Source organism: Dipodomys merriami, unplaced genomic scaffold (assembly GCF_024711535.1).
Source record: "Dipodomys merriami isolate MVZ:Mamm:240054 unplaced genomic scaffold, mDipMer1.0.p SCAF_21, whole genome shotgun sequence".
Classification (NCBI taxonomy): domain Eukaryota; kingdom Metazoa; phylum Chordata; class Mammalia; order Rodentia; family Heteromyidae; genus Dipodomys; species Dipodomys merriami.
In genome coordinates, this window is record NW_027203493.1 from 15,809,813 (window position 1) to 16,386,528 (window position 576,716).

General features: G+C 41.0%; 5 protein-coding genes, 1 non-coding gene and 1 pseudogene across 16 annotated transcripts; 4 read left to right on the plus strand and 3 right to left on the minus strand.

Annotated features, from left to right (window-relative positions):
- Nucleotides 1-29,984: 29,984 nt before the first annotated feature.
- Pamr1 (peptidase domain containing associated with muscle regeneration 1) lies at nt 29,985-105,905 on the plus strand. The gene is made up of 11 exons (XM_070032590.1): nt 29,985-30,101; nt 55,200-55,376; nt 58,302-58,430; nt 71,808-71,922; nt 73,165-73,382; nt 76,174-76,281; nt 96,858-97,070; nt 99,365-99,431; nt 102,703-102,935; nt 104,219-104,511; nt 104,839-105,905. The coding sequence occupies exons 1-11, from the start codon at nt 30,029-30,031 to the stop codon at nt 105,373-105,375; spliced, it is 2,163 nt and encodes a 720-aa protein (XP_069888691.1). The 5' UTR covers nt 29,985-30,028; the 3' UTR covers nt 105,376-105,905.
- Nucleotides 105,906-116,904: 10,999 nt separating this feature from the next.
- Slc1a2 (solute carrier family 1 member 2) lies at nt 116,905-252,646 on the plus strand. 3 transcript variants are annotated; one of them, XM_070032593.1, is made up of 11 exons: nt 116,905-117,041; nt 191,474-191,613; nt 193,304-193,456; nt 196,040-196,290; nt 200,627-200,792; nt 207,380-207,506; nt 215,392-215,625; nt 220,438-220,632; nt 225,446-225,580; nt 238,432-238,663; nt 243,203-252,646. In XM_070032593.1, the coding sequence occupies exons 1-11, from the start codon at nt 117,025-117,027 to the stop codon at nt 243,272-243,274; spliced, it is 1,722 nt and encodes a 573-aa protein (XP_069888694.1). In that variant the 5' UTR covers nt 116,905-117,024; the 3' UTR covers nt 243,275-252,646. The 3 variants fall into 3 exon arrangements, with proteins under 3 accessions (XP_069888694.1, XP_069888695.1, XP_069888692.1); XM_070032594.1 differs by lacking the exon at nt 116,905-117,041 and adding an exon at nt 132,187-132,384; XM_070032591.1 differs by lacking the exon at nt 116,905-117,041 and adding an exon at nt 159,290-159,386.
- LOC138833987 (large ribosomal subunit protein uL4-like) lies at nt 202,863-204,162 on the minus strand (annotated as a pseudogene).
- Nucleotides 252,647-271,780: 19,134 nt separating the features above from the next.
- Nucleotides 271,781-357,452, minus strand: Cd44 (CD44 molecule (IN blood group)). Of its 7 annotated transcripts, XM_070032595.1 has the most exons (19): nt 357,171-357,452; nt 322,108-322,273; nt 318,206-318,339; nt 311,963-312,034; nt 309,603-309,824; nt 305,441-305,560; nt 303,155-303,283; nt 301,851-301,976; nt 298,856-298,969; nt 298,297-298,413; nt 295,441-295,569; nt 293,808-293,936; nt 291,214-291,315; nt 289,382-289,471; nt 288,308-288,493; nt 284,914-284,976; nt 281,368-281,439; nt 280,172-280,250; nt 271,781-272,782 (listed from the first exon to the last, which is right to left on the minus strand). In XM_070032595.1, exons 1-19 carry the CDS (start codon nt 357,244-357,246, stop codon nt 272,578-272,580), a joined length of 2,331 nt encoding a protein of 776 aa, XP_069888696.1. In that variant the 5' UTR covers nt 357,247-357,452; the 3' UTR covers nt 271,781-272,577. The 7 variants fall into 7 exon arrangements, with proteins under 7 accessions (XP_069888696.1, XP_069888697.1, XP_069888698.1 ...); XM_070032596.1 differs by lacking the exons at nt 303,155-303,283; nt 305,441-305,560 and having other exon boundaries at nt 357,171-357,451; XM_070032597.1 differs by lacking the exons at nt 301,851-301,976; nt 303,155-303,283; nt 305,441-305,560 and having other exon boundaries at nt 357,171-357,449.
- A 119,569-nt stretch (nt 357,453-477,021) lies between these two features.
- On the minus strand, nt 477,022-523,973 carry Pdhx (pyruvate dehydrogenase complex component X). Its single transcript, XM_070032603.1, has 11 exons — nt 523,778-523,973; nt 513,179-513,259; nt 502,160-502,260; nt 496,495-496,694; nt 492,171-492,269; nt 490,292-490,466; nt 488,294-488,441; nt 486,307-486,365; nt 483,029-483,187; nt 479,219-479,283; nt 477,022-477,828 (listed from the first exon to the last, which is right to left on the minus strand). Exons 1-11 carry the CDS (start codon nt 523,935-523,937, stop codon nt 477,570-477,572), a joined length of 1,506 nt encoding a protein of 501 aa, XP_069888704.1. The 5' UTR covers nt 523,938-523,973; the 3' UTR covers nt 477,022-477,569.
- A 238-nt stretch (nt 523,974-524,211) lies between these two features.
- On the plus strand, nt 524,212-543,424 carry Apip (APAF1 interacting protein). Of its 3 annotated transcripts, none has more exons than XM_070032604.1 (7): nt 524,212-524,380; nt 530,616-530,716; nt 536,034-536,082; nt 536,834-536,951; nt 537,183-537,318; nt 541,504-541,671; nt 542,438-543,424. In XM_070032604.1, exons 1-7 carry the CDS (start codon nt 524,306-524,308, stop codon nt 542,535-542,537), a joined length of 747 nt encoding a protein of 248 aa, XP_069888705.1. In that variant the 5' UTR covers nt 524,212-524,305; the 3' UTR covers nt 542,538-543,424. The 3 variants fall into 3 exon arrangements, with proteins under 3 accessions (XP_069888705.1, XP_069888706.1, XP_069888707.1); XM_070032605.1 differs by having other exon boundaries at nt 524,212-524,374; XM_070032606.1 differs by lacking the exon at nt 536,034-536,082 and adding an exon at nt 528,927-529,073 and having other exon boundaries at nt 524,238-524,374.
- Nucleotides 538,665-538,732, plus strand: Trnaa-ugc (transfer RNA alanine (anticodon UGC)). Its single transcript has one exon. It is a non-coding gene; the product is annotated as a tRNA-Ala (tRNA).
- Nucleotides 543,425-576,716: the final 33,292 nt, after the last annotated feature.

The window sequence follows — 576,716 nt, forward strand, 5'->3', positions numbered from 1 at the left end:
TTGATATATGTTTTTGGAGGTGTGAGTATATGTGTTGGATTTCAACACTTAGGAGCTGGACAACAGAGAGAATTAACAGGTTTTTCTCTAATTTTCATTTTTAGAGAAAATTCCCAAGCATGGCAAAATAAATGAATTTCATTCTGGGATAATGACTCTTAGGGAAGGGATTATGAATTCTGGGAGAGGATTAAAATGTATTTGGACTCCAAAGGTTGTTCTAAAAGTTGGTGGAGAACTTTCCAGACAAGAGTAGTAACAGGTAGTTTTGCTGAGGATGGCAGACCAAAAAGTAGAAAATGAAACTAGAAATGGTGGTTGCTTACAGGGCACTCCAGAAAGCTTTATATGCTTTAGGAAATAATTTATCTTCTTCTTGAATTCATTATAGCTACCACTGTTAGATCAGGGGACAAAAACAAAACACAAAAACTCCCTGTTTCCAAATTGGACCCTGATTAAAATAATTTGTCAGGGACATATACATCTTAACTGCTGGTTAGGGCTCATCTAAAATTAAACCATTTTTGCCTCTGACTTTGGATAAATCTGTTAAATTAAGTGAAGAATTAAGACAATTATGCAAATAATTTAGCCTTCCAATGTAGTTTTCCCTGAAAAATTATGTAATTAAGGCAAAGGATTGTTGTGCTTGACTTTTCTCCAAAGTGCTTTTAGGTTATATTAATTGAGCCATTCCCTGTGGGGAGAGATGCTTATGGGGAGGGACAAATGTCCAGATGAATGAAGAGTGGGAAGATTGTAATTTAATAAATAAAGTGGCTGATTTCATTTCTATATTCCAGAGACAGGAGTAATTCACTATTTTTAATTTCTCTGGATTTATATTTAATTTAGCTACTGTAGAGGAAATTGCCACAATTAACCTTGAAGAGCCTTTTAGATAGAGAAATTAGGACCCATTTGGCCAAATCTGTATGGGCAAGTTTAAGTTTCTGTGGAGTAAAGTTCCCCCAGAGAGAACACAAAGACAAAAGAAACATTGACTTTTGAGGAATTGTGAAAGGAAGAAGTCAGCAGATTTTAATGAAGATATGCCACATGGGAAGTTTTGGAAATATATGATTGTATGCATGTTTCTTTCTTTTGTTTTTGTTAAGGAAATACAGAGAATATTAACAAAACAGAAACAATAAAAAATAGCATCTAGGATAAATCGAAACTGTTGGTTAAAGAGCTGAGTTGTCTTTGTTTAAATCTTAGGGACAACACTTCTGGTTGTACTTTCCTGGATGGGTGAGTTCCTTAACCTGAGTATGCTTCAGTTTCCCCAACTACAAAGTTAGGACAATGGTGAGTCCCTCCATTATGAAGTTACTGAGGAGAGCTACTGAGTTGACATATGTAATGGGTTGGTAGCCGCATTTGGGCATCATAAACATTTTCTATGCACTGTATTTATACTGTTATTATTCAATGTTTTAAAGGAACTTCACTTAACTCTTTGTCCCTTGGCTGGTGATCTATTTCTTTGATCCAGTTCCTTTCCTCATGTTCTCTCTCTACCTTGCATTTCTCAAGCTTTCCTTTTCCATTATTGTTCCCCTAAGGAAGTTTTCAATCCTTTTGGTAACCACCAATTTCTGCCTATAAAATTTTAATATGCCCTAAATAAGCCACTTATGTAAGATCTATGTTACCTTGTTGACTCCTGAGCTATTAGATTAGGTAGTAAACTATGTATAGCTACTACTTGATGAACTCATCTGATCTCATAGCTTTAAGTCTTCACTAAACATCTTTCTTAAGCTCCAGACTTATATATAACTATGTACTTGATATTTCAACTTGGGTGCCTTTTAGGTCTCTCCACATCAACATTTTCAAGGTTTATCTTTTGAAATTCCTCCCCAAATAGATGCTATACGCAATCTTTCTCTTTTTTCTACCTCACAAATGTGTAGGAAATTCTGATATCAAAATAAATCTAGAGTCTGCTGTCAGCTGTCACAGCAGCCAATATCTTGTTACCAATTTCTCACTCCAAATTGGGTCCTTTCTCCATCTTGAAAATGTGGAACTAATACCAAGACCTAGCACCAATTGAACAATGAAGGAAGTTTTATCCTTGAATAGAGAATGGAAGAAGGAAGGAGTTAGGGGCTGGGAAGGTGGCTCAGTGGTAGAGTGCTTGCCTTGCATGCCTGAGGCCCTGGGTTCGATTCCTCAGCACCACATAAGCAAAAAGAAAAAAGCCGGAAGTGGCGCTGTGGCTTAAGTGGTAGAGGGCTAGCCTTGAGCTGAAGAGCTGAGGGACAGCGCCCAGGCCCAGAGTACAGGCCTCACGATCAGACCCCCCCCCCCAAAAAAAAAAAAAAAAGGAGTTAAACCACAAATCATCTCAACCCAAACAAAACATAAAAGTCCTTTTGAGGGCCAAGGGAGAGAGAGAAGACATAAATTTAGAAAAGGAAGATTTTTTTTGTTATATTTTCCTGGGGAATAGTTGAGTCTATCTTGTAAAGGGAGGAATTAAATTCTTTTACTCTGTAATGGGGCCAGTTCCAGTCTGGGTCAGAATGGACCACACCAAGATAACACTGGTGAGGAGGAATTTTACTAGGTGTGTATTACTATGAGTGGTTGAACAAGAAGTAAATTGTAGATCAACATGACACTACTTTTTGTTCAATCATGCATTTGTTTTTTTTTTAATTTAATTTTTTTTTATTTGTGAACATACTGTACAGAGGGGTTACAATTAAATGGACAGGATAATGCGTACATTTCTTACCAAGCATTGCAGCCTCCTCCTTTGGTTTACCCTTCACATCCATTCCCAGCCTCCTCCCTCCCCCCCCCAATCCCAATCCTTCTCCTTCCCCCCTTCCCCCCCCGCCCCCCGCCGCCCCGCACCGACGTTGTAAAGCTCGTTTTGGACATGACAACTTGTACTTCTCATTGTTCCAACAGGTCCACCTGTATCCTTAAACAACTGGTTTTTCCCTATCTCCTCCACAAGTTATACTGACATCAAATATAGTGAAAGCAGGGGTTATACTGTGGGAGAGGGACATACAAAGCAACAAAGAGATAATCTTATAAATGTGTTAGAAACACATGCATGATAGAAAAAAACATTTAAATACATATCTAAAGGTTCATTTCCCTGACATCACATTATCTGACCTTTTCCGCTTGACTCATACATATACTAGATATTGCAAATAAGGGAAACCATGGGACCTATGTTTCTTTGGGCCTGGCTTACTTCACTTAATATAATTTTTTCCAAGTTTTTCCATTTCCTAACAAATGGGGCAATGTCATTCTTTCTTATGGAGGCATAGAATTCCATTGTGTATATATACCACATTTTCTTGATCCATTCATCTACTGAGGGGCATCTGGGTTGGTTCCATATCTTAGCTATGGTAAATAATGCTGCAATAAACATAGTTGTGCTGGTAGCTTTAGTGTGGTCTTGTTTGTAAACATTTGGGTAAATGCCCAAAAGTGGGATTGCTGGGTCATAGGGGAGATCTATGTGAAGTCTTTTGAGGAACCTCCATTCTGCTTTCCAAAGTGGTTGCACAAGTTTACATTCCCACCAACAATGAAGTAAGGTTCCTTTCTGTCCACATCCCCTCCAGCATCTGTTGTTGTTAGAGTTCTTGATTTTTGCCATTCTAACTGGGGTGAGGTGATATCTCAATGTTGTTTTGATTTGCATTTCTTTTATGGCTAGGGATGTTGAACATTTCTTCATGTGTCTATTGGCCATCCTTCTTTCTTCTTCAGAGAAGTTTCTCTTTAAGTCTTTTGCCCACTTATTTATTGGGCAGTTGTTTCTTTGAGGATTTGTTGTTGGGGGGTTTAATTTTTTGAGTTCCAAGTATATTTTAGATATGAGACCCTTGTCCGTTGTATGGCTAGTAAAGATCTTCTCCCAATCCGTGGGCTTTCTATTGATCTTGCTAGCTATGTCATTTGCCCTGCAGAAGCTCTGCAACTTTAATGCATCTGGTTTTTTAGCTATGGTTGAGGCCCCAGAAGTCTGTGTGGCCAGTTAGGCAGAGCATCTTGTCTGAAACAGAATGCTAGTTAGACAAAAAGGTTGTTTTTCTCAGAGTTTGCGGGGTTATTTGCCTTGGTGATACATCACCCAAGACTACATTAGTGGCCTTCTAACTTGGCTTCCTGATCCAGCTTCACCTCACTATAGGCTATTTGCAACGTGATCTGTTGAGTGTACTCACCAAAATACAAGTCAAGTCATGTTACTTCTCTGCTCAAAACCTTCAGTGGATCTCTAGATAAAACCTCAAAGTCTTGATCATGGCTTTCCAGGCCCTACCATTTTGATTCCCATGTTTTTCCTTTTGCTCTACTAGATAGAAACCTTGGTAAGGCAAGGAGAGGTTCCTCCAGTTGTTCTTGGTTCTTATCCCTGGGACTTTGACAGTGAGTGGCAACATGGGGTTCAGGCCCAAGCCCCCTGATAGCTAGAAAATGGGGCCGAAGGTCCAAAGTATTACAACTCCTATGGTAGGAAGGGTCTCTCCACCAGCTGATTGCCACATGCCAGTATTATCTTTTGCCTTGCACTGCTTGCCTCTCTCACTTCTATCAGTTTTGTCCAGGCCTCCCCATGTTGAAATCCTCTTTTCATGTTGCCTACTCTCTTCCTGTTATTCAACCTACTCCACTGGTGATGAAGATCAAAATTAGGCAAGAAAATACCACTTGAGAAAATTTTCATTGAGCCTCATGTTGAAACACAGGAGAAGGGGACAGGAAGGTGTGTAGTTCTCCCTCTTATACAGTAGAAAGGGGTGTGATAAGGATCTCTGTGCCCATCACAGTTGCTCTTGATGCAAATGAAGGATCACATTTGCACCAATGATAGCAATTTCTCATGCAATTGAAGGACTGTTTGCACCAGTCACAGGCCTTTTACTTCTATACTAGGGAAAAATGAGGGTACAAATCAAGATATTTGTAATAGTCATAGGTGGGATAGTGTCTTCAGGATCCAGAGTTGTGCTCAGCCAAGCAGTTTCCTCAAGGTGCCTGTGGGGTATACAAAGCAGCCAATGCTGGCAAGTTGGCAGTTCAATTGGCAGTTCAGCTGATAGTCCTACACCAGCGGTGGCCAAAACAACAAAGAGGTTCCTAACATCTGGGAGTTAGGGAACCAAATATGTCCATCCCCCCAACATCATAGCTCATCTACTGGAAAAACAAACAAGAGAAGGGGCACTAGCAATAAAGAATTATAATTAATATTAACAGTGACTTAGCAGTGCTGAAAGATCAGAATCAAAGGAAGTAAGACATAGAATGGAGAGAAATAATTTAACACACACTCAAAATCAGAGCAAGACCAGGAAAAAAAGTAAGAATCCTCAGTTATTTGGCAAATGGTATTGACTTTTGCTGCTATTTATTTACTGTTCTACTTTGATCATAAATAAAAAGGCAGCCCCCATCCTACCAAGGCTGGGAGATTTGTCTAGACTCCAGATATCCTGAAACTAACTCTGATTCTTCAATTCATTTTACAGACATCAGTATTACCAATGGTCAGACTTAAGTTTGTTTTCTCCTTCTTTCTCTTGTTCTTTTGGAAATGTTTTCAGTTCTGATGACTGTCATCCAAGTGTCTAAGGTGGAGGAAGACAGGTAATCCTGAGATTGGATAGAATTCTTCACAATCTTTCTATGTTGAGGTACAGAGATAGACAGCTCCATTCCCCACCCCCACCCTACCCCCCTCTGCTGATGTAACCATTGAAAATAATAGACTAGACTCAAACCGCAGGACTGGCTTTCTCAATGGATTTTATTTCGTCAAAATGCCGGGGATGGCAGGTCTGGAACATGTATTAGTGGCATGATGTGTGGGGAGAAAAAGAGGATAAAATGGAAACATGGCTGCCATGACAACGGTGGAATAATAAACAACTTTTCTCTGGCAAAAATCACAGATTTGGGGCTGATGGTAACGTTTGGAAGAGAAACACACCAGTTAGATTGCATGTTTGGCTTGACTTTTTTTTCTTCTGGGTTAAAGAGATTTGCTAGTTACCTCATTGGGCAAATGGAGGCAGTTAGACATCATTCAAAACCACATTTGCCTTTCTAGACACTTTTTAAAGCAACAGTAATTCAGAATGTGTGGATTGAAAAGTCAAAGTTTCCCACCTCCTTATTATTCTGGGGTAACCCCAACTATAGGGACCATTATAAAATTCTGTATTCCTTACAATTGAATTACTAACTGGCTTGGGGTTTTGTTTGTTTGCTTGTTATTGAATGAGTGAGACATAAGTTGTAAAAGAGTGGTACCTTTTTTTCCTTTTAATACCTACTTCATAAAATATTTTTTTTGCCTGTCTGGGGGCTTGAAATCAGAGCCTGGGTGCTGTCCTTGAGCTTTTTTTGCTTTTCTACTTGAATCATAGGCTCTACTTCCAGCTTTTTGGTGGTTAATTGGAGATAAGAGTCTCATGTACTTGCCTGTCCTGGCTAACTTTGAACCATGATCCTCAGATCTCAGTCTCCTGAGTAGCTAGGATTATAGGCATGAGCCACTAGTGCCTGGCCCTTTTTAATCTCTTGAAGGCAGCTAGGATGAGTCATAGTGTTTTGATCACTGTTAGGTATGAAGTCTTTACTCTTGTCAAACTTCTCTCTCTACCCTCAAAACCTTGGACTTCAGCTGTGTCCTAACTTGCTATTGGTGGTGAAGTGATGTGTTCTCTCAAACTTTGTATACCCTAATGTCCACTCTGGGTTTAGAAGAGGAAATTAGAAGAAAATACTTGACTTTCACTATTTTAATTTGTGCTGCAGGTACACAAATATGGGCTGTCCAAGATAAATTGATAAGTTGGGACCCACCCCTAAGGGTCTATGCTGTGATCTACTTTCCTCCTAGTCCATTCACCTCCCATAGATCTCATTTGCCCCTGAACTCCTCCCATGCTTTGCAAAAGAAAACTACCCTTCTTGAATTTTATGAATGAAGACTCCATTCCTGATCAGCCATCCATAAGGATGTTCTCACTTGGGATTCACACAGCAATACTAGAACTTGTTTTGGGTGCTGGGACTCCCTAATTCTTTACCCGAAAGGCCTCCTTTATAGGTTCATTTGAGCCTCATTAAAGATGTGTACACTCTGAAAACCAAAGATGCTGCTTGTTGGGGATGTAGATGGAACTCCTGTGCTGTACCAGATGTGTTGGGGTGTTGAGAAGGTGGAAAGTTTGGTATAGCTAAACCCTGTTGGCTCATGCATGTAATCCTAGCTACTCAGGAGGCTGAGATCTGAGAATTGTGGTTCAAAGTCAACTGCCCTCTCCTCTCACCAGCAGCATGGGGAGCTCCAGCTGACCTCTTATTTGTACACTTCTCTGAGTTGCAGATAGGCATTCCTGTTTTCCTATCCATATATACTCCCTGAACTAGTGTGTCTATAGTTTACATGTTCACATGACTCTCTATGCTTTATCTTACAGAAGCAGCAGGTAGTAGCTTTATAAACTGTCTTCAAGGTATGTTTGTTAAACTGAAAACTAAGCTCTTTTGCCTCTTCTAGAATATAGACTTTATGGGTTGTTTTCTTGGAGAACATTTTCCCTGGTTTGAAGATAAAGAAGAAGAAATGTGTTTGTGTGTTTACTCTTATGAATTTCCTTCAAACAACCTTTCAACTTTTTCTTATATACCTGGAGGTGGGATATGAGTTAGAATGTGTCTGTTGAATGAATAGTTGTTTTCACCTTTGGGCATTAGTAGAATTTAAAGGCAATAGGAAAAGTTCCTTCTGTTTAATCTGTTACATCTATTTTCATCATAATGATGAACTTGTATGTTTGACAGATTCTTATATTGATAGCTATTATTAAGGTATCTTTTTAATATGACAATGAATTCTACAACTGATCCTTTAACACATAATCTTGTGGAACCATCTGATGAGTCTAAGTTAGGAAAATACATAATCTCTAACTTCCCAGACAATACATCAAATATGTTAGCAGAAATTTTAGGGCAGCTAAATTGATCTTGGTCCTTGTATCTGACAAGAGAAGAACTCAAGCAAGACACAAACATTGTAAAGATGATAGGAAAGTTCATTGGAAAGAAAAGAAATATTACAGAGAAAGAGAGCATGTGGCATAGACATTCCCACATTCTTTTGTCCTTCTTATTTCCTTATTCTTTTGTATCCTATTGCCCTAATTCACTGTCAGGAAGATTTTAGTTTTACAGCTTATCTTGCCATCTTTGTAGATCAAAATTCCCTGATTGGCTGCTTTTCTACTAACTTGTATCACTTGTATGTAAATATTCCTAGGAATGTGATTACTGAGCCAAAAGGTACCTATGTCTTGTATTTTGGTAGGAAACACACTGGTGTTTTGATAGGTAGAACCAAATTACCATTAAAAAATTTACAGCTGGTACTTCTAGTGCTAGTGTAAATTGCTACAATGTGGTTGGGAGAGGAGTATATTTTCTCCCTAAATACTTGCCTATACTAAATAATGTCAAGTTAAGCTAACTGGATCCATTCTAATTTAGTTGATAAAAAATGATTTCATTCCTATTTTAATTTGCATTTCCCAGCTTACTAATGAAGACAAACTTATTTTCATGCATTCACTAGTCATTTGTAACTTTGTGAATTGTTTATATCCTTTGATAATGTCTTGATTTATGTTCTATATTTAGAACTGGTGCTCCTTAGTCATAACTGCTTGACTGTAAGATATACTGCAAATATTTTCTCACCATCTGCCATTATTGAGATGCTTTCAAGATAAATAGACAGACTCCTGAAGCCAAATGAGTATTCTTTCTTGAACTGACTTTAGGTTGTTGTCTTATGAAAACAGTAATGAATTGTATTGTCAAAGTAGATCAGCTGCTGTAACAAATTAAATTCTCTGTGCATTTCTATTGCTTCAGTCAGTTACAGTTTATTTGTAATAGTCAACATTAGAAGTCATGGTTAGCAGTTTTCCAAAGTTGGGGGGTAGTGGATAGGAAGAGTCAGGGTAGGAAGGACAGAGAAGAAGAGAAGTTATTGAAGATGATTTGCCCTTCCTTCACTGACTTTCTAGATATCCAAATACAATGTGTGGGGAAAATAACCCAGGGTGTGCACAAAAAGGTGAGCTATCACAATGTACTCAAAGGTGGCCCTCCCTTTTTCTGAGTTTCTTTATAATCAGGTGATCTTTATGCTGCCCCAATATTGCTTAAAGACCGTAATGACTTCCTTGTCACTTGGGAGCCAACAAGGAAGTATCCTTCTTCCTGCTGGGTCCTGGTAGTTTCACTTAACACTCTCCACAACTTAATCCCAGCCACATCTGTTCAGAGCCTTAGGTATCACCACTGATAATGGACAATTATTGTGCAGCAAAGCACTTGTCCTTGTTCTTCTGGGGGACTTTGGAGAGTGACACATGATGGTTTAAATGACTTTTAGATTGGAGGGGCCATGAATCAGTCCCATGAAAGGTGATGGAAACAGTGACCTTTCCACTGGCTGGGGATTTGCTGGAGTGGGATATGCACCTGAAGGGTGCTGAGACTGTTTTGGAGAAGGCATTTGCCTCAAGTGTGCTAGGATATAAGGATGTAGACAATCACATTGGCAGCAGCCAAGGAGTTCCAGGAATGAGACAAGTGTTGGAGGAAGTCTTGGTATCTATTTGCAGATCCAAGATATACCTGCCATTAACTCCAAATTCTGACTGTGCTGTTTGGTGCTTCTGTAGTGCTTGTTGTAGTACTCCAGATGTTTGAGCAGAGTACTGAGTCCTTTTCTTATTCCCATGTAGCTCCTTTTAATTCAACAAGCAGGGGCAGAGAGTAGTTATTCGGGAAACAATTACATTAGTTAACAAAAGCTTTTTCAGAAGGGCCCTCACCTTCTCAGTTGCTACCACTCCCTACTTTAAAAATATATATATATATATATATATATATATTACTATTTTTAAGTAGTTCTAGTTTCAATTTAACATGCTCACCAAAGCTGTAGTTTCTTCCACTTTACAAGGACATAAGTGGGAGAGATAAACTAATCTACCAAGCCAGAGGGACAATCATTGGCAAGATGCATACCTGTGGTGGAGATATTTTCCCTTTCTCATTTAGTGAACGCATCCCAGGCTATGGCAATTTGTGGGAAGGCTCTGTGTTTTACTCTCCATTATTTTTGGTGCACACTGAATGGCAGCATCTGGAAAGAGTAAGTGAACCCTAATATTCATGATGGTCTGAATTTGGCATACAACTGCCCTATTTTCTTGTGTTCTAAATCCTACCCAGTTTCTTGCATTTTCAATCTGACACAGTTTTTGCAATCTATTCCTCTTCCTAGGTATAAATTAGGAACTTATTTGTTTGTTTATTTATTGTGCCATTCTCAGGGCTTGAACTCAGGGCCAGGATGCTGTCCCTGGGCTTCTTTTGCTCAAGGCCATCACTCTGTCCTTTGAGCCACAGCACCACTTCTGGATTTTTCTGCATAGTTTATTGGAGATAAGACTCTTACAGACTTTCCTGCTGGGCTGGCTTTGAACCCTCAGATCTCAGTCTCCTCCTAAGTAGCTAGGATTCCAGGCATGAACCACTGCCAACTGGCAAGAATTCCTTCTGACTGCTGTATAATATTTCATTCTCTGTTTACACAAAACATCCAAAAAATAGGTGTCTAGGTTGCCTCCAATCACTCACTCAAATTCCTAGCTACCATCTTGCTTGAAAGTGCATCCTTGTACTTGTCTTCTACAGAAATAAAATCTATCTTTACTTGCTTAGCATTGGCTCACATGCTTACACATGTCGATTCATTACCTTCTTAGTAAGTTTCCCTCAAGCAGATAATAATAGAATTTGCTGCATAGGGTGGTTGTGGGTATAAATGAAATCATGTGTATGAAGTGCTTAGCACATTATCTGGCAAACAGGAAATCCTCAATAAGCGGTTTAAGCCCTCCAGAGCCTAGAACACATTAGGACTTTAATAAATACCAATTACCATAATGAATGTTTGATTACCTCTGGTGATCTGGGGGACTACTTCTCCATAAAGCTATGTCCTGGAACACTTGAAACATGAGGTATTCAGGAGATAGTAATTACAAAGTTACCATTAATCCTCCCAAATTATTCCCCTTTTACAGATGATGAAAGTGAAACTCAGAGATTATGCATCTGGCTTATGACAATTCCGAATAGTTAGTGGTAGATTTGGGGATCAAACCCCAGACTAACATCAAAGCTTTTGTTTTTAACTGTTCTGCTATATTGCCACCCAGAAAAAAGTATGCTCAAATTATTGCTATTTCAGCAACAATAATTTTTATTTTTCTCTCCGTGGAAATAAGAAATTTAAGATTCAATAGTGCTGGCCAAGACCTAACATGTACAAAGCCCTTACCAGCACCATTTTGGGAGTATATTTGTGAATATTAGAGAATATTTGTGCAAACACCGTTTGGGCAAACGTGGCAGGGCTTAGTCAGTAGAAACTGGGCTGAATTCTGGCCTCCAACTGTGCTCTAACCTGAGTTCCTATATATAGTACACAAACTGCCCGGATAGATTTGGTATCTTGGGAACTCGCTGTATCATGGAATCTATCCAATGGAGCAGTACGATTTCACTTTATAGAGTAAGAGACTAAGGTTCAGGGTCATGATACACAAGTCTCAAGGTACAGATTCAACATTTCACTTAGAGTCCTTTGGCTTTAAATACAGAGATGGACCACATATTAAGCAGAATGATTTAACAGGTTTTCAGCTGAAGGAAGACTGGCCTGGAATCCAGAAATCACTGGGTAGAACCTGCAAAGTTTGACAACTCCTGTCTCTATGACCCTCTTGCTTTGATGTGGTCACTATTCTGGTGAGGGATAGGTGTCCTCCCCCATTCTCCATACTCTAGAGGAGACAGAATTACATACTGGGAATAGTGTGATGGTGTTTCTTCTTGACAGGAGGAAAGTGGGCTAAGAAATAAACATTTCTAGTCCAATATAAGAACAGCTCACACACTTTGGGGCAATCAGAAAAGAGTTCCTGGAGGAAGTGATTATATGTGGTACCCTGAAACTTAAGAGCTATCCTACTGGAAGGTTTTGGGTCATTGAAGGCTTTCCCTTGAAAGGGATAGTTTGACCCCACCTTTTCCCCTTCTTCCTCTATTTTGCCCCCAGCACATGAGATGAATGGAATTTTTTTCAGCATGACATTATGCCTGGCACAGGCCTGAAAGCAATGGGACCTTGTGACCACAGACCAGAACAGCTAAAAACATGAGCTAAGATCAACATTTCTTTTTTATAAGCTGATGATCCTAGGTGTTTGTTACAATAATGGAAAGCTGATTAACATAAGTACTGCCTATTGTTCTTCTTATGCCTTCAAGCTACATGCTGCTCTTTTCCTCTTTCATACCCAGCTATTTTAGTTTGAGTTAGATAGTCAGATTGCCAACACAACTATGAGAGGATATATGCACAGGATGAGGGGCAGGTGCAGGGTTAATTTTTTTATAAAATTATTAAAGAGAATAAGTTTGTCTCCAAGGACCCTGCACCCATTTCCTCTGTCTTTGCTATAAGGTTTATAGGCAAGATTTGAAGCCAGCAGAAGTACTAAGCATTTAGCTCAGGAAGGATGGAGAGGAGGCTTTTTTTTTCAGTGAAGTGGCTTCAATACCACTATGAAATAAGACTTTTTCCATGGCTGTCTTGCTGGAGTGTGTTCTATTTGTCTCCATGGGGTTACAATGTTCCTGGCAGCCTGGGTGGTCTTTTCCTGTGTTCCTGTGAGAACTTTTCACTGGAGGCTGCTTTCCTATTCCCTTTCTTCAGCAGTGATTAAGGGAGATGATGATAGCTAGCCTGGCTGGAGTTGCAGGGGTGGGGTTGGGGGGATAGGGGTGAATGCATCCTTCCTGTCTAAGACAGCTCTGCAAAGAACCTTGTCTCCTATCCCCGATGCTGCAAAGGTGTTTTGCTCAGCATGGCCAAGATGTCAGGGGAGGATAGAAAAGTCAATGTAAGCTCATCACCCCTAAAGAAAAGAAAAAAAAATAGCTTCCAACGCATTCTTCACAATACAAGGCAGGATGTATCTCTCAAGAGATGGGATGCAAAGCAGAAAGCTTGGGAACTGCTGACACCCAGTCCAGAGAGGCTCAGAGAAGCAAGCGATGGTGGGAAGAAGGATCCTGCATTGCTCTTTGCTACAGAGGACTCTCTACTAAGACAAAACAAATGATGTTAAGGATGAGCACTATATGGATTAAGCCAAAGAACCCAGCAGATATTTGATTTCTGAAAGTTAGTCCTGTTTGCAGAAGAATTTTTAAATGCTGTGACAGCATTTTATTCTATGCACTTCAACAAACACCAACACACATCAACTGTGCTAATCCCAGACTATTTATCCTGTTTCACCACATATACTTTCACAAGGGCAGCTGAATCACAGACATTGACTAGCTATTTGATCGCTTCTCACATGGACAGCTTTATGTAGCATGAATGGGCCAGGGCAAGTAGTAATATAGATTTAATAGTGTGTCCTGGTGAATTGAATGACTGATTCACTATATAAAGAAGCTTTATTACAAAATTAAAGACTACCATCACTTGGTATTAATTATTAACAATGATAAAGTATTATTATGACTTCAACATTAATTTTTATTGTTTCCATTAAACTTTATTTAACAATGGTTAATCATTTCTCCTGACCCAACCTGGCAATACAATGAGTGAGATAAAAGAGGTCAAGTGCTTACACAGTGTCAAACACTTAGTAAGAAGACAAGAAACGATGGCCTTTGTTTTATAACAGGGAAATGATCATTTTCCCAAAGTCAAAGGCATTTTAAGAAACATAATTTTTGTAAAAGAAGCATAAAAGCAGTGTTCAGTGTTAGTTTTATGAGTATTCTGATTACCTAGGAAATAATAGTATCCATAAAGTTCAGTTCTGATTTCATTGACACCACTTTTTTTTTTTTTTGTGGCTCATGGGGCTTGAACACAGAGCCTGGGTGCTGTCCCTGAGTTCTTAAAGCTAGTACTCAACCACTTTGAGCCACAGCTCCACTTCTGATTTTCTGGTGTTTAATTGAAGATAAGAGTATCATGGGCTTTCCTGTCCAGGCTGGCTTTTTAACTGTGATCCTCAGATCTCAACCTCCTGAGTAGCTAGGATTACAGGTCTGAGCCACCAGCACCAAGCATCACTGGTTTTTGTAGTTGTTTGTTTTTGGTGGTACTGGGGTTTGAACTCAGGGCCTTGAGCTTGCTAGGCAGATGCTCTACTATTAGAGCCATACTTCCAGTAATTTTTGCTCTGGTTATTTTTGAAATTTGTTCTTGCTTTCTTTCCCAGGCCAGCCTGGACTGAGATACTCTATGTTTATGCTTCCCACTGTAGTTGGAATGACAGGCATGAACCCCTATACCAGTTTTTTTTTCTGTTAACATAGGGTCTTATAAACTTTGTATGCCTGAGCTGGTATTGAACTGTGATTCTCCTGATCGCAGCTTTCTGAGGAGATAAGATTATAGGTGTGAGCTGACCATAGGCATGTACAATCATACCTGAGTTATTGATCAAACGAATGAATCTTGCTAACTTTTTTGCCCTGGCTGTCCTCAAACTGTGATCCTCTGAATCTCTGTCTCCTGAGTAACTGAGATGATAGCTGTCCCCAGCCCTGACACTACTGTTTTTGATTGCTTTATGTCTCCTTCCTTGGATGAATAATGTTAACAGCCACTACTACAACCACTACTATCATAAATATTGATAAGAAATACCAGTAATGGTAGGATTGCTCATAATTACATTTGGCATGAGTTGGTTCTACCAGTCCAGCTTGCCAGCTCCCTTCCTTGGGCAACAGTTAGATTTTCCTTTGGTTAACTACTTCTCCTTACTAGATCACACTGATACATGAGCAGTGTAAGTGAGGAGGTCCCTTGTTCTCTAGATATAGAAATAAAGCCAGGAGCCAGGTGCTAGTGGCTTACTCCTGTAATTTTAGCTACTGAAGAGGCTGAGCTCTCAGGATCCGGGTTTGAAGCCAGTCTGGACAAGGAAGTCCTTGAGACTCTTATCTCTAATGAACTACTCAGAAAAAGTCAGAAGTGTACAGTACTAGCCTGGAGAAAAAAGAAGCCCAGGGATGGCACCCAGGCTCTGAGTTCGAACCCCAGGACTGGCATTAAAAAAACAACAACAACAAAGCCAGGCACCAGTGGCTCACGCCTATAATCCTAGCTACTCAAGAGGGTGAGATCTGAAGATCACGGTTCAAAGCCAGCCTGGGCAAGAAAGGCCATGAAACTCTTATCTACAATAAACCACCAGAAAACTGGAAGTAGTGTTGTAGTTCAAGTGATAGAGCACTGGCCTTGAGCTGAAGAGCTGAGGGACAGCACTCAGGCCCAGTCTTCAAACACCATGATGGACCAAATATAATAATAATAATGATGATGATGACAACAACAACAATAATAACAATAGTAAAGCCAAGAACAGTGAAAAACTCAAACAGAAGAGAAGTTGATTGCAAAGAGAAAGATGAAGCTGTCTGTGGAAATGGACAGAGGGTTAGAGCAAGTGATCTACATGCTGCTCCAGAGTTTTCTTTTATCCCCTCCTCTGGAATTTGGGAGCTAGGTGGGGAAGGACCCATTTATTTGTTTGTTTTCTTTCCCAGGAAGGCCAGGAACATTTCAACTGGCTATAGGAAGTCTGAACAAGTGGGAAATAAGATTTTAGGAGTGTTGAACAGTCCACCCCCTGGGGTAAGGAGCAGCATAATTGTCCATAAGGTCCTAAAACTACTGGTTGCAGCTATTTTACTATTTTTACCCATTGACTGTGGCTGTCTTTCCATCAACATCGTAATTGGAAAAACCACATACTTTGTTTAGGGGAGGGGAAGACTCAAAGATGCCCCCCCTCTCCCCCCCCCCCCCCCCGTAGAGGTGTAGCAACACCTTGAAAACACCATCATCAGTTTATATGATTTACACCAGGGCTCTTTCCTACCTCTTGGAGATGTTTGACCATTTGACTTATCCTCTGATTCTGTCAGCTGTTTCAGAGTCCCTCTGATATATCTTTCTCTTGTTTTTCTAGAAGTGACTTGCTTTGCCTAGTACTCAAAGATCCCTAAATAATGTTTTGGAAACAGCATTGGTATGAGTAGCTATGATCGCTGTCATCATCATTTTTTCAAGTCACAGTAGTGCTCTCATTTACCTACTATTTATTGTATGGTCTGAGTGTTTTGTGTCATTGCCTCCTCCTACCAACCATCTAAAGTGCCAGACACACAGCATTGTCACACCCTTTTACAGATGAGAAAACTGTGGCTTCTAGAAATCAGGTAGCTGAGAGAGGTACCTGACATTGTCAGGTAGGGGTGACATTGTCCCAAAAGAAATGTACTTATTGTTAGGAACATGGAGAAGAAAGAACAGACTAGACTTGATCTTGACAGGTGAGGGCTATTTATTACAACAGCAAAGGGCAAGCAACCTTCCCACGGGAATAGAGGTTATACAAGGAGGAGGGGATTGGAGTTAGGCTTTTATAGGGTCTGAGGTAGGAGACACTGGTTATAGAAAAGGCTATTTAGAGGTTATCGAAAAAAGGGAGGTGGGGACTTTTGGTTAGGATCACCATGGAACAGTTACAGCCAGATTTAGGTTGGATTGCATCAAGCACATCTGTGCATACTTGGGGTCCCAATGCACCTTGGGTAATAGGATGTGGTCAGTCCTTCGTATTCCGTCTTTAGATACTTCAGAAGATTGACTTCTGCAAAGGTGATCTCTTTGTACATCACCTTTGTCATAACATTTTTTTTAAAAGAGAGAACTCAGGTAGTTTACATAGAAAGTGATGGAGCTAAGGTTCAAACACAGCATCTTCAACTGTAGGCCCATACTCTTCATCACACAACTGCTTCTCCACAAAATGATTGGATTTACTTGGCAATGTGCTAAGCTAGTCACTTTACATCAAATGCCTCCTTTAATTTCCACAAACATTAAACCAACCGAGTTTCCACATGAGTTCAGATTGCAGCCATACAGAGAGAGACAGGCTTAGGCAAGGGTTAAATCCTTGTGTAAGGTCATTCAGCTTCCCACATTTGCAGCAAAGCCATCAAACCAGGAAAAGCCTGAGCTTGTCAGCCCAGGGAATGAAGAAAAGAAAAGCTGGCCCAGGCTTAACCTTGCTCATTTTACAGAACAAAAGGACCTTTAAAAGATGCAGAGAATCAGCTTCCTTTGGAAGATTCCCTCTGGGGAGGCTTTGGCAGAAAGGGAAAACATCCTTGTACTGAGATAGCTTTGAAAACCTCACATCTAGGGCAGAGTGTTTTCCCCCCTACTCTTTTTCTTTGAGAATTCCAGTCCTGATTAGATCATGCTCTAGACCAGAGTCGGCCAAGGGCCATGGTTTAAATCACTACTGATGACCCCAGAGCGTCCTAAGGGAGAATTTACTTGTTTTACACTGAGATAATGGAAAATCAAGCTACCTCTGCTTCTCTCTAGGAGCCCTGGCTTGCCAAGTTGGTTTTCATAACAGACTTCTACAGTTGATTTATCTTCTATGAAAAGTGAGACTTAAAACCAAAAAAGAAAGAAGCGCTTCGTAGTGCTTGTGCCAGAAACAGCGATGAAAGCCAAGAGTGTTGTCACAGACCCCATTACCAAAGTAAGCAGTTGATGGGTTTCCAGACATGGCAGCAGAGACCCCAGATTCCATGGAGTCTGGAGAAAGTTTCTATTTTTAGGGCTTTGTCAGGAAATGAACGATTGGAAGGCACTTCTGTGGCTGCTGTTTGGCCTTCTCCACCATTATCTCCAAATCCCACTAGAATTTATGGTATCCACCTCCAAAGTCCTAGGTTTAGTGGGGTTGGAAACCAGGCTTTATACTCAGGATGTCAATCAGGCCATTTTACAAGGACTTTTTCGAGAGGATGCCAATGGGGATGGGGTACGGAGTGGTCAGGAGACCACAGAAGAACAGGTGATTTCTGCCTTGTCCCTCCTCCCTTTGTGTTAGTACTAGGGCATGAACTTGGGGTCTGGGCACTGTCCAGGCTTGTATACTACCACTTGAGCTACAGCTCCATTTTTCTTTTCTTTTTCTTCTCTTCTCTTCACTTCACTTCTCTTCTCTTCTCTTCCCCCGCCCACCCCCCCTTCCTCCCTCTCTCTGGTAGTTAAGTCTGTGGACTTTCTTAGCCAGGCTGGCTTCAAGTTGGGATCCTCATATCTCAGCCTTCTGAGTAGCTAGGATTATAGGCATGAGCCATTGATGCCTGGCTGCTTTGCCTTTTGTAGCAGTTATTCTTAGTCTGAACTGACTTTTCCACAGTTTTCAGAAGCAACTTCCTCAAACCTTCCCCAGTTCTACCACCTTCTATCAGTCAATACAAATTCAACTATTGAATGCATCTGTCTCTACCACAGGAGGCTATAGTCTGACTTTCTCTTGGGTCCCGATCAGGCAGAACAGATAATAAAATGAGGCCCTTATTCTAAGTTTCCTTACTCCAAATTCTGGGCCCAGATTCTTAATAGCTGCTTTCTAGTCCTCATTCCTACAGGAAGGGAAAAAATAGCTGTTATTATGTCCTGATCTTATACATAGCTCTTTACATTAGCCTAAAATAGCATTATGCAGGGTTTCCAGACTGAGCATCCAGGCTATATTTTTCTTTCGAGGCATCCTATATTGACTACCAAAAAAAAAGCCTTCCTTTTATAGCATATGATTTTATTCTCTCATCACTTTGATTTTTTCTTTCTTGTTAGCAAGTACAGGGTTTCAAATGTCACCAGCAACACTGTTGCAGGTTTCCTTTGGAGATTGAAACCTGCTTCTAGAATATATGGGGGCAAAGAGTTGGAGAGGAGAATTCTAATTTTTACCTGGTAATGTGGTTTGGCATACTGAATGAACTGCCAGGATTCCGCTATTGCAGCCCTCTCCTATTTTACTTCTTGCACATAAAGTCACACTCACTCACTGCTCACTCATGCATTACTTTGATTTATTTGCTGCAATGATATAAATTATAGAATTGCATGTGTGTATGTGTGTGTGTGTGTGTGTGTGTGTGTGTGCGAGGACTGTGGTAACATCTCAGCTGGAATTCAAAATGGAACTCATGTCTGCAGAAGCAATCGGCAACCATCAGCAGGTGATTTACAAGTAGGCTCTCCCACTCCAAGCTGGGAGCAGCAAGGGGATGGTCATCTTTGCACTGCATCAGGGTCCTGTACAAGAATGAACATGACTTTGTGCAATAGACCTGGTGACCCTTGAGGAAATAGGCAGGGCCTTTTATAGGTCTGGGTGGTACCATGCGAAGGAGAGGGATAATTTCATCACTTCTGAGCAGAACACAAAAGCCTGCTGGCATCTGGAAGCCCAGCAGTGTGAGAATGAGGAGAATGAGGAAATCAGCTCCTTTCTGTGGTCTGGAGTTCTCTTTGATAGCAGAGCCGCTGGAGCACACACTGGGAACAATTGGGAATCTTAATGTAGGCAGTGCTGGTGAGTGGGATGGGAGACATTAGAAATCCAGTTGCTGCTTATGTCTATGGTAACTTGTCAGTTGATGGGCAGTTAGGAGACAACTCTGGGGGATATCATCAGACAGGAGAGGTGTCATGGGTTGCTTATGTTCTCTAAGATCCCAGAGAGAAAAAGTCATGGATGAATGAAATGGTAATGATAGATACCTGGTTTCAATCCACAGATCAGAAACCCCTGAGATTCTCTTGGTTATATATGTAGAAACCCACTGAAGCTGGAGGCTTAGGAGGTTTGAGCTCAGTGGTCCAACCCTTTGTTCTACATAGAGGGAACTAGAACTAGAGAGAAAGGCCAGCCCTCCCAGGGCACACAGCTAAGACAGAGAACTGAGTTCTAGCCATGTTGCTCTTGGTACATGTGGGAATTTATGCAATGCACATGTGTGACAAATACTTTCTTATAACCACAGAGACATAGAGCATGGGCTATGCTAAGGAAAAAGCAGGGGACCAAGTGAAGTGACTCCATGTGGGGTCATTAGGATAGAAGAAAGCCAGCCTCCCTGAGTTGGCTCCCTGAGTGGTACACCCTAAACTCAGGAACATACTTCAGTGTTATCTGTCTGAAGCTGATTTCTGGGCAAAAGAGCTTTACATAGCACAATGACCTCTAGCAGAGAGGGCTGCCCCAAGCGCCTCATGTGAGTGTGGGGAAGGATGAGATGGGGGTTGCAGGGTGTAGCACTAGCAGACATGGCATCGACTCTGAGCAATGGCAATGCAGGAAGAGACCTGGAGGACAGGCTGCAGCAGTGCCAGGACATACGAGCAGATGCCAGACTGGGGAAGGAGTCAGAATGGAGGATGGTGACAGAATGAGCCACTCCACAATTTTACCTGGAGCCCCCCCCCCAATCCATTTCCTGTGCCTCCTTCAGGATCAGGATCTCCTGGTCCAAAGGGTTTGATATAGATGTGTATCAGTCATTTGCCCAAACATCCCCTTTTCTTGTTTAAGTGCTATTTCAGTCTGCCCTTATATTTAGGTCATTGAACCTTGATTTCCTGTAGTAAAGAAAAGAGGAGGAGCTGGGAAGGTGGCTCAGTGGCAGAGCACTTGCCTTGCATGCATGAGGCCCTGGGTTCAATTCTTCAGCACCACATAAACAGAAAAAGCTGGAAGTGGTGCTGTGGCTCGAGTGGTAGAGTGCTAGCCTTGAGCTGAAGAGCTCAGGGGACAGGGCCCAGGCCTAGAGTTCAAGCCCACGACAGACCAAAAAAAAAAAAAAAGTAAGGAAAAAGAGGAGAAGATAAAGGAGTTAAAGGAGGAAGAACTGGGTGCTGGTAGCTCATACCTGTAATCCTAAATACATAGGAGGCTGAGATCTGAGGATTGAGGTTTGAAGCCAGCCCTGGCAGACAAATCCAAAAGATCCTTATTTCTAATTAACTATCCCAAAAAACCAGGAGTGAAGGTGTGACTCAAGTGGAAGAACACCAGCCTTCACTGAAAAAGTCAAATTAGAGCATGAGACTATGAGTTCAAGCTCCAGTACTGGCGTACACACCCCTACACACACAAAGAGAAGAGAAAAGGTGAGAAGAATACAGGACAGTAGAAGACATGGGGAGAGACAAACATGTGAAGATTTAGCATACACATAGGAGGAACAAGATGTGCATGAAGACTCACAAAAAGAAGGAGCAGATTTGAGCAGTAAATTGCTTCCAGGGCATTAAGAGAAAAAAAATATACCCACTTTCAAGACCTTTGGGGACCACTGCTGAATAGTATCCAGACATCTGGCTGCAGGTGAACCTCTCACCTGACTCCCAGGAGACTTTTTTTCTGGAAACCAGCACAATTTGTGGTCCCCTATGGGCTCCTAGCCAGACGCTCACCCTCCACCCACCCTGAACAGGCTGACCCTGAGTTGCCCTCCTTCTTACACATGGTCTAGCAGGTGGATTTTGATTTCTAATGACTACAGACACCTGTGTTTCCCTTAATCGCTTGACATGGTGATGGAGAACAGACCTAGACTAGCCCCTGGAGGAAAGGCCCAGTGGAGGAAATGTGAGAGACAAACTTGTTGGAGGCATGAAATATCACTAAAAGTGTGGATCCTGTTAGATTTCATTAACTGTTTACATTTCCCTGGCTGCCTCCCACTGGTTACCTGCCCAGAAACAGAATTAGAAACACAAACCTTAAATGAGATCAGGCTTTCCAATGAAATATGATCGGCAAACAGTCCAGAGCTAAATCACAGGTAAATGGGCCCAGTCCACCAGAGAGACATCCAAGAGAAGGCTGGTGTCAACTCAGCATCGGTGGAGTCTGATTTATGGTTGAGCTGAGGCTCCGAGAGGCCCACTGTGATGAAGGAACCAAGCATGTTCGCAGAACCTAAAAGAGGCATGTGCAGACTTGGATTTATGGGGGACAGCCACTGCCGGATCCCTCCTGACCTCCTAACTACTTTGGGGAACAGCATACTTCCCCCTGGTAACAATTCTGTTTCAGATCATGAAGCTCCAGGTTGAAAGTTTAAAGCCCATGGTCAAGCCAGCAGGACAGAGGAAGAAGAGAAGACAGTTACAAACCCCAAATTCTTCCAGACACTGCATAGTTCATGCTGTTCCCCTCTAAGCTACCTAACCAAGAGTAACCCCTTTCTTTCTGGTGAACAAGCTTTGAAGCTTTCCTAAATCAGCTCAGACTAACTGTATGGATACTAGCTGCCAAGAGGATGTTTCCCAAGTGCTCCCTGCGAAGTTCTTTCTGATAGAGCCTGTTAACGAGCTGTTCTTTCTTCCAGTATTCCAGCCTGAGGAGGTAATATCTGCTCCTTTGAGTCCTTACTCCTCAAATGGAAGTCTAGGGACCAGCATCACTAGCATCATTTTGGACCTTTTTAGGAATGCAAGTTTTCTGGTCCCTGTCCTAGTGGTACTGGGCCTGCCTGGTACTTTATTAGGGCTCAACAATGGGCCCTGTTGCTGGTGGGTTCCATACCCACCAGCTGTTGTGGTAGATAGACTGGCCTTGGTAAGCTATCATCCAGGCTGCTCTGCCATCTGTAACCTCCACCGCTGTCACCAGGACCAGTCTGTCCATGCGAGCCTTGTTCCAGGGCTGGGTGGCTGATGACAAACACTGAGCTGATTTTTGTTTTGTTTTGTTTTGTTTGTTTTTGCCTTCAGAGGCTCCTTGATTTAGCTCCTGGTAACAACACCATAAGTTGAAAACACCATTTTCCACAAATGGAAAATTTCATATATTCATTTCATATATCCAACCAGCCAAAACGTGGAGCTTGGCAATCCAGGACTCTGTAGAGTATCTGTTGTTTCCCCTCACAATGGTGTGGCTGACTGAGAGCTTCGGTTTGCTGCATCTGCAACAGAATTATAAGAAAGTGCCACGTTGCGTTTTTCTAGCCCAGGGAAACAATCCACATTCAAAGTCTGAAGTACAGTTTCTACATCATTTTGATGTCAGAAAATCATAAGTTGAGCCATTATAATTTGGGGACCATCTCTGCTTGGTTGTTCAAAGCATCTTCCAGGGCTGCTCTTAAGTATATATTTTTGTCTTTTCTTTTTTTGGTACTGGGGATCAAACCCAGGATGTTGTACTTGTTAGGCAAGCACTTTGCCCCTGAGCTACATCTCAACCCTGTTCTTCTATCCACTACTATCCCTCCCTTCAGTCACACTTGAGCCATGACTCCAGCCTAGTTTTTTGTTGATCATTTCAGAGATGGAAAGTCTTGTGGCCGTTTCTTTCAGGGCTGGCCTCAAACTATGGTCCTCAAGGTCTAGACTACTGAGTAGCTAGGATTACAGGCTTGAACCACTGCCTCCCAACTGATAACTTTTATTTTGAATTGATTTATAAATATGCATTTGAAGTTAAGAAGTCAAGAATAGATTTGAAGTCAAGATTAGATGAAGTAACATGCTCAGGCTTAATAGAGACTGAGGGGTCCATTTGTATTTTACCCATGAGCATGATGATCAAGAGCAAGTGTTAAGCCAGAAATAATAAAAAATGCAAAAGATGCTGGACACTGGTGGCTCATGCCTGTAATCCTAATTACTCAAGAGGCTGAGAGCTGAAGATCCTGGTTTCAAGCCAGCCTAGGCAGGAAAGTCTATAGACTCTTACCCAATGAACTAGCAAATAAATAAAATCAGAATTGGAGGTGTGGCTCAAATGGTAGAGTGTCAAGCTTGAGGGAGAAAAAAAATTAGTGAGAGTACCCAAGGCCAAAGTTTAAGCCCCAATATATCATGTACTGGCATATACAATCAACCAGTCAATAAATACAGCCAGTGAGATGGTCTTTCAAGTATCTCCTGTGCAATTTATAGCTTAGCCTCAATCACTGTTATATATGAACAAAATTATGCTCCCTCAAATCCCAGAAATATTTGGTCAGTTTTTCAAATTCACATGATTTAGGGAGAAGAAGTCTGCTTTGCCTCTGAAGCAGAAACTTGACTGCTTTCAGCAATTTGCATGAAGAATGACATAGATTCACAAGAATGTGGCCAGAGAAAGAACCACAGGCGCACCTACCCCTTGCCTAGCTCCCAGTGGAAAAGGAGTGGAGCCGAGCCAAACTTGGAGGCAGAACATGGCTGCGTGCTGTGAAGGTGAACAGCCGGGATTCATTAGGGTTGCAGACCATTACTGCGGAACCAGTCAGAGCAGGCTCTGGTGGAAGCCTTTATGTTTTTCACTGTGCTTTCCTTTTCCATCTCTGGCCCTGATGACTTAAACTTTGGGTGTTGTATAGCTGATGAAAACCAAACTTAATTACCAGAAGCTGGGGAAGTCTCTCAGTACACAGACCCCACTCAGTCCTCCTTCCTCAAGCTTTTCCCAGCCTGCACTTGTGGCTCAGCTAGAGTTCTGCTGGTTACAGCTGGGAACTGGGGAACTGTTGGCATTCACAAAGATGACCTTCTGTGCTGCCACACCCTCTGTATGTGTCCAGCCTCCCTGCTGGCACTGAAAATGAGACAGGTTGTGTCAGAGGGCCTCATCCTTTCATGTGAAAATGAGTGTTTATTGTAACTTGTAATTAGATGAGTGGCTGGACTCCATCAATACAGCAAATCCTTGATTTCTGAGCATGGGTTGTAAGGAGGTAATTCTAAATTGCAGGTGCTGTTCTCCACCTGCCAGCATGTCACTTTTCCTTTCTTCACCCAAAGTCTTCCTTGTGAATGATTCCCCTGGAGTGTTAGGAGGAGGAAAGGGTGGGACAGGGAGAGTCAAGCTAAGAATAGCTAATAATCATTGGGTACTTAGTTTTTAGCCACTGTTCTGAGCCCTCTATCCCAATCCCCTGTGGGCAGGTACTTAACTGATGAGGAAACTGAGGCCATCTTGGACACAGTAACCCACCAGATGAAATAGGAAGTAAGGCGTTCATTTAGATTCCACACCAGGCAGCATGATCAAGAGCAAGTGCCAAGTTAAGAATATTTTTAAAAAGTGGTGGTAGAGTGTCTTCCAAATATCCACAGTGTAGTTTATATTTCAGATTCAACAACCATGGGAAAGGGCAAGATTGCTTTCTCCAAATCAGAGAAATAGTTGATTAATTTGTAAAGAATTGTGATTCTGAAAGTATTAGAATTTCACAGGTGAGACTTTTAAAAAAGGCTCTGTTCCTTCTTATTCCAGAAACAGAAACTACAGGGAAATTTTGCATAAAAATTTTGACAGGTTCAAAGTGCCTCTAAATTCCCCTCTCAACAGACACAAGGAACTCCTAAGAAGCCCTGGGGGTTGGAGTCATGGCTCAGTTGGTAAAGGACCAACCAAAGAGTGAAAGCACCAGATACTGAGTTCGAGTTCAAATACTGGACAAAAAAAAAAGAACACCTGATTTAGAAAACTATTAAACAGAAGAAATTGGCTGTGTCCAGTAGCTCAGACCTATAATCCTAGCTATTTGGGAGGCAGAGACTGGGAAGATTGTGGTTCTAAGTCAGTCTGAGCAAAAACTCAGTGAGATCCTTCTCAACCAATAAGCCAGGTATGGTGGTATGGGTCTGTCATCCCAGCTATACAAGTAAGTAGATCATGGTTTAAGGCTGCCCCAGGCAGCTCTACCCCCCAAATTAACTGAGGCAAAAAGGACTGGTGAGATGGCTCATAGCAGATATCTGCCTAGCAAGTGTTTGATGCCCTGAGTTCAAACTCCAGTGGTGTTGGGCTATGTGACCCCCTCAGGCAAACTACTGACTTTTCTGTGTCATAGTCATGCCCCGCCCCATTCTTCTCCCAACTCAAGGTTTGTTGTGAAGTTCCCAAATCACGGTGCTCTCCAATGACACATGTGCAACATTCTCTGGGCTGTACCTCCTGTCCAGATGGGGGTACACTGGTTCTAAGGGTGAAGCTGCTGGTGGGTATTGGTATAGGGAGATTGTGTGTGCCTGTGGGTAGAGGGCCATGGAGGAGGAAGAGGGAGGAAGGAAGTCATCCTCTCAGCTGGTAGTAGATCCCTAGAGCTTCTAATACCCACAGGTTTTTGGAAACAAAGCTCTGTCCTGCTGCTATCATGCAAGGAGCAGGACCTGCTGGCAAGCAATAGACTGAACCTCTTTCTCTGACCTCTACCCTGCACCTCTTCCACATGCTTTGTGATTTTCCTTCTCTTTTAGACTGTTTTTTAATGTTTGTTGTGTACAGATTTTTTTTCTTCCAAAGGGGAATGGAGGGGAGGAAGACCAACACAATGTGTCTTTCCAGTCAGTCTCAAGACAGACACTACATATGTTAGTCAACATTCATTGTGCAATTTGCAAGTGTTGAGCACTGTGCTATGGCCTGACATGCAAAATCTCATTAATTTCTTCCAAACAATAGGGCAGATTATTGATCCATTTTATAAAGAATTAAGAGAGTTTATTAAGTTGCTAAATGTCATGTAGCCAGAAAGTAGTTAAATCAGTATTTGAACACAGGCCTCTGAGTGATGAGCTCTTATATTCAGCCATTTCACTGGGTCCAGCATCCTCCACTCCTACACCATCATGGCCCCAACCACTAGACAATAATATTCCAGCATTGGACTATTATTGGCCACATTCATGCTCATACTCACGTCTCTGCCATGTCCAAGCTACACACACATGCTTATCTTCTTCTGTTGGCATCTATTTATGTATCTACCTATGTGTCTACTTATGTATCTATCTGTTTATCTATGTCTACCTATCTATCTGTCTGCCTACTCTATCTATGTATCTATCTATTATCTATGTATCTATCTATTTATCTACCTATCATCTATATCTATTATGTATCTATCATGTATGTATCTATGTATCTATGTATCTATCATCTATCATCCATCCATCTACCCATCTAAACAAATTTAAAGGTATTTTGATGGTTACTTGCCATGGATCCATGGGGGGGGGAGTATAAATACAAATGATGATGTAAACAGAAATGTTCATTGTTTTCCTAGTGTCCTTCTAGAAAGAAAGTCTTCTCTACTTCCCTCAGTGGATTGAGATCCCACTTTCTTCACTAGGCCTGCCCTGGAATGACCACTCCCATATCTTTTTAATCTGACTGTACAAACAAATATGGAAACAGGCATGGCCCAAAGCCTCAATTTCATATTAGACTTGGGTGTGTCTCACTTTGTCATTTTCAGGTGAGTGATCATGTGCAAGTGAATCTCTGAATCTTCTTTCCTGCATCCATAATAAGTAGATAACAATAACTATTGTACAATGTGACTATTGTGGTTAATTAAAATTTTGTATAGGCAGAATTGTACGCATAATGGCAAGTACAATTTTATATATGCAGTACCTTAAGAAGCTGAATAAACTAGAAATTACAGCCACAGCCACTAGCCCAAGAATTCTGGGTTTAAACCCTGGCTCAACCCATTACTAACTGGGTGACCTGGAATGAGCTGACTCTCAATGGCTCATTTTTCTGTTTGTAGAACAGTGCTTGGTTCAGAAATCAAAATATGTGATTTTTTTTGTTTCTTTTGTATGTTCTTCCCCCATGGTACAACCCCTGTTGTCATTGTATTTGATTCTGGTGCCCTGCATCTTGTATATACACTTTTCTAATTTGGGGAGGGGAAGGGAAATAACAAAATGCTGAAATAAGGATACAGGATGACCCATTGTAACAATGAGATGTACAAAACAGTATGTTGAAAATGAACTTTACAACTTTGCACAAAACAGTATGTTGAAAATGAACTTTACAACTTTGCGGGGATGGGGGGATGGGAAAGAGGAGGGAGGAGTTGTGGAGGTAGGGAGGAAAGGGATGGTAGGGGAAATATAAATGAGGGTGTAACAATGCTCAATAGGAAATGGACTCATTACCTTGCTCATGTAACTAACCCCTCTGTACAGTATCTTTACAATAAAATATGCATTAAAATAAGTATTGTAAAAAATACAAAAAAGAAATTGAGTGAATGTATGTGCATTGGCTGATAAATGGTAAAGAAACTGTGGTACATATGTACAATGCAATAGTCTTCAGACAAGAAAAAGGGATGAAACCTTATCATTTGTGCCAGCACAAATAGAACTAAAAGTATTACATTAGGTTAAACAAGGCAGGGATAGAAAGATAAATACTATTGATGTCACTCATATGTGGAATCTAAAAAAAATTAATCTCATACAAGTATGGAATGGAATAGTGGTTACCAGGGACTGGTTACCAGGAGGGATGAGGAAAGGTAGGTAGGTAGGTTTCAGTTAGGAGAAATAATTTCTGATGTTCAATTATGCATTAGGATGACTATTTATAACAACAGTGTGCTGAATATTTTTAAAAGCTACAAGAAAGGATTTAAATTGTGTTCACCACAAAGAAATAATAAACGTTGGAGAAGATACTTACTTGATAAGATATACTTACTATGATCGAGCAAAACATGGTATATACGTGTATCAAACTATAACAGGGTACTCACTAAATATTTATAAATTTCTGTTAATTTTTTTAATGAGAGAGATTGCATACATACACAGATATAGATACAGCTATAGATAACACAGAGAGAAGATAGATAGATAGATAGATAGATAGATAGATAGATAGATAGATAGATAGATAGATAGATAGATAGATATAGAGAAGGGATGGGCAAGATTATCCAGAATAATCTCCTTTACTTAAAATTTCCTAATTATATATGTAAATCACAACTACACAAGTCCTGCCCAGCAATATCCGTATTAATGTTTTAACAGAACAGCTGTCCAGAATATCTTCATCAAGTTGATATGTAAAATAAACCATTGCAAGTACTCTGAAAAAAAAGAAGAAGAAGAAGTAGAAGTCAAAAGCCTTGCTGGGAATCCGTGGCTCATGCCTGTTAATCCTAGCTGCTCAGGAAACGGATATGAAGATCTCTATAAGTCTCTACTTGAGAGACTTATCTCTGATGGCACATACAAAAAAAAAAAAAAATCAAGAAGTGTGGGTCTTGAGTGAAAAAGCTGAGACAGCATCCAGACCCAGTACTGGTACAAAAACAAAAACGAAGAACTCACAAAAACTTAGAAAGCACTCTTCCTCCTCACTTAAGGTGCCACAATAGAGACAGTATTCTGTACAGGATCCCGGAGCCTAGCGCCCTGCCTGGCATGTGCTCAGCAATGCTCTGTTGCTGAACTCACCAGTATGGGCCTGGTGGGAAGATGAGGAATTTCCCTAGCCAACTAGCTTCCAAACTGTAATCACTTGGAGCAGACAGAGGGGGACAGAGAGAGCTTAGAGGGAGAGTTCCAGTGTGAGGAGGCCAGTGGGCTTCCTTTGTTCTCCTGGCCTCCTACCCCAGGCCACTCTTTTAATCAGGGCGCAATCCAGAGAAAGCGCAGTGAATTCCTGTCCTAGCCCCGACCCCAGGCTCCCGCAGTGGTGGGGCGGTGGGAGGTGGGGTGGGGCAGGCACCCCATGGCTCTACCTCTATTCCATCCAGACACTCCTGGCGTCTCCAACCCCATCCTCCCTGCCCACCCACCTCCACTTGGACCGCGGGAGCCCCAGAGTCCTGTTGGGCATCTCTCTGAGCTGCGAGGGGTACCCACTAGCCTCTCTCCGGACTGCCACAGAGCCTGGGGGGGTGGAGGACAGGAGGTGGGGAGCTTTGCGGAGGGGGGCACCCCGCCCCCCTGGGCCCCTCAAGGGTTAAGGTGGTGAGGAGAGTTTGGGGCTGACGTCGCCGTCGCTGTGGCTGAAGGTGGTGGCTCCCCTCTGATGGGGATGGGGGAGTCTGCCCAACTGAAACCCGAGCTCCGGCTCAGCTGGGGATTGGGGAGGTCCCTGTAAGAGCCGCCTGCCGCCCTGCCTCCTTCTGTCCGGTCCCTCCTCCAGCTCCCAGTGACTCGGGCAGCACCGCGGGAAAGATGGAGCTGGACCGCTGGACGCAGCTGGGGCTCGTGTTCCTGCAGCTCCTGCTCATCTCATCTTTGCCAAGAGGTACTGTGAGTGGCGTTCAGGACACCCCTGGAAGGGCATTTCCTTCCCGGGCGGGGGGGGGCGCGGGGTTGGGGTGATGGGGACTGGACTTGGCAGTTTCAAGGAGGCAGGGGTGTGGGTGGCTAATCTTGGGGGCTTGGCTGGTGGTGCTGGAGTTAGAGCCTGTTGCCCTCCCTGAGAACGGAAGGCGACTTGGGCATCCCTAGTTGTAGACGAAACTGTCTCTAGAAGGGGAGACCAATTATATTTGGCTCCTTTTTTAAAGTCCCGGGTCACCTTGAGGATGGGGTTGAGTTTAAGTGGCTGTGTGCTTTGCAAATACAAAGTTTTCCCTGGGAAGCAGTCCTGCAGAGGTGAGCAGGAAAGAAGGCAAGAGAGCTGGGCTGGCTTGTTGCTCTGCCTGGGGAACCTTGATCTGCGTTATTTCACTGATGGAACCCTTTCTGCTCAGGTCCTCAAGCCTAGGAGATCTAGGCACTTCCTTCCTCCTAAGAAGGAAAGCCCGAGGTTGAAATGCCAAGTTCTTTCTGGGGACACACGCAGTGTTTGTTTGGAAAGCATTCTGGTTTCTTTGTTTTGTTTTGAGTTTTTTACATGCCATTTTTCTGAGCCACAATTCCCAGGTCCAATGGGCTGGGTGGGTGGAGGCGAGCATAAAAAAAAAATGAGGCTGGGACATGACATAGAATTCTTGGGAACCTCTTGAGTCAGCAAAGGGGAAACCCCAGGAAATGGCAGGCCTGGGAAGGGCTCTTTGGCAGGTGAGAAGCAGCTGCCCTTACCTGGCCAGAGGGTGAGGGGTCAGGAGGTGTGAGAGAGCAGAGGACTGACAGAACAGAAAGCATCTCTTCCTGGCAGCGTGCCTATCAGCCTCTGGTGCCTCTTTACTGTGCAGGCAGCCTGTCTTTTGTGTTTAGCTGAGCCATGGGTGCTGTGATGCTGCAGGTGGTTACAGGGAACTGCAACAGGTAGAGAAGGAGGTTGGTGGTGATACTTACATGCAATAGCCTGTGGAGAGAAGCAGAAGACAAGTACCCGTGCCTACAAAAAGCCTGGATATAGGAGGCCTCTTCCTCCACTTCGGATGCACACTCTATCTACAGCCAGCTTCCTCCTCCCGTTTTTCTTAGTGATTTACTGTCTGAAGGTCTGAGTGTTTCCTTTGCCTTTGGTCCCAGGAGCAGCCCAAAGACAATAAAAGAGAAAGCAGAAGTAGCCCTTTAAGTAAGGGCGACCCTAAACACTTGCCCAGGGGTAAATTGAGGACTCTGCCTTAGGATTCCTCCCTGCTCCATATTTGCCTTTTGGAACCACATCACCAGGGTGTGGTGGTCTAGAGCAACTCTAGAGGACCCTGGTTCTTCTCAGAGCATCAGGATTCAGTGGTTCAGATTTCCCTGTGGTCAGACCCAAGCTTCTCTTCTCCATTTCCATAACGTGGCAGGTGAGACAACTCCAACCCACGAAAGCTGAAAAACAAACTCAGCTCCCCAGCATCTGAAAAACTCATTTCTTGCTAATTTAAGATTCTCTTTTACCTTTTGCTGTGGAAAAGCTTTGGGGAGGGTGTGTGGTTTGTTGTCAGCCAAGCCTCTGACTGAGCCAGAGGAGCAGCTTCATGCATTTAGCACGGACATTCCAGTTGTTGAACTGAAGAGTGGAGAAGGAAAATATTTCTTCATGGAGTTAGTGTACAAGTCCACTCCCTGCTGGAATGTTGCATCTGGCTCCAGCAAGAAAAAGCTTGGATGCATTTCTCCTGTAATTACTTTTCTAAAAAGAGGATCTGAAATGTAAATATCCGTGGGATGATGTTGTTCCTAGACACGGGATATGTGTCGGAGGTCAGGAATCCAGACATGAGGCCAAGTGATAAACGCGACATAAACAGCAATGAGGTGGAAGCCCAACTCTAATGGACTCCGCCAAATAGCAGTGGTGCTGCCAATGTGACTCGGCCTAAGAGGAAAACCTCGTTTAAAACATGAGGCTCTTGGGAAATGAAGCTTTATTATGAATCACTTTGCTAGTGACATTTCCAACAGTTAGCTAGTAAGGTGGGAACCCAAATACAACTGGGGAAGAAAATGTGAAGCCCAGGTATTCTTCAGTGGTCAGCAGGGAATGTGGAAAGCAAGCAAGGGGGAAAGAGTGGCAAGGAAAATTAGATGGTGGCTTCTGGTGGGATGTGTTAGCACATTCCAAGGAAGAGAGCTGTGGAAACTGAGCTTGCAGACATGGTGGATTTTGTGGGAATCATAAAGAGGGTGTTCCCTTATCATATATTCTGAGAGCTCTTGGCACCCCACAAGGAAGATAATTTCATGGTAGGACTATGGATTTTCGGAGCAGAGACTGTCTTTAGTGATTATTTTTGCTTGAGTCTTTCCATTCCAAGGACAAGATTAACCACCTAGCAGGCAGTGAAGGTTTAAGATGCACTTAGACTTTAAATCACATGCTTTATATACTTAAGTTTTAGGCTATTAACTATTAACACAGTTGCTTCACTATCACTGTTTTACAGGTGAAGTTTGGAGAGGTTCTAAGATTGGTTCAAGGATACACAGGCATAGTTCTTCAAAGCGTTAAACATATAATTACCATCTGACCTAGTAATTCAGTGTGTGATCTATGCATCTAAAAACTGAGGGCAGAGACTCAAACAAATACCTGCATCCCAGAGTACATAGCAGCATTACTCTCCAAAGTCAAAAGCTGGAAACAAGCCAACTGTCCAATGGTGAATCAACCAAATGTGCTACATACATATGATGGAATAACATTCACTTTTAAAAAGAAGAAAATTTTGGCCCATGCTACAACATAGATGAACAATACGTTGGAGGAGCTGGACACAAAAAGACAAACACCAGCCGGATGCTGTTTGCTCACCCCTGCAGTTCTAGCTATTCAGGAGGCTGAGGTCTAAAGATTGAGGCTTAAAGCCAACATCAGTAGAAACATTTGTGAGACTCTAGTTAATCAGCAAAAAGCCAAAAGTAGAGGTGTGAATCAAGTGGTAGAGCAACAGTCTTGAGCAAAAGCAAGCCAAGCAAGAGCATGAAGCTTTGAATTTAAGCCTAGTATTGGCGTGTGCTTGCGTGTGTACACATATGACACACTCTGTACAATTCCATTTGTATGTAGTACCTACAATAGTCAGTTCATAGAGACAGGAAGTAAGATGGTGACACCCAGGGTCCACAGGGAGAAGGGAAAAGGAAGTTAGTGTTTAATTGGTGTAGAGTTTCAGTTTGATAGGATGCAAAAGTTCTGGAGATATATATATATATATATATATATACGTGTGTGTGTACATACATATATATAAATATATACATACACACACACATATATATATATATTCTATCCAACAATATAGGTATGATGGCATATACGTCTAATTCCAGTATTTGGGAGGCTGAGGTATGAGGTTTGGGAGGGAATTCAAGGCCAGTATTGACTACATAGTGAGACTGCTTTAATAAGTAATTAAGTAATCATGTAAGTGAGTAAAGTCTGAATAGGTGGAGTCCAAGGTGGTCTCTAGCTGTCTTATTTTGAACCCAAGTTCACCTATTCCCTGGCTGACTTTCACTCACACATCTAGCACATGGATTGGTGGTGCCATGTACATGTTACCTTGGCAGGATTTCTGGACATGTAGGAAGCAGACTAGAGACAGCCCTGGCTAGCTTCAGTTGGGGGCATAGTTGCTCTGTCATGCTTGGCTGTGGTAAAGAGGAGGAGTGCACAGTGAAGACTGCAAACTGGCAGCCCACAGTTGCCTTAGCAGAGGCACTTAGTAGAACCCCATGTATAGAAACGTTTGAAGCTGACTGCCTTGAGGTGGGCTAGATCCACCCTCTAGTCCCGCAACCTACCTTCTCCTGTTTGATACCGACTACCAGCATTTGTGTTCTTGATCTCCATTCCTAAGAGTAGTGGGGCAGAAGAGAGGAAGAAAGGGAAGGATGGAAGTAGAAGGCTGGATGCTCAATGTTGAGAGTTGCAAAGGGGTAATACTATTAAGGCTAATGATGATTGGCTAATGACTTTTTTGTGTATGTGTGCGAGTCAGGGTTTGGGTGCTGTCCCGTGTTGTTTTGCTCAAGGTTAGCACTCTATCACTTGAGCCACAGCTCTTGTCCTCACTGTTTGGTGATTCACTGGAGATTAGAGTCTCACAGACTTTCCTGCCTAGGCTGTCTTCTAACCATGATCATCAGATCTCGGCTTCCTGAGTAGCTAGGATTATAGGTATGAGCCACTGGCACCTAGTATAAGAGGACTTTAAAAGGCACCCACTAGGGCTGGGAATGTGGCTTAGTGGTAGAGTGCTTGCCTAGCATGAATGAAGCCCCGGTTGCCTTCCTCAGTATCACATAAACAGAAAAAGCTGGAAGTGGTGCTATGGCTCAGGTAGTAGAGTGCTAGCCTTGAGCAAAAGAAGCTCAGGGACAGTGCCCAGGCCCTGAGTTCAAGCCCAGGACTGGCAAAACAAACAAACAAATAAACAAATAAATAAAAACACCCACTGTATAGGACTTTTCTTTCCTTTTTCTGTGGTTGAGGGACTTAAATTCAGGGCCTGGGAACTATTTTTGTGCTGCTAAAGACTAGTGCTCTACTACTTTCAGTTACAGCTTCACTTCTGGGTTTTGGGCGGTTAATTGGAGATAAGAATCTCATAGATGGGCTGGGAAGGTAGCTCATTGGTAGAGCGCTTGCCTTGCATGCCTGAGGCACTGGGTTCGATTCCTCAGCACCACATAAGCAAAAAGAAAAAGGCCAGAAGTGGCGCTGTGGCTCAAGTGGTAGAGCGCTAGCCTTGAGCTGAGGAGCTGAGGGACAGTGCCTAGGCCCAGAGTTCAGGCCCCACGACCGGACCAAAAAAAAAAAAAAAAAAAAAGAAAGAAAAAAAAGAAAATGTAAAAAAAAAGAATCTCATAGATTTTCCAGCTTGGCTTTGAACTTCAATCATCGGATCTCAGCCTCCTGAGTAACTAGGATTACAGGTGTGAGCCACCAGTGCCTGGCCTACATAGGACTTTTCTAAGCTTCAAATTATAATTTAACTTGTATGTTTCCTAGAGCCTAATTGTACCTCTCTCTCCAGGACCTCCTACTCTTAAGTACAATATTTTATTCTCATGACTGACCTTTAGCATAAATTTTTAGTAGAAACCGAGGAGGAGCCTGGGAGCTATGTCGGCAATAAGCTATGAACAAAGCATTTTTGGACATGGAAACCCAGAAATAGAGATGCCATGGAGCATGCAAATATCTTCCTGAGGAAGCCTTTGGAATGTCATTGCCATGAGCTTGGGATTGACTCAATCTTCCTACACCTGGCTTATATTGGCACACTAAGACTAGCTGAGCTAATAGTGATTGGACACCTAATAATAGGTTTTAAGTAAAAAAAAAATTTTTTTTTCATCTGTCTTACTGGGGTGGCCAATCAGGATGGAAGAGCAAACGTCTCGGTTTCCCTCATCAGAGGCCAGCTCTGGATGGGACAATTGATTTGGAGTGTGTGTAAATTGGAAAAAGCACCATTTCCCTGATGAATGAGAATGTTGTCCCCACCTCTTGACATGGGTAAGGAGCTAGCACCCTCTTCCTCTATGGATACTTGAGAGTCACGAGTACCTGGCTTTCTTCTCCTCTTATTTATTTTAATGGACAGGGAAATGCAGGGTTTCTATTTTCCAGTTCCTGAATTGCAAAGCAGAGTGCCCAGAGGCCAACTGGAATACTGAGAGTAATAGATCGCTGGTAGGAAGTCTACCAGGTTCGAGTCTTGTCTGTATTTATGCCTTGTCAGTCCTCACAAGATCTGGACCAAAGTTTTAGATTTATGATGGAAAAAAAGTAGAGATTGTAGAAGAACATAGACTCTCTATCTGTAAACAGAACGCCTCAAGGAAAGCAGAGAACTAGAGCTGGCTGGAGACTTCTCACTGTCTGGCATAGAGATGCTCTTATTTTCTACATCTAACTTATTCCTTTTTATTTTTCTAGTTCACAATTACCTGTGGGATGTATTTAGAGTTCAGGGAGTTTGAGAGCAGAGTAGGTGGGCAGTATCACATCAAATTCTTTTTTTTAATTTTTAAAAATTATCTTTGAGTAGTTGCCATTCAACAAGACAGTTTATGAATATAGTACAACTTGACCAATGTCATCCCTTTAAACATTCTCAGCTACCTCACCCCTGTACATAAAATTCTCATCCTTGATGACAGAGATCCCTAAAGCAAACTTGTCTTTGAAGAAGCTTCTATCTTATAGAGCCTACTCCCAACTTTTGCCCTCCAAATAACTGATTGAGTTTGTGAGAAATAGTAGGCCATCTTAAATCCTCACAACAAACCTAAGAGGGGGTGCTAGTGTCATGAAGCCCAGTTTACACACAAAAAGAACTTAGGCAAACTTTCAGGACCTGGCCTAGTCATATGCTGGATGTCTGTGTTTAGAGCACAGACAGTCTGATTCCAGAGAGATGCTCTTAGATTCTGAGCAACACCAGTAACAACCAGCAGCAAGCAGGTCCCCAATGTGACAGATCTGCTGGCTGTATTTGAACCAAATGCTAAAAGACCCTGGAATTAGGAGAGACGTCTGATTGAACCTGTGGCTGTTCCAAGTGCTCAGGCTAGGTTAAAGATGGTTAGTCATGTGCTCTTCTCTGTGGTGGGAGAATGGAGGCTGAGAAAGAACAGAGACAATGGCTTCAGTGGGTCCCATGAGAAGCCATTGCTTCGAGAAAACGGGTGCTAAGCAGCCCAGAATCCAACCAGTTTCCAGGATAACTGTTCACAGGGTCATGGGTCTCACTCTGATTAGACATGGGAAGTGGAAGTTTCTTTGTTCCATGGTCAACTTTTGTAATTCAAATCATGTGTCTCTTTGCAAGAGGAGCAACACTGGGGATGGAGAGGTATTTCAAGTCTGCCCCCTGACATGATGTATCCTTGCTCCTTTCCAGATTTGTTCCATCTCATTCATCAGCATGTATGCTCTTTAGCCATGGGATAAGGTGAAGGGCAGAATGAATCAAGGAAAGCTATTTTTCTTCTCTTTTGGCAATATCTACATGTAACTGCACTATCTACTCTACCATTTAAGTCATTCCCCCAGAACTTTTTGCTTTAGTTATTTTTCATATAGGGCCTCTCCTCTCTCTTCCCCCCCCCACCCCTCCCCTCTTTGCCCAGGCTGATTGAGACCTCAATCCTTTTATTCATACCACCTACCATAGAGTTTAGACCACAGGCATGAGATGCCATGCCTGGTTTATGAAGATGGACAATCTAGCCTCACACCACAATCCTTTTGATGTCTATCTCCCACATAACTGGGATTACAGGCACGAATCACCATGCCTAGCACAAAGCCATGATCTTCTCCTCCCCCTCTCCCCTCCCCTTCCTCCTCCTCCTCCCTCACTCCTCCTCCTTTTTCTTTTTCTTCTTCTTCTTCTTTCTTCTTCTTCTCTTCTCCTTCTCCTTCTCCTCCTCCTCCTCCTCCTCCTCCTCCTCCTCCTCCTCCTCCTCCTCCTCCTCCTCCTCCTCCTCCTCCTCCTCCTCCTCCTCCTCCTCCTCCTCCTCCTCCTCCTCCTCCTCCTCCTCCTCCTCCTCCTTCTTCTTCTTCTTCTTCTTCTTCTTCTTCTTCTTCTTCTTCTTCTTCTTTCTTCTCCTCCTCCTCCTCCTCCTTCTTCCTTATCAGTCCTGAAGCTTCAACTATGAGCCTGGGTACTGTCTCTGAGCTTATTCTGCCCAAAGCTATTGCTATTGCTCTCTCACTTTGAGCCGCAGCTTCACTTCTGGTTTTCTGGTGGTTAATTGGAGAGTCTCAGGACTTTCCTGTTCAGGCTGGCTTTGAAACACGATCCTCAGATCTTAGTCTCCTGAGTAGCTAGGATTATAGGTGTGAGCCACTGGCTCCGGGCTACAAGCCTTGTTCTTCCCAATGGATATCTTGACTCTAGAGCATTTACATCTCTGACTTTCTGCTTAAGAAAAAGTGACATTGGTGAAATGGAAATATTTGGGAATCAGACTGCCCAAATCTGAATCCTGGCCCTACCATTTGGCCCTGAGTGAATTAGTCACTTATCTGTTATGCCTCAGTTAGCTCATATTTATTTGCTAAGAGTTTGAGGAGGAACACAAGTTGTTAAAGAAAACTGTTTGGGGGGCTGGGAAGGTGGCTCAGTGGTAGAATGCTTGCCTTGCATGCCTGAGGCCCTGGGTTCGATTCCTCAGCACCACATAAGCAAAAAGAAAAAAGCCAGAAGTGTTGCTGTGGTAGAGCGCTATCCTTGAGCTGAAGAGCTGAGGGACAGCGCCCAGGCCCAGAGTTCAGGCCCCACGACCGGACCCAAAAAAAAGAAAAGTGTTTGGGAGAACACTCCATCTGTGTTCTGTGTTATTACTATCTTTATAACTAATTTCAATGATCAGGGTGTTGTTTTAAACAGGAACTCAGGGAAATTTAAGGAAGATTTATATATATTCTTAAGATCACTGCAAGTGACTGATGAATAGTCTGCTTCCACAGCACATGTGCCAGACATGGTACTCGGTTGTTTGCCTACTTTAACACATTCAGTCTTTACAACAGTCCTAGAGAGTAGGGTCAATAACACCCCATTTTATATATGGGAAGATAGAGGTGAATAACAGAGAATTCCAATTCAGGCAGTCTGTTTCCAGAGAGGAGCACTTAGTAGTCCAGCTGGCCTGGCTCTTAAGTATCCTTCCTAATCTTGAATGGCAACAGCAACAGCAGCACTTGTAAGTACTGAGAGCTTGCCCTGAGCCAGGCACTGCGCCAAGTCCCCCTCGTGCCTTTTTGTGTGTTATTGCACTCGCAATGGAATTATGATTTTACATCTTAGAGATGAAGAGACAGGCACAGAACTACTACTGTCAAGAACCTTGATCTAGGTTACAAAGTGGCTAGGCTGGAACTCAGTGTGTCCACCTCAGAAGCCCATGTTCTCGTCTGTATCTCTATCTGCATTGAAAACACCTGGAATTATTGTTGATTCCTAGCCAGATACTTGATGTCTCATATCTGTAATTCTAGCTATAGGTGTGTGGTACAGGGGTGGGAGGGTGGGGGGAAAGGGGAGATAGGAAGGATTGCAGTTCAAGGCCAGCCTAGACAGAAAAGCCTGAGACTCCATCTCCATGGATGAAAAGTTGACATGATGACAAGTGTCTGTGATCTCAGAAGCGTATGCTAGGTAAATCATAATTCATGCCTATGTGGGGAGCAAAAGAACCCTATTTCAGAAATAGAGCTGGAAGCAGGGGTCACATGGAAGAGTGCCAGCCTAGCAAGCAGGAGGCCCTGACTTCAAACCCTAGCACTGAGCCAGGCACTAATGGTGTTTGCCTGTAATCTTAGCTACTCAGGAGACTGAGATCTGAGGATCACAGTTCAAGGAAAGCCTGGAGAGGGAAGTCTATGAATAGATTCTTATCTCCAGTTAACCACCTCAAAGCTGGAAGTTCTGCTGTGACTCAAGTGGCAGAGCACCAGTCTTGAGTGAAAAAGCTAAGGGACAATGCCCAGGTCCTGTGTTCAAGCCCCATTATCAGTATAGCCACACCCACATCCTTAAAACTGGGGGTGTGGTTCAAGTGGTACTGCACTTATTTAGCAAGTACAAGGCCTTGCATTCTGTATCAATAACAACAAAAGGTTAAGTTCTAGACCCCAATCCAGACATCTTCCTTCAGAATCTCTTAGGATGGAGTTTAAGTCTCTAAGGATACTCCAGTGAGAATTGTAGCTCTATTTTTTGCTTAAGTCAACCTCTCTCCAGTCCATGGAAACCAGGCTCAGTTTAGTTCTTATTGGTTCTCCATTCTCACATATGCAAAGATCCAGGGAGTCAACCCTGCTTCCCAGTGACCTAGAAAGGTAGTCTGACCTTTTGGATTGTAATCGGGATCCACACTCACAGAATTTCCACTCTTTCATACTGGACACATTGTCTCAACCTCACGAAGATGAAATGACAGTGTTGGGATTGTACATGTCAATGCCGTAGAAGACAGAGTTGACCATGAAAGGCTCTGGAAGAAATATTGTGTATGTGTTAGTCTTTACCTATATTCTCTCTATATACATATGGTGCTGGTCCTAGGGCTTGAATTCATGGTTTAGGTGCTGTCCCCTCAAGGCTAGTGCTGTACCTCTTGAACCACACTTCTACTTCCAAATTTTTGGTGATTAATTGAAGACAAGAGTTTCATGATCCTCAGATTTCAGCCTCCTGAGTAGCTAGAATTACAGGCATTAGCCACCAATACTTAATTATTCTCATTCTCTCTCTCTTTATATATAAATATAATGTATATAAATAAATATATATTTATATTATGTATAATTATATATGTCATCTATAATTATACACAATTTATTTATATAATATATGCATATTGATATATACATATATTTGTATATGTATACATATGTTTATTTATATGTAAACTTATTTATATTTATATGTATATGTATTTTTCTGGTCCTGGGATTTGAACTCTGGACCTAGATGCTGCTCCTGAATTTCTTTTGCTCAAGGTGAGCACTCTACCACTTGAGCCATAACACTGCTTCCAGCTTTTTTAAGTAGATTATTGGAGATGAGTCTCTTGAAATTTCCTGCCTGGTCTGGCTTTGAGTCATGATCCTCAGATCTCAGCCTCTGAGTAGCTAGGTATACACACACACACACACACACACACTATATATATATATATATATATATATATATATATATATATATATATATATATACACACACACATATGTGCATATTTACATATATATCACAGTTTAAGACATAGATAAGAATTAAGGGAGTGAGTGATAATGTGCCTTCCAGAGGTTCACACCAATAGCAATTTGGGAGCATTTTGTTCATTGTTTCTACTACAAAATTCTGGGTTCTTCCCACTTGCTTTTAGATTTCAGTATCTTTTCTATGATACTGCCTATCTATATGTGATTTCTAACACTATAACAAAATACCTGGGACTCAGAAATTCATGAATAAAGGTTTATTTAGCTTGCTGGGAATTAAGCTCTAAGAGTACACTGAGAATTATGTTCTAAGAGTCTGCTGAGACTTACACTCTAAAAGCATGCCACTGGCATCTGGCAAGGGCTTTCTTGCTACAGAACATAGTAGAGGACAACAAGAGGTGAGACAGGGCAAAGGTACTGAAAGCAGTTTGCTTGTTTAGTAGCCATGCCACTTCCTCTATTCATCCATTAATCTATGAGTAGATTAACTGATTCATGAAGGCTGCTGCCAGGACCTAAAGGCCTAACCTCCAATTAACATATTCATTTTTAATATAAGATTATGTTTCCAACATATACTATTTGAACACATTCAAGTCATAGCTTCTCGTTTTATACCATTATATAGGACATACCTCGCCTCCTGCTGCTTCTCTTAGACATAGAAATTTCACATCCTTAGCCAAAGGGAATGGCACTCAAAGTCTACAATCTTGGAGACACTCCCAGTTGCCATAACCCTCCACCACTGTGGTGCTGGAACTCTTTGAAGAACAGCTGCTTCTGCGTTATTTTGGATGTGAGACTAGAAACTGAATAGATCTTATATTTATAAGCATTGGTCACTAGGAAAATAATTGAGTAATGTATCTAAATGTACTTGGTAATGAAACTCAACAAATATTCTATCAGTCAAAGAATTGGAATGGGTAGGATTAAAAACAATAAAAGTTAAGCAGTACCCCAATCATTCAATCCAAGTTTCCTCACGCTCAATCCCCCCACCTGTTCCTAGCCTTTCACAGTTCAAAATCTCTTAAGTCAGAGTCCAGCAGGGCTGTGCTGAGATCTCAGCATACCTCAGCCCACCTCTTTACCAAGAGTTTTCAGAGTTAGTGCTATTGTCTTCATATCTAGGTTCACCAATGCCAGCAGAAGCCAATTTTTCCTTCTACCCAAGGCAGCTGGTCAACAACTGATGTCAAGGATGGAATAATGCTGAAGATTTGCAATGGAATATTTGACAGGTCCATAATCCCTGGACCCATGACAACTTCAGGCAGGCTCGCCTCACTATAGCTACCTCCTCCAGTTCTGCATGCTAGAACACGATGAAGAGGGAACTTCTTTTAGCTGAGGGCCTATATCTGGCTCCACCCTAGAAACACAAGTGGACATTTATTAGCAACATCTCATCTTCAGAATTTTAAGTGGTCTCAAATTTAGGACTGTAATATCATTGACCCAGAATCACCTATTCTGTTAAACACTGTCTTCTAAGTCTCTGCAAGAACCTGCCACTGGTCTTATTTCAAACATAGACACTGAAGGCAAAGCATATGGAAGATCACGTCCCCTGAAGCCAGAGGGTAGAAAATTACAAAACCAAAGGAGGGGGAAAGTATCAGGAGATAAATGTGTGATGAATCTTTAAGGATTTTTTCTTCTTTTTGTTTTAAACTTTATTGTTTACTTTTTTATATTTTTATTGTAAAGATACTCTACAGAGGGGTTACAGTTACATGAGTAAGGTAATGAGTACATTTCCTATGGAGCATTGTTACCTCCTCCTTGTTTTTCCCCTACCATCCCTTCCCTCCCACCTCCCCAACTTCTCCTTCCCCCGACCCAAGTTGTAAAGTACATTTTCAATATAGTGTCTTGTACATCTCATTGTTACAATGGGTCAACCTGTATCCTTATTTCAGCATTTTGTTATTTTCCTTCCCCTCCCAAAATTAGAAAAATGTATATACAAGACACAGGGCACTGACATCAAGTACATTGAAAACAAGCGTTATACTGTGGGGGAAGAACATACAAGAGAAACAAAAAAAATCACATAGTACATTTTAAATCTGTTAAAAACAATAGCAAGAAAGAAAAAACCACTTGTGTCCCTATCTTGGGGTTCATTTCACTTAATACCATCTTACATGGTCATATGTACATAGCTTTTGACCTTTTCTGCTTGTCCTAGACTTATACTACTTATTGCAAATAAGAGAAACCATGGGACCTATGTTTCTTTGGGCCTGGCTTACTTCACTTAATATAATTTTTTCCAAGTCTTTCTATTTCCTAACAAATGAGGTGATACCATTCTTTCTGATGGAGGCATAGAATTCCATTGTGTGTGTGTGTGTGTGTGTGTGTGTGTGTGTGTGTGTGTGTGTGTGTGTGTGTGTGTATCACATTTTCTTGATCCATTCATCTACTGAGGGGCATCTGGGTTGGTTCAAGATCATAGCTATGGTAAATAATGCTGCAATAAACATAGTTGTGCTGGTAGCTTTAGTATAGCCTTGTTTGTAATCGTTTGGGTAAATGTCCAAAAGTGGGATTGCTGGGTCATAGGGGAGCTCTATGTGGAGTCTTTTGAGGAACCACCATACTGCTAAAGGATTTTTTTTCTGACATAGTTAGAATAAAACAAGACAATGAGTGAATAGAATGAGATTGTGGGCTGATAAAGTGAGCCTCAATAGGATCATATAAGTTCCTCCTTCATACTATAAATGAAAAAAACAGATATTACTGTGTCTTAGTTCCTTCTAAAACTCTTACTAGTGGGAAAAAAGAAAAAAAAAACAGGAGATAGAAGGAGAAGAATAGAAGGCTGTAGTTTCCTGAGCATTCCTTTTTTACTGGGCAATATGCTTAATATTTTAGATAGAGTACTCATTTAATGGCTTTAATAAAGCTAGGATATGGACACCCTTCTCCTCAGTCTACAGATTGGAAAGTGGTAAGGTTATATTAGAACCCAGTTAGCATAGAAAACTAGCCATAAATGACAAAGCTAGGATTCAAAGCCTGACCTGCATTCTAAACTATAATACTCTATACTACTGTTTGCATGCATTTATTTGTAAACATGAGTACCTAGACAACTACATCAAAGATGAACCCCACAGGTATGGCAAATAGAGGCTGAATATTTGAGAAATCGTGAGTTTCCAAATCCATGTAGGCAGGATGCCCTTTACAGTAAAAGCTGGTTTTATTCTTCATCATCTCCTGTAAAGTCATTCCATCTGAAAATAGTCTGGGCAGAGAAAGGAGGCATGCAATGCTACAGGGCCAAGCAAAAACTATGCTACATGACAACAAAGAACAATATCTAATAAAGACAGGAAAAATGTAGGCCTTAGAAACAGCAAGTAATGGGTTGATGAACAGCTCTAACTCATGTACTAATTCTACAAGATACAATCCCAGTGTCAACAGCCAGAGCACCCTGTGTTGTTGGTGAGTCAGGGTCACAGTGAGCGGGCTCTACTAAAGTGATAGAGACAATAACACAAGATTGAGAGCAGGCCTCTGGGTGGCCTGTGTGTGAGGAAGGGTTAATTAGTGAGGCCTGGATCTTGAACTTGACGCAACCAGGAATTAGAAGGATGCTTCAATACTTTCCTGATTTCTGAAGGTAGGATAATCTGGGTGGAAAGTCAAGTCTCAGCTCCTTATCACTCCCCAGAATTCCTGGGCCACCATTAAACAGACTCTCACCTCTGTTTGCCTAAGGATCCTAGCCAACTATATTCCTTAAAACAACCCTGAATACAGGAAATGGGTTTTCCTCAATGATCTGTGCAGTGAGTGGCTGAGATTTTTTTTCACTGCAACAGGGCTACATACACTCTCATCTCTAGGGTCCTTTAAATATCTCAGCTAGTCCTGACAGACAAGAAATGCAGATTTTCCGCCTCTGCAGAAGTCTGAAGAGAAGCCCATATTTTGCAGGCATCCAAATTCCCTTCTTACCCTTTCCTCTATAATGGTGATATTCAACGTTTCATTTAATTTGAACAAGAGACAAAAGCGTGTTTAAAACTCTAGGAGCACTAACGCTCCTGGATGATGTAAAATATTAGAGAAAAAGAAAAGGGCTCTGTGAGCAAACAACTTTATAAAATGCTAATGAGGGCTTTCTTTGTTGCAGGACTTTGCAAATCTATGACACGCTTTGAGTAGAGTTAGTCTTCACATCTTTCAGACTTACTTCATCATAACATCCTGGGTTCTGTCTATGTTTATTGAGCATCACTTGAGAATCATAATCCTTGTAAACCTACCCTGAGAAGGAAATGTCCAGTGGAACCAGAAGTCCTCTCAATAGATTACAAATGCCTTTAAGAAAAGGAGTTAGTCTTTATCATCACAGCACCTTGAAACATACCTGGTATCTGATAGGTGCTTAAGATGGCTGAAGATGGACATATGAAAAAAAACAACAACAACTGTGATTTACAGAGTGACACCAACCAAAGTGAGAATCCTTGTGTTCTTGTGTGGCTTGTTGAGAGTCTGTAGTGCAGTACAGCATAGACAATCCATTGGGTCCATTATGGCTGAATATTTTTGTTTATTGGGCACTGTCTCATTTTCAAAAGGGCTGGGGACATTTGCCCATTCTGTTCTGTTTACAATTGGGTTGTCCAGAGAAGAGCACCATCTGGAAGCAGGCAGTGCACCCCCTAGTGGCAGAGAGCCAGACCGAGCAATGTTTGCTCAGTCCTGAGCAGTGTTTAACACCAGCCAAGTCTTCTCTCCTTTGAGCACCCCGGTGAGTCAGGGGTACATGGGAAACCACAGAATAGACCATAGATGGGAGCTACCCGTAGGCATCTTGACACCATGACCGTGAATTCCCGGAGAAAGGACCCATCCTGCCTGGGGTTCACTGACCGACCATGAAATCTTTTGAGATAAATAGAAGTGGACCTGGGTTTGAAAAATGTTGACACTTCAGTTTCTCAGATTCTTCAAACAACTCATTTAGCTGAAGTGAAAGGAGCCCGACACTCCTCCTCCCTGTAGTGATTGTGCATTAAAATGGCTGGAATGTTGTTTAACCAAACATCAATTGAACTCCCGGGGACAATCTTTGCCTGAACTAACACTGGACGTGTTCCTCACTCTGTCCCAACAACAGCAGCAGCCTGGTTTTCCAATCACCAAACCAACGGACTAGACTTCTACTTACACAGATTGTGTGCTGCCAAACCACTAACTCAGCCCTGGAGACAGCTAGAAGCCCGGAGAGGCTGCTCTTAAAATGCTAAGACTGCAGGGATTGAGGCATTTCTCCAACTCCAGAGGCTGAGTGGGGACAAGAGTGGGTGTCTTTACTTCTGCTCAGGCTATGGAGGAACTCCCCTGTCCTACTTGACATAAGAACTTGAACGATGGTGTCCTCATACAAGGTTGCAATGCATTCGCTGAAACCCATGCTAGAATTAATGGGAGGGCACCAGGTTTTCATCCCTTGCAATATCCAAGCACAAGGCCCTAAGTTCAAACCCCACTATGAAGATTTAGTCCCAGTTCTGATGGTTCTTCTTTTACCTGAAAGCTGTAGGGCCAGAGTCTACTTAGTTTGCATCCTCTGTTTTCTTATTTGTTAGCTGAAGATAGTATCTATTCTGAATGGTGGCTGTAAGGATCTGCTTCAGGGATTAGAGATAAGCCTGGAGATTGGTGGGACCCAGGGAGCAGAGGATGGATGCAGAGCCAACAACCTGCAGAGCTTAGGGAAAAAAATGAAGAAGCAAATAATAAATTAAGTTTTGTCCCCGCCCCTGCCCCTCCCTCCCCCTCTCAGTGTACATGATCTGAAACACCAGGTTTCTAAGGAATCCATTGAAAGTCTTGGTACAAAGTGAGGGCGAGAGTAACAAAGGCCTGGACTTTCTTGTTGTCTTTATTTTGCTGACCAAAGGTAAGCTCAGAGAAGGGGAAGACTGAGTCTTTGAGGGAGAGATCATGCCAGGCTGGGGCTGCGGGTGACTTGATGACATGATGGTTCTCCAAGGCTCAGGTGAAAGGATGGAGTCGCCACATGGACCCAACCCACAGCCACATCTTTCTATACCAGGCTTTGTCTGCTGTCAGTCCCACAAGCCGGTGGTTAGATGGCCAGTGGTCAGGAATGTTGTGTACTGTGAGTCATCATGCAATGAGAAGGGCAGGGAGCAGGGATGATGGACACAAGCAGCTAACTCATGCACCTCTCTGCTTCGGCATCCTGTCTTACTTCTTTGGATCCCACAAGATTATAAGATGCAAGATGGTTTTTTACGAAACCCACAGTGGAAATTTTAATTGCATGAGGCTATCGGGTGGGAGGGCTGTGGGGTTTTTACAGTGGACTCAAAGGCAGCTTTGGATCCAGGTGTGTCGTGGCATACGATAAAAGTGCCTTCCCTCACCACCTTCTGGGGTGGTCTTGGCCTGGGCCATGGCTCTAACCAATGGTGCTTCAATCAGGTATGAAATAGGCAGACCAGTCTTTTCAGAGAGGGAGGGGCTTACTGGACATAGGGCTGATATGTTTCCTTGATAGAGAATGTTGGAAACCTGGTGCTTGTGTCACTGAACTCTAGATAGTAGATTTCAAGATGGCTGCCCCGAAGCTTGGAAATTAAGAGAAGGGACTAGACCAACCTTATAATGCTCCAAATACTCCTCCTCCCCTTTTTTTTTGGTCTTGATTTGCTTTTTAGAGACAAAGTCTTGCTATGTGTCCAAAGCTGGCCTCGAACTCATGCTCTTCCTTCTTCAACCTCCAAATGCTGGTATTATGTGTATGTATCATCATGCCCAGCTCCAAAATATCCTTGATATTCATTTATCTTTTTGGGGGGAGGGGGGTTGGTACTGGGGCTTGAACTCTGGGCCTGGGTGCTGTCCCCGAGCTCTGTTTTACTCAAGGCTAGCATTCTACCATTTGAGTCACAGTGCTACTTTTGTCTTTTTCTATAATTAATTGGGGATAAGAGTCTCACAAACTTTCCTGCCCAGGCTGGCTTCTAACTGCAATCCTCAGATCTCAGCCTCCTGAATAGCTAGGAGTATAGGCATGAGCCACCAGTTCCCAGCTATTCTGGTTTTTAAAATAAGGGGTAGAGGAACACATGAGCATATAGGATAATTATACAGTAACTTAACAAGCCTTTTTGAATATCTTTCCATGTCAAAAGAAAATGCATTTGTAACCCAGGTATCAGTGGCTTATGCCTGTAATCCTAGCTACTCAGGAGGCAGAGACCTGAGGTTTGTGGTTTGAAGCCAGCCCAGGCAGAAAAGTTCCCATGAGACTTTTATCTCCAATTAACCACTCAAAAACCACTGTTAGAGTGCTAGTCTTGAGCAAAAGAGCTCAGGGACAGTGTCCATGCCCTGAATTGAAGCCCCACAACCGAGACACAGACACAGACACACACACAGACACACAGACACACACAGACACACAGACACACAAATGCATTTGTTAGAAATGGGGGGGGAGGTAGTTTCTAAAACAGATCATGACAGAAAAGAACACTGCTTGCACATTTATCAAAACCTGTATGTAAGCTGGGCACTGATGTCTTACACCTAGAATTCTAGCTACTCAGAAGAGGCTGAGATTTGAGAATTTAAGATCAGATCCAGCCTGCACAGACAAATCTGAGAGCATCTTATCTCCAGCTAATCTGGAAAAAACATCAGAAGTAGTGGTGTGGTTCAAGTGGTAGAGTACCAGATTTGAGTAAAAACTCCAAGCAAGTGAGAGCATGAGAGCCCAGTATGCATATAAAACCCTACAAACCCCCCAAACAAACAAAACCAAAATACAACATAGCACCCCCCCCCAAGAAACAAAATCCTGTGGGTGGGTATGTGTGCCCACTAAAAACACACAAAATTCTAAGGTTATTTATTTATTTATTTTTGTCAGTCATAAGCCTGGAACTCTAGGCTGGGGCCCTGTCCCTGAGCTCTTAAGCTTAAGGTAAGCACTCCACTATTTGAGCCACAGAGCCACTTTTTGGTTTTCTGGTGGTTAATTAGAGACAAGAGTCTCACAGACTTTCTTTCCCTGGCTGGCTTTGAACCATGATCCTCAGATCTCAGCCTCCTGAGTAGCTAGGATTATAGGCATGAGCCACTGGCACCCAGCTTAGAATATTTTTTGACATTTCTTTTTTGCTTCTGTTAATAAGGCCAACTGTTTTCTCCTCAGCCCTTTACCTCCTTAGCCCTGTACCTCTGTGGTAAAGTGACAGGTTGGAGTAAATGATTTTTACTTAAAAGAAAATTTATTACTAACCCCATTGGAGTGTTTTGAAAATGAAATTGCATGAAGAATATAAAAAGTACTCTCTCTACAGAAATGCTAAAGAGCTTTCATATACACATAAGAAAACATTGAATAACTTCTGTTGTTTCTCTCAGTGGTAGTTTCTGGAACTGGCCTTTTGCACCATATTGAAATTCCCTGAAATTTATTCAGCTGAAGCCAAATGGTGAATGTGCCCTTTCCACAAATGCAGTTTTAATAAATGGAGAGGGGGAAAAACATCCAAGATGTTGCTCTTGTTTGCTTATTGCATTCTAAAATCTCTTTAGCTGGTCAATTTGAATATTTCTCATAGGATATAAGGAATATTTGGGGGGCACTTTTCTCTCTGTTCAAGCTGGGGGACTAAGAAAAATGACCAACTTGGTGACCACAAGGGAAGGAGCCAAATCATGAAAGCATGAAAACCTCTATTCATCTTAGCTTGCAATAGATCCATTTCGTTCTGTTGTTTTATTTAAGCTTCTCTGTGAAGTCTATGTATTCCATGCTAATGTCCCTTCAGGATTATTCATTCATGATTAGCCAGTTGTTCATTATTATGTATTTATGGTAATTGTACCAATGCCTTTTCCTCTTCTGCACTGAGAGGCCTGGGAGCTCAGAGAGGTTGTTTTCCTCTCTGTTGTACTCAGCATCCAGCCTCCCACCAGGGATAGATCTGACACTTAACTACTACTTGTGAATGAAAAGGTGAATTCATCAGTTCACTTATGTTCTTGGTATTATGCCAATGGGGAAATGAGGAACAGAGTGGTAATGATTTGCTGCAAATTTGCCTGTCTTCTGAAAAAACACTATTAGTTCCCAACTGATGCTATAACAAATTGTTGCAGATTTAGTAATTTAAAACAGTGCACATTGCTTACTTGGAAGTTAATCAGAAAGATCAAGGGAAGGACTCATTCATTGCCTGGCATTTTCCAGTCTTTAGAGGCTTCCAGTGTCCTATGGGTCATGATCCTTTCTCTATCTTCAAATGCTACTTTTTTCTTTACATCCTTTCCTGTGGCTTATAAGGGTTCTGTGATGGTATTGGTCCTATATAATAATCCATCCCACCCATTCCATCTCTAGCCTATTCTTTTTTAAATTGTACTAAGTGTTTCATTGTGTTATTTCGATACATCCATATAATGTACGTATACTGTACTTTATCTTTAAATGACTCACAGCTACAAATCCCTTCTTCTGGCACCTCTGAGTTCATTACCTGAGACTGAGATATCTGTTACCTCAAATTAATAGAAAGAGCTGAAATAGGCAGAGGTAGGCTTGCTCACCGAAATACAGAGACATACAAAGAAAATATTTCAGGAAATTAATTCTTGGATCAAAGGACTTCCCCCCACCCATATGCTACAGACAGTTGGAGGTGAACATATCTGTTTCTTGGTAGAGGAATAGGCTCTGCCAGCTATAAAAGCAGAGCAAACCTTCCTTGGCCTTTCATGCTGCAAAATATGGAAATATATTTCAAATTGCAAATGAGTTTTATCCTGTCCTGTCTGCTTCTCAAGGAGTTATGAATATTTATTCATTCTCAGAAAACTTGAACAGGGGCTGGGAAGGTGGCTCAGTGGTAGAGTGCTTGCCTTGCATGCCTGAGGCCCTGGGTTTGATTCCTCAGCAGCACATAAGCAAAAAGAAAAAAGCCACAAGTGGTGCTGTGGCTCAAGTGGTAGAGCTCTAGCCTTGAGCTGAAGAGCTGAGGGACAGCGCCCAGGCTCAGAGTTCAGGCCCCACAACCGGATGCCCCCAAAAAAAATTAAAAAAAAAAGAAAAAAAGAAAACTTGAACAGGTATAGTGATTGTCCCAGGCTGAATAGAGGGAGAGGATGTAGACCTAAGCCCTTCTATGAACATATATGTTGCATAGAGAAGACATAGAATATGGGTCCAGGGTACATAATGTGGATCAATAGTTCTAGAGACTTCCTTATAGGAAGGAAAGTGCCCCAACTCTGATATCAGTCAATTAGGAGCAAAACTAGCTTTCCTGGCCTATAACCCCAACCTAGATCTGATAGATGAAAATATGTGACTACTGAAGAAATATAGCTCTAACTTACAGAACTGAGGGATGTCTGGCCTGCAGCCCATATAAACTCCTTGAAATCATTTGGTCTGGCTTGCCAAGACAACTATAGATGAGACTCAAAATTCAATAAATCTAGGAGGTTTCTTTTCAGTCGAAATTTAATAAAGCTAGGTCTGAGAAGGCTATTACAAATATCCAAACAACATTTGGCATAAAAAGGTTTCCCTACTCCTTGGAGTTATGACTGGATTCATTCAACAATTGGTTTCTCCAGCACCTCTTATGTGCCAGGCCCTATGCTAGCAGCAGTGAATTAGTCATAGTTCCTGCTGGCTTAAGAGCCCTTTAGGGGAGACAAGTAACAAGCAGGTATGGATGCTTCTTAGTGTCCACAAAGGATAGTTTCCAGGAACCCTATGAATATGAAAGTCCATGGAGACTCTAGTCCCCTATATAAAATGCTATCATATTTGAATAGATCTTATGGGGATCTACCCATATACTGAAAGCCACCTCTATGTTACTAATAAAACCTCTTATGACATAAGTGCTATGTAGGAAATACATAGAATAAATAAAATAAGTAAGAAGGAAGTCTATATATGTTAGGTACAGGCACAATGTTTTTCAATAACTTTTTTTGGTCAGTCCTGGGGCTTGAATTCTGGGCCTGGGTGCTGTCACTCAGCTCTTCAGCTCAAGGCTAGCACTCTACCACTTGAGCCATCAAAACCTTTTTTATCTTCAGGTGGTGTATGTATGGATACAGAATCTGCCAGTATGAAGCCTAAAGACAAATAAAACCAGAAAATCATTATAAATTGTGACATCCTATAGGACACAGTGAAAGGGATGTATGATTTGCATTTTGGGATGAGAAGATGAGGGAGGTCCTCTCTAGACACCAGGATAAGCATGGGAAGCTGAGCTAAGTCTGGCAGGATGGTTTCTCAGAAGGAGCTTATGGCGCAGATGCACATACAAAGGCAATGCTGAGAGAATGGGGCCAGACTCTTGCCAATGTGAGGATTTTGCTGCCCCACCAATATTTGTGCAAGATGATGAAAGAAAGTCATTTTTTCCTAGCATTAAATTTAATCTCTTAATATTCAAGTCATTATATTCCTATGAAGCTAGAAGGTTCTCAAGATCTGAGGCTGAGAATAGATGGTGATAATTTTTTTTAACTGAGTCTATTTGGTGAATTATGAGCTGTCAGTTTTGTGTCAGAATCCTAAATTGGAGCTGGATGCTTTAGCCAGGCCTGTAATCCTAGCTGTTTGGGGAGGTAGTAAGCTGGAGGATCATGGATTGACATAAAAAGCTAGTGAGATCCCATCTTAATCAGTAAAATCATGGTGGTGGCACATGTCTCTCATTCCAACTATATGGGAGGTAAAGATCAAAGTCTGAGGTAGGGGCTGTTGCACAAAGGGAGGGAGGCAGGGTGAATAAATGCGGTCATCCTATCAGTATACACTATGTGGAAAATGAGCTATGTAACTTGTAGGCAGGGATAGGAGGGGTAAACGGGGAAAGCAAAGGAAGGAGTGACATTATTTTAAAAAGTACTCATTACCAGATTTATGAAATGATAGCCCCTCTGTACAATGTAACAACAGTAACATTATAGACTTTAAAAAAAAATCTGGTTCTGGGCAAAAATAGGAGACTCTACCTGAAAGATAACTGAAACAAAAAGAATTAGAGGCATGGTTCAAGTGACAAATGGTAGAACATTTGGGGTCCTGACTTCAAAAATCCTGTAATACAAATAAAATAAATAATTAATCAATAGAGATCCAGATTTAGGGGAGGAAAATAGACAAACTATATTGTTCCTAGTTTAGGGAAGGCTATATAAGGCACTCCAGTCTAGGGAAGGCTTCACCAAGCCTTGTCCAGATTTACTTCTGCTTGAATCATCTTCCTTGTACAAAACTTTTAGAAATAGAAAACCAGAAAAAAGCAAAGCAAAGAAAACCATCCAGTCTGTTTCCCTAGTCTGAGTTCCTCTGAACAGCCTCCGATTGATTCTTCTTATAGAATGCCAGCTGGCTTTCTTTTTACTTAAGGTATATGAAGAAGAAGGAGAAGGAGAAGGAGAGGAAGAGGAAAGAGGAGAAGAGGAGGAGGAGCAAAGAAGGAAAGAAAGAAAAAGGAAATGAAAGGAAAGGAAGAAGGAAGGAAGGAAGGAAGGAAGGAAGGAAGGAAGGAAGGAAGGAAGGAAGGAAGGAAGGAAGGAAGGAAGGAAGGAAGGGAAGAAAAACTCCTACCCATTAAGGAACACTTTTTAAAATTCTCATAGGAAAGAACATTCAATTGTACTTAGGAGCAGAGTGAAGTTAGAGTAAAAGTTCACCCTTGTGAAACATTGAAATTCTCTCAAACATACTAATAGTGGTACCTTTTGGTTTGGCTTTGAAGATGCTATGAAAGTGGCATGCTGCAAATGGAGGAGCCCAGCCTAGGAATCAGTGGCATAGGCTGTGCTGGGCCATCAGCGATGCCCTGAATAGCCTGGTCTAGAGCATGGTCTCCAGGCTGTGCTGATGGCACTCTTGACTGAGCTGCACAGCCTGAGATAGTTGTGCCATTGCATGCTTTCTCTTGGAGTTGTGCAGTGCTCAATCTGTGCACATATAAACAACAGCCTGATGTATTCCAGTAACAGTAGCTTAGCAGTAGAGCACTTGCCTAAGATGCACAAGGCCCTTTTCCCTACCTCCCGCATGACAAAGAAGAAGAAAAAAGAAAAAGAAACAAAAAGAAAAGAATAGAAAAAAACATCAGCACCAGGGAAATGTGCATTTGCTTATAAAATATATGCATGTTCCACTCTCAATCCATGTAAAACTATGTGTGTTTAAAGATAAAAGTACAGAGACTTGGGCACTGATGATTCATACCTGTAATCTAGCAACTCAGGAGCCAGAGTCTGAGGATGGTAGTTCAAAGCCAGCCCAGGCAGCCAAATTTGTGTGTGTGTGTGTGTGTGTGTGTGTGTGTGTGTGTGTGTGTGCGCGTGTGTGTGTGTGTGTGTGTGTGTGTGTGTGAGAGAGAGAGAGAGAGAGAGAAAGAGACAGACAGAGAGAGACAGAGAGACAGAGACAGAAACAGACACACAGAGAGACAGAGAGAGACAGAGAGTCAGAGACAGAGAGAGACACAGAGAGAGAGAGAGAGAGAGAGAGAGAGAGAGAGAGAGAGAGAGAGAGAGAGAGAGAGAGAGAGAGAGAGAGAGAGAGAGAGAGAGAGCGCTGGTCCTGAAGCTTGAACTCAGTGTCTGGGCTCTGTCCCTGAGTTTTTGTTTTTGTTTTTGTTATTTTTTGCTCAAGGCTAGCTCGCTACCATGTGAGCCACAGCTCCACTTCAGGCTTTTTGCTGATTAATTGGAGATAAGAATCTCGTGGACTTTCCTGCCTCAGCTGGCTTCAAACCTCAGATCCTCAGACCTCAGCTTCCTGAGTAACTAAGATTACAGGCATCTCTAACTAAATAGCAAAAAGCCAGAAGTAGAGGTGTGGCTCAAGTGGTAGAGTTTCTCCCTTAAGGGAATAAAGCTAGGCAACAGCATGAGTCCTTGAGTTCATGCCTGAGTCCTGGCCCCAAACAAATGAACAAACAAACCAAAAGCCACACACACAAAACTAAAGTGAATACCAGTTATAAAAACATTCCATCTCTGCTCCCATGTGTGGGTTGGAATAGCTCTGTGGAGATGCAGGCCTAGGAAGAATTTGTACAGAGTTTTTCTCTCCTTCAGCCTGGGCATCATTGTGTTCGTAGGGCAACATCTGTATCCTAAGAGTGATGTTGCAAAGTTTTCCATCTTCCTTCCTGCCAGCCGCTCCTCACGTGTCGGGTTCCATTTCAGAATACACAGTCATCAATGAAGCCTGCCCCGGAGCCGAGTGGAACATCATGTGTCGGGAATGTTGTGAATACGACCAGATTGAGTGTGTCTGCCCTGGAAAGAAGGAAGTGGTGGGCTACACCATCCCATGCTGCAGGAACGAGGACAATGAGTGTGACTCCTGCCTCATTCACCCCGGTGAGCCAGGGAGGGATGCCCCTGGGGTTTCTTCCATGTTATCCAATGTAATGGGTAGAAGTCGTCTGAATGCCTGAATTGTAGCAGCAGCCATCAGTGGCATGAATGTGACACAACTCAGTCCATTTTAACAGGTAGGAAAGGAATGAGAGGAGTTAGTACTTCTTGCAGTGTTAAAAGTTGTAAATCCGAGAAATCGTCTACTCATTTGTTTAACAAGCAGGCGGAGCAGCTCCCATGTCTGTTACTGGAACTACAGCGACATAAAAGAAAAAAAAATCTCAGCACTCCCAGAGCCTAAAGGCTGGTAGAGGAAAGTGCATCATAAAGTGCAGTGATAGGGATGCACAGGGTACCATGGCAACCCAGAGGGACTGGGGGTGAGGTAGAGGAAAGATCAGTGAAGACTTGTTAGAGGAGGTACAGGGCTGGCTAGAGAGAGAATCAACATGCTGGTGGGTGGAGGGGTCCCACCACCGGGCATAGCATAGAGAACTATGGCTAGAGAAAGCTTGAGCTTTCCACAACTTCAGTTGGCTCAGTCTGACAGAAGTGTGTAAATGGTGAAAGATGCAGAGAGAAGGAGACAGACAGACATGAGATTTAGAGACTACAATCTGAAGGAACCATCAGGGACCAGATCCAGAAGTGCTTTAGAGGTCATTTGGCATTTGTTGTCAATCTCATAGGTGGCTTTAATTCCAATCACAGGTGGTTTTAATTTCTGTCATGAGAGCGGATAATAATCGCTGCTGGTGGCAGTGGTTCAAGATGATCAAGGTCTGGGGACATGAATAGCAGGGGTGTCCAGGGGGACCTCCAGTATCATCTCACAGCACCCAAACCCTCAATGGACCAGTGTGGGTTCTAGGCAGTGAACCTCTCCACCTGGTTGTTTGACAACGTTGCTGTCTTTCCCATAGCCTTGTTCATCTTAGTCACCAGGATGGTGTTCTTCCCTCCCCCACACCTCTTTGTCATGAACCTAAGGACCTGAACGTGTATAACTGTGCTAAAAGAGAGTTTGCAGAGCCCTTAAGACCAGACTCAGGATGTATCCATCTCCCTAAGAGAGCCATTGTCTTTCTCTTGTAGAACACACACACACACACACACACACACACACACACACACACACACACACACACACACACACACACACACACACACACACTACGGGCCAATGCCAAGAAGCATGCTGTCTGCTCAAGAAAATGCTAGTTCGTCTTAAGCAGTTCATTAGCCATTAATTAATTTATGTATTCATCATTTACTTACTCAAAGAACATGCCAGCACTATATTAGTCCTAAGGATATAATATTGGTCAGGATGTAGCCTTTGATAGGGAAACAGGTACTAGGGCGCCAGTGGTTCATACTTATAATCCTACTTAGGAGGCTGAGATCTGAGGATCATGATTCAAAGGCAGCTCAGGGAAGGGAAAGTCCATGAGACTCTTATCTCCAATTAACCACCAGAAAACTAGCAGTGGAATTGTGGCTCAAAGTAGAGCTCTAGTTTTGAGCAAAAATAGCTCAGGGACTGTGCCCAGGTCATGAGTTCAAGCTCCACAACCTACAAAAAATGATCAAGCTAGTTGGGATAGAGATAAGCCAGGGGGAATTGTGGGGAAACCAGTATAACAATGACAGCCTTCTTTGCAGGAATTGACTATGTACCAGGTACTTTCCATTTGCTCATTTAACTTTTAAACACTCCTAAAATGTGGGATCCATTTTGATCCCAGTGTGACAAATGAAGGCAAGGAAACATGGAGATTGCAAACAATTGGCTCTAGCACACTCAGCTGGACACTGACAGAGACAGAGCTTAGCTCTCTATTCTGATAAATACCAAGGGACGATTCCTACCGGTTCTCCCTGTCCCCAGCCACTCAGGAGGCCATGTTTTGAAGTGATCTAGGCCTGAGCATTGCTTAACCCTAATGTGGCTTGTTGATGAGTGATTTGCGGATACCTTTCAGGCTAAGTCCCTTAGCAGGCATTGCCTACTGTATCCAATGGCCTAGCTTGGTGACAGATGTGTATCACAGAGATGACTTTTATATATATTTTTTATTGTACAAATACTATACAGAGGGGTTACAGTTACATGAGTATGGTAATGAGTACATTTCCTATCGAACATTGTTACCTCCTCCTTTGTTACAGAGATGACTATTTATAGTATTTGCTACGTTATTAATTTAAAAAGAATGTGCAGCATACAGTATAAGCCTAATATATGTGCATATATGCCTGTATGTACACACATGTATACACTTATGTATATTATTTCAGAGAAAGGATATTAGTAGAATTCTCTAGATAATTTTTTTCTGCTGAGATTTTGTTTTTGTTTTTTTTTTGCTCACCTGAATTTTCTCAATATTCTATAATAAATGGGAAATACATCTATAAAGAGAAAAATAAGAATACCTATTGACAGATTTTGCATTTTAGAAGCTATTTCATGTTACTTTAAAGCCTCAGGACTAAGGGTATGCCTGACTCAAGCTGTAGAGCACCAGCCTAGCGAGCTGGAAACCCAGAATTTAAACCTCAATACCACCAAAACAAAACAAATAAGAAACGAAAACAAACCCATCAACCATTAACTGGAAAGATGGTTTGGACCACTCTCCTATTCTCTGTTTCAGAATTCAGGAGAGTCTAGTATTGCCCTCGGGATGAGCAGTTTTTCTCAGGGTTTTGGCGTGTGTGTGTGTGTGTGTGTGTGTGTGTGTGTGTGTGTGTGTGTGTGTACGCGTGTGTGTGTGCGCGTGTACGCGTGTGTGTGTGCGCGTGTGTGTTGGGGGGGTGTGTCTAGAGGTTCTGCACAGTCATAGAACATTGGTCAGGTGTCCCAAAGACCACCAGAACTAGCAAGGAGGAGGACTAACATCCTTGTTGGAAATCTTTCAGGCTGTATGATCTTTGAAAACTGCAAGAGCTGCAGGAACGGCTCATGGGGGGGCACCCTGGATGACTTCTACGTGAAGGGCTTCTACTGTGCGGAGTGCAGAGTGGGCTGGTACGGCGGAGACTGCATGCGTAAGTAGGCCCCACACACGTGCTCCAGCCATCGCGGGCACACGCTATTTTGTAATGGAAGTTTACAACAGGCCAAACTCGATCTCACTGGAATCTGACTTTGGAAATGCTGGAGGCCAGGGGGCTTTCTAGGTAACAAAGATGTGTTTCCATCTGCTGAGTGTGGATTGTGGACAGCTGTTAGGTATTGCTGTTGCCAGAAGGCATCTCTCTCATTCTCTCTGCTCAGAGGTCTACCTACATGTCAGAAGCAGTGACATCGGCCAGCACAGAGATGGAGAAGACTTCAACAATGTCGCCTCAAGGGCATGTTAAATAGGAAATTCGTGTGTATACATTTTCTTGAATCCTGAATTACATTCCTGGAACCCCACAGCAAATTACCAGCATACCATTTGTCCCAGGAAGGGGATTCTGGAAAGTACTTGATCTCCAAGAATGACTTAATCGCTGTTAGAGTTCCCCCTCTGGATTCCAATAATTCTTGGAAAACAGAGTGGAAATTTAGCTTTTCTCTCTGTCTAAGATTCCCTTCTGTAGAGCCCTATTTGTCAGGGTTCCTTTTGAGAGCTCTGTTGACTCACAGTTATGTGATTTCAGGGGCTCTTTTAATATGCTTCCTATTAGAATCAGAAACAGGATGAATTAGCAGTCTGAGTAATATTTGGCAGGAGGGAGTGGGGGTTTGAACTCAGGACCTCATTCTTGCTATCAGCCCATTCTTGCATGGGCCTACCTCCAACTTCAAACCTTCAGATCTCCGCTTCTTGAGTAGTTGTTGGATCAGAGATGTGTTCTACCACACCACGAGTGTTGTTTGAGATGGGATCTTGTTAACTTTTTTTTTTTTGCATAAGCTAGCCTCAAGCTATGATCCTCCAGATCTCTTCCTCCCAAGGAGGATCATGGACGTGAGCCACTATGCCTGCCCCTTGAGGAATTTTACTTCTAGGAAATGGTGGTTTATGAAAATGGTGGTTTGAGTATCATTGGTATTCTCCACTTGATCTAACTTGTAGCAAAGTGTCACAAAATGTTTGGGTCCACATACTTCCACCATTCCCAGAGGAGAGCTTTGTCAGCACTTCAGGATGTACCCAAGAGATCTAGAATATGGTTAATTTTTAACATGCTGATCTCTTTCTGCTGTAATTTAAAACTCTGATGCCTCCAATTTAGATTGTTTCTAGGAAATTTAATTTTGTACTTGATAGATAGCTTCCAAGTAGTTGAGTAACAAGATTCAACCCTGGTCTTCTCATGAGATTATGTAGCAATAATGTTCAGAACATTTATCTTTGAATGACACGCACCTTGGTTTAAATAAATGATGGAATTTGCCTGTTACTACTATGTGGCTTTGGACAACTCACTTAGCATTAGTTCATAATGATGTGCTCCCTTTACAAAAGGAAAGCAGTGCTACCTATCTAACAGAGCTGATTTGAAGGATTCAATGAGATAAATGCATATGAAGCATTTAGTGCTGGTGCCCAACATGGCCTCACATTCCTGCCTCAGCCTCCCAAGTGCTGAGGTTACAGGCTTACAACACCACATTTAGCTCCCTTGCAGTCAATGACAATACTATTCTATCTCCTACCAACAAGTTCCCCTCTGATAGCTTAGTTTACTCTGGAAAGCAGGAAGAGAAATCTTTGTTGGGAGTATAGTGGATAAGGTTTCGGACAGCCATGAAAGGAGGAAGAAGAGGTGTCACTGAGTATACATCCAGGCATGTCCAGAGTAGCTAAGACCCAGCTGCTTCTGAAGCTCCTATGTTGGGAACAAAGGTAGGAGAGTTGTGTGAGGCTCTCCAGTAGCGTGGGCATTGAAGTGTAATACTAGCTGTTTGGTTGATCCAAGACTTAGCTAAGACATAGCTAACCAGAAACCAGAAAGAGCCCCACAAAAGAAGCCTTAAGACTAGAGGTCATAATGAGGAGGGAAAATTGGCTTAGTGGTAATAAAGCAGTGGATGGATGGTCAGAGAATAGAGCATCTAAGGGGATGCTTCTACATATGGTTGTGGTATAGCACATTCATGCTGGCCTGGATTGAGGTCCAGGCTGTGGTTGGGTTCAGGCAGAAGGGCATCAGGGCCTCCTCTTAGGGTGCTCACAGAAGCTCAGGTGGCCAAGCCAGACACAGAGGCATATTTGAGCCTTTGGCTCACATCACATCCACTCATATTCCCCTGGCGGAAAGAAGTGAAGCATCTTAGCTGCAATCAGTGAAAGGAAGTACAATCCATCTCATTGAGGAGGAGACAGCTGTTTCTTAAACAATAAATACTCTAGGCACTCCAGGTGAAAAAGAGGACATTTTGTCAATAGGAGAGAGGACCAGAATGTATATGTGCATTCTGAGCATGTGCCTTTCCTAAATTACCTACTGGTTGAGTCTTGGGTTGAGCCTTAGTGTGAGCTGGCCAAACTCAGAGTCTGATTGGTTAGACTGGTGATAGTGAACTGAGGCTATATGAAGGACAGAACTGTCTCAGGACCCCCAGTTTTCGCCACTAGGCAGATGTCTCCTGCCTTTATTCATTAGTCTACAGATACATTTTACAGATCACTGTGTGTGCTGAACATATAACAATAAAAAGACAGACATAGTCTTTGCCATGGTAGAACTTGCCATTTAGAGTACACACACACACACACACACACACACACACACACACACACACACACACACGAGGTTAAAGAAAACAAATGGGCTTAAGAATAACTTCCTATCTGATTCTTTTTCTGTATCTGTGAGGGTCCAATTGTGTTGATTGATTCCATTATGAAAGCCCAATTCTGTACAGTATGTCATCACAGCCTCTGGCATTCGTGGAGTTTTTCTTAGGGAACAAGTGACATCAAGAGCCCTCAAGAGGTGTGCAATCCATCAATGCAGCAAGGCTTCTTTGAAAGCCCCATTATGATGGTATTAGGTTCTTCTCACCTGCACTTCATATTCTTGGCACCACACCAATGTGCACAGAATTCATTAGAAGAAGTAATTCATTCCCTTATCTGTTGACTGGGCACTGTGCTACCCTCCTGTGTTAGAGGAGAACTGAATCATTGGGTGGCCCCCATCATGGCTGGGACACAGGGCAGGAGCCACACAGCAATGCAAGCATTTGCCCAGTAGATGGCGCCCAAACAATCCTTTCAGGCGCCTAGATTCAGAGGAAGGAGGCTGCTTTGCTGGTACCATCTGTTGACAGTTTGTATTTTTGCCACAGGAAGGGCCACAGGCAAGAGCTCCAAAGGGGCATAGTGATTCAACTCAAATTACAGAACATTCCACGTTGACATGGAGCAACACCTTAATTCGTTCAATGTCTTTGACCATGTCCAGATATTAACATTGAAGTTTAGTATTAATGCATAGTCTTAACATTTTGTATAGTATGAATGAATAGTCTCAAATGTTATTACATGATTGATTGATTCATAACTGCAGGAGATTGTCTGATCTAGGAGAACAGACAGAGTGCCCGAGGCCAGAGTTCTGAGAGGACCCATTCACACCTTCCTTCTAGGAAAAATGGTATCTTCAAGTATCCACATGAAGAGCTAGTGGTATTTCATTACTACAGGAAAGAACTCTTTCTCTCTTCCTGCTTTCAACTTCTTAATGTGAGATATTGTAGATCTACAAGTTGAAAGAACAGTATCTATTCCAATATTCTCTGCTTGGATCCACCAATTATTCCTGTTCTTCAGTATCTGGGTTTCTCTTTTCCCATACTGTGGATTTGTCAATTTTAATATTTTCTGCATTCCATCATGTTAGTATGAAATTTTCTCTTTGTTGTTCACATTGTCCCAGAGTTAGCCATTGAAGACCGTTCGATAAGCTTCTACGTCATTCTCTGAGCACACTCCCCCACACTCTCCCCTCCCATCCCTGTAGAAATGGGTTAAGCTCACTGTACTGCTTAGGTTCTGATCCTGAAAACAACAGTTCTCAGGGACTCTGGGCTCTTTTCAGTGGGGAAGGGTACTCAAGAACTGTGATCTAGGTCTTAGCTATTCAGCGTGATGGCATCTAAAGTCCAAACCAGAGCTCCCTTCAAAGCTTCCTAGACTGGGAAAGTTGAGTTCTTCAGTGGAACGACTCCATTGACCTCCAGTGCTCACTGACCCCCTGGAGTGGTGTTATTTAACTTATCTCTCAGGCTTTTCCTTGGTCTCCAAGACCAATGGAAGGGTCCAGAGCCACCCACGATGCTCCCAGCATCACCGTGACGCCAACTTTTCAGTCCCTGAAGGATACTGGAGACCTAAGAAGGTTAGGACATCAACCCAGATGAGAGGGGATTTATGGGGAGAGATTATGGGCCCTTAATACGTTTATCTTCTTAGTAATGGTTTGGACAGAGGTAGAGGAACAGAGGAAATGGCTGTAAGCCATGGCCCAAAATGTTTGAGGAGCTAGGATATCAGAGAAGATGATTTGTGTAGGCTGCTTCCGGAGCCATATCGAGAATGATTAAAAGCAGGTTTGAGAGGGGAGAAGGGAAGGAGGAAGTTGGTGGGGAAGAAGAACAAGGGAGGGAGGAGGAGGAAATGAAGGAGGGAGGGACAAAGGAGAGAGAAAGAGGAGGGGAGGGGAAGGAAAAGGAGAGGAAAGAAAGGGAGAGGAAAGGAGAGGAGACTCCTAGAATCAAGTTACTGAAAACTGGTTCATCTTGCCTTAGATTTTGTATCCTGAAATTTCAGGAAAATAATAGTGCTACCTTAGCCCAGATCCTGTCTTTTTGGTTGAGTTGATACGACCTAGTTTGTAGATGATGATGATGATGATGATGATGATGATGATGATGATGATGATGATGATGATGATGATGATGATGATGGTGGTGGTGGTGGTGATGATGATGATGATGATGAGCATACACTGGCCGCTTTGAGGAGGAACTAAGCAGTAGAGTGGTATACACTATGCTTTCTGGACCATGACTTCAATGGAATAGATAGACCAATTGGTATAGGAAAGAGGGACTTGAAAAGTACTTCGATTGGGCTGAGAGAAATGCCATTATCTGGTTTTATCATACCTTCAGTCAACCATGAGTTGAGCACCAACTCCATGCATGTAAAGCTGTGAGCAAGACAATGTCCTTGCTCTTACAGAATGGCCAAGGAGGACCACTAAGGGACAGTTCTGAAGTATCAGCCAGATTGAAGCTTTAGGGCAAGCCATGGAGTCCCTCCTGGGCCTCAAATTGTTTCTGATGAAGACCTGCCTGATCAAAAGCATGGCTTAGCCCTTACTATGAGCCAAGCATTGTGCTAAGCCCTTTCCTGTCATTTACTCATTTATTCACTGTTGCAGCCCTATGCAGAGCCATTTAATAGGCTAGGCCACTGATCATGGAGGTGAGGGTGCAGGCTGAGGAAGTCTCAGTCACACAGCTTACAAGGGGTAGAGCCAAAATGTGAATTCAGATGCCTGGTTCCCAGAGCATGTGTCTTAGCCTTCTCCACTGAGGTCAGAGGTTGTGAGCCCCACCCCCCCAACCCCACCACCCTGAGTACCCAGCATACAGTGAGTAGGATGATCTAAAACATGCAGCAGGTGCAAGCTTCCTTCCTGTCCAGGCCGGATGCATTGAAAAATACACATGGCTGATGCTAGTGGCTCACGCCTGTAACCCTAGTTACTCAGGAGGCTGAGATTTGAGGATCATAGTTAAAAGATGGCCAAGATCAGAAAGTCCATGAGACTCTTACTTCCAATTGATGTGCAAAAAGCTGGAAGTGGAGTTGTGGCTCAAGTGGTAAAGCTCTAACCTTGAGTAAAAATGCTAAGCTCTGTTAATACTTTGGGCGCTGCCAGGGCCTGACTATATTTCCCTTCTAATACAGGCCCATGAGCCTGGCAGCAGCAGGGTAGAACCTGAGCTATAGTCGGTGATTCTTAGGCCAAAATAGTCATTGTCTCCCAACCAGACATGACCCAAGCAAAATAATATCTATTGTCATTGGCTGAACATTTTTAGAGATCCTACCTAATGCTAAATGGTTTATATCTCAGACCTCAGTCCTTCAAACCGTGATGGCAAATTCTTCTGTTACTCTCATTTCCAAATGAGACACCTGGGCCCAGAAATAGTGAATTTATCTAGGGGGCACACAGTAGAGAATGGCTGTACTGAGATTCAGACCCAGCCTGGTTCCATGAATGAGTCACAGCCTGCCTCCTGAGTTATTTCTGAAGGAGAAAGGAAAAACAATGCCTCTCCCTGTGTCTGAATGAGGCTTTAAAAAATCACACCCTTAACCCGAAAGATTAAAAAAAACAAACATGGGCTGGGAAGGTGGCTCAGTGGTAGAGCGCTTGCCTTGCATCCCTGGGTTCGATTCCTCAGCACCACATAAGCAAAAAGAAAAAAGCCGGAAGTGGTGCTGTGGCTCAAGTGGTAGAGTGCTAGCCTTGAGCTGAAGAGCTGAGGGACAGCGCCCAGGCCTAGAGTTCAGGCCCCACAACTGGACCCCCCCAAGAAAAAACAAACAAAAACAAACATGAAGCCAAGACACTTTTCAGAAGTGTGCGTGTCTCTCTTCTGCCACCCTCCCTACCCCCAATGCCAGAGATGACAAGACTTTTGTGGGCATGTTCATGGGGGGCAGTGGTGTTGTTCATTTTTGCTGGGAACCACCCCACACTCTTTTTGGTTTAGAAATTGACGGGGAGTTCCTTGAGCTCTGCTGAAGCAGGGTCTATCCAGATAGCTATCCTGGCTTGGCCTATAGGAATGACAAGGATAAGGATGAGATGAGGATTTGAGAGTCCAGGGGATGGCCCACTCACTTCTCTCTCTCTCTCTCTCTCTCTCTCTCTCTCTCTCTCTCTCTCTCTCTCTCTCTCTCTCTCTCTCCACACACACACACACACACACACATACACACATACACACACACACGAACACACACATGTCCCTTCCTTTACAGCAACATGATTAGAGAGAATCCAAGCATGTCGTCTGGGCCCTCTGCCTGCTCTGGTCTTTCAGCTGCTTGGTTAGCCAGTGGCACTTCCTTGGCAATGATACTGGTGTGTTCACTGTTCTGCCTGACTCTGCATCCAGACCTATCAACTCTCAAAGGAGAGCTAAAGGGATCCCTTGATAGGAAGAAATGGAGCTCCCTTCTCCGCTTCTCCTTTTTGCCTACTATCTTTTGCTCCAAGCTTGTTTCCAAGAAGGGGCCTCTTTGTCTCTGATTGGTTAGAGGTTGTACCCTATCTTGGGGCTGTGCTGCCCTTCCCTTCAGAAGTGAGAAAAAATAGCGCTGAGAGTGGAGACCTTGCATGGTTTGGAATCCGGGCACCTTCCTTAGAATAGCCTGTGGCCTGCCTGAGACAGGGGCCCGCGACTTCACCTCGTTTGGCCAGTGCTGGAGTGGGACTCTCAGGAGACCAGAACAGGAAGGACACCAGGTCCTCTTAGATCGGAGGAGGAGCCCACGACCCTGGCATTCTGATTCCAGCTTCTATTTGGAGGAAAAGAACCCAAAGCAGGCTGGCAGCACTGACTGCTGGTTCTAACTTAGGGTTGCCAGCAGGAGGCTTGTGGGGGATGCTGGAGGCTGGGAGGCTGCTGGTCTCTGCCAGTCTCTGGGGTTACACAGGAAGCCTTCTTCTTCTTTGTATTATTATTTTTTTTAATCTCACACCCAACAGTAGCACTTCCGTAGCCCTGTAGCAGATGCACACATGTGGGCGATGAAGTGTGAGGTGTGCAGGAAGAAGGAATATGTGTTTCCAGGGGAGGGAGGTGTGGGGGAAGATTTTATATATCGCTCACAGAAAGGGGAAGACAAATTCTGTAGCTTCATCGTGGAGGAGGAAGGGCTGGATCAAGGAACCGCTAGGAGCGTTTAATATAGCGCCCAAGAGCCAGCAACTGGGATTCAACAGATCTGGCATTCACTCTGCTACCACCCCAGGGCAGCAGTCACTTACTGAGTTTTCTGTTGTGTATTTTCCAGGTACCTTGTGTCTGAAGCCTCACAAATTGTGTGGAAGTCAATGTTACCTCCTTTATCACGCAGTCAGGTTAACTGGGAGGGGAAGTAACTTGTCCAAGACTGCCTGTGAGGATAAAGCCAGATTTCAAGAGACTCTGAGTTTTTTTTTTTGTTTATTATTCTTATTCTTATTATTTTGTTTAGTTTTTTTTGTCAGTCATGGGGCTTGAACTCTGGCCCTGGGTGCTGTTTCTCAGCTCTTCAGCTCAAGGTGAGCACTCTACCACTTGAGCCACAATGCCACTTCTGGTTTTCTGGTGGTTAATTGGAGATAAGAGTCTCACAGACTTTCCTTCCCGGGCTGGCTTTGAACCGTGATCCTCAGATCTTAGCCTCCTGAGTAGCTAGGATTACAGGCGTGAGCCACCGGTGGTGCCTGGCTCTGTGAAGTTTTTAACCTAGATCTTGCAGTGAGGACAGTGATTTTGTAACCTTTGACCCAGGCAGCTGAGCTTGGGGAAGTCACCTCCTTCCTCCTTCCTCAGTGTTCTGCATCTGGAAAATAGGGACACAAATGACATATCTCTAGATTTCACGTGAGGATTGAATGAAATAAACTCTGTAAGCCTTTAAGCTAAAGTGCCTGGTTTATCATATTACCATCATTCATTCACCCACTTACCAAATAGTTATTGAAGACCTATTAGATGCCAGGCTACACTCTAGGTATTTAAGCTAGAAAATTCTCAGCTCTACCAAAAAGGGGTAAGAAAAATGTTCATGATGACAGCTGAATCCCTAAAGGATGGAGATAAGAAAGAAGATGAGCTTTTGAAGTTAAGGGTAAGACAAATTTCAAGCCTAGTGTGGGGCCCAGAATGACATCTGGCATGGATGGAACAGAAAGAGCAAAGCAGGTGGCTGGGATCAAGACTGGGCTGAGGGTCTGTCTGGGTAGCCAGGGGGCAGGGCTGTGATGTATGGGGAAGATGCTCATACCTAAGACAGCCTCTGGAGCTTGAATCAAGAAATACTGTGACATTTATTTAGTTAAGGTGAATAAATAAACACAGGGTTAACCACTATGTGGAAAAAAAGAATGCTAGGTTTCGAGGGGAGACATAGGAGACCAGGGGCATGGTAGATTTACAAGGAGGGATGTTGGGCAAGAGCTGCAGAGAGAGAACAGAAAAAGAGAGAGAGGAGAAAGGGAGAGAGAGAGAGAGAGAGAGAGAGAGAGAGAGAGAGAGAGAGAGAGAGAGAGAGAGAGAGAGAGAGAGAAATAGTGAAGCTATTTGAGTGTGGAGCAGCATAGCAGTAATTCAGCTCACACTAAAGGGTTGTTTTGCACAACCTAACAGTAGTTTTGCAAAAAAGTTCTAAGCCTTGGGCCATACAGCTTGCCAGCTATTTTCCTGACAATATTTCCACCATCATCTTGTCATGAGGGCAGTGTGTATAGATATTAATATTTTTCTTTTTAGCTATGGGAGGATTTTATGCTTTTCAGAGGGCTTCTGGAATATAACTGCATATCTAGGTTTATGATGTTGGTCTTGATTTCTGTGCAGAATGCTGAGAGGATAAACATTTTTTCTTTAAGTATGTAGAGAGCAAATCTTTTTATTTCCAAAGGCCCTAGTGTCTCTTGTCACACAAGACATTAGAGATTCATCACAAGAGACTCTGCTGATATGGAGCAAAAGTAACAACCAATATATAAATGAATGGGCATGGTTATGTTCTGGACAAAATTTTTTTTTGTCGGTTGTGGGACTTGAACTCAGGGCCTGGATGCTATCCCTGAGCTCTTTTTTATTGTTCTTTTTCTTATTGTAAAGGTGATGTACAGAGGGGTTACAGTTATATAAAGGTAAAATTTAAGAGTAAAATTCTTTTTGAACAGTGTTACCCTCTTTCTCATTTTCTCCCACTTCCTCCCCCAACTCCCCTCCCCCTGAAGTTGTACAGTTCATTTCCAACATAGTGTCTAGTGAGTATCACTGTTGCATTGGTTCATCCTTTGTCCAGCCATTTCTGTGATTCCCTCTCTCTTCTGCAAATCAGATAAACTTATATACAAGACAAGGGTACAGAAATTTAAAAAAAAAAACAGTGACAACAGGGCATATGCCAAATGGGAAAAATAGAAAGAGAAAAAAATAACTGCAAACAGCACATTATAAAAACCTCTTTTCCATTTCTTGGAATTAATTTTTTTTTGTCGGTCATGGGGCTTGAACTCTGGGCCTGAGTGCTGTCCCTCAGTTCTTCAGCTCAAGGCTAGCACCCTACCACTTGAGCCATAGCACCACTTCTGGTTTTCTGAGTGGTTTACTGGAGATAAGAGTCTCATGGACTTTTTCTGCCCGGGCTGGCTTTGAACTGTGATCCCCATATCTCAGCCTCCTGAGTAGCTAGGATTATAGGCATGAGCCACCAGTGACTGGCAAAACTTTTAAAAAAAGTTTTCTTAGAGTTAATTTTATAAGATCATATGCACCTAGATATTGAGCTATTGTGATCCTCTGCTAAGGATATCATAGACATATTCTGGTTATTACTGACAACATTGAGATTCCACCTCACCCTGGTTACAATGGCCATTATCAAGAAAACTAAAAATAACAGATGTTGGTGAGGATGTGGCCAAAAGGGAATGCTACTACACTGTTGGTGGAATGTCCAACCACTCTGAAAAACAGTATGGAGGCTCCTCAAAAGACTAAGCATAGAGGTCCTCTATGACCCAGTAATCCCACTTCTGAGCATTTATCTAATTGACTGCAATCAAGACCACACTAAGCCTACCAGCACAACCATGTTCATTACAGCATTATTTTCCAGAGCTAAGATATGGAACCAACTCAGATGCTCTTCAGTAGATGAAGATCAAAAAATGTAGTATGTATACACAATGGAATTCTATGCTTCCATCAGAAAAAATGACATTGCCCCATTTGTAAGGAAATAGAAAGCTTGGAAAAAGTTATATTAAGCAGAGCAAGCCAGACCCAAAGAAACACAGTCTGGTTTCCCTCATTTGTCCCTGAGCTCTTTTACTCAAGGCCTAGCACTCTACTACTTTGAGCCACAGTGCGACTTCCAGTTTTTGAGTGGTTAATTGGAGATGAGTCTCATGGGGACATTTCTAACCAGGCTGGCTTTAAACAGCCATCCTCAGATCTCAGCCTCCTGAGTAGCTAGGATTACAGGCATAAGCCACCAGTGACTGGCAAAATTTTTTTTTTAATTTTCTTTTTTGGGTCCGGTTGTGGGGCCTGAACTCTGGGCCTGGGCGCTGTCTCTCAGCTCTTCAGCTCAAGGCTAGCACTCTACCACTTGAGCCACAGCACCACTTCCTGCTTTTTTCTTTTTGCTTATGTGGTGCTGAGGAATCAAACCCAGGGCCTCAGGCATGCAAGGCAAGCACTCTACCACTGAGCCACCTTCCCAGCCCGGCAAAACTTTTTTTTTAAGATAGAATTTACTCTATTATCCAAGCTGGCCATGATCTTCTGTATCCTTGGTTGATGTGCTACCACCCCCAGCCCAACAAAATTTTTCAACAAAAACAGGCAGTAGGTACTATGTGCCTACCCAGGAGGTGAATGCTATTTATTTACATGATCCGAATAGCTTTTTCTCTATAATTGAGATATTTTCCTCACATTCTCACCTAGGTAAATATAGAGTGCCCATAGAGTGTCTCTTGACTCTAGAAAATACAATCTAAGTCACCAGCTTTTGCTAGTATGTTTTTTTCTTTTCTTTTTTTTTTTCTTTTTGTCGGTCATGGGGCCTGAACTCTGGGCCTGGGTGCTGTCCCTCAGCTCTTCAGCTCAAGGCTAGCACTCCACCGCTTGAGCCCCGATGCCACTTCTGTTTGTTTTTTTTTCTGATTATGTGGTGCTGAGGAATCGAACCCTGGGCCTCATGCATGCAAGGTACCTTCCCAGCCCCTCTCTAGTGTTTTTTAAAGCTTAGGAATTCCTTTGGATATAACTCAAAAGAATCTGAGGATGGAGGGCTTAGAATCTCTGTGATCCAAGTTTTCCACGATTATTTTTCAATAGAGGTCTTTAAAGAATTTGACGACAAAGAACAATGTTTTTGCTTTCATGCAATTGTTTCTAACATATTTATAAGATGATTTCTTTGTTGCTTTGTATGTCCCTCCCCCACAGTATAACCCCTGCTTTCACTGTATTTGATGTTGGTATAATTTGTGGAGGGGAAGGGCAAAAACAAATTGTTTAAATAGGGATACAGGTGGACCCATTGCAACAATGAGACGTACAAATTGTTATGTTGAAAAAACGAACTTTACAATTTTGGCAGGGGAGGGAAGGGAGGACAGGGGGAGGAAGGGAGTTGGGAAGGGATAGGAAGGGGAAACAAAGGAGGAGGCAACAAGCATGATAAGAAATGTACTCATTATCTTGTCCATGTAATTGTAACAATAAAAAAAAAGAAAAAGTCGGAAAACTATCCAGCGAGTGTAGTTGGTGGGAGAGCATTTCTTTCTCCCTTCTAGTGTCATGTGTTAAAGAGGGATTTGTTGCCGGGTGCCAGTGGCTCATGCCTGTAATCCTAGCTATTCAGGAGGCTGAGATCTCAGGATCACGGTTCAAAGCCAGCCTGGGCATCAAAATCTGTGAGACTCTTATCTCCAATAAACCACCAGAAAATGAGAAGTGGTGCTGTGGCTCAAGTGGAAGAGCTCTAGCCTTGAGCTGAAGAGCTGAGGGACAGCGCCCAGGCCCAGAGTTCAAGCCCCACGACCAACCAAAAAAAAAGAAAGAAAGAAAAGGAAGAAAGAAAGAAAGAAAGAAAGAAAGAAAGAAAGAAAGAAAGAAAGAAAGAAAGAAAGAAAGAAAGAAAGAAAGGAAAAAGTAAAAAAGAGGGATTTGTTATATGATGGGTCACAGAACAAATATATCATGGGTCACAGAAAAGATGAGTGCATTTTCTAAGTAGATGGGAGAATAGAGGAATCCTGTGAGGGGCGTCTGTTTTCAGAGCTTTTTTTAAATGAAGGCTGTCTGTGGGGTCTTGGAGAGATTGGGTGACAGATTTCTTAGGTTTGAAGCTATTCCTCCTCCCTGGGACTAGACAAGTTATTTAGTCATGTCTTTGATTTCCTGTTTTTCCCAGAAGGAAAACAGGGATGATACATACCACCCCTTCCCGAGCTATTGGGTGACGGAAATGAATGCATTTATGCAAATTACCTAGCACCTTGCCAGGTGCTTGAGAAAGATACATTTCCTTCTCCTTTTCCTCCTTTGTTCTGTTCTCAGGGACATGGTATGAGTTCCAAGGATCTTGGGAGACTTTCTCTTGTGTGTCTTTTGTGTTGACCCTGCTTCTCCAGGTCCCATCTTTCTTCTCTTCACAGGATGTGGCCAGGTGCTTCGAGCCTCCAAGGGTCAGATTATGTTGGAGAGCTACCCCTTAAATGCTCATTGTGAATGGACCATTCATGCCAAGCCTGGCTTTATCATCCAGCTAAGGTAAGGGGCTGGGGTCAGGTTATAAGGACTTCCATGATGAGTTGGGAAGGGCGGTGGTCCTGGTTCCGGATGAGCCAAGGTGAATCACAAACACTCAGTTCCTCCCTCTCCTGGAAAACACTGCTCTTTTTTCCTCTTCTGAGGAATAGAGTGGTTCCATTAACCCCTAGGGTTTCTAGGGACATTGTCCTTTTCCAAGAATAGAGGTGCTTGAAGTTTCTGATCCACCAGTGGACACAAGCATTTTCTGGGTGGATCCATGTACCCTAAGGTCACCACATGCTAACTGGACTCTTGGATGTCTCTCTGGTATCTAAGAAGTGGCAACACAGTATCCTAACTCGGAAGGATCTAGCAGAACAGGTCCTCTGCTCAATGCTCCTCATCAAAATCAGACTTAGAAACTGCTGTCCCCACCCCACGTAGGTCTGAGGCTGAGAGTAAGGCTCAGGAATGGGCTTTCTTGGAGAAAGTCTGGCTCAAGGAGCAAGGGCAGAACCACAGACTGTTTCTGAGGGGTAATAAGGCAGTTGCTAAAGTAGTCTTAAGGCTAGCCTCTGCCTTTGTCCTCATGGCCACGAATCTCCCTCAGACTGTCATCATTTCTGAGATATTCTTCTGGCTCCTGACTGGCTTCCCTGCTTCCCCTCTTACTAGCTTTACAGTTTTCTCCCTTCAGAGCTACTAGAATGGTCCTTCCCAGAGTCATATTCCTCATGCTGAGGCTCTCCAGTGCCTTCCTATCTGACTTGCAGTAAGACAGGAACTTCCCTCCCGGTGGGATCTAACTTCAGTTCCACACAACTGACCTCAGTTCACACTGCTCTCCTTTTCACCCTCAGCTTTGCAAGATCCTAAACTTCCTTTCAGTTCCTCAACCATGACAAGCCCATTACTGCCTCAGGACCTTTGCAATTACAGATTCTACCCCCCCCCCCAATGCCTGGACCACTCTTACCCATGACCTGCGATCGCGTCTGCTTCTGTTGCACTATTTAAATCTCTTCTCAGACATCAGACCTTCTCTTCCTTGACTACATTGTGTTGGAAACTAATCCTGCTTGGTCTTTTTTATACTTATGTCTGGGTGTAATTTATCCATACACTTAGCTCTCTCGAGAATTACCTTAGTTTTCAGTGTCTCTTAATTACCTGTCTTCTGAATCACAGTTCATTTCTATGATGGGCTTTTGGGATGGCCAAAGGTCTAGTATCTAGTTCTATCTCTCCTTCCCCTGGCAGGTTTAGCATGTTGAGCCTGGAGTTTGACTACATGTGCCAGTATGACTATGTGGAGATCCGAGATGGGGACCACAGGGACAGCCCGATAATCAAGCGTTTCTGTGGCAACGAGAGGCCAGCCCCCATCAGGAGCACCGGCTCCTCACTCCACGTCCTCTTCCACTCTGATGGCTCCAAGAATTTTGATGGTTTCCACGCTGTCTTTGAAGAGATCACAGGTAAAGGTCTCAGAGACAAATATAGCAGCTTGTTCGTAAAATCTCTTTCCTATATAACTGCCTTTGTCCCAGCTCAGCCTAATTAAAACCATGCATGCTGGGTTCTCGGAAGCAATCTGCAAGTAAAAGCGATGGATGGCAAGGCACTTTTTAAGAAAAGCTTCCCCACAACCACAGCTAGAAGTGATCACCTCTTTCTACACAGGGACATCTGGAACGCAGAGAGGCTAGGCCCAATGGGCAAGGTCACATAGCTATGCAGATGGAGGCAGAGGTTTGTCTACAAGCAGTTTGGTTATAGAACAACACACAGGAAGGGGCTTTGGGTTTGATCAGGAAGGATGATAGTGCATCATTTGCAAAGAAATGGATGAACCTAGAAGAAATTATGCTGAGTGAAGTATGAATGCATGTGTTCTCTCATTTTGGAAGCTAGATCTAATTTATAAACACATACAAAGACATCAACAGGGTCAGATGCATATGTACATACAGATTAATTGAAATATAGTGTACGCAGGAGAGGATTCCAATGGTGTAAGTCCTTTGAACAACAAACTTACAGCCTAACAAAATGAACACCAAGAAGCTGGTACATGAAGTGTTAGAGATGGGGGCTAAGAGGAGGGGAGGAGGCTAATGAATAGAGGAAGTCGAAGAGAATGCAGCCAGCCATACAGTTCAATGTATATATGTAAAAATGGAACTAGGAAAATTGAAGGGATTAGTGGGGTTGGGAAAGATAGAGGAGAATAATAAAAAGGGTGCATTGTACTCATACACCGACATGTTGAATTGAAATCCCTTTGTATAACTACATAAAGATAATAAAATTATAATTTAAAAAGAACGAAAAGGGGGGAAGAGAATATTGGCTTTGGATCCTTGGCAGATCAAGCAGTATGGCTCCTGGGAATATTCTTCAGCCTCTTTAGGTTTCAGTTTTCCTAAGTTATGAGAGATGTGGTTGTTTAAGGACACCCTGGAAAACAAGATGAATGAAGTGGCCAGCACAGACTAGCACATGGTAACACTCCATAGCCATCCGAGCCAGATATAAATTCCCAATGTCATTCACTTAGTGAGTGACTCCCTGCTTGACTTTTAACTGTTTATTGGCCTTTTGGGTGGTATTTTGAGGTAAGATTTGACTCAGAGGTATTCAGTTCTAAGGAATCCCCCAGGCTCTCAGTATTATGAGGTTCAAATATAAAATAAGCTCTAGCTGGAATGTCAGTTTAAAAAAATACTGAATAATAAAAACTAATGTTCAATGGCACTGTGATGATTAAGGCTCCTTAGGATGGTCTGATATGTACATCTCAGTGATAGATAGAGAACAGAATTCCTTCAAAACCCCCTCCACTCTAAGTCCCCTCCCTGAGGATGGGACCCAGACACTAAATGGTGGCTCTTCCTTACAGCTGTGTAACTGGCCTCATCCCACATTGTACCCCATGGCCTGGACTGGCTTTGAACCTCAATCCAAAGAGCTTAGCCTCCTGAGTAGCTAGGATTATAGGCATGAGCCACCAGAACCTGATGGGTATTTTTTAAAGCCATTTCTTCTCTTTTCATAAGACAAATATTTCATGATGCTTTGGGTTAGAAATGTTGCATACTTCTGTTTTGCATGGCTTTGATCCAGTAACTAGAATGTCCTGTTTATCTTTGAATCGCATCAGAACCTTCCATAGAACAATATGGACTTGTTGAACTGAGCCAAGGTATTTATTTTTGTACTGGCAGCCATGAATGTAGGAATGGTGGGTAACACACAGCCGTGTTTCCCAGTGGACTTGAAAAACGATCCCTAAGATGCTCTGTCTGTCAGCTTCAGGTCCTGAGGTCCAATAGAAAAGATCAAATATTCAATGCATTCTTGCAGTTTGACAGTACATAGTAGAGCGTTAAACTGAAAGCTTCTACAGGGAAGAAATCTGGTTTATTACCATTATATCTGGGCATTAAGTCAGCCAACCCATATTTATTTAGTTAAATACACAGAAACATCACAAGGGCTAACATTTGCAGAAAAGATATTTGGGGATTCGTATGTGTGTGTGTTGTGTGTGTGTGTGTGTGTGTGTGTGTGTGTGTGTTTGTGTGTGTGTGTGTGTGTGTGTGTGTGTGTGTGTGTGTGTGTGTGTGTGTAGACTGGTCCTGGGCATTGTCCCTGGGCTTTTTTTGCTCAAGGCTAATGCTCTACCATTTGAACCAACAGCTTCATGTTCAGCTTTTTTGGTGGTTAATTGGAGATAAGACTCTCACAGACTTTTACTGCCTAGGCCACCTTTGAACCACAATCCTCAGTTCTCAGCCTCCTGAGAAACTAGAATTACAGATGTGAGCCACTAGTGCCCAGCATTGTTTGGAAATTCTTGAATATCCCCTTAATGATGTCACAAAGATCATCTTCTAGAGGCTGTCTCTCAGTACCAGGGTGCTGAGCTTTCCTGAAAGCAACAAAAAACGGTGCTCTAAAGCTATTCAAAGATGCTTCCAAAGCCCCTGTAGGAGACACACAACACAATGCAATGCCTCTATCACATTTCCCTTTTGCTTCTCAGATTGGAGATACCCTCCAGCATAACTTTTGGGAGCTTCAGAAATACTCAATTAGTATCAGTAACATTGGATATTTAAGGAGTGTAGTTCTCAGATTCTCCAGTAATAGCTACCACAAATTCAGTAAAAGGAATACAAGGAGGGAAGAAGTGAAGTACAGACTTTGGTTGGGACTCCTGGTTTGGAGCATACTAGTGATGCTGAGGGGTACCTTCTCTTCCAGCATGCTCCTCCTCCCCCTGTTTCCATGATGGCACGTGCCTCCTTGATGCTGCCGGGTCTTATAAGTGTGCCTGTCTAGCTGGCTACACTGGACAACACTGTGAGAGCGGTGAGTATGCCCCTTGGGGCAGAGGGGGGAAGGGAGGTGTCCTGGGGCAGCTTGCAGGCTGCTGGTTCTTGGTATCTTGGCACACCTTGAGTGATCTTAGAAGGGCTGAGTGAGCTTGTCTTCAACTACCTGTTTGCCATTCCCATTTCCAGCCCTCCCATGAGAAATGACTCTCAAAAAGATGCAGTCAAAGAATATCTAGGGTTCAAGAATACTAGGAGAAAGTCAATAGTAGAGAGCTTCCATCATAAAATCCCTGTCCATCCTAAGATCTGGATGCTAGAGTTGCCCTCATGGTACCATTCTTGGACTCTAACAAGTGACTATACCGTCAGAAGCCCTGTATTGAGCATGGTAAATGTGTAGGGTTACCATAAGTTTCACTTTCCCAATGACAGGTTGGGTTATGCATTTTCTCTGGACATAATTATTCAGGGAATCTTCTTTCATGCTCAGAGCATCCTGAACTAGATGACAAATGGCATGACCATCCTGCAAATATGAGATGAAATCAGGTGGGTGATAAGCAAACCCACCCACCAACCTTGACTGAAGGACTTCAGCATATTGACAAGGCAGGAAATGAGGATATCTTGTTTTGTCTTTTTCTGAAGGAACTTACTTTGCATGGGTGAAACAAGCTCCAGACTTCTTCAGTACTTCCTAAGCACACCTGGAACAAAGTGGGATGTGGAGGTGGGACAGGAGAGGAGTTGTAAAAGAACGTTCTCTAAGCTGTGCAGTGCCACAGCTCTCTGTCTCTACGGCAGTCTTGGTTCTGTAACCATTCAAATCTTTCCTCCAGCCTCTTAGCGGAGCCTTATCTCCTTTTTTTTCTCATGCTTTACTAAAGATCAAAAGATACTCAGCATCTGGGTCATATCTTTTTCTGTTATTGTTTTGACACAGGCTCTCACTATGTAGCAAAGGCTAGCCTTGAACTCAGAATCTTACTCCCTTAGCCTCCTGAGGGCTGGGATTGCTAGCATGTGTCATTACATTTAGCTAACCCATTTCTTGATAGGCGCATGGAGTCACCCAGTTCTCTAGTTCTTGACATAGTTAAATGCAGAGCAGCAGTTGGGTGCAGCAGTTGGATTACACTTGTAATCCTAGTTCTTAGCAAGAAGATGTAGGAGGATCATGGTTCAAGACCAGCCAGAGCAAAAGTATGAAAAAACATGGGAGGGGGAAACAACTCACCAAGCTAAAAGCAAAAGGACTGGAGGAGCATGGCTCAAATGACAGACTGTTTGCCTCAGGCCCTGATTTCAATCTCCAGTACAAAGAAAAAAAAAGAAAGAAAAGAAAAAAAGAAGCAGATAAATTATAGTCTTCAGTAACCTGAGGTCATCCAAAAAGCAGAAACCAAGCAATAACTCAAACAAATGACTCATTTCAAAACTCACAGGAGTTTCTAACTTGTGTTCTTGAAAAGGCAGCACATAATCTCTTGATGTTAGATTCATGCCTTTGCCATAGAAGAGAGAAGCTGGAATCTGTTGAGTTGAGACATGCATCTGACAGAGTACATCCTTTGTCCATGGACGTGCTAACCACTGCGTATGGTGACCCTACAATTGTCCAGCTCAGCTGTGCATTGCAGAGGACTGTGCTGCTGGCAAAGAGGAACTTCAACACCATGGCCAGAAATAATTTCTTCAGGCTGTCTAATGACCACAACCCCCTCCCATGAATGACAGGTGTCCTACTTTGAGACTGAAAATAGTCCCTGATTACCACTGTCCACCTGGAATGAGATGTGAAAAGAACAAGAAGAATCAACATTTGGGGGAAGGGTTTTGGGGAGAGATAATGTATCAGGCAGGGTTCCCCAAAGCAGAGCCTGAGATGGGGATGTGTACGAAGGTCATGTTCTAAGACATGCTTCTTGGAGAAAGGACTTTGGGAGTAAGGATAACTGCCCTAGGAAGAGAAAGATGCTAGGTAAAGGTGTCATACCAGGAGGCAAAAAATCCCAGTTCCATTATTCAGAAGTCATGAGAGCTTTCATGTCAATTAGGCATAAGAGCGGGACAGTCAGTTCTATTCCTAGGGTACTTTAATCATCAGCCAAGGCTGCCCTGGGGGAGGAAGGTGTCATGAATCCAGGAACCTCAGCTTTCTGTGCAGGTGGGTGATGCATTTCCATCAGCAGTTCCAGACAGAATAACAGATGCAGGCTCTTGTAGCAGGCACAGAAACAGAGAGGAAAGATCTCTCTGGCTTGGCACAGATTCCTCATGTGTGACTGAGAGACACAGAAAGATGATGCTTTATGGTCCCTTCCTCATTTGAGCCTGCTGTTTGGAGTATAAGGCAGACTGCACAAATGTGGCTTCCTCTTTGTTTCAAGAATTTGTAAATTGGTGATTCTAGACAAGAGCAAATGCAGAGCTTGCCCCTTTAGATTTGGACAGCAAACAACACAAGGGAAGGTTTAGGGCTGGGAAGGTGGTTCAGTGGTAGAGCTCTTGCCTTGCATGCCAGAGGCCCTGGGTTCGATTCCTCAGCACCACATAAGCAGAAAGAAAAAAGCCGGAAGTGGAGCTGGGGCTCAAGTGGTAGAGCGCTAGCCTTGAGCTGAAGAGCTGAGGGACAGCGCCCAGGCCCAAAGTTCAGGCCCACGACCAGACCCAAAAAAAAAAAAAAAAGGAAGGCTTAGTTCTTGATGAGCTAACTGCATAATATTAGGGCTTTGATCAACAAAAATAAAATTGGAAAGAATTAAAACATCACTACATGAGCCCATATGCCTTTCAGAAACTTTCAGATTAGGAGAGAAAAATAAATTGTTCAGAATTATTCAGAACTACAATATGTACAGGTAGTTTGTGAGTAAAAGTGAGCTTTTCAGCAAAAATATCCTACTAAGAAAAATGAGAAAAAATGTGAAATAAGGCATTTTAGCTAGACACTGATGGCTCATGCTTGTAATCCTAGCGACTCAAGAGGCTGAGATCTGAGAACTGTGGTTCAAAGCCACACTGGGAAGATAAATCCAAGAGGCTTTAACCAGAGAAAAGCTGGAAGTGGCGGGGGTGGGGTGGGGTGGGGTGGGGTGGGGGTGGTGGTGGTGGTCAGGCTCAAGTGGTAGAGTGCCAGCCTTGAGCAAAAAAGCAAAGCAAGAGTGCAGGGTTCTCAGTTCAAGCCCTAGAACCAGCACAGACAAGAAAAGGCGTTTTGCATTGATCCATAGCTTGGTTCACAAATTATCTCCAATCACTTTAAAACACAAACATAAATTTAGGATGTACATAGTTCCATGGTAGAATTTTTAGTCCCTAGTACTGCAAAAAAATCAACAAGCAAACAAAAAATAGCAACAACAGCATAGGACCTTCGAGCATAAATGGGCAAAATAATTTTTCTTTGCCAATTTTCAAAATATAACACCCCCCTCCCTTCCTGGATAACTGATGTGTCATTTGCTAGCATTGGGTAGGGGGAGGGTGGCTGAATGCTTATTATTGTCTATGAGATTCAGGTTTCTTTCCCCCACTAGGAAAATTGGCAGGAGATCTAACTCAGTGGGGGATGCATCACAAAAACTAGCTGTGGCAGTTTACCTTGTAATTTCTGAGCAACTCTTAGCTGGTCCCCTTCCCCTGACAAGCAATCTGTCAAGAAGAAGAAGAAAAAAAAGAAGGAAAAAAATAGATTAGCTACTTTCCTCATGAGGATATCAATGGACTGGAACAATTTCCCTGGAGAGAATTTTTTTTTAATTGTGAAGAAACCCAAGCAAGCATTCTGAGATCACCCAGAAATACCTAAATTAGAATAGGCACTTTTAAAATAGTTAAAAGCACAGAATCCAATATTAATGAGAGTTCTGCTTTCCATTTTTGTAACATTAAATCTGATGGATGATCTGTTCTAATGTTTCTGTGCTAGAATTTATTTTTTTTCTTTTTTATTATGAAAATACTGTACAGAGGGGTTACAATTACATGAGCAAGATAATGAGTACATTTCTTATCAAGCATTGTAGCTTCCTCCTTTGTTTCCCCTTCCCATCCCATCCTCCCCCTGTCTGTGCTAGAATTTAAACTCAGGGCCAGTATGCTCTTTCTTAGCTATCTCACTCAAGGTTGGTGATCTACCACTTGAGCCACGGCTCTACTTCTGCTTTTTGGTGGTTAATCCTGCCTGGGCTGGCTTCAAACTTCCATCCTCAGATCTCAACCTCCTGAGTAGCTAGGATTACAGGCATGAGTCACCAGTGCTCAGCTATGATACTCCTTTTTTCAAATGAATGACTTGAAGCAGAGAATACAAGACTCTGGTCCCTACTGATTTTAAAACTGGGGGGAGCAGGGAGAAGGAGTCAGATCCACATGTTGTCCATGTAGTTCAGGTTGTCTTGGATATAGTCCCAGGTAGTTGATGAGCTCTGATTATCACAGAGTTCTCCCAAAGGTCTTTCCTTCCCAGATAAGGCTCTCTAGGCTAAGAGAGTCCTGGATATAAGCTCTTCAATACTTCTTTTATAAACACACATGTGTGAGAATGGGAGTGGAAAAAGGATAGGTTTCCTACTTAATTGCAGAAGACATATATACTTGTAAGTTAAAATCAAGCAACTTAGAGAATATAACTTATACCACTTTTCTCCTGGTTCCCAGTGGAACTATTGTTAGAAAACTTGGGGTATATCCTTTCAGACTATGGTGTTCAGACCTAAGTAGTGGCTACATGTTAGTCTTTTAGACTAACGAAGGGTGACATCTGGCAATGTCTGAATATAGGCTGGTTATGATTGTAGAGGTGAGGCTGGGCATCTAGAGGGTCAGAGATTGAGGATGCTTCTGAACATTGCCTAGGATGACATCCACAACAGTTATATTGCTCAACTGTCAGTTGTGGTGAGATCCAAAAATCCTGCTTCAAACAAAAGTGGATTCAAATATGCTCCAGTTATTGTCTTCGCCCACATCATAGATGAGTCCTGGTTGGTTTGCTTCATTTAAAAAAAATAAAAAGGATTTCTGTGCATTCCAGTCTATGGATGAATGTGCAATCATTAATTCTTTAAGATGCACTTGATACTCTTTCCTTCTTTCCTTCCTTCCTTCCTTCCTTCCTTCCTTCCTTCCTTCCTTCTTCCTTCCTTCCTTCCTTCTTTGTAATTGTGAAGCACAGCTGCAATGAAAATCCTTGTGTATTTTCCATTTGCATGCAAGGAAGTTTTTTGTAGGATGAATTCCTAGATGTTGAACTGTTCCTTTAATGACAGACGGTTCAAACTTTTGTGAGCAATGGAATTGGAAGTGTGGCTCAAGTGGTAGGACACCAGTCTTGAGCAATGTAAGTATAAGGCCCTGAGTTCAAGCCCCAGCACAGGCACACAAATAAAATAAAATAAATAAGTAAACTTGTGTAAGCCAGTGATGAAAAAGTCATTATTGAATGTTACCATGTTATGAAATGAACTATTTCTTATGAACAGCAGTCACTGAAATAAGAATTGGGACCTACCATTTCGAAAGTAAGGCACGTCTTATTTTTGGTCAAACTGGAAATGGATTTCTTTTGGAAAGAAATCCATCTCTCTGAGGACAGAGTTTGTGCACAGCCTTGGAGAGGAGGTAAAGAATGAGAAAAGTTTAGCTTAGTCTTAGTGGCCAAGAGGGTATAAAAGCCTCTTCGCAAGCCAGTTTTCAAGAGCGGATGCCCCCAGCCTCACCTTCCTGAAATTATTTCCCAAGGAGACTACCTTCCTCCTGCTCGTAAGTGACCTCAGAAGCTAGCAAGGGGAGTGGTCCCTCCTCTGTCTCCAGGCCAAGCTAGCCTCTTGCCAACACCCTCCTCGACCTCCAGACTCCCCGGGCCACCATGTAAGAAACAAGGCCCTTCTTTCCTCTGAAGTTTCCTGTTTCTTTGTATAGAATACAACGACAAAATAAGTCCTCTAGTAAATGGTCAGAATCTTGTTTTGAAAAAGTGGAGAGTGAGGGATTCATGGCCTGCTCCAATTTCCATGTTGCCTTTGTTCCTCTGGCCCAGTTGACAGAGCCGGGGTTCTCCTTTGCATTCTAATGAAGGGCCATGAAACAGGCTGAATCTTGGGGCACAGTGTTCACACTGCGAGCTCTGATGCGCCTTGGAACAAAACAAATCAGTCTCCACCAATTAAAGTAAAAAAAAAAAATGGTGAATCTGGATTCATTTGGGATTTGGACTCAACAAATGTTTCCCATTGGCCTGTCCCAAGGACTGGGAAGAAAGGTAACAGAATGAGAGGCACACTTTATACTTTAGCTTCAAAGGGACAACCGCGTTTCTCATCTGAATTAGAGATGAGAAATTGAGGAAGGTTGTGGTTCTAATGGAAGTATTAGTTCTGGTGCTGCTGGAAATGTAAGAGATCGAACCCTAGTGGGTAGCAGTTATCTATTCCTTTGCAGACAGGTAAACAGTGTTTTGTGGGCTCAGAGGGATTCATGTGAAGATGAGATCTCTTGGGTGAGGTATTTTTTTTTCTTTTCCTTCCTTCCTTCCTTCACTTCCTTCCTTCCTTCCTTCCTTCCTTCCTTCCTTCCTTCCTTCCTTCCTTCCTCCTTTCCTTCCTTCCTTTTCTGTCCTGAGCTTGAACTCAAGGACTGGGCACTGTCTCTGAGCATTTTGTGCTCAAGGTTAGTGTTCTACCACTTGAGTCACAGCTTCACTTCCAGATTTTTGTGTGTGACTAATTAGACATAAGAGTCTCACAGACGGCCAGGGCAGGCTTCAAACCATGATCCTCAGATCTTAGCCTTCTGAGTAGCTAGGATTATAGGCGTGAAGCCACCAATGCCCGGTGGGTGAGGTGTTTTAAAAATGAAATTATTTGCTGTTCTTTTCTTAGTTCCAAGGACCTCGTGTGATCCTTACCACATGGAAGACAGGTGCATCTTGGCTGCCTCTATGGTGCACCCCAGGGTGAAGGGCTTAGCCTCTGTGGCTAGAAGGACACGGGAATGACACTGAGTCTCTGACTTCACCCCCATGACCTTGGGCAAGTTATTTGATGACTGCAAGCCTCTGTTATAAGTTGAGAACAATAATATCAGTTAAGCCAGATGCTGGTGGCTCACACCTGTAATCCTAGCTACTCAGGAGGCTGAGATTTGAGAATCATGGTTCAAAGCCAGCCTGTGCAGGAAAACTCATGAGACTCTTATCTCCAATAAACCACTAGAAAACCAGAAGTGGTGCTGTGGCTCAAGTGGTAGAGTGCTCTCCTTGAGCTGAAGAGCACAGGGACAATGCCCAGGCCCAGAGTTCAAGCCCCATGACCGACAAAAAAAATAAAAAAAAATAATAATATCAGTTAGCTTTCAGGGTGTTTGTGGAGATAGAATGTGATGATTCACATAAGACAGAGTTGGTAACAGGCGCTGTTACTCTTTCTAAATCATAATTATTTACATATATGAATTATGCGTTTCTCTGTGGCACTGAGGATTGAATCAAAGGCCTGCTGCTTGAGCAAAATTCTCAGAAACCCCTTCATATTTTGTTTTTGCCTAGGTTGACCTCAAATTCTCCTCTATAGAGGAGAACTATTCATATTGCCTCCTCTGTAGCTGGGATTACAGGCATGCACCTCATGCCCAGATAATTGGACACACTGTGATAATTCCATGTATGCATAGATTGTGTGTTATCGTGTCTATTCACCCTTCTTCTACTCTCTCTTTTTTCTTTCCCTTCTCACTCATAGTCCCTCGTAGTTTTCTATGATTCAGGTCATATACTTTCACATCATCCATTGTTATGAAAACAGTAGGCATTATTCTTTCATTTTACATGTGAGAGAAAACATGAGATGCTTGTCTTTCTGTGTCTGAGTTATCGTAATTCTTAGTGCTGCCTCTGGTTCTCAGTCAAGGCCATTTACACTGGGTCAAAAAGCAGAGAGACCTCCAGATAAAGCAGTGAGGCTGCAGTACTAGTTTCTACAAATCTACCTCAGGGTCCCAGGTATAACAAAGCTCTCTAAGTTTCCCTTGTGACTGACCTTCCTAGATCCTTGCTACACTCGAAGTCTTGTTGCCACTGTGTCACCATACGGACAAAAAAGATCTGGTTTAGGAAGTCAACTGGAGGGCTGGGAAAGTGGCTCAGTGGTAGAGTGCTTGCCTTGCATGCCTGAGGCCCTGGGTTCGATTTCTCAGCACCAGCAGAAAAAGCTGGAAGTGGTGCTATGGCTCAAGTGGTAGAGTGCTAGCCTTGAGCTGAAGAGCTGAGGGACAGCGCCCAGGCCCAGAGTTCAGCCCCCACAACCAAAAAAAAAAAAAAAAAAAAGTTAACTGGATACTGACATTATCATTGTCATAAGGAAATTGTGGGTTCCAGGAGATAACACTTTCATGGGGCATAATTATCGGTGAACCTTTGTAGTCAGGACCACTTGGAAGAGGAGTTCTTAGAACAGATACACGAGTAAGATTTTAAACACTACAGAGAAAGTTGCCCAAAGCAATCCATTATCTGATCATCTTCAATAGTCATTCATCTAACACATGATGGGATGTCTGTCTACTCTCTGGTGGTCATTTTGGAGTCATGGGCTTCAGGTCATCATTTTTTTTTGTTTGTATTTTTTTATTGGCATAATATGGGGAAAAAAGAAAAGAAGCAATCCAGTTTTAGACTTCTGGATTGAGGATTATAGGATTTTCATAGAGGATAGTCCTGGAGATCCATTGTCATTACCATAGCACTTAGTAACACAGAGCCATCAGATCCCAATGGAGTCTAAGCTGGCAGATTGCTCACTGCGGTGCATTACCCAGGATTCCCATCTCTTTACCCTGCCTAAGATGGAAGTGAATCTCTGACATCCTTCTTCGTGTGTTCATAAAGATGACATCCATTAGATTCGGATCCAAATAACTAAATCTGCCAACGAACACATTAGAAGATACTTTTGTATAGTTACCAATCTTGTGTATATGTGTGTGTGTGTGTGTGTGTGTGAAATGATTTTTTAAAAATGTTCTTTTCATTTGGACCAATTCTTATTGGGTGAGCCTGAATCTACACAGACCAAATGAAATCGTGTCATGAATTCTTCTAGGTTCTAGCAGAATTCTGTGGGTCTCCTCACTAAAGCTGTTTCTTGCAGGACAAGGTATGTCAAGTTGTCATGTGAGGGGCATGTTTTGCTAGTCAGATTCTTTTGGCATGAGCAGTCTTCCTCCCAAGTAAGGGCAAGGCAGGTGAGGCCTTGTGAGCTGTCCTCCTCAGCCTGACCACCTCCACAAAAATGGGATGGAAGGCCTCACAGTGTGGAAGGGTCAAGCAGTGCTGAGCCTGCTCTGTACTCATCTGCCTACTTCTAGGCAGGACAGATAGATTTGGCATATGAAGTCATGAGGCACAATTTAATGCATGAGGCAGATTGTATTTGGGTCTTGGGTTAAGTGGTAGCCCATTAGAGCTGGGACATGCTATGTACCCACTGAGAACAGAGGAAACCGAGCTCAAAGCCCAGAGCAGTGAGAGCTAGCAGAATTAACTTCTGATAGAAATAAGCTTCTCTGCCATCATGGCCCTGAGATGAACTCCAGACCCTGGACAGAGGCACCAAAGCCAGACAACAGAGGGTTCCTTTCTTATTCCTCCCTCAGTTTAGAAGAGGAAAGCTTCTTTGTAAAATCCAGTACATCTTGTTAACCTACTAAATGCAGTAATAGCCAACTATTTTCTCTACTTCCTCCTTTTCCTTCTCCTCCCTCCTCCTCCTTCTCTTCCTTCTCCTCTTCCTTGACAGGATCTTGATATGAAATCTACATTATCCTCAAACTCATGACCTTCCTGTGTTACTCTCCTGAGTCCTGGAATTCTAGGTGTACACTACTGTGCCCAGCTTCTCTGTTCTTAATATAACCCAGGCTCTGTGTTCTGCATGCCATTATCTACTTAATTGAGCTCACATTCTCTTGTGGTGCTTTGACCATCTCTACTTCATAGTTTCATCCAGCCCCTTTTCAGTAACCATTAAGTACCAGGCACTAGGGAAATAAGGCAGGGCTACACATTGTATATTTTGTTCCCTCCTTTTGCAGAGCCACAGAACAATCCTGACCTTAGTTCTTTTCTAGTGGAGAGGAGAGAATCATACATGGTTCTGGGAAACAACTCTCTCTCATAAGGCCTTTGATAATGGTATTGGTGGTAATGGTGACGAAAAGATACTTTATTGTAGTTTGGAGGCAGCGTATCACAATGTAGCCAGGATGATTTTGAACTTCCAGTCCTCCTGCTTCATCTTTCATAGTGCTGGGATTTCAAGTATATGCCACCATGCCCGGTACTTTTTTATACCAGGTACTGTGGAATCTCCTGACTCCAACATTCTCAACAGCGCAGGACTCTCTTTGCAAGGTTATTCTTCTCATTCTGAGGGCAAAACAACAGAATGATTGGGCTCAGGACATTTTCATAGTAACCATTTCTTTTCTTTGTTCTTTTATTTTATCCATCTTCTCTTCCCTGACTCTCTCCCAGTCCCTTCCTTTCAGTATCACCCATGAGTTGTCTAGTTTACTTTCATCAGTGTCCAGTGAGCTCCATGGCTACAGTTTTTCACCCTTTTCCCTCAAGTTCTGTTTCCTCCCCCACCCTCCTGAAGATATACATGCAAATATACCATACATTAAGAAAAGAAGAAAGAATCACCAAAAAATAAAAATTTTTAAAAAGAAAAGAAAAAAAGATCTCTTGTTTTCATCTCTCTAAGTTTCTATCTATCTATCTATAATTATTTTTATCCTATATATCCAAAAATTTGACTCTGATTACCACTGGGGGACTTATCTTCCAGGATAATTCCCAACCCTGGAGCTCACTCAGAGACCTTCTGAGAGCTGGGAAAACTCTAAGAAGACTTAGATTTACTTTTCTTCTTGTAGGATGGCTACGTTTCTTACCCCTATGTAGGTTACCTATCAACTCTGTCAAGTGGGGATATGCCAGGCTGATCCTGAACAAGAAACAAAATGGCCAGCACTTACTGAAAAATTGTCAAAGTTGACCTACCTCTTAGGCACAGGCAGGCATCTCAGCTGTCTAATTAAATAGGCCATCCAAACACCGGAAAAGTAGTGCTCGAAAGACACAGTGTACCAGAGGCCCAAGACAATACTGATTAAGATCAAATAGCTAATTGTAAGCCTCAGCCTCCAAATTGCTGCTGGATGAATAAATAGCAGTGTGTGCAATCCAAGCATAATTTCACATGGATTGTGTCTCATTCACACCCACAGAGGGCTGGAAAACATCAGGGGGGCTGGATGCCATTGGTTGGAAAGGGATCAAAAGAGTTCAGTGGGGAATCACATCATCAGCTGTATCATTATTTCCTTATTGGCAAAGACCTTCATGGGACTAAATTAATATTTGATTTTATCCAGAAGCACCAAATTCAAATATAAGCTGAGGAGGAAAAAGTGGTCAGAGGCCATCTGATGGCTGTCTCTGGGCACTGGCTTCCGGTTAAGTCAGGTTTCCAGAATGAACAAAACCCCAGTGAGAAAGTTAATGCCTTCTCTAAACAGAACCAAAGTCATGTCACAAGTTGTTTCCTTGATTTTGGTGATGGGTGATAATGAGTAGATACCAAGCATATACTAAGAATTAAGACTAACACCCATCCATTCACAGCCCCTATTACCAGCTCACTTTGGGGTGAATGAACTTCGGTGACTTTGGACCCATTTCCTTTGCTGTAACTCACGGTGCTGAAATCTAGCTCTTACTAAAGAGGCAGAATGGTACCCGAATTACTTTTTTACTCAGCTGTGATTATCTAACTTTCCTAAATGTTCCATTATCATAAAACTTGCCAAAAGAAATGTATGTTTTTATGCATAGCTTTGTACATCATAGTGAACCATTTCTGAAGTCAAAGCAAATGTAAGTAATAATCATTGAAATAATTTAGAAGCAGAACAAGAACAATAAAAAGGACAGGATGCAGATTTGTTTTTAAGTTAACCCATAGCTGGGCACTGGTAGCTCACACGTGTAATCCTAGCTACTCAGGAGGCTGAGATCTGTAGATTGTGGTCTGAAGTTAGCCTAGATAGGAAGGTCTGTGAGACTCTTCAGTTAATCACCAAACAGCCAGAAGTGGAGCAGTGGCTCAAGTAGTAGAGCACTAGCTTTGAGCAAAGAAAGCTCAGGGTCAGTGCGTTAGGCCCTGAGTTCAAGTCCCATGAATGACATCAAAAAAAAAAAAAAAAGGAAAGAAGGAAAAAAAGAAAGGAAGGAAGGAAAGAGTGAACCCAACTCCATCTGGAGATGCAAACATGGTTGATTTCATTCTAAGCCTACTCTTTCTTTATACCTAAGCATTAGGGTTGGGATAGTGTACACTTAAGCTTTCTAAATTATAAAAGTGTTAATAATGGGGTAGGTAAGGTGACTCAGTGGTAGAGTGCTTGCCTTGCATGCACGAGGTGCTGGGTTCGATTCCTCAGCACCACATATGCAGAAAAAGCTGGAAGTGGTGCTGTGGCTCAAGTGGTAGGGCACTAGCCTTGAGATGAAGAGCTGAGGGACAGCACCCAGGCCCAGAGTTCAGGCCCCATGACCTTTGTAGGACTGGGATCTGCGCTTGGGTTTGGGGATTGTTGGGATGAGGAAGCAGGCCCACTCTGTGGGCCAGGCATGGCATGTGGACCTCCTTTTAATGCATTCAATGCCATTGATTTGAGCTGAGGGCACAGGACAGTAGGTAATTAGCATGTACTGACGCACCACTTTTCCTGAAGACATGGTCCTGACGTGTTCTTCGTCTGCGCCATCAGACTTCCAGCCTAGTCATCCCAGCTATCTGACTCTTACTGTGCCAATCCGATAGGGGAGATAAAAATAGAACTTCATTTGCCTTACATCAACTTAGATCTGATTCCAATATCCAGGCTCATGAAAATTCAGTATATTAGTCATAGTTGGCGCCTCCTCCTTGCTCCAGGATTATGAAAAACAGTAGTGGTTATAGCACCAAATTGTGACAGTCCTCTGATGATAGATTGTAGATCTACACACCATTCAGCGGGAGGAATCCCATTGTTCAGGCAACCTGATCCCTTCTGGTAAAAGAGCTTGACTAGGGTAGGGGTGGCCTAGCAGTGGAAAGGAAGCAGAAACCCACTCTTGCTGCCCAGGGGATCATCCTTTTACAGATCTCCTCACCATCCGGGAGTGCTGAAAGGCAGGCAGGGCTCAAAGTCCAGGGCTAAAAGGCAGTTGCCTTTCTGGGATCCTATCAATCTCAGCAGGACCAGGATGGGAGGCGTTAGAACTCCTGCTGCCAGCGTGAGGAAAATAGCAGAGCTATCTTGGGCTTGTTTCTTTTGCAAAAGACCCCCAACTCCAGTATTTTTGGCCAAGTGGTTATTACAGAAAGCACTTCTAGGATCAGCCAGTAGGGGAGTTGAGAGAGCAAGGCAAGTAAGGGAAGAAATCAAGCATGAGTATTTGCAACTAAACTCCCAAACTCAGGCTGATTGCACTGGGGCTCTAGGGAGTGCAAATTCCCTCTTTAAAAAAACAGGAATTGGGCTTTGATATCTCTACACCCATCAATAATTCATTATAAGCAACCCTGGGGTGGAATGTTGGTTGACAGACATCAAGGTATTTATCTGCTCACCATTTGTGTGAGCCCATGCCCAGGGCTGACCTCTTATAGTTTGTACTCCTCAGCAGCAAAGCATGCACAGAGAGGTTAAGCGATGGGTACTCTGGGCATGCAAAGGATAGAGGAGGGACTGGCTACAGGACAAAGCCATCAGGTGTGCCTCTTGGAAAGTAGAATCATAGTAAACCATACAGTAAATGATACAATTGCCCTTAGATAGAAAACAAGGAGCCTGGCACCAGTGGCTCACACCTGTAATCCTAGCTACTCAGGAGGCTGAGATCTGAAGATCACAGTTCAAAGCCAGCCCAAGCAGGAAAGTCCATGAGACTCTTATCTCCAATAAACCACTAGAAAACCAGAAGTGCACTGTGGCTCAAAGTGGTAGACCGCTCACCTTGAGCTGAAGAGCTGAGGGACAGCGCCCAGGCCCAGAATTCAAGCCCCATGACCGACCAAAAAGAAACAAAAACAAAAACAAAAAACAAGGATAAATATTCTTTCAATGTACCTTCAGTGATGTTTTTGTTGTTGTTGTTCATGACAAAACACATAGTGCCATGCTAAACTCAATATGATTACATCCCCAGGCAGAGTCCCCAAAGTAACATGGCAATGTGCTATTTGTTACTAATCATGGAATATTTTATTTAGCAAAAGCAAAAGCCTGATGGGGCTTCAGGGCAGAGATGCAGATGTTTTAAACTCTCATTGGGTTTTTTCCTGAAAATACACATTTCACTGAGGAGAAATGAAACATTTAAAGCTCTTGACAAATCAAACAGAAGAATCATGATTCTCTTCCATGGGGAGATGTAAAGGTTCATAAAGAAAAAAGAGCACATAGGAACAATAACAGAAAAGATTGCTTTCAAATGTAACCACAGGAATCAGCTCTGATGGGATGCAGATGGCCCTGTCCACCCACCAGGAATATGTCTTAACTGGGGGAGACAAAGGTGGATGGAGCAAGTTCTAGAATTCTCTTCAAAAGCATCCTAAGGGAGAATGCAACTTTGGAAAGTACCGAAAGTGAGAAAGAATAATGCCCAGTGGCTGTCTGATATAGGAAGGTAATTTTAAAGCTTTATTGTGCAAGATAGAACATATAAATGTGTATATATATATCATGGTTGGTACCATGAAATCTGAATGAACACCAATGATAGAAACTCATCAAAGATCAACATTACCAAAAGCCTAGAAAATGAAGAAGACTCTTACATGATGCAAGAATTAAATAATAAGCTGTTGAGATTTTTCTCTTTAGGGTGTATTAAATTTGGGGAATTAACTATTAAATGCAGTTAAATCCTTTGTAAACCAAGGAAAGTAAGGGAAAGGGAAATCTTGTGTTATGTCAATTATTCCTCATACCAGCCCAGCCAGGTAGGTGTTACTTTGTTTTATAGATGAGATAAACAAAGCTTGGGGAGTTGAGTTCCCAGATCCTAGTACATTAAGTAGAAGAATGAATGATTTTAACTTTTTGGTCATTTCCCCATGAATAAATATTTACTGAGTACCTACCACGTGTGTGTTCTTGACACAGGAGAAAAAAAATAAAAGGATTATTTGAATGACTATTTATTCCATGTTAGCAAACATTGTTTTTCTACCAGAGTCTAAAAGCTATACTTATTTCGTGGAAAATTATATTATTGCACAATTGTACAATAGATTAAGATATTTGCATGGGCAGAGAAAAATAAAGGGCAAAAGACAGAGTTCTAGGTTTAGATGCTTAACAGAGAGTCTTGGTGGATGAGAGAGGATCAAGTAATTCTGCTGCATGCTTAAGAAATAATGAAAATCAAACAAAAGGTAATGACAAAATAATAACAAAACGAAAGGTTACATCTTATGAGTCAAGACTTGAAAGAAACTGTAAAAACATAAATCTTAATGTAATAAAAACAAAGCTGATGACTGTAATTATTTTAAAGTATGTTTTTCTAGATATCCCCACCCTGGCTACTTTAAATTATGTGAATTTCATTATATCTATGTAGCTCAGGCTTTTGTGAATCTGTAGGCTGACATCTTTCAGCAGTAAAAGAAAAAATACCAGCTGTTATTTCTTAATACCTAGTTTCTGTTCCATCCTCTTCTCTCCTTCTGAGATGCTGATGAATATGTGCTTATTACTCTTTCCCTGTATCTCTCCTACCTTTTACATTTTTCTGAGCATTTTCACAGTTTTGTTTCTTTGAGCTTTATTCTACAATTTTTCTTTGAAGCTGTTTTTCAGATTATTGATGGTCTTCAGCTGTATCAATTTGCTGCTAGACTCATCCACACAGAGATTTCCATTTGTCATTATTGTTTTCAGTTTTATATGTTTCCTCTGGTTATTTCTCTAAGTTTTCAGTGTTAGGCTGAAGTTCCCCATCTTATCTTTTATTTCCATGCACATATTTAGCATAGATACTTTTGGGTAGTATCAGATTGATACATTGTCAGGTTGTTTACAAATCTATTTCAATTGTCTGTGTTTTTTTTGGTGGTCAGCCATATAGTAGGTCTTCTATCTTAGCTGAAGCTGAATACCATACCACGACACACTTTTATTTCTTATAGTTATGGAGGCTTTGAAGTCCAAAGTCAAGGTGCCAGAAGACTTGCCTGTAGAGGTTCTGCTTCCCAGTACATAGATGGCTCTCTTCTTGCTGTGTCCTCACATGGATGAAGGAGGGAGAAAAAAACTCTGGATTCCCATTTATAAGAACACTAATCTTATTCATGAGGGCTCCATCCATATGACTTAATCACATTGCAAAGACTGTTTCCTAATGCCACAACATTAGAGGTTAGGGCTTCAAGATAGAACTTTTGGGGAACATAAGCATTCAGTCTATTTTATATGCCATTGGTACCTAACTTAGAACTATATCACTTGATTCTATCCTGATCACATTTCATAAGCACTAACTTAAAACCAAGTAAAAGTTCTCCATTCTAAAAATTTCATCAACTTCATGCTGCACTGGTGATTTAATCATAGCTTTGGAGGGAGGGGTCAGAAATAGAGAAATACCATATGGAAAGTACATGTGTGACCTGATTTAAGAAATGTCAGATTATAAGCCGGGCGCCGGTGGCTCACGCCTGTAATCCTAGCTACCCAGGAGGCTGAGATCTGAGGATCGCGGTTCAAAGCCAGCCCGGGCAGGAGAGACCGTGAGACTCCTATCTCCAATAAACCACCAGAAAACTGGAAGTGGCGCTGTAGCTCAAGTGGTAGAGCGCTCACCTTGAGCTGAAGAGCTGAGGGACAGCGCCCAGGCCCAGAGTTCAAGCCCCATGACCGACAAAAAAAAAAAAAAAAAAAAAAAGAAATGTCAGATTATAATAATAAGAGTTGTGGAACGGTAGCAGTATCTCTCAACCCTGGGTAGAGGTGTTTATATTTCAAATATTTTTTTCTTTACTTTCTTTTTAAGGAATTGAAAAAATATTCCAAAAAAGTCAATATGGGCCAACAAAAAGACAAGCAGAAAGATGACAGACTTAAACATACCAATACCATTAAATGTAAATAGTCTAAACATCCAGATTAAAAAGCAGAGATTTTCAGAATGTAGACAGAGTAAGATCCAAGTAGCCTAGAAAAGATGTACTTTAAATACAAAGACAGAAATAGAGAAACACAAAGTGGAAATAACATGTTGATGCCAATCTCAAAGAATCTGGAATGGGTATATTATAGTCAAACAAAATAAATTTTAGAGAAAATGGTATTATGAAAATAATGAAATTATCATTGCATTATGAGTTCAATTCATCATAACAATTCCAATTGTGTATATACCTAAAGTTAGGCTTCAAAATATGTGAAGTAAAAGCTGATGAACTCAAATGAGAAATGGGAAAATCAACCATTACAGAATGAAATTTTATTACATCTATAACTCAATAAGTGATGATTAAAAAAAACAACAACAAACTGACAAAATCAGGATGGAGACAGAAGAAGACTTGAACACACTATCAACAAACTTGCCACATTAGTTTTTTTTTTTTTTTTTTTGGAGTCTCCTCAGTGGGAGAAGCAAAGGACCTGCATTGTTCTAAATCTTTGCTCCCTTCAAGGGTTCAAGAGCCCCCCAAAGTTCTTGCAACTTAAACCCACACTATATATATATATATATATATATATATGTATATATGTATATATATGTATACACACACACACACACACACACACACACACACATATACATATGACCCTCCATGAAAACACTGCACATGGCAAATCACATGTGGGAGTCCAGAACTTCCACACTATAGAGGTGATTTCTTTCAAAGGGAGAAATAGTCAGCTCTCAGGCTTATCTGCTCAAACCATCAGTAGAAAGGATTTCTTATCTTCGGAGCCTGACGTGGCTCAAGTGTAGTTCATTTTTCTCTCAGTATGACAGGACTGATCTTAAATTTTATTTGATTTTTTTTTATTTTTGTCATGAGCAAAGCTCAAAATGAATTTAAAAAATGACACATGAATGACATAAACCATGACCTTTGATAGGCCAACTGGCATAGATGCTTGTAGGGGCAGGCAGTGATGGGGATTGTATGAGCCCTCAACTCCTGTTACCATTGCTGTGTGATAGTGTAGGCCCTCTGTTTGAGTTCTGAATTGTATTAGAAGTCAGTAATATATATTATTGTGTGAAACATCTCCATCATTTTTTTTTTTGACCATGGGGTTTGAACTCTGGGCCTGGGCACTTGTCCCTCAGCTCTTCAGATCAAGGCGAGCACTCTACCACTTGAGCCACAGCACCACTTCTGATTTTCTGATGTTTTATTGGACATAAAGAGTATCATGGACTTTCCTGCCTGGGCTGGCTTTGAGCAGTGATCCTCAGATCTCAGCCTCCTGAGTAGCTAGGATTCCAGGCATGAGCCACTGGTGCCAAGATAACATCCCCATTTGTATGTTGGCTACTAATTGTGTTTTTTAAGTGGGTGGAGATGGGAGAGAATGAGGGAACAGATGACACTATGTGAGAGGAAATGTACTTATTACCTGATGTATGTAAATGTAATCCCATTGCATATCACCTCTAAAACATCAATAAATTAGAAAAACAATCAAAACCTTGAAGGTTGACTAAACCGTGATTTTGATTACAGTCTCTGGGTCTCAGTGGTGACCTTCTGGGCTCTATGTTCAGAAATGATTGAGTCAGTTGTCACAGAATACAACTCCATTATGGAAGCAACTTGCCCTGCTTTCTCTGCTCTTCTTCTCACATCCTGGAGTCATCCTTAAAAATATAGCACTGAGATTTTCTGAGTCCACTCAAAGCATCAAAATAGGCATTGCCTTCTTCATACCATCTCAGTATTTTTAAGCAGCTTGCTCAGTGAAGTCTGATTTTTTTTAACACTTAAAAATAGAACTTTTGGATTCACCTCGTCTCCCCCTCCTACCCCCATCTCCAGGGAATTGCTCCTATTTCCTGTCCCTAAAGCACATAGGGAATGATTGATCTTCTGCACCTTGGTCTATTGGCAGCCTGGGAGAAGAAGCCATGCGGTGGGGTATAGAAACCTTGCCGTATAACACAGGGAAGAATTGTTTAGTTTAAATTCTGAAACAGTTGAGAGGTATTATCTGAATGGAGATTCTTTTTTCTTGCCTAGAGGCAGGCAAATAGATTACCTGTAATATACTTGAGACACTTATAAGAAGAAAAGGATGTCAAATACATAATTGTGTTCAATAAGAAATATTTTATAGGGATGAGGTTGTATCTTAGAAGAAATGATGAAAAACAGCCCAGGGAGGCTGTCAAAGGACCCAGTTACTGATTGGTACCTAAACTCAGTAATTAAAGGTTGAATTCTTACGGTGGCATAATATATTTGAGAAAAACATGTTACCTGACAGAATATTTCCAGACTGTATCTAAAATCCTGTTCCATGATCAGAACAGCTGGTGATACATTTCTACTTTAAGGAGCTTGTTCAACAGGAGCTAAAAAATAGAATACCTTTGAAATGAATATTAAGTATACAGATGGAAAGTTATAATTTGGGGACTAGGAGAACTTTGTTATATCTCTGCCTTTGTATTATCCTCTAGTTGTTTTTTGTTTATTGATTTTTTTTAAGTATTGGGGTTTGAAATCAGGGCCTTGGGCTCACTCAACTTATATGGTTGACTGGTGTTCTAACCCTTGAGACTCCTTGAGCAATGCCTCCAGTCCAGCTTTCTGCTGGTTACTTTTGAAGATAGAGTCCTGTGGACTTTTCTGCCTGGGCTGGCTTTGATTCTCCATGCCTCAGCCTCCTGAGCAGCTAGGATTATAGCATGAAGCACTGGTGCCTAGTTCCTCTAGTTTTGTTTTGTTTTGTTTTGAAACTAAAGCGTCAGCACACTTTATTGTTATGTTCTGGATATGAAATGTAAAATCAGAGCTCATTTTATATATTCATTCTTGTTTCTATTCAGTTCAACTTTCAGGATACAAGATAAACAGAAAGCATAATAGTTTAATTTAGTTGTCCAAGTATTAAGAAACCAAGGGGATATTATAACAACTCTCCAAAACACTAACCCTTGAATATTGATACTAAAACCCGTGTGAAGTATTTATTTTGTCCAGGCTTGCTAAGCTTCCACAGTTTGAGAGAAGAAATTAATACGCTCATATGAGAGGCAGATTTAGTGTCAAATTTACTTATATTTAGAATGAAAGCATTCTCAATGTGTAAGAGTAAATCATTAAAACAAAGGAAAGACATGCCCAACACATGCATTTTCTATTATGAGATTTCTCTTGGTAATTCTTCTAGGTGCCACCGTTCACAGTCTGTCTCACTGCATTTTCAATTCAATAAAATGTGAAAAGATTCTCTTCTAAAATTGGATAACTCAAACCCCAACAGTTCTTCTTTATCTTTTTTTTCCTTTTTCACTTTTAGTTCTTGAAGAAAGAAACTGCTCAGACCTTGGGGGTCCAGTCAACGGATACAAGAAAATAACAGGAGGCCCCGGACTTCTAAATGGGCGTAATGCCAAGATTGGCACTGTTGTGTCCTTCTTTTGTAACAACTCCTATGTTCTTAGTGGCGATGAAAAAAGGACCTGTCAGCAGAATGGACAGTGGTCAGGGAAACAGCCCATCTGCATAAAAGGTAATTTGTGGATGCTTCTGGCTTCTCTAGACTCAGATGGAATCACCATCCTTTTTCATTGCGCTCATGCATGCTCTAAAGCCCTTGGAAAAAAATGCTTGTCTTGCTTAAGTTGTCCTGGGAACCCTATGTAACTCTTAGGTTGGAAACCATCCCTAAAATTGTTTGCTGCTTCTTTTTTTCTGGATGTCGGGAGAACTTGTTTAAGCTAATCACAACATCTTGAAGTGACCAAGAGTGGGACAGAGCCGGGCGCTGGTGGCTCACACCTGTAATCCTACCTACTCAGGAGGCTGAGATCTGAGGGTCACAGTTCAAAGCCAGTCCAGGCAGGAAAATCTATGAGGTGCTTATCTCCAATTAACCAACAGAAAACTGGAAGTGGCCCTTTGGCTAAAAGTGGTAGACTGCCAGCCTTGAGCAAAAAAAGCTCAGGGAAAGCATTGCAAAGCCCTGAGTTCAAGCCCCACGACTGACAAAAAAAAAAAGAATGATCTAGTGATTAGAACAGTGTGGAAAAGATGACAGGCCTGAGTTTTATATATGTAAACCCAAGGGCAGAATTTATAAGCCTTTATTTAGCTACACTTATCTAGTCTCATGCAATATTAAGAGCATGTGAGAAATAAAATTAAGAGAAATAAAAGAAATAAAGATACATCATACCTTTGTGGGGAGAGGCTAGTGATGTTAAGAGGCCTAAAAATTAAACACTGGTGGCTCATGTCTGTCATCCTACTTACTCAAGAGACTGAGGCCTGTAATCTAGTTTCTGAGGAGATTGAGATCACGGTTTGAAACTAGTGAAGGAAAGTCCATAACACTCCATCTTCAATTTGTTAGCAAAGAGCTGGGCTGGAGGCATACTTCAAGAGATAAAGCACCAGCCAGGAACATACAAACCAAGCAAGCATGAATCTTGTGTTTAAGCCCTGGTATCCGTGCATGCACACACACAGATTGTTTTTAGACATACAGATGTCTAAAGCATGTCTAGAGATCTGTATGTCTAAAAACAAATACAATAAAGTCAAACATTTAACCAAACAAGTAGCTCAGGGAAAGGAGATATCAGCATTTCTGAAATAGAGATCATTGTATGAAGTAAGTAGGTTTGAGGTTAGTCTGGAAAACTGGAAAGGATTTAAAGATGTGAAAAAGGATTTGGTATGGTATTCCAGATTGAAGACAGAGGAAAAGAAAAGAGATGTAGGTGGAAGTGAAAGACTCGTGCAGTAAGCTGCAGGTGAGAAAAGCTAGGAAGCAAATTTAAAAACGTAGATTGGAATCAGAAGAGTGAAATTCTGTTTAAGGAAGTTGTATACCTCCCTATGGCAGTGGGGTTGAATAGTTAGTTTCCTACTGAATTAATTACTGGCAAATAGCTTTAGGTTAGCAGTTCCTGTATTGGGGATCAGGTCACAATGATGTGGCTGTTTACTGGGAAGAAAATCAGGTTCTTGTCCTAGATTATCCAGATAATTGCCTTTACCCTCTACTTTCTCTTCTGGTTGTTTGTCAACAACCCGAATCATGGGAAAAGGAATGAAAGAGAATAAAGAAAGAAATGAAAGGGATAAATCACTTTAGACTTTAGCCAGAAGCGACTTTCATCTCCACCAGCACAGAGGCTGATGTTTTTTTTTTTTATTTCATTAAGTATGGGAACAGTGTTACATATGTCCTTGGAGATTTTTGTCAACTGTTCTCTTACAAATTAATACAACCAAAGTACTCTAAGTTGCTAATTAGACAAATACTGGCTGCTTGATTGGGAAAGTGAAATGGGGAAGGATCCCTTTTCACTTGTGAATAGAAAAAGAGAGACTTTAATGAAATTAAACTGGGCTTCGTATTGTCCTTCATCATGGCTAAAGGACCTTCATCAGGATGAAAGGATAATATCAGAGATTTGAGATTTATCTGTGATCGATGCTCCTGTCTGGTTTGCCATGAGGAACCATCTAAATCCCTAAGTGACCTATATTTCAGAATCTTCCTTTTGAATCTTATTCTATTGTGACCAAGTTCACTAATATTATTCCCAGACACAGATGCTCCTAATCTGTTAACAGACACCATTCCAATCACCTGTGTGGAGCTGCCTTTCAGAATTGTCTTCAAAACGTTCTGTGCATATAGTAGGGGTCAGGGCATCTGCTCTTTTGCTAAGTGAACTGTTCGTGTTTGGTTGCCATGTCTTACCTTTGAGACTGAGGAATAAGCACCTGGCCTCTAGAAATGGAAGCTCAGAGGTGGGGTTTTGATTTGTTTGTTTGGTTTTTCTTCTGTAGCCTGTCGAGAACCAAAGATCTCAGACCTGGTGAGGAGGAAAGTTCTTCCCATGCAAGTTCAGTCAAGGTGAGACAGAAATACCTGACCTCTGTTTCAAAGGATAATCAGTATTTCCTCTCCCGTCCCCTTTCTCTGCTTGTGTTTGGCCAACGACAGTCTGGGGTTTCTTAGGGACATTTAGTGCTAACTGGTCATGAAAGAAAGGAACTTGTTAGATGGAAGCTTATTAGCCAGCTGCCTTTGGCTGAGAGGTAGCAACTCTTGGAAGACATACAAGTTTTATTGGATCGTGGGAAAGTAGATGGTTGGTAAGAAGCAAGACTTTCTGATAGTCTTTGAGGAACTGGATTTCTAATACTTGAGTCTTCCTGAAATTATTATATATTTATTATGACAGCTTCTAGAAGCTGGCCCTCCTACTGAATCCAGCAGCTTATAGTTTAGGAAGATGGTTTTGTAACTAGATGAGGGAGGCCAGTGGAGCCCAGGCACTCAAGATAAATGACCAGAAGTGATGACAGATGATGGTAGTCCTTAGGAATGCCCCCGTTTCCTCCTGGGATGACAGTGGTGGTGACTCTTTAGTGGAGAAAGAGGAAGCTTATTTTTACTCAAACCTTCTACATTCTTTTCTTCATTCTTGCTATACCAGTTGCCTGGGACTCCTGGGTTTTCTTGTATCACTTCAAGCATAATTCTGCTTTGGAAACTTTATATTTGTGGCTCTTTCTGTCTGGACATTATAGGGAATTAATAACTCCATTCCTCTATCTCTCTTCTCATTTCTTTCCTGACAGATACCTTCTCTGACTTGTTTAGCAAGAAAATGCCAAGCTGACTCCATTTGCCTATGTATTCTGGCCTTTCTCTTGCTTCTCTTTCCACCCTAGCAATTCTCTCCACCTGTTTTCTCTTTCTGTCTGTGTGTGCATGTGTGCATGTGTGTGTGTATTTCCTTCTTCTTCTCTGTCTCTGTGTCTATCCCTGTCTTTGTATATGTCTCTCTCTCTCCCTTTCTCCATGTCTTTCTCTTTGGCTCTGCTTGTTTGCTTCTCTGTCCATATCCCTCTGTGTGTCTTTATCTCTCTCCTTCTTTCCCTCTCATACACACACACACAGACACAGACACAGACACACACACACACACACACACACACACAAACCTACACAGAAAGACACACATGCATACACACAGTGGATATTTCTCTGTTCACTTTGCATCTTCCCACCCCCAAATATAAAAGCTACAAATACAAGAACACTGTCTACTTTGCTCAGGCTGACATTTTAGTGGCCAAAGCAGAGCCAACCACATAGAAGACATTCAAAAAAGACTTACTGAATGAATGAGTTGACAAAGGTTCAAGGTCTGATATTGCTTCTCTTTAGTCCTGGATATTTTTAAGCAAGCTGCTGGACTTGCTGAGCCCTAGCTTCTCCTTTTGAAAAGCTAGGGTAATTTTAATAGTCTCAGAGATTTTTGCAAAGATTATTTGCAACACTGATAGCAAACCCATATTACATATGTGTAATGAGCCAGTTGCTTTTCTATGTATGTGCATTTGTTTATTAAATCCTCACTGTAACCTTTGAGATGAGTGTTATAATTATTGCCTTTTTATTTTCATCTTACTACATATGGGAAAACTGAGGCTCAGAGAATTTAAACAACTCGCTCAAGGTCACATTGCAAGAAGAAAGTGGGAAACCAGGAAATGAATCTATTATCCAGCTTCAGAGGCTGCTTGGTCCTTATGCATTAGACATCAAGCCTTAAATGAAAGTCTTAGCCAAGCACCTTGTACATAGACTCACTTAGCAGTTGGAGTAGCTATTGTTAGAAATACTATTAGTGAATCCCAGAGGTCACGCTTGGCCTGGAAGCCTCCCATTGAAGGATATCCATCCACTTCTCACTTCTCCTCAGACTCTGGTCCATTTTTGTCTTCCTCTTTTCATGCAAACAAACATTATTGATAGACTACAGATTCCCCTTTGACTTCCTGTCTTTGTGGTTTCCCTAGGCTGTATTTTCCACCAAGTAGACTCTACCTATTCTTCCCAAGGACACCTCTCCATTGCTTTTCCTTAGTTTGATGATGTCTTGTAAAGGAATCCTGAGCTATTGAGGAAGAATTCAGGCCTTCCTTTGGTTAAGGCAATTTTAGTGAAAGGCTACTTGGCCACGTGTCAGGCATCTCAAGTAAATGAGAAAACAAGCCTAAAACTTGGTTTGAAGCATATTTCTGGAAAACCAGATGCTAAATGGGGATATGCCTATCTCTAGTAGCCAGCTTCAATGGGACAGCCTCCAATGGCAGTGCTGGCCACACAGTGGCCAAGAGATAGTCTTATTTGCAAATTCCAAAGCTCCCAGAATTGTAAACCTGCATATAAACATGCCAAGGGAAATCAATATGGATGGAATATTTGCTCTGAGCCAAGTATGGTTGAGATATAGGAAATAAATTTCTTACAATACCAAGCTGGTATTAGGGAGAGCAGGGGGAAAATTGTGTTTGCAAAACACATTCTGGATGGGGGGTATTTTTTTCCCTGTGATCCTCTGATCATCTGTGCACTCCACTGGGCTCCCGTTCTCTATTTATTAAACAGGGATGAAGACACTAACTCTTAGAGGAATTCTGACTTGTCAGCTGGCAGCCATTATATGCTGTAAGAAAATAGACATGTGTGCCCCTCTCGAAAGAACCCCTGAAAATAGTCTCTGGGGCTTTCAACTTTAGGGCTCATTTGATACATCCTCCCACATTTACATACAACACTTCATATTTCTCCCAATCAGTGGGCTCAGAGAGAAAGTTCTATTCTCTGAGGTGAACTAATTACATCTGCTAATTGCTAAATCAAGCTACTGTATCAACACAGTTTAGTTCAAGTCAATTCTAATATTGCCCATTATGATAATGTTTGGAGGGGGAAAATGTGTCTATTTTTTTCCCACTTAAATTAACTTGCTTTTGCTGTTTAATTCTGCAATTAAATTTCTCTCACTCACTGTGTGTGTGTGTGTGTGTGTGTGTGTGTGTGTGTGTGTGCAAAGCATATGTGTGGAGGGTTGTTATTATATCAGATGCAGTTTAGTTAGAACCCTAGGGGTTAAAAAGTTGCCAAAGATGGGAGTGGAGGAATAAAAAGTTTGATGTGTGAAGGTTTTGCTCAGTGGTACAGGTGAAGTGTGTTTGGAGACACACAGAGAGACACACAGAGAAGGAGGTAGGCATTTTTCTCTTCCATAACCAAGTGTCTACATGGGGATTAGTAAGGCTAAAGCCTCTTGCCCTGTTTTTCTTTGGGCCCTTGTGCCCTGACCCAGGGCAACACCATTACATCAGCTATACTCATCAGCCTTCAGCAAGCAGAAACTGCAGGATGCTGCTACCAAGAAGCCGGCCCTTCCCTTTGGAGACCTGCCCGCTGGGTACCAGCATCTACACACACAGCTGCAGTATGAGTGCATCTCTCCCTTCTACCGTCGCCTGGGCAGCAGCCGGAGAACATGCTTGCGGACTGGGAAGTGGAGTGGGCGGGCTCCATCTTGCATCCCAAGTGAGTCAGGATCTTTGAGCTACAGCATCTTCTGTTTTCCAAGGCTGTCTATAAGAATCCATTCATCCTATTGAAGACATTTGGGGAAATTCTCTTTGTCCAAAGGAATGGTCCTCCACTGCTTTCCTTAGCTTGATCTGACATTCCACAGGAAAAGCTTCTTTCACATGGCTTAAACTTACTATTCAGGAGAAACAAACTTATCAAATCCAATAGGCAAGGTTGGGTGGAGTGGCTCATGACTGTAATCCTAGCGAGTAAGAAGGCAGAGATCAGGAGGATGGTAGTTCAAGGCCAGCTTAGGCAAAACGTTAATTAATATGTTGGGTGTTATAGTTCATATCTGTGCTACCAGCTTCACAGGAAGCCATAGGTAAGAGGATTGCAGTCAGAGACCACCCCTGGCCCAAATCCAAGACCTTTCCTGAAAAATAACTAAAGGTAGCCAGGTCATGGCTCAAGCGGTAGAACAGCTGTCCAGCAAGCATGAAGTCCTGAGTTCAAATCCTAGTACTATAAAAAAATCTCAATGATATAATTTTTTGTGGATAATTCTGATATATTTACTAGGAGAAAAAAGAGACAGTAGTAAACACCAGGTGGGAAGGGGTTAAAAGGTGCCAGACGCCTCTAGCCATGTCTTCTTGGCTGATTTGTCTGTTGGTAAACTTGTCTCAACTCCATTTTCACACTCATTAGGCCATAATGTAAATTATACTGTTGTTATTACGTAAATAAGATAGTAATTATTTCATGTGGCTACGATGATGATGATTCAGATGATACCTAGCTGTTTCTAGAATAGGGGATTGCATGTATCCAGCCATCCTGTATGTGAAAGAACAATACAGTTTCTTCACTGTGGCCATGTTTATGATGACAGTCCTGGTATTTTGAATGTTTATATACAACATCTTATTTGGTCTTCTCAACAACCCTATGAAGCCATTGTTATTACCCTGCCCATTTTACAGGCAAGAAAACTGAGTTTGTAAAAGTTTAGGAAACTTGTCCAAAGTACCATTTGTAGTCCATTCTTTGATTCAAACACATTTTATTTGACGTCAAAGCTTTCAATTTTAACTCGACTCTTCAGTCAACCATGTCCACTGTGGTTGAACAATAGTAAAAGGGAGGAGAAAACGAAGTTCAATGGCTTCGTGGGATCGTGCCTGCCCATGGAGTTTGCCCTTTAGATTTGTGCTGTCCTGTTTAGTACTCCCATCCCCTGGTGGATGAGAAAAGTCTGAGTTTGTCATACTGAACCAGTGCCTTTTCCATAGTCTGTGGGAAAATTGAGAACATCACTTCTCCGAAGATCCAAGGGACCCGTTGGCCATGGCAGGCAGCCATCTACAGGAGGACGAGCGGGGAGCCTGATGGGGGCCTGCACAAGGGCGCGTGGTTCCTGGTCTGCAGCGGTGCCCTAGTGAATGAGCGCACCGTGGTGGTGGCCGCCCATTGTGTTACTGACCTGGGGAAGGTCTCCATCATCAAGACGGCGGACCTGAAAGTTGTTCTTGGAAAATTCTACCGGGATGATGACCGGGATGAGAAGACCATCCAGAACTTACGGGTGAGAAGGGGCTCACCTTGGGAGTGGGGGCTCTGGCTAAACCAGCTGTATGTTTGCAATAGCCTACACTGCCCGCCATGTCACTTAGGCTTGTCTGCAGTCACCCCCTGGTTTTAAATACCACCTGCCAGGCCCTGCCAGGTACGTCAGTCTGCAACCCTCCTAATAGAACAATTGCTTTCTACTTGTCTTTGAGCTAAGTATCTCCAAACAATTGCAGCTGTCACTTAGACCATTTGTCCCAATGATTTATCCCCAAAGCTTGGCTATTCTTGTCTTCCATGGAGCTGGCTGTTCACCATGGCTACCCATTCCTTGCATTTATAGGTTGCTGCTATCATTCTGCATCCCAACTATGACCCCATCCTTCTCGATGCTGACATCGCTATCCTGAAGCTCCTAGACAAGGCCCGCATTAGCACCCGCGTCCAACCTGTCTGCCTCGCTGCCACTCGGGACCTCAGCATCTCCTTCCAGGAATCCCACATCACTGTGGCTGGCTGGAATATTCTAGCAGATGTAAGGAGTCCTGGATTCAAGAATGACACACTGCGCTTGGGGATGGTCCGAGTGGTGGACTCACTGCTGTGTGAGGAACAGCATGAAGACCATGGCATCCCAGTGAGTGTCACCGATAACATGTTCTGTGCCATCCAGGACCCCAGTGCACCTTCTGACATCTGTACTGCAGAGACAGGAGGTATCGCAGCGATGTCTTTCCCAGGGCGAGCATCCCCAGAGCCGCGTTGGCATCTGGTAGGCCTGGTCAGCTGGAGCTATGACAAAACATGCAATCATCACCTCTCCACAGCCTTCACCAAAGTGCTGCCTTTTAAAGACTGGGTTGAGAGAAACATGAAATGAACCAGCTTCAGGGTCATGGAGAAGCTTTTCTGTGTGTGCTGCACTATGCAGTGTAGACCTAAAGTGTGATTTTTGTCCATGAACTTAGATCTATCGGGGCTTCTGATTTCAGACACATAGCTCAGTGGAGGGAAGAAAAGCTTAGTTTCTGGCTGGTCACCTCCTTTCTGACTGCTTGGAAACCATTTGAGAGATGCCAGGACTAGCTAGAGCAGAGTTTCTCCGAAGAAGAAACAAAAATCTGAATAGAAACAAACAAACAAACAAACAAACATTCCATTCAATTGACCTGGTGGCCTTCCTTACTTTTCAGAGAAGCCAATGGCATGGGCACTTGTCGCGGAGAGAGTGGACCTGGGGTGGTCTGTGCTAAGCCAGGCCTCTTGTAAAACTTCAGCCAAATCCAGTTCCAAAGAGTCTCTTGCGAAGTCGCAGGTAGCCTGACTGTGGCACATTCACCATAGTCTAATCTGATTCTTTGCTTTTCCTATCTCTGTAAATATTTTAATAAAACAAGGGTTGGACTCTGACCGACAAAACACATGTGAGATGCTCTCATTCCTGTTGGCAGTTTCCCTGACCTAGGTGAGCTGGGCCAGTGGCTTGGTGACAGCCTTTTAACACAGAGCCAAGAGCTGTGATTCCTCAACATGGAAATGCTGTTTGTGTTTTGGAAGATGGTGGGTCATAGGCTGATGGAATAGAGAGTATGGTGTCCCCAGATAAGACACACACACACACACACACACACACACACACACACACACACAATTTCAGTTATGACTCTAGACCTCTTGGGAACGTACTATGTCTTTAAATCCTGAGAACATTACTGAAGAGCTCTTGTGGCTATTTGTTAGCATCCTTAGATTAAATCTTCATTTCTTTGTCTTACTCTCATAGTCTGGAGTACTCTATCACACTGACTGAAAATAGGCTGTTGTAGGAATGTTCTGCATCTCTCTTTGCATAAGGACCCTTGCATCCTAGGACAAGACTCCAGGGATGAGAGATATCCTTGTTCCTCAATCAGTTGGAGGCTCTTTAGAAAATCAGAACACTTAAGATCCACATAGAGTAAGGAAGTCTAATGACCACAATACTGTGGGCATTGAGGGAGAAGGCTGTGCAAGGCTATTCCCTTTGCTCCGGGTATTGGGGATATGTCAATCATGCCAGTAATTAGAAAGAAACCTGGATGTACAGCTGACAGAACAAGGACAAATTGGGTCCATTGAAAACAAATGGAATCCCCTGCTTGTTTCTTGATGCCCCAGTCTCCATGATATGGGTGACCTGCAGGAGAAGCATGTGCCTGTGTAGGCACCTGGACCAAGATTCAAAGAAACCTAGAAGAGGATTTCCAATAAGTATGGAAGGAGCTATAGGCCTGGGTGCTGTCCTCCAGCAAGGTGATCTGGTAGACCAGTGGCATTGTGAATAAATGGCCTGTGTCTGATGTATTCCATTCAACTTTCCTGTGGCTTCACTCTCCTTTCCAAATCTCATGTGAGTTTCTCTTCGGCCCACTTTAAGCCAGCACCATGCATGGGATGGAACTCTTCAACTCATTTTCAGGCTCCCAGAGTTGACATGAAACAAAACCATCCCATGTTATGGAATATCAGTGCTGGAAAAGTGTTACTTGAGGATGCCAGCCGTGAGAAGCAGGGAAGAAAGGCTTCTGCTTCATCCACAATGGTTTTGGTCCTGTTTTCTTTTGCAATGACTGTTCCATTTTCTTTTAAATCTACATCTGTAGCCTCTGACTTCCAACATTCTATTAGCTAGGCTTTGATGCCCAGGCTTGACAGGGCATCCCCAGCTGGCCTGTGATGTATTCTTAAAGATAAATGTTTGTGCCAGAATGCCAGTATCATTCAGTGGCATTCTGTGACTGTGATAGCTCAAGATACAAACAAAACTACTTCATATCTCGTGTAACAACAGAAAGATGCCATGTGAGTACATAAACCCCAGAAATAGATCAAACATTGTCCTTCTCTGGCTTATATGAGTGCCTATTGCTTTTCTGCCATGCATAACTGTATTCTAGAGCTAGTCTTTCTTCCTCTTAGATAAGATGTATTAATCTGGTATAGAAGTACCCTCTCTTTTTGACAGCATCCTATCCTAAACAAAGACTTTCCTTTCTCCAAACCTCCCCCTAAGTCACTTAGAAGCTCAACTCTATAACCTCTTTCTAACACTCCTTCAGCACTCTCTGATGTGCCTCCTGGCTCATTGCAAGAAGGAAATCCAACTGTTTGACTGCACATACGTTTCTAGTGGTCTTTGGCTTCAGGGCATCTTTTTTCTTCTTTAGGATCCTGTGAATACTTTGGGTGAAATCCTTGGATCCCTAGGGCTTGGATAAGTTTATCTTTTTTGAGGTTGTTGGGAAGATGTGAGCATTTCAAAGTGGCTTGGTAGCAATTTGTGGTCTCTGCTTTTCTTGGCAGCAGGACTTGCTTTCCCTGGCAGGACTCTGCCCGGATATGCAGTTGAGGTCTAGCATTTTAAAGAGACTGTCTCAATGGCTGAGTTTTTTAGGGCTCTCTTCACGTTTGTTTCCAAATTCTCCAGAGACTTGGGCCCTTGTTTGAAAAAGAAGAAGAAAACAAATTTAGTAGGTAAAATTGGAGAATGGCTTTCTCAGGTAAAAATAAAATTCAAACTTGAATTTGTAGAGGCAAAATGATCAGTTATATACCTTTACTTATGGCTTCCAGGAAAAAAGTAATTTTTCAAAAGAAAGAGAGAGCAATCAAAGAAAATAATCCTTAAACATGTCCCATTCAGAAAAAATTGTTTATTTTTCCTGGAAAAGAAAATAGAATGTCACCAACAAAACAGTATCCAGGTGCTAATAAGTGAAACTTCACAGTGAATTTGGATAAGCTCCAATTGACAGAAATTTAGTTCATCAGCCTTCAACTCAACATATACTCTCTGAATAAGGAAATAGTCTTACATGAGGTGGAGAATGAAGGAAAAGGGTACATTTGATCATAATGCATTATACATAAACTTACATGTTGAAATCTTTTTGTACAACTATTTAAAAAATAAATAATAATAATAATAATAATAATAATAATAAGCCAGGCGCTGGTGGCTGTAGCTATTTAGGAAGCTGAGATCTGAAGATTGAAGTTTAAAGCCAGCCCAAGCAGACAGGTCCAAGAGACTCATCTCCAATTAACCAGCAAAAGGTCAGAACTAGAGTCATGGTTCAAGTGATAGAGCACTAGCCCTGAGGAAAAATAGCTATGTGAGGACTTAAGACTCTTGAGTTCAAACCCCAGTACCAGCCCCTACACAAAGAAAAAAAAATGTACCTTTGGGTTTGATACATTGCTCCTGTCAGAGTTATTGAACAAGGATCACATCATTGGTATGTCTGAGGTCCATTAACAATAGATTTGAATCCTTGATTCTGTTTGTGATCCAACTCACTTAGCGTTTAAGCATGGCAAGCTGGTGTTATGAAAGAATTCCACCCCCCAAAAAAACTCACAACTCTCTATCCTTCTTTTGTTCATTATGAAGATGTCACTCCTAAATATTGTCCTGTCCCATGTTGGGGGTGGGGAGGGAGAAAGGAAGCTAGATACATTAGAGTTATCTTTGCCATGCTGAGGAGAAACTGGAAGTAGGAATTAAAAGACCAACAATCACTCTCAAAAAGTATTTCTACTTTATACAAGATCAGCAAATAAAACAGAAACCATTTGTCTATCTCAAACTGCTTTTGCTTTCAGGGTGGGCATGAGGAATTTGCCAAATCTGACGTTGAGCCTCAGGTCATCTTGTCCATAGAAAGGCTGATACAAGAATGACAGGCTGAGACCTCTGTGACATGGAGCCTCTCCATTTTCTCCTCTCCTCCCTCACCACTACTAGGTAAATGTAGTGAATTCAAGCTCTTTCTATTAGGATTCATCAGGCAATAAGCGTAAAAAAAAAAACGAGCGAATGTGTTCAACTTTCTTGCCTTCTCTGCTTAATGAGATGGTTTGTACCTAGAGAGATTATATTTAGAACAAGTTCTCTGCTGAATTGAGATTTCCACAACATCACATCTCTTTTCTCATCAGCTGAGATAGTGGGGGTAAAAATAGAACTCCCTTACTTTTCTTTTGCTAACATGTTAACACGGAAAGAGTGAATGAGCTTGCGTTGTGTCTTAAAGCTCCCAACTCCCATGAGATGATGTCATGCCCTCTTCAGGAACTAAAGCTAACAGGGCTGGCTCAGGTCTGGCTACTCCATGTGACCAAAGCCTTACCGTGGATTTTTTGAGCGACGAAAGGGTAGAAGCAAGGACTAGACATAACAAAAGTGACAGTAACTACCACCACGTGTCTAGAATGGTGCAAGTATATTGTGTTGCATTAAATGACTTGCTGTAGGTCATTCAGAATGGGAAGAGAGAATGATGAGCTTCATTTGAATCTTACTTCTCTACATACGGTTTGAGATGAATAGTTCCCAGGTTGGCCTAAGTCTGAGGACCATACTATGATGTCTACCTGAGCATCCTTCGTAAAGTGATCCAATCTGATGCTGCCATTATGACAGTCTTCCTTCTGCTCATTGTCACTCCAAAACTGTCTGTTCTTTTAAAACCTTTCCATTTTTAATTTCCTTTCATGCAAGCCAGTTTCTCTCTCGCATGCTCTGCTTCCAAAGCCAATGCAGTCAGAGAATAGGATCTTTCCTCTAAAATAGGAGCCCAAATTCAGTAAATTTCATTCATGCTTTGAATCATCTTAAATAGTTCACATTTAAAAAATTAGCATACTTGTGTTAATCATCACAGGAAGAGTCCTAAAGTTCCATTTGTTTTTATTATTTTGTAAGAAATGTTTGGTATCTAGTCTTGTAGCCTTAGAGATTGGGTCAAAGTTTTAAAGACAAATCCAGACACACAGCTCATAATTCAATTATTTTCGAAGGTCAGAACACAAACATGAATGTGTTCACACTATATGTCGTGGCCCATGAGAGCTACCTTACAGACACAATTTTTGAAGATGGAAGAATTATTTTTCTATTTTACAGAGGAAGGGGCTGATGTGACATCCTTTTTAACACGTGGTGGAGTTGAGGTTCGAAGGCAAGACTGTTGCCCCTGGCATCTAGGCTTTCTTTCCCAGATAACCTGTATGAAAACTAGGAAAGGACAGAGTCTTTTGGACTTTGGAAAGAACCACAAATATCGGTATCTCACTTGTGAGCTGCTAGTAGATGTTCTCTTATTAATTTATTCTGGAGAGCATTGATCATCACAAAGAGCAATGCAGATGAAACAGAAATTGCATTGGCCAGGACAGAGGGAGAGTCAGATTTATATTTCTCACACATTATGGACAACACCCCTTTGAAGGGGGTATTCAAGGGTCACTTGGCTGTTATTTTGTTCTCTAGGTTATCTTCTTCTGATAAACTTTGAACTTTGAAACATTTCTCCTCTGTAGTCATCACAAGAGAAATGGCCTGATTCAGCAGCCTTTTATGGGAAAGCAGCATAGGATAATTTGTTTTCCTTTTCTTTATTTCAAATCTCCCTGCCCTCTTCCCCAGTGTGGAATGTAATAACTAGTTTTAAGCAATCTGCAGGAGAAGGAGGACAGGGGATGATTCTTCACAAGGCACGTGGCAGACGAGATAGCTTCCATCTTTTCTTTGGTCCCTCTAAGAGAATTATAGAATTCAAGAATGGAACTTGGTGAGTTCTTCCATGGTAGAAACATACCCTTTCTGACCCCCAGAAAGTTGTCTACCCAGGTGCTAATCTCCTGGAAGACCCAGTGCTAGAGAGGTTCCTCTCTATGTTGTTGAGATAACCTGTCCCAATACAGATGGCTCTGTTCTCACTATAGATTGCTCAGCAGAGATGTCACAAGCAGTGTTGGACAGGAGGATAACCTGCATCACCTCCCACCACCCCCCCCCCCAGCTTCCAGCTGACTTTGGCCAATAAAAAGTTTTGATGGGGAGAGAAGAACTGGAGAGAAGTGAGGGATGGAAGGATTTGCCTTTGGATTCCCTGTCAGCAGCTTTCTCTCTACAGGACTCCCCTTGGGTCTCAGTAGTTGGCAACCTTCCTTCCAGCTCACAATGGATAATGGTGGTCTACTGTTACCAGCCCTGGGGCTGTGATCTAGCCCTTTGAGTTTCCCCATACCCTTCCTGTACTCTTCTACATGCCTTTTCATTAAATTTACCACATTTGTTAACTTAATTTGAATATACCTTCTTCTCCTAAGTGGGACCTTGGTAAACATAGCTGCTATCAGTACAACCTTAAGAAAACTCCTTACTCTCTCTTGGGCTCGGTTCTGTAGAATCAAACAAGGTTATGCGCATAATAAGTGTTCAATACTTCCTAGGATATTAGTCATAATATCATTTACACTGACATCACTGTAATATCACTTGCAGTGATATTATGACTACCGTGAAATTGCTCAAACACTCTGTTAATTCCATTCTAGTAAGTTCCTTCTTATAGCTTGGTTTAGGTTTTAAATGAACATTCACAAAGGCAAAAAAGGAAAAAAATCTATTATAGCCAAAATTCCTTTTGACTATTTCCTTAAGTCACTTGTCACAGATGAGTAGAGTTGATTTGTTGGTGTTCAGTCCAATAGAGTTGTTTGTATTCATGCTGACACTGGAGAATGCATGAGCTAAAATTAAAAGATAAATCAGTGCAGACATCAGATCATCCTTCTCTTCTGCTTTTGCTACCAGTATGTCATTCCTAGGGGAGCCTGAGAGATGTTTTCCTGCTAGCCTGTAAGGGTTAAACTTTGTCCCATTCATATAGTCAAGGCTCTGTCCACTTAATGGCTGAGAGACTTGAAGTTTGCCATGAGGATTCGAAGAGACAATTCATCACACTTCAGGTAAGGAGACTGGATTCTCAAGTGAGCTTTGTGATGAATTAAACTGGGGACATGTTCTGGTACCCAAGTGTCCAGAGGGCTCTTTACTGAGCACTTATGATGTGCCAGACTGACAGCTAAGCATTTCCCACATATTATCCCATTCAGTCATCCTGAGATAGTTGTTTACTGCCTTCTCCTTGAGGTGGTGGAGTCTGATGCATGGCAGAAGCAGTGCTTCAGTCTCTCGGAGCCAGGGCTGAGGCTTGTCCACCATGATGCAATACTGTGGATGTGCTTACCTCCCCTCTATGTCTTTTGGGCACACCATGAGAAGAAAGTTCTATGTTTGCCTGGCTTCTTACATTCATTCTCTAAAACAATACAGAAGAATTGGTCTGATTTGGAAGATAAGAGGGTCGGCTTTGCATCTCATCTTCTTTAGTTTTCTCTTTCCAAAGGCTACACACCAGCTCACTCCAACTGTTTCTCAGGGCCCAATTTCTGGACCTTGCTGCTGCTGCTGCTGCTGCTGCTGCTGCTGCTGCTGCTGCTGCTTCTTCTTCTTCTTCTTCTTCTTCTTCTTCTTCTTCTTCTTCTTCTTCTTCTTCTTCTTCTTCTCCTCCTCCTCCTCCTCCTCCTCCTCCTCCTCCTCCTCCTCCTCCTCCTCCTCCTCCTCCTCCTCCTCCTCCTCCTCCTCCTCCTCCTCCTCCTCTTCTCCTTCTCCTTCTCCTTCTCCTTCTCCTTCTCTTCTTCTTCTTCTTCTTCTTCTTCTTCTTCTTCTTCTTCTTCTTCTTCTTCTTCTTCTTCTCTTCTTCTTCTTCTTCTTCTTCTTCTTCTTCTTCTTCTTCTTCTTCTTCTTCTTCTTCTTCTTCTTCTTCTTCTTCTTCCTTCTCCTCCTCCTCCTCCTCCTCTTCCTCCTCCTCCTCCTCCTCCTCCTCCTCCTCCTCCTCCTCCTCCTCCTCCTCCACCTCCTCCTCCTCCTCCTCCTCCTCCTCCTCTTCCTCTTCTTCTTCTTCCTCTTCTTTTTCTTTTGTTGTTGGTTGTGAGGCTTGAACTCTGGGCCTGGGCACTGTCCTTGAGCTCTTCAGCTCAAGGCTAGAGCTCTACCACTTGAGCCACAGTGCCACTTTCAGTTTTCTTGTGGTTTACTGGAGATAAGAGTCTTCCAGACTTTCCTGCCTGGGCTGGCTTTGAACTGCAACATTCAGATTTCAGCCTCCTGAATAGTTAGGATTAGAGGTGTGAGCCACCAGTGTCCAGCAGCTTTTCTGCATCAGTGGGTCCTGAATCTAGCTGCACAGCATAGTTACCTGGGGAAGTGAAAAAAAAATACTAATCTCAGCCCTGTGCCCAACTCTAGAAGGTGGTCTGAGCATTGCTTTTTTTCACAAGAGCTCTATCAGGATTTTTAATGGGCAGCCAATGCTGGAAATCATTGTTGCAGCTTGCTTTAAGAATGAAGAATTGCTGTGAGTCTTGGCAGAAGCTCTCTGGGGGTAAAGAACGAGAGCTAGTTTCTTCTTAACCAATATTATCTGTGGCATCTTCCACACGATTTAATAAATCTTGTCCCCCAGGGCAGCTGAATGCAAATGTCTCTCCAGTGTAGAAGGTGATGTCAGGGAATTTTTAGAAAGGAGCGAGTCAGGAAGAATGGCTTCTTTCTGATCTTACATGCTTCATGGCTCACCTGACTCCTCAAGTCATAAGCACGAAGAATGGTTATCAATTAGGTGTTTGAAAAAATTGGAAACAACTCCATCATCTTTCTTTTTACTGTGCATTTACACACCGTGTGTTTCTGAGCCATCAGGCGCCCTGTGGGGGGCAGTGAGTGCTAATGACTGGACTCTCAGCCATCCCTGATGGCTGCCCAGGGATTATGATGTAGTACTTCATTCAGGTTGGATTTAAAGGGGAAGCTGGTGACAGAGTAATGCTGCTGGGACCATTATTATCTCAGTCTGCAGAGAGATTCTCATGGCTTTGTTCTCCAGCTGCTGCCTCAGCAGAAAATGAAGGAAAATCCCTAGATGATGAAGAGAGAAAGACAGGTTGTGTAAGTGACAACTCGGGAGACAAAGTCACATGTCTACAGGCTCAGGAAGAAGCAATGTCAAGAAAATACTGAGCTTCAAGACACCAATTTTTCAGCCACAAATTATTTTTAAGAAGCACATTGACCAGATTAAACAATTATAGCTAAAAATATTTTTTTGAAAAGCACTCTAAGTTAGAGGATACAGATCTGGTCAATTTAATGGGACAGACAGGATTGCAGGGAGAAGCAGGGAGTTTGGACTTCCATTTTGAGAAAGAAAGAAGGGAAGCAGAGATATTTATCTGTGCAAATAGATATTTATCTGTGCTTGAATTTAGGTCCAGGGCACTGTCGTTTTGCTCTCTTGCACAAGGCTGACACTCTACCTTTGAGACACAGCTCCATTCCTGGCTTTTGGCTTGCTAATTGGAGATCGAAGTCTCTCAGATTTGTCTGCTAGCCCTGATTTTGGACGGTCAGATCTCAGCCTCTTGAGTAGCTAGGGTTACAGGTGTGAGCCCTCATCTGTCTATTCATCCTGGGATGAAGATGTTTTGAAGTTTGCTGAGTGTCAGAACCTCAATCAAGAGATTGTGTCATCCGTTTATTATTTTATTTAGTTTTCTTCCCAGTGTGCAGATTGGGAAACTGAGGTTAAGGAATGTGCTCCAGAGTACTCAGCTGGAAGGTAGTAGAGAACTCAAGCCCTAGGGTAGCATGCCAGGCCTCTAACCATAGAGCGGGTCCTGCTGGGACCAACCAGAACTACCCGGGGTCCTGCATCCCCAGGGAGAGTTTCCATGGGAATGGCGGCATGACCTTCCATCTTCTAAGGTTCAGCTCAGCGCGGCATAGAAAGAAACCCTGAGAAAAGAAGACTGGCGAGACCACGCCAAGAAGCCACCAGAAGTGTGGAGCTTTGAGACCTGGAGGAACCAGGTAGATCGCAAGGGGCAGGCTCACATGCCTGACATCTCCCAGGCGCTTTACACTCTGCCAATCTCGTTCTCACAAGCGCTGGTTTTAATTCTCACCATGCTTCTGCTTATTTGGGGTTCTCATTATCCAGCCAGGGAAAGTGAGGGTTTTTGTTTTTTCTTTCCCTTTTTGGGGATGGGGGATAGAGGCCCACAGGGTCAGAGGGCTGTGGAGCTGCGGGGCGCGCGTCTCTTGCGAATATTCTTCTCAGAGATAATAAAAGCTTCACGGGTCTGGTCATTATTGTGCAAAGCTGGTCAGGAGGCTTGGACCCTCTTTTGCACGAGCCCATCTGTCTCCGCGCACGCTGCCCCCCGGGGGTTAAACCCAGCCGGGTGGAGAAAGACACGGTTTCCAGCCGCTGGCCACTCCGCCCCTTCTCAGCCGGTGCCCCCCACCCCCCCGCCCCGAGGCAGACCTTTCCCGGTTTTGAAAAAAAAAAAAAAAAACAGTGCAAAGAAGAAGAAAACCACCTCCAAAACGCGCCTCTCACGCACCCCTCTCGCCACCCTTCGGGAGATGCATTAATATTAATCTCGATGAATAATTGAAGGCTGGAGATTTATTCCACTCTCCCGGGGCTGGGGGCAGGGGTGAGGGCGCACCGCTGGACCCTAATAGTTCGGCCCCGCGACCAGTACGCCTGGGGCCCTGGGGTTCTGCGGGGCCCGGCACCACTGGCTAGGAAGCGAGGTGGGGGAGGGGGGTGTGCCCGCTGGTGCGGGTGAGCGTGCGCCGGGGCAGGTGCACCGAGGGGGGGGTTAAACCAAAGATTGAGGCCGGTGGGGGCGTCTCGGGTCTTGGCGCCGTGGCCCAGCGCGCTGGGTGACTCGGGGCCACGCGGGCTGCTGGAGAGGAAACAATAGCGACTCTTTAGATGCTGGGTTTCTGCCACCGGCGGTCCCAAACCTTCCCGGACGGCGGGCAGGGATTCTTTTCTTACTTGGCTAATTTATGGCGAGCGGTTGAGGAGGGGGGAGGCAGGGGAGGGGAGAGGAGAGGATCGCCGTCTGGAGATGGTGGTGGTGGTGGATGGTGGGGGGGGGGGGGGGCGGTGGTTAAAGGAGTCGCCCGAGGCTGCGGCGCGGGTGATGTCAGCTCTCGACGAAAATAGAGAGGGATAGCCTGCAAATCCCCGGCTCCGGCGGGGCTAAATCTTGCAATCCCCTCCGCGGCCGGCGCGGAGCCAGGGCAGCGCGGCCTCCCACCGCCTCCCCGCGCGCGCACACACCCGCACCCGCGCGCACGCACACACGCACACATACACCCCCCGCCCCGCGCACCTGCCCTCCTAGTCCCCCCCCCCACCCCCACCACCCAATCCCGGGCCCCGCTCCCCGCGCCCGCCGGCCCCGCTCCCCGCGCCCGCGGGCCCCGCAGCACCAGGCAGGCACAGGTGGCGGCGGCGGCCGGGCGCGCGGTGGGCGGGTGTGTGCGCCCCGTGGCGGCCGCGGGGACCCGCGGAGGGGAGCGCGGGGACACGCGCCGCGGGGCCGAGGGCTGGCACCCGGATTAGCGCCCGCTGGAGCCTCCCGCGCCCGCTGAGGCGCTAAAGGGCTTACCCGGGAAGGTTGGGGAGGGGGGGGAGAGGGTGGTGGTGGAAGGGCGGAGAGAGGCTCCCCCTTAAATACCGCTCCCCCGCCACACTCGAGCTCACCCCGGCTCCCGCTGCCTCCCTCGCTCGCCGCGGCCGGACCGAGCCCCAGAGAGGAAGGGGGGCGTTCCCAGACCATGGCCTCGGCGGAAGGGTGAGAGGGGGCTTAGCTCCGCGCCCCCAGCCCCTACCCGGGGTGGGGGAGAGGTGGGGAGGTGGGGAAAGCGGGGGAGGGGGTGGGAGGGAGTCGCTCGCGGGTTGGTGACCCCTCCTCTCCATCCAGGATGGGGGAGGGAGGGGGAAGGGGGAGCCCAGAGAGGTGGGCGCGGGGGCTGGGGTGCTGGTGGCGGGGCGGAGGTTTGAGCCGGGGCGGGATGGAGGGGAAGGGAGTCGGGTTTGCTTTGGGGAGCTTGCCTGCTTCACCCCAGTTCCCAGAAACGGCGTTTTGTTGTTGTTTTTTGTTTGTTTTAGCCTCGTCAAAAGCCCTGGGCGGGGGGCGGGCGGAGGGGAGAGGACGTGAACTAGTGTGAGAGAAAATCCTCTTGAGGGTTACTTTGGAGAATTATAAAGAACGAGGGGATTGATTGGCCTCGGCGGTGGTAGGAGCAGACCCGGGTCCGGGGAAGCGGCGGGCTGGAAGGTGGGGATTTCTGGGGATGAATTAGCCGCCGGGGACCGGGGCTGGGGCGGGGCGTGGAGGGGAGCGCAGCCTTGAACGTCAAGAGTTGGGGTCTGCTTGCAGGGAGCGGGGACCCCTCTCATTGCTCCCCCCCCCATGATGGAATCTCCCTGGCTAGCTCTAAGAAAGAGTGCAAGAGATTTGGGTGCTTCCCGGCAAGAGGCGGGGAAGCCTAGTAGTTTTTTTTGGGGGGGGGGGGACAAGCTCCCTGGGGGAAGAGCGTTTGATTTCTCTTGTTCTGCTAATGGCCCTTTTGCTTCCTGGGTCTGCAGTTGGTATCAGGAGAAATGTCCCAGTGAGAAATAGGATAACTGTTGTTTTTTTTTTTCCCAAGAAAGAGACGGACCTGCAAGGGACCCCCCCCCCCAAAAAAAAGTTCCTTGAACACTACCACCTCAGATAAGGGGCTCTGGACCTGTGTCTCCCAGGAAACCCTTCAGGCTTACCAGAACCTGAGTAGGGATAAAAAGACTGACTGGGGAACTCAGTGTTTGGGTTCATTCCCAAATAGCCTCTAGCCTCCTGCGAGAGATCACTTGGACTCATGTCATATGAAAAGCAAGTGTCCCCAGTTCCTCTTGGCTCAAGTGGAGAGTCTTGGTGTTGGCACTTTCCAGAGCTCCTGCAATTTTTTTTTTCCAACTTCATGGGCTTGTTTTTTGGAGGGGAATGAGTCTCTAAGCAGGAGGGAAGAACTGATGTCCCAAAACCTGATCTCTAGACTCCAGTCTCCAACAAAGAGAAATTGAAGCTGTCTGTCTGTGTCCAGGAGAAAGAACCCATCCTTGTTCTGTCCTCTGGTGTCCTTCCAAAGGAGTCTGGCATCTTACCATAACATGGAATTTCTTCCTTCTTTTCTGTCCTAACAGTTCAGCCGTTGTGGGCATTTTTGGTGCTATGACTACCCAACGGTGCTCTAGAAAGACACCTGTCTGTGTACAGGAAAGTGGCATCTTGTGCTAAAACAGACCTCTAGAATTAAATATTAAGAGCCCATATGGCTCAACATCAGTGCCTGCCCATGTTTAATTTACAAGCCTTTCATACTAGAAGAGATATAAAGGCATTTCTGGCTGCCTTTAGGGTCGTTCTAGACTCACCTCTGTTATAAAGGCTGGATTGGAAGACATCCTATAGAAGATGGATGATGGTAGTCTCCAAAGTCCTGCATCTCCATTTAAATGGCCTCACAGAGAAGGGGGAGGTTAAGACAACAACCAAACCACCAAACCAAGTGTGTTTATTAGACCTTTGTCCTAAATGAGAGTAGCCAAATGATTTGTTATTAAATATAGAGCAGAAGTGTTTTTTCAGTATTTAAAAGAATCTCAATGAATACCATCTTTGTGCATTGTGCATGGTCAAGAAAAGACTGGCCTGAGGAACTTGTAATTTAGAGATTAAATAATTCATTTAAAAACAGGAAAGATTGCAAAACAAGAATAGAAAGATCTGTGATCAATTACTTTAAAAAAGCAACTGATCAGTGGGTGTCATTCTCAAAGTCCTTCTTTTCTCCCAGGGGATTTTTTTTTTTTTTTTTTTTTTTTTACCGAGTCCTTTGGTAGTAAAGAGACATAGGGAGTCAAAATCTGAGACTGGCTTTTTTGTTGTTGTTGTTGTTTAAAGAAGTTCAGGGCAGGACTTGAATTACTAAATTGTTCATGTGAGATGGTGAGACTCTTTTGCCCCTTTGGTTATTTTGGTTAATGTACCTTGAAAAGGAAGAATCCCCAGGCAGATCTCAGTTATTAGCCTTTGCCCTTGAACAATATTAAAGCTGTTGCCTTGAAATAGCCATTGCTGGGGGAGCAGCAGAAATAGCAATATATAATTACATGCTTTCAATACGCATCAAAAGCATGCATGTATAGTTCAGCTCTGATCTAGAATGTTTGGGAGAATGGGATAATATGGGAAATGGACTGTGCTAGCTAACATGTTGATTAGGAAGTTCTGAAGAATTATTAGAAGCAAAAGTGACATCTTACATGTGTTTACCACACTACTTTGAAAACTCACTATGCACGTCGTCACATTTGATTCTTTCAATAACTATGCAATTGGAAATCCAATGAAAAGGGACTTAAAAAACTGTATGAAACATGATACCATTTTCCTAGGCAGATTCTAGGACTTGGCAGAGGTCTAGGATTATTGTCTGGAAATGCAAGTGATCGTTGAAAAGTGTGCTAGACATGGCCCACGCAGATCACCAGCATCCTCTCAAATCTTTGGTATACTTACTGTGCCCAGTTGTATTTTAGAACTTAAAAAAAATCTCTACACTTGCTCTTTCACAACACTGGTTATTTGAGATTTCTGATTGTTTGGGGTTACCAATATCTGACTTCTGTAGGCAGCAGTCACTTTGGTGATTCCCAGGCTCTGAGAAGTAGTTTCCTACAAAGCAAGATCTAATTTGATTGTCAAACTTAAACATTTTTTTTTTCTGAGTCCCTTGCCATAGCTAGAGTTACTGAGATGGCTTTTAGACCCCAGGCCCAAATTGTAAAGGGAATACAAGTAGTTGGTAACTAACAAGCATAGTGTCTATCATTTACTAGGTTACGGTGGAGTGGCCAGGGATGGTGAAATCACCATACATCCCACAGACTCAAGACAACCAGTTTACTGATCAGCAACCTGGAGCCAAAGGGTCAGAACAGAAGCCAATCATGGATTTCAGTTTGAGTTAGATACAGTAAATGAAAAAAGTGTTGACAAAGAAAAGAAAAACCTAGCAAGGGAGACCCTCTGAATTTCTTATTTCAAGCCAACCAAAGCACACCATAGCAATTTCCTTCTCCCTCCTCCCCAGGGGAACAGGGGTGAAACCAGCTGGAGATGGAGCCTAGGGGTGAGCAGAGGGCATGGGGTTTGGAGGGAGAAAGGTTTGCATATTGCGTGTCTAGGGCTCTGCTAGAAATTCCCTTCTTATTTCAAGAATATAGAAATTGTCCTCCTTGGGTAACATGTATATTATTAGAGGTAGGAGAAAGCTACTTCATTGTTTACTCAGATAATCACTTGTGAGCAATTGAAAGCTGATTTCTCGAGGAATCATTTCTAAACCCAAAGGAGACTTGTGAAATGGAAACAGCGGGTTATTAAAATCAGAATGACAGGTCTGCACAGCAGCCCCAAATGCTCCCTTCTTTTCTCCTTTTCTGCAACACAATTAGGTGTCCTCTCTTTTAGCTTTCAGGGACATTTCAGACAAGACAGAGTCCTTAAGAGATGATGATTTGGCTGTAAAATCAAGTGCTGTGTAGCAGCTGAGTGTGAGGTTTCTGGGTTAGTGTGCCATAGATCCTACAGTTCCAGAAGGGCAAGCCTTTTCTTCTTATCTGTTTTCTTTTCTTCACACTTTGAAGCTGAATACAGATTGATTTCAGTGAAAATTCCCTCCCTCCTTTCCTTCCTACAATGCCCAGATGACTATTCTCCTCCCCACCCTCCTTCCTGGGGAAGGCAAACTAAATTGTTTTCTGTATTGAATTGTTTTCCCCATTAGACTGCCTCACCTCTTGGAATAAATCGAATCTTCTCTTCATTTCAATTGCTGGCTATAATTATGCTAACCTAATAAAACACGGATAACTTAAAAATCCCCTAGCAATGATAGGCAGAGGCATGGTTCTCAAGGTGATCAGTTTTGTTTGCAGTTTCAGAACTTGGTCGCACAGTCTGAAAAAGAACTAACAAAGCCAGGCATTGCCTGCCTGGCTTCTCGTCTTCACTTCCAGACTCTCGACAATTTAGGGGGCAGGTAGGATGCTTCAGAGATAGGATTTTTTTTAATCCATATGATGACAATTTTCTTGTTTTACCAGGATTGTGAGCTAGCTCTCACCCCCTCCTACCCACCCCTCACGCCACAGTATTCCAAGTGCCAAGTTCCTGGAATGAATTAATTAAGTGTTTAAAAATATCTCACGATTCCATCTCCACGTGCCCCATCATTGATTGGAGGCAGATGGGAGGCTTATTTGTTAGAATAGAAAAGGACTGGCATCTTGTTATAAGCCTGGTTGTTTGGCTTCAAATAATAGCAGAAAAGACAATGGGCCAGCCAGTATTAACAGAGACTGAGGATAGATTCTTCAACTTTGAAAGAGAATGGCTCTTTTGCTTTGTGCTTTGTATTGTTTCTCAGTAGTGTTAAGGTTTGCTTATTTCTCTTATTTACTTACTTCATATCTCACTCAGATAACAGGAAGGACCTCTGCCGAATTGTCCAATGTAGCTTTAGGTAGTCTTGCCAGCTGCTTTGGATTATAGACCCAGTGAGCGAAGGCTGACCTTTGAAAATAGGATGAACAGAATAAACTCCATTTTGGCAGCTGGACTTGATCTGTGTCAGTCCCTATCCCTTCTAGGATAGATGGTGGCAAAAGTTAAAGACGTTGAATGAAGTCCTTGGGGACAAAGATGGAGCCATTGTGCTCACGCTCCCGTGTCTATTAAAGGCTTCATTTAAATTGCAGAGAGTACTTTCTTCTGCTACATTCGGTCAGGAGGGCCATCTGTCACTTGCTGTTCCTAATCCAGCCTAGGACTGTCCGACATGTGTTTCCCACATCCACGGTTCCTGGCCACTCTGCTCTCAGGAAAACAGAGCTGGTGACAGAGCTGTAAGCAGTGCATGTCCCACCACTGAGCTTTGCAATTTCAACAACATTGGACATGATGTCCTGGGGCCACAGGTGTTCTGAGTTTTGGCTCCTAGAGGAATGTTGAAATGTTCAAATGATTTCCCTACCTTAATGTTTCACCTTAAAAAAGTCCAAATTCCAACTTCTCATAAAAATCAGGACATGTAGCTAGGCACCGGGTGGCTCACACCAGTAGCCCTAGTTACTCAGGAGGCTGAGATCTGAAGGTCATGGTTCAAAGCCAGTCCAGGCAAGAAAGTCTGTGATACTCTTATTTCCACTTAACCATCAAAAGAGCCAGAAGTAGAGCTGTGGCTCAAGGTGTAGAGCACTAGCCTTGAGCAAAAAAAAGCTCAGGGATAGTGTCCAGGCACCACACACACACACACACACACACACACACACACACACACACACACACACACACACACACACACACACACACACACACACACACACACACACACACACACACACACACACACACACACACACACACCACACACACCACACACACACACACACACACAAAATCAGGAAATCAGCTGGGTGCCTATGGCTCATGTCTGTAATCCTAGCTCCTCTGGATGCTGCGATATGAGGATCATGGTTCAAAGCCAGTCCAGGGAAGACAAATCTGTGAGACTCTTATCTCCAATCAACCAGCAAAAACAAAACAAAACAAACCCCAAAAACAGAAGTGGAGGTGTGGCTCAAGTGGTAAAGTGTCATCCTTGAACAAGAAAGCCAGGGAAGGGCCCTGTGTTCAAGCCCTAGTACCAGCGAAATCAGGGGATTTGATTACAAAGAACACTAACATTTTTCTTGGTACTATTCATTGCGTCGTTCCAGCCCATTATATATTTTTTTATTATTGTGAAAATATCATACAGAGGGGTTACAATTACATGGGCAAGATAGTGAGTACATTTCTTACCAAGCCTTGTTGCCTCCTCCTTTGTTTCCCCATACCATCCCTTCCCCTTTCCACCCTTCCACCCCCACAACCTCCCTACCACCACCTCCTCCTACTCCCCCCAGTATTAAAAAAAAGATTTTACATGCATTAACCGATTAAATCTCTACAATATGATGCAGCAGGGGATGATCATTGGTCCAGTTTTGCAGATATAGGAACTGAGACATACAATCATTACATAAATTCTTGAAGAGTTCACAGCCAAGTGGGTGCAAAACCAGGCCTGAAATTCTGGGCTCCTGCCTGTTGCAGACATTTTGCTAACCAGTCATCATACCTTTAAGTCTCATGTCTTTCTCCAGAGTCAAAGCACCTGTCTTCTGTTGAGCACAGACTCTTCATGTTATTTCAGTCACTTTCCTCATGTTAAGTATTCATCTCCCCTTCCTACCTCGCACCAGCACAGCAGTGAGCCTGTGAGCTTTCATCCTATCCTCCCAGGGTCTACTGTTGCTTAGTAGTTTTGGATTAGAAGACTTCTTTAAAACCCATGTTGACACGCGCGCGTGCATGTGCACGTGTGTGTGTGTGTGTGTGTGTGTGTGTGTGTGAGAGAGAGAGAGAGAGAGAGAGAGAGAGAGAGAGAGAGAGAGAGAGAGAGAGAGAGTGTGTGTCTTGAACTCAAACCATTGCAAGCTTGCTTGGCTTTTGTTTGCTCAAAGCTGGTGCTCTACTTCTTGCTCCACACCTCCACTCTGGCTTTTTGCTGATTAATTGGAGATGAGTCTCATATTTGTCTGCCTGGGCTGGCTTTGAATAGGTGTGAGCCACCAGCACTTGACATCAACTTTTTCCACTTAACCTCTTAACCACTTCTTACTATTTTCACTAACTTTTCCCCAGGTTTCTCTTGACATAATCCTTCAGTATTTACTGATGGCAAAGAAGCTAACAGCATTGTCTCCTTGGGATGCAATGTTCTGAAATAGCCCAGGCTACAAATACATGGGCTGATCTTGAGACGTTGTCTTGGATATGTGCTTTTAGTGGTGAATGTAGCTAAGGTATTTAGCAGCTCCTGGAGCTTATTCTTTCTTTGTTTTATGATTTAACTTACCCACTTTCAAAAGGCAGTGATTGTCCCTCTAGGAGTAGGACCGATGCTTATTTTGCATCAGGTGTGACTTAGGGATGCCTTTAGAATTGTGGTAGGAATCCTTCAGATTTCTGTGTATTTTTGAAGAATAGAACCATTTTTTGAATAATCAACTGGGGGGCAGTAAAGGCCAGCACACTGTCCAGACTTGATGATCTGACTTCCTTTGGAAGCCCTTCAGTCCTTAGGAAATCCCAAGTCTCATAGGAGTCCATCCTCTGGTTAAAAAGAGTTTCTCCACCAATTGTAGAAATTGGTAACAATGAGGTAATCACCATGTATCGACAACAATCATTTCTATTTCTCTATTCTGTCTGTGGCCATATACATATATACTATTTGAACTTATTGTACTTTTATTAGACTATGCATCTCTGACTTTATTCTATCCTGGGATAAATTCCTAATGTGATGGTCATTTTACTGAACAAACTAGAATTTAGAGAAATTTTGATTTTATGTTGTTACTGGGTACCTTGCCTTTTGTCATCTCATTGTACCATATTTCATATTGCTCTAACTTTGCAATTAGTCCCTATCTCTGCAAACTGTCACAAACTCTCCTTTTCTTTAAAAAATTTTTCCTTCTGTTTTATTTTTTCTTCTAGTCATTTTGATCCAAGAAAGCAATGAAACCAAGTGCCTATGAAGAGTCTAACAAACTTAAGAGGCAATGCATAGGAAGAAAAGAAATTAGTTTATCTTTGAATGGATATGTAACATTTAAAAGAAAATAAAACCAGAGCAATAAGTTTAGGTAACAGAATGGTTGTCTCACCCAGTTATAGACATCGAACCAGATAATTTGGAATTGAACAAGTAGTGGTACATGAGAGGAGAGAAGAGGAAAGAGACGGAAGATGAAGGAAGGGAAGCTTCTTTTTCTATTAGGTACCAGGGAAAACTAACAGTTACTGTCAGAATTTTTTTATTTTTGTTTTTATCTCAGTCTTTCCTGAGATCTGATAGTCGGCTTTACTGAGAAAGTGGATGAAAGCCAGCATGAACAAAGCACAATTGGGTAAAGTTGCTTAGGGCTGAAATGGATTGGTACCAACTGACAACACACATGCTAGACCCTGTAGGGACTGGTGCTACCCAGGGGAGGAGTTCAGCTGTTATTGTCTATGTTTACATGTAACATATTGTGTAGAGAGCGTGTCAAGAATGAATATTGGACCAATTTCTAAGAATGGATTAGAGAGTAATGGAATTATAGACCGAATCATTCCCCAAGTGCTTTTCTCCAGATTTCAAAGTCATCAATCAACAGATATTTGTAAAATCATCATGGAATCATAACACTGGAAGCACCATTGATTTTTAGATCATGAGTAATTGCTAACATTTCAGTAACAAAAAAGCAATCACTTGTTTGTCCGTTTGAAAGCATTCAGCCTTGTATTCTTTTCATAGACCTTGATGCACTGAATTTGGGACATCCTTGCTGGTGAAGCCTCCAAAATAGACTTTGAGGTGGAGATTCACGTGCCTGAAGTGGATATTTTCAGCATAAATTCCTGGGAAGGAGAGAAGGAAGGGAAGGTGGGCGGGGAGAGAGAGAGAGACAGAGACAGAGAGACAGAGAAAGAGAGACAGACAGACAGAGACAGAGACAGACAGAGAGAGACAGAGAGACAGAGACAGAGACAGAGAGACAGAGACACAGAGAGAGAGAGAGAGAGAGAGAGAGAGAGAGAGAGAGAGAGAGAGAGAGAGAGAGAGAGAGAGAGAGAGAGAGAGAGAGAGAGAGAGAGAGAACCAGTCACAGCAAAGGCCACAGATCACCCATGGGAAGATCTGGAGTGAGTATGGACGTTTCCCATGGTTCCCAGTTTCTGTGTGGTTTCTGCACTACATCCAATGATGTAGTTGTGTCAGGGCAGGGGGCACAGCTCTGAGAGTGCACCGGGCAAAATTTAGAAGAGAGATACAGTCAAGAGCTGTCATTTATCCTAGCAGCTAAGCCAATGAAATCTTTGGCCAGCTTCCTACAGCGTCTACCAGACTCACCAATTCAAGAGAGACAGCAGTATAACGGATGCAGTTGCTTTCAACCCGACTATCCAGGCTATTGTGTTATAATCAAGCTATCATGTGTGGGCCAAATTCCATTAACCCCTTGATGCCTATAGGATGCAACATATCAGTTAGAAGAATCGGGTCTAGAAATCTGTTGTACCACCCAGGAGCATTAGTTAATAGCAATGTACACTTGAAATTTAGAAGAGTAAGTATGTCTGAAGGGTTCACAGTACAAGACACTAAGTGTATAAAGTAATTGATATGTTGGTTAGCTCAATTTAGCTATTCCATGGTATATACATATGTCAGAACATCATTGTTGGAGATCATAAATATGTGTAACTATTTGTCAATTATAAGCAAGTAAACAAATACATAAAGCTATAGCTTAAAAGGAAGGTGTAATAGGGAGCAAATGGAAGAGAAAGTGGATCCCTGTAGATATGAATAGCTTTGGCTGTGACTCACACAGCTGTGTGGTCATGCCTTACCTTCTTATTAAATATCTATACAATCACAGATAGATATGGTGCCTGTTTCTTCACAGCTACTGGAAGCAGATGATGAAAATCTTTTTCTGTGATGTTGTCCTTTTGAGGGTGATTGATCCAGTAGAAGATAGTTATTTGACATTTCAACGCCAGTTACAGTCACTGATTTCTGTCTGGAGTGTTGAGCTTAATGAGAGGGACCAGGGAGAATAAAGATGCATGAGAGTTAGCTATTGCCCAAACTTCTGGCCCTGACAGAGGCTGTGTGTATCTATTTCTAGTACTGATAATTTCCTGTGGAAAAAAAGTGAGAAATGAACTGGATGGATGAACCCTTTGTGGAATATTGACTGTATTTTTCTATTAACTTGAGAAGTCAGTCTTCATTTCTGGTCCAAAGTTCTTAACACTTTTTTTTTATTATCTTTAAGTATTGTCCAAAAGAGATGCCATTCAACAAAGTAGTTTATGAATAAATACAGTGTGTCTTGGTCACTGTCACCTCTTTCCACATTCTCAGCCATTCCTTTCAACCGACTCTTTCTATACACTGACATTTCTTGGCTCTATTTCACTAATACATATTTGGATGTTTTCATAAGTGGTGGAGTAGTTTTTTACATTACTCAGGCCACGAGATGATTCCTTGGCTGGTATTTATTTTCTCATATCAGTTGATTCTGCTTTCTGAGACCAGGACTCTGGGTTATATTAGTGCAACTGAATTTAATTCAGAGAGTTCAATTGCAATAAAAGGTAGAACAATCTAATCAAAGCCTTATTAAAAATTGCTTTTCAGCTGGGCACTGGTGGCTCAGACCTATAATCCTAGCTACTCAGGAGGTTGAGATCTGAGAATTGAAGTTTGAAGTTAGAATAGGCAGGAAAGTCTGTGAGACTCTTACCTCCAATTAACCACCAAAAAGCCAGTGTTGAGCTGTGGTGCAAATAATTGGATGCTAGCCTGGAAAGGAAAAATAAAGCTCAGGGACAGGACCTAGACTCTGAGTTCAAACTAGGACACACACACACACACACACACACACACACACACACACACACACTGCTTTTCTTTTTTCCTCATCTGTTTTAAATTAATAAAAACTTGTTGTGTACTATGGCAGATTCCTATGGTGCATACTTCCAGTATATATATATATATATATATATATATATATATATATATATAAATATATATATATATATAAATATATATATTTATATATATATACCAGTATAAGAATATCACTGATTATATCCAATCTATACTTAGAAAATACATTTTGTACATGATATACAGCTACAAACCAACTAAAGAGATCCAAAGGATTTGCTATCCATTGTCAAAAATAGTTTTTTTTATCAAAAATTCAGCTTTTTGTTTTCCAGGCCACCATAACACAAAGATATGACACCATTAACAACATAGAGGATGGCATAAAGAAGTAAATAGCGTCTCCCATCCCAATTCTGGTCTTCTGAATTTCTCCTGGAATTCTGCTTATCTTCTTTCTGTTCTTTAAAATATTTTTCTATGTACATATAAACGTCCTAATTATAATATGCAAATTGAATTTTCTATGTAAACTATTGTAAAAGTTGTTTTTCACTTAACACTACAGGCATATTTTAGGCATATAAGCATGTGACATATACATACATATGCATATATCTTTAATATAAACTACATAACACCTAAAACATATACTGTAGTATTTGATAATGGTGTACTCTATGGCTGTATAATAAATGGCATGGCCAGCCCTCAAGTGATGGACATATAAATGACCTCTGAGTCTATAACAAAGAGTGGAATATGAATTGAACATGGTATGAGGCAAGGGCACTGAGACCCTGGATAGGAGATATTAAAATGGCCTAAATGGGCTGGGAAGGTGGCTCAGTGGTAGAGCGCTAGCCTTGAGCTGAAGAGCTGAGGGACAGCACCCAGGCCCAGAGTTCAGGCCCCACGACCGGACTCCCCCTCCAAAAAAATGGCCTAAATGAGGGTCTAGAGATAATTCAGCATTACCAGATTGCAGGGTTACTGGAAGGACTGAGTGACCAAGTTTAGGAATGAATTGGAGGCAGAACATAAAGCCACCACCTCTTGGGTTTCTTACTTAGCAAATTAGGGGTGCAGTGAGTGCAGAAAAGAAACTCAGAAGAGAAATGACATGCTTGAAGAAGAAGACAGTGGATTTGGTTCAGCAGTCTGGGTTAAAGGTTTTTGTTTTTGTTTTGTCAGTTGTGGGGCCTGAATTCAGGACCTAGGTACAGCCTCTGAGCTTTTTGCTCAAAGCTCTACCACTTTTAGCCATGGTTTCACTTCCAGTTTTCAGGTGGTTAATTGGAGATAAGAATCTCATGGACTTTCCTGTCCAGGCTGGTTTCGAACCATAATCCTCAGATCTTAGCCTCGTGAATAGCTAGGATTGCAGACATGAGCCACCAGTGCCCAGTTAGGTTAAAGTTTTTGTACAAATGGTATATCAGGTAGCAATGCTCACTCTAGAGGAGGGATCTTCATGGGGTAACATTTATAATAACAGAAATGAATGAGCTCAGCCAGACAGATCATGAAGCCAGAAAAAAGAACTGACCTAAGGAAAGAATCATCTATAAAGATAGGCAAAGGGAGGTGATTCAGGCTGTGTAGGGTGCTGAGAAGTAAAGAAGGGAATCAGAACACTGCAGGTGTCTTGGGGTGCCGGATAGAACCATGTACTCTAGAGACATTCAACAATGGTCATGCTGCCAAGTGGGTATTGGCTCAGTCAAGTTCAGGCCACCACTGGCCTTTGTCAGAGCAGTCGGTGAAATGACAAGTTCATTCTCTATGTTGAAGTAGGCCAGGAGTAAATGAATGTAATCTTTTAAGTATGGTTGTCTCAGGGAGGGTGGGAACAGGAAGTTAGATATAGGTCAGGACAGGATTACATTTGGCTCCTTAGTTTTAGGATGTGGGGTTCATTCAGCTTGCTCATTTTCTAAGAGAACAGTTTCATCAGTGAGGTGGTGAGGACTTGAATACTCTGGGGAAGATGTTGAAGAGGGAAAGAATAGGAAACTGAGGTCATTTGTTGTTTGCTTCTGGATGTCCCTGCAGGGGGAAAGGGAGGACAACTCATAGCAGAAAGGGATGAAGTTCACCTGCCTGGATCGCCAGATCCACACAGACAATCCTGTGCCAACTCCAACCTCCAAAATAAGGGATTCCTGCATCTTCTTTGTATTTCTCTTTTGCTGGGTTTAAGCCTGTTGAGGACTAGTTCATTGTTTCCTCCTAGATCCTAACCTGGTACATTCAGTGAGGATCCATTGACTAAATACTTCTTCACCTCAGCCCAGGGATGCACAGCTAGATTCCCAGGTGACACTCAAGCTGGGTCTCTTCTAGGGAGCCTGTCCTTTTCTTATACTTTGTTCAGATATCTTTCAGCACTTCATTGAATCAGACGACTAAGTGTTTTCTTGCCTGTCTGCTCACTATCTTGGTATCTCTCTGAGAAACAGAACTGCACTCTTTGTGTCTCAATTTATTACTGTTATCACAATGAATGTTAGGGAACTGAATTGTCTACTTTGTGAAAGAGACATGAAGGGTGTAGAGAAGACAGAAGTGAACTCATTTAAGTGTGGCAGCAAGACCAAGGTTGAGGAAACACATTTCTCTTCTTCTTGGGAAGACTATGGTGGCTAGTTGAACACCCCTGGCCACCAACTAATACCTAGCTTTGTGATTGTTAAGGGTTAGTAGGAGCCAGGTGCTGGTAGCTCATGCTTGCACTCCTAGATGCTTAGGAGGCTGAGATCTGAAACATCAAGATTCACAGCTAGCCTAGGCAGAAAAGTCCATGACACTCTTATCTATAACCAGCAAAAAAGCTAGAAGTAAAAGTGTGGCTCAAGTGGTAGAGTGTCAGTCTTGAGTGAAAAGGCCAAGCAAGAGTGTGAGGCCCTGAGTTCACATCCCAGTACCAGCACACACAAAAAATGAATTAACAGCCAGCCTCTGGTGGCTCACGCCTGTAATCCTAGCTTCTCAGGAGGCTGAGATCTGAAGATCACAGTTCAAAGCCAGCTGGGGCAGAAAAGTCCGTGAGACTCTTATCGCCAATAAACCACCAGAAAACCGCAAGTGGCACTGTGGCTCAAGTGGTAGATTGCTTGCCTTGAGCTGATGAGCTCAGGGACAGCGCCCAGGCCCAGAGTTCAAGCTCCACGACTGGCTAAAAAAAAAAAAAAAATAGAATTAACATGTAGATAATAAGAGCAATCACTTAGTAGTGATAAAGCCAAAAATGTATTTGCCATGATTATTCATAGCCCCATTCCCCTCTCTGAGAGATTATACACTCCTACATCTGTGGTTCAGTGTCATTAAGTGTTAATCTCTGAGCCTTCAGAATCATGATTGCCAGTTCCTCTCCCTTGTATTTTATAAAAGAAAGCATGGAATGAATTTGGCAAATTTAGATACCAAGAAGGGATCTCAGTCAGAGATAGTTTTTCACATTGTTTTGGTGAATAAAATCCAGAGCTTGACAGTTTAACTGCTACTTTAGCAGAAGAAAACTTATCGGCAGCTGATGAGATGATTGCTGAAATGTTGCTTTTAACTAGTCAAGAGATTTTCAATGCATTTGCTATTCCCAGTAGAGTTCCTAGGTTGTGGTTTCCTGCAGGTCTAGAGTTAATGTTTTGTCGTTTGAATGTGTGTTTCCTGGTAAACTAAATAGAAATGTTAGATATTTCTATTTTTGTGGAAATGTAGTTCTTTCAGTTTACAGGTGACTTGTTTTGGGGGAGGAGAAGTGGGAAGATACTTGTCGCCTGTTTGGTTCCAGATAAAACCATGTTCGGGCGGCTCCTCTCTTCCAGGAAGGGAAAGGTCTGTAATTGGATGATGGAGAAAGTCTTCAGCTGAAATCTTAAGGGAAATGCTACATTCCTCCTAGACTCACGGCCAGTGCCTCTCAAGCTGCTGGTTTTGAAGTAAAATTACAATCGGATATTTAAGACTGCCTAGCTTCCCTGATACAGAGAGGCCACTGTCAGTGAAAAGGAAGAAGGCGCCCGCTTTTTGTTTGTACTCTTGGTAGGTTTCAAGAAAAATCAACTCTGGTTGGCAAGATACTGCACACACTATTGTCCTTGTTCAGTGATCAGAAAGGCCTATCCCATTCATCCAGCAGGGGGCGAGGCGGAGCCATGTGCTGCCAGCTGCAGGGCTACGGGGATTTTCCTGCAGTTCTGAAGCTAGAGCCAGAGGGCAAAGTGTCCTTTCCCAGGCCAGCACCAGCTGTTGCCTGGATTTTTAAGAAGGGAAGTCCTACCACTTTGGTTGTTTGCATTCCAAGTGACCTGGAGTTGTTAACTCAGCCAAAGACTCAGAGCTTTCTGGAGGGCAGAGCCACACTGGGACACCTGTGGCTGGTGAAGACACCCAGGAGGCTGGGACAGAGTGCACAGCAGCCACCATTTACTGTCCCGCGGCCTCTTCCTCACCTTGCCCTCATCCTCTCAGCTTCTCCCTGGGAGAAGATCCACTGGTTCTGCAGCTCAGGTATGTCCAAACTGTTCTGTCCTACCGTGGAAGTTTGTCAGGGGAAGGTGGCCGCCATGGAGAGACGTAAAGCATGGGGGAGGGGGCCTTGAGGGATTAAAGAGAACATTTTGAAAGGGTGGAAAGAACCCAGAATAAACAAGACAAGAATGGCAGCATGAAAGCAGTTATTCTTTTCAAAATGACTAACCAGCCACCCCAGAAGACGAGCTGGTGATTCAACCCAGTTGGCAACGGAATTAACGCAGGGATGAAAACACTGTGTTTTGGCATAAGGACCCACTCCCTCAGGAGTCTGGGGTTCATCCTCATGTCCGTATGTTTATCTAAAGAGAACTCTTCTCTTTGCCTTTGAGCTAAGCAGCTGAGGCACGCCGATGAGCTGACTGCTTGCCCACATGTTCAGAAGGCAGGCAAATTCTGATTCTACCAGCTGTGGCTTTCATGTCTCATCAAGAAGCATTTTAAATTGGCCTTTGAGAGCCCCGTGTCTTTAGATCACAGTATAGTTGTTGAATAAATACATGAAAGTGGTTGAAAAGCTCTCTCTGGATGGTGCCTTTTAACATGAGCACTTGTGGTTTCTTTTTAAAGATAATCTGAAGTTATCTGGGCATAAACAAGGAAGTAAAGCAAGTTCCTGACTTGGGCACTTTTCCTTGGATTATTGTTTGAGTCTTACCATCTTGGAATTTTTAATAGCAAGGGGCTTTTTGCCCCTTGTCATTTTGCCTTACACACCACCCACTGATTGTGTGGCTGTATCTTCTGGGAAGCCCGACTTGTCCAGGCTTAAATGATGTATTCTCAAGGGCGACAGAGAATGTCATGAACAGGAAAGATGGCCCCTTGCGGTGATCTAGAATAGGAGATACTCTGCATAGAACAGCTGGGAGCCAGCCTGGCAGGCATGCATAATGATAGGTATTTTGGCTGAGAAAGATGCAAGTAAAAGTTCCTGTTCTGTTGTTCATTATCCTGTATATGATGTCAGGAAAGTAATCAGTCTCTCTTAGAGTCAGGAGTTTTTTGTTTTTTGTTTTTTTAAAGTAGGGATAACGATAACAGCACCCACCTGATGGGGAGCTAAAGAAAATTCAGACAAGACACTTGTGAAGTACTCAGCACAGTACCTGGAATGTGGATTATTTCTTGTAATGATAACTGTCATTTTTCTTCTTGGAATTGTACTACCCAGTCCCTTTATGCTTGCGAAACTTAAATCATTTTCCTTTAGCCTCTAGATTTTACAAATCACTTTGCTATCCTGAGGTGAACACCCACATGTATGTTAGTTAAATCCACCCCACACCCTAGGTGATAAGATTAGAATGTAGGTCTGGATCCTTTGATCATATGAGTAGTGTGTTTGCATTCTCAAAGGTTTGTTTGTAGATTCTTCTATTATGAACTTTTAATCCTTCAACTATTTTTACTCACTACACTTTTAACTCCCAAATGTAGAGTGTTGTTTACTTTCCCTTACTCCAGAAGGGTGTCATATGAGTCAGCTTAATTCAGACATTATATGCTTAGAATCTCACAAGTTAAGGGCTCAGTCCTACAAGCCTACCTTCATTTCCAATGCCATAAATCCAGGAGCTTTCCATGTCCTGCCCTTCTGCTCTGTAATTCACTAGAGCAGCTCACAGGATTGTCAATACATTTGATTCATGTTTCTCAGTTTGTAATACAGAATACAATTCAGGAACAGCCCAGGGGAGACAAGACACAGGGCCAGGAAAGTGGGAATCGTAGAGAGCACACAGAACTTGGCTGACTTTTTAGATGTCCCACCTCCCAATACCTGAGTGTGTCCATCAACCTAGATGCCCCCAATGCCATTCTTTTGTTGTGTTGGCAGAGGCTTTGTTATGGGGACCCAATTGGTTAAGTCATTGGCCACTGGTGCTCCTCTCCTCTCCCTGGGAAATTTGGGGTGGACTGAAAGTCCTTGGTCTTTCTGGTGACCGGCTCATTCTGAAGCTATCTGAGGACCTTCAGCCACCAGTCACCTGATTAGCATACAAAGACACTTATCCTATCACTATATTAAGATTCCAAAGATTTTAGGTATTTATCAGTAACCTGGGACTAAGGCCAACTACTTTTTTAAAAAACTATATCACAACTCTGTCATAATATCCTCCCTGTGAAGTTAACACCAATAGCCCTAACAATTGGTCGTCCAAGATTCCCAATACCTTAAGGCAGATCAGGAGTATTTAGTCAGTAATTTTGGGGTGGAAGATTCAGATGAGTTTGCTCAACTGAGGAAGATATGACAGAACATTGTAATTATCAGATGAGTAGGGATGTGGGGTAAGGAAACAATGTGTGCAACAGAAAAAGATGGCTCAACCTCCCAATGAAAGCACAAACATGCACATGCACACGCACACACACACACACACACATGCATTTAAGCACTCAAAACTTTCTATGTGATTATTTTTTTCAGACAAATCTGGTAGTTAGAAAGACTTTTGTTCCTGATGCTATTGTTTTTCATGTTTTCTTTCCCTTAAATTGTCAAAGGATGCTCATTATTTTTTCAGAGTTGAACATATATGGTATATAACAGCAGTAAGCCACATTAAGAGATTCAATAGTGATAAAAAGTTTGTCCACAATACATTCATTCACTTTACATAAAATTAATATGTGTGTGTGTGTATGTGTGTGTGTGTGTGTGTGTGTGTGTGTGTATGTGTGCGTGCACATGCACACACCAGTTCTGGGGCTTGAACTCAGGGCCTTACACTCTTGCTTCACTTTTTCTTTCAAGGCTGGCATTCTACCATTTATGCCTTACTTCCACTTCTGATTTTTTGACTGGCTAATTGGAAGTAAAGCGTTTCATGGACTTTTCTGTCCATGCTGGTTTCAAACCTTGATTCTCAGATCTCAGCTTCCTGAGTACCTAGGATTACAGAAGTGAGACACTACCACCTACCTCATTCATTATCAAGATTTTACAAGTCTGTATCATTCATTATCTCACTTACCTGCAATAAATAACCTTTAGCCTTAGGCCATATCATAATAGATGAATACTTACATTTCAAACTATTTTATATTTCATCATAGATGCATACTTACATTTCAGTACATTTTTATATAAAGATAGGAATGTAGTCTAAAGATTATGCTCAAAGATATTTAAAGATGAATATGTTTTTTACTTAACAATGTTGAACATGTGAATAAGTGAATCTATATGTTTGTTTAATGGCTCTATGTTGGTTTCCATTTTGCAGATACACCATGACTTCGAAACCAATCTCCTACTGTTGGATAGTGAGCTGGATTCTAATTTTTCACTCTTATAAATAGCTTGTCTATACAAGATAGGCTACCCTTGCTAATTTCATTATTTCCCTGGGCCAGATTGTTAGAAGTGAAATTGCTATGCTCATACTGGACTGTCCAATTATGCAGTCTTGGTGTTGGAGGTTCCCAAACCCAGTTCTCTCTTTTTTTCCCCCCCAGTCAACTTCACATCAGTGTTAAATAATTAACTGCAAAACTAAATGGCTCAGGTTAATTTTAGATTTTTCATCACATGACCAAAACCTGAACCAAAGTTCACGTTGCTGTGTTGAATCTTCATATTTTATATGCTTTCCCTGACAACCCACACCAATCTATACTGAAAATATCATATTCTTTTATATTAGGGCTTTTATAAATATTGCAGGACATTCTCTGATTTATGTATAATTATACAGATCTCACACTGTTATTTCTAAATATTTACTTTTCTTAACTGATTGCTTTGGGCAAAAAAGTGTCCAGTTTATGTTGATGTAACAAACTATCTGAAGCTGAGTATTAACTTATAAAGATGAGTTTGAGTCATGATTCCAATAGTAACAAGGTACAAATGGAGGAAGGCATCAGCTTTGTGGCAAAAACTCTCTTAGCTGTTTTATTGCAGAGGCTGTTTTGTGGCAAGGGAATGGCTGCATGCAGGAGAAACCCAGCACACAGGGCAGCCTTGTTTTCTAACAACTTGCTCTCTTGGGACCTAACTAACTGCTGTGAAACCTGACTCACTCTGTGAGGCCAGCATCATTCGTCCATTTATCACTTCAAGTTTTTACCACTTTACTACCCCCACCACTTCACTACCACCACCACCTTTTTTGTGGTCATCTAGATTTTGTCCCTAAGTCTATGGTAGTAACATCATATAACAAAGCAAGATGGTGGATTGAGGAATTTTGGATACATGAAGCAGGGGAAACCCTATGCTTTGCCTTAATTGTCTGATAGATCAAAGTCAACATATTTGGGCCAAATAATGAAAATTATTTATCATAGTTTCCTATATGACTTTTGGAGGCATTTGTAGGGAGTCAAGTACCAAAGGTTAATGCTTGACTTGACTTCCTTAGGGACAAAGGGAGATTAAATTGGACAGATGGCAGGATGGGGAAAAGGGGAGGAGGGAAGAGGAGCAGTAAGGCAGTGCTAAATGCAAATGTGGGTGGTCCTGCCCTTTCCAGACTGTAGGAACAGATTGCAAGCTAAATAGTTTTATTCCAGAAGTAACTTGCAGGCAGATGCAAATAAATTTGCATCTAGAAAACACTTCTAGAACATGTGGTCTTCTAGAACATTTGGTGGGCCTGCCGTGGGCAAGTGATAGGGGCTAGCAAGGTGTCCTTCCTTCCTTGCAGGAAACTCTGGATGGGTTCTTCAGAATAAAAGTTCCCTCTGATTCTTGAAAGCCAGAGGGGGTTAAATAGATAAAGCATAGTTTAAGTTTTCTGCTACCCAAAGGAAGATTTTTGACAGTAGTTAACACTCTGAACACATCGTATTTCTGACACACCAGGTAATTTCTATTAACAGATAAACTAGGCTTACCAAATATCTGCTTAAGAAGTCTGCAATGCACTGTAGGGTTGCTATAGACTTAGTACCTTTTGAAAAGGACTGCTTTTGGGGATAGGCCTTCAAGTCTGAGCTATGTTTCTTTGGGCAAATTCAGACCATCTTTTCATTTCACTCACTTTAGAATTAAGAGTGATGATGCCGGGCGCTGGTGGCTCACGCCTGTAATCCTAGCTACTCAGGAGGCTGAGATCTGAGGATCACGGTTCAAAGCCAGCCCAGGCAGGAGAGACTGTGAGACTCCTATCTCCAATAAACCACCAGAAAACCGGAAGTGGCGCTGTAGCTCAAGTGGTAGAACGCTCGCCTTGAGCTGAAGAGCTGAGCGACAGCACCCAGGCCCAGAGTTCAAGCCCCACAACCCACAAAAAAAAAAAAAAAAAAAGAAAAGAAAAAAAGAAAAAAAAGAATTAAGAGCGATGATGAGTCGATATGAAGACTGAAATGAATGCGAAATTGGCTTACATATTGTGTTTCTACTTGTTGTCACCATGAACTCAGAATGTTCTAGAACATTTGGTCCTGCCCCTCATTCTCCTGAGGCCCAAGGTCATAGTAGAGTGGGCTAGGATTTTAATCCCAGTTCTGCCGCTCGTTGCTGCACCAGAAACCTGTCCATCATTATAACTCAGCGTGATTGTGAGTTTTCAGGACTCAGAGAAAGAAAATGAAGTTCTCTCATGTCTTAGTTCATTTGAACTGCTATCAAAATCCCAGAAATGGACTGGCTATAAATAACTGAAGTTTTGTTTCTCACCATGGATGATGACATGTCCATGGGAAGGTGGGACAGATACAGTGTCTTGGGAGGAACTGTTTCTTGATTTCCTTTTTTGTTTGTTTTTTGGTCAGTTGTGGGACTTGAACTCTGGGCTTGGGTGCCCTCCTTGAGCTCTTCAGCTCAAGGCTAGTGCTCTACCACTTGAGCCACAGTGCCACTTCTGGTTTTCGGTCATTAATTGGAGATGAGTCTCATGGCCTTTCATGTCCGGGCTGGCTTTGAACCATGATCCTCACATCTCAGCCTCCTGAGTAGCTAGGATTACAAGCATGAGCCACGGGCGCCTGGCTCTTTCTTGATTTTTTGTAGGTGGCACCTTCTCATTGTGTTCAAACAGAAGGAGAAAATGAGTTCACTTGGCCCCTTTGTAAGGGCACTAATCTTATTCATGGGGGCTCCACCCATGAGACCTTATCACCTCCCCATAACCCATCTCCTAACACCATCACCTGGGAATTAGGATTTTAATACAAAGAGTCTGGAAGAACACAAACCTTCCAACCATGGCATTATACCCAAAGCTGAAGACTGGAGCTCAGGCATACTCAGAGCTTTTCCTTTTTCTTCCCAGTACATACACTTTAGAATATGTGTTGCCTTCTTTATCTGCATCCTTCCCATTACTTTGGTCCCTCTCTTCCCAGATGCTGGGATTTCTGGGACTTTCCGTCAGCATGGTCCTGTTCCACCTGGATATCTTGATGGCAGGGTGAGAGTCAGGCTTCCCTTTGCTCCCTCTTCCTTGGTTCTGCTGCCCCTCCTCTGTCCAGCGGTTCTCAGTGTACAGATTCTATAGAGACTAAACAATGAATAAACATGTAAAACCCATAGACTTGCTATTTTGAGAGCTTAAGAGAAAAACTTTATTAAACTTTTGGGGGAGGTCTATTGAGAGATAACTTACTCTTTGGGTGTCAGGATCAAGTTCTGTTCTCAGAAATCTTCTTTCTTCCAGTTCTGCACCAGCTAATCTCAAGACCTACCTGTAGGGATCAGGGTGACCTGAGTCAGGAGTCACTGTCTCCATGGTTGTCTACCCTGGGCTGTTCTTGAATCAAAGCTAATCATTATGGGCAGTACAATGGGGTGTCTGCTGGAAGAATGCTGCTCTGGCCCAATGTAACAACTCCCCTCTTGTGGTTTTCTGGGATCCTTTGTGAAATTATAAACCGTGACTCCCACCTACTACAAGAAAACGAGGTTCTGGAGGTGGGGGGCAGCAATCAGTGGTCCTGAGGAACAGGGAACTTAGGAGAAAAATACTTTTTTTTTTGTGCCAGTCCTTGGGTTTGAGCTCAGGGTCTAGGCACTGTCCCTGGGTTTCATTTTGCTCAAGGCTAGCGCTTTACCATTTGAGCCACAGTGTCACTTCTGGCTTTTTCTGAATAGTTTATTGGAGATAAGGCTCATAGGCTTTCCTGTCAAGGCTGGTTTCAAATGTGATCCTCAGATCTCAACCTCCTGTGTAGCTAGGACTATAGGCACGAGCCACCAGCGCCCAGTGAAAAATGCTTTTTAAAGGCAAATGTAATATGCATGTTTAGGTCCTTCTATCACAAAAACCACTTGCCTTTCTCATGCAAAGTCTTTCTTTCTTTCTTCTTTAGCTTTCATTGCATGACCACTGGCTACCAAGTCACAAGAATAGGACGCAATAAAGAGCCAGTTGCTAGCTACTAGGAATGACCATGTTCACTCCTCATAGCTGGACGATATCCCAGCTTTCAGGTCCTTCCTGTCCTTGCTGGTGGGATGGTGGTCTTGCAGAAAAACCTACAATGAGGCCATGGCATGAACTCTCAAGGTCTATTCTAGTTCTTTCTGTTGGCTTACTCCGTAATTTTTTAAACGCTAAAGTTCATGCTCCTGGTACTGAAACTAGAGAATTTTCTTTTTCCATTGAGAGAGTTAAATTGGCTATCTGCACTTTCATGTATTTTTTATCAGTTTTTTTTCTTTTGTGATATTGAGATTTGAACTCAGGACCTTACACTTGCTAGGCAAACCTCTACCACTTGAACCATGCTTCCAGCATTCCATTTATTTGAAGAGTGGCCATTTGCTTCAACAGATTCAGGTGAGGCTTCTAAATCTGCATAACTACCATCCCACAGATGCCCAGAGTCACAGATGCCCAGAGCCAGGCAGCAGTTCACTCTGCTACTTGAGCATCACACTCCAACCAAAACATTAGTATAGGACACCTGGCACAATAAACAACATGGTGATGCTAGAACTAGCAACTTATTGGACCATAACTTGGCCTCTGGAGGCTTCAGATTCCTCCTCTATCCCTATTAGAAACTGGGGATAATAGCACCTACTTTGGAGGGTCCAAAGGACAGTTTTGTGTGTCATTTGACCAGTGCTGGGACATGTGATGATTTAAAAGCAACTGCATGGAAGCCCAGTTGTGTTCATATCCCTTGAGGACATCTAACCTTAACTCTTCTAGAGATAGAAAACCTTCAAAATGTATTTATGCCACATTTGTGCACCATCTCCTCCTCCTCTTCTTCTCCACCCCAGCATACATGGACACCTTGCTGCAGCTGAATCTTCTAGAACAGAGGATCCTGAGGATGCCAAGGCTAGAAGGACACTGAAAAGCCCAGGGCATAGTCCAGCAGACTTTCTCAAGACTCTGCTGCCCTTGGGAGAAAGAGTGTGGGAACCCAGAGCCTTCTCTTTCAGTAGTCAAAGGGTGGGCCTCTGGAGCTCCAGGCCTCTCAGATGTCTGGTCTGGCAAGAAAATGTTTGAATAACAAACTTAATAAGCATTTACCTGCTGTTTGGCTCAGGGAATTCCTAATAGTCTGTGCCTGATTGTCCGGCAGGGCCCTTTGCCCTAAACAGTAAAGCAGTAGGCAGGCTTTTACCTATCCCTGTGACTTCTGTAACCCTGGACACAGGGGGTCGCTGCAGCACCACTTTTGCTCAAAGACAACTGCATGTTCTCCCCGTCTGACCAAACCCTAGAGTTCTGCTTCCTAGTTTTATATTGGCCCAAGTTTATATTTTGTGTCTTCCTGTGGGAAGGTCAATGGAGGTTTCACAACAGACTAGCTTTTTCAATGAAATTATGCAAGCATAATACAAAAATTTACAAGTCGGTATAAGTAAATAGAATTCTATTTGCCCTGTAAGAATAATGTTCAATAGCTACAGGCTTGCACATACACACCACACAACATACACAATTTCATTTGTTTAACAAGATAAGGTATTGCTCTGCAAACTATTTCATTATTTTCTCTTTCTCTTAATAAAAAAAAAACAGGTCCAGGAAACCTTTTCCCACACATTGTTTTCCATGTGACCTTGAATATCTGAGACTATGAAATCTGGTGTTGACGTTCTTAAGAGCTGGGGGTTGAAAATGGAAGACATTAAAATGTCAATCTTAGTGTAAATTCCTAAGCTTGTGCATGGAGGGGGCTGATGAATGCTTTGCATTTTGGCTACTCCAAGAGCTGCATCTAGCTGATGGGTAGATGGCAGGTAACTTTTCCTGAAAGAGGAAGAGAACTCAAACCCCTAAATTCCCTGAGAAGATCCATTCCTGACCCACCTACGGTCCTCCTTTCCCACTGGGGTGTCTGATGCTCAGGTTAAGATGCTCTTGGTTAAGAAAGATGAGATGTAGCTTTGGGTAACAGGAAAGTACACATAAGAAGAGCTAACACGGAAGTGGTGCTGTAGCTCAAGTGGTTGAGCGCTTGCCTTGAGCTGAAGAGCTGAGGGACAGCGCCCAGGCCCAGAGTTCAAGCCCCACAGCCGACAAAAAAAAAAAAAAAAAAAGAGCTAACACACAGGCTTTGTTTAAAGATGGGTGAGGGTGCAAATCCTGATCTGTTACCTCCCACTCATCTTTATAACCTCAAACAAACAAATCACTCAGACTGTCATCTGTAACATGTGCACAATAAAATGCCATTTGCAAGAATGTCTTCTGCATTTTCAGAAACACACAGAGGCAGCCCTCTGAATCTGTGGGCTTCACACCCATGCATTTTATCAACCGCAGATTGAAAATACTGGAAGAAAATGAATCAGATCTGCTAAACACACACACACACATTTTTTCTTGTCATGATTCTTTAAACAATGCAACCTAACAACAGTTTATATAACATTTACATTGTATTAGTATTATAAGTAATAGAGAGGTGATATGAATTACATGGGATGATTTGACATTGGTTATATGGCCAAGACTGCACTCTGTCCTACCATGGATTTGAGCATCCTCAGATCTCAATGTCCATGGTGTGGATAGAGGTTCTGGAGCCAGTACCTTCCAAATTCCAAGGGACAATTATACCTATGATACAACACAATTACTGGCAGATAATAAGTGTCCTATATTCTGTTAGGGGCTGGACAACTTTTTTTGCAAGGGCTAGATAATGAGTATAATTGCGTGTGTGTGTGTGTGTGTGTGTGTGTGTGTGTGTGTGTGTGTGTGTGTGTGTGTGTGTGAGTGTATGTGTGTGCGTGCTTGCTTGCTTGCTGGTAGTGGAACTTGAACTCAGCACCTCATACTTTTGCTTGGCTCTTCTGCCCAAGGCTGGTGTTCTACTACTTAATCCACAGCTCTACTTTGGGCTTTTGGAGATCAATGTCACACTGACTTTTCTACCCACACTGTCCTTGAACTGTGATCCTCAGATCTCCACCTCCTGAATTGCTAGAATCACATGCATGAGCCACCAGCACCTGGCTTTACATAATGAACATTTTTAGAGTTTGTACATGGCTGTACATGTTGTGTTATAACTATTCACATCTCTCATTAATGGACTATATATCAAGGAATATGTGGCTATATTTCAATAATACTTTATTTGTAAACAACAACAACAAATCCTATGGATTTGACCCAATAGATTAACATTGCTTGAAATAAGTCCTGTTCAATATAAATAGGAGTCCATATAGAATATTGTTTTCTCAAAGGCACACTATAAAAGGCGAGAGAAAACAAGTGAAATTAGTTGAAGAATACCTTTTATTTACCTCAACGTAATCAAACTATTATTGCTCCAACAGGTAATTAATATAAGAAATCATTAGCCAGGCATTTTCTGTAAATTTCAAAATTCTGTAAATTTCTGTGTGTTTTACACTTATAACATGTCATCTCATGCTGGTGATATTTGGCAATGTCAGAAAGTGGGGGTGGAGGTATATGAGTGACTTGATCCAACAAAGGCTTCTCAAAGAGCAGTCATGCAACTTAGTGGACTGATGTTAACTCACTAGAAAAAAATTAAGTTTTAGAAATGAAAAGGAATAGAAACTACTAGAGTAGAGTAGATCTCTTATATCCTTGGCTTTGTTTGCTATCATTTTTTTTACCTATAACCAACCAGAAGGGGAAAGAGAGAGAGAGAGACAGAGAGAGACAGAAAGGAGAGAGGCTCATTCACATGTTATAGTATATTGTTAGAATTGTTCCATTTTATTTAGTTGTTGTTATGTCTTGTTGTGTTTAGTTTATAAGCTTTATTCTAGGTATACATGTAGGAAGGAACATAAATACGGAGTTTGTAGCCATCTGTGATTTCAAGTACCCAGTGAGGGTCTAAGAACATGTGTCCCGTGGATAAAGGATAAGTCAGGATCACTGCACTCTGCATGCGAAAGAATATCAATGCATGCTTACAGTTCTGTGTATGCATGGGCCTCTTGTGTGTGCTGTGTATGTGTGTGCGCATGCACGCATGCTCCTGAGCAGTTTGCTCTTGTGTCACATACATGTGTGTATGCACTTGTGCATGTGTGCTGTGTGTGCACGTTCCTGTGTGTGTGCTTAAGTGATCTGTATTATGATGAGATACAGTATAGAAGACAAGTATTTTTTTTCTGTGAATTGTGGTCAAACGTGGTTGAAATCCACTGCTTCTATGCTAAAGTCAAGTCATTTTTTTTTGTTTGTTTATTTGGCAAATTGAAATGGGATGTTTCTTTCCTCCTCAGGCTGTGCTGCGGTTGGGCCAGAGTTATCTGTTGATAATGCCAAATGAATGTCTAAGAGCAGCCAAACTAGTTATTAAATGTCTCGATGGCCATTTGAATACACAAATCAGAACCCCAAACCTTAAGCTTCATTATAGAATTCGTTTGAAGGGATTCTCACTTATCAGAAAGCAAACTGAAACGCAGAAAGGGAAAATAGTCAAGACTTGAGGTCCCCCAAAGGGAATTTGGGAGGACCCAGCTCCTCTCGCCTGTTAGCTGCGGCCCTGGGTGGGAATAAGGGTTAACCCACTCAGCAATTTCAGTGTCTTGAATTAGTGTTGCTTGGAACATCTGAATGTAAGGAATAAAAGTTAAAAATGTACTCCTAGCTATTTAGAGAGAGAGGATAGAGATAAGAGGGTTACCAGTCAAGGCCAGGTTGGACAAAAATTAATAAGATCTTATCATAGGCACACACCTACAGTCCCAGCTATGTAGTAGGTATATGAGAGGTAAGAAGATTGAGGTCCAGGGCTAACCCAGACAAAGCAAGAGACCCTATCTGAAAAGAAAACCCAAACAATTAAAAACAGCAGATCTAGAACCATGGCTCCAGTGGTTGAGTACAGAAATAGTAAGTACAAAGTCTACTATGGTCAATTAAAGAAATACGTTCTAAAAAGTATATTGCTTGAAGTCATACCTCCTCTTACCTCTCTTTCATTGATTGTTCTGCAACATTTCTGAGCATTCGAGGTGGGACACATGCCCCCTGTCATGTGTCAGCCTGTTCCATACCATCAGTGTGCAGTGCAGAGGATCTGCTCCCTTTCCTTCCTTTTCCAGGAAGCAGGGCCTGGGATGAGCCGGTGATGGGAAGAGCTTCCTGTGTCTGGCTTGTGTCTTCTCCAGGAAGGAGAGGGTGTGAATGAAGCGGGTAAAGCCCCGGGGTTCTCCCAGGTCTTCAGCAATGCGATGGGAGGCAGAATAGGTCTTTATGGCTCATTTGCTTTTTCCTTTTTCAGTGAATATTAAAGTTATTTCCTTGAATAAGTTCCGGGAAATTTCCTAAGTGGAATCTATTTTCCTCCTGTCTCATAGCATCAGGATGTAGAAATAACGGCCTTTGTATGGAAGTTGACTGGGCTCGAAACCCTGCTTGTATCACTTCAAATCTAGGTTTGGACCATATGCTTTGTGACTTGGCTTCAAACTCCAACCCCCCCCCCCCTAAAATGGAGTGATAATCCAAACTCATAAGTGTGATACAGGCTAGTTCAGAGAATGCATGCTAAGAAAACAGTGGTTACGTGTGCAAATTGCTTTTGGATATAAATTTTTGATGTAGGTAAATTTTCCTGATAGCAGCTAATCAGATCTAGTCATGGAATGTATTGCTGTCATTTCCTCTTTCTTCCAGAAGGGTGCAGTGTGGCGCTAAGAAATGTGTGTGATCTCCCTTAAGGTTCTGAAATTTAACAGCTCACGCTGCGTTTTCAAAATCTTTTCTCTCACTGTTCCCAACTGAGGTATCCTCAGAATGCAATATTCACAGAAAAACACCCCGGCTATAAAACCACCACCACAACTAAGTCTTTCGGTTGTTGCCATGGTAGCCAAACATTCTCCTGTCAATCATCCTGTAGTGAAGTGTTTTGAGCTCTGGTCAGGACCCAGTCAGTGAATGCATCCATTATTGGCAGTGGGGATAGGGAGGTAGGTGGTTTAGTGACTTGGTAGCAAACAAGGACACAGTGAGGGGAAGTGAACAAAGTTATTACTGCTCTACCAGTGTAGAGAGTAGATAAATAAAAAGGTTCATACATTGTTTTGGGGGTTGCCTATATAAAATTAAGCCCTGTCATCTTTTCCACACTGTCTTCCAGCTCTTTCTCCCCCCCCCCCCCCGCTTTTTTTGTGCCATCCTGGGCTTGAACGCAGGGCCTGAGCACTATCTCTGAGTGCTAGCTCAAGGCTAGGACTCTACTATTTGAGCCACAGCTCTACTTCCAGCTTTTTTATGCTAATTGAAGATAAGAGTCTCACACCTCAGGATCCCATACTCTGATCTCAGCTTTAGTAGCTAGGATTACAGGTGTGAGCATGACACTCAGCTTTTTCCTCTTTCTTCCTCTCTTCTTCTTGCTTTCTTTCTTTCCTGCCTTTCTTCCTTCCCTTCCTTTCCCTCCCTCCCTCCCTCCTTCCCTCCTTCCTTCCTTCCTTCCTTTCTTCCTTCCTTCCTTCCTTCCTTCCTTCCTTTCTTCCTCCCTCCCTCCCTCCTTCTTTCCTTCCTTCCTCTCTCCTTCCCTCCCTCCCTCCCTCCCCCTTCCTTCCTTCCTTCCTTCCTTCCTTCCTTCCTTCCTTCCTTCCTTCCTTCCTTCCTTCTTTCCTCTCTTCCTCCTTTCCCTCCCTTACTTCCTTTCCTTTCCTCCCTTCTCTCTTCTCCCTCCCTTCCCTTCTCTCCCTCCCCTCCCTTCTCTCCCTCTCCTCCTTTCCCTCCCTTTCTCTCCTCCCCTCCCTCCCTTCCCTCCCCTCCCCACCCTCCCTCCCTTTTCTTCCCTCTCTCCCTTCCCTCTCTTCCTTCCCTTCTTCCCTTTCCTTCCCTTCCCTCCCCTCCTTTCCTTTCCTTCTTCTCTTTTCCTTCCCTTCCCTCCCTGCCTTTCCTTCTCTCCCTTTCCTTCTCTTCCTTCCCTTCCCTCCCTCCCTCCTTTCCTTCCTTCCTTCCTTCCTTCCTTCCTTCCTTCCTTCCTTCCTTCCTTCCTTCCTTCCTTCCTTCTCCCCTCCCTCCCCTTTCTTCTTTCCCTCCTTCCTCCCTTACGCTCTCCCTACTTCCCTCTCTCTGCCTAAGTGCTCTTGTATTTAGAGGCTGCTTTGCTCCTTGTCTTCTATCTCCTGTAAGTGCTTCTAACTGTGATGAGACACATTCCACACTGAGCTCCAGCAGAGAGCCCTGGAAGTCCAAGATATAAAGAAATGGTTATGTAAGATTACTTCAGAGTTTCTGAGGAGAACCCTGGAAACCAGAGAGAAATAGCATTTAGCTGTGTGGTATTGAGGGACCATCCTTGGGAAAAAGTCTAACCCATTGTAGAATTGGTATCTGAAGTAACTCATGGGTCTTGAATAGTGTATCTCTAAGGTTTTCTGAACAAATTAATTTACTGTTCTCTATGCCTCTCTGTAGGATCTTCTGCCTGGGAGAGTATGGGAGACAGAGAAGCTCTGCAACCTTGGGGGAAATTGCCTAACCTCTCTGAGCCTCAGTTTTCCCATCAGAAATCAGAAAGAGATAGTAGTATTTTTCTTGCAGGGTTGTCATGAAGAGAAAGATGAGAATCGTCTGAGATGTGCTTGTCATATTACAGATTCACAACACTGTTCTCTCTGTTCTGTGTACTAAAAAGACCATTTTCCTAATTCATAATGAGGACGGGAGAGCAGGGTTGCTTTAGGATGGAGATTTACTGGCCTTTCTAAGTTACAGTTTAGAAAGGAAGAGATTTGATTTTTATATGTTTCTATTTCATCTCTCCCATTGATTCACCCTAGAGCTTTGAACAATTATCCAGATAGAGTGAGATCTCATTGGTCAGCATGTGGAAAAATTGTTTTTAAATCACTGTATTTCTTGGCATGAAACCACATACTTGTATAAACCACATACTTCTGGAAAGTTTGACTAACTCACTCGCTATAGGGATTTTATCCTTAGGCATGTGCCTGACTTGTGGGTTCACGGTAATGTGGGGAACACCATCAACTGAGACTTTTGAAGCTGTGGGCTTCCAGCCTGGGCCACCACTTGGTCCTCTCTAGTAGTAGGTTTGAGGACTGCCTTTGTAAAATCTGCATAATTCCCCCAGGTCCTGTGGTTCCAAGTCTCTGTGTGATTGTTCAGTAGAACAGGCCTATGAATAGCCAAACTGCTATGATGATGCTTTTTTGCCTTGTGGAAACTTGGGAAATTGGGACAGAAATGTAAAAAGCACCTTGATAGGTGGGTATGTAGCTCCAGCCAGAGGATCAGCTTCTGTGATGAATCATATTCTGTAATCCACACAAGGTTTCCAGCTGACACTCTCTGAGACGTGTTTAGGATTCTTGGATCCGATGTGTATTCGTCATTTTGAATCATGTCCATGTGCTGTGTGTGCAGGTGGCCTGTGCTTTGGTCTGCCTTATCCAAGAAGAAGGTGTGTCCTAGTCATTTCTCTGTACGGTTACTCTGCTAAGACTGGGGGTATTCAAAGGATGAGATCAGAACTCACCAGGGCCATCTGAAAAACATTCACCTTCTGGATTCCATGCGGAATCCAAGGTCATCTGAAGTTGGACCAGTGGGTGTTTTTACACACTTGCAGTTAAAATTCTTATAGTTTTATGGTATTGTTGGAAAAAAATCCCTCCCAGCTCTGCCTTTGCTGGTTTATCTCCAGCCTTCCATTTACCTTGCATTTGACAGGAGAGCTTCTATTATTTTGCTTCTTCTCCCAGGATTCCATGAGATACTATACCCAGCAAGAGGCTGTCACCCTCTTTTATTTGCCCTAGAGCGAGTGTGTTTATCTTTCCAGGAACTAAAAATTTCTGGCTACCACAGAGGAGTGGGTAGGTCATTTCTGAACTTCCTTGTGTTGGGAGGTGGGGGGGCGGGGAGGTGTTAACATTAAGGACTTGTACTTTGGGAAAACATCAAGTATCTTCTTCATTAGAAATAGACTCATGATGTTCTACCAAGGCTAGCTAAGCAAATAACCAGTCTCGTTTCCTCCACCTCCATACACGTGTGATTTTGAAATCAAGTATTGTTTTCTGTTTCCTGAAGCTTCAGCAGGTGCTGTGAATCCTGCTTCTTGGAGCTCAGGGTGTCAAAGCACAGCAGCCACCCTGTGAGGCTTAGCTTCTCCCTGTAGATCCTAAAAATACCCAGAGCACTGCAAACAAGCAGGAAGCCATGCGCGGGAGCCATGGCACTGGCTGCTAAGCCGCCTTAGCACTGACTCTGCAGGGAGAGCCCCAGGCTTACAAGGTTCTTTCCTTGATTATCTTTACCTTTGATTCCCCACGACCTCTGTTTACACAGAAGAAGAGGGAGTTGTTGATGGAACAGAACTGAATAGAAAAGAGGAAAGAAGGAAACGACCAGAAAACTTGTTGGCACTGTCTTTCCCTGGCTCTTTATAGAACCTGAACAAAGATGTGTCAAGAGATCAGACCAGTCATGGGAGCAGCACAGATTAGCTGGGATTTAAAATAAAACTCTTTATCACAAGATCACCTAGAGTAACTGTCACGCATGTATCCATGAAGAGGCCCAAGGACTGCAACATTCAGCGAAGGTTAGTGTATCCCATGGACAAGGTGATGACTGGGATTATTCTCAAAGCCAAAACAAAAATCAAACTCCCCTTGGTGGAATACTTAGGTGAACTTGAATGATACAGGGAAGGGAAGATTTTCTGATAATTAATCAAAGATGAGTTCCATTTTGCAGGCTTGGGGAAGGCAGGGGTTGACATCTAGTGCTGGTTGTCCTATCTAACAGTTGGGTGTTTTCATTTAATGTGAGTTCTTTTTGTTTTGTTTAAATTTAAGCCAGGGGTTTAATAAGATGAGGAATCTGAGCCAGCATGAACATCAGCAGTTATCTTTTTTTTTTGATGATGTTTAAATGCAACTGCTTAGATGTTGCTAATAATGATCATGGACAAGGGAGAAAAAGGCCGCAGCTTCTTCCCAAGTTGGTGGATGCCTGGACTTCACGAAATAGTTGCATTAACTTTTGGGAATTGCTACACGATTAAGAGATTGACCAGAAGTTCTTCCCGGGGCCCTGGGATTTAAATTATGAAGTTAAGCCTGGAAGAATAAGCAAGAGTTAGTTCTGGGGACAGAATGTACTTCACATTGTTTCCATCCATACGTGAGCAGAGGAAGTGTTAAGTACCCAGGACATATGCTTCTCATTGGAAAATGCGATCAAATGTCTGTCTCTCCAGCCTGGATTTCTCATGGAAAAAAAAATCCTTGGAATCTTTTCAAGCCTCAAGCGAAGGCTCTGAGTTTATATCTGGCTAGGTAGTAGCTACCAAGGAACAAGTCAGAGGCAAGGGTGTCCGGCTATCTGCCTGCCTTTAAAAAACAATTTACATTGCCTCCTTGAATTGCATCACCCAGATGTGGCTACAGGTTTGGAATAATCAGGGCAGCCTAATTGTTATATTACTAAGAGCAACAAGATCGGGCATTAACATAGCACTACCTGTGTGCCAGGTACGAGGTTCTTTTCTGTGTGTTGTAAGTTGTTAGTGGGAGTCTCAGGTTTGCTCTCTTGTCTTTTCCTTTTCCACCAAAATGAATCACATTGGCTATGCAGCCTTCCCAAGACAGCCAATGTTAACTGCATCCTGACAGTCCATTTCCAAGGGAACTGAATTGAAGACGATTAGTTAAATGTTTGCTTAGAGACAGCCTGTTGATTGGTTAACAGTTAATTTAAGGCTCGAGACAATCCAGTTGGGGAAACTTCATTACAAGCAAAGACCTATTTTGTGTCTTCTGCCCTTTTGTCTTGCAGTGTGTTAGAAAAGTTCGTAATTGTATGCTGCTTTGTGGCTCTAAGCTTCATGACAAAGAGAGTGGATGACAGGGTTGCCCACAAAGACACACATTGCTGATGTGCTTGGAGAGGGTGAACTCCCAGAGATTTTAACAGATCAGCCTCGTTTGGTGGCTCTGTGAAGCTGCTTCTGACCAGCCAGAATGAAGCTTTTCTTTCAAAACAAACATGGGTGCAGATGGTTAGGACGGGACTTGTGGCGAAGTAGCAGTGTGGTGTGGGACTAGGTGAGTTCCTGCGGTGTGGGGTCTGAAGGTGAAGGAATGTAGATGAGTTAACCCAGCCCTTCGCTTCTGCAAGGAAGCAGCTCAGGACAGCCTGTGGAGGGTTTGGAATGCCACCCTCTGGGACACTGTCTTGGATAGACTAGAAGGGACAAGGTATCTTCTTCCCTGGGCTTCTTTTCTTCCCCTTCACCACCTGGCACATTTGGTTTAGCCTTTTCTTGTCTCAGAATTCTCAGAAATTCTCCTTGAATGCTGGGGTATGCTGGAGAGGGAGGCCCAGCTGTGAACTCCCACCTCTGACCACCTGACCTTGGTGAAAGCCACATAGACAAATGTAAATTGCTCCCCCCTCTCCCTGTACCCCCCAATTGTCAACCCATAGAGCCCGCTCTTTACTTGTTTTAGACTGGAGCATAAGTCTACTTCCTGCTAGACTAGGGCAGTGACTTTGGACACCCATCCTGTTTTCTGAGATTCTCTTCCAACCCATGAATACCATGTTGAGCTGTGGAGCATTTGCCAACTCTGGTCTGCTTCTTGGTTGATGTGGCATAGTTACCCACAGCCAGCATGCACCTTTATGCCCATGTATGCTTACCTAACTTAGGGAGTTATTGCAGAAGAGAGCTGGACTGTGCTGGAGAAGGCCTATCCCTGCAAGACGGATGGTGTACTACTTACTACTAAAGTAAGTAAGAAGAGGTGGAAGAATGTTCTAGTGTGCCTCCACCCCACCCCCGCCCCTGTCATTTTGTGTGGAATGGGTGAACTCTGGAATCACACAGGGCTTAGGCTCAAGTCTTAGGCCTTGGAAAGATCAAATGTTAGTTTCTTTTCATTTGAAAAATGAGGCTAGGAACATGGTGTTTCCATCAAGGTGTTGTGCAGAGGAAATTGGATGCTCTGTGCATAGCTCCTTACCCAGTTGATGGTTGAAGTTCATGGCACATGTCAGTCAGTACATATCAGCAATGACAGTGATTGTTGCTGACACCTCCGACACACCTGCAACACCTGCTGACAGCTTGAGGGAAGGCAGTGTGCACTTCCGCTCCACACCTCTGCCCATGCTGAGTCTTCTTCCCTTCCCTCTGTTCAAGCTTTACCTTATCTGATCTGTAATTCCTGATTGTCAACAACAGGATGCTTCATTTCTGCAGGGTCTGTTTCTTAAAGCCATTTTGACTTTTCTTAGCAACAGTTACATATTTGAGTTACTACCAGGCTGGGCCTGCCCCTCTGCCTCAGTATACACACCTGTCATTGCTACACTGTAGTTATTGAGGAGTAAGGTGAGCTTTGAGCAGCCTGCAGAGTGCTTCATGCAAGGAAGCCAATAACAAGTTAGAATTGATGTGTTGAAGCTGGGTGCCGGTGGCTCATCCCTGTCATCCTAGCTACTCAGGAGGCTGAGATCTGAGAATCATGGTTCGAAGCCAGCCAAGGCAGCAAAACCCATGAGACTCTTATCTCCAATAAACTACTCAGAAAAAGCCAGCAGTACAAAGAGGCTCAGGAACAGCACCCAGACCCTGAGTTCAAGCCCCAGGACTAGGGGGAAAAGAATTAATGTGTTGAATATGGATAGGGAAATGAAGAACTCTTTTTAGGTGACTTTATTGGTTGTATGGCCCAGACTCGGGGGCCTGAGGGGTCTCATGCTTGGAAGAATGCTTTGAGGAGCAGCAGCAAGGCCGTTTCATAGATAGGAGAATGTGTGTTCCATCCCAAGTGTTTCCTTTCTCTAAGTGGCCTGTTACCTCAGGTGTCCACACTCACAGCATAGGAATCCTCATGCCCGTCATCTCATGGGAGATGCCTGCTGACACCTTTCCATACAGGATCGAGTGAACAAATCCAAGTCATTCAGAATTCAGTGGTGGCTGAGGATAAGGAATGGTTTTTTTTTTTTTTTTGGTCTTTTCTGTATTACGGGGCTCCCAATAAAAGCCCAGAACTCTGCCAGAAGCTCGTTGGGTGTGCTCTGGGTGTTACCCTGTGGTTGGTCCTGTGTACTTGGACTTTGCAAGCTTACTGTAACCTCAGGATGTAATACTGTGAGACCTGGTGGGCTATATTGAAAGATAGCCCACTCTGAACTCCACCACAAAAGGCATCCATCCATCACTTGAGTCCCCTTTCCCCATTCTTTGAGTGGGCAATGGGAAAGAGAACTCCATCCGGGCAAGGTGTTATTTTTGTTACTCAGCACAGCCCACTATGGAGTAGGGCGTGACATTTTTTAAGTCCAGAGGGAGATGTGAGAAGGAGGTGGGGTAATCTACATTGCGTGCCCACTTCCACAGGTGGGCTTTGCTATAATTTTAACGAATGTTCTCCAGGTGATGATCCAAAAGCGAACTTAATTAAAATCAGGTGGGCAAGATATAAATAGGACATTAAAAATAAAAAATGCTCAGGAGTGACGTTACCCACACACAGCCCATCAGGAGATGAGCAGCTGAGCTCTGCACATACCCACACTTCTCCAGGTGGTATTAGACTAGTCCCCTGCCCTTGAGTGCACAAAATGCTCAACTCCAAGTCTGTGGTGCTTTGGGACCAAAGAGCTGGCAGGTGCATCACAGCTGGGCCCGAATCTCCCCCCCGGGGGAGGGGAGGGGAGCTTCTATCCACACCCCGGTGTTCCTGTAATTTAGTGTGAATCATGAAGCCTGGAGAGCCAGGAAAGGCAAAACAGGACAGGAGTAAAAATACGTGACATTAAGTACAGCTGCCAAGTCTTACTGCTCCTTCAGGCAGTTCCTTAGCGAGGAGGCTGTGTGATTGACAGACTGCTTAACTGGACTTGGTGGATGGGTATTCAAGTATTTTGCACACATATTTGATAGTCTTCCCTAATTGTGACAGTTATAATTCAACACGACTGTTGGATGAACATTTTCTAAAGACTTTCATATTATGAGGTAGGGGCTCTGATTGTTATGGTTTTAAGAAAAGAGCTCAGCTTGAAGGAGCTAGAGAAGAATCCAAATGATGACAGACAGGATGTAAAAATCATATTGTCACTCATCCTGTACTAGAGAAACAACTTCACTTAGCATGAGGAGCGTGTGTGTGTGTGTGTGTGTGTGTGTGTGCGTGTATGCTGGTACTGGGGCTTGAACTAAGGCTCTTGCATTTGTGATTGCTTGATTTTCTTCCCACTCATAGCTGGCACTCTACCATGTGAATCACACCTCCACTTCTTTTCTTTTTTTGGAGGTCGTGGGGCTTGAACTCTGGGCCTAGGTGCTGTCCCTGAGCTCTTCAGCTCAAGGCTAGTGCTCTACCACTTAAGCCACAGTGCCACTTCCAGTTTTCTAGTGGTTTATTGGAGATAAGAGTCTCACCAACATTCTTGCTTGGGCTGGCTTTGAACTGTGATCCTCAGATCTCAGTCTCCTGAGTAAGTAGGATGTGAGCCACTGGTGCCCAGCCCACTTCTTTTTTAAAAAAAATTAATTTAATTTTATTGCAAAGGTGATATACAGAGGGGTTACAGTTACATAAGTAAGGTGATGTATACATTTCTTATTGAACAGTATTACCCCCTTCCTTGTTTTCTCCCACTTTCCCTCCCTCCTGACTCCCCCTCCCCCAAGTTGTAAAGTTCATTTTCAGCAAAGTGTCTTGTGAGTATCGCTGTTGCATTGGTTCACCCTTTGTCCTTTGTCTCACCATTTTGTTACTCCCCTTCCCTTCCCCAAATCAGATACAAGACATGGGGTACCAAAATAAAAACTGACAATAGGGGATAAACCAAAGGGGGAAAAAATCAAAGGAAAAAGAAATAACGTCACACAGTACATTAAAAAAAACAAAACCTCTTGTTTCCATATCTTGGAGTTCATAATGTGCTTAGTGGGAAGGCTCTTGATGTTTCTGTTTGACAATTGTAACTTCTACTCTGAGTTGGCTTGGACTCCTACAAGATTCTAGGACAACATTCAAATTTATGTAGCTCAATTGAGAGGCACAGGAAACCCCCTCTGTCCCAGGGAAGTGGGAAGTAAGCGAGGAGAGGGTGGTCTGTTAAGCCAGCTACCCTATGGGCAACTTGAGTTCAGACTCATTGCCCATGGGGAAATTCTGAAAGCCAAATGTCATGCTTCAGAGTCACCTGTCCAGAATCAAAGGAGCTAGCTGGTATATTGACATCCGTACTTGTCGGTCATTGGTGGAGGGCTATTCTGGGGAGGTTGATTCCCCAGTACTTCTGGTTCATGTAGGCACAGGCAGTAGCATTCAACTTTTTGAGAAAGGCTTCAGACTAAGTGGCAGACACTAGCAGGTGGTAACTGGCTTAGTTACCACTGGCCTAAGTCACAAGGTGGAAGGAAGTGGTAGAGGCACCAGGCACAAAAGACATGTTCGCATTGACCAAAGAAGTCAGATGGCAAAGCAGTTGTTCAAGGATGGGGAAGTGTGCTTCTTCTACAGAAATACAGCAAATACTCAAGAAGCAAAGCAGCTTGTGTAGCTGGATGTGAGTCTTCACGTATGAATTACATACAGTAAGCTCTTTGGCAAGTAGAATGGAGTGTAGATTGGAGTGTCTTGCTCTTGGCACTCTGGGAATTTAGGACTGGATAATTCTTCACTGTGGATAGCTATTTTTTTATTTGATTTTATTGTCAAGGTGATGTACAGAGGGGTTACAGTTACATACATAAGTACATTTCTTTTTTTGGGGGGAGGGGGTCTGGTCATGGGCCCTGAACTCTGGGCCTGGGCGCTGTCCCTCAGCTTTTCAGCTCAAGGCTAACGCTCTACCACTTGAGCCACAGTGCCACTTCTGGCTTTTTTCTTTATGTGGTGCTGAGGAATTGAACCCAGGGCCTCAGGCATGCAAGGCAAGCGCTCTGCCACTGAGTCACCTTCCCAGCCCCCATAAGTAATTTCTTGTGGAACAATGTTACCCCCTCCCTTATTTTTCTCCTACTTTCCCTCCCTCACAACTAGCCCCGCCTCCCAGTTGTAAAGTTCATTTCCAACATACATTGTCTTGTGAGTATCGCTGTTGCATTGGTTCTCCCTTTGTTGTCCCTTTGTCTCACCATTTTGTTCTCCTTCCCTTCCCCAAATTCAGATATATATATATATATATATATATATATATATATATATATATATATATATATACACACACACACACACACACACACAAAACACAGGGTACCAAAATCAAATACAGTGACAACAGGGGATAAACCAAAGGGAAAAAAAAGAAAGAAAAAAAAGAAATAACTTCACACAGTACATTAACAACATGGTAGAAAACCCCCTTGTTTCCATATCTTGGAGTTCATTTCTCTTAGCATCATCTTATATGGTCATATGTACATGTACATCACTGGCCTCTGCCTGCCAGATCTTCAAACCTCCCTGGCTCTCTACCTCCTCTTGCTGACCATCTAAAGGGTCTCCAGATGTGGCCAGGTATTCCTGATGGGCCAATATAGCATCAGCTGTGGTTCAGATGAACCTAGTCTCAAGCCCAGTTCTGACACTCAGTGACAGGTATAGATTTCTGACTCTCTATTTTCTCATCTGTAACATGGATGTGAGGATCATCTTCTGGGTTGTCTCCAGGACTGAATGGCATGTAGTCTGGGAGATCTTCAGCCTTGTCCCCAGGGGACAAAATTGTCCCTCTAGAGTACCTAGAGAGGTAGATAGGTAATGTAGTGCTAATTCTTGAAGAATTTAAATGAGCTCGGGGTGAAAGAGCTCACAGCTTAATGATAGGGAGATAGACAAAGCAGACATGTAAGCTAGAATAGCAAGTTGTCCTGGATTATAACCACCACAATTTGATCATAATGCAATAGGAGTTGTTTAGGAATGGGAAACACCAGGCTTTCCAGAGGCCCAGACAGACAGCAGCTGAGTAATGTTTGGAGGGATGAAGAGTTTTTCCAGATGACAAATACCACATGAGAAAGTTAAATATAGACTTTGCTGATCACAGAGACTCGGGGATGCTACACTAATTAATGTTGAATATGCTGACCTCAGAGTCTTATATGCAGAAAGGCCAGTTGCAGGGCTCTTGTTAAGTCAGTTTTACCATGTGATCAGGAATAAGTAAGGAGTGACATCAGAGGTTTTGAGGATGCTTACAGGGGTGGTCTACACAGTATAGAAAGTCTACCCTCAAGACTAGAAATGCTCTTGCTCTATTATTTCTAGTTAAGGAGGTCAGTCAATTTTCTGGGCCTCCTCAGGATCACTTCCTGAGCTGTCCACTTTGACGCCTGCCACATGATATGTACATAGGATAGATATGGAACGTCTCTCTGCCTGGCCACTTCATCTTTAAGGCCCTCTCTTGTGAGCCTCATAGACTTGGTGTAACCAGACAAGAAACCATACAGCAATGTCTGTGTATTCAGATGGACTGACTTCCCACGATGCTCTTCTGGCCACTAGGTGTAGACTTCTCGCAGTCTCTTTTCTCGTCTGTAAGACCTTCAGCTCTGTACCTGGCTCACAGGGTAAGAGAAGGATAATTACCCTGACAGAGCAGGCAGATGCACTTGCAGTCACTGGAGTTTGAATGTATCAATCTGCCAAGAGATCTGATACCAGAAAATCCAGTTCTCTGTGGATTTGCCAAGATTTCAGTGGCAACGCTCAGTAGCAAAACTGTTCAAAGGGCATTAAAAGTTTATAAAGACAATGATGATTGTGCCCAATAAATATTTATGTAATTAATAAGTACTAATGAAGATGATAGCAGTTATCTATATGGCATACTATGTGCTAGGCACTTTTACATACATTGACTGGTGTAATATTTTTAAACCACAATTCCATGCATTTAGTTCTACTGTATTTGAGGTTCAGAGTTGTTATGAAGTCCAAGGTCACACAGCTCATATATGGAGGAAGTAGGATTGAAGTAAGTTAGGCTCTGAAAGAGACCTGCTGGGAATAACTGTGAAGCTATTTTTGGCCTAATTAGAGCAGCAATCAGGAGCCAACTAAAATACAGTCCTTTTGTGGATGCAATGGCTTCTGTGAAATTTTCAGACTAGGATGGAAAGAACTGAAATTTCAGATTAGGGCTGACATTAGGACCAGAGATAGCTTGGCAAATGATCACAGTGGGGCCAGAGATAGTTTGTCAAACCTCCACATACATGTGAAGACCTCATGTAAAAGTTAGGTTATCTGCACAAATTTGGTGCCTCCTGGGCTCTTTCCTCCCATTTCTTGTCCCAATTAGGAACCGAGGCTCTGCTCTTTACACTATTTTTATTAGAATAATACATCTCTGGGTAGAGTATACACCTTGGATCACTGAACTTCATACAGGATGTAATACATAAGAAAATAAGGCATAGATGGGTAGGGTGATACATACTTACAATTCCAGCATTTGAGAGGAGAGAGGAAAATGGAAAGCTCCAGAACACTTTAGGTTCCACAGTAAGACCCTGTTTCAACCCTTGCCAAAAGTAAACAAAAAGTAAATAGGTGTACAGTATCTTTACAATAAAAATATGTAATATATATATTTAAAAAAGTAAATAGGTTCTGGGTTTCCACAACCTTTGGTATGGCTTGGTCAGGCAAAGTTGGGTAGATTTCTTTACTGTAGAACTTCTCAGGGCCTCTGATACACTAATGTGCCTTACCTCCAATATGAAGCAGCACTTTCCAGTCTCACTAGTCTTCTTCACTATTAGGGTAGTTTAAGGATTCATATTCTGATAGATCCATCCTGAGAAATGATGCTGCTCTCTGAAGAAGCCATAGAAAGGGTCATGCCCACTGGTGTTCAAAGCTATCATACAGCAAGTTGGACTTTCATTTTACATTGAGTTAGGAGACAGACCAGCTGTCCTCTAGGAAAACCCATGAGTAAATTAAGTGATAGAGCACTTCCAATACAGGCATAGATGCAGAACCAGATGCTAAGACATCGCTGGGCTTTTGAAGGAGATGAGTTCTTTCATTTCCATTAGGATTATACATTCAAGACTCCCTGAGTCAGGGTTAAACCTCAAAATTGAAGCTCCCAGAGATGAAGTGGTTAATGATCACAGTGATTGTAAGGTCGGTATTAGGAAGTGAAGCCAAGTACGAAGAGAGGATCATTTGGCTCAGAAGAGGGAACTCAGGGGCTTTACCACTGAGCAGCTGAGACAGCTGAGTGCAAATTCACAAAACACAGTAAGGAAACAACCATGGCTCTTGCTCAGGAGAAGAGAGGAACATCAAAGGCCCCAGTCAATGCTGATGAGGTCTTTAGCTTTGTCATTGCACAATGTCCAAACAAAATGCTTGGCAACCTTGGGGTCAGGAGCTGAATAACAGCCATCAATAGGAGAGTACGTGACCTCTTTGACATCGAAACTTTGCCTAGGTAAACTCTGAAGCACCTAACAGATGCTCTTCCGAGGTACCACCACAGGAAGGTGATGGACAGAGCTCACTCTAGCACCCCAAGACCATTGCTGCACTCCACAGACCCGTCCTGTCAGAAGTCTTGGCTGAGGTGGGTAGGGCTGGGAATTGGGCAGGGGCAATGAGAAGGGAGGAAATGGCTTTGCATTTCTAGATGAGGAAGAAAGGATAAGGAAGGATTATGGTAAAAGTTATTTGGCTTTTCCTGGGGGCAGAAGGAACATGAGCTCCCTCCCACAAAGCAGACCTTGAAAAAAAAATAGAGGCTCAGAGAAAGAAGTATAGTAAGTTAGAAGTGTGAGCCACCTGCAAACAGTTGGCTACTGAAATGTCTAAGAAAATGAGATAAAATGTAGCTGTGCCTGAGTGCTAATTCCTGACTATGAGCTTTTTCATGAATGAATGTTGATTTCCCATGGAATTTCCCCCCCTATAAAGGACAGTTTAAAAAACACTTTATGACCTCTTTAGTGGTGAGTTGGAAGGGCTTTTTAAAAATTTATTGTTATTATACAGGTGAGATACAGAGGAGTTACAGTTACATAAATCAGGTAAAGAGTCTATTGTTTTTTGGACAGTGTTACAACCCTTCCCTCATTCTCTTCTAAGCTATAACTTTTACCAAAACCATTGCTCACCATTGCATCTTAGAAAATATAAGCCTCCACAAGTGTGGTATGTGATTCTTATTGAGCTTGTCTTCTGTGTTGGAGCATGCATTCTTTCCAGAAGACTGAAAGACATTCCCAGGGGAGTGTCTTCTCCAATCACTGCTGAAGAAATGTCTAGCTGCCAGCCCCTGAATTCCAGCTCTGTATGTTCCTATCACATAATAGCTCTATTTCTGTGTTTAAGAACAAGTTAAAGAAAATAGCTTATTAAGAGTGTATGCGTATGAGCATGCGCCTATACATGTTCACCAGTACAGGTGCTTGAAATCAGGGCCTGAGTGCTATCCCTTAACTCTTTCACTCAAGCTGGCATTCTACCACTTGAGCCACAGCTCCACTTTCAGCATTTTTTTTTCCTGTTTCATTGGAGAGAAGAGTCTCACAAACTTTCCTTCTTGGGTTGGCTTTGAACCACAATCCCTAGACGTCAGCTCCTGAGTAACGAGGATTGCAGACATAAGCTACTGGCACCAGGCTATTTTATTGTCAGGCAATTCATCTTGCTGCAAAAACGCGAGGGACCAAAGCTTAGAAAAAAAGCAATTTTGCATTGCTGACTGTTGTTGGTAAGAAAACCAGCAGGCTTGCTTCTGACAATGACAAAGGTGTTTTTGAATATTTCCCAAATTCCCAGATGTTTGTGTAATCCTTAGGACCTGCTAAGCATATTTCCCTTTCCCCTTGCATCATAGAATATGGGTTACAAAGACTACTGGGTCTGTCGTTCTTTCCATTTGCTCTTCCTTTTTCTTCATAGGTAGAAAGAAAATGGTCTTACTCCTTTGATCCTGGAGTACAAACCTGTTGAGTGTTTATTAAGGTCCGGGCACCATTTTAGGATCTATCAGAATTGAGACAAAATGATTTACATTACATAGGATTATGGCTCCGTACAAACAAGCACATGGACAGCTGAACTCATTGCCTTTAGTTTTTCTTAGATGTGACCCTGGGCCTGGTTACCTCATTTTGAGAATAAAACACATGGAACAATCTCTAAGAGAAATAAATGCAACACAAAGATAAGTCATCTACAGCACGATTTATAAAACTAGAAAACTGGAAACAGCCCAGTTCAACAATCCTGTCAAAAAGGTTAGAAACAACATGCTGCAATAGTGAAATATAAAAGGTACATATGGCAACTGCAGAGGGTCAAAAAGCGAGTTCAAAACAGCACCTGTCTATTCTGTAAACAGTTAAGAGAGGCCATGAGAATAATGCCCAAGCCCAGAAGGGATTTTAAATAAGGTTTTACATAAAATGATTTAAGTTTCTATTCTTAAAAAAGAAAATAAGGAAGGCATCCGAACAGATGGGTATCCTTTTATATCATCATTTCCATTTTCAGAAGTACCAAGATGATTAAAAACAAAATCATTAATGAAGCAGAAACTACTGACATCAAAAACTCAGGAAACCCAAAAGAAAAGCTATCCGGGAAGCTCTGGATTCTGATCAGGGGCTTTCTGTGGTTGTTTGGTGCTGTGGGTAATACAAAATTGGGGAAACTCTAATAATTTTTCTTTCTTTTACTTTTGATCGGTCATGGGGCTTGAACTCAGGGTTTGAGCACGCTTGCTCAAGGCTAGCACTCTACCACTTTGAGCCATAGCTCCACTTCCACTTTTGAGAGATTAAAATTGGAGATAACAATCTCACGAGGACTTTTTTGCCTAGGCTGGCTTTGAATCACAATCCTCAGATCTCAGCCTTCTGAGTAGCTAGGGTTACAGGTGTGAGCCACCAGTACCTGGCTGATAATTTTCCTTTTTTAACTAAAAACAAACTACTAACAAACAAAAAACTGGTAGTACAAATTATTTATTCTGGTTATATTTTGTCGTTTCTTCTCACTATATAAAAATAGATCTTCCAAGTCCATTTATTTATAGTTTCATTTTTTTAAAAGCTACTAATAGCATTCTGAAAGTTTCATATACTCTGGACAGAACATATGTAAAAATATATTAAGGGGAAATAATCTGTAATTTCTTCCACCAAAAATAATCACTTAAAATGTTGATTTGTCTCCTATTCTTAATCTATGACAAACGTACTGTGGTTGTCTCATGTGCCTTTAGTTTTTCTCATACCTCTTTCAGGCTATCTTCCCCTTCCCTTCCCTTCCTTCCTTCCTTTGCTTTCCTCCCCTCCCTCCCTCCCTCCCTTCCTCCCTCCCTCCCTCCCTTCCTCCCTCCCTCCCTTCCTTCCTTCCTTCCTTCCTTCCTTCCTTCCTTCCTTCCTTCCTTCCTTCCTTCCTTCCTTCTTTCCTTCCTTTTCTCCCTGTTTCTGTCTTTGTATCTGTCTCTCGGTTTCTGTCTCTGTCTCTCTCTTTTTATTTCATCCTGTGTCTTGAACTAAGGGCCTGGGCATTGTCCCCGAGCTTCTTTTGCTCAAGGCTAGCACTCTACCACTTGAGCTTCAGCTCCACCTCTGGCATTTTTTTTTTTTTTTTACTAGCTTATTGGAAATAAAAGTCTCACAATCTTTTTCTGCCTGGGCTGGCTTCAAACCTCAGATCTCAGCCTTCTGTGTAGCTAGGATTAACAGGTGGGATCACCAGTATCAGCTCATTTTTCTTTCTTAAGGAAAAAGTTTTAAAATCTGGGCACTTTAAAATCTGGCTCACTCCTGTAATCGTAGCTACTCAGGCAGCTGAGATCTGAGTATCAAGGTTTGAAACCAGCCTGGGCAGAAAAGGCCTCAAGACTCCATCTCCAATTAACCAGCAAAAAGCCAGACCAGAGGTATGACTCAAATGACAGAGCACCAGACATGAAAAAGCAAACTGAGTGAGAGTGTGAGGTCCTGATTTCAAAGTTTGCTCCATTCTAGGCAAAATTTTATTCTACAGTCTCTTCTAGTTTGGGCTTTGTTCATATGTCCACTCTGAAACGGTGTACAGAGCCCACAGGTATTGCTTCACACTCAAGATTTTTGACCCTCTGTAGTTGCTTTAAGGGAAGATGGACGAGTTGTATCTTATACTTCACTCTTGCTGGGTGTCATTTGCTTAGCCCTTCTGCAATGATTGAGGTGGGCAGTTTCCAGTTTTCTTGTTTTAGAAATAGTGCTGCAGATGACTGTCTTCATGCTGAATTTGTTTTTCTCAGTGATTGTTCCATGTGTCCAGTTCCCAAAATGAAGTAACCAGGCCTGAGCTTACATGTGCAGAAAGACTGAAGGCAATAAGTACTGCTTGCTGTCCGTGATGTCCATGTGTACTTGCCACACTTTTGTCTGATTCAACTTACTTTGTTTAGATTTGCTCTCTTACTAGAAAGCTCAAATAAATAGGTTTGGATTTTACCTTTTATATAATAAGAGATATGATGCTTGTGATAAAAGCATGCAAATGAGATGAATACAAAGTTGATTTTTGCCTGAATAACATCATTAAAAATATATATCTCATGTTTTATTTTTATTATAGTGTGTGTGTGTGTGTGTGTGTGTGTGTTTGTGTGCGCAAAATGTGTTATTAAAAAAGTAATTTCCAAAGCCCAGGCATGGTGGTCCATGCCTATAACTGCAGCTCCTGAGAGGGAAATAGGAAGATTGAGATTCAAGGCTAGTGCAGGTAAAAGTTGACAAGATTCTATATCACAAACAAGCTAGGCATAGGGATGTATGCCTATAACCCTAAATATTCAAGAGCCAGAGACAGGAGGATCTCAATCCTAGGATGGCCTAGGCAAAAGTAAAAGGACTGCTAGCCTTATCCCCAACCCTAACCCAACTCTAATTCTACTTCTACTTCTACCTCTAACCCCAATTCATATACTAACCCCAGGTTAACTAACCCCAACCTAATTCTAACTCTAATGCCAATTCTCACCTTTACTCTAATCTCTGATCAACACTAAACCTATTCCTAATATGCTAACCCTAACATACTAATTATAACCCTAATCACAGCCTAAATCTAATTCCAACCAATAACCCTAAATCTAAGACTTTTTCCTAACTTAATCCCAAACTCTGATCAATCCTAACACCATTTCTAATGTCTACTCAAACCCTAACCCGAGCTCTAATTTTAACCCTAAATCCTTAACTCTAATACATACCCTAAACCTAACCCCAATCCTAACCTAACCCTAACACCTAATTTTAATACTAACCCAGGAGCTAAACCTTCAGAAGAAAAGTGTAATCATCATTGCTTAGCCATGTTGATATTAAACATGGCCTCACCTTTAAATTGTGTCCACTAAGGTGTGTTACAAACATGGACAATCCTCCTCACTGGGCAGTGTAGCATGCTACAAGACAGCTACAGCTGAAGGGAGAGATTATAATGAGCAGTGATGCTTCTCCTATGGGAACAATAGGGGTTGGCTGGTTTCTTAGGAGGCAGCATTGGGATGGCATAGGAAGATGGACTCGGCCCTGGGATGAGATGTGATACCCGCTCTTGGTGCCTTCTGAAGCCCCACAGAGGCCGGACTGGGTATAGAGCTCACACACCCTGCCTGTTGGTCACAGTGTGGGCTGTGTGATAGAGCTATCAGGAACTAGAGCTTCCCTGCGCAGAAGGCTGTGTGCTGGACTAGACAGGGCCATGGATGTGTTAAAAGTAACTCTGACATGATTCCATCCACATCAGGAGTAGGCCTGAAAAGCCTGCAGCACCAGCCAGAGGTGGATGTTCATGACCAGGGTGTAATGTGCTTGCAGCAAGCAGAGGGGCTTCCTGACAGCAGGGTTACTTATAGATCAAAGCATTCATGGCTTCACTCAGGCTAATAGGCAATCTTTTCTTGCTATTTGGCTTATATTAATTACTATTAATTTTGAAGATGAAATTCCTATGTGTTGTAGAAAGTTCAAAACATAAAGACATGAATCAATAAGAAAATAAAACTCATCCATCTTCTCACTTACAAAAATAGCCTTTGGGAACTTATGAAATCTTTCATTTTATTTTTTCCTTGAAGCAATGCATAATTTTATTTTTTTAATAAAATTGATAGTGCTGGTTGTTGGTGGCTCATGCCTGTAATACTAGCTACTCAGGAGAGTCAAATCTGAGGATCATGGTTCAAAGTCATCCCAGGCAAAGAAGTTTTATCCTCAATTAACCACTAAAAAAAAACCCCAAAAAACAGAAGTGGAACTGTGGTGCAAAGTGGTAGAGTGCTAACCTTGAGCAAAAGGGCTTAAGGACAGCACCTGGCCATGAGTGCAAGCCCCATGACCAACAAAAGAAAAAAAGAAAAAGAAATTGGTAGCAAGATGCTGTGGTCTTGAATGTTCTTCAGATACTCTACAGTCCTGGGGTACCAGATATTGACTGAAAGAGTAGAGGCGCTGGTCATCCTTGGAGGTAGAGAAGGAACAGGAGACGTCAGCCTCTCTGGAAAAAGCTACATGCAGAGTGGAGCTAGGACTTCTCAGTAGTGTGACTTGGATTCTGTTACTAATCACTTACTGATGATGACCGGTTCATCTCACTCTCCAAACCTCCATTTTCTTGTCCTTCAATTGGAATTAATGATATATATATTATGTATTTCTTTGGGTTTACTGTACTATAGCATTTGACTGGAAGTACTTGACAAATGTCTGCTCTCATTAATATGTCACTACTACTTATCTCAAATGAAGTCTTTGTCAGCTGATTTTATATTGGATAGGGCATCAAGTAGATGGTTTCACTCCTTTGAATAACTCAGGTAACAGGATTTAAGGATTACCATGAAATCTTCAGTCTCCTTGCAAGACATTTTCTGACAATGAGCTGAGGACCTGAGAAGGCTCCAATCTCAGCCCGGTCCTCTTCTAGTCAGGCTTGAAGAGACAGCTAGGAGTCCGAATCAATCATCAAATAGTTTATTACCTAAGCCAAGTTTTTGTTTTGTTTTGTGTTTTGAATCCTAGATTGAAAAGGCAGGATAAAATCTTCTAAATCTACGTGGGGTAGAGGTCTGACCAAAGTTAAGAGTGAGGAAAGAATTTTATGTGGCTAGAGAGATCTAAGTTTTGAATCCTACTTCTGCAATTTTTGAGCTGGGGCAAGTTTTTCAACCTTAGCTTCTTTTTACTTTCTCAGTTTATCTGGGATAAACAATATTTTGGGTAGTGAAGATTAAAAGAAGTAAAATTTATGACATGCCTAATACTCAACAGTCAAGCTTGCTCAAGGTAGATGCTCAGTAAAAGTGCTTTCAAAGCTATGGGTGACAGTGTATACTTGTATAATCCCCTGGAGAACATCACAAGTTTGAGGCTTGTCTGAGTTATACAGTGAGACTCTTTCAAAAAAATTAAGTGCTGGGGGCTGGGAAGGTGGCTCAGTGGTAGAGTGCTTGCCTTGCATGCCTGAGGCCCTGGGTTCGATTCCTCAGCACCACATAAGCAAAAAGAAAAAACCCGGAAGTGGCACTGTGGCTCAAGTGGTAGAGCGCTAGCCTTGAGCTGAAGAGCTGAGGGACAGCGCCCAGGCCCAGAGTTCAGGCCCCACGACTGGACCCAAAAAAAAAAAATTAAGTGCTGGGTGTATAACTCAGTAGTAGAGTACTTGTGTAGCATGTCTAAGGCCTAAAGTTCAATCCCTCATACCATACACACAAAAATGTTGTGCCATCTCCCATCCCTTACTGCTATGAAATAAAACAAGGCAGAATAAAGGAATCTCGGTTTTTTCACCTATAAAAAACAAAGCCGAATAAGAGGATGAAAGGCAGAGGTTCACTGAGCTTCAAGGGTCTGGGAGACATCTGCATGAGACCTAACATCACATCAGTCTGCATTTCCTAAACACCAGTTGTGGACCTCCGCCAGTTTTGGCATCTTACCTGCTCCACATTCCTCTCTGCTTTGTCTAGTCACAGCCAGCCATGAATCTTAGCATCATAGCTCTTCAGAGTCAAAGTCATTTCTGACTCCATGATTTCAGAAGGGACCAAGTACCCTAGTCCAGCATCCTTACCATCTTATACTTTCTGTTACTTCACTAATGTTCCTGAAGGCCTTCCAAGACTCTTCAATGAATAGGATCTGGTCTTCCCCTCAAGAAGCTGAGAGTCTGAGGCACCAGTCAAGGGTTGAGTTCCACTCAACTAACCCCTTCCCCCATCCTGTGAATATTCCACAATTAACTGAAATCTGGACCTTGCCTTGCCTGGTTAGCTGGCCACTCTGCTGAACACGGAGTTCTTGCGCAAGCTCACTAAACATTGTAGGGCTGGTAAAAGGAGCAAGCCAAGAGGGAAGCTAGGAATGCAAACCTCCCTGTTCAATGTTGGAGCTAGAGCCACAGAAGCCAGGATGCAAATCAATGTCTTGAGTGGGAGGCAATAATGGCTAAGATGTATAAAGATTGTGGATCTGGGATTGGATTCCAGGTTGTTGCTGAATAACTATGAGACCTGGGGTAAGTTCCTGAAGTTCTCTGTGTCTCAGTGCTCTCCTCTGGAGAAAAAATTAATATGTCTACAAATAATGCCAACCCTAGATAGTGATTGTTGAGGTCCAAAGGAATGAATGAGTATGAATAATACAAGCTAGGTGAGACATGGGGGGTATACACCTGTAGTTCCAGCTACTCAGAAGACAGAAGTAGGAGGAGCTCAAGCTCAAGGCCAGCCTGGCAAAGAATAGTAAGGCACTATCTCAAAAGTAAAATACAAGCCAGGCGCCTGTGGCTCATGCCTGTAATTCTAGCTATTCAGGAGGCTGAGATCTGAGGATCACAGTTCAAAGCCAGCCCAAGCAGGAAAGACTGTGAGTCTCTTATCTCCAATAAACCACTAGAAAACCAGAAGTGGCACTGTGGATCAAGTGATAGAGTGCTAGCCTTGAGCTGAAGAGCTCAGGAACAGCACCCAGGCCCAGAGTCCAAGCCCCATAATCGACAAAAAAAAAGTAAAATACAAACAAAATTGCTGGTAGTGTAGCTCAAGTGGTAGAATGTTTCCCATGCCTGTGTAAGGGCCTGAATTCAATCCTAGTACCCCAATGGGAAAAAAAATGAAAAAAAAAAGAAGCAGAATTCTCCAGTGTCCCCAAGGGAAGAAAAATCCCCAGCATCAAAAAACATTCAATCTTAAAAAAAAAATCTTTGGTGCAAACATTGGCTATTACTTAGAATTTCCTGGCAATGGAATGCACTAGTGATTTTCACTTTCAGTTCTATCTTTCAGTAGAAAAATTCATGTTCTTTGTATATTCTTAAAAAGAAAATGTAAGACGAAATGAGTCTTTAAAAGAGACAGGAAGTCTGTCAGGTCACATTTTGATAGCTAACACGGCCAGCCTTGGCCCCTGGCCAGGTGTGGGCATTTCAGAGGACACTTAGTTTAGGGGGACAATATTCCACTCTCCTGTCCCCTGCCTGCCTCTGTCCTCATCCCTAGGAAGCCACTAGAAGCTCCAGGATGGAGTTATGCTTGGGGCAGGCAGAGCCATTCTTCTCAAAGACTCTAGGGTTTCCAGCAGTCAGCAGCAGTAGGCAGAGGATTTTGTAGAGCTGGGAATGGGAAAAGGTGTGAAGAAGGAGGGAAGGTTGCACAAGCAGGAACGGGGGAGGGGGGGACACACATTTTATGAAGTGTTTTATATTGAAGCCATAATTGCAGTCCTGGTATTTAGCAAGAGTTATGAGCTGTGATGGTCTTAACACAGAGCCGGTGGCAGCAAGCATGGTGCTGGCACCCGAAATAGGGCAGAGCTTCATGGGGTGCGTGTGGTGTCTCAACTTCAGCAGGCTGCTTAAATCAGCTCCAATGGCTACTTAAAATGACCATGGTTAGTTGTTGTTGTTGTTATTTTAACTCTTGGAGCATTTTAACCTAGGGACTTAGGAACAAACTCAAACTCCAAGTCAGTTATTTGCTCTGCTGGAAACATAGCTGCTAAACATGATTTTCTGGAGGTCAAAAGCTCCTTGGGGGTCACTTCTAGCTCAGAAAACAATGCCGTTCAATCAAGCCCTGGTGTTCAAGACTCCAGGCACCTTTTGAACAACATTGAGACAGAGAACAGGCTGAAAATTCTATTTGTTATCTCCCACATCCACGACTCAAGCTGAGGTAGCAGGAAGGATTTCCCATTCTTTTAGAAGCCAACAGATTGTCTGAAGAAGGTATCTGGCCTTCTTTCTTTCACCCCTTGAGGGAGGGCCGGTAGGATTCATCCCCTTGGAGCCGTGGTACCATGTTCCATGCCACAAATGCTTGTGGTAGATCAGAGGCTATTAACTAGATGCCCTGGGGAAATGTCCTCAGAGCTCTGAAATTGTAAGGAAATTTCTCCTGAATGTGTACCGTGGAGGGAAGAATTTAAACCCTACCAAACAAACATTTGTTGAATCTTGCTGCTGCATGTCCCCGTGAAGAGATCCTGCTTGCCCTTCCTCCTTGCCAAACTTGCTCCTATCTACCTCAGGGCCTTTGCCCTTCATGTTTCCCCTCAGCCTTTTCGTTTCTTTCCCTTATTCTTTCCTTTCTCTTCTCTCTTTTTTTTATATTTATTTTTATTTTTGGCATTACTGGGGTTTGAACTCAGGGCCTTCTACTTGCTTTGCTTGCTTGTATAGATGATGCTCTCGCCCTGTTTTTTGCTGGTTGTTTTGGAGATGGAGTCTCAGAGACTTTCTTTTATCCTAGATGGCTTTGAACTATGGTCCTCTACTACTCAGTGTCCTGAGTAACTGGATTACAAGTGTAAGCCACCAGCACACAACAGCTTTTATTCCCCTCTGTGTTGGGACTCAGGGTTCTGTATATGCTAGGCAAATGCACTACTGAGCTCCAACCTACTGTTCCCCTCTTAGAATACTTTTCTCTAAGATGCCTTATGAATGCTTTTATCTTCAAGACCTTGTTTAAATGCCACTTCCTGCCCACCTCATATTAAATATTGTCTATTATTGTCACTGTGTATTGCACTCATCTGGACATTGCTTTATTGTTCTTTGGAGCATTTATTCCTATGAGAGACTAATTACTTATTTGTTTACTCTCTCCTCCTTTAATATGTAAACCTCTGTGGTGTTCAATGCCCTGGCCTGGGCCCCACAGCACAGAGCCAACCTAGGATGGCTCAGTAAATATCTGCTCTACAGGACAGTGAGTGAGCAAACATGGACTGTATGTGGGTCTCGGGAATGTAATGTCTCAAAAATATTGCTTTTTACTAGTGGCAAAAGAGGAACTGAGTTCCTGTAGGTCTGTGTGTGTTCCCTAACATTTCATCTTCTCTCTGGTGATTGCCAGGTCACTCTACACTGGTTGTACAGGCAGAAGCCTGTGAGAGATTTCACATTTGTGAATCACCAATCCTTCCCCATACACCACAGTGTGTGTGTGTGTGTGTGTGTGTGTGTGTGTGTGTGTGTGTGTGTGTGAGTGTGTGTGTGTGTGTAAATGGGGATGCATTGTGCCATTTGAAGATAAAGATGCACAAACAGAAACTGTGAGATTCATGTGTAGCCTTACAATGTTTCAGAGCAGACAGTGACAGACTCTCCACTCACAAACCCCAGCTCTGGAGTCACTGCAATTGTATTATGGAGATTTTACATCAGAGACTGAACATACATGAGTGGGGCTAGCTAGCCTGGGGCCTGCATTTTCCAATGCATGAATCCCTGAGTGAACTGGTGTAACTGCTTTTGCTCTGCACAAGAATGAGTAGGGTTAAGTGGAGGAAAGGGGATTCTACATTTTGTCACATTTAAAGGGGACAATGAAAGAAGTAAATATGCTTTGCTTCCTCTTGCAAACAAAGCAAAACAGAAAAAAAAAAAACAAAAAAACCCCACAGGATTCTTTTCTTAAAAAAAAAAAAGGAAAAGATAGAGTCTTTCTGAGATATGTACAGTGCAGAGAGGTTCAGTATTTCAGAGAGGGAAGCTACGGTGACTTCTGTTTTTACTTTGATTCTGAAGTGTAAGCATCAGAAATACTGGAAGGGAAGGTCATCTTTGGTCAACAAGTGCATCGGGTGAATTTGGAGGCAAATTCATCACTTAGAGCTTATTATATCCCCCAAAATTCCTTTGTAAATGACAGATTCGCTGTCTTTTTAAAAGTATGTATTTTCCTTCAGTTAAAAAACAAAGTATGGTCTTCTTCCATTTTAGATGGCTGAGTTACCATTGCTCAATAGAAGTTTCGACTAAGTTTGGGGATACAAAGCTATAGCATGTTTTAAAAGTAAAACTGTACCAAAAAAGGCTATGAAATGTATAAACAGCCTCTTTTATACACCATTTCTTTTTTGTTTGTTTGTTTGTTTTTGGGGTCTGGTCGTGGGGCCTGAACTCTGGACCTTGGCACTGTCCCTTGACTCTTCAGCTCAAAGGCAAGCGCTCTACCACTTGAGCCATAGCACCACTTCCAGCTTTTTTCTTTTTCTTTTTTGCTTATGTGGTGCTGAGGAATCAAACCCAGGGCCTCAGGCATGCAAGGCAAGTGCTCTACCACTGAGCTACCTTCCCAGCCCTCCATTTCTTTTTTTATACACTATTTACTTTTCAGAATTTCTTTCCAGGTGTGTAAATGCAGATGTAGATATCACATCAACATATAGTTGGTTATCATTCTATTGTTGTTTCAGGTAGTGATGTATCATTCTCTTTAACATGTCTGTAGATGTTTACTGCAGCCAAAATTATCAGAACCTATTCACGCATTTCCCTATTGAAGGAAGGTGACTTATTTCTCAGGTTTTACTGTTACAAACAATTCTGCAAAGAATAGACATCTTTGTGAACACACACACATACACATTTCTCTAGAATAGATTATTGAGGAAAAAAATGTTTGGGGTATGAAAGGACATTGCATGTTGTATACTTTGATAGAAACTACCAGACTCCTCCTGCCTTCTTCCAGTACTGGCTTAGACTCCATATTGAATTGTCAGGTCTTTGCCAGTCAACCTTTGCCAACCAACCTTGAAAAAGACTTTATAGCTTAATAAACAAAAACTGGCATCTGTGCTTGCTTTGCCTTCATTTCTAAGGTGGTTGAGATACTTTCTGTATGCTGTTTTTGATGCTCCTTATACTTTTAGAGTTTTTGTTATAGTTCCAAACATTTTCATTAATTGGGTGATTTTGGAAGTACTTCTTCTCCAGGGCTGATAGGCAACTAGTTGTCAAAATAATCTTGCAATTATTGATGCTAGTAGTCAGTGAATGCCTGGACTGGTTGATACAGTGGTCAATTCCAAGCTTACCTCCCTTCATCTTTACCTGTTTTGACTTCGCCCCTTTGAGTCCAAGTCTCTGAGCTCCATATGGTCTGTGTCCTGAATGGGTCCCCTCAGTGTTTGTCAGTGGCATTTCCTTTTGACCACATCATGATCCACGAAGACCCTTGGAAGACTAAGAGGAGTGTTGGGTAACTTGTCACAGAGGAGTCCAGAGATGCCCAGTGTTGTCTGAGTGTCCACGGGCTTTCTAGGAGATCTGAAGTTCATCAGAACTGAGTTGAAGGTTGACTCTGTCAGGCAATGGATCCTTTTGAATGCATTCTCTTACTTCTGAGAGGATTGAAAGGAAGGAAAAATGAATAAAGGATGGTTACCATCTATTATTAGGTAGCATAGACTTAAAGAAAGTTATTGAAATGAACCTCTTTTTTCTGTTTTTTTTTGGGGGGTCCAGTCGTGGGGCCTGAACTCTGGGCCTGGGCGCTGTCCCTCAGCTCTTCAGCTCAAGGCTAGCACTCTACTACTGGAACCACAGCACATCTGTCTTTTTCTGCTTATGTGGTGCTGAGGAATCGAACCCAGGGCCTCATGCATGCAAGGCAAGTGCTCTACCACTGAGCCACCTTCCCAGCCCTGAACCTCTTTTTTCTATAGCCTCCTTCCTTGTGCCCATAAGGAGTCTTCTGGACTCCAGGGATTAGACTGACTTGCTGAAAACCATACATCTAGATAATGGCAAAACTGGGCTTTGAAGCCAGAACGAGGCTCATTGTATTTGGAGGGCTGTGTGTGTGTGTGTGTGTGTGTGTGTGTGTGTGTGTGTGCGGGCGCGGGCGCGTGCACGCACACCCAGGATGGAGATCACAGAGGGATTCAGAATCTTACTGTACATGTCTGTTTCATGTCCCATTCTCTTGAAATCTTGAACTTTGTACACTGACTGTAGTCAACAGATAAGGAGCTAAGCCTCTGGGAGGACACCAAGGCCTCTGGAGGCCAAATGGTGGCCAGTTGGTAGCCAGCTCTTTGATCTCTATGCCAAGGATGATCTGTCCTGGCTGGGTTCTGCCCAGGTGACCTAGAGGGGTTATGGTTGGACTTTGGTACTTCTTTATGCCTCTGCTTTCTCTTTTCTTCTGGCTTGGCACTAAGCCAGGGCATTCCCAGAAGGAACAGGTCCCATGTAACCCATGTCTGCATGTATCTGGCACAAGCAGTGTCCTGTTGTATCTTCTCTTTGCCCAGGGATGTGACATGGGATCAGAGAGCTCATGTCAATGTGAGCCTCTGCAATGGTGCATATTAACATTTTGCAAAGGAAAAAGCTAATTAGAAGAACCTGAGGAAAAATGGGCCTCTGATTTTAGGGTCATTGAGAGATGCTTAAGTCCCTGAAAGGGTAGGCCATTGGGTATATGTTTTAGTAATTCCTCTTATTTTCAGTCCTGATATTGCAATAAGTGTACGTGTTAACAAGGTTGCAATCACCAGTGAGTCACTCTGCTTCTCATTCACATACTATTTATCCCGTTCTACCTAGAGGCCACACCATTACCTGTAATCTTTGCATACACAATAAATGTGAATATTTTGCTGATTTACCATTTATTTCTTTTTAATCCATACAGGTTAAGTTTCACTCTTGTGCTTAAAATAATCCAACAATGTGGAATTTATTCTTTTATGTTGGTTTTATGTGTTGGGACCAGTACACTACGGATTTTTGTCATTGTTGTTGTTGATCTTGTGAGTTTCCAGGATGCCCATCTCAGACCTAGATCTGTGAAGAATACAATATATAAATATATATATACACTTATATGTTATATGCAATATCAATATATAATATATAAATCAACATCAATATTGATATATCATATTATATATATATAGTCCAGAATCCAGAAATATAAGATGTCCTTTGCATAGATGACACCACTTAAGCATGATGTCATGAACCTTGTGTACAATTAAATCTGCCCTAACTCATTCCTTTGTCACTGAAGGGTCTCAACCTATAACCTTGACCTTCACATTGAGACTGCTTGATTACATGTTTCTGGATGGTCAGGTACTCCCACAGAAGGGAGTCAGCTTCCTTCCCAGCAAAATATTTTACCAGTTAAATGGCATAAATGAAGAGCAAAACAATGTCTGATACCTCTCTTTATTATAACTATCCCATATCACCTCCTCCTAAGAAGGTAGGGTTCTCCTGAGCCTTGTCATGTGACAGTTTCAAGTAGAAAACAGGATTATCCCCCACAGAACCACCCTCCAGAGAGTAGTGTTGTGATTTAAAAGGTTCCCTCTTCAAAATCAGGAAAAAACCTTGTTGGTTCTGTTCCTAATCCTACCCAGGTGTTCTGGAGAGTTCTAGATGCAGGTTCTTTCTTCTAGTGACTTGGGCTCTGGCCTTTGCCACTCACTAGCTGTGTGACTTTGGGTAAGAAAACCTTACTGGGGTAAATGATTATGATTATCTCCAGGATTGTTTGGTATAACTGACATATGGACTAAACTATTCTAACTTGAAGGAAGAAGAGACTACTTATTAGTTGAAGAGACTATATTAGATTATTAGAGGTAACCTCAGGTATGATTGGATCCAGCAGCTAAAATCTTAACATCTGGACTTATTCTCTTTCTTTTGTTTTCAAATATAGCCAGGTAATTTCCATGCAGGCTCCTGGAAACTCTGGGCTTGCATTCTAGAAGCACAGAAACCTCAGCCAAAGAGAATCACTTTTTTTTCTAAAATAGTAGAAGTTTTAGGATCAAATATCACTGGATCTACTTGGCCTAAGTACTTACTCATGAAGCTTTGAGGTCATGGAGAGCAATATGCTGGTTTAAATGAGTAGATTGGTTCCTCCCAAACCGCAGGGACTGGAGTTGAGAAGAGGAAGGAAAGAGCCTAGAAGCAAGAGGAATAAGCCAACAATAGGTGGGCAAAAGCAACAGCTTTGCTATGTGGGTTCTAAATGAAGGACTCAAGTTTTATTTTTCTTCTTTTGGGAAGGGTCACGTAACAAATCGTTTCAGGCTTCTATTATTAATTCTCCTCACTTCTGCTCTTAGAATGAAAAACAACCATAAGCAAAAGGTAAATAATAGGCTTGGCTGTGTTCTATAAAAATCTTGTTTATGGAAACAGGCTGTGGGCTGGATTTGGTTGGTCCATGCTTGTAGTTTACTGATCTGTGGTCAGATTTATTTTCCTCCCACCTATTTCAGAGACTTCAATCAGTAAGATCTGATACATACAAAATTTTCATGATTAATTATAGTTATTTTTGCTATCAGCGAGGAGAATAATAATGATAACACTGATGGTAATTACAGCAACACTAATTGAATAATGAGTTAGAATGAATTATGAATAATCACATGGCAGCAAGGTAGTTGAAAGTTGAGTTGATGCGCTGGAGGACTGTCCTGTCCACATGGCACGTAGGAATGCAAGGTATTCCAGAGAAGTATAATGCAGATACCTTATGTTATAGATGCCCCCTATGGTCAGATCAAAGATGATCCTTCCACCCATGCATACAGCAGTCTTGGATCTCATCTCTTCTCTCTAGCGGTCTTGAAAGACTACCTACCAGATGTCTTACTCCACCTTACATGTAGCATGCGTGAACACAGAGGTACAGTTAGATAAATATTCATGGATGTTTGGGTGCAAATAGGCTTATGTGGTGATAGGATTGGTAAGATTCCTGATGTATTCTTGAGGTAGTAGAAAGACTAGTTTTGTAACCAGCAGGTGTTTGTTCCATGATTCATGAGAACTCCCTACTGCTGAGATGACTCCAATGTTTCTCTTCTACCACTCACTACTATTTGAAAACAAAGACTGGAATGAATACTTACTCATTGTCTAGCTGACTACCCTCTTTGCCACTCTTTCTTCTGACTTAGCTGGCAGCTATCTAACCAGCTAGTCTTCAGTTTGGCTTCTTGCTGAGGTGAGGATTCCCCTCCATATGCCATCACCATGGATAGAGAAATGCCTGTGGACACCTTCACACTCTGGGTAGAACCCACTCAACAAATTGTTCACAAGTCTGGAAAAACCTTTCCTGGATTTCAGTTAACTAGAGGATACAAAAGGGGATATTAGAGACCTGCACCTTTTTAGCTCTTATTTTTTCTTTTTCTCAATTCATCCCTAACTGTCATCACTCAAAGCCATGTAGATAAATCAACATTAAGAAAGACATCCATCAAAAAAAAAAAAAAAAGACATCCATCAATCAAGCCCAAGCCATAGAGCCTTCTGGTTTTGAGTGCTATGCAAATCTCAGCAAACAAAATAGAAAAGTGGAGATTGTGTATACCTTGGTAAGCCAAGGGTTAGCAAACTTCTTCTGTAAATATTTTAAGTTTCTCGGGGTCATGACTTGGAACTACTGTCAAAATAATGGGCAGTTGAACTGTAAGACCAAAGCACAGTGTTTGAAATGGCTGCCCTATTACTTGAGGATAAAGTCTAAAACTAAGGTTTTGGGGGTTTGTTAGATATATTGTTAGCTCTGAGGTTCTCCAGTTTGCTAGGAGATCCTAGCATTTTAGCCCTTTTACATTCCTGGTGCATAAATTATGGATAACATGAATAAGTTACCTATTCCTGGATCACCTATCCATAGAGTTGTTGTTGTAAGAATCAAGCAGAGAAAATGGCATATTCTAGAGGCCATATACTCTGTGCTGTTTAACCAAGACAACTTGGTAGAAGAGCAAATATTCAAAAGATAGACTGGTAATGCTCTGAATATTGATAAAAGCCAAAAGAAAAGATTTTGAATATTTTGCCCTAGAAAAACTGATAAATACTTGAGGAGATAAATATATTTAAGTTGATATAAGCATTGAACAATGTACTTATGTACTAAAATATGACATCATATCATATCAGTTAAAATAGACTTAACTAAGAGTATAATCTTGTAGAGCACCAGTGGCCATACAAGAGGCTAAGATCTAATCATGCTGTTTGAAGCCAGTTTGGGCAGGAAAGTCCATGAGACTCATATCTCCAATTAACCACCAGAAATCTAGAGGTGGAGCTGTGGCTCAAGTGGTAGAGTGCCAGCCTTGAGAACAAAATGCTCAGGATCAGTACCAGGCCCTGAGTTGAAGCCCCCTGACCAGCGCACATACACACATATACATAATCTTCAGATGAATTGATGTATCTGGGTCCTCCTCAGAATATTAAGAAACCTTATACTGACACAATACCTATGTGCATCTGATCATATAAAATAATATTTATTGAAATGAAAAATCCAGGAAATTATAACAAGAATTTTTTTCTTTGTTGCTGTTTTGCTTTCCTTTTCTTTTTGTCTCATTTGTTCATTTATTTGCCTTTGGGAGGGGGAAGGAGGGTATGGAAATCATGGGACAAGGGGTGGGAAAATGCAGCAGTGGTACTCACTAGATACTGTGTTGAAAAAGAAGTATACAACTTGTGAGTGGGGAAAGGAGGCAATAAATTGGAAGAGAATGAAGGATGGAGTGACATTGTCCCAAAAGAAATATACTCCTTTTCTGACTTATGTAAATGTAACCCCTCTATATATCATCTTTATAATAACAATAAAAGTGCATGAAGAACAAAAAGGAGACCTTATATTCGGCCTCTTCTTTGTGGAAGGTCTGCAAGATTTTGCTTTTCATTGTAGTTGGGATTCTGATACTAACTTATAACAAAGAATGGTAACATTTAGAGAAAAATACCAAGTAAAAACTATTTCAGACCCTTCCTTCACCCATTGTTAAGCTAAATAGCATACCCTGGGTTGGGATCATCAGTGCAGTCTGAGGTTCAGAGTGGGGAGTGATTCTAGGCCGGGGCACCCTGGGCTCCCTGTGGCTAATTCATTCCTAGTGATTTCATCTTGCCATCTTTCCTTGTGCAACTGCCATTGCTATGGCTGGAGTTTGAAAGCATTGGGATCAAGGCCCCTTGTATGCTTAATATCTTGGTTGCTTTCATAATGAAAATTTCTGAATATTTGAGAAAAATTAACTCATATCTGTGAGGTTGAGGTTGGAGGTGTTAATCAGATTGGAGAATGGGAAGGAAGTTTGCTTGGGAGTGGTAAAATAAAATATACCATAGAACAGTTTCTACGCACATACACAGACACACATAAAATAGTTATCTGGAGTTAATGGAGGTCAGATCTGTGACCCAGTACCTAAAGCAACATCTAGGAATTTTATTCTCAACTTGAAAATGCCATATGTAGGGAAAACGCATTAGATTTGGAGGAAGACAGACCAGATTGTAATTCTCGAGTCTACAAGAAGCAAACAACTTAACCTTTGCTTCTTCTTCTTCTGGAAAGTGACTAATGCTCTTTCTTACAAGGTACAAAACATCTGTCTGAAGAGATGCTATCAATACTGTTATCTAGCCAAATTTTACAGCTGTGAGTTTAATTTACCAATCTATACCCTCCTCCTCGCCCTGCAAGTCCCCACTCATAAAGAAAAGACTGAAGGTATGTCTTAGTTTTTCAGCACATGTTGAGTCATTATTCTAATCTTCTAATCTGGGAGAGGGGCATTGATAATGAAACATGCAGAGAAAGTAATACAATTTACTTCATCCTTAGTAATCTGCTAGTCAGTCATTGATTACTCTGCCTACTCATAGGAAGACAAGATCATGGGTTCTATGCTTCTGTTTTCATACTTACCCCAATTTGTAAATTATGTGACGTATTAGTGGCAACAACATGAATCACTCTGTTAAATCCACCTCACACCTATTTAGTACTTTGTTGAGTAAATATTCATTCTTTGTTTGGGGATTTTATTTATAGAGAAAGCTCCCCTCAATATAATAATGGGACTCAAGGGGGGTAGGGACTGCTAGCTTAATAGAAGCCAGGCTGGAATACACATGAAATCAGATCATTTATCATCCTCTTAACACTTCTTTCAGAAAAAAAAGCAGCAATGGAAATGTGATGATAAATGATAATTATACTTGACACTGGTATAAAGGAGCAATGGATTTAGATTGGAAAATCCAAAGGACAGTCTAAGAACAGCCACTTATAAGTTCTGGCTAGCTTTTCAAAGTTGTTAAACAAATCAAAATTTAAAACTACTACCAACAGCCACTGCCCTAGGATACTTTTGAGTTTATAAACATTCATACAGTCCCTGAATGGGAGAATTGGGCCAGAAAGAAAGAAGTTGAGGGGGAGGCCTGACTATTTCCCCTCAATGGTATACATAAACTATCTTGGTATATGTAAAATTTCTTATAAGAGTGTCCACCATATAAAAGAAAAACTTGCTTGTTTTATTATGTTCTTTAAGCTCTGTTTACTATCACAGGAAAATAGACAAGACTTTTTTTTAGTTCTTTTCAATAACAAAGTTGGGAAAAGAAAAGATGGATGTTCTGTTAAGAAAAGCATAAATGATTAACAATTTTCTGGAACTTAGCATAGTAGCTTAAAAGGTCTTAGAATTAATGTCCAATTCTTTAAATTCTTTATCATTAACCTTGTTAGAATGACTACTTATTAATCCTAGAAATAAATACAAGAAAAGAGTGAATAAATTCTGTTGTTGTAGTGTAGGAAAAAGTTACATTTTCTTAGTAGTTAAGAAGTCAATTTGGTGAAGGAGCACTTGGTGAGCTGTGTGGGGTAGGAGGGGTGCAACCCACTCCAGGGATCATGTTTAGGAAATAACAGCTGGGCAGCTATTGGACAATTCATGACATCTGTGCTTAGCCCAGTGGGCTAAGGAAGTATAGGGACAACCAGTAAAAATGCTTATAATGAAATTTTATCGCATGTTTTCTGGGTATTGTGTGCCATAACCTCTTCCCTTTCCTTCCATGAAGTACATTTATTGTCCATGAATATCATTTCTCAGTAACAGACTGTAGAGTTGGATTTGTTCTCATGTGAGGAACAATAGGCTGAGTGTGTGCCGAATGCAGTCCCAGGAATACAGGGGGAGAGAAAGAAAGAGGGGAAGGCAGGGTGGGAAGAAGGTGAGAGATCGGCCATGACAGAAAGCTGTGTTTGCTCACAGCCCAGGGATCTTTCAAGAAACACTGATCTTATCGAACCCCATTCCTGTATTTTTCTCTAGCATTTAATTCAAGCTATCTTTTTTTTTTTTAACTGAATATGCATTAGATATCTGGCATTGAACATGCCATCATGACACAAAGTCAGGGCTTTGATATTGTAGTTTAGGATCGATCCCACCAGATAACTCCCTGATTCAGGGATTCAAGAAGCTGTGCTCAGCAATAAATCTGAGATTTTTCAAGCCTTGCTTCCAAGGCACTGTGTGTGTGTGTGTGTGTGTGTGTGTGTGTGTGTGTGTGTGTGTGTGTGTGTGTGTGTGTGTGTGTGTGTGTGTGTGTGTGTGTGTGTGTGTGTGTGTGTGTGTGTGTGTCAGGGTGGGAATGGATTCACCCCAATTGCTCAGGAGTTAAGTGGTGTTGATGAGGCAACAGCCAGCCCATCATCATTACTCTTTCCAGGGGCTGTTGAGAAGTGGTTCTGTTGGAATGATTTCATAAAGTGCATAAAAAGTCAAGTCATGACAACTTGTGGGAATTAGCAGCCCTAGCTGCCTTTGATGAGGTCTCAAGATGTTAATTGAGCTTCTGGTGGACTTCCAAACTAAGGAGTTTCCTGCTTCCTTTCCCATGCTTTACTCAAGTTCGTTGGAAGTCAGAGGATTCTGGGAGGATTCTCCTACCCCCTGAGCATAGACTGTTCCTTCCCTTTGCCACCAGAGTTGCATACCACAGCTGTGGAGGCCATTGCTACTTCCAAATCATTAGTCCCTCTAAAAATTCTTAAATGCACTCTTTGTATAGCATGCTTCCCATATGCAGGGACTCCGTACACATGATTTCAAACAAAGACAGATGTTTTTCCCTGTCCTTATTACTAAAAATAATGTACCATAACTATTTACCTCATATTCACATTGAACTAGGTATTATCCATGATCTAGAGGTGATTTAACTGAGCAGCAGGATGCTCATAGATTATCATGCACATATGGCATCTTATCTAATGGATTCCTGTATGCTCAGAATTTGGGATCCTCAGGGGTCCCTTGGTGTGGTTCCAATGGTGACTGCCTTGGGCTTAAAGTAGATACACTGTACTCCTTTTTGTGGAGTCAATAGTCTATTGGGCAAGCATTTTAACCAAATCCTATGGATGGGATGAACAGAGCAATATAAGATCATAGAGTATGAATTATAGATTACTGGGCCAGGACAGCATGATTCAAAGTAAGCCATTGAAGAGCTCATTGAGATTCCAGTTCTAATATGAGAAGTAACATCCTTCCCAAGCACCATGAACTGCATCTGTCTATGAGAAGTGGGGGGAGGGAATGGATAATGCGGGAGGAAGGGTACCGCTGTAGACTGTGCACATCAGTGCAGAGTGCTGTGAACTAATCTGTTGCCACACACTACCAAGAGGGAGAAACACATACCAAGCTCTTCAGAAGGGGTCTCCAAGTGAGACCATCTCTCTCAGTGGTGATTGAATGGTTTGGTTTATCAATATATCAAACTAGCTAAGACCTAGGTGGAAAGTATTAAGCTGAGTTGACTGGTGGAATGAGCAGGGACTCAATATTTAGTGAGTAATCAATAGCCACAAATTTAATGGCTCATTAGAAGGAACTATAATAGGAAAATAATAAAAGGTCAAATCCTCTGTGAGGCTTTGAAATGCTTCCTGGGTGATAGAAGTCCCTTAGAAGCATCAACCTAGTCTTTTAAGCAGGTTATTGGCCAAAAAGAAAAATCCCGCTTTTTTTCTGTTTGTTCAAGGGCTTCCTGAAAGCAAGAGGAAGCAAGGAAGAAGACTTAGAAGGTATCAGCCAGCATCTTAGTAAGCAGGGTGGAGAAGCCAGTATTTGGCAGGCATATTGCCCCTCTGAATGGATTTCTAGAAGGAGCCAATGACAGGAAATTCTCAGTGTTTACCATCTTACTTCCTCATTCTTGTTGTAAATGTTAAAGGAGATAATATAGAAGATACTTGGCATCAGGTCCACTTTGATTTCCTGCTGTTGCTGTAGCAACTTATCTTGAACAAGACAACTAGACAAACTTTGTCTGCAGAGAAGGACCAGGCCACTTGTAATGCCAACCTCTTTTCCCTCCCCTCCCCTATCCTTTCTCCTCTCTTTAACCCTCTATTTTCTCCCCATTCCCCCTTCTCTCATCTTTCTGACTTCTATTTAACAGGCTTTCACTATGTAGCCAGGGCTGGTGTAGAACCCTTGATCCTCCTGCCTCAGCCTTCTAAGTGTTAGGATTACAAGTTTACATCCTCACACCTGCTGGTTTCTCTAATGTGAATGCTTCCTGTTCTTTGTAGGATGGGACCACTCCACTCACTATTTCTGCTCTCCTTGCTTTCATCTCCCTTTTTTAGATTCATTAGGCTTCTGGACCACTGTCCCTTAAACTGAATGTCATGTGTGTGATACCATGGTGAAGCTCCTTGGATCCAACTAGCATGCACTGTAGAAATGAGTAGTAGAAAGGTGAAGCATGTCTTGTATGGGCTGTAGGTACTTGGGAGGCATGAATCAAAGGGTAAAAGAGACTGAGTAGGGTCAAAATACTTGATGTACAATGTGAAAATGGAACAAGAAAGCATGTTGATATTGATTTGAGAAGGGGGGAACGATAAAGGAGAGTGATGGAGGGGGTGAGTCTAATCAAGATATATCATATGCACAAATGTATATGTCTAGATGCAACTTCCTTATACAGCTAACCCATGCCAATTAAAAATAACCCAGTCACTCTGAACTTATAACTAGAATATATTCTTTTAAATATCTAATCACCTACTCATTCAACAATCAATAATTGACCATCTACTATGTGACAGGTATGATGGTAGGTGTGGGAAAAGATAAGCATTATGTAAGACTTGGTATTGTCCCAAAGAGTTTTACTTCCTAGTGGAGAAGAGAGATGAGCAAATTGTATGGTGTCTTGAGAACAGATGATGGGGTAATCTGCAGAGAAAACAACTAATAGGAGAACTTGGGAGTCCATGAACGCATATGGAGGGTAGTACTGCGTAAGTTTTAAAGGAGAAGTAGGAGTTAGTCCAGGAACGCTGGGCTACAGACTGGGATGTTCAGGACACTCACCCAGAGGAACACTGCCTTATTCATCTTGAAATGGGGCCATGTTCCCTATGGCTTAAAAATCCAAGTGCATGCCACATGAGTCTCCCCAGTTTATTGGGGGTGTGTAGAGTTTTCCAATGCTTGTTTCATGTTCCGTAAACCGGAGGCAGACAGTAATTTCTTCAGACGTGACATGCCTTTGGGGACTGGGCAGGCCAGTGTGTTCTTGGGCCATGCCATCATCTTTGTTTTTAGGAGCGATTCCTATTTTGAGATGATCAAACACCCCGCCCAATCCCTTAGCAAGCCCTAGAGACTCACTGTTCTTTAGTGCCTTATTTCTGTTTGGGGTGGTGAGTCTAGATAGAAATGGGTAAATGTACTGGATCAAGGCTGTCTTAGTGTCTGTCCTGAGGAGCACTGCCTAAAAGTCCAGAGATTTTAATGATGAAGGTTATTTTCTTTGAGAGGTTGTCCCATCATTCCACCATGTGGGAATGCTAATGACAGTGGGTACTTTTTAGTTCACTGCCTCTTCTAGAAGTTACTGTTGGTAAAAATCACAAGCACCACCTCATTGCCAAAGTGGGCTACTAGAACTCAAATATAACTGCCTTAAAGATTATTTTTGTGTCCTTTTATCTATTTAAGTGAAAGAAAAGACACTAAAAATGAGTGTCTACTAAATCTCAGCTACTCTGTTGGGAGTGGGGGAGGGGGAGGGGGAGGGGGGGGGTCCTGACTATTGCATCACAGGAGTTCTGTAATGACCCAGAAAGTTGGATGTTATTGTCCAAGAGATTAAATCTCTTATTCCAGTCACAGCTGGGAAGGGAATTTTGAACCAAGAATCCCATGGTGTAGTTATGTAATTGTAATTACATTCTACCAGGCTGCTAATCAGGGCTTACATTTTAACCTCTGTGTTTGCACAAAACACATACTATGCTGTATATCCATTCAGAATGTTGTCTACTGCTTCCTGACCCTGTGTGAAGGAATTGAGGCTCAGCCTCATCTCTTGTCATCCATATCATTAGCTGGTTTGGGCCCCTTAGCTTGGAAAGTGAGGTGAGCAAAGATCCTCTCTCCTCGATTCCTTGTCACAAATGTCTCTGTGAGGTTCACCTCTCCAACTCCACAGGAGTTGACAGTCAATGATGTTGGATTTCTGTCCATAATTTAGTGATGAGTTGGGTAGATGGCTGTCTTCCTTTGCATTGTCATCTTAGAAATCTAGACTAAAAAAATGTGTAAAGAGTGATGGAGAGTGAAGAAGATGCTCACATCTGAATTATAAAGTGAATTTGACCCCAATCGAGACTTCACTGATACCAGGAAAAACATGAGATGGAAAAGGCAAAACTGAGGCACAAGCATGAGGAAATTGTTGTCATTCTCAGATGGTTTAATGTCTCTAAGTCACCCCTCTGCCTTTCACTGTGAGGGAGGTACTGTAGCCACTGGGCTGTCCTCTCGTGGTCAGCGAAATTATCTGTCTTATGGTAAACTCAAATCTTATTCCAGCCTGGGTAACTAGAATGGAAGCTACATCTGTGGACATGTTGTAATACCTTTTCCTTACTTAGAGAATGAAAGAATTGAAGTATTTAGGACACTAAAGAATTATTGTGCTAACTCACTTATTTTACAGAGCTTAGAAACTAAAAGATAAAAATGGGCCCAAATCAATATTTAAAATCCTGTTGGTAAGCTGGGGGCTAGTGGCTTGGGCCTAGAGTCCTAGCTACTCACAAGGCTAAAATCTGAGAATTACATTTCAAAGCCATCCTAGGCAGAAAAGTTCCCTTAGACTTGTATCTCCAACTAACAGAGGAAAAAAAGCCCAAATTGGAAGTGTGGCTCAAGTGGTAGAGTGCCAGCCTTGAGTGAAAAATCCAATGAAAATGGGAGTCCCTGAGTTCTTATATTAAGAGTATATCCCTCCCATTTTATAGCACCCAACCCCTTCTCTCTGTGATCATGGACATATAATTTTACCTCAATTTTATCTTCATACCATCTCTGATACCACTAGGCAGTGGCTGCCTTGGAATTTTAACCTAAACCTCCTGCCTTCCATTCTCATTAGGTCTTGCTTTGCCTTCTACATCTACATCCCAAATGATTTGAAATAGCTATAAACTCTTTGCTTTCAGCCAGAGCCTCTGATGCTCAGGAAGGAGTCTAGAAGAGATGTCTTCTTTGTGAAGTTTGGAGTCACCCACAGTGGGACCTTTCCATAAAGTGCTTCTGTGCTTAGTGAAGGGACACAGTGACTGCATGTGGGCAGGGGAGACTGAGGGAGGCTTTGGATCCTGCGAGTCTCTAGGTTTTACACTCTTGATCTGTGAGGCTGCTGAAACCACCAGCAAGAGATTGACTTCTTGTTCAATGAACAACTAGCTTCTCATGAAACCAGGGCTTTATAGAATCTAGCAAGGATGTAGACTGTTGGGAACACCAGGGCCTTTTACTACAAGGACGGTGTGTTCTTCGGGAAACTGGAGAAATCCTGGCTGTGGGAGATTCTGAACTGCAATCACTACCACATGGTGCTCAGTATTCAGAGCTGACACCACCAGGATTTCTGACATTCTTAGCCAAACTGTCTGAGAGGAAAATCCCCTGACCTTTAAGAGGGACATTGGTGTTCTCCTCTGTCTCCTCAGGTCCTGAAGGCTGGGACGGGGGTGGAGGGAGGCAGTATTGGTCAGTGAAGGGGCAGAGGAGTAATGCCCAATGTAGACCTCACTTCCCCCAGACAAAAGCTCTGGTTGCTTTCCGGCTCCCCGGAGGGATGTTCTGTTGCCACCTCATTGAGCCAGTGAAGGAGGAAAAAGCAATTGATGCCAGATGAGGTGACACAGGAGTGTGCGCTGCAGGAAATCTGAGTCCAACACCACGTCTAATGAGCCTGTTATTAGAGGCTGTTGGCAGAGCGAGGCAAATCGAGTGCTAATGAAAAGCAGGTTCTGCGAGTAGCCGAGCGCTGAGCACCAGCCCCATTAAGCATCCTCTCAGAGTGGCAGAGCTCGATTCACACAGTAAGCTGAGTATGCCATTGAAACAGCACTCAGGTGGATTCGTGTGAGAAAGGACTGGACACAATTGCAGAACAAACAGCTGTTTAAATAATTCAGTGAAGAAGCTGAGGCTGAAGGAAATGATGGGCTCATTGTCAAGGTTCAAAATGATCCCAACAGTGGGCCCATCACATGGGCAATGGGGTCTATTGCCAATGGTCCCCTTGGCATTCAGAAATGTCATGGCTCACTCTTCATCTGGGATGTACTCAAGAAATAAATGAGGTAACTAACAATGTCAGTGGTTATTTGGCTCTGGGAAAATGGTGTTCTCAAGCCCTGAGTAGCCCATCAAATTCTTTATTGCTTTGTTCCCTTTGTACAGCCATAAGGATTTAGGAAGTAAGCATTCATGAAGGTTTAGTATGCCCCATGAGTCATTGTGTTGATCTAATAATGGTCCTGTCTAGACCATGTCTTAGACTTTTCTGTTCTTGCTCGGAAAGCAAACTCCTGGACTTCTGAGTCTCCAGGTCTTACATCTGTCCAGTTCATTTTCCTCTGATACCCATGTGTCTTTCTGGGATCAGGGACAGTCATGAACTCTGTCATGTTCATGATGGTGTTAGGCTCAGCATTACTTACTATGTATGTTAAATCAGAACCCAACCTGTAGACCAGGGATGGCATCTAGACTGGCTGTAGGCTCTAGGGGGATGTACAGATTTCTATATTGAGTATATTCAGTGTGCCTGCTAAGCTGCAGACTGACTGCATAATTCATTTGCAGATACTGCTCAGCTTTATATTCCTCAGTCATCTGATGCAGTATTGCACCACTTCCCCATCAGCTGCTCCTGTCTCCATCGCCCTGCTCCTAGCAGGTGTTGTCATTTGCAATCGTTGTATGTATCCACTTGTGTGGTCTCTTATCATGTGATTCTCTCTATGAGAATGAGGACTTGGCTTTGTTGTGGTGGTGGTGGCACTTATTTTATTTTATTTACTTTTTAATTTTGTTTACTTATTTATTTTTTATTTTTACTTTTTTTAGTTTTGTGGCACTTTCTTTAGCACCTATTCCAGGGTGGAGCCTGTAATATATGTGCCCAGTAGAAATGTGTAGGATGAACCCAAGAATGGGGAAAGTTTGCAGGATTCATATATTTCTGTTGTATCTGCAGAAAGGCCTTATTCCTAGAAGACAGTGGGCCCTTTAAGGCTGCCTTTCAATACTTAGTTTCTTTTTAATAAGCATTTACCATTTAAATACCAGCTAGGTATTTAAGACCACAGTCCTCTTGGGTGCCAGTGGCTTATACCTGTAATCCCAGTGACTCAGGAGGTAAGATCTGGATGATCACAAGCCAGCCCAGGCAGAAAAGTTCATGAGACTCCAATGAAGCAGCAAAAAGCTGCTTCTTGAAGCTCTTCTTGAACATGAGTCCAGCCGGGCTTTTTGTGTAAACTCAGCAGCAAGCTAAGTGCTAGGCTCTGAATTCAAATGCTAACATTGCAAAACAACAACAACAACTCAAACAAAAACTATCACAGCCCTTTTCTTCAGGGCTCATAGACTGGTAGAGGGTGTAGACAATTAAATCCATCTTTTAAGGTCCCAGTTATAAATTATCCTCTCCTGAAGACCCTCCCTGAATCCCCCTTCCACCTGCCCAAATCGGGGTTAGGTTTGAGTCTAGTGATTTCCCTTAGTGTCTCATTCAGAGCTTTATCACAACTCATACATAAGCAGACAATGATAGTACAATGTACATTTAGTTCCCTTTCTTAGCATATACTTCTCGACAGCAAGTACTGTACTTATCATTACTAAGTAATATGTCTAACCATGGTCAACAAATAGGAATCGCTCCTTACAAGGGGTGGCAGTCACCCAGTTTAGTCACTAGCACTTACGAAGCTGTGTGTGAGTATATTTAGAACTTACACATTCAAGGCTTCAGGGGTGTTTTGTCATGGCCTACAAAGCAAATCATTAGGCATGCATCATCTTATCCACTAAGAAATGTATGCCATAGCTGGGCACTAGTATCTCTTACCTGTAATCCTTGCTGCTCAGGAGGCTGAGATCTGAGAATCAAGGATTGAGGCCAGCCTGGGCAAGAAATTCTGAGAGACTCTTATTTCCAATTAACCACCCAAAAAGCTGAAAATCGATATGTTGCTCAAATGGTAGAGAGCATCAACCTTGAGTGAAAAAAGTAAGGGACAGTACTCAGGCCCTGAGTTCAAATTCCAGTGCTGGCACACTTACCACATGCACACACACACACACACACACACACACACACACACACACACACACAATGCATGCAACAGGTGTCCAGCCACAGATCAGAGTGAGGTGTGTATGTGTACCTAGTATTTGTGTGTTTTTACTTTGTCATGTCTGTTTCAATGCCTGAAGTTTTCATATAGCTGCTTTTGTGAAGATAGTCTATAAAGTATGCATGTAGTTTATGAGGCAGCTCTATATTATATTATATTATGTTGTATTTCCTATTCTAGACTCTCCTTGGATTCTTGGACATGCAGTAATTTTTTACAGTGAGTTTCGGAGTATTCTCTGTGTCATTGACTATAAGCTAATGCTGGAATCTACAGAGAGATTTGTTTTCTCTGTGTATGTGCCAGGAACTGTTTTTCGTTGTTGTTGTTGTTGTTTTATTTCTCGAAGTGAGGAGTATCTGTTTAATTCCAGGGGGGCAAGTGGTAGGGATTCTCTCTATAAATACTTGAGGGCTCATGACATTTTCATGCAGCCACTTTGATGTGGTTGTTTTGATTCAGGGCTTCAGAGACGTTTTGTCACAGTCTAAAATGCAAACCATTAAGCAAGCAGCAACTTTGTACAGCTAAGAAATGTGTATAACAGGCATTCAGCCACATCTCAATGTTGGCTGTGTATGCAAACCTAATATCTGTGTGTTTTTACTTTAACGTGGCTGTTTTGATGCCTGATGCTTTCATTACATCATATGACTCTTGCCAGAATGTTTGCTTTTAAATTCTTGCAAGTCTCATTTTAATACAAACCATGTGCCCAGGGAGTCTCATTTCAATGGCAGGAGGGATGCAAATGAGGCAGAAGGCAAGTAGATTAACGATCTCAAGGAGATGGGAGAGTTTTGCCAATGGCTGACTAAAAAAATACGTTCAGCATTTCAGAACACATACTACCTCTATTTTTTTTTGGCCGTTTCCTGGTTTAGAGTTTCTTATTACAGTATGGTTTCAGAAATGTTAAAAAATGGAAAAGATCCCAGGGTAAACATAGAAATATGGTAACTCCATGCTAAAAAGATCATTTTGATAGTTTTCTCCTGATATGCTATAAAAAGGACGCTTTCTGTCTGTATCACTTAGCAACAGGAAGTGCTGTTTGGCGCTCACTCATCCTCAAGGCCATTGTATACAGGCTGGGAGCGGCTAACCAAGCCCTGTCTTCTTCTTTAAGTGGTCTGAGCAATTGTCCCTGACAATAAATGCCAGGAAGTCAGACACTGGTGCCCCAAAGATTATCTAGAAAAGGAGAAACTTAGGGCATTAAAGGAGACACTAAGAAGCTTACATTTTGATTAATATCTTTATCTAAGTATTTTACCCAACCATGCAACATCAGTCCCAATCTAAACACCTTTTGGTAGCAAGAATATTGAGGAGCCTGCTATGAAAATGTAAGGCATTGCATTTGAGACCTCAGTCTTACCTCTAAGACTGGAAGCTGTGTTTCTTGGTGACTGTATGGATCTCCTGGATTAATGACCTCCTTACCAAGAACTTGGTAAGTGTTGTCTCTCCCAAGTACTATGCTAGCATGCTTTTGTTTAATTTTCATGAAGTGGACGTCAGGCTGTTTTTTGTATGTCACAGAGTTGGCAAATGCCAGTCAGTCCATTCTCTCGCCCTAAAGCCCTCATTTCCCATTGTAACCTATGATTACCAATCACAGAGCTGCAGTTCAGATATTGTCTCTAGAGGAAGACTTGCTCTACTCAGTGTCATGGAAGACGCCGTGTCATCCATTCAGTGACAGTGGTCTGTTAGTTGCTCAAAGTATATTTTTCCTTTGTCAAATGATGATGATTGTAAATGAGAGTGACACATCAGCCCTCCATTTGTGGAAGTCAAAAATCTGGCCACCCTCTGTCATTGCCTAAGCTTAGTTGTGGAATCTTGCCTGCTGGGGAAATGACAAAGCTGGAGAAGAAGTCTCTCCACTTCTTCACTTCTGGCAAGCAATCTCTTGTGAAGGTAGCTTGGTTAACCTGGGGGAGCAGAAGGATCCAGAAAAGGGCTGAGTTGCATCCATAAACCTGGGTAGTATCAGCTTGTGGACAGTCCATCAGAATCCTGATAATGCAGTGACCTTTGCAGAGCTAGAATAGAATGGACTTTCTTTCTTTCTTTTTTGTCAGTCGTGGGGCTTGAACTCTGGGCCTGGGCATTGTCCCTGAGCACTTCAGCTCAAGGCAAAGGCTTTACCACTTGGGCCACAGTGCCACTTCTGGTATTTCTGGTGGTTTATTGGAGATTAGAGTCTCACAGACTTTTCTGCCCTGGCTGGCTTTGAACCACGATCCTCAGATCTTAGCCTCCTGAGTAGCTAGGATTACAGGTGTGAGCTACCAGTGCCCCTCCATGATTGGTCTTTCTTTTAGCAGAATAAACTATCTTTTGCAAAAGACAGGGACGACTGTGACTTTTTGGAGCCCTTTTCCAGCTGGACCTAACTCAGACTGTGACTCTTCTGTAAATGTCTCCTTGTTGTTAAAGAACAACAGAGCCCAGGTTTTGGAGGCATATCTGGGTGTGAATCTCTGTTTCTTATAGTTTCCTAGCCTGCTGTCTAGAGAATCGGTCAGGGACACTTCCTTCCTAGAGTTGGTGTGGGACATGACTCTTGGGAGCCACTTCTGGCCTCATTCCTTTCCTTACTAGGAAGGTCAGAACAATGGGAATGAAGACACCTGGCAGTGGGTGGTTCTACTGTCCTGCTTACAGATGAACTGGGATTCACCAGGCCGTGAGTCACCCTTGTGACTGGCAGAGGTCCTGCAGGTATACAGGGAGGCGCTCACTGGCTCTAACCACCACCTTCGTTTCTGTCCTAGTGCCAACAATATGCCCAAGCAGGTGGAAGTGCGCATGCACGACAGCCTGCTCGGCTCAGACGAGCCCAAGCACCGACATCTGGGCCTGCGCCTATGCGACAAACTGGGGAAGAACCTCCTTCTCTCGCTGACGGTGTTTGGTAGGTGCCCGACCCACAGCTCTGCTGCCTTCGGGAAGAGCTGATCCAACAGGGAAGGGGGAGTGCGTGCTCTGCCGGAGGCCCTGTCATCCCAGGCCCCCTGCCCTGGTGCTATCATCTGTCCTCACCCAATCTAGCCATGTGTTCTCCTCTAGGATCCAGTGGTTCTCATGTCCATGTCCATGTCCTGTGAGCTTGTGCGCATGCAGGCCGCGCTCTCATGCCAGGCCTGTGCTTTGGGTCATCTTAAGAGAGGGCTCTGGAACCTGCAGCTTAGCCGGGGGAGCCCAAAGCATGTCGTTCAGAGTCACAGTTAAAGAAATAACTGCATCCACCTTAAGGCAGCTGTGGCAGGAAATCCTCAAAGAGCTCCTGAGGTCTAACCTACACCAGACACACCATTGATTGAGATTGGAGGAGGAGGAAGTGGTGCGGAGGCTCAAGTGGCAGAGATGGAAGGAGGTCCGCGTGGAGGAGTGTAGACACGATGCCTGGGGCTGAGGTAGCCTTGGCTCCCAAGTCTTACTCCCCTGTTTCAGGTGTCCCCTGGTGGTTGTTCTTCTGTGTGGAGTGTTGATACAGTCTCAGTCTCAGGGTTTCTTGCCATGACAGTCATACCCCTTCTCTTCCTCGTTCTTGCACTGTCACTGAGGCTACACAGAAAAGCAGTGACAACTCAGCCTCCCACCATCACCACCCCCCCCACACACACACACCCTGCACTCTGTTACCTCTCCTTTGCTCCAATTGTCTCAGATACCAGTAGATGAGGGCCAGGACTGGGCATTGATTCTGATTGGCTCATTCAGTGGCAGGAAACCACAGCATGGTTGGGTTTTCCACAGTCTATCTTCTGTGTAAGCAGATCTCACTTATACGACTTAAACAAGTTAGACCGTTATGACTTTCACCTGTACTAGACAAAAGATGTACCAGGTGTTCAGCCACATCATTCCCTCCACCTTTTTAGAATTAACTCCATATCCCATACATATGCCTATGACCTCCGCCCTCTGACTGCCATTGCTGCTACCACTTGCCTTGTGGGCTTCCACAGTGGTCCTTTGTATTGGACACCCATCAGCTTCAGAGAGCTGAGATCTTCCTTCTGGGATCTGTGAATCTAGAAAGTAAAAGGTACCTGGAGGCATCTCTGCTTACTTGGCTCCTCCCAAATTAGAGATTTTTTAGAGCCTCTTTTAGAGCTCCCATGAAATCATCAATCTAACCATTACACAAAATGACCTGGAAGTCAAGGACTTCACTCTGGAGGGTGAAATTACAGGGAGCCAAGAAAAAAGAATAGAGATGGGAGAGAACTCACAAAAATCTGGCCTAGAGTTAAGAAGGAAGACATAAATCTGATGCCAAGCTATACAGTCAGACCTGGGCTGGGACGTGAAACATTGTTTGTTTGTTTGTTACTAAAAATCAATAGCTTATATTACTTCAAAATTATTGAGGTTGAGTCTCCCTTGCATTGCAATTTCATAAGTCCTTGGGAAGGCAATCCTTGACTCTCCTGCTAGCCACCATGCTCTGTTTCATGTATCTAGTGCTTTACATGCCATGTGCCATCATCTAAGGGAGAAGTGTGGTAAAGGTCAGGATTGCTGACTTAAGTACCTAGAGTTTTTCATATGCTTAGAGCAAAAATTAATTCAGGTCTTCCTTTTTCTTTGTGGCATAGGTGTCATCCTGGGGGCAGTATGTGGAGGGCTCCTGCGTTTGGCAGCTCCCATCCATCCCGATGTGGTCATGTTAATAGCCTTTCCAGGGGATATACTCATGAGGATGCTAAAGATGCTCATCCTCCCTCTCATCATCTCCAGTTTAATCACAGGTAAGACCACCTGCCTGGTGCCATTTGGAATGGGTCATAGTCTGGCTCTAGCTCTTGGGTAGAATAGAGCATCTCAGTTTGGTTGAGTGAGTGAATGTGATCATGGATGCTATTTTGCTACAGAGCTTTGGGTTTCTTCTTTTTAAAAGGACAACAGTTAACTTTAAAAAAAAAAAAACACTTGCCATCAGCCAGGCATCAATAGCTCATCTCTAGCTACTTGGGAGGCTAAAAATGGGAATGGTTCGAGGTCAGCCTGGACAGAAAAGTTTGTGAAAACTTTTTGTTACTCATCGCTGGATATAATGCTATATGCTTGTTAGTTTAGCTATGTAGGAGCTAAGATTTGGAGGATCTCAGTTCCAGGACAGCTGGGGCAGAAAACTCTGTGAGATGCCATTTCAACAGACGGATGCTAGACTCAGTGACACATGCCCCAGCTATGATGTGAAACCTACAATAGAAAGATCATAGTCCACATGCAGACCCTATCTTAGGAAGAGAGATAGATAATATTTTTTAAATAACCAGTGAAAAAGAAGCTAGAGGTATGGCTTAATGGGAAAGTACTTGCCTGGTAAACATGAAGCCCTCAGTTCAAACCCCACTACAAACAACTCCCCCCCCCCCACACACACATGTTTGCTGTCTATTTTCCCACACAGCAACAAAAAAGGAAGCATTACACAGGTTGAAAGGGATGACATCGCTAGTAATTTTAATTAACTCTTTTACAGAACTGGGGTTTTAAACTCAGGGTTTTTTGCTTGCTAGGCAAACTCTACTATTGGGCTACAATCCTGGTCCTTTTTTATTTTTAGTTTGTCTTTGTTAATAGAGTCTCATAATAACATTGTCCAGGACTTCCATCCTCCTACCTCTGTCTCCCCAGTAGGTGGGACCACAGGTATATGCTATCATACCTAGTTTGTTTTAGAGATAAGATCTTGTTAACTGTTGCTCTGGTTGGCCTTGAACAAACACTGATCCCTGTCTCAATCTCCTGAGTAACTTGAATTATAGGTAAACACCACTGTGCCCACCTCTAGTAATTTTAATTTTTAGCATGTTTTTCAAATTTTGAAATTACGTTTTTCTTCAGAAATGAATAAAAGTAATAAGTAGAAAAGTACACTGCCTTAATTAGTTATCGTTATAGGGGAAAATGTCAATTAAAAATAAATGAAATGCTAGGAAAGTCCTCTAAGTTTTTTTTATGGAACAAAGAACCTTAATACGTATCAACATGCTTAGTTACACTAGGCTAAAAATTATTTTTTGAGGTAATCTTTTTCTTTTAATGGGCTTAGACTTCTTCCTTACAAGATCATATTGCTCAAACATGATATAAGTTTCATGACAAACTCTGAGTTAAGAATAGGAAGCCAAACCTTCATCTATACCTTTATGTCAGTGAGTAAGGTGGCAGATAGACATTGTACCTGTGGACTGGCCACCTTAAGAAGGAGTGGGGCCCTAGGAATACCAACAGGCTGAGATACTAACTGGTTGGTTATTCCATGATCTCATAGCAGGTTGACCAATTGGCCTAGTGATCAGAACTACCAGGCCTCCAGTTCAAGTATATCTGGGATCAGTGGGGTCTTACTTAACCCTCAACTGACCAAATCTATGTTTGGACCTTAAAAATGCTGCTCTCCAAACCAGACTAAATATTCTCCACTCACAGATTGTATGGAGACAGATCCAGTAAGGAGCCCTGGCTTCCATTACCCAGAATGCCACTGCAGGTTGTGGAGAGCAGCAGGTCACAGAGTTAAGCAGGTCAGCTTAACTCATAGAAGTTCACAGCAGTGAGTTGTTCCTCTCCCCGTCCCCCAGAATAGGAAAGGCAGATCCCCTCTTTAGCAAAAGCAGGAACTGAAACCAGGAAGTGAACAAGATGAAGAAACAACTGGTGAAAACCCCAGTGGAGTTTTGGTGACTTGCTTGGGGTTTTCTCCAGCCTTCCTTGGTACAGATGATGTGGCATAGCTGGTTGCTGCTTTGCAATCCTTGCCTGGAGCTGGCAAGTGAGGGGCACTGGAAGCTTGGACTCAGAGAGACTAATGGGCCATACTGAATCCTTACTCAGACTCTCCATTTTAGTTACTTAGCAATATGTTAAAAAGACATTTGGACTATGACCTGGATCTGCAACTCTTTATTTTCCTAAGTAAGGACATTAAGTAATAATAATTAACTCATGAAAGACTAACATGGCCCAATAATGATCCCTTTATCAAAGAAGGGGGTGTGGAAGTAGAAAAAAACAGCCTCAGAATTAAAAATTCAATCTGTTCAATGTTATTTTAGCCCACTGCAGCAGATCAGTGAACAAGTGGGGAACCAGTAGTTTGCAGACCAATGAAGTTCATCATCACTAACTCTCCAAAGTTCTCAAGAACCTCAAAAATAACATTGACAAATAGAACAATAACCCATCAAAGGTCTGGGTAGTCAGAAGTTTAATTAGCTGCGAATGCAGTTGATGACTAGAAGTGGATGGTGGTAGATGCGCAGAGGGGGCCCCCAAGCAGGAACATAACAGAAATAAACCTTTGGGATTTCTTTTCTACCCAGGTTTGTCAGGCCTGGATGCTAAAGCCAGTGGCCGCCTAGGGACGAGAGCCATGGTATACTACATGTCCACCACCATTATCGCTGCCGTGCTGGGTGTCATCCTTGTCTTGGCCATCCACCCCGGCAACCCCAAACTCAAAAAGCAGCTGGGGCCTGGAAAGAAGAATGATGAAGTATCCAGTCTGGATGCCTTCCTGGATCTTATTCGAAATCTCTTCCCAGAAAACCTGGTCCAAGCCTGTTTCCAACAGGTAACTCAAGGTTTTTCTGTTCTCTTTTCTCTAGTCTTCTATATGGACTTAAAAGCCTTTTCCACCCCGAGTAGCAATTTTATTCATATTTTATTATTTCTGTCTGGGCCTAAGGGCTCTCAGATAGTCTAGGGCAGGCTTTTGGGACTGAAGTCTTGTAGGGTTTCCCTCCTCATTACTTAGTATATTTTTGCTCTGAGATCCTCTTTTTCCTTTTCTCTATCTCTTCCTTTCCTTTTATTTCAATCTCTGAGACACATTTTTTCTCCCTCTCCTTTTCCTTTTCCTTTTCCTTCTCCTTTTCCTCCTCCTCCTTTTCCTCCTCCTTCCTTTTTCCTTCTCCTTCCTTTTTCCTTCTTCCTTTATCTTTTCTTCTCTTGTACCAGGGCTTAAACCCAGGGCCTCACACTTGCTCAACTTGCTTGCTCACAGATGATCCTCTACTATTGAACTACATCTCTAGTCCCATGTTTTTTTTTTTTTCTAGTTAATTGTAGATGAAGGCTCATAGACTTTTCTGGTCAGACTAGCTTCAGGCTATAAACCTCAGATCTCAGCTTCCTGAGTAGCTAGGATTCCAGGAGTGAACCATGGACACCCAGCCACAGGCACTTTTTTTTTTAATCCATCCTGCTCACTACCCCATGAAGTACCCAGTGGTTCTCAGTTTAGATTGTATAGTAAAACTATGTGTGGTGTTTTTTGTTTGTTTGTTTTTAATACAACTACTAGATGATGATTCATGCCTGTAATCTCAGCTACATGGGAACAAGAGGTAGGAAGATTGTAATCGAAAGGCATGCTGAGTGAGAAGTAAGAGCCTATATGTGAAAAATAACTAAAGCAAAAAAAAGAAAAGAAAGCTGGGGGTATAGCTCTGGTAACAGAGCACTTGCCTAGAAAGTGTGAAGCTGGGGCTGGGAAGGTAGCTCAGTGGTAGAGCGCTTGCCTTGCATGCCTGAGACCCTGGGTTCGATTCCTCAGCACCACATAAGCGGAAAAATAAAAAGCCGGAAGTGGTGCTGTGGCTCATGTGGTAGAGTGCTAGCCTTGAGCTGAAGCAAGCTGAGGGACAGCACCCAGGCCCAGAGTTCAGGCCCCACGACCGAACCAAAAAAAAAAAAAAGAAAGAAAGAAAGTGTGAAACTCTAAGGGTTCAGTCTGAATGCCTTAGAAATTGCTTTTAAAAAAAAATCATCCCTCCAAACAAACAACATACAGCCACAGCTACTCTCAACATATAACCCCAACCATACTACTCAATATACAACCACAACACACAACCCTAACAAATACAAGATATAACTACTCTACATAAATACAAGCTATAACTACTCCATACAAGATATAACTACTCCAACATAAATCATGGGCCTGACGAATAATTCTTGCAAATTATGAAAAGTTTAAATTATGAAAAGTTTAAAAGCATAGTAAGTAAACATTAGAAGCTCCCTTCTACCTCCCAGAAGTTATTCATGTTGAAATTTTGTTTCATTCAGTATGTTTTCTTTGCTATATATGCACATGTGCACATTGCTCTTTCACTTAATGGTGTTTACGGGTCCATTGTTCCCTTTTTCATGATTGCATAATATTTCTGAATGAAATATTCCTAGATGTGAAGATGTCCTGACTTTGAATTTTCAGGATATTGCAAAATGGTATTACAGAAGATTTTTGGCAATATTCACTTTTACCAACTGCACATATGCATATGTATTTTTAAAACAGCATTTTTGAAATGGGTGATTGTGATTAGTAGAATCACTGAGGAGTACGCATAGTCCCCCCTCACTAGCCTGTTTTCTGTCCCCAAGGCAAGTTTAGGTCACAGTATATTTCAGTTGCCACTAGCTCAGGAAGGGTCTAAGCTGAAGCCATTTCCAGGGAACCACAGAAAAATGAATTTAAGAGCCAGGGAAATGCAGAAGAAAAGGATATGTTCCCAGCTGTCACCCATTCAGTCAAGAAAAGGGAAGGGGTATGCGTGTGAGGCCACGGCAGGGGGAGTGGGTACAGTGGAGTGAGTGGAGAAAGGTAAAATCCAACTCAGGCACTTCCTTGTTGGCCATGGTTAAATTGAGGTTTTCATTTTTAAGAGAGTTTGAGTCAGGAAGAGACTATTTAATTTTGTTTTTTTTAAATCTGGTGATGGAATCTAGAGAATCACAGTCCCAAGCCAGCCCAGACAGAAAAGGCTATGAAACTCCATCTCCAAAGTAATCAGCAAAAAAGTTGACCTGAAAGCTCAAATTGTAGAGCTACAGCTGAGCAAGCAAGCAAACAAGCCAAGCAAGCAAGCCAAGCAAGCATGAGGTCTGGGTTCAAACTTCAATATCTCTCCCCACCCCCTCACCCCCGCCAGCCCCTGCCTGCCTGCAAAAAAATCAATCTAGTACGATGGCTGAGTAACTATAATTCTGATCATGGAAGTGGAAGCAGATAAGAGCAAGGGTGGGTGAATGAGTTCAAAGGAGGTGTCAGTTGAGAAAGGATGGTGAGTTGGATTCAGGAAGACAAGAATGCACAGTCAGATTGGAGCTGTCCAATTCAAACAGACTCTGTGAATCAAGGTCTCAGACTGAGGGCTCAGTTTGCATTTCAGGGCTTCTTTCTCCTTGACCTGATGCTCCCATCTGGTGCTTTTGGAGCTGGATTTTGGAGTCAAACATGACTGGTTTAGAATCCAACTTCAGCAACAAACTAGTGTTCTGCTCTTGGTTGGCTATTTATAAGAGATAGTGGATGGAAAACCAACAGTATTTGACTTCCTACCTGATCCAGGCAGCCACCATTTGCCAGGTCAATAACATCCATGTGGAGGTCCATGACTCCAATTTCCCCCAAGCTTTAGCTTCTTTAGCATCCTCAGATGGCCAGCAGCTTTCTTCTTGGGATCATGACTCTACCATTTCTAGAAATTTCCCTTCTGGTCATCCAGTGTTCTCTCTTTATGCCGCCATGACCTGGATAGACCCAGGATCCAGTGAGCTGCCTTCTCTCCTTGTACAGTTAGCATGGGCTTTCTTACTCCCTTCCACCGGTAGCCAGGTTAGCAAAGAGCACACCTGTTTCACCTCTGAGAAGGCTACCCTCTCTTCTCTCCAACTCTTGTTCACAGAGACCCAGCCACAGGAGAACAGAGTCTGCATGGTTTAACATACAGCATAGGCTGTAGAAAGAACTCCATTTGAGTTTAAGTCTGAGCTCTGCCAATAATGACAATGTCCGAAAAGTCACTTGACTTCTCCACACATCCTCTTCTGTGTCTATTCCTGGTGTAGCCATCTGTCACCTTCTCTACGCCAGCCCTGACATTCTAGGATTTTGCCTGAATTCTATTTTCATGTCATCGGAGGTGGTGGTTTTTAGGTTGAGATAAGAATTTTCACAGCAGTCTGCATACAGAGTGCCTGACACCTTTAAAAATAGAAGCACTGCTATGGATGTCGAGGAGCAGGGAGAGAGGCTGGGGGAACATCTGGCTGGCTGGCACCAGTGCCCAGAGGGAGCAGGTGTTTTCTCATCTTGTATTAAGATCCAAAATGTAAGCACATGTTCCCATCATGGTGGTTTCTGGCAGCTGTCACTCCTGGTGCCAAGGTGATGATTCCCAACAGAGCCTGGCTCTGGAAGGAGTTCAGACAGAGGGCTAACTTCTGATGGCTGTGTCTGGCAGGAAGGGAGGGCTATTTCACTGGGTCTCCCAACTTTGTAAAGATTCCAAGCTGAACCTTTGATATAATCTCTGAGGCACTTATTGTCATGGGAATGGAAGAAAAAGACATCCAAACTCCAATTTTAAGCTAATATCACTGCATTAGGGTACATTGCTTATGGTACAGTCCAAGTTTAGTTTTATACACCCATTGTGTATATAGTGCACTGTCATTTTATTAAACATAGAAAACCTTTCCCAAATTTTGTTTGGGCAAATATAAATATATACATATATATGTATTTATATATGAAAATATAAGCATATTTAACTTGTAGAAAACCTTAAAATACCTGGCTGTCTGAGCCGGGTACTGGTGGTTCACACGTGTAATACTAGCTACTCAGGAGGCTTAGATCTGCGGACTGCAGAAGCCATCCTGGGTAGGAAAACTCATGAGACTCTTTTCTCCAATTAACCACCTGAAAAGATGAAAGTGGAGCTGTGGCTCAAAGTGGTAGAGCAGCTAGCCTTGAGCAGAAAAGCTTTGGGACAGCACCCAGGCCCTAAGGTCAAGCCTTACGACTGGCAAAAAGCAAAACAAAAAGACCAAAATGTCTATTCTGTTAGACAAAACATCATTCTTGTGTCCCCCTCCCCCCCCCATTTTATTAGATTCAGACAGTGACAAAGAAAGTCCTGGTGGCCCCTCCGTCAGAAGAAACCAATGCAACCAACGCTGTCATCTCTCTGTTGAACGAGACTGCCACCGAGGCTTCTGAGGAGACAAAGATGGTTATTAAGAAGGGCCTGGAGTTCAAGGATGGGATGAATGTCTTAGGTAAGCCAGCTGGTGGCTGGAATTCATTGTCTTCTATCTCCTGAGGATGGCCAGAACTTTCCTGGCAGGCCTTGGGTCCCTCTCAGCATCTTACTCCTTGCCCAGAAAAACCAGTAACCCTTTTCCTCTAGGGGGAGCAGGAGACTCTCTCTGGGGAATGATTTGAGGTCACTGAGCTGAGGGATGAAGAAAGAGGAAGGGGAGAAGGCAGGGGACTGACTCTGAAGGTACATGACACCTACAAGTGAAGCATGAGAAAACAAAAGGGGACTGACATGTCTTCACTCTCTACATATTATCGGAAAGTCATTTTAGCTGAATCTCCACTTGATTAACTGGCACAATAATTTCTTTTACTTTGTAAGCATTTTTTTTCCCCCAGAGGTGTTTCTGTCTGCTGGTGTTTCTGTCCCTACCAACTCCCACAAGCTGTCAACAAATAAAGAGTTATCAGTATTGTAAAATACAGGAATTGGGGCCCAAAGGGCTTTTCAGATTATCTTGTTTAACTTCCTGAGATTCCAGTGAGCTCTTTCTCCCAGCCTGGTGCCTTCTTTGCATGCCAGACCAGTTCTTCATCTGCAACTAGACAGACCTGGATTTGGAGGTTTTAGGGAACCCCTTCCATTGGACCTAGGACAAATTGCTCCTCTTCTGAGCTTCAGTCTGTTTGGTAGACTGTTGCAAAGATTAAACGAGATGGGGCATAGAGAACACTGCAATGTCTGCCCTGAGCTCATTCACATCTGCTGTGGTCATGGTTAAAAGTGGGTGGGGAGGCCAGGTGCCTCTGGGTCCTCTTGTCTGTAATCCTGGCTACTTAGGAGGCTGAGATCCATCCAAGGATGGTTTGAAGCCATCCTGGGCAGGAAAGTCTATAAAACTCTTATTTTCAATTATTCACCAAATAGCCAGAAGTGGGGCTGTGGTTCATGGTACAGCACTAGCCTTTAGCAAAAGAAAGCTCAGAGACAGTGTTCAGGACCTTGAGTTCAAGCCTCAGGGTTGGCACACCAAAAAATGGTAGTGGGGAGCAGAAGAGCTTCTGAGAAAATATCCTTTTCCTTTGTTTGAGTGGCTTCAATTTGCTCAGTTCACACCCTACTTACCTATTTTGTGATGAATCCACTCTCCTCTATGACCTTCTACCTCCATTAGAATGGTATTGCAAGTCAAGAAGGGACATTTATTCACAAGATGACAAAAATAAGGAATCTTGATTTATTTTATTAAAATCTCAAAAAGTTACCATTATTATAAAGGTTATATACAGAGGGGCTACAGTTACATAAGTCAGATAATGAGTCCATGTCTTTTTTTTAATTGTGAAAATATCGTACAGAGGGGTTACAATTACATGGGCAAGATAATGAGTACATTTCTTATCAAGCACTGTTGCCTCCTCCTTTGTTTCCCCTTCCCATCCCTTCCCATCACCCCCACACACCCCCCCCACCAAAGTTGTAAAGTTCGTTTTTCGACATAACAACTTGTACATCTCATTGTTGCAATGGGTCCACCTGTATCCCTATTTAAAGGATTTGTTTTTTCCCTTCCCCTCCACAAATTGTACCAACATCAAATACAGTGAAAACAGGGGTTATACCGTGGGGGAGGGACATACAAAGCAACAAAGAAATCATCTTATAAATATGTTAGAAACAATCGCATGAAAGAAAAAAACATTTGAATACTTGTCTTGGGGTTCATTCCCCTAACATCACCTTATCTGACCTTTTCTGCTTGACTCAGACATATATACTAGTTATTGCAAATAAGGGAAACCATGGGACCTATGTTTCTTTGGGCCTGGCTTACTTCACTTAATATAATTTTCTCCAAGTCTTTCCATTTCCTAACAAATGGGGCAATGTCATTCTTTCTGATGGAGGCATAGTAATGAGTCCATTTCTTTTGGACAATGTCACCCCTTCCCTCGCTGTCTTGGGAATCTTGATTTCTTTCTTTTTTTTCTTTTTTGATGTTTCTCACTGCATCTTTGATCTGGTCTTTACTCAACTGAGCTGTCCCATATCATGACCTTTATATAATTAAACAGATTGCTATAGTTTATGCAGCAGGCTTCTTTTCTTCTGTGGTAGCTTTCTTTTCCGTTGTTGGTTTCTTCTCAGCTGGTTTCTTGGTAGCAGCTGCCTTTTTCCCCAAAGGCTACTTCTGCTTTTTAACATCAGTAGCCCTCTTTCCTTTCTTACTCACCACGGGCTTCTTCTCTCCAGCCCTCTTTTCTACAGCGGCCTTCTCATCTAATTTGGCTGCCAATGCTGCTGCTTTCTTCGCTCGGATTTTGTGATTTCTTGCCTGGCGAAGAATGGTGTTTTGGCGCATGGTCTTTGCGTATGGGTTCAGTTTCAACATGATTCTCAGGTTTTTCAGTGGGTTCTTCTTCAGGACTCTGCAATTCATCTTCTTGGGCTCTTTGGATCTCCGGGCTTTTCAAGATTCTGCTGAGGTCTGTATTCAACGTTTTGTGCATAGGAAGGTTATAGTTACTCTTGAGGGAAGCAGCTTTATGCCAAGTGCCACACAATTCATCCAACTTCTGGAAAGCACTTTCAGTCCAAATGCAGAAATGTCCCACATGACCACCAGGAGCAAGTTTTAAAATGTTCAGTTTGCCGACATTAAGCACAGTAATTCCAGGGATGTTTCTGAAGGCCTTGATGATTCCATTGTGTTCATTATAGATGATGCAGGGGCCCTTGAGCTGGATACGCTGGCGGTTTCTCATTTTGCCCTTGCCAGCTCTCATTCGCTGAGAGGCATAGACCTTCTTGATGTCATTCCAGGCTCTCAGTTTCTTAAGAAGCAAAACAGCCTCGTTGGTCTTCTTGTAACCCTCCACTTTATCTTTGACCACCAAAGGAAGTTCAGGTACTTCCTCAATTGGATGACCTTTAGATATGACCAATGCTGGTAAGGCGAGGTGGCCAGGACAGAACAGATAGCATATCACTTCTGGGTTGTGTTCACTCTAGGGTGCCAACGACGCCATGTTTTGGTTGATGCAAACATGCGACCTCCTCGACATATATTTCCAAAGGCACCCTGGCCAGAACGGTGGGTCCCACCACCTCGAACTCTGGGAATACAAGCTACAGCTCTGCCTGTACTCCAAGACTCAGCACTGGTCTGATGACCTGCTAATTCACTGACAGCATAAGGCTACCTGTTCTTTTTATGCAAGTTGGTATGAACAAAGTTCACAAGATCTGGTCGAATGGGAGCCTTGAACACAGTGGGTAAAGTGACATTTTTGCCAGATGACTCCCCCTTTTTCGGAGTACACTGCTATCAGGGGACGAGCTCACGCCATGGCGGGGAGAGGAGAAAGCCACGCTCCTCTTGACCCGGCAGCTCTTACAGGAAAAGGGGAATCTTGATTTCTAAGCAAGGCCTCCCAAAGAAGACTTCTAAGGGCTCCAGTGAGAGCTATTGAGAAACAAGCCTGCTCAGTTGTCCTGTTTCTGTCACTGAAGACATCAAATGGCTTTATTTCCTTCCTTTGGTTATCATATAAAATACTGGGTGTCCAAGTTAAATATGAATTGTAGAGAAATGACAGTGTTTCCATGTACCTATAGCCCAAAGATTGTACAGGATATATGAATACAGAATAGTGATTCATTGCGTATATGAAATTCAGAATAAAATCGGGCATCCTGTTTGTTATGAATTTAATGGTCCTATTCTCTACCCATCCAGATTGTAGAGAAGAAGTAGAAGTAGAGCTGCCCAGCCACTGAGGAACAGAAGTGAATCTTTTGTTGTTGTTGTTTGGTCTGACAGAAGCCGCTGTGTAGGAGAAAGGAGAGGAGATAAGCTCACTGGGTTCCCAATTGTTGACAGTTGGTGGGAGGTGATGGCTGGCAGGAGGGAGGAGAAAATGGAGTGAGAAAGTTCCTCTGAGGAGAAGCTTTTGCAAATAATCTCCACCCAGGAAGAAATTTTTCCTCCCATTGCCCAGATATCTATAACCCTTTCAGAACCCTCTTGATCCTCCTCTGGGTAGGTACCCTCTTGATCAAAATGTTCCCCACTCTGGAGTAGGCTAAGATTGGGAGCTACAGGGCCAATACTTGGGAGTGAATTGTGTAGACATTTTTGGTTTTTTTGAGAGTCTCGGTGGATTCTAGAAAGTCACATGACCAATGGCAGTGCTGGGGCGTTTCAACACACTTACTGTGCTCTCCATCCGGCTGGCCAAATCTAAGAGAGCTTTGTTCAAGGGAAACAGCCACCTGTCCCAGCAAGCAATTCCAATTAGGCAATGTTTACTGAGGGAAATGACAGACTCGAATGCCCTTGTCCATCCAATGCAGTTCAAGGCTGTGCAAAGGCAAAGGAGGTTTGATGGTTGAGAAACTTCACATTTACTATAGTGGCTGAGATACAGTTCTTTCCATGATCTTCCAAGGGAGGGAGGGTAGAGGCTTTTTGTTTTGCTCTGCGTGGGTTTTTTTCCCTGTCTTTCTTCTCTTTGGAAAGTCCTGATGATTAGCACTGTAATAAATGCAGATACAGCCCTGGCTCTGCCTTCTACTTTTTAAAGGACTTGTTTAATCTCCACAGATCCAAAAAGCCTCCACAACCAATTCTAGCCTCCCAAGTGCTTAACTCCTCCTCCTCCTCCTCCTCCTCCTCCTCCTCTTCCTCCTTCTTCTTCCTCTTCCTCTTCGTCGTCGTCTTCTTCTTCTTCTTCTTCTTCTTCTTCTTCTTCTTCTTCTTCTTCTTCTTCTTCTTCTTCTTCTTCTTCTTCTTCTCCTTCTCCTTCTCCTTCTCCTTCTCCTTCTCCTTCTCCTTCTCCTTCTCCTTCTCCTTCCTTCTCCTTCCTTCTCCTTCTCCTTCTCCTTCTCCTTCTCCTTCTCCTTCTTCTTTTTCTTCTTCTTCTTCTCTTCTCATAAATATGGCTAATATGGGCAAACGAGGGCAGATTTTTCACCCCAATTCTTGGGGACCTGAAAACACTGTGCATTTTCTCCTCAAATGGTTTTAACTAAGTGGTATTAGGTATTCATAGTAAGAATACTCACAGATGGATTGCTTTTCACCACATTCCAAAACAAACTGCACTGCATGGGCTTGAGAGATGGGAATAGCTTGAAATTGATTTTGTATATTACTGGAGAACTAGTCCATTCTGTCCCAGGTCTGATCTTCATTAAGTGCTTGTCTTTCTTGGACCAATAACTCACTTGTGAAGTCATTTGTCAAGCCTTCTGGCTAAGAGTGAAAAGAGGAGATATTACATACCAAGTATATTAGCATTCCTGTGTACAAGAGACGAATGGCTGAAGAGAAAGGTTCCTGCAAAGGGTTGTTAATCTAGATTGATATGTGCTTGGTGTGGAGAGGGCAGTGGTTTTGATGACTAGATAAACATAAAAGCCAGCATCTCAGAAGAAATTCCCCTCTGATAGAATCAAACTGCAGTGCTATAATTTACCCAATAGCAGTTAAGATTCCTGACATAACTGGATGCAATATAAAAATAAATACAATAGAGAGGGACTGGAAATTAGGCTTGTCAACTAGGGCATGGTGGGAGTGAGGCAAAGGAGGGATGAGAAGATAGCCCATACTTTACAGTCAGAGACAAAGCCAGTGGATGAGCCGAGTCCTATAGCTAAGGACAGAGCAACCTTGATTTGTAGTCCATGTAGGTAGTTAAAATTGGGTTCCATAGGCTGGGACTAATGGGCCAGACACTGGGGAGCATGGTGATTGGCAGTCAGAACTCTATACATCCCAGGGAACACTGTATACCCCAGTACATTGGTGGGTTGAGGTAAAATACTGAGGGGAAGAGAAATTACAAACTGGCATGGTGGCAAGGGAACCTTCTGGGGAGAGAAAAGTCAGACCTATACCTGGAAGACTAAAGTATAAAGTAGATCCCCAAGGTCTCAGGCACAGCTGATGAGCTAAAAGCTAACACCGAAAGCAGACCCAAGGATGAATGTCAGACTTGACCCAGGGTCTAGGGCATCTTGACACTGACATCAAGAGGGTTGGGACTAGTTCCTCCAACCTTCCTAGCCTTGGGTTAGAGTTGATTAAGGAGGCTGGTGTGGAGCTGTGCCAAGTGAAGGAATAGCCAAGGGGCTAGGAACTGGCAAAAATCTGGTAATAGAATCTATATTGTGTCTTTATTATCCTAAAAAATAAAAATAAAAAAGAAGAGTATTTGAACTGTGTGTGTGTGTGTGTGTGTGTGTGTGTGTGTGTGTGTGTGTGTGTGTGTGTGTGTGTGTGTGTGTGTGTGTGTGTGTGTGTGTGTGTGTGTGTGTGTGTGTGTGTGTGTGTGTGTGTGTGTACACTAGGGCTTGAATTCAGATCCTGGGCAATGTCCCTTAGCATGTTTGCTCAAAGCTGGCACTGTACCACTTGAACCATAGTTCTACTTCTGGCTTCTTGGTGATTAATTGGAGATGAGTCTCACAGACTTTCCAGCCTGGGCTGGCTTTGAACCATTCTCAGATCCCAGTTTCCTGAGTATTTAGAATTACAGGCATGAGCCACTTTGCCAGTTTAATTGGTCCTTTTGTGTGATGTGATTCACCCAACAGGTTTGATCGGGTTTTTCATTGCTTTTGGCATTGCCATGGGGAAGATGGGTGAGCAGGCAAAGCTGATGGTGGACTTTTTCAACATTCTGAATGAAATTGTCATGAAGTTAGTAATCATGATCATGTGGTAAGTGCACTTGTTCTTGTCATTGTACTGGGGTAGGAGGAGGTGTTGGGGTCTCCAGAGGAGGCTGGAGCCTTCTCAGCAGGAAAGAATTTATGTGTGCTGATTATGTGATTTATGTGGCCTTTTGCTAAAATGTTGAGATAGGAATGGAAATCTCTTTCTTTGAGCTTCCTCTAGATATGATGGCCACTGAGCAAATCCATGCATTGCCGATTTTCTTTGCCCTATGTGTTGAGAATGAGTTTTATTGCTTAACATGTCTCTCTTAGTTCCAGGCTATTAAACCAAGTATTGTAGACAAGGTGGTTTATGCACAAAAGAAATTTATGTCTCATCATTCTGGAGGATCAAGGTGTTAATGTGGTCAGGTTCTAAATGAGGGTCCTCTTGTGGGTTGTAGAGACTAACTTCTCACTCTAACCTCACCTGGTAGAGAAAGAGCAAGTAAGCTCTCTGGAGTCCTTTTTCCAAGGGTACTCTTTCAGACTGTTCCAGCTACTGTAACTAAACACCTTAGACTGTTTAGGCACTGGTGGACCATACATATAAAGCTGAGATCTGAGGATCATGGTTCAAAGCCAGCCCAGGCAGGAAAGTCCATGAGCATTTATCTCCAGTTAACCACCCAAACAACTGGAACTAGAGCCGTGGCTCAAGTGGTAGAGCGCCAGACTTGAGCTGAAGACCTGAGGGACAGCATCCAGGCCCAGAGTTCAAGCCCCAGGACTGAAAAAAAAGAATAAATAATAGAAATGTATTGTTCAGAGTTCTGGAGACTGACAAGTCCAAGGATCAAGGCATTAGCAGATCTGGTGTCTGGAGAGGAGCTGTTCCTCAGAGATGGCTCTGTCTATGCATGTTCACATGGTAGAAGAAATAGATACTAATCCACTCTTGAGGGCTCACCTCCCAATGTTCCATCTGCCACTGCCACTATACAGGATGTCAAGTTTCAACATATGGAAGGAATAGTAGGATTTCATTCTTATGCCCTGGTGACCTCTGAAGACCCATATCCTCACACCCATTGGTTGTGCGGAGTAGGAATTCAGCATATGAATTGTGGAGTTCAGACTGACTTCATATACCTTCTGTTACTGGCTAAGGACAAAATCAAAAGAAGCATAGTATTCTATGATATGTGAAATTATGTGAAATGTACACCCAGTGCCTATATGTAAAGTTTTACTGGAACATAACCTTGCCCACCCATCCTTTTTGGCCCATTGTCTATGGCTTAATAATGACAGAGTCAGATAGTTGCCACTGGGATTGTTGAGCCCCTCAACCTAAAGTATGTGCCATCTGGCTTTTTGTATAAAATATTTGCTTATTCCAACATTGGAAGGATAAGAGACAGTATTAGAAACCCAACAACCATTCTAGCATTGTTATCAGAGGCAAAAAAACGAAGCCAAGACACCAAGGGCATGGAGTGACCCAGGAATAGCTGTCCCAACTGTCTAATGTTCAAAAGAATGTCTTAGCCTTGAGTCATTTATGACTTGTACAGGGAAGAAAAGAAGTAGTAATTGTCAGCCCATGAAAACAAAAAATGAGTTGCAGAGATATTTAAGGTATACAGTGAGAGAGGTAAAAGGGACAAAGTTGACTGGCATTATATAGAAATGTCACCACAAATTATCCTTTCTGTGCAACTAAAGTAAGCTGAGTTTTTTAAATCATAAAGAAGGAAGTGTAAGTGGTCAGTCTTACCTTCTGGTTTTACAGAACACTGTAGCATAGAAGTTACACTAAATCTTACTTCTTTTACTGTTATCATGATCATTCTTATAATAAAATAATAAAAGCTATAATAAAAGCTATTGATTTCGTTTACCATCCTGAGTAAGGTCAGAAACTTTTTATCTACCAAATGTAATCCCAACAATCCTGAATGGATGGCATTATTGTTTCCATTTTCCAAAAAAGGCAACTGAGGCTCATCGAGGTACATTAACTTGACCTAAAATTATATCACCAGGAAGTTTAATTACTAATAATACATAAAGCAGAATAGGCTTCTTGCTTAAACATTAGGATCTGCCCACTTCCTAGAATTTGTGGCAGAAAGTCCATCCTTGCTCTAAAGATACAGTTCATGTTTTTTTAGTCTGGTGCCAATGGCATGGGATATGTGTACAAATTCATTCCTGCCTCCAGACTGACATCAGTGGGAGCCTTGTAGAAAGGGAAATCTAGGAAATCCAATGAGTCAGTGAGATTAGATCATGACTTCCCTTTTCTCCAGGGATGTAGGGTGGTGTGCAGTAAGAACTCTCCCATTCTTTGAAACCCAAACTCCTGAACTTTTATTATGATCCAGGGAGAGGGAGGAATGAAGGTGGGAATGAATTGTAGGACTGATTTCTGACAGTTGTTCAGTTACCTCATGTAGGCAAATGGTCAGGAGGGCATTGCGTGACCCAAGACACGTTCCCATCATTTCTCAGGCATGTCAGCTGCAGCATCCCTTAATAAGAATGTATGTGAGAAGGCTCTGGGTAAAACAGCTAACCACTCTCTAACTGACCCCTCAAAGCAGAAACAGTTGTTTTGTATTCTTCTCTGTGTAGCAGTAAGAATAGGAATAATAGAAAAATATAATGTTGAGAAGATAATAATTATTGTTATCATTAAACTACAATTAAGAGTTATTAAATTCCTGCTATGTGTTTAGTATTAATTACCTCATATGAACTGTTTCGCTTATTATTAAAAATAATAATGATTATTAAAACACAAATAAGATTTACTATAGGACAGACGGGGATGGTGGGATGGTAAAGACCTGAAGAAGTGGAGGTGAAGAATGAAGAGGAAAATATTCCTCCAGGAGGAAAGGGCAAATTGAAGGCTTCTGAGGATCAGAAGAGAAGTCAGGAGTTGGAGTGTGGATAATGGGGCAGAGGTGGTGAAGTTGGAGAGGTAGACAGGAGAGGGGATCCCCAGAGTCCTGAAGGCCACCTGCTGGTTGGGGTTTTATTGATTCACAACAGGAAACTCCTAGAGGTTGTAGGAACTGATTATTACTCTATCCTGATACAAAGTTCTAATCTACATGTGGTACCTCAACAAAAGTCATTCTGAGTAGCTAAAATACTTATCTCTACATAGGCTGAGAAAAATAAGGGTTAGATTACCTCAGGAGCCTGAGTAGAGGCAGTGCCTTTAGGTAACTCTTGGGATATGATTTTGTTTTTGTTTTTGTTTTTTTTAACTCTTTATTTACTGTGTCTTACAGTTCTAAGTTCTGTTATACTAGTGTTGGTATTGGGACATGTGGAACAAAGCTGGAGTCTTAGGGCAGAGCTAAGGAAGTCCATTGGCTTACCTCCACTAAAGTATCTATCCTACCATAGTACCAAGCTCAAAAACTCTAATCCTATTCATATATAAGACCTTGGAGATCTTAAATTAATCAGAGCCAAGGTAAATGGTTTTCAAAGGCTAACCAAGTAATACAGGAGTTTCATCTATTACAGATTAGGCGTTTTGTTCTTTGAAATATTGATTTCCAAAAACATCTGAATTCCCTGGGAACAGGGAGGATATATAAACTACAAAAATCCCATGACTAGCTCTTTCAATAAATAGTATGTTAAATGTTCAGAGAAGTTACACCTTTGGGTTCCTCCCCTAAGGGTATTCTCCTTTAGTCTGACTATTTGTCTGTGAATGTCTAAAGACTTTGTAGGTTATCATGTCCAGTTATAATTTTAGATCTGGCTTCCGCATAAGGAAAAAAAAAAAAACATGTGGTGTTTGCCTCTCTGAGCTTGGCTTACCTCACTTAGCATGATTTGTTGTAGGTTCATCCACATTTCCCTGCAGATGACATAATCTTATTCCTTATAATGGTTGAGTAAAATTCCATTATATATGTGTGTGTATATATACATCTATATATGTATATATTTACACATACATATATAGATTATATTACAGTTTATTGATCCACTCTGGTCTATGAGTGTAAAAAGACATGAGTTCTGACTGGGTTGAAAGCAGCTGAGGGCAAGGTATCTTGGTGGGACCTTTAGGTTGATGAGGGCTAGAGCTCATAGTGGGTGGAGACTAGAATGAAAAGAAAAGACTTGAATCATCCAGTCCTGAATAGATAGGCAGTGGCTATGAAAACAGTTCACAGAGCTGAGAACATAACACATTTATGGACAACAGGGAAGCCCCTCCCTCTTCCTATCTCAATGGTCAGGCCCTTCTCAGTTAGAAATGGGCCCAACAATTACTGGACATCACTTGCTTTGGGTTTCTCAATGGAGTCTCAGCCTCTGTACACCCTGGTTTGTGCTTTATCTTAGAAGTTTTGAGTAGTGACTGAATGGTATGGGATTTGCTTCTTCTTTTTCAAGAAAACTCATTTTCAATAAGAATTCATTGATAAGGAACCCAGAATCTGACTGATAAGAGATTTACAGAACCGGGGAATGAAGTGAGGGCCTTCCGTTTGCTAGACAAGCACTCTATTGTTGGAATCACATTTCCAATCCATTTGCTTTGAGTTTATTTTTCAGATAGGATATTCGAGTAACCTTCTCTGACATGGCTTCAAACTGCAATCCTCCAACTTCTGCCTCCCAAGGAGGTAGGATTATAGGCATGGCCAATCATGCTCAGCCTTGTGACTTGTTTTAAAAATCAGATACAGTTGGGCACTGGTGGCTCAGGCCTGTAATTCTAGCCACTCAGGAGGCTGAGATCTGAGGATAATGGTTCAAAGCCAGCCTGGGCAGGAAAGTCCGTGAGGCTCTTATCTCCAATAAACCACTCAGAAAACTGGAAGTGGTGCTATGGCTTGAGCTGAAAAGCTGAGGGACAGCGCCCAGGCCCAGAGTTCAAGCCCCATGAATGACAAAGTAAAAACCAGATACAATGAAGAAATGGCCCCAAAAGGCCTCATAGCACAAAGGGTCTATCCTTGTCCTAATTAATGTTCATACTAGTTCTGGAGGCTAAGGCATTTGGGTTAGTAAGAGCTCCTGCATTTCCTATTATCCCTAACACTTCACCTTCTGACCTTGGATTAACTCTACATTTCTACTGGTGGCTCATGCTTTCCCCAGCAAGCTGAGTGCTCCAGAAGTAAACTTTTCCTCTCTCTCTCTCTCCTCCCTCTGGCTCTGACTCCACTGTACACTCCAGGACTCTCCAAAGCTACTATTCCTGGGCAAAGAGCCTTGAAAACATTTTCTCCCCATTTTATAAATTGTTTGACCCAGAAAAAAGCCAAAGTAAGGGGAGAGGGGGAGGAAAATTGAATGGTGCCCCAAACAGCTCATTTCTTTTTGTTGTTGTTTGTTTGTTTGTTTTCTGGATATTTTTAAAGGGTTATTGGTGCCTGGAAAAGAATTGGTCTGTTGGTTTATAAAGATAAATGCTTTCTAGCTTTATAGGAAGGTGCATTCTGTTCAGTGATTCATAATCTCAGTGGCAAAGTGCTGGGCCTTCTGATTTATGTGACTATAGTCACAGCAGGAGAATGTAAAATGGAGGGAAAGACTGGGGGTGCGACAACATGAGGGGAGATTTGTTTCTGACTCCCTCCTGTCTAGCAAAGCAGCTCCAACTGTGGCCAGCTTGAACACCAGGGAAAGGACAAGTAAGGTTCAGGTTTGAAGCTCAGTATGGCTATGTGAATGCTCTAGTTCTTTCAGATGCAAATCAGTTCTTTTAGGATCAGGTACCTTTTGAGAGACTATATTGCTCATAAAAACATCTGTCCAAGCCAAGTGTAGGTGGCTCACGAATGTAATCCTAGCTACTCAGGAGACTTAGATCTGAGGACCTCTGTTCAAAGCCAGCCTAGGCAGCAAAGTCTGCAAGACTCTTACCTCCAATTTACCCCTACAAGGCTGGAAGTGAAGCTGTGGCTAGCTAGCCTTGAACAACAACAGCAACAACAAAAAACTCAGGCGGCAAGACAGAAAACAAACACTGGGTAGCCTGTGAGATGTTTTAGAAAGCCTCGCCGGGCGCTGGTGGCTCACTCCTGTAATCCTAGCTACTCAGGAGGCTGAGATCTGAGGATCGCGGTTCAAAGCCAGCCAGGGCAGGAGAGACCATGAGACTCCTATCTCCAACAAACCACCAGAAAACCGGAAGTAGCGCTGTAGCTCAAGTGGTAGAGCTCTCGCCTTGAGCTGAAGAGCTGAGGGACAACGCCCAGGCCCAGAGTTCAAGCCCCACAACCAACAAAAAAAAAAAAAAAGAAAGAAAGCCTCATTCACTCAGACTTGACTCAGTAAGAGGATATATGTGTGAAAACAGACCCCAGAAGGGATTGCTTTGTCTGGAGCAAAGGACTAATGCTATCAATAGAGCTGAATTAAAAAAAAAAAAAAAAGAAAAAAAGAAAGAATAAACATATATGCAAGGTCAACTGTTTAGTTGTCATGGCAACTTAGTGAGAGTCAGCCTCTCTAAGCCTTGATGTCCTTGTCTGGAAGATGGGGAATGAACCACTTTTGCAAGGTGACAAGTGACTAGACCCGTCCATGCCTTCTGCAGTTGTTTATGTCTCCTCTGCTCTGTGTAGCCTCTTCTTAATCCTGGAAAGGACTACATCCAGGAGCAATGGCAAAAGCCCAAGTCTGTTTAGGCAACCCTCTTTCCTAAACCCCTATCCCTGCTGGGGCCCTAGCTGGGGATTTTATTTCCTCCATTGTCGTTCTCACAAGTGTGTTTATAATTTTTAGTAAGGTATCAGCTTTCCCACACATACAGTCAGAAACTATCACAGGCTAAATTAATCATGCCCTAACAAAACCACATTGGATAAGGAAAAGTTTAAATTAAAAAAAAAAAGCCAGTGTTACCAAACAAAATGGTTTTCTAAAGAGTGGGAACAGGATAATTGGCAAGCTCTCTATAAAACAATAATAATACAGAGATGGGAAAGAAGTTTATGTGAGTTGAATTAGTATATGGTAAAGTATTTGCTTATCTACAAAGAGCGAGGATTGCTCATGGAAAGGAAATGGGGTGGGGAACTCCCTCCCCCTCCTACACCGATCCTGGAGTTGTTTTCTTCCTAGTTTTGTAGTTTAGGGCTGATTATTTCAATTTTCCAAACTACAGCGTGTTCCTTTTCCAAATAAGAATAAAGATACCTAGATTGTTGGGTTGTGGTAGCAATTAAGTGAGGCTGAGAGTGTGTGTCTCATGCCATAGCCATGGAACACAATGAGTGGTAGCCAGCATCCTGTTAACGTAGGAAAAAATACTTTCAGGCTTAGAAGTCATCAAACCACATTTCTCTAAATGTACTTTTTGGCTTGGATGCTTTTCTTGTGAAAAGCGAGCTTCCTTTCTCTTTGTTCTATTCCTCCCTTTCCCTCTCTCATTCGAACAGGTTCCCTATTTTCCCAAGGTGAGACAAATACACACACATTTACAAAACCCAGGTTATACATTTCCGAAAAGCTCCAAAAGTTATTCCCAAATTTCCAGGAAGGTGCTGAAGAACAGAGAAATCAAGCACAACTCCCAATATGTGTCTCTAAACTTTTAACTTGACAGTTATCTGCAAGATAAAAGCTAGAAGATGGTGCCATGTGTCTCCTTTATTCTGCTTAAACTCATGCTAGCAACAGAGTTTACCTTTGGACTCTTCATCAGAGCTGGCGTCACTAGATCCATAAAACAGACGTTAGCTTAAAGCAGTTAGTCCAAAGTAAAAAAATAACTTCTATTGAATCATGACTTTTTTTTTTCCTCAACAGAACTCTTGGTGCAAAATAAATAAATAAATAAAAGAGAGTTTCTCTCTGAGCATACTACTTAGGAGGGTCAAATTTAGGTTGTTAATCCTGTAATGATCTCTTCAATGATTTTTTGATGTTGTTGTTTCTTTTGTGTTTTTCAGGTACTCTCCCCTGGGTATCGCCTGCCTTATCTGTGGGAAGATCATTGCAATCAAGGACTTAGAAGTGGTTGCTAGGCAACTGGGGATGTATATGATAACAGTGATCGTGGGCCTCATCATCCATGGGGGCATCTTTCTCCCTTTGATTTACTTTGTAGTGACCAGGAAGAACCCTTTCTCCTTTTTTGCTGGCATTTTCCAAGCTTGGATCACTGCCCTGGGTACTGCTTCCAGGTAGAACACAAAAAAAAAAAGAAAAGAAAAGAAACAAACAAACACACCCACCAAAAATCATTGTACTTCCTTCTCACCCCTTTGCCCTATCTGCCACTTCTTGTTTCCTAAAATCCTCCTACCACAATGTGCAATGAGGATACATATATACATATATATATATATATATATATATATATATATGCATGTATTTATTTGAATCAGTCTTACCATGTAGCACAGGCTGGCCTGAAATTCTCATTATTCCTGCTGGGATTACAGGCATGTACCACCACACTTGGATGTTAAAATATTTTTAGCTATCATTTACATTTTGAACTAGTATGGATTTGTAGTATGACGGGTTTTTATTGTGATATTTCTATACACACACAAGTGCACTTTGAACAAATTCACCTCCTCTACCATATTCCTATTCCTCCTCTATGTTTATATATGTATATTGATGTGTTTGTATATGTATATATGTAAATATAATATATGTGCATATATAATATATATAATTTACTTCAATCTTCTGAAATATTTTAAGTGGTGAACACTTTGAATAGTTTTGCTTCTTCTGGGAACTTCTAAGTCTTCTGGTAAGCAAGTTGTTGGCATGTGGCTACACTGAAAATATGTTTTATATTGAATTACTAGGTGAATACATACTATTTGTTGTTTGCATCTATGCCCTGCTACCTAAAGCTTGAATTTAGTTTAGCTTTAAACATTATCTGGAGTTTACCAGAATGTTATTCAATTAACATCCCACTTGTGATTTTGAAAATGCCATCACAAAATATTATTATATTGAGATTTGGGTAAATAATTTTTGAAAAATAGGAGACTTAGTTGTGAAAGGTAAATGGCATGGAAAGTGAGATTTTTAAAACAGAAGACAGCCAAACCTTTCAATCCAGCATGAACCTCTAATAGAACATTCTACCCTCATTTCATTTTTCTCTCAAAGAAGGTAACAAACATCTCTAGTGATCATCAAGTGACAATTGGTGGTGATATTTCAGTTAATCTTTTTAAAGTTGTGTATCTTTCTATTTCTTACTGTTATTTTTCACTAGCCAACATGTATCACAAGTATATTAATGTAAGTCTTTATACCCAGCAATGTACATTTATAGTCCATCCATTAAACAGGGGTGTGACAAGCATCTTTATAGATCATCTCTGCAAGGCTGTCTATTGGTCCTCTTAGGACACATTTCTAGAAGTGGCATTTCTGAATCGAATAGTATATACACTGACAGTTTTGAAATGTATCACCAGATTGCAATTTTAAAAAGTATCTTTCCATTGTATTTGAAAGTGAACATTCACTTTTAACTTCTCACGCAAGACAAATAGTCTTCAATCTATATCAGCCACTTTAGTGCATTCCAATCTGATTGCTGAAAAAACTCAATAAATTTGCATATATTTAATTACCAGTGAGGGGAGACATTTTCTGTGATCTTTTCTGTTGATCATTACTCATCCTTTTCTTTGCCTCTTGTATTATGTGAACCAGATCATCTTTCCTTTTCCTGATTCCTCCTCCTCCTCCTCCTCCTCTTCCTCCTCCTCCTCTTTCTCCTCCTCCTCCCCTCCTCTCTCTCTCTCTCTCTCTCTCTCTCTCTCTCTCTCTCTTCCTTTTCTTTGTGCCAGTCCTTGGGTTTGAACTCAGGGCCTGGGCACTGTCCCTGAGTTTTTCTGCTCAAGGTTAGTGCTCTGCCATTTGAGCCACAGCTCCACTTCAGCTTTCCTGGTAGTTACTTGAAGATAAGGATCTCGTGGACTTTTCTGCCCTGCCTGGCTTTGAACCACAATCCTCAGTTCTCAGACTCTTTAGTAGCTAGATTTAACAGGTATGAGCCACCTGTGCCCACCCTTACGTTTTTTTTTTTTTCAAACTCTCTCAGTTAATATAGTAACTTCAGGTACATGTATTACAAATAATGACCCTTTTCTGGCTGACATTTGTCTTTCCAATGCAAGTTTTACATTTTTATATAGTCAAAGCTGTAACTATTACCTTGTTGAAAATTCAGTTTTGCTCAGATAAATCTTTCCCCTCATATAAAATATTATTTTATAACAGTATTATTTTATGTGTTTATCTAGTACCTTTATTATTTAATATTTAAATTATTAAATTATTATTATTTTTTGCCTGAATAACTAGACCATTATCCCAGGACCTTTCAAGATGCGGCAAGTATTAAAGGGATGTAGATGGCATATCCAGTCATCCAAATCAAAGATAAATGCTCACTTGTCTAACCAAAGCTGCAAGTGTTAGACCAATTTCTTTCCCTGCATTTTATTTGAAAAAAAAGTGTTTTTAATATTCACTTAAAATACAGTTTTGCCTGGATGTAGACTTTCTTTTTTAATAAAGGCAATGGAACAGAAATCACATATGGATAATGAACAGGATGATTCTTTGCCAAAATGTCCACAAGGGGAAAAAAATGCAAAGAAATCCCAGGCACGGCCCACTAAATAATTTTTCTCAATAAGATCACAAGAGGTGGTTTGCCAGCTCTTTTCCATGGGCACTGCTGGGGTCCAGGAGCGCAGATGGTGGAGTGTGCCCCAGAATAGACTTCTGTGCATGCCTCTGATTCTAGTGTGTGCCATTGAAAAGAAGTTGGAAAGACAAAAAGAATCTCAAGTATCTGATATTATTATTAGCAACATTTTTGAAGATGTTTCTATGGTCTTTGAGGCTAGAGTCCAGAAGCAATGTGATCATGTCAGCTTATCAATACAGGGAAGCAATGAAATTCCTGATTTGGATTGAGTATATTGAGTATATTTGGATTGAGTATATTCATTGTTTTGAAACACTACCCAAAAGCCTGTCCAATAGAGAAATAAGAAATGTTTTCATACCTTGCCAATCATTTTTGGCAGTCTCTTTAATTGTCTAAAGATCCTTCAATAATGCTGCGGAAAAAGTAATGAGACAATACAAATCACTACTTGCCAATAACCCTGGCTGTATGCTGAGTGCCTAGATAGCTGAGGATCCCAGCCATCAACCAAGCCTGAGTAGCCAATATATGCCAGTTATGCCATCTGGCAATCTGTTAAATAGTCCCAGGAATGAATGAGGGAAAAGGCAGGAGAGCAACAGAGGGATTCTAGCTTATTAAAACAGCTGGGTCAAGAAGCCAAGCATCTCTGGATACAAAGCCTAACATATCACCTGGACATCTGAGGTTTTAGTAATGAGACATCTTCATATTCTTTTCTTCTATCAACCTAAGACCTTGCAGTAAGCATTCCATAGAGCTCTGAGCTATAATCACAAAGAATGTTCTGCTACAGAAACTCTGGTTCTTCTAAGGTCTTACTGGATCTTGTAGGTAGTTCATGATGCAGACTTAGTGATCTCTAACTTCACAGCTTCTGGGTTCATTAATTCTGAGTAGGTTTTGGAATCTTCATTTGACTCAGCTGTCAGTCTTCTTCCACTCTGAGAGACCATACCTTGCTGTCTGTGTCCAGCCTGGTTAGACCCCAGTAGAACGAGGTGACTAGAATTCAAGCTGTAAACTCATGAAAGAAAACATCTCCAAATGCTGTCTGCATTGGAGGTTTTCCAATTTGCTTTGCTAATATTTGAACAGAAAAAAAAAATCCATGCCATTCTGCATTGCTCACTACATTTCTTAAACTTTGAGCCGGTCATGGTGGTGCATGTCTGTAATGCCAGTTACTCAAGGGAGTGAAGGTAGAAGGATTATAATCTCAGGCCAGCCTGGGCAGAAGCATGAGCTCCCACCTGAAAAAAAAACAAACTCACACACTAAAAGCAAAAAGGACTAGAGTTATAGCTCACGTGATAAAATGCTTGCCTAGCAAGCATGAGGTTCCTAGTTTAAGCCCCAGAACTGCCAATGGACAACTCTAAAGCAAATCCAGCCAACTTCCTGTGTACCCCTGTTTACAAGGATAACATTCTGGCCTTTAGTAATACTTATTCTTGTAGGTCTCCTATTTTAGAGGACATATAAATGCATCAGGGCTTCTAGCCTTTGAGACTAGGTCATATGGTTTAATTTCTAACCCCTGTGTGGAAGGAGTGGGAGTGAAGTCCTCACCTACTGTGCTTTTGATTAGCTATAGATCACATACTTTTCTGCTCCGTGTCATTGTAAAGACTTAGAGTTGGCTGATGGCCCTGTATTTCAGAGTTGGACTGTACGTGCAGTTCCCCAGTGAATTGCACAAAGCTTAGGTTCATGCAAAGGGTACTTGATATGTTTGTCCAGTATTCTCCAAATTAGTAGGCCCAGCTCAGGGAAATTCCCAAGGGCTGGATGTAATCCATGTAGTCATTTTGTTGGAAACAGCATTTCTATCATAAAATGAGAGGTCATTCAAAAATTCCCCATTCCATTTTACCATTGACAGCTGATATTTTTCTGACACATTTTTTTTGTAGTCCAGTTTTTGTGAGTAATCAGATGTGCTTCAATATTTAATCCAAGATGAAAACAGAGACCAAAGGAAAAAAGAACTTTTGAGATATAAGTAAATCTCAAAAACCAAGACCAACAAATCCCCCCCCCATTAGCATCTCAATGAGATTGAAGTTGAACTTCTAGCTCAGTTGTTCATAAATTGGATCTGGATACTGCTTTGTTTTCTAATGTCCCATTGTTGATTGGAATAAAGGGACAAAAATGTGGCAGTGTCTTTCCTGTTTTTGTTTTGTTCCTGCTTCTTTAAAGGAAATTTAATGTTCCCTCTCCCTCCCCCTCCCCCTCCCTCACTCCTCTTGCCTCACCCCCCCCCCCCTTCTCTCTCTCTCTTCCCTAGTGCTGGAACTTTGCCTGTTACTTTCCGTTGTCTGGAAGAAAATCTGGGGATTGATAAGCGTGTGACTAGATTTGTTCTCCCAGTTGGGGCAACCATTAACATGGATGGAACAGCCCTTTATGAAGCAGTGGCCGCCATCTTTATAGCCCAAATGAATGGTGTCATCCTGGACGGAGGTCAGATTGTGACTGTCAGGTAAGTCATTTGACAGAGGCTACTTGAATTCAGTTCTCCTGGTAGACATGCCATGAGGGAATAACAGAAAAGACTTCACAGAGGAAAAGATTGTGATCAGAAAGATGCTAACTCATGTTCATTCATTTTACTTATATTGCACATGTCAACTTGCTCCAGAAATTGAATATTACTTGATTGGAAACAACCCTGTGGTATAGGCGGGATGGTTATTTTTATGCCCATTTAATAGACAAGAAAAATCAGGCTCAGGAAGCATGGTGGTTTGCCTAAGGCCACACCTCTAGTCATAGCTGGCAGGGCTGTGACTGGGATTTACTTCAGCTGCTTCTCATCCAAATTTTCTTCCCTTAAAATATGTTCCATTCAATATTCCAGAGAGTGGTAGGAAAATGATGAAATACTGAGATTCCTCAATATCAATCATATTACAAATGTCACATACTTTTTGCTTTTACTAAAGGTTTTTTTTTAATAAATAAGAAACCCATATATATTCATCATGAGAAAAAATTTTGGAACATACATCCTCTGAAGAGATTGTTTAAAATATATTACTTCTCCATAAACTTAAAGTTCCTATCTAATAGCCAGGCCAAGTTTTGAGTTTCTTGCTTATAACTAGAATCACTAAAAATATCAAGTCTTCCATCCACTTAATGTTGTGTTGACCTGATAGCACAAAACAAACTCTTTGCAATCATTTTAATATCATCACTCGCGCCTCACTTCGGTTTCAATTAAGTTAGAAGACAATTCCTGGCTTCAATTAAAGTAGAACAAAACACCCCCCCCCGCAAAAAAAAACCCCAAAAAACCAAAAACCTTGATAAGCCAGCTATTGGTCTTATTCATGTCCTGTTCCCACCTACTTGTGTCTCCATGTCCCCTTACATGTAAATGAGGAAGTTATTCAGAATTTGAGTATATGAATTGGTCATTTATATCAGACTGAAGGCAGCTCAGAATCTTACTTTGTCTTATAATAACACTGTAAAAAAATTAGAATTTTAGCATCTTCAAAGACAAGTGCTTTCTACTTTACCACTGGTTCTCCTATTTCCTTGTACTTATACCTGGCCTGTGTCACCTGCCCCCTTAGACCTTTTTTTTTGGGGGGGTCTGGTTGTGGGGCCTGAACTCTGGGCCTGGGTGCTGTCCCTCAGCTCTTCAGCTCAAGGCTACTGCTCTACCACTTGAGCCACAGCACCACTTCCGGCTTTTTTCTTTTTGGTTATGTGGTGCTGAGGAATCGAACCCAGGGCCTCATGCATGCAAGGCAAGCACTCTACCACCGAGCCACCTTCCCAGCCCCTCTTAGACCTTTAAGACACTTAATTTTATGAGTTTAGACTCCAAAATTTATGTTTTCTTTCATGTCTCAGATTCCATGAGATCAGTAAATGCAGAGGTAGATGGGTCACATTCTATGACAAAGCTCCAGTAGTAGAAAGAAAATCCCCAAATCCTGTAATTGCCCAGGTAATTAATTATAGGAAAATATTACGTAGATACTGAAATACATCACAGTGTCTATAATGATAATAACTCTATCCTTTTTGGTACCTCTGAAGTGATAGAGGTGAGTGAGTGTGTGTGTGTGTGTGTGTGTGTGTGTGTGTGTGTGTGTGTGTGTATGGAATGACCAGGCCTAACAATCCTGAAGAGAGAGGATAGTCATCATCCTTGTTCTACAGAATAGTAACTGAGGTGCAGAGGTCCTATGACAAACCTAGAGTCCATCCTAGACTATGTTTGACAGAGGCCTGAGTCAAATCTCTGTTCTGTAGCAATCTCTTTGAAGTATACATCATCTCTGCTTTCTGACTTTGGCCACAGGAAGATGATATGATAGTAGTTTTCCCCAGACTGGGCATTGAATAGGGGTAATCCTCTGAGTTCAGGGTCAAACATTGTCCTTCGCTCCTCATATCTCAAACTCTAGACAATGTGGTCCACCTCTGTGCTAGAACCACAGACTGTTTTATGGTTCATTCTCTGGGAGTCTTTCATTGGCTAGGAACCCACTTTACAAAACTTTCCCGAAGAAATGGCGTTTACAGTTTTTTTCTCTATACAATGAGATTATTAAAAATCCAAACTTAGGGACTGACCAGTGATGTAACAATAGTGGAAAAATTGCCACTAGCAATGTTCCTTATATGTTGTATGGGCTAATACTACAGTGAAATCTACTTCAGAGCCTTCCTTGATTTAACTAGTTCTGAGGAATTTACTCAGCTTGGGGAGATTTTGAATAGATCAACAATTTCTCCTTTCTCCTTAGAAACATTAAGAAAGACTTAAGGAATCTTCCATGTGCACTAGAGCTTACAAGGGCAACAAAGGAAGGAAAACCCACCAGGTCTAACATACAATATGAAAATGTAACTAATAATCACATTTATTCTGTCAGCTAGACTGTATCATCTGGTGGATTTCTCAAAGACAGTCTTGTCCAACCAGCTCATTTAACAGAAGATGAAACTGAAACTCAGAATAGTTCATGAACAGGCACCTAGACAAATACCTAAAAGTCAGGTTTCCAAAGGTTATGCATGCTTCAACTTGTTGTGAATCTTTTAGCTGGTGGTCATCCACACAGATGTAGAAAATAGATATTGATATTTGTACAGATAGGAAAAATGCAGCACAGAAAGTTGAAATAAATTGCTTAAGACCACACTACTTATATGTGATAAAAAAGATTTGAACTCAGGCCATCTGGGCCCCGTGCTTTTAGTCATTACACACTCTGTTTCCTCTATATTACACTTCTGGATTGCACATGTTAGTTTATCTAATCTTTACAACCTCTGTTTGATGAACGTACTCTGGAGAAGCAATTACTACGTATATATACTTTGTAGGGTTACTATGAGTTCTGTTTGATGTTGTGTACACACAGCCTGGCCAGTCTCCAGGAACCAGCCCTAGAGAAGTGAGCCAGGGGTGTGGAAGGCCAGGTAGGGGGCAGAAGCAGAGGGAAATCATTGACCAGAAGCTATTGAATTCTCCATAGGACTCAGTGATGACCCATTGCCCATAGAAGGCATTATTTCCCATAAAGGCATTATTGGAGTGAAGGAACCAACTTCCAAGAAGAATGTTTCTTTATAGGATTTTGTCTTACTCAACCAAAAGCTAGCCAGATAAAATACCCACAAGGCAGAGGGACACATAAGAGTGACTCAGCAGATGCAATGAATGCTGTAAATACAACGATTAAGGGCAAGATTGTTCCGAACCTGGAAAGTTCCCCTTCCCTAGTGGTTTGTCTGTCTTGGGGAAAAGGCTGAAAATTCCCACCTTCAAGTTCTTTGGGCTTTAGGAAAGTTTCCATTGCAAAGCAGCCTCACCCAGACTTGATTTCCTGATTAAAAAAAAAAAAGTTTAAATTGACTCTAGGGATTGTGAGGTATAGTTATCCTTTGACTCTTGAAAGTTTCTGAACTCTTTATGAGTGAGATATCATCAAGGTCTTGTTTTCTGTTGTTGGTAGTTTTTTTTTTTTCAGATGAGAAACCCAGGGCACAAAGGAGTTAAGTGGCCCAAAGTCATGCGATTAATAAATAATAGAGCTGTGGTTTGTACCTAGGTTGTTCAAATGTAGAACTTTCCCTGATAACCATGCCACTTTTTACTTGCTATAACCCAGGTGGATTCAAGGGAGATAGAGTTCTTTAAACCTTGTCACCAGCCTCGCACTGGTGGAGCCAGGCCAGATCATACCTGCCACAGGTGTTTGTGCTCTGCCTGAGCAAACAGCCCACCCCAAAGAATCTCCAAGGGCACATTTCCTCCAGTGTAAAATTAGGTGAATTCAGGTCTCTCACAGTGGAAAGTTCCTGGTCACCCTGATGGTCTAGATTTGGTTAAAACTCTCTGAGAGGCTGGCTCCAATCTGGAGCCTAGAGTGCTTACTCTAGGAACTCTAGAATGCTATAAGCACAAAGAAAACTACTTCCTTTTCTTTTCAGCACCTACACATCAAGTTAGAAGTCTCTGTTTTCAAGGTCATCCTTCTTTTTAGAAATTACAGCCTTTATTAATAGTGCCCATTGACTTCAAAACTCCAGAGAACCCGAGTGTCTAGACAGAGCACTTGAACTCCAGATTAACTTTCTCCAAGGAACAGACTTTAAAATGGTGCTGTGTGTCCCTGGCATTGCTTAGGGGTGTGTGGGGAAGACTATGAGATGTTTCAGAACAAAAGCTTCTCTTTATTTCATTATTCTTTATTCCATTAGCCTTACTGGGCACTCTCTAAATAATGCATTTTCAAGCTTAAGGATGCTTGGAATCTGTTGATTTCTTTCCTTGGTGTCCACTTCCTTGGGTCTGGATATATCCTATCCTGAGTTTTCCTGTTAACATTGGCAGTGGCCTCCTCAGATTGTTGCAATGTAGTTCAAATGATTGGTGCTCAGTGGCATAGAAAACAAGCAAAAAAAATGAATGCAGTGCTGTTTCCTGTGGGAAGATTAAGGATGATTTGTTTTTTGTCTTTAGTATTTCCTTGCCTGATTTCAGAGCTACAATAACCTTATTGAGCCTAATGATACATTTGGAGAATTGGGTATCAGGATGACACTGAAGCTCCATCCAGTTCAGGAATTTATGAGCTTCCATCATAGTTGAGCACAATCCAATTCTTGGGTCTCTGTGTTTTAGATTTCTCTATTCCCTGGGAGGGGAAAAGGAGAAGAGCTTTTATGGCAGGAAAATTGCAACTTGAGATGGGCGGGGGGCGGGGAGGGGTGTTGCCAAGATCCTTTCTCTTCCCATGACCTGGACTTCTCTGTTCTCACAGCCTCACGGCCACACTGGCGAGTGTTGGTGCGGCCAGTATCCCCAGTGCTGGGCTGGTCACTATGCTCCTCATTCTGACAGCTGTGGGCCTGCCAACCGAGGACATCAGCCTGCTGGTGGCTGTGGACTGGCTGCTGTAAGTGCCTGAGGATGGGGTGCTGCTGGGAATTGTGAATTCTGCTCCCCAGGGTTGGACAGGTGACAATGGTACAGAAAGACCTTTGCCCATCTCCATGGCAACTCTATCCCTTCCTCCCCACAACACTTTCCCCTAATATTTACTGGGAGCCAAAGTCAGAAAAGATAGAATCTTTGAAGGGTCTCACAGTCCACTGGAGGGAGCAGATAGTTTCTAATGCCAAGCTAAAAGTACAGCAATAAGGAACCAATCTCTGACGCATGCAAAGAACCTCAAGGCATTATACTGAGTGAATGCAGCTAGACACAAAAGAGTATGTACTGTAGATTCCATTTATATGAAGCCCTACTAAAACTTAATCTGTGGCAATAAAAAGAGATCAATGTTGGGGGAGGGAATTAACTGAGAAAGAACACAGGGAACCTGAGGAGAGAGAAAAGTTCCATATTTACACGAGAATTCATGTGAATTCTCAGGTGTCTGTACTTGTCAAAACTCATCAAACCATGCACATAAAATTACAATTCATTGTTAATAAATTACAGTTTGATAAGGTATATTATAAAAGGTTTACAAGCAAAAGTACAATGATACATAGATATAGATATAGGTATAGATATAGATATAGATGTGTGTATATATATTCTGGTCTGAAATGGTAGGGCAGAATGGAGAGAATTAGAAAAACAGTGAGAAGATGGGCACCAGTGGCTCATGCCTGTCAATTAACCACTCAAAAGCTAGAAGCGGAGCTGTAGCTCAAAGTGATGGAGTGCTAGCCTTGAGCAAAATAGTTCAGGGATAGCACCCAGGCCCTGAGTTCAAGCCTCACAAACACCACAGAGAGAGAGAGAGAGAGAGAGAGAGAGAGAGAGAGAGAGAGAGAGAGAGAGAGAGAGAGAGAGAGAGAGAGAGAGAGAGAGAGAGAGAGAGGGAGGGAGGGAGGAAGGAAGGAAGGAAGGAAGGAAGGAAGGAAAGAAGGAAGGGAGATGAAGAAAGAAAGCAAGCAAGAAAGCAAGCAAGCAAGCAAGCAAGCAAGCAAGCAAGCAAGCAAGAAAGAAAGAAAGAAAGAAAGAAAGAAAGAAAGAAAGAAAAAAGAAAGAAAGAAAGAAAGAAAGAAAGAAAGAAAGAAAGAAAGAAAGAAAGAGAGGAAAAGAAAAGAAAAAAGAAAACAATGAGAACAGGTACTGAATTTGGGGGCTTACTCACCCTTTATATATTATGGCATTTATTTAGACAAGACAGCTGGGATTCCAAAATGATGTCTGGTTGGGAAAGATTATGAGATAATGGGATAAGGGAGACAAAGAATTGGGTTTAGATTTGCACAAGGAGGAGGGCAAAGGGAAACTGAAGCATTGGTAGTGGTTTGGGGTCAGAGCACATAGTAGGACATCAGTAAATATGTGCTAAGCTCATCCACACCTGTTGCTATGTGATCATCAGATCTTGCTCACACAAGAAGAAAACTGGTTATACCACACTTGCTCCCCCATGACTTGTAGCTTTACTTACTCCCTTGACTATTTGTCATTTGAGCCTTAACTTGCATGGCCACTCAACTTGCACTCACCTCAACACTGCTGTGATTATGTTGCCTTGTCTCTTCTTCGACTTATTTTCTGAGTCCTTAAAAAAATGTACCATGAGGGTTCATCTTTTTAAAAAGTTATGGTAGATACTCTTCCCCATTATAATGCAAACGCCCTTGACAGGAAAATAAAGTAAAAGTATCAGCAATGAGGAAACAGAACTGGTGTTTGTTGGGTACTGCAAAATCTTCAGATCATTTAGTATAGTTCATAGATAAGGTAAGTGGGATTCTGAAGGGTTAAATCTTTTGCCTGATGTACAACAGAGCTTATATGACCAGAGAAGGGCCCTTCATTCTATTCCATAATTCTCACACTCTCTCTCTGTTTTTTTTTTTTTTTTTTACCAAGAGGTTTATTGGTAGAGAAAAGGAGCAGAATATGGACAGGCCTATGAGAATCTCCCATGAGCTGGGGTTGGAATGTTTGCCTCTTAATAGATCATGTTGCAGTTTAATTTTCATTACACTTCATTTAATATTTTCAAATTTCCATTTTCAAAAGGCAACTGGGCCAGGAGAGATGGAATTGGTACCATTATGGCAGCATGACTTTAGGTTCTCTTCATTCTCTCTTTGTCTTGCCACCTTCCATCATGTGATGATTGCTGTGTTGTAACATGGCCTACACCAGAGTCTGGCGCTTTGATCTTGGACTTTTCAGATTTTCCAGAAGTATGAAGAAACAGATTATTATTTTACAAGTTTACCCAATTTCCTGTATTTTCTTTCAGAAACACAAATGGTCAAAGACATCCCTAGTTCTGCAAAATAACCTATCAATTTTTTTTTTTGTTTGAGCTGTGGTTTTTTTCCCCTTCCTTTCCAGAAATAAGCCCAAATAAATAACCTAAATTGGGACCAATTGTGCATAATTGAAGCCTCAGCCCCTCTTAGAATTCAAAACCTCTAGACTAGTAGACCTGCCTTTGTGGATTTCAGTCTTCTTGGCAGTTATTTCCTTCCAAGCCTGTTGGATTAGAGTCACTTCATGAAACATTCAAGACCCTGCCTACTTCTGACCTAAATGTTAGCAAATGGAATATGAGGGCTGGGTCCTCCCACATCACCCCATGCTGTTGTTCACATGCTCACAATTGCACTGGAAAACAGGGTGTTATGTCACCAGGGCTAAAATGTGCCAGCAAGCAAGAGCTGGCTGATGAAAAAAGAATGATGGTACATTTAGATGAGCTATTTTGATGAAATCATATAAGAAAAAAATGCTATCCTAAGCTGGACTTGACATGAAAGTTACAGATGAAGAGACCTTACTTCTGAAACTCAGAGAAGCATAGGGAATCAGAGAAGCAAGGAAAAGAAGAACCACAAGGCAAGGCTAAACTTGGTTTGTCTATAGGACTTTTGGGCAAGTCTCTCTCTCTCTCTCTTTCTCCCTCTCTCTCCCCCTCTCTTCCTCTCTCTCTCTCTTAGTCTTTGCTCTGTGATTTGTTCAATGGCTACAGTAACTTAAGATTTGATGAAGAAGTCTAAATCCCATGCCTTTGAGTGCCCCTCCCAGTTTTAAGATGTACCCTTTGTTGGTGATGGATGTATCCTGGGAAGATGGGCCTTGGAGCCTGTTGCTGGGTCAACTCTGCTTTGAATTAGTAATGGGGCCACATTCTTTCTCCATGTGGAGTGGAGTTCTAGAAACAAGTTCTTGGTGGTGAGCGCCATAACTGTTGAGTGCTCCTTGGTGACTAAGTGGGTGTGGGGACTAAGTTGAGGTTGGGGTGTCAGAAAAGTTGGCTGCTCTTTAGAAAGAGTAGTTTATGGAGGGACAGCAAAGGAAACAGACTATTTTATTCCAATTTAGGCAAAATCTGTAAACTTTTATAACTATAGCATTTTTTTCCATTTAAAACCAAACAAAGCCTTCAGTGACATTTAATGTGTCACAGCGTTTGCCAACTGCTGGAATGCAACCAGTGGGCAAGTTTAGCTGCTCTGTAGATATTGTGGTGCAAAGTAAGATTCCAGGGTCCTGCACTGTGTCTGAGTCTTAGATCATTGGTGAGGCAAGACTGCTTAAAACCAGAACCTTCTTCTGGGTGTAAGAAGCCCTTTATATTGGAATTCTTGGCAGGTTTTTGTAAGAAACATCACCAAACCACCTTCCCCCTCTCTGATGTAAGCAAAACAGTGAAACCTGAGAGCCAGTACCAGGGAGAGGTAATGAACAACCTGGTCTGGCCACAAGTAGAAAGGGAAAGTGAGAATAGAATGAAATCTAAGTGGATGTAGGGCCACTTATCCTATGGGATTTTTCTCATGAGATCTTTTGTGGACTCATGTTTGCCTCATAGACATGTATATAATTGACACGTAACCCTTATCCAATAGGACATACTTCAGAGTTCCTCCCACTAGCATCGAAGAGAGCTTTGTTCTCCATAATCTGATAGAGAATCAGGAGGCCTGGTTGGGGCCCAGAATTAGCATTTCTAACAAGCTTCCAAGTGATGCTGATGATGCAATCGGAAAGGATTGGATGAGAGGCAGGGGGCTGCTGAGTATGGATTGGATGAGAGGCAGGGGGCTGCTGAGTATGGAAGTGTTCTAAACTTTTTCACCAACTACTGGCAGTATGAAGATGCTTTGGAATGATGCAGGATACTAGTAACTAATGTTTAGTGAACGCCCTTAAGTGTTTGACATTGCTCTAGGTTGCATGAACATTCTACATGGGTTTATTTGAATGTTGCACTAAATTACAAGGCAACTAATAGTATATCCCTATTTTCATTTGAGGCTCAGCATCCTGATTTAGAGGATATTAAATGATTGAGCTGGGATTCAAACCCAGACTATCTAGATGTTTCTGGTTTCTCTGGATCTGCCTATATGAGTTTTCTTCCCCTTATTAAAATACACACACACACACACACACACACACACACACACACACACACACACACACACACACACACACACACACACACACACACACACACACACCAAATACAAGACACACAACTTATTTAACCTTGCCCTAATGCCTGTTTAAAAGAAAACTAATGCTTACATACTTCATATCTCTGAAGATTCCAAAGGTTTCTATTTATCTAATGTGTACTGGATTTTCCTCATATCCTCAATGTATGTCAGCACTACTGTGGAATGTGGCTCATTTTCTACCTAGCCTCTCCCTTTCCACTAATGTGTCCCTGACTCAAGACAGTGGGATCTCAGATCAAAGGAATGGAGTAGGATTATAGTTCTGCACAGCAAGATTAGTTCTATTATATCACAAAAGAAACATGTGCTCATGGAAATGGGTGAGGAACTCAGGAGAGCAATAAATGAAAACATCTCTTTCCCCTACCACTGAAGCACAAAGATTTCTCTGAAGTTCTGTAAATCACTGTTAATCATGTTTAGTAACACAGGAATTAAAATGTTTAATATTAGACATTCTTTTCTTTAAAAATCCTTTAGAATTTCCCACCCTGGTGTCTCTGCAGCCCTGGATTTCACCTTTTCCATCTTCCTGCCATGCTTATTCCCCTTATTCTCCAACTCTTTGGGTCTTTCCCCTTTCCCCTGCTTTCTCTCTCTCTCTCATTTCTCTCTACTAGGTAGTTTGGGTCTCTCTGTTTCCCTCCTTCTTAGCCTCACTTTCAGCACCCAAATATCCAACCAGTTAGTTTGCTAAACAAAACTAGGCCTCTCTGTCCAGTTTATCTGCTTCCAAATCAAACTCACAATCCATCACATCCTGCCTTCTACACCCACCCACCTCCCACCTCTTCCCCACTCTGCCCTATGCCATAATGAATTCAGTCAGCTCTCCATGTTCTACACATCCTCAGGTTCTTCCAATCATGGTAGAAAACATTTAGGAGTCAGGCACTGGAGGCTCATGCCTATAATTCTAGTTACTCAGGAAGCTGAGATCTGAGGATCATATTTGGTTCGGAGGCAGCCCAGGCAGGAAAGTACAGGACACTCTTAACGCCACCAAGAAAACAGAAATGAAGTTGTTGTGGCTCAAAGTAGTAGTCCCTTGAGCAAAAGAGCTCAGGGGACAGTGCCCAGGCCCCAAATTCAAGCCGTAGGACCAACAAAACAGACAAATAAACAAAACATATTTAGGAAAAAAATGCATCTAAACTGATCATGTAGTTCTTTTGTTTTTTTTTTCTATCATTGCTCCCAAAGCAATATACATGGCATTTCTACTCTATTGGGTAATAAGAAGTAGAGAGGCTTAAAGTATAGAGGAGGATTGTAGAAGTTATGAGACTGCAAGGCACAGGCTCAGCCCTCAAAGACCTTACGGTTTATTACTGAGGTAAAATTTAAAAAAAAAAAACCAGTAGATATGGTTGAGAAATTCCAGCAGTGGGCTAGGTGTTAAAAGAGGGGTATGTATAAGATTCGGAGGAGGTAACCTCATCTCTGCTGTTCACTTGGACTAATAATAGTAACATGCTGAGCCGCAAAGGGTTTGGCACTTGTTTTGTGTCAGGTCAGCCTTTTATAGGCGAAGTGCTTGGTGGAGGATCTGTCAGCAGTTATTATCTTCTCCACGGGCTTGGGGAGGATGGGAGATTGCTTTCCATATCTTACAAATGAGGAAGCTGAATGGAAAAGGTAAAGTAGCTTGTCCTGCCGATGCCAGGATTGCAATTCAGCCTGGAATCCCAAGCTCACCTTCTTATTTGGTGGTCAGGCAGGGCTCCCCTTCCTTGCCTCAGTCCCATGTGGTTTTTAACCCTCTAATACCCAGAATCAGGCTAGCCTGCTTCAGGCCCTGGAGAGTCTTCTGTTAACACTGTCTCTACAGATAGTTTCTCTGTACTCTGCCTTCTGAGAGCACTATTAAGTTGAATTATATGAAACTGCTTATGGAAATATCAATTTCATATGACTCAGCCCAATAGAAGGGGCCAGATAAAGCTGCGATTGGAGCTGCTCCCTCAGCCTTATTTTCCTGTGAGAACCACGGCTTTCACATAAGCCCATATCTCCCTGACTGAGGAGTTACAACGCAAGAGAGAGAGACAGAGCACCTTGGCAAATGCTTTTCTTCAAGCCAGCCAGACACAGTGATTCATGGGAAATGATCTCCCAGTCCCTTGCCATTCTTGGTTCCTGGCAGCTCTGGAACCAGGACAATGTTCTACTATCATCTCTGTACCCTTATTGTAGCCCTGACACACCACCAGACTCAAACATTGCATCAACAGTTCTAATTCTTTTTTTTTAACCAAGTAGCTTTAAAAAAATAACTCCCGAGGCCAACATGAAAGACATAGTTTCCTGAGAGGTCAGAGATCATTTTTGAGAGGAAAATGAAAATGTTTGCCTGAGGAGAAACTTTCCACGTGTGAACCACAAATTCTCATATCCTGCTATGGGCCACAGTTGGACTTCCCCAGAGTTGGTCAAACACTCCCCTCATGGCCTCAATGGTGTTTACTTTACTTTGCAGTATTTTCAGAAAGAAAAGTACACATAGGGTATCCATGGTTGGCCTCCTGGTTAGGCATCCTGAAAATTTGCCAGAATGCTTGTGTAACAGGAACCTGGCAGGACAGGACTCTGATGCTATGGATTAATTCAAATTGGTGTCCATACTCTCTGACAGATGTCTTTTAACTCCTGCGTCCCACTTGGAACTCTGTCTTCCTAAACTTACCCCTTATCCTCTTCTCTTCTGCAGTGATGGAACAGAGTTCCTCTGCTGAAAGATGTGGCCTCCTTCTCCCATTTGAGATCCCATTCTCTCAAATCTTTCAAGGGAACTAGCTCCCTAAGTTACTCCTTCTCTGTTCCTTGGGTTTCTCCTTCTCTATTGGTCCCTTCTCTTTAAGATTTGAAAAAACATTCAAATATTCGACTTTTTAAAATAAAACAAAATTAAACCAAGTACCTTGCTCAGTGCTTCTGCAAATAATTATCCTCTTTGTCTTAAACACTCTTCACCTTACCAGTTTTTACCTACAGCATGCTACTTTTGTCCCTGCCTCTGTAGAGAAACTGCACCTGGCAGTTCAATACTGCAAAAGAAGTATTCCTGAACACTCAGCAATAATTGGCATTGTCTGCCATGCCCCTTGCCAAAATAATTTATTTACCTGTGAAATGTCAAATTGCCCATTTCTTAAATCTTGGTTGCCCTCTGCATTCTAGCCTACATTGTCTATTCTTCTCTATATTCTCTCTGAGGCTGAAATAAACATCTTTGTGGTATCTATGTTTTTCTACACAATAATCCCTACTTTACCCCCTGCATCCCAGAAGTATTTTTTAACCATCAGACTTTCTTTCTTGTGCCCTGACTAGACCACATGTTTTACATTCGACATAATCAAGTTGAAGTCAGAATATGTCCCAGCCCACCCATTTGTGCCCCCTACATACTCTGACACCATTTACTGGTTAACCAAACCAGAACCGTAAGAGGGACCCCTGACTATTTTCTTTTTAATTTCCTATAGCGGATTAGTCCTCAACTCTTGTGATTTTTGTCTCCTAAATTTCCATCGAATCCATCTTTCTACACACTCACCACATCCTCACTAACTGATTCTACTCGTTTTTAAATTTTTATTGTATTGTAAAGATGCTGTAGAGAGGGGTTACAGTTACATGAGTAAGGCGATGAGTGCATTTCTTTTCGAGCATTGTTACCCCTTCCCTTGTTGTCCTCCTACTCTCTCTTCCCTCTCCACCTCTCTCACGCCTTCTTCCACCTGGAAGTTGTAAAGTTCATTTCCAGTATTCTGTCTTGTGAATATCATTGTTGCAATGGGTCATCCTGTGCCCTTGTTTCAGTGTTTTCTTATTCCCCTTCCTCTCCTCAAATTAGATAAATGTATATACAAGATGCAGGGGACCAAAATCAAGTACAGTGACAACAGAGGATATACCATAGGGAGGAGAATATACAACGGAAATAAAAAAATTACATAGTACATTAAAAACAACAACAACAAAGGAAGACTTCTTGTGTCCATATCTTACTTTTTAGTCTTGTTCTTTAAGCTCTTCAGTATGCTGGAATCTTTATTTTCTGGACCTGATTAATGAGACCATGTATGACTTAGTTCTTACTTTGACTCTCTTAGTGCTTACTTTCTGACTTAGCCATCTGGAATTCTTCTGAGTGCTCCTTTCTATTAGATTTCATGTGTATTGTTTCTCTCCCTTCTATAGTTCATTTAAAAAACCTCATTCTTTGGGTCTAACTCAAGATACTTCCACTGGATTTTTTTTTTCTGTGCTCCACATGTAATAAAATATCCCACCTACAGAATTCAGTAACACCTAGTCCCCATTCCTATTAAAACACTAATCTCCTAGTTGGGGAGAAAAGTAAAGAGAATAGGGATTCTTGGAGAAAAGAGAACATCTTGTCTCATTCCTCACTCTCTTGAGCACTTGTATAGTACCCTGTACATATTAAGATGCTCACTACACATCTGTTGAATGAACAATTCACTTAAAAAAAAACACCTTAGCATTAAAGCACATGAACAAGTTTAAAAAAACAATGTTTCCATGCTTATGGGTTCCTGAAAACTGTAATAAATACTTAAGCCATAGAGGGTGTTCTTTTTCATTGTACTTAACTCTGGTAGCTTTCTGTGAGTTTGGGACTAGCCTCATTCCCTACTTGATGCTCAGGTGAGAGAGTCAGAAGACCTATATTATAGCTCTTTCCTCAGGCCCGGGGCTCTCTCTTTATGTAGGCTCAAGCATCAGTCTGCTTCTGTCCTACACAGATATCTTCCATCCATTCCTTCCCTGATGATTGTTTCTATTGCCAGGGTTACTTTGTAAATTTAAAAAAATCTATTGTCTTAGAAGAGGTATGGCAGTGAACACATGCAGGGAAAGCTCACCCAGAAATCCTATTCCAAAAACGGCTCCAGTTACTGTTTTAGAAGGAGGTGTCAATGAAAAAGTGAAGAAACAGGAATCTATGAATGTATGGCATCCTCTAGGTGGAAATGGATTTTTTAACCTAGGGGAGTGATTAACTTTTGGATAGTGTTTTTGGTCAACATGATGATCTATGAGTAGAAATTGTCCCCCCAAAAGGGAAAGAAGCCAGACTACAAGCCTAAATTATGAATTATGAATGGATTTTATATTCCCCCCAATCCTATGAAATAGACATTTTAGTTGCATGCAGAAAATTTTGGCTGAGGAAGTATCTAGTCTATTCTATTAACTATAACAAATCACCATAGAATAATGGTTTACTCATAATAGAAGTTTATTCCTCATAGTTCTGAGCACAGAGAAGTCCAAGATGGGTCTAAATTGAAATAGTTAGTGTCTGGTGAGAGCCTACTTCCTAATTGTCATCTTATCACTTTGAGCTCACTGGGCATAAGGAATAAGGAATCTCGGCTGAGTCTCTTTTGTAAAGGCACTAATCTAATTCATCATGACCCCACCCATATGACCTAACCACTCCTCAAAGGTCCTCCTTCATACTATCATCACTTTGGGGATCTGATTTCAATATAGGATCTTAGAGGATGGGCATGACTATTAGACAATAGCAGCAAATTATCCAAATCACGCAATTAGTAAATGACTGAGCTAGATTATTGTCTGGCTCAGAGGTGTTTTGCAATGTGTGGCAGAATGTATTTAAACTGAACTCTATGAGTTTGCAAGGATGTGTAACCTTAGGAAGCCACTCAATCTCACCAGACCTCCAGTATTTTTCATGTATTAAAAGTAGGTAACCATTAATTAAGGATATATAGATATTTGATTCAGTACTACAAATAATATATACAACAGAAATGTAAGCATTCATGCCATAATCATCACCATTTTTACCACCATTACTATTACTTTTGGTCACTATACTTGCCAATAAAGCAGATTCTTCTGGGCCTCAAGATCAAGGGGCCCACAGTGTTTCTTTTGAGACTTCAGCATTCTATGGAGTTTAGGGATTGGCCAAGGGTATTGGACACATGGTAGGAGGGATTTCAAGTTCAGAATGAATATTCCTTATTAGAAATGCTTAGCACCAGAAGTGTTTCAGGTTTTTTGCTTTTAGATTTTGAATTCTTGCCCTATTCCCAATGAGAAAGATTGGGAATGGAACCCAGGTTGAAACACAAAACTCATTCTATGTTTCACAGAGAGCTTGTTCAGATGTGATCGGTTTTGTGTAGTACTGGGTTTGAACTCAAGCTTTCACATACTTGCAAGGCAGTGGCCACCCTGGCAGTAGCCACAGGACAGTAGCCCTGTTTTTTTTATGGATGATTGTTGATAAAAAAAAAAAAAAAAGGTCTTCCTTCCTTCCTAGGTGCATGTGTGGATGTGATCTGCCAATGTGGGTCTTTTATCATCACTATGGTAACTGATGTGTATTACCACATGTGACTCTAATTTGAGAAGTAATTTAAAAAAAAAACTATATAGAGCACTCAGAACCTCGGCGATTTAAAACATAGTGGCGCTGTAGCTCAAGTGGTAGAGCGCTCGCCTTGAGTTGAAGAGCTGAGGGACAATGCCCGGCCCAGAGTTCAAGCCCCACGACCGACAAAAAAAACAAAAAAACAACTATATAGAGAAGTAATTGCATGGACTTTTCTGCCCAGGCTGGTCCTCAATCACTATCCTACCAATCACAATCTTCCAAGTAGCTAAGATTACAAGTGTGAGCCACCAGCACTTGACCATACAAAATAATTTTATATAAAGCTTTTAGTGCACTTGCATTCTCTCCGTGGCTTGTTACATAAGATCAGGTGTGGAAATGTCCTCTTTGGTGTCATGTTGGTGGTCAACATTTGAAGCATTTTAGGGTTTTTTTGGTCTAGAGATAGATGCTCAAGCTATGCAATCAAATAGTTTAAAGGAGGACCACAAATCCATAACAAACACATAATACAGCTAGTTATCAGTGTTAACACAGATGCTTCCCTATATACAGGGTTAATGTTTTCAGGGGGAGGTTGTAACTGAAACTAACATGTTTGGAAGTTCTATCTAGGAACTTCCAAAATATTTTTGAATCAACTTGGTGAAAGTTATAATATTAAAAGTACATATCATGTGTTAAGTGATATTTTTCAGGTTCTCAATACTAATTTGGCTTGTACTTAAGGATGTAAAGACACAACTTAATCTTTTTTATTTTTGGTTGGTCATGGAGCTTAAACACAGGGCTTGGGTGGGCTGTCTCTGAGCTTGTGCAAGGCTAGTGCTCTACCACTTGGAGCCATAGCATTACTTCCAGTTTTTGAGTTGTTAATTGGAGATAAAAGTCTCACTGGGACTTTTCTGCCCAGGTTGGCTTTGAACTGTCATCCTCGGATCTCAGCCTCCTGAGTAGCAAGGATTATAGGCGTGAGCCCAAGTGCCCGGCCCACAACTTACTCTTAAGGACTGAATTAACATCCCTGGTGATGATTTTCTAAGAGAAGTTAACAACCATCATATTTTTTTTCAAGCCAGAACATAAAATAAAGGTTTGAGGAAAACTATTCTTAATGCTTTCTATATCCAGAAACACCCTTAGAGACATTCAATTTTTTTAGGTTCACAGAAAGAGCATGATAAAGTGTTCTGGATTTTTTCAGGATACCTAGTCACAACACACGTTGATCAAGGAAAAAATTGTAGCTACATTGCTTATTTTACAGCTATGTCTGCTGAGGTTAGGGATAGACAGCAACGGCTGGGGGTGGAGAGAAGGCAGAGTCAGTTCACATTGTTATGGGAAGATGGATTTCTAATGATGAGAGAGTTCATGTTTCATTAGTTCTTTTTAGTGGAATGAATAAATCAAATTAGCAGAATTAGTATGATATTTTTAGAGAATAGTTTAAAGTAGGAGCAACTGCTGTGTGCAACTAGGTGTAGGTGGAGCCTGGATGTTAATTTGAGGATCTGAACACATTATTTTTCTCTAATTATTTCTATCCTTCTCCTTTTTTTTTTGGTTTGCTACTATTTATTGATAATTTAGTATTCCTCAGGCATTGTATTAAGCACTTTACCTATGTTATCTTGTTTAATTTTCATCCAAGCCAGTGGCAAGAGTATAATTATTGTCTCTTCCTGACAAGGAAATCAGGACTCCTCCTCCCCTCCAAAAAAAAAGGAAGAAGTCAAGGCTCATAAAAGTTGAGTCACTTATCCCAAATTAGACAGAGGAAAAAGATAAAGACAAAACTCAACCCTAAATTCTCTCTTGTTCCACACCTTGACCTCTCTACGCCCATGATCTCCTGTCTCCTCACTAAACTCTGTTCTTTCTCACCAGGGACAGGATGAGAACATCAGTCAATGTCGTGGGTGACTCTTTTGGGGCTGGGATTGTCTATCACCTCTCCAAGTCTGAGCTGGATACCATTGACTCCCAACACCGAGTGCATGAAGACATTGAAATGACCAAGACTCAGTCCATTTATGATGACATGAAGAACCATAGGGAAAGCAACTCTAATCAATGTGTCTATGCGGCACACAACTCTGTCATAGTAGATGAGTGCAAGGTACCTTTCCCATTCCTGGATATTGAGACCTGTATCTAGTAGTGCATGCGCAATTTTTTTTTAAAAAAAAGCCTTGCATCCATTAGTGTCATATTTTTTGTAAAGTATCATGTAACCAAGCTTCTATGAGTCTCAGATCATCTAGCTCTGTGTCTAACATGGGGGAAGGTGTTAATAATACCAATACCAAACAACAATACTAATACCAAAACAGCCAATCAGTTGCTTGTTTCTTCCACATGGTATATACAACCATTCTGGTTTTCACACCACTTCACTAATTTGGTTAATTAATTTGTCTGACTCACCCAAGAATTTACGATTGCTAGAGCTTTGCTAGCTTTCAATTATTCCGTTAAATGTTCTATTCTGTTTCAAATGAAACAATAAGAACAATTCCTAGCATATGCCACTTGATTTTTACAGCACAAGAATTTCTCCTGCTGTGTATCACATACTAGTTTTTGTGTCCCCACATTAGCTCTTGCTAGCTATCTGTTCCTTAATTATTTTTGTGGGAAGGGTAAGTTTTGATATGACTTACTTTGTCTCCAAAATGGGGAAGCCATTTCAAGAACAACTCCCTTTGACAGCAAGTATCCAGAGAGGTATTTTTGAAAATAGTAGCGCTCTCACATGACCTGGCAGTGCTACCTTTCCTGCAGTGTGGATGTTCTGGGTGCTCCTGCAAGCTCTTGGGTGCTAAGTCTTCAAGCTGATGGGCTCTGGCTAGCTTTCATTGTAACTAACTTGACATTGTTAAAGACAAAGGGTCATGATCAGAGTGAAGCAAACTTGGACAACCCCTAGCAGAGGAAACAGAGACAACTTGAGGTTGGTTTGTTAAACATGATTCCATGTATGCAACGGGCCAGTTTGAACCCAATCCAGATCTAGGGTACTTTCAGGCAACCTGTTGATAAAATTCCATTTAAGCTTTAACTTCTGCCTGTGTTACCTCTGAGACATTCCAAATATATACCATGGTTTCTGCAGGATGGTTAAGGGTGACACAAAAGTAACTCTGTTTAATGGACTGTTTCTAGATCCAGATTCTAGTGGAGCAGACACAGACTTTCATCTGTCTCTTTTCCATCAGATACATGTGGATTCATATGTGGGTCTTGATACAAATTAGGGAGGAAAACTACCCACCAAGAAGCAATTGGATAATTAATTAATTCAGTAAAAAAAAAGTAATTTAAATTAAAAATAATTTAGAGATATTTTCTTAATCCATCCTCTTGGAAAATAAATATTTTCTCATCTGAGTGAATGTTTGGGATTATACCCCATCAAAATATCATTTTGGATCACAAGGGTCAACATTCTCATAGAATGGCTTTATGTTCTTTTATACTTAACAGGTACTCATCGTGTGCCTTGTAAGGTTTGAGTGTTCCCACTCTATTTCTGTGAGATCTTATATTTTGATCACTTATTATTTACTGAGTACCTTTATTACCATAACTCTGAATTAGGCAGTAGAGAACACACAAAGGGTGCAGGATTTTTGGTTGTTGTTGTTGGTTTTTGTAGAGGAAATAAATTTTGAACCCGTCATTCTTACACAAGGAAGAATAGTATAAGACAAAATAAAATTATCACATATAAACGTTCATTCCACAGTTGTTTATAAGGAGAATCGTAGTGGTTGTCAGTAGTGTGACACTTTTGAAGCTTTTGAGGTGTGTGTGTGTGTGTGTGTGTGTGTGTGTGTGTGTGTGTGTGTGGTGTGTTTTAATATTGTCAAGAGCATGTTTTGATAAAGGAAGTATTGCAGGTATAAAGATCTTAGATTTCAGACATTCTGGATTTTCTATTTTTTTGTTTGGTTAGTTGGGGTTTTTGTTGGTACTGGTCCTGGAGCTTGAACTCAGGGTCTGAACGCTGTCCCTAAGCTTTTGTGATCAAGGTTAGTGTTTTACCATTTAAGCCATAGCTCCACTTCTGGCTTTTTGGGTGTTTAATTGAAGATAAGAATCTCACAGTCTTTCCTGCCCAGACTGGCTTTGAATCGTGATCCTCAGATCTCAGCCTCCTGAGTAGCTAGGATTTCAGGCGTGAGCCCCGGCCCCCGGCTGGATTTTTCTTTTCTTAAAGGACATCAGGAGAAATGTGCTTTATATTTTTAAGCAAAGCAATTCCATCTCTAAAGTGAGATGCTTATTAACTATCCCTTTTACTAGGAAGTAAATTCATCAAAAGTGAGATTTGGTCATTTATCAGTATCCTGCTCTGGTTCTAAAAAATAGTGTCTGGTATATAGTAGGCACTCACTAAATATTTGTCAAGTGTATCTTTTTAACATCTTGATTACATGCTATATGTCAAATAGCCATTTTTGTTGGACAGTTTCACCGAAATAAGTTGTTCAGCCTCTGTATAAAATTGTCTAGCCACCCTGTCACCTACAGATGTGATGGTCAGTAGCATGGTCAGTCTATGTTCAAAGTGAGCAGGTCTTGATGGAAATGGGCTAATTGGCTTAATAACTATTTGAGATGTTTATAGTTTCAGTGAATGGACTAGGTTCATCTCAGTGAACAAGAATTGGTTCTCAGCCTTTGCAAACTGACTCCCTTCTGCTCTAGGTTACTTACTTGAGTTGACACGGATGTGGAAGGAAGCAGCCAGGGGTTTTCACCAATATCTATTCCTTTAACTTTCCTGCTAGTCAGGGCACAGTCTCAGCTTTTGTGTCTTTTGGCTTTTTTTTTTTTTAACCAGTCAGTATGGATAATGTCAAGACTTCCTGTCAAGGTCCTCCCTTTCTATAACCCAGAGGACTGATAAAATGTGCCTGAGAGTGGAGTCCCATCTTTAGTTTGGCCAAGAAAACCACTGAACCAGCTATTTTTGAAACATAGGCTCTAGTATTTACAAGCACCCCTCCCCAACCTTGTCCATCCAAGTGTCAGCTAGTTCCACCAAAGCCTCCACATTGTGAGTGACAATTTTCCATGGCCATTGATCTGATTCATCACTGACAGCCAAATAAGCACATTCAAGGTCACAGTGAATAAGAAAATTTCTCCAGAAAGACAGTTTGTCCCTGGCAGTTCGTTGAAGGGGAAACCAATTTGCTGCAGCTCTGGTCAAAACTTTAACCACTTCAAGTTTTGTTATCCCTATGGGTCTCTCTCTCTCTCTCTCTCTCTCTCTCTCTCTCTCTCTCTCTCTCTCTCTCTCTCTCTCTCTCTCTCTCTCTCTCTCTCTCTCTCTCTCTCTCTTCTATCTCTCTCCTTCTTTTCAAATTCTTGCCTGGGAATAGTAGTTTTAAAGTTATACCTCAGCTTTTTAATTTTAATTAGAATAAGTGCATGTGGAACAGTCGTGGCTAATTGCATGGGGCTTGAAGAATGGGGGGAGGGTGTTGCTGATGGGAAATGGAGGATTGATTAGTTTGGTTTTTTTCCCCCCTTTGGTTTGGTTCACAAAGGGCACTTGGTTCTCTGTTTCTAGCATGCTGTATGTTTGTGATGCATGCATTTCACTTCCACTTGGGTAACAAGAAGGTCAGATTTCTTTCAAACATTGCTGCATTTGTCATGTCTCCATATTCTAATGCTTTCATAAATCCAGTCTCTCCATTATGTGGAATATCAGTCGTGGGTTTAAATTTGCACATGACCTTGAGGACAGACAGACAGAAGGTAAGCTAGGAAAACGACTTAGAAGTGGAGAACACCTCCCGGTCTGCATAAAGGTTCAGATTACTTTGAGCCAGGAAAACCTAGTATAGACCTCGTATATTTTATGAATTAAATGTTCACATTGAAATAACTTGGATTGCATTGTCACTGATTTTTAACTTTTAATCTGTCCTCGTTCTAGTGTTTTTTTAGTTTTTAAAGCCAAAATAGTTCATTTGGTAGAGCCTAATTATCATAATTTGTGATTTTTTAAATTGAGCATGTGTGTTGAATGTCAGTGGCTCTTAGCTCCTCCAGAAGCTGAGATCTGACGATCACTGTTCAAAACCAGCCTGGGGAAAAAATTCCATGAGAGTCTTATCTCTAATTAACTACCAAAGTCCTGGGACTAAATATGTGGTTCAAGTGGTAGAGCACCAACCTTGAATATTTGAATAAAGAGATAGTACTGGCAAAAAAAAAAAAATGAAATTTCCCTGGTCTCAATGTAACTGAACCTTTTACATGCATGAGTAGAACTAGCTGCCTAGTTCTGGATTATTTTCCTCTGTGGTTGTATGGAGTAGCACATATCACTCACTATATTTAAAGGGGTATGTTAATGTATGATGGGTTTCTAGCTAGTGAGATAACTCACAACCCTAAAAATATAGTAGAAATTGTCTCCCAAATTGTAAAGCATCTGTAGTCAAGTAAATACGGATATTTTAGTTTTCAAATCATGGTTGAGCACCAAGGCAGATCAAAATCAATTCTGAAGGAATGCCATTTGAAACAAACCATTCAACCCTAGCTCTAGTGCTTCTCCACATAACCCATGGTTTTGGTTTTGGTTTCCTGGTTTGTAGCTGGTAAGCTGGATGTTGATGATAATTATTTTCAGGTAACTCTGGCAGCCAACGGAAAGTCAGCTGACTGCAGTGTTGAGGAAGAGCCTTGGAAACGTGAAAAATAAGGATATGACTCTCGGCAAATTCTTGAATAAACTCCCCAGCATATCCTATGGTAAAAGATGCTATAACCAAGCTTTCTTTAAAAACAAAAAAAAAAGGAAAAATGCATATATCTCTATGTTTACTTAATCTGTTAGCTGAGGCTTAGAGGAGCTGATTTGAGTCCGTGACACGGTGCTGTGTCTTTGCCAAATAATGCTTCCTAACCATGTAATTTTCTCACTTGTATTACTGTTTGAGTGGATCTGCTGGAGGAATCACTTTGAAGATACATCCTTGCCAGCTTCCTTTTCTGTCAATGCAGAACTGTGGATGCTCTTTTTCCCAGGGGACATGGCAAAAGCAGTGTGGCATACTCCAGGGATTTGAAACAATGAGCACACACCTGGTGTGTTGTTCCTTAAAGTGTTCATGTTTTGCCTTGTTATGTACAAGAGATGTTGTTAGAACCCTGCAGAGATGACTCCCCTTCAGTACAAGATGGTAGTGTTTACACCTGCATTGAGAAGAAGCAAAAAATGTGTCATAGGGAACTCTTGACATCTTCTCATTTGTATGCTCTTTAAGTTAAATATTTCAAAGAGAGTTTTAAGTGTGGGGGACATACTCTCAAAGGAATTATGGAGCTCACAATCCCCTTCCTCTTCCCTTATCTAGTCTGTGGGAATTATGGTTGAAATTTCCAAGTACATATCATAATTCTCTCTAAAGCTGAAAGTGAAATTAGGAAGTATTTTTGCACCTAACTACTGAGTATATTGACAAAGAAAGGAAGCAAAGTCAACATAAATTTTAACCTGATTTACATATTCAAATTCAATTGATGTTTGGTTTGCATCCATCAGGCAAGGTTTGGATCTCCATTTTGCTTTCATTGTTTTAGAGAGATTTCAATCCCTAAATTAGTTCCATTATATTCTCACCCACCTAGATAGCCAGATTATTGCATTTTTGTCACTCTCCCAGGATACTTATATTGGCTCTTTTCATACAATATGTTGATATAAGAACATCCTTGGTATATCTAATATGTGGAATGATTTCTGCTATATCAGAACACATGACACCACTTATAGGACACATTTGGGAGCAGAGCCAGTTTTCCTCCTCAGTGGGAAGGGAGAGAAAGCATACATCCATGTAAAATTGTGAGAAGGTCACCTTCCTATGTTAGTGTTCCTGGTTCAGACAGCCTTGAACCAGGAACTAGAGACAAAGGATAGCACTACACCCTCTCACATGGAGTCCTTCTCAAGTCTGTGAAAGTTTGCAGGAATAACTCATATCATTGGCATTGGACAGTGCCTGCCATGTGGTAGGTAGCCAATAATTCCTTAATGATTGCTTATACAAGCTAAATTTTTAAATGTTTTTACTATACTTTTTCTGTTGAATAACCCACAGTATTTTTTCTAAGGTTTCTGGGTTTGGGAGACTTTTCTGGGGACTTGAATCATTGAAAAATAAAGTATGTTCAACCCTAAGGAAAGGTAGAACCTAAAGAAATGTAGGCAGGAGTAGGGAATATCACCTAAGGCCAGTAGAGGTTTGTGGAGACACTGATGAGTAGTTACAGAATCTAAATTATCTGAGGAAAGGATGTTTTAGATATCATCTCTCCTTATTACTTACTCTTGTAACTGAGATTCTAATTATTTTTATCTCAAAAGCCCTAGTTTGTTTTTATAATTGAGCAGTATTAAGCAGATTTGTATTTGGTTATATTTAGTTACTTATTTTTTTAAGACTGAGTCTTGGCTTTGTAGCCCAGTCTGGCCTTGAAATTCATGATCCTCCTGTCTCAGCTTCTCAGATACTGCGATTGTAAGTGGCTACCACCAAGGCCAGCTAGTAGATTTTTAAATGATCTTTATCTTCTTTAGATAGACAGTTAATAGGGTGGCCAAGGACATGAGCCAATGCAATAATGGTAAATGTATCATTTGGAGCAGATGTGTGGGCCAAGGGAACAGTTGCTGAGTTCAACTGTGAAGCTGTTTAAGATTGCCTTTGAATGTGTCTCCCTATGGTGAATCAAAGCATTATTATTACTTTTTTTTTTAATGTGGAAGGCCGACCTGGCATTTGTGTACATGCTACACTGACATGTTTCTCAAAGGAGTGGCCACCGGCTTGTTTTCTCAAGACTCTATCTGAAAATGTTTGTGGTTCATTTTGTTTTCAGCTTTTCCCTAGCTATCCTGTTAGTTCAGAAACATATAAGGAGACAAAGTTCTTCAGAAGAAACAAGGTGCACATTTTCACAATGCAGAATTTTTCTGCCTTGAAATTATGTGAAATACCTCACGAAAATACTCGTGGGAAATCATATTCATCTGGAAATTCAGTAAGTCATTTATCACATTCAGGACTAGCCTACACATCCAGAATGTACATGGAATTGAGTTATGACTCTGCCCTTTGAGTTGTTTGGGGCCTCCTTCATTCTTTCCACTCCCACTGAGAATTCCCTTACCCAGAATATGTGCCATAAACAGAACAGATGGGTCCAGGGTATACTTCCATGGCCTTGGTTTAAATAGGATGCCTGCCAGTTACATATATAAATATACCCACATAGACCCATCCTGGATATGAATGCTTGTCCGTTAATCTTTAATAATGCATAAATGACATACACACACATACACACACATTCTCTCTCTCTCTCTCTCTCTCTCTCTCTCTCTCTCTCTCACACACACACACACACACACACACACACACACACACACACACACACACACACATACAAAGCAGATAAGTTGCACATACTATATCCTGCAGGGTTTGTAAGGTAGGGCTTTGACAACACTGTTTGTTTGTTTTATATGCTCATCTATTTTTTTTGTCGGTTGTGGGGCTTGAACTCTGGGCCTGGGCTCTGTCCCTCAGCTCTTCAGCACCCCTTCTGACTCTTTTTTAGGAATAATTCAGAAGAAACGCAGTGAAGTAGACTTTAATCCTTCCCTTCCTCATTGCTCACCTTTGGGAAATCCAAGTAGAACCATCTCTTAACTAATTACTAAAATGAAACAAATTCAATCCCGTCTGTTAAAAAGAATGACTTGCCAGCCAAAGTAATGTGCTTTCTCTTTGATTATTGTGGATATCCCTTTACCTTATACAAAGTGCTTCAAAGAATCCAGGCAATCAGCAGGCTCTACGCTCACGGCCCCCCAGCAAAGTGTTTTTAGGTGACCTCAGGCCTTGGTAGCTATTACATTCCATTGTTTACCTCCCATTGGCTATAAAAACATAGCCTGTGTTCTCCTAGCCCTCAGAAATTACTAGTCACTTGTTAACCTGGATATTCACAAAATCTTAATGAAAGAGTATCAAAAGGCCTAGCCTCTGGGTTGAGGCTCATGGAAACTGAGAAAGACTTAGTGGTTTCAGTTGGGGGAGGGGGTGGTGAATCATATCTGGTAGATAGTTCCAGGAATCACAGTTACTAGCTGATGGGGTCTCAGTTCATTTGCACTCATGACTGGAGGAATGTGACACTTGCAAGTGGCACTTTCTAAGCTTACTAACTGGATTCCCAAATGGAAATCCAATCTTGCCATGTTTTCCCAAGCACCATACTTCCCTTTGTACTCTCACTAGCAGAAGTATGGTTATAACTTTTTACTTTTGTGAGGATCAAGATGCCTATGTAGCATTTCCCAACAAACATAGCAATAAATCCATGTAGAATAAATTCCCCATGGTTCTGACTTGGGAAACAAGTCTGGACAGCTTTTGCCTGGTTTAAGAACAAAGAGTTCATAGCAGATACACCCCATGGGGTGGTTCTTCCCACTTAGCTGCTCTCAGGGGCCATCCAATGGCAGGAGGTGCTGGTTCTGCTTTGCATAGTCTCCAACTGAACTCATTCCAATCTGAGCAAAAGGACCAAATGGATTTTCAGTTATGGTAACAACTGAATAACAGGATATCAAGGTCTGGGTATATGTTAAGAGTCAAGAGTCTAAAGTGAAAGTTTTATAACTGGTTGTCAGAGAAAATGCATGGTGCCGGCATCTGTAGTAGTTTCTAGCTAAACCCAGAATAGTAGTCACTGTGTGCCAACCAGGCCAGTGACTCTAGAGGCAAATGGTTCTTCTTGGGTGGGGTAAGTTCAAAACTGCTTATGAAACATTAGCTTATGGTCCCTATATCCCTCTTTCCCACTCTTTCTACTCCTTCTCTCTTCTTCCATAGCTTAAAGGACAACTTCATAAATGGCCCTATAGTGTACAGATTGGTTTTAGAACAGATGGCAGGGAATCTTCAGTTGAGTAGCATCTAATTTCATAATGTAACACAAGTCATCAGACAATGACACAGAGGTGAGGAGAAACGGTGTGGTTTGGTAGAGGTAACATTTGATTTAGACCTTGCCCACTTTTAGCTGTAGGGTTTACACAAACCACTTTCTGTCCAAGCTTCCTTTTCCTCTGTATGAAAAGCGAAAGGGTTGGATTAAATGAGCTCAAATCCCCTCCAAGCCCTGAAAATCCATGGTATTATAAACTCTGCTTTACTTCCTTCTTTCTTAAGACACCTGCTACTGTAAAATTTTACTTGTTTATATCTTATGTCCTAGAAGTATATACTAATGGATAATCAGTTCAGATGTTTTTCTTATGGCCTTTGAGAAAAGTTCAATTTAAGCCTTTATTACTTAATGCTTTACAACGAGCTTGGAAGGTGACCATGTCAATTGGAAGTTTCTTGGTGTTTTGAGACACCAGTAAACAAACATCCTTCTATAAAAGTTCCTTTGACCCAAACTCACTGTTCTCATAGAAGTAGCTCTTCAGCTCAGGGAAATGTGCTTACAGGGTCACCACGGGGCCTAATACGTCACAGCTGCACTTCAGCTCTTGCATCATTCCTGCTGAAGCAATAGAGCCCACTCTCAATACTCAGCCCACATAATTTCCCTCACATGCTCCTCACTGCCAGCCCAGTATGGGATTTCAGGAGCCATTGGCAAGTAAGTTTGGTGTAAGATATGCCCAAGTGCAGCATGAGTCTGTAGAACCCCTAAGCAATGCACACACACACACACACACACACACACACACACACACACACACACACACACACACACACACACACACACACACACACACAGACCCACTCACAAGTAAGCTGGGCTGAGCCCTTTCTCAGGAAGGATATTTGATTGCATTCATTTTCCAAACTTCCACGTGGTTTACTTTTTTCATAGACATCACGTTGCAACTAGAGAAGCTCTTTCTTATAAGAATGGAGTTTAGTTGATCATTCATTTCCTCCTTTTAAATTCCCATGGAATGTCTAGGTGGATGAGATTCAATGTATGGTCCATAGTATGCATGTCACTAGCCAAGACCTTGAAACAACTTGCATTTTCTGGTAGTCTTGCCATGGGCCAGTGCTTGCATCTTTTCCTTTGGCTGACCATCTTCTATATACAGAACGAAGTTGGTAATACTTGTGTGATGAGCAGGTTTACTGCCAGAGAAGACTTCAACTCTTGAGACTTGAGAGAGCAAGATGTAAAGCGAAGACAAAAAGGGCTCAACTTTTTTGTGGCTGTTTATTTGGTTTCTTTCATTATACAAATGACCTAATGCAAAAAGCAACAAGATAAACAGATTCTTCATTGATCCATTTAAGAACATCTGGAGAGTAAGAAAAATTCCTAAATTTCTATTTCTTTCTAAATTGTATCCTGTATAATTACTGATCAGGTTTTTTTCCCTCTCTGTCTAGCCTTGCTTTACCTTCCAAGCTCTGAGAGATTATCCATTCTGATATTCCTAAAAGTTCTCCTAATTGTTAATCAAGGACTCTTTGTGCCAAGTCTAATACTGGAGCAGATCTTTCTGCTATGCAGAGGAAGCACTTGACCTAGAAAATGGGTAACAACAAAATCCCCAGTTCCTCAGGGACCCAATTCCCTAGGTGATTGTTGGAACCTAACAACTGACTGTTACCCCTGCGAGCATCCCTCCCTGAGGTGCAGGGATGATGCAGTCAGAGCCTACCTCTGGGGCTCTATTACTTCTCATGGAAACCACTTAGCTTGCCTAGAAGCAGCCCAATACCTTTGCAAGGGATAAACAGACTCACTAACTAAGGAAGTTGGCCAAGCACATCTCCAAGGGTTTCTCCCTCATGGAGTAAATTCTCTGCTATATCTCATCAGAAAGTTGGCTCTCTGGGGTTCAACTCCACAAGATCAGACTTGCCTCACTAGCTCACTAGCTACTCATCCTTTGGCATCCATACTCTTCCATACTATCACCTTACTTCCCTCTTTTCCTCCTTCTCCAGAAAAATCTCAGCATTGATCTCCATATTGCACAGCACAGATCAGATTACCTGGTCACTACAGAGATTTGTATATAAAAACTACTGTTTTGAGAAGTTTTGTATATTCTTTTTTCTATTTGTTTTTTACAGCTTGAGAAGAGAGCTGGCAAACTGTGAATCTAATTTTCTCTTGTTGCCAGCAGATATATTTTGGCTTCTTGGTAAGAATCTATGTTATACCAGGAATAATACATTACCCTTTGATCAGTATTGCACCCCCAAATCCATAAACTACTTCAGCCCTATCTTCTTTCTTACACAAATCCCCAATTCTTCTTTGCTATTATTATTTATTTTTAAAGAAAAAAAAAGCATGAGAACATGTATTTGTAATCCTGGATAAATGTTTAATATTAATTTAGCCTTTCATAGTATTATAGGTTAGTATCTATTCAGAAATCATAAAGATTCAGTACAGACAGAATCAATCTATTTAGAATCTCTAATTTTACAAACAGATATTTTCTTATGGAATTTTTCTATATAACCACATATGTAGAATTATAATGAATTAGAGCACAATTTACAGCAATTTAGAACTACCGATTTTTCCTGAGCATGTGGTCACATTTGAAAATTTTAAGAATCCTATCCTTAGTGATGCATTGAACAAGAGCAAATTAAGAACAACCAATTGCTGAATGCCTATTCGTGGTTTGGATATACATCTTTCTTACTCAAGGAATGGTGCTGATTTTTAAAAGAGGTTTTGACACCAGGCCTTGTTTTTCCAGCTGGGCATTCTAATTTGTCTTTTCTCTAAGATGGACAAAGGTAAGGTTGCAAAGAGTGACTATGTCAGTATCAGACTCTCACATTCCCTTTCAAAAGTGTATATGCAAATTGGCTTAGGAAAACTTTGGGTAGCCACAAATGAGGATGGATATCAGAACAGATTTGGTGCAATTTAATTCTTGCCAAGAACAATGGTACTACAGGTCACATCATTATATGAACTGACCACACATTTTTAAAGATAATTAAAAACAACTACTTTAGCATACATTACCAAGCCAGGCTCCTACCACAAGGTGCTGGAGGTGGGGGCTTTGCATCACACTGGGATTGTTTATGAGCAGCCCAGATAGGTTTTTGTCCTTAAGTGAATAACAAATGATATAACCTTCCCATAAGGTAAATCAATACATTAACCACTGAAAAGGCAAGATGTCTTTCCACCTCCAAACACACTTGGTTATATGTTGGGGCGGGCTGTATTTTATCATATTTTCAAAAGAAGTCATTTATATAAAAAAAGCATAGTAGTGTGCATTTGAACCTGCTCCTCACTAAGCAAACAGATTATATGTGCCCTCAACTGGCTAAGATTGTATCTGTTTTCAAGTACAACTAACTGTCAAAGCATGAAGTTCTTGTGTGTACATGCTGACCCTTGGTTTGCGCATGAAGAACAGTGCCTATGCACTTTGTGTAGCTATAATGTAGGTAACCATGTGTAATTTCAGTGAAATGGTGTATAGATGTATTGTATTTTAATTTAATGTGATTTTTGGCTGTTCATCTAAATGCGATAGACATGTTGATTAGTGTTTTGTTCTTTTAAGACTCATCTTTTTCTTCTTAGATACCTAGGAGCAAATCATTTTTTCTCCTTTCTTAATGTGGTTTGGTAATATATATGAGTGGGAAAATGTATCTATGAATCCTTTGTACTGACAATTGTTTGAAAAAAAATCTGTGTGTCCAGAATCTTTGTAAATACACAATTCAGAGTAGGGATGGGTTGCATTTGCATCGTGGTTGTAAGTAAAAAGTCATCTGATATCTGCATAATCCATGATGGATGCAAGTGCTGTGGAGCCTTTGTTGGTCTAAGCTTAGGTAGGTTTAGAATGAGGACGTTCACCTGCAGTGAATAGTTAGAGTCATTTAGTGTATGGGGCTCAGAGAGCCAACAGGTCAGCCTGCTCCTCTGCTCATGAGCAGTGTGTCTTCAGGGAAGGTCAGCTTCTCTGGTTTCCAGTGCTTAGAGCTAGAAGGCTCCTCCCTGGCCTCTTGAGTCAGAATACAAGGGACCAACATTTACTGACTAGCTGCCATGTTGGTGAAACCCCATAAAAGCACAATTCTGGCAGCAAACTGCCAACTTGTCATAGAGAGGACACTAGAAGCACAGGCACAGTTATTGTACAGCCTTGGAGGTTGCAGAGGGACAGCTAAAGTACAGATCCCATAAATGTGAAGGGAAGATGACATCCTCTACCCAGTATGCTCTGTGTGAAGGCTTGAAGTGACTGCAAAGGAGATTAAGAAATACCATTTTACTATTTCCTCCCCATGCACACAAGTCTGTCTTATTGCCAGTAAGTGCAATGTGCTCAGGTCACCAGTCCCTGTAACCTTCTTGTCCTTTCCAAGGAGAGAAGAATTTGCCATGTCCTGCTTGGAGCCCTGAATGGCTCTTCTCTTTCCACAGGGAATAGAACCTAAGGCCATGCAGTAGAACTGAAGATCACAAAGCACTTAAGGTGTACAGTGTCTTTTTCAGATGAGTTGAGGTTGGGGAAATGTCCTTGAAACATGTGGCTTCTTCAAACTCAAGAAGAAAAGCTTATTGAAAGGAAACTAGCCTTTAGGTAGGAGTAGCTTTGAAGATTCTCATGTGTACATGTCCAGAATGAAAGATAAGAAGTAATTGTTTCCCTCACCTTCACAAGTGATCGGCAGTCATGCAGCATAGAGCACTGATAGCACACAGTTTGGAAAGACTAATCAATGAATACAGGATAAGAACTTCAGCTAACCTTGATGTGGTTTCTTATTTATGGCACTAGTAGATGCCTTGTGGGCAAAGCACATTTGGGGTAGTTGAGGTCTTTCATTTCGCCTTTAGCTTTTTAAGCTTTCTTACAATGTGGACTGATGACTGTAACACTTCATGTGTAAAATAACTGGATATTCTTTCTATGCTGGAAATAACCTGTGAATCCAACATGATTTCACTAAGTGTTTTAACTTTTGTGTATATATCTCTCTCATCAATAAATGTGCATTCCAATTTCTCTTGGCTGTTGTCTCTTCTTGCATTCACATTTCAGTTTATTGTTAGTCATAGAGGGTGTCTTACTTTCCACTATTAAATGTTGAAAAAGTTTTTAGAGTGAATCCTGTAGTTTTTAAATAAATATTTTTCTAAGAACTTCAATATATGATGGAGTCACTTTTAACGATTAACTAGTAAGCTAGGAAATTAATGATAATCAGTCAGTAGAAGCTACCTGCTAAATCTCAACAGCTGAAAACAACCCCTGTTTATTTGACTCATGTGACATATTGATCACCACCCAACAGAAGATTCAACAAGAAGTGTCTTAGTTCATTTTGTGTTACTACAGTAATAAAACACATGAGACTGGATATACAAAGAAAATGAGTATTTTTATTTTGGCTCACAGTTTGAGATGGTGAAATACCATTTTGGGTGGCTATATTCATTAAGGACTTCTTGCTATATTATATACACACATGGGAATACAGCCCATTAGTGGGTGCAGGAATTACATTGTAGCCTTACTCCCCTGTGTGTTTTGCTTGTTTGCTTTCAGTTTTGTGGTTCTTTTTGTTGTTGTTGTTGCTTTTTTGTTTGATTTTGAGACAAAGGCTCATTAGCCTCACCCTCACTATCTATTCACCCTCACTCTCTATTCTAGACTAGCCTTAAAACTGCTAGCCTCAAACTCAGTATCTATTTCTAGGGTGGCCTTAAACTGATGATCCTCCTCTCTTAGCTTTCTAAAGGCTGGGATTTATAAGAATGTGCCACCACACCCAGATTATCTCTTTGCTTTTCAGAAAATAGTTTTTATCACATCTATCTGAACACCTAAATAAGCTCTGATTATTTTTAACTTTCATCAAAAGGAGACCATATTGAATGGAGTCTTTTTTCTTTTTTTTTTAATGGACAATGTGTTTCTCAGTCCATCCATATTGTTCCAAGCAGCTGTGGTTCATTTTCTCTACTATGTCACGCTAGGATAGTCTGTGAAATACACCACATGTTGTCCACTCATTTTTCTTCCAATGGATTTGTTGTCCTTTTTCCAGTTGTTTTTCTACATCAAACACTGTGTTTTTTGTGAGTGACCCAGAAGGCTTTGGTTGTCTGTGCATCTAGATGGGATGATGATAATAAATGTGTGTGTGTGTGTGTGTGTGTGTGTGTGTGTGCCTGTTGTGTGATAGAAAAGTTCCCATTCAGGATTGCATAAAGTTGCAGAGCTTCTGCAGGGCAAATGACATAGCTAGCAAGATCAATAGAAAGCCCACCGATTGGGAGAAGATCTTTACTAGCCATACAACAGACTAGGGTCTCATATCTAAAATATACTTGGAACTCAAAAAATTAAACCCCCCAACAACAAATCCTCAAAGAAACAACTGCCCAATAAATAAGTGGGCGAAAGACTTAAAGAGAAACTTCTCTGAAGAAGAAAGAAGGATGGCCAATAGACACATGAAGAAATGTTCAACATCCCTAGCCATAAAAGAAATAAAAATCAAAACAACATTGAGATATCACCTCACTCCAGTTAGAATGGCAAAAATCAAGAACTCTAACAACAACAGATGCTGGAGGGGATGTGGACAGAAAGGAACCTTACTTCATTGTTGGTGGGAATGTAAACTTGTTCAACCACTTTGGAAAGCAGTATGGAGGTTCCTCAAAAGACTTCACATAGAACTCCCCTATGACCCAGCAATCCCACTTTTGGGCATTTACCCAAATGTTTACAAACAAGACCACACTAAAGCTACCAGCACAACCATGTTTATTGCAGCATTATTTACCATAGCTAAGATATGGAACCAACCCAGATGCCCCTCAGTAGATGAATGGATCAAGAAAATGTGGTATATATACACAATGGAATTCTATGCCTCCATCAGAAAGAATGACATTGCCCCATTTGTTAGGAAATGGAAAAACTTGGAAAAAATTATATTAAGTGAAGTAAGCCAGGCCCAAAGAAACATAGGTCCCATGGTTTCCCTTATTTGTAATATCTAGTATATGTATGAGTTAAGCGGAAAAGGTCAGATAATGTGATGTCAGGAAAATGAACCCTTAGATGTGTATTTTAATGTTTTCATGCATGTGTTTCTAATGCATTTATAAGATTATTTCTTTGTTGCTTTGTATGTCCCTCCCCCACAGTATAACCCCTGCTTTCACTATATTTGATGTCAGTATAACTTGTGGAGGAGATGGGGAAAAACCAGTTGTTTAAGGATACAGGTGGACCTGTTGCAACAATGAGAAGTACAAGTTGTCATGTCCAAAATGAGCTTTACAACGTCGGTGCGGGGGGGGGGGAAGGGGGAGGAAGGAGAAGGATTGGGATTGGGGGAAGGGGGGAGGTTGTGAAGGGATGTGAAGGGTAAACAAAGGAGGAGGCTGCAATGCTTGGTAAGAAATGTACGCATTATCCTGCCCATGTAATTGTAACTCCTCTGTACAGTATGTTCACAAATAAAATAAAATTAAATTAAATTAAAAAAAAGAAAAGTTCCCATTCAGAATGTCTGTCTGTTCATGGCCCCCTCAGTGAGCTGGCTGTGAACCCCTCTCAGTGCCCATGGTAATCCGTACACTGCTGCCCATCTCTGGAGTTCATTTTTCCAGTGGCCCACTGAAGCAAGCAAGGCCTCTCTAGTAGGAGGGTTTAGAGTTATAAGTGGAGCCTTCTTTCCTCTAGCTTACCAGGGAAGGCCTTTGAGTTACAGATGTAATGGTAACTAGACAGGGACCACTAAGTCTTTCATGTCCTTTGAGCAAAAATATGTGAGGTACGGTGGATTCCATCTAGTAGCAACAGGCTACTGGTTAGAAGATGAACAGTCATTTGATAGAGGAAGTTACAGAAAGTCACACACACCCAAAAATCCTTTCCTACCAAGAATTTCACACCATACTTTCAGCTAAGCCTCCTGTCTTAATCAGTCCTGACTGCAATAACAGAATACCATATACTGGTTATTGTTTTTTGGTGGTACTGGGATTTGAACTCGGGTCTTGTGCTTGCTCTTGTAAGCATGCTACCACATGAGCCATACCCACAGTCCTTTGTGATTTACTTTTTCAGATAGTCTCATTTTAACCCAGTCTTGGTTTTAGACTATAATCCTTCTACCTCTGCCTCCCAACTAGCTGGGATTACAGGTATGTATCACCATGCTCAGCTTGTTCAGTGAGAGAGAGTCATCTTTCTAACTTTTTTCCAAGGCTAACCTCAAATCACAACCTTCCTATCTAACTCCCAGGTAGCTGGGTTTACAGATATGAGCCACCACAGTGGCCCTAGATGTGGTATTTTATAAACAAAAGACATTTCTTTCTCATAGTTCCAGACAGTGAAAGTCCAGAGTCAAGGGGAAATGTGTTTCGGTTCCACTGAGGTCCCTCACTGGGATTCCAGATTGAGGGCAATGGAAATGGGGGTTAATTCCGCTCCCGAGGGCTCCATTCTCATGAGCCGATCACCTCCTTAAAGCCCTACTGGATGAATCCATCCATTGAGAGTTGGACATTCAACATGGGAATCTGGGGAGACATAAGCATTGTGTTCCTAGCCACCTAGCTGCCTCACACCCGAGGACACGAAGGACAGTATCTCTGAAGAGGATGTACTCTGTGGCACATGACCCTTGTGGGTACTACCTTCCAGGCACAGAGACAGAGACAGGCAGTCAATGCTGCTCACCTCAAAGGTCCACCAGTGAGGGACCAATATCAGCCCAGACAGCAAGGCCAGGGCGGGGGGTGGGGGGTGGGGGCGGGGGTTCTGTCCATACAGGTAACATGGGTCACACTAGAAGACAGACCACAAGAGTCCCTGGCAGAAACACTTTTTCTTCCTGGTAGTTGTTCAAGTTGACTTCATTCATCCTCCCACTAAGATCCATATTTAGTTCTCACGTCCTTGTAAGATAAACTAAGGCTCAGATTAGTTGGGTTTACCCAAAAGGAATATAAAACAAAAAGAGCATCTAATAGAAATAACCATGCTCATTCTCAAACATTTAAAAGCAGTAACTTCAAACTCTAACAAATTCTGCAAAGCACATTGGTTAAAAATAACACACACACACACACACACACACACACACACACACACACACACACACACACACACACACACACACACACACACACACACACACACACACACACACACACTTGCTCCCTTCCCCTCTATATGAAGTCAGAAGGCATTCGGAGGGGAAAAAAAAAAAACAACACTCAAAATCTTGGTTATTTAGAGTAATCACATTTTAGCCTTCCAAATACTGTCTGGAAAAATCTAGTGGCTTTCAGTGAAGAGGCAGGGGAAAGGCATAGAACTCTCTCTCTCTCTCTCTGCCCATGTCACCCTCTCTGTCTGCGTGACCTGGCTCTGCTGGAATCCTCCAATGGCTCTGTCACTTCCCAGATGTTTCCCAGGCCTGCATAGCATCCTGATCCCAGAGGGAGGAGGCGTGGAATTCCCCAGTTCTCTTAGCCTGACTGGAAAGTTCAAGTATCAACATGGCCCTCTTCCTCCACTGGATCCCCAGAGTGTCCCCTCATCTTGGTGGTGAGGCCACAGGTCACTCCAGACGGTGAAATCTAAGTTATTTGGAGGGACATTATTTCAGATGGGGCCCCTGCCTTTTTTCATGGCTCTAGTGAAAATGAGTTAGAGGCAATGCTATGTAACTATGAACTAAGGGGTTATGGTTACATTCGGTTGCTATGGGAGTTCCTAGCTGCCAGCCATTGGATTGGTTACTTAGCCTCACTTTGGAATGGAGGATCCCATGGTATGGGGGTTTGATGAGAGAAGATCATAAGGTAGTTAGCATAGTACTGGAAATATATGATATCATTGTCACCATCACCATCATCATTTGTCATTGCTGTCATCCTTAGTGTTATCAATCCTAAGTCTTGGTAACTACGTAGAATAAGCCATGCCTCCTTTCTTCCCAGTTGACCTTTTCCCATCCATCCCACACGTACATCAGCACGCCACACACAGCTCATTTACCCTCCCCCAAACATGAACTTTGTTGTCAGCCTGATCTCTCCTGTCCATCCAGAAATAATACATCCTCGACCCCAGAGAAATGAGGTGAATTATCTGATGTGCCAGATGCATCTGGTAGCTTGCCAAGGCTCTGATGCGCAGCACTGGATTTGTTCAGGAAAATGAAGTAAGACTCAGCCTGGCCAATGTGGCCTCTTGCTTGGATGGGAGTTTGAAGTTCCAATGGAAGCACATGACATCCCGAAATGAAGCAATTCTTTCACTCACTGCAGAAGTCCCTCAGGGAGTCCCCAGCTCACAAAGGTGCATGGATTTGGTAAAGACAAATGTCGTGAGAAAGGCCACTTCTGTGGAATGTGTCCAGCCAAACAGCACCCTGGCTTGGAGGATGCCCAGTAACATCCCTTCCTATCATCCCTTTCTCTCTTGCCCTGTCTTTATTCATGAATGAAGCTTGCCTTCTCCTGTCTTCATTCCAAAAGCAGAATTTGTGAGAGAAAAAGAACAAACTTTGGAGCTTTTGATTGGGGAAGTTCATCCAGGGCTATGCAAAAATCCTCTGGAGATGGTAGTCCTGTGTGGTTCTCCGCAATGCCAGCTCCGAGCACAACCTTCAGAATCTGCTCTTCGATATGAATAGTGAAGTGGTCACTAATGACCTTATGACTCCCAAACTGACATATTGAATTGAAATCTCTTTGTGCAACTACTCAAGGATAATAACCTTACCTTAAAATAACTACAAGAGTAACAATATCATTATTAATTGTGCCAGAAGCAGAGCCCATATTTGGGGGCTTGGGAGGGAGTATATTTCAGTAACCCTTGTAAGGGGATGAGTGAGGCAGGTCACAGGAATGAGTTGAGCCAGCAGAGGGACAGTGGACAAATCTGACGTACAGTCTCCCTCTTGAGGAAAGGAAGCTTGCCTTTTAGCACTCACGTTAGTCAGACATTGACCGTGAGCTGCTTAGAGGGAATAAGGGGACACAACATATTACCTGTGATCAGCTATGTTATTACTCTTCAACCCAGAAGTTAGGAGGTACTCAAACTGGGAAGGGGATCTAGACAGAGCATCAACAGCACCTCTGAAAGCTCCCTTCCCAGAATGCTGACCATATGGCACGCCCTTGTCTACTTTAGTCATGTGGTTGTAGTAACAGCTTTGGAAGGGAGGGACTACCACTCTTGCTGCTTTACAGACAAACACATTGAGATTCACAGTGGGAAACACACCTAGGGAGAAGCTAGCTGGCCCTGAGGTCTTTCCACACAAATGCTTCCCCTATTCTGGCTCTGTTTTCCCAAAGAACCCCATGAGTATAATGTCATGCTATCCATTTTTTGAGTCTCAGTGCTGATTGTGATGTCTCTTAGTGGCTAATCTTGAAGCCCAGTTGGGCACAAAACTTCATGCTGCACGGGAATTTGTTGTGATTGTCATTCCACAGGGTCCCATGTTGCAGACTTAATGGCATCATGGAATCATGCTTTGTAAGCAGAATATCTCAGAAGATACTTGGAACCCCTAGCTATATCTATAATAGATGGATGGCCTTGTTAGAATAAATTGTCCTCTTCCCTAAAGAATCTGTTGAGTCAACAAGTTAATGAGTCATTCTGAATGTCTTCTTTGATCATTTGAGAGTGAGGAAGATTATCAGGCACTAGTAGGGGTCACAAAGATAGAATAAAATTTAATTATTAGTAGGTGCAAAGGAAGCAGGGAAGAGTAGTGACTGATGTTTGGTGACTGATATTTGCCTCCTATTTGCCATTCTTTGTGGTTACAGTCAGGATGGGCGTAGTGGTGCTGCATTGATGAATAAGACCCAAATCTCACAGTAAGTCTAGTATTGGCTCAAGTTACAGTTCTATGGAAGATCTGCTCACCGTAGGTAATCAGGAGACCTACAGGACAAACCTTATACTATCTTAACTAAGCTTTTGTTGACATACAAAGGAAAGAAGCGTTTTGGGAAGGTCCACACAAGAACAGTTAAATGTCCTTTTTATTCTGGTCCTCAGGCTTGAACTCAGGGCCTGAGCATTGTCCCTGAGCTTCTTTTGCTCAAAGCTAGCACTCTACCACTTGAACCATAATGCCACTTCCAGCATTTTTCTGAGTGGCTTATTGGAGATAAGAGTCTCAAGGACTTTGCTGCCCAGGCTGGCTTTGAACAGCAACCCTCAGATCTCAGCCTCCTGAGTAGCTAGGATTACAGGTGTGAGATACCAGCACCTGGCTAAATGACCTTTTAATTCACAACTTATTAACCCAAAGTAGCCACACAATCTCATGCCACTTCAAAGGAGAAGGAAACACAACCTTGCCATATTCTCAGAATCAGAAAAAAGAGATCCAGGAACATTTGGTAACCAGCATTAATAAATTGCCACTTCTCTGAAATTCTGTTTCTCTGATCACATAATATTTGATACACTCTGTTCCCCACTCACCTCCTTCTTGCTGGAGATATGTAAAAGTCCCATCCAGTCATGGCCTCTGGCTCAAAGTCCAATAAATTTCTCTCTTTTACCTTGGGTTGTTTGGGGTTGAAAACTAGTTGCTTCTTTCAGCTCAGCAAGGGTTTACATTCTAGAATTTATCTTTCCCTCTAGCAAACAAGAAACATTTGAGATGGTAAAGGTGTCATTTAGTCTCTGTCTATAAGTAGCTATGATGACAAAGCGGTGGGGGGGGGGGGTGCACACAGAGCAAGAACTTTTGGTCGTTTTAGGCCACTGAGAGTTTGCCACATTTAGTCTAAACAGCTGCCTGATCTGTGAGGCTAATTTATTTATTGTTCTAGTATGTCCGTTTAGATGTTTCCTCTCTGCTATCATCTCATTTGCAAACAAAAATGAAACACTCCTTACATGCCAGCAGCAAATATTGCCTTTGAAACTGGTATGTGCTTAGCTGTTCCAAAGAAAAGGGTGTTGAAACTAGAGCCTACTTTGTACCCACCAGTGGCTCATGTCTATATCCTAGCTACTTAGCAACTGAAACCTGATAATCCCAGTTCAAAGCCAGACCAAGCAGACAAATCTGAGTTTTCTCTCCAATGAACCAGTAAAAAGTGAGACGCGGAGGTGCAGCAGAAGTGGTAAAGTACCAGCACTGAAAAAAAAGCTAAGCAAGTGCGTGAGGCCCTGAGCTCAAGCCCTCGAATAGGCACAGAAGTAAAAATAAAGATTCATTTCCAAGTAGGATGGAGGGGAGCAGAAAGGCAAGACAGACAAGACAGTTTCTGCTGATACAATATAATCCTGTGATTGAGACATTCTATAGGTTAAGACCTTTCTATAGAAATGGAGTAGAAAATTAGTTTTGTATTTTAAATATTAAAATACTTTTTGTGAGGGAGGGGGGAGTTCTGGGGTTTGAACTCAGGGTTTAGGCACTGTCCCTGAACTTCCTTTGCTCAAGGCTAGTATTCTACCACTTGGGACACAATTCTATTTCCAGCTTTTCTTCTCTTTCTTCCTGTTTTACTTTTTGGTAGTTTATTTGAGATAAAAGTTTCAAGGTCTTTCCTGTCTCAGCTGGCTTCCAACTGTGATCCTCAGATCTCAGCCTCCTAAGTAACTAGAATTTACAGGCGTGAGCCACCGGTGTCTGGCATAATGTTAAAATATTCTTAAGGAACAATAGCAGACAGTCAATAAGCCAATCATCTTTTTAGGTAGTTCTAGTGTATTATTTTTTACAGCATTCCCATTTAACAAAAAGAATTATGCCAAATGAAAATTGAAAGCCAAAGATCAACACAGCATTGATCTGAAGAGCTCATCAGTGCTGACCCCCAGCCCTTCCAACAAGGTATAATAAAATATATTCTTGTTAAAAGGACTGGTACTTTCAGGCAGAAGCAGTGTGATTCAGGAGTTAGTAGAACATATTCTGGCCCTGAGCTCTGAATGTAGCACCCCAGCTCAGCCATAAACTAGAGGAAGAGCACACTTCCTCCGGTAGACTGGTGATATTTGGAACTTTTATCTCCAGGTATTGTGATGTATCATTGAAGTTTTCTTATCTTAGCATGTACTGACAGAGTGTTGGGTGCCAGACAATGTTCTGAGATCTTCAAGATACTAGATTGTTTAGATTTGATCACTCTGTAAACTATGTTCTATTGTCTAGACCTATTTAATCACAAAAAGGTTGAATTACTTAATTAAGCAGTTGAGTACCTGATAGATGCCTAGTGTCAGCTGTCAACCCTCCACCTACCACCTCCTGTACCTTCTTGGCTTCCCAAGTGCTCAGATTCAGTTATTTGTGTCCCTTAGACAAAGATGTGTAGTGCTACATGTAATACATGTCTGGATATCATACACATCCATTAAGTGATCATTAACTGACAGCTTGTCAACGTGTTCTCTCCCCAGTAACCTATGAATCCTTCACAAACCACAAGACGTTGATGAAAATAGGAAACATGGGCCATCAGTTGTACACTGCCTCTTTTTTTTTTTTTTTCCTGGTCTGGCAATCGAGGTATACCTGTACTCCATACTAAGCCTTTAGGGCTAAGATTCACACCCACACCCACACACCAACACTTTATCCTCATCTTTCTGGTTTTGCTTTGATTGTTCAAAGCAGTAGGAGTCCTTTGTAGGCTGAAGAGAGGATCTCAGGTATCCACTAGGGGGCGCATCATCAACAGGCCAGAGAAAGCCAACAATAGGGTTGAAAACAGCAGAGAAAAACAGTTTCTGGAAATGAAGGTGAACCTGAATGTGAAATTTTCCACTGATCTCATTCCTTGCTTGCCAAGGAGCCCAGGATTTTTCACAGTTAGCCTTTACACAAAGCGCTACATTCTGCCCAAGAGGAACACGACACAAAACAGGGGGTCTGGTGATCTCCGAGGTCTCAGCATGGTACTGCATTAACAAAGAACCCAGCATTGCCAATGGCTTGACCACTCAGGCCAGACTTTGTGTTTCTGAGCTACAGTGTCCTAAAACCCAGGGAAAGTGGTTTCGGAGGGTGAAAGAGAAGCCACAGGTGACCAATTCACCTTCCCTGAACACGCAGTTGACTCTTCCCACTAAGAATCAGAAAAGAGATTGTGTCCTAATTGAGAGACTGTGGTATTACATTGTATCCATGACAAGTTATATATATCCACTGTATGGGTAAACATATTCTTTCTGAGTTATATTGTTCAAGTCTTATACTTCTTTGGATTTTCTATTTATTACTCTTCTGACAATTTCTCCTGGTATTTTTTCTTCAGTTCTTAATGAGATTTAAAGAATCCTGGGAGGGGTGAAAAATTAAAAATAAAGCTCTTTTTGAACTCCAGTAACCCAACCTGAAGTTTGAATTGCCCTTAAGCCTTTATTGTTGCAAACCTGTCTCTCCACTTCTGTATGGACAAGTTCCTAAGTAGTCTACTAACTCCAGAAATAGACCCTTGGAATTTTTGCCTTACTTCCTCTCTCTTTTTCTCTCTCTCCCTGTGTAGAAGCTACCTTAAAGTGTGCCTCTGGCAAGAACTATATGTAATAAGATGTTCACAATAACAAAATGGTATATTCCACTGTTTCCCAGAAAACAGGGGGAGGAGGACAATCTCCAATTTCTTTTCTTTTTGCATTGGTTTTGGGGCTTGAACTCAGAGCCTGGGTGCTGCTTGTTAGCTTTATTATTATTATTATTATTACTCAAGGCTAGTGTTTTACCATTTAAGCCACAGCTCTACTTCCAGCTGTTTACTGGTTAATTGGAGATTAGAGTTTCACAGACACTTCCCTGCCCAGACTAGCATCCGATCACTATTCTCGAATCTCAGTCTCCTGAGTAATTTCTTTCTGACGCCTATTTGACTATCAAGGTGGGAGGGAGCAGGTTTTCAGGACCTCAATTCTGAGAAGGGCTTTGGAGATACTCAGAAATTCTTAAAAAGCCTTTGAAACTCTTGCAAGCACAATTCATATTATCTCTAGGTCCCTACTTTGTAGGAAAGTATGAAGGATGGCAGGGATGGAGGGAAATCCCATCACTTTATTTCACTTAATCTCTGAGCAGTGTTTCTGGTAGAAATTATTCTTCCTACTTTACAGATGGGGAAACTGAGGTCCAGAGTTATTCAGTAACTTGTGTAAGATTATGCATAAGTAATTGAATAAATACAGGCCCGGATAAGAACTGAGTCTATTTTTAAAGACCATCCTTTTACTACTTGACTTCAGTTGTCTTTCCTAGGGTCTTGCCATTCCTCTTTCAGGAGTGAAGAAGGAGGATGTGGTTTGGATGAGGCTTCTGGAAAGTAGTAGTCACAATGTGATGAGGAAAACAGTCTGAAAGCCTAAGAGGGCAGGGAGGAGGATGTGGGATCTGAGGACCCCTGACCATAGTGTTGAAGACCAGCCATCAGCACAGGTAAAAAATGGTGTTGGAGGCTAGAGCTCAGCAGACTGAGGCATCATGGCAAGAAATAATCTTGCTCATGAAGGAATCCTTCACCTTCCAATAAAATACTGTCTCTACAACGTTGCCTGTGGGTTCCTAAATTAAGTCGTTTGTTATTATGACCTTTGTTAGCATGGTTTGTGTATTTTCACTTACTCATCCCCAAACCCTTTCAGTGGTTTCTGGAAGCTTCCTTAACCTTACCAGGCACAAGATGCCTGCTCTACAGTGCTAGTCTGAGTTGTAGCATTTGAAGAAGACCCCTTACTTGCTTGCTTTAACAGCACATATGCTAAAATTGGAATGAAGATGACTCCTGAATATCAACAAATTCAGTTGAGCAAACTTCTGACAATCAGCAGTAAGACGGGGAAGCCAGAGACTTTGGACAGAGCTGGGATCCACGCAGGCTCTCGTACTTTCTGCTTGTATGGATTGGGGAACCCCAATCTGTGTACTTCCAATTGACTCATCTGTTCAAAATGGAGTAAGAATTCCTCCCTACTCCCTAGGGAATAATCAAAGACATAAATACCGACATTTATTAGTGATTATGGTAGACACTGATGTTTTTCTCTTTGGTCAGTCATGTGGCTTGAATTCAAGGCCTGGGCGTAATCCCTGAGCTCTTTTGCTCTAGACTAGTGCTCTATCATTTTGAGCCACAGTGCCACTTCTGGTTTTCTAGTGGTTAATTGGAGATAAGAGTCTATGGATTTTCCTGCCCCGGCTGGCTTCAAACCACGATCCTCAGATCTCAGCTACTCCCGAGTAGCTAAGATTATAGGCATGAGCCACTGGCACCCAACTTAGATGCTGAATTTTTAAGGCCTGGATTGAGCAGATACTTCAGTTATACTCTAGAGCTACAAAGCAAGATATCTCTCTTAATAGACCTGGTACATAGTGGACGAGACATGCTTGAGGACCAAAGGAAATTTCAGAGGAAGCACCCCAACAACAACACATGGGCAAGGCAGAGATAGGGCTGAGAAAGGGGAAAGAAGCTCAGTTTGGCTAGAAGTGGGGTGAGGCAACTTCCTGGAGGTGCTGATCGAAGCCCTGGGTGGATACCCAACTTTGGTAATATGCAGCCACAACTTGATTGGCCAAGATTACACAAAAGGATGTCAAATGTTTATTTTGTGGTCTCCTTGCTCTTAGCTTCTGCCTTCAAAACAAGTCTTTCTGTTAAAATCAGAGGGCCTCCCTCACAAGGTATCTTGGATTCTGAAATAATTTGATTCTAGTCTCCCTAAATTAATAGCAACACACAACTCAAAGCTGGTTAGAGTTGGGGAAATTGGAGGGAATGGTGAACAGAGAGGTTAAAGTTCTATTATGAAGTGGGAAAAAGCAGATAGGAATCAACATTTCTGAGGACCTAAGACAAACTAGGAGCTTCTATTTACATATTATTTGCTTAATTCCTATAGCAGTCCTAGGGTGGTTTTCCATTCTCTGTTTTATTCGAGTAGGGCTGAGTATGGTGGTGCATGCCTATAATCTCAGCATTCACAATTTAAGTATTTAAGATATGTGAGCAGGATTACATAGTTAAGTAGGCATTAGGATTAGTATCGAAACTGAAGTTCTGGTTTTGATTCCAAAGCTCATACCAGGCAATCTCCCAAACACATCTTTATACAGGCCTCTCCATTCCTTCCTTTTCTAATATCAAAGTGTGCCATTTTCAAAGTTGGTAATACTTTTCTAAATGAATGCTATTGTTAGCATTGCCCAAATGGTATGTTTTACACACTGACAAGAGAGACACAGGAATCTTTCAACATAACTGTTGCAGATGGCTCACATTTGTAGCCCTGACAGCTTCACTCTGCAATATGGCTTTGTAGCTCCTCTCACTATGATATGTTTATATATTTATTATACATTTTTTCTTCTTTATGTCTGGGCTGCTCTTGGGACTGACTTTGGCCAATAGAATACAACTCAGAGACCCAGTTCTTGGCTAAGGTCTCCAGAACTCTGTATGAGCCTGGTGACCCCTTGGTCCCTGACGTTCTTAGACAAGTCGGCTGGGACCATGTGAGATATACAGAATCGAACTCCAGGCATCTGAGCTGAAGCTATCCTAAACAAGACAGCCTTTAGCTAGTCTGTTGTTTCATCCTTCAATAATTCACTCATATTATCCAAAAGGAATTCTCCAAATTTTTATCATTTTAATGGCTGTGGAGAAGTCCAATTGTGTTTTGATTCTTTTCCTTTTCTTTCTCTCTTCTGTTTTGTTTTTTTTTTTTAAGCAGTGTTTCTTACTCTATACCACGGGCTGGACTCTGAGTCTTTCATCTGCCTCCTCATGCAGATTTGAACCAATCCCTATTCTTATCCTCCATATGATGTCTATTTTTCCTTTCTAAAAACTTGTGGGATTCTCTCTCTGTCCAAAGTGTTAACAAAAAAGTATCACAGTGCGGACCTGGTTTTGTCCATTTTACTTAGCACTTTCTTGATCCGTAGTTAAGCTATCCAGGTTCTTAAATTCTAGGATATTTTTTTAATTTATTTCTTGGATGATTTCTTCTACTCTATTCTCTATATGTCTTATTATCTGAAAGTTAGGCTTCCTGCGTATCAGTCTTTCTAGTGCATTTCCCTTTGTTTTCATTTCTTTACACTTGCTTTGCTTCCAGGGACATTTCTTCAACTTTATCTGCCATTCTTTCCCTTGAGTTTATTTTTTAAACCTGCACTTTCATGTTTAAACTACAAAAAAACTACCTTTTAAAGCATTCTCTGAATGTTCTTATCTGAGCATTGTATTCTTGCTTCATATCCTGCCTCTTATCTTACTGAGACTAGTGCTTTTTCAAAGAAATAAATTCTGTGAATTATCTGTATCTCTTCTAAGTTGTTTTTGCACACTTGCTTTAGTCACTGTCCTTAATATTCTGCTTGTGCCTGGTATCCAGGACTCTCACTCATGTTGACAGTGAACCACAGTTAGCCATCAGCGAGTCCTAATGAGAATCGAGATTCAACGTTTACTGTGAATTCCTACTCCATTTCTTTAGGGCACTACCTAGTTAGTATCTTTAGGGGTTTATCTCAGGTATAGACAATTCCCAGAAAGACTGATCTTTTGCCTGGAGGACATAGGGCTGGTGGCTAGCATTCTAAACCCAAGGAGATAGAGAATACCAAGGAGTCTTCTTTTGAATGGTTTTGTGATTTCAGTGCAACATTTACTATCAACCATGAAAGTCTTCAACCAGATACTCTCAATTTTGCTTTCTCCAGAAAACACCTTTCTGTTTTTCAGTGAGGATTGAGAAGAGACAGCACTCAACTCCATAGAGTGTGGAAGGAGGCTGCGTCCTTATTACTTCTTAGATTTAAAGCCTTTCCTTATCCTAGCCCTACCATCTCCTACATTTCCTAAGCCCTTTGGGAATTCTGCTATAGAAATTTGGTTGTTTCTCAACTTCCCTCACTGCTGGCTTAGGAATGAGCTCTTCTAAATTTGCTCAGCAGGTTACCAATTAACCATGTCTGGCTGCTGTGGTCTCTTCTTGCAGTTTCTTCAACATGATTGGCTTATTCCTTCTGAGTACAGCTCTTCATTGCCTTTTTAGAGGCCCTCATAAGGGAATGTTCACAGCTCTTTCTTTCATAGGAGTCTAGGAGTCACTCTGGGCTTTTATGACACTAACACTGCACAGTATCTCATTTAGTATGAACAATATAGATCTTACAATTGTTCACCTCCTATGGAAATATCAAATTTTCTCCAAAGAACTGTAACTGATGGAAATTCATAGGTTTTCTTCTCCCCCTTTCTCTTTCTAAATATATATTTTTTATTAATTCACAGACACTGGACAGCCCCCAGCAGAGATAGTGTGACAGGAGCCACGGGTAGAGACCCTTTGAGTATCTCTGAACCTAGGTGGGTCCTCAGTCACACTGTGTTGGCCCAACATGACTAGATTTTCATCGTCCTGTTCTCACGTAGCATGTAGACTGAACAAGTCTGACCCTGGAGAAGGCAACTCTCTAGTAGACCATAGGTAGGAAGGGACTAGGAGATAACAGCTACCTGTGCAAGCAGCGGGGCCAACACATCCTTCCTTCAAGAGGAATCTGACAGGGGCTGGGAAGGTGGCTCATTGGTAGAGCACTTGCCTTGCATGCATGAGGCCCTGGGTTTGATCCTCAGTACACATAAGCAAAAAGAAAAAAAGCCAGAAGTGGCGCTGTGGCTCAAGTGGTAGAGCGCTAGCCTTGAGCTGAAGAGCTGAGGGACAGCATCCAGGCCCAGGGTTCAGGCCCCATGACTGGACACCCCCCCCCAAAAAAAGAGGAATCTAACAGACTGACTTTAGGGCCACTATGGTGACACTAGTGGAGGAGAGAGCTTGAGTATTTGTACTCTTGTGCCTAATAGTCATTTATTGATAGTGGGAATTATTTCCCCGCTGCCTTCATCCTACAGACTGAGCTACAACAGTCAGGGAAAGTCTCCAGGCAAAGGCTTTCAGGGGAGATGGAAGGAAGTTGAGTAGGTAGAAGGAAATTTTCCAGGGATGGGACAAAGGCTCTAGAGACATGGCTGCTAATGGCAGACATTGGGATCTAATGGAACACACATAGGCCATAAATGTATCCCACATCTGGTCACTAGATTGCAATGATGGGCATGAACCCCAACCAGTAAGCGAAAGGAAATCTGTAAACAGAGGAAGACAGTGTGTTCCAGCCACGTAGGAGATGGGGAATCTGACAGAGAAGAGTCCAAGAGTTTTTGTTAAGATCACAGTGCTAACAGACCCAGAAGAACTGGCTCAGTTCTTAGAGAGGGAGAATGAAGGCATCTTACAGAGCTAGAAGTTCTTGGCATCATTACATCCATCACCATCAAACTTGCAGTCTTACTCCCACCTGTGTTGTTGGGTTCCCTTGAACTGCGTGAACCATGATCTAGTGCATGTAGCTTCCTCATCTAGATCTGAAAGCCCATCCAAGACTGGCCTTTATTCTTGAACTGCGTGAACCATGATCTAGTGCATGTAGCTTCCTCATCTAGATCTGAAAGCCCATCCAAGACTGGCCTTTATTCTTATAAGACTACTGTAAGAATTTCTACTTATCATTTGGGCTAACACTTTCTGGCAGGCAGTAACAGAGGTTTTCAAGTTCCTTTGAGAAATGGAGAAGCAGCAACCATGTTCTTGCATTAACATTCAGTCCCAGAGGCAGGGACAGCACAGGCCATCTGTTGGGGGAGGGAAGTCAGGCTGGGCCCTACTTCTGTATCCACTTTCCAGTGTCTACCCATCCTTCAAGCCCTTCAAAGTCAGGATCCTCCCTTGATGCAATACCCTTGGGTGAGCTATTTCACTCTCTATTTCCCAAGCCCCTTCCACACCATCAAGAAAGCTCAGGAGTTATGGCCGGCCCCATTCCCTCTAGACTGGGAGAAGTAGGAGCTTTAGAGTAAGTTCAGAGACCAGGAGTGTGGTTTAACTGAATGTGCCGCAGCTTTCTTTTTAGAAGAGATGACTGAGTCTCAAGTCACCTTGAAAACATTTGATTTTTATGTTTCTGTATCCCTAGATGGCCACATAATCATTGTTCTACCCCTTGCTACCTCCCACCCCCCTTAGAGACTCTTGAGTCCATTTCCTTCAGTCTTTTAATGTTAGCTTTTATTCCAGTTGTGGCAGTATTGAATAGATGCCAATTACAAAATCAATCCTGGGCATTATAGATCTCAACGTCCAACTTTTTGAGAGTTTCTGCTGGAAATATACATTTAGTTGGGCTATACCATATGAACACCATAGTCATTTACTATATGAACTTGAGGGGTATTGTGCCTCATCTGACTTTTCACCCAGACCAAATGTAAGAAAGTCCTCAGGATATATGGAAGAGTTCTAGTTTCAGGGGAAATGATCTCTTAACTCTCTTGCTGTTTTGCAAAACAATTCAGTGCAGGCCCATTTCTTTTATACATAAGACCTAGTTGAATGACTTAACCAAAATACCTTGGCAAATTATTAGTAGGAATGACATGTAGTCATTTGTTGATAATTATGTCAGATAATCTCCTAACCTAAGCTAATAGTTGGGACTGTCGAGAATAGTAGGGAGGTAGTCCTTAGTTGGGATATTTGCATGACTTTCCATGTGTTCCAGAGAAGCTAGGGGACAGGTAGAGACTGAGGTAGCACACTTGAACCAGAGTGGTTTGTTGCATTCAGGTTAAAGAGCCTGAGGAGCCTGTCTGGAGGAAGGCAGACACAAGGAAGTTCTTAGAAGAAATATTTTTATTATCAGCAGGAGAAACAATAGAAGGGTATGATGCACATTTACTTTCAACTTAAAAAAGAAAAAGAAAACTAGCCAGCTGAATATGGAACTGGCCAACAGCATTTCCCAAAATAGAGAAAGGCTTGTTGTTGTTGTTTTAAAAAAAAAAAAAAAAAAAAAAGATCATAGTGACTGGGCATTGGTGGCTCACTCCTGTAATCCTAGCTAATCAGGAAACAGATCTGAGGATTGTGGTTCAAAGCCAGCCCAGGCAGGAAAGTCCATGAGACTCTTATCTCCAACTAACCACCAGAAAACCAGAAGTGGTCTGTGGCTCAAGTGGTAGAGGGTTAGCCTTGAGCTGAATTGCTCAGGGACACTGCCCAGGCCCAGAGTTCAAGCCCCACGAATGACCCCTCCAAAAAAAATCATACTAGGGGTAGAGAGGTAGATTGGCGAGAGAGCAGGGACTGAGAAAGAATGTAGAACATTTGTATCTCTCCTTTAAATATATCCTTCAGATCTACTCTTTGTAAAAACCCAGACCTGATGATTTAGGTGGGAGATTCCGCCCCCCCCCGCCCCCGCTGGTTTGTTTTGTGACTTGAGAAATATTAAGCACTCGTCATAAACAAGTGACTTTCCTGAACCCAAGCACCCTTGCTTTATAGATTACAAGTAGCCTTTAGAAATTCCAGGATCAACAGGACATCTTGACTAATGAACACAGGATTTTGTCAAGTGCAAGAATGAAGTTACCTGATATGCAGTTAGGTGATAAAGCCATTATTCTCTTGCTTAGCCATAAACCTGCTTATCTGTGACAATACCATAATAATGGGAAGCCCGGTAACTTTTGATTATTCCCTAGGCAACTTATCCTGAGCAGTTGTGCCTTGAAGACAGGCAAGTGGCTTATTAAATCAGAAACAAAGGCAGCCATAAAATAGTCAAACAGGATCCACCCTGCATTCTCCCTCACCAGGTATGATTAATCAGTGGACCTCTGACTATAGTGTTATTTCTGTTGGTGTCTCCTTTAACTATAAGATATCCAGTGGCATTTTGTTGTCAGTCACTGAAAGGTCAGTGTCTATGCAAATTGAATGAGACATTCAAAGCTGTTCAGGGAGGACAAAGGGTGGCCATCGAAATACTTTCCACTCAAAATTCTAAACTAGAATAGGAAAGAAAGCCTTTGGACAGTCGTAGAAATAAACCAGTGCTTCTTTTGTCTTTGGTGAGCTTTGGCTATGTGAGTCTGAGTGTAGCACCAGAGCTCTGAGATGAGTGAATGACCATTCTCAATCATTCTCATGGGTTATGGAGACCCAGCTTCTTCTGGGCACATGTGAAGGTACATGGGTACATGTGAAGGATCACAGCACAAAGGGTTACAATGGAAGACATACAGATGTTTATTATGAATCAGGTTAAACCTTTTTATGCCTCTGACAAAATAACCTAAAAAAAAACAACAACCATATATTGATCAAAGGGCTTTCAGGGCTTAATATTTCAAAAAAAAAAAAAAACCACACAGATAAATAGCTTACTACAGATAAATAGCTTTACCCTTTGGATGTCTCCCAGATGCATCTGAAATTTTCTAGGAGTATCTAAGAGAGAGGTTGTATCATTACACTCTGGTGTATGCTCTGATCCCATCCCCCACTGGAAAGCAATGTCCAGGGATGGAGCTGCTGGAGAGGCAATATGGACCCATTCAAATTTCCTCCCAGGGATCAATCCCTCTTAGTTCTGGGGAACTTAGCAAGAACTTAGCCATCTTAACAGGTAGCTATGACCCGAAAGGTAGGGTAGGGAGATACTAGGATCAGGAACATGTGCATGTATCATTTATTAGAAGGCATTCTTAGCATACCACAAGGTGAGCAAGGCCTCCAGGTGGGAACTGGAACAGTCAAATTCTTGTGGATAATTCTTTGGGCTCTCATTTCAGAAAGCAATGTTTTGTTTTGTTTTTTTGTTTTGTCTTGTTTTTTTTTATAAATTGGACCTGACTTTAGGGGAAAAAAATACAAGAAAACAAAAAGGAGTAGAAAATTTTATGCTAAAAAAAATCCCCCAATAAAACAATCAGTAGCACATTGCATCTGTTAAGTGTCCCAGTTCCCTGTAATAGTTTTATCTCCAACTATGTTTTCTTTCCAAAATCACGGCAGAGATGTTACACCCCAATCTTCTCATCTGCATTCTGCAGGTTCTGTGTTTCATCAGTTGTTGTAAACTGATCTGGGGTTTCCGATGACTCCTTGTTCACCAAATGCACCATTTCCTGAGACTTGCTGGCATCTCCATTGAGTCCACTTGGCTTTCTGTCCTCCACGGTCCCATTACCATTGTTGATCACCAGCTTTTTCTTCTGTCCACACCTATTAATTTTTAAAAACATTGTATGAGAAAGGGTGCAGTTGGGCTGGGAAGGTAGCTTAGTGGTAGAGTGCATGAGGCCCTGGATTTGATTCCTCAGCACCACATAAGCAGAAAAAACTGGAAGTGGTGCTGTGGCTCAAGTGGTAGAGTGCTATTCTTGAGCTGAACAGCTGAGGGACAGCGCCCAGACCCAGAGTTCAGGCCCCATTACTGACTCCCCCCCCCCAACAAAAAAAAATGAGAAAGGGTTCAGTGACATCATCATGATCATCACCATCTTTTTCATTGTGGCAATCATCATTACTGTCTAACATGACCTTCATATCTGCCAAGCAGAGTTAGGTACCGTCTATACTTTCTGCTAACTGACAACCGGCCCTCGTGTACGTGAGGTACTTGTACCATGAGGAAAAAAAATAGCATCTGGGAACTTGTTAGAAATGTGAATTTTCAGCCCCACTCCAGACCAATTGAATCAGACACCTCTCGGGGTAACACCCAAGATCTGAGGTCCTCAGAAGGCACATGATCAAGTTCAAGAGTCAGTAATCACAATTCTGGGAATCCAGTGCTGATATTATCTCCTTATTACAAATGAAAAGATCTTGGGCATTAGAAAATTCAATAATACTCTTAAGTCATTGAACAAGCAATAAAAAAAGTCAAGATTGAAACCCTGGTCTGTCTGACTTCCAGCTTCTCATTCTCTTTCTACCATACTGAGAAGTGGAAATATTTGCTTCTTGTAAGCAATTTGGCAGTTTCTGAAGACTGAGATAAACCATTCACCATGAGGATTGTAAATCATTCTGATATGTGTATTCAACAAAGTCCCACAACTTCCTCTCTTAGTCAACACTTTTGTCATTATTATTCCATACAGACAGAAAAGAATAAAACAACATTGTTCTGGAAGGGGAAAGCCATATTGATTTTTCCATAACATTGGTAAACTTTTGTACAGCTTTGATATAGGAGCCTAACAATGTAACACAGACTAGTCACTGTTGCTTCAAGGTTTCTTGGTAACATTACTCAAGATTCAAAGAAGGTCTTCCAAAATGGAGCATGACTTTGGTCTTATCTTGAATATTGATAGGATAGTGTTTGTTCGATTCTTCCAACCTGACACAATACTTCCTATTTGCTATAACATAACCACTACTGCATACATAGCAATTCGATTATACTGAATGGGAAGCAAAGTCATACAGCTTAACAACTACAAGTGAGCTGCAGAAGATAGAATGTGGACCAGCATTTGTTAACCACTTCCTGAATTCTAGACACTGTATAAATAATCCTTAAGCTGACAATCTTTGCAATAATCCTACAAGGAAGCTATTATTCCATTTTACAATAATGGAAACTGAGGCCCAGAGAAATTGAAGTCACACAGGAGATAAGAATGACAGAGTTAAAATTCAGATCTAGAGCTCTATGACCAAATGCCCAGGAAGGCACTGTCCAGCTCTAGCAATGCTGTGGACCATCTGGAGGCTTGGAAACAGTTTGAAGTTGGAATTGTTCACTTTGCCGCTGGATATTTGGAGTCGTATAGACAAAGCCTCTATTATTCATGCTCATGAGCCATTCCCTGTAGGATTGCCAAAGCAATAAACTTTAAGCTCTTGTTTGGGGAAGTAGAAATTACACAGCCTCAACAGGAGGTAGATCCTGTATCCTCTGGCATAGGTTGGGGGAAAGGTAGAAGAAAAGATGCTTGGATTATGGAGTAAATTTATATATGCTGTAAATATTGATGAAGCCTCCATAAACAGACAGCAGGGTGCATGGACAAGGGCAGAGACTTCGCCTTGTAAAGTTTGATTTTGAGACCTTACAGCTGTGTGACCTAGAACAACTCATTTTACTTCTCTGACATGCAATTTTCGTACTGGTAAAATTGGGCTATTAGGAGTATCCGTCTCAAGCCTGGTGCTGGGGGTTCATGCTTATAATCGTAGATACTCAGGAGGCTGAGATCTGAGGATCACGGTTCAAGCCAGTTTAGGGAAGGAAAGTCCCTGAGACTCCTATCTCCAATTAATCACAGAAAAAGCCAGAAATGCTGCTGTAGTTCAAGTGGTAGAATAGCACTAGCCTTGAGCAAAAGGAGCTTAGGGACAAGGCCCAGGCCCAGAGTCCAAGGCTCAAGACCAGTTTAAGAAAGAAAGAAAGAAAGAAAGAAAGAAAGAAAGAAAGAAAGAAAGAAAGAAAGAAAGAAAGAAAGAAAGAAAGAAAGAAAGAAAGAAAGAAAGAAAGAAAGAAAGAAAGAAAGAAAAGTATCGGTCTCATAGGATGGTGAAAAGCCCTTGAAACAGAGCTTAGACCTTAATAAACGAGTATTATTACTATTAGGTGAAATTATGAATAATGTGGGCTAGGGAACTAAGGTCTTGGACAAACATTTAGAACAGTATCTGGAAGATAACAAGCATTAAGAAGTACTGGCTGCACTGGGCACGGGTGTCTCACACCTGTAATCCTAGCTATTCAGGAGGCTGAAATCTGAGGAACAGAGTTCAAAGCCAGCCTGAGAGGAAAAAAAATCTGTGAGATGTGTATCTTTTTTTTTTTTATTACTTTATTGTTCTTTCTTTCTTTCTTTCTTTCTTTCTTTCTTTCTTTCTTTCTTTCTTTCTTTCTTTCTTTCTTTCTTTCTTTCTTTCTTTCTTTCTTTCTTTCTTTCTTTCTTTCTTTCGTCAGTCCTGGGGCTTGAATTTAAGAGCCTGGGCACTGTCCCTGAGCCTCTCTCTGTGCTCAAGGCTAGCACTCTACCACTTGAGTCACAGCACCAATTCTGGCCTTTTCTGTTTATGTGGTACTGAGCAATCAAACCCAGGGCTTCATGCATGCTAGGCAAGCACTTTACCAGTAAGCCACATTCCCAATCCCTGAGATTCTTATCTTTAAGCAGCAAAAGGCTGGAAGTAGAGCTGTGGCTAAAAGTGGTAGAGTGCCAGCCTTGAGCACAACAGGCTAAAGGACAGTGCTGAGGTCCTAGTACTGGTGCACGCATGCACATTATGTATACATGCATATATATATATATATATATATATATAAATATATACATATATATATACACACACTCACTGATATATTTATGCTTACATATTTATGTGTGCAAATATTTATATATAATAGATTATATACACGTGTGTGTGTGTGTGTGTGTGTGTGTGCGCGCGCGCGTGCGCACGTAAAGTCCATGCTAAGGACTTTACTGGTTTCCTCTGATTGTCTACACTGGCCTTGTGAGATACACTATGCCAATGACGTAAAAGGCTTGAAGTAGAATACTGCTCATATTATTCCAACATCTCAGATGTGTTCTTTGGAGGAAAGTTGCCTAATTAAAGTAATACCTATTAGCCTACCCACTGGAGTGGTTGAGACGTGGGATGAAAGATTATGGAAAAGTGATTTGTAAGCATAAAAATATGTCTGTGCATGCAATGAGGTGGGGATTAATGTTATTAATCTAAATGAAGCTGATTTTGCAAGTGGAGAACACTAGACCTGTAGGATGTAGGATTATTGCACTTGACCTCTGGGTTACCCCATTTCCCTTTGGATTTCTGTGTCTCCATTATCTGTGTTCTTTCAAGTGAATACGACTGTTCTTATCAATAACTATCCACTATTGAGTGCTGTAGGCATTTGCTAAGAACTTTTTTTTTCTTTTCTTATTTTAGTACTGGATGGAACCCAGGATATTGCATTTGCTAGGCAAACACTGCCACTGAGCTACATTCCAGCCTGGTAAGGACTCTTAAAAGAACAAGTTCTGATTGGCGCCTTTTTCTTAGTTATAGGAATGAAGAAGGAATAAGAGAGCTGAAGAGGCTTCTCACATTCATCCCAACGCTTTCATCCAGGAACCTGACAGTAGAAGGACCAGAGCTGCACTTCTACTTACTCACCACTAAAATCTTGACTTAGATTTTCTGATTCCAAAGACTAGAGATCCTCATGGAACCAAGTCCCACCTTTGTTCCTCTTCCCTTAAATCTTAGGAATCAGCTGATCACACAGTATATAAAGAACTAGACTGGGACTTCATCAGGAGAGAGTGGGCAGGCTACATGGAGTCTAAATCTATACTATACACTTTTAAGGCATGGTGAAATTTTTGGAACTTTGCAACCAATTTGACATAATCCTTAAAGATTATTAGGGGATTTATTTTATAGTGTTTTAGAGTTGTGCCATATAAGAAAGGAGCCACCAGCCACATGTGGAGATTTAAACTTACTAAACTTAAAAGTAAAATCAGTGCTACTGAAAATTCACTTCTCAGGGCTGGGAATGTGGCTTAGCAGTACAGTGCCTGCCTATCATGCATGAAGACCTAGGTTCAATTCCTCAGTACCACATACACAGTAAAGCCAGAAGTGGTGCTATGGCTCAAGTAGTAGTGTACTAGCCTTGAGCAAAAGAAGCTCAGAGACAGTGCCCAGGATCTGAGTTCAAGCCCCAGGACTGGCAAAAAAAAATTTACTTTCTCATGGGCTGGGGGTCTGGCTCAAATGGTACAGCACTTGCCTAGCAAACAAGAGGCCTTGAACTATAAATTTAAAAATAACTTTTTTTTAAAAAAAGAACAAGCAGGAAATTTTACTTCGTTAGTGGAACGGGCCACATTCTGAGTGCTCAGGAGCCTTGAATGGATCCATGAAAATGACATAGGGAAGGGCTTCTGTTCTACACAGCCATCTTTAAATCATTCTGATGTTCTGAAGCCTTTTCTGGCAAGGTCCTACTATCTTTTCTCCTAACCAGACATATTAGATAGTTTCCAAGGAGAAGACATCTGAAGGCTGCTTCTCTTGGGCTTCATCCAGGATCTACCAACCAATTGACTTCCAGAACAATGTACTGTTAAGGAGAATAAATTGAGTATAGTTTGTATTGGGAAGTTGTAATTCAAGGAGCCTGTTTCACCAAGCACATCAAGGAACACTATTGTAGATTAGGACAAGGGTAGGAAATGCTGAAGAAATAATGGCACTGTTTCCCACCCTATCTGCATCTTTAGGCTGGGGAGACTCGCAGAGCCCTTCATCATGGAAGCCCTGGATTCAACCTCATATCAGCATCAACATCAGCTTAATTCCAATGGCAGGCACTGAGGATGTCCTCAATAAATGGTAGCTGACTGAATGGAATGTAGCAGGCATAACACTGCCACTAAACCTCAAGATTCTTTTAGGGAAGGGACAGCTTTGTATTCTTTTTTCCTCTCTACTTCCCTGCCAATCCTGGTAGGCAGAGCAGTTTGCTGAATAAATGAATCCCTTTTGGAGGCCTCATTTTCAACCAAACTTTCTTTGATGCACATAGGATCCTGAATCTCTGTTAAATGGAAGGCTCAGAGCAGAAAGTTTCCAACCCGCTAAGAGGATTAGTAATGGGCTGTCAGCTTTAGGAACACAGTACCCATAGAGGGGACTGTGCAGCCATTAACCACTCTTTAGCTGCTTGGCAAATCTGTTTTCAATTATCAAATCAGGACACAGTAATTTATGGCGTCCAAACAGCTACTTTCACGGTGAGGTACTTGCAGTGCTGGATCCTGCCTGTCTCTGTTTGCTTGTTGCTAGGGTAACTGATGGTCTTGGGAGGAGGTGGAGGGAGGCCAGGAGGCCCCTTCTTTGTTGCTGAGGAGACAGGGAGCGATGTGGGAGCTAAGCAGCCACAATGTACGGGCTCCAACTTCTCTTGGGGACAGCTGAGATGCTTCCAGAGAGCTTGGCTGCACCAAAATACAGGTGCCAGTGTTTTCATGGTGGCATGTGTGAAGCTTATAGACTAACTATAGGTGCAGAAGTGACATACACTAGGACCTGGAACAGGGCTGACTTTAAACAATAGGAGGTTCACATTTAATTGAGCAAAAGTAATCCAAGGGAAAACAAGGAAGCAGAGGAAAATACAAAGACTCTTTGTAAGGGCTTCCCAAAGTCATGTTATTTAAATTCAACTTGAAAAAAAAAATCTCTTTCTACTTAGTCCTTAGAAGCCCAGAGGAGGTCTCTAGTTTTTGTTCTTTATGTGATTAACAATCATGATTGATATTTTCTTATTATGCTCTAAAAGGCAGAAATAGTACCATAGCTATTTGAACTTAATATAGCATTTTTATTACCAAGGACCAGCATACAAACAGCATTATTTGATTTTGACAGATCATTACAGAAGACTGCAGCATCTGGGCCCAGTGCTGGAATTCATTGTTCGTTGCTTTCAAACCAAACAACAAAGGGTCCATAATTCTCTCTAGATTTCTCCTAACCAGGGGCATTTTCTGGCTTGTGAGATGATTCCGAGAAACAGTAAAGGTGCCTTTACTTGGAAACAAAAACTCTAATCTTATAAGAAGTAATCTCCAGAGACATTTACTAATAGTTACTGTGTACATGGTCAGAGAAGAATAATTCATCTAAGTCTCTGGACTAGGAACCTCTGTAGGAGTACTCTAGTTAACATTCATTTTTCTTCCATTGCTAGAATTTCTATTTCCTTTCACTTGTCTCCATGAACAATTGTTCTAGAGCCTGGTCATGGCTCAATGAGTTATATTTAGTCAAAGAAGTAACTATTAAATGATGAGCCTTGGTTGAGGTAGGGAGAGATGGAGTGGGGGGCTTTTGAGGAGATGAAAACAGCCTTCTTGATAGTTCTAGAAAGCTGTCTTTATCCACTTTCCTAAGGAAAGTTCTTCATTTTTCTATGGCTTCCTATGCGGAAGCTTTTGCAAGGATACAACATGAATTCTTTCAACCACAGCTTCCAGAGAATCAAGAATACTGTCATGACAACAAACAAAACACAGAACCAATGCTTGCTTCTGGTAAGGCCTCTAGAAGGATCCATGGGCCTCAGGCGAAAGAGGATGATGACTTGAGTCTTTATACAAAATTTTGTGAGTCATGAAAGCACTCAGTGAATATTTATTTAATGAATCAATGAATGGGTTTATACTTTATGTGCCTTCCAGGTGAGACATTCCCTCACCTTGTCAGGTAGAGTCTAATAGAGAGTAACTCTGAAAAAGTTAAGAATGATGAGGTTTAACCAGTACTTTAAGGGTCTAAAAAAATCATAGATGTTGCCCATCTCTAAAGAATGAGGTAGAGAGAAGGTTTTTTTGGGGGTTTTTGTTTTGTTTTGTTTATTTTTTGTTTTTAACAAATCCTTGGGGCCTTGTTAAAACACAGACTTGGATACAGGAGGTTTAGGGTCAGGTTTGAGACAACACATATCTGATAAATTCCTTAGTGCTATGGCTGCTGCTTGTAGGAGCCACACTGAGAATTAAGGATATAAACCTGTTACATGATTCCCTTCAAAGTTAAAGGCCCCAAGGGGGCTCCTCTTACCTTCGTCGACTGTTGACAGCAATGCAAACAGCAAGAATCAAAGCCAGGGCCAGGAGGGATGCCAAGATGATGAGCCACTCTGGTGTGACAGAGCCAAAGGACATGTGTGAGCTTCCGACATAGACTTTGTAAAAGCAGAGTACAGCTGTACAAGTGACCCGCTCCGTCTTTGAGCCACAGTCAGCACCACAAGAGACTTGACTAAAAAGTCAAGCCAATAGGTAGAGCAATCTAAAAGAGCACTTTTGCTGTGGGTATTTGTCCAACAGCTTCTTGTGTAAATCTTTTATCATCGATCAGGATTTTCAAGTACTGCCAGGAGAAATGTGGTTCCAAAATTGTGCTGGATGACTTGTGGAGACTTGTAGATGCCTTTGGTATTATTAAATAAATTAAAAGAAATTTATGCTTCTCTTGAAAGAAGCATTCCTTTCCTATATCTGCTCTATGTTTTAATATACATAGAACCTCAAAATTAGCTGTGAGGATGTTTTATTTATAGCAATAAAAGTTGAAGACCACCTAATATTCCATGGTAAAAGACGATTAGATAAATTAGGGTATCTCTAATACTACAGCTCAAAAGAAAGTATGGAATGATATGGAAAGCTGTGGCCAACCTGCAGGCAAGGTTGATCAAATAGCATGCATGGGATATTCCCATTTTTTAAAAAACATATGTTACGTCTAAAAGTTGTGCATGTGTGTGTGCGCGTGCACGTGTGTGTGTGTGTGTGTGTGTGTGTGTGTGTGTGTGTGTGTGTGTGTGTGTGTGTGTGTGTGTGTGTTTCAAAATGGTAGCACAGTGTTTCTGGATGGTGAGATAGATAATAACAGATTTATATTTCCAAATGTTTAGTTGTACTTTCAAGAAAATCTCTGTAATAATTATGTATCATTTGTGGACACTCCGAGGGCCACATGGAGTCCTCTGGATGCTTACTCATATGGGGTGGAAGTTTTAGTAAGTAACACAGTCCTTCTTTGAAACAGGTCAGGGACTAAATGGGCATTCAGTTCTATCCTTTCCTATCTTGAGACCATGTACAACAATTCCTTAAACTTGCAAAAGGGAGCCATTTATACTCAAGGGGTGGAGAAGGTGCATTTGATCGGGTCTCTTCTGATCCTTTCTGGAATGTTCTGAGAAACTCAGCTTAAATAAACCATTTTTGATTTCACACTTTGAAACTCACCTGGAATTTGGGGCTTCCTTATAGGACCAGAGGTTGTGTTCACTCCACCTTCTTGACTCCCACTCGAGGGTCCTAAGGCAAATAACAAGACCTCTTAGTTCAGGTTTGGAATGCACAGCCAGGTGTTCCTTCCAAAGCTGCATACCAGCCCACCCTCCAACTACCACCATCTACTCTACATCACTGAAAAGCTATTTATAGATGCACGCCATAGGCATTTGTAAAGTATTAAGTAACAGATAGCACCTCTGCCTTCTTCTTACAAAGCTCAGTGTGATTAAAATGAGCACTGGGAATGCTATGTTGTGTCAGGAAACAAGAGAATTCTCAGGAGCAAATGTCTTGATTCCAGAGTTGGTCAGTCCTGGGTCCCAGGCCTAACTCTGCCTGTTGGTAGCAATGAGTACTGAATCAAGTTACCTGTCTAAGTCTCAGCTTTCTCACTTATAAAATAGTAGCTAATAGAGCCCATCATTTTATAGTATTATCTTCTATGTTTAGTTTAGCTAAGTGTGGTCCATAGACCAGCAACACAGGCTTTCCCTGGGAGCTTGCTAGCAACCCAAAAGTCTTAGACTTTGCTCCAAATCTATAAAATCAGTGTCTTCGTGTGATCCCTAAAGCAATCCTATGCTGCAGAAAGCCCAAAGTGCATCTAAAAATCACATCCCATATCCACATAAAGTGAACAGGAACATTAATTTTTTAATTGACCTACTTTATTATTTTTTTCATATCGTATTTTTTTCTGACAGGAAAAATAATAATAAAGAAATAAACAAAAAGACCCAAACTGGAAGGAAGTATTAGAAGACAAGGCAAAACCATCCATGGCGTATCAGAATAAGGAGGATAGCGTGTTTTAAGAGAACCTTGCTAAGAGACTTAGATTGAAAATCCCCCCTCCCCTCTCTCTCTCTCTCTCTCTCTCTCTCTCTCACTGCTATGTTTGTTTTTTAATGCTTCTTCCACTACTTGAGAAAAAAGATTAAAAATATCCTCCACATGATCTTTTCTCTCCCCTAGGAAACTGGAAAACATGAAGGCCATGGAAGAGACACATGTGTTTTAGGGTGGTCGACTGATTAAAGCTTTCCTTGGAGAGTCAAATGGTGGATTCTGCACTGTGGCCCCTGGAATCTTGGTTACAACAGTTATTTCACTCCTGTTTATACTATTTGATCTTATTGTTCAATCTCAAAATGGGGCAAACTATTTCTTACCATGAGTCTGACTGTTTTAAAATTCCCCACTCCATTTTAACTAATCTTTCATCTCATAAACCTCGGAGGAGTCTAAGGAACTTTCTTCACCTTCCTCCGAGGGTCCTTGGTTATTGGCAGGTTTTTGCCTGCACAAGTCATGGATATTGGCCATCTAAACTGGAGATCTTTGGCTTGGAAACCACCTAAGAGTTACAATCACTCTCACAGGTCTTCTCTTTCTCTCCCTCTCTCTCTCTTTCCTGACTCATAAGAGCCTTTGATACTTGAAAGGGAGGCCATTAATAGATCATAATCTCCTTAGTTTGATTTTCAAAAAAAAAAGTGCTCCCAGCAAGGAAAGAGCTGGGTGTGTATACAAGATGAAACCTCCCTTTTGAACAATAGACACCTGCACAGGAGCCAAACAAAAGAGATCAATGCCCACCCACCTGATTCTCACTTTTGGCAAAAGCTGAGGAGAGTGGATAGGAGAGAGCAGACACTTCCCAACTCCCTATCCACTCCCCTCTTAATCCCACCCCAAGCCCCTCTCCAGACATCCACAAATCCAGCAGGAGAACAAATCAGGAAAGTAAATTTTGCAGACAGGGAGGGGCACTAGGCAATGTCATTGGGAGATGAGGTCCAACCTAAGATGTGTGCATGGAGTTCATTGGGCTTCAGTTTGAGGAAAGCCATGGAGGACAGAGCTTCTCAAGCCTTAATCTGTCTACAAACCATGTGGGGGAGGAGAGACTTGGCTAGAATGCAGCTTCTCACTCAGGATATCTGGGTTCATCGATGATTCTGCATTTCCAACAAGTTCCTGTGTGATATCCCTGCTGCTGATCCAAAGCCCGTGCTTAGAATAGCTGAGGTCTCCTGGTTTTAGACACTGTATCTTTTTAGCAATAACTCCCTAGTGTTTTCAAAATCACATTCCTGATAGCTGTTTTCCTTGCAAGTGCTTTAGGAAGGACCTCAGACAGGTAATCTGGACTTTTAACTAATAAGGAAACTGAAGATAAGAAAGGCCAAGTGTCCTATCATAGGACTCCAGTGAGCCTGAGCCTCCATTTGGATTTTAGGAGCATTTCTATTGAACCCTACATCTTAGTGTTCCCATGGAAAGGGTTATTATGTCACATCTGTCTTCAGATTTTAAATATGCCCAAACTTGTACATGTAGGAAAGGATGATAATAGATGGCTTGAATGATTGGTTGGTTGGTATGGGGTTACTGGATTTGTGATGCTCTGGAGACTATGGTCATTATCCCCAGCATGAGAGATCAGAAGCAAATCTATTTCATGTAAACTTTTTCAGAAAGTTTGGAGAAACATATCCAGGAGTGTGAGCTGAGTCAAGCAAGGCCAGCAAGTCTACTTAATAATGTAATCCTGGCAATATTTATGATCATTATGGAATGTTTTCTCTAGACCATGCTTGTGGGAAGCAATCAATGAGAGATCTCAACAGGTCTCTCTTATTAAGAAACTGGCTCCACCACTCACTGCTCATGTCAGTTTGGCATGGAGCCCATTTGAGTCTTGAGCCCTCTCCAAGTCTTTGTTTCCTCGTCTGTAATGTTGGGGGTGACTACAGTACTACTTAAATAGATCACAGGCCGTGTAGGATAATTCAATGAGTTCTTATTGGATGAACTCTGAATTACCTGAAAATGCTACAGAACTAGCAGTTTCATGCACTCCACCTTAATCCACATAAAGTGCTTTGACTAAAGCTGCTGACATGAGGCAAATTCTCTTAGCTATTGTATCATGGCCCAGGGATTATGTTAAGAACTGTGCACATAGTCTATCATCTACTCTTTAACAATGCTGTATGACAATTATTATCCCAAGTTTATTAGCTCAGAAATCTTAGCCTCATTTAACATCTTGTTCAGTTTACATGTAAAGGAAGTGAGATCAAAACACAAGGGTTCTTATTTCAAAACCCCTGTTCTTAGTCAGTTTAGAGTAGGGCACTAGTAAATGGAAAGCCCTGCTTGAATTCTTCCTGATCCTTTTAGAGAGGAGATTTTTTTTTCTATTTTTTCTCCAGAGCAGTAGTTCACAAAATGGAGTCCCTGTCCCAGTGGTCCAACATTATTAGGGTATTTATTAGAAAGTCACATCTCTGGACTCTACCCCAGACCTACCGAATCAGAACCTTCTGGGGTGGGACCCAGCAATGTGATTCAATAAACCCTCCCTGGGATTGTAATACAGGCAAAGGAAGCCCCAACTACTTCTCTAGAGATACTGACTCATGCTTCATTAGTAGTCATCAGGTTCAACGACTGTAACAGTAAAGGACAGAGCAGTTCCAAACTCACCGTCTGATTCAGATCCGTGCGTGGTGTGGGACCTCCCGCTAGAGTCCACGACATCCTTATCTCCTGTAATGAGTGGTGAAGGAAGGTCAGTACTCTATGTTGTCTCTACTCACATGCTGTCTCCATTTCCTTCATAAAGCCCCTCACCAAGCATTTGCTGTTAAATAAATGTAACCAAGAAATGATGGCAAAAAGAAACTGGAATAAGTCCATTTTAATTGCTATGCATTGTTTAGTCCACCGATGAATGAATGGGCTAGAACTTTTCATCAGAATGAAGGAAACTGGTCAGAAAAAGCCATTAAGGATGACCATAGAAATCCAAGTACTGTGGCAAAGAATATGCTACTAAAAATACTGTAATATCTTTGCAGGGTTGAGGTCAGAACTAGACTAATAAAGTTAGTAAAGACCATAAGAATTGGGTTAGTTTAGTAGAAATCAGGAAGATTGTGGTTTGGGGATAGCATAGGCCAAAAAGAAAATTAGTGAGACATCATCTCAACAGGAAAAGCTGTGTATGGTAGTATATAACTATCATCCCAGGTACTTAGAGGAGATGTAATTAGGAGAAACACAATCCAGGCCAAGTCAGGCCAGGCAAAAACATAAGACTCTACTTGAAAAATAACTAAAAGAAAAAAACCAGCAGAAGTGCTTGGGTCTGGTTCATGTGGTAAAGCACCTGCTTTGTATATGCAAAGACTTCCGTTCAAATCCAAGTACTGCCAAAAAAATATTTAAGAAGAATTAGAATATGAAATGTGTGATTACTGGAAATAAGTGTACTCTGGATTAGGATGTGAGATATTTATAAAGATTTCTCTGAGACAGAAAATTGTTCTGAAATAAAAGAATATGTGTTTAAATAAGGTAGAGACCACCGGACACTCACACCTGTAATCCTAGCTACTCAGGAGGCTGAGATCTGAGGATCATGGTTCAAAGCTAGCCCAGGCAAGAAAGTCTGTGAGACTCTTATCTCCAATAAACCACCAGAAAACTGGAAATGGTGCTGTGGCTCAAGTGGTAGAGCGTTAGCCTTGAGCTGCAGAGCTGAGGGACAGCACCCAAGCCCAGAGTTCAAGCCCAATAACAAACAATACCACCACCACCAACAAATAGTAAAACAAACAAACAAAAAATAAAAAGCTTAAAAGCTTAAAATAAGTGAAAAAGGTCTGGTAAAATGCTAGCATGTGAATAACAGGCATGTTGGTCTTAGAATAAATTCCAGCGCATATTTTCCAAAAGTTAAGTCTTTATTTTCAACAAGTTAATATAATCCCATCTTCTCAAATACTCACCACCAGGATGCACTGGGTTGAAACCAACTCATTCATTGATAAAATCTAAACCCAAAAGTGAAATGCTGGATTCAGCATATGAAAACCCCCGGCCTCCTCTCTTGCTCACAAACCAGTTTTCAAAGTATACTGGAGCTTTAAAAACAAATTAAACAAATACACTGCTGGATGTCAGTGGCTCATGCCTGTAATCCTAGCTATTCAGGAGGCTGAGATAGTAGGATCATGATTTGAAGCCAGCCTGGGCAGGAATATCTCCAATTAATGACCAAAAACAAAGTTGGAAGTGGAGCTGTGGCTCAAGTGGTAGAGAGCTAGCCTGGAACAAACAAGCTCAGGGACAGAGCCCCAGGACTGAAAAAAACAAAAACAAAAACAAAAGCCAAACAAATAATATCTCCCGTCCTCCAGAATGAAGTTTTGTAAAGTTACTGTGAAAGTGTCTATTTAAAAAAATACACAGTCAGGTGATCATCATTTCCCTAATTAGGACATGTGAAGACACATCACTGGTAACTGCTCTCATAATTATAGTAAAGGACTAGATTGCTTTTGTTGCTTAGCTGATGGTTAGAACAGAAAATAGCAGTGGCTAGAATGCCCCATTGAGAGTTCCCAAAGCACCATCACCAATTACCAAACCCACCACCAACATTGCCACCACGATTCTATATGATTTAATTTTTAACATTGAATATAGACATTGAGAAAAGTACAGAGGCAGAAAGATGCTCATCTGAGTTTGGAAGAAACCAAGGATGAGAAAAAGATCATTTCCTAAACACTAAATTCATATGGAAGCATAGAAAAAAAAAATCTATCCCTACTACACCTTGCTTCTATCTCTATAGAAGCATTCATGAACATGAATTCTGTAATAAGCATTTTATTTGCTAATAATGGAGAACTGTAAGCCATCTAGGATACAGCAACTATTAAAATTGCCATTTCCAACTGAAATCCATTAGGTTGCACAACAGGCCTTATTTTGCCAAGAGCACTCTTAAGATTCATTCTTTCATAAGCCAACTAACAGTGATACTTGGAGTTTTTAATAGGGTTGAGCAGAGCCATACTAAGTTAAAAAAACAAAAACAAACACTAAGGAGTGAAAGGGGGCTTTGTCTTGTCTGTTCTGTTGAGGTCAGTACTTTTTCTAAACTGGTTATTGAAGGCCCAGGGTGGGCAGTCCAAAAGAGACAAGCCAGTACTGACATTCCAGTGTTAATGAGACTCACAACTGTTCTCAGTGATATACAGATATATATATCACATATATGAACTTCTTTATTGATTTGTCAGGGAGGGTCTCTGCTATAAAAGTATACTTTCAAAAATGAATATTTGATATGTGGTTGAGTGGTAATAAACACTTGAATAAGTAGTACCAGGAGGAGAGCATCAGTTTCTACTTTCTCAGCAAGACTGAGCTCTGTCCAGCTCCCCTTTATCAGGGCTGGTTTCTCAATACAAATGGAAAAACAAAGAAAAGAACAAGCAGAGAGAACTGCTTATCTAAGATGAGTCACCAGCGGAATAAACTTAAGCAAGTCATCTCTTAAAATAAAAGAGATAGTTCTTATTCATTAATAATAGATTAAATTCTGAAGTTTTAACTACCACATAACTAGAAATTAGTTACCAGCCCACCCCCAAAAGTGAGACTGATCAATCCACCACCAGCAAAAGATTAATTCGAGGGCAATGAAGATTATTTACATGTTGGATTAAAAAAAGTACCAAATAAGCAGCATCTATTAGTTGAAGCAAATGAAAATGCTAATATATAATACCTCTTTTGAGCCACAAAAATATCAGTTCAGATAGTTGAACTTCAACTTAATAGACTACAGAATAAGGATTAAGACAAAAGAAATTCTACCAGAACAACCAAGTCACAAAAGTAAGTGAGAAGTACAGTAACCAATGGAAAGTTATTGTTTCATCTTAAATGAATCCAAGTCTACTAGTACTAGAATTGAGGCATGGTGATGAAAACCTCCTGTACTATGGAGTAATCTAATCACAATCTGTATAGAAAATATCCCATGTAACAACGTGAACCAGATGGCCCATGGTTAAATTACCTGGTAAGGGCTCTGCGACAACAGTAACTTCAGTTTCTTCCAAGGCCCCAGTCTGAGTAGGGGTCACTGTGCTGAGGGTCCTGTTTTCCATTGTGTGTGGATAAGGAGTGGTATAACCTTCCAGTGGAGTAGTTGAGTCTTCAGGAAGATTTTCACCTCTTCTTCCACCTCTGCTATTGTTTCTATCTGTGTGGAGGTGGAATCAGTGATAAACCCATCTACTATGTGTTTATCATCAGAATGTGCCTTTGCCACAAAAGCTTTCCACATGTTATCCAAGAACAAAGTAACTAAAATTTCTCACTCTGTGTTGAATAAAAGGAATATTTTTCAATAGACACCACCTGGACAGCACTTAACACAAGAGATTTTGTTGATCCTACTATCCAGAAGACAGATTTCTTGCAGTACCTGCTGGTGTCACTAAGGTGAGATGTCTTCAAGGTCACTATAACTGTGACCTTGAAGTCAACTCAGATACTAGAAAATCACCAGTGGTTTCACAATACATCCAACGTTGGGTGATATGGAGGAAACACACCATTGGATTAAAAAGCATAAATTCCGTTTCCTGAAATTAGAATAGCAAAATGCAAGATTTCAAAGACCTGTAGCTATCAACTTATTCTTTGCTTTGCCAGGAGAGCACTGCTTCTTAGTTACCTGTACATGGAGTTACGGTCCAGAGAACAAATGGAAAAATAATATTGTCAATGCAAGCAATACAACAAGAGAAATACAACCCAGTGTTTACAGCAATTACAGATACATGTAAAAACTCCATTGTTTTTAAATGAAGTTTCCAGTTCTAGAGCTTAAGAAATATGATCTTTAAGATTAAGAAATAGAGTTTACAATTAATGTAGGATGGCTTCTAAGAAGTCTACAAAGCAGAGAAAAATCAGAGACCACCACCAGGCACACCACTTGATTATAAGTTGCAGTACAACAGACAGCTGACATATCAGCCCAAAGATACTGCAAAAGATACTGCACCAAAGATTCCACAGAAAGCATGCATAATCTCTTGATTTTTAGTAATAGCTGAAATGAACGAGGCTTTATAATCCTTACTGCTAGGTGTCAGAGTAGAAGCTGTTGGGTGATCTTTCTCATCTTGCAGATCTCCAGATGGTGTCGAGAAACTCTGAGAATGACTTTGCTCTGTTTCAATGAGGGATAAATCCATGTTAATTTGGAGCCATGATATAAGTCTCTGTTCTCTGCTAACAAGGAAGATCTGGCTGATGTGTGTCAGATGGAGAAGTGCATAGGAGAATGAGATTTGGTAGAAATATACAGAAGAATTCTGTTTGCTCCTGATTGGCCCCTTTGTCTGTCACCATAACCAGTGCCAAGGAGAAATCAGAGCCAAACTTCGTCCACCCTGAACCTCTGAACCATCATGACCACATTGTAGCATCGTTTCCAGACAACTCAGTAAAACCAGAGACTACAAACACATGAAAAAGGAAAGTTTGGTCTTAAGTTTTCCTATCAACACAACACCTAACCACAGGGAAAGAAGTGTACTTGTAAGGAAAGTAACATTATAGTAGTCCTCCTGTGACCACAAAAGAGGAAGAAAGCCATCTAGACTACCTGCTCCAGCAACTCAAATGAAAATTTTACATGGAAATACATGAGTGTTTTCTAAAGACTATTAAGTTTAAGTTATCATTTTATTCTACCGTTAGTTGTTTTTTCGTTTTTTGTTTTGTTTTGTTTTTGTTTTAACCATCTCATCTGCGATAAGAGCTTCTCATGGCTGCACCAAGGAGATGCTTGCCTGGATAGATACAAGGCCCTTAGTGATATATATCAATTTGAGGTTGAATCATTGCCCATATTTGAAATCATGTTGACTGTTTTGAGTTCATTTCTTTTGTGTTCTTCCAAGAATGATACTGACCTTTGAGTTGCAGGTGCAAGCACTCCATAAAACACACCCATAAACCATATCCACCACCAAATAAGTATCATAATCAGGAGAGAAACCATCTAATCCCTACCCCAAAGTCAGAACAAAAGCTTCCAGTAACATAAAATGGAAATACATGGCCTTCACTGGCAGAAGCCATTCATGGGTTATTTACCTCTCGTTTGATGCTTAACACTGTGCTGTTTGCATTGCTCACAACACATTCTTGCTGACTTTTTCCTTTGCCTAAAGGGTTTCTATAAAGGACTCTGCCCATTATGTGTAGCAGCAATGAAATTAGGCCCTCTTCATTCTGGATTTCTTTCATATTCTGCCAAGAAATTATAAATGAATTCAGCCTGATCACTAGGATATCTTTGCACACATGGTGGAAATTGAGGCTACTAGAGATTTCACATCACTTTCTATCAGATGTTTAGTGATGGAAGGAGACATTGATCAAGATTCACTTTTTGGTTCGAGGATCTCACTACTTTGTGTTAGTTGTTAACAATGTGCTTTGTTCTTCCTCTGTAGGCTAATTTGGCTTTACTACTGCCTATGATTATCTGCTTCCTCCAAAGTCTTTTGAGAACCAAAAAAGCATTTGTTCTTGTGACTTGACTGGAGGGAGGGTAGGTATAATAAAGAGAGGATCAGTTTAAACAGAAAAATGGTTAACTTTGCTGTGGTCTTCACTAACATTGACATGACTGCTTAGAGAAGGAAAATCGAATGGAATTCCACATCTTTTTTCAATCCCCCATAAATGCATTTAATATGTATGACACAAAGAATGAAAGTGAAGTTCAATTTAAAGAATCCCAAAAGAAGTATGGACAATGAAGACAGCTTTACACTCTGGACAGAGCTAAGTCACCCAGTAAAAGAATGCAGCATCCCATCACCAAAAAACATCCGCCAATGTGAGCAAGACCTGAAGCAGGGGTACAGGTCAACAAAGGAGCGGTGTCATTATCCTTACGAGTTGTCATGGAAACAGGTCCTGTCCTGTCCAAGTCTTTCACCAAATCTGGGTTTGGATCTGCAGTAGGCTGAAGTGTTGCATTATGACTGGAAACCATATCTGAAGGAATTAAATTAGCGTTATTGCTTCATTTCCTGAGCCATCACCTGGTGGTCAGTGAGATTCTAGGGCCAAGTTATTTTTATGTACAAACTTGGCATGAGTGGTTAAAAGAGCAGATACTAAAGTATATCTTTAGACTGGGATCGATTATTTTTTCAAGCTAGTTAGAGTAGGTAACTAACTTTCATTTAAAGGGCTGGTTTTTGTTTGCTTCTGCTAAGTCTAGGTGGATGCCATACAAGCATACAACAGGAGTCCCAAACCTTACAGAGAGACAGAAACACAATCTATCTGTGACTTGTCCCCTTCTATACATAGGGACTTTCTTCTAGCTACAATCTGACACATAGAAAATAAGAGTGCACCTCTTACCACTTCTTGCTCACTAAGAAAAAAAAATGACATTTTTAATAACCCTCTTCCTTCATTTAGTCCTTTTTTCTTCCAAAATGACATGTAAATAAAAACACAAAGCCACCAATCCAATTCTACCTAGATGGTGGCCACAGGAAGTGCCTAGGGGCAAGAAATAAAAAGCAGTAGCTGCTACTGACTTATTCTTCTCATAAATACAAGGATGATGTGTATCTCTGGAATTTAACATGTGGGGTGTTGACTGGTGAGGAAATCTCAATGAAGTATTTAGAAATGCTGTTTTTAATAGTTATCGCAGATCTATTCTGCTGAAATAACAAGTCTTAAGTGAAATAGAGGCCAAACAGTTCATAAGTACCATCAATATTTTTGGCTCCATGATTTAGTCAACCCACCCACTTCACTACTGCCTCTGGGAGACTTTCTCAGCCTCAAATAACCCCAACATAAAGCACTGGGACGTTGGGCACCCAAATCTTCACTGCAGCCTTTGTATAATCAAAGAGAACCAAGATTTCTTTAGGACAACAATGTGTGGCTGACTCTATCCAAGATGAAAGGCCAGCTAACTCAGAACACAACTCCAGATAAGTGTTCCACCAGGAAATGTCTTGCATTTCATCTTTCTTTGACAGAAGACCTTTGAAAACTATTGTGTCATTCTATAGTTAAAGCCAATTGTATCATCCATCTCTTCCTCAATATACAAACTTAATGTTGATTCTGAGGGTTGTTTTGTGTTTTTTTTGTTTTGATTTTAACTGTCTTGGTTTTCTACCATGGACATCATCATGGCTTTAGAAGCTATATGCATAAAAATATGTATTGTGTCTGCATGTACCACTTGAGTAACCCAGTCGTTCCAACTCATTTTCCTTTATGATAATTGGATATATTCACTCTGACATATTCATGACTTAACTTTTCTTCCCTTGAGGTCTTCCTTACAGACTTTTGTAGAGAACCTTCCTCCCATTTCCTTCCTTTGACTATGTAGATCTTTCCTACTTTCCAAAAATTAGTTCCCATCATCTTTCTCTAGTGGTCTCTGAAAGATGCAGGGTGCAGTAAATTTCTTTAGGGTTATCAACACTAAATTACTGGCAACATTACTTTCACAATAACTACTGACTCACATTGTTAGGTTTACTTCCATGTTGAATGTTTTCTTCTACCTTTTTAAGTTTTCTAAGAACACAGACTATGAATTATACAGCCTTGTTGTTTCCAAAATTCCTTGCATAGTAGCAGAATTTAAGAGTTATCTGGGCACTAATATTTGTGTAAAATGGAGAATTCTAAATAAATGACAGTATAGAAAATGTTGGATTCCTCTGGGGTATAATTTTGTAGTTATTCAACACTAAGAGGCAAAGTCATTGTGTTCTTTGGACTCATTTACTAAAATTTGTGTTATATATATGCTTGGCAATTTAAATCTAAATAATATATTCAATATAACTGAAAACTCAGATCTATATTGGCTATTTTTTTTATTTTCCTTTTTCAAATTATTACATTTCTAGGTTCTGAACATCTTGTTAAAAAAGATGAAGAAAACCCGCTCATAAGTAAAGTAAGAAGCCTGGATTTTTAAACTTATTAATGCAGACACCAACTCTACTAGTTCTTAAAGTTTCTCTCAGGTAAATTATTACCTGATATAATAAAGGAAGAATTCCTCTTAAATATAAAAGGTATGCAAATAAATTCAGTGGGACAAGAGTCCTATTTTCCATTCTTAGCTAACTATAGGTAAAGTTTTTCTCTCTCTTTCACTGTCCTGATTGCTTATAAGTAAATAAGAACAAAGGCTATTTAAAAAAAAACCTAAATAATAGTTCCATCTCATGTAAAAGTTGTCCCCTATTAAATTCACAAACATTCATTAAAGGACAGAATGGCCTAAATCCTAAATCACTGTAACGTATTACTTCTAAATGGCAAGATTTTTCTACCCCTTTCAAGAAAGTTAAGTTTTGAAGGAACTCTGTGTTCCTTAGAAAAATAAATTGGTCTAAAACTATGGGCATATTTCTAAGAAAAATAGTCACTTAGTTGATTCTGAAAACATGGCATTAAGAAATAAATAGATAAACTTCAGAGGCTATTACCCATCCTTCCTTCTGTTTGGTGACCAGGTCCCATGGGATCTGAGACTGAGTTGTAGAAGTCAGTCTGGGAACTGTCCTCTTGACTCTGTGTGGTCATTCTTTCGCTTGGATGGCTGTTGTGGGCTGAGGCTGTTGTAATAGCGCAGTTCAAGCAATTATCAAAGTGTTAATTGACATTTGTCCAGGCATAGATACACTGATATTTTAAAAATTATTCTGTGTACAAGATAATGATACTAACTTCCTGGTATTGAGGGCAAAGAACTTGCATAAAATGACACGTATTTTAGCAGTTTGGGGTTCATTTATGCTCATTTTCTTGGCAATCAGCATGGGAATTAGAGGATGCAAAGCAATAGTAAATGCTGCAGTGGACAGAGATGAACCTGAAGGACAGATGAAGAAGTAATTCTTGACCCTGCTGCCACAATCCCCTAAAGAAGTACAAGAGCCCAAATACATGATATCACTCTGATACAACCACATCCCGGCAAAATACACAGTAGGCAATTAGTGATTTACAGAAGAAATCAAGTAATAACTTCCCAGATGATAAACATGATATTAGATGCCATCACAAAAGCATGAATGAAATAGATGAGAATCATTACCTTCACCAAGGAGATTTATTTTAGGGCATAATGACATGAGAATGTAGCTTGAGCCTGTGCTTCATTCTGTGCCATTGGAGAAGTATAGGAAGAAAATATTACAATAGTATTCCCCTACCAAGAATCATACCACATAGCCAGTCACCAAATGCTTTGTTCTACTAGAAATTCACCAAGAAGTTGCCATGCACTGGGAAGACACTATACATTGAAATCTGTAGTGCAAATGAAAACGTGAAAATATGTCCCTGTGATACCAAGAAAAATATAGAATTGAGGTTCACCACAAAGCAAAGAGTATCCCATTTTTTATACCACAAGGCAAAAGGATCATGCATAGGAGCTTGCAAAGACAAGTTATCAGCTCTTATCTCCTTATCAGCTCTTATCTCTTAGAGATGATGACTAGATTTAGGTCCAATATCTACAGTCTCACAACTCTAAAGTAGAAGAGGAGACTTGTCTACAAATCTGAAAAAACTATATACTATATACTCAAAAAAACTATATAACTATATACTCAAGGAAAATTTACCAAACTGATATAAACACAATTCCAAATAATAACATTGTTTGCATACTGCCCAGACCTATTTTTTAAGCACTAGAGTTCTGACAGAATTCTTTTTTTACAAACCTTGTGTTTGTAAAGGTAGGCTTGCATTATATAGCAAATGCTTTTACAAAACAAAGAGAACTTTTTTTTTTTTTTACAAGATCTGATCTAGTGAGACTTCTTACAATCTTACTGGATCTGAGATGCTCCACAACTAGCTGTGAGAGTGATTCACTCAGAGGCCATGTTTCCTGTTTCTTTTATGTGATTATAGCCATTCCTGGTCAGATGCTTTGTCAGGAGCATTTAAAGTTTGCTTCTGTGTCCACTGGAACACAATTTATTCAGAAACCCAGTATCTCATAAAAAATTTCCTCCAATGTCCTTCTGTTCAGTGTCCTCAATGCCCAACATTTAACTCAAAAGAAAGTTTCCACCTGTGTTTGCCTTTTAAGCCATCCATTACCAGTTGTCTCTGCTGTTGCATGAGAGTCTTCTCTTGGTGTTTGGGCATATTCCCTGTGCCATCTGCTCACAAACCACTGTTCTTTCTGGGTAGCTGTTTCTTCAGTGGGACTACTAGGACTTGCCCCGGCTGTGAGGAGAATGTCAATCATAAGCCATAATTGTCCCTTTCTCACACACAAAAATACATTATATCTCTTTCTACGTAAAGTCCTAGACACATGGAAAAAGGAGGTAGAAATGGAGAAAAGCTAATTGATATTCTAAAAGGAGGCTGAAATAGAATATTCCAGTCCTTTAACTTTTATATGGGAAAGTCAGGAACTAAAAGTTTCATTTACTCAAAATCATGTAGCCAGAGAAGCACAAAGTTAGCAATAAACTACGTGAATTCCTGGAATTACCCTTATCTTATTAGTCTATGACCTCACATACCCCACAGGAGAGAACTGTTTGCTCAAAATATAATCTCTCAGCTTCAGTAGGCTTGGAAAAGGAAGTATATTGTATAGCACCTTGTGACACTCTCCACATAGCTGGGTGACTTCCTGGATGGATCACATAGACTACAATGATGTTCACCAGAAACATCTCAGCAATGGATTTGCCCATCATGAAAGTTGGGATGACAAGGATGTCCCTATACTACTGTCCCAGAACGTGGTGATGTCTAGGACCATCTAAAATTGCTAGGATCACTTCTAAAGAATAATTCAGTGGAAAAGAAACTATTCTAAACAGTTTGGTGTTACATAAATATTAATAGTTTAAGACAGGCCTGAACTTTCAGTCACTGTTTAAAAAAGATGAAAATGAATGGGATGAACTTCCATCAGGCATCTGTAGGGAAACATCAGAAAGCCACTGACATTTTCCTCTCTAACAACTCATAGAACACGTAGGGTTCATCAGGGGAATGATAAGAAGCTACAAACTTGCCAATCCAAATTAATTTAGTGACTTGGGAAATTGGCTGAATTTTGGAAAATGATGTGGGTGATTTGATAACAGCATATGACACTTACTGGTCTCATTTTACCTTTGTATTGGCCAAACAATTCCTGAAGTTAACTGGCAGTTCAAAGGGTGGGGTGGGGGGAGGAAGGGTAAAGCTGAAAATCTGAAGTTTTAGCTAACACTAAGCCACTATCTCCTGGCAGTAATAAAGTCAGAACATCCCTGAATATGGAGGGATAAGGGAGAATGATGAAGGGAGTGACATCAGTCAAGATGGTTGTACTCATAAACTTATTTGCTGAATGTTAACTCCTTTGTACACCTACTTAAAGATAAATAAAAATATAATAAAAAAGAAAATTCCTGAATGTGATTACAAACAAGGGGTAAAAGTCTCAAACATAAGCTTTTATATAGCTCAAAGTTTGACTTAAAAGGTAACCAGCACACACGTGCATATGCAAACACTCAATAGCTCCAGGCTCCGACTATCACTACTTTCATGGGTACCCAACAACTCCTGGGTGTTGGCAGTGAAGACAGTGATGGGCTAGCACAATATAGGACTTCTGTTGTAAAACAAAATTTCTTCTAGAAATTGCAATAGTGAAGTTCATAGGTCACCAGCCAGAACTTTTGCAAGCATGGTTAATGTCTTCTGTGTGTCAAGTTCCATTACATGGATTCTCAACTATCCCCTAGTAATTCATGTCCCTGAATCACTACCTTTTGTCATTAGGCTTGCTTATTCCATTGTTTTTAAGTAGCTTTCTTCTTAAGATACACTATTAGAAGCTAAAGAAGACTGGCACTGAATCCTATTCCATAAAATATTATTAAACTCTATTCTTTTTTTCTACCAGAACATTCTTGCATTACTCAACCCCTAATCCTTATGCATACATAAAACCTATTGGAGTGAGAAAAGGGCTATGTAGCTTGTTGGATATGTCCAGTACAATACTCGAGATTTTTCTTTGGATGTCTAAATAAATCCCTCAAAACAGGGATTCTCAAGCTCCTTTGACAACTAAATATCTGTTTCTCACATTCTTTTTTTTTTTTTACTTTAGAAATATTCAAGGCTGTGAAAGTAGTTAAATCACTATGGTTGTACCACAGCTTTATAAATGTTACTGGCCTTTTTTTTTCTCAAATAAGAGTTTACTTTATTCCAAGTAAGATAACCATCTATCAGAAGGAGAAATGAAAGAAGAGCAATTTTTCTTCTTGTCTATCTGCATAGTCCTATTTGTGAGACATGAGGTTGTTTTAGAAAACCTGGGCTGTTTTACATAGTAGAAATAATAAGTGCATCAGAAGCCTTCCCCAAGTTACTCTGAGTTTGAAAATAGAAGTAGGGCAGTTGTAGAATTCAAAGAGACCCCATGAGCTACTGACTTGCCATCAAAAAGTACAGATGATGCCATCCCCCAACAGAGCAAGGAAGAGAATGTGGGAGGAACAACTGGATTTATCACCAAGCTTGGTAGAAAACCAAGATTCCAAAGATCTTTCCACTTGTCAAGCTTTCTTTCCAGACTCTACTATTCTGTACTACTATGAAATCACTTTCCACAATTCATTTCTGTAAACACACATAACTCACCCAGATGGAATCTCTAGGAATCTTTCACAAAAACAAAAAACAAAAAATAAAAAAACCACTGGACCGCAGATCTACTTTGTCAATGTTTTGGCCTTTAGGGGAACCTAACAAGTTGACATTTCTCTTCCAAGTATAAACTATGTACAGATTTGGTCCCTTTTCAGGCTTTGCAGATAAATTACTCCATAGAGACAGAAGATATGGCCATTGTCTAAACAAGGTCTTGCCTAGTTTCTGGAATGTCTTCACTATCTCATGTAAACCAGAACAGCTGTCGATCATCCATCTTACTTGTGCTTGCAGAATGTGGGTTCTCCTCTTCGTCCTGATGTTCATGGTGAATGAGAGGAGGCTGTAGTTCCATGGTCTGGTTTTCTTCTTGAGCACTGGTGCTGGTTCTGTCTATATCTGTTTTGATTATGTTAAATATACTGTAACTTTTTAATCAACCAGCCTTAAATGATTCTTTTCTTCTATTAAAGTACATGCTAACAGCTGTCTGTCTAAATCCTACCTCTGAAAATCAACTCTCAATAGGTCTGGGTGGTTTCACTAATCTTTCCCCAAAAGCAAATGAGTAGGCATGAAAGTTCATCCTGATTACTTGTCTCTTTCAGACACAGTACCACAAGCCATTCAAATGTATTCATTTTGATAACAAAGTACCATTAAAATACCTTGTGCCCAGATAGTATGATTAATAAATGACTCCTACATGGAACCAAATATCCTCAGGAAATCTGACTGAGAATTTATGATAAGACATTAACTAAATCTCTAACTGTTTCCTCAGAGACATCATAGGCTTTGAGAGGGAAAGACCTTCAATGAAATGTGCATAAGCCATTACCAGTCATCCTTGTGGTTGTCTGAAGTAGTACTTCTGGAATTGAATGGCTTGGCCTCCATTGGGTGGGATCCTGGCTCTGTTTTGTGTGGGTGGAAGCCCATGGAGTGGCTGAAACTGTGATAATGATGATTGAAGTAATTAGGAAAATGTTATTTCTTGAGCCTCTAATCACACTTTCCACACATTCCTCTTTTCCAAAGTCTACACCAGTCATCTATACGAGGTGTATAGATGGTTGCATGGTAATGGAAGGAAAGGAGAGAGTGCCTCCAGCTTGATTCTCCATCATTTTAAGCATCTCATTGTCCTTTGCATTCTGTCACAGGATTTCTTGAATTCAGAACATGAGATCTGCTGGAGAAAGCCACTAAAGAGACCATGACAGCAGGAAGAACAGCTTTGAGAAAACACCAGCCCTCCACCAGTACTAGCAGCAGACACTCACAGCTTGCCCATCCATGCAGACTAGGGTCCCCTGCATTTGAACCCAAGGCATTGTTGGGATCACTAGCTGTAGATAGGTCTTCAGGCCAAATAGATTGATAACTGAAAGTTACATCACGACGATCACAATTTTGTTAATAATTTTAGTCAAGAAAATTCTAAGCAGCCAGAGCTTTCCTGTAGATAATTCTGAGAAAGAATCACTACCTAGAAGAACTTTGAGCTGTATATTCCAAACACATATGATATTCTCAACAAATATCAATATATCAGGAGCAAGCCATTCATAGCCAGTGGGGGGTGGGGGGGAGAACCAAGATGCATACACTCAACAGAAAAAGGCCAGCAATAACCAACACCATCAGACTAGTTAGCCAAATAAACAAACAAATGAATAAATACAATAATAATAAAGTATACATCCACCAGTGTTTTGATATTGACTCCTACAATGTAAGGACCAGAGCAAGAGATCAAGACAAAAAATCAGAACCAATATCTTTCATTGAAAAGGTTCTTTGCAAATCTATCCTTGTTCAAGCTTTATTTTGATAATCAAATAGTAGAAAACCACTGTAGAATGGTTTTAGAATTCAAATTTACAATCATTAACCACATTCTTAAAAGTGTAAATACACAATAGCTAACGCACCCTGCCAAAAGAAAGAGGTCATCTTGTTAATGATTATAGACATTGACACTAAACAGAAAAATGAATTGAAACTGGAAAATATAGAAATGAAAAATACATGGGAAGTTTTGGCCCTGGCGCCTGACCACACAACTCATTTGCAGGTTGGTCTTTTAGAGTTGGCATTTAAGAGAATTTAATTTCTCAAGTGTCAAGAATACATCTTTACTGATAGGTCAAACTACAGTGCTAGATCAGATCACATCCTGAATCCAGGAAGGAGACAGTGCAGTAGTAAAGTTCTAGTGGCTCAGTTATTTAATTTTCTTTCTGAAGTTACTAAAAAAAAGAGTGTAAACTAAGCTCTAAAGAGGGGTCTAAGAATAGCTTAAAATTTGGATATAAACATCAGATTGATCTTGAATATTTGTTGTGTATATATATTCAGATGTCTTGAATGTCTAAGGCATTTGATATCTTTTAGGTATCTTTCTCTCTTGGTGCTGTTCATCTGGGGATGGAATTCTCAGGCTTCAATGTGACTGAATATCTCAAGTACCTTTCCTCAATGGGAAAGTCAAACTGTGATTTACTATACAGCAAAATCTTGGGTCATTATAGGGATATTTTGTATGTTTGTTTGGGCTTTGTACTGGCTTTCTTGCTTATGAATGGTGCTCTACCACTTGAGCCATGCTTTCAGAGCCATGCCTCCTTGCTGACTGATTAGAGAGGGTGTCTCACATACTTTTGTGCCCAGGTGGCTTTCAACAACACTTTTTCGGGGCTCAGGCTTCTGAGAAGCTAGGGTTACAAGCATGAGCCACAAACATCTGGCTTTATTATGAGTATGTGTAGGGAACTATTAGCTGAAGGAATATTAGACCAGTTTATATGTTTTTTTAAGGGATATTTTTCAGCCCAACTTCCACCCCACTATTCTCAAAAAGTTGTATAGTTGCCTCAAATTTGTGTACTATTTTATAATGGTTTTACTCTGCTTTTTTTTTTTTGTGCTAGTCCTGGGGCTTGAACTCTGGGCCTGGACTTGTCCCCGAGCCTCTTTGTACTCAAGGCAAGCACTTTCCCACTTGAGACATGGCACCACTTCCAGCTTTTTCTAATTAATTTATTGGAGATAAGGGTCCCGCAGACTTTCCTGCCTGGGCTGGCTTTGAATTGTGATCCTCTGATCTCAGCTTCCTGAGTAGCTAGGATTACAGGCATGCCCAGCTCCCTCTGATTTTAGTCATTAATATTGCCTCAAAGCTGAGGTGACCTTCACTGTGCTTGTCAATGTCCTCTTCTTAAATTGGTAACTGCAGGTGTGTTAAAACTCTGGGTTTGGACCTCAACAAGCTTTTGATGAACTAAAGCAATTCTTGCATTCTGGCTTCAATGATTTAAGCTACTCCAGAGCCTTTAAAAAAAAGCCTTCAATGCAGGATGACCTACACCTTTTCATTAATACCTTCCAAATCATGTTCTTCAAGTCTCTTCCTCCAACAGCTCATATGAGCTTTATAAAGGCAAAACTCTGGCCTTTTCCATCTGGCTCAGCAGGTGCATAATGAATATTCAGTGTAGTATTTTAATATTCCATTCCCTGACAACACTTGATAATTCAAAGAGGCTTTCCAGCTGGAAATGCCAATTGATAAGCAAAAAAGGAAGAACATACAACATGTAAAATTTTGAGAGATATCTTCCCCATATCTCTTCCAAATATGTTTTGACTTTCATTCAAACAATTTTTTTTATTTGTTCCTTCACCATATCATCCAGGTATAAACTAAGAGAGAGACTGAAGGCTGCTCATTTTTCTCATTAGTTATTTCTCATGAGAGCTACTTTTAGGTGTCACTTAGATTGGATAACTCTAAGTGTATAAATGGTTTGACTGTAATTCATTATTCTTACTGGTGCTGGTGATAAAATCTTCATCATCATCAATGCCTGATCCAGAAAAACTGATGTATTTGTCTCTTTCATCTTCATTTTCTTCATTTGGCTCCCAGCCTGCTGACATGGTATTTGACTCCGTACCTGTTGTGGTGACTTGCATTAGTAGTTGAGCTAGAAGCCAAGCAACCCATTGGATAAAGGAAAAAGTCAGGTACAAGAGGTGTCATGGATTTCCCAAGAGCTTAAGAAGAGAGTGAGAGAATTCACTTGTATACCTTAAGTTCTTAGGTCTTTGTCTCTGAAGCTAATATAGAAATCTCAAAACAATTGGCTATAATCTTTACAACTGAGCATGCTCTATAAGGATGCTAAAAAGTAAATATGGGCATAGCCTACCAAAGAAATAAAAGGAAAACAAAACAAAAATAGCCAATTCAAATTCTCCCATACTTTCAAATACATTTTTAGTAGCTTATTAAGCATATTCTATTAAAGCTAGGATATAAAGAAGAGAATAGAAATGTTTAATACATCCATATTTTCTTTGTCAAAATCCTTCAGAGAATCCTTGAGGTCTAACCTAAATTAGAGTTGATATCAGCATTTATACCAATTTGTTAATCCCTTTAAAATCTTCTTTAGCATCAGATTACTGTAGCTCTAGTGCAAATGCAATGCTGCTAATCATTCCAGGCAGCTGATAAAAGTAGACTACCGTTTAGATTTTCAAGACTTCTTGTTCCTTTTTTGGGTATAATCATAAAAGCAAGCGGTGGAAATCTTCTATCTCTTCTTAGTGGTTACTGCAGAAAATGTGTCTTTACTAAAAAGAGATTTTTAAGTTTTGAATGTGATTCAAGCTACTTTATAGAATGACCATTTGTTTTCCATACTGTTAATATTCACCTAGGAATAATTTCAGTAATGGAATTTTTTTTATTTTATTAGCTATAGCTATGCTATTTTATTTTCTTATTAAAGTCAAAAGCTTTTTTTTTGTGGCTTTGGTCATTTTAAAATATGTAGGAATGCTCTTTCAGAGTTGAAAGTTTTGTTTCTTTGTTTCAAGAAAGACCTGCCCCCATTTCCCAGTTTTCAAATTAACCCTCTGGGGCATCCTAAGATCCCATGGAGTAGAAATATAAAACTTCATGTTAGTGCCATATAATGAAATACACAGCTCTTACAGCAGAATTATTCCAAATCGTAACAGACATCTGAGACCAGAATGGACTTTCAATGTTAACAACATCCTATAGGTTAACAAGAATTTAATTAAAGACTGGCAAGAAATATATAAGATAACCATAACTCATTACCAGGCATTTTTGTTGCTGCAGGAAGATGATTCTTGGACTCTGATGGTTGAAACAACCATGAAAGCCAGTGATGGGCTTCTTGCCTCTTAGTTGTTCTGTCAGGAGTTGCACCCCTAGTGCTCACCAAGGCTGTTGTGACCATGATTGAATTGAGGGTTGAAAGGTTAATTATCAGTTCCTAAGAAATAGCACTTGAAATGCTTTTACTCCTTCACTTTTCAAGAGATTCATCCATACTCAATGTAGATGGTGAAAAGAAAGAGAGAAAGCAAAGACATGCCTTTTCTTCCAGAAGCTCAAGCTTGAGTTCATACGATGTCAGAGATAGAAGGACCTTAAATATCATCTGGCACATTCTTTAATCTTAAAGACAGAAAAGATGTGCTAGACAGAGCTTCTGACTTGTGTGAAGTCCGAAGGAAACAGAAAGTTATCAAAGAAATTATGAGCACTGTTTTTTTATTTTGCATCTATAATGTAAAACAGTGATGATGTTTTTGTGTCTTTTCCTAGGAGAACAAATTAAGATATATGGATACTTTTCTAAATATTTGATTCTTAAAAAAATAATCTGAACTATCCAAGAATAAAGGATATTAATAAAAGGACTGATTAAGCTCTTCATTTAAGATCCTTTCTAGTTCTGAACATTTATGATTTTAAAGCCTAGCTTTTTCTTAGAGGCCTAGCCCATTGATTATCTACGCAATCCATTATTGGCCAACCAATATCATCCTCTGAGAATTCAGCGTATGATATTTCTGCCAGAAGTCACATGCACAATCCCAAACTGTGAGAAGAAAGCCACAGGAAGTAAAAGATTGAAGATACCTTCCTATTTTTCTCCAGTTAGATTCCAAATCCTCTAGCAACCTTACCCATAATCATTTTGCATATCAACTATAAACCAGGAAAGACAGATAGAGATAAAGTGACCCCAATGATTCCACTAATTAAGACCAGAAGTAAGAGTCCTGGTTTGAAAACTTCTGAAGACTACCATTTCTGTTACCATCATGCTCACCAGAAGAATATTGTACTAGACCACCATGGAAGGACAAGTTTAAGCAAAGAAAGTGAGTGACATTTCTATTTTGAGTTACCAAGAAATTCCAGAAATGATTCAAGAATAGCCCCAAAGACCTTTCCTTTCACATGATTTCTCTTATGAAGATAAATATTGTGAATAGTAAAAAAATAACATTTTTAAAATTTATAATCTCTCCTCACTTTCTACCCTCCTTATGATCTTAATCACTGTGATATGGCAACTTAACAAGATAGCTACATGTTCTTTGCATGATTACTTATAAAAAAGAAAAGATACCATTTATTCAATATCTTGTACAATGAGCAAACATAAAGGGACATTTTCCATCTTTATTACTTCTCTTCTTAGGAAAGAATGTCTAGTTATTTTGAAATACGGCCATGTTGTCTGCCAACAAAAGGTAACAAATGGAGATATCCTTACAGCTTCCCATTAGTATAGACTCCCATCTTCTCACCTACTTAAATTCTCAAAATACTTAACAAGAATTGGGAAATACCAGCCAAACATCTATTTTACTTAGAGTATCAAGTCATTTCCTATATCTTATGTAAAGGTTTGAAGTCATTAAACAAATGTCCTGAGTTTATACTTTTCAAGCATAAATCATATTACCAACTATGATAATTCAGTTAGCAAAAAGCAGGAGTGTGCCTCTTTTGATAGACATCTTTCTTGATGCTATCTATTAAGTGCATCTCCTAATCAAAGGCTCTAAAAGAGCTGGGTGCTGGTGGCTCATGCCTGTCATCCTAGCTACTCAGGAAGCTGAGATCAGAGGATCACAATTTGAAGCCAGCCCAAGCAGGAAAAGTCCAGGAGACTCATATCTCTAGTAAACTACTCTTATCTCTAGTAAAGCTGGAAGTGGCCCTTGGCTCATGTGGTAGAGTGCTAAACTTGAGAACAAAAAGGCTCAGAGACAGAGACAGCCCTGAGTTCAAGCCCCAGGAACTGCAAAACACACACACACACACACACACACATACACACACAAAGAAATAAATATAATTCATATATGTAACTTCCAACAGGAAAATAGGGTATTTAAGAGAATCTGGTTGTGTCCCTAGATCCCTAGGCCTCTGTGATAAACAAAATGGTGCCAGACCCTACTCTCACTAAGGATGCTGAAGAGCATCTGTGGGAAATGTTGTCATAGTAACAGGTAACTTTCTTAACACTGAAAGACCTGTGATTCAAGACAAATAAAAAGCAAAAGACATATAGTTTACCTGTGGTTGCTGTAGTTGTGAGTGCTTGAGTCTTAGGTTGTGAATTATCAAACCAAAACCACATCCAATTACTTTGTTTCTGAGCTGCTGCGTGGTTGTTTGAGTGCACAGTGGAGGTAACTGGATCAATTATGAAAATATCATTTAGTGAGAATCTCTCTATGAAAACTTTCCTCTCCACTAGGTCAAGTATATTATCTGCATTTGTTACAGAATGAAGAGTAGAACAGAGAAATGGAGGTCTAGTTCCTAATCTCCTAGCACCAATGGTATCAATTCAATATATCTCAGTTTTCAAACTGAATTTCCTGAAATCATGACCAAAGAAAAATCAAGCACAAATTAATTCTGTGATGGAAAGAGATATACTACTTTCTTGACAGGGGATCTTAATTAAGCTATGAGCTTAAGTTCTGCTACACCACCTAAAATAAACTTGTTTTCATTCAGCTATCTTGGAGGGTCATTGGGGATGTGATTTTATGTATTTTCTGGCCATGTCTAGCATTCTACCCAATTTACTTGGAAAAGCTGGAATTTTAAAGTTCCACCCATACCCATCAAACCCAAGCAAACATTAAATATGACTAAGAATTTTGCAAAGGGTGTGTTGAAAGTGTAGAAGATTCATCTTTCTGAAGTATTCATCTATAACTTTCTGTCACTTTTGATTATAGTTCAGTATAAGTTTCCAGAAAAGAAACAAAATTGCCAAGGTTAAAATAAATATTGAATCTATTCAAGTTAGAGAACAGGTATTATATAATGCCATTTTGTCATGTAAAACTCTCATTTGACTTTCAAGTTGGACTTGAATCTTCACTGATCCCCTACAGAAACAGAATGGCAAAAATAAAAAGAGAGAGATCCATATAAATATCTAAACCAGCTGAGACTGATGTAAACAAAAACATTTTAAGCCATGCACCCCTTTGAAAATCTCATCTAAGTTATGGTCTCTCTCCTCAAGAGCTATTCTACATAGAAACAGTCTTAATACTTTGCATATTATTTCAGGTGGTTCTTGAATTATCTAATAAAGCCTACTGAAAGTCCATAAGCTCCAGGTAGAAACCTTTAACATTACACATACCAAAATCCAAATGGTCTATGTTATAAAGAACCCCATTAGTTCAGAACAGAGAGCAGAAAAATAAGAACCAATTTCACCCCTGATGCCACATTAAACTTGAGCATCCCCTTGAAAGGCCACAGGCACCTTACTTTTGTCTCAAAAACTTTATTGAAGATCTATAGCTCTTGACACTCTCTCCCTTCAGAACACTAGGGTAAAATAATGCAACAGAAAAGAAACATCCAAGAGCAAAAGACATTATTGCTGTTTTCCTAAAAGGAGTTGTATGAAAGAAAGAAAAAAAAAAAAAAAGCAAAAAGCTACAGTCTAGCCAGCAGAGTTTCCGATTTGCCCCACCCAAGTAGGCCACGCCAGGAGAAAAAAAAATCATTTGACACCCAGAAGACAAGGAAATAGAGAGTTCCAAGGCAGGAGTCTGCTTCCTGAATTAGTTTAGATTTCTTGATTCCAGAGATTTCCAGATCACCAATAGGAAGGAGCTGATGACACCATTCCAGCAGAGTTCTTACAAAAATAACATTTATAATAAACAGCTAGAGGGAAGTCCAAACCTACACAGATGGCTGCTCCCACTAGCTTTCCCTGTTGCCACCCACTAAGGACCTTGAAGGAAGGAATGAGCCAGTACAGCCAAAGATGGGCTGTGGCCATATAGTTAGCCAGCCTCCTCTTGACCTCTGCCCTACCACAAGTGTTAGGGAGGACTTGAAATTACTCCCCTGCACTATATTCCAACTCTCAGTCTGACTGTGATATGGCCTAGGGAATCTTCCTCACTGGACACAGAAAGCACAAGATTCTACTCAGGAAACTATCAATTCTATTATGTCATATGCTATGTTTAAGTTGCATTCTGATTATTTTGTTTGTTTGGGTTTGTTTTTACATTCTGTGCATGAATAAATTTACTTCGTGCTAACTTATTGAATCTTACTGCACTTTATTAACTTCCCCCTCTCCCTATTTAGTCCTGGACTAAATATTGCAACTTAGTCTCTGTCCTCCTTAACTACTAAAAGTAACTTAGTTAAGTGCTCTGTAAAAAGGAAATTGTAATTCATTCAAATATAGATTAAGTAAATGCAAATTCCACTCATCCTTACTTCTCTTCAAAATTCTTTTAAAAGTGCTTACTATTTACCAGGTGTTAGTGGCTTTATGCCTGTAATCCTAGTTACTCAGGAAGCTGAGATCTGAGGATTGTGGTTTGAAGCCAGCACAGGCAGCAAAGTCTTTGAGACTCTTACCTCCAACCCACTACTCAGAAAAAGCTGGAAGTGGCGCTGTGGCAAAAGTGGTATAGTGCTAGTTTTGAGCAAAAGCAGCTCAGGGACAGCACCCAGGCCCTAAGTTCAAGCTCCAGGACCAGAATACACCGCCTCCCCACCCCAAATTGCTTACTATTAGAATCCTAAGCATCAAAATAGATCTGGCACATAGTAGATCTTTAAAATATATTTGCTGACTGACTGACTTAGACAGGGAGGTACAGTTCTTGAAGATGTTCTAAGGATGCTGACGAAATGTGCTAATTGCCTTTCCTAAAACACTCTGCTTTATATACACTATGAGATGGGGAGAGTTTAACTTCATCCAGTTCTCATAAGATGTACTTTTGTCAAGATTTTTGTCTATGGTGGGAAATAGGATTTTAAGTCAGACCTGTCTGCTTCCTGCTGAGACCAGTAATTATTGTGTTTGCCAACATCTGACAAAATTACTCATCCTAATGATAAGCACTATGATTGCGTTAAAAGAGCGAGGAACCTCCGAAGTAGTCAGGAGCCAGCAGCACTGCCCAACTTGTTGTCCAATAGCCTCCCAAGAGAAATGCTGCCCACAAGACTTACAAACGAGGCAATGCAATCTCCAGAGGGCCAGTAACCTGGGAAAGCATGAGCACTTTAACCAGGTGTGGTTTTATTAACCAGGAATGATCAGAACTCCAGGTCAGAGCAAACTGCTAGCAGAAATTTTAAATACTGTGGAGCACACAACCTTAAATGAAATGAGATGTGCTATGGAGATTTCCCTGGCTTCTGGGTGACAAGAGATTAAAAAAGTGTCCCTCTGTGAATATTCACACACCAGTAGATTTTAGTCTAGAAGCCAGAGCTCTACCCCCCAGGAGCTGCAGCCAGAAGAAGAGAAAATCCACACCATCCTAGGAAATCCACTCAGATATTGTTGCCTTTTTAGGGTATGAATAATCCTCTACAGAAAAGCTGATCTGGAAAACAAACCCTAGAGGAAATGCAGTCAGACAAGTGAAGGAGGTATAAGAGGAAGATTCAGCACTGTTCAAATAGAGTCTAGAGACACAAACCCAAAGCAACCCAATGAAGTGTTTACATTTCACCAGTCTTGGAAGTAATGCATTAGTTCCATATACCAAGTGAGTGTTAATGACCTTCCCCGACAGACTACAAGTATAGACCTCTGGACTGATTTAATTTGATCAGAAGAATCCTCCAGATGCGTTTTCGTGGACCAAAATCAAACAAACTGTTTGGTTAAACTTGGTTAATGAACATGACTAAATAATACATACAACCAATAACCTGAGTATTCAGACCATAAAACAAAAAATACAAAGCTTGGTGGGAAAAGGAACCTGTGGCATGCAAGATATACTCTATAATCCCAATATTATGAAAACAATCTTACCAATGACAAATAAAAACCAGAAAGAGACAAGCAAAAATAAAAATTACTTCTGTGTCAAGCTATAATCATCACCATATCCTTAGGAACTAGAGAATAGAGTTCTTTTTTAAAAAACAAACAACAATAACAAAAAAAAATATTGCTCCTAATGTGGTACTTCTAATCCTAAGGCAAGAGAAAGACTTGTAGATGGAAACCACAAATGGAACATAGTAATGCACATAGTCAATGCACAGAGAGCAGAGAGCATGAATAAGTGGCATCTTCCCAAATAGCGTCACCTATGTGTAGGTATCTATAGATAGGAGAAAACCAACACTGGAGAATATGTCACATAGGAAGGACACAAATACTTTGCCCAGAACTGATACTAGAAAACACAAAACTTGTTCCCCTTACTGGTAGCTGGGGTGCTCTTGTAGATGGAGGTGCTGTCTTGGTCTGGGCTTGGGTGAGTAACAGGAAGGTTGGTGGAGAAGATGTAGCTTTCCGGAGTCCCCTTCTCGCTGGGAGATCCACTGCTTATTTCTTCATCGATAGGGTTGGTAGGGTTGATGTCTTCTGGATTCGTCCTGTACTCCCCTTTCTTGCTATATCGAGTGCCATCACGGTTGACAATAGCTTGGGGAGAGAGAAAGCACTTTCAGAACTTCACAGATAAGTTTTTTCCAGTATAGGACTCTATGGATTGTTATGTGAGATATGGCTTTGAAAGTAATGAACATCTTCCTATCTAGAGGTGAGATACAGTGGTTGGTATATGATTCTTAATCTCAGAAACAGGGAGAATCCCTGACTTTGAATGCAAGCTTCATGTAGCTTTCAACAAAGAAAATTTGTGGGCTTGTTTCCACCATTTATGAGATGAAGAAACTCTCTTTGCTTAAGGTTGTTGTGAGCCTTATGTGGCACATCATAACTAATATGTTCAGCAGTGTTCAAAATAAGTAAATGCTCAATAAATAATGATTCTCTACTGGCTTCCTTGTTTACCTTCTCAAATCTGCATAAACTTTGTTGCTATTAATTCCTTCCATTTCCATAAAAGATTTGAAATATCAAACTAATAATCCTGACAAAGAAGATATATTGGCAAATAGATGAAGAAGCAAATTTTGTTTATTAGGGATAAATCCTGCCTGTTAAACCGAACACCCACTCCTGACTAGAACACTGGTATGTCTAAATATTGACAGAGCCTTTGTCATCCTCTGAAAATCAGCCTTATGCATTTAGCCAAGCCTATTTTCTGCTCAATTGTATTGGTAAAACTAACAAAGATTCCTTTTCTTCACCTACCTAGCTTGTTCAAATGGAACTATGAATAAAACATAAATTTAATCACTACAGATGAAAACGGAAATGGATTCATCCCTACTGGTGAACATTGAATATTGGTTCAAAGAAAAATATGATTGACTTAGTCTATTTTATATTATTGTAACAAAATTTCTGATACCAGGCAAATTATAAAAAGTAGATTATTTGTGTAAATAGGCTGACTTATCTTAAAGTTCTGGTTGAGATTTTTCTGTTTTCTCAACTACTGTATACATACTTCTGAGGATAATTAAGATGATTTAGTCTAGGCATGGTATAAATAATGCTAAAACACCTATCAGGAATTTCATACCTTTCACAGCTATCAGTAATTCAATTATTATCAAATAGAAGTTTATCGATTGAAGCAGAATGCTTCCCATTTCCAGCACTTAATCCCCTTCTCTAACACAGAACATGGCTCAGGGTCACAGCCTTAAGCAAAAAACCATTTACTTTTTCTTGCACTTCAGTTATTTTTAAGATTGGCTTTTATCTACCATGTAAGATATTGCTTTTCATTTATGGTTCCTTGAAAAAATATATATGTATTTTAATCCTCTGCTTAGATTATTCTATACATATTCTAGTTATTAGAAATGAGGAATGCCATGTAGCCTATGTTTCTTTGGGTCTGGCTACTTCACTTAATATAATTTTTTCCAAGTTTTTCCATTTCTTTATAAATGAGGGAATGTCATTCTTTCTGATCATATAAAATGATGTTTTTCAAAATGAACTCCAAGAAATGGGAGAGGTTTTTCTACTGTACTGTTTTCAGTTATTTCTTGCTTTCTTTCTCCCCTTCCCCCTTTTAGTTTTAATCTCTGTTGTCACTGTTTTTTTTCTATACCATTTGCCTTGTATATGTTTCCTTGATTTGGGGAAGGGAAGGGAAATTATAGAAAAAAAGGGGACAAAGGATGAACCAATGCAACTGTGATATTCACTAGACACTACGTTGGAAATGAACTTTACAACTTGGAGGGGGAGAAAGTTGGTGTGGGGGAAATGGGAGAAAATAGGGAAGGGTGACAGTATTCAAAAAGAAATGTATTCATTACTTATGTAACTGTAACCCCACTGTATATTACCTTTGTAATGAAATAAAAAAGTATATGTATATACATACGTATTTATTTTAAATATAAGAGAATGGGCCAATTATATGTAAACTATCAAGTGAATGTAATACAGTGGCATACACAGATATGGAGCACACAGATAAGAATGTGAAAGTGGTTTCCAAATGACTGAAGTTTGAGCAACTGTGCTTCCTGTGAGCCAGAGAGGTATGGAGCCAATGGAGTAAAAGGGGAAGGAACCCTGAGTCACAACTAACCTTCCCTAGCCCTAGGGAAATGACTAACCTACTATTCACACCAGATGCCCACCCCAACAATGGAAAAAAGTCAACCAAGTTGAGAAGAGATACTTACTTATGGTAACTGGCCCATCAAAGGAATTGGGCAGGTCTGTGACTGAGGCACAATCTTCTTTGTCAAGTGGAGCTGTGAAGGAAAAAACAAAGCAAAAAACAAAAAACAGTATGAACAAAATCCATTCTCATTTGATTCTTTCTTTTTTCCTTTTCTTTTTCTTCCTTTTTTTTTTGTTTTGTTTTGGTCTTTTCGGGGTTTTTTGGGGGGAGGAGGGATAGTATCAGAAACTCAAGACTTAATGCTTGATTAACATCTGCTTTATCACCCAAGCCATACTCCCCTCCCCAATCCTTCTTGCTTCTTTCAGTTTGCTTTTGAGATGAAGGATGTGTTGGGAAAAGAGAGGCAGTTACTATGTATTTGTTGAATGAGTAGCACAGGGGAAAAAGGATCTGTTTTTCAGCTAAGCATACCTAAGAAAGTAACCTCCAAAATTCTCTGCAAATATGAGTAGGGTAAGAAGCAAGTAGATAAACCTGGGGTGGTGGTGCCATAGAAACAACTAGGTTGTACAAGGAGGTTCCTACTTGTAATCCCAGCTACTCCAGTGGTGAAGATTGGGAAGATTGCAGTTTGAGGCCAGTCTAGGCAAAAAGATTTCATGACCCTCCATAACCAATCAGCCAGGTGGTTCACATCTGTGATCCTAGCGACCCAGGAGGTTGTGGGTAGGAGGTTGGCCCCCAGCAAAAAATGCAAGATGCTGTGCTAAAAATAACTAAAGAAAAAAGACGCAGATGTGTGGCTCAAATGGTTGAACACCTAACTGCCTAGCAAGAATGAGTTCAAAAACCAGTACTTCCATTAAAAAAAAAAAAAAAGAAAGGAAGTTAAAGGTAGGGATACTTGTTGATTCTTTTTCAGCTGTGTTCAACATGTATAAGCCCAGTTTATCTACAAAGGCAGGAAAAGATGAAGACAGTTCTCTTCCTGCTTCTAAGGAATTCACAAAGTCATGGGGAAAATAATAACTAATATATATATATATATATATATTTTTTTTTTTTTTTTTGGTTGGTCACAGAGCCTGACTTCAGGCTAGCATTCTAGCACTTTAAGCTACAGCTCCATTTCCAGTTTTCTAGTGGTTAATTGGGGAGTAAGAGTCTCACAGCCTCCTCTGCCTAGGCTGGCTCTGAACTATAATCCTCACATCGCAGCCTCCTGAGTAGCTAGGATTACAGGTATGAGCCATCAGCACCTGGCTATAATATTTATTTTTGGGGGGGTCTGGTTGTGGGGCCTGAACTCTGGGCCTGAGCGCTGTCCCTCAGCTCTTCAGCTCAAGGCTAGCACTCTACCACTTGAGCCACAGCACCACTTCCAGCTTTTTTGGGTTTTTTTGCTTATGTGATGCTGAGGAATCGAACCCAGGGCCTCAGGCATGCAAGGCAAGCATTCTACCACTGAGCCACCTTCCCAGCCCTTGGCTATAATATTTCTTTAGCTCTTTATAGTTTCTGCAGAAAACTCTCCAAAATGCTTTAATTTGAAAATAAAGACTATCATCCACCATGGGAGGTCTGGACAACTGCTTCTGATGTCCATGTGTTATGTATGCCCCCAAAGGGGAAGTGGATTATTGCTTCTTGGTACCAGGGGTGAAAGGTCCACCCTGCAGTGAAACAACCACAGGAACAGCAGTGCACAGGATGGCAGCACAAGTGGAGGTAAGTCGTAAGGGGGTGGAGAATGTTAGGGACACTAGGATAACTGTGTGAATGACGACAGTGTGTGTGCACCCCGGCCCCTTCATGCTCCAATTCACCTACACCTCTATAAAGAAGGCAAGAATGCCAAGATGGATGGTGACCCAAATGTGCAATTAATCGATTCCTGTGCTAATGTCAGATCATAAGGCCTCATTAGACAGCTTTGCATTGTCCTTTAATGAGCTCTGTATTGTTGTGAGTGTCCCTGAGCCCAACGATTTGCTGGTGACCCAAAAATGGGGCTCCTGGTGGGCTATATTCTTGGCAACCCTGGCTTCTCTGCACCAAAATTGCCAAGAGAAACATGAATCATTCAGCCTAGCCACTGACGCCTGGACACCAGGTAGAAAAGTACCTTACTCCAGTATTTGTATTCCATAAACATTCTCAAATAGTTGTTGAATAAATGAGTGAATGGATGAGCAAACTAGTGCAAGTCATGCCCCAGAATTTCTGAAAGCAGCTTAAAAAAAAAAAAGAACTTGGGGCTGGGAAGGTGGCTCAGTGGTAGAGCGCTTGTCTCACATGCATGAGGCCCTGGGTTCGCTTCTTCAGCACCACATAAGCAGAAAAAAGCTGGAAGTGGCGCTGTGGCTCAAGTGGTAGAGCAATGGCCTTGAGGGACAGCACCCAGGCCCAGAGTTCAGCCCTCACGACAGACCAAAAAAAAAAAAAAAAAGGAACTTGAATTTATTCATTGTCCTTCACACAGGAGTCACCAGGCTATAGAATGGCCTTAACAACTGAAAGATGTGGCAGGAAAAAAATATCACAAGTCCTTTTACATTTGTAAGCCACAGAAATACTGCTAAGATTTTAAACTGACAGAAGATAGCTACTGTGGAGAGCTGGTGGCTCCTAGCTCTGCAAGAGGGTGGGATCTGGAAGTCATGGTCCAAAGTCAACCCAGGCAGACCAGTCAGTGGGACTCTTACCGCCAATTAACCAGCAAAAAGCCAGAAGTGGAGGAATGGTTCATGTGGTAGATCACCAGCTTTGGTGATCTAGGACAAGTGAGAGTACCAGGCTTTAAGTTCGAGCCCCAGTATGGAAGTGGGGCGGGGGGGCTGGGGGCCGGGGTGGGGGCGCGGGGGGGGGGGGGGAGGGAGAAAAAAAAACTATCTGCTAAGACCTAGTTGGCTTTTGTCCCTTTCAACCGGATGGAGGATATAAGGTCCCACAACTGGGACTTGACCATCTTGACTGTCGTTCTCAAGATAGTTTGAGTTCAAGGATCTTTCTCAAAGATTCTTTTCATGGAACAGGAGATTTTGAAGACTGTTAGCTAAATTAAAACCCCATCATCCGATTCTAAGCCAAAACCTTTAGTTTATTTATCCTTACCAATATTTGTCCCCTTTTCTACTTTATTTCCTGTCTTATTTCTAACAAGATTGTTCGTTCCACTAAGACAAAAATCTCAGCATATGATTCTTTTTTTCAGCCCCCATTTTGCCTAGCACATAAAACTGACCTGTAATTATTATCTTTAAAGAAAACTTATGAAAGAAGCCTTACCTACATTGAGTTGATGTGGAAAATGGAGAAAAGGAAAAACATTACTTTTAATAGTACTCGTTTAGTACAACATTTTAGTATGAAATACACCCTCAGTACTTTTCAAGATTTTCAACTGAATGACTTTCTCTTTAAGGGAGGAAAGTTAATCAGAGCTGTTGAGCCAACCTCATGGGCAAAATTAAGAGCAGGAGAAAAGCCTCAGTAGCTGCTTTCCTGGATTGCTTCAACAGAGGCCATAGGACAACGTGAGCTGTTGCCTTTTTGAACTAAGGTTCTCAAAACCCTAACTCAAAGTGACACCAACTTGTAAAACAGGTGAGACAATATGAGAACATAATCACATGATTTATTGAGTACTTTCCCTAGACAAGAATCAGCAGGAGAAGCAAAAGCAGTGCACAGAGACTCTGAGAAGCAGGCAGAGTCATGCTAGGCTCTGTTACTTTTGTACTAAAATAAAGTCAGATCCCAGCCCACTTTATGCCTACTTCCTGATTCTTTTCACATGCTTTTGCTCATTAAAATATCATTAGAATGGACATCCTGGGTATGAACTATGCATAGTCTAGCCTTGAGTAAATTTTTACCTTTTGTGTTTATGTGTGTCAGTACTGTGGGTTGACTTCAGGGCCTGAGTGCTGTCCCTTAGCTTTATTGCTCAAGCCTAGCACTTGAGCCACAGCTTCACTTTTGGCTTATGGTGGTTAACTGGAGATAAGTTTCATGGACTTTCCTGCCCTGGCTGTGATCCTCAGATATCAGAATCTTGGGTGCTAGAATGACAGGCATGAGCCATATTGTCTGATAGATGCTTACCCTTTTGATCAAACTCTGTTTATGTTCTTTCCTCCTGTAATAGGGAGGAGTAACTATCCCACAGTTCTCTTCTTGTTCTTTGTGTCTCTCCATATGCTTAGTGGTCTGTATGTATTTGGCATAATTCAGTGCCTTCACATACTCCATTTAAGTAGCCAGGCCCAACACTTCATTTTCTCCTAAAGTCCAAATTCCCTCTCTGAATTTTCACTCTGATTCTTACGGCTAATAGCATGTGGGTGGTTGACTCAGCTTAAAGTCACTGATGTAGTTTTCCAAGGTCTTTGATGTCCCTTCTTTAGCTTAAAAATAAATTGTTTTTCTATTACACCAAAGAGTTAATGTCTCAAGTTACTTTCTGGCTACTTTAATATCCCCCCCCCCCATCTATAAAGGGGACTGAGATCGCAGGAAGACGTGCAAGTTCATCTTTCCCTTTGTAGAGCTTCAAACCTTCAGGGGAAAAAAAGGTTCCCTTTAAGAAGTGAGGGTTTGATTGCTGGCATTCAATAATTTGACATTTATGGTTATAGACTTCTCAAAAGATCCTGAAGATTTATGATGCAGAGAATTCTCTGATTGTACTGGGGCTTGAATTAGACTTATAAGCATGAATTTCTAGGATTGTGGTTGAAAGTTTCATAGACAGGAAAAGAGCCTGGCCAGCAGCCCAGCAACAACATGGTCACTCAGCTTTCTTGTTCTCTACTTGTTTCAGCTATTGAGTAAGTGACCTTCAAGAAGGTCAGAGGTCTATCATATATCCTCTTAGCTTCTCTCCAGCCCCATATATAATAAGTACTTGGCTAAGACATTTGGCTTGCACCCCAGAAACTACCACTAGTCATGTCACTCCTCTTTTAAAACTGCAGTGACTTCCTGTTGCAGTAAGATCAGCAGCCCTGGGCTAGGAATGTGGCTTAGTGATAGAGTGCTTGCCTAGCATGCATGAAGCTCTGGATTAGTCCTCAGTACCACATAAACAGAAAAAGCTGGAAGTGGTGCCATACCACTTCAAGTGGTAGAGTGCTAGCCTTGAGCAAAAAGAAGCTCAGGGACATTGCCCGGGCCCTGAGTTCAAGCCCCAGGAAGGTGGGGGGGAGGGGGAGAATGAGCAGCCCTTACAGCCCTATATAATCTGGTTTCTCTGACTTCATTCCCTAGCTGTGTGTGTGTGTGTGTGTGTGTGTGTGTGTGTGTGTGTGTGTGTGTGTGTGTGTGTGTGTGCAGGGACAGCCCTTACAGCCCTATATAATCTGGTTTCTCTGACTTCATTCCCTAGGTGTGTGTGTGTGTGTGTGTGTGTGTGTGTGTGTGTGTGTGTGTGTGTGTGTGTGTGTGTGTGTGTGTGTGTGTGTGTGTGTGTGTGTGTGTGTGTGTGTGTGTGTGTGTGTGTGTGTGTGTGTGTGTGTGTGCAGGGACTAGGACTTGAACTCAGGGCCTGGGAGTTATTCCTTACCTTTTTCACTCAAAGTGAGCGTTCTACCATTTGAGCCAAACCTCATCTTCTGTTTTTATTCATTTATGTATTTTATTTATTTATTAATTGTTTATTTATTATTCTTTGATGGTCAATTGGAGCTAAGAGTCTCATGGACTTTTCTGACTGGGCTTTCTATTTTTTATTTATTTATTCACTTATTTATTTTTATTTTTCGATAGTTAATTAGAGATAAGAGTCTCATGGACTTTCCTGACCGGGCTAGTTTTGAACCACAATCCTCAGGTCTCCGCCTCACAGGCATGAGCCACTGGCACCTGACTATCTCTAGCATTCTAAATGGACTAGAAAGCCACCCTGGCCTCTTTGTTATTCTTGTAGCAAAAGAAGATGCATTCCTGTCTTGCACTGACTTCTTCCAATGGTTTCCCGTCTTCATTTTTTGATCTAGATTCTCCTGGCTACCTTCTCAGAGGAAAAAAAAAAAAGAGAGAGAGAGAGATCCTCAGTCTTTCCATCCTCCTAGTTTGCTTTCTTTAAAGCATTTATACCACTCTTTGCCTTCAGGTGAGAGATTTGATGTTTATGTATTGTCTATATCCTGGCCCAGCCCATGAGCACCATGAAGACAGGAATCTTGCTTCCACTTCAGAGACAGTCAGTGAGCTTGTGTAATGTGAATCCCCACCTATGCTGAGACTGAACTGCTGTCAGCTAACCACACTGTAAAGAGCAGCACAAAGAACCAACCTGAAGCATTGAAGCAGTAGGTGTCATAGTGGGAGTTGTTGGAGTTAAGGATGTACACCCCGGTGTGGTTGGCTGCACAGATGGCGTTGGGAGTGATCCGGGGGATCACCACATGCCCTTCTATGAACCCGTACCTGCCAAGGAGAAGCAAGAAGAAGTTATCCACCTGCACGGCTGGGAAAGGAATTTTGTAATACCCTATCAAAGGACATTTAGCTCAGTAGGACACTTTATTCCACTCACTCCCAGGGAGTGAATCCAATAAAACTGAATCCAATAATAATAGCAGAGAGTAAAGAGATCAACACAGTTGATAGAGACAAACTGATTCCAATGAAAGATCCATGTTTTCCTCTCTAGTTTCTCTCTCTCTCCCTCTTTCTCCCCCTCCCCTCAGTAAATTGGAGATAATAGTCTCACAGACATTCCTGTCCAAGCTGGCCTTGAACCACAATCATCAGACCTCAGCCTCCTGAATATCTAGGATAACAGGTAAGAGTCACTGGCACCTGGCTAATTTTCCTTCTTTTTTTAAACAAAGAATACACATGAAAGGAAAAGTAGCTCCAAATATTTGGTCAACAATCTCAGGATAGTTTTAAAAAGCAGAAGGAAGTTGAATGAGTCACAGAAGAGGGAACACGCAATGTGAAATTCACTCTGGCACTCAATCACCTTTATTTTTTTTTTTTTTTTCAGAAAAGACGTACAATGACCTACTCCTCTAAGATGAGAAGAGATAGTCCTTCATTTCCTTCCATAGATTTCAGACCTGTTTCCTTTTCCATCCTCCTCTCTTCTTTCCTAGCCTTAACTCCTGTGAGTCCCTCATCCTACATTCCATTCCTATAGACATTATTCCTGTAACTACGCACCCAGCACACGTGATTTCTGGAGCAACCCAGCCATTTTGCTATTGTCACTGGAAATAAATCATTAAAATGACAGTAACAGAAATTAAGTGAGTACATGTCCCTCTCCAGATGATTCTGGGAAGGTGTTCTAGCTAGAGGACTCTCCAGATACAGAGGGTCAGATATCATGCAGAATCATACTTCAAAGCTGCATCCTGGTAACTACAAACTCACTTAGGACACAATATAAAAAGCCTGCAAAAACTGAGATGTGGGCTGAAAAAAAACATACCACTGGCAAAGGAAGAGGTGGTAGCTGTGGGAGAGCAGAAGGATGCAGCAGATGCTCAAACCAGAGTTTTTGAAAACACAATGCTGGCTAAAATGCACTGCGAAGATCCTTTAGATTGTTCCTTCTGGGCAACAGCATGAAGTATATGGCCCTGCAAGACCTGTGGGCTGGTGTGTGTTGGAAGTGCCAAAGCTCCTAGCACTCATTATACCTATGTTGCAATGCTAGCTCCTATGACTAATTCTGCATCTGAATGGACATGATCAGACAGACTAGTTTCCCTAAAGTCTTAGCTTGGTAGGGGGAGGGGACACAATTAAATGTTAATAAGTTTTCATGTGTCTGAGAATTGCTACTAATCAGGGTGGGGTAGACCAGAGAGTAGCAGCTGCTGAGGTTTTGATCCTAGCCTATGAGAAGCTGCCATCTGTCCCGTGGCAGGTATCTGATTCATAGCAAACTAAGGAAAATTATAGGGAAGTGAGTTTTGTAATGCTTAATACAAGTGATGGGTGAAATGATGGATTTTTTAGCATGAGTTTTTTTCCTCTTTCATGTTTTGAAATACTGCTATTCAGTGAACTTTCTCTTCACCCCATCCCCATCCACTATGTGGACAAGTAGGTGTAATACTGATGTTTTAGAATTTAATCCATTCCCTTCACAGGTTACTACCGAGTTTTCACCATCTCATGCTGCCTACAATTTTTATGTGTTTGCGTTACACATAAATGGGGGACAGTAAAATTTATATGTATGTGTATGGCATGAGTAGATTACCATTCACAGGGAGGAAAGAAATACTCAGCAAATCCATGCAGTAGACTGCCCTCCCCATTTGCCCTCAGTTCCTTGGGAGGACTCAGTCCTCAAAATTATGTCCTGAGTTTAGATGAAGCAGGACAAAGTCAGACTCTTCTACAAGCAAGTTGCCTAATGCAAGACAAGCTGAGGAACCTCTTTAGGTTTCAATTGCTGCACCCATGAAGTGGGCTAGTAATGGAGACCCACAGGACAGCTGCAAGAATAAATGAAGGGGTTTAGCCAGTACCTCAGCACTCCAGGGTTGCCCTTGGGCCAGATGAGGGTTCTGTGAGTCCATAACAGGGAAGAACACCTCTGTATTTCACAAGAATGACTTGCCTGTATTTCACAAGCAAACCTCAGCTTACCAAATCTACTTTCTTAGCCTCGTGGCCTGTCAGGGCCAGATTCAAACAATTAGCCTCAGGAATAGAATAAGTGTATTTGCTAATTGTCTATTCTGCATTGCAGCCTACAGCTGCATAGCCATTCCTCTTTCTTCTGCTCCTTTACCATTGCCTTTGTCTACACCTAGCTGTCAACACTTTCATCCAGATCTCTTGCAACCACCTGCTCATTGTGTTACAGAGGCACCACCCAAGAGAACTTTCTTAACTCATGGAAATGTCCTAGAAACACTCTATGTCATGAAATATAACTGCCACAGGCTAATTGAGAACTAGAAATCGAGCCAGTGCCAATGAAGAAGTCATTATTAATATTATTTTTCGAGGGGGTGGGGGGGAGCCAGTCCTGGGACTTGAACTCAGAGCCTGGGCACTGTCCCTGAGCTTCTTTTGCTCAAGGCCAGTGCTCTACCACTTGAGCCACACAGCTCTACTTCCAGCTTTTTTTGGTAGCTAATTGAAGAGTTTGGAGCTGGCTTCCAATTGGGATCCTTCGATCTCAGCCTCCTGAGTAGCTAGGATTGATTACAGAATGAGCCACCGGTGCTGAGTCATGACATTTGGCTAATGGCTATCAGAGTAGACAGAGCCATTCTAAGGTACAGATCTTCCTCCTCCTATTCAGGACAAGTTTCACACACTCACAGGGTGAGTGGGTGAGTGTGTGACCAAGGACAGGGGGCAGGTGCCCTTCACTTACACTCAAGTTTCCACAATGACTGTTGAAACTAGACTTCCTTTGAGTGTGGGCTCACAAACACACATTGGAGAGAGGGGAACCAGCTACTCACGCTGTAGGCTAGAATGAGAACTTTGCATTACTTATTGAGCCTACGAAAACCTCTACCAGTGACATCAGACCAAACCAAACCTACTCCGCGGTGGTGGTTACTAGGGCTTGCTCATACGCACCACATACCACAGACATGTACAACAACAAAGAACAACAACAAAGCCAATGCCTGTGGAGGGCTTGAGGAAGGCACTTCCAGAAAGGGCTCCTAATAATGATAAATCTTTACATTATACAGCTGAAAAGCTTCCATGTCCTTTTATTTAGAGGGGGAGAGAAGGAGGGAGGAAGGAAGGGTGGGCAAGATGGACAAGAGGGCTGAAAAAACAAACAGAGAAACAACAACAACAAAAAACCCCGTGCTTCCAGCCAAGTCTGCAGGACTAAGACTCTGCCAGCCACATACTTATTTAAACACTGTTATTTGGTTTATGTTTTCTTGTGGTTCCGACAATGATACCGCACGCTTCTTCAAAGCCCAGAGAGAGCTGTAGGAGCACATTAGCCAAAGGGTTTGCAACGGATTTGACCCTTAATAGCTTCCTCTTGCCTCCCTCTCTATGATTCACAAAGGTGTCTTTAGCCGACTCTAAATTCTAGTTGTCATACTGGTTCTAGATTTGCTTGGCCAAATTAATAGTTGGGATGGCCTCTTTAGGCAGTCATCCATTCAGCTGGCAGGGAGGAGCCTTCCGTTTTAAGCCCCATCCTCAGGCCCCAGGCCCTTCCCTGTGGGGGTGAGAGTCCCTTACCTGCAGGTCTCAAACCCCTTACGCAGGGCCTGCATCATCTGGGCCATAGTGGGCAGGCTGCTGTTGAAAGCCTGGCAGAGATCAGCTGCCTCCGTCCGCGAGATGCTGTAGCGACCATTTTTCTCCACGTGGAATACACCTGCATAGCGGCAGGTTATATTCAAATCTGTGGGAACAACAGAAAGATCATTTTGCACAAATTACCTGCATTAAAAAAGGTAGACCAGGCTGGCTGCCAGTGGTTCACATCTGTAATCCTAGCTACTCTGGAGATTGCACTCTAAGGATACAAGTTTGAAACCAGCCTAGGCACAAAAATCTGTGAGACTCTTATCTCCAATTAACCACCAAAAAGCTGGAAATGGAGCTGGATGTAGCTCAAGTAGTAGAGTTCTAGCCTTGAGCAAAAAAGCTCAGAGATAGCCTCCAGGCCTTCAGTTTAAGCCCCAGGAGAACCAGCAAATGCACAAAAAATAGACTAATGCTAAGAAGCTCACTTTAGGGAAGACTGAAGACTGACAGGTAAAGTACCCTCTCTCTTATAGTTTCTCCATCAAATTGTTACACGTCAAAGCTTTTTTTTTTTTCTCAAGCAACTGATTTTAAAATCATGTGAGTAATAGGAATTCTTGGAAAACAGAAAATGCAGGGAAGTAGTGAACACACACACAACAACAACAAGAGCAACAATCCTACCACTAAAAAAATGTAGCATTTTACTATACTTATATTTTCCTCTGGTTGGTTGACTAATTATAAGCACACAACACACACAAACACACATCCAATCCACACAATACAAACACATATGATTGCTTAGTTGAAATATGTACTAAATATGTAATGCTGCATCTGTGCTGTCTCTTTTTTTCCCACTTAGTTGTTATTTTAAGAACATTTCACACAATCAAGTGTTGTTGCCCCTAGTTTATAATCTTTTGCAGCTGCTGGCTGAACCCAGAATAAATTTCCTTATCACAGTCATGACCAACTCCATTTGGCTACAGTCTCCCTCTTCAGCATGCATTCCAGCATGAAAGGCTTTGCTCTGCACTCAGCAAAGGGCTTTCCTTCTCTCCCATCAGGCACTCAGAATAACTTCCCCTGTGAGAACACAGCTTGCTTTCCCCTCAGTCTGGAATACTACATCATGCATGAGAGAGTTGCACAGTTGGTCCATTTTCACCATTCATATTTTATCTCTGTAAGCCCCCCATGTTAGAGTCCTTCCCTGATCACTCTTGTACAAACTTGCCTCACCCTCACTCCTGACTTCTTTCTTCACAACATGTTCACTTATCTATTTGGACATTTGGTTATTGTCTTTTGTGCTTGAAATTACAGCTCTAAAGCAAGAAAATCCTTTGAGCTTCTTTGCTGCCATTTCTCTAGGAGAGTAAATGCTCATCTATACTGGTTGAATGAATAAACGAATGCATTTCTCTAGACACTTTTAATATATTGACATGTGCAATGGCTGCTATTCACTCCCAAGAATTAATAACATTGAAAAATGAAGCTCAACTTCTATAAACTGGAGAAATAGTTATTTAATATGAAAAAAGTGGTGAGTTTTATAGACAAGTCTGAAACCTGCCAAGAGCAAGAAATTCATACTGCTCTATTTCACCCTCTGTAACATCAAAGACCTTAATTGAAAACTCGTCATTCTATCTGGACTCTCTTGACCCTGGTGTGCACTTGAGTGAATTCCATCCAGAAGAGCCAAGCCACTGAAGTTGCCCTGGTAATGCTCTATTCCCCACCCTCCTGAGCCTCAGTGACACTGTCTTCTCTAAGAAGGTAATTCTAACATGGTCTCTGGCCCAAATGCTAGGTCAGGCATCACTCTGTGTTAGTTAAAAGCCAGGTTTCAAATCAGTTAGAATTGGCTTCAGCCTAATAATCATCAAACTTCTCTCTGAGGCAAGCCCAGAGGAAATTGGGAAAATTCTACTAGCCATCTCAGAGAAATGAATTACCAAGGAAGTGAGCCTTTCTATTTAGAGCCTTAGATTCCTCCTAAATCCTAGTAACTTTGTTCTACATTTCTGAGCTGACCACAGAGGGAGAGCTCTCTTCTTGCTAATGTGTTCCAAGGTACCCTGCACCTTTGGAGTGTCTTTTCAAATTTGCCTTGCTATTAAATAGCAGAGCTCAAACTGTCTCAGGTCTATTTAATATTAAAAGTGGAAGTGGAAGTGAAGGTGTGAGGTGTGGCTCAAGTGCTGGAAGTCAGCATTAAAAGAAAAAGATTAGCAAGAGTGCAAAGCTCTGACTTCAAGCCCCTGTAGCAACCAAAAAAATGAAGATATAAAAATAATAAAGTTGAGGGCTGGGATGTAGCTCAGTGGCAAAGCGCTTGCCTAGCAAGTGCAACGTCCTGGGTTCGATCCCCAGTACCAAAAAAGAAAAGACAAAAAAATACAGTTAAAAAAATAATAATAATAAAGTTGGGGCTGGGAAGATGGCTCAGTGATAGAGTGCTTGCCTGGTATGCATGAGAGCCCTGGGTTCGATTCCTCAGCACCACATAAACAGAAAAAGCTGGAAGTGGCGCTATGGCTCAAGTGGTAGAGTGCTAGCCTTGACCTGAAGAGCTGAGGGAAGCACCCAGGCCAAGAGTTCAAGCCCCATGACTGACAAAATAAATAAATAAATAGTTTACAATTAAAACACTAAAAGTCACCCTTTGTGTTCAAGGGTCCTTTCATTTTACTAGGTCACAGAAAGGAGACAGATGTGCCTGCACAATTGTTTCCTGGTGACCAAAAAAAGTTCATTATTATTATTGAGTTATACAGGTGCTTTCTCCTACCGCAGGAAGTTGGTTACAAACACCAGAAAACAGTGTCTGATCAATGCAAGATGAGACCAGAGAACTATTAAAATTCTGTACTATATTCTTTGGTTCTGAAAATTATAAGCAATACAAACAGGTGCTTAAAAAGACACAGCTCCCTGTTGATTCATTTTCTTTTGCTTCTATTATTACCAAAGACCCAAAGAATAGAACTAGGTGAAGAGGAGTTCATTATTTTGGGGGTCACTGGTCCCCCTAAGCCACTCGCATAGCCCTTGACAGAGGAGGTGAGAACAGGGAGGAAGGAAATGTACAGGGCCTTTGTGAAATGCTATTTGTTTTTACTGACATTTTCGACTTGGGTCACAGTTGGCCAGTTTCACAAAGGGAACTTCTCACTGTGAGTGACAGCCTTTCCGGGCCTCTCCCTGTTCAGCAGGCAAAAGAAAAATAAAATGTCCCAATCAGCTTCTTGAAGGGGAGGATGCCAGGAAAAGTCTGATACCAGAAGAGGTAACTTACCTGCCAGCTCCTGGCCCAGGTGGCTGCCATCACTTGGATAGTGGCTTAGAGCCGAGAGGCAGTTTCTTATTAAAATCAATTCTAGCTTGCCATCTGGCAGGTAGAATATGCAGATGCATGAGAAACCAAGTCAGGATGAGATTTCGAGTAAAATCTCTTGAATTCCTGTATAGTAGCCAATGTAACTTTATATGTATTGAATGAGTAGACAGGTGTGCATACAGGTAAATGTATGTGCATGTGGCCAGCAGAGACAGGAAGACACAGATTAAACTCTACCTTTGACCTTGCTAAACTTTGAGGCCCAGCCAGGGCCTAACACTCTGTGGATATCTACAAAGAGATGCTGAATGTTTAAGAAACTCCACAAAGTGAGCCATCCCACAGCTTATACTTGTTTCAGTCTCACGATGAGCTTCCACTCTTTACAGGTACTGAGTCTACTTGAACTCCTGTCCTTACATTCTTGCTCAGCTTTTTTTACTCAAAGCTGGTGTTCTACCACCTGAACCATACTTCTACTTATGGCTTTTTGCTTGTTAATTGAAGTTAAGAGCCTCACGGACTTTCCTGCTTGGGATGGCTTCAAACCATCATCCTCAGATCTCAGCCACCTAAGTAGCTAGAATTACAGGCATGTGCCATCAGCACCCAATCTAAGTCCTTAACCATGATGGTATTTGGTCATTTAGGAATTGCCAAGATAAGTACTTCCTTTCAGGGCAACTATGCTGAGTTGTTCATGGGCCTGCCTCAAGCTTCCTTAATACTTAGGCAAACTCAAATGATCACCCCAGAGGCTATTACTAACATTAACAGCAATAATAGACTGAGTACTTATTAGTACTGATTAGGCACTATGGCCAGCACTCCAATAAGCAGTTTACAAATGTTAACTCATTTTATCCTTAAAACAACCCTTAGCTGTGGGTAATGTGTTTGTCACTATTTTCCAGGTAGAGAAACTGAAGCATGGAGAGGCAAAGCTATGAAGAAATATGAAGAAGCAGCAATGGTGGAACAGAAGACTCAAAACTACCTCATCTGGGCTCCAAGGGCCCAGGGCTTTGCTACCACCTACTGCTCCTAACCTTGACGTAGGTAACTTCCTGAGGCACTTGACCCATGCACAGATGAAAATATTTCCAAGGTTTAAGTAGTGTGAGAAACAAGGGTAAGGAGTGAGTACAATGGACCCCACAGCATCTCTGGACAGAATGCCAACATCATGGCCATGGCCTAGCTAGGCTGCAGCCACCTCAGGGGGAAATCTGTAGGTGCCTCCCACCTTGCCCTCCAGGACTCAGAGGCCTCAGGGACTCAAAACCCAAATATTAAATGGCCAATGCAGTTCTCTAAATGGAAATATATTATGAACTGTTTCTGTTGAGAAATCTCCTGTATCAGGTAATGAATAAATTGCCCTCTCTCTCTGAGGCCACTTCTAGATTCAGAGAGAAACCTCTAGAGAGCAAAGACACCTTTGAGTGCTCAGGCTGGCAGGTTATGAGCAGGATAGAGCAGTCTCAGAACCCAGCATTCAGGTGCCCGGTCTACTTATGTGGGCAAATGCCTGCTAGTAACCAACCAGGAGGAACAAGGAAACAGGAAAAGAAGGGTCCCAGAATCTCTGTATCCTACAAAACTGGACTCCAGCACCAAACTGGAGGAAGGGCAGTAGTTTCAGCCTAGCTCAGATCTGCCCTAAGGTTCTTCAAACCCAGACCCTGCAACTCACACCACAGTACACAGCTAGTCAGTTACTAAACCCTTTGTACTGTCTTCTTCATTGTGGGATGATGATGCCCCTGTGTCAGGGTTTGTGAGCCTAATTAAATGAGCTATGGCCAACATTGGATATAGGGCTTGGCCCTTAATTATTAGAGCCTACGAACACTGCCTATCTGTCAGCTGCCTTAGACACTTCAGCTAACTTAAGTCCCATCAAAATGCTATGAGGCAGGCATACTTCCTACCCGATTTTTTAAAGACAAGTGAACCAAAGAACAACTTGGAGTCGTCTTCCAAGGGGAAATCTGGGTTCTAACTTGTTTTGCTGGCTCTGGCTAAATTTGCTGTCACTGGAGACACCACAAATGACCCCTAACACCACTTATCTTATTTACACTTTCCTCTAAACCTTTCAGATCAAGAAAAGCATGATCACACAGATAAAACCACCCCCACATATTTCAAAACTTTGCCTATGTCATAGGACCTGAGAGAAATAGGTTCTTCATCCACCCAGTCACTTCTCAAGTAGTAGAAAAATCACAGCAGCATCTTCTGGAAGGAAATCACTGTGTAATTTTCACCCAAGTTACCATTATCTACATCTTCCCAAATTTGCCTGGGAGGCAGGTGGAGGTAGTTCACATAGTTGGCTGGCAACAAGACCAAGTGAAAAGATGTTTTCCACTGGGAATCCAAGAGCTGCTTGTAATGAAAGAGTATAAGGCTGTGTGTGTGTGTGTGTGTCTCTGTCTGTCTGTCTGTCTGTGTGTTGGGCAGGAGATGTGGTACAGTAGCCTCCATACACTTCACTCTAATTTCCTGAAGTCTGTGACTCAACCAAGTAATGCACTTTAAGAAATCATTATTTTCGAGGCCTTACTATCTCAGTAATCATAAATATAATGATTCTGAAATTCTAGAAATTTTCCTTGTGGATTTTATGATAACAGGGATTGTAGATTGCTTCTCACTAATATATTTCCAGCACCTTCTGTATGTGATGGACAAATGTTGAACACATGGATGAATATGTGAGTGAGTGAATGCAGTGCTTCTGACAAGACCTCATGCATACACATGTACATGAAAACATACACATACACACACACACACACACACACACACACACACACACACACACACACACACACACAGGATAAGAGGATAAGTAGATTCATAGGGCACAGAGAAACCAGCATGTCTCCAAATCATCAGTAGGGCTTTGTTGAGAATTCCCTCTTGTACACTTAAAAAGGCTTTAACCAGAACCAGAACTTTGCTTCTATGAACATTTGCTGTTTTCTCTGAAAGGAAATATTTCCAAAACTTCTTTAACTGGCTTTGTCCACCTGTACTCAAGCCATCATCTCTACATGGGTGTCGCATGCTCACCAGAGTCACAGGCCAGCCCTCCTGAGAGAGGACCACAAACAGTGCATCCCATATCAAGTCCACCTGAACCCACAACCATAGGGTGCCCAGAGCCACATTTCCCCAGATGGCCCCAAATGAATAAATTTGTTCTCTAGCATGAGCCACCCAGATGTGCTTCAGCTCTGTCTGCCATCTCCCCAGGAGGGATCAGGCAGATTTATGTGTTTTCTGCTGCTTTCCTCCCACAGTGGGCTGCATGTGTGGAGTTGCTTTATTTACCAACCTGAGAATGAGGCTAGTTCCTGCTACTCAATGACATTAAATTCCCACAGACCAACATCAGCAAGCACAGGCAATTTCTACTCTAGGTTAAAGGTTTTCAACATTTTACATCTAATAATTCCTTTGATTTTCATGACAACCACCCCCCCCTTTTTTTTTCCATGTGAGTTCACTGATTCATGGAGAATACATGAGTAGAGTAAGTGATGGAGTCAGGTTTCAAACTGGGTGGTCCCAGTGGTAAGTGGTAGCTTAAGCATTGGACAAATTTGAGAACTATAGGAACTTCACTTACTCTCCAGGTGACTTTTATAAAGTGTGGAGAGGTTGATTGTTAAAAGACAGCTCTAGAGAAAAGAACTTGAGCTTACAGAGTGTGATTTAAGATCCAAGTATTCTTGATTCTGGCTCATAAGGCTCAAAGGAAAAGACCCTTCTTCATCCAAGGGCTTGCTAAAGCTTTAGTGAAAAAAAACAAAACAACAACAAAAAAAAAACCCTCACTAATGAAATTTCCACCCATTCCCAGGGGAGAAGATTCTGGCTTTCCCAATAATAAGCTGGCTACCTCTCTAATTTCACCTGTTGCTTTTTCCAATGATACTCTTGGGAATTTTGAGAGTTCAGTCCTAGCTACAGCCTTCCTGCTTCCTGCCTATTGCAGTCTGGTTATTTTGCCCCTTCCCGCCACCCCCCAAACCCCCAATCTGGCAGTGCTAATAAGGAAAGGACCCTGGGATTCCAGGTTGGCCCAGAGCTGGGTCATCAAATCACAGACTGTCCTTGTGACATTTTGAGATGTGCACTGCCAAATTCAAAAGTCTAGACAGACCAAGTCAAGATTCCAGGCTTATCCTGCTGGAGCCTGGCACCCTTGGCTGACTACATCCAACCAAGTAAAAGTCCTAGGAGTTAGCTACACCAAACTCTTCAGCAGTAGTAGTATCCTTTGATTTGCTGAGCTCATGTCCAAAACAGAAGGTATTCAATTTGTAAAGCTAACTGAGCTGATTCTGATTAGAAGTGGGAAGGGAAAGAGCCATTTTTTTTTTAAAAAAGTATGATTCCTAATTAGATCATTTACATTTAGAAGCAAAGGAGGGCAATAGAGAACTTCTAACCAAATTCTGTGTGAGAAAAGAAAAAATAAAATCAAAGACAGCTGAGCATGTCCCCTGGAAAGGCTCTTGAGAAAAACAGACTCTTGAGGAGTTATAATTACAGATTCCCAAATCCTAGGCCAATGCTCTTACCACCAAAGTGTCCTTTTTAAGAGATTTGAGCCAGCTGTTGCCAATAAAGCCACCATCCACCGCCTTAACAGAACACGAATAAGTCATTCTGTTCTTCATTTGTTTGATGTCTTCAAAGCCCCTTAGATTCCATCTGGGAATGGAATTCTTTCAAGCTAGTTTAGCCTCTGCAGCCACCCAGTGCTGCTAGTGTAGAAGGCTGGCAGCCTTCCTCCAGCCCACATCACTCACCCCATCTCCTGATACCCATGTGATGGGTGTCTGGTGAAAAGGCATATTGTTCAGCTTGTACTTCCAAATGAGGCCAAAATCACACTCGGTGGCCGAATTGCATTTGGCTGCCCAGTGCAAACCATGAGTCTCGGGTGACTCAGTGTCTCCCGGAACTGCCCCGGAGGCGGGTGAGTGTTTAATAGGCAGAGAAAACAGTCATACACAATCATACCCAGGGAATTTCCTCCAGAACGTGTCCTGGGGGTGCTTTCAACTGAGCAAGTCATCTCTTGGCACTTAGAAAGGAAAGGTACCCCAACTTCTGGGCATCTAGTTAGAACCTATGACCTCTCAGCCTCTTGTCTTCAAAGCCTGGAGCCTGTCATGGCTGCCAACCCTGAACCAACAGGGCCCATCATGTCTACTCTATCAGAGAACAATCGAAAGGGTTTGCTCAGCTATTACCTGGGCACTTCAGCCCAGGCCTCCAAACCATCACACAGCCTAGAAAGGTTTTGTTTGTTTTCAGAATTTGAAGAAAGACCCTCTCCTTGTCTTCTGGTGCAATAATAACTACTTGAGCACTGACAATCTGTTAGAAACCCATTCATGAATCTAGGTCCCACAGAGCCTTCTGGCAAGGGAGAGTATATTATCCAAAATGTTGTCTTAACACACAAGAATTCTTTAGGCCAGTGGTCAAAGACTGAGTCTCTCAGAAGACAAATGAGAGAAAGAAACCACACTGTGTACCCTTGGGGGTTGCCAAGGTGATCAGGAAATCCACCGGCCTCACTGCCTTTGTTTTCTCTTTTCTGGATCTTATTGATTTAGCAGATTGACTAGTACAAACCCAGGATGTGGTAAGTAAACTGAAAAAGCATCTCAGAGGCCCACACAAGGTTTTTCCTGTTGAGGGGAAAAAAAGTTCCACTTTGTTTTGTAATTAGTTCTTTTTCTGGGAAGTTATAATTAATGCCATATCACCCAGTTAATATATAATTTCTGCTCAAATCTGTAACAGCATCATAAGGAAATGATTAACTTTAGATAGAGAGGAGTATTCCCAATATAGGTAAGGTAGAGTAAGACGCTGTTACTCAGAGGTAATGTCTGAATTTCAGGGTGACTAGTTGATTAACACTCATGCTGGTAACCAGAGGCCTCCATCTCAGGTGGGATGTTCTGGTTTGCCCCTAAACCTGGTTCAGTATAAGCTATGAACCCCTGAATAACTCATAATAGTTTCCTGACCACACCTAGCCTTCCCACTTTCCAGGATCAAATAAGAAGTTAAGAAATCCTTGGAGCAGGGAGGGGGGTTGGGCGGTTGTAGTTGAGGAGGTGGGAGGGAACAGATGGTAGGGGAAAAAACAAAGGAGGAGGCAACAATGCTGGATAAGAAATGTACTCATTACCTTGCTCATGTAACTGTAACTCCTCTGTACTGTATTTTCACAATAAAAACCTTAATTAAAAGAAAAATCCTTGGAGCTTGTGGGATATAAAGAGGGAAAATATGTGTGTATGTGTGTGTATGTGTGTGTGTATGTATGTATAGTTGGGACAATTATTAAAATCTCAGACAGCTTTTTTTTTTAATCCCATATGGATTAAGACTCATTTGGGTTCTAGCCTCTGCTGAACAGAATGGATCAAAGTGTCTCAGACTTTGGTAATCTCGTCACTGAAGTGTATCCTTTAGAAACGCTTTTATATCTAAAAGCGGCCCTCAAAGCCCACTTACAGATGGAGAGAGTAAAGAATAAGAGATTCAGAGACTTTGACAGAGTTCAAGTAAAGCCAGACATCAACTCAGATTTCTCCATCACCTTGTGGCACTGCTACCTTTGGTTGTCAAGAGATACTTGGGGCAGGCAGCCAGAGACAGTGATAGGTTTCAGGTTTTCTTCCTCCTCCTTCCATGATGTTTGAGGCAGAACCATAATGGATATGACAGAGGAAAGAAGAGCTTTCCCAATGGATGTTGGAGTGAGGGTGCAAGACCTTAGAGCTTCGATCCACCCTCTTCTCAGTCCTACTCAGCACTAACCTCCCCATCAAAGGTCCTGGTATCTGTACAACTCCCTAGGAAGTCCTGTGGGCCAATCTAGAAGGCATTATTTTGCAATATGTCAGGAGCGTAGGTCACCCCCATGTGATTTCAGTAGGAACATAACATCCAAGCAATTAGCACAGGTTCTGTAGCTGAAAGACCCCACAGGCTCTCATGAAATACACTAGGTGTCATGCTCTCTGCTAGGGATTTCATAAGGACCATCTCTTTAAAACCCTACAAGTTCGTTAAGCTGAAGTGCTACCACCAAACCTTTCTATGGATATCAAAACTGAAGTTGAGAGAGGTTAAGAGAGCTGAACAAGGTCACAATGTGAGTATCAGGCAGAGTCCTCCCTTCTCAGTAGCTACATGCAAATGTTTCATTGCTGCATCTTGACTTCAGGAAGTTCCCGGGGAGAAGCAGCACCGTGCCCTTTAGCTGATAGTCTGAATACCACTGAGTTAATATTCTAATACCATGCAAATAGAGCTGGCGGGTGGGAGCTGATTACTACTTTCTCCCCAGGAGGTAGCTAACAGACTTAGAAACAGAATTTCGACATAACAACTTGTACATCTCATTGTTGCAATGGGTCCACCTAATCAGTACTGCACTTGGACTTGAAAGGCCTAACAAAGAGGATCCTCTAAGGTCTCAAATAAAAGGAAAAGCTTAACCAATGGATTGGATTTCTGCTTGGCTTGAGGTGTAGACAGCACGAAACCTGACTGATAGAACCTAGTTCAGAATCTAGTATCAGAATGTAGCTCGGATACTCCTTAGATTGATGTGTGTTAGGCCCCCACCCCCACCCCAAAACACACATATCACATCAATTCATAGGGAACATAAATGTCAATTATACTCCAGTGGACACTACATTGCAATCCTCGGTGCCTTCTCTGCCTGTCACTAAGGAAGGCTAATTCTAGGAATAACGGGGAATTTGTTATAGTTTGTAAGAAAACTAAGTCACTATTGTGAGCATTATCCTCACCTCTAGTCCTCAGCTCTACCCAGACCTGAGTTCCTCCTACCATATGGGTAGGGACAGACGCCATATTGCTCCCTCTCCTGGCGGAGATATGACCACTCTAATAAACTCTAATAATCTTTTTTCTGTGAGTGCCTGCCTCCACGCAATCCCCTGCAGTGCCCAGGATGGATTCTAACAGCTAAAAACCTTGATACTTGAGTGCCAGTAGCCCCTTACCTACAGTTCAGCTTGCAACCAATACTAACATATAGATGGAGTAAGACAGGTCACTTCTTTCCTCTTTAAACACATCAACACCGATGCAGCAGTAAAAATATCCAAAAATAGCAAATCGTTCTAAGTGATTATGTGGAGTCTTAGATTCCCACTGAAATTACCAGGATACATTGTAAGTATTTGTATATTTGTGTGCATGTGCATATACTGGAGCAACACCTCCCCTTTCAGCTTTTTGCTGGTTAATTGGAGATAGGAGTCTCACAACCTTTTCTGCCTGGCCTGTCTTTGATCCACAGTCCTCAGATCTCAGTCTCCTAACTGTAAGAAATGAGAGGCAAGCAACCAATACGGGCTCAAGGCTTTATTGGGGGACAGACCTGCCAGGCTGCTCCAAGTAAGATGGCAGCAGCAAAGGATAGGTGTGGACTGAATTTAAACAAAATTTTAGAGAGCAGTTACATGGGACACATTATGTGTACTATGAGAATTTGGGGGTGAGGTGAGTTCTAAGGGTGTTATGTGGGCTACAGGAGTTGGGGGGAGAGTCACATTCCAAGAAGGAGTGTAACAAGACTGCTGCAACTGGGGCTGAAATTTGTACATCACACTGGGAAACACAGCATCAGGGAAACTTAACAGACTTTTGTAAACAGGTAGGGAAACTGGGTGGGGACTTAATTGGCAAGCTGACTGAGACCTTAGACTGACTAGCTAGGATTACAGAAATGAGCCACCAGTGCCAGCTTACATTTTAACAGCCTGACTTCTCTCCTTTCTCATTTTCTATCAAGTGTCAAAATGAAGTGTGGTATGTGTGTGCATGTGTACATACACATATATATGTGTGTGTATACATGCATGAACATAAGAAGCAAGACCTCATTTCTTGTGCCAGAACTCTATGATTGTTCTTCAGATGCTTTTGAGAAATGCACAAACATTACAAAGCAAAAACAGGAGGAAAAGGTGGATTGTGAGAATATTTTTTTTAATCTGGGCCAAAAGATTCCCAGGATTAGAATGGTTCCAATTCCCCTGTCAAGTAAGAGCTTGTAATTTATACTTCTTCCTGAGCTTTCAACCTGTGAAATCTCATCTGCAAAAACAGATGCCAGTCTAAAAAGTCAAACTCCAAGAACCTATCTCTAACAAGCTTTTACATCTAACTCAAGTCACAGGGTTGGGGCCAGAATTGTTACCATTTATTTCTTGCTCAGTTGTAATGGATTTAACATAACTTCCTGCTTTTAAAAACATGGCTTATGCAAAGACCTAAAGACTTGGATATGGAAGCAGCTACAAATGTCCCTTCTGTGAAATTGTCAAAGAAAATAAGGTTGATTTTCCTTCCAAGAAATGAGCATTTAACATGTCAAGGGACCATACCTGGAGAATGCCCATCCTTTCTCCACAGATACTAGGAGGGAAAAATATGTGAAAACAAATGAAATGGCCTTTTCCAACAAAGTCTATGCCTCCCCAAGACCAATCATCTCATTAAGCATGACAAACAACCCATAAAATATGGTGCTATATGCCAGGTGTTGAGGAAACACAAAGAATTTTATAGTGTGAGGATGTAGACAGTAAACAGGTAAGCAATTAATCTACAAATGAGGCAAGTTCAGGTGGTGGTAGCACTATATAGAAAATGGAAGAGGACATCATGATAGAGGATGGTAGGAGCTGCATTAGAGCTGGTCAATGTGGTTATAGGTTCATTCTACTAGGAATTATGGTCATATTCGATTTACTTACTATGGAGCTTTAGGTGGGACCAAATACCTGCCAAAGGAAACATCTCCCCTCTCTCCTCTACACACAGATTTGAAATTCATCTTTGCCCTTCAGGGTCCATAAGGAGATGTTCCTAGAATTTGGAATCCATAGGGTAAACAGAGAACTGGAGCTGGCTATGTTGGCTCATACCTGTAATCCTAACTATTCAGGAGACTGAGATCTGAAGACCACAGTACAAAGCTAGCCAGAGCAGAAGTTTGTGAGACTCATCTCCAATTAACCAGTAAATGGACAGAATTAGATCTGTGACTCTAGTGGTAGGTCACTAGCCTTGAACAAAAAAGTTAACTGAGAGCATGAAGTCCTGAGTTTAAGCCTTTATACCAGCAGACATGTACACACAAATACACATACACACACACACAGCACAGCAAGGCAAAAAGGATAACTGTTGAATGGCTAGAATCATGGTCAAAGGTTCCACTTGAGATAGAGATGGTGAAAGTAGGCATGCACCTGCCCCTTCTGGGTCTTAGCCAGAAGTTCAAGGCAATTCTGAGTTGCAGAGTAATCCAAAGAATGTCACTGTAAGCATCCCTTCTCACATCCTCTGTAGCCTGACAAGAAACTCCAGCTTCCTGAACATCTGTGCCATCATTATGTCAGTTATTGCTAACTAGAGACTTGAGGGATTTACCCCCATGATGCCAGAAGATTGTAATATCCATTGATCACCATCAGAAAGGTGGGTCTATATTTTCTTAACTTTTAAGCTCCCGATTCTACCTTAGTAAAGTGAAGATAATGTCATCCTCCTGGAGTGCTTCTGAGGATTAAATAAAGAAATGCAACTAAAGCATTTGGCCAAGTACCTGACTCTTTGCAAAGTGCCTGGTACTTAACAGCTATTAGCCAACATCACAAAAAGGAAAGTGTTTTCAAAGCAGTTTCTACATAAAGTACCTCTTGTGCTAACTTAATTCTTGATTAACTGGGCAGTCACTCACTGTATCCTTGGTTACAGCTAAGAACCTGTTGACATCTGGTCAATTGGGAGCCAGGGACCTAATTATCCATATACATGGGCTCTGGTTCTTTATAATATAAGATAGGAAGGAAGGAAGGAAGGAAGGAAGGAAGAAGGAAGGAAGGGAGAGAGGGAGGGAGAAGGAAGGAAGAAAGAGAGAGAGAAGGAAGGAAGGGAGGAAGTAAGGAAGGAAGGATAGGAGAGAGGGAGGGAGAAGGAAGGAAGAAAGAGAGAGAAGGAAGGAAGGGAGGAAGGAAGAAAGAGAGAGAAGGAAGGGAGGAAGGAAGGAAGGAAGGGAGGTAGGGAGGGAGGGAGGGAGGGAGAGAAAAAGAGAGGGAGAGAGGGAGGGAGAAGAAGGAAAAAAGAGAGAAGGAAAGAAGGGAGGAAGGAAGGAAGAAAGAAAGAAAGAAAGAAAAGAGGGAGGGAGGGAGGGAGAGAGGGATGGAGAGAGGGAAAAGGAAGGAAGGGAAAGAATAAAGAGTTGGCATGATCTCTATAATAATAGAGATACAGATAGTCTATTTACAAAATGTCAAGGTAGGAAGGAGCCTTCCTAAGTGACACTAAGTCATAGAACCAAACTGGGTCCCAATGGGACCAGGCCTTATTCATCTTTATATAGCATGATGTCCAATAAATATTTCTTCACTTTAGTGGGAAAAGCCTTCATTTGAAAGTCCTGTGGTATGAAACTTAGTGTCAAGCTCCTTAACTGATAAACAGTTAGCACTTGAAAAAGTTACTTCACCTCTCTTGGTCTGTTTCATCATTGGACAAGGAAACAGTTGGATTTGATCATCCAACCAGCTCTGCTCTCCGCTTCTAGAAGTCTGTTTCTCTTAAATAGTCTCCCTCTCTCCTGCTGGGTAGTGGCATTTTACATTACTGTCCAGGTGGCTGTGGTGTAATGAATGTGTCAGGCAGGATAAACTATCCAGTAAAAGAAATAGTAGACAAAACAAGAACAGAAAAGTGTGACCAGCTTCCTGCTCTCAGATTACACCCAATAAAGCCTTCCAGCACACAGAGCCCAGATAAAGCCAGTCCCAAGGAAGCTAGAGGGAAAGAATGGTTTCAATTAAGAGAAACAGTACAGCAAACTGATTTCCTTAGAGAGAATCTTCCTAAATTACTACAAACAAACCCAGGGCTCCCTGTTGTGAATCTCAACATTTGGGACCAATTCAAACCATTGTTCGTTCAATGCTGAGACTGACTTGGCCTGCCAGAGGCACTGTGGAGCAGATTCTACCTAAACAATGGGGAAGCCTGTGCCTAGCCCGTGGGTTCCCTGTTCTTTGGTGGTCTTGGAGGTCTCTACCGCCTTTGGGAAAAGTTCCTATCGCCTCTCTGAAATTGCCTGCCAGTAACTTTGAATCGTTTCTTGCCTCTCAGTACTCAAAGAACCAGAGACAAATAATCTAGATTCTTTTGGGGGGGGGGGGGAGGTAGCAAAGAGAAAGGGAGATTCCTTGAGCTTTTGTGCCTCCAAGTACTGGAGATAGAAGAAGAGGATGAATCCCATAAAGTTGAGAAGAAATTTGCGTTATTGACACAATGGAATTCTATACCTTCATCAGAAAGAATGACATTGCCACATTTGTTAGGAAATAGAAAGACTTGGAAAAAATTATATTAAGTGAAGTAAGCCAGGCCCAAAGAAATTTAGGTCCCATGGTTTCCCTTATTTGCAATAACTAGTATATGTCGGAGTCAAGCAGAAAAGGTCAGATAAGTTGATGTTAAATGAACCCTAAGATATGTATCCAAATGTTTTTTTCTTTCAGGTAATTGTTTCTAACACATTTATAAGATTATTTCTTTGTTGCTTTGTATGTCCCTTCCCCATGGTATAACCCCTGCTTTCACTGTATTTGAGGTTGGTATAATTTGTGGAGGGGAAGGGAAAAAACAAATTCTTTAAAAAGGGATACAGGTGGATCCATTGCAACAATGAGATGTACAAGTCGTTATGTGGAAAAACGAACTTTACAACTTTGGTGGGGGGGAGGGAGGGTCGGGTGGGGGGGAGGATGGGAAGGGATGGGAAGGGGAAACAAAGGAGGAGGCTACAATGCTTGATAAGAAATGTACTCAATATCTTGACCATGTAATTGTAACCCCTCTGTACAGTATTTTCACAATAAAAATTTAAAAATATATAAAAAATTTTAAAAAAGGAACAAGAGATCTTGATGAATTCCAACCACAACACACCATCTTCAGCCAGTATGTCTTAGTTTTTCAGTCAATAAAGAAGCTCTGATGAGATTTGAACGGTCATCTACTCAATACATATTTGCTCAAAGAAAGTTGGTGGGGAGGGGTTAAGTCAGAAATATACATAGAGCTCCAGGAGAGAGTCTGGATCAAAGCAGATGCTTAGATAGAAAATGTCCATCTTTTTCCTTCTCTCACAGTAAGCTAAAACCTTGGGCAACTGGCTTTGACTGTCCCAAATACTGAGGGAACTCATAGGCTAAAAATTTAGGACATCCTGATACTATGAAAAATCATTTGTACTTTGATAATCCACTGTTTTATCCCCAAACCATAGTCTAAAGCACACTCTCACAACAATTAAAAGCAAAATGGGAACCTGACACAAAGGTAAAAAAGTGCAAAAACCTTACTCTTTTCTGAGGTGTGGTTGGGAGTGGCCAGATCTTTCTTTCTTTACAGGAGAGCAGAACTAAGCAGTGAAAGGCAATTATAGGTATTTTTGGAGATGAGAGAATTGAATACTCCAGTGATTGACAAGTAAGCACTTTATGCACGCAGAAACCGGCCCCCTCATTTGCAACCCAAAAATTCCAAGCTGAGGCTTCTGGGGTTGGGGGAGAAGGGAATGGGGAGTGGGCTCTGGAAAAACTCCAGAATGCTGTATTAATCTGCCTCCAAGGGCCCCTCTGTGCTCTGAGGCTAGGGGACAGCCCTGTAAAGAAACTCCTCTGCCCAAGACAGAGGCACATATCATCTCCTTTTCTGGCCCCACCAGCAGCTGCCAGGATGGAAGGCAGGAAAAGCCAGTCCTGCTGAGACAAGCAGCCTGGGAGATTGACTGTAATTGTGCAAGTAAAGACAGGACCTGGAGCGTGCTTCCCTTGTTCCCTTTCCCGGATCTGATCATGGCCGTCTGTTTTATCTGCTCAGCAAGTGTTCCAGCAAGCACATGTATGCCAGCACTCTGGAATGACCTCCCCACCAAATTAAATGAGACCTTACTGGCTAATTTCATACCCAGAAATGGAATGACCGTTTTCCCAAAGCAGCTAGAAGCATTCACAACTTTAACAGGAGCCCAGCGAAAGCTAAATGGAGAGGACTGTGATTGTTATGATCAGAACAATAGCCATAATTATAACTGTTGAATGCTTACTCCAGGCCAGAAATTCTACCATGATCACCCTAGTCCTTAAACTGATGCAGAAAGTAAATGAATTGCTTTATGGCAATTAATTGATGAGTGAGTGGCACAATTTGAACCTGGACATACCTTGCTTTTAGAGCACCCAGAAAATCCCTATCAGCTTAAAGACTGAACTATATAGACTAAACATTTTCAAAACTAGCTTTTAGAAGAAGATAGGTGATTCTGCTTTGAAAGCTAGGAGACCTGATTTGAGAAACATTGCTTCCTGAAGATCTGGGAAGCTCATAGGGAGACAAAACCGGATGAGTTTTCCAAAGCTTTGAATGATTCAAACAATATAGGATACAAAAATAGCTGTTGGTTTCCACTCACCAAAAAATATAAAGAACAGGAAGTTCAAACACATCATAGGACATGAGAAATAATATCATAGGAAGCCTGGGGAAGGAGGGTGTATCTGATGATACTTATTTGCAATGAGAAAGGATTATCCCAAAATGACCCAAAAGGGAACTGCAGGGAGCTTCTCCTCTTGTCCCAAAAAAAGGCTGGAGTTTTCAAGGCTTGCTTCCCTAAACTGTGCCCAACTGTTCCATTTCTAAAAGGAGACTGCTTCCTCCTTATCCTTCACGTCTATCCTGAGTGGTCAGATGTGGCATATATTCAGCTGCCCTTGTGACAGTCTTGCAGGAAACCATGAAGAGACTATCTCTCGGATGATGCCACACAAGGAACAGCCTGAAAGAGGAGAGATAAAGAGGTAGCCTTTGCTTTTGAAGCATTTGTCTCTTATTCTAATAGAAAAGCTAAGAGAAAATAGGGATGATAGATAATAGACACCAAGATAAATTGGAGAGATAAATGATACAGATTGATATATGATACAAAGGTATATGATAGGTAGATAATAGAATATAGGTAGGTAGGCAGGTAGATAGATAGATAGATAGATAGATAGATAGATAGATAGATAGATAGATAGATAGATAGATAGATAGATAGATAGATAGATAGATGGATAGATAGATAGATAATTTTTTTTAAACTGGACTTGGAACTCATAGCCTGAATCTACCTCCCAACACTGAAATAGGTTGGAAAAAGAGAATCCCAATCTCAACCTCATTCAGTTGCCACATGCCTCCATGTGCTGGGCACGTGTTAGTAGGACCAGGGCATCTAGACAAGGTCACTGTCCCAGTGGAGGCTATGGGTCAGAGGAGAGGACATTAAACAAGTCATCACAGCATGGAATCTGTCCAACAGCAATGTAAGGTACAGTGGGAGTACAAGCTTGCTCTAATGGAAAGCCTCCTTTTGGACTGTCATTTTAGCTGAGAACTGAAGGATGGATTAGGAACTATCTAATGTTCAGTGAGGCTCGAAGTCAGAAAATTCACCCTCAAAATAAAGCATCAGTCAACAAAAGTCACACTCAGAGATCTACCTTTAAGCATCATAAATCCTTCAACTTTATTTTGGTGGTGTTGATTTTCTTTTAAGAAATGGCAAAATAAATAAATAAATAAGTAGTCCTGAGAGCTTTTCCCTCATGATATTAAATTTGTGACTTAACTTCATGGAGGCAGGATACTGTCTAAGAAAGCCCCTGTTCATTTCTAGGTTAATAAAAGAGCTGAGATGTTGGACTATTGATTGAGCTCTAAACTCAAAAAACTATTAGGAATGGTTTCTCCTGCCTCTGAAAGGATTATAAATATGAAATTCAATCATTAGTTCCAGAATCCTTCAAACTAAACCAGGCCCACTGGGTTACAATTCAGTGTGAGAACCTGGGTCGTCAGCCCTGGGAGTAGGACATTAGCTAGAACCATGACCTGTATTATACTTGGGAAAACCATTAGACTCCTCTCTGATACAAAAGGATAGTAATACCAACTGCAAAGTTAATGTGAAGACTGGATTCCATAATGGAGCTGAAAACACTTCATGCACATTAAAACACTCTAGTAGACAAGTGTAATCGAGAAGAGAAGCTAGTCATTTCTTACAGGGTCGTCATTTCATAATTTACAGGAAAAGATGCTCATCCAAGGTCATGGAAATTTATTTTTAATAGATTACTGCAGAGCAGTGGTCCTTGTACATGATTTAGCTCCAACAGTGCTGAGATGGATTACAAGTAATAAATGTATAATAATAAAGAACTCAAGCATGCAAAAAATAGCCCATTTCTTATGAATTATAACAAATGTAAGGTTATTCCATGATAAGTAGTTCCTTTTATGGGAGAAAGGAAAAGATAGCTATTATGACTGAGAATAAGCCACAGAACATGGAAGCCTCAAATACTAGCATATCTCCTGTGTAGATTCTACTCATGAAATGTTTCTTTTCAGAAAAAGTAGAGGATGTGGCTCAGGAAAGCAAGAAATTAACTTGGCCTTTTGTCTATGGCCCAGATAGAATTTCAAGCCACAACTCTACCAGGTAGATTGACATCTTTGGGGGCCTTACCCATTGTAAAAGACATTGTCACCAAAACAAAGTTCTAACTGAACCCACATTTTGTCCAGAAGTCCTGAATTTGTGCATTAGAGGAGGAGAAGCCCAGATTCCCAGCTCCAATGGCTAGATCATGATTGTTTTAAGTCAAGCACTGTGACTCTTTGCCAGTGATTGCTTAAGGTATAAGTATGTGATCCCATTTGTAAGGAATAGTCCTACTTATGATGGAGAATGACTTTTTCATAAGGAGTCTGAACTGGCAGGTTGGAAAGTTGGGGAGGAGGGACAAAAAAACACCATAGGTCTTGGCAATATCACTGACTCCAGGATTGTCCTATCTTGTTGCAGGAGATACTATTTTATAAACATTGATAATTCTGTTACTCCCAGGGATATTTATCTAGTATGTACTGATAGGGGCATACTAAGACACATATAATGAGTGATGATCACATGAGCAGATGCCCAGATGGGTTGTAGCTTATGTTCAGTCATGATAGCTCTAATTCCTTGTGGTGACATACACAAGCTAGCACAACTGAGTAAACATGAGAGGAAGTAGGGAATAACTTTGAATTTGTACTGCTTTACCAGCCCTACCTGTTGACAATCAACACTGGGACCCATGGTGCCTATAGTCTACAAATTGTAGTGTATCTTAAGTGGAAGGAAGTATCACTTAACATACTTCCAACTCTAAGTTTGTACTCTTATTTTGTTATCTTTCCACATCTCTGCCACTTTTCTAAGAGTCTATTCTCCTTATCTTCAAGAAGTCACCAGCTGCAAAGGAAGAAAAGAAGAGCCCACTTAGCCAAATGGCTAGATAACTGTATCTTCAGAGTTCTTCACTGTTCCTCCTTCTTCACCAGTGTGACCATCGGGGGTCACCCAGCAAAACACCCTATTATACACATGCTAATCCAAGCCAGGTTCCAAGATTCAACCATAAAACCAAGAAACTTTAAAATAAATAAATTAAAAAGTGGATGGGTTTGAATAGCAAACCAAAACCTAACACTCTAGATCCCTAAGTGCATTACCAACTCTACCCTCCTCCCATGCAGCCGCTAAAACACCTCCTGCACAACACAGAACTTGGGTTCTCTAATCCTCCAATACGTGTTTCTAAAAGCTTAGTCATCTTGGCTGTCCCCATGATTCTCTTTTCACCACTGTTACAGGGCAGATAGGATAAACCAATAGCTTTCAAGATGTTGAAAACTCTTTTTCTTACTCAGGGGATCCATGTGCGAGACAGCTATAAGAGGGGTTTGGCTAAAGTTACTGTGGAGTAGTTTGAACCCCCTACCAGACTATACTTGGTCCTGACAAGTGAAGATCTGAGAAGGCCAGCCAGTAGGGTCCTCAAAGACCTAAAGGGATACTGCAAACACCATTAGTGCTAGTAGTCTAGGGGCCTCAAGAGATGTACATCAAATGAGTTGTCCCTGTCCCTCAACATTGTTAACACAAGTATATATAATTAAACAAGGTCTCCAGAGTTGTGTGCTGTCTATCCCTCAGATAGACTGTAATTTCCATGAGAAAGGCTGTGTTTCTCTTTTGAAAGTCAGATCCCCAGTCTCCTTAAGAAGTAGACATATGTTGGTATTCAGTCAATATGCAGAGAGTGAACAATTAGATGGGTTGAAAATCATTGACTGAGACCAAACTCATAGAATTTCCCAGATTGGGGCAAAGCTGAAGCCAGGTTACTATAGGCCTTTTAAGTCAAAAAAAAGATCAAAATGAACATTAAGAATATCCAAGGCAGTGCACAGGTCCATGACAGTGTAACCACTCTATGTTGTTTCCCATTCACTCCCTCTTGGCTTCTCTTTTTATGATCCAAGTCATTGTGGAGTGGTCAGCCCATTATGCTCATTTTGCCTTGTCTACCATCTCAAAGGTGAAATGCAAAGAGTTTTGGGAGGCAGAAGGTTTCTGTTTTGCTGCTAACTCATTGTGTGTTCTTAGACAAGCAACTCGAAGTCCTTGATTCTTCTTTACCTTCATCATCTAACAAGACAAGTGGGCTATACAATTTCTAACCCCCTTTCCATTCTGACATGCCATTGTTTTTGGCTTTTGGTTGCTAGGCTATGTAATTTCTTATGATCTCCCCTCTCTTCCTCTAAGAATGGTGCTTAAGACCCATGAGGACCTGTACCTTAAAAGGTGACTCTTCAATCCTGGTAAAGCATCAACATAACTACTGTATCCCTGCCTCTAGCACTTTGAGCTACCCCAGCAAGTGCATTGAGAATCCTCTTGGCAGAGCACCCCAGTCCGCCCCCCCACACCCCACAACCTGCCGCCAGCCTGAATGTATTTGTATGCCTCAGGAAATGGCATGACCAAGAAGCCTGAGCCAATCATAGGCCCTCCTAGATAAGAAGGGTATGGAAGCTCCTAGAAGACTGATGAGCATTCCAGAGAGTACAATTTCAAACATTGAGGTCAACCAAGCAACAGGAGACCATGATAAGGGTGAAAGTTACCCCAGGTAATAATAGCACCTTGTAGTTTTACATCACGTGCTTCTGCCTACCTGCACAAAACACTTTCACACCAGCAAGCAAAGCTGGAGAGGTCCGGGGGAAGCAGAGGGATTATTATCCCAGGAGTTTCACTCAGTATATTGAAGCATTGGATAGATAAAGCCAATAGCTCAAGGTCACACAATTAGGCTTTCACTGGGTGGGAATTAGAGCAGAGTGTCCTAATCTTACCTAGGGGCTATTTCTAGTAGACTCTTGTTGGAGCCTTTTGTTTATACCTGGGTTCTATCTTATCTTACCTGCCCAGGTAGTTAGCCTATTTGTTCCCTTGGGTATGAGTAGTGGGAAACTTGAGTGTGGCAGAGTGGGCTGGCTAGCCTGGGCATAGAATAGAATATTCTTGACTTGGATACTGTGAGCAGGACCCAGTGGGGCCGTGTGTGGAATTTTTTTTTTTTTTGAGAGGCACAGAAGAGCTTCTAGTGGCAGCTGAGAATGCGGAGGCTTCAGGGCTGATAAAAGTTGTAATTAGCGTGCATATACAACACTTTCATCTTCAAAGCCTTTCTGCACATTAGCCAGCTATTTCTCCTATCACCCCGCATGGGTGAGGCGTCATTTTTGTCTTCTCAGTTTCCAGATGGAGAAGGTGATGTTGAGAAGGAGGCCCTTTGCCAGGAAGTCTGGCCCTTGTTCAATCAGAAGAGATTCTTGGCTCCCAGCATCTAACTTCACTTGGGTGTTGGGAAAACAGAATGGGGGTGAATCATAAGGGAAAACATAGTGACTGAACCTATCCTCTAGGTTCAAGATTGTTTTTAGATTGTTCTAGAAGAAGGTGGAGTCCAAGATATAGCTAGTTGTCTACATTCAAGAATGGGGAAACTCCCAGATGAATTCTATACACAGCTTCCAGAAATATGGACTAGAAAAAGTCTGCTGCTGTACTCTGCTGTACTCCCATGATTCACAGGATCATATTCTCCAGATTTTGCCCATGGCAGACATTGCTAATAGATCACAGCACTCTGCAACAGAGCCAAAGTTTGGCTTCTTAACACAGCACTCCAGGCAGCCTCTAGTCATCAGTAGAAAATGTCACATGAGTTGAGATGCTATTTGCTATTGCTACAATGCGTTTGTTTGGAATTTACTCTCCAAGATAGGTAAAGATATCAAAATTCTCTCTCTACCAATGCTGGGGCTGACCTGTTTCCAAACTCTAATTATCACAATCTGACAGAGTGAGTCATGAGAACTGAGTCACTAGGGCAGAAGAATTGGGTCCTGTGCATAGTGCCACCATTGCTTGATCATTTGGGATCTGTTGAGCCTGATCCCTTCAATAGGGAATCTCTTATCCAGGCAGGTTGACCTCTTTTCTGACCCCAACCACGCCTCACTTTTTACTTCATGAATCTCCTTTCCCTAGGGTTCTCTTCTCTCTCTGTATCCATCTGTTTCCAATACTCAGCTCATTTTTAGATATTAGAAGAGGATTCCTACATGAGCACAAGAGTTACCTTACAGAGTTTACTTGGCTTTTGTCTGATTGCCCAACACATTGGCTTGATATTCTTTCTTCTGGATGATTCTCTCACCTGCTTAATTTTCTGTTGTTATTAAATTGTAAGGGTTCTGAGACCATGAGGCCTTCCATCTCCCTTGCTTTCTTCCCCAGTGCAATCACATTATACACTTTAGTAATTTGAATAGGTCACTTTGTCACCAAGTTAAGACTAAGGGAAGAACCAAGCTGAAATGTTAACCTTCTGCTGGCTGTGTGGATTCTCATTTTTCCTAAAATGTGAATTGGCTGGAGGTATAGATGAATGACATGAGAGCCAAACCTATCTGGAATTTTATTTTAATTAATGGTTAGTTTAGCAAGGCATAATAGCTTATATCTCTCATACTAGCTCCTCGGGAAGCAGAGAATCATGGTTTGATGCCAACCTAGGCAAAAAGGTCTGTGAGATTTCACCTCATCAATAAAATCTTTGGGCATGGTAGCATGTGTCCATTATCCCACTTAAGCAGGAAGATTACAGTTCCAGCCAGACCCAATTAATAAAAACAAAACTAAAACTAAAATTAAAATCAGAAAGGGCTAGAGATGTGGCTCAAGTAATAGAGTGCTTTGTTAAAAATGGTAAGGCCATTCTTACCTTTGAGATAACTCCCTTCCAGTCCATTGGAAGTGTATTCCTTTCCTAATAAATTTCTCTAACACTTTAAACAAACAAACAAGTAAAGTTCTAAATTCAAACCTCAGTATCACCAAAATAAGTTGATAATCGATAACTCAATAAAAATCAGTAAATAAGTAAATAACTGACCTAGGCTAGATTTAAGATCAAGGATAGCCTTTGAACAAACTCTTCAGCTATAAAGTCTGCATGGTTTCTGCTCTTTTTCTCCTAAGAGTTTCTCTGTTTTGAGAGGGAAGGAAAAAAAATCTTAGCAAGAGCCTAGAAGGCTCTCTGTAGAAGCAGCAACTCACCATCACAGAAGCCTTCATTCTGTATTGATTGGGACTTATATAATATATATGTAAATTATATATGATAGATATGTAATAGATGTCTGATATGTATAGATACACATCTATTTACATCTACACACACACACTTCTTTCATTTAATATTCTCCTATTGTTTCCCATAGGATACTAGAGCTTACCTTGTAGGTACTGCTTTGGCTTGTTCATTTTATTCCAATATATCACAAAGGTTCTTTGAGGGAGACAGAAAAATCCAAGGTACTCATGAAACTTCAAGTGACAGACACAATCTTTTCTCTTATTTCAGGAGTTGGTTTTTCTGGCCACCCAAACTAATTTTTTTTTTTTTTTAACACAGTTTGAGGTAGGGAGCATTGCATTAAGATCCTGTTGGGGCTGTGGTGTAAGCTGCCTTTGTGGGACACGTAAACCTCTCCCACCTGCACTTCTTCATCTGTCCTCTCTTTACATAGCAGGGTAGTTGGAGAATTTCTATGGACAGTATGTAATCGCTACAAGTCATTTATATTGTGCCATTCACAGTGTAACTGGTCCCATATGCCTGTTTCTGAAGTGGATTAATAATTCACTTCTGACATTTAATACAAACCAGACATCACTTTTTTTTTGGCACTACATTATAGTACTGTTAATTTTGCCACCAAGTTTTATGGAGTTTTAGGGTCTTAGTGGGCCCACAGGGTGGTGAATGTATACAACACAAGGCCAGGCAAAGTCTTTGGAAATCTACCAGAATCCACCCTCATTTTACACAAGGAAAAATGGAGGCAAGAGAGCAGTGAAGAGATTCGCTCAACATCACAAAATGCTTCGGTAATGGAGAACAGCAACACAATAAAAACCATTTCTATTCTTGGGGAGCTTCCTGTGCTAGACACATTGCTTTAGAAATCATGTGTTAAGTTTCATTCTAGACACTTAACACCTGCCACCGCCTTAGCTCATGGTACTCTTGAACAGCAGAGAGGGGTTTGTTTCATGGTCTTTATGCTTCTTCACCAACCGCTCTCTGGAGCCAGGACCTCTCATCCTTTCTGCCCTACACTTAATATCTGCTCATAGAGAAGAGCTTTAGTCTAGTTTTGTCAGCTAATGTTTGAAAAACACTTTTCTATTCTTTTTTTCCTTTATCATGTAGTGACTTAAAGCTAACATCTTTTATCTAAGGGCATGATTTTGGCCAGATGGCCAGTTGCAAAGGTAAAGGCTAACAGGGCCAGACCTTACAGGAAATCAAGATCTCTATTCTAGGAGACAAAACACAATGAGCTCCAAATAACTCCTGCTTTGCCTAATGTGTCAAACCTCAAGACAAATTCACATACAAACTGAAGAGTATGATGAGAAAAGAGATTTCAAAAGAGCTTGAGATTCTCTACAAAGAGCACTAGCTGAAAAAATGTTTTTAAAAAAATAGACCAGAAAGAGAAATAAAAGTTGAAAAAGAATTAGCCAAAGCCTATAGCAATCAACCACTAATGGTAGATGATAGAGGCTGCTTTGTTGAGTCAAGTGGAGGAATGTTATTCACTCAGTCAACAATCTAAATATTTATTGAGCACTTACTATAGGGTGAGGAAATGTGTCCACAGCTGAGAGCTACAGTGCATACTAAAAGATAAAGAGGCCTAGGCTTTTCCCTAAGAAACTTTAGAACTATTACACACCGAAGAGATAGCCCTTGAATGTCTTTGTTCAAGAAATAATTATCAGAAGGAACAACTAGTATATCTCAGGAAAATAGAATATCACTTAGAAGTGCCTAAAGGGATGAGCCCGACTTCTTAAGCTGTTAACCTGAAAACAACCAGCTTCACCACCGAGGATTCAATGCAAAGACCTACTTCAGCTAGATTCACCTAAATTCTTAATTGCACTCTTACAGAGCGCTTGTCCTCTCCTAGCAGTTGAAGACCCCACAATTCGTTGGTGGCTGCAGAGCTTAGGTCAGCTGATCTTTTGCAGACACTGCAATGGTGATGATGCTCAGCTCTGATGGACTTTGCTTTTTTTTTTTTTTTTAATTGGGCTCATTCAGCATTGTTAAGGTCACTAAGTCAGATGTCCCCCATGGGTTTTGCCTTCTCCCTTCTTTGGTGGCTTGTTTTTTCAGCCAGGGGCACCCAGAGAAACTTACTTGTTCACTTGCTAGACCAAACAAATGAAGACCATGTGGTTTGGGCTAGCACAGGGTGGAAAGACTTGAGTACCCTTCTACTTTGGGTTGTTTTTTGTGCACTGGGTCGTGTGGCCTGACCTGAGAAAAGTCTCCTTTCAGTTCCCTTCCTTTCCTCATCAATTCCAACTGCTACAGAGAAGGCCATGGAACTAAAGACCCTTAAGTAGAAGGCAAAGATTTTGCTACTATTCAGCTGACTTATTTCCCTGCTTTGTCCAATCACAAGTCAGTATTTAATGATGGAAAAATGCCAATCAGCAACCTCCACCCTTCAACCAGGTGAGAAATAATGAAGTGATAATGAACAACCAACTCAATTCACCATCCCTTTCAGTACGGAGTCCTCCTCAACTTCCCAGGACATACAAAAGCTTCAAGCTCCTATTCAGTGAGGGGAATGAATGAGCCACTCAGAGCATGAATGGGAAGAAGTTTCCATTACCATTTCTTTCTCCTCCATTTTTCCAACTCCAGTCCCCTCCTCAGACATGTTTAAAAATGGAAGGCAAAGCCAATCTGCTTGTCATCACCCTCTCCACAACTGATTCCTAAACAGTTTTTCTTAATTAAAAAAAAAAAAAAACACCACCATAGTACTACTAGGTATAATCACTTAGGTTCCTAGAGTATTGTTGTATCTTAATGTATGAAGACAATTACTGCAATTTAGTAACTGTTCAAATGCTGTATTTTTACTGTATTACTTCCCAAATTGAGACCTTGGCCATGCTGTTTAAATTCCCTGTGCCTCAGTTGCTTTGTAGGTAAAAGAAGAATGGTAATAGCAGTCTTCATGAGATTGGTGCATGAATTAAATTGGTTGCTGCACAGAAAGCTTGAGAATGTCAACGACATCTAATCAACTTTCTGTGCTAGCCGCTATTACTAATAGTAACAATAAATCTCAGAAATATGCCACTAGCTACAGCAAAGCAAATGCAAAAGGTATAAGAGCTCTCTAGCACCATGAACTTAGAACCATCACCAAGTGCATCCTGCAATGACACCATAATAAATGTTCAAAAACCACCAGTCATGTGAGCAACCTTTCCCTCTCCCCCTGGAGTCTTGCAATTAACCTTTACTCTCAAAAGCTGAAGACCTTGAGGAAGTTTTTTGGGGACCTGAGTTTTGCAAATCACCTTTGGGTGACTCAGTCCCTCCTCACTCACCCCGGGATGTGTATCCATATGCCCACACTTGCCTTAGGAGGGATACTTGCTCAGGAGGGCACACCTAGACAGCTGGGGCCACCCCAAACGCAGGGAGCAATGACTCTGTGAGTTTCTCTACCCATCCCCTGAACTTGTATGATTCCCTACCTCAGAGTCTCACCAGGCAGTGATGCCACTGGGAGATAGGACCCACCTACCCTGGCTGTTGGCAGCTTTCCACTTGGCAAGGTCCATGGAGAGGAGGGAAATGTGCTCCCTGTCATGTGCCAGGCTTCTTGATGGACTTAAACCTTTTGGAGGCTACAACAGTTCCAGGTTAGACAGCAGCTGGTAGAAGATGGGAAGAATTTTCTGCAAAATCGATCTGCTTCTCTCTCAATCACCACTACCCTCCAGAAGCATGTACAGGGGTTTGAGGGGTACGGGGTTCTCACATAAGGATGTCACTCTCAAGAACAGCAATAATCATTAAACCTCCAAGCTGACCAGTGCTGAGGAGTGTTTTATTTTGAGGTTTAAACTCTGAAACACTCTTACACCTTTGGCAGTTGGCTCTCTTATTCCCATCTCTGCTCAACTATCCAGTTATTCCGTCTTTCAACTGGCATCACAGCCAGTAGCCACTAAAGCCACAAACAGACAGTGAGTGAGGTCTCTGCTTGGGGAGACCAAACCTGAGCCAATCCTTAGGCAGATGGCCAACTATCCATGCCCATTCTTAGCCCTGCCCAGAGCAACACAGAAATTACCACTATTGTCAAAAGCATATAAATTCACTTGCAGTTTCATGTGATGGCCAGTATACTTCTATTTAGGTGCATATAGTTATTTCTATATTCTAAAAATTCATTTCATTTCAACAATTACGGGTCACCACTAAGGGCTAGCACTTGTGGTCAGGGACCACAAAAAGTGTATGAGATCTAATCGCGACTATCAGGAGTTCCTGTAAGGCTGTGGAAGGCAAGGAAGAGAAACACCTCTTCATTTCCTCTGGTTCCCTAACTCCTTCTTGGCCAGTTTGGAATAAGCACACTTTTTAAAGACAAATTTCAACTTGCCAAGTGAATGGCCTGTGGAGCTCAAATGTATAGATTTTCCTAACCAACCCTTGTGTCCCTATTCAAGCAGACACAAAGGAAATTGAGTCATCTGCTACTTGGTGTGCAAAGCCTGAATTTCTTCCCTCTGAGGTAGCAAAGATCCCCTTTGAAAACCATGCAGTGAGGGCAGCATGCACCACCAGCTTGGGTCCATTCTTTCATAAGAAACACTTCCCTCTCTGGCTCTGGGTGGGGTCTGCTGAAACAAAGTTACTGAGGAAACACAATTGTGGCCATTGTCTTTTTCCCAGCTCCCCTCCACCCACTTCTGTCCATCTGAAAGCCTCTAACACCGAAGTCTGATTTTTTTTTTTTTTTGGGTCCGGTTGTGGGGCCTGAACTCTGGGCCTGGGCGCTGTCCCTCAGCTCTTCAGCTCAAGGCTAGCGCTCTACCACTTGAGCCACAGCACCACTTCCGGCTTTTTTCTTTTTGCTTATGTGGTGCTGAGGAATCGAACCCAGGACCTCGAGCATGCAAGGCAAGTGCTCTACCACTGAGCCACCTTCCCAGCCCCCGAAGTCTGATTTTGATATCTCTCTTGAGTGGCCATGTGTCATTGAGAGCTTCACATTTGGTTTTGCTCCAAGATCCTTAACATCCTTAACATTGTGTATGTGTGTGTGTGTGTGTGTGTGTGTGAGAGAGAGAGAGAGAGAGAGAGAGAGAGAGAGAGAGAGAACGGGGCTTAAACTCAGGGCCTGAGTGATGTCCCTTAGCTTTTTTGTTGTTGTTCGAGGCTCGTTTGTGTACTACCACTTAAGCCACACCTCCATTTCTGGCTTTTTGATGGTTAATTGGAGTTGAATGGACTTTTCTTACCCTAGCTGGCTTTAAACCATGATCTACAGATCTCAGCCTCCTGAGTAACTAGGATTTAGAGGTATGAGCCACCAATGCCCTGCTAATATCCTTGACTATTATAGAGGACCATGTCAACCCACTGCCTGGTACCTCAATACTTCCCCTTACTGGGAGCACAGGCAAGCCAACCCACCAGTGAGCATGAGACTAGGGATTGTGTGGGTCACTGCATCTGAAATGCCTGCAGGGGCAGTGTGAGAATGTCTTTAGGGCCTCTTTCTTAATGTTCAGGCACAGAGCACTGCCCCAACTTGTCTCTAAGATGAGAAGCAGCCTCTCCCTGTTTTCCAAGGCTGCAAATGAGAGCATGTCTAGAGGGCAGCTGGACTCTGATAAGGAAATTGACTTATTTTAGCAACAAATAACTAGGTTGGCATCTCTGACAGCTGTGGCCAAACCTAAGGAGAGACAGGTCAGAACAGGGCAGGGCAGCCAAGAGCCCACAGCCTTTGCGAGGGTGAAAAGCCGTTCCCTCCAGGCCATAAAGGCCAAAGGGGACATGGAGGGTCGGAGACCCATACTCAATGTCCATAGTCTTCCAAAGGCAAAGAAATAACAAATGGAAACAGCACTGAAGTCTAACTGGAGTGACATTAGACAATGGCAAGTCCCCACTGCACTGCTGTGTTCTCGGACAAACCACGTCATCTTTCTGGGTCTTGCATGGTCCCTGAGCTCTCTTGCTCAGATCCTTAGATCTCAGTCTTTTGAGTAGCTAGGATTACAGGCATGAGCCATCAGCATCTGGCCTATGAGTCTTCATTTCTTGATCAAGAAAATGGAGTTAAGAAAATACTAGTAGCCGGGTGCTGATGGCTCACACCTGTCATCCTAGCTATTTAGGATTCTGAGATCTGAGGATTGTGGTTCTAAACCAGCCCAGCTCGGGCAGATAAGTCCATGAGACTCTTCTCTCCAATTAACCATGAGAAAATCAGTAGTGGTGCTGTGGATCAAGTGGTAGAGCACTGGCAGAGCTCCGGGACAGCACCCAGGCCCAGAGTTCAAGCCCTACACCTGACAAAAAAAAAAAAAAACGAACAAATAAAACCCAAGAAAATACTAGTACAAGAAGTGAAGGGAAAGTATAGCTCAAGGGGTACAGTACCAGCCTTGAGTGACAATATAAAGTCCTGAGGTCAGTACCATACTGAGATACACACACATACCACACACCACATACACACACACACACACACACACACACACACACACACACACACACACACACACCAGATTGTGGGGGGGGTGATACTAGCACATAGGGCTAGCACACAGGGGGTAATTAAGACAACTTATGCTAATCACCAGTTCAATGCCTAACATAGAGTCAGTACTCAACAGGAGATATTTCCTAGGGAGGGTCTTAGGACAATACTTTGTGCTGGACCATCTGAGTCCATAGCAGACTGGCAGGTTTTTAAAACATGAGTGCTCCTTAACCACCCAGTGATGTTTCAGGAGTTTTACAATGAGACACTGAATCTTTTTCAAATAACTTTGCATTATGGGAAGACACAGACATCATTATTATATTAAACTCAAAGTGGGTGTATTGTCAAGGAAAACACACAGTTGTCATGAGTGTGTGAGATAGAATTTGAGGTGTTAAAGAACACAGGATCCCTTATCACAGTCAGGGGTGGGAGGGGGTAGGGTGGGGATCTTACAACCCTCAAAACAGGGTTACTTCAGAAAATGAATGTGAGACAGTCCCTCAGAAAGGAAGTCACCAGCCCATTTCTTTCTCATGATCTGCTTCCTCTTCGGAAAAAGGAGGGGTTTTACTAAATGATCCTTAGCATATCCATCTCTGAGTCTCCTACACTGAATTAGTTTTTTCTTGAATGAATGGACTAGAGAGTAGTCATAAACTAGGAATTTTGGTATCCCAGTAGCCCCTCCTACATGGGGGGTGAGTTGGAAGAAAATGGAACCTTTTCCTACCGGCTGCAAGCCTATAACACCTGCACTGGTCAAGATGCTTTCTTTGTAGGAAGTAGATCTCCACCGTGTGCCAGGGGAAATAACTGAATTAAATGACAGGGGGTTGCTTCCTAGTTTCTTCCCATGGGAAAACATAGCCAAAGCTTGAACTCCCGGCAGGAGGAGGCACCTCTAATACTCAGTGGGAAAGTTGTGAGCCAATCCCAAGCCCCAGGGCTCTGAGAAGCACCCCCACTTACTCAATACCAGGGGTGTAATTCCCTGGTTGTGACCTCTCTTCACAGGGGAAAGTAGATCTGTGCACACTCATTCTAGATACCTGTTCTCCAGCTCTGAGTTGATGAGTCCAGTATTCCTTAACCGCCTTTGGCTACTTCTATATTTTTTGATTTCGGATACAAAGACTAGACCAGCTGGGTGTAGATGACTCACGCCTTTAATCCTAGCTGCTCAGGAGGTTGAGATCTGAGGATCAGGATTCAAAGCCAGCCGAGGAAGACAATAGGATAAAATTATCTCCAACAATCTGATCTCCATTCAAAGCTTATCTCCAGCCAAAAGCCAGAAGTTTGGCTCAAGTGGCAGAGCCTTGAGTATAAAAGGCAAGTCAGAGTGTGAGGTCCTGAGTTCAAGCCTCAGTACCAGCACAAACCAAAAGCAAACAAAGGCTGGACAGTTTCCAAAATTTCCTAATGGTTTTCTGAAGCCCATCACTCCCAGAAAAGAGCAACCACAGTGCCTTTCCTCCACCCTCCCTTTTCTCCTTTCCCCTTTGCTGGCTGAGCCACTAAACCTTCTGCTAAGTCATGTCTCCTTTCCAAGTCTCAGTTCCTTTCTAGCAAACTTACAAGCACGTGAAAGCCAGAGCTCAGGCAGTCACCGCTGCTGGCACTCCACTGTGCTTTCTTCGAATGCTGCTGCCCAAAGGGACCTTGCAAAACCAAGGTTGGAGGGAGCCCCATGGTTTCTAGGAGAGCCTTGAGTGTCAGGGTGGCCCTTAAGAACTAGGGGAGGGCTTTTCAGTGGGGAGAGCCTTGAGTTTGAATCCTCAGAAACAAAGCAAAAGACAGTGGTAGCTTGCCAACAAACTTCCCTAGAAGCAATAAGAAACCTGCACAGCCTCTTTCCTCTGAGGAAGTCCCCAAGCCCTCCCTGCCCCTTTTCCCTCCTCTCTCCCACCTCTGAGCACCAGTTCCCTTTAGAACTTCCCCCAGGGCCTCCACTCTATCTGAATTCCCCCATCCCCCCATTCCTTCCCTACTTGGTCTATCCCATGCCTTCTAGCCCATTCTAAATCTAAGCTCTGGACCTCAGTGAACTTTATTCAGCCTCACCTCTGACTGTGTGAATACCTGCAAGTTACTAAACCTCTCTGAATCTTCTGGTCCCTCCAGTAAAACTGGCCTAATTAGCAGATAGTTCTCACTGGGCCACTGTGAGGGTAAAATGAGATAACATGTAAAGGATTTAACCCAGAGCCGGTTGCAGTGCAAACTGTGAAAAGAATCAGCTAGTTTGGAGAGCTATTATTACTACTATTGTTCATGTTACTTCAGCTTCAGAAATCAAATTTCTAAATCCCTACCTCTTCCTAGTTGAAGACACCCAGGGCAGAGGGAATCTCTTGCCTGTTACTCCCTCTTCCATGTGGATTTAATAAATACTTGCTGAGGAGAATCCACCATAGGCTGGCTTAATGACCCAGCTGGCACTTCTTAAAAGAAAAAATTAATTTTGCTAGCGATAAGCAAATCAGCCATGTAATTATCTGCTCCTATACAGACAAAGAAAGGGAACACTAGATGGGGAGCCAGCTGGAAACCTTCACGGGAAGCCCTTCCCCTCCACAACTAGCAAAAGTCACTAAATCCTGTTTGGATGGGATATTGAGGTCTCTGCTGTGGTCCCTGATATGGGCCACCTTAACATTTAGATTTCTCCCAGACTCACTGGCAGTAGTAGGAGGTTAGAAGGATTGGTCCAGCCATGGTTTCTCCTAGGTGTCCCGGCTGACTTAGACTGGAATCTTCACCACAGAGATACTGCAAGCTCCCCACAAGCCATACAGTGGTCATTGGCTAGAGCTGAAACTCGGCCCGGGGGGGTGAGGAGTTGGGGAGGGGGGCGCGCTACTCGCCTCTTCCCTGGGAAGCCCAAGGTCAACTGTTCTCCCCTAGCAGCTTTCTGGCCACCTGGCTGACAGCAGCGCCCCCACCCCGCCTCTCCCCCGCCCCGACTACCACCGATCTAGACACCAGCAATTTTCCCAGCCAGCCTGGCACAGCCCAGCCAAAGAGGGCGAGAAATCCATGGAGCCCAGGGTCCTCTCAGTCCACAGCCGCACGCATCCAGTACAGTTACTTGCTTGCCATGTGCTCAGGCGCTAGCGACCTCGCCCAAAGCCGCGCGCGCCGGCAGCCTGCCCAGCAAACTTTCTCCTCCTCTTTTCTCTTTTCCTTTCAACAAAACAAAGAAAGAAAAAACTGGTGCTTCCCAACACCATGCTTCTCCTCCGACAGCTTAGCGCAAATCCTCAGCCCTGCTTTCCTGAATGAACCCGATCCAAGTCTCCCTAGCTCCCACTAGACGGCAGTTTCGCCTCCCTTCCAGGGACGGACGCAGCTAGTGGGGCTGCGGGCAGGGCAGATCTGGGCACTTCTAGGCTCCCATTCACCGGCTGCCCGAGCAGCAGCGCTCACTCACCGATCTGTGTCTGCGCCAGGCTCAGTTGCACCAAGCAGTAGAGTCCCCAAGCTGCGTGCCACCAAAAGTTGTTCATGGTGTGGGAGCGAAGCGAGGGATCGAGTGGAACCGGAGGGTCGCGGTGCACTGGGGTGGGTCCCCCCGGGGACTGGCAGAGGACGGGGACGAGGAGGAGGAGGAGAAGGAGGAGGAAGGACCGGACCTGTCAGAGGCTGGGGGCCTTGGGCAATGAGGCCGCCTCGGAAGTTGGCTGCCGTTTTTATTCGAGGGTTGGAAGAGTGATCTAAGAGGGAGGGAGGGAGCGCTCGCAGGACACACCCAAAGCGAGGGGGCTGTGACTAAGCAGCCAGGGGAGGTTTAAAGAGGTACTGGCCCGCCTTCGCTGCCCCTCTGTCCCCGCCCTGTTCTGAGTAGGGGCTGCCCCGGCGGGTGCGGGGTGGACGGTGGGCCGTCGGCGTCGCCCCGTCACCCTCTGCCCGGTGCGCCCCAGGACGCACCTGTCTCCCCTCTCCCGCCAGCCCGCCCCTGCTGCTGCCCGGTGATGGAGGGCCGCCTCTCCCCGCTGAGTTCAGCCTCCCGCCTCGTCTTTCCCCGCTCAACTTCTTGGAATCTGGCTGGGGGGGGGGGGGGTGGGGAGGGATGAGTCTCTGGATTTCCCAGGCTGCTGGACGTCCTGGGAGAGGAGGCGGGGAGAGCCTGCCCTGGATGGTGGGGCTTTCCCAGGCCATCGCTTAGTGTGTGTGTGGTGGGGGAGGAGGGCGGGGTGGAGGGACGGCGGGAGAGTTCCCAGAGAACTCAGCCTCCTTTTTTTTCTTCTCCACAGAGAAAGTCCAGCTTCTTGCCCCGACTCCTGGGTGGTGGCCAGCCATGGGGGTGTTCACTCATTGCTCCCAGAATGGAATTTTTATCCTTCCACCCACCCACACCCATTCATCCTTCAAATACACTTCCTTCTACGTGTCCTTCTACCTATCCTTTTACACATTCTTCTAGAACTATCCATTCCCCCGCCAACCATTATCTGTCCGTAGCATTCGCGGATCCAACGGTCCATCCTTTTTTAACCTAACCAGTTCCTCCATCCATCCACCCACTGTACATCTTCTCATCCCTCCTTTTCTACATCTTTTTTTCACATCTCTACATTAAGTGGCATCTTCTCATGCCCTCTTCTCCATCCACCCACATCCCATCCGCCCACCCACTCTTCATCCATTGTCAACATATCCATCACCATATTACCCTTTCTCCTACCCAGCCACACATCCAATCCTCCCTCCCATTTACACTCCTATGAGAGCTATGCAAACATCAGTGTACTTATTCCAACCAGTAAATCTCAGAGGGGTAGAGATGGGCATTTTCTTTAAAAGCGGAAAATTCATCTTTTGAGTCGTAATTCCGTATTCAGTTATGATGAGGTAATATTTGGAACTCAAAAGCAGTATTATTTTAATGCAAACCATTGAAGGTAAATCAGAACAGACTTCTTATCCAAAGAGATCCACGGACATGCAAGTGGTTAGCAGTGGCTCTAGCAAGACCTTGAAGGAACCATGGAAGAACTTCTGACAGAAGGGAAGGTTTTTGTAATTTACTGAAAGAAATGAAAAGCTGCGAGAAACACAGCCAGTCAGCCACCCATCCATTCACTCATCAAACACATAGGTACCAAGAAAAATAATCCCTGGCCTTGTCTTCAGAGTCCTCATTCTCAGGTAAGCAATCAGGCTCACAAGGAAGTTATTACCCACAGTGTGAAATAGGTTGTAAGATAAAAATCAGCTCTCTGTAGATTTAAAAATATTTGGGGGAAAAATTGCACCTGTACTAAAAATACACATTTTCCCTTAAGCAATACATCTTAACAATGTTTTGCATATAACTGATGTGTGTATTATAAGTTACCTAGAGATTATTTAAGGTCTATGGGGGAATGTATATAGTGTGTACTCTAATACTGTACCAATCCATATGAAGAAAGCACATCTGGAGGTTTGGGTATCCCCAGGGAAGACCTAGAACTAACACCCTGGGATGCTGATGGATGACTACATGTTATTCAGGGTGCCATCAGTCCTATGATCCAGAGCAAGGAACCCCATGCCTTCCTGGGTCAGACTAGAGAGATTTCCCATGGGGGATGATAATTGAACTAGGTTTAGAAAGAGGAATAACTATACAGAACCTACAGGAACAGGTCACCGCCAGCAGTAGTCTGTAGTGAAGAAAAGCAAGGATTTAGGAACAGAATGTTCATGGTCAAGTTTTGTCTTAGTATTATATGACCTTGAAGGGGGCAAGGACCCTTGTATGTGTCAGTATCCTCAAATATACAATGGGCTTAATAATAGTTAATTGTGCTGCTTTATACAATCAGTGAGAATTAAAGCATTTGTATTAAATATATTAAATACTAGATGTATTAAATATATTAAATACTAGATGTATTAAATACATGTATTAAATACTAGATATATGCATTAAATACATGCATTAATATGTATTAAATACTAGCTATGTATTAAACACTAGATATATGCATATATGTACATAGTAAACTATATGCACATAAATATATGTATGTATATATGTATACACTGGAATATTAAATCAGCTAAAGAGACTGGGTGGGAGACAGTAGGACACTGTAAACTGTTTAAGGGAATTGTAATTTGTCCAAGTTCCTATAAGAATTTAAAAATGTAAGTTTTTAAAAATATTATATTAAAGTACACATAATGTAAAATTGACCATCGAGTTCACTTCTGTGGCATTCAGTATTTCCAGAGTTGTCTAATGGGGGTTTTCAGCTGGAGAGAAACTTGTGTCTTATAGCATTTTTAGGATAAGTATGTGGGGATAAAACTCTCCATCTGAACCTCCTCCCTAAACCCTCAGGTGCTGGCAACCATGATTCAAGAGACTGTTGGTCTAAAATGAAGATAGCAGCTCTGAGTTGAGTTCTTGCCTCCAAGGTAGCACTTTGAGAAGTGTGTCAATAGCTGGGAAGGTCACCTTCTTAAAGCAACTAGGGGCTTCAGGCTCTAATGAGGAAGCAGCCCAGAGGGGTTTCATGTTGAGTGTACTGGGGGATGGGTGGATCTTAACACCTAGGGATGTCTACCTGGAAATTGTTTGGAGATCCCTAAGAAACATGGCTTCAGTATGGGCTGTCCCTGGCCTGTCCCATGTCATCCCTCTGAAAGTTCTGTTTTATGTACTACAATATTGTGGAAGATTTTATTTGGACAAAGGATTCTTATTCCCAAAATCTATAAAAATCCACCGAACTAGGTAACCACAAATGCTGGTCCATTTTGGAATTCTAGTAAACAATACTACCAATAAAGACTTTTTTAAAGGGGGAGAAGTTGAAAATGCTTTGCAAACTACAGAGGGACATGCAAATTCTGGCTAACGTTTATTATTAGGGTGATTCTCCCAGAGGGGAGTCTCTTGCCGGTCTCTTCCCGATAGTTTGGTGAGGGGCTGAGGCAGTTTGCCCCCATGCCAGAAATGACTCATTTCAAATTACAGACCTGAGTCAACACCAGCCCTTGGGAATCCCTGGCTCACCTCTCTGAGCCCCCTTCTATCCCCTTTCCAAACACACACCGCCCACATGGAGGGTCACATTAAGCCATGTCCTACATCTTTGAGCCTCAGAAAAGGTTCAATTCCTCCAAACCATTAATTTTAGATATTCTATATCTGTTGTATGTGGTACCAGCCACCTGTAAAAACCAAAACTATAGGATATGGGAAGCTGGCAAGGAGAACTTGAATCGATCTGGGTTGACAGGTGATCACACTGTTTGAAAAAAAAAATAATATAAAACAAAACAGAATACATTCAGGAGCCTGGGACTGTGAAATCCCTGGTCTGAACACCGGCTCTCCTCTTATCAGACTTGACCTTTGGGAGATTCAGATTCTAAATGAGGGTAATAGGCCTCTTTTATAGCTTGAGTGTGGAGGTGAAAGAAAGCATGAGGACCCTTCCTGGGGTGCCTGATTCATGGTGGGATGAATAATGAATCGCCCACCCTCTGGCTGAGAGCAGGGGGAGGTCAGCCACCAGCACACACTCAGTCTCAGTGGCTAACAAATCTCAGTCTCTGACTTCTCTATGGTGCTACATAAATAAGCATTACATAAATAACTGGCAGTCGCTTCCTTCCCGACATGGCATATGGGGAGAGTTCCAGGAATCATAGAAGTTGATAGGTAAAAGCACTTAGACACTGTGATAATTTCTAAGTACATGCAAGCAACAATGTCACATCTGGGATAACTGGTTGAGTAAGACTACAGTAGACTCAAATCATTGCTCACCCTGGCAGGTTAGGATTTGTTGTTGTTGAAATACTGCAGCCTGATGGCTTTTGATTAGTAGTATATATCTTATTCTTCCTAAACAACGAAAAGTCAAATCTAAACTAAATGTGAATAGGAGTGTGCAGAGTAAGGCTGAGAAGTTGAAGACCAAATAATGGAATTGTGGGTTTACAAATGCAGCGGGCCATAATAGATTCTTTTAAAGGAACAGTATTCAATTCTTTCAAGGAGTTGATTTCCCCCAAAAGGAGCAATCAATCAAAGTAAAGAAAAAGTGCCCACAGTATTCCTTGAAATGTTAATTCCCTCTGTACAGATTAAGCTGAGGTTCAGGAAGGTTAAATGTCTAGTCCAAAGCCACCATTTTATTTTACTTAGCCAGTCATTCCTGTTGACAGATAAAAAGACAAGTTTGTATCTCTTTCTGATTCTATAAATAGTGCTAAATCAATGCAGTCAAAATTAATCTGTACTGAATTTCATTCTAGACAGTTTTTTTTTAAAGGAACATAGAAATCTTTTCTTAGGATTGGGAAACAGAGCATTGAGTATGTTGATTTCCACAGCTTCCTGAAAATTATCAGATATTTAGCACTAGTGAGACAATTTGAGCTTTCCAGAGTACTACTGATCCTTATTCTTTAGAGAATTATCACCAGATAGCTGATTCTGACTAGAAATGAACACCATTCTCTACATATAGTGCTTACGGGCTTATTCAAGACACTTTCTGGGTTGTTGGCTAACCCACAAGTTATTATACCTTCTCTGATACTGAAAAGCAGCTCTTGGAAGCCATAATTGCGACTGACCTGTGTTTCACACCTGATATAAGTATGACCAATCAGAATTTTCTTGAAATTTGAGATTGGAGTGGGTTTGAATATTTATCACACAAACGTAAGAGTTATGAGGCAGCTGCTTCCATTTGCATGGATAGAGAAGCAGGAGAAAGGAGGATAAAACAGAAACTGAGAAAACAGAAAATCCTTCTTAATACTAAACTTCTACAGGTTCCTTGGGTACTATAAGTTACTTTTTGTGTCTTACAATTAATCCTCTTCATTCTGCTTACGTTAGCTTACTCTGGCTTCTGTTTCCTGCAGATAAAAGACTTGATGAATATAGAGGACACCACTCCATTCTATAAAAGTAGAAAGAAGAGTCTTAAATGGATGGTAGATGTGATTACTACTGGAATTTAAATTCAGTACTTGAGTGTAAATCTCAGATCTTCTCAGCCTTGCCCTTCTCATTACTTGGATGACTTACAACCCCTACTCAGTATCATTCAATTTCATTCGAATTCTATTCAATTATCACTTCTTTACTGTAGCAGAAACTAGACATCCCTTGATTTGTCTACAGTTGCATGCCAATCAACATGAATGGCAGGTCTTCGGAGTTATGTATTCCCAGACCTTTGCCAGAAAGTCCCTTTCTGCCTGAACATGCCTCACAGTCTATTTCAAAGACAGTAACAGCTTCTTCTCTTCAAAACACTCAAAAGGTAAAAACTTTGGGTTTCAATATACCAGTAATACCCTCTAGCTGAGTCCTGATTGGGCTTAGAGTCAACACTTGCAGAAAAACAGAGTAGGCAGAGAACAGAGAAGTAAGGCCAGGTGTAACCCCATTTTATTGTTGGACCCTGTTCCCCAATCACAGAAGACTGCTACTCTAGACAGAGCTGCGTGGGTGAGAGACTTGTTGAACTGAACTTAATTAGGAGAGGATGTGAGGAAGGAGGGGGAAGGAGAGAGAAAGAGACATATTGATAGAGTAAGGGTGAAGGCAAAACAAAAGACACACACACACACACAAATCTACCATAAAAGCATTCTAATCATCAGACATGAACTTAATAGATTCTTTTTTGTATATACATGGGCTAAGCATCAAGTATAACTCAATGCTGAAGAGGACCATTATCCTCAAAGAGATAATGAGCTAGATCAGGATTGGCATATCAATTGCCTTCCTTAGTTCAAGATGTGTTTAGCAAGTACCTTTATGTTTTAAGCATTACTCTAAATACTGGGAAACAAAAGAAAAAGGGCTAACTAGTATTTCATTATCATTGAGGAAGTGGTAGAAAGTGCAGGAGAACTTTCCTAAGTTGCATAATTCTGACTGAAGAGGTGAAAATTGAGCTAAATTTGCACAAATAGGAGAGAAAAGCTTTGAAGAGATATAGCAAATGTAAAGACTGGAGGTGAGGATTTAGGCGGTTTTGAGAAGGCATCAAAGACTCATGTAGCTGAGCTGAGAGCACAAGAAAGAAAATAGCAGGAAATGAGATTGAAAAGGACAAGACCCAGATTTTGCACAGCTTTGCTAGTCAGGGTGAGAAATCTGAATTTTCGCTGATTGCAGTGGAATGGTGTTTGTGGGTAGCTCCTAAAATAAGTAGGGGCCCCTTAGATCATTGTGATAAGAAAGATTCCTATATCCTTGAGGTCAGAAGGGAAAAAAGTCACTGATGGATTAATCATGTACATCTTATTTGCAAATTACTCAACCTCATTCAGCTTATGTTCCTTATTTAATGTTGCAGATAATTATTATGAAAATTGAAATATACAAGGCAGTGACGCATCTATTTGACTTGCAATATGACTTGGAATACAACAGAATCCAAAAAAACAGTAGCTGCTATTGACTCATCCTTCCTTAACTATCTTCTCTTGCCATTCTCTAGCCCATCTTTCACCCCACGTTTAGATGCATTTGTGCTTTCATATTCTCTTTTCATTTTAACCGTTAATAAATTGACTTAAAGTATAAAGGTTTCAATATGCAGAAGTTTGTTTTGCAGTTATCTTAACAGTTTTCATCATTTCTGAATAAATAGGGTTGTAGGCAAGAATGGAGAATTTAGCTTCCCAACATATGACTTCCAAATTTGTTAGCATCATTTTGGTCAGCAAAGGGAAAAGAACATGGAGGAGTACTCTGTGGAAGATTCCTATGGACCAGATCTAGTAGTAGGTTCTATTACTTCCACTTAGATTCCATAGTAGAACTCAATCACACAGAAATAAAAGAGAGAGAAAAGAGGAAAGGAAGAAAGAAAAGAGGAAAGGAAGAAAAAAAGAGGAAAGGAAAGAAAAGAGGAAAGGAAAGTGGGGTAGGGTCATTAATGATTTTCCCCCTAAATTAGCAAATATTAATAGAAAGACATATGCAGCACAAAGGAAGATAGAAATTTTTTAAAAAATAGGAGGGGAGGATGGGGAGGAGACTGAGTATAGTGGAACATACCTGTAATTCCAACCCATCAGGAGGCAAAAGTGGCAAGATTGTTATCTGAAGCCAGTCCAGGAAAAAATACAAGATCTATCTGAAAACCCATTACAAAAGTAAAAGGACTGGGAACAAGGGTCAAGTGGTAGAACATTTGACTAGTAAGCATTAGGCCCTGAGTTGAATTCCAAGTACTCCCCCAAATATTTTTAATCACAAAAAATGTATATATTTATTTTTGTTTTGAGACATGGTCTTACTCTATAGTCAAGACTAGCCTCAAACTCATGATTCTTTTGCCTCAGCCTCTAAAGTGCTGAGGTTTACAAGCTTAATTATAAAAAAAAATAGTCATAACTATGTATATAGGCAGAGAAAAAGCTACAATGAATTCCCATATGGTTGGTACTCACCAGCTTCAACAATTACCAAACCATAGTTCATTTTATCTGTCAATACCTCCTACTTCATTCTGCTGTTGTGTCACTTTGAAACCAGTTACAGACATCTAATCTTTTTATTTGTAAATATGTCAGTATATATCTCTAGGAGATAGGGTCCTAACTATAATATCATTATTGCATTATTAGGAGTTTATATTTTTCCTTTAGATGTATTGTATAAGGAGTATTGTGTGTATATATGTGTATTATGTATGTGTGTATATCACTTTTGACTCAAAAACTCTTTTTTTTGGGGGGGGGGTCCGGTCGTTGGGCCTGGGCACTGTCCCTCAACTCTTCAGCTCAAGGCTAGTGCTCTACCACTTTGAGCCACAGCGCCACTTCCGGCTTTTTTTCTTTTTGTTTATGTGGTGTTGGGGAATTGAACCCAGGGCCTCATGCATGCAAGGCAAGTGCTCTACCACTGAGCCACCTTCCCAGCCCCAAAAACTCTTTTTTTAAGAACATATAAAGATGCAGTTGCTGAGGGTGGTGGCTCAATCCTGTAATCTTATTTGAGAGGTATATGTAAGAAGGATCATGATGAAGCCAGCAAGAAAAAGTATTAGCTGAAGCTCTATCTCAACCACTAGTCAGACATGGTAGAATGTGTCATCCCAGCTTTGCAGAAAGTTTAATAGTCGTTTTATGGTTTATGGTACCTGGGGAAAAGAGACCCTATTGGAAAAATAAAGCAAGAAGGTGTGATACAGTTTCTGCAAGTACAAAGCCCTGAGTTCAAATCCGAATATCACATATACAAAAAAAAAAAAAAAAAAAGGTTGGCAAAAACATGTTTGGTGTATTCAGGCACACGACAGTAAGGTCACAAGTATAAGGCTTTTACACTATCTCCAGGAAAACACCTGGCGCTCAGAGCCATCTCTGTCATGTGCTAGAGTGGCCCATTCTGGTTCTGCCTGCAGAACTGAGAAGGAAGCTCCACCCGCCTAATCTCCAATCTGTGAGAAACAGGAGCTGGCGAAGATCTGCTGTCTTACATCCAGCTCACTGCCTGAGTGTGGTGTATGGCATCCAGCTCACTGCCTGAGTGTGGTGTATGGCATCCAGCTCACTGCCTGAGTGTGGTGTATGGCATCCAGCTCACTGCCTGAGTGTGGTGTATGGCATCCAGCTCACTGCCTGAGTGTGGTGTATGGCATCCAGCTCACTGCCTGAGTGTGGTGTATGGCATCCAGCTCACTGCCTGAGTGTGGTGTATGGCATCCAGCTCACTGCCTGAGTGTGGTGTATGGCATCCAGCTCACTGCCTGAGTGTGGTGTATGGCATCCAGCTCACTGCCTGAGTGTGGTGTATGGCATCCAGCTCACTGCCTGAGTGTGGTGTATGGCATCCAGCTCACTGCCTGAGTGTGGTGTATGGCATCCAGCTCACTGCCTGAGTGTGGTGTATGGCCCACTCTGGTCGTTTCTGAAGCATGAGGTTGGGGAGGGCAATAGAACCTGGGAAGCAGACAGCAGGACTACCTATGGCGTCCTTCAGAGAAGGCCCACCAAGCCCCTGTTCTGCTGGCTGATGACTCAAAGTCTACCATGTGAGCCCTTAAGGGCTTCCCTTCCCTTTTGTCTTTGGATCAATGTGTTTAGCAGATCTTTCCTCACCAGGAAGTTTGGCGGGAAGTGCATGCAAAACCAGAAGGAAGATCTCCAAAGACAAAACTTGGCTTTCGTCTCAATTGTCCAAGTTTGGGCTTCTCAGCAAGCAAATCACTGGACCCTTTCCCAGTCCACATGAGGCTACAGGGATGGTGGGTGCCATGCTTGTAATGGCCTGCCCTTGTTCTGTCCTAACATTATGGGATGGGAGAACACTCCCATGTCTCCACACACAAATGGACCAGCATGGCCACTACTTCATCTTCTGGAGAAGCAGTCAGTCTCACACTGGGGGAACTACCCCACTGTGTGACATGTCTGTGCCAGATGTGAACGGGTGGTGACTGCCGTTGCCAGGAATGTCAGGGCTCCACCATGCTGTCAAGAACTACGCATCTCTTACCTTTTTCAACTTATATTTCCCTTCTCTTCCTTGAGTTTTTATTCTCAACCTGTCTTCATTTTCCCTGAATTCCCATCTCCTGACCCTGGTCCCTTCCCATCACTAGTCTCATTCAGAATATGCCCATTCTTTCTGTGTAAATTCACCTTCTTCTGCACTGATGGGTCTTGCTGCTGCCTGCTACCTCCTCAAGCCTGGGTTTGTCCCTCTCTTTTTCCCCACCTACAGAATGCAGGTTCCTTGTAACTCATTCAGGCCATTGTGTGTTTCCATGCTTGTAGTCTAAATTCATGGAAACTCAGAGCACTGAAACTCAAAGTGTTGAAACTCAGAGCAGAATGGTGGCACTGGTATGCAGACTCAGAGCCTGCTCCCATCATTTAGCATTCCCAGGAAAGCTAGGCAGGTATCTTTGGTCCCATGCTGGGAAAAAGGTAAGGATTGTCTCATGAGGTGGCCCTGGAGTGGGCAGTAAATGCTTTGCTATCTTGGGTGGAGTCTGAGACTAAACCTACAGGATGGGTGGTTCCCAAAAGCCACCTGTCGATGGTCAGAACAATGGAAGATGCTTCAGATAGGCACTGGTAGCAGTGGGCTGTCTCAGGACATCTCATTTAATTCTGTGTTGGACAGTGGCTATTGCCACTTAATCTGAAGATCTGAGGGTCATTGGCTTGCCTGCACTCACACAGCAAGCATACCAGACCCCAATGAAACCTGGCCTCACAGCAAGCCCTGTTGATCCCACTGCAGCATAGCTCTCTGTGAAGAGGAGAAAGGAGGAAACCTGCTAACTGCTAACTGCACTGACCCTTTCTATACTCACCATCCCACAAAGTCTCTCACTGACGTTGCTTTTTTGGATCCCAGTGATATAAAACACTCTGGTGGAAATCTTTTAGATCCAGTATAGGTGTGGCTCAAGTGGTAGAGCATCGGATCTCAAGGGCTTGGTTGGCTCAAGCCCATGCTCTGGCATAACAAGAAAATAAAAAGAGAAAAAAAATCTCTACTAATCTAAATCTTTACATATGTCATCTTTACCTCCATGGAATTATTTTCTCAGAAAATCGATCAATTCTGATCAATTGCAATAGCAATTACAACATAGAGTTCATATTCCAATAGGTTCAAGGGAAATCTCAAACAAAGTAACTCCTAAGAAAACCAAAATTGAAGTTCAATAAAAGTTCAGGAAGTAGGTACTCTAAAGATGTGGGGTGGGGTCAAGGGAAAGGGATAGACACATGAAGAGGAGAAGAAGGAGAAAATGCAAACAAGTACCCAATGTATGTCCTACAAAATTAAGAGTATGGGACAGGGTGAGAAGGGTGAGTGAGAACATTGAAAGGGATAACATTGATCAAGACGTATTCATAAATGAGTTTGTTAAATGGCAACTGCTCTGTACAACTACTTAAAGATAACAATAAAAAAGAAGGAAAAAAGATTTAATAGTCAAATGCATAATATCTTTTACCTTTTTTTATGTCTTTTTAAAGTTCAGAACCAAATAAAAAATACAGTAAGAAATCAGGTAGATGGAGAACACTATTAGTTTTACTATTAGGAATAGTGAAGAAAGAAATATAGCTCAAATATATAGGCACAGATGACTTCCTAATATTGTCCCTCGAAATCAATCTACAGTCTCCCACCTCTTCCAGGAAGCCTTACTTCTGGCTTCTTATATATTTACACGTGGTGCAGAGCAGTTGGTAGCTCAGGTACAAACTCACTGCACAGCAGGGCATATCTCAGAATGGGCAAGAGGGCTGTGCTGGATGAAGATTGCTCAGTTTTTCTCTGAACTCACTTTCAGTAAAGAAACTTGTGCCCTCCCCCCCCCATGGGAGGAAAGAGTAAAGGATCAGATACGTTTGGAGTTGGAGTTCTTCCATATTATACTATGAGGCCAGGACAGGGCTAGTTTCTTTTTGCCCTAAGATTTGCACATTTGGATAGGATGACAATGGTACATTCTCACTGTTTGAACCTTTGTGTTTTCTCACAGCTATGATTAGATCTACTCATCTCCTGCTACCCTCATAGAATTCCACTATGGTTACCCTAACAAGCATCTCCAAGGTTTGGAAGCATTTTATGCTTTTGAATCATAGTTGATGGAAAATGACTTAAACCAAAAACACTCACCTTTCCCCCCTGACAGTCATATCTTAGAACTGCCCTTGATGCAGACCTTGCTGGTTTGTCTCTCTTTCTCCTCCCCAGACATACCCTGCAGCAGTAAGTTATGAACTGAGGGCCTTACTGTGTGTTGACACTTCTGCTAAAAACAGATGCTGTAAAAAACCCCTTTCTTATCAGTCAAAGATTTCATCTCTGCACAATGAGTTCCTTTCCCCATTTCCATCCTGCCCCCCCCCCCATTTCATGACAAACTACCCCAGACTTCTGACCCATCTGACTTCACTCTCTCTGCCTAATAAGAAGAGATTTCATCAGGTGCTGGTGGCTCACGCCTGTCATCCTAGCTACTCAGGAGGCTGAGATCTGAGGATTGTGGTTCAAAACCAGGTAAGAAATACATGAGATTCTTATCTCCAATTAACTATCAGAAAACCAAAAGTGATGCTGTGGCTCCAAGTGGTGGAGTGCTGGCCTTGAGCGAAAGAGCTCAGGGACAGCACTCAGGCCCTGAGTTCAAGCTTCACAACTCTCTCTCTCTCTCTCTCTCTCTCTCTCTCTCTCTCTCTCTCTCTCTCACACACACACACACACACACACACACACACACACACACACACACACACACACACGCACAGTGGGGGGGGGAGAGAGAGATAACACCACTGTCTCACTAGTCTGGCTGGGAGATTCTGGTGTCCCTCTTAGTCTTTTACCCCCAAAATAAGTCTGTTGGTCTGCTGAGTATGCTTTCTGCCCTTTCTTTATTCTGATACTCTCATGACTTCATTTATTTTCAATAGTTTCATAGATTTCCTGTCAATTTATATTTTTATCTTCCATTTAACAAGTTTATTTCCATTGCTTCCCTATCCTTTCCCCTCCACACCTCCCTCTCCCCCCCCAAATAAAACCATTACAACCTCCTACAAACAATTCCAACTCAGACTGGACCAAGCAATGAGGAAATGTATTATTTCATACCAGTAGAAGAATAAAGAAAAAAATTACTATGTACAACTGAATGATATTGTACCTGGCCTCTTCCCTGTCAATTGCCTCCTGGCTTCATCCAAACATAGGTGCTATATCCCAGAAAAGGAAGGCCATCTTGCCTAAAATCTTCCTCACCCCACGTAAGCCATTGCAACACCACTTTCCAAGCAAGGGGATGGAGCTTTTTTTTTTTTTTTTTTTTGTCTTAGACTTGTTCATGGAGTTGAGTAGGAAGGATGAATATACTAACCAAACCAAGGCTCTGATGAAAGGAAAGGAGAGAGAGGATGCTGGGTGGTTCCACCACCAAGTCTGTTCTGTGTATGGTTGTGAAGAGCCAATCTCCTTCTAGTTCTTTGTTCACATCTTCGAACCTCAATTTCCTTCTCTGCTTTCTGCACTTTGCAAAGCTGTGTGATGAGCAAGTGAGATAAGGTGCATGAACTACCCTGAGCTGGGAAACTAAGTATCTGGTGAGCGTGGTGCCCAGCATGTGAGCTTGCCCTGCATTATCAACTACAACTCACTGCCACGTGAGAAGGGTGCGTAAGGTGGAAGAGCTCTTGCACAGCTGGAATCTGGAAGCATCTTATTCCTAGAATAAGGGTTCCTCTTTGGGCTACGATATAATGAAAAAAAAGTGAATACAAACCAAATCACATTAGACCTACAAATGCATGAAAAGGTGGTCCACAACACTAGTTTCTAGGGAAATACAAAAATCAGAACCACCTCACTCTCTTTTACAGATACTAAACAGTTAAGGTGTTCCTATGTGTTGGGCATATTGGAGATACTGTGTGTGCCTAGATATAGACTCTTTACAAGAATTTATTCACAACTGGGTTACAGAGTGGTAAAAGTAAGCAATTCCAAGTTGCACCACAGTATATGGAGATGGTAGAATAAACCCCAGGCTGTCTGACTCAGGACATTGTTCTTTTGCACTTTCTGCTTGGTGGAGGTAAGAAGCTTAAAGGAGGTGGGAGGGTAGGGCCATTACGAACTCCAGCCAGAGGCAAATAGTCCTGAGTCCTGGTGTTTGGCCCTGCAGCTCATTAGCAGAAAGCCTTGGAAAAATTGTTTGCTTGGAGTGCAAAGAGGGAAAAATAGTAGCGAGCTAACTCCATGAGGTTGTCTAATGAACAAGATGAATCAAGTGAAATATCTGGCTCATTGCCTAGATGCTTATAACATTTGGCTGTGTTCTTATGGCTGTTGTTACTACTGCTATTTCTACAAGACAAGACACTAGACAAGCAACCTTACCTCTGGTAGGGGAGTCAGGCTGCCCGACTTTATTCCTATCCCCTGAAACCTCATTCAGCAGCTCCCTTTGCCTCCAGGTTTCACACAGGACTCTTCAAACCACACTAACCAAAAGCCTGTTGCCATTACAGAAGCAAAAGAGGAAAGGGAGAAGGGAAATAAGAAAGGAGGTCCCGCCCAGGCAAGGATGCTTCCCTCAGGTCCTTTCTGGAGCCTCAGGCCCTAGTCACGTGGTTTGCATCGCAGACTGTAACCCACAGCTGTGACAGCCTGGTTCTGGCTATTAATAAACACCATGACTGAGAAGCTGAGGAGCTGTGAGCTCAGAGTTGGCCTGGGCGCAACTGCCTTTTTCTTCGCAAGGGTGGGGAGCAGGAAGCTGGCAACAGCCCAGTGACTTGCAATGGGAACCATAGCTGGCAAAGGGCAGTGGTGACACAGAGGAGTGTTCAGGGTTCCGGACCAAGACCTCACTCATCTCTACTGCCTCGAGCCAGAAGCTGGCTTACTCACTGGGACAAGCAGCTTCTCCCAAACGGACAGTTCCAGAGTTTTCTGGAATGGGCCTGTGAGTCTACAAAGTGCTGATGAAGGTCTCAATCCAAGCATCCCCTTTTGTAGGGAAAGAAACTGAGACTCAAAAGGATGAGAAGACTGGCCGAGAATGGCACCAGGCTTCTGGCAGGGCTGGGAGGCAGGAATGGGTTGCTGCCAAAGTGCGCCCTGAGGTTTACTAGTGCACAAAACCAGAGCTCTTCCTTAGCTCCCTAGCCTGAAAAGGGTTGGACCCCATGATCTACCTGGGGCCTGAGACCCTAATACCCAGCAGGTGCTCCATGCCTTTGAAAAAGGACCTGTTAGAAACAGGCAAAATGATGGAGAAGAGGAAGTAGGAGAAAATCTATTACATGGAAACATCACAGTGATATGTTCATAATGTGTGCTAATAAAAAAGCAAAGTAATGATATTAGCTGACAAATAAAAGAAAAGACAGAAAAGAGAAAAGTCTATGTTGATCATGGACAGATCCTTAATTTATAGTGAACAATGAGAAGGAAACAGATTCATGGGCAGAATTTATCTTATGGATCCTTTTTGGGTAAGGACACACATAGAAAAAAGACAAAGGGAAAGAAACATAGTTACTTCCAAAAGGCAGGATTATTGGGTGTATGTGTGTGTGTCTGTATGTTATTTTTACCTTCCTTTTCCTTATCCATGTTTCTAAGGTTTCTATTCAGAGACTGTTTGGTTGGGAAACAATTTCAAATACAAACCAAGCAGGTAAGTGTCTGGGTCCACTGTGACTCTCACTGAGACAGATTTGTCTCCTAGCAGCTCCCAGGACAGACTACACCCCCATTGCACAAGGCGAGGGTGGTTTGCTTTCTGGTGGCAAAGCCCAGGCAAGCTCAGACCTGAGGGCAGCATAGGGCAGCGGCCATGTTGCAGTTCTGCTACAACCAGGTTGTAGCATCAACAGCTGGGTAGTAGCATCAACAGCAGGGGTACCTGTGGCTCTCTGGTGTGCACTGGAGGAGAAAAGGGCTGGACTTCAGCCTCTCTATGACAGACTCCAGCCTTTCCACATCAGACCCCAGCTTCTCCACAGGCTCAGCTGAGAGTGTGTCTCATTTGGAGGCAGAGACCAGACTTGAGGTCTGAGATGTAAGATGGAGGAGAGAGGGACAGCAGCCCAGATGGCCCTCTTGAGAAACCTCATAGCCTCCAGCTCCCTCCAGGGAGTCTCTCAGCCCAGTTTGGTCTTTGAGACCAGTATTCTCAATTACTCTTTGCTGACACTTGCCCAAAGCAACACCACTGCCCTTGAGGCCAGCCCACCTGTCTGGATTATCCCATGAGGCCCAGCTGCCATCAAGGAACCTCCCAGCCTTTTTGCTGAGTAGAAGGCTGATTCTTACAGTGTCCCCAAAGGCATGTGTTAAAGGTTTGCCCTCCAGCATGGTTCTCTTGGGAAAGGTGGCACCCTGAAGAGATGAGGCCTACAGGAGGTCTTTCATCATTGAAGACTTGCCCTTGAAGGGGTATGAAGACCTCAGCCTCTTGATCTTCCTCAGATTTGTTTCTGGGCTATGGGTGAACAGTTTTGCTCCATCATGCATGGTCTCCATTGTGTGCTTTACCTCCCCCTCTTTAGTAACCTAAAAGCAATAGGCTACCCACCAAAACTGCAGGCCCCCAAATCACCTTTCCTTTTTATAAATGAATAATTTCATTTACCTATCCTACCAATGTGAGGTGAACTAACATGCCAGGGATGGTGGGTCTTGTCCTCAGTGCTACACAGCTCAAAGATTTGTTTTAGACAGGACCACTGTCCCAGGCCGCCCCATACTAAGTCATGACTATGATCGCTGCCCTGTGCCCAACTTGGCTCTGGGGATTTTTTTTTCGGATCAACACGTCCTAAACATTGACCAATTGATGCTCTGTCTACTGAGGGCTACCTATGAAAACTGCCATGGTCACACAGTTAAGGGGCAGCCTCCTTAGGACAGTTTATCCAGTCCTGTAAGAACAAGTCTTTCACCTCTTCACACAGTATGTAGTGACAAATGCAGAAGAAACTTGAGCAAACAGATCCAAAGATCTCATGGAGTAGAGGACCTGAATCCTAGCTTTGCTGCTCATTCGCCAAGTCTCTGGATTGATGAGGGAGTTCCCTGAGTTTCATGTACAAAGTGAGCATCCAAAGGGTCTGCAAAAGTCGGAGAATCTAAATCTGTACCTCAGTATCAGCAATGTGCCTCCTGTCACTGTCTCACTTGCTGTAAAAAAATTTTTTTGCATTTTTTTTTTTTTTTGAGTCCAGTCGTGGGGCCTGAACTCTGGGCCTGGGAGCTGTCCCTCAGCTCTTCAGCTCAAGGCTAACACTCTACCACTTGAGCCACAGCACCACTTCCGGCTTTTTTCTTTTTGCTTATGTGGTGCTGAGGAATCGAACCCAGGGCCTCATGCATGCAAGGCAAGCGCTCTACCACTGAGCCACCTTCCCAGCCCCTTGCTGTAAAATTTTGTTTTAAAAACTTTCAAAATATTTTTTTTTCCAGTATTGGGAATTGAACCCAGGGCCATGTTAAGCAAGCACTTTCCCACAGAGTCACATTCCCAGTCTTGACTTTTACATTTAAATGGTTGGTTGGCAAAAAATTAAAAGGTGACTATACAATATACACAATATACTTTTTTTTTTTGGGTCCGGTCTTGGGGCTTGAACTCTGGGCCTGGGCGCTGTCCCTCAGCTCTTCAGCTCAAAGCAAGTACTCTACCACTTGAGTCGCAGTGCCACTTCTGGTTTTCTTTTTTTTTTTTTTTTAAATTTTATTAGTAAAAGTACTTTATTCTCCTCTTGTATTTGCTCTATACCTTGCTTTACAAAGTTATGAAGTTCACAGCTTTATACCAAAATGTAAGAAGACTAGGCTTATTTGTTTATAAACATTTTTGCAGTCAGGTATCATCTGACTTCTTCCTTCGAATCCATACTCAATACTGAAGAAAAAAAATCAGAAACCAAGGGTACTGGAGTAGCTCTAGGGGACAGTATTTCTCTTAACCACTTCTGGTTTTCTAAGTGGTCTATTGGAGATAAGAGTCTCATGGAGTTTCCTGCCAGAGCTGGCTTTGAACTATGATCCTTAGATCTCAGCCTCCTGAGTAGTTAAGATTACAGGCGTGAGCCACTGACGCCTGGCAAAATATACTTTCATTTAATTCAAATTTCAACATTCATAAGAATGTTTCATTGTCGTGTGTGTGTGTGTGTGTGTGTGTGTGTGTGTGTGTGTGTGTGTGTGTGTGTGTTGGTACAGAGGCTTGAATTCAGGACTCAGAACCTCATGCTCTCATTTGGTCTTTTTATTCAAGGCTAACATGCTCAGTGTATATCTTATAAAACTAAGAAAATGGAGAGAAGGGTTGGGGGAGAACAATGAAAAGGGTGCTATAGCAGCTCAAGATGTGTAATTCAAACTGACATGTTGAATTGTAACCCCTTAACACAACTATTTAGATAATAAAAATATAATTTAAAAAAAGCCTAGCACAATACAACTCGAGCCACAGCTTCACTTCTGGACAGTCCTCCACCCTCAGTGCTCTCTCCAATCCATGTGGCTCCCACATTAACAGGAGCCAAATTCTTCTAGAAGTTTCATTTCTGAGCAGTCTTGAAATAATAACTCAATCTAGGCAAGTCCCCATCTTAGAAGAAATCTGAAATAATTATCTCCTCTGTCTCTCTTCTCCCCACGTCTCCCTACTGTCCCATAGCCCGCAGGTCCTGAGATGACACCGGATGTGACCTTTTCTGTAGAAGTCCTTCCTGATCTGCCTCCAGTCTAGTGCTCATCACTTCTTCCCTGCCTCTGGCTCCTGCCTTCATTTGTGGATGATAATTGAACGTTAAGAGTTGGGGCAGGCTCTGTCTTGCCTTTTTGTCTAGCTGACCCACCTGAAGATGTTTTGCCTGTGCTATGGGGCTCCTGTATGGCTGGGAAGGTGAGAAGCTGGCCCCAAAGACGCAGCAGGCATGACCTTTGATTAATAGCTTAACTCAGAGGTTGACTCCTCTGTCACATCCTAGAAGTTAACACAAGAGCAAAGTGTAGCCGGCCCCTACTTCATGCAGCTGTAGTGAGGATTCCATGAGACAGGACTTGAATAGTATCTGGCACATTGAGTGTTAAATAAATGTAAGCTCTAATTATTGTTCCCTAAGCTTTCTCCACATGTTTCTAATCATGCTCTACCTAAACTGTGTTTGGTTTGTACTGAGGGCCTACCTAGTGCCAGGCACTTTGACAAAACTAGTATGTAATAGGCAAGGAGAGACAGGTGAACTGAGAAATCAACACACAGGTACAATGGGGAATGAGTACTCTGTGGCATCCTTCATCTCTGAGAGGCTGTGGTGGAGGGGGCTGGGCTCAGGAAGACCTGCAGAGGAAGATAAATTTCCACCGAACCCCAAGACTTCTGGAGTCTCTGCAGCAGGCTACAGCAGGCAGCAGGCCTGATTCAACAGTGGAAAAGATTGAAAGCCCATGTTGGTACCTGGGACAGTCCGAGGGGAAGACATGAAAGTTCCTTGTAGCATCTAAATGAAGGCCATGGCTACCCAGGTCTAGACATGGGGAGGAAAGCTGTGAATCCTACAGATGGGAAAGAAATGAAGAAAAGTGATGTTCCAGAAAACAAATCCAAGACCTCTTCTTCCCCCAAATGGACAAAACCTGCATGAAACTACCCTGAATCACACCAGTGTACTGCTAATAGCCTGAGATGCCCCACAGGAATTAAGAGCAAGAAGGAGCCAAGTCCCTAGGTCCCCACACAAAGGAAAGGGAGCTGGTCAGGACGGACAGGGAGAAGGAAGAGAACTATTTCAGGAAGGTGCTGCCCTACCCGACTGAGGCTGGAATTCCTGCCACAAGTCTTTGTGGGTAAACTACCACCATTTTCCTCTTTCTAAGAATGGACAAGATCAGAGCAGTAGCTTAATTAGACCCCCTAAGTTAAGTCCCAGTCTGGCAGCTCTAACACCTGTGACCAAGCACTTCCCCTCCTTTCTCCAGTATTTCCTTCCACTGGAAGGAGGCTTTCCATGGAGTCCAGTTCAGTGAAACAGCTCTCAGGTTTCCATGCAGATGGAATGGAAATCAGGGAAGAGGAGGCTGTGATTCTGGAAAGCAGAAAGTGCTGGTCTCAGAAGCAGAAGCCCAGAGTCCTGGTCTCACCTCTACCTTTAACAAACATTGTGAAATGTGTTAATTTGACTCTCTCTGGGATTCCTTGTTTGTGAATGGGACCACCCACCTGCTTCCCTTAATGATGCCTTGGAGGTACAGATACAATGACTTGGAAAACACAGATGTTTTCATTGGAAATGACAGTGTACTGACTTCTTGACTAAAGGTGAGTGTACTGGGATGGGGGGGCGGTGGCTCATTGGTTTGGCTCACTTACGTCATGGTGATCATCCAGTGTGCGTATGCATGTGTGTGTGTGCGCGCGCGCGCGCGCACACACACACACACACACACACACACACACACACAAAACAGTATGTTTGCAGATGGCTTTACCTAAAATGATGGAGTAAGAGGAAATGGTTGCTAGCATTCAGTGAGTCCTTGTTACCTACTCCAGCCTTGTGATCACTTAGAATGTTTGAGTGAAACTTGGTCCAGAGCTACAAACAAACAAACAAAAATTCACTAGGCAACAACAATAAAGTATCATCTCACTTTGCATCTCACTTCCTGTCCCTTCTGACCTCTGGGGAGAAAGTCTTTCTCCTTCTTTGTGATGACTAGCAAGTTCACTGCCCAAAGCTACGTTTCTCATTACTCTGGCATGCAGATTAACCATGGGTCATGCCCCAAACAATAAGAAGACTTTGGGTTGAGATTCTGTTTTGTGTGGGATTTTGCCATTTCTTCCTCTTCTTTGTTCCTGCACAGGGTGTAGAATTGATTCCTAGAAATTAGGGCCGCATTTTATAGTTCTGACAAGAGCCATATTTTATGAAAGAATAAAGGCTCTGATTGGCATCTTTGAGCTGCCATATAGCCATGGATCACCTACTTCTTGAAATACAGAATCCCTCCTTGTTCAATCTCTTGTTTGTACTTGGAGGAGTAGAATCTCCTTATTTCAGATAAGCACAGGTATATCCAGTAGCTCCTTTCCTCCAAAGGCTAGCTTAGTACCACCCTGGGCATTCTGTATGCCCCACTCAAAAGACTACTCTGGGTTGATAGAGTAAGTTATCTGTACATACTAGCCACCAGACCCCAAACTTAGTCCATAGGGTTTGATACAGATTCCTCAGTTCCAGCCCCTGAGCACCAGAGTCTCGGGTTTCAAGTAGTAGCTGTTCTACAAGCTTTTCTAGAATGAACAGATAAAGGTTTTAAGCTCTGACTTTTGGAGTTGTTACTTCCTTAAACTAAGGAACTATCTTCAGTCCAGTTTCAAGTTGCTGTTGATACATAAATAGGTAGACTTTAACAAAGAGTTATCTTAAGCACCTAAAGCCGTGATACACGAGCTTTGTAAATAACTCTCTCAGCTTCCCATAGAACCATCCATGGCTGATTAAAGCGGCCTTCAACTTGCCACCACATGACATAGAGAGAAAGGGAAGCAACCCAGGCAGACTGTAATGCCAAATGAAATAAAAGTCAGCAGATGCCACACATGGAAAGCTTGGCTGATAAATGAGCCAATGGAATCATTCATGGACATATTTGTCAAATTGTTCTCCTATCTTTTTTTGGTGGGGAGGAGTGGTGTTTGGTCGTTCATGGGGTTGAACACTAGGCCTGGGTGCTGTCTCTCAATTCTTCAGCTCAAAGCTAGTGCTCTACCACTCGAGTCACAGCACCACTTCCAGCTTTTCTGGTGGTTTATTGGAGATAAGAGTCTTATGGACTTTTTTGCCAGGGCTGACTTTGAATCATGATCCTCAGATCTCAGTTTCCTGAGTAGCTAGGTGTGAGCCACCCATGCCTGGCTTGTTTTCCTATCTTAAACACTTCTTTATTTCAATGTGTAGACTTATCCCCCCCTCCCCCCCCCCCCCATTATTTCTAGAAGGCTCTGTCTCCTCTTCCTTTCCTAGGATTTTTCCCTCAAAATTTGCTGTTTTTACTATGTCCCTAAGTCATCCACATTTCTACACAGTCAGCTTAGGTGTAACTTGTTCATTTGCCTTTCTTTTGAAAAATATGAAAGAGTTTATATACGACTAATAAGGATACAAAAGCCAATGCCAACAAACTCAGAGTTTATCTATTTAAAACTTTTATTGACAGTCAGTTTGAGAAAACTTCATGTGATACATCAGGGCCACCTACTGAGACCCTCAGTTTCTTCTTTGGGGGTTCATCCTAGAACTACACTCTCAGCCTCCCTTGAAATAAGATACAGATGAGATTCTTATTCTCTTTTTATTAGCCTGCTGAGTAAAACAAGCAAGGACTTAAGGAAAGATGGAGCCACAAGATGGAAAGAGCTTCAGCCTCTTCGCTGACTACATGAAACTGAGAGCTGTAGACTGTACTAGGTCATTACAGGAACAAGATTTACTTTTTATTGTTTTAATTTTCCAATATTTTGCAAGTTTGTTACAGTAGGTAGCAATATTGACAGATTCCTCCTCGTTCATTTTATTATTTTGTCATCTCTGTCCCCAAAATCCTATCATACTTCATTTTATTTCAGTGCTATTTACATTCATTTCTCTATTAAATGTATTTAAATTGGTAGCTGGCAACTTTGGCTGCATCATGGAAAGAGTCTGGTGAGTTTTGAGAAACTCTCCTTGTCTGGATTTCACCCCCAGGGCTCTAGTTGAATGAATTGATTGCAGGTGGAACCCAATCTTGGCTTTTTAAAGAAAGAACTCCCAACTGATTTATTTATTTATTTATTTTTATTATTATCTTTAAGTAGCTGTACAAAGTTCCCATCCTACAAAACAGTGTATGAGTACAAAGTGTCTGACAACGTCGTCACCCATCTCTCCTAACCCATCCCTTCTCTCACTTTTTTTTCTTTAATTAAGATTAGGTGATTACATATAGTTCACATATTTCACAGTATTGTGGAATAGTGATACTTGGTTAAAGTCACAAACACATTTTAACCTTCATAAGGCAAATTGTCATTATCATGGTCTATTCAGTTTGTGATTCTATGAGCTTTGACAATACAAGTTATTTTTTCCACATCAGGTGATGTTTACATTTCTTTCCTTTTGCTTAGTGTAGGCTTTTCCCTCCGTTGAGCGCATATATCTACCATATATATGGCCAAGAACATGGAGTCATTTAGCAATGATATGACAAAATGGGTGGCTGTCTTTTGTTTCTTGAATCCTATTACTTTGCCATATCTTCTTGTATTTTGGCTTTAGCATCCACATATCAGGGAGACCATGTGCCATTTGTCTCTTTGTTCTTGGCTTACCTCATTCAAAATAATCTGTTCTAGTTCCATCCATTTCCCTGCAAATGCCATTATTTTGTCCTTTCTAATGGATGCATAATATTCCATTGTATATAGGTACTACAATTTTTGTATCCACTCATCAGGAGTGGGGCATCTGGTTTGTTTCCAAATCTTGGCTATTGTGAACAGTGCTGCAATAAACATGGAGGTGCATGTGTCTTTGTATACTGGTTCCTGTTGTTCAGGGTAGAGGCCTAGGAGTGGTATGGCTGGATCATAGGGAGGTCTATATTTAGCTTTCTGAGGCACCCCCATACTGTTTTCCAAAGTGGTTATATTAGCATACATTCCCACCAGCAATGCAGTATTCTCTGCATCCCCTCCAACATTTGTCATTGGCTGACTTTAGGATATGGGCCATTCTGAGTGGGGTAAGGTGGTATCTCAGTGTTGTTTTTATTTGCATTTCCTGTATAGCCAGGGATGATGAACATTTCCTCATGTGTTTCTTTGCCATTTTTATCTCTTCTTCTGAGAAGTCTCTTGTTAGCTCCCTTGCCCATTTCATGATTGGTTTGTTAGATTTGTGAGGGGTTAGTTTCTTGAATTCCCTGTATATAATGGATATTAGACCCTTGTCTGATTTTTTTCCCAATTAGTTGGTTTTCTTTCTAGTTTGGTTGCTATTTCTTTGTCTGTACAGAAACTTTTTCCAACTGATTTTTGAAGGACATCCAAGTTTACAAGCAGTTTACAAGTTTACTGTTGTTTACAAGTTTACAAGTTTACTGTTGCAGAGCTGGGGACCTCAGACTCAGGTGTATATCAGAACACTTGAGTGTTCTTGCAGGCTTGTTAAAAGATTTATTTTTTGCCTTTATCTTAGATTTCTAATTCTGTTCATCTTGAACACAGTCTGAGAACTTCCATTGTTTTTAAGTTCCTAGATCAGGCCTATGCTTCTGATTCAGACATCATAATTGGAAAGCAAAGGCTCTCAGTGATAAGGCAGTATCTAGGATCATAGCTAGAAAGCACAGGTGTATCTCTGAACTATAAAGACAAGCAGGGATATAGACTTAACAGGGCACCTCTTTTTTTCTTTTCCCATAGACTCAGATTGCATTTGCTTACTTGTGCAGTCTAGGGATTCTAGAGGAACAGGAAGAAGCACGGTAGACAAGAACAACTTTTTTTTTTTTAATTTAATTTTATTTTATTTGAGAACATACTGTACAGAGGGGCTACAATTACATGGGCAGGATAATGCATACAATTCTTACCAAGCATTGCAGCCTCCTCCTTTGTTTACCCTTCACCTCCCTTCCCAGCCTCCCCCCTCCCCCCACCCAACTATACCTCCCTCCCCCCCCCCACACCGACATTGTAAAGCTGGTTTTGACATGACATTTTGTACTTCTCATTGTTGCCACAGGTCCACCTGAATCCTTAAACGACTTGTTTGTCCCCATCTCCTCCACATGTTATACTGACATCAAATATAGTGAAAGCGGGGGTTACACTGTGGGGGAGGGACATACAAAGCAACAAAGAAATAATCTTATAAATGCGTTAGAAACACATGCATGAAAGAAACGAAAACATTAAAATACATATTTAAGGGTTCATTTTCCTAACATCACATTATCTGACCTTTTCCGCTTGACTCATACCTATACTAGATATTGCAAATAAGGGAAACCATGGGACCTATGCTTCTTTGGGCCTGGCTTACTTCACTTAATATAATTTTTTCCAAACCTTTCCATTTCCTAACAAATGGGGAAATGTCATTCTTTCTGATGGAGGCATAGAATTCCATTGTGTATATATACCACATTTTCTTGATCCATTCATCTACTGAGGGGCATCTGGGTTGGTTCCATATCTTAGCTATGGTAAATAATGCTGCAATAAACATAGTTGTGCTGGTAGTTTTAGTGTGGTCTTGTTTGTAGACAAGAACAACTTTAATGGACTCAGTTTGAATTGGTGTGTAGAAGAAAACTCTTATTGAGTATTTTGTGTAGACATGGCACCACATAAAATTCCCCCTTTTTTTTCCCCAGTGGTACTAGGGTTTGAACTCAGGGTTTCACACCTCTCTGTCTCTTATCTCCTGCTAGATAGTGATAGGCTTGAGCCATTGGTGCCTCCATTGTCAACACAGATCCATTTTCACTGTTTCTTCTCCCAATACTGGGTACAAGGTATTTTTATTTAATTATGACACTGTGGGGGAATTAGATGAAGCTGCCCTCATTGCCACTATTTTTGCTATAAGTGACTTTGAGTTTGCCTCAGTAGGCCATTCTGGACAATGTTTGATTGTATAGCCTAGGAAACACAAAAAGTATCATGGAGCAGGAATCCTGAGAGTAAGAGTCTCTCCCTTCCATTATGACTCATGAGATAGGAAATTCTCTAAACACAGAAAAAGAGATTTCCACTCACTAATTTTAGGAACTTAAACGTTATGCAATTTTCATTTGTTGTTTTTGCTTTGTTTTGAGACAGGATCTGTCTACATAGCTCAGGCTGGGACTATGATCTTCCTGAGACCTATGATCCTCCTACCTGAGCCTCCCAAGTGCTGGGATTAGAGCTGAGAGTAACTGTGCCTGGATTTTCACTTCTTTAAAAAATTCTACATTTTGCGTATTCAAAATCTTACAGAAAAATTTTAAAAGAATAATGAAAGAAAGTCTACTTCTTTAAATTTTGCAAAGTCTTTGGATCTTGAGAAACCCAGAACATTAATACTAACAATTAACCAACTAAATCTCCAGAGTGATTATACACCCATTACCCATAACAGTTGCCAGATTATTAATAAATATTCATGGGTTTTTCCCTCTTTCTTCTATCTGAAGTCAGTTCCCAAGTCAACTGCCAAGGCTCAAGTTCTTTCCTTAGACACTGCTTTCCAGGAAACTCAAACAACCATAGAAAGCCAACCTTTAGCAGAAAAACAACCACTATTCTGCTTATTCCTCTTGGAAGCCATGTGTAAAACTGGCATCCATGGGGCCTGTGACAATCAGTCTCTTAATGCATACAGAGAGAGATGAAGTAAATGGTGCTATTTATCTCTCAGCTTCTGTAAAGCCCCTCGACTACTGTGTCATGTCAGGGTAATGGAGTCAATCACGCTGCCACTCAAAGTAAATATGTAGTCATACACATGTTCTTCTTACAAGGTAGCTGGAGAAAATGGAGGCAAAGAACAACATAAATTATAGCTTCTATGGAGCCTACTTCTCTACCTGATCATTAGACCCAAAGTGGTAACTATCATGCCCTTGCTCTACCACTCAGTTTTGTAGCTTCCCACACCCTTTGCCACTATCTTAGTTGGTTGAGTTTATTTTCCTGTTGTGACTCAAATCTTCACAGCACACCACCACAAGTCCTCTTCATCCAGACATCATGGTATTTCAATGATCAGAACCACAGGACCATAAAGCAAAGAATACTAGAAGATGCCTCTGATCCTACATATTTGGAATCCCCTAAGTCTGAGTTACAGCCCTTCTTGCCTCTATTGTGTGATAGCATGGTCATTCTCCCTTAGAAGTACAGTGACTCTCTTCTTTTTATCAGTTCAGGGATACAAGATACCCATAATGGCAAGCAAAAAGAAGACTCCCCTTATAATTTATTGCAGGCATAACTATAGCTCCTAGGGGGGCTATTCTATTCCTGGGTAATAGGACTTTTAAGCCCATTCAGCTCTAGGACACAGGAAAGAGAGGAAACAATTTTGAAAGTAGGATGGTCCTTGCTATAGGGAGAACAAGTCTCCCTCCATGCTTGGTTTTCCAGGCCTGTAACTCTCCAGGTGATGGAGATGTTATCACTTAGTGTCTACTAGTCATATCCTGCACACTGTAGAACAGCATTCTAGCCTCTCATAGTGTGGCTGGCTGCATAGATTCATACTTCAAGGCTTCAGCAAGCCTTCTTACTGTTGTTTCCAGGATGACAGCCAACCTCCAAAATGGCTTCACTGATCCCACTTTCCAGGTATTCTTGGCCAGGTGCATTCTTTTCCCCTCAAACCTGGGCTTGAACTGGTGAATTGATTCTACTAAACAGAATACAGCAAAATGAAGGGATGTCACTTTCTTAGATCAGATTACAAAAACAACTTCAGCTTCTGTCTTGCTTACTCTTTCTTTTGTTTGCTTGCCCTGATGGAATCCAGCTGCATTGTTGCAAGTTATTCTCTCTAGGGAGGTCCTCATGGCAAGAAACTGTCATCTTCTGCCAACAGCAATAAGAGTGGGAGTAGTTCCTCCCCCAAGACAAGTCTTGAGATGTCTATTGTCCTGGCCAATGCCTTGTTTGAGGCTTTGGGAACACCCTAAATTAGAGGTACCCAGTTAAGCTATGCCCAGATTCCTGACTCTAAAAACTAGGAGAAATGTTTGTTGCATAAAGATAGGAAATGTCAATAGGGATACAGGTTGACCCATTGCAACAATGTACAAGACACTATGTTGAAAAATGAACATTACAATTTAGTTGAGGAGGTGGGAGGGAAGGGATGGTCGGAGAAAAACAAAGGAGGAGGCAATAATGCTTGATAAGAATGTACTCATTACCTTGCTTATGTAACTGTAACCCCTCTGTATAGTATTTTTTCACAATAAAAAGCTTATTTAAAACAGGTAGGAAATGTGGAAGTATTTGTCATATAGCAATAGAAAACTAAATAAAACCCAGTTGCCTGCTTCTGAATGAGAGAGAATATGGAAACACCAGGGAATTCTGTTGTCTTGTGTCCCATGCTATGCTTTTCAGGTTGCTATGAAATAATAATTTAGAGTCAACATTGTCTGGAATATCATGGCCATGGTAATTGATAATGGTATCTATATAGGCCTCAAAGGGAATGCAAACTTCATCCATAGAAAAGTATCTTTCTCAAAAACTTGGAAAAAATTATATTAAGTGAAGTAATCCAAGCCCAAAGAAACACAGGTCCCATGGTTTCCCTTATTTGCAATATCTAGTATATGTATAAGTCAAGCAGAAAAGGTCAGATAATGTGATGTTAGGAAAATGAACCCTTAGATATGTATTTTAATGTTTTTTCTTTCATGCATTTGTTTCTAACGCATTTATAAGATTATTTCTTTGTTGCTTTGTATGTCCCTCCCCCACAGTATAACCCCTGCCTTCACTATATTTGATGTCAGTATAACTTGTGGAGGAGATGGGGAAAAACAAGTCGTTTAAGGATACAGGTGGACCTGTTGCAACAATGAGAAGTACAAGTTGTCATGTCGAAAAACGAGCTTTACAACGTTGGTGCGGGGGGGGGGGGATTGGGTAGGGGGGTGGGGGGGGAGGCTGGGAAGGGATGTGAAGGGTAAACAAAGGAGGAGGCTGCAATGCTTGATAAGAAATGTACTCATTATCTTGCCCATGTAATTGTAACCCCTCTGTACAGTATGTTCACCAAAATAAAATAAAATAAAATAAAATGAAAAAAAAAAGAAAAGTATCTTTCTCTATGAAGACAAAACCTTGTTTTCTCCATAATAGGAGGGATCCAATTGAGTCATCTGGCTATCAAGTGGTTGGCTGATCCCTTGGGAAATGATGTCACACAATGACGCCTTATATTGGCTTCTTTTCTTTTCTTTCAGTGTGATCCTAGCTGGGGGGAAAGTTCAATCAGCTTTGGTAAAGGGACATCTTTTTCTGTTATACATTCATGCCATCTATCCCATGTGGTCATGAGACATTTCCTATGAAGGAGAGACTGACATCCCTCTGATCACCTTGTCCATCAGATTATTTGGAGACTCATCTACAATAAATGCCCTCAGAAATTATATACCTAGGACATAAGTACTGTGTGCCCATTCCTAGAGATCCATCTACATATTTTCCCCTAGCTCTCCTTTTCCCAAACTTTCTTATTCCAGCTCTAAACCCTGAACTATCCAAAGTTCTCCCTCACTTGGAAGATTGATCATCCTCACTATCCTGTAGGGCAACCCAAGAGGGTCAGTCATAAGTAGTGGTCAGCATTCTGGCTGACTCTAGAACATCTTGTGACACCATCCATATACTGACTTGTCATTGCCATTCCTTAGATGATAGTATTCAGAAACTTCCTTCAAGGCCTTCAAGGAGTAAGGGCTTGAATATTTGGGCTATCTGTTTATCTGGGTTATTTGTGCCATTCAAACTTCAGAGAGGTTCTGAATTTTCTATTTGTGTTCTCAGATGGTTATTCAAAATGATCAATTTGTTCTTTTCTTTGTGTATCTTCTTCAGGGTGTTCAGAGGTAGCAGGACCAGACCACACCATGATGTGTCATATTGTTGTTGCTGGGGTATAATAAAAGACCCATGGCCATGGATTACAGAACATTCGAAGCCACCCCCAGCCACAACTATTGATGATTTACGTAATTGTGAGGCCACACAACCCAGAGCAACCAGCTACTCCCACCTCACAAGGCAGCCATATATCTGCTTAGTGAGGATGTGAACAACATAGAAGCCCAGATTTCACTTTGAGGGACTGTGTCCTTAGGTTGCCTCTGGTAACATTTATTAGTCATGTCCTGGAAGGAAACAAATGATACTGGGATGAAATGGACTGGTGAAGACAGCTGAGTGATATTTGCAAATATATGACTGAGGTGTGAAAGTCCTGGTTGACAGTGAGTCAAAGGAGTCACAGAATAGAGGAACTCCCAGAATCTAGTGGACCTCTAAGTGGAGAGGGCAATGTGCTTTGGTAGATGAGAATAACCACTACCAACTTGAAGCTTGGTGGGCAGGGAAGTGGGAAAATGAACCTCCTGACCTTGTTCATTCCATCCCCTAGTCCCTTCCCTTATCTGTCATCAGCTAGACCCAACCAAGAGTCAAAGGGCAAAGGAGGAAGTTGATGCAGTATACCAATGTCAGCCTATAGGGTTACAAGGGTGGCAGGTAGATCTGAAGGGCAGCCAGAAGCCATTGAACACATTCCTCATGTCTCTACCAAGTAGCTTGTATTCCCAAGAGTTTAGGAAAGGAGTTGGTCTGAAAGACAAGAGAGTTCATTCCCATTACTATCTCCCCTTGGGCTTCTTTTCCCTCATCTGTTACAAGATAAGCTGGATTCGTTTTCATGTTTCCCAATTTGTCTTAGTACCAGCGGGACAATGAACACAGGCAGGAGTGTACCAACGATGGAGATGGCACATGAGTTTTGCTTGAAGATTACAAATATGTGACTGGAATTGCCATACATTGTAATTAAAAATATCTAAAACTATATTACAAAGTACAATATCACGTTCTAATGAGTTAGAATAGCAAAAAGGAATTTGGGGAAGTAAACTTCAGTATGGACTCCATTCCCATCTGAAGAAAGATACTGGCCATGTAGGTGGGCAGTGATGAAGAAGTTGGAGAAATTTTATTCTGAGATTCTCAAGAGCTACTCCATAGCTAATACTCAGAGTTTCTTAGATTCAAACTTCTCTTGGACACTGACAGCCCTCGATTCATTTTTCAAATGGCTCCGAACAGAAAGGCTCATCTTGGAAAAGTATGAGGCTTTCTTAAAAATGTATCTGAGTTGGTGAGCCCATCGTACTGTAGAGCTTCGCCCAGACCTATCTGAGAGAAAAGCTAAGCTACCCTTGGTGGCTTTTTTTTGGGGGGGGGTCTACTCGTGTGCCCTGAACTCTGGGCCTGGGTGCTGTCCCTGAGCTCTTCAGCTCAAGGCTAGCGCTCCACCACTTGAGCTACAGCCCCACTTCTGGCTTTTTTCTTTTTGCTTATGTGGTGTTGAGGAATCGAACCCAGGGCCTCTGGCATGCAAGGCAAGCATTCTACCACTGAGCCACCTTCCCAGCCCCCCTTGGTGGCTTTCTAAACATGAGCTGCTCCCTGCAGTGCCGAAGGCATCTGTGAGGGCAGAGAGATGGTTGAGAGATAGACTAAGTGGGAAGGCAAGAAGTCACTAGCAGCTGAGTGTCAGAGCAAGTAATATGGGGCAGAATGAAGCTAGGGATGAGAATGGGCAAGAGTTGGAGCATGGGCCATGGGAATGTAGTAAGAACATGGAGGTGGTATTTTAGCATATATGGCAGCCTTGTTATGATGCCCATAGAGCAAAGGAAAGACCAACCTCTATTTGATCTGCCATTATTGGTTGGTCATAGATCTGGTTAACAAAATCATTTGTGTCAAGATAGATAGGTTCCACAACTTGCAGGCACTTACATTAGACAAGGAAGAGAAAAAAAATCACCAAAAATGCAGATTGACTTATTAAATAATACAGTGCTATCTGGTATGAATAAGTGATGCCATAGGATGGATGGATAGATAGATAGATAGATAGATAGATAGACAGACAGATAGATAGATAGATAGATAGATAGATAGATAGATAGATAGATAGATAGATAGATAGATAGATAGATAGAGTGCTAGCCTTGAGCTGAAGAGCTGAGGGACAGCGCCCAGGCCCAGAGTTCAGGCCCCACGACCGGACACCCCCCTCCAAAATCTATCTATCTATCTATCTATCTATCTATCTATCTATCTATCTATCTATCTATCTATCTATCTATCTATCTATCTATCTATCTATCTATCTATCTGCCAAAGTGTTCTGGGAAGTTACTGGAGGGTTTTAAGCAAAGTAATGCTCGGAAAGATCTGTTACTTGTCAGGGAAGTAAGAAAATAGCAATATTTTTCTTGAGCTACAGCCCCACTTCTGGCTTTTTTCTTCTTGCTTATGTGGTGCTGAGGAATCGAACCCAGGGCCTCTGGCATGCAAGGCAAGCATTCTACCACTGAGCCACCTTCCCAGCCCCCCTTGGTAGCTTTCTAAACATGAGCTGCTCCCTGCAGTGCCGAAGGCATCTGTGAGGGCGGAGAGGTGGTTGAGAGATAGACCAGGTGGGAAGGCAAGAAGTCACTAGCAGCTGAGTGTCAGAGCAAGTAATATGGGGCAGAATGAAGCTAGGGATGAGAATGGGCAAGAGTTGGAGCCTTCCTTCTGTCACTGGAACAGGCTGAGCCCTAACCAGAGCTCCAAAGGCAGTACCTAATGACATCTGCAGTGTTGGTTGGCAAAGCCCTGTGTTTGCAGAGGGACATCAAGTCCCAGAATAGAAACTATCACATACTTTACAAATGAGCACATCGAAACCCAGAGAGGTAGCATACTTTGCCCACAATCACTCAGCAAATGGGCGGCCCAACTTGGAGCTGGAACCCCATGGAGGAGAATCTCACACAGAAAGACACATGAATCACACTGAATTCATTGTACAAAGGATGGGATGATCCTGTGTCCAGTGTGGTGATGTCATGGGGACATCAGTGCAGAGTCTAGCCTCAAATGTGCTGGGTGTGAGAACTCTAGACAAAGACAAGCTGGTTGGAAACCTTGCCAGCGTGGAGATCAGAGGTAGCCTCAAGTGTGCATTGGAAGTCTTGGGCACAACAGTCTTCTAGTGCTTTCTGGCTAAAGGATCAGGGCCCTAAGGCTTCACCAAAGGCAGGGTAGAGATGGATGAGAGTAAAATGGCAAGCAAAAAGTGGAGATGGCAAAGGCTGACATATTCTGAGAAGTGCTCAGAAATACTTGAGTGACACTGGGAAGAGATAGAATACATGGCAGCAGGTGGGACCAGGGGATCTATTGCTGTCAACTGCACCTCATCCTTATGAACATGTCCCATGTGCTCTTGGGAAATATAAATCATATTGCAAATTTCAGGTTTGTATCACAATACATAAACTGAATCCCTTTCAGCAAATACATCCAGTACCACCGTACTTATTTATCTACTGCCTCTTCCAAAGCTCTGATTGTTCTTAGAGCTACTACAGATAGTGTGGATGGCTCCAGGTCTAGGCCAAAATGAGCTTTGGCAACCTAGGGCCTGGGTGGGCAGGATGCAGAGAGATGGAAGGGCCATGCCTTTTGTGTGGAATGCAGCTAGGCTGGGCAGTAAGAAGGCCTTTTCAGGGTTTTGAAGTCAGATATAAATGGATGAGGCTCCTCTCCAAGTTGGCAAGTGAGAGAGATCTTGCTGAGTTGAGACACAGTTGTCCCATCATACAGAGTAACTTTCTCTTTCCTAGACTAGGACCTCTCAAGTCCTGTCCTGTCTCTTACACAGCAAGGCTACCTTTCTTTATTTTAGCAGAGAAAACTGCTATGGATCATACTTTCCAATTTTCCACTCTTTCCTGGGCTCCATCTTAGTAATCAAATGGAAAAAGATCTCTCATCATGAATGTATGAATTTGAAATCTGGCCAGTGGTTTTAAAGAGTCAACTCCCTGGAGAGAATTAGGAGAACTAGTTCCAAACAATGGGAGGTCCGTGCTTTTAGGAGAATGTCATCTTGCAAATTTGCAGAGGATGTTAACCTCCATGGTTAACAGCACCACCTTCAGCCACAGGGAAATTTGAATCATGTATTGTTTCCTCAAACATTCGATCGCAGCCTTGGGCCTGTCCGCTAACGGAGAGAATGAAGCTGCAGACCTTAGAACTAAGGAAAGTCAAAGTCCCAAGAAAAGAGTTCCAATCTTTTGCAACTTTCCCAGAGTATCATTTTCAACAGGAATCATTAACCAAGATGGTAGAAGCACTTAATACTCTACTGTGAACCAAATCAGATGTACTTGTGCTTTGTGTGATCAAGTTTATTTCACTTCATAGCAGATAAGCCCACAGGGGGAAGAGTGGAAAGAAGACATGGAAAATAACAATGATGACCCCATATCTACACAGATGGACTGGTAAGTCCAAGCCAGTTAAAGGGCATCAGCTCCATTTTTCTAATATGCCAGTTATATGCTTGGTATTAGGCTAAGGGTCTTTTTTTCTTGTGTGTGTACCAGTATTAGGGCTCGAACTCAAGGCCTGGGTACTCTCCCTTAACTGTTTTCCTCAGGGCTAACTCTTTACCACTTGAGCCTCAGCTCTACTTTTGCTGATTAGTTGGAGATAAGAGTCTCAAAAACTTAGCTGCTCTAGCTGGCTTCAAACCATAATTCTCAGATCTCAGCTTCCTGAGTAGCTAGGATTACAGGCCTGAGCCACTGGCACTAGCTTATTCTAAATGCTTTGAATGTACTGTTACTCTTAGGAGATGGCAACTCTTTTCTCCCAGGGAAGACTCACAGCTCTAACCCCAGGACCCTTCCTGAGGGTAGCAGTCCTAAGGTCTGGTTTTTCTCACATGAGTACATGAACAGCTTAGGAAAACAGGAAGTACATTTTTGAAACATCGTTCACCTCCCAGATTAGTGGTTAAACAGTAGTGCTATGGCATATAAAGTATAGGTGAAGACCATTTATAACTACTTAGTATATCTTGAAAACCTTTTTATCCATTGGGGGAAAACAATATGCTTTTCTGAGCCAGGTGCTGGTAGCTCATGCCTGAAATCCTAGCTAGGCAGAAGGCCAAGATCTGAGCATTGCAGTTCAAAGCCAGCCCAGGCAGGAAAGTCCATGAGCTGCTTATCTCCAATTAACCACCAGGAAACCAGAAGTAGCGATGTTGCTATAAGTTGTAGAGCACTAGCCTTGAGCACAAAAGCTCAAGGATAGCTGGGTGCTGGTGGCTCATGCCTGTAATCCTAGCTTCTCAGGATCCTGAGCATCACAGTTCAAAGCCAGCCCAGGCAGGAAAGTCTATGAGACTCTTATCTCCATTAAACTACCAAAAAACCGGAAGTGGCAGTATGGCTCAAGTGGTAGAGCATTCTCCTTGAGCTGAGGGACAGTGTGCAGACCCAGAGTTTAAGCTCCACAACACACACACACACACACACACACACACACACACACACACACACACACACACACACAAGCTCAAGGACAGTACGTAGGCCCTGAGTTCAAGGCCCATGACCACCACCCCAACCTCAAAAAAAGCCTTTCCTCTCTGTGAATCTATCCTCCACAAAACAGAACCTGAAATCTACTCTTCCACTTTTCCTGTGGAGTTTGGCTCTAGGTTGTATCTGTGTCAGGTTAGGTCATGCATATACAATCATGCAGACTTCCACTGTGATTCAGCGTGATATAGGGGAGAAGACAGCATGGTGACAGAGGCACCATTTCCCACATGGGGCAGTGACAGAGTCCCTTATGCCAGTGCCCAATGGGCTAAAAGCAGCAAGCATCCTGTGACTGGAACAGGCTGGGGTGTTGTTTCCAAAGGACCCCCTCCAGTGGGGACAGGCCCTGAGAGATGATCTTGTCATGTTTCCAGTATAGGGCGAGCTCAGCACTCAGGCTCTTCTAGAAAGACCACAGTTGACCTGAGCTAGAATAGACTGTCATGCCCAAGTTGCAAATTCTAAGAACCAGAACTGATTCACATGAATACGTGATAATTTAATAACAAAAAAGCATCACATGAATCTCAACAACGCGACAATGAAATTTCACATTTGTACACAGTTACATCCTTCTTGTTACAGGGATTTAGGCAGAATTATTTGGAAACTCCTGGCCTTAAAGCACAGGGTAAGAACAAGGAACTAAAATAAAAATTAAGATGTAGTTAAGATAGAAATAGAAAAAGGTTATAGAGAAAAAAGATGAATGAGCAAATAATCTAATTGCCACATAGTGTCTGCCTTAAAGAAGGCCAAGATATATGCATTATTCCAGATTATCCTCATATCAAACATGTGATTGTCTACAATCTACAGATGTGAAATTTAAGGCTGCATGAAGAGACTGGGAGACTTGCCCAAGAACATACAAATGAAGGCCACAAGACACATGTTGGAGCTCAAATCCTCGCTCTTGCCAGCTTCACTTAAGTGAGGCTGCTGCTTTGTCTTCTGTCTGCCTAGAGATCAAGAATAGAGTTCTTCTTTCCTGCCTTTCTCTTGGATATGACTTCCCCTTACAATTTACCCCAGCACTGTGAGCAGATCAGTCTGACAGGTGTGGCTCAGCCTGCACCTTGTGGCTTTGAGTTTTAACATCCTTATCCCTCTACTGGAGAGCAAGCTGGCTGAATCCATGGTGGAAATAGCCCTTGGCTAGAAGGTGCTGCTGGCTTTGGCTTTGGTGCGCACACACACACACACACACACACACACACACACACACACACACTCACACTCTAGACTTTGTCTGGAGTGACACAGGCCAAGAGTGGCCTGAGGATGGGATCTGCGTTGCTGAGAAAGCAACATTATCTTTCGAAAGTAGATGCGTCTCCACATGGTCTGTGCTCAGAGGGCAGCTGAGACAGGGCTGGGCAAACTGGAGAGAAGAGACTCAGCTCTACTTGGAGCCTGTGCCCAGAGCTTCTGGCCAAAGGCAGTTCGAGCCCAGCTGTCTTGGAGTATTCAGACTGCTGCAATAAGATACCATAAATCTGGGTGGTGTATCAACAACAGAAACATTTCTCACAGTTCTAGAATCTGTGAAGCCCAAGATCAAAGCACCAGCTGCTTTAATGAAATGAAGACCGAAACCCTGGTTCATGGACAGCCATTTTTTTTTCCTGAGGGGACAAGGGTATCTCTTGAGTTTCTTTTCAAAGGATACTAAATTGCATCCATGGAAGTATGACTCTCATGTTCTCCCATAGGCTCCATTACTGGAGACTAACATTCCAGCTATGGATTTGGCCATAGCTCAATGCTGCTTGTGAGTGGAAAGGAAAAGGAAAGAGAATGAGGTATGAGTGATGACCCCAAAGAACTCTTAACTTCACTATTAACAATAATGGCTCCCATTGATTACTTGCTATGAGCCAGACTTTCTGATGGACATTTTACAACCCATTCAGTCTTCACAAAAATGCTGACATGAGTACTATTATTATCCCCATTTTCTGATGAAGAAAGACCTTAGAACATTTTTCTCAAAGTCATATGAAGTAAAGACAGGCAGGGCAAAGCTTTGATATAGACTTTCAGAATATGAAAGCCATGTTCTCGCTTAAATACTTAGCCTTTTGAGTTTTAATTGGCTCACAAAGCAAACATCTTCCACAATAGGACAGAATAGGGAAGTCTTTTTTCTATTTTATTTTATTGTTTTGATTAGCACACATAAATTATACGTTATTGTGCTCAGTGGGATACTTCAACACAGTGGGATACTTCTTCCTTTCTTCCTGTAGACACTCTTCGAGACTCTTCTGACCTTATAAATATGTTATAAGTTACTATGGACTATGGTCATCCCAGCATGTGTGTAGGCCACCAGATCTTATTCTTTCTGTCTGATTGTGGCTTGGTAGTTGTTATCAAATCTCACTTTGTGTCCCTTTCCCCTTTCAGAGTTCTAGTAATCACTATTTTTGCATTTAAGTTGACCCTTTCATTACCTCCCACATGCAAGAGAGAACATGTGCTATTTGTCTCTCTGTGCCTGGCTTGTATCATTTAACATTATGTCCTTCAGTTCCATCCATTTGGCTATAAATGACAGTGGAATAATACTCCATTGTATATATGCATCCTGTTTCCTTTATCCAATCATCCTTCACATGCTTGTATCCCCATACACAAATAAGCATTGCTCATCAGCAAGGTTACTAGAGAGTTGTCAACAGTGTTCATTAAATGCCACTGAGAGCTCTGACCATCACTTTTCAGTGTCCGTGAGTTCCCAGGACTGTCACCAGATTAACCATATTCGTATTAGATCAATACAAGAAACCTGACTGGCTGGATTTTCTTTATTTCATTGTTCATATGATGCTATGTCAGTAAGTATAGGTTGATAGCATTTCAATATTTATTTTCAAGGCTGGGTTATGGTCTTACAAACTCCAAGCCCTTGATCATTCTGTAGGAAGAGGGTAGAGTATTTTTTTTTGCCATTAGACATGGGTTTCCTCATTCATACCCCCACCCTACTCCAATTCCATTCTGTGGATTCTTTTAGAGGGGCATAAATGGATATAGAGAAAATATTCTCCTTTGTCAAAAAAAAAAAAAAAAAAAAAAAAAGAAGAGTGCCAATTCAGAACCACAGGATCACTTCCTTAGTTTGGCTCTTTGTTATTCAGCCTCAGAAGAGGAAGTGGGAGAGAGTTTTTCAAATAATGCCTGTCCGTGGCCCAGTTCATGGGTCTCTGACTGAATCCTATTTATGGATCTAGTACATAAACCCAGAACACCAGGGATGCAAATATATGGCCCCAGCTAGGCATAGCAATGCATACCTGAATCCTTAGCATTCAGGAGACTGAATAATGTAGAAAGGGCCCAAGTTTGAAGCCAGCATTGATTACGTATCTAGACCTTGTCTCATAAAAGCCAAAAATCAAATATGTGGCATTACAGACATTGCTAATCAATCACATTATTCAACATATTAGGTCTCTCAGCTGGTCCTCAAAGAGTACTCTAGACAGCCAGTACCAATCAATCAGAGGACACAAGACAGATCTATTTTTCAATGTGAATTAGTGGGTTGTTTCCTTCAAATACAATGTAGTCAGAATAACCCTAAATACTTACTGAGTATATAAATGGATAAAATAATAGATAAGTGTAGTTATTTAAAGAGACGAGACTGAGTTCTCCTCTCCTGGTACCACCTTCTCCCCTTAGGCGGTGCTGTCTTTGACTAAGGTGTGGAAATATTCTGGTGCCAAAACTAAGCTTTGTCCACAGAGATTCTCTCATGTTGTGTTAGCTTTGTGATTCTTTCCTGTGAGTCAAAAGTTGGGTAGTTTGTGCCACAATGCCCTACAGAGCTGTTAGGGAAATAATCCTTTTGCCACTTCCTTCCTTGTACCTGTGGGAGTCAGGCAAGATTCTGTCAAAGCAAAGCCAGAAGACCCATCAGAATGACAGACCCCATGGTGATTTGCACACCCTTTGACGACTAAATCTTTATTCTAAGCCAATCTTCTCTGCTTGACTTGTTTTTCTCTTGAGATGATATCACTCCTTGGACATACCGCATTCAAACAGCCCTCTCTGGCTGCCACAGTCCCTCTGGTCATAACTGAGTTCAACATTGGGTACAACTCAATCTTAACCCTCCTTCTTTATCCCTGTATGAGAGAGACATTTGTACTAGTTAGTTAATGCTCCATAACAAACCACCCCCACATTTAATGATGTAAACAAAAGCTCTCCTGTATTCCTCAAAATTATTCCTCAAAATTCTCTTGGTCAGCTGGGTGACACTTATCAGGGTTTGGCATGGCTGAGGGCATCAAGACCTATTCATGTGTTTGAGGTCCATTATTAGGTGACTGGGGAGGACTGGTGTAGGATGGCTCTGGCTGGATGACTTGGCTCTCTTCCATGTGTCTCTGATTTACTTCCAGTAGACTAACCTGGGCATGGGGCAAGAATGGAAGTGTTTTGCAACCCTTGGCTGAGGTCAAAACCAGTTTTATAACTAAACTGAGAATCAGTAGAGGAGGTTTCTATCAAAGGGGGTAGATCCAGAAGACAGTGGAAAACCATGTCCATCATGCAATTTACCTATTATGCTATGAAGAAAATGTAGTTCCACTGGTGGGAACCTATGAAACAGAGCCTGGGTCTGACCCAGTCCTATTCCTATGGGAAGTTACATGACAGTGATGTTTGTCCATTAGAATCTCCTCTATTACCAGGCAGGCTTTGACCTTAGTCACTTTACTAGGCTTCCTTCAAGAGTCTTGGCATACAGAACAAGGCTGGAAGACTAATTTGGATTTGCCTTGAAAGTACTTCCTTTGTATTCACAGTAGCATCGACAGCTGGTTCCCACTGTTTCTTAGCTCTTGTACCAAACTTGGCTAGCTCAAGCTGGACACCCAAGCATTTGCTTAGAATTCCATAGCAGCTGTCATCATCTGGTGGTTCTAATGTTGTGTCAAGAGTGGGAGCGAGAATTCATTTTTGTTGCTCCCAAAAGTTCACTTTCTGTTTGGTTCCAGCTATAACCCTTCAATTCAGTCAAAGCAAGGTCTCAACCTCCATGTCAACAAGGAAAGTATTCAGAAAAGCAAATTTGTCTCCCAAAATGTTTACTTCCCTTGAAATCCAACACCCACCACAGAACAGCTGGGTCTGAAGGTTTGACCATTATCTAGTACAGGCATAGTGGCTCACACCATGCTGGTTCACAGAGATGTAAACATGAAGGCAGAGCACTACCAACCAGGGACTATCACGTAGTACCAACAAACCAGAATCTAGGGACGGTGCATGGTGTATTTTCACTCACCATCTTTATTTAGATGGACCAACTTTCTAATGCCTCTATCTGTGACTTCCTAGCATCTAGAACTATAAAACAACAGATTTATATTGTTTAGCCCACTTAGTTAATGGCATTTTGTTATGGCAGCCCTATAAAATGAATATACAGGTCAAAGGGAATTTTTAACCTATGAAATAAAGATAATTTCTAGAAGGTTCAAAGAGAGTCAGAGCATTTTAAAAGAGAATGGCAAGTTAGAGACCAGATAGACACTTCTCCTTCTCTAGTCTCAAACTCATTTCATAATAAAAGAAAGCAAATCCCAGAGAACACACAGGGCCTATTCAAAGTCATAAACCTCTTGGGGTCAGAGCTAAGCTTTAACTGCCCATTGATGGTCATCTCCCCATGCCCAGTTTCTATACACATTTTATTTTAGTCATTTGTTTACATATCTATCTTTTCTAATTTACCATGAGGCCTTGAGAATAAGGACTCAGTGCTAGAAACCTAGAAACCTAGAAACCTGGTACCACTTCACATATAGCAAGTACACTGTAACATTTATTAATGATAATATTTCCAGGGTTTACCTTTCCAAGGCTAATCTTCATTTGGTCACAAAAAAAAATTACTACTTTACCAAAAGCAACTTTTAGAGAGAGAGTAGAAAATAACTTTCCCTGTCAGGCTGTGGACAGCAACTCCCAATGGACACACGTTATCAAGGCCTGTTCACAGCCTGAGGCAAGCTGTCGTCTCCTACTGACAGTATGATTCTCAGGGGAGCAAGCCACTAAGCGAGGCCTGAGAGCCACCCATGACTCTTGGCCATCTCCTTCAGCAACTATGGATTTATGTAGGTCTTATATGTGTCTCAAAGGTAGGATCGCTCTAATTTATTTCTTCATTTTCTATACTGTCTGGAGTTTAGAGCCTGACTCATATCAAGGTTGAGGCCCATGTTGCCTTGGACCAAACTCCTATGTGATTGTCTAGCTATGGAATGAGGGGAGGATAATTTACAAGGTGTTAAGTTGTTAAAAATATGTGCATTTTGAGGGAATCTCAGGCCTTGTTATTTGTTCATTTCTAAAGTAGGAAGATTATTGAAATTTCAGAATAACATGCTTTACCATATAAAATATCCACTAAGTCTGGAGAACAAAGCTTGAATCAATCTAGTCTCAACAGAAAAATCATCCAGAAAGGCTCAGGAATGGCCCAGTTATAGTGCAAATTTTACTTGTCCTTCATTTTCCCAAAATAAATGGAAAAGGACCCAAACACAGAGTAATAACATATGAGCTTAGGTGTGGAACACATTTGATTTAACAGAAAAATTCTAAAAAGATTGTAACTCTATTAAATGTATTTATAAAGTGACTTTTCTGCATGCAGATTGGAATTAATTTAAGTTCTGAGGAACAAAACATCATGAATTGGGGAAGGGAAGGGGACCAACAAAATGGTTAGACATAGGACAAAGCGGGAAGCATGCAGTAGCGATACAAGACAATATGTTGGAAATGACCCATCAACTGGGGGGCAGGGATTGGCAGGGAGGGAAAGTGGGAGAAAAGTGAGGGAGGGGATAACAAGTTCAACAGGAAATGTACTCATTACCTTACTTATGTAACTGTAACCTCTCTGTACATCACCTTGACAATAAAATTAAAAAAAAACAAAACACCGAAGCCAGGCACCAGTGGCTCAAGCCTGTAATCTTAGCTACTTAGGAGGCTGAAATCTAAGGATCATAGTTCAAAGCCAGCACAGGCAGAAAAGTCTGTGAGATTCTTATCTCCAATTAACCAACAGAAAACGAGAAGTGGTACTAGGGCTCCAAGTGGTAGAGTGCTAGCCTTGAGCAAAAAAGCTCAGCGACAGCACCCAGGCCCTGAATTCAACCCCCACAACTGGTAAAACAACAACAGAAAGAAAAAAAGAAATAAGCTGTATGATAATCAGGATCAGCTTACCCAGGCTTTATTTTGGACAGCTGTTTAAGACCTGCCTAGATTTAAAGCAAGGAGTCTGTGGAGTGCAAGTGGTCCAGCACCAGAGCTGGCGAACTAATTCTAGGACCCAAGAGCAAAGTACAAATAGGGCAGGGAAGTCTGTCTCTGCTTCTCACAGACTATTGTCTCACCCACAGTGCCCACCAAGAGATTGCCACATCCTTTCAAATGAGCTGGTTATGTGGATGGGGGCGGATGAAAGGGCCCCACCCAGTGTCTGCCAAATGCATCAAGCCAAGGCAGAGACAGCACTCCATGATTTTTCCTGAGGTGCTATGGGGTGCATACCCCCACTGAGTCTCTCTTTCCACCTCCTTCCAGTCCATTGCAGGGTGCAGGATTCTGCTTCCTGGTCACTAACGTGACTCAATAGCCACACTAGGTGAAAGATGGCAGAAGTCATGGAAACACAATACTGGGGGAGTGAAAGGAGAGCCTGGAAAACCTGGGAAGTAGATGGAGGGATGGGACCCTGGTCTCACGAGACTTGGTTGCTCGAGCCTATAATCTTACTCAGGAGGCTACGATCTAAGGATTGAGCCCTGGAAGACAAATCAGAGAGACTCTTACCGACAATATATCATCAAAAAGTCAGATGTGGAGGTGTGGCTCAAATGGTAGTATGTGGGCCTTGATCAAAAAAGCCAAGAAAAAGCATGAACTCCTGAGTTCAGTCCTCATAGTAGCGCACGCGCGCGTGCGCGCGGACACACACACACACACACACACACACACACACACACACACACACACACACACAGCAAAAGCAACAATAGCAGTGCATTAAACCCCAAAGCAAGGCCTTCAGAAAGTGCATCACTGAATCCCTGCACTGGTTGTGTTCCCCTGAATCCAGTCCTACCAGGGACTGGATCCCTTGGCCTAACAGATCAATTTGTCATATGGGCTTTGATATACTTGTCAGTCATGGGTTGAGTGTGTGGATCCAAAATTAAATATAATAATTTTTAGATTAATTCTTAGATTCTAAGATCTTGGTAGGGAGCATGGGAAAATGCTTTTTCTCTTGTTTCTTTCATAGCCCTTCGCATGATTCTTTGGTTTGGACGTACAATGTACTAAGAACTGCACAAATCGTACAATGTACTAAGATGCTGAGACAGCAAATATCCTGCTGCCCATCAGTGAGGTTGAATTGCAGTTTTAATTGTGGGGCAATGTTGACCTCATTTCTAACCCACTCACCTCCCTCCTACCCCAGAAAAAAAACCAAAACCCCAAAAAACCCCAAGCAGCAGCATTTGGGGGTCTCTGAGAGAAAAGATAAGTTCAAGGAGCCAGCTGAGAGAGGGGATCGAAGAGGGACGTTTCTGAGAAAGATGTTTGCTGGCTCAGAAACTTGACTTACATCACTGATCCATAGGCATCATAAAGTAATTTAGATTCTTTGGGGAGAATTAGGTAATGATGTGCATTTGGAAATTATAAGAAAATGGAGACACGCCTTCAATGTTGTGGTTAAAAGCTGGAAACCACAACCTCTCAGCCCCTTACAAATGAAACTTCTTAATAATCAGATCCTTTCCTGACTTTATGAATAAGTATCTGGAAAGGGAGTCAGGATGGGGCCCTTTCTTTTCTGTACAGCTTAAATACCTATTGGATGAATCCACTGGTCTCTTGCTGTTTGGAACCCTCAGGCCAAATGGCTGTTGGGAGAGTCACAAAGCTAATGGATGAAAATAGACCTCCTCTCTGGGAGAAAGAGGATCTTGGAGGGCTGGCTTGTCATCTTCTTACACATTCCAGAGAGACATTTTTGCATCTCTGCCAGTTGCTATGGAGATGGTGTGTAACACATGTAAATAATCGACATGCGTGAGACACTCTGAGGTCCTTTTGCAGTGTGGTTCCTCTTCTTCTTGGCTCTCCCTTTTCTGGCTTAGAGCTGGTTTGCAGCCTCATCAGTAAGCTCTGTGGTTTCAAGCCTCAGACTGGTGCACTGCTCATTTTTAAGGAACTTATCTATCACGAGAGACGAGGAAACACCCTTCATTTAAGAGCCATGACACTCGGATTTGAAATGCCTTTCTGTTACTTTTCGTTTTAGTAGCAGAAGGTTTACACCAGCTCCTTGAGCCTCCATCTTCTCATCTAGAAAATGAGGCAGAGGGCAAAATGGAGCAGTGGGGAGGAGTGTGGAACTGGGCTTGATAGGCTTTGTAAAGATGAAAATACCAGGTGCATTTAGATGTAGTATCTGTCATTATATTTGGACCCCAAGGCTTGACAGGTGGTGATCTTTTGTTTTCTGTTTTTGGATTGGTTGATGTTGTTGTTATTGTTGTTGCTCTGTACTGGGGCTTGACCTCACGGCCTGAGCACTACTACTTGGTTATTTTTGCTCCAGGCTGGTGCTCTCCCACTTGAACTCCACACCTTCACTTCTGGCTTTTTTGGTGGTTAATTGGAGATAAGATTCTTATGGAGTTTCCTGCTAAGGCTGGCTTTGAAACAGCTACATAGCTAGGATTACAGGTTTGAACCACGGGAGTCTGGACAGGTGGTGATCACCGCTGCTCCTTCTCACAGCTTGGTGCAGATGCTCCCAAGCTGTTCATTCCACTGACAACAGGTGAGACTGAAGGAGGAACTCAGACCTTGGGGCCTTGCCCGTGGCTCCTCTTCTTATTTGTTATTGTCGGGTGACAGTGGACAGACCTTAAAGTCAATTGAGATCAGAAATGCTTAGCCTTTCTAGCTCTAGCAGGACCAAAAGCAAACAAATTACAACAACAATAGTCAAACCCACAGGTATTTTCTTTTTCTTTTTCTTTTTTATTGTGAAAATACCGTATAGAGGGGTTAGTTACAATTACATGGGCAAGATGAATACATTTCTTATCAAGCATTGTTGCCTCCTCCTTTGTTTCCCCTTCCCATCCCCCCTACCCCCTGCCAAAGTTGTCAAGTTCGTTTTTCGACATAACGACTTGTACATCTCATTGTTGCAATAGGTATTTTCTTTATGACAGAAATCTACCTCAGAGCTAAAGGAGCTAGAGGATCCCACAACAAGAACCTTCTTAAAAAGGAATAGATGACCAGAGGGTATGTAGCAGCAAACCCCAGGTTGAATGCCAAAGGTAACCCTTTCATTCTGGCTCCCTGTGTGGCTTTTGTTGTGATGTGGGCCAACAGATTAGGGTGTTTTCCTTGCTGATAGTCTGCTGCCACCCATGTTTTGGGGAAGCCTCATCAGAGAGTTCCTTTCCTTCTCTGTGGTAACCTGCTCCAGTGCTGTGGTGACAAGAGGAAATAGCGCAAACAGAATCTGTCCTCCCATCTGGCTGAGCCTCATTCAGACTGCCCTCGTTCACATACTCTCCATTCTGGAGTCCTAGCTCTGTGCTCACTTTTTACCATTCAGGGAAACCTATCAGGGACTCCCCAACCTAGACCTGTGTGTAGCAGCAAGGCAGCCATGTGTTTGAGGCCATGCAGCGAATGTGAGAAGACTGGAAACATTGAACCTGTGGGTGCTCCATGCCCAGCCCAGCCCAGCCCAGCCTGGCCCAAGCTCCTATCTGCTGGGAAGCAGAGCTCACCAGGCAGGAATGTGGGTGAGAATGGCAAGAGAGTTGGGACACAGGAAGAGCCCCACCAGGTCGAGGATTTCCCCCCAGAGTGTCTTTCTTTGCCGATCTACTCCTCCATCTGGAAGGGAAACCAAACCAAAACCAACAAATATATACATCAAAATTGCTATGAAGTTGAGAAATGTGTGTGTTGGGGAGGGAGAAAATATCATTGCATCTTGCAGAGTTTGTATTTTTTTTTCTGCTTGTGTTTGCTTTGCCAACAAATGGAGGAGGATTAAAAGGGAGCCCGAGGGAGGAAGGGCATATTATTGACATTTATAAGTAGCAGGGGCTCACGGGTGGCAGGAACTTCATTTATTTAATTGTAAATAGCACATGAACAGCCACTAAATGCCATGTTGGTTTAACTGTGGGGATACTACAGCCAACAGAATGGGCAGACATTTGGGCAGACATTTCTGAGCTCTGACAGGGAACCTCCACTTTACTAAGAAAAGTAGGTGATAAAATTATGTATGTATTTTTAAATTACAACAGCCTTATAAGTGAGTAAGCTATACGGTGTGTATATTTTTTCTCTCTCTCTCTCACACACACACAGAGCAGGAGGATAGGGAATGTAGGAGGGATTTGAAATCCAAGAGAGAAAACCAGAGGCTCACTGCCAAGTTTGGCTCACTGCCTGAGCCTGGCCTTGACAGCAGGACTTGAGCTGTGTGTAGAAAGAAGATTCCAAGACCAGTTAGGAGTCGTTGTGGTAAAGACAGTGAGTGAGGGATGTCCAAGAGTTGAAGGCTGAAGTGCTGAGAGTCCAATCAGAGTAACATGGGGGTCTCTGAGGGAGTAGGTTAGTATGTATGCATGCATGCATGTATGTATGTATGTATGTATGTATGTATGTGTTTGTTTCTGAGTCAAATTAGAAATGATTGGAAGGTCTTAATTGGAGAGGTAATATAATTCTGCTTCTCATAAGGGTCACATTGGCTTCATCTTGGAGAACAGACTGAATTGGGTGCTTTGGATCCACTTAGGCTGATGTCTGTGAGTTGGAAAGTGTTGGGAAGGTTAAGACCTGAGTAATACCAAAACATTCTGACATGATCAGTAGGACTGAGAAACATGAAGCCACTGGGTGTAATTCAGTGTTAATTATCCATGTCCATAACACTAGCTAAACTCATCTTGGCTCTTCCGGTGACTCATCTCCCACTCCTTGGAAATGTGATCTAGGTAGAAGGCAAATGTTCATCATACAGTCTCACTGAGCTGATTCGGCCCACTGAGGTTCTTTGTGGGCAGCTAGTCCATAAATTTAACTTGGAGGACCCTATGCTTGGTCTTTCTTCCTTCACTTTTTTTGGTGTTGCTGTCATTGTTGTGCCAGTACTGGGGCTTGAACTCAGGGTCTTGTGGTGTCATTGGGCTTTTTTGCTCTACCATTTAAACCATACCTCCACTTCTATCCTTTTGCTGGTCAATTAGAAATCAGAGTTGGTCTCATGGACTTTTCTGCACTGGTTGGCTTTAAACCTCAAGCATCAGCTCACAGCCTTCTGAGTAGCTAGGATAACAGTTACGAGTTACCAGTGCCTAGCACTTCTTAAGTTTTATTCCATAACTTGGACTAAAATTCAAAACAATAATTCTGTTGAAGGACAGTAGAGTCTATAGTTGATTCACATACTCTCAGATGAGAAAAGAAAATATGAAGCTCCTTTGATTCTACACCCAGCCAAATTCCCCTTGTATTTCTTCAAATCTGGACTGAGGAAGAAAAGACCAGACTTAATATACCTTTGTCTCCTCTAGTACCCTCTGCACCTACATTGATAGCAGGGGTGTTACCAGGTGACTGTGGGGGGTGAAAATCAGCATGGGAACCTGTGGTCTTGGTGGACTCCTCTGCTGAGTGTCTTGGGTGAATTTGGGCTAGTGCTAGGGTTTCCTGAGATAATCCCAATCTACTGTGCCATTGGCATGTAACAATATCCATAGTTATAGAACATCAAAACTGCCATTGCCCCTAACATAAAAGTGCTGATCTCAGGGCCTCTACTTTCTAGCCTCCTATGTGTGCACCCATATTGTCATCCATGAAGGTCTTTCTGTTAGCACTGCACTGTCCCTTATGCCATATTAGAAAAGTTGGCAGGACAAATATGGAGCTTCTCCTAGATGCTTTCAGCCTCCTCTGACTATGTCCTTAGCTTTCCAATATGTATCTAAATGTCTATAGTTTTCTCCCCAAAGCTCAACTATGAGGAGGAGAGGAATCAAGACTCCAATATTTGAAAGTTTGGTCCTTCCTCCATCTCTTCTCATTCCGTTCTGACTTGCACAGGAAGGAATGAGCTTGTCCTTTTCCTCCATTCCTTGATGTTAAGAACTTTCCCCTCAAAACTTCTCTCTTAGGGAATGATACCTGCCTTGATCAACTCCCCAGAGCAGTGATGATTGTGTCTGCCTCAGACATTGAGACAGAATTAGGAATGAGGGAGTTTTGTTGGGTACCTTCCTTAGGTCAGGGTATAACGTAGTACCATGTGCTGAGTGGCTTAAATAATGGAAGTTTGTTTGCCACAGTTGAGAAAGGTGGAAGTTCAAGGTGTCAACATGTTTCTGTGTTTGTAGGATCCAACTTCTCTTTGCATCCAAACAGGATGGAAAGAGTGAGCAAATTCTCTGCGGACTTGTTTTTTTATGAAGGCACCAATCCCAGATTCCACCATCATGAGCTAATAATGCATTCAAAGGCCTCACCTCCTCATACCATCAACCTGGGAGTTAAAATTTCAATATAAGAAATTGTTGTACTGGGGAATAAACACTTAGCATGATATAGAGGGGAGGAAATAGGGTTGGTCAGTTACAGCCTCTGACCACAATGCAGATCTGAAAAAGTTTGGGTCAACTCACTGGGGAATTCCAGAAACAAAGACTGCTCATATGAGAAGCTTCATGCTGTAAGGAAATAGCCGTGTTACAGTATCCTGTGTGTTCACCCATCGTCTGGGGGCTTTCAGGGAAGAAGATGGACTGAGCTTGCCTAAAATGTCACAAGTCTCAGGGACTGACATCTGTGGTATGTTATAAGAGATTGCACTTGCTTATAGCTGAAAGCCATAATGGTTGTTTGTCCAATAACACCACTATGATGGAAAAGTTGCCAGAGAAGCAGTGACTGGGAGAATTATGAAAATCCTATTAATTTAGTATTTTCTAGTTTCTGCACATATTAATTCATGTTCTCAAAATCAGTACTGAATATAATCTTAGCCCACATCCTTTGCACTGCAGGTGAGGTTTATCCACTGCAACCACAGTGTAAAGTAAATCATGCACATTTCACTTCTCTTAAATATTCTCCAAAAACATCATCACACAACATCGTGTGGGCCTAATGCTTCCAAACAATGGCCATGGGCTCCACAAAAAAAAAAGCTTTTTTTTGGGGGGGGGGTCTAAGGCTTTCTATCAAACCAATCTCCAATCTCTCTCTCTCTCTCTCTCTCTCTCTCTCTCTCTCTCTCTCTCTCTCTCTCTCTCTCTCTCTCTCTCTCTCTCTCTCTCTTCTTTCTCTTTTTCTTTCTTTCCCTGAGCTTTTGTGCTTAAGACTAGAGCTCTACCACTTTGAGCCACAGCTCCCTTTCTGCTTTTCTGGTGGCTAATTGAAGATAAGAGTCTTACAGACTTTCCTGCCTTGTCTGGTTTTGAAAGGTGATCCTCAGATCTCAGCCTCCTAAGTAATTAGAATTACAAGTATGAGCCACTAGTGCTAGTCCCAAAGGTCCATTTTAATTCAGTGTTTGGAACCAGCAAATACCCAGAAGTTCATCTCAACCCAAGTTTGAAACAAGACAGCATTCTGTGTGCTGCCAGGCAACTTTTAGTGGTTTGTTGATAGCAAAGTAACAGTATTGCTAACAGTGACTGAGGCTGGAAATCTCTACAAACAAATCTCCAGTGAGTCAGAAGCCAATCATACAACTGTCTGTTCACCAGGTTTCCTTCCTGTGAGTCACTTTCAGAAGCTGACTTCTTCTTTCGGAGTCTAGCCCTCATCTAGTTTTATCAATGGCAGTTAGAGCTACTTTATAATTCTTGGAAATGTTGATAGATGTAATTGGCCCTCTTTCCTAAAATCCAAATGCTAGGGAAGAGATAAAAGTAAGAGATAAAAGAGATAAAAGTAGTTTGTGGAGGAATGGAAGGAGGGAAGGAGAGAAGGAAAAAAGGGCAGGAAGGGTGAAAGGACCTCTGGAATTTTCTTGCTACCCTAGGAGTTAAAATATAGTTTAATTTAATAATAAATGTATCACAAAGATGGCCAGTTTCCTGTAAATAGTATTGCCAAACAAAAACAAAGGACTTCCAGTGAAACTTGAATGTCAAATGAATGAACATATTTTAGTATCAGAGGGTGCAATGGGATTATATAGACACGTGCACACACACACACACATACATACATATATACATACATACATACATACATACATATATAACTGAAATGCATACATATGTTTTTCTTTGTCTATCAGGAACTCAAGTTTCACTAGCTATTCTTTATATTTTATTTCTTTAGTTAGGTAATGCTAACCTAGAAGATAATTTAGTTTCAGTCTTTGGCTGATGAGGGTGACAAGTAACCACAGCGATTATTACAGAGAGTAGGCAGACCCTCCCTCCTGTTGCCTAGCAGAAAGCTCTAGGTTATTTGGGCTTGAAAGTTCACTTGCCTTGGACAGCCTCCACCTTTCCAGCACTGAGCTCTGAAGATGGATCATTGACTCACACCCGTCAGAAGATTACAGAAACTGAACTTGCTGCTCCTTGCTTTGGTGTCTTCCATGACACACTAAGCTTAGACCCTACAACTCTCTTACGTCTTTTTACCTTAGTCACAGACATGTTTGTCTTTTCAGTAGGACTGATCATCTGCCTTTTAGTTCCTGCCTGAGGCCTGGAACTTCAGAGTATTTAGTTGTGGTCTTAACATCCTGTTTAAATCTTATTATTTCTTTTCAGAGGCTCCTCGTAGCCCATGCCCAGGGCATCTCTAATTTGAATGCTCACCTTTAGCTTTAACCATCTTCTAGAGTAGAAATATTTTCTGTAATGGGCCAGAAAAAATATACCTTTGGCTTAGCAAATCCAGTAATATCTGTATTCAATTCTGCCATTTGCAGAATATGAAGCCTTGTGTTTCAATAAAACTTTATTACAAAAACTGTCCATGGGACATATTTGGTTTGCTAGCTACTGTTTTAAATAACCATGTGATCATACTCTTCCTGACAAATGTACCACCGACTCATAGATGCTAGCCTATTGGCTCATGAGATCCACATAGTTTCTACTTCATGGGATATTGATGACTTCTTCATGCTCATCTCATAGGCCAATCCTGTCTGTAGTCTTGATATCTTGGCCTTGAGCTTGGCAATTCTCAGCCTCTGAGGCTGAGGTAGCAGCATGGCTTGTGGCAGAGCATACTCAAATACACCAACTTGTGCTTCTGCTTCTTTATGCATGCTAGGCAAGTACTTTACCACTAAGCTACATTCCCAGCCCTTCTGCTTCTATATTAGCATTAAGATCTACCCCCTAAGATGCATTGTACTCATAAACTTACATGTTAAATTGAAACCTCTTTGTATACTTACTTACTAATAATATATTTTTAAAAGAAGGATCCATCCTTATCTCTAAACATTAGTGGTTTCCAGACTTGTTTGCCAATGCTTAGGACTGATTCTGTATCCTCTTTGGAATTCGTTTGATGGAATTTCAGATGCCTAATTAAAATAAAGTGTCTTTTTCATAAATTGGTCAGACCTGCCACCAGTGCTAGGAATGGTTGCCCTTACAAAAGCTATGAACTTGTAGAGAATCCTTTTCTCTTGGATGATAAAAACCAAAACCAAACTGGGTGCCGGTGGCTTGCAACCTGTAATCTTAGCTACTCAAGAGGCTGAGATCTGAGGATCATGTTCAAAGCCAGCCCAGTCAGGAAAATCCTTCAGACTCTTATCTCCATTTAACCACCTGAAAACTGGAAGTGGCGCTGTGGCTCAAGTGGTAGAACTTTTGCTTGAGCTAAAGAGCTGAGGGACAGCACCCAGGCCCAGAGTTCAAGCCCCACAACTGACAAAAAAAAAAAAGAAAAAAAAGAAAGAAAGAAAGAAAGAAAAAATTCCCCCAAACCAAACAAACAAAAAACAAAACCCCATCCCTCAAAACCAAAACCAAAACAAAACACCTTGTAGAACCAAGCAAATGCAATTTGGTTTTAAGTACATGGCTTTAGGGTTTCATGTGAAATGATTTAACATGAAGAAAAATCAACATTATGAATTGAATTGAGGCTGTTTTTAATGATAATCATATGACTTTAGAAAGACTGTTCTGGTGTGAAATGCAAAGCAGATTTCACAGGCAACATATGTGAATACATCTACTAATTCACAAGGGCAGGGCTTGGAAACCTAATGAATACATTTCAAAATTGAAATTTTAAGTTAGAAAAAAACAATTTTGGAAACAGCTCAACACAAAATTTTTAAAGTAATGTTGATTGACTTGGGTCAACTTGACCATTTTGTTCTACACATTCTTTTATGAGATAAGTATTCTTCTCAAAACTAAAGTGCAATTTGAAGGTTTTATAAGATGAGGACTATTTTAGATAGAGCTTACTCTTTAATTTTAAAAACGTTGTTTTCTATTTATTTCCCCTAAAGCAGATTTTTTAAATAACCATTATAACCCTAAACTCTCTATACATGCCTAGGAAGAGTAATTTTTTTGAATTTTCTGAACTTCTCAAAACAGTCAACCATTATAATTCAATTGTGGTGACTTTGATGTTAGAAGAACCATCAAAGAGTTGGTTATAGTTGATTATATCAAAAATGTTAATTTTTGAAGTGAAAGGTTCTATAATAATTGCAATCAATAGTCAAAATTTTCTTAACATACATTTAGTAAAAATTGTTATACTAGACCACATATTTAAAGGATATTGTATATCTTTATGTATATATATATATATATGTATATATGTATGTGAAAATATCACTAGCATTGAAACAATGAACATATTAAATTAACTCCATAAAAGTTTTCTCTTGTTTCTTGGTAATTCCACCCACTCATTACTCCTCTCACCCCACTTGCATCCTCACACAACCACAGATTGTGCCATCTGTTACTATAGTTTAACTTGCATTTCTGAGAATATTAGTTGGTTCTTGTTTGTTTCTGAGACAAAGCCTCCTTATAGAGCTGATGCTGGTCTTCAATTCTTGATCTTCTGGACCTCCTAGAACTGGAATTACAAGTTTGAACTACTATATGTACTCTTTTTGTTAATATTTTTGTTTGTTTGTTTTGTTTTTTGTCAGTTGTGGGGATTGAACTCAAGGCCTGGCTGTTATCTTTGAGTCTTTCTGTGCTCAAGGCTCATGCTCTACCACGTGAGTCACAGCACCACTTCTAATTTTTGAATGGTTAATTGGAGATATGAGTCTCACAGGGACTTTTTTGCCTGGGCTGGCTTTGAACCATGATCCTTAGATCTCAGCCTTCTGAGTAGCTAGGATTATAGGCATTAGCCACTGGCACCCGATTTTTCTGTAAAAATAAAATAATTGTTATGTATACTATTCCTTGTTTGGCTTCTTTTAATCAATAAAATTATGTTCATAATTTCTCCATGTTGAAGTAATTCAACACATCAATAGTTCATTACTTTTTATTGATAAGTAGTTTTCTAGTTTGCTGGATGATTATTTAATACCAATTTGATTATCCTCTCCTCTGCTGATGGACATTTTAGTTGTTTCCAATTTGGAACTATTAAAATTAAAACTGCTGGTAATATTCAGGAGCAGATGAGTGTTTTCATTATTTTTCATTTATCTTAAGTAAATTCCTAGGGATAGAATGGCTGGATTTATAGGAAGTATGGGCTTAACTTTGTAAGACACAGATGAACTATTTTCCAAAGGGAAAGTTTCAGCCCTTTCATATAGCCCTTCCACACCAACAAATATTGACAGTCAAATTTTTAAATTTTAGTCATTTTAATAAGTGTATAGTAATATTCATTATTAATTAATTTTCATTTTCCTAATGACTGATGAAAATCTTTTGTTGTTTGACATACAGATTTTCTTTGGTGAAATTATCTGCTCAAACATTAATGTTTTTCTTTTACTGGGTTTTAAAAATACTTTATATTATAAATCCAAATCATAGCATAAATAAATGACTTACAGATAAACACAAAAGCCTATTTTCCAATTGTTCAGGAGAGAAATCTTGTCCAAGTTTGAGCTATAGAGCAGTCATCCTCAGAACCAATTTAGTTGGCAGCATGTTTCCCAGGGCAGGACTATTTGGGGAGAAAAAAGTAGCAAGGAGAAAATGGAGATGAGATGAGATGAGAAGTGGCCAGATGAAAAACCAGTTTAGGATCACACATGGTTTGAATGTGTCTCCTCAGTTCCCTGTGCCAGAAATGTAACCCACAGAGTCACAAGTCTATCCCATTGAGAGGTAGGATGTTTGAGAGGTGAGTGGTGAAGAGGGGTCTGTCATGGAGATCAGTCTATTGATGGATTTGTAGCTTCATGGTTCATGGACTATTGCAGGGATGGCTTTGATACACACACACACACACACACACACACACACACACACACACACACATTTTAAAGCTAGCTCTCTTTGGCTTCCTTGCTCTGGTATACCACGTGATATCCTGTGTCATCTTGGAACTCTATAGAGTCCCCACAGGTAAGAAGGTATTCAGCAGATGTGACCTTTCTAGCTTAGGCTTTCCAGGTTCCAGAATTGCAATGAGAAATGCCTTTGCTTCATAAATTTATCCATTCTCAGGTGTCTAGTTGTGGCAACAGAAAGCATGTGAAGACAAAGTCTTAATTTATAAGCACCACTGGGCCACTATAGCATACATCTTATGCGGGGCTTGATGTGCCTTTCTGGAGAAAGCACTGTCTGAGTCCATATTTACCAGTAGTGACTGGGAGAGATGGGAAAGGAAAGCATATGTTAGAAAGTTCCGGCTGATTGGGATTGAATCTGTTTGGAGCAAGGAGTAATCTGGAGCAGAGCTGGAGACCAAAGTTGTAGAACCAGGAGGGAGTGGAATTAAATTTGAAGCAGATTGAGAAGAATAAGCCCGAGTGAGGGTGGGATCATTCAAGCATCTGTCAGGGGCTGCTGCTGCTGTTGCAGCTGAGGACAAGTGGACAAGTAGGAGTAGAGATATGGCTTTATCCAGTGGAACCATTTTAAAGTCCCAGAGCAGGAAGGGGATGGGGAGATACTCTGGGAGAACTTCCTTTGGCTTTTTTACTCTGGTTTACTAAAATCAGCAGAGGGTTTCCATGGAAGGAGTTTATATACTTTCTGTTGATCTAAATGACGTCAGGTTTAGATGAAGTCTTTGAAGAGACTTTTGTCACTCTCAGGACTCTGACCATGGGAGGTCAGATTGAGAAACTAGGAGGAAGGCATCCAGAATTTATAGGTTTGTGCAAATCATGATTAGTCAACCTTCTCTTACCAATAGGAGAATCATTTGCAAATGACCAAAAACGTAGGAAATGGTCACATGTCTAAATTGCCAGAGGACTTGTGACTTGCGGCGCTATTAAGATAAACTAGTGAGGCCAGGTGTTGTTGACTCATACCAGCAATCCTTGCTACTCAGGAAGCAGAGATCAGAGGATAGAGGTTTAAGGCCAGCCAAGGTAAAAGTTTGTGAAAGCCCCAACTTAACCAGTAAGTAGCAGAGTGCGGTGGCATGTGCCTGTTACCTGAGCTCAGTGAAAGGCTGAGATCAGGATGGAAGTTCTAGGTTAGCCAAGGAAATAGAAAGAGTTCAGTATGATAGCATATGACCAAGCTATAGTGGGAAGCATAAGTAGGAGGCCAGCTTGGGCCTATCTCAAAAATGAGAGCCTATCTCAAAATCTCAAAAATAACCAGAGTAAAAGGGGTTGGGGGCATCGTTCAAGTGGTATAGCACCTGGCTAACAAGCAGGAAGCCCTGAGTTCAAACTCTAGTACCACCAAAAGAAGGAGGAAGAGGAGGAGCAGAAGGAGGAGGAAAGGAAGAGGAGGAAGAGGAGGAGGAGGAGGAAGAGGAGGAGGAAGAGGAGGAGGAGAAAGAGGAAGAGGATGAGAAGGAGGAGGAGAAGCAGGAGGCAGAGGAAGGGAAGAAGAAGAAGAAGAAGAAGAAGAAGAAGAAGAAGAAGAAGAAGAAGAAGAAGAAGAAGAAGAAGAAGAAGAAGAAGAAGAAGAAGAAGAAGAAGAAGAAGAAGAAGAAGAAGAAGAAGAAGAAGAAGAAGAAAGGAAGAAGAGGAGGAGGAGGAGGAGGAAAGGAAGAGGAGGAAGAGGAGAAGGAGGAAGAGGAGGAGGAGGAAAAGGAGGAGGAGGAAGAGGAGGAGGAGGAAAATGAGGAGGAAAAAGAGGAAGAGGAGGAGAAGCAGGAGGAGAAGCAGGAGGCAGAGGAAGGGAAGAAGAAGAAGAGGAAGAAGAAGAAGAAGAAGAAGAAGGAGAAGAAGGAGAAGAAGAAGAAGAAGAAGAAGAGAAGGAGGAGGAGGAGGAGGAGGAGGAGGAGGAGGAGGAGGAGGAGGAGGAGGAGGAGGAGGAGGAGGAGGAGGAGGAGGAGGAAATTAACCAGTCATAGGACTATGATACAGATTTTGTTCTGAGTCCAGCAAAGCAACATATGAAGTGTGAACCCATGTTGCTTGCTTTGGAGTTCTGTACACCATCTTAAGGAGGTGACATGATCTGCTTTTCCTTGAACAAGTGCCCAACAGTGAGCTTTAGAACATGTTTCTCAGAGACAATGTCACAAGGACCTCTGTAGACATTACAAGCCTAGGAAAAGGAGCCAGCGCAAGTAAAAACAGCTGTTGGGGTGACAACCAGCGATGCTGAGAGCAACTGGGCTGGGCCCTTGATTTATTCCTCTTATTTCCCTTATTCAGGCAAAGCCACATCATTTGAAAGGCGTCTAAGGGGATGTCATCTGCCTCCATGAGGTCATGAATTGCTGGTATCCTAGCTTAGAGGCAAGCAAGTCCATTTTAAGATCTGGCAGTGACTCCCAAAAACATTTCCTGAGTACCATATAAAAGTAAGTCATGAAAAAAAAACCACTACCACTTATTTCTATGTTTAGCCTGGACATTCGTCAAACCACACCCTCTGGGCTAACAGCCTACAAAGATCTCATAGCCTTTACTAAAATATGTCATGATCTGATGGATTTGTTAATTTCTTTGCCTTTCCCACCATCTTTACTGTAAGAGCCTTCCTTTTTATCTCTTTTTCTTTCTTTCCTTTCCTTTTTTTTTTTTTTTTGTCAGTCGTGGGGCTTGAACTCTGGGCCTAGACACTGTCCCTCAGCTCGTCAGTTCAAGGCGAGCACACTCTACCACTTGAGCCACAGTGCCACTTGCGGTTTTCTGGTGGTTAATTGGAGATAAGAGTCTCACAGACTTTTCCTGCCCGGGCTGGCTTTGAACTGCTATCCTCAGATCTCAGCTTCCTGAGTAGCTAGGATTACAGGCATGAGCCACTGATGCCTGGCTGTTTTTTCCTTTTTCCTTTCCTTTCCTTTCCTTTCCTTTCCTTTCCTTTCCTTTCCTTCTTTCCTTCCTTTCCTTTCCTTTCCTTTCCTTCTCTCTTTCTTTCTTTCCTTCTTTCCTTCCTTCCTTCCTTCCTTCCTTCCTTCCTTCCTTCCTTCCTTCCTTCCTTCCTTCCTTCCTTCCTTCCTCCTTCCTTCCTTCCTTCCTTCCTTCCTTCCTTCCTTCCTTCCTTCCTTCCTTCCTTCCTTTTTCTGCCAGTACTGGGACTTGAAGACAGGACCACTCACTTTTTGCTTTACTTTTTCCACTCAAGGTTGGCACTTTACCACTTGAACCACACCTCCATTTCTGGCTTTTTAAATTGGAGATAAGTGCCTCATAGTTGTTTATTTTTTTTTTCTGCCCAGGCTGGCTTTGAACCTCAATCCTCAGATCTCAGCCTCCAGACTAGTTAGGATTACAGGCATGAGCCATCAGTACCCGCCTCTTTTACTTCTTACCTCAAATGGGTAAAGCAGATATTTCAAAAAGAAAAGGCACATAGAACTATAAATGTCCTTACTAAATTTTTGTTGACAACTAAAGATTGATTTTAATATTTTTCTCTATGTGGAGTTGTGGTGCGGAACACCGACAGCTCACATCTCCATGCAGTCCTAACTATTCAAGAAGCTGAGATTCAGAGAATAATGGTTAAAACCTAGCTTAGGAAGAAATCTTTGAGATAACCAGTAAAAAGCAAGACTGGAGACATGGTTTAAGCAGTGTGATCATCAACCTGAGCAAGCATAATATCCTGAGTTCAAGATTCAGAACTACAAACAAGAAAAAAGTCCTGTTGATGTTTCCTGACATCCAGTAAGGAGAGGGACTAGGAAAGGCACTAGTTCCACTATTGGCATGTGGACTTCAGCTTCAGCAAACGCAGTAGCCATTTTACCAGCTACAGGAAGGGAAAGCTAATTTTAATTAATAATTCATGTTTCATCTCTAGGATTTGGTGGAAGGTAAGACAAGAAGAGCTTTTTCTTTCTGACTGTCCAGACATCCCAAACACCCTATTTTTTAAAATCATTGGGTGTCATGCTTCCAGAGGTGACTTGAAAAGAGCCCTACACTCCCTCCTAGGAGAAAAAGCAGAGTGGAATTCCCAGTGAAGAATAAGAGGTCTTCAGACAGGTCCCAGACAACTAAGCTTCGAAGGTCACGGAACAGTTGTGTCTTCTCACTGCTGGCTTTCCACAAAGAGAAAGAGAGAGCGGAATAAAAGGATCGAGCTGGGAGAAGAGAGTAGTAGATCGGAAAACCGAGAGTAAAAGAATCACAACTCAGGTGGGGAAATGATGGGGGTCTCTAGAAGGTGGGCTGGGGAGTTAGCACACTTAGATTAATAAACACCATGTCTGCTACTATTGTTTCTCCACTGTCTGCTCTGTGGGTGCATGTAGTGATCTACATGATCCACCTAGGAAGGTAGAAAACAGAAGAGCATTCCAAGGGCTCTTTTAAACCCCACCCATCCACCTTCATCTTGTAATCTGGTTGTAGAGATAAGCACCCACTGTGGGAAAACACCGACTGAAGCCTCCCACGGCCCCAATGAGGCATTGCATTTCTTCTCTTTGCTCCATCAATGATTCACTATGAGGAGAATAGAAAACATCATGAGAGATTTTTCATCTAATGGGTAATATGTGTAGGACAGCTCCTGTCTGCCCTTTAGTGCCTTTAGGGGCCTCCCTAGTGCTTTGGGCTCACTGTGGAAAGGACACCTGCTTGCCTAGCAACTGAGAACTCTTCAGAACAGAGTGGAGCAGAACATCTTAGACTCCACTAATAGCTAAAGGGCAACTAGGGAGATCATGCTGGTGCTCTCCAAGCATCCTAGAATGATCCCTCCAGGTTGCTAGTTCAAATCCCAACTTAGATGGGGACAGAGTGAAGGGAGAAAGTTTGCTAAGCATGTGTGCTTGTTTCCCTCACCGAAGGTCTGGTCTCCATTGAGAGGCCCAATTTCTAGGCTGCAGTATCCCCTCATTGATCTTCACAACAATAACAAATCAGCCAGCTGGCACAGAGCTAACTGGGTCCAATTCTTCCTCAATGAGGATATCCTCTTTCTGTGCTGTGTAAGCAGGGTTTAGGGCAGGGCTGATCTCAAGAGCCCTTCCTTGGATGATTTCTCTGTTCTATCTATATCCTCTCCCAAGTTGATCTCATCCAGTCTCCGCTTTAAACACCAACACCCAAACTTACATCCAATGTCTTTTGAATTCCAGCCTCTTTATCTCTGAGACCTTATCTATTTGGATATTTAATAGGCATCTCATACATATTTTTTATTATTATTGTAGAGGTGATGTACAGAGGGGTTACAGTTACATAAGTCAATTACTGAGTACATTTCTTTTTGAACCATGTCACCCCTTCCCTCTCTCCCAGTTTTCCCCTCCTATCCCCACCTACAAGCTGTATAGTTCTTTTTCCACATAGTGTCTAGTGAGTACCACTGCTGCATTTGTTCATCCTTTATCCTTTTATGTGCTTCCCCTTGCCCTCCCAAAGTCAGATAAACCAACAAACAAGACAAAAGGAAAAACCAACAAAAACTGTGACGACAACAACAACAAAACTCTTGCTTCCATTTCTTGGAGTTCATTTAGAAAAGTACTATTTTGTATGATCATACGTACATAGCTATTGAGCCTTCGTGAACTGCTCCTGTGAATATCCTCCTTTGGTCTCACAAATAACACTTCTTGAACCCTCCATTCATACTTCTCTACCTATATCCCAGGTGACAAGAACTCAGTCTTGTCATTGCTCAAGCAAGATACCTTCCTTTCTCTCTGTGTCTCACTGCTCTCCTCCAAACAGTAAGTCTTGTTTGTCATAAAATGTATCCAGTTCTCACTAAAATTGCCCAAGACCCCAGTATCTTTTTCATCTTACTGCATTGACTTCTTGATATTCTTCTGCTTCTGCATCTATATCCCTCTAATGTGTTCTCACCACACAGACTACAGGACTTGAAGTTTAAATCAGATCATGTCATTCTTTCTAAACAAAATCCTCCAAAGCCTCCCAGAGTTCTTAGAGGGGAAACCAACCCCTCAGGGGAGCCTCGCAGGCTCCAGTAACTCTCACTTCAACTTCTAGGGCTCTGGTCTGGGTTTTCTACTCCTGCCCCAACTGTCCCCTGGCTGTTCACCCACATACTACTGTGCTCATTCTTCTTTTCCTTCAGTTTCACTATTGTATGACACCATCCCTCAATGTTCTCCATACAGCAGTAAACCCCACTGTTCCATACCCTAGCTGAGACTTCTCCATAGTATTTATGAGTCCATTTATGTATAGTGTATCTTCCATACAACAATCAGTCAGAAATTATGAGAAGAGACACAGCATAGGAAAACAAACACAGAGGCAGGTGGCAAAGTACCAGGGTGGTCCAAAGGCAAAAGCAGGATCCAGGGAAAACATTGGGCCATGTACTTTATGGGGATTTCCAGGAAAAAGACAAGGCAGGGCCAGGTAAGCAGTTCAGGACTAGATAATCTGAATAATTGCAGCAGGTGCTAAGTTACTTGGAGTGGTCCTTACCTGCCTAATGCTTGACCCTGGGATCATTAAGGATAGTGCCTTTGGGTTGCCCAGGCCAAATAGAGGAGGTCTAGCTCTGGATTGGTTGCCTTGCCTAGAAAATGCAGGATCTATGCCAGGCCCTTTGCTGTCTCTAAGAACTGGATGGAAGGTGGGGACCACACCTTATCTGGAAAACCTTATGTGCAGGGCTGGGAAGGTGGCTTAGTGGTACTGTGCTTGGTTCAATTCTATAGTACCTCATAAACAGAAAAGGCCAGGAGTAGTATCATTGTGGCTCAAATGGTAAAGTGCTGGTCTTGAGCAAAAGAAGCTCAGGGACAGTGTCCAGTCCCCCAGAACTGGCACAAAAAAGAAGAAAAAAAGAAAGAAAAAGAAAACCTATGTGCAATAAAAAAAACACATTTATGAGTCTACTTTCTACCTCTACTAGAATGTAAGTTCCATGAGAACAAGGTCTTTTTCTGTCCCATTTTTCTATCTGAAGGGCTAGAAAAGTATCCGAGACCAACCCAGATGCCCCTCAGTAGATGAATGGATCAAGAAAATGTGGTATATATACACAATGGAATTCTATGCCTCCATCAGAAAGAATGACATTTCCCCATTTGTTAGGAAATGGAAAGGTTTGGAAAAAATTATATTAAGTGAAGTAAGCCAGGCCCAAAGAAGCATAGGTCCCATGGTTTCCCTTATTTGCAATATCTAGTATAGGTATGAGTCAAGCGGAAAAGGTCAGATAATGTGATGTTAGGAAAATGAACCCTTAAATATGTATTTTAATGTTTTCGTTTCTTTCATGCACGTGTTTCTAACGCATTTATAAGATTATTTCTTTGTTGCTTTGTATGTCCCTCCCCCACAGTGTAACCCCCGCTTCCACTATATTTGATGTCAGTATAACATGTGGAGGAGATGGGGACAAACAAGTCGTTTAAGGATTCAGGTGGACCTGTTGCAACAATGAGAAGTACAAAATGTCATGTCAAAACCAACTTTACAATGTCGGTGTGGGGGGGGAGGAGGATATAATTGGGTGGGGGGAGGGGGGAGGCTGGGAAGGGAGGTGAAGGGTAAACAAAGGAGGAGGCTGCAATGCTTGGTAAGAAATGTATGCATTATCCTGCCCATGTAATTGTAGCCCCTCTGTACAGTATGTTCTCAAATAAAATAAAATAAAATTAAAAAAAAAGACGAAAAAAAATTTGAAAAAAAAAAGTATCCGAGATATTACAGGTGTTAAATAAACATTTGCCAAGTATATGAAGGAATGAACAAATGGATTCCAGATTCCCTCTACCTTTGACCCCAGGATCATTACTTTCCTAGATCCATCATTTCAGTTTCCTTAGCATTGAATGAGGTTTGATGATTTGATTTGAAGTTAGTTTTTAAACCTCAAAACATTGTTATGAGGAAGACATTAAACTTAAGAAAAAAAATCTATTGAAATCCATGAATCCCCCACCCCCATTTTGACAAATTCATTTGGTGAGATAAATTCCCATACAGTGGGCGGCATGGGCGGTCACCTCATCAGAAGTAGAGAAGCAGAAACATTGGGTCATTATTTAAATAAGATCACCCTCTCTCATTTCTTTCAGCTTCCCCTCTCCCATTTATAAGTAGAACATACATACATGTCAAAAAAGCGCACAAAATTTGAGTGAACTATTGATGAATTGTTGTAAGCTATAGACACCTATACTCATCCCACATGATAATTGGATTCATTGGTAGCATGCACACAGGAGTTAATCTTATTGTATACAGTATTCCATTTTATGTACAGGTTACCACTCATGTATCTGTCCTATTTCTGTTGGACATTTTCATTGTTTCTATCTGTAGCTATTAAAAGTAATATTGTAATGAACATTTCTGTGTATACTTGGATGAGCATATAGCCTCATTTTCATATATATATATATATATATATATATATATATATATATATATATATACATACATATATATGTATAGATTCCTAAGCTTCACAAGTTTTGGACATGCTCTATTTCAATGTGTAGTAGACATGTCAAACTTTTCCCCACAGTGATGTATGAAAGTTCCATTTGCTCCAGATCCTTACCAATAAGGTCATCTTAAGTTTGGCTCTGGTATGTGTTCAATGATATCTCAACCTCTTCATTTGAATTTATATTTCCTTGTTGACTTCCCATGAGTTCACTGGTCTTGCTACTTGCATGGTGTGCCTGCTCAGGCCTTTTGTCAATGTAATTCCAACTGGGCTGTCCTTTCTTTTGTAATAATTCTTTATATATTCTGAATGTGATCCTTTAGCTATACATGTCCTGTGTAAATAGCCTTTCTCATTCATCAGTAACTATACTTCTAAAATTTAACCTTCTTAGTGGCATCTTCTGAGTAAACTTCCCTCTCTCTCATTTTCTCTCCCTCCCTCCCCCCATTCCTTCCTCTCTCTCTCTCTCTCCCTTCCTTCTCTTTCTCCCTCTCTCTCTGCACCTGGTATTTCCCATCCAAGTATCTACCAGGCCTAATGCTCCTTAGTTTTTGAGATCATATACATTCAGGGTGGTATGACAGATTTTCCTATATTGTCTCCTAGAACCTTTTGTGTTTAAATATACAGAGAGTAGAGAATTGATTTTTTTAGGTTTTTGCTATAGTTAAGGCAGGGATTGAGTTTCATTCTTGCTTATTTTTTTCCATTAAGACATCGATTTGGACCAGTCCTATTTATTGATAAGATTATCCTTTCCCAGTACTCTGAGATGATACCCTTTTCAAAAATAAAATGCTTAAACAAAGGAAGAGGCTACAATGCTTGATAAGAAATGTACTCATTATCTTGCCCATGTAATTGTAACCCCTCTGTACAGTTTTTTTCACAATAAAAAAAATAAAATGCTTGTATATGCTTTTGTCTGTTTCTGGACTCTTCTATTCCATTGCTTTCATTGTTGTGCCAATAGCACACTGTCTTAATTATTATAATTTTATGATAAATTTTGATATCTGCTCTAGTAAACTTCCAGCTGTGGTCTTGGATTCTTGTATCATGGCCTTAGCTGTTAATTTTTGGTAGTACTAGGATTTGAATTCAGGGCCTTGGTCACTAGACAAGCACTCTACCATGTGAGTCATGCTCAGTACTTTTTACTTTTGATTATTTTTGAAATAGGACCTCACATTTATACCTGGTCCAACCTGGTCCATAATTCTATGTATGTGTCCTGGGATGACAGGTGTATGCCACCATGCCTAACTTTTATTGTTGAGTTGTGGGGAGGAATTACTAGCTCTTTGCCAAGATTATCCTTAAACTATGATCTTCTCAATCTCTAAGTCTTGAGTGGCTAGTATTGTAGCATAAACCATATGCCAAGCTATGACCTTACCTTTATATGAGATGGAAAGCATCTTTAAAAGTCAAATGTCAGCCAGAAGCCTGTGGCTCATGTCTGTAATTCTAGCTACTGAGAACTGAGAATTGTGGTTCAGAGCCAGGCTGGACAAGAAAGTCTGTAAGACTCTTATCTCCAATTAATCACCAAAAAGCTGAGAGCTAGCTTTGAGCACAAAAGCTAAGGGACATTGCTCAAGTCCTGAGTTCAATCCCCAGGATAAGCCACCACACAAAAAAGCCAAATAACTTCCCATTTGGGTGCACCTTCACATCATCCAAGCTACTAGCTTTGAGCTAGTGCAAGTGGTATCCATATTTGATTCTGCAAATTGTCTCTAATGTGTTCCTTACTGCCACACTAAGCACTGGTCTACTGCAGCTCTTTTCATCCTTCCTTAACTCCAAACCCTGCCTTCCCATGTACAAGTCAGAGCTCCATGCTACTGTGCAAGTTTTGACTACTAACATTCTCTCCCTTATTTTTAGAGATAAAGTCTATCCTGGCCTTGCTATTTTCTCAGGCACTCTAGTAAGTGCTCCACATGTTCTACCTCATTTACTTCTTGCTACCACCCTAGGAGGTGGGTGCTCTCTTCCTGCCCCTTAAGGACTCACATTATCTTTTCAAGAATCCTGATTTCTCCACATGTTTATCTTTCTCTTAGCTTCAGTGTTTCCAGAAATATATGGATTTTTCTGAGTATGGTGGCACCACAATCAGGAAAAGCGAGGGAAGGAGAATCAGAGAGTATTGCCCTCCTGAGAGACACTTGATTGGACAAATGAAGAAATGAATGCTCAGACAGGGAAATAATCAACCTAGGATTTCTTCAGGTAGTTAATGCTAGGAAAAAAGATTAGAACTCAAGTCTCTTGCCAAGCATGGTGGCTCACATCTATTTTCCTAGCTACTCAGGAGGCTGAGATCTGAGGATCATGGTTCAAAGCCTGTCTGGGCAGACAAATCTGCCGGGCTCTTTAATTAACTAGCAGAAAGTAGAGGTAGGTCCTAAGTGGTGGCACCCCAGCTTAAACAAAAGCTAACAATGAACTCACGATCCTGAGTTCAAGCCCTCACACCCAAGTTCAAGTCTTCACACACACACACACACACACACACACACACACACACACACACACACACACACACACACACACAGATAGATGGTATTTAAGACCATGGGACTAATGTCATCACTTAGAAGGGGCATGGATGGAAATATAGGTCAAGAAGCAAATGTGGGGCACTGTACCATCTTAATTCCAGTACAGTAGAATTAAGAAAATATAGTGAGAAAGAAGAAAACTTGGAAGTACAGTTATAGAGGAAAAGAATGGGAGTATTCAAAGAAAGATGGGAACAGTTGTGGGTAGGGGGAATTGAAGCTAGGGGAGGGGTCAGAGAAAAGCAAGGTGTAGTGTGTTCGTCAACTTTTTACTGCTGTGACAAAATACCTATGATAACCAACTTCAAGGAAGAAAAGATTCATAGTTTAAGACAACATTCTGAAACTTAGAGCTGGTGGGTAAAGCAGGACCTTCTGGCACAGCAGGGAGCATGGCAGAGTATGCTGCTTACCTCATGGTGACTAGGAAGCAGAGAGAAAGAGACAGGAAGTGGTGAGGTCCCAGTAGCTCCTTCAAAGTCACACCACTCATACTAGGCCCCACTTCCTCAAGGTTTAACTGCCTTCCAGCAGCACCACAGGCTAGTGAGCAAGCCTTTGGTCTGAGAGCCTTTGTGTATGTGTGTGGGGGTGGAGGGGAGTGTCGTAGAAGATCTAAGCTGTGTTGTTAAGATGGAAGCCATTGGTTGTCTAGATGAGAGTGGTTTCAATGAGAAAGTATGGCTAGAGTGGGTCAAGGAGAGAAGGGAGATGAAGACGTAGAAAGAAGTAATGTCATAGTCAAGTCTTTGAAGAAATTTACATGGGAAACAGAAAGGAAATAAATTAGGCAGCAGGAGGGCAGTGTGAGTGCTTGAAGCTATAGCTGGGATGTGTATGGGAGAAACATAAGGTTCTGAGAAAAGTGACAGCTGAGGTTCTTGTTGTCATTATTGTCCTGCTTTTATTTGGATTTTTAAATTTTTGCAGTATTGGGGTTTGAACTCAAGCCTTGTATTCATTTATTAGGTAGGGGCTCTATCATGGAGCCATGCTTCTAGCTCTTTTTTTCTTTTGTTATTTTACAAATAGGGTCTTCCATGATCTTGTATTTAAAAAATACCATAGACTCCACTCCCAAATTACTCAAGCTGATTCAAAATTTTGACAAAGTAGCAGGGTATAAAATTAACCCTCAAAAATCAATGGCTTTTCTATATGCCAACAATGAGAAAAGTGGGGCTGAAATTAGGAAACAACTCCATTAGTAATAGCCCCACAAAAAATAAAATACCTAGGAATTAACTTAACCAAAAAGTGAAGGACCTCTATGATGAAAACTTTAAAAACTTGAAAAAGGAAATCAAAACAGAATTTAGAAAGTGGCAAAAACTCCCATGCTCTGGATTGGAAGGATCAACATCGTGAAAATGGCAATACTGCCAAAGGCTATCTACAAATTCAATGCGATACCTATCAATATTCCAACCTCATTCTTCAAGGAAATAGAAGAGGCAATCCAAAAATTCATATGGAACAATAAAAGACCCCGAATAGCTAAAACGATCCTCAACAGAAAGAACAGTGCTGGAGGAATATCAATACTAAATTTCAAACTCTACTATAAAGCCATAGTAATCAAAACAGCTTGGTACTGGCACAAGAACAGGCCTCAGGACCAATGGAATAGAATTGAAAACCCAGAAATGAACCTACAGACCTATAGCCATCAAATCTTCGATAAGGGAGCTAAAAAAATAGAATGAAGAAAGACAGCCTCTTCAGTAAATGGTGCTGGCAAAATTGGTTAACTACTTGTAGAAAACTAAAGCTAGATCCTTATATATCATCCTCACCAGAATCAACTCCAAATGGATCAAAGACCTCAGAGTCAAAGCAGACACTCTGAAAACATTACAGGATGGAATAGGAGAAACCCTAGGACTCCTTGGCACAGGCCGAAATTTTCTTAATAGAGACCCAGAAACACAACAAATCAAAGAAAGGTTGGACAAATGGGATTGCATGAAATTGCATGGCAAAGGACATCACTAGCAAGATCAATAGAAAGCCCATGGATTGGGAGAAGATCTTCACTAGCCATACAATGGACAAGGGTCTCATATCTAAAATATACCTGGAACTCAAAAAATTAAATCCCCCAACAACAAATCTTCAAAGAAATTAGGGCCCAATAAATAAGTGGGCTAAAGACTTAAAGAGAAACTTCTCTGAAGAGGAAAGAAGGATGGCCAATAGTCACATGAAGAAATGCTCAACCTCTCTAGCCATAAAAGAAATGCAAATCAAAACAACATTGAGATACCACCTCACCCCAGTTAGAATGGCTATAATCAAGAACTCTAATAACAACAGATGCTGGAGGGGATGTGGACAGAAGGGAACCCTACTGCATTGTTGGTGGGAGTTTAAACTTGTTCAACCACTTTGGAAAGCAGTATGGAGGTTCCTCAAAAGACTCCACATAGAACTCCCCTATGACCCAGCAATCCCACTTTTGGGCATTTACCCAAATGTTCACAAACAAGTCCACACTAAAGCTACCAGCACGACTATGTTTATTGCAGCCTTATTTACCATAGCTAAGATATGGAACCAACCCAGACGCTCCTCAGTAGATGATTGGACCAAGAAAATGTGGTATATATATATATATATATATATATATATATATATATATATATATATATATATATATATATATATATATATATATATATATATATAATGGAATTCTATGCCTCCATCAGAAAGAATGACATTGCCACATTTGTTAGGAAATGGAAAGACTTGGAAAAAATTATATTGAGTGAAGTAATCCAGGCCCAAAGAAGCATAGGTCCCATGGTTTCCCTTATTTGCAATAACTAGTATATGTTTGAGTCAAGCAGAAAAGGTCAGATAAGTTGATGTTAGGGAAATGAACCCTAAGATATGTATTCAAATGTTTTTTTCTTTCATGTGATTGTTTCTAACACATTTATAAGATTATTTCTTTGTTGCTTTGTATGTCCCTCCCCCATGGTATAACCCCTGCTTTCACTGTATTTGATGTTGGTATAATTTGTGGAGGGGAAGGGAAAAAACAAATCGTTTAAATAGGGATACAGGTGGACCCATTGCAACAATGAGACGTACAAGTTGTTATGTCGAAAATGAACTTTACAACTTTGGGCGGGGGAGGAGTGTTGGGGGGGGCAGGGAGAGGATGGAATGGGAAGGGGAAACAAAGGAGGAGGCTACAATGCTTGATAAGAAATGTACTCATTATCTTGCTCATGTAATTGTAACTCCTCTGTACAGTATTTTTCACAATAAAAAATTAAAAAAAAAAACAACAAATAAGGTCTTCCTTTGTAGGCAGGTTGGCCTGGACCGCAATCCCCCTATTTAGCCTGAGATGATAGACGTGAATCATTACACTCAGCTTTTTATTGATTAAGATAGGTCTCACAAATGTTTTGGCCCTATAGACTACAAACTGCAATTCTCCTGGCATTCACAGTCTCTGTGAGCCAGAGACTGCCTTAAGAGTTGTACACAGGTTTGTTCAACTACACTGTGGGAAAGGTAGTGTTAACTCTCTCTTGGAGATCAGGAAATTGACACACTGACATAGACTAAAAATTTACCTTGAGTAACACAATGTGAAAACCAACAGGACTAGGTCAGTCTGATCTTGGTGCTTGGTCAATTTTTTATAATACAACATTGAAGAAAGGAAGGCTGAAACTACTAGCGTTTTGTTCTTTATTTTTGGTAGAACACCAATTTTGGCAAGTGGCAAGTAAGAATAGAACCTTCCATTTCCTCAGCATGAGTCAGTTACTCCCCTAGATTTCCTCATCTTAGAACATGGCACCGCCCTTAGTCTAAGTGCCCAAACCAATAGCCCAGGACTTGGTCTTTCTTTCTCCCTTCTTTTGCTCTCCATTTTCCCAATTTACCAAGTCCTGTCAATTCTCTCTCCAAAAACTCTCATCATGAGTCATCTCCTTCTGTCCCTTTCTACCTGCAGCCCTTGAATCTAGGCTACCATCATCTATTGCTCTACCTCTCCCATCATCCCTATCCAAATAGATCTTGTATAGTCTACTTATGACATGACTTGAATCTTGTTGCTCTCTCTTGAGTGTTCTAGTTGGATGTAATACAACATCTCAGCTCTATCACTAATCCCAGCCGAAGGAAGACTAACTCATACTCTTCCATACTCCAGACCCTTTGTCCACAGCAGAATGATCCCCTGACTCTTTCTAAAGCTGTCACCACCTCTACATGTCCTCTGACTCTGAAGCAGGCCTCCCTCCTCTCTATATCAAGATTAAACATATGGATCTATCCCTTCAAACTCTTAGTCAAGCACTGGGGATATAGTTAAGCACTTAATGTAAGTTTTTGCTAATATTTTGATTGTTGCTATAGTTAATGCTCTAAAATTGCATGCCTCATAAGCTACATAAATGAAGTCGAAAAGAAGAATCATGTCACTTTTGGACCCCCTTGGAGCTTCTAGAAAGGGAAGTTAGATATTTTTTAGAAGAAACAATGGGAAGTCATAAATCTTCCTTCTTCTCTTGAAAATAAATATTATTATTATTATTAGTAGTAGTAGTAGTAGTAATAGTAGTAGTCACATACAAGTACCAAGTGTTTCTTGGAAGCAAATTCTATAATAACAGTGTAAAATATATATTTCAATATATAAGAACACTTAATATATGCTTTTAAAGCAGTTTATAGACTTGCCTCATTTTTCCTAAATGGTTTTTCTCCCTTAATACTTTTCTATGACTTTGTGACAGGTACCAAAATAGTGTGTGGTAATTTCACTTTTTTAGTCTTCTTATGAACAAGATAATGAATGGCTTTCAAGATAATAAAAAGAAGAAGAAAGATAAATTGACCACTGAACAAATGACTCATGAATTAAATCATTTGACTTTGTCCCATTAAGATCTGCCTTTTCTCAGAGACAGAGGTGACAACCTGGGGCCCCAGACCCAGTAGGGTTTGAGGCTGGACTCTTCTTTGACAAATGGTGTCCAGTGAAACCCATCACCTCACCATTGTAGCATTGCATTCCAAGGCCAGGGCCCCTGCTTACTAAACTATAGTAGAAACCCTTGACAGAATATCTCAAAGCTATTAAAATACTAGTCAAAAAATGTTAAAACTTGAGAAAAGTCTCCTATTAGAATAGTAAGTGGACAAGGAAGCCTATGAATGATATATATTATTTGTATATATTATATATATATATATAATATATATATATTATCATGCTAGTGACACTCAATACACTTTGCCTTAGGTTAGGCCTAATTTCTCATCAAAAGCACTCAGGAGGAGCTGGGCCCTGGCTTGTTATCTCTGACACAATACCATGACTCCTCAGTACTTCCTACATTAGATGTTATGATGAGAAACAGCCTAAATTAGTAGAGCTATACCACAGCCTGTTTTTCTTCTTCATTCTTTGGTGTTTTGTAAATGTTTCTAATCATCATTATTCTCTTTAAAAGTTTCCCTGGGAACTTTTAAAAGGCAGCTGCCCCGGGCTTCCCACCAAGTCTTCTGCCCTTGCAAAGGTAAATAAAGAAACACCACCTCTGTGCCACCCACAGGATGGGCCAACTTTCCCCTGTAAGCGTACTCTCTGACCAGAACTGTGTGGGTGGGATGGGTGGTAGTCTGTGCTTTGGGTTGTTGTTGTAGCTCCTTTAGGCTGATAAACTAACACTTAAGTGTTTCCCTTTCTAAATGCCCAAATGACAAGTGTCCTTGTGGTGAAGTGGTGGCCCAACCATCACTGCCAACAGGAACAGGCCTGAAGACACTTATTTTTAGTTTGCTGTTAAGCAAGTGAGCAGCTGGGTAACCAGAGACCTTAGGGCCCAACACTGCAGAATCAGAGGATGAAACTTGAGTAAGAAGGAAAGGGGAGGCAAGCAGACAGCTTCAGGGAGGACAGCCCACTTTCCTGCAGGTGGGCCAGAAAGACATTCAGAGATGAAATCCTGGGTGAGAAGACCACTGCTTAATTCTTGTACAGCTTCATTTGATCACAGACACATGCTGAGTCCATCTGGGTCACTGTGAACCCAGACGACCTCGGAAATGGAATGGAGCAGTGGAGGCTGACAATAACACATGGGAGACTGTGGCAGAGAAGATAAGACAGCTTGCTTAGCAGGAAACACTACATGGACTCCAGGAGCAAGTATCTCACCATGAGTCTCCTTGTGCTGGTCAAGGAGCTGGTATGGCAGATTAGACAATGGAATGTCCATTGGTTTCCCTGCCTACTCATCCTAATTTTCTGTCCTATACAAAGCCAGATTCTCTAACATTTGATTTGATTCTGTGAGCTACCCTAAAGCTTCCCAACAGATGTGTCTTATATGATGTATGTGTGTTTGCTTATTTTATTCCCTTTCTTCACATAAATTGGTTAATTTTGGTTTCTATTGCTTGGAACCAAAGATCTCCACCTACAATGAGAGTCCCAACATGTTTTTCTTCATTGCATGTATCTATGCTAGCTCTAGACAGAAGGGTGCCTGCTCTCATTCCCAGTGTTTAACCTAAGGGGAAAATGGCACTTTCTTCCTTCAACAAGAACTATGGCCTACTGGGTTATGAAAGCATTCAGAGATTTTTTTTTTTTTTGTCAGTCATGGGTCTTGAACTCTGGGCCTGGGCTCTGTCCCTCAGCTCTTCAGCTCAAGGCTAGCACTCTACCTCTTGAGCCATAACGCCATTTCTGGTTTTCTCAGTGTTTTATTAGAGATAAGAGTCTCATGGACTTTCCTGCCCAGGCTGGCTTTGAACTGTGATCCTCAGATCTCAGCCTCCTGAGTAGCTAGGATTACAGGCGTGAGCCACCGGCACCTGGCTTCAGTGATTTTTTTGTTAAACCATCATCTATTTTCCATGAATTAAAGCTTTGTACAATTTCCTAACCAGAGAGAGCCAAGTGGCAGCCTCAGAGGAGTCTCTTAGAAGAAGAAGAAAGTAAATCCTGGTTGTCACCTGAATCTTGTATGGCTATATGACTGGCTCTGTAAATCTTGTGGTTCCTGAGCTGGAAATCAGATTCTAGCATTGACACTTAGAGACTGGAACCACTGACAGAGAGCCTTGAACTCCATCATGTAGCTATTGGATGCCAAGAACATTAGGTTCTGTCAAAGACAGTACAGTAAGTGCCACTTCTACATAACACATCAAAGGATAGTTCCACATCAAAGTCAACCTAGACGTCATCAACCTAAAGGCTAACAGGATGGAAGATGACACTCTACTGCCCCCACTGCTATTACTGCTGGTACTCTATACAGTGTGAGTACTGTATACAGTGTGGGTGCTATGTTTGCCTTCTCAACAAATTCACAGGTTTTAGCCAAATTACTGAGGAGATAGAGACTTTAGCAGGGTGATCAGGTCATGAGGGTGGGCCTGTCATGAATGTGGTTAGTGCCCTTGTGAAAGGGACCCCTCAGGGAGCTGCCTTGACTTATCTGCCATGTGAAGACACAGTGAGAGGTACCATATATGAGAAAGTGAGTCCTCACTAGACACTGAATCTGCTGACACCGTGTCTTTGGACTTCCAAGACTCCAGAACCAAGAGGAATAAGTGTCAAGATTCTAGAAATTGAGAGAAATAATAAGTTTCTGTTTTCTTTTCTTTTTTGGGGGGGGGAGGGGGTCCGGTCGTGGGGGCTGAACTCTGGGCCTGGGCGCTGTCCCTCATCTCTTCAACTCAAGGCTAGCGCTCTATCACTTGAGCCACAGCGCCACTTCCGGCTTTTTTCTTTTTGCTTATGTGGTGCTGAGGAATCGAACCCAGGGCCTCATGCATGCAAGGCAAGCGCTCTACCACTGAGCCTACTTCCCAGCCCCTGTTTCTGTTTTCTATAAACTACCCAATGTAGTCTTTAAATTTTTTATTGTTATTATAAATTATGTACAGAGGGGTTACAGTTACACAAGCCAGGCAAAGAGTTTACATATTTTTTGGACAATGCTATTTTCCAGTTTTCCCCTCCTCTCCCTACCATAAATTGTATAATTCATTTTCAACATAGTGTCCAGTGAGTTTGATTGCTACCTATGTTTACCCTTTGTCCCTCCATTTCTGTGCCTCCTCTTACACTGCCAACGTCATATAAATGAACAAACTGGACAAAAAGAAAAGAAAACAAAAATAGTAAAAACAAACAAACAAACAAACAAAAACCCTCTTGTTTCCATTTCCTGGAGTTCATTTTTTTTTGGGGGGGGGAGGGTCAGTCATAGGGCCTGAATTCTGGGTCTGGGTGCTTAGCTCTTCAGCTCAAGGCTAGTGCTCTACCACTTGAGCCACAGTGCCATTTCCAGCTTTTTCTGCTTATGTGGTGCTGAGGAGTCAAACCCAGGGCCTCATGCATGCAAGGCAAGTATTCTGCCACTGAGCCACCTTCCCAGCCCTCTTGGAGTTCATTTTGATAAAAATTATTTTGCATGCTCAGATGCACATAGGCATTGTGCCTTTCTGCTCCTATCCTAAGAATATCCTCCTTTGGTTTCAGTGTATGAATGCTGAGAGACCTATATTATTTATTATTGCCTGGTATATTTTAGATCTAGCTTCTGCATATCAGAGAACCAATGTGGTCTTTGTTATAGAATCCCAAAGAGACTAAAATGATAATCAGTAACTCATATCTGCATAATGTAAACTGCATAATGTAAATTGTTGTTGTTGACAGTACTGGGGTTTGAACTCAGAGTCCCTTAGCTTTTTTCACTTGAGGCTGGCACTCTACTATTTAAGCCACAACTCCACTTCTGGCTTTTTAGTGGTTAATTGGAGATAAGAGTCTCATGGACTTTTCTGCTATCCTGATATCTCAGCTTCCAGAGTAGCTAGGATTACAGGTGTGAGCCACCAGCAACCAGCTATAAGCTGACTTTCTTTTTCTTTCTTTCTCTCTTTCTTTCTTTCTTTCTTTCTTTCTTTCTTTCTTTCTTTCTTTCTTTCTTTCTTTCTTTCTTTCTTTCTTTCTTTCTTTCTTTCTTTCTTTCTTTCTTTCTTTCTTTTTGTTAGTCATGGGGCTTGAACTCTGGGCCTGAGCACCATCCCTCACTCTTCAGCACAAGGTTAGCACTCTACCACTTGAGCCACAGTGCAAGTTCCAGTTTTCTGGTGGTTTATTGGAGATAAGAGTCTCATGGACTTTCCTGCTTGGGCTAGCTTTGAACCATGATCCTCAGATCTCAGCATCCTGAATAGAGCCAGGATTACAGGCGTGAGCCACCAGCACCCAACTATAAGCTTACTTTTTAAGGGACTATTTACTTCATTTGAGATACATAGATAGTTAGGTAGATATAGATATAGAGATCTATCAATAGATAGGTAGATAGATAGATAGATAGATAGATAGATAGATAGATAGATAGATAGATAGATAGACAAACAGAGACATAATAACCTACACAAGTGGGAGGGACCAGAGACATTGGTTCTAGTTCTACTCATGGATATGGAAACTGAAGTCTATGGTAGTAGTGTCTTGCTAAATCTCATATTACTAGTGAAGTTAACAACGGTAGCCATTGATAGATTACCAGACATCTTTCCTATTAATGCTGGTTGCATCTACCCTTGTAAGATTCCTATTTATTGAAGTAGATGCAATCATCCATATTTGAAAGTTAAAAAAAAATCTGAGACTCAGAAAGATTAAGTAAACAGCCTAGAACCACACAAATAGTAAGTAGTGAAGCCAAGGTATGAATGAATCTAAACAATCTGATTCCAAAGTTATGAACTAGACTAGCAAGCTACATCTCAGCCATTTTTGTTGTTGTTCACTAGGCTCAATTGGAAGCCCCTTAGCCCATGTACTATTCTCATCTGACTCCTCACTGTAACACTCTGTAGCTTGAGAGTCAACATCTCAGATCTATTAGAAGTGAGAATGACTCCATTAATAATTTCATTTCAGAGGGAAAAGGTGGAAGAATTTCAAGGAAGAGAGTATCCAAGTCCAGTTCACAGGCCTGGGTGGTTTGAAGGACTTGTACCAACACTCAGCCCTGAAGTATGAACAAGCTCCCAGCCTTGGCAAGTTACCTTACCTGTGGGGCACTAGGCCAGTGGAAGTGGGAAATGTCAAGAATGTAATAAATCACTTGATGCAGAAACCGCATCTGACTTCCTTTTGCAGTGTGTCTGTCTGCCATCTTAGCATCCACAGCACTGCAGGTATGAAAATATGGCAAGAAACCCAGTAGTCTAGCTATCAACTTATTTTCAAAGAAGTATTAGGGAATGGGAAGGCAGATAGAAGACAAACATAAGATCAAAAGTTTTTTTTTTAATAAAACTTGACATTGTTTGAAGGCTATCTGGAGCAAAGTGATAAATTCAAGAACTATGGTCAAGAGAAACTCCACTGTCCTTCAGCACTTTCTTCCTTGGAAAGCCTTCTTCACAGACTTCTCAACCACCACCTATCAGCACTTCCCTCCCTGCAAATCCTTCTTCAGTCACTTTTTAACCACCATCCAGCTCCACAGTTAGATCCCCCAAAAGCACACAATTTCTGTCCTGCCTGACCAAGACTTTGTTTTTTTTTCCTCTTAATTAGAAAAAGAATCTTAAAGTGTATCACTCCCATAATCCTTCAAAATATTAGTGACTAAACAAAACCCATCAACTAATTCATGATTAATATGCTACTGACTTAGGAAATTAGCACTCTGAGAGAACTTCTGTAGTTTGTGTTTACTTTAATCCTGTGTTTTAGGCCTTTTAGATAGAGTTATGTAATGCTGGCCTATGTGACAGGTAGAGACCTTGATATTTAGCTACCAGTGAACAATGCTCCTGTATGCCCTACCCCTCACCCTCATGCTTTGATGACACTGGAGTCATTTGTTCAAAGCAGCTCGGATCTCTGAGTTACCATACAGAAGGCAAGTATCTTAGAGAACATCAAGAGCTATAAGAGATTTTTGGGTTAAGTTGTCATAGTATTCCTTAATGTTAATCTACGAACATATTTGTGCTATTTGTTACAGCAGCATATTCTAGCATCTTCTGACAGATAAAGCTAGCACCTCAATCACAAACCACAGTTGGGTTTCTAGCTACTGCTACGAGGGACATATGCCATTATTAGATATGAGGCTTTGAACAAGTTATTATGCTTCCCCAGAATGAATCCTTGTGTCCTACTCTGCTGGACAAGATTCTACCTACGTAACAATCCTAAATTGCAAGTATTTGTTCCCTAAAGATAACTATTATATGCTAAGACAAAACAATTCATCCCCAAACAAATGGGGATATTTAGCTCAAGCCGAATATTTTTACCTACTTGTCTCTCTAAGAAGAGAGTCAAGATTCCAGGTTGACAGTATAATAAGTGCATGTTTAAATTTGAGCTTGCAATATGGGGACACATAGCAGCTTATTATATTCTATAACTGGTTATTTAGCACTTTTCAGTTTTGATATTTGCCAAATTACACCTATTCTATTTGGAAGTTAGGCAGGCTTTCTCATAATTATTTACTGTTGGTCTGTCTCTGGAAGAAATTACCAGGTACTTATGAAGACAAAAATGTTATACCAACTAAAACAGTGGCTCACAGAATTCAACTCTAGACTGCCTTTTGGAAGTAAAAGCTTTCCTGATTGTGTGTGTGTGTGTGTGTGTGTGTGTGTGTGTGTGTGTGTGTGTGTGTGTGTGTGTGTGTGTGTGTGCATGTATGTGTGTAGATGTTCATGTACATGTGCTTGTGTGTACACACATGTATATTATGCTATAGTGCTCACCGATCTAAAAATGTACTACTAAAATTGTTTTTTATTCATAAGTTTTAAAAATAGCACATGTATTACTCAACATACTAAACATATTATGCATTCAAGCTGCAGGCAGTGTTGGCCTGCACATATTTACAGACCCTTTACAGTAACTCCCAGGTTCCCAAGGGTCTATTCATACCTTCAGGCTGGAGTAGGAAACTTAAGAAATTTAGATGATAGTGAAACATATATTTGACTCTTATTTCCTCATCCTCATCCCTAACCTTTTGCCTTCTGCGAAGCAAAAACTAAGGAAGAATTTGGAATATATACAGTTTAGGGGTAAGAAGAAACGTCTGTAAAAAATAATGGGAAGAAGCATTTGGCAAGAAGAAGCCATGTAATCATGATATATAGTCTGATCTTGTCTCACTAACAATATCATTGGGTTAATAGCCTGGGTCCTCATCAAAGTGACATGCTCAGGTCTTCATTCCATGCTCAGAGCCTGTCAGCAGACTACATTCCTAGTTCTTTGTTGAAGAGAAGTCTGAGTGGTGTATATCCAACTGCCACACCCCACATTTGTTTCTAATTCCGCAAAGCAATTTTGCTCTTCAAGATTATTCTGAGGATCAACATAACTGTATGTGACAGTGTGAATTGTCCTTGGGAAACAGACCACCTCTAAACCAGAAGCAAAATCATAACCACGCGAGAACATAATCAAATTGGCTAATGGGCAGTGTAGGATATGGGATTGCATTAACTGTAAGTAGATTCTCTTTCTGCAGAGGGAGCTTCTAGCAAATAGGAAATAAGATGAACAAAGTGCTTGCTGCATGAGTCTGGTTTAATGTGATGTACACACAGTGGTGAGTACTGATAATTCACCTTGGGGAACGAGGCAGAGGAAAATGAGGGCATAGAGAGAGGCAGGAAATGGCCTGGGGAAGAGGCTGTTTGGAGGTGGGTTCTATATCAAATGTCAGACCTGAATAGCCATGGCCCCTCTTGTTAGCCTGAGCTGTGATGGTGTGTTCAGCACAAGTCATAAAGAACAGACAGGAGTGAATCCCAGCTAGGACAAGCTACAAGATCTAATCTTGTTTCAAACTCTGACCCAGTTGATTTCCAAAGACGTATCTTTTGGAACCTACCATAATGGTTTTCAAACAACTGTTCATCCTGAGTGGAGAGAACAAACACAAGGGAACCAGGCAGGGCTGGCCCATCCCCTGCCTCCAGTCCTCCTGGAGAAGAGCAGACTACCTTTACCTATTTTCCACAGAATCAGTGGAATAGAGAATATACAATTACCACCACACCATGAAATGCATATTATAACATATAAACAATGATAGAATGTGTGGAGAGTAAGAGAACGGTACTCTATTCCTTATTGATGTCAGTCCATCTGACTGTATTGTTAGTGCCTAAGCACTATTTCTTCCTCTGTACCAGGGATATAGGTTAGTGGGTGCATGGAGGATGGGTAGTCACTGTTGTTGCTTACAACGCTGGGAGGAGGGATACATGTCTTTTTCCAAACCACAAGAATTTTTCTTTGCCTTTCTCTTTAACCACAAATAAAATTTAACCCATAGGTGATATTTCAAAGCTATGCCTTCAACAATTACCAATGTTTGGGAGACTAAGTAAAACTGCTAACTTTATATGATGAAATCCCCTAGAGCTCAATTCCCAAAGTCAATCACAAACACAAAGGCATTGCTATCTGAAAGGTTAACTAGTGATGGGCCAGTCTGAAGGCACCATCCTGGAGCAAAGCCAATGATTATCAATGAAAAGGAGATTTCAAGGCCCGAGCAAACAAAAAGTAAAGGTCACCAACATCTCCAGGGAATATGGTGGCATGCAACAGAAACCACATGTGTTTGTGTCACTTCTGTGACTCAGCGTCTATTTCAGCTACTGACAAATAAAGGACCATTTCCAGGTACGCTATGTTTGGTTAAACCCTAAACTTGGACATTAAGTATAACCCTAAGGTTACTAAAACTACATTTTTCTCTAAGCCACAATCATTTCACACGTGCTAGATTGAAAAAATAAAACAAAATAAAATTGGAAGCATGAAGAAAATGACATAAATGTCTGTGGGTTTCCCACAGGATAAGCAAATCTACCTTCTGCTCCTTCTACCTCAGAGATCCACTTTCAAGACTAGTTCCACAATGTGATTTCCCACCTTTCCATGACCAGCATCTCTTTTCCCCATTCTTTCCTTCCAAATTCCCATATGTAGGTTTGTGTTTCCAACCCCACCCCCAGATATACATGTACAGGTTTGCCCCAAAGCTTCCCCAGTGAGCAATATCTTTTTCTGGGGAGAGTAAGCACTGACTCATTGCCTCCTTCTTACCACAGTTTCCAAAACAGTCTTATTTCATACTGTCTCTATGCAGATCTTCGTAGATCTGGGCCATCATGAACATAAACACTTATAGCAGGAGAACCACTCCTTACCTTCCGATTACTCTTGCTCTCTGTCTTCTGGTGCATACTCTCCAAAACTTCTGAAGGAAACAGAGCTTATAGTGGATGAAAAGTCTTTAGAATATGTTTTTACTGCTGCATCTCAAACTTCCTTTTCAACAAAGGAAGACACATTTCTGTCATTAAAGGAAGGTTTCAGGTCCTAAGAGAAATGATAGTGTTAAAAACAAAACAAAACAAAAAACAGTCAATAACAAGTCCATTTCATATTATCTTCACACTGGGGCAGGAAAAAATGTATCTTAAAAATGATCAGAGACTCTGAGTCAGGTGGTTGATTTGTACCCCTGTTCTCCTATGCCTTGTGAAAAGCAGTAAAAAAAAAAAAATAAGAAAGGAGCTGCGGAATTGAAGGACATGAAGATTCTTAAAATGTTACCTATGAATGTATTCATCCCTTTAATATGTCACTTTAGACTTCATCTTTAAGACATGGCAAAATAAGGGCCATTTCTTGAAGGTGGAAATCTATTCCTCAGCAAAAATCAGATTTTCATCTTAACTGGTCCCAATTCTATCTGGATTGTTTTAGTTGGGTTTGCCCACCCCTAGCCACTTTGTCAGGTTGACTTTTAGATCCTTCTGCATGTGGAAAACAGGCTCTGGGTGACTCAGAATGATCTTGGAAAATTCACTTCCATACCTGCTTGTCTGATCAAGTCCCAGCCTGTTCCCTATTGATTTCCAGCAACAAACCTGACAGCTCTCAGCATTTGTCTCTACATCAGCTTTCCTCAAAAAAATCTATTGAGAAATTCTTCAGTCTGTCACACCTTCACTTTCCAGAAGAGGAAATGCCTTCTTGTCTTCTGGAACGTCCTATGCCTTGGCTTAGTTTCTACAGTACTACCTATCGGGCTTAGTAAGGGATTCACATTACATATCCATTAGAAGACCACTAAGCAACAAAAAAGCAGCATTTTGTAGATCAAATGAGAATGTCCCACCTGAAACGATGCTGGTATATCTCTAGGTTGGGGGCAAGGCCTCTAAGGTAGTTTGCTTAACTAGACAACAGTTTGCAAAGAAAGACTTCCATCCCATGTGGCCCATGTGACTTCCAGATGTGACACTGCTGATCATCTAAGGACTTTTCCCAGCATGCCTAATCATGCTTAAAAATTAACTTTTGACTCTAGGGAGTTTCCCAACAATACAGAAGTGTTCCAAGGTCCACCCATAAATATTATGTAAGCCCAGGGCTGGATGTTCAGAGCAATCAAGTAACTAGAGGTAAGTCCCTCTTCAAAGTATCTGAAAGGAAACACAGCTAAGAGAATCTGAACTTTGAGGATCACATTCTCTGTATTATACATCTATCAGATAAAGGAAGAATATACTGCTGCTATTATATAAGATATTTCAGGTCCTTACATGGAAACTTAAAGACATAGAGTAATGCATACCATCACTTCTGATATATGTACTCATCTTTGAGTACACTCCACAACGACTCACATTCTCTCTGATGAATGATATCACTCATTTTATTTAATTGACAATATCTACATAGCTATGCAGATCACAGATACACTCCATTGCTGTCCAAGCCTCGTTTTTTTAATTTTTAAAATTAAATTTAATTTTTTTATGAACATACTGTACAGAGGGGTTACAATTACATGGACAGGATAATGCGTACATTTCTTATCAAGCATTGCAGCCTCCTCCTTTGTTTACCCTTCACATCCCTTCCCAGTCTCCCCCCCCACCCCCCACCCAATCCTCCTCCCTCCCCCCCCTTGTCCAAGCCTCTTATCTCCTTAGACAGCATAGATGGTACAAGACATTTCTCGAACCCTTTATTCAAAACATTTTAACCTTTTTACCTCAAAAAGGTGAGGTATCTAGTATCACAAATAGCTGAATTCTAAGATGTTAGCTCACTTCACCCAACTATTACAACCCAGTGTTTAAGCATAAGCCAGGGAAAATGTGAACACCTGGAATAGGTAGAACATCAGAAAATTAAAGCACATGTCTGACAAATGAATGCCCTAATGTTACAGCTGTTGTCCCCGTGTTTTGGGTAAGAGACTCACCCTAAACTCATAAACTCATAACCTTGGAAACTTAGCAAAATGGTTAGTGTTTGTTTTATGACCTCATCAGGTATCTAGATGGAATTTAAGATAGATAGAATTCAAGATAGTCCCCAGAAAATTTCCTAGAAAAAAGTGAAAAGACCATTTTTTTTCATTGACGTCTGTCTGTGAAGGAGATATTTCTTCTTCCCTTTCCTATTTCTTCCTACGTTATCCTAATAATGTAACATACATCCTTGCAAAACTTAATAAAAGTAACTATAGTTAACTGAAGCAAAAAAAGCAGCAATGAATTTATTAGAATAATTTAGGCAAGTTCACAGCATAGACATTGAAGTAGAAGGATGAGGCTTGGGAAAAATGCAAATGTAGAGCCACTCTAGGGGTGTGAGGACCGGTATGCAGTTTATGCAGAAGTTCACTTTTCAGAAAGAACTGCCTTGGGGTGTGCTGTGGACATTACCCACTGCCAACATGGCAGCTCCTGCTTTCTGCTAGGTGCCATTGCTATATGTGTCTTTATTGCTATAACAGCCCTATTTCTATGTGTATCTCCAGCCTGAAGAAGATTCCAGATACTATATAGAGCATCTTACTGCATAAGCACTTACAAGTCCATGCTGACAGAACTTAGGAGAAAGGAGAAGTTTCCTCTGAACTTCCAACTTCTACCAAGGTGACAGGGCACCAGGTTCTACCAACACAAAACAGAAGTGAAAAGGAAATATTCAAATGGAAACAATTGAACACTGGAGAGTTAAAGGGAAGGATCCATCACACATTTTGATCTTATCCTCTCCCCAAAGCATCTCATACTTCATTCCCCATATAAATCTAATTTTTGCCAGGGGTTGGTGGCTCACGCCTGTAATCCTAGCTACTCAGGAGGTTGAGATCTGAGGATTACACTTCAAAGCCAGCCCGGGCAGGAAACTCTGTGAAACTCTTATCTCTAATTAACCACTAGAAAACTGGAAGTGGCACTGTGGCTCAAGTGGTAGAACACTCACCTTGAGCTGAAGAGCTCATGGACAGCACCAAGGTCCAGACTTCAAGCCCCACGACTGACAATCAATCAATCTAATTTTTATCCTCTTTAAAACCAAATCTGATATTGAACATAAACCCTTAGGTCAAAAGACCCAGTTTTGAGTTGCATAGCTCTTATTATTGGCAAATTTCATGCTAGTTAATGTACTGTTTGTGCTCATATCTATTTATTCCATGGTAAATAGGAATATTTTTGTCTTTTCCTTCCAAGAGGTAGTTGAAGTGACTCACAAAATTTCAGACACTCTAAAACAAAACATAAGAACAGTAGGAATAAAACAATTTATGCCCACATGAAATGTTAGGACTTGCAGGGTAGGGAGACACAAACAAGGAAGGTGGGTCAGTCTGGGATCTCGTATTCTCTGGTGAGCCAGGGGGGTCTTTTGATCCCATGTGAGCTTTTAAGGAAGTGATGATGGATCAGTTGGGTTTACAGGTACTAAGCAGGGCGAAGCCATGTTCAGGACAAGCAATAATTAGGCTAGGAAAGGTGTTGAGCTGAGGACATTCTTATCAGAATCTTGATGACAGTGGCCTCAGAAGGTGGAAAAGATTGATCTTTTATAAGGTTTCATAAAACCCCAAGCACCTAGAATGGTAGTTTTACATCTTTGTCTACAAATTACTCTCTAATAAGAAAAAAAAGAGGGCTGGGAAGGTGGCTCAGTGGTAGAGAATTTGCCTGGCATGCATGAGGCCCTGGGTTCGATTCCTCAGTACCACATAAGCAGAAAAAGCCAGAAGTGGTGCTATGGCTCAAGTGGTAGAGCACTAGCCTTGAGCTGAAGAGCTGATGGACAGTGCCCAGGCCCAAAGTTCAAGCCCTAGGACCAACGAAAGAAAGAAAGAAAATCAAGAAAGCAAGCAAGCAAGAAAGAGGAACAAATTCTGTTTTGAAATGAGCCTTTCAGACAAGCTGGTTTCTGCTTGAATCCAACAATCCAACTAATAAGCTATGTGACAATGGGCAAGTCAAATTTCCAAAGCCTCAATTTCTTTCTATAATAGGAGAAGCTTGGTTGTCTGAAGATTTGAGCCTTAGGAATGACTAGATTACTCTAGTACTAGTATAAATAAGTTCCCCTGCATGTACTTGCATGCATGCATGCACACACGCATACACACTTATTATGGTCAGTACTGAAAGTCCATTGTGGAAGAAAGTCACAGAACATCATCCATACTAGGCATCTGACTTGTGGAACAGGAGCCCTCCTCAGAAACCATAGTTGTTGAAATGGCCCCAAGGAGGTTATTCTTAATTCCTGTTTCCTAACATCCTGAATGTGGAACCCAGTAGAACTGATAATGGGGGTACTTTCCCCAAATTACAACCACATACTGAATGGGGGAAAACCATGCTATGGAAGAGCTAGCCAGCAGTGGGTAATGTGGCCAGAAATAACATTTTTAACCTGAGACTTACTGGTTCACGGCTCAAGAATGCACATTGGTAGCCCAGCAGGGATTTCCTTTTTCCTCAGACTCACTGTGCTAGCCAATTTCTCCTCATTTACTCATCTCCTTCTTCCTCAAAAGTTCATTCTAGCACTAGGTTTTTGTGTTTTTGTGGTAACTGTTTGAAGCCATTAAACCATTCTAAGCCACATCACCTTCTTCACTGAGGGCCTTATTTGACCTTTGGGTAGGGGTCATATTGGGATTTGAACTCAGGGTCTCACATATTCTAGGCTGGCATAATACCCCGGGCCACACCTCTAGTTCTACTTTTCGCTGGTTACTTTTAGGATAGGGTCTTGCCTTAACTGTGGTCTATCTATTTAGGCTTCCTATAGTTGCTGGAATCACAGCCACATGCCACTGTGTCTGGCTTCTCTCCATGGAAACAGAGTCTCATGGAATTTTCTGCCAAGACTGGCCTGGAATTGTGATCTTGATCTTCTATATAGCTATTGAGAAAGTGGGTCCAGACACTGACTTGTCTGCCCAGGGTAGCCTCAAACTGCCGTGTTCTCAATCTCAGCCTCCCATATAGGTAGGATGATATAGGTCTGAGCCATCAACATCTGGCATCACTTAAAGACTTAGAGAATGTCTCTGCACTAGACTTAGTGCCAAGTGTTAAGAATCCCAGGATAAACAGATGGCTGTGTCCATGCTCTTTGGGATGTACAGTTTAATGTAGGACCTGGAAAACATATCAATAAGAGCAGAGGAATATGTACCTACAATAAGTGGGATAAAAAAAAAGGGCAGCATGGTGAGACAGAATAATGAAGGAGAGCCAAAGAGAGCATGTTTGCATGGAGTGATTAGAAAAGGTCCCTTCAATGATGAAGGAGGCAGTGTGGTGAGTTTCAGGATCTAGGGGTGCATGTGTGGACAGAGGGAAGTGGCGATTTCCTGGTAGAGGGCGGGACTTGTGGGTAGGAAGCTCAGCTGATTTCAGCAACTGTGAAGTGCTCTCACTGGGTGAAGCATAGAGGAAAATCATGTGAGATGAGCATGGTAAAGTGGCTGAGGCCAAATGACACAAAGCCTTTGGAAAAATCTAATGTTTTTCCATTGACATTTTTTTTCAAACTTGAATAGGAAAGCCTTAAAGGAGTTTAGACAGAGGAATAGCCTAATCTCATTTCCATTTTGTTTGGTTGGTTTATGGACAATAAAATAACCAATAGGAATAAAAATGGAAACAAGAAGATCAGGTAGTGGTCTACAGTTGGAATTGAGGCAAACAATGAGGGCTTGGACTAGTTCAGTGGGTTCTCAGGCAATGCTAGGCAATGTCTGGAGACATCTCTGGTAGTCACAGTCGGTGGGTGCTGTTGGCGTCAGCTTGATGTGGCATGATACTAAAACATCCTAAAATGCCTTTGGTAGCCCCTCACAGCTAGGAGTCAAATGTCATTAGTGCTAAAGCTGAGAAACTCTGGACTAAGTAATAGCAGGAGAAATGGAAAGAAGTGATGTAATTCATTGGGAAGCCAAAATGACCAGAAATTCCACATAGATTAAATGCCAAGTGACATGAAGAGATAACTCAAAGATGACTTCCAAACTTCTGTCTGTCTTGAGAAACAGGTTGTGAGAACATGTGAAAGGCTGCTCAAATTTTCCACCCAGTATACAAAATCAATTGTTTAGTCTCAACTTGCAGATCTACTCTTTTCTGTTGCTAGATATGCAACTACAAAAGCTGGTTATAGTGGCACAGGGCACAGACCTGTCTGCACTTAGAAGACTGAGGCTAGAGGACCATGAGTTAGCCAGCCTGGTTACATAGTGAGTTCCATCCTGGGCTGCAAAGTGACAGCCTTTATCAGAAAGGGAGAAAAGTGAGAGAGGAAGAAAAGAGAGAGGACAAACAAGAATCATACAGGGACTCTGTTTCCTTCTCTACAAAATGGGGATGACAGAGTACCAATTTTTTTTTTTTTGGGGGTCCGGTTGTGGGGCCTGAACTCTGGGCCTCTGCGCTGTCCCTCGGCTCTTCAGCTCAAGGCTAGCACTCTACCACTTGAGCCACAGCATCACTTCCAGCTTTTTTCTTTTTGCTTATGTGGTGCTGAGGAATCGAACCCAGGGCCTCATGCATGCAAGGCAAGCGCTCTACCACTGAGCCACCTTCCCAGCCCTTTTCTTCTTTTTATGAGAGTGACAACCTCATAAGAACTATCAAATCTGAACTCATGATTTGGGAGCCATCAGTATAGAGATGGCATTTAAAGCTTTAAGGGGAGGGTTGTATAGACAGAAAAGAGAAAACATCCAGGACTGAACCCTGGGCACTCCTGTCACAATGTGAAGGGAATGAGAACAAACAGCAAGGACCAGAAAGTAAATAAGAGGAAGGGACTCAAGGAAAGCTATTCACAGAGGGAGAGGATGCTTAACTGAGTTGCGTAAGAAGAGGATGGGAGAGCTCTTGAATTTCAAAGTCAGTGCCAATTCCAGTTAAGAGGTAGGAATGAAAAAGTATCGAATGAGTTGAAGATTGAGTGAGAGATGTGTAGACAGATTTTTGGGGACTTTTTATTATTAAATTTGGCTAAGAAGAGTAGAACTGGTAGAGTACTGTTCGTTAAAGGGGTTTCTTGAGATTTCTTGCTTTTTAAATGATTTATATTATATATACATACATACACATACATACATACATACATCATATATGCTGATAGGGATATTAAATTGGAAGAGAAAAATTAGTGACACAAGCAGGAAAGAAGACAGATAAGGTACCAAAGTCATTCAGACACTTTGAAATAGGAAACAAGTAGTCTATCAGGAACCAAAGGTACTGCATGGTGGGTCACTTTTATTCTCTTAATGAAGTATGGGGTGAGGTACTCCAGAGGTAAGTAGAGGACAAAACTATATGTTTGAGTACAAATAATTATTTTGGAAACTGGAAAGGCTTCATTTGTAGAGAGGAAAAAATGGTAAGAATACTGAATATCTTTTGGGACTTAGGACCATGGATTTTAGATGAAACCAATGACTATCAATCATTTATTTTTAATTCACATGTAGCAATCATAAATACTTACAGAGCTTAGTGTGATATTTCAATACATGTGTCTAATGGGTAACAGTCAAATCGAAGTGATTGGTATTCTTTGATTTTTCTCCTGCAATGTCCAGTGATTGACTGGATTTTTCGATGAGTGTTTTGCTATACCAATAGGAGTCAGAGCAGGCAAGGGGGCTCTGAGGTTACTTAAAGAGAATGGTTGTAGTGGTGGCCATCTAGGGTGGTATGTGAAAAAAGACAAGAGTTACTGGGCCAGGAGAGTGGTGATGATATGTTGAAGGATTTGTTGTGAGTTTAAGGGGAATGATAGAATTGATGAGATGGTAGGTAGCCTGTGGTAGCCAGAGGAAGGGGTGGGTACCTACACCTAGATTTCAGGGTGATATTCTCTCTCAGAATGACAATACTCAGCATAGAAATATGTGGCTGAGGTGGTGGTGGGGTGACTGTCCAATGTGAGGGTCAAGGACCAAGAAACTAGAACCCGGCCAACTGTCTATCTGAAAGCTAAGTCACTGAGAATGAGCCAGGATCTGACCTAGGAAGCAAAATAGAGTTTAATGTCTTCCCTTAATAAGGTGCAGAAAGAAAAGTGAGGAAAGCTGACAAGAGAAGTTACATCTTAAATGGACAGGATGGTAAGGGACAAGGCAGGCCACTTTCTCTACCTCTTGATCCTGGAGTGCATGGAGTGTGGACAAATGAAGAGTATCTGAGTCAGAGATAACTTCCTACTATTTTAGAGCCTCTTTCCTTCTCTTCTCTGTCCTCTCCTACTTTTCAGTGCGAAGGGAACACTTGCAAAATGTTGCAGACAAAATAGCTTCAGAGCAAGCCAAGTAAAAGGCATATGTGGTTTAGTTCAGGGCCCATATTTAGCGCCAACGTGGATTAGAAAAAGATAGTTTTTTTAAAATGCAATCTGCATTGTTCTGAGAGCATCCCCTTCAGCATAAAGGTTCAAAACATATTTTCAGGTTTTGTTTTAAATACTTTACACTCAAAACTCCTTCTAGCTAATATAAGAGAAGGAAGTTGTTGAATTAACTCAAAGTTTGCAGTGGCTTTTTAAATCTGGTTCTCATCCTTGTAAAACATAGCCACTCCACTGTTCATGGTAACTGTCCAAGATTAAGGATGTCCTGAAAGTGAACAATTATTGAGGACTGACCATATACCTGGCATTGTTCAAGGCAATATTCACACATTATTGCATGTAATACCCACAAAAGCTTTATGGGCTTTTATCCCTATTAACGAATTGAAAGAATGAGACACAGAAGGATGATTCTCCCAAGGTCACCAGGCATAAAGGGTATAAAGTGGAGACCATCAGTAGAGCTTCTACATTTAACCATGGTCATATGGACACATACTGCAAGTAGATAGCATGTGTACATTTATGTTCCCCTCATCTGAGCAGACATCACTGGTCAATCACAGAACAATCCTACCAAGATTGTTCAGTAAAGCCATTGCTCTGGGAGCTTTACCAGTGGATGTATGTTGGCACTGTAAGGAAGCCTCTTTACCAACCCTACCCTATACTCTTCTGGGAGCAAGTCTCTGCCCTATTCCAGAGTTTTGTTCTACCCTCACTCACTGGGGATATAGTCTTGGTCTCTTCCAACTCTGACTCTGGCTTAGTGGCAGGCCCATCTAGTCCCATCAAGAGCTAGCTCTGTTATTAACTGCCAATGAAAACCTGTGGTACCAAGGCATGGTAGTGACAGTAGACAGGACACATAACAGCAATTTGTCCTCAGAGTCCTGAGCTGCAAGCCATCTATAAAAATGGTTGTGTGATGGGGCTGGGAAAGTGGCTCAGTGGTAGAGCGCTTGCCTTGCATGCCTGAGGCCCTGGGTTCGATTCCTCAGCACCACATAAGCAAAAAAGAAAAAAAGCTGGAAGTGGTGCTGTGGCTCAAGTGGTAGAGTGCTAAGCCTTGAGCTGAAGAGCTGAGGGACAGCGCCCAGGCCCAGAGTTCAGGCCCCACGACCCAACCCCCCCCCCCCAAAAAAAATGGCTGCATGAATAATGCAGATGTAAAACCTTAGACGTGGAGCCACATTCTAACTTTTTTTTTTTTTTTTGTCAGTCGTGGGGCTTGAACTCTGGGCTTAGGCGCTGTCCCTGTGCTCTTCAGCTCAAGGCGAGTGCTCCACTGCTTGAGCCACAGTGCCACTTCTGGTTTTCTAGTGGTTTTTATTGGAGATAAGAGTCTCACGGACTTTCCTGCCAGGCTGGCTTTGAACCACGATCCTCGGATCTCAGCTTCCTGAGTAGCTAGGATTACAGGCATGAGCCTCTGGCGCCCGGCTACATTCTAACATTCTTACAGTTCAAAATATACCATTGAATAATGGTGATAATGACTTTTAAGATGATAAGGGGAAAAAACCCACTTCAATTTTAACTGAGTAAATTATACACCTGAGAAATTCTTTTCATTTTAGAGGAAAAAAAAAACAGGATAATTATGCTTAAGATGCTAACTTGGGGGTTGTAATCAGCTGTGCCATTCAGGAAAATTGCCTATCCTCTCTGAATTATGGCATTAAATATGTCTATAGACATATTTAATGTCTATAGACATTAAATATGTCTATAGAACCTCTTAATCCCACTGCATCCAACATTCTGGGTCAACATAATTCATGTCTGAGGAGTTCTGTCCTTATCTGCTTTTATCTCTAGAGGTATCCCACAGACACTTGTCCCTGCTCACAAGTTGTGAGGCAGCTTATCTTCCCCTATCTGGCATTCCTACTGGAATGGTTTGTGGGATCCCTATCCCCTCATGTATGGATTTTGTGGGGTCTCCTGTCTCTCACCCATTGCATCATCACAGACATGGCATTCCCCTATCTGGCATTCCTACTGGAATGGTTTGTGGGATCCCTATCCCCTCACGTGTGGATTTTGTGGGGTCTCCTGTCTCTCACCCATTGCATCATCACAGACATGGAACACTGGCGCTGTCCTGGTGTCCAAGCTCTTTCAGGAACTGTCCAGTCTGGTATTCAATCGGGAAGTATGGCCAGAATACACTGCCGCCATCCTGGGAACCCCTGAGCATCCTCTCCCAGAGGCTCAGTAGGTGGCTGTCAAAACTTTCAAGACACCACTGTTATTCTTGATTACATGTCAGTTTTTTTCTCTCTTTCCACAAAGAACAACACGAGTCAGGTGAACACTCAAGACCCACAAAGTATAGGACTGCTCTAATCTGTCCTGGAAACGACTGAGACAAAGCCATTATCTGAGAAGCCAGGACAAGTTATAATTAGGAGCCCAGTGAGTCACACTTCATGGGAGTCAGCTCAGAAACTCACTCGTAAAGTAAAACGCCAGTCTGACGTCTGCTGAGGGTCATCCTGGGGGTTGGGATTCAGTCTTTTACAAGGACTAAGGGTATCTGTCAGAGAGGAAGAAGAGATCCAAAGAACAGGGACATCCGAGCTAGGCCAGTCTTCCTCCTGCAGATAGCTCTGCCTGACACAGGAAGTCGAGACAGAGTGATAAAAAAAGTTTCACTAGAAAATAAAAAAATTCCCTTCACCACAATTTCCCTTTAATTTTTCTTAAGACATAGCTATTGCTAATTTAAGCTCTGTACTTACTTTCCCAGCAGTGACTTAAATTCAAGCTTTTACTGCAGGACACCCTAGGCCTGATGGATTCAGAAAACATCGAGGCTTTCAAGTCTCAGCTCCTACTGGCTGTGGCATGAACAAATCAGTCAACCTTTTGAACTTTAGTCTCTATTTGTAAAATAAGATTTTAAAAGGAGGATTAACTAATGATGATGATGATGATAATGGTGATGATGGGCACCACTGGCTCACTCCTTGTAATCCTAGCTACTCAGGAGGCTGAGATCTGAGGATTGTGGTTCAAAACCAGCAGGAAAGTCCATGAGATTCTTATCTCCAGTTCACCACCAGAAAACCAAAAGTGGGGCTATGGTTCAAAGTGGTAGAGTGCTAGCCTTGTGTGAAAAAGCTCAGGGACAGTGTCCAGGCCCTGAGTTCAAGCTCCATGACCCACTACTATTACTACTATTACTACTACTACTACTACTACTACTACTGATAATAATGTGTGCAAAGCACCTGACACTGGATGCTACAACTGAACAGCTGATTGGCTGACTGATGATGAATTACCCTGAAGCCTCCTCCCTTCCCAGGAAAAGTCTCAGATGAGACTGACTCTGGTTTTTTTTTTGCCAGACACAGAACACACCCTTCAAAGTGCTAATGCTACTTCAGCTCAGCAGACACTTTGTCTCAGAAAAGCCATTAGAAACCCCCAAAGTACTATATTTTCCTCCTGGTAAGTACAGCAGAGTAGCTCCCTTCCCACAAGTTCCCACCACTTTGAATTACGTGAGCACAACAAACAAATCACACCATTTACAGAAGCAAATTCAGGAGCCACTCCCAAAACAGAGGTGACTTGATTTTTCTCAAGAAACTGTCAGTCCTCTACCAAACAAGTCTTAGAAACCCCATACCCCAAAGGTACCTCAAAATATACGTGAATCTAGGCAGTTAGGCCATTTTATTCTGTGAATTTCTATCTAGTGTTCTCTATGGCAGCTGAAAATCACTGTCATGTAGAAGGTGATTACTTACTTTTAGAAAATGCTTATTATAGCATTTAAATTATAACTATAGTTTTACAAATATTTCAAGAATTATCCCATTATATAAAAACAGACGCACCCTTTATTTAGATCAACTCTTTCTGACTATAGACAGCAAAGTACAAAGTGCTTAGAATCACATGAGGCTAGGATTTCTATCTTCTTTTCTTTTTCTTGTGATATCACTAGGGTTTGAACTCAGGGCCTGGGCACTGTCCCTTAAGCTATTTGCTTGAGACTGGTGTTCTACCTCTTGTGCCACAGCTTCATTTTTCCTACACTTTGGTGGTTCATTGGAACATGAACTTTCCTTCCTGGCCTGGTTTCAAATAGCAATCCTCGGATCTGATCCTCCTGAGTAGCTAGGATTACAGGTATGAGCCACCGGCATTTGGTGAGGCCAGGATTTCAAAGCTAGCTTTTCCACTTACTTATTGTATAAGGTAGGATAGTTCCAGGTCTCAGAGGTTTGTCTATAAAGTAGAAATAATTACTTAGTCTGCATAACTTGTAGATTCCAAAATAATATACCCACATATGTATATACATACATATATAATCACAGCCTTTAGAATGAAGAGAAAGCAATATTCATGCTTGGTTGGTCAGAATGAAAGCTATTACATAGTATCTAATGATCACAAGTCTAAAAATTGATTGGCCAGAATGAAGACTGTTACATAGTATCTAATGATCACAAATCTAAATCCCCTCCCCCCCCACTGTTCTGTTTCCATACTGAGGTATTGTTCTTATCAAAAATGGCTGTTATCTCAACTTTATATCTGGGCTACCTCTGTGAACTGCTTAGGCCACTAGAATGGTGTAGAAGTGAGGGCATACTGTGTTCCAAATCTTGGCTTCAACAGACTGTACAGCTTCCAGTCTTGATTCTTTCCAAGAGCCATGTGGATGAGCCTAAGCTAGTTGCTGATTGGGGAACAACACATTTTCTCATCCTCTCTGGCCTCCAGTCAATAAATAGCCATATATCTGAATGAGGTCATCCCAGATCAGGCAGGAGCAGTCACTTGACCTATCAAGTGGACACAGATACATGATTGAGTGACAAGATCCACCGGGCCAATTCAGAGGAGCAGAACTACCCATTCATCTCTAGATTTATGACATATGGTCATTGTTTTAAGCCACTAATTTTGATGTGTCTGGTGACATAGCAATAACTGATGCGTGAGTTTTTTAATAGCACTAGAAAAATGAATTCAAAACAATTTCAAGCAATAGAGAGAACTTCCTCCTTATATAAACCCACAGAAATGCTGGCTGACATACATGGCCAAGTTCAAGAGAAATAAAGGAAACCTCCAAGGGTAAGATAAGGAGAATTCAAAGATAACCACAAGGAAGCGCTTGTGTAGCCTCTGGGCATGTATCTCTGGATATAGTTACCAGCATTCATGACTGGGGGCCAGGTTTTAATGCTTACACATAGATGGGACATTTGTCTGACCCAGGAGAGGTGGAGAAGTAGAAATGAAAACCTTGCTATATTAAACCTGAGTCTATAAAAAGCTGCCCTTTCCATGAAAAGAAGACTAGAAAACAGTTGTCTGCTGTCCCAGGGAAAAATAAAGGAATCATGTCACTTGTCAAGGCTACACATAAGAAAAACATTGTCCTTGCGGGAACAACACTCCAAGCCAACAAAAAATGCAGGCCCAGCGGCTTAACCCACATTCCTTGGGTTGTGTGAAAAAAAAAAATCTCACCCAAGGAATTACCACTAGAACTGTTTTAGAGCTCTAGAAACAAAAATGACTCCAAACATTCTTATTTTTATTTATTTATTTGTTTGTTTATTTATTTTTAGTCAGTCATGGGGTCTGAACTCTGGGCCTGGGTGCTGTCCCTCAGCTCTTCAGCTCAAGGCTAGTGCTCTACCACTTGAGCCACAGCGCCACTTCTGGCTTTTTCTGCTTATGTGGTACTGAGGAATTGAACCCAGGGCCTCATGCATGCAAAGCAAGCATTGTATCACTGAGCCACCTTCCCAGCCCCAACCAAACATTCTGTATACACTCTTAAAGTACAGAGGTTGGTTAAACTCATAGTATTAACACCAGAAAATTTTAAGAAAATAATTCACCAGAAAACAGAATCATTACAGAGCTTGAACCATAGGAGCTGGAACTACTACAGGACAATCTACTCAAGAGGCATCAAATATGAAATGACTTTTAAGAAAGGAGAGAGTGACTACGTATGGTGATGTCCGCCTGTAATCCAGCTCATCAGGAGGCTGAGATCTGAGGATCACAGTTAGAAACAAGCCCTGTCAGGAAAGTCCATGAAATGCTCATCTCTAATTAACCAGTAAAAAGCAAGAATTGGAGCTGTGGCTCAAGTGGTAGAATGCTAGCCTTAGAAATGCACTAAGACAGCACCCAGGCCCTGAGTTTAAGCCCCAGGACCAGCACAAAAAAATAACAAACAAACAAATGAAAAACAAAAAGATAAACTCCAAAAGAATGTAATCAATAAAAGAAAAAATGAACAGGATATTAGATATAGCTACTAGGAAAAATTAGTGAAGTAGTCTGGCGCTGGTAGCTCATGCCCTGAGATCAAGTCCCACAACTGCAAAAAAAAAAAAAAAAAAAAGGTAAATAGAAGGCAAAACTGCTTGGAATATATCATGGAGAGAAGAGAAAAATGAATGGACAGTTAGAAAATAAGAAGGCTAGATGTAGAAAACCCCTCAGACAGTATTATAGATATAGAGCTGTTGTACCATACAATTCTGAGATCTACCATTCACAAGGAATCCAACACAAATGGTGTTCATTAGAGTTTTATACTGTGTCAGCCTTTATTTCATAGAAATTCCAGAGGTGATTGTAGAGATATAGGAAAAGACATAAATAAGAAAAAAAGATAATAGCTAAGAAATGTCCAATATTAAAGACACAAGTTCTTAGCCTGAGAAAGCACACAACTACATGTCAAGACCAATAAAAAATAAATGCAGCCTTAGCCAGGGGAGGAAAATAAGAAATATCAAAGACAAAGAGAAAAACAAAAAACAAAAAGGGAAATAATCAGAAAAAATCAGATTGCCTGAAGAGCAATGAGAACTCAAAACAACTGAAGTGTTACCAGCATAGTTCATTCCATTATAGAAGTTTATAATGGAGAGAAATCAGTATACATTTTTAAGTTAAAATACAAAAACCATAGCAACAATAAAATAAAACTAAACAAAAAACCCAAGCCAGGTACTTTTGTATTATGAAGAACAAAAAACACCTATATATTTAGTTTTCTAAGAACTATAAAGCTTGGAATGCATCCTAAGGAAGGAATATAGCTGGTTACCTATAGAGGAAGCCTGAAAATCAATTGGATATAAAGAAGAGTAAGAAAAAACTTTGCACTGATTATCTCTTTTAAAAAATGTTTGATTATCCAGAAACAGTGGGTCATGTCTATAAGCCTAGCTATGCTAGTAGAGAGATCAAGACAATCATGGCTCAGAGGCAGCCTAATCAAAAAGCTAGTGAGATTCTACTGTATCAGTAAACCAGCTGTGGTGGTCCAAATCTGTATTCTCAGCTAAGCCAGAGACATAATAAGCATGAGGATTTGGGTGCAAAACTAGCCCAGGGCAAAAATGAGAGGTCCCATTTGAAAAATAACAAAAGCACAAAGCGACATGGGTATGGCTCAAATCGTGAAGCACCTGTCTAAACAAGGATGAGGTCTTGAATTCAAACTTCAGTGCTGCCAATATTTTTTGTTATCATTGTTTAATGAACAAATTTGCAGAGGCACACAGCCTGACAAGACTGAATCATGAAGGAATAGATGCATAGATAGAAAGGAGATTGAATCAGTATCCAAAACCTCCCAACAAAGAAGCATCTAAAACCAGACGGCTTCACTGGTGAATCACAACATTTAAAAGAATGAATACAAATTTCTTTGAACTCTTCCACAAGACTGAAGAGGAAGGAAATGCATGAAGGTAGTCACCAGATAATAAATTCCAGTATTAAATCTGGAGTCTCATGTACAGAAGCATCTAATACAAGTCGACAGATGATTTTCCTAAGTGCACCTTAGGAAAAATGGACATGGAAAACCCCATCACAGAATCTACCTTCTCTGGGGGGGTCAGGGGGAGCGGGGGGGGGGGAGGATTGGATTTAGAATGGTAATTCAGTTGTCAGTTGGTTCATTCAGTCTGTAAAAGCAGAGAACATAAAGATTTTTGTGCTCTTTAGAAGGACCAGTTGGGCATTACCAACTGATGTATTTGTTCAGCAGAAGTAATTCAATGATAATTACTCCAGGTTAACTTTTCACTTTGGAGTCTAGTCTTTCAGAGCTGTTTCCTCCCCTCCCACCCACTATGTTTGGAGTTGAAATTGCATTTGCCTTTTTTATGTTGCCACTGACATGTGCCAGGGCAGTGATAAATGGCACTCTACCCATATCCAAGAACAGTGAGTAACTCCCGCTGATATGATTAGAAAGGCAAATAGCATATTTCCCACCACTACTACCACCCAGCAGAGCACTAGATTCATTTAGCTAACCTGATTTCCAGGAGTAGAATTGCATTGTCTTCAACTAATTTCAAAATGCTGCTTTTATATTTCTGTGTATGTTCACACACAGCCAGACTAAAGATACCCTCAGTGGAGGAACATAAAGGTATAACTTCTCTGAACATTTAAAGTACTATCTATTGAAATGGAAAAATAAGTATGTTGAATATTTCTTAGAATTCAGAAAAGAATCTGTTTTGTAGGTAAAGTTGACAATATGAAGGAGCCAAAATAGTAATAAGACTGTACACTGGCTGAATACAGACTCATGTCTGTAATCCCAGCTACTCAGGAGGATTGTGGCTCAAGGCCAGCCTGGGCCAAAAATAAAAAGTAAGATTTCCATCACAACCAATAATCTGGGTATGTTAGTGCATACCTACAATCCCAGCTATATGGAAGGTATACATAGGAGAATCGAGGTCTGAGTCTCAGGCAAAAATAGAAATCCTCTCTGAAAAATAACTATCAGAAAAAAAAGGCAGAGGGTAATGTGGCTCAGGAAATAGAGTGCCTGCCCAGCAAGCATAAGGCTGAGTTCAAACCCTAGTACAAAAAAAAAAAGGACTGGAAGAGCTAACTTTGAAGAGTCAGAAAAGCCACATTTGGAAGAGTTCTGGAATAAGTCAATAATGTTAGGAGGTGACAGTTTGGTCCTAAGCCTAACCTGAGCTTGACTTTGGAAAGCTGACCTTTTACAAGAGCCTCCACACACAGGATCCTTTAAGAAACTGAAATAAAAAACTGAAGTCTTTTCTGGTCACACACAGATGCCAAATGGCCTAAATGGCCACTATAGTTCTGATAACCAAGCTCACTTTTCCCCTGACCTTTATAAACTATCACCAGTGATTTAAGCTTGTAATCCAGCTACTTGGCATTACTTGTAGGTAGAAAAAAATAAGTTGGTGAGACTCCATCTCTACCAATGGCTGGATGCAGTGCTACATACTATAGTCAGCCATGGCAGAGTCACAGTGATTACATGTGGAGGTACCTATCTGTTATCCCAGACATATGAGGAAGCACTAATAAGAGCACTGCAGTCCAGGCTTCATTAGACATAAAGTGAGACCGTATTTTGAAAATTACCAATGCAAATAGGGGCTGTTGGCATGGCTTACGTGGTAAGAGTGTCTCCTTAGCAATCAAAGGCCCTGAGTTCAAACCCCTAGTGTCACCAATAAAAGGAAACGATCAATCAGCCCCAACCGTTGTGGATCTCTGCATGTGAGAACGAACACCCACTCAGCCTTGCGCTTGGTGCTGCTCATCTATTTTGGATTGTACCTTGAGTTGGTATGCTTACACTTTGACTCACAGAATTGATTTGTGTTAATTAAATACAAACTGTAAATAAGAAGTGATGAATAGCTGAGAGAAAAAGGTGAAATTGTTGTTGTTTTGGTTTTTGCTCTTTTGGGGGTTTAAACTCAGGGCCTGAAGCTCATTCCACTTGTTGGCTTAGTTGGTACTTTAACATTTGAGCCATATCTCTCACCTGGCTTTTTGCTGATTACTTTTGGACATAGTCTCTGGAACTTCTTTTCCCTGGGCTGGCTTCACATGGTGATCCTCTGGATCTCAGTCTGCTATGTAGCTAGGATGACAAGCAAAACCCACCAGAGCCTGTTGAATTAAACATCTTGGTATGGGGATGGGAGATGTATCTTTTTTGCTTTCCTAAACAATGAGAGCTCAGAACAATTGAAGCTTATGAATTATACATCCATCTAAGTGTCCCTACAGAGGATGTCTCTTATTTAACTCATTTAGAAACAAGAGCCTCACAAATTGAATGTGACTTAAAATCAGTTGGAAATCTTCAATTGAGGTAGTTTCTGATGAATGGATGGAAAGCTCCCAGAGGGCCGCTTCCGACTCCAGGACTGTCTCGTAGCCATATCTGCTCTGTGATGCCTGCAAAAGCTGAGGCGGACCGCCACATTGCTGAGCACCACACACTCTGCCTAAGACGCTGGAGTGCACTACACCCTGTCCTCATCATGCATGGAAGGGGAGAGGAGACTTAGCTGTGAGCTTCTCCCTTTCCTCACCTGGCTTCTATCACCCAGGCCTTCCTTGAGGAGGAACACGTGTCCAGATTCCTTCCTCTGCAGAAGATGGGAGGCTGACACAGGACCCTCTCTCATCCCCAGGCTGGTCTCAGCGCTGAATTGTGTTTCTGAGGACTGATAAAACATTTCCATCTCAAGAAATGGTGTATAAAATATAGGTGTGTATCCACTTCACTTTCTTTTTGTCCTAATGCTTAAACACTCAATATCTTTTATTTCTCCTACTAAACAAATTACATAGACTTTGTACTGGGAAATTTGAAAATGCAACAAAGAATAAAAAGAGAAAAATATGAACGCAACATCTAAAATGTCAATCTGTGAATACTGTGGTTTATGTGCTCTCTTAATCTTATCTGCTTGCTTTTTATATGCTTTTAAAAGGGGGGGTGTATTGCACACATAGCTTCAATTTCTTTGAAATTAAAATCGTAAACATGTACTAGAAGCCTTTCTATTGCTAGCAATTACATTTCTCAGTTGATCTTTTAAATGAGTAGAGGGACAGCAGAGATGTCTCATTAAAGTCTGTCTGAGACAGGCACTGGAGTGATCCTAGCTACTTGGGATCTGAAGTCTAAGGATCATGGTTCAAAGCCAGCCCACAAAAGAAAGTCTATAAGACTCTGTATTATGGAGTAGAGGTGTGGCTCAAGTGCCAGGCTTGAGCAAATAGCTAAAGAATAACACTCAGGACCTGATTTTAAGCCTCAGTACCAACATACACATATACATACACACACACACACACACACACACACAACAATCATATCATCAGGGTAAAGGCATAAGCCACAGAGCACCTACCTAGTGAGTGCAAGGCCCTGAGTTCAAAAATGAACAAGTGAATAAAAAAAATGAAGAATTTTAAAAAGGAGAGATCACATTTCTCAACAATGGATCTGGGTTTCAAAATTCATCTGTGGTATTGATACATGTATCTATCAGGTGAGTATGTACACATACACTCCCAAGGCCTTTTCTAAACCATTCTGAGAGTTTCTGGGTATGATGAGGTAGACAGGATAGAAGTGGGAGGGGGCCAATACTTGACTCATGAGGAGTTATTACAGACAGACACAGGAGTGAGAACCTGAAATGGTATCTGTCTGAAGTGCAGTTTAAGAGTTTAGGATTTATTGGAAAGGCTCTTCTTAATAAAAAAAATAATAATTTTGAAGGCAGGATGTTGCCATTACATATCTTCTGTTGCAAATTATATGTTCCATAGGAATGAAGCAGGCAATGGCCCCTCCAAGCCCCATGTAAATCAAAACACATGGCCATAGCTGGAACGAAAGCATTAGGACCACCTAATCAACTGGATTCCACTGGGATGAGTGTGTGTGACACCACATTGAAGGAATTGCAAACAGTTACCCTAAAGGAAGTTACATGAAAGCTAGCCAAAAAACTAACAAAACCATTTGATTTAGCTCTATCTTTCAGGGGAAACAATCATATAATGCACAGAGTCCATAGTTTTGTGAACAAACATAACCAAATGTCAGAAATTGACATCAGAGGACTCTGACATAAAGCTCCTACTTTTCTTACCCCCCTCCCTGCTTTCAACTCTTCTTCCCTCTTCTCTTCCTCTTCACTCCAGTATCCATAGCTTCTCAAGTGATAGGGGAGAGAAATGTTTATTGTCTGGTCTTGAAAGCCACAGTGCATCTAGAGCTAGCGAGGCCTTTTGAAAATCATACTTCTCTTTATTTGTTTCTATGGCAAAAGAAAAATAAAAGGTTGTGTTTAAACAGCAACCATAAAAGGAGCTACAGCCCTCAGGCAGAAAACCTTCGACTAAAAGTTATACAGCCCTTCCTATCTACAAATTCAATGCGATACCTATCAATATTGCAACCTCATTCTTCAAGGAAATAGAAGAGGCAATCCAAAAATTCATATGGAACAATAAAAGACCCCGAATAGCTCAAACGATCCTCAACAGAAAGAACAGTGCTGGAGGAATATCAATGCCAAATTTCAAACTCTACTATAAAGCCATAATAATCAAAACAGCTTGGTACTGGCACAAGAACAGGCCTCAGGACCAATGGAATAGAATTGAAAATCCAGAAATGAACCTACAGACCTATAGCCATCTAATCTTCGATAAGGGAGCTAAAAAAATAGAATGGAAGAAAGACAGCCTCTTCAGTAAATGGTGCTGGCAAAATTGGTTAACTACTTGTAGAAAACTAAAGCTAGATCCTTATATATCACCCTGGACCAGAATCAACTCCAAATGGATCAAATACCTCAGAGTCAAAGCAGACACTCTGAAAACATTACAGGATGGAATAGGAGAAACCCTAGGACTCCTTGGCACAGGCCGAAATTTTCTTAATAGAGACCCAGAAACACAACAAATCAAAGAAAGGTTGGACAAATGGGATTGCATAAAATTGCAGAGCTTCTGCATGGCAAAGGACATAGCTAGCAAGATCAATAGAAAGCCCACGGATTGGGAGAAGATCTTCACTAGCCATACAACAGACAAAGGTCTCATATCTAAAATATACCTGGAACTCAAAAAATTAAATCCCCCAACAACAAATCTTCAAAGAAATTAGGGCCCAATAAATAAGTGGGCTAAAGACTTAAAGAGAAACTTCTCTGAAGAGGAAAGAAGTATGGCCAATAGACACATGAAGAAATGCTCCGAGGTCTTTGATCCCCACTAAAGCTACCAGCACAACTATGTTTACTGCAGCATTATTTACCATAGCTAAGATCGGGAACCAACCCAGATGCCCCTCAGTAGATGAATGGATCAAGAAAATGTGGTATATATACACAATGGAATTCTATGCCTCCATCAGAAAGAATGGCATTGCCCCATTTGTTAGGAAATGGAAAGACTTGGAAAAAAATTATATTAAGTGAAGTAAGCCAAGCCCAAAGAAACATAGGTCCCATGATTTCCCTTATTTGCAATAACTAGTATATGTATGAGTCAAGCAGAAAAGGTCAGATAAGTTGATGTTAGGAAAATGAACCCTAAGATATGTATTTAAATGTTTTTTTTTCTTTCATGCATTTGTTTCTAACGCAATTATAAGATTATTTCAGTGTTGCTTTGTATGTCCCTCCCCCACAGTATAACCCCTGCTTTCACTGTATTTGATGTCGGTATAATTTGTGGAGGGGAAGGGGAAAAACAAGTCGTTTAAATAAGGATACAGGTGGACCTGTTGCAACAATGAGAAGTACAAGTTGTCATGTCTAAAACGAACTTTACAACTTGGGGGGGGGGAGGATTTGGTGGGGGGAGGGAGGATGGGAAGGGATGGGAAGGGTAAACAAAGGAGGAGGCTACAATGCTTGATAAGAAATGTACTCACTATCTTGCCCATGTAATTGTAACCCCTCTGTACAGTATTTTCACAATAAAAAAATAAAAATTAAAAAAAAGAAATGCTCAACCTCTCTAGCCATAAAAGAAATGCAAATCAAAACAACATTAAGATACCACCTCACCCCAGTTAGGATGGCTATAATCAAGAACTCTAATAACAACAGATGCTGGCGGGGATGTAGACAGAAGGGAACCTTATTGCATTGTTGGTGGGAGTATAAACCTGTTCAACCACTTTGGAAAGTAGTATGGAGGTTCCTCAAAAGACTCCACATAGAGCTCCCCTATGATCCAGCAATCTCACTTTTGGGCATTTACCTAAATGTTCACAAACAAGACCACACTGAAGCTACCAGCACGATTATGTTTATTGCAGCATTATTTACTATAGCTAAGATATGGAACCAACCCAAATGCCCCTCAGTAGATGAATGGATCAAGAAATTGTGGTATATATACACAATGGAATTCTATGCCTCCATCAGAAGGAATGACTTGCCCCATTTGTTAGGAAATGGAAAGGCTTGGAAAAATTATATTAAGTGAAGTAAGTCAGGCCCAAAGAAACATAGGTCCCATGGTTTTCCTTATTTGCAATAACTAGTATATGTTGAGACAAGCAGAAAAGGTCAGATAAGTTGATGTTAGGGAAATGAACCCCAAGATAAGTATTCAAATGTTTTTTTCTTTCATGTGATTGTTTCTAACATATTTATAAGATTATTTGTTTGTTGCTTTGTATGTCCCTCCCCCACAGTATAACCCCTGCTTTCACTGTATTTGATGTTGGTATAATATGTGGAGGGGAAGGGAAAAAAGAAATCGTTTAAATAGGGATACAGGTGGACCTATTGCAACAATGAGATGTACAAGTTGTTATGTCGAAAAATGAACTTTACCACTTTGGTTGGTGGGGAGGGGGGAGAGACTTGCGGGGGGGGATGGGAAGAGATGGGAAGGGGAAACAAAGGAGGAGGCTACAATGCTTGATAAGAAATGTCCTTATTATCTTGCCCATGTAATTGTAACCCCTCTGTACAGTATTTTCACAATAAAAAAATATATTAGCACAAAAAAAGTTATACAGCCCTTGGTAGACAACGCTGTACACCTTTCCTGCATCTGAAAAGTGGGCAACTCCTAATGGCTCAGTGAAGATGCAAAGTCAAGGTTACGATGCCACTTTTAGAAGGGGTGCTGATTAGCAGGGCCAGTAGCCAAATGCTTGTAATCCTAGCTACTCCAGAGGCTGAGATCTGAGGATTACCATTCAAAGCCAACCAGAGCAAAAAAAATCCAGAAGATTCTTATCTCCACTTAACCACTAAAAAGCCAGATGTGAAGCTGTAGTCAAGTGGTCAAACACCAATCTTGATGAAAATGCCAAGGACAGCATACAAACTCTGAGTTCAAGTCCCAGTACAGGCAAAAAGAAAAAAAAGGAAGAAAGAAAGAAAAGAAAAGAATATTTGTTATTTTAAAAATTTCTAGAATACAATTGTTATTTAAATTTTTTTTAAAAGAAGGTACTGACTTTTGGTGTTTTTCTGTTTTTGCTTTCTGCTGTTGTTTCCTTTGCCATTGGCTTCCAGAAATCACAAATGAAAATCAGCAGGACTTTTAGGGCCACTGAATTCCAAGTAATCAAAAGCTAGCACAGGACAGGATGCTGGCTGACTACCTTTAAACAGGACTACCGGGAGACTAGGTCAGCTCTGATCCTGAGGCCAAAGAAGGCAGGCACAATGCCCCCAGATAGTGAGGTTCTCTAAGGTCAGGTAACTACAGAGCTGCGTCCCTCTCCCTCTGAGGAATTTGGGCAACCACCCTTAGCTACTGACACAGTCATGTACTTTTCCCTCTGTAACCTCAGCCCTTATTTTGTCACTCTTGTATTCAAGTGATATGTCCCATGTTATCAGAGCAGTTTATGTTCTCTCCCTATAAAGGCTCTAAGTACCAAACTGTTTACACCCTCTAACCAAGGACAGAGTTCCTGTGGATTAAGAGCATGCTTAGCAGACCCTAGAAAACTGGCCATACAATGAATGCTAAACGCAGTTTCTAGCAATTTGTTGTCACTTTTTTTCCCCCAAGGTTGGGGATTCTCTCCATAGATTCACAGAGCACAAAAATGTTATCTCTTGAGGTTAGACACTCCTGCATTTGTTCTTGTTGGTACTTTTTCTTTAACTTTTTATAGTAGGCAGGTTCCCCTCTACCTAAAAACACCAAAGGGGAAACCCCAGTTCATTCATTTACTCACATCCTGCTATGCCTTCTCAGGCTGGTCATTTTCATACCAAGCCTCATCTTCAGCTGCCAGTCCTAGTCTGAGAGAAAGTGGGAGACAGGTCAACCAGAAGCAAGTACCATTCATTTCCCAATCTGTTTAGGCTCAGGGAGGTTAAAAGAATACAGTAATCATGCTGATGGCTCGTGCCTGTCATACTAGCTACTTGGGAGGCTGAGATCTGAGGATTGAGGTCAAAGCCAGTGGAGGTAGAAATGACAATGAGACTCTCACCTCCAAGAGCATGAGGCCCTGAGTTCAAGTGTGAATACCAACACACACACACACAATCAGGAAAGATACACTCTGAGCTTTTGGAGGAATTGTCTTCTTGTCCTGAGAAGGACCCCATGTTCCTGACTCTGGAAGACCACCTGCCACATAAGATCAATGATGGTCCTCAAAAAGTGCATGGCTTTTACTCTCTTAAACTTGGGCCAAAGTCTGGGTTTTATCCTAACAGTGATCTTTGTTTTCTTTCCAGGGTAACTCAGTGTTGACTGGCACTTGAATAAATGGGGCAAAAGAAAAACAAAAGGGGTCTTGAAGACTATGTGGCTGACATGGACAGTGACAGTCTTGGGGGAGGGTTGGTGGGATTTTGTGCAGATAATATGTGAGACATGGCTATAATGCCTCCAATTTTCTGTCCTCTGGTGAAGGCATCAACTTCATTACTCTACTGCCACACTGAATAATGCAAGCAGCTGCAGATCTTTTATGTTTTTAGCACTGGGTGATGTACCCACTTTCTGCTTCTCATTGGCAGTCTTACTAGGCCATTATTAACCTGTCAGCTAAGTTCCATGGCCCTCAAAGTGCAGGAACTCATTCCATTGGTATCTAGCCTTCTGAAATCCTTGGGTTTCCTTCAGAATTCATATTCTTACAATTTGGTTGTGTGTGTGAGTATATGTAATTTTTTTTCACTTATGGCTGGCACTCTACCACTTGAGCCAGGCTTGCAGTCAGTCACTTTTTTGAGATAAGGTAGTACTATGTAACCAAACTAGCCTCCTGCCTCACCCTCTTGAGTGCTGGGATTACAGTGAGCATTACCACACTCAGCTTAATTTGGCAGTGTATACTTAAACTATAAAGTCCTCTACATTATGCCCATTTGGGATGCCCCAGCAAAGCAGACTAATTTAGGAAGTGGCCACTTCAGTCTATAGCAATCTGACCCTCTAGTTGCCCAATAATCATGAGCCTTTCTGAAAAGTTGCCTCAGATGAAAAGAAGCACAGGGCTGGGATGTAGCTCAGTGGCAAAGCGCTTGCCTAGCAAGTGCAATGTCCTGGGTTCAATCCCCAGTACCAAAAAAGAAAAGACAAAAAAAAAAAAAAAAAAAAAAAAAAAAGAAAAGAAGCACAGACAACAGTTCTTGTTCCATTCCTAATAGCCATGCGACTTGGAGAAAAGACCTCTTTCGCTGGACTAGTTTTCCCTTCTTTAAAATGAGAGGCTGCCTGTCCTATCTATCATGTCTCCTCCAGCTACATGTTGTATGATATATAACTGGAAAGTTAAACACCTAAGGACCAGTGCATGCCCAAGAGGCTTAAAAATAATAGTACCTAACACTTAAGTGCTTTAGGTGTATTAACTAATTTAATCCTCTCAATAACCCTATGAGGTAAGTGTTATAATTATGACCTCTATATTTTAGATGAGGGAGAAAAAACAGAGAGAGGTTGAGTAACCTGACTTCTGTCTTACGCAGCTGCAGAACTGGGGTTTGAGCTTTTAACCACCACATACACAGGATAATAAGCACATCTGGGGGTTAAGCTTTCATGATGTCTGCATGCTGGGAAGGTAAGAGAGGGAGTGTGAGAATTCAGTTCATCTGTCCGTTAATGGCATTTACAGAGAACCAAGACCAGAATTAGAGATGCCAGCTCTGTTTTTTGCAGGGGCTCTCTTGCAATTATTTTATGTACAACATTAGTATAGGCAAACATAAGCACTTACTGGGGATAATGCAAATGAGGGTGATTCTGGCAGCAAGGCATAGAATCACTCAAAGATGATCAGCTCTCATGATCACCTCCTGACCTGTGTTGAGGTAGACTAGAGGGGGAAATCCTCAGATGATCGTGGAGGAGGAACTATCAGATGAAGCAATGCTTGTTTGGAAAACTAAGTGGTCCCTAGAGGTCTTCTTAACACAGCCACTTTGAGCCTCTTCAAAAGCAAGAGCTTTTCACTAGGCCTCACCCTACCAGAGTAAGATCTTTGCAGAGGAAAGAAAAAAGGGTTTATTTGACTAACAAGCCAATTAAAAACACACAAACCATCAATTCTACCAGGAAAGTTACTGGTTGATCCACTACAGAGGGTTAATAATGAGAACCTACAATACTGCTTGGGTTATAGTTTCTTGTGTCAGGGAGACATTCTGCACTGAGGACTCTTTCAATTCTTACATTACCATAGAAACATTTTGTAGGAATCTTAATTCAGTGTCATTGAGTTCTGTGCCCTTAGGGTTTCTTTTTTCATCATTAATCTTTTGGGAGCAGGGTGGGGCTCCTAGCTACATAATCGCGTAACTCTGGTTATAACCCAGCATACCTACAAGTCAGCACTATCTTTTGGGGGGAAACCAACAAAACAGGACTGTTCAATACAGCCAAGGCCCATTTATATGGCAAATTGGAAAGAATTCTATATGTTGATATTTCTTTGAGCCTAACAACCAGATTGCTCTGTGTGGCATGTGTTATTACACTGAACGAAATACTTTCCTCTCCCTTGAGATAAAAGCATTCCATAATAAGCTGTAGTCTGCATTACTACACCATTGGTTTATGTACTGTACTTCATAACTCAGGTGTGTTATGAATGATTCTAACTTCTCAGTTAAAAAAATCCAGGTTGGGCTGGGAAGGTGGCTCAGTGGTAGAGTGCTTGCCTTGTATGCTCGAGGCCCTGGGTTCGATTCCTCAGCACCACATAAGCAAAAAGAAAAAAGCCGGAAGTGGCGCTGTGGCTCATAGTGGTAGAGCGCTAGCCTTGAGCTGAAGAGCTGAGGGACAGCGCCCAGGCCCAGAGTTCAGGCCCCACGACCGGACCCAAAAAAAAAAAAAAAAAAATCCAGGTTATTTTTGGTGCAATCTCTTTGTTATCTAGACTTGTTCTGAATCCCGATATACTCTCAAGGCATAATTTCCTACTGAAGGCAGCACTCCCTCTGCGCTTATGATTTATATTTCAGACCCTCCCTGTTTGCTTGCTCCTTCTCAATGCTTTCTGTGCACAGAACTCTGAGTCACACATGACCAGACTCAGCTTTTCACAATCACACGAAGGGAGCATATTTTCTTATCTCTTCCCTCCCATGGGTGTCTTAATATTATTAAAATTCTGACTTCTTTAGGAGTGGAGTTCAGAGACATTCCTTCTTGTTTTTATTTTTTGCTAGTATGGAGGTTTGAACTGACAGCCTCATGCTTGCTTAGTTTTGCAGTGTTCTACCACTTGAGCTATGCCTCTAGTTTAGTTTTTTGCTAGTTTTGGAGATAAAGTCTTGAGGAAGTTCTCACTCAGACTGACTTAAACCTCAGTCCTGTGGACCCCAGCCTTCAGAATACCTAGGGTTACAAACATGAGGCATCAGTAGCTAGCTTGTCCATCAATTTTAATCTCATAGATTTCATTCAATCACTAGTTCAGGAGCTACAACTTATCAAGCATTTCTCTATGTGCTGAGGTACTGAAATAAAGACTGACAAAGTACTCCCAGGAAGGTCACAATATAATGCTTGACATAAGATCAAAAGTGGGGCTGGGAAGTTGGCTCAGTGGTAGAGTGCTTGCCTTACATGCATGAGGCCCTAGGTTCGATTCCTCAGTACCACATAAGCAGAAAAAAGCCAGAAGTGGCATTGTGGCTCAAGTTGTAGGGTGCTAGCCTTGAGCTAAAGAGCTGAGGGACAGCACCCAGGCCCAGAATTCAGCCCCCATGACCGACCCCCCCCCCAAAAAAAAGAAAGATCAAAAGTAAGCAAGACATCATTCATAGATGAGCAGAGGAGTATTTGATGTACCTGGAAAAGCCCAGAAGAATTCACCACAAGCCAAAAAGAGCTTATGCTTGACCTGGACCTTAAAATATCAGGGGTCAAACTTAAAGGGAGAGCCTGGATGGGTCACATCCAGATCTTGAGAAGGACTTTGTTCCTTGGACAAAGAAATTTGAATTTTTTTATTTTTGTAATTGTTACTGTAAAGGTGATATACAGAGGGCTTAGGTCAGGTAAAGAGTACACTTCTTACACTTCTTTTTGGACAATGTCACCCTTTCCCTCACTCTCTCCCAGCTTTTGCCTCTTGTCCCCACCCACAAGTTGTATAGTTTATTTTCTTTCTTTCTTTCTTTCTTTCTTTTTTTTTCAGGTAAGGGGTAGGTTTATTCAGTAGACCTACTGGGACCAGGCAAGGTTGGCACCCCATGTGGCTAGGAAAGGCCTGGGAATGAGAGAGAGCTGGGAAGAGAGGAAAGAGAGAGAAAAGAGCCAGAAAAGAGCAGAGAGAGGGGTAAGAACAGTAGCACTCACGTGGTATTCAGGTAAGGGGTAGACCTGCTGGGACCAGGCAAGGTTGGCACTCCACGTGGCTGGGAAAGAGAGAGAGCAAGAAAAGAACAGAGAGAGAGCTAGAATAGAACAGAGAGAGCAAGAAAAGAGCAGCCAGGTATAGTTTATTTTCAATGTAGTGTTAGTGAGTACCACTGCTGCATCTGTTTATCCTTTGTCACTCCATTTCTGTGCCCACACCTTTACAGATACATGAACAACAACAATAACAATAACAACAAAAAGAAAATAAAACAAGAACAGCAACAAAGAAAAGACCTTCTGTTTCTATTTCCTGGAGTTCATTTTGATAAATACTATTTTGTAGGATAAGATGCACATAAACATTGTGCCTTTGTTTCTCTCCTAAGAGAAGAAACACCAAAATGGTAATACAGCATGGTGTCCTGTCTGAAAGGACAACACACCTAAGTTCATAAAAGTTGTAAGATAATGTGTTTCTGTTTTGGTCCACCTGACATTGTTTGACAGCATGCCACATGGTAAGAGCCTGGGGAGAGATTGTTGGTTCAGATTTACAGCCGATTCATGGAATTGATCTATGTCCCCAGGAGAACTGCAACAAATGACCTGCTCCAAGCTCTTAAAGGGCTGGGTTTGTTCTGCACTTGGGTCCAGGGAAGGGCAAAGGGCAGTGATCAGCAGTGATCATCTTGAAGATTTCCTGGTACAAGAGATCTAATGGGAAGTGGTGCTGTGGCTCAAGTGGTAGAGTGCTCGCCTTGAGCTGAAGAGCACAAGGACAGCACCCAAGCCGAGTTCAAGCCCCACGACCGACCAAAAAAAAAAAAAAAAGAGAGAGATCTGATGGTTCCCTTTGTTCCATGACAATGTTGTTGCACTGAATATGGCACAATGTTAGGTTGGAGAAACTAAAGTAAGAAGACATTCAAGTATTGAAGCATAGATGTGAAGTAGTGGAAAATGAATGTAAACAACTATGTGCTTTTCTGTCTATTCTCCAAGCCTTATAGCTGCTTGTCACATCACATTACACATTTCTCCTTTGAAATTATGCATTTGCCAAATGTATGGAAGCTTTCAAAATGAAATGTCATTACAAATGGAAAGAAATTCACATCTGGTCATCTTGTATTGATACTGGTATCTAGTAAATGCTTAGGGCTCATCCATCATAGGACATGGAAACTGCTCAGGCAAAGCAACTGGATTTCTAGTGATCCCTGAAAAGCTGTACCCCCACTTTCTCTGATCATTATTAGTTTTCTTAGGGGACACTGCAGGCCAAGTTAATTAACAACTAACAGGATATTATGAGTACACAGTACTTGGGTTCTTCCTGTTTCCCAAATATCATCTTTTCCTTCTCAGGTGTTTTATGATGATCTTGTTAGGGTACTAAAGGAAACATTTAAAACTGTCACTCAAGCTAGGGTGCCTCGATGTTCATCAGTGACTTCAACCAGGATTTGTTGCAGAAATGACAAAAGCAGTTGTGCACTCATCCTAGCACTGGTATTGTCCTGAACACATGCTGATGTTAGCATACATGGCTCCTAGACCTCTCCCCTCTTGCATCATGGTTCTTATTCTGCAGTTAGGAGTCAGGCTCTGGATACTGCACAGTGAATTACAGCATTAAAGAAGCAGGTGCATGTCTAAAGCATGCATTAGGAGGACTCTGGAGGCAGCATTCAAAACTATTTAAAAAATAGTTTCTAAGTAACCTTCTGAATATTTTTATAATGCAAAAAAAGCCCTTTCCCTATCTCATGTTATAGAGGCCTCCACACCAACACAAGAGCTTCACTAAACAATGACATTTGAAAAATGTGGGCTACTGAAACAGCAAACTTCCCCATGAGTCAGTAGCCAAACCAGCAAGAGATCTCATGGTTCCAACTAACTCAGCCCACAGTTTCATAATCAGTTCTGCTTTCTCAGCGGTCTCTGTGTCTCATCTCTGTGAGGAACTGAGACACCAGCTTGATTTCTTCTTCTGTAGGGCAGTGGTGAAGCCAGCCAGGACACCTCCTGTTTCTCAATGGTAGAAGTAAGAGGCTGAGTCTCAGGATCTGGGTATGTGGGGAATGCTTCCTTACTTGGTCTCCCATTCCACCCTCTATCCTGAGGTCCCAAAGGCATCAGCAGAGGAACAGAGAATGAGAGCAAAGGGAACTTGTTATGGGCCTCTCCCTTACAACCCAACGAAGTGGTCCCTGGTGAGCTGATCTTGTCTAGGAGTACTCCTTGTAAGAGTAGGGATTCCTAAATTTGCTTATACATCATCACCTTCTAGCTCCTTGGACCTATCAGCATGGTCTATGTCCCATTCCACTATGCTTCCATGAAGGGATCTAAGTTAGAAGGCCTACAACTAGTGTACTGGCTCTATCTTGTGATCCCACTGCTACATTTTCAGGAATTTTAAGAGCTAGTCATTAAACACTGCTGCCATTAAAAATTACTTTAGGATTAAACAAAGTATATTACACAAACAAACATGCATTCAGGGCCATGTGCTTGCTAAGGAGCTGCTCTAACACTTGAGCCAGGCCCCCAGACCTTTTTCTCTGCTTGGAATTTTTGCCTAGTGCTAGTCTCAGACTGGGATATTCCTACTTACAGCCTTCTTGGTAGCTGGGATCAGAGTAGTAAGCCACCATGCCAGGTCTATTGATTGAGATGGGATCTCACTAACTTTTTTGCTACTATCATACCCAGCTTATTGCATGAGGTGAGGTCTCATTAACTTTTTACTAACTGGTCTCAAACTTCAGTCCTCCTGAGTAGCTGGAATTACAGGTGCATACTACAGTACCCAGCCAATTGTATCTTTAATGATGGAAATGGTATAGAAGGGTGCACCAACATCCAACCTTTTCCCAATTCTACATGAGTGGTATCACATTGAAGTCAGAATATTTACAGAACAAAATCAAGGAATTTTATGTCAATTGCCGCTAGATGTAAAGAAAGTAGTGTAAATGTAAATAATGTGTATTAAACTAAAAAACATGTCATGTATACAGCTAGTACTATTCTTTTGTATTAGAAAATTGTTGACTTAAGTAAGTACTCTTTTCATTGACAAGTCAAATTCCAACATAATCATTTTTTGATTCACATAAAGGAAAACAGTAACATTCTCAATGGAGTCATACATGTTCAGGGAAGGTGATAGACATAGGGCTCAAAAATCAAGGAAAGCGATCAGGCAGCAGTGGCTCATGCCTATATCCTGACTCTGAGGATCAAGGTTTGAAACCAGCCTGGACAGACAAATTCAAGAAACCCTTACCTCCAATTAGTCAACAAAATGCTGGAGACAGAGGAGTGGCTCAAGTGGTAAAGCACCAGCCTCGAGCTAACCAAGAATGGGAGAATCTGAGGTCATGCCCCAGTATAAGAAAAAAAGTGACTTAAAATCAGGGAAAGCAGACTGAGAATTACTCTATAAAATATACTGTAAACTTGTATTACAAAAACTGTACAGTTAATGTACCATCTGTGATGTATGATTTGTTTATCAGTGAAATTTAGACTGCACATTTGATTAATATGCACATACATTTCTTCCCTAGAGAGCAAATGGCTTCACATTTGCCCTGCAAGCCACTAAATAAGGAACAAAGAATGTGTTTCACAACCTCCATGGCTTCTACCTTTTACATCCACACCCTTAGCTCTTTGGTTTACCATTCCCCCATCAAGAAAAAACACCAAGGATTATATAATTACTTCAAAGGGAAAGTTTTCCTTAAGACCCAAAGCGACAATTTAATCTGCCTAATCCTGCCTTTGGAAGAAGGCAGCGTCTCAAGAAGCTGAGGTGACCACGCCTTGTGGAAAAAGTGAGAGTGAGTCTTAACAGCCCACAGCCTTAGCTCCCAGCCCACTGAGCCCCACCCCCAGGGGTCCCGGTAGCTGGCTCTTTGTCTATGGGGAGGGATATAAGAAGGGAAGAGGAGTTTGAGCCTCCCTAGCAAAATCTGGCAGGTTTAGGGCACAGAGAAGTATGTAGTCTATCTTTCAACAGAGTACAGATGAGCATCATGGTTACTCACGTTTATTTTAAAATCATCACTGCCTGTGGTCTGAAAATGTTTTGTGCTGGTAAAATAAGGCACAGTTACCAGCTGCAAATTATACAGATTTAATAAGTCCTGTTACCCGATGTGCCAATAACCAACATTTACTGTGATGGAGTTTCCTTCAGTGCAAGGAAAATATGCAATGCAATTTATCTTTAAAGGAAAAAAAGTCTTGTCTTTAATCTATTAATGACTTGGGTATATTACTCTTACAATCCTGTCCATGTGTCTATTCAATTCTTGTTTTTTAGACAGTTAGAATAACAAAATTTTACATTCCATAATTTTCATGTTTCCCCTTTTTAATTGTATTCCCCATTGTCGTGTGTGTGTGTGTGTGTGTGTGTGTGTGTGTGCATGCGAGCTCACGCACACGCTAGTACTAAGGCAATGAATTCAGGGTCTGGGTACTGTCCTTTAGATTTTTTTGATCATGGCTGGTTCACTACCATTTAAGTCACACCTCCTCTTCTGGCTTTGGTTAACTAGAGATAAGAATCTCTCAGACTTTCCTTGCCTGGCTGGCTTCAAACCATGATCTTCAGATCTCAGCTTCCTGAGAAGCTAGAATTGTAAGTGTGAGTCACCAGTGCCCAGTCACTTTGTTTTCCTTATTTAAAAAAAAAAAAAAAGTCCAACGCTGGGCGTCAGTGGCTCACACCTGTAATCCTAGCTACTCAGGATGCTGAGATCTGAAGATAGTGATTTAAAGCCAGCCTGGGCAGGAAACTGAGAGACTCATCTCCAATACACCACGCAGAAAACTGGAAGTAGCACTGTAGCTCAAGTCCCATGACTAAAAAAAAAAGTCCACCAAATAGCTCAGTATCTGAGTATCATTAAGTATAAATTCTTGCTAAAATGTCATCCTCCAATTAAAGAGTAGAAGTCATCATTTATTAAAAAATATTACAACAAGTAAACAAAGGACAGGAGTCCTAAACTGGGTGCCAGTGGCTCTTGCCAATAATCCCAGCTATTCAGGAGGTACAAAGCCAGCAAGGCAGAAAAGCATGAGACTCAGGTTCCAACTAGCCAGTCAAATACTGGACTGGAAATAAGATTCAAGTGCTAGTGCCAGGTGTCAGCAAAAGAGCTGAGAGTATGATGCCTTGAGTTCAAGCCTTGGGAACTGCACCACAAAGAAGTTTTCAGGTAAGATGCTTCTGAATGTCTTCTCATTTATAGTACTGCAAAGTATTTACATATACATACATACATACATGAAAACGTCTCTGATCTCCAAAGTAGCCAAAGAGCCAATGCTAGCAACTTAAAAAATAAACACATCCATCTGGGAATGTGGCTTTGTGGTAGAGTGCTTGCCTCACATGCATGAAGTCCTGGGTTCGATAACTCAGTACCACATACATAGAAGTGGCACTGTGGCTCAAGTGGTAGAGTGCTAGCTTTGAGAAAAACAAGCTCAGGGACAGTGCCTAGGCCCTGAGTTCAAGCCCCAAGATGGGCAAAAAAAAAAAAAAAAAAAGGAAAAAATGCATATCATATCATGACACATACTTTTATCAGCATGTTCACTGAAAATCCCCTAGACCCCCCAAAAGTAATGCATTTCACAAAGGTCAACCTGAGGCCTGGAGGAGAGTTTTAACACGGGTCACTGAGTAGGTAATATTAAAGACAAGGGCTAGAAAAGTTACAAAGAAACATACCAAGAAACTTGCAAAACTACTTGGGAAAAACCCAGGAGATATTTCTACCTATCAAGCAGCTAGTTATATGTACAGCAAGAACATACTTTCAACCACAAAGACAATTATGATGCCTTACTTTTTCATTTCTTTTTCTGCAACTTGATTCCAGAACAAAATGGAAAAACAACAACAACAAAAATAAACAACACACACACATACACACACACACACATACAAACTCAAAAAACTTCTTTGGCTACCACTCAATAACTTGATCTCAAAATAAGAACCTGGAGGTGGTGTTTTTTTGGTTTGACCCTTATGAATCTACAAGCAACCTCACTTTCATGAATTGAAAGGTTATAGAAATGGAACATTTATTTATACAGAATCTGGAGGAAAGCAAATATAAGGTCATGGTGGCTTTAGTCAGACTTACTTCTGTGCAATTCCTGTAGGAGATGCTACTGGGAAGTTGTTTCCACTTTGACAAAGAGCAGCACGCCCAACTCATAAAAAGTATTCTTAATATGCTAGGCTATACTCCAGAATTTTCTAACAAATCAATGCAAATGGAGCTTCCAAAGCAAGCATAAGTGAATGTACTTAACCAGTGTTAAAATAAAAGTTTTAGATTTGTTACAAGGCAGTATGTCCCAAGCAGAAATTAGATGGTATTATGGGAAAAACAAATACAGTATTTGCAGTACAAAACTGGGTAGGGAGACATAAAACATGGGTAGGGAGATAGTAGATCAAACCACTATTTAAATACAACTGACAAGAATACAAGGCAGAGCTTCTCTGAGCTACGTATTATGTGCTCAGAATCTAAAATTTTTGTTTTTGAAATCTGACTACCTTTGGTTAAGACTGCATGTAAGAAATCTGCAAATACGGTAGATTTACTGCAACACTGTACTAGTAGCTAACTTCCTGTATTCCACACATCATTCTGCATCTTTAGCATGGTTACTAACTTAGGTTCTTACCACAATTCCAACCCAGGCAGGGGCAGAAAATAAACAGAAAAATGCCATGCTGGAGGTATGGCTCAAGTGGTAGAATGCCAGCCTAGCAGGCAAACTGAATAAACACAAGATCCTGAGTCTAAACCAGGTACAAGCAAAATAATATCCTACATTCACATGGTATTTCATGCTTTACAAAGTACTATGAATAATGCATATCGATACCAGCCAGTTTTTTTTAAACTGTACTTTCAAGATAAAAGAAATAATTTTGGCAAGTTTGAATTGAGAAAATAAAAAAACATAATTTTAGATGAGAAAAAGACAACTGATATAACAAATAATAGTGACAGTAATTTATATAAGAGTTTAAATCAAGAGGTTTAAACAATATTCTCTACTTTAGGAATAGTTCAAGTTGGCTTGGACTTTTTTTGTGTGTGCTGGTCCTGGGCTTGAATTCAGGGCCTGGGTGCTATCCATGCCATTTTACCTTCAAAGCTGGCATTCTATCACTTGAGTCAGTCTCACTTCCAGCTTTTTGATGGTTAATGGTAGAAAAGAGTGTCTCAAACTTTTTTGTCTGGGCTGGCTTTGAGCCGTGATGCTCAGATCTCAGCTGGGATTACAGCGATGAGCCACTGGCTCCAGGCTGGCTTGAATGTTTTTATAAAAACCACAATGAAATGTTAATGGATGGAAAAATAAGTTTATATGATATCCTCAAAGAAACAAAAGACTTATTAAGAAAGGCTAATAACCACTTTTCCAAAGTTCATTTATATACTATAATTTCAATTACATGACATCCTCAGTATTAGAAACCTAGATAAGTCACTTTTCTTTCCAACTATGCCTGCTACCTCCTTTGAACGCCACTGGAAACACTATGAAAACAAATTATGTAAAATGATTTTATTGAAAGGCTACTGCTTTATTCCATTTATAAAAAGTACCAATGTCTTTTGAAATACACCCCTCGCTATATGTAGCTCACCAGAAATTTTACTCCTTTTAGTATTGGTCAATGTGAGCCAAGAGGGAAATCACATCATTGGTTGCTGCAATATTTGATGCAACACACCCACACCGCTGATTTCACAATTTCCCACAGCATCCTGGTGTGCTGTACACACCTCCTTTTCTTTCTTTTTTGAAGTCACTGACCTAGTGCAGATCCTAATCACCTCATGATTTCATTATGGCTAAACTTTTAGCCGTTTCCCACTGGGCAACTGCTCAGTGTTTTAATCCACATTGATTTTAGGACTAGAATAAAGTTAAGTAATTCTGCATCTTTTACTTCCTCAAAAATCTGAAGTATTGCCTATTAATAATTTAAATGAATGATTCTTATGTACACAAAATAGTTTTCATTTCTTCCCTTTTCAAACTGAGACAAAGCCCATCATGATGTAATGTGGATCAAGGGCAAATTTTCCTTCAAAGCTAAGAGTTCAATACCATTTTACTTTTCTTCCACACCCTTACTACACAATAAATGAAGTGACAGCACCCCCTGTCTTGCAATGAAAGGTTAGAGAAGCAGATTTACTCTTCACACAATTCTCACATGGTTGGCTTATATACAGCTTAGTGTCAAGTCCAAAATGCAATGCAAAAAAAAATCCAAAAATAGAAGTGTCATTTGACATTATATGTGTGTGTGTATCTCTCTATCTCTATCTCTATCTGCAATGGCATATATACATTTTTAGCATTATGTCAAGTAAAAGAGATTGGCCAGCAGTATTCTGATAATTTTCATCTATATTATATAGTGAACTGTATATAACATTAACTAGGTAGGAATTGCAATCAGGATGAACAGAACCATTTTGATTTAACAATTCTAATATTCATTGGTATTTTCATACTCACGTGTTAACTGGAATGTGGTTGCTTTTCCCTACAAGTCTTTAAAAAAATTTTTTAATTGAGATTAGGTGATTACATAAAATTCACATATTTCACAGTATTATGGAATAGTGATAATTAAAGTCAAAAACACATTTTAACCTACAAGTCTTTTCAATATGTTTGCCATTTCTAGTGTTTAAAAGGAAAAAAAATGACCATGTACAATAGGTCATCTTTCTGTTGTCAGTGAATACCTATCCTGAGTTGACAGCATAGGGGAGGGGTGTGCTGACACACACACAAACCGTGTTCCATACTCCTTCAAATCTGCCTTCTTTGATCACAGGCTGTAACAGTATTCTTTTTAGAAATCACAATTTCTTAACACATACCTAATCACTATAGGAAACTAGAGAAAATATTTTTGGTCAAAATAAACAAGCATTTGTACCAAAAACCTGAGAAGTTACACCACGAATGTAGCTGATTTCTGGAAAGTATGGGTGTGTTCTCCAGCCAGGATTTTGTGCAGTTCACAACAATTCTGTAAGGTAGCATCTTGTCTACAGGGAAACTGAAGTCTACTGCTAATGGGTACCTGTCCATGGAAAACAGAACTGCAAGCTAAGCTTATTTCATGGCCACCTCCTGCTCTACTCCTCAGTATCAATTCTGGGAAAAAGAATAATAATTTCGCCGGGCGCTGGTGGCTCACGCCTGTAATCCTAGCAACTTAGGAGGCTGAGATCTGAGAATCGCGGTTCAAAGCCAGCCCGGGCAGGAAAGACTGTGAGACTCCTATCTCCAATAAACCACCAGAAAACCGGAAGTGGCACTGTAGCTCAAGTGGTAGAGCACTCGCCTTGAGCTGAAGAGCTGAGGGACAGCGCCCAGGCCCAGAGTTCAAGCCCCACGGCCGACAAAAAAAAAAAAAAAAAGAATAATAATTTCAGCTAAACTTCACCTTAGAAATAAGGGAAATTACTACAGTTATTTTAAAACTGCATAACTGTTAATATGACAAAAGATTCAAAGATTATTTTAAAAATGCTTTTTAAAGTTGAGTAACTGAATTAAGCATTTTCTTAACAACTGATAGAAGCACCAATTAATTCAGAAGGCTCATTTGTTAGAGCTTATAGTTCATCATGTCATACCACATACAACTTTCACCATACGGTCTTTCTTCTACTGATTTATGTCAACTGATACTAACAGATTCCTTGTGAATGATGAATTAAATTACCATTCATTACCATCCAATTTAAATACTTATCTTGCCAGTATAGCAGTTTCCAAAGGAGAGAAATTTCTTCTAGCACTGATAATTAGTGAAAATTTCATACTACTGATAGAGTTAAAAAAAGATCTTTCTCATCTGTTCTGCCTCTTAAGTCTATTCTTTCCAAAGTTTTACATTCCTTATCACTTTTCTAATGTCCTACTAATTTTAAATCCCATTTTTAAAACCCCCTTTTCCTGTCTAGTAATTTAAAGATGCTTCAGAGAAATTTCGAATGAACCTCAACATCCTAGAAATAAACTCCTTAACCTAACATATAAAATAACAAATAGGAATTTTTATATTTTCTCCCATTTTACTGCACAATACAAACTTGATTAAAATGCATTATGAAACAACATACTGTATATCAATCAATACTAACTCAAGATGTTTGGGAGGAGATAACAAACAAAATTCATTCCAATACCAACTCAGGACAGTGAGCAGTCTCCATGTTTTTCATTCAACCAAACATTGTTGGTTTCTCTCATTCACCAGTTTTGTTTCTTTGATATTTCTTCTTTAGAAGATCACAGTTATAGGAGGAAAAAATAAGACTGATAGAAACATACATGGTTAAAACATATATGGCTTTATATACATAAACATTTTAATAATGTTGCTACAATCTCTTATAGAATATGATCCTTATTTATTTACTATTATCTCAAAAAACTTCTGCACATATTAAACTGTTCAAGTATATCTAGAGCAGTGCTTATAAAGATTTCACTGCTAAGTTAAGAGGCATTTCTTTGGAGCCCATTTGTAATTTTAACACAAGATAGAGTTCTATCAATGTTTTTGAGTTTACACTGTACTGTAAACGTAGGATTTGAGTCAAACATGATTTGATTTTCACCTAGTTATATTTGAACCCTTCTGTACAGCACCAGAGGTTAAAAATGGATTTGACTAACCAAACCTTCTCTTTATCAGTTACAGTGTATATTGTCATTTATTTCACAATATTCTCACACTGAAAATGAAGACAAAGAAAGTCATAAGCTTTCGCTTTAAATAAATAAGCACTTCATCCATTTCATATTTAAATACCTAATCGTTTTCCTATTGTGTTCCTTGGTAACAACTACTCAATGCAGTTCCTGTCTTTAAGGACTAAGCAAGAAGGACAGGATTTTCTAGGTTTGCTTTAAAACTCTCAAGAAATCTGGTAGCTAGTTCATCATCAACGACTCGGCTGTCACTTGACATGGTGACAGTGATGAACTGGTGCTGCTTCAGGCTGCCATTCCCCTCTTCATCCTCAATCAGCTTCAGCACAGGGCGGGATCTCCCAACAGCCAAGATGCACGCCTGAGGAGGGTTGATCACCGCAGTGAACTCATCGATGCCAAACATCCCCAAGTTGGAAATACTAGAGGGGGAGGAAAAAAGCTCTGAAGGTGGCAGCACCCCAAAACACTTGTTTTTCACTTTACTAAAAAACTGTGCTGTGCCACTATACTTTCCACCAATTTATTCGAAGATCATATTAACATAGCTATGTAAATACTCTATCTACTATTATACATTTGACATTCAAATGGAATTCTTACTATAAAATTTATTTGGAATAAAAAGGGCTAGGAAACAACCTTGAGAGTGAAACAAACCAGGAGACTTTTCTACCAAATATCTGAAGTTATAGCTTGGAGATAACTGAGCAAAGTATATACAAATAGTAAATGGGAAAAAGAGACACAGACCAGCATATATATGGTCACTTTCTCAATTTTATGGAAGAGACATATTTTCAATAAATAAGCTGGGTTAATTTAATATTTAAATGGGAAAAAGAGAACATTGATTTCTATTTCATAGCATATAAAAATCCAATTTTAGAGTCTGACCTACATATTAAAAGTAAATTGTAATGCTTCTAGAAGATAACACAGTAGAATAACTACATGGAAGAGGCAAAAGTTCATATTAGTAAACAATGCCATCAAGTATGAAGAAAAATGCCAAGAAACAGGGAATTCATTAAAATTCCAAACTTCTGCTCATAAAAAATATAACCATGAAATCCAAAAGGCAAGCCACAAAATGGGAAAAGGTATTAGAAATAGAAGATATCTTTCTAAGATGTGGGTATCTGGAAAAACGACTTCTAAAATCACTTAAAAAAATGGATGTAGGACTTTATATGGTTTGCTATAAGTGACAGTATGGTTTGTAAGAAACATTTAAAAGTAACACTGCAAAAATTAAAAACACAAGTAGGAAGGAAACAGTTGAGGTTTATAAATCTAGAAGTTTATTTAAAAAATCCCAATAAGAACTTGGATGTTACTGGGCACACAGGGCTAACCTGCAATCCTAGCTACTAGGGAGGCTGAAATTGGGAAGATCATAGTTCCAGGCCAGCCCAGGCAAAAGTTCATGAGCTGGACAAGATGGTGTGTGCAAGTCATCCCAGCTATAGTGGGAAGTATAAAATAAGAGGATTGAGGTCCAGTCATGGGCCAGAGGCATGGCTAAGGAGAGAGCACCAGTTAACAAGCACAAGGCCCTAGGTTGTCATTTTGTACTAGCTAATCTCCATTCAAAGGAATGTTTATTTGAACACCAAGGGGTTCCTGCAGCACTTCTATAAAAGCCTGACTAGGCTGAAGAATATTCTCACATATTCTGTTGGTTGAATAAACTATGTGATATTTTTCTTAAATTAAAATTTAAAAACAGATAAATAAATGGAAGGGTTGACAGAGACTTAATTAGTCTTAAATATAGCTGCTTGATGCTATTGAGAATTTAAATTTTACCTAAAAGATCCTCCTTGATATTCTTCAGGTAATAATTTTCCATCTCTTGCTTTCTTTGATAGAGCCTGAGAAAAATACAAACATGGTATGACAACAAAAAGTTATACTTGATCATATCACTTGAATATCACTTGTATAGAATACACTGTCATCTCTGATGCCTCTCATTCTTTTATTGGCAGTACTGGGGTTTGGTAAACCTTCTGTTTATAAGGCAAGCACTTAGCTTGAGCCAGATCCCCCATCCTTCTTATATGTCTTGATCTGTTTTTACAAGATGTTTGCTTATAACATTTTCCCCTATAAGAGACAAATATTTAAAAACAAGTCACTCTTTTCAACCCAGCAGGTTTTAAAGAATATATCCAATGATAAACCAACAACTACAGAAGTATACTACAATCCCACAGCCAATGCAATAGGTTTATCTTTCAGTATTCAATTCATTTGAATTCACAATGTACGCTTCAGATAATGGTAAAGGAAAAACAGAATTTCATACTTCACTTTTCAATATTTTAGATTTGTTTTTGTTGGTTGTGGGGCTTGAACTCTGGGCCTGGGCACTGTCCCTAAGCTCTGTAGCTCAAGGTGAGCTCTCTACCACTTGAACCACAGTGCCACTTCCAGTGGTTGATTGGAGATAAGAGTCACAGGGACTTGCCTGCCCAGGCTGGCTTTGAACCATGATCCTCAGATCTCAACCTCCTGAGTAGCTAGGATTACAGGTGTGAGCCATTGGTGCCTGGCTTATCTTAGATTTTTAAACGTCTGCTTAACATTGTAAAAACTGCATTGGCTATAATTTAGTCATTTTCCCAACATTATAATTTGCTTCACTGAATTAGTATAAATTTTTAGAAGTAAAATGACAGTACCTTAGAGACTGTCCTTTTAAGGCTCTTGATTTCAAACACTGCATGACTAAACTAGTTCAATCATACAAGCAATGCAATAATATATTAGTTGCATTACACTATTGACAATACCAACTTCTAGACTAGAACTGACACATGACAATGAAAAGACAGTCAATATCAGACTGTAGGAAACACTGAGGGTCAATAATAAAATAAACAATGTCATTACAAAGAGTGATTGGGTAATGGCATAGTGTGAGGAATCTACCACAGCTAACAGAAGCTACAGAGTATGAGGGAAATGAAGGAGAAAGGTGATATGACACAGAGGTGATTAAGTATGAGTTCTACAATTTTTAAACTGCCTGAGTATAAATACATCCTTACCTAGGATTATGAGTGTTTAATGAAGCATTTAGCCCACAGCCCTGCATATTATAAGTTCACAAGTGAAATGGTGACTATAGGGAGCAGGTTGACAGAGAAGCACAAGTAGCCAGATCTCAGCCAGACCTCAGTAAACCTTCAGAGTTTACTTCTTAAGTGCTGGAAATTACAGGAAATGCTCAAGAACTACCTGGGACCATTAGATTCCACAGCATTCTGACTGTCTTCCTGTTGCCAGGTAGTTGGCCGAGGCTACACACTGACCTCTTAAACTTAGGTTCTTTCAAAATGCAAGGAGCAGAGAAGGCTAATATACTATTTCAAGAATCTGTAACGCAGTAAAGTTGCTAACTTGTTCAGATTCAGAATCAAAGAAATGATCATATAATGGTTAAAATTTAAAAATAAGAAAATTTTAGTTGACAGTGCAATAACTAATGTTTATACAGTACTTTATACTTTATATGGCCTTTTCCCCCCTTCCCCTTAGTAATGGAGTTTAAACTTAGGGCCTGATGCTTGCTAGACTCTAGGATCCCTATCACTTGAGCTACACTCTCAGGTTTTGCTTCATTCTCAGGTTGGTCTGGGCTGAGATTGTACCGTGCTTCCCTGGGTTGCTAGAGCACATACCACTGTGCCTAACCACAGTGGCTTCCCTACTAGCTGGGATCACAGGCATAGTCATGGCTTCCAGCCACTGGTTAAGATGGAGACTTGAACTTTTATGCCCAGGCTGGGTTCAAACTTCAATCCCCCATTCTCTATGTACCTAATAAGTAGGATTACAGGTTTGAGCCACAGTACCTGACACACATGTTAGTTCAACATTAAATCTCATTTTAACTTCAAAACATCACTGAAACATGTATTCTCAGTGCTGCTAAAAATCCTTATGAATCAAAGGGCTATGAATCAAAAACAAACCCTTATCCCCTACTTTCACTTTTCTATTTGTAATGTGATCAATTTCAGCCTGAAAATATTAAATGAAAACGTCTAGAAATAAACAAAGCCAAAGTTTTAAGCTGCATGTTGTTTTGAGCAACATAAACTTTTTTTCTTTTTTCTTTTGGGTCCGGTCGTGGGGCATGAACTCTGGGAATAGATGCTGTCCCTCAGCTCTTCAGCTCAAGGCTAGTGCTCTACCACTTGGGCCACAGCACTACTTCCGCCTTTTTAAAAATTCTGCTTATGTGGTGCTGAGGAATCGAACCCAGGGCCTCATGCATGCAAGGCAAGCACTCTACCACTGAGCCACCTTCCCAGCCCAGAGCAACATAAAATTTTGACCCACTTGAAAAGAGAACCATTCCGTTTATAGGGTATTCATGTACACAGGCTACAGGCACTTTAGCCATACGGTAGTTGTCTCAGTACCAAATCAGCTGCCCTGGTTTAGCACTGCTTATGTTCACATAATCCCTATTTTACTAAACATTGGCCCCTAAGGACAAGAGAAATAATGCCTACAATTTTATCAAATATATACATTGTTATAACTGCTCTCTTTTGTGAATCTTTGTGTTTAATGTACAAATTAAACTTATCATAAGCACTTATACACAGAAAAAGTAGTATTTACAGGGTGGTTCCAAGCATCCATTGGGAGAAGTGTGTGGCAATGTACCCCTGTGAATAAGGGGGACTACTTATATCCCAGTGAACCAATCTACTAACGTTGACTTTCAAACTGGCCAAATTAATACCACCTTTCAATTAGAAACATTTGCATTTTTATCTATACAATCATACTTTGCAAGTCTTTTCAGAAGAATGAAGAAAAACCTAAAAGGTCAATTGCACTAGGTTCACATTTAATGATATATAACTAAAATTCTATTATATGTGTTTAAGAACTTGTATACATTGCTTTATTTTGGACAAACAGACCTATGCATTTATATATTGTGAGATCTCCAAAGGAGTTGTATCTTCTGTATTTTATCTCTCTTATAAATCATTCTACTACCAAACATATACCAGGTCCTTGATAAGTAAAAAGAAAATAAATACCCAAATGAATCTGAAAATTTCAATACAAAAATTTTACAACCTGTGATACTTCTACCACAAAATAACCTTGGAAATTACAGTAGCTGTCAAAGGTGACTTACTTCCTGTATTCCTGCTTACTCAGTGTGACATTTTTGGGGGAAATCACATTCCTACAGATTGGAGCAAAAAAACCCTTCTTTTCAAGTGGCCCAGGAAAAATAAAAGCACTTTTGCCACTGGAATACCAAGCAGTTTCAGTGGTATCAGGTTTAGAGAAGAGATGAATAAAATAAACTTTAAAAATGGAATGTTGTTATCATCAAGCTCTACTTATTACCACACATATAGAAAAAAGTTTTAGCTTCATTTCAACTTTAAGATTTTTTTCTGAACTAGAATCTTTGGGACTGAATTCTAAAGTTTGTGACATAAAGCTTTTGACTAGAAAGCCTCTGAATGAAGTGGATCACTAATTTCTGAATTTTTGAATACTAAATTTTCTTAAAATCTCATAGCAATGCCAGAGTGACCAGATCATGTGGAGACTATCAGGAAGTAAACCTACCTTCACAGACTTGGAAATTTCCTGTATTCCCTTAGCAGCAGCATCTTTTATGATTGGAGTAATTAAACCTTTATCTGTTGCCACAGCCACTGAAATGTCAATAGAGGATAGCTGTTTTGGGCCTGCCCCATCCCAGCTGACATTGACACCTGGCATTTGCTGGGAAACAGAGAAAGCATGTTAAGAAAGAAGCAGCTTTTGTCAAAGAAAAATAATTAACATCATTATGCCCTTTCCAAAGCAAATAGCAAGACAGAAGGAAATTAAAATTCAGTTTGAAAAATATCTTGGATCTCTGTGTTGATTATGGTTTGTGAGTCTGAAGAGTACTTAAACAGTATTTTTTTTTGAGGCAATTCTGATGTTTTTGTTTTGATCTCCTTATATCATGGCTAAAAAAGATCTCCCACTGTTAAATCTAATTACCAGAAGGTATTTATCTGATGACTAACATGCCCTCATGGGGGAGAGAGAATAGAAAAGGGTAGGGATAATATTCAATCATTTTTCTTCGGCATGAAGAAAGCCTGGCTTGTAAGAACTGTTCTGGAATATATATTAGCAAGACCTCAAAAATGACTCTTTCATACAACAGAGATCCTTTAAGCTTCACAAACAGAAGATATTGTATATATTTTGCATATAAATAAAGCAGATAAAATGGTTATACAAAGGCGTTGTCATTTAACAATGCAGCTTATGAATACAATATATCTTGATCAATGTCATACTTTTCAACTTCTTACCTATCCCTCCCTGCTCTGCCCTTGCCTTTCCTCAATCTCCTTAATTTTTTAGGGTATACATCAGATTTTAGAGTTTTTTTTTTTAACTGCAAAACTTACTCCTTCGCTTCATTTGTCCACTCCTCTCCCCTTGATCCCCCAGGAATAAATTTAATTAGGAAACCATGTAATAAAACTCCATAGAACATGGTCTAAAATGTATTTAAAATATTTAGTATTTAAGATGTATTTTAAGCCTATTAATAAAACAGTAATTAAAATGTGCTACACATTCAAGTTTTCTAACTAAATATTTCTAAATACACATGCCAAAAGAAATATCCGAACAAAAAAATACATAAACAATCCCCCCCCCCAAAAAAAAACCCTCCTACAAGACTGAAAACACAAATATGCAAAATAAAAGCAGGATAGGGTTTAGAATAACCTCAGATGGTGAGGGTATTAGAAAAACTCTAGGAAATAAATTTAAAGACTGGGATAATAACTTTGGGTATTTAGATGAAATGATATGCTGGGAAAATATATATTTCCACAATTTGGGGGAATAGCACCAGGTCTGAGCTCAGAGCCTCTTGTCTGCTATGCAGGCACACTACCATTTGATCTCTGTTCCCAGCCCTTCTGTGCCTCAGTTTTCTAACTGCAGATCATAATCTCCCTAACTCTGTTTCTCGAGTAGATGGAATTATAGGCATGTACCCTCATACCTGATCCATGCTTCCATAATTGATTAAAATTGAAATTACAGTCAAGAAGTACAGGCAGGGAAAATGGGAAGTTGCTAAGATTCCCACTTCAAAACTTGATAGACTCAAATATTTTTACTGGTGAAACCATAAGAAATAAAAATTCTTTTAACTGATAAATACAGATAAAAGAAAAAAGAATCCAAATGCACTTAGTAAAGCCACTGTTTTAAAAGAAAAAGACAAATGCTTGTGTGAAATTTAAAGTATAATTACAGTTCTTGATTTAAACTTGAACAATGAAGTATTAACAATAAGCTTGTGACTAATTCAAAGAGTATAAGATTCACAATTAGAAAATCATAAATGTAACTTAAAATATTTGGTTAAGAGAAAAGCTGTATGAAAAATGATGTACATGCTGAACAGATGTGTCTTTAAACTCCATTACTGTATTTTCTTCCCCCATCAAATAGCTTATATAGAAAGAAGGCAGACTGCAACTGGTTCTGGGTGGAGAGGCAGGAAGCCTGGGCTGCAGATTTACACCGCAGGCCAGACAGTACCACTATACCTGCTTTCTTATCACCAACACTGGGATATCTATGAGACTCCTCAAAGCTGACATGTTCAAACTCAAACCAAGATTCCCCATGTCTAGCCCGTTGTTCTCCAAGGTTTCTTAATCTCAACACAGGAAAATCCACTCCTCCATCATAGGCTAAAATCCTTACTTGCTTTCTTTCATGCTCTTCATCAAATCCAAAACCAGACCCTACTGGCTCTACTTTTGAACTGTAACTCAAATTTCTACTTCACCCCAGTTCTACTGCTACCCCTAGTCCAATATTATCTACAACCTTCTATGCTGTTTTTGCCTTGGTCGCTCCATGAGCTATATTCCAGAGACCAGTGCAGTTTCTCTTCTTCATAATGTAAGTCTCAATCATGTTAGTCTTTGTTTAAAACTTTCCAAAGGCTTCTTTCTTATTCCTAATAAAATCCCTGGTCCTTACCATGGTCATGAGGGCCTCCTGGACAGTGGTCCTCCCAACTCTTTCTCTTTCGCCTACTCATTTCAAAACATCTCACTTTCTACTCTCTGTTTTTACTAACTCTACCATCTCTCATTTCAAAACGTCTCACTTTCTACTCTCTGTTTTTACTAACTCTACCATCTCTCATTTCAAAACGTCTCACTTTCTACTCTCTGTTTTTACTAACTCTACCATCTGTGTTGAAAGTTAATGACACATTCACTAGTGTCGAGCTGTCTGAAATGTTCTTCTATCAGATATTTATTTGGCTCTCTTGCCTTTCTCACCTCTCTCCTCTCCCCTACTTCTTCCCTCCCTTCCTCTTTCTTTCATATCTCCATTATAACCTTGCCACAGAGGCCCTAGAAAACAGCACCCTAGTTATTCTACACCATTATTCTCATTATTTTGCTTTCTTTTTCCTCCTAACATTTTCACCATCTGACATATTTGTCTGTTTACCCCAACTACAAAACAGGCCCCATGACAGTAGAAACTTTGCAGGACTTCATCCACTACTATAACTTTACTGCTTAAAATGCACTTAGCACAAGGCTGAATAAATGGCCTCTATACTGCTGTAATTAGTTTGTGAGCTCTTTTGATTCTCAAGCTTCTTCATCTGTATAACATAGGAAAGTATGCACAGAAGTGTCACAATGCTCACTTGCATAGCTGATGAGCACTTAAAAAAAGTTTAAAAAACACAGGAAAGTAATAGATTATTTTTAGCAATAAAATTATAAAAATACCCAAACATAAGATTATTCAAAAGCCAGTATTATTGGGGGATTGCTACTACTTACTCTAAGAGTAACAGCCGCTGCCTTGATGATAAAATCATTTACTGAAACTTTAATGTCACCTGAAACAAAAATAATTGTATTGAAATTAGTCTTCATAATGAAACTTTAACACCAACTGTTAAGATTTCAAAATTAAAAATTACAAATGGCAACAGTAAAAGGTGATAACATTTATAGAATTTTGTTTGCTCAAGCAGTAAGGTTCCCTTAATTAGAAAAACTTGAATTACATGAGGGATAAAAGTAATAGCTCTGAATGTAAATTTACTTTCAGGGGCCAGGGATGCAGTTTAGTAGTACAGCATGCACTTAGCATATACAAGACCTTGAATTTGATCTCCAGGACCCCTTAACCCATAGCAAAATTTTCACTTCTGAACCTTGATTATACTTTCTGAACACTACAGGATACATTAAAACTATAATATAAAGAGCGAATACCAATGTCCCTAAAAGATGATAATCTCTGTGTTGTCTGTGCCCAGAAAATTTATAACAAGATTCATTTATTTCTCATTTTCAAATGTCTTTATTCTGTACATGCTTTATAATATATTAACTACATCAGAAGAGTGCTGCAGGTAGGTGTATTATTATCTATACACTTATAAGGGGTGTTTCAAATTTTCTTTTTTCTACTAGGGTGTAGAATATTTACCAACAAAGTATACAGTACAATAAACAAGAGCTGTTTCTCACAACAAGATATAGCAAAAGCCAGCTATGATGCAATGTTGGCATGGACCTAGTGCAATGAGTAAATGGGTTCTCCACCTAGACTTACAGTGAATGCACTTGAGTCAGTTTCCTTCCAGTATACATAATGATTTTAAGATAAAGCTGGAGTCTCCTCCCTTTCACACAGTACTGATAAAAACATCTGATCATAACTGATGCTTTGCTTTTGCCGATGGATAAGTGATGCTGGAAAATGAACACATTTGATTCTTTCTTACAAGAGCTTTTTAGAAAAAGGTATTAAGATAAAGATTTAGGCTTTGGTATATGTGAAGAAATACATAATCCTATTATTAGAGTATCATGGAATTTCATGTGAGCAAATAGCACATTTCAAAAATATCCTGGAGATTGTAGATGAATTGCCATAAACCAGCATACTGGTCAACTGTCAAGGTAAATGCTACTCTTCTAACTGCGATATCCAGAAATATGTAAGTATTCTGAATTGTCTGTTTCTCTAAGATTCCCTTTAAGAGTAGAAACATAAATGGGTTTCCAGTTTCAAGAACTTGAGGTCTGAGGATCATGGTTCAAAGCCAGCCCGGGCAGTAAAGTGTGGCAGATTCTTATCTCCTATTAACTACCAAAAGGACAGTGCTCAGGCCCAGAGTTCAAGCCCCAGAACTGTTTAAAAACCAACAAAACAAAACAAACCCTTTAATAGTAATCACATACAGAAGATATGGCCTATATAAATTCAAATGCTTGAGTATGATATTGTTATGAACTCCTTCTGCCCAGCTTATATAGCTCTCTTGGCTTGCTCCTTACTTACTCTGCTTTCCTTAGGTACATTGAGTGAAGATCCACAGCCATCACCAGCTATAACTCTCAAACCTACAACTTAATTCCACAGTACTCACCTAGCTTTCTGTCTTTAATTCATCTCAAGCATTCTTGGGCCAATCTTTTACCTTGAAACACTTTGATCACTTGCTCCTTTGTCCCCATACTCCCTAGGTTTTCTTCCTTCTGTCTACTCACTACTCATCTTAATCTCTTTTTCTCAATTGTGGCATCTCCCAACCAGGAAGTTTCATTCTACAGTTTTGATACTACTGCTATAATAATTACGGTTCCCCCAAACTCCACTTCTTCTTCTTCTGGTTTTTTTTTTTTGGTTCTTGTATAATCCGCACCCAGACAGAAAGTGAAATTATAAGCTATATAATGTCCATTTTATAAAGGATTTCAGAACAATTAAGTTAGCATGTGTACTGCATTAAGTAAACTCCAGTTTACTGACCTCTCACTAAATCTTGTCTAACTTTTAAAACTGCTCCCAGGTCACAGTCAGCAGTAGCATATGCATGAGGTACAGTACTTTTAGACTCAGTTAACCTCTTGGCAATAACTCTTCGAATATTGCTAGCAGGAATATCAGTGAATGTGCCCTGCATAAACAAATGAACAAAAAAGAAAAGAAAAATAATGGCAATTTGTCCATTAAAATCACAAGGTAGAATGGAAGAAAGCAGAAGAAAAAAAAACTGCCTATCTGTACTCTAGTCTCAATGACTGGTAACTCATGATATCAATTAAAGACTAATACAGGAAAAGAACTATTAAAACTATTTTTATATGGAGGAAAATCGAAGACATTTTGGGCTTTGGAATACCCTATTATATATAAAAAGTGGTAAAATTCAAAACTTTCAGCTATAAGTAAGTTATTTTATATTTCTAATTTAAGAAAGTTATAAAGAAATCTACCAAATTATAATTAATTTTCCCATGAATGTGTCCATATTCAATTTACAAATTTACATATATAGGAGGGGGAAAGGAGAGAAAATGGGAGAGATTGGCAGCAAGAAACATACATATACATACACCCACATATATGTATATATACACTAAAAGCTGTAAGTAGCTTTTGTTAGAAACAGCTCTTAGTAAAATCCAGAGCAGAAATAATGTGCCTACTATAGGCCATTCTTACAAAAAATGGCATAAAGTAGAAAAATATAAGCAATATAATGGTTAACCTGTCTTAAGTGTTTCTAATTTTGTTGGTAATTTTAAAAACTCAAAACCATTTTTACTAGGAATTAAAAATACAAAGTATAGAGCCAGGTACTGGGGGCTCGCACCTGTAATTCTAGCTACTCAGGAGGCTGAGATCTGAGGATCGCAGTTCCAAGTCTGTGAGACTCTTATCTACAATTTACCACCCAAAGACCAGAAGTGAAGCTGTGGCTCAAGTGGTAGAGTGTTAGTCTTGAGTACACGTACACGTGCATGTACACACACACATTTTCCTGTAACTTTAGTATTGCTTTTGCATTCTGGGCCTTGAACCTTTCATAACAGTAGGATGTCCTCAAATTATATATAATTACTTCCTTCTCCTCACTCATTCTGGAAGGACATTACAATCTCCTCAGAATAAAGCAACTGAAAATATACCTTATTTCTTTTATACAAATGACCTCTTCTGGAATTAAACATTTCATGTTAACAAAGTATCTGACTACTTAGATAAATGCTTTCTACATTCTATAAGCATCTGATAAGATTTATCTTAATTTGAATAACTTACTTTTTAAAGATTTGGCAACACAAAGTTTTTCCGTAAAGTATGCTGTATACACATAAATGTATACCAAAAAAAAAAAAAATCTGTTTGCCATGAAATTTGTACTTAAACCTCTTTCAAATATAGTGAACTATATTTCTGTTAGTAAGAACAGTGTAAGTTTATTTCTCCAGTTATTTATTCAATTTTAAATATCCTACATTGCTTCTGATTAGAAATAAATGACATGAAGTACTAGAAAAGGAATAGAGAGGAAAACTGAGTACTCTGAAAACAAAACAGCTGTTACACTGCATATGTATGAGATATAACAATGTCATCATAACTGATTTGTTATATGGTATAGCCCACATAATTCTTTATAGTGAGGCTATCAATTCTAGCTAAAAAATAAAATATCCACTAAAAGTAGCTAATGTCAACCACCAATGATTTTTAAACCCAAGGAAAACAAGACAAGCAAATTATCATGTTTACACAGCACATGTAGGTACTGAGGTTGTGGAATTTGTGCAGATTTAACCTGAATTATAGTTAGTGCTACCCAAACATTTATGTTGTGACAAGAAGTCTGCAAGAAAAGCCTCTGAAGCATTTATTTTTCATTAGAACTTTAAGTTATTACTAAAATGGATTGATAAAATCATTAGTAAGTAATTTTTCCCCCCTCTCACTTATCTGAAAATCGTACTCAGAGGGAATTACCACAGCATTGGGTTGTCCAGGAGTTGATAATGGTGGGATATTGGGCCGGGGATATGATGGCCCAGTTGTGGCAGGGGGTGGCAAAGAGGCTTTTGGAGTGACTGGAGGAGCTGGGGCTGGTCTAGTCTCAGTAATCTTGCCCATCTGTTTCAGCTTGACCAGGTTGAGAGCATCTCTGGAGATCAGAGAAAATAGATAATTATGATTACTGATACAGAATACAAGCTTGCTATTAGAAAATAAAGGTCAGATATAAAAGGACAATACAGAAGTATATAAAAAATTAATTATTTGAGCTCAAAAAGTAATTTTTTCTACAAAGTTTTCTGTTTATTATTTGTGTAATAAGCACAATTTCAAAAACCAAATGGTAATTAGAATTTCCTCACAGTACTGGGTATCGATATCAATTTTCAAAAAGTAAATTGGTTTTTATTAGGCAGTATCTAGGTACATAAATAATTTACTAATTAAAATATGCCTCCTATACCTGTGAAACAATTTTCAAATAGCATTTAGACAGTAGTCATTAGGACATTTGCTAAATCATTACTTATTCTACCATAAATGATCTTGGTTATGGCTAGGCTATCATACCATATTTAATTTGCCCAATATGTTATGAACAAAAGCTAAAGTAATGAAGATAACCTAGAGCATCATTTAGAATGATAAATAATTAAACTAGCTACTAGCCTAAAAGGCTAGTATGTTACTATGTTACTTTATAACCTCTGACTAGCCCAACTTATAAAAATTCTAGCCAATGCAATTATTTCTAATCTGTATTACTTAAATATGAAATTAGCCTATAGAATTTAAGAGGACAGACATAAATGTTTCTCACTGGTCTCCCACAAGTTGTCTGCTTTCACAGATAATTTTGTATGGCCTGAGAATGATGTTATATTATTTAAATGGCCCTTGGCAGGAAAAAAGGTTCTCCATCCATGCTTTAAAACATTAATACAATTAAAAATATTTAATGTGGCTGTCAACAGGAATGTAGTCCATATTGCTAAGTAAGTTGTAAATTAGTTCAAAAGCCAGTTCAATTATTCTTTGTCTTCCCTATTAGGTTAAGGGCCAATAGAGAAGGGATCACTTGTTTCAATATACTTCTGGAAAATTTGAAAATTTAAACAAATATAAATACATTCCAGTTTCTTGACTAGGAAGACTATCACAAAGACGACAGCTTTTACTAAGCTAATTTAATACAATTCCATAAAAATAAAAGTCCCTTGCCCTAATATAACTGTAAAGCTAGAAAAACTGTTTAAAATTACTGGGAAGAATAGTTAAAAACTAAACTAACAAATTAGCTTATAGAAAAGAATAAAGGAAGAAATTTGTATCTCAGATTTTAAAACATACCATAAAATATAATTAAACATGTAGCAATAAAAAAGAATGGTACTAACTCATGGACAAACAGATCAATGGAACAGAAAAAGCAATCTAAAAAGAGACGAAAACTGAATGTGGAAATTAATAGCCGCCAGTGAATAAATCCACAACATAGGAATTATTTTTTAAACTGTATTTCCATGTTTTAGAAATTAACTGTGACTGGGTGATAATTTAATACAAACTTAAAATATAATTTCTTACTGTTCTGTACTTTAATTTTCTACATTCATCACCAATTCTAAGCATCTGGCTTAGTTTCTAAATTAGAACTGTTCTTCAATAATGCAACAATTACCCAGAAAACAACCCTTGAAAAGGGTACAATTTAGACTGACAAAAGCAGTTAAAGCACAAAAGAAGTGTACCCCCTTTTAAATTCTAACACTGAATAAACTCTTTGTAAATGCTTTGAGAGGGAAAAAAAGACAAATGATATATAACTGATTGTTAAGGAAAGCACACACACTCTTTAGTGAAGATTCCCCGAGGGCCAGTAGCTGTGCCCTGGCTGGCATCCAGTGCATGCTTTTCCAGAATATTACGGGCAGCTGGACTCAAGCGGAACCTAAGAAGAAACATGAAGATTAATGGAATTAATTAACACTTACATTAATTCAAATATATCTAAGTGTTAAACAATTTACTGTCATTAGAAAAACAAAATCTTTTGCTAAAGTTAAAATGACTTCCATAGATAATTTGGCAAATAATCTGTACCCATGTAGTTTATATTGTGGTCAGAACATATCTAAAACACACCGGGACAAAACAAGTAGTAATAAATTATACAGGACTCTAGGCATTCACACAATGAGACCAAAGAAGGATATTCTTAGGAGAGGAACACAAAGGCATAATGCCTATGTGCCTCTAACCATATAATATAATATTTATTGAAATGAATTCCAGGAAATGGAAACAAGAAGTTTTTTCTTTGTTATTGTTTTCTTTTGTCTTTTTTTAAAATCTGCTTTGGGAGGATAGGTAGGGGGGAGACAGAAATGGAGAGACAAAGATTCAACAGATGCAGTCATGGTACTCACTAGACACTATGTTGAAAATATACAACTTGTGGGTGGGGACAAGAAGGAAAAACAGGTAGAGAGCAAGGGAAGGGGTGAGACACTATCCAAAAATAACTGTATGCTTTACCTGACTTATGTAACTGTAACCCCTCTGTGCATCCCTTTCATAGAAACAATAAAATAGTTTTGAAAAATATTTAAAGTAAGAATAAATGTTAAGAGGAAAAAGTTACCATTTTGCCTAGAAACATTTCATGTAGCTCCTCAATAGGAAACTATCACATCAGGAAGGGACTGTTTGGTCATCTGTTTTTTTATTGTGGAAAAACTATCAAATTTACCATGCTAAACACTTTTAGGTATACACTCTCATGGTATTAAGTATATACAGCAATTTCCACCATCTATATCCAGAGCTATTTCAGGTTTCCCAACTGAAACTGTATCCATTAAACAATAAAAGGATGCCTCCTTCCTCTCAAACTAGACAAGCTAATCTGACTCCTCTGGATCCTGCATCACAGTATCCACACTATTTGCCCTTTTGTGACTGGCTTAGTCTAGTAAACACAATGTCTTCAAGGGCCACCCATACTGCAGCATGTATCATATCTGTACTTTGAAGAGTACAAGTCAAGGTGTGGCCACATAGCATTTTGGACCTATGAATTGTTTCCACTGTTTTGCTATAGTGAATATTATGCTGTGTGCTTACAGGTATACAAACACCTGTTTTGTATTCTTTTCAGTATACACTCAGAAGCAGAACTTCAGGATGACATAGTAATTTTATTTTTAATTTTAATTCTCACAGCAGCTGCACCTGTTTACATTTTTACCAGTAATGCAGAGAAACTGCAATTTTTCCACATGTTCACTATCACTCAGGGTTTTGTTTTTCACTTGTTTTTTGGTTTGAATAATAACTACTTTAGTGGATTTCATTGTAGTTTGATTTGTATTAAACTAATCATTGGTGAGGCTGAATATCTTTTCAGGTGCCTACTAGCCACCTGTTTGTCTTCTTGAAGAAATTGATTTATATCTATTTATATTCTGTGCCTATTTTTTTCTTTATTTTTTTGTATGCCAGTAATCAGGCTTAAACACATGGCCTTGTGCTTTTACTTGGCTTTTTTCAAGCACAAGGCTGGTGCTTAAGCCATGACTCCACATCCAGCTTTTTTGCTGATTAACTGGAGATAGAGTCTCTAGAATTTGCCTTGTTGGGTTGGTTCCAAACTGTGCCCCTCAAATCTCAGCCTTTTGAGTAACTAGGATTTCTGGTGTGGGCCACTGGAATATGGATCTATGCCTAACTTTAATTGGGTTGTTTCATTGTTACTGGATTGTATCTCTCATAATTAAATAAATTCCTACTATTTATATGTAAGCATTTTCTTTTACATATACTCTAGAACAGTAAACAAAGGAAAGGAATTATATTGATATATGGGTAAGGAAATTGAGGCTCACCAACACCTTCCTTTAAACAAAGCAGCCAATATAAAGAACTATTCAGACCCAAAAATTTAAAACGAGCAAATGAAGAAGACCAGACTATGATGCCTGCTGCACTTGAAAAAAGTAACTCTAATGCATCCACAGTGGTCTAGTGTTATCAAATCTTTAAGCTTTTTAAAAAAGATACTGATATTGTAGGCTTTTCAGGTTAAAAAAAAAAAATCACTGTGTGTACCAACACTTGTGTCATGTTATAAATATGCTCTCCATGAACCCCCTGGCGTCACAAGGACAGACACAAAAAGAAAGAATTGTCTCAGCAAGGCAAACTGTACTTCTGCAGGAAGGTTTCCCATCAGCCAGAAATCTGACAAGCAAGCACACATGGTAAGCAGGCTGTTTCCCTATTTATATAATGCAGCAGGCCCCACCTCTCTGCTCAGATAGGTTGAGTTCAGGTTCACAATCTGCTCACCATTGGCTAGTTTGAATAAAGTAAGATGCATTTATATGAGGGGACCATTACAAGACTTTGAAATAAGATTAACAGTACACAAGTAATCTCAAAACATACACACATCCTCTGCTATTTCTTGAACAATCTGAAGTGTATCTTTTAAGGTGTGTCTTAATTCCATTTTAGAAAAACCAATTAAGACAAAACCTTACATTAAAAAAATATTTTCTTATCCTAAATCAGTAGTAGTAGTTGTTGTTCTTCTCCTTCTTTCTCTTTCTCCTCCTCCTCCTCCTCCTCTTCCTCCTCTTCTTCCTCTTCCTCCTTCACTTCCCCTTCCCCCCACCCCTCCTGCATGGGCACTGTCACTGAACTTCTTTTGCTCAAGGCTAGCACTCTACCACTTGAGCCACAGTGCCACTTCCGGCTTTTTCTGTTTATGTGGTACTGAGGTATCGAACCCCAGGGGTTCATGCATGCTAGGCAAGCACTCTACCAATAAGCCACACTCCCAGCCCCTCAGTTGTTCTTTTTCCTTTCCATAGTTGCTGAAATTGTCTAGCAGAATAATCAACAGGAGTTAAGCTACCAGGCCAAAGCAGGAACTTTTAAGCAACCCAGTTTTTCTCACAACCAGTTCAGAAGCATACCAGTCTTTAATGATGACTGCCAGGACTGCAGCACATATTACTGCCTTTGAAAGGAAAGAATATTAGTAAGTACAAGACATTAGATGAGTCTGTTTTCTGATCTTCATGGTAAATAAAAGAATAGAAAATAAAGGGACTCAAGATCTAAAGGGAATTTTTTATAAAGTACTAATTACAACTCATTTATCATTATATGTAATTATAATGATGTATAATTATCAAATTAGCATATTACACCTCATAAATACATACAAATAATGTTTCAACTAAAAATAAAAAGCCAAAATAAAATAATCAGTTCTTCAAAAATACTATAATATTTTTCTAACAAAAATTAGCAGGGGTAAAAACATAAAATATTGAGAGGGGTGAAATTAAGGAAAATAAACTTAAAAGATCTGAATTTAAAATTCAAAAGCAGTTCTTAATAGGACTATGCCTTTATGAAAAAACTCTTTTCAGGAAAAAGTTAATTTTGTAAAATCAGAGAGAACATTACTTGTTAAAATTTATAGTCCAGCAGTTAAAGCTATGTAAACTGACCTTTACTAAATATTAGTTTAAGCTCTAATTTATGTCAAAGTCTTAAATACACATGTTAAAATGATCACTGGATTTTTAGATTAGTTGCACAGTTAAAACCTGAATTCACATTACAGTGGTAAGAATTCTGTGAATGGGAACACCATAATGAAGCTTGGCCCAACAAATGCCACCATGGAATTCTTAAACCCAACTCAAGCTCAAGTGTAGACACAGACTGTTTTGTTCTCTACTGGGGAAAATAGGGCTGTCAGAGTACCTGGAACATAAAAAGGATTTTATAATTGCTTATTGAGTTAAAAATGATGGTAAAATAATTGCTCTTAGATGCTAGTGTCTAAGAGAAAAAAGGGAAGATTGGCAACTTCCTACTTACTATATAAGGATGCTTTCACATGCTTGAAAACAACTGAAGCCCTAAAAAGTTGAGTGTTAATGGCTCATATCTGTACCTGGAGATTACGATTTAGAGCTAACCCACACAGAAAAGTCGTTGAGACTCTACCACCAAAAAACCCAGCAAAATGACAGAGGGGAGGCATGGCTCAATTGGTAGAGCACCAGCAGCAAGCAAAGTCAAGTAAGAGTACTAGGCAATGAATTCAGGCCACAGTAATGCTACAGCAGTTTCATTTACACAAACATACTCACTGCATTGGGCCTGCTGGGTGTTGCTTCTTAGCAGGAACAGAAACCTGTGGTTCTGGTGAGGGATGAGGCATTGATGGTTTTGAAACTGGTGGTGGAGGCCCAACATCTTTGGGAATTTCAACTTGTTTCCAATCTTCTCCTTCTTCAACCATCAAGCCAATTAGTGAACCTAGCCTTACATCTTTGGCTCCTTCTTCAACCTATATTTTAAAAAGAAAATGGTTCAGATGGAAAGGTTATAATTGTAGGAAGTAGCTTATTCCTTTGTTGTCTAATTTAGTACTGGCTAGGTAGATCTTTTAATTTGAGCTAAAAGCTGCTTTAAAGATGGCCTGCCTCCACCATTAATCCTTCACTTTCCCTTCCTACCTTCTCCCACTTAAAACCCTCTCTTTACCACTCTTTCCTCCAGTTTCTTATGCTACTTGCTGAAATAAAGGAACAAATCCTGAACCTCTCTTTTATTCTCCGTCTCAAAAATACATGCCCAGGCTTTTTATTGGCTGCCCTGGGCTTACCAACTTTTGTAGGGACTAGCCTCAAATCACAGTTCTCCTGATCTCTTTCTCCCAAGTAGCAAGGATTATTGATGTTAATCACCCTGTCCATCATCCTTTGTTTTTCTTCCATATAAAATGAAAGATATTTACAATTAGCCCTGCTGACTTACAGCTCATTAGTACATACATATTTAATCTTAAGCCTGCCATTTAAAACACTAGTCTTTCCTCCCATTGTATACAGACATCTTAGCTTTTAATACTGGCTCTACTACTTACTAGTTACATTATTCGTGAAGTGTATTTCATCATGCTTGTTTCTTGATCTGGATAATGGAAATAATAAGTAGCTATTTATGAGAGCAGTCATAAGAAATAGCGGTAAATGACTTAGAATAGCAGTAGTTGGTTGCAAATGTGGCTTAGTGGTAGAGTGCTTAGCATGAGTGCTTGCCTAGCATGCATGAAGCCCTGGGTTCCAACCTTCAGTACCACATAAACAGAAAGAACCAGAAGTGGCACGGTGGCTTAAGTGGTAGAACACTAGATTTGAACACAGGGGCTCAGGGACAGAGCTAAGCGCTAAGTTCAAGCCCCAGGACTGGCAGAAAAAAAAAATAGCAGCAGTCATTTGACATAAATGTCAAAGGTATTATTATTGCTGTGGTGGCATTGTTATTCAAGTTACTAATTTTTAAAACAGGAAATATATTCAACAAGGACCAAGTGTCCATGGCTGAGGGCTGAAAATGCATACATAGGCCTATCATCTCTGTAAGAGTACTAGAGGGTACACAACATACAATGGTGGTAAGACCTGTGACAAACTGTTTTGACAATATTCATAAGAGAAGCTGCATTCTGTGCCTTCACAGGAGTTCCTGTTATGGATTTGGTCCCAAAGAGCTTCCATAGGCTGCCATTAGTCATAACCAAATGTGCTAAATGAAACCTACAGAGCTTATCCCCATATCCAAAGTATAGGGCAAAACACAAAAATATCGAAAACTGTATTTCCTAACAGAAATTGAAGGGATTCATTCCATCAAGGTATATTGTAATAACTGTTTCTAGTCCTAGAATTATAATAATTCTACATTATGTAATTATTTAGGCATTTTCAATTTCTTTAAAAGTGAACAGTTTGAAAACTATGACAGTTTGGTCAATGACAGAACATGTGCACAGATGAGTACTTGGCTCAGCTCTGTTTGTCATAACATCTCTTTCTTCTTGTTGTTGTTGGTCATGGGGCCTGAACTCTAGGCTCAGTCCCTGAGCCTCTCTGTGCTCAAGGCTAGTGCTCTACCATGTGAGCCCCAGTGCCACTTCTGGCTTTTTCTGCTTATGTGGTACTGAGGAATCGAACCCAGGGCCTCATGCATGTAAAGCAAGTACTCTATCACTGAGCCACCTTCCCAGCCCTGTCGTAACTTTTTTTTTTTTTTTTTTTGGTCGGTCGCGGGGCTTGAACTCTGGGCCTGGGCACTGTCCCTCAGCTCTTCAAGGCTAGTGCTCTACCACTTTAGCCACAGTGTCACTTCCAGTTTTCTGAGTGGTTTATTGGAGATAAGAGTCTCACAGGCTGGCTTTGAACCGTGATCCTCAGATATCAGCCTCCTGAGTAGCTAGGATTACGGGCGTGAGCCACCAGCGCCTGGTTGTCATAACATTTTCAACCATTACCCAACTTCACACTTCTTTTACTCTTCAATATAAATAACCTGTTAAGTCAAATTCATAATAAACTCTGGTTTAAGAGAAAGCAAATCAATGATGGTTAAAATTTGGAGAGAGAAAAAACTAAACATTGAATAATAGCTGTCTGGCTTTCAAATTCCAGACAGACTCTAACCTAGTATTGATACATTTAATTCTAACAAGTTATTTGGGTGAGCTATATTATTATTATTATTCCTACCTATAGATTACTTGCTCAGTTGGCAAGATATACCACATGAAGACAAAAAAATAACTGTTATCTGTAGTATTTTTAAAATCCCGCTGAGAAGATACAAAGTAGATATGATTGATTTAGCTTTTAATTGATGGGACTCATAGACTGTCTTTCCTCAAAATGTGTCATTTACCCATTTCAGTATGAAAATAGTTACAACTGAGAATAAATTCTATTTAGTAAAAATTTCCCTTAGCTTTGAAAGGGTACTTTCATAATTTAGAATATGGTCTACAAAGTCAAATCAATTCAAGGTCACTCAGTTTCAAATTTTTCCATAACTTTAGAACTATTTAAGAGGCATCTTTGAAGTCAATTGTGGGCAACTAAATAAAGGTATGGAAGAAGGGTAATCTAACCAAGTAGTAGTGAAATAATACACTTTCTAGCCAAGCAGTAGTGGCTCATGCCTGTTATCCTAGCTACTAAGGAGGCTGAGATCTGAAAATAGCAGTTCAAAGCCATTCTGGGCAGTAGTCTGTGAGACTTGAGGAGAAGCAGAGAGACAGCACCCAGGCCTTAAGCTAAGTGCCAATACAGACACACACACAAAACACAGTACACTTTAGAGAAAAATATCAGACACAGCTTAGAGATTCAGGTAACAAACTAACTGAATAATGTAATAAGATAATTAATTCTTTTGGTTTTAATATTTAGATGATGGAGTAGCTTTTAGTTGCTTTAATATCTATGGAGGTTATTGTTTAGAAAGAGTTCTATTTTTGATGGTTGCTTTGAAGGGTAGTCTACAAAAAAATTATAAAATTAAAAATATGTTAGTATCCTAGACTCTTCACCCTCAAGGAATATTCTGGAAGCTACATTAGACAAGGCCTCCAAATATGTCATTCACTGTAGGACTCTATTAGCATTGAAAAGATCTGCTGTTTTTGCTTAGTAATAAATTTAAAAATTAATGAACTGATTGTGTTCAAGTAATAGTTTTAAAGATTTTTACACAATTTACTAGTGATAAAAAGGAAATTTAAAAACTCTTGTTAACTGAAATTAGATAAATCACAAAATTATTTACATTAATGTAATTATTCTTTATTAACATAATAAGAATATCTAAGGTTTTTCTGGTTCTAATTATAATGTAATAAATATTATTACATTTAAAGTGGTATTCGTGTGAAAAAGGTATGATTGTTTACAAGGAAAATAATACAACTAAGGGATAAAAGAATAAAAAAGTTCCTCAGAGACCATGGAATTAAATTCCCAAGAAGAGTAAAATTTCTACTGTGGATTCAATGTTTTTATACAGTTTTAGTACTTATTTTTAGTATTTAGCTTTAGGACATCCCAAACCTTCTAATAAGCTCAGTTGATTCTAAAGTAGAAACCTTTTTTATATATTCCTATAAAAATCATTTTTATTATGTGCTAATGTAAGAATTATGCCACAATGAAAGATAAGAGTATAGCTTTTGCTATCATTTATAGCAAGTGGTAGTAGTGGGGTAGGATAGGATAAAGGGTAGGCAGAGCAAATACTACTAATGAATCTTTTTTTTTTTTAATTTAATTTTATTTTATTTGAGAACATACTGTACAGAGGGGCTACAATTACATGGGCAGGATAATGCATACATTCCTTACCAAGCATTGCAGCCTCCTCCTTTGTTTACCCTTCACCTCCCTTCCCAGCCTCCCCCCTCCCCCCACCCAATTATACCCCCCTCCCCCCCCCCACACCGACATTATAAAGCTGGTTTTGACATGACATTTTGTACTTCTCATTGTTGCAACAGGTCCACCTGAATCCTTAAACGACTTGTTTGTCCCCATGTCCTCCACATGTTATACTGACATCAAATATACTACTAATGAATCTTAATTTTTTTCTCTATTTTTTTCCCCTGTAAAATTCAATCTACAGTCACAGGAATGTAGATGTATTTCTATAGTATTAACATATTAATAAAGCCACAAAGGTCTAAAATATACATGCACGCTGTCTTTGCTCAGAAAATAACTGTGTCCTTAGGGCAGCTGTGACAAATATGCAGCACCGAGAGCACACTTCCCCCTTGCAGAGCATAAGGGGCTGGATGAGTAGGCATTGCTGCCCCACTGACATGGTTAGCAAACTGAAATACACTGCTAAGCAGCCAAGTGGAAAATGCTATCAGTCCTGGAAAACTTTCATAGCCCAAATAATCCAGAACCAGAGCCAAGAGAGAGCCTGCCAAAAAGCACACAAGAAATTAGAACTGGACTTATTACATAATGTAACTCAAACAATCTTTTTCAAAATACTACATAAACTATCCTTAATTATTTTGGGTACAAATATTTTTATTTTTCCAACTTCAAAGTCACAAAAAAACTTAAACATCAATTCATATTTCCCTCAAGGAAGATGATTATATTATACTGTGTCTCAATCTGGCTGTTAGGATAATAGAAAGTAAAGAGTGTCTAATCTACTACAGTGTCAGAGATGAAATGTTAAGGGGCTAGAAGAAAATTGGTAAGGCAATTTTCTAATGAAAAAAATGCTAAAAAAATCTACATCCAATTATAGTATAATATTCCAAAGTTTGGTTTTTGGACAGCGTATACATAGGAAAGTGTGCTATCCATGCTCAATGCAAAGGTAAGTTGCTAGCTTAGAATGAAAACCTATTAACAAAGGACACCAACAGAGATGTGGCTTACTGAACAAATCAAACTGTATAACCTCAATGGACATTAACTGTCAAGTCACAGCCAATCAATATTAAGAATGAGATAGTCATAGAGACTGACAGGGAAGCTAATGATCATCAATAGCTGAGCAAACAACTGTAATGATGAGATTAGGGATGTTTATTGAGCTCTTAGTGGGTTACAGTCTTAGGATAAGCACTTATGTGTTTTTTTTCCCCTACCACCTTGTGACATTATAATCTTCTCACTTTACTATGAAGATAAAGGAATCTGCTACTCATTACACAGCTACTAACTGGCACAAGTTTTAATGATATCAGTTTAGCAGCAGTGTGACTGAAGAGCTTACAGTCCTGGCTACGATACCATATGCGCTACTAAATGTTCTAGAAGTTAATATGAAAAAATAGCCTATTATTAGACCTTGAGAGTTAAACATCTGGACATTGGAATTAAAAATGCGTAAGTGATAGATAATGCCCCACTGTAAATAAAGTATACATTTGCATAAGGACAACTACATTTAGGAAAGAACAGAAACACTTACAACTATTTTGGCCAAGATGCCGTCATCGCCTGCGTCTAAGGTAACCACAGCCTTGTCAGTCTCGATTTCACACAGTGCATCTCCAGCACTCACAGCTTCACCTACAAAACAACACTGGGTTTGTTTCTTTCTTTTAAATCTGAATAATTCCTGAAAACAAATAACAAAATATTCTGTAGATATTTCTGCTTTGTAAGAACAAGTAGTGTGTGTGTGTGTGTGTATGTAAGCTTTGTGGTATTTTTGAAGTTACATTTGTTATAATGAAAAAGCTATTATTGAACATATATTAAAGTGAAATCACCCTTTAGAGACAAGAACAATAAAGATATAACCTCCCTGGGATAAATCCATTCCAAACCTCATATAGCCTCCTTTTCAATACACTTTGACTAATTCCATGAAGAGAAGCTTACTACATAGATAGCACTTTTGCTTAGCATCTAAGGTCAAGTTCAAAATGCCTGTCTTACCACACAGCATAAATGAATAAAAGCATAATGAGTCAAAATGGTATGTAACAGAAAAGACAGAAAAACTCAAAAATCTGATCAGGATTTACACTAGACAGTGAGTTTCTGGATGCAGAAGCAGGTTCACAGTGGAGGGAATGGGATGGGTACAGAACTTTTTCTAGGAAATAAAGGAAGCTCAAAGAGCCTCCTAGATCCAGGGGTCTCAGACTGGATTCCTCTTAAAGCTAGAATACATCAGGTGTATATTCACAATATCAAGTTGGCCCAATAAGCAATCAAATGTTATTGACAAAGATAGAAACTGTGGGTTTGGGAACTGGTTGTATAAAATCACTCTTTCAATAAGAGGAACCCAGTTAAGCCACATTCTGCAGGACTGCAGTTGGTACTAACCTCAAATCACAGCAAAAAGAGGTTATTGGAAGAAGGTAAGAGGGGAAGAAGGAAAAACATTAACACAGCAAAAATCCATTCAAAAATAAACCATAAAACAAAGCTCTCAAACGTAGAAAGCAAGCCACAAAGTCAATAATCAGAACAGTCTGCATTTCAGTACAGCAACTCATTTAGCACAGCTTGCAGAAGATTTTAATATAAATATCTTTAAAATATTAAAAAATAGGAATGAAGGTAAAAGCCATCACAAGCACAAGAAAAAAATTTAAATAATCATTACCTACACAAATGAAATAAAATCAAGGAAAAAGGAAAGAAAAACTAATTTGAAATATTGGAAATAAAAAGTCAAAAAGTTATTGAACTAAAAAGAATCAATCAGATACATTATAGACTGAACACAGTGGATGAATATTATAAGTTAACAGTAAGCAACTATCAGGAACTTAATATGAATAAACAAAAAGATTTTTAAAAAGAAAAAGCAGTTAGGTGGCTAGACAGAGGCTGCAATGCTGGTCTACATGATATCCAAAAGAAGACTGGAAAGACAGGTGCAGAAGCAGTATACAAAGAAACTGCCAAAAACTTCCCAGAACTAACTAGAAGAGGCAGGCATCTTCACAGTGAAAGAGTTCTGAATAGTTGTGCTGGCTCAGAGGAGGCAGAAGGAAGTGTTGTGGCATTCTAGGAACATTCTAAATCTCTAAGCGTTAACATCATGGTACGTGGATCTACAAAAATGAAGGGAGCTTACATTTTATACACATTATACCTTTACAAAAAAATTAACATAAAAAAGGAGTATTAGACTGTATAAACCTGAGTCCATATTAGATACATTGGAGGGAAACTGCACACTATCAACAATAAAAACACAATTTAAACATCTATCAGAGGAAAAAAACAGTTACCTCACTCAATGGAATGGCAGACTGAGAGCACACTTCTCAGCAGCTGCAATAGAGGTCAGAAGACAATGAAGTAATATCATCACATGATGAGGAAAATAACTGTCTGGAATTTTATATGCAGCCAAACCACTCAGGATGAAATAAAAGTATTCTTTATAGCCATACAAAGCCTAAGAAAGTTTACCAGTATTAGTGATCACTGAAAAGAGCTCTTTCAAGAAACAGTTCATCAAGAAAAGGGAACGGAGATAGGATTCAGGAATACAAGAAACAAGTTATTACTGAAGTTGTTAAAATGTTATTAACCATTTCAAAATTATCATTTGAAGGTTTAAAAAGAGAATGTTTTAGTTATGTGCTAATTAACCATGCTAACAATTTTGATATAATTAAAAGGAAAAAGTACAGAACCACTCCAGACCTAATTAGCAAAATTTAAGCACCTGAAAAAATAGAAATATAATCTACAGAATTAAAAAAGATCAGAGGAAAAGAGAAAAATAACAAAATGTATCATCTTACAGAAAACAGGCACCCAAAAATAAAGTAAAAAGGGCAAAGAACAAAACTAGAACTGTACAGAAATGGTAGCAGTCTGAGTAATAATAAATATAAATTATTAAAGCCACCCATAAAAAAATTATTAAAATGATTACAAAAATAAAACCTTTGCAAAGGCACCTAAGAGACAGAAACTAAAGCAGAAAAAGAATAAAAGGAATGAAAAATATGAGACATATAAAAATACCTCCTCTCATATACCACCAAAGCAGCTGGATTAGAGACAGGCTGATCTACCAAGAGAATATGCAGGAAAATCTTAAACAAACTTCATTGTATAACAAGATGATTAAATAGGTAGATACAACATATCCTCAGTTAAAATAGTTCAAAGCCATTCATCGAAGTTGGTTTAATAAACATGTTAGATGCTTATTTATTGATCAGCTAAAAAGGACCTCATCTACACTCTGAAGAAATGCCCTTGTCAACAAATATTTCTATTGAAAAATGTATTGAGACACTTCATGGAAAACAACAAGTTTACATTTCTGACCTAGTACCAAGTAGACTGAAAACTGCAGCAGGATAATGTAAAGTCAGAATACTCTGACAGCATTTAGGAGGGTCAACTGAGAGAAGTTTCCTAGAAGACACCTCCACCTCATCTGAGCCTGAAAAGATGAGAAGGCAAGTGAAAGGGCAGTGACTCAGGCAGAAGGCAATATACTAGAGCCCTGGAGGCAGAGCCCAGACACTTCGGGGAACCAACTACAAGGGGTTCAGGAGAACTGGGATCAGGCTGGTGGGGTAAGCAAGAGCAGACCACAAAGCACCTTTGCACATCATATGGAGAAAATTACAGCTTCTTTATAGGACAGAGGGTTTAGTGCCTAAACAGATTCTACTTTGAAATGAAAAAAGAAAATACTGAACTAAACAGCCACTCATTCAAATACCTCTTAGATGCCTAGAATTAAATTTTAGAAATTGGAAAGCAGAATAGAATGATGTCAAGTCACTTGTTTTCACTCATATTCAAATTCTAATCACTCTTAAGATACTTGTACAGATTCTACTTTAGTAACACAACCTTTGCTGACCTACTCAGAGAAATGCTTTTGCTCCCACTTCTGAGTTCCTATAGCAGTTATAATTAAATTGAAAAAAAATCATAAATTTCATTAGGGAGTGTGATATTGCTACATTAGTAATTTTTTAACTTGAGTTTTCCTCCATTGAAGAGACTGAGTTTCTTTACAACAGTAAGAGGATATATTGTAAGCATGTTAACATTTGATTTGTAGGATGCTTGATTTGTAGGTACCCTCCTCTTATAAAACTATATCTATATCTACTTACATAACACAACCTTACATCAATTGTATGAGAGTGCCAAGGTGGAGAGGGAGGGATGAACAGAGAGAGGTCAGGAGGAAGAAATTGTGAGAAAACAAAAAGAAAAAATCTACCAACTATGATATGATAAACTTTACCCACAAACCACAGTAAAGTTTACAATTATATTATATAAGGAAGCAATACCCTTCATCACAAAACAGTGCCAGCAATAGACAAACTAATGTTAATGCCAAAAAAATGCTGAGACTAGTGCACTACCCCCCAGCCTCAAATCTACTGTTTGGCTTTCACTTACAATGTAGCAGTCTAAGAAAGCTGGACCTAGGAAATTAGACCTGAATTCTAATCCAAGCCACTAAACTGGTGCTCTTAACCAAGTTACTTATCTAATCTGAATGTGGTAGCTAGAGGAAAAAAATATAGACCTGTGTTAGGTTAACACTTCACATTCACCTTTAGATAAGACTTCACAAATGTTTAAATTAAAAAAAAAAAAACTAACAGGTTAGGCGTGTTACTAACAATTATTAGGAAGCTAGAGTCTGATTCAACAAGCATGAATGTTTCAGGCACTGTACCAAGCACTGAGTACAAAAACAAGAAGTTGTGTCTGTCCACCAAGAGTTTAGGCTAGTGGAGAAGTCTGGGCAGCTAGGATGGGCAAGGGCTCACAGATGGCTTCTCGGCTGTCCTGGTGATAGCTGACTGGATGCAGGAGGCAGCAGCCCTGGAGCTTCCTGAGCCATCTGCAAGTGGTCCCCGTCTCCACGTGGTCCGGGGCAGTGACGGAGGTGGAGCGGGCCCGGAGCAAGAGTGCGGGCCCCAGGAGGGGCCAGAGCAGAGGCCCGCCCGGGGGCCGCTCCCCAGCACCGGTGCCAGCAGCATTGTCCTGGTCCTTTCTCCAGATGGATGGGCAGCTGACAGGCGAGGATGGGAGGACACGGAGGCTTCCCTCTCTCTTAAACCAAACCCCAGGTATAAAGTACAGACTCAAGTACAGTTAGTGGTGACGTTTATTAACTAAACACAGAACCAGCTTTCACAAAACAACTCTGCTCCGACAAAACTTCCATGATCGTAATGGTAAATGACTGAAATGCCTTAAAACTGGATTGTGCTCACGGTGGCACAACCTACATTTACTAAAAACCATCAGATTTGTGCACTTACAGTGGGTGAATGTTAGAATATGTACATTATACTTCAATCAAGCTGTTAAAAATCAGTGTACTAGAAAAACAAAACCATTTGTGGAATTCACTTTTCAAAATTTCTCCGCTTTAGCACCACAAACGTACATATATTCCCAGAAGTAAAAGATACCAATGTCTCTTCTGCAGTAGAATCTAGATGTGGATAAATATTCAGTGTCTCCTAGTGATAGGAATAGTTTTACTTCTGAAGTACACTCGCTTGAGGCAGTGTAAGACCTACATAAAGACCATGTGAAGACTTCAAAGTTCTCAGTCACATGACGTACGGAATGTTCACAAAGAAGGACATGGTAATACAGGAATCACACCACAGGCCACAGGGAGCATTGCTCGTTACCACCTGGACAGTCTGTTCCACAGGACTACATGGACAGCAAAAAAATCTTAACCATCTCAAGACATAAAACACAGGTATATAGTCTCTCATAAAAGGGCTACAATAACTTTGCTTTCTATTATTTTGTTTAACAAAGTTGACTTTCCAATTGAATTGTGGCAATTTTAATTAGACAGAAAGTATTGGTGGCATGCTTCTCCTCTCCATTCCTCCCCTCCTCAAAACAACAACAACAAAAAACTTCACTAAAGATGTAGCACTTCAGCTCAATTTATCTTTCAGGAGAGTGAAACTGTGGGTAGTACTTAGCACTTTCAAAGTATCTTCTCCAATAGTTTTATGATGCAAACTTTCTATTCAATCTTAACAAATTCAAGGGCACTAAATATTCTAACACTTTTTGTTGTTGTTGCTGTTGGTCATGGGGCTTGAATTCAGGGCCTGGGTATTATCCCGAGCTTTTTTTGCTCAAGGCTAGTGTTCTGCCACTTTGAGCCACACAGCCACTTGAAGTTTTCTGGTGGTTAACTGGAGATGAGTCTCACAGACCTTCCTGCCTGGACTGGCTTCCAACTGTGATGCTCAGATTTCAGCCTCCTAGGTATGAGCCACCATTGACCAGCTAAAGTATTCTAACATTTATTATAAAATTAGAATTTTAAGACTCAGGGATTGGACAAATAGGGCTATAAACTATCAAGCTATTACACTGTTTGTGTAGCATAGAAAATGAAATGAAAATGAATTATGAGTATAACCCATTCAGCCAGAGTGTAGCTCGATTTGTTCCTAGGTAGTCTCACTACCTAGTAGTGGATGAGATAACCCAAAGGACAAATGGTGAGTTCTCCTTGCACTCTTACCCCTAACTTAAACACATATACACCTACACTCTATCAGGGAAAATAGTTCCCAATCATACCCAATTTTCAAAGAATGCAAAGGTTTGTAAGATGAATGTCTATCCACAGAGGGTTATCAGATTATCATCTAGTCTTTTGCAAAAAAGTAATTTAGCCAGATATGGTGACACATGTCTATTATCTCAACACTTAGGAGTGTTGAGGCAGGAGAATATTAAGTTTGAGACCAGATATTGTCGCAAAAACAAAACGAAACAAAACCTAGATTCCTAATTACATACAGTACTTTCCTCTTCAAGAAAAATTTCAACCTTCTTGTTATAAATTGTAAAATAACTGCTTGTAACCATATATTAATGAAGATCAAGAGTAAACAAAAACCACAGCTAGTAATTTTATAAATATTTTCATTACTAGAAGTTCTATTATATCCTTGTCAAAACTGCCTTGTGGAATTTTTGGACAATGACTACTATTTCTCACCTTCAGTTTCTTCTTGTATATCTTTCATCTTCTCAAACACATTTTCATCTATCTAGTAAGTTCAGTTGGTAGAATTTCTTAGAGGTTTAGTCCTGCTTCTTATTATGTCTACTGACAGATTCTTAAGTGAATGTTTCCATTCACATTATTGTGAGCTCTAGATAAGAGGGACTTTATCTTGGAATCTGGTGTGGCTTGGATTACAAGTTATATCCTGTCAAAATGACTTCAGCCTGGTAGCCCAGGGGGATCATCAGTATGGGACCATTTTACATCTACCTAGGGTTCTCACAAAAAGCAAGTTTACATTTGAAGCACAAATAAATGTGTCTATTACCTATTCTTTCCATATGCTGATGCCCAAGCCAGACTTTGCACCTGAACTTGTATTTCCTTAATTAACTGAACATCTTCCTTTGAATGCCTAATAAGTATCTCAGATTTTACCACATGGAAATAAACCCAAACCTAATTCTGTTCCCAATGTCAGCTATTTCAACATATCCCTCTTTCCAGCTCAGGCCCAGTGGTACTTATGGCCTTGGTTCTGACTCATTGTTCTCTGTGGTGCTGACATTCAATAACTGACCTTTCCTGAATTTAAATCCAATTGACACTTACAGGAGTCTTAGATAATATTATATCAAGTAGTGACAGGAAATGTTACTCCCTCTGCTTAGATGACCATGTTGATTAGATGGCCTCAGTGTAAGCTTTTCAACTAGCAACAGGCCAAGGAAACTACTTACATTGCTTACTGTCAACTCTGGCTTGATATTAGATACTTTAAGGACCTATCCCAAGCAGTACAATGCTCAAGGAAAGTATGCAGAAACTACTTCCTATTAAATAACCAAGAGAGTAGATTTATCTTGGCTTTAGAATAAAACCTTCACACATTTGATAAACTGTACATTAGTATTCCAGATCCTTCTTGTCTCACACCCACAGTTCCCTCAATGCAGCCAAACGCCTATTGTTGCCAAAGTGTGTCTCATGACATTTTTCTTCCAAGACTTTTTTTCATTGGGTTGACGTTGATATTCTCTGGGATGTCTCTTCTTTTCTTACCTTTTTTGTTTGATTCTTTTTTGTTCTGGTAATAGGGGTGTCTGAACTCAGGGCTTTATGGCTTGCTAGCTAAGCACTCTACCACTTGAGCCATACTGCCAGTCCATTTGTTTAATTTTTCTAACGGGAGTTTATTCTGCAAGAATCAGCTCAAATATTCCTCTTCTGCAAAACCTCCCAGGATGCTTGTCTCCTTCCCTTATTTTGGCTTATCCTCCCCTCTGCCTATACATTTACCAACCAATAGCTTACAGTGTCACCAGAGCTGTTCCAATTAGTATGCTAGTCAAAACAGGAAAAAGAAACATATTAACACACTCAGACACACAAGGGAAGAAGAACTCAGTAATGCTTCCAATCAAACAAAAACATCCAGGACCAGTCACAGCTTTTAATTAACAGTGCCAACTAATGAGATACTTCAATCACTTCATTACCCTGCACTAAAATTCACAGAGGAAAGGCAGGAAAAAAAAAAAAAAAGGCTTGAAGCTTTCTATATTACTAGTTATCAAAATCAGTATATTTCCTGGGATTTTTTTGTTTGCTTGTTTTACCACTGAAACTTGAACTGAGAGTTCAAGTATTCTTGATGTATATTTCGTGATTTAGTTATTATCCTTACTGATCTTCAAGCCAGCCTAGCTTTTGCTCCGGAAAGTTTTTTGTTTGTTTGTTTTTATAGCAGCCTTGCTTTCTGCAACAAGTTATTCCAAACTAATATGTATAATTCCTTCTTGGAGGAAGCTATTCTCCAAGGAGTCTTTATTTGCTTGAGTGGGAATTAGTATTTAGGAACTAACGTCTGGATATTGAATACTCCCTGCTACTAGGTTTTTTCTAGACACTACCATCACAAGGTCTTTCCTTAACCCTATTTTGCATCTGTTTTCCCTTTAAACCACATCCAAAGTCAAGATTCCCAGAGACACTATCTTAGCCACTGATTTGCTTTTTCCATAAAATATAAGCCTTAAATTAATACTACCAACCTAACTTCCATAATTATTCTAACAACTGAGGATTACTATTTTGGAGATCTAATCTATAGGCTTATACAATCAAATTTACTGCCAATGGGCAAATTTACTGCCAACTTTTTCATTCATCCATTTTGTTTTTGGTGGTACTGGTAACTGAACTCAAGGCCTCGACCGCTTGAGCCAGCCTCAAATGGCAATCCTTTCATATGTACTTCCCAAGCAAATGGCATTACAGGTGTGAACTCTATACTCAGTCCATATTTCTATCAGTGTAATGGTTAGGCATCCTTTCGTTTTCTATGTTTAAGGAACATTTGAAATTCTTTTGTCACAAACCATCTGCCACATATCTTGCCAATTTTCCTAAGTGGATAATTTATTTTCCATTTGTTGGAGATATTATTTGTGATACAAAAAGTAAATACTCTTTTTTTATTTCTCACTTAATTATTTCTCCTGCCTTACTATGATTATAGCTATGGTAGTTATTATCTTTATCAACAGTATTCTCATTTTTTGTATGGATTCTGAATTATAATCAGGATATTTATTTTACTGCCTGCTTCAGAAGAACTCATCAATTTTTCTTCCTAGTACTTAAAAATGTTTTCCTTTTTGTGTAGTTACTTAAAAATGTTTTCCTTTTTGCGTAGTATCTAACTCACTTGTAGTTTATCCTTGTCATAATATAATCATTAAATTCAGTTTTGTCTCCTTGTTTTGTGGCGATCCTGGGGTCCTAAGGTCTGGGTTCAAACTCAAGGCCTGAGTGTTATCTCTAAGCTTTGTGCTCAAGGCCAGCACTCTATCACTTGACTACAGCTCTGTCTTCAGCTTTCTGGTAGGTTTACTGGAGTAAGAGTCTCTCAGGCTTTCCTATCCAGGCTGGCTTTGAACCAATATTCTCAGATCTCAGCCTCTTGAGTAGCTAGGATTACAGGTGTGGATCACTGCACATGGCCATTTGTCTATGCTAGGTGTCTATATCATTTGCTTCTGCATTTTCTATTCAGTTCAATTAAGTCTATTTATTAATTTAATTTTTAATTTGTGTGTGTGCATGCATGGATGCATGTATGCCAGTGCCAGGGCCTGAATTTTTGCTCTCAACATTGCTCATAGCTGATATTCTATCACTTGAGCCATGACTCTAGTTTGGTATTTTGCTGGTTAATTGAAAATAGAGACTCACATAATTTTCTGTACGGGCTAGTTTTGAATCATTATCCTCTAGGATTCAGCCTCCTGAGTAGCTAGGATTACAAGTGTGAGATTTGGCTTTAATTTATCTTTTTAAACACCAATCAGAGGTTTAACTATACAAACTATGTGTCAGTAACTAGTAATATCATCTTCCTTCATGGCTCTTCTTTTGAAGGTTTTCCTTATAATTCTTACTCATATGTTCTTTTTTTTTTTTTTTGGGGTCCAGTCATGAGGCCTGAACTCTGGGCCTGGGCACTGTCCCTCAGCTCTTCAGCTCAAGGCTAGTGCTCTACCTCTTGAGCCACAGCGTCACTTCCGGCTTTTTTCTTTTTGCTTATGTGGTGCTGAGGAATTGAACCCAGGGCCTGCCTCAGGCATGCAAGGCAAGCGCTCTACCACTGAGCCACCTTCCCAGCCCCTCATATGTTCTTTCTAATGAAATTTATAATGACCTTGTCTAACACCAAGAAATAAAACACATACACACATACACAATGATAACATTATAAATTAAGGGTACTGACAAATTTATGATTCTGAAACTAAAGTTAGGAAAAAAGGACTAAAAATTGGGGAAAGGGAGCCTGAAAAAGTTTCACTATTCGGTGCATATGAGAAGAAAAGACAAAGGGCAAACCCGGAAAAGTATGTTCTATTAATACGAAATATTTTTATCTAAACAAACTTATACCAACTAGCAAAGAAGTAGAACTTATTTCATTTACATCACAAATCGTGCTATACAGCTGATAAGAGAAAAAGTGATCACAACATGAGTTATGGTATGTGTTTGTTGTTTTTAGGGCAGTGGCCATGAATCTGAAGTGATGCATTCATATATGATTAGGTGTTGCCATGTCAAATGCCAGGCTTTTTATATTGATTGAACATACAGGTACATAAAGGTAAAAATATTGCATCTTCTGTCACCATACAGATGCAATAACTTGGGTCCTCATCATTTGGGGAAGTTTTTATTTTGTCATTAGGCCTCACTCCTTGCTATGAATATTCTGTGGGCTGTAATTACACTTTATTAACCAGTACTCTTGATTTGTTCCTTCCAATGGGTGTCATTCATCTCCAGAGTATAAAATTGTTTTTTCTTTGTTTCCAGATATGAAATCTGCATCTCCAAAATTAAAAACATTAATATGGGGAAAAAAATGAAAAAAAAGTGACCAAATAGCAAATCATTTGTGCACTTGCTCACCTTCCTTCTTCAGCCACTTCACAATATTTCCTTGCTCCATTGTAGGAGACAAGGAGGGCATTAGTATCTTAATAGGCTCACCTGAAATTAAGAAAAAGAACAAATTAGCCACAACACACAAAAAATGAACTCCAAGAAGCACCAATAAGTAAGTTAATATTAAATGCTATGAAGAAAAAGGAGACTGCAAAGTCTACAAGTCCCAAATGGTAAACTATCCAGTAAATACTATGGAAACATAAAAATTTCTATGGTTATTATTTTTTTTAACAAAACTCTCTTTAGGAATACTGTCAGCACCAGTTTTCTATGCAATGTTTCAAACCACTAGTTTCTAAAAATAAAAATAGAAAAAAATGAAATTTTGATTTAGGTTTCATCCTCTTCTTTCCCTTTTGTTTCCACAAGATAGATCAATAGATAAGATAGAAAGACAGAGAGCTAGTTAGATGGATGGACAGAATTTACAGGTAAAACAACCAAAAGAGAAGTCTAATTATGAAACAAAGAAACAACCATTCAAGTGTTCTGGTTCAAGATTGGACTCTAAGAAATTGGTCACTTTTAAATTTTCTCTAATATTATGCTATTCAATATTCAAAGGTTCCTGCTAGCTAAGTATCAATAGGAACATTTGATTTGTTCCCTGTAATCCAACTAGTCATGCAAAAGACACACCTCAAATCTGAGACAAGTCTCACTGAAACGTAACTACTTTTCATTAGTCATCCAAAAAAGAAACACTCCATACCTATCGCTCCTTCCTCCACTCCACTCTTCCTTGTGCCCTTTCAGAGATATTCATTGTCTAGGACTATACTCAAAGAGCACACAGCTTTTACATTATAATTTACCTAAAGTTATACTAGTAAATAGTGTATCAATAAATCACATTTCCTAAAGTCACTGAAAGGATATATTATTTTCTCACATTATTCAATTCTCAAGACCCAGACAAGCAATTTACTGTAGTGTGGCTAATATATTTCAAAAGCATAGAAGGACAAAATGAGATTACTTTTTCTCCACTTAGTGTTTTAGGGTTAAAGGCAAGGAATTTAACAAACATGTTAATACTCTTTGAAAAATTTAACTATGAAAATTCCTGTGGTTACATGTTAAAGGCACATCCATTTCTTTTGAATAAGTGTAGTCAAAAGAAAACTTCTGTCTGCTTTCCACTTGTCCTTCATGTTCATCTAAAGAACTGGGGAAAAACATTCAGAGCCTTGTCAACATTTTCTTCTAAGAGCTTCCTGTCCATAGGAAATGTGTGTTTTCTTCACCCCTGTTCCTTGAGCTGAATATCAATGAACCTGCCTTTCAAAGGCAGGTCTGCAGGCCCATCCCATTCTGTTCTATTAGGGCCCACTGAGTGTAGGCAGTAATCTGCACATTGGCGTTTGCCTTGTACTTTCCTTCAACCAAAAAGCCCAATCTAAATGTAGGATTTTTTCTGAGAAGTCCAACCTTAAAAGGCCACAGTCCTAAACCACATTCTCCAATCTGACCTAACCATCAGGATTTAGATGTAATTCAATTGCTCTCTGTCAATCTTTCTTTCTTTCTTTCTTTTTTTTTGGTGGTCATAGGGCTTGAAATCTGGGTCTGGGCACTGTCCCTCAGCTCTTCAGCTCAAGGCTAGTGCTCTACCACTTGAGCCACAGCACCACTTCTGATTTTCTAGTGGTTAACTGGAGATAAGAGGCTCACCAACTACTTTCATGCCTGGGTTGGCTTTGAACTGCAATCCTCAGATCTCAGCCTCCTGAGTAGCTAGGATTATAGGTGTGAGCCACTGGCACCTGGCAGAAATAGTTTTTTTTAATCTCACATTTTTCTTAGTAAAATAAACTCTTATGGACTACAACACTGATTTCAAGATATTAGATAGAAAACACTGTGAATCTCTTTGTACAAACTCAATATGCTGTTATCTATAAAACACTGAAATATCAAATTATTGAATGAACTAGAATTAGAGAAGTCCAAATGAAAATACTTGCCTAGAGAATGTATAGCCAGTTCAACATTTAACATTTATATTTTTAAGCTTACCATGACAAATGTTTTCTGAAAAATAAAAAATAGAAAAAGACGGAAAAGCACCCTTTAAATAGGGCCGTAGTAAGAAGCTAGACCGTTTCTGAAAAGCATAACTTAAAACAAAAAGTCTTGCTTTGTTGCTCCTATCACAGTTCAAGCCCAGTATTATGAGACAGGATATTTCATAATTATATACATATTAAATCAACTTACCAAATAGAGTTCTACTTTAAAGAAGCAAAATAAATGGACCACATTGCTTCTCAATCTAGATTACAATTTATGACAAATACTAAATCAATTCTCTCAAAATGGATTCCCTTCAATATTTTTATATTTTGGTTCAGCTGCCATGATACAATTCATATTCATTTTATGAGTCTATCTTCATTATAATATCTCACCTGAGAGGGCTTCACATTCCCATTATTCCTGACATTAAGGATCATTTATGAAACCACTGCAGTTATTATTTTCTAAAGCACATCAAGGACGTCAAAATTTTTCATATTTTAAGAACAAAAAACCCATAATCATTCCTCATCCAGTCACCCTTCATGGATGAACTGAAATTGTTTTTGTGAATAACAATAATAAAATAAAATATCCTGTAATAGATCACTATCCTTACTCTGAAATGAAGGTGACAAAAAACAAAGAGAGATATTCCAGACATCTCCATTATTCAGTACTATTCCTTGATGGATGACACTGGGCTTATGATACTGGGCTTATAATGGAGAGTAAAATGTGCATTATGTTCTTTGATTACTAACTGATCAATCCTCAGACTTGCATACTAGAAAAACCATTTCAAAAGAGTTAATAAGAGTATATTATTTCATTGTAGTATATCTTGTTTGGGCTGCAACATTATATACATCTTTTCCCAGTATATTTTTTTCTGATTAAAAAGTAAAATTATGTAATCATAAAACTTGCTCTGGGTGTCAGTGTTGCACACAATAGCTGTCCTTTATGGTAGCTACAACTCTTATTAACACAGTGTAGACTTTTCTTCTTAAATGGGATCAATCTACACCTCTATCAGTTCATTTTCATTGAAATTAGTTTCCTCCTTCATTCCAGAGAGCAGCATGTCCCACAACTCTCCCAAACAGACAAGGCCTTGAAATGTGCACTGATTATATCTCCTACTAATGTAAACTGGCACAACCATGGGTAAGAATTAAAGTAAGGAAAAAAGGAAATGAGGTTTTTGATCAACTAGATATATGCTATTTCAAGTAGTACTAAAAATGTAAAGATGACCATGGATGGTAAAACATATTTCTAGACGTTAGTACTTAAACACATTTTAAAAAGTAAAACTACTTACAAACCATGAGAACTGTCTTAACCTCTTTTGCCTGAGCAGAATGACATAGATTACAGTAGCTGGCTGAGCTTGTGGCTCATACCTGGAATCTTAGCTACTTGGGAGGCAGAGACCAAGTAAGCCCAGCAAAAAAGTTTTCAAGACTTCATCTTGATCAATAAAATGTTAGACATGGGGCTGCGAAGGTGGCTCAGTGGTAGAGTGCTCGCCTTGAGGCAAGCATGCATGAGGCCCTGGATTCGATTCCTCAGTACCCCATAAGCAGAAAAAGCCAGAAGTGGTGCTGTGGCTCAAGTGGTACAGTGCTAGCCTTGAGCTGATGGGACAGTGCCCAGGCCGAGTTCAGGCCTCATGACCGATTAAAAAAAAAAAATTTGGACATGGTGGCATGTACCTGAGAGTCAGCTATACAAGAATGATAAATAGGAGAATCACAATCCATGTTGGCCCAAGCATAAATGTAAGACCTTACCTGAAAAGTATCTTATCTGGATGCATGAATGACTTACTTAGTAAAGCACCTGCCTAGCAAGTATAAAGCCTGGAGTTCAAATCCCAGTACCACCCACTAAATAGGACAATTGTTTTTTTGTCTAAGAGCAACATAAGCAAATCTATAACTAAATGTTATAGTCACTTAATTTCTAAATTTCTTCAGATCTGTCCTTTCAATTTTCTCACAGGATAATTCTGACTTTAAAAAATGGTACATGAATTCTAATTTCATGCTCCATAAGGTATTTTTCTTTTCTCTAGGAACAAAACAATTATATTTCAGCAAAACCAATTATATTAGAGTTCAACTTATGACATATAAATAAATTCTGAGAACTGGATTAAGAAGGCAATAAACACAAGCAAACCCTTACACTATCAACTGCTTTGTGGCTCATAGGAAGCAGATCTTAGCTGCATGACTTTGACTACAGGAATTAAGGAAACTCAACAGTTTACACATGGTACAGCTGAAGCATCATGTTCTAGCCCATTATGCACTATACTTAAAGCACACAAGAATCATGAAGATAGAGCAAATGAAGAAGTAAATCAACAACCAATACTCTTAGAGTAACATTAACTTGCTTCTTCTCAAAGAAAGAAGTTAGTCAGGCTTCCGCCACTGCAAAGAATAAACTAAGCCTTTAAAATAAAACAATTCTGCCATCTTCTGGCTGAATGAAATAAAGCAAAATGATTTAAAAGTCAGCACCAGCTTTAAACAGACTGCTACCACATTTTTAATGAGTTTTCTCATGTAAATTTTCTTTGTTCCAAGTTTTTTTTTTCTTTTGGTTTGGAATTGGTATAAAATAAATTGAAAATGCTTAAGACCCCAATAGAAATAAATGTATGAGAATTTGTATAAACATATCATTTGTAGGTCCTGCTTGGCATGTTAACAAACAAAATATAACTCACAAATATATTGCCTAGGTTCAAGTTGTAGCTCTACCATATAGATGTTAATTATCTGTGTCTCAGTTTCCTCTTCTATAAAAAAGGTAATATAAACAATTTTCATAAAGAAATAGGTAACACAAAGTCATTAGAATGGGTTTTAGATGATAGTAAGTCTGATATACTCCAGCTATTTATTTTCAATAGCCATAGAAATGACTTAGGGAATGGACTCCAAAGGTATCCAAATGGTTGGCTCAATGCCAATTGTATCCTACAATACAGCAGGAATAACTAGAGGAATAACTTCCTAGAATAACTAGAGGAAAAGCTTCCTTTTCCTCTCTCCTGTACCCAAGTTTGTTCTCAGAGCTAAGGTTCATTAACTCCCATTAATCATTGACAAATGTTTCATCTCCAGATTGTCATACCAAACCTAAAAGACAAATCAGGACACTGATATTGACAAATGCCTACTGAGTACCTGTCCAGCTATCCTAGCCCTAGAAAAAACAAAACGAAACAGAATCTTAAACTCAAAAAGATGATACAATAGATGGGATGATAAGTATTCAAACACATGAAGTAGTAAATAAAAATGCCATGAGATCATCAGATAATAACGAGAGCTAATATTCTTTGTTCATCAAAAAAGAAAAAGAACCTGCACCTGTACTGTTTAATATTCATTAGGATGGGCATTATAAAAACTAAAAACAGAAATTAAGTGTTAGTGAGGATGTTGTGAAAACAGAATCCTGTGCACTGTTGGAGTAAATGTAAAATAATACAAGCAGTTGTGGAATACAGCAATTCTAAAAAAAAAGTTCTATTAAAAATTAACAGATAAATACAACAGCTACACTTTTAGGTATACACCTGCAAGGAGTTGAAAGCAGAAACTTGAACAGACATTTGTGCAACTATTATTCACAACAGTCAAAAGGTAAAAACAAATGTACCACAAAAGACTGGATCAACAAAATATGTTTGAAGTCTGACTCCACCTTTAGAGGAAATGAAATTTGAACATCTGAAACAACAAAGATGAAATCAGTGAAACAAGGCAGACACAGAAGAACAAATACTGAATGGTCTCACTTGTATGAGATATATAATAGTTCTGGGTTCTATGATCTGCATGGAGGAAGGATGAGAGACATTTTTAATTTTTAATGGTCAGGGTTTCCATGTGGGACAATGAAGATGTTCTAGAAGTGGTTGTTAGTGCACAGCAATGTTAATGTCGCAGAACAGTACACTTAAAAATCGTTGAAATAACAAATATTCACGCGTATGTACACACACACACACACACACACATTCACCACCACCCCCTACCCCTGGCATATAGCACTGTGGTATAATTTACAAAAGATCTATGAAAGGCAAACAGAATAAGAGGAGGGGAGAAGCAGACACATTCCAGAGAAGGACAGCATTCTCTACAAAGAAATACACATAGCCATTATTGCTTAATTTAGCTAAATATAATATAATAATAATGCAAAGTGAGCACTGTAAATGTAAAGTTATGCTGGGAACACATTACAGTACTTCTTAGTATCTTACAGTACTATAGTGTCATATTCTATAATATAGAGTACAATATAAGCACTGAAAATATGATTTTAAATGGGTTTAATACACACACATACACACAAAGTCAAACTGTTTGAAAGTCTACACTTGTGGTTAACCTACACAAGTCTGTAATGTACAGGTGGTCAGGTGTCAGGTGGTCAGAATTATAATCCCTGCAAAGGAAATAAATTAATGAACCTTCAGATTTTAAACACACTGGCTTTCTTTTCTTTTTGTCAGTCATGGGGCTTGAACTCTGGGCCTAGGCACTGTCCCTCAGCTCTTCAGCTCAAGGCTAGTGATCTACCACTAGAGCCACAGTGCCACTTCTGGCCTTTTCTATTTATTTGGTGCTGAGGAATGGAACCCAGGGCCTCATGCATGCAAGGCAAGCACTCTACACCCGAGCCACCTTCCCAGCCCAACACACTGGTTTTCTTACTCAAAAAAAGGCATTTGACCTGAGACTGAGACCGCACCTAGATCTTTCTAAGAGTCTGGTCTTCAATCTCACAGTGATAGGGAGGAACAAAAACATGTAAAACAAGGTATCATCTGATTTGCATTTCTGGAGGGTCATTTTATGACAGCAATGGAGTAGAGCAGGAAAGACTGAAGAGTAGTTGTAGTAAACTACTTATTTAGCATCTATAAGATGCTAGTTAAGCATTCTTTTAGAGGTTGAAAATTCCAAAAAGTCAATGAGTTCATTTATGCCTTGGTGGTAGAGTACCTTTTTAAGTAAATGTCTGATACCAAAGCTTGTTAATTTAAGCACAGAAAATCTGTACCTGCAATCTCAATATTAGTATCTCAATATTAACATTAATATCTCAATACTAACTGAATGCTTGAAAAAAATGGAGATACAATGAATACTTGGTTATGGATCCTAGCAAAATTATATCAGCATGCTGGAGTTTGCTCACTTGTGTATGGCCTCGTTTTTTTCTTTCATGAAGTGAGATATTTTAGTAGTAATAACACTGTGAAATAATATTTCCATGACAGCTATGGTGTCAGTGTTATATAATACAATTTAAGATATTAAAATTCTGGATTATATAAAAGGTACCAGGACTATTGGAAAGAGATAGATAAAATATATAACTTCTTGTTTTATTAGGCTTCTGAGTAAAGCACTGTGTGTGTGTGTGTTTAAGCATGCACATGCTAGGCTTGGGGCTTGAATTTAGGGTGTGGGCTTTGTCTCTCAGCTTTTTTCTTTAAGGCCAATGCTCTACCATGTGAGCTACAGCTCCACTTCTGATTTTCTGGTAGTTAATTGGAGATAAGAGTCTCATAGATATTCCTTTATGGTCTGGCTTTGAACCTTGGTCCTCAGATCTCAACTTCCTGAGTAGCTAGGATTACAGGCATGAACCAACAGAACCCAGTAATAATGTATTTTAATGTCTTTTTATAGCTATCTTAGCTTTATTTGCATTTTACTATATAATGTATAAATCACCCAGCTATCATATATCTAGGCTAAGTGGTGTGATATTTCTTTTTGGCCTTGTTTCAGGAATGGAATTCATGTAGCATTTTAATTTCATGGTTTAATACCAAGAAGACCGGTGTTACTAGCCAAAACCTCTTCTAAAATTTTTGGATTATTTCACTCAGAAGAAACATACTCTACAGTAACAACCTGCCTAAGATTAAAATGTGCCATTAGATATGAAACAGCATCCCTAAAAGAAATGGAGTGTGTGATGACTTGGGGGGGTGGGGGTAGGCAGTACATTTACTGTAGCAAGTGATCAAAGCCATACATTTCTGAAACTGTGTAAACAAATGGGCTTTCTTCCATTATAAGAAACATTGCTAGGGAACGATTAGGCTGGACAATTATGTCTGCCAAGATACTTTACTTGTGAAATCTAGTAGCTATGATTTATAGAGGGTAATGAACCTAATAAAAAGTTCTATCACTTCTTCAGAAAAAGGAATACATATGTTTTATATACTTTCCAAAAACTCAGTTACCTCTGTTCTATATATCCACAAATGACTAGTTCATTTTGTTGTGGCCAACAAAATTGTTATGGGCTGAATATAAAATGGTCTCACAGTTGATGTGTTGGGAACTTGGTTGCCAGATGATGGGCTTTTGAGAAGTGATTGTATCTTATATGGTACATAGTAAGCTCTGGATGTTTCTTATTATTCCCAGACCCATTCCCCTAACTTCATACTTGTTGTCCAAGACCCTCTTGGCTCAATTGTGTGTTTTTTCATGTATGAGTATGAGCTCAAGGTTAGTAAATCTACCACTTAGCTCCTTGATTAATTAGAGTCAATCAAAGCAGACTGATTAGATTCTATCTCCAACCAACTAGCCAAAAATGACATCTAGAGACATGGCTGGAATGTTAGAAAACCAGCTGCAGCAAAAAAAAGTGAGTTCAAACCCTAGTACCTATGCACACATATATAAACACACACACATACACACACACACACACACATACACACAGAACTATAAGATAATGCATTTTTGTTATTTCAAGCCAATTATTTGTGTAAGATTGAGATACACTACTCTTTTCCTTTTGGATGATGTTACAACAGCAAAGTTGTTCATAGTGTTTGTCTGTAGACAGTGGAAGAGCCAAAGATAGAAAAATCACCCAAATGAATTTCTAAAAGTAGTAATTTTTAGTTTTTTTCCTTCTCCTTGGCTTTTGTGTGTGTGTGACTACATATCTTTTCTTTGTACGGGGTCTAGAAGAGTCTCAGAAGGATGTTTTTCAAACATCCTTCCTAGATTATTCCCACCACTAGAGCTTTTAATCGTCATGATTTTCTAAGGCAATCAGTCTCAAAATGCTGTCCATCAAGCACCAAAATAAAACATTAAAACTCACCTAAAGTTGTAAAATGTAGATTCCTGAGTTCTACCTGAGACAATTTGTGGTGGCTGTGGAAAAGTCAATTTTTGACAAACTAAGGAATGAAAGAGAATACTACACACACAAGTAAAAACTACTACTCTATGGTGACTTTATGAGACATCATCCTTGAAGGGACTGAATTAAACTGCCCTCATCCCTCAATCTTTAGTAACTTCAAAACATTCAACTTACTGTGTCAACTCTGTAGAAACATTTTTTTTCTTTTTCTTTTCTGAGACCTAAACATCTTAGAATATGTAGACAGACTCTACTGAGCTGAACTATTTTGGATTAAATTTCACCTTGGTGTTCTAAGAATGATGACTAGCAGGTGATGGTCAACTAAAAAGGTTTGTCTTACTTTCTGATCGCACCTGAACTTCATACCCCAGATTCCCCATGTAAAAAAGAATGCCCAGCCAGCCATTTTACATACTGTACTATAAGTACTGGAAGAACTGTTTTGGGGGGCACGATCATGATTAAAGGACAATATCTGATAACAAACGGTAGGATTCCCATCCTCAATTCCCCCTCCCTCCCCCCGATCCCCCCCCCCCCGGGCTTGAACTGGGTCAGAGCGTTGAACCTGGGTTTCTTTGGCTCAAGGCAAGCACTCTACTGCTAAGAGCTTCAGCGGCACTTCCGGCCTTTTCTGTGATTTAACTGTAGATGAGAGTCTCACCGACTTTCCTGCCCGGCCTGGTTTCTAACAGCGATGCTCCGATCTCAGTCTCCCAGGTAGTTAGTATTACAGGCGTGAGCCATTCCGGCGCACGGCTAATTCTCACTCTCTTCAGCGCATGTTTGACTTAAATGTTTTTCCTGATCATGTCTCTGATGCCATAGTGATTTGCAAATCAAAATTTCAAACTACTAGTCATTGGGGGGGGGTGGGGCGGGGTGAGCAACCCCACGGGCCTGGAAGATCTTAGCTCTCTCAACAGGGACAGGGACTAGAGGATGAATAAAAGCCGCCAACCCGCAGCTTTTGAATTTAAGCAGCCTTGGGACAATTTTCCTCGTCACAGGTACTTGACATCACTCACGGAGAAATGGCCGAAGAGACCGGCGTTGGGAACATGGAGTTCTGGCTGCCTCAGAAACACCCCAAATCCCAAGGCAAGGTCACGGGGAAGCCGGCCTCGGGACCTCTCCTGGTGGTGACAAGTTCGGTGCGGCCTTTGGACACGTCGTCAGTGTCCTTCCCGGGGAAGAGGGGACGCAGACACCGGGAGACACCTGGCACCTGCACCACCAGACCAGGCCCCCAGTCAAACGTGCCCCGCCTGGGCCCACGGCTCAGCTACGCGGGAGACCCGGGACACTCACCCCACCGCCACTGCGAACTGTGAAGCCATCTCCAGCCAGTCCCGCGGATGACAGACGACAAAGCCGGAGCCCTCGCACACCCCACGCTTCGCTGGCTGCAGAGGCCCAGGAGGTAGCGCAGCAGCGGAGGGTCGCAGCCGAACCTCCAGGAGGCCGCCATCTTCCCGGCTTTCTCCGGGGCTGCCCACAGCACAGCCTGTTCACCAACCTCGAGGTCCTTCTAAGCCCCGCCTCCCCGAAATGGCCACGCCTTCGGACCCGCCCGCTTTGCCTTTAGGTATCGCAAACTAGTCTTCCTGACACCGCCCCTAACCTCGGTGGCCACGCCTTCCAGCCGGTCCTCAATACCGCAGGCTCAACCAATGGGAGAGGTCCTCTCAGACCCCGCCTCTGCCCCGTCAGCCCCACCCTCAGGCTGCCCGCAATTTCGCCTGATTGCCTTGGTGGCCTGGCCACTTTAATCCAGGTGGAGGGCCGGGAGTAACAGGGAACTGCTGTGGGGGTCTGCGCATCCTCCGGGTCCTGACCATGTCTGGCTGCCTTGCTCCTGAGGGAGACTGCTGCTCTCGGCGATGCGGCGCGCAGGGAGAGGCACCGGTAGAGGCGGGTACCCCTGCGAGCACCTTGTCTTTGGATGCAGGGGGCTGGGGGAGGTGGAAGGCTTGGGAAGGGCGCGCGCGGTCGGGTGCTTCTGCACCTGGGTGCCTTGCCAGGTCGCGGTCCCCGCCCCCCCTGGGGTCCCTGCTGGGCGATCGAGGGCGCTAGAGGCCCCAAATTCCGAAAGGGGACAAGTAACGGAACGTGGGAAGCGTTTGGGCCATTTATGTGGGTGCTTCTCGGGAAGAGATCGCGGGACACCCCCAGTAGAGGTGGAGCACTGAGCCTCTGGTTCTTATTTTCAACTGTTCCTCGTCTGCACTATTTTAGACTGGTTACGATCATAAGAACGATTCCAAAAGGAAATGCGCCCTTAGGCTGTCCTAAGTGTTCCACAACCACGACACTAACTTTACAGCTCTTCTTTTCTATTCATACACATCTCCTACTACCTTCCCCCACTCTGTCACTCAGCCCAGGGGCACCGGGACTTCCTCACCTTCCTGCCTGAAAACAGTTCTGCCAGAAAATAAGCCCACACTCTCCTTTGATAGCGGGAAACAACCCAGATCTTCTTACTAGTGTTCAGGATCTCCGGCTACTCACCTCTCAAAGTCAGTTCTTTCCCTGTCTCTTCTACAGAATCTATTCACTCCTTTCTGGTAGATGGTTCTTGGGGTCAGCTTAGCTTTCAAACCCCTCCATGATCTGTTCCCTACCCCCAAAGTCTTTGCACTTCTCTCTGTACTTCATCTCTCTGCTCTAGGCAACTTGTCAAACGCTGTCATTCCAAGACTTTCACACGTTCGATGAACGACGTGCTTTCTCAACACAAAACTCGTGTGTGCCCACATTCCTCACACAACTTGATTTTTCACATCCTTTCCATCGTAGGTTCTCAACCTTCTTAAACAACGTTGATTCCTGCTATTTCCCTCCAAATCTCTGGTTTCCTTCTTGCCACTTATTAATTTTTTTCAATTTTCTTTAAAAAAACTATCTTCTACAGTTAAACTACAAATATTGGTTCTATCCCACCTTCTTTAAGGATGAGGAATCCAGGAATAGCTCAGCTCAAGTTCAGGCTCAGGATCTTGTCAAGCGATGCCCATCAGGCTAGGATTACAAACACAAGGTTTAATTGCAGATGGAGAATCTGCATCCAGGCTCACTCAACTGAGCTCCAAGGGCCGGAGTTACTCACTGGTCATTGGCTTCAACCTCAGTTCCTCACCAAATGCCTTCTTCGTAGTTAGGTAAATTGAATAAGTTTAATTTGGTAGCCAATAAAGAGAACACCACCCAGTATTCAGGCAGGAAGAGAAGTTTATCATTTTATTGAACTGCTGCCCAGCTGTGCTTGATGGAGAAGCACATGGCTGAAGTGGGGAGCTGAGGTCCAGCCTAGGTTTAAGTAGGGAAGGGGGTGGGGGCAGGTGAGGGAAGATGTGGCCACACCAGATGTGATGTGACCTCAGGGCCTGGGACCTTCCCTCCCTCTGATGGGGGTGGGGTGGGGAGGGAGAGCGGCCCTTAGGGGGAAGTGACTGTCTCCACGTGTGCCAATTGCCTAGGTGACACAGGTACTGGGCGGAGACTTAGCAAAGAGGTAAGAAAAGCCAGGGCCTGCATGGCCAGACATTACATGCATAAGCTGATTATTCTCAGGGCCAGGGGTGAAAGAGATCAAAATAGAAGATCCTGTCACTTCTGCTGTAGTTTTTAGTTCATACATACCAACACTGGTACAAAGCGAAAGGACCATACATAAGAGTATCAGGCAGTGGGTATCATTAAGATCCGTCTTGTAAGTTGACTACTACAGCTACATTAACTGGAACTGAGAGACTTATGTAAAAGACTAGTGAAAGAAAACACTTCAAAAATTAAGCCAGAGGCAAAGGGATTCAACAGGAGGTGGTGTTTATGATTTAGATGGTTTGAGAAACAATTCAGTAATCAAAAATAGTACCTTTAATGCTTATGGAAGATACCGGTAAAATAGATTAGAAGAAAATAAAGCCAAGGAGAACAAAAAGGAAAAAGTAATGTCAGTCCCTGGGAGAATTTTCACTGGTTCTATTCAGAATAAAAAAAAATGAAGACAGTGAAAATGTGTTTCATAGAATTCAATTTGGTAGCCTTTTATTCTGACATTATTCTCATTTTATGTTAAAAACCTTTTGCAAAAGGTGATGGTGGACAGTTAAATAGAATTGTCATAACTTGGCAATTTTATGCCATTTCCTAAAATTGAAAAGAGAGAACAATTACTGGTGTTGAATTTCACAAGACTATGAATCACAAATCCAGATTATGAAGATGAGGAAAATGATCCCAGACAGTACCACTGACTTTGCCTTTCAGCACAAGCCAGTAGGGGGCAGAGCCCAAACCAGACTTCATGTCTTATACTGCTAGTCAGTGCTTCACTGAGAACTTTTTAGTGTGACAGTGGAAAAGGAATGAAAAAGCTTTTGAGTAAACATGACATTGTGAAGATTACCAATGAAAACAAAGAAGAGAATGAAATAGATGGTGCAGAAAGAAACACGAAGCACAGAGAGAAAATCAGCCCCTGCCCCTTTCCAAAGGCCAGTTAGGAAAAACTGTGAAAGGCTGAAAGGACAATGGATGGTACATGACATCATTTACAACTCTGAGAATTATAGAGCACTGACTGCTGTGCACATGACTGTTATCCAGAGCATTGCAAGTTGTGTCCAGTTAGATTCTATTTATTGTTACCTGAGGATACTGTCTAATTTTGCCCTGTACAAATTCAGGATTCCTGATGACTCTACCACTAAGCCATATCCTCAGCCTGGCAGATTTTTACTTTGTATTTGTTTGAAGAGATTCCTGAGAAAACCTTTACTTGGGTCTGTGTAATACTTTCTTAACTTGAAAGAAAAAGTAGGAGGCTGGAGTTAGAGCCAGTGTTGTGAGAAAGTGTGTTGGTGACAATGAAGGCTGAGACTCCTTTAAATAACTAGATTGAAAATATAGAAGAATATTTAAGAGGAGGCAACAATGCTTGATAAGAAATGTACTCATTATCTTGCCCATGTAATTGTAACTCCTCTGTATGGTATTCTCACAATAAAACAATACAAAAGAATATTTAAAAACTAGGCATTCATACTTTTAATATTTATTAAAGATTCTTAAATCCATTTCTCACTAGAACCTATAGCTATCGTTGATTGTAATTAATCTTTACATATATTTCAAAATTATTATTCTAACTGAAATTAATAACAGAAAAGCAACAGTAATAATCAAGGAAGAATTAGACACCAATGAAACCTTTCCTTCTCATCAATTCTGTTAAAATATGCATTCTGACATTTACTTTCTTATTCTAGACAGTTTAAATGACTTCACTTTGATCAAATGTATCTCTCTGAGTGTCTGTTAACTGATGATTTTCCTTTAATTGTAATTTTGCTTGTGGGTATGAATGACTGACTGTATTAACAGCAGCTGCCACAACATTGCTATTCCTGTAGTCTGAAGCTGGCTAATTGCTCTGATAGCTCAGTACTAGAAAAGACAAAGGGAGACCTTTAATAACAGACCATTGTCTACAATGGTAGCAGTTCACTGTGCAAATTCACTCTTAGGATGGGGAAATTGCAGTTTTCCCATTAGCTGTATTTTAATCCATAATTAAAATATCATTTGTGTCTCTAAAAAAAGGAAATAACAAATTACTTATGGAACAGGCATAATTTTGGCTAGATTTCTTAAAGGGAAGATCAGAGATGTCTGTTTATTAATTTTAGTAATGAGAACATTCTTTTTAATTCAACAGTGTTTAATTCTGAAATGGTGTTGTGCTGGGACATTATGTCCATTGTACATCATTTTGCTCCTTTCAGCATTCTCATTTTATGCATGAGTAAGCTGAGACCCCCCCCCCAAGTCACCCAAGCAATGACTGTTATCATACGAATTTGACTTTAAGTCTGCTGTGTTCATCAAATCTTTACAAAATTCCCTAGATTTCCATATTCCAAATTTTATATTTTGTAATTCATTTTTATAATAATTGAAAATATATAGAATGTTAGCAGTAAATTGGGGAATTAACACAATTTTATGTATCCAGATAAGTAACCAAGAATTCAGTCCCCAAAATGATGATCCTTCTCTGGACTCTCACCCTTGACCCAGGGCCAAGCTGATAAAAGCCTGCTCCCATGCTATGCTTTTCTGCTTCTCGACACCTGTTCCCAGAAGTATAGTCCATTGGGGTCTGTAGCTTATATGAGCACTGTCTATTAGAAGTCCTCATTTTAATCAAATAACAGATGTTATCTTATGTTTCTAATAACTTTCATATCTGTTAAAACAGAAGCTCAGGGACCCCAGAATGCTGAAAACACATTCCAGAAAATCTTGGCTTTGGAGCTTCGTTTCTCCCAAGGGAGTGTCACACCCATTTCTTTATGGCTCTGTGAAACCCTGCTTTCTCACCAGTCCCACCTTTTATGTTAAAATAATTATAAAAATAACTTATTTACCATATTTACTTTTTTTTTTCCAGTTGTAGGACCTAAACTCTGGGCCTGGGAGCTATCCCTCAGCTCTTCAGTTCAAGGCTAGCGCTCTACCACTAGAGCCACAGCACCACTTCCGCCTTTTCTGCTTATGTGGTGCTCAAGAATCGAACCCAGGGCCTCATATATGCAAGGCAAGCACTCTACCACTGAGCCACCTTCTCAGTTCACCATATTTACTTATTTTTAATAACACAGGTTGCATATCATGCTACCAAAAATGAAATTCATTGTATTTCTACTTGATTGATTTTATTTTCATTTTCTTAAACTATATTTTAATATAGTCTTTATGAGAAGTTGGCTGTATTTTTTTCTACAGACATAATTGTTGGAGTTACATATATACATAATATTTGATGCTTGTCTTGCCTTTATGCGTATGCTCCCAAAACATGTATCATTGTATAAATGGATTCACCAAGTATTGTGATTGTTCCTACGTGCTTTTGTTATTTTGTTATTTGCTTGATTTTATTTTCCATTATTTCATAATGTAATGTAATAAGAGAAAACAATAAATTATCTCATTTTTTTTCTGGTATCAGAGTGTGAACTCAAACTCATACTTATTCTTTTGGCATTCTACCACTTAAGCACACTTTTATTGGTTATTTTGGAAATGGGGTTTCATATATTTTCGGCCCAAGATGGCTTTAAACTTCCGTCTTCCAAATCTCAGCTTCCTGAGTAGCTAACGTGCGGACATAAACCACTAGTCCCCAGGTAAAACAAGTTTTTTAGCTTTTTTGAAAATTTGAATCTGGGTGCCAGGGTATGCACAGGTGTGCGCGCGTGTGCGTGCATGCGCACACATACACACACACACACACACACATGCACACCTGTAATCCTAGCATTTAACAGGCTAAGGCAGGAGGATCTGGAGTTATCCCCTGCCTTTTTTATAAGGTGTTTTGCATAACAGTAACTTTCTGGACATGCTAACTTGTGTTTCTTGCAGGATGAGATTCTGTTTTCTTTCAGCCATTCAGTAGATACTTTGTAATGTATACCAAGCATATTCATATCTGCCTTTTCCTGGAGTCTATTCCATAGTGCTGGACTCCACTGTCCTGTACCACATAATCTCAGGCTGCCATTGATGTAGTAAATACATTGTTTTTGTTTGTTTGGTAGGGGGTAAGTTTAAACCAGTGCCTCCTGCCTGATGTGGCTTGACCCACATCCCAGCCCTTTTGTTTTCGTGATATAACTAATGTTTGCCCTGGCAAATCCCATATAGTTGGTTACAAGTGTACACCAGCACACCTAGCTAGTAAATCCTTTTTTTAAACATTAAAACAAACTGCTTGTAATTGTTTTTCCCCTAACTGCACCTTTTCTTAGCTTTAGATGTGCCAGCTGGGAATAATTACTTGATGAAATAATGTCTGTGTTAAAAAATCATTATCTTGCCGGGCACTGGTGGCTCACGCCTGTAATCCTAGTTATTCAGGAGGCTGAGATCTGAGGATCACAATTCAAAGCCAGCCCGGGCAGGAAAGTCCGTGACTCTTATCGCCAATAAACCACTAAAAAATCAGAAGTGGCGCTGTGGCTCAAGTGGTAGAGAGCTTGCCTTGAGCTGAAGAGCGCAAGGACAGCGCCCAAGCCCAGAGTTCAAGCCCCACGACCGACCAAAAAAAAAAAAAAATCATTATCTTCTATTGCAGGACAAGGAACATCCGAGATACCTGATCCCAGAACTTTGCAAACAGTTTTACCATTTGGGCTGGGTCACAGGAACTGGAGGAGGAATTAGCTTGAAGCATGGGTAAGTTTCTGATTTTATCACCAACAATTCCCCTTCATGAGCAGACAACAGAGAGCCTATCTTGTGGTACAGTATGCCAAAAAGTAGCTGCTAACTAGTTGTGTGTGATACTGAGAGCATTTCATTCTAAATGGTCAAATTGGTTTGAGTGTGATGGCTCACACCTGTAATCCCAACTACTCAGTAAGCAGAGATTGTGTAAAAAGTTAGTGAGACTCCCAACTAACAAACAAGCACCTATAATCCTAATCTACAGGGAAGGCTTAGGTAGACATTTGCCAATACCACAAGTAAAAATGTGAGATCCTGTCCAAAAAAATAAGCAACAAAGAATAGGAGAATAGCTCAAGTGGTAGAGTGTCTACCTAGTAAGTATGAAGCCCTGAGTTCAAACATATCACCCAGAAGAAAATAGAAGTAAATAAATTGCTTAAAAGGATATTTACAGAATTGAATGAAAACAATGTGTTGATGTTATTTACAATAGTAAATTCCTAAGGATTTAAGAACTACAATTTCTAATCTGTAATTTGGTCCTTTACTTTTGGAATACCAAAGTTAAATTTCATTTTTCTAAGTATGTTCTTATGTCTGGAATTATAAAAGGTATAGGTGGACAAGATTGTATCAGTGTGCCAGTTACATATTTTAAAATCACCTTAAAATATTGAGATTATTAACTATTAAAAATTCTAAAAGTTACTTTATTAAGTTAAAAGGAAGCTCCAAAGTTGCTTTAAGAAAGCAATTCTAAACCTATTCTAAGCAAGTATTTCTTTTTTTCTTTTTCTTTTCTTTTCTTTCTTTCTTTTTTCTTTGTTTGTGCCAGTCCTGGGGCTTGAACTCAGGGCCTGGGCACTGTCCCTGAGGTGTGTTTTGCTCAAGGCTAGTACTTTACCTCTTTAAGCCATAGCTCCACTTCCAGCATTTTTGGTAGTTTATTAAAGATAAGAGTCTCATGGACTTACCTGCCCATGCTGGCTTCTAACTGTGATCCTCAAATCTGAGCCTCCTGAGTAGCTAGGATTACAGGCATAAGCCACCAGTATCTGCCCTCATGGTCTACTTTTGATGAAGGCTACTACTCTACCGCTTGAGCCACTTCCAGCTTTTTTGGTAGTTTTAGTGGAGAGAAGAGTCTCACAGACTTTTCTGCCTGGGCTGCCTTTGAACTGCTGCTGAGCTTCCTGAGTAGCTAGGATTACAGGCATGAGCCAACAGCACCTGACAAGTTTTTCTTATTAATGAACATATCACCTCTAGATCATTATTCTTTAAAAGACAAAATATGGCACAAAACTTAACTTGAAGCAGAAAGAATGAATACTTTTTAAATTGTTGATTAGATTTAGTCAACGTCTTTCTTTCAAAAAGATGAGGAATAGATACCTTGCCAACAATTAAAATAAAGATAACCGTCTCATCCTCTCAAGAATTTCTAAAATAAAATGAGAGACATTGCTTTATTTCTTTAGCCTAAATCACTTTCATTAGCAAAATTGGATTTTTAATATATTTACATGCTAATAAGTATACATATACTAATGCTCCCCCTCCAAAGAGGTTGCATTGCATTAAAAAAAATGGACTGTAAAAATAAAATCAAAAAATTTTGAATTGGATGTATACCATGAGATAAGGCCATGGTAACTTCATCTGCTTCAAATGACCAAATGGCTCATGAAATATTACTTGAACAATGGGAAATAGCAAGAAAGCTCTTAGCCAGCAATGGGCACAGTTGTGGGTTGAAAGATGCACTCAGAGACCCAATAAGCTGTTGTACTTAGTAGATCTGTATATCCATCTGTGCCTGGTGCTCCTGTGTCGATTCAGCCTTGTGCAAGCTTTCATGTTGGTCTATTCAAAATAAACCCTATCCTAACAGCAGTTTACTTTTGTTATACTTACTCATTTACAAGTTGAATTGATGTCCCTGCTGTGTTATTGCATAATTAATTATGTTCTAAGTGTTGCCTTTAGTTAACTACTCTTTTTCTTTTAAAAGATTTTATGTGCAGGAAATAGTTTTTTTACAAATGGAGTAGAGCTCCTCACCAAAATAAGCTAAAAAGAATCATTTCTAACTTTCGTTGTTGTTGGTGGTGGTTGTGGGGTTTGAACTTGGTTGTGGGGTTTGAACTCTGGGCCTTGAACTCTGGACCTGGGCGCTGTCCCTAAGCTCTTCAGCTCAAGGCAAGTGCTCTACCACTTGAGCCACAGTGTCACTTCTTGTTTTCTGGTGGTTAGTTGGAGATAAGAGTCTCCTGGATTTTCCTTGCCTATGCTGGCTTTGATCCGTGATTCTTAGATCTCAGCTTCCTGAGTAGGTAGGATTACAGGCATGAGCCACTGGTGCCTGGCTCTAATTGACTCTTTAGGGGACCAGAAGAAAAAAAAAAAAAGAGAGCAGGGACTCAGGCTATAATCCTAGCTACTCTGGAGACTGAGATTTGAGGATCATAGTTTAAAGCCATTCCAGGCAGACAAATCCTGAGGCACTTTCTCTAAGCCCTGGTATCAGCACCAAAATACAAAATACACCAGAGGGCAATGGAAGTTGGGGAGGGTGTAGAAGTCAAAAAACAATTTTTTTAAACAAACCTTATAAAGGACAGTTCCTTCTAGCAGGCCACTCTGATTGTGTGTGGCATCATAAACAACTTACTGGCACATCTTTTAAAATGCTATGGCTTTTATAGCATTGCAGTCAGTTAGAACTCTGTTTACATAGTCTCAATGTGTCAGGAGCTCCTCCTGGAGGCAGTACATGGAAAGCCATAGTTTCATGGCCATCTGTGTAGGCTCTCAAAATGCAGGCTTCACTGAATAAAGTGGATGTTTTGAAATAAAATATTGTGAACCCACAAAACTGGTTTTTTTTTCCAGCAATATCATGTTGCTAGTGATAGTTTCGCTTTGTCTCTTTGGACAGATGAACTTGGAATGAGGTGTCAGCCCAAAAACTTAGGCTTCCCAAATAATAAAGACAGCACTTTGGGAATACAGTCAGCTGATTGATCTTAAGTCTAGCTTACACCATTCTAGGTTACACTCTTAGTGTTTGGTACCTAGATGTATATAAAAGACAGCTTAAGATCTACAAATGAGTTAAACCAAGAGGAAATGAGATACCCAGAAAACAATAGTAATCACAGTAATTCCAGGCTACTCAGCCTATGATTTAGAATAACCTATTTTTCACATGTAATGTAGATGGGTGTCAAAGATACTGATCCTGTTGTATTTGATTAAGATTACAGTTAATAATCTCATACCACTGAAACTTAATAATACCTAAATGACTTTTTTTTAAAGACCAGAGAACAACTAAAAATTGAACCAAGTAAACATAGGCATAGTATAAACTTGAGTTTTGTTCTCCTGCCTACCATACAGTGAAAGAACAGGAAGTAGAGAGAAGTTACTTCCAGCCCATAATACCTTGAAATTCAAAGTTTTTGTTTTGTTTTGTTGGTCATGGGGCCTGAACTCTGGGCCTGGGTGCTGTCCCTCAGCTCTTCAGTTCAAGGCTAGCACTCTAACTTGAGCCACAGTGCTACTTCCAGCTTTTTCTGCTTATGTGGTGCTGAGGAATAGAACCCAGGTCCTCATGCATGCAAGGCAAGCACTCTACCACTGAGCCACCTTCCCAGCTCCTCAAAGTGCTTTTTATCTCTGGCATACAATATCAAACATATTTCACTTTAGTCTTTGGTGTGTTTCCCTCCAGAAATAAAAGCTCTGTTGTATTTGTGTTTTATACAACTCTTTCTTTATTATTAATGAGCTTTTGTCTAAAACTTATTTAGCTAATCTTTCTCACCCAAAGTTAATTGAAGTCCAACTTTGAGCCTATTTTGCATAGGCATTAATTTTAAAAATATAGCAGACTTAGCATGACAAATCACTTGAACAAACAGAACAAGTTGCCTTGGTTTTCCTATTTTGTAGCTGGGTTTTCTTTATCAGCATTTTAGTTAGCTGTTCCCAGAACTATACAATTTCTCCCTATGTGATAGCACTACAACATGTCTACACTATCTTCCCTGATAGATCACTGGTGTTTGAAAGGGTGAGTTTTACTGGATGATTCTTTCCCATTTCTATAGGTTCCCGAGGAATGTTCCTCTATTATCCTGTGCAGCAGAGAACAAACCTAGGAGAGATAATCAAGTGTGTACTTTCTGTGCATTGGATTTCAATCATATTATTGGTCATTGATTTTCTACACTATAATTTACTAAGAGACTTCCATTCACTAACCTTTGTTAGTTCCAAGTCTAAAGGTTTATTAGTAGGCCAACTTTGACTACTAAATGCAAACCATCCTCATCTTTACTAAGAAGCTTTGATATTTGTTCAGTATCCCTATATCTGCATCTCAGTGGCAGAAGTTAGGGCACCAGGTGCTGGCATTTCCTTGGTTTGCATTTATGTGGCAGCTCATTTGTATGCTGGGCAGCAGCAGAAACTGGTCAGAGAGCCAAAGGACCCTTTTTGAGGGTAGAGAGAATTTCCAAGAGGTTTGAAATTAATTTGCAGATCTGCAGATCAAGTTTGAGAATACTGGTGTAGAGTTTAGCAGCTCCCTTCAATACTACATCCTGCAACAAAGATTTCCACATGCAACTTTTTTTTAAGATGGTCTGGACTTGAACTCATAATTTTTTTTTGCCCCAGCATTCCAAACACTGGGATTGTAGACATGAGACACCATGCACGACTTACATTTTGCAACTGTTTTAGCTTTATTGCCAAACATTTCCCAACATACATGTACTTTGCAAATAGGAAACAATTTTAAAGTTTCAGTGTTAATGTTGTAACTTGTCCAGCAGAGGTCTCTGAACTTCATAGTTTATGATCACAGGCTTTCAAGCCATAAAAGTAAATGTGATGCTTTGCCTGAACATGTGTTCCCCAGTTGGACTTTAGAACAACAATATTTCACATGTGATTGGATAACTTCTGCTTATTCAGGTCTTGAGATGCTGAAGAAAATCTTATATATTAAATACATTTTTATTTCCACACAATAGATAAAACCCTGGTTACCAATGATTTTGTATCATGAAAAGAAGTATATATGAAAGTGTGAAAGAAAAAAGCAACAAAGTTTTGCTGTGCTGCCAGCATCACAAAACTATTAAGATAATTTGGTATTCTGTGTAGCCTAAGCCCTTAATTAACCAGCTAGCTGTTTGTATGACTGATTTATAAAGAGCGTTGATAATTAGACTGCAAGGATACTGTTTTCTGCAAAAGCAGAAAATTCATTAAATAAATACCAATGTTTATATTTTTGTGTTACCAGCAATGAAATCTACATTGCTCCTTCAGGAGTGCAAAAAGAACGGATTCAGGTATAGTAAAGGGATCCTTCTCTGTTTGACTATTGTTTTGTGAACTGGAATTACTTCAAAGACTCTGTTAGTCCTGAAGGGTGGTTACATTGTGATCATTTGAGTAATCAGCAAACAGTTGTCAAGTAATTATTAAATATTTGTGGAGGGCTGGGAAGGTGGCTCAGTGGTAGAGTGCTTGCCTTGCATGCATGAGGCCCTGGGTTCAATTCATCAGCACCACATAAGCAGAAAAAGCCAGAAATGGTGCTGTGGCTCAAGTGGTAGAGTGCTAGCCTTGAGCTGAAGAGCTGAGGGACAGCACCCAGGCCCAGAGTTCAGGTCCCATGACCAAAAAAAAAAAAATTGTGGAGTAATTATTGAGTTCTTTTCTTTACTGTGTAAGTACCTTATATGCAACCAATGTATGTTTTGACATCTCCTTCAGCCTGTAGAGGGCAAAAGTGGGTAGTGCAATCTTAAATTATAACAAAAATGATTATAATTTTTGCAGCCTAATCACACTGTCTTAATCAGGTTGGGCTATGCAGGTTGATGGTCTCAGTTGGCTCAATTTAATTGATATTTTATTGTAACAAAGCTATCCCAATTGAAAGTTAGCTTTATTTCAAAATTCCGGAAAGTATCATTGTATTTAATGCTATAATATTATACTACATATTACATATACTGAATTGCATACATACAGGCAAGATGGACATTTCTAATTGATATTATAATGAGCTTTGTGTTCTTTCTCTCCTTCAAATAGCCAGAAGACATGTTCGTGTGTGATATAAATGAACAGGACCTAAGTGGACCTCCAGCATCTAAAAAGCTAAAAAAAAGCCAGTGTACCCCTCTTTTTATGAATGCTTACACAATGAGAGGTATGCTGAAAATGTAATTGACATAAAAAGAATAAAGAAGGCTCCCTAAATCATAATAATAATAATTATTATTTTAGTTAACATTGTTTGAATACCTACTAAGAACAGGCACTTTCATTCTACTTGGCTGTTCAAACCCCCCCCCCCCAGTCAGTTTGTAGATGTGTATTTTGTCTTTCAAAAGCATAACTTGCCTTCACTGATCATGTGACTGTATTCTTCCTCCTTCAGGAGCAGGTGCAGTGATTCATACTCACTCCAAAGCTGCTGTCATGGCCACCCTTCTCTTCCCAGGACAGGAATTTAAAATTACACATCAGGAGATGATTAAAGGAATACAGAAATGTACCTCAGGAGGGTATTATAGGTATTTCCCTTTTTAAATTTTTTTTCTTTGATAAATAGGATAACTGATCTTGTTTATGCATATAATGAGATGCTGTAGAATCTAGGTTAAATAATACTCCATTTAATATTATACTTCGTCTAGATCTCTTTGTCAGCAACACAAATCTTCTTCTTCCTCCTCCCCGGCTTAGGAAATTAATAGCATTAATAGCATCATGAAATGTTTGTTAAAGGAAAGTCAAAAAAAAATCTTGGTTGGGATTTCTGTAGAGATGGAAAAATTAAGTCCCTTTATTGAGGTGATCAGAGAGCAAGATCTGTTCTTCATATCGCCTTCAGGAAGCCTGATCCAGGATTGCTGTTGAGACTTCTTTTTTAGTTAATTTAGTATTTCTAAAATATTTTCATAATTATGAAAGTTTTCTATTCATTAAGTAGAACTTGATTTTTTTTTTAAGTGTGGAAGGGAGCATGGATGCTAAATATAGAACATTGACCTTCTAGATAAGTTTAAATCCAGTGAAAATAGGGGTTATACTGTGGGGGAGGAGCATACAAAGCAACAAAAACTTCGGGGATGGGGATTTGGGGGGTAGTTGTGCAGGTGGGAGGGAGAGGATGGTAGGGGGGAAAACAAAGGTGGAGGCAACAATGCTCAATAGGAAATGTACTTATTACCTTGTTCATGTTAACTATAACCCCTCTGTACAGCATTTTTACAATAAAAAAGTACACAAATAAAAAAATAAAAAGATAAGTTTAAATAAATCTCACAGCCCACAAAAATGTAGCCATTATTCATAGATCTAAGTTCTTAGTGTCATGAGCAAACATGTCCCAGTGCTGAGATACAAGCTAAGCTTTGTCTTTGAATTCAGTAGCATTCTTCTGAGCTTTTGCCCTTCATAATTTTCTAAAGTTTCTTGGTTTTCCCTGGCCTTATTTAGAAGAAGAGGATGCCAGTTGTACTAAAGTGTTCTTACAGCAATATCTTATTGTTACTACATGTAATGGAAAATATGTGCTTAAACTGGTGTGCTGGGAAATTAATTTCATTTGATTTCACATCATATTTATTATGTGCCTAAAGTATCCCTCAGCACTGTGAGAACACCTGTGTACAGAAACTATGTATTTTAATTATGAATGGTATATATACCAAAGCAAGTATAGCCCCATTCTGCCATTTCCATATCTAGGTCTTGAAAGAAGAGTCTAGTCAGTGTTGGGAGTTTCAGGTACATTTGATTGCTACGGAGAAGAAATAAACACAGGTCAGAGGCATGTGGGGAAGGTGAGATAGGATCAGAGTGTAATAGAGTGCCTATTATGGGTTAAAGAATGGCATCAATGTGGGGCTGGGAAGGTGGCTCAGTGGTAGAGCGCTTGCCTTGCATGCATGAGGCCCTGGGTTCGATTCCTCAGCAGCACCACATAAGCAAAAAGAAAAAAAAACAGAAGTGGCACTGTGGCTCAAGTGGTAGAGCGCTAGCCTTGAGCTGAAGAGCTGAGGGACAGTGCCCAGGCCCAGAGTTCAGGCCCCACAACTGGACCCCCCCCCAAAAAAAAGAATGGCATCAATGGACATTTTTATGCACAATATATACAGGAGTGTGTGTGTACACGTGCATGTGTGCGTGTGCCAGTGCTGGAGCTTGAACTCAGGGCCAGGGCACTCCCTTAGCTTTTACACTCAAGGTTGGATCTCTACCACTTGAATCACCTAGATACTTAGGGCTTTTTTTATGAGTTAATTGGAAATAAAAAAATCTTACCAACTTTCCTTTCCAGGATGGCTTTGAACTGTGATCATCTGATTTCAGCCTCCTGAGTAGTTAGAATTATAGGCATGAGCCATTGGAACCAGTGACTAATATATTTATTATAACCTAGCATATATGTTCATATGTATTTCATATATCATTTCAAATGTTCCAGAATCTTGGAAGAATAAATACTCTGGGAGGGAGGAATGTTAGGGACAGAACCCAGGGCCCTGCACATACTAAGCAAGCACTCCCACTGAGTACCAAGTTGTTGTTTTTTGGGTTTTTTTGTCAGTCATGGGGCTTCAACTCTGGGCCTGGGCCCTGTCCCTCAGCTTTTCAGCTCAAGGCGAGCACTCTGTCACTTGAGCCACAGCACCACTTCCGGTTTTCTAAGTGGTTTATTGGAGATAAGAATCTCAAGGACTTTCCTGTCCTGTGATCCTCAGATCTCAGCCTCCTGAGTGACTAGGATTACAGGTGTGAGCCACTATGCCCCTCCAAGTTTTGTTTTTAAGATAGCCTTTACAACTTTATTTTTTGTCTCATTAGGTAATGAGTAGTAATGGTAGGGACATTATCATAGTTTAGGAGGCAGTGATTTTTTTATCTCTATCTAGGGAGAATCCCAAAAGTCTAATCAAAAGAAGAGTTAACAAAAGCTGGAAGATGTAAGAAAGGGTGGAGTTTTAGTATTCTTGATTCTATTGCATTTGAAGTCTATCTTGAAAAAAGAGAAGACTGGAGCTATCAGTGTAGCACAGTGGTAGGATGTTCTCTTGACTGTTCATGGAGCCTGATGTTCCATCTTCAGCATGCAGGGGAAAAAAAACAAACTGAAAACTCTTATTTCTTTACTAAGTGAGGTCACAGGTATCTGCATGTATCCATATAATTGTCCTACCTGTTGGAAACAACATGCCTGCCTGTACTAGAGTGAAAACACTGCTAGAACACAGAGGGCCACAGGACTAACCTGCCTCTGTTTATTAACCTGTTGAGATCTGTATCCTGTCTGGGAAATAGGGAGTTGCCTTGAATTAGCTCTCAGATCTTGCTTTACTGTGAAATTGTTTTATACCTGGAAATATTCTAACTGTTCACTGTATGCCAGAGGAAAAAGTAGAATTGTGGTATTGCTGGCCAGTTTTTACCAGCTCATCCCTTCCATACTTAAGAATACTTTATAATTATTTTTGTTTCACCTAAGTGAAAGTATGGCAACTCTAAACCAATAATATGCTGGTTAGCCAAATAATTATTCAGTTGGAAATAATTTAGTGTTTTCCTTCCTTAATGTAGTAAGTCCCATTAACACTTTAGGTGGAACTCTTTAAGTTTACTCACTACAGAGATGTTGAAAGGCAGATGTGACATTAATAATGCGAGAGAAATTCATGTAAAAAGGATAATTTGGCTGAGTTTTGGTTGGTTATACGTAACCAATGAGAATAGACTTAAAAATGTACCCATTACATGACATATGAAACTGTAATTTTGAAATATATTTAATAAACAAAATGTTTAAATAGGGATACAGGTTGACCCATTGCAACAATGAGATGTACAAGACACTATGTTGAAGAAACGAACTTTACAATTTAGGCCGGGGATGGGGGGTGGGGAGCGAGGGAATAGTTGTGGAGGTGGGAGGAAAGGGATGGTAGGGGAAAAACAAAGGAGGAGGCAACAATGCTTGATACGAATTGTACTCATTACCTTGCTCGTGTAACTGTAACCCCTCTGTACAGTATTTTTACAATAAAAACTTATTAAAAATACTGTCCAATCAGTTAAAAATAAAAAGAATAGACTTAATTTTACTAGTAGCTAAGATGTTGTCTTGAATATCACTACATTCTGATCTCGTCACACTGAGTGCAAAGTGGAAGTAACAAGTTTTAATGATCCAGATATGAGAATATCCTGAAGGTATTATCATACCCGTAGTAGTTCTTGTTCTGGTCACAGCCACACTGGTAGTTATTGGTTTTTCTGTTCAAGACATTTTGGAGAGCTGCAGAGATGAAATACAATGGTTGTATGTTGTTGGGAAATTCCTCCTCAATATATAGTTCCATTTTTAATCCATCTACACTTCTGATTCTAACATGTATCATTTCCCATCTCCTGTTAAAAATGTTATGATTGCTATGCTTCAAGGAAGTGCTTGTGTGATCTTGATGATTTCTTTGTTAGATTTTGATTCAGTCTACAAATTTCTGCCACTTAGGAATGCTGCCAAATTCCCGTGGTATCTTTTGCTGCAGATGTTTATGCAAGATACCCAGAAAAACATGCAATATCTTGTTCATAATTTGGAATGGCTTTCTAGAGGGAAAGAGAGTATCTGATTGGCGACTTGAAAAATTACAAATTGTGTACGTGAATAGCGTTATTTGTTTTGGTGGGGAATTAAATGCTTGTTTATCTTCCAGGTATGATGATATGTTAGTGGTACCCATTATTGAGAACACTCCTGAGGAGAAAGACCTTAAAGAACGGATGGCTCAGGCAATGAATGAGTACCCAGATTCTTGTGCGGTACTTGTCAGGCGCCATGGAGTATACGTGTGGGGAGAAACATGGGAGAAGGCCAAAACCATGTAAGTATACATACAAAAACACACTTGGAATGTGAAAAGATGCAAAATACGTTTTATGATTTAAACTGAAGTCTGATTTTTGTGTTTTATTGATAAATTTGGTTTAAATTTAAATAGTCTGTATTATTTCTAGTACTTGATATTTACTGTTCATTCATTCATTTAAAAGTATTTACGGGATCAGCTATTATTTAGAGAAGCTCTAATACAAGAGGAAAAAGACCGATCTTAAGTAATGTGAATTTTATTGCCAAACTGCATCGTAAATTAATATTTTGTAGTTTAGTTAATTATCCTATTCACTATTTTACTATTTACAACTATTAATTCATTAATTACTGTATTGATTCTGGGGTTTGAACCTAGCCTTGGACTTTTGCTCAAGGCTAGTGCTCTACTACTTGAGCCACAGCTCCATTTCCAGCTTTTTGCTGGTTAATTGGAGATAAGAGTCTTACATACTTTTCTGCCAGGCTGGCTTCAAGCCATAATCCTCAGATCTCAGCTTTCTGATTGGCTAGGATTACAGGTATGAACCAACGGCAGCTGGCTGTATATTTAAAATTATTATTTTCTGAAAAGTATATAATGTGTTTGTTCAGTTGCAGGTGAATCTTTTAGATGTCCTAAAATTGTTAGGAGTAGAAAAACATATAGGCAGTAGAAACAAGGCAGAGTTAACTTACTAGAGGGAGGAGAGCTTGTTTAGGGTTGAAAATTCTACTTTAGTGAACACCTCCAGTCCCTTTTGCTTTTTCTTTCACAGGTGTGAGTGTTATGACTATTTGTTTGATATTGCCGTATCAATGATGCAGGTAGGACTCAATCCTACACAGCTACCAGTTGGAGAGAATGGAATTGTATAAGCCAAGTGGAAGTTTAATTATCTACAAAGATGAAGTTCAACTTGATTATTACCTAACTAAAACATCTATTTTTTAAATGGATTCAAGTTTTCAGTATTGCCGTTAATTTGTTACTAACTACTACACATAGTCACTATCTCTTCTGACATTGACTATTTGCTTTATTGTAATTTTAAAGAAGGCAATGAAATAAAGGTTTTTTTACTCAGTTTATGCTTATTTTTATTTTTAAGTTGGTAACTGCAAAATATTTGTTTTTAATGTCTCTTTTTGTAAATTCTCAGAGAATTTGTCTTAATCTTTAAAGCTGCCAATGATAATAGAATTTGTTGGGAAATTTCCACGGAATTATGGAGTACACCTTGATTTTTTTTAAAAAAATTGTCCTCAGTTTGCTTGCTTAGCTGTGCTCTACCACTTGAACATGCCTCCAGCCCTGATTTTTGTTGGTTATTTTAGAGGTGGAGTTGTGAACTTTTCTGCCCTGGCTAGCTTCTAACCTTGATCCTTCAGATCTCAGACTCCTGAGTAGCTAGACTTACAGGTGAGCCACTCTTAGTACATAAAATTTATGTGAATTATTAAGACTAAAATGTATTATCATATTTGATGTTAAACAGTTTCATAGAGTTCTCTATAAGCTGTAGTGTTTCTCTACGTAGGCTGAGCATCTGAAAAATCCATAGTTCTGTGATAACAAGCACACACAATGCACAAAGGATGATACCCTGCTTAACCTACATGGTAGAATAGTCAGATTCAGATTCACTGAAAGTACTGTGTGAAATTGCCTTCTGAGTTGTACATCATTGCACTTTGTATTTAAATTTGGGTCATGTACTGAAAATATCTTGTTATGCATAGGCAAATACACCAATTCCAAACTATTTCTGGTTCCTGGCATTTTTGACAAAGACTATTCGACCTGTAACATAATATATGGCACTTGTTTAAGATGAACTCCGAAATTCAAGTTAGACTACACAGACCTACACTCACCAAACCTACTCTTAGCAACCAGCACTGTAGTTCATCAGAAAATGAGGTTTGTTATTTTGTTGTTTTCTCTTTTGAGACAGCTATGCTGTCCAGCCCTGGTGGTACATAAAACTCAAGATCCTGCTGCCTCAACCTCCTGAGTGCTAGGATTATGGGTGTGTATCATCGCACTCAGCTACAAAGTGTTGTTGGGTTTCGGTTTCTTATTAACATAGCTGAAAGCAAGGCCAACTTGATCTTGATGTTTTTATTTGGTTAACACTTTTCCCCAGTAGTGTTGGGGATTGAATCCAGAGCCTCAAAGATGTTAGGCAAACTTTTTAACACTGAGCTGTGCCCTCAGCCCTGATTGGTTTTAATTGATGAAGAAGATAAATAATGTACCACCTCTAAAAAAATTGAATCTCATTTTCTCACCTCTAAATTATCATCTACCTTTTTGAGTTCATTCACACCAGACCTTTGCCTCCAAAAATTCTAGTGTCCCCCATTCCCAGTCTATTATCATTCTCCATTATATTGCATATGTTTGTCTATATGTATTTGTGTTGCTTCCTTATGAAACAAGTTGTGTAGACCTGGTATTTGACCTAGTATTCTTTTTCATCAAATCTCTAACATTCCGTCTCAACCAACTCTCAGATGACAACCTCACCTCACACTTGAGATAAACAGATGTACTCCAAATACATTAAATATCCTGCTTCATAGTCCTATCAATTTGTCTACTTTTTTTGTGTGTGGAGTTTGTTCTGAGGCTAGTTCCATTATCACCTCAGACCCATTGTTTTCTGACCTGTGTCAGATTTGCTTGTACCAGGATCCCACTCATCCATTTTTCTTTTCTATCATCAGTTTTTTTTACCCTCTTCTATTGACATAATATATTACATTTCAAAGGAAGAAATGTGGGAGAAGAATATTATTAAAAACCTATTGACACAATGAAAGTTATCTGATATCTCTATTGAATGTCATTAATTTTTACCAGTCTTCCCATTAGCAAATTATGAATCACTCAATGCATTAACTATATTTAATAGTGATTGCATAAAACCTTACAGAATAAGGTCTTTTACTCTTCTAGTCCTCTTCTCAACCATCCTGTGTTTTCAAAAGTATTACCTTCCACCCAAGACTCTAAGCTTCTGGTGAGCAAGGTCATTGCCCTGTAAGTTTCCACTTGCAGAAGACAAAATACTTTTCTCTTTGGATGAACCTCCATGCTACAAAGGAAGACACAGATTCAAAAACCTTGCCTGCTGCAGACCTGAAGCCATAGAACTGGGAACTGGTCCTGGTCTTTAGTTCTAAATTCTATCATAGCTAAATAACCTCAATAAATCTCTCAGCAAATCACATCCAAGCATTTGACTCACCTTTTTTTTTTTAAACAATTGTTTAGGATGATGTACATAGGGATATTCTTAGATTAGTTTACCTGATTTTGTATCTTCTATAAATTTCTAGGCATATTCTTGCCTGATATGTTAGTGAAATACATACGTTCTTTTAACAGTACTTTTTTTGGCCAGTCCTGGGGCTTGAACTCAGTGCCTGAACTCAGTGCCTGGGGATTGTCCCTGAGCCTCTGTGCTCAAGGCTAGCACTCTACTACTTGACCCACAGTGCCACTTCTGGCTTTTTCTGAATAGTCTATTGGAGATTAGATTCTCAGACACTTTCCTGCCTGGGCTGGCTCCAAACCATGATCCTCAGATCTTAGCCTCCTGAGTAGCTAGGATTACAGGTGTGAGCCACCCAGTACCAGGCTTTCATAGCACTCTTAAGGATAGGAGTGTTAGAATATTACCAAACGAGCAGCCATTTCTCTGTCTCCTAACATTTTTTAAAATGAACCTAAACTAACTGATAAACCTGCACATTTCTGCTCTTCCCACTTTGTTCTAGTAGGATCCTGGTAAACTCTGTAATGTGAAACATGTTGACTTTTTAATTCAAACCTCTTCAGGGCTTTGCACTTTAAGTGATGCTCTCCAAATAGTCTTTCAACACCACTTACAGGATGCCAGGTATGATTTTACCCTTTAAATCCCCTCTTTTCTAGCAATTATTGCAGTCAATTGCATCTCTAACTACTGATCTTATCACAAAATAGAATGAATTAAGTCATTTCACTCTACATCCATCAATGTCATGCCAGCAGTCAACATGAGTCTTTTGTGGAACTATTCTGAAGAAAGGCTCCTTCCTCTCTCTTCTTAAATTTTACAACCAGTTTGTTCTAGATTGCCTTTTTTTCTTTTTTAAATCCAGAAGTCAAAAGTGAGCTCTTCAAGGTTTGTTTTTTGTTTTTTGTTTTTTCCTACCCAAATAAGAATGCCATTGCTTTAAAAAGACTTGCTGTGTTATAGGAGCTGACATTTTGGAGGATATTAATTTTTCTTGGGGTATCATAGTAAGAATTTCCAAGTAGCATCTACAGTGATACTAATTCATTAGGCTTACAAATTAGTATGAATTGAACAACTTCTAGCAGCTACTCTTTAATCATCCAAGGCTATTTATTCATCAGGCTCCCCCCCCCCCCCCATTTAAATACAATTCTGTAATCCTAAGCAATCAGGAGGTTGAAGCAGAAGGATAATGAGTTTCAGGCTGGGTTACAAGAAAACAAGAAAAATGCATGAGATCACCTCTAGCTTTGATATAAAATAAACCCTTTTTAAAAAATAAATTTAGAAAAGATAGATACATAACATAAGAAATATATATATATATATATATATATATATATATATATATATATATATGCCTTACTGCTATAATGTAGCCTATCACTTCCAATATTTCTTATTGCTTTTACAACTTTTGAGGTGCTGGTCCTAAGGCTTGAGTTCAGGGCCTGAGTTCTATTCTTGAGCTTTTGTACTCTAGCGCTCTACCACTTGAGCCACATGTCTACTTCTGGCTTGCTTTTACATTTTGGGATTAAAATTCCTACTAGTTTTCCTTTTCTTCAATTTCTCCTGCCCATTTTTTTCTTAGTAGGAGAAATTTTATTTTTCTTATTTTTGTTTTTTCCTTTCTTTCATTTATTATTTTAATTTATATGTTTTCAAAATTCTGTCTGGACTTGTAGCTTCCCTACACCTATTTTCTTATACATGTTAACATTTTTAATATTTTTATATTGACATATAAGAGAATTACTTGTCTTCCATTTTCTTGGATGGAAATCCCTACAGGTCTTTTAAGCTCTCGTTTTTAACTAATCCTGTCATATTTAGTACTTCTTCAGTATTCAGATATTTTTGCACATATATAGAAGTGTCTGCTGAGTTTTCTTCTCTTCTATCTCCTATCTCATGAGGTTCTGGGATGGTTGTCAATCACAGTGACCTATTTTCCCTGTGGCTGCAGTAAACATGTGACCCAGGTCTCGCCAATCATGGAACACCTTTCTCCGGCCCAGAGATGGTTCCTGACTCAAAGGTGTCAGAGTCCATCTTCCTTGCTACTCAGAAAAAAATCTGTTTATGGTTTATGGTAGAAGACAATGAAACCAACACACAAAGAGAAATATAAATTACGCTTCTGCCAAGATAAGGAAATAGAATTCTACTCCTCTCATTTCAATGCTTGGATTTAGAGGTACCTTTGCATTTGCCTTCAGTCATTTCCTAAGTTAGAAGTGATGAACAAATACTACCCCCCGATTTTTTGCTTCAGTACTAGCATTTGAACTCAGAGCCATATACCAGTTAGGCAAACACTCTACTTTTAGAACCATGTCCCTCAATCCTTTAAGCTTTTTTGCTTTTTAGGTAGATGCCTTTGCCCAACCCGTGATCCTCTTACCTCCACCTCCAAAGTAGTTGAGATTACAGTCATATACCATCATACCCACATTATTTTTTGAGATAATGTCTTACTAAATTTTTGCTCAGGCTGGCGTCAAGCCTAAAATCACCTATCTCTGCTTCCTAAGTAGCCGGAATTACAGAGGTAAGCTACCATGCACAGCTCACTTAAAACAAGTTTAAAAAAAAAACCCAGTTACTTTGAGATTTCTTTCATCAAATGACCTAACTTTCCTTAGTAATGAACAGTTTGAAAACTAATATTATGAAACAATTAAATTAGGCAGTAACTAATATAATGCCGAATAGTATATCAAGCCAAATTCTGATTCACATAAAGGTTGATGAGAAGAGTCTTGAGCATGTTTCATACAGAATTATTGAAAAAGGGAATGATATTGATACACTGTGTAATATGGGTAATACGCAGGTTTATATGCTATATTCCTCAGCATATTGTTTTAAAGCAATCAGGGTAAAAATCCTTACAATTAATGGGAAAGCTTTAGAAATCTATAAAAAAATGTTGCAGGAGAAAAGTTAAAATTCAAGGAAGTTTTTTCATTATAGAAAAAGAGAAGTTGATTTAGTAGGGTCAGGAGCTTTCAGCAGTCTCATTGGTTGAGGTACCTGGGGCAGGTAGACAACTGCCTCAGGACAAGGACACTAAGCAACAGTGAATCAAGGATCTGATAAGGTTTGAAATAGAAGGAAACAAAACCTGTAAGAAGTAAAAGCCCTCTAATAGCTACTCCTTAAAGGAAGAAGCACCACTTCAGGGAATTATAAGGAAGGAAACAATTGACTGGCAGTGATGAAAACTGGAAGAAACCTAACTTTGCTAGAATTTTATTTGTCATATTATATTTACTAGTGTTTTTAAAAATATGGTTCCATAAATTTTGTATCTGCTTCAGTCTATGCCATTTGCCTTACTATTTTAGATACGTTTTTGTTTACTACTCTATATGGATATTTTAAGAATGTTTGAACAGTGTTAGAGCATGAATACCCATATTCATTCTAAAAATAATTGAGAACTTACCATTTTTTTACATAATAAGCTGGCACCAGTGGCTTGTACCTATAATCCTAGCTCTTCAGAAACCGAGATCTGAAGCATCATGATCCAAAGCTATGACCTCTGGAGAGGGAGGGGGAAATACTTCTCAAGACTCCATCTCCAAATATTTAGCAAAAAGCCAAGCTGTAGGCATTGCTCAAGTTATAGAGTGCCAACTGACCAAGCAAGCCCAGTATGTGTGAGCCCTGAGTAAAAAAATTACATACTAAGATGATTTGGAGAAAAAGAGAGGGAAAGAAAGAAATAGAAATACAGATATTAAAAAGCAAAAACAAACTAAATGCTGTAAAGCCATATTAGTGAACATACTATTCAGATTTAGTATAAAATAAAGTGACTATTCCATAACAAGTGAATTTATTTATATTCCTATTTATCTCAGATTACCCACCTGGCTACACTGGTTTAGATTAGCAAATAAAGATGCATCTGCTGGGAGAATTTAATTCATTTTTCCCATTTTGCTAACACGGCATGTAGTGGACTTTTAGATCCATGATGAAAGAGATTTTGTGGTTGGACAGTGGTGGCTCATGACTGTAATCTTGGTGATTTAGGAGGTTGTGATCTTAGTTCACAGCCAATCTGGACAGGAAAGTCCATGAGAGTCTTATCTTCAATTAACCAGCAAAAGGGCAGAAATGCAGGTATGAATGAGAGGGAGAAAGAAGGACTGAAGGAGGGAGAAAAAGAGAGAAAGGGAGAGAGAAGAGGAGTAAAATTATTATTGACATTTTATTATTATTATTATCTTTAAGTAGTTGTACAAAGAAATTCCCATTCTACAAAACAGTATATGTATACAAGGTGTCTCACAACATTGTCCCATCTCTCCTAACCCATTCCTTCTCTTATTTTTTCTTTAATTGAGATTAGGTGATTATGTAAATTTCTTGTATTTCACACTATTGTGGAATAGTGATACTTAGTTAAAGTCATAAACACATTTTAACCCTCACAAGGCAAATTGTTATTATAATGGTCTATAAAGTTTGTGAATTCTATGAGCTTTGACAATACAAATAATTCCACATCAGGTGATGATTACCTTTCTTTCCTTTTGCTTAGTGTAGGCTGTTCCCTCTTTCCCTCTCACTCCTCCCTTCCCATCGCCGTCTTTGGGCTGCTTAGTTCTTTTTCTTCTATGTCCAGTGCAGCGGATGGGCCCCTTTGTTGTATGTTGTTCCGTTTCCCACTTATTCTGTTCCTCCTCCTGGCTTCCCTCCATTGCATGCATATATCTACCATATATATGGTCAAGAACATGGAGTCATTTAGTAGTGATATGATAAAATGAGTTGCTGTCCTTTGTTTCTCAAGTCCTGTTTACTTTGTCATATCTTCTTGTATTTTGGCTTTAGCATCCACATATCAGGGAGATCATGTGCCATTTGTCTCTTTGTTCTTAGCTTACCTCACTCAAAATAATTTGCTCTAGTTCCATCCATTTCCCTGCAAATGCTATTATTTTGTCCTTTGTAATGACTGCATAATATTCCATTGTGTATAGGTACCACAATTTTTGTGTCCACTCATCAGTAGTGAGGCATCTGGGTTGTTTCCAAATCTTGGCTATTGTGAACAGTGCTGCAATAAACATTGAGGTGCATGTGCCTTTGTATACTGGTTCCTGTAACTCGGGGTAGATGCCTAGGAGTGGTATGGCTGGGTCATAGGGGAGGCCTATATTTAGCTTTCTGAGTTACCTCCAGACTGCTTTCCAAAATGTTGTATAAATGTACATTCCAACCAGCAGTGTAATAGGGTTCCTCTTTCTCCGCATCTCCTCCAGCAATTGTCATTGGCCGAATTTAGGTTGAAGGCCATTCTGACTGGGGTAAGGTGGTATCTCAGGGTTGTTTTTATTTGCATTTCCTTTACAGCCAGGGATGATGAACATTTCCTCGTGTGTTTCTTTGCCATTTTTATCTCTTCTGAGAAGTCTCTCTTTAACTCCCTTCCCCATTTCATGATTGGTTTGTTAGATTTGTGAGGGGTTAGTTTCTTGAGTTCCCTGTATGTAATGGATATTAGACCCTTGTGTGATATATTGCTGGTAAATATTTTTCCCAATTAGTTGGCTTTCTTTCTAGTTTGGTTGCTATTTCTTTATCTGTGCAGAAATTTTTTATTTTAATGTAGTTCCATTTATTGAGTCTCTCTCCAATTTGTTGTGACGCTGGGACTCCAGGAAGTTCCTGCCTGTGCCTATAAGTTCAAGTGTCTCTCCTACTCTGTTCTGCAGCAGTTTCAGAGTATCAGGTTTGATGTTAAGGTCTTTAATCCATTTTGAGTTGATATTAGTGCATAGTGACAGGCTAGGGCCCACTTTTAGTTTTCTGTATGTGGCTACCAGTTTTCCCAGCACCAGTAGTTGAAGAAGTTATGACTCTGTATTGTCTTTGGCTCCTTTGTCAAATATCAACTGACTGTATGTATGCGACTTTACTTCTGGGTCCTCTAATCTTTTTGTGCCAGTACCAAGCTGTCTTTGTTATTATGGCTCTCTAGTAGAGCTTGAAATCCAGTATCCTGATCACTCCTGAATTTTTTCTTTTGCCTAGAATTGCTTTGGCTATTCTAGGTCTTTTGTTGTCCCATATGAATTTTTGGACTGTTTTCTCTATTTCAGTAAAGTACATCATTGGGATTTTAATGGGAATTGCATTAAATGTGTATATCAATTTTGACAGTGTTTCACTATATTAATTCTGCCTATCCGGGAACATGGAAGGTCTTTCCATTTCGTGGTATCCTCTATGATTCCTTTTTTTAGGCTTTTATAGTTTTTATGAAATAGACCCTTTATATCTTTGGTTAGGTTAATTCCTAGATCCTTTTTTTTTTTAGGTTATTGTGAATGGGTTTGTTTCCTTGATTTCCCTTTCTGCTTATACATTGTTGGTGTACAGAAAGGTGACTGATTTTTGTGGGTTAATTTTGTATCCTGCTACTTTGCCGAAGTAGTTTATAAGCTCTAAGAGTTTGGGGATGGAAGTTTTAGGATCGTTAAGATATTAAATCATGTCATCTGCAAAAAGAGTTTAACTTCTTCCTCCCCCATGCAGATGCCTGTAATGTCTTTTTCTTGCCTTATTGCTCCGGCTAAGGATTTCAGAGCTATATTGAAGAGGAGTGGTGAGAGTGGGCATCCTTGCCTTGTTCATATTTTTAGAGGAATTGGTTGTAGTTTTTTTCCATTAAGTATAATATTGGCTGTTGGTCTGTCATATAAGGCTTTTATTGTTTTAAGGAATGTTCTTTCTATTCCTATTTTTTTCTAACGCTTTTAACACGAATGAGTGCTGTATTTTATCAAAAGCCTTTTCTGCATCAATGGAGATAATCATGTGGCTCTTGACCTTGGATCTGTTGATGTGATGGATTATATTTATTGACTTAAGTATGTTATACCATCCCTGCATCTCTGGGATAAAGCCTACTTGGTCACAATGTATGATTTTTTTATATGTTTCTGGATTCTTTTGGCTAGAATTTTATTGAGGAGCTTTGCATCTGTGTTCATCAAAGAGATTGGTCTATAGTTTTCTTTTTTTGTTGGGTCTTTGCCTGGTTTGGGGATGAGTGTGATTTTGGTTTCATAGAATGAGTTTGGGATTACTTCCTTGTTTCTATTTCATTGAAGAGCTTGAGGAATATGGGTATTAGTTCCTCTTTAAAGGTCTTATAGAATTCCTTAGTGAATCCATCTAATCCTGGGCTTTTCCTTGTTGGAAGGCTTCTGATTAGTTCTTTTATCTCATTGTAGGTTATTGGCATATTTAATTGATTTTTTTTCTTCTTGGTTCAGTTTGGGCAATTTATATTTCTCTAGAATTCATCCATTTCTGCTGGATTTTTCCTTCCTTTGTTAGTATAGAGTCTGGAAATGTTTCTTTGTAACTGTTTGGATGTCTTGGATGTTTGTTGTAATTTTTCCTATGGCATCCCTGATCTTATTGATTTAGGTCTCCTCTGTGCTTTGTTTAGTTAATCTTGCCAGTGGTCCATCAATTTTATTGATTTTTTTCAAAAAAACAGCTTTTTTATTAATTTTATTTATAGTTATTTTTAGTCTCTATCTCATTAATTTCAGCCCTTATTTTGGTTATCTCCTCACTCTATCTCACAACTTTAAGTTCAACTTTTTCTTGTTTCTCTAGCAGTTATAGTTGCATCATGAAATTGTTTAATGGTCTGTCTCTGTTTTCTTGATGTGTGTACCGAGAGCACTAAATTTGCCCCTCAGGACTACTTTTGCTGTGTCCCATACGTTTCTTTGTGATGTATCTTTATTTTCATTGAATTGTAGGAAAATTTTAATTTCTTCTTTAATTTCTTCTGTGACCCATGTGTTGCTCATCAGTGTGCTGTTTAATTAGCATATGTTTGAGTTTTTCTACTGTTTGCCTTGTTATTGAGAACTAGTTTGATTCCACTATGGTCAGATAGAATACAGGAGATTACGTCGATCCTCTTGTATTTGCTTAAATTCCTTGTATGAACTAAGATATGATATACTTTAGAAAAAGTTCCATGAGCTGCTTAGAAGAATGTGTACTGGTTAACAAACCAGTTGGTTGTTGGGTGGAAAACTTGGTATATGTCAGTTAAGTCTGCTTGAGATATGACATCATTTAATTTGGAGACATCTTTGCCAGTTCTTTGGTTGGTAGACCTGTCCTTTGGTAAGAGTAGAGCATTAAGTCTCCTAGTATTATTGTATTGGATTCATCTTTTCCTGTAAATCTGAGAGTATTTGCTTAACATAACATTTGTTTAGCATAACATTTGCTTAACACTGAGATTTGGGGCATACAGATTGACAATGGTGTTATCTTCTTCTTGGATTGTTCCCTGTCTCTTTGTAATGATTTTAATGTAAAGTTTATTTTATCAGATATCAGAATAGCAACTCCTACCTTCTTGCTGGGGGCATTTCCTTTCACTCAGAGTTTGCTTTTATCTTTGGCTGTGAGGTGGGTCTCTTGAATTGAGTCCATTAATATTTATGGTTATTATAGAGAAGTATATTGTGTTTCCTGTCATTTTCCTACTTTCCTAAGTTTTTCTTCTTTCCTTTCCTCCTGTGTTTACTAAGTTGGTTTCCTAAAGATATATATCTGGTATGGATCCCTGTTCTTGATTGTTTTCTTCAGATTGTAATCCCTCTCTTAATATTCTTTGTAATGCTGATTTATTCTTTATTAATTCATTTTGCTTTTCTTAACTATTAAAAATTTTAGTTTCTCCATCGAATGTGAATGCTATCTTCACTGGATATACCAGTCTGGGCTGGCATTTATTGGTTCTCAGGGCTCGGATGGTACTTTCTCAGGCTTTCCTTGCATTCAGTGTCTGTGTGGAGAGATCTGCAGAGATTCTAATTTTTTTAGTATAGCTCCTTCTTTGCTTTTGTTGCATGCAAGATTGTTTCTTTGTTGCTAAAATCAAGCATTTTTACTATAATGTGCCTAGCAGTGTTGCTCCTGGGATCTTGCTTGTTAGGTGTTCTGTAGGCCTCTGTTATATAGATAAGATTTTTCTCTTAAGACTGGGAAAATTTTCGGTGATGATCTTATTGAATAAGTGTTGTATTCCTATATTCTGGTATTCCTCCCCTTCATCCACCCCAGTTATACGAAGTTTAAATTTCTTGGCATACCTTTGGCATATTTTGAGTGGTTTTTTTTTTTCCAGATTTGTAACTTTTTACCAGTGCCTGCATTTTGTCTTCAGTATCTGATATTCCATTTTCCATTTCATTCACTCTATTAACTGTGGCTTTCATTGTGGTTTGCATGAAGGAAATTGAATTTTGAATGGAATAAATTGAGCCATTTATAATTTCTATGTTGTTCCTTAGAGTATTAATCTCATCTTTTAGCGAGGTGTACTACATCTATTTTTGAGTGCATTTCTTTTTTTTTTAATGAGTGCATTTCTTGTTTGAAGCCCTGGATCTCTTTTGACAGCTTGTTCTTTTGTTCTTTAAATTTCTGATGTGTTTCTCATTTTAATTCTTGAGTCATAGCCTCTATCATCTCTTGGATGTAGTGTTTGTCTTCCATTTCTTTTTCACTTCCACTGGTGTTCTCCCCTGTGTGGTTGCTGGCCTTTGAGTCTGGTTTACTATCTTGGCCGTTGATGAATCTTGTAATTTTTTTCTGTGATTTTCCCATTTGGATTCAGGGATTATTGGAGACCAATTCCAGGCTCAGATTGATCTGGTCACTAGGTGGCTACCTTTGCTTGGTTCTGGATTTGTTCCTGGATCAATTGATGTAGCTTGCTCTCAGTCCTGCGCTGATTGAGAGTACTTTACCTGGCCTGAGGTTCTGTTGTAGGAGGGGCTGCTTTCCAGCTGGTCTGACCCATGTAGTGCTTACTCTTGTTAGATTGTGGTGGGAAGACACATTCTACCCTCTGCTGGGGTGTGCACTCAGGTCCTGACCAGTCAGGAGCAAGCAGTTAAGATAGCTAGGATTCCTGCCTGGGACCCAGGTAGAGTTCCGTCAACTGCCTACTGGATATCCCAACTTTAGCCAAGGACCAGCAATCTAGACTGCTTGTGTTCCCTCCCAGGGGCGCTCTTGGTCAAGCCTGGTGGGCTGGGTATGCTTGCTGGTTGCTGGTGCAATTGCACAGCTTTCAGCTGCCTTAGGACCTGTAGCCCAGGTGGTAGGGGAGGGTCCAAGTCAAGTTCTGGGGTGTTACCACCAGTGCTGGTCTCCTGTGGTGGGGATGGGGGATGGGGAGGGAGTGAGGTGGGGTGGGCATACCCTTGTGGGGTACTCACTTATCCTGGTATTGGTTGGGAGCTGTCTAGTGGTGCTGTAGCAGATGGCTGTTTTTGTAGGTTGCTGGTCGCCCATGTTCTGCGTTCGTTGAGATGACTGTGGGTTATGCTGGGTAGTAGTGCAGTCTGGGTCCGTGTTTCACAGCCTTTGCCACTGTTTATGCTGTCCAGGTCTGCTCTGCTTCCACGGGCCAAGGTAGGGAGACACAGGGCTGCACAGCAAGTCTGGAGTCCTTTGCCCCTGCTGCCACCCCGGGCTGGCTTGAGCCACTTATGTGGGCCAGTGTAGAGAGGTGCTGCATATGGGTAAACTTTTTGAAGTACCTCAGGCCTTCTCCTTACTAGGCAGGCACTCTACCGTGTGAGCCACACATCCAGCTCATTGCCACTGCCCAGTCTCCTCTGAGGCCACCATACCACATATTACTAGCCTAAGAAACATTCAACACGTGAGTTGTGGTGGCTGTTCAATATGTCTTATTTTCACACCATCAAAAAGTAAAACAAAACAAAACAACCCCACAAGTCAAGGTCTCCAAAGCCAGGGACCCCCCTGTATATATAGGAGAGATTAGAAGTTTTTACTGAATCTGTTTCTCTGAAAAACCTCTGGCCACCAAAGTTACCCTGCATCCAAAACACCCATCATCACAAGCTGGGTTTTGTCAGAACCACCAAGTTGTAGCTCAGACAGGCCCGGCCACAATTCATCGTAAACAGAAGTGGGACACCTGGCGTCAAGCATTGCTTAGTCTAGAGGTCACAAGCAAGTTGCAACAGAAGATGTCCCAGAAGTCCACATTACTCCTTATTGTTTTACCAGCACTCCTCCCTTGATGATTTATTACTTCATGGGGGACTCATTATAACCAGCTGAGAGAGGAGGAAAGGGCTTGGGCTTGGTTTACAAAAAGGCTCAATTCAGTGTGTATCTGCATGTAAGAAAAAAATAGGGTTAGAAGTTTCCCCAACGCCCAGCTTAGGAGTGACCCTGATCTAAAGAGATGGTGGGGAGGGAGTGTTTTCCAATGGACAGAGTTTTAGGCAATACATCTGATCACCAATTTATATGGACAAAAGAGAGGCACAAACTTAAAATATACTCCATTTGATGACAGTGGACAATGGCAGTGATGGCTGACATTGGTCCTGAAAGAAAGGTTCAAAAGAAAGATTCAAAAATTAAGATGAAATCAGTCCAGGATTAGAAATACGAGAACAGATATGTCCATGGATAGGCAATGCTTCAAAAATAGGATCTTTGAATCCTGTTAATGCCCACCAGAGGGCATGTACTAAAGAGCACGTTTCAGACAATTAGGTGGACAGGATGACTCAACCAATGGATGTCATCCAGCTTGTAAATCTCTTTTTTATAATCGCTCCCATAAGAAGTTGTTTGATTAATTATTTCAGACTGCACAAATCCTCAGTGAACCACACCCCTAGGAACTAAGGACAGCCTTCCACTTTGGCATTCACAGGCAAGTTTTATGGGCATATTTGAGGACTCACAGAAGAAGGAGGCAACTAAGAGACAGATCTGAAAGCCCTGATAGGATCCTGAGGCTGCATGGTTATGAGCTCATTATCCTCTCATGTTTAGACTTGACCTGGCATCATGTCTCCCCTGAGTACTCAAAACTAGGATACTTTAACTCGAATGAATATGATGATATCATCACCAATTATAACGTGTTTCTTATCTACCTTAGCCTTTTTCTATGTCACTTAGCAAGTAGTCCACAGTGTTGCTACACTGAGACTTGCCCAGGAGAGTTCAAGCCCTTGCCATTGGATGAATCAAGCTGCTATTCTCCACTGTGGAAGGTCTATATCCTACTTTGGTTCCATAGCTGCCTCTAGGGTGAAAACACAAGAGAGTCCAATTAGTGTTGTAGTCCGGAAAATGCTGGAAATCCCAGCAGTTCTACCAAACTTGTACTAACATTTCACTGTAATAGCAGTATACAAAGGTAGAAATTTACCATAGCTAGCTAGACATATGGGGGAGAGGGGAAATGAGTAAGAATTCTCAGTGTTCAGTTATCCATTCACTTATTCCTTCACTTGATAATGTAGACTGAACACCTATTATGTGTCAGACACTCTTGCCAGGGAATAGTGATCCAGTTTCTATTGTCCTATAATTTAGAGTCTATGGGATTGTGGGGAAGTAACATTTGAAGCCATGAGAAAATATTGTCTTTCCAAGGGTAGGGAGAGACACTAAGCTCTGGGGCACACTCTGCAGAGGAAGAGAGAGAGAAAATCCAGCAGTGGGAATAGAGAAAGAGGAAGCATGGATGCATAAGGAAAACCTGAATGTACATAGCATTAAATTTAAGATGTAAGAGTTCCAAAAGGATGAGTGAAGTTGAAAATATCATCTGCTGCTAAAAAGCCAAAACTAAGATTGAGAAAAATGTAACAGTAGTTGTGAACATGACCTTTAACCTTCAGAAAAAATATAATTTTGTTAGTACTTCTGCCACCACTTACCAGTGACTGTGAACTTGGACAAAATCTTTTCTGACAATTTAAACACCCTTTTTAAAGAGTTGTATCAATGACATAACATATGCAAAATGTCAAAGGTGTGATTAATAAAGACTTTCGACTTTTTCTTTCTGATTCATTTTGTTAAGCACCTTTGAATTTGGCAAGGAGAAGAAATGGTAAAGGATGATTGCCTGAAGTCCTTAAACTTTTAAATTCAACATGTTCTTCCTTACAAAATATTCCATTGGTTGTATCTCATCCATCCACCTTACAGTATTTATCCCTCAGATAAGATGTGGGCAGAGGGGAAAAGAAAGAGAACTTTGTTGTTGCAATTTAGGGCCACAATTTAGAGTTCATATGTCTCAACCTCTCAGCTTAGAAGAATGTAGTCAGCCACACAGCTGGACATTTAAACAAACTTGGAACTTGGATCTCAGGTGGACTCTGTGTCTTGTTCAGCCCACAGCCCATGTAGTATGTAAATGAATCCATAGTCAGCTTCATTTCTAGCTAGGAAACTGCAATATATTTCCTTCTTGCCTTTACTTGGACCTCAGAGATAAGCATAGTGACAGGGAATCATTAAGGGGGCAGCAGGAACAACTATGGGAAAGTACCAACAAACCCAGATCCCATAGGAGAGAGCCCAGGTTGGGGAAGATAGCTGAACATAAATGCCAGATGTTAGACAGTCATGAAGACAACACTTCTAAAAGCATGCATATACCATTATTTGAACAAGTTTGATAGTGAATATGAAGCCACTTGGAATTCTGGTTCTGCTACCATCAACCTCAAGCTTAGACCAATTGTTTAAACCAAGTCCTGTTTGATGAGTTGGGTTCCCAAGCAAGCAATCTACCTCAGCAGCTTCCCAGGGCCCAGCCTTCTCATGTCCAGTAGGTAGAGAACATCTTAATCCCTGCTCTGATGTCAGTGGGGATGATTCTACTTTCTGGCAGGTCCTACCATGTGCAGATAATAATCTTAACCTGAATATTGTAAGGCAATTAAGTGTAGTGTCAGGTCACCCTGTCCTTATTGTAGTAGTGGAAAGATCACTCTCTCTATGCCTTTGATTATGCAAATACAACAGACATTAGAAGTACTAGTCCTGCAGAAACATCGGGCAGGCCCTACTCTTGGATGCAAGTTGGATAGTATCTCGGTTTATTTGCATGGATTTGGCCTAGGTCGTTGACAGCCCATCAATTAATTTTAGAATCCAAATCATTTTCTCTGAGGAGGGACTGTTCAGTGTCAATAGATGAAGGCTTTGGTTTGGCTAAAAAAAAAATCTTAAAATATATTCACTCATCTCAAATAAATCTCATATTATCTACAGCTAATGTCCAGTTTGTTTTAACTCTCATTCAACCTATGCAACCTATTCGAAGGCTAATGAAACTGGAGGGACAATGGACCTTCTGTAGACTTCTGATCCATTTTCAACTCCTGTGTGTGTTGGCTAAAATGGCTTTATTGGCTGGTATCCACATGGCTGGATCTTCCTCAAGGCCTTTTATTGGCTTGCTGGATGTACCCACCAGGAAGGGGAGAGGAGATTGCCATCCCAGTGATCAGAAAGCATGGTGACTAACATTTATAATGGTGTTTTGCTAATAGATTTAAAGTTTCCTGAAGTTTGAGGTACAAATTTCACATAGAGTCTAATGACTACACATTTTTAAAGAAATGCCTTTGTTAGAGCTGAATCCTGGGTACTTTAATACTTGTTATAGGTTATTGGCTGGAATGGCATAGGTGGGCCGCTAAAATAGGTAAGATCAAAATTTCCTGCAGATTTCTATTGTTGAATTTATATTTAAATAAAAAAATATTCTGAAAAGTTCACTGAATGCAGTAGGGAGGAATACATTAGAGCATTATGTTTTGATTCTGTACATTCATTTGACACGTTAGTTGAATACCTATGTATGATATGTGGCACCGTGTTGAATGCTGAAGCCATCGCGTGAGCAAAACGAGGCAGGTTCCTAGAAGAAATTAGTCAAATTACCTTACAAATAAGTGGAAAGTTACAGGCTGCAAAGTGTGAGATAGATGTTAAAGAAGTTACTTTGGTAGCTTTGAAAAATCCTTGGTATGGTGAACTCTATTCTTACAGAGTTTCCCATATATCCTTCTTGATGAAAAGGAAAAAAACAGGTCTCCCTATAAGTTTAAGAGGGAGCTTGGATAAAGGAACAAGCCAAAAGAGAGCATGACTTCTTAATTTACTGAATTCAAAGCAAGCTATGCTAATGGCTAAACAATAAACAAACAACTATCAGATAAAACCATAAGAAATGTAGTATGTTCAGATTTTTGGCTCATAAAAGCAGCTACTCTACCTGTTTCAGGCTGTCTGTACAGAGGCGTTTGATAAAGAACTATAAAGTACTGAAACTAAAGAACAAGATTGACACCAAACTATAGAACAAAGAGTCATGCCAAAACAAGTGAGGTTTTGGAGTGTGTGTGTGTGTGTGTGTGTGTGAGTGTGTGACTGTTTGTTTACTGGAAAAGCTGACTTGTGAAACAATGGTCAGTGGAAACCAGAGCTGTGACTGAGAGACCATTAGATTGATGCCAGGACACTTTGGCTTTGCCCCCAGCAAGGCCACTAACATTTTCTTGGTGGCACATAACTTGTCTCTGAGCAATAGTTCCTTTACTATGAATGAATAATGGGGTTTGACTTCTGAGATTTAAGGTCACAGCCCTTCGAGGCTTCCTTGATACTGTAAGACAGCAAGACTTAGAGAAACACATTTCTATAATCCCCAGCTCAGAACACAACTATCTCTCACTTCTTATATCTCATTGTATATAGCCAGGTGGCAATAAGGCTCATATGTGGCTGTCAATCACATATGCTAGCCTCTGTGTGGGCAAAAATAAGAATAGGATTTACCTTTCTTGGTTAGATGATGTGTGATTTAAGAACTCAGAATTGGTTAAGAGCAAGCATTAACCATTTCCTACCTGTTTGATCTGGGCAGCTCATATCAACTCTGGGAAATATGATTTGCTCATCTATAAAATGAGGATAACAAATATCATCTCTCAGTGTCTTGTATGGCATATAAGAAATGGAAGCAGAATGACTGTAGTTATATGCCAAAACTTAGCATCCAACGATTGGGTTTGAATCCCCATCTACCACTCACTAGAATAGTACCCTTAGGTTACTTAAGTTTCCCCATGTACTTCAGTTTCCAATTTGTAATAATAGCACTTCATGAAATGCAGTGATACATGTAAGCTCATACAACACCACATGAGTCTTAGTAAGAGCTCACTAAAAGCTAGCCCGTATTATTATCATCAAATGTAGTTAATCAATGTACGTTATATCAAAAGACAAACATTCAGCAATAAACCATCACAAACATCGTTGATCTGATTACCAGCTAAGGCAAATGCAAATTAATTACTACATTTTAAAAAAACTTTTCTCCCTTCTTGAAAATATAGATGATACTGCTGAGCACTGAGAAGCTGATTCCGAAGGAACTGGAAAGAAAATATTTTCTGAGATCCAGCAAGGCAGTGACTCAGATCCTCCTCACTCAGCTGACCAGCGTGACCATGAACCTAGAGGCAAAAGCTTGGTACCTCCCAGCAGAAAGACAAGTGGGTAACAGCAGGGGTTTCTGGCCTGCAAAGGAGGGAGGTCATGACTCAGGGGGTGGACTGTCAAACAGTGCTGACAAAGAAACAGTTTCCCTGATGGCACAGAATGGTATTACTGTACTACACACGCAAGTGTCTCACACCTGGGCAAGATGAAATTACAATGAGCTTAATCCTCCGGAACCAGCTCAACAAGAAGTCACTTCAGCATTAAGGGGAGGAGTTGTCTTCTGGCAAAGAAAATATTGCAAGACAACTGGGCAGTTGGCACCAATTAGAAGGCCCTGGCCTTGTCAGTTGAAATAATCTTTGATCCTTGAATCTCTTTAGTCATTATACCTTGGAAAGACCAAGTGCAATCTCTCTGAAATGGGCATGTGGATCTTCTGCACTTATTAGCAGAGGAAATGAGTCCTTTGGTAAAGTTCCATAAGTATATTAAGCTAAAGCAGACTGATACCAGATACTTCATGAAAAAGAGCGCTATAAATTCACTGCTTTTAACATGGCCAAGCTCCACTCTGATTAAGGTCCTTTTATGCCCAGAATGTGTCAGAACCACATACCTAGAGTTGTCACTCAAACTGAGGCCAGATTGGAGTTTCACAACCTCCATCTCTGGGTGTGAACTCCTAGGAGAGATGTGTAACACAAGTCCTCCCAGAGGCTCATCTTTCCTGAGTTTCACGGTGCCTCTCCACCTGCTCATTCGGCAGGGAGTCCCAGGACTTGACTCACCACAGAGAAAATTGAAACAGAATAAAGGAAACAGCAAGGACTGTGTTTAGTGTAGCTTTAGCCTGTGTCATCTACATTTAGTGATGAAAATATTCACTCTCTTCCCTCCTTCCCTCACTACCTCCAGAAGCTAACTTTGGAATTTATAGACAGTTTTAAGTCCATAAAACACATCTATAATCCACAACACATATTAATTGGCCTCCTAACCCAATGCAGAACAATGCAGCCATTATTTTCAAACTAATCAACCAATATTTTCAAACTAAAAATTGAAATCTAGATGATATATAGCGATTTTTTAAAAAACTAAAAATATTAATACAGACCTCAAAAATTACACAGTTTATGATTCTTCCTCAAGTGTTTAATGTTTTGTGTGTGTATGTGTGTGTGCGTGTTTGTGGTGGTGGTGGGGAATCGAAGGCCTCATATGTACCAATAAGCTCTCTACCATAGAGTTACAGCCCCAGTCCACATAGTGAATTCTTCAATCTATGTGTTTGTTTTTTGAAGCACACTTGCATATTTATGTGGTAACAAATCTTTCTGTTTATATGATTCTTTTGCACTTTTTACTATCTGTTGGAGATTCTGCCACCATGAAGCCAATAGGACAGACTTGCTCTTTTAAAAGATAGCAAAGAACTCCAAGTTGCAGCCAATTCTTTAACGAAGCATATTGAAGCTTTTTTTGGCATAAATATCCTTGTATGTCCAACACCACACCCATGCATGAATATCCCTGTGGAATACGTTCCTAGGAATAAAACTGTTAGGTTAAAATGTTTTATATATATGTATATGCTTTATAGATATCATTATGAATGTATAAATGCTTTTCTATACATTACCTGGTTGTTTCCTTTGTATTCTGATTGCTTTGTCTTTTGTCCCCTTACTTATTTGCATAGTTGAATTTATCAAGAGTTTCCTTCACTATTTTGAAGGGGTGGAAAGTGAGAGAGTTAATCCCCATTTAGCTAACCAAAAGCCAAAACTCCTCACAATGATCAACTAGATTTATTTTCCTTGGTTCATTGTCAAATTCTCTTTTTATCAATCCTCTTTAAGCAAATTAAATTCCATTCATATAAGTTATTTGCATCTCCCAGAACAAACTGATTGACCCACAAAGATCATGCGTAGGCTCTTTCTACTTAGAATGCCTTTTCAATTCTTTTTTTAAATTTTTTTTTGGGGGGGGTCCAGTCATGGGGCCTGAACTCTGGGCCTGGACGCTGTCCCTCAGCTCTTCAGCTCAAGGCTAGCGCTCTACCACTTGAGCCACAGAGCCACTTCCGGCTTTTTTCTTTTTGCTTATGTGGTGCTGAGGAATCGAACCCAGGGCCTCAGGCATGCAAGGCAAGCGCTCTACCACTGAGCCACCTTCCCAGCCCCTGCCTTTTCAATTCCGTATTTTAAATGTATTTGTTGGATAAGTTCCCATTTCATACAAAGCAATTCAAATAGCACTCCTTTGTGAAGACCCTCTGTCTATGCCATCCCACCTGGGCCTGATCAGCTGTGTAACATTTTCTACCAAACCTGATGGTACTGATCTTGTGTTTTAATTCCACAGGAACACTGGAACCAGGCCATTTGGGCTCAAATCCTGGCTCTGCTACTTACGTGTTGTGTGATTGACCTTTGCTTTAAAGTCCTCTTCTGTAAAATGGCAATAATAGTAATGACCAACAAGACTGCATTAAGAATTGAATAGGTTAATATATACAGAAGGGTTAAACAACCTCTGTGCTAAAGCTTATTAAATAAATAATAACCTGAGGGAGGGAGTATGGAGGGAAAAACTGAGAGAAAATGAGGGAAAAGGTGACATTATTCAAAAAGAAAATATACTAAGTGGGTGTAATGGCTCAAGCCTGTAATCCTAGCTACTTAAGAGGCTGAGATCTGAGTACTGCAGTTTGGAGCCAGCAGGAAAGTTTGTGAGACTCTTATCTCAGAAAAAGCTGGAAGCAGTACTGTGGCTCAGTGGTTGGGCGCTAGCCTGGAACAAATCAGGGACAGCACCCAGGCCCTGACTTCAAGCCCCAGAACCAGCAAAAATAAGAAAAAAGAAAAAAAGAAAAAAAAAAGGAATGTATTCATTACGTAACTTAGGTAACTGTAATCCTGGACAGAAAACAGGAGACACTATCTAAAAGCAACATTCTGGGAGAGTGATTCAAGTGATGGAACACTTGCCTAGCAAGAACAGGCACTGGGTACCACAAAAAGAAGAAAAGTAAATAAATGATAGAGATCATTATAGACACTATCCCAGGAAGGGAAATAACTCCCACATGGGGCCACTTGGGGATTTCAAAGTCCTAGGTAGCTTCATTCATATTTTATCAACATGTTCAAATGTATGCACCCCAACATAATTTGGAGTAAAAAAACTTGAAAGTGTATTTTTTTTCTTTTTTTTTTGTCAGTTGTAGGGCCTGAACTTTGGTCCTGTGCACTGTCCCTGAGCTCTTTAGCTCAAGGCTAGCGCTCTACCACTTGAGCCACATCACCACTTCTGACTTTTTCTGCTTATGTGGTACTAAAGAATCAAACCCAGGGCCTCATGCATGCAAGTCAAGCACTCTACCACTGAGCCACCTTCCCAGCCCTGAAAGTGTTTTCTTTAACTTAGCTTTGCATATTATTTTTATATTAGTAATTCCTTTGATTTGTATTGGCTATAATTTTACATAGTTACCTTTTAAAAATATTTTTATTATTTTATAATTGGCTAGTGGCTTTTTTTGGGGGGGGGTCCGGTCGTAGGGCCTGAACTCTGGGCCTGGGTGCTGTCCCTCAGCTCTTCAGCTCAAGGCTAGCGCTCTACCACTTGAGCCACAGCACCACTTCCGGCTTTTTTCTTTTTGCTTATGTGGTGCTGAGGAATCGAACCCAGAGCCTCATGTATGCAAGGCAAGTGCTCTACCACTGAACCACCTTCCCAGCCCTGGCTAGTGGCTTTTTAAGCAATTATCAAATAATCATGAGAAAGTCGAGTCCAGAAATTGTTTTTAACTATGAGATCTTTATGTATATTGAGTTAATGATTTTGATCAAGTTGACATATGCTATAATGTCCAACTGTGTCACTACACGTTTTGACATTCATATCACAATGTTCAATAGAAGCCAAATATTTCTTTGTTTTTCTTGCCTTGTCTCGGGAACTTCAGTCAGCTCTTGAAATGTTCTTGGGCCTTCGCCTAGGTCCTAGGTCTACAGTGCCATGATCATGGTAAATCAACCCTGCTTGCTCGAAGGCCTAGAGGCAAGTGCAATCAAGTTTTCTGCTGAATATGGCAAACTTATTTTCTTTATAGGAGCCAAGTATCTCTGTGGAGGATTAGTTGGATGCATACTTCTTCTGGGAATCAGCTGTTTTTGTAAGTAAGGGCCTGTTGCAAGAAGAAAAAACAAACCTACTTAAGTTGGGGAGTTGTGGGGGACACACTAACTTGTCCCATCACTTGCTGGGAACATCAAACCCTCATCTCATTTCAACAACAGCCACAAGGTATGGGATCTAAAATATTATTTTCCAGTAGGGTGTGATGGTACACACTTGTAATCTCAGCACTCAGGAGACTGAAGCAGGAGGATCATGAGTTCAAGGCCAGCCTGAACTACATAGCTAGTCTCTGTTTCAAAACAACTACATACATATGTGCATACACACCTGTGTATGCACATATATACACATATGTAGTTTTATTTCCCATCACAAAGCTAGTCTGTTACCTTTTCCAGAACAAATGTTCTTTTAAAAAAAATTATGTTATTGTAAAGATGCTGTACAGGGTATTACAGTTACATGAGTAATGTAGTGAGTACATTTCTTGTCGAACATTGCTACCCCCTCCTTTATTTTTCTCCTACTATCCCTTCCCTCCCCCACCTACTCCACTCTTTACCCCTCTCCCAGTAGTTGTAAAGTTTATTTCCAACATAGTGTCTTGTGAGTATCACTGTTGCAATAGGTCATTCTGTGTCCTTGTTTCAGAATTTTGTTATTCTCCTTCCCTTCCACAAATTAGATAAATGTATATACAAGATGCAGGGTGCCAAAATCAAATAAGGTGACAACAGGGGATATACCATAGGGGGAAGAATAAATAAAAGAAACAAAAAATCACATAATACATTAAAAACAACAATGACAAAGAAAAACCTCCTGTTCCATATCTTAGGGTTTATTTCATTAGCTGATCATCTTATATGGTCATATACAAATGTTATTTAGAGTATCTTTAGAGCTTAGAAATTTTCCTCTTTTTTGTGATAGTTGTTGTGATATTGTGATAGTTGTTGTGATAGTTGTTGCCTATCATTACACTTGACTTTGAGATTAAAAAAATTATAATTTCACCTGAACAAGTGGCTGGGAAAAGAATGGTAGAATGGAATGTCTAACTGAACAGGAACATCATTTTTTTTGTACCAGTACTGGGGCTTGAACTTGGGGCTTCATCGTCTTTCTTAACTTTTATACCATAGCTAGTGCTATACCACCTGACTCACACATCTACTTTCAGCTTTTTGATGGTTAATTGGAGATAAGAGTCACTCAGGTTCATCTGCCTAGTATGGGTTCAAATAGTGACTCTCAGAGCTCAGCCTCTTGAGTAGCTAGTATTATAAGTGAAGCACTCTTACTTGGCATATACATTATTTTTAGAATGTATATGTGTATATATGAACATATATACATGTGAATGGTCCTTTCAGGGTTAAAACATTCAATGATATTTAACGGTCACTGAGCTCCCTGGAGTTCTGGAAACCTGTGGATCTGAAACTATGTTCCTATGGCTCTCATTTCCAGGCAAATGAGCAAAATGGCCCAGGAGAGAAGAAAGCATGATCTACCACGTTGAAGACATGCTCCAAACAGTCTAAAACCTGCAGTTGATTTCACGTCCAATAGTTGCTGCACCTTAGATTTGCATAACCTAGTATTGGGGAGATTTAGGGGGAAAACCAGAATCCCAATACGCAAGCCAAACTTTTGGGGACTAGAGACTGGGAAAACTGCCTTTTTTGTTTTTAATGTAATCTAGTTTCTGTTTCTCAACAGCATTTAAAGGACAAACATGTTCTGTTCTGTAGCCCTGGAACTCATTCTTTGTGGTTAAGCCATTGCCTATGAAGACTTTATAAGGGTTATTGGAAGTTTAACTTACAGTAAATGTAGTGTAAATTACACAATAAAACTAAGCCCCTTGTTTAATTACTTACCTCACTTTTTGGGAGCATTTCTTACTTCTCTGGTCAAGGTTTTTACTTAGAGTCATAACTATCGGGTTAACATTTGACCAAACATTTTTGAATCCTTCAGAATGAAGGCTTTTTGATGACACCCAAAGAACAGCTCGCCAAAAACAATGAATAGCCTTACACAACCCAAATGGGTGTACTTCACCTAACTAATATGTAAATAAAGGAGTGGCTAGGTAACAGCTCAAGACCCAAGGGCCTCTTGGGGAAGATGAGCTACTAGAAATGAAGGGCAACTTCCCTTGCATCCTGTGACACTGGGTGGAGATTAGGTACAGCAAGGTGCTTGGCCTGGACTGGAGGAAGGACAAAAGGATCCTTTCTCTTTCTGGAGTTCACCCATGTACAGAGAGATTAAATGCCAGGAGGTGGAACTTATCAGCTAATACTGGGTCTGCCCATGGAGTTACTACTCCAGCCTTTCTCCTACCCATGTTTAAAACCACTGGAGAATCACAGAGATCAGTGTGGCCATCTGGTTCACTCCAGGATATAAGCCCAGAAGACCACCATGCCATATGCAACAGAGCCAACCAGATGAAAGAAAACAGAACCTCACAAGAGGGAAAGAGAAAAGGTATTTGTAAGTACGAATGGTAACAATAGCAGTTCAAATGCTAGTCAGTAGCTAGCACTTGTTCACAGTTACTGAAACATGGGAACTCTGACCTTGGTAGTAAACCCTGGTACTAGACTCTGCCAAGGTTTCCTGGAGTCCTCAGATATTTCCCAGAGGTTTGCAAACAGGCCTGTTATTTTCCCATTCCAGACCCTGTGCTGTTGCTCAATGCCCCATGTTTCCTCTCTGCCCTCCCTGATAATTTTGGAATCTGGGCCAAGGCTTGGTCGCTTGATGCTGCCAGAGCCAGCTACTAAATCCAAAGGAATCTAATTAGTATTGTCTTCCTACTTGGGGCATCAAAACATCTCAGGTCTCAGAGGCCTGTGGTGGAGGCAGCTCCTCTACTTCTCCATATGCCATCTCTGCAAGAGGATCAGAAGTCCAGGATCCAGATTGCCCACTTGGGAATTGACATCTGTGATGGATCTGATTCTTCTCTTCATCTCATCCCTTTTCTTGCCCCTAACTCTCACCCAGCCCTTCATCCATTCATCTGTTCCAATATATTGGGGGAATTCTGATCATCTACATTTTAATGGGCCCTCAGAGGGACCAGACATCACTGGTAAGAAATAACACAATGTTCATTAAAAGGCTGTAGAGCCTGGTACTAAATCTATGATGTCAGACTGCGTTCGGAATACAGGCTCTACCACTTCTTAGCATGTCCTTGAGCAAGTGACTTAACCTCTTTGTGGCCTGGTCTCCTCAATTACCAAATAGAAATAATAATAGGACTTAACTCAGGGCTGTGGTTAGAATTCCACGAGATCATTCACTTATGCCTTCCTTGTATAATTTACTTGATTGAGGACCTAGAATGTTCAATAGGCTGTTGTAGATGCTAGAGACACTGCACAGAACAAACCTCCCCAAATCTCTGTTCTCATGGAGCTTAATGTTCCACTGAGAAGTCAGACAATAAACAGCAAAATAATCTAATGTTGAGGGGTGATCACTTCCAAGCAGCACAAAGTCTTACTGGGTGGGGGAGGGTTTTTTTTAGAGAATTATAGGGAAGTTATTTGAGATGGAGTATTTAAGAAAGACTTCTTTGGTGAAGTGATATATGAGTGAAGATCTGACTGTACAGTACTTAACATAGCTTAGGTACAGACTGCTTAATAACTTGGACCATTAATCTTATCTTCCAGTTTCTTCAAAATGGTCATAGGTTATGAACCAGGAAATCTGGGAGCTTTATTTTATACTTAAAATTCATCTCTTGACAACATTTAAAATCATAATCTCATTGTATAAGTACAACTAGTTTTGTTTTCACTATTGTATCATACAAGGTGTGGTGTCTCAGTAATCATAGCTACTCAGGAGGTATAGATCAGGAGAATCACAGTTTTAAGGTCATCTGGCCAAAAAAACCAGTTTGTGAGACTCCATTTCAACCAATAAAAGTTGGGTGTGGTCGTGTGTGCTTATCATCCCAGTAAAAGTAAGAAGATCATAGTCCAGGATATCCCAGAGACAAAGTTAAACCCCAACTTAAAAATAACGAAATCAGGGCCTGGGAAGGTGGTTCAGTGGTAGAGTGCTTGCCTTGCATGCATGAGGCCCTGGGTTTGATTCCTCAGTATCACGTAAGCAGAAAAAGCCGGAAGTGGCACTGTGGCTCAAGTGGTAGAGCGCCAGCCTTGAGCTGAAGAGCTGAGTGGCAGTACCCAGGCCCAGAGTTCAGGCCCCACTACCAGCAATAAATAAATAAATAAATAAAACAAAATCAATAAGGGCCGTGGACATGACTTAAGTGGTATAATGCCTGCCTAGTGAGTGCAAGGCTCTGAGTTCAATATTACACACAAAAATATTGTTTCTCATTAATACATTTCTTAGTCTTAGCCACTCAATTACTTAAATAAAGGTTCTGAACTGAATTTTTTGACTGCTAGTTTACTGTCAGGACCTGACAGAGGTAGCAGTGTACATTCTACGGTAGAACCACTGTTTGTTTGCTTTGGCAGAATCAAAGGAAGTAAATAATAAGGGAGGAAGTCAAGTACATTTGGTAGGTGACACTGTGTGTCACTCAGGAGCAGAATTCTCTGGTAGTCAGTAGGTCAGCATGGATAATATCATTGCTGAATACTCTCTCAGACTTCTTGGAAGCCATTGAAACCTTGTAAAAGTGATTTATTGTAAGACAGAGTTTCACAAAGAATGTGCCTTGAAGCTGTTCTACGTAAGATTCTGTGACAAAATCTTGGGAAAACATTGCAAATCAGATTTCTGAGCTGAATATTCACAGAAATGTCAATAGATTGGATTTTAAAGGACCTGAAGTTCTGCAGCCAAAAAATCTGGTTAAGCTGCACTGATTCAAACTTCTTTGACTACAGAAACGTTTCTTCCCTTGACACTTTTTAACCTGAACTTTTCCAAATGCTACTATAAAGGAAGAACACTAAATTCTTATCAGCTCATTTCATCTTAGAGTTCTAGTTGTAAAAACAGGCCAAGAGAGTAACTAATACATATATTTGGCCTATCTTTATAATTTCAAGGTTGTTGCTTCAAGTATCACAGAGGTACTGACATTATGAAAAGATTACAGTACTTTCGGAGAAACTCACTTTCAAAATCTCAAACCTTAAAGAACAAAATTAATCTCTCTCTTTTTTGGATGTATGAGGGGTTGAACTCAGTCTTGTGCTCACAAGGAAATGCTCTATCATTTTGAGCCATACCCCTAGCTATTGGTAGAAACTAATCTTAAACAGCATTTTTTAGCTACCCATTCTGAACTACATTATTAGAATTTAAAAACTAAGTTGAGGGCCTGGAGAGGTGGCTCAGTGGTAGAGTGCTTGCCTTGCATGCATGAGGCCCTGGGTTTGATTCCTCAGTACCACATAAGCAGAAAAAGCCAGAAGTGGTGCTGTGGCTGAAGTGGTAGAGCGCTAGCCTTGAGCTGAAGAACTGAGTAACAGTACTCAGGCCCAGAGTTCAGGCCCCATGACTGACAAAAAGAAAAACAAAAAAACTAAGTTGAGATTTATTCCCAGTTTTTTGTTTTTTGTTTTTTGTTTTTGGTGATGGGGCTTGAACTCTGGTTCTAGGTGCTGTCCCTCAGCTCTTCAGTTTAAGGCAAGCACTCTACCACTTGAGCCACAGTGCCACTTCTGGTTTTCTGGTAGTTAATTGGAGATAAGAGTCTCATGGACTTTCTTTCCCTGGCTGCCTTTGAACTGTGTTCCTCAGATCTTAGCCTCCTGAGTAGCTAGGATTACAGGTGTGAACTACCGGCACCCAGCTTAGAATATATTTTTAAAGACCCATTTGTTAGAAAAAAGGAAAAAAGGAATAGGCCAGACTCAGTCTCAACAGGCAAAGACTGTTGAAACACAGCGAGGGGCAGCAACCTTCCCACAGGATCAGGGGATGTGCAAGAACGTAGGATTGCAGTTAGAGTTTTATGGGGTCTGAGCAAGAAGATAGAAGTTATCTAAAAAGCCATTAGGTCTGGGGAGGTGAGGGCTTTTGGTTGGACCTAAAACAGAATGCTTACAGCCAGGCTTAGGTTGGATTGTCCTGTCTATGTCAAGAACACTGTGCATATCTGGTATTTTGTCTGACATCTATATGCACCTGGGATAATAGGGAAGGAGGAGGTCAATCATTCAACATTAAAATATAAACATTAAAATACAATAGATTGTGAAGGATGCTTTACCAAAATACATCAGAACAGAGATGGGGGCTGCCCGATCTTCCTATTATTATACTTTGGGTTCAGGATCCTTTCTGGAGACAGGGAAAGGAGGTGGAGCTCTGGGCTACCTTCTGGGAACTGTACTTAACATGCAGCCTCAATTCTGGGTGCCAAGGGGCACACCCTTGGGAGTGTGTCATGTGAGTAAATCTTATCTGTCTTGTCGCTTATCTGATGGGAGAAGCTTAAGAAATGCTGAACCAACATAAACCCCTTGTTTTACACTTGAGTACATGGAGACCTACAGAGGTGAACTAACATGCCCGATCATTCAGACAGAAGAAAATTCAGGATTCTAAGACCCAGGTGTTCTGTGTCTTGTTCCCGATTTCTTGGGAAGCACCTGCCCTAGGTCAGGTCTCTGGCAAGCAGAGCCTACATTAGAAATGTTCATTTCAGAGACCTATTGGATGAGGATCTTAGACCCCATTCCATCTAATAATCTTCTGTGTTACCCCTGTAAAAGGAATATACTACCTCCTACCACCCAAAGAAGTCTCTCAAACATTGCACTTCTTAGTTGTATAAATTAAAATAGGATAATCTACATGCCCCAGATAACTAGAGTCCTAAATTATTTACCAGCTATGTCTTGAAATGTGTGTATATTGCATTAACTTCCAGAGAATCTGCCACTTCTTATTTGAGTTTGGTAGCACAATGCCATTAATGTAGTCAGCCAGTGTGGTGTTCTATATAAACATCAGGTCTCTTGGGACTAAACTCAATATAAACGATTACTTTAAAAAAAGATTTTAAGTGGTGTTTGACCTCTGTAAGGATTAAAGAAATTCCTTGTAAAGTATGGAAATAATCTGTTTTTTGTTTATTAGGTTTGCATAATTATCATTCCCAGTGATAATTGATATAAGTACTCTTCAGGTATTCGAAATAGAATTGTGAAAGGGCATGGATGTCTTAGAAAACACTTTGTCAACCTATATGGAAATTCTGGCCAGACCCTGGTGACTCACGCCTGTAATCCTAGCTATTCAGGAAGCTGAGATCTAATGATCATGGTTCAAAGACAGTCTGGGCAGGAAAGTCTGAGAGATTCTTCCTTTTATTTAACCACCTAAAAAAACAGAAGTGGAGCTGTGGCTCAAAGTGGTAGCATGCTAGCCTTGAGCAGAAATGCTCAGAAACAGTGTTCATGCCCTGAGTTCAAGCTCTATGACTGACTAAAGGGAGAAAAAATTTCTGAAGAAAATTGTTTTCTTAGTGATCCCAAAGTTCCTTTTCTAATAATTTATTACAATAAACCAGAGATCCCAAAAGGCTGTGTGCTCAAGGACACTCAGATACTGGTAACTTATAGAAAACTTTATAAACATTTTTAATAGAATGGGTACATAAATTCTGGAAAATTCAGATAATAATAAATAATTCAGTGCTTTGCGTTGCTTAGAATTGTTTTGTTTTTATTTTTGTGGGTGGTTTTCCCAGTCAGGGTTTTTCTATGTAGCTCCAGCTGGCCTGGAACTCACTATGAAGACCAGACTGGCCTCCAACTCACAAACTGCCTTTGTCAACATCGAAATGCTGGAATTACAGGCCTGTGCACCACAGCCAACTTGGATTATACAACCTAGTTATGTAATTCTGCAACAAAATAGTTAATATTAATTATTTTTAGTGGAGATATAATACCTCCTATCTTAGAGGGTTGCTTTGAAACATACACATATAATTTTATTGTTGTTATTATTAAGGTGTTGTACAGAGAGGTAACCATTTCATAACTTAGGTAATGAGTTGATTCCTTTCTTTAGATAATGTCAATCCTTTCCTCACTCTCCTCCAGTTTCCCCCACCTCCATGCCCACAAGTTATATTCATTTTCTACAAACTACACACCAAATAGCACTATTGCATTTGCTCACCCTCTCTCCCTCCCTCCCTTTCTCTGCCCTTCTCTTTTGCCCCTCCCCCAAATACTCAAAAGCAAAAACAACCCAAGTTTCTATTTCTTAGATTTTGTTTCAATAAATCATATTTTAAATGTTCAGAGAAGTTACACCTTTGAATTCTTTCCCTAAGAGGTATTCTCCTTTAGCCGGACAGTTTGTGTGTGAATGCCTAGAGTCCCGTACAGGTGATCCTGTGAGGGTTGCTTTTCAAAGAGCATGGAAGAGTAACTCATAGAATAACTAATGGTATTATCTCCAGGATATTTAGTAACACAGAGACATGTTGGTGTCTTTATATATTCATATCTAACACACTAAGGGAACAAAACCAAGATATAAGTATATGAGTCAGTTTTCTGCTACTAGAACAAGTAACTGAGACAATCAACTCACAAAAGATAATCAATTGATTTAAAAAGAAAAGGCTCATAGCTTATATTGGTTCACAGCTTTAGAGGCCCACAGTCTTTTGGAACAGGTGTTTTGGGCCTATGGTGAAGCATTCGCACGAGATGGTGGGGAGCACAAGGCAGCACAAAGCCCCTTCTCCTCGTAGCTGGGATGAGAAATAGCAGAGCCTGCTTTCCTCTTTGAGAGTAACTCTCCAATTGGCCTTAGACCTCCTCTTAAAATTTCTACCACCTTTCAGGAAGGCCAAGCTGAAGACCAAATCTTTAACACATAGGCCTTTGGGATGTATATTCCAGATCTAAATTTCAGTATAAACCATCTCAATAACAGATGCATTTTTTTTCTGATTAAATGCATTCATAGGCCAAAGACTGGCAAAAGTATACTGATCTCCAAAGCAGTGGTTCTCAAGTTTTTTATTGTCAAGACTAGATATGCTCTTGGAAATTGTTGGGCTCACCAAGAACTTTTGTTTGTGTGAACTAAACCTACCAGGGTTTACTGTATTCAACATTAAAATTAGAGAACTTGAAAACAGAGGAATAGACAAGCACACCATTAGCTATTTGCCCCATGGTCCACTCATGAAAGAGTAAGAGCAAACGCATAGGTAATGGTTTGATATTACAATGAAAAAAATTCTGGCCCTGAAATCCCCCTGAAAGGTCTCAGGGACCTCCAGAGGGTTTCTGAATCACCTTTGAGGGTGCCATACTAAGTCACTCCTCATTAGTGGCTTATTATCTTCTATACTTTCCAACCTTTCTAAAGTAGGCATAATTTTGTAACCATGGGATGTTGATCCATTTTTTTGAAATAGTAAGGTATGATTAATTAAAACAACACTGAGTTTGGTTTCATCATGCGAGCATATACAGATGCTCGTCCATTTATATGTTTGTGCCAATACTGGGACTTTTCAACCTTGATAGGCTTTCTTGTTAAGGGTTAGAACTCTAACACTTGAGCTATACCTCCACTTCCAGGTGTTTTCTTTTCCTGGTTAATTGGAGATAAGAGTCTCAGTGACATTGGTTCCTCAAGCTGGCTTTGAACCTCAGTCTTCAGATCTCCGCCTCATGACTGGCTAGAACTACAGGTATGAGCCATTGGCTATGATCATGAAATGTAAGGACAATTTAATGAATGTGTTTGTTGTTTTATAGGTATACTCTTTGTATACTCATTCAATTGTATTAAAGTTCATTCTACCCAAAATAATAGCTTTCCTATGCTCTAAGAAGTGGGTCCTTAACTGACATTTGAGACTTCCAAGAATGGTTTTATATACTACTGAACTTATTGTATATATTTTCCATAGATCAGACCACCAATGAAGAAAATCTCCAGGAATTGTCTAGAAGAAGCCAGATAATAAGAGCCTGCTGGTGTGTGGCCTTTTTCTAGCATGCTTATCAAGTCACACAAACAGGGTGTCACCCCATGGAAGCAGCTTAGCCACAAACTTGAGGAAGCCATTCCCATCTCCTCGCATTGCAAAGTGATTGCAAGATCCTAACCCATGGTCAACTTTGTTTTATTCTCATCTGACACACCGAAGTGATTCACTATTAAAGGAATAAGTCTGTGAGCAAAAGGAGGCTGAGAACTGGCAGATGTGCTATCTCATAGCAAGTTCATGAAACTTCAAATGCATAGTTTCATGTCAACCTTTCTTGCCTCTCTGAAGTGCTTTACAATAAGAATGCAGAAGCGCTGAGAGTTCTAATCACTTGACCTAGGTCATCCAGCCAAGAAGTGCCAGGTATCACATCAGAATTCAGGTTTGTCTGAATGGTAGAATCTACTGACCTAACTCATGGCATCACCTCCTTGGCAGGCTGGTATGAGTTCAGAGGTGCCAGAGGCAGCTCCCTACCTAGGAATTGCTGGGGAGTGGGGTAGACAAGATTACCCAGAACTCCAAAGTTAAAGTCCTGCCCTTAGAACCTCTGACTGAAACCTACAAGATTTAATGTGAGTATAGGAAACACTGAGTAGAGTCTTGGGGAGACAGGTGGAGGGAAGAAGAGGTAAGCGGAGAAATGAGAACTAGATCAGGAAAGGCCCAAGAAGCATGAACATGGAGGCATTGAGGACAAAAACATCTCCATCCATCCCCAGGTGTCCTAGTGCCTGGGAAGCAACAGCAGGCAAAGGCTCACTGAGGGCTGGGTGGGCTGTAGCCCTGCTTGGAAACCATGCTTGGGAAGGACAGGGAAGCAGAGGATGGGGAGCCAGAACTCCCTGATATAGGTCAAAGTTTCTGCAGATATCCCTCACTGAAGATGTCCATTCCTTCCACATTGCAGAAGAATTTTTTATTTTCTATTGTCATTATAAAGTTGATGTACCCAGGGGTTGCTGTTTCATAAGTCAGGTAAAGGGTGCATTTTTACACATCACCCCTTCCCTTGCTCTTTCATGGTTTTTCCTTCCTATTTCCACCCACAAGTTGAATAGTTCATTTTCAACAGAATGCATTTATTCACCCCTTTCTCTTCATTTCTATACTCCCTTTTACCCTCCCAAAGACAGATAAATGAACAAACAAGACAAAAGAAAAGAAAACAGCAACAACAACAAAGAAAAAAAACCTCATTTCCATTTCCTGGAGTTGATTTTGATCAGGACA

Coding starts and splice junctions, on each gene's coding strand:
- Pamr1 (XM_070032590.1), top strand. CDS start 30,029: ATGGAGCTGGACCGCTGGACGCAGCTGGGGCTCGTGTTCCTGCAGCTC. Junction 97,071..99,364: donor ACAGCCCATCTGCATAAAAG/GTAATTTGTGGA, acceptor TTTCTTCTGTAG/CCTGTCGAGAACCAAAGATC. Junction 99,432..102,702: donor CCCATGCAAGTTCAGTCAAG/GTGAGACAGAAA, acceptor GCCCTGACCCAG/GGCAACACCATTACATCAGC.
- Apip (XM_070032604.1), top strand. CDS start 524,306: ATGTCTGGCTGCCTTGCTCCTGAGGGAGACTGCTGCTCTCGGCGATGC. Junction 537,319..541,503: donor ACCTCAGGAGGGTATTATAG/GTATTTCCCTTT, acceptor TTTATCTTCCAG/GTATGATGATATGTTAGTGG. Junction 541,672..542,437: donor TGGGAGAAGGCCAAAACCAT/GTAAGTATACAT, acceptor TTTCTTTCACAG/GTGTGAGTGTTATGACTATT.
- Cd44 (XM_070032595.1), bottom strand. CDS start 357,246: ATGAACAACTTTTGGTGGCACGCAGCTTGGGGACTCTACTGCTTGGTG. Junction 289,472..291,213: donor ACCTGTTTCCATGACAACTC/GTAAGGATAATG, acceptor TCATTGAAACAG/AGCAAAGTCATTCTCAGAGT. Junction 280,251..281,367: donor AAGGAAGCCCCAAATTCCAG/GTGAGTTTCAAA, acceptor CTGTCACACCAG/AGTGGCTCATCATCTTGGCA.
- Slc1a2 (XM_070032591.1), top strand. CDS start 159,310: ATGGACAGAGCTCACTCTAGCACCCCAAGACCATTGCTGCACTCCACA. Junction 196,291..200,626: donor TCCAAGCCTGTTTCCAACAG/GTAACTCAAGGT, acceptor CCATTTTATTAG/ATTCAGACAGTGACAAAGAA. Junction 215,626..220,437: donor GCCCTGGGTACTGCTTCCAG/GTAGAACACAAA, acceptor TCTCTTCCCTAG/TGCTGGAACTTTGCCTGTTA.
- Pdhx (XM_070032603.1), bottom strand. CDS start 523,937: ATGGCGGCCTCCTGGAGGTTCGGCTGCGACCCTCCGCTGCTGCGCTAC. Junction 513,260..523,777: donor CAGTTCGCAGTGGCGGTGGG/GTGAGTGTCCCG, acceptor TCTTAATTTCAG/GTGAGCCTATTAAGATACTA. Junction 502,261..513,178: donor GAAGTGGCTGAAGAAGGAAG/GTGAGCAAGTGC, acceptor GTTGTTTTGTAG/GTGAAGCTGTGAGTGCTGGA.